This window comes from Spermophilus citellus (genome assembly GCF_964194105.1).
Source record: "Spermophilus citellus genome assembly, chromosome: 3".
NCBI lineage: Eukaryota > Metazoa > Chordata > Mammalia > Rodentia > Sciuridae > Spermophilus > Spermophilus citellus.
In genome coordinates, this window is record NC_138184.1 from 124721750 (window position 1) to 125280245 (window position 558496).

The window sequence follows — 558496 nt, forward strand, 5'->3', positions numbered from 1 at the left end:
AAAGTATAAAAAATACTTAGAAAACTCATCTGCCCACTCACTCATTTCCCTCAAGAGGACCAGAAAGAGGAGGCACGTTGCCTCAGGTAACTGAGGTAGTTTTCAGCCAGGAAGACACCATTTGAGCAATTCTATTTAGAACTAAGAGCTGAATAAACTTCCAATGTTACTGAAAAAGGCAAACCACTCCAATTTCAGGTAATGTTAATTGGAAGAAAGTTTTTTTATCCAATATTAACCTAGAATTCACATAATTTCATTCCCCTGTAAACTGTTGCTGTTTAAAGTTATGTAAAATAAGTCTGGTTTTCCATTGAGTGCGTTGATGCAAGCCTGTAATCCCAGAGACTCAGTAGGCTGAGGCAAGAGGATTGCAAGTTCAAAGCCAGCCTCAGCAACTTACCAAGACCCTGTCTCAATATAAAAAAAATAAAAAGTGAACTGAGGTGTGGCTCAGGGGTTAAACACACTTGGGTTGAATCCCCAGTACCAAAAACAAAACAAAACAAAACAAAACAAAAAACAAAGCTTATTTCAATTCATGTGAATTTGTTTTTCCAATATATTTGCAAAGTTCTATTGAAGTTTTTATGAGACAGGCACTTTGATTGAGGTCAGAAATTTTATTAAGCAAATGATTCAAATTTTGTTTGTAGAGAATACATGTATATGTAATTAATATAATATCTCTTGCAAATACAAGGAGAAAAGCATTTCTGAGAAGACAAGAAAGGCTTACAAATGAGATATTTATCTTGACTCTTAAGGAATAATAAAAGCAATAGTAATAGAGTTATTGATTGAATGCTTGTTTCCCTCCAAAATTCATATACAGCAATGCTGACCCCAATATGACTACACTGGGAAGCAGGGCTTTTATAGAGAAATTATGGTCAAAAGGGACCATATAGTAGGGCCCTAGTTGAGTGGAATTAGTGCCTTATCAGAAGAGGCACCAGAAGACTCTCTCTCTCTCTCCTTAGTATCCATAAAGAAGAAGTCATGTGAGCATACAGCCCATAAGTCAGAATAAGAGGTCTTGAGATGAAACCTACCTTACCAGCGCCTTTAACTTGAACTTCCCAGCCTCCAGAAGTGTAAAATAAATTTATATTGTTTAAGCCACAAGTCTATGACAGCCTAATGCAACTAGTAAAAATAATAATAATAATAATACCAGTCATTTATTATTTACCACATGCTAGTTTTATGTGCATTATCTCATTAACTCCCATGTTACCGCATAACATCCCGATAGTCTAGGTAAGGAAACAAAATCACAGAGAGTTTAAAGACACTCTCCAAAGTGGACCAGCTCATCTGTTTTAGTCAGCATCTTCTTTTCCACTGCTCTGACCCAAACACCTGATAAGAACAATTAGAAGAGGAAAAGTTTATTTGGGGGCTCACAGTTTCAGAGGTCTCAGTCCATAGATGGCTGACTCCATTCCTGACTAGCAATTGGACCTGGGTCCTGCTTTTACCCCTCACACAGTACTGCCCCTTACCCTGATAGGAGGAGTATGGGTTTACAATCTAGGTGATTGCCCAATTTTAAAATTGGGACTGGCAAAGGGAAAGGGTAGGGTTAAAATGGCTACAATTGGATCTTAAACCCCAATTAAGGATAAATACTGTATGTTGAACACAGATCACCGTATTTTCTATTTCTCACAAGCAGTTCACATTTCACCCTTTCTCTGTCCTATGTCCACATGCATAACCCACAGTTAAGTCCTCTTAAAGTCCAGGAATTTACAGTTTGAAAAGCAACCATGGCCCACTAGCTTTCTATATATATATCATTAAAGGAAAGGAATCTGGGTGACACGATTGGTTCTCAGTCTCATAGATCTCTGTTTTCTGGATTCTTTTTATATATTTTCACAGACCACAGTTTCTGTCTTTTCTTAAGACTGACACAGCATCTGTGACTCCTGTCAACCCAAGAGCCTCCACTAGTCAGTGTCCACTCACTGTGATACAAACTCTCTCAGTCTCAACAGTGAGACTCGGTATGAAAAGGGACAGGTTATCTCTTCTTGACTTGTGCCTAGAGAACAACTCAGGTCAGTTGTAAAAACCGCAATTTGCATCTTTGCCTCTATAAATATTCAGTGTGTCTCCTAAGTAACTCTCCTCCTTCATAGTCATGTTTGATCTCTCTCTTCCAAGATTTTTTTTCCCCACCAAAGTTAGAAATAAAATGCAGATGTTTGAAGAACTGATTCTCCTTCTTCAGTGTCATACAGGACCATGTAACATGTTTTCCAATAATTTTGTCCATTGGAAGATGGATTCAGCTGGGTGTGGTGAGGCATGTCTGTAATCCCAGTGGCTTGGGAGACTGGGACAGGAGCATTGTGAGTTCAAAGCCGGCCTCAGCAAAAGGGAGGCACTAAGCAACTCAGTGAGGCCCTGTTTCTAAATAAAATACAAAATAGGGCTGGGGATGTGGCTCAATAGCCAAGTGCCCCTGAGTTCAATTCTTGGTACCCCACCCTCAAAAGAAAGATAGGTTCACTGGAAAACTTACTGGGTAGCATATTGGTCTCTCTAGACCACATGCCTGTTTCCAGACTCTCCTGTCCTCTTGGAACAATATGAGGACTGCATGTCCTTTCTACCCTTTCAAATCCCAAGACGCATAATAGCACTTGTCTTTTCTCTCAACTTTGTGAAGTCAAGAGTAATAGAAACGATCTTTGTGTCAAAATGCTACACTGTTGATTTATTTTCTAGACTGGCTATTGTTTCCTTGAGGCAGCCTTGCTCATTAATTGCTTACTATAAATATCCAATTGTTTTCAAATTGGTATAAAGTTTTTCATATTCTCTTATAACTTTAATCTGTAAACATGCTCCTATTTATAATATTGTATATTTCTAAAGGTTATTGGAGATTTCCTAATTTTGTTAGATTTCTTAAAGACCTGTTTATTATCTGTTTATTATTGCACTTCTAACCTATTGTATAATAAAGGTCAATGGCATGTCCTTCTCTCTGAACACAGGAAAATGTTCAGAATGTATAATAATTTATTCAGAGTCCTAAAATAAATTTTTAAAATTTTCAAAAAACATATTTTGAAATGTTCTGAAATTCATCACACAAAATAAGTTTTAGGAACAATAAATATATTTTTTTTTCCTGAGCCATCTGGGAGTAATTCCCAAATGTATTAGTGTATATGTCATACAAAACATTTTTCTATATAACCACAGTTATGGATATCAAAATCAGGAAATTACAGTGAGGCATCATTACCATCTACGAGGTCACATCCAAATTTCACCCATTTTCCCAATACATGACAATCAGAAGGATCTGTTGGAAACACATCTTTAGCCATTTCATGTAACTACTGTTTCTTGGTGTCTCCTATTTTTCATTCCTTTGACACTTTTGAAGAACAAAAGTCAATTACATTGTGGACTGTAATTCAATTTGCGTTTGCATGAAATTTCTTTTTAATTTTTTTAAATTTCTTCTTTTTAGTTATACATGACACTAGAATGTATTTTGACATATCATACATATATGGAGTATAAATTTCCATTCTTGTAGTTATACATGATGTAAAGTTACACTGGTCTTGCATTCATATACGAATGTAGGAAAATTATGTCTGGTTCATTCTAGAGTCTTTCCCATTCCCATGTGTCGCAGTCTGGCTGGGCACAATTCAGGAGCCACTTGTCAAAAGAAACGAACTTTATTTTTAGAACCACAAACTGCCAAACAAAACAGCTCCTCAGGAAAAACCTTCAGAGCCCCACTGCCACCACCGGCTTCCCACAAGCCTCTCACCCCAACACAAGCCTCACCACCTCCCACAATCCTCCTGCTCTTGAGGATGATTGGCTGGATCGCATGGGCAGAGCCAAAGAAGTCCCCCAATAAGCAGCTTCATGGTATGAAAGGGCAGGGAAACAGCCCAATGAGCATCACCGCAGAGGAGCCAATCAGCTAGAAGTTGCTGGGGCCGCTGTGAGCCAATCATCAGCTGGCAGTCTGAAAGTTTGCTGGGGCCCCTTCGGCTGTGGCTCTCAACATCTCCCCCTCTCTGTTTAAACAATAAGCATGTGGCTTAGGGACCGTGCCTGCCTTAGGTTGTCCAATAGTACATATGGTCTTTACCCGTTATCAGATGAGCTGACCTCAAGGCATCAGCCTCCTGTCTTAGGTTGGTACCATTGCAATTGGATCTTACCTGTCACTGACTACCAGTCCAGTATACAGCCACACCTGTGGATAGGTCTTTGTACCTGCGGGGGGCGGGGGTGAGGTTCTTTGCCTCACCTCTGTTGGCCCCAAAATTTTATCTGAACGACCATGACAAGCAGAAGGGAGGAAGATACACCAAGCCAATTGACGGCTCCTTTTGGAAAAATTGTACCACCGATGACATCATCAGCAAAAATACCCCAACACTACCACAAGTCGCTGCACCAACAGATAGTTCACAATGCATATAAGTGATACATAGTCCAGGCAAGTTCTGCAAGCAGTTCAGTGATGGCTATTGCAGAAGCTGTAGATTGGTTTTATCTTTCTCTTCACCAGCACTGGGATGAAGATAGGAATTCTGGCAATAATGGCTAAAGAAAAAATTATGTAACATTCCAGAAGGCACTAAAAGAAAACAATTTTCTTAACAATTTACATTATCTTGAAGAGAATTATTAAATATAATGAAAAGGAAAGGTGAAAGTAAACAAACAGATCTGTTAACCTCCTTTTTGTTCACATATTAAAACAATCCTCAAAAGTTGTTGACCCAATTTAAATTAAACCATTTAAATCACATGAATAAAAAAAAATTTGGATCCATTTTTTCATGAGCGCTCATCATATATGATATATGGACGTATGTACATTCAAACATATAACACAGAACACAAGTGTGCACACATAATATAATACATACAACACATAACATAATAGTAAAGGCCTTATAACTTTTTACAGGTGAAATCTCCATTGTAATGTTTAAAAACTCTATAGTCAAAAAAATAGAACTGATCAGCAAAACATTAACCTAGGTCTGTATGAGCTCAAAAAACAAAATAGAACTTCATGATATGGCAAAGGGCAATAATAAAATAGATATTGAAAAAAGCATCCTGGTTCAGCCAGATGTAAGAATAGCCAAACTGGAGTTTTGGATATCAGTTGTTATGGATTTGAGCCAAATCATCTTCTTTTTGGTCTGTAGAAATTGCTTTAGTTAATCTTTCTGGAATCCAAATTGGCTGCTGTTCTCCCTGTGGAAACACATAAACAGACCCCCAACTCCAGACAATCACTGGGTCAGGACCTTAGTTAATCTCTCTGGAATCCAAATCAGCTGCTGTTCTCCCTGTGGAAACACACAAACAGACCCCCGACTCCAGACAATTACTGGGTCAGGACCTTTCCATTGTCCTGTTAAAATATCCTTCCAAAGTACCCTGGGCTTATGTACATTTTTTGGACATATAAGCCTTTCTGCAGCACTAAGCCCTGAAGAATCCAAATTTTAAAAGTTTAGAGTAAAAAGGGTTATTTTAAGTTTATCTTTGGGGAATATATACCCCTTCCCAATTCCTGCTTTTTGCTCTAATAAGTACATTTCAATAGTTTGATGAGCTCTTTCAACTATGCCTTGTCCCTGTGGATTGTATGGGATTCCTGTTATATGAGTAATGCCAAATGTTGAGCAAAATTTTTTAAAACAGGTAGAAGTATAACCAGAGGCATTATCTGTTTTTAACTGTTTTGGAACGCCCATAGTGGCAAAATTTTGTAAGCAATGAGCTATAACATCTTTAGTTTTTTCTCCGGCATGAAGGGAGCCCATCAAAAATCCAGAAGAAGTATCAAATGTAACGTGCAAATATTTTAATTTTCCAAATTCTGGCAAGTATGTGACGTCCATCTGCCAAATATGGTTAGGTATCAATCCTCTAGGATTGACTCCAAGATTAACTTGTGGTAAAAAGTTCACACAATTTTGACATTGTTTTATTATTTGTCTAGCTTGTTCCTTAGTTATTTTAAAACACTTTTTTAAAGTATTAGCATTGACATGGAACCTTTTATGAAAATTTATAGCTTCTTCTAGTGTAGAGAAAATATGTATGTAATGTGTAGTTTTATCTGCTAAATCATTGCCCAAACTAAGGGCTCCAGGCAATCCTGTATGTGCCCTGATATGTCCTATAAAGAATGGATCTTTTCTGTATCGTTCCAATTAAAAATATGGAACGCTTCACAAATTTGCGCGTCATCCTTGCGCAGGGGCCATGCTAATCCTGATCTCAAGTATTAACATGCCCTGTATTTGAGGCAGGAGGGCAGCAAATTCACCATGCTTTAAATTTCAAAACAGTGAAGCAGCTAAAAGAGGCTGTAACAACCTATGGTCCTCAAGCACCCTTCACTGTAAGCTTGGTCGAATCCATTAACAACTTGAACATGACACCAGCAGATTGGACTAATATGTGTAAAGCTGTGCTAAATGGAGGTCAATACCTGTTATGGAAGGTTGCCAATGAGGAATTTTGCAAGGAGACGGCTAGGCGAAATGCAGCAGCTGGTTATCCTCAGAGAAATCTAGATATGTTGTTAGGAAAGGGACCTTATGAGGATCAGCAGCAACAAATTGCATATGATCCTGGCATATACACACAAATTGCTGCAGAGGCAGTTAGGGCATGGAAGACTTTACAAGGACATAGAGGTTTACAAGGTCAATTATCTAAGATAATACAAGGAGCTAATGAATCTTATGCTGAATTTGCAGATAGGCTTATTCAAACAGCTACCAGAGCTTTTGGGAATACAGAACAAGCAATGCCATTAATAAAACAACTGGCTTATGACCAAGTGAATCATTGGTGCAGAGATACCATTAGACCATGAGAACATGAAGATTTAAACACACATATTAAATTATGTAGAGACCTTAATGAACAAGAGCAAGTCATGGCAGCTGCAGTAAAACAGGCTTTAGATGATAGGCCAAGAACATGCTACAATTGTGAACAAACAGGACATTTTAAAAGGAATTGCCCCATAGGAGGAGGGTTTAACAAAACTAGGTATCAAAGGAGTAGAATACTGGATATTTGCCCACGATGCCATCGAGGGAGACATTGGGCTAATGAGTGCCATTCTCAAACCACCATAGAGGGTACTCCATTATCAAAAAATGAACAAGAACCAGGTGTTTATCCACGATATCATGGAGAAAGGCATCGGGCTCCATTGCCAAAAAATGGACAGGGGGGCCCAATGCTCCGGGGCCCAAAACCACAAATATACGGAGCACTGGAGGAACCCAGCAACCCCATCAGGTTAGTGCCCAGGACACATTGTCCATCAGATCCCTCATCAGACAAACCAGAGGGAGCACAGGGTTGGACATCTGCACCTCCACTAGATCAGTACTAACTCCAGAGATGGGAGTTCAAATCATTCCCACAGGGGTAAAAGGACCTCTTCCCAAAGGAACAGTAGGCTTATTATTGGGACGCAGCTCTTCTACTCTAAAAGGACTTATGATAAGTCCTGGGGTAATTGATCCTGATTATGAAGGTGAAATAAAAATTATAGCCAGTTCTCCAAAGGGTATATCAGTAATTTCACCAGGAGATAGAATAGCACAGTTACTAATAATACCAAGCCTGCATGAAAAATTTTCCAGTTGTGCTGTAGAAAGAGGTTCCAAGGGATTAGGCTCCACAGGTGTATATTGGGCTATGCTTTCTTTAAATTTAGATTCTAGCCCCATGCTAAAACTAAATATTCAAGGACATGAATTTAATGGGCTACTGGATACAGGTACAGACCTTAGCATCATCTCTCGTCAAGAATGGCCAAAACATTGGCCATTACAACAAGCCACTCAAATGCTTCGAGGCCTAGGAGTGGCAACTAATCCCCATAGAAGTGCAATGGTATTAGATTGGAAGGATCCTGAAGGATGTGAAGGAACTATACAGCCATATGTATTGGATCATCTTCCCATAAATTTATGGGGACAAGATGTCCTAGATCAATTGGGTTTGACATTAACAAATAACATCAATCAAAATGCACCCACTATTATGACTAGACAAGGTTTTAGGAAAGGAAAAAGATTAGAAAAACAAGAAAAAGGTATAGCAGCACCAACAAATAGATCAAGGAACAGACAGACATGGGTTGGATTTTCAGAAAGGGCCACTGAGACAATAAAAATTACATGGAAATCAGAAAGACCAGTATGGGTTCCTCAGTGGCCCCTGACTAAAGAAAAGATACAAGCAGCCCATGATCTGGTCAAACAACAATTAGCGGAAGGACATATACAACCTTCTGTATCTCCCCATAATACTCCCATTTTTGTCATCAAAAAGAAACCTGGTAAATGGAGATTATTGCAAGATTTAAGAGCTATTAATAATGAGATGGTTATTATGGGACCTGCTCAATCGGGGATTCCTCAATTGTCTACTTTGCCAAAAACTTGGTATGTTTTAGTTATAGATATTAAAGATTGTTTTTTTTTTCAATTCCAATTCATCCTGAAGATAGTCCACGTTTTGCATTTACTATCCCTGCACTGAATCATGAAGGTCCTGATCAGAGATATGAATGGAAAGTACTCCCTCAAGGGATGGCTAACAGCCCAACTATGTGTCAAATTTATGTTAACAAATTAATCCAGCCACTTAGAAATCAAAATCCTAAACTACAAATACTTCACTATATGGATAATGTATTATTAGCACACAAAACTAAAAACACATTGCTAGAATGTTATGCCACACTTACAAATTTATTAAACAATTATAATCTAGAGATAGGAATAGATAAAGTACAATTAAATTTTCCAATTAATTATTTAGGAGTTCTATTATCCTCAACCATGGTCCGTCCACCAAAAATTCAAATACGAGTAGATCAACTCAAATCACTTAACGACTTTCAAAAGTTATTAGGAGACATAAATTGGATAAGGCCTTATCTAGGTATGCCAACAGGAGAGTTGGGACCTTTATTTGATATCCTAAAAGGTCCATCAGATCCAAATTCACCCCGAATGTTAACGCCTGAAGCAAGAAAGGCATTAAAAATCATTGAAACATATATGGAAAATATGCATTTGGATAGAATTGATATAAGTTTGCCTTTATTATTTATTGTACTACCAACAAAAATATTCCTACAGGAGTATTTTGGCAAGAAGGTCCACTATTATGGATATATTTATCTTTGGGGAATATATACCCCTTCCCACCCACGCCCTCTCTTTTTCTCCTATTCCCCTCCAATTAATTCTCTAATCCTGCCTCCTCACCACCTATTGTGAGTCAGCATCCACATATCAGAGAAGATACTTGGCCTTTTTGTTTTGGGGACTGGTTTATTTCACTAGCACAATAGCTTCCAGTTTCATCCATTTACTGGCACATGCCATAATTTCATTCTTCTTTATGGCTGAGTAATATTTCATTATGTATATGTATCACATTTTCTTTATCCATTCATCTATTGAGGGGCACCTAGGTTGGTTCCACAGCTTAGCTATTGTGAATTGAGCTGCTATGAACAGTGATGTGGCCATATCACTAGAGTATGCTGATTTTAAGTCCTTTGGGTATATATTGAGCAGTGGAATAAGTGGGTCAAATGCTAGTTCCATTCCAAGTTTTCAGAGGAATCTACATATTGTTTTCCAGAATGGTTGTACCAATTTGCAATACCACCAGCAATGCATGAGTGTAGCTTTTCCCAAAAATCCTCATTAACATTTATTGTTACTTGTGTTCTCAATAATTGCCATCCTGTCTAGAGTAAGATGAAATCTCAGTATAGTTTTAATTTGCATTTCTCTAATTGCTAGTGATGTTGAACATGTTTTTATATATTTGTTGACCATTCATATTTCTTTTTCTGTGATGTGTCTGTTCAGTTCCTTGGCCCATTTATTGATTTATTTGGGGTTTGTTTGGTGTTTAAATTTTTTGAGTTCTTTATATATCCTGGAGATTAATTCTCTATCTGAGGTGCAGATGGCAAAGATTTTCTCCATTCTGTAGACCCTCTCTTTATGCTTTTAATTGTTTTCTTTACTGTGAAGAAGCTTTTTTAGTTTAATACCATCCCATTTATTTATTCTTGATTTTACTTCTTGAATTTTAGGAGGCTTGTTGAGGAATTTGGTTTCTAAGCCTACATGATGGAGATTTGGACCTACTTTTCCTTCTACTAGGTACAGTGTCTCTAGTTAATGATTAGGTCCTTGATTGACTTTGATTTGAGTTTTGTGCAGCATGAGAGATAGGAGTTTAATTTCATTTTGCTACATATGGATTTCCTGTTTTTCCAGCACCATTTGTTGAAGAGTCTCTTTTCTCCAATGTATGTTTATGGCTCCTTTGTCTAGTATGAGCTAACTTTATTTATGTGGGTTTGTCTCTCTGTCTTCCATTCTGTACAATTTGTCATCATGTTTGTTTTGGTGCCAATACTGTGCTATTTTTATTACTATTGCAATGTAGTATAATTTAAGGTCTAGCATGGTGATTGATGCCTCCTGCTTCACTTTTTTTGCTAAGGATTAGTTTGGCTATTCTGGGCCTCTTATTTTTCCAAATTAATTTCATAACCATTTTTTCTATTTCTGTGAATAATATCATCATAACCTTAATAGTAACTAAAGTAAATCTGTATAGTGCATTTGGTAGTATTACTATTTTGACAATATTAATTCTGCCTATCCAAGAACATGGAGATCTGTTCATCTTCTAAGGTCTTTTATAATTTATTTCTTTATTTAGCATTCTGTAGTTTTCTTTGTAGAGGTCTTTCAGCTCTTTTGTTAGATTGATTCCTAAATAGTTTATTTTATTTGAGGCTATTATGAATGGGACAATTTCCCTAATTTCTCTCAGTTAATTTATCACTCATGTATAGGAACACAAGTGATTTATGGGTGTTAATTTTATATTCTGGTACTTTGCTGAATTTATTTGTGAGTTCTAGGAGTTTTCTAGTGGAGTGTTTTGAGTCTTCTAAATATAGAATCATGTCATCAGCAAATAGGGATAATTTTGAGTTCTTCTTTTCCTATTTGTATCCATTTAATTTCTTTCTTCTGTCTAATTGCTCTGGCTACAGTTTCAAGGACAATGTTAAAAGGGAGTATTCCTGTCTGGTTTCAGTTTTTAGAGGAAATGCTTTCAATTTTTCTTCATTTAGAAAATGGCCTTGGACTTAGCATACACAGCTTTTACAATGTTGAGGTATGTTTCTACTCTCCCTATTTTGTGTGTGTGTGTGTGTGTGTGTGTGTGTGTGTGTGTGTGTGTGTTGAACATAAAGTGATGCTCTATTTTGTGAAATGTTTTTTCTGCATCTGTTGAGATAATCATGTGAACTTGTCTTTAACTCTATTGATGTGATGAATTACATTTATTGATTTTAGTATGTTGAAGCAACCTTGCATCCCTGGGATGAAACCTATTGGATCATGGTGTATTATCTTCTTAATATTTTTCTATGTGACCTTCCACTATTTTATTAAGAATTATTGCATCTGTATTCATCAGGGATATTAAGTTTTATTTCCTTGATGTGTCTTTGTCTGGTTTTGGTATTATGGTGATACAAGCTTCTTAGAATGAGTTTGAAAGGGTCCCCTCCTTTTCTATTTCATGGAATAATTTGAGAATTGGTGTTAGTTCTTCTTTGAAGGCCTTGTAGAACTCAGTTGAGAATCCATCTGGTCCTGGGCTTTTATTTCTTGGTAAGGTTTTCCTTGAAATTGATCTGCTTAAATTTTCTACGTCCTCCTGATTCAACTTGGGTAGGTCATATGTCTCTAGAAATTTGTTGATATCTTCAAGATTTTTCAATTTTATTGGAGTATAAATGTTCAACAGATTCTGATTATCATCTGTATTTCTGAGTGTCTGATGTGATATTTTCTTTTTCATCATTAATTTTGGTAATTTGAGTTTTCTCTCTCTTTTTGTTAGATTGGCTAAGGGTTTGTCAATTTTATTGATTTCTTCAAAGAACCAACTTTTTGTCAATTTGAGGGATTGTTTGTTTTGTTTTCAGTTATTTCAGCTCTCATATTAATTATTTACTGTCTTCTAACTTTCTGGGTGTGGATTTGTTCTTCCTTTTTCTCTGATGTTTCTTAACGTTGAGATTCTGAATTTGCAAGTGTTGTCACAAAATCAGTGCCAAGTTCTTTCCATGGTATTTTATCAAGTAGCATTAGGTGCTGATTTACTCTTTTATAAATGACATTTGCTTTTACTACTTGATAAGGAGCAATGTTAGTCTTCTCCACAATTAAGTTACCATTTTCCCTTTGCAAATAATAATTATTATATTAACAAGTTATTTGAAATTACATAAATAACTTCTCCATCAAACTTTAGACTCATTCATTCATTTTTTTAACTTCTGCAAAATGGAATTGTAGAGTATTTATTCTGTGAGTTATAATCCACCACTAGCATTATAATGATGCTCAAATTACTTCATATTTGACCAGAAGGAGCCCCTTTAATGATCATCGTTTTTCTTTGTACTTTTTCTTACATTTTAGTTAATACAATGAAAGAAGTTTTAGGCTTATCTTATGTTTCCTCTGCTCCTGATATGGAATCAGTCTTTTCTTTAAGAAATTCTGTCATCAATGTTTATGGCAACTCCATTCACAATATCTAAGCTATGGAACCAATCTATGTGCTCTTCAATAGTGAAAGAACGAACAAGGCTGTCTGTTGGAGAAAATGCCGGTTTATTGAAGCAGCTCTACATATTTATAGAGCCAGGGATGGTCTGATGGTTGAAACAGTTTAACAGTTTAACGGTTTTGGCAGCTGGCATGGGGTGCTTTCTGATTGGTGGGTAAAGATCATGTGAATCAGCAGGACTCACGATTGGACCGCTCTTCTCAGGGTATGGGGAGGTTAGTCTTTGGAGCTGGGAGACTCCCAACAAATAGAAAAAAAGGATAAAGAAAATGGGACACACACACCACACACACATATGTACACACACATGCACACACACAGATACACACAATGGAATATACTCAGCTATGAAAAAAAATAACTTTTTGAATTTTGCCAGTAAATGGGATCTGGAGACTATAATGTCAGTGAAATAAGCCAATCCCAGAAAACCAAAGGTCAAACGTTCTCTTCCTTATCTGGGTATGAGGGGGAGGAAGGACAGAAGTTTAGAGGTCTATGACAAAGAGGAATGAAGGGAAGGGAGGGGTATGGGAATAGGAAAGACACTTAGAATGAATTGGACATAACTTTCCTATGTTCATATACAAATACACGACCAGTGTAACTTCACATCATGTACAACCACAATAATGGGATCCTAATTAGAGTAAATTATACCTCATGTATGTATGTATAATATGTCAGAAAACACTACTGTCATGTAAAAAAGAACCCTTTTTTTAATAAAAAAGAGAAATCCTGTCTCCTTTTACAGACGTCAAATGACTTTTAAAACACAAGATGTGCATGTCATTCTTCCACAATCTCTCTCAGTGGACTATACTAGGGATGCACATTGATATCTATATAATTGTATATCTCTATATATTTAAAATTACTATATATAGGTATCTATAACTTAAATCAAACATAGTAGAGTTTATTCTAATTTCCCACTCCAGGAGACATTGAAAATTCTGTCTTACAATATTCTTATTTAATTACCTATTTGATGGACACTCCAGTAAATAACTAATTTCCTGTCATCACTACACACACCTACTCCCCTCAGACATCCCACTTATCCCAGTAGAGCTTCAATAGCCCATGTACAGATGCCATCTCCACTGCACCTCCCACTCCCAGTGTGGTCTCTCTACTCTGGTAGGTTTCTGACATCCTAACCTGGGCCTCTACACCACATCTATCCAGTTTGGACCCACCTAATGAAGTTTGGTCTGAGTTGTCTGGAAAAAATGGGAAGAAAAGGAAAACTAAATTGTAATTGGAAATTACCAGTCTACAAATGTACCCACAAGGCTGCAACTGTTGTAGTCTCAAATATTTCTTAAGCTACATGCAGAGCATATTTTGGTTTCCACTGCTTTATTTCAACTAAGGAATCCATCTTTGAAAGACAAAAATGAAACTGTGGCAGTATCCCAGACTTGAGCAGGTGGAATATTCCATGACTAGCTCAATTCAGAGTGCATTTCTGAATGAGACCCCTGTAACATGCCAGCTAGAGATTATCATGTGCTCAGAGAGCTCATAATCATTTATTATTCACTTCATAGCAGACATCCATCTGTGATCCCTAAACGTGGAGGAAAACTGGCTCAAGTAAATGTATTGTCTCCTCAAACAGCTTCCTCTTTGTTAGCATGTCCCACTTTCTTTGTGTGAAGGAACCATGGTATTATCATTGATGTGTAATCTTTTCTGTTTTCCCAATAGAGTAGGGTTCTCTTGAGATCTATGGCTTTAACATCCCAGTTCTGAGCTCAAGGGCTGGCACATGGCAAGAACCCAATAAATACTTGTGAACAAATAAAGGAAACTGGGTGAAAGGACCAGACTAGTCACCTAAGTAAGGGGCAAATATTTCACTGGTCTTGGTGGGGTTAGGGCTTGATTGGCACATCCTTTGCTGACTCCACCAGCAGTTTCAAATCCAAGTTAAGAGAAAAATGGTATGCATTAGCTTTGAGGGTGCAGTGAGCTCTACACATCCTATGGAACCACATCCACAGATTCAATCAACTATGGATCGAAACTATTAAAAAAATGCATCTCTAATAAGTATTAAAATTTTAAACCATTTCTAAGCAATGTGGTATAGCAAATATTAACTTAAGATTTATGTCTTATTAGGTATTATATAAGTAATCCAAAGATGATTGAAAGTACACAGGAAGTTGTATGTAGGTTTATTTATTTATTTATTTTATTAGTTGCTCAAGACAATACAATGATCTTGACATATCATACATATGATTCAAATAAGGTATGAATTCTCATTTTTCCACATGTACAGTTTCAGGATCACATTAGTTATACATCCATGTGTATACATACAGCAATCCTAGTGTCAGTTGTATTCTGCTGCCCTCCCTATCCCTCCCTCCCCTCCCCTCCCGTCCCATCACTATTCTCTACCCATTCTACTGTGACATTTCTCCCTCTCTCTCTCTCTCTCTCTCTCTCTCTCTCTCTCTCTCTCTCTCTCTCTCTCTTTCTCTCTTTTCTTCCCTTTCCCCTCACACCATTGTATATGTATTTTGTGAACCCATGAGGGTCTCCTTCCATCATCCGTGCAATTCCCCTTCTCTCTCCCATTCCCTTCCACCTCTTTTCCTTGTTTTGTGGTAATCTTCTTCTCATGCTCTTCCTTCCTACTCTGTTTTGAGTCACCTCCCTTATATCAGAGAAGACATTCGGCATTTGTTTTTTTAGGGATTGGCTAACTTCGCTTAGCATAATCTGCTCTAATGCCATCCATTTCCCTGCAAATGCCATGATCTGGTTATTTTTTAGTGCCGAGTAATATTCCATTGTGTATAAATGCCACATATTTTTTATCCATTCATCTAGTGAAGGGAATCTGGGTTGGTTCCACAGTCTAGCTATTGTCAATTGTGCTGCTATGAACATTGATGTAGCTGTGTCCCTCTAGTATGCTCTTTTTAGGTGTTTTGGGTATAGTCCAAGAAGGGGAATAGCTGGGTCAAATGGTGGTTCCATTCCCAGCTTTCCAAGGAATCTCCATAGTGCCCTCCAGGTTTTATGCAAATACTATACAATTTTCTTTAAGGGACTTGAACATTCACAGGTTTTGGTATCTTCAGGGGTCCTGGAACCAAAGCCCCATGGCTACCAAGAGCTAACTATATAGCATTTCACATTGATAGCCAGATAAGTACCTTAGAAACAGCCTCAACAAAGTAAGAGTAATGTCCTCTCCCGGCTTCTAGTTACTGGATATCTCTAAAGCATTATGAGTTAAATGCAGATTTGATTTTTTTAGCCCCATCTGGTATTGCAAAGAGCCTCTCCAGGTTCAATATGTCTCAGACTATATCCAAAATCAGATCCTGCATAGGGTTCCCCAGCCTTTTCTCCTGCAGTGATTGATTTTCAACAAAATGATCTTACCAAAGTTTCTTAGGGAAGCCCATTTGTCTCACTGTTCCCTTATTCAAACTAAGCTCCTCTCTGCTGATGGGCCCACTTCATCACTCTAACATGGCTGAGTCCTTCAGTCTCAGCTTTTATTCCTTTCCCTCCAGGCAGCCTTGCCTCACCATCTAGCACAGAAGTCCCACTTCTCTCACAGTGCAGGACAAATGCGTGGATAACCTTGGCCAGTGCAACTCTTTCCTTTTTTGCACTTGTTCTCAGAACATGCTGAGAATGCAACATCCCTAGACAAGGAGGTAATGGCCATAGCAGCCTGGGGGCTGTCCCCATTCCTCCTACAGCCAAATGCATTAGCCCAATGCACCCAGTTTCCCCTGGATATAAACTTCAGTAGACATGTGTTTGGGGTCCATCCACCATGATGAGATGTGGGGTGCAGGCAGATGAGATTCTGCCTGCCCTGGACAATAGACCTGAGCCTTGGTAGACTGGCTCACCACAAAACTCAGGGTCTGTCTTTCCCCTTGCCCTCTATCTCAAAGCAGTAAAGTTGCCTCACTTACTATATGAATGTTCCATCTCGCCAGACTCCTCCAAGTTGTAGAAATTGCAGCCTGCGATGCAGTGGGTTGAAATATTTGGATGCCTATTCTTGATGGTTGGCATTGGGATGATCTTTACTATCCTCCATACATCAGGAGTCCTCCCTTACAATTGGTAACTGGTATATAATAAACCCACTCCACACATAGTACCTGTCAGTTGTCCTTCAAAAAGTCATATGCTCAAAACTATTAAGTTATTGGTGGCTCTTTTTGGATTGTAAATCTTATGAGAATAGAGATTCTATGTGTCTTTTTCAGTGTTCTATTTTAATTCTTAGCATTTACATCCATTTTACACCAACTGTTGAAGGGTGAAATCAAATTTTATAACATGTATCACAGGCACAACCTATAGTAGTGTTCAATAAATCATTTTTGAATTATTCAAATGCTTCTCAAGATATGCTGTAGAGATGATGACATTAAAGTCATTCACAAACTGTCAGATTAAATTTCCATTTCCCGAGACAGAATCTAAGGTAACTTTGAGTGGTCCCATTAACCCAACTTTAACAGAGTCACATTTTCAATTTGAAGATATTCTCTGAGGTATATGCCAGTGAATACTGTAGTTCCTGTATATTTAACAAAAGGTTTTTGTTCATTATCAACTATGGATTCATGGAAAAAGATTCTTAAAGCAATTACAATGATTATACCTACATTCTTGTAACTATAGTATATAGGTCTCAATGATAATAATTACCATTGATGGATGATTTCATAATCTGAAAAGTTCACTGTTTCTAAGTACTTTATATATAATATCTAATTTAGTGCTCCCAAGATCTCCATAGGCTAAATAAAAAGATCTTTTAGGAGGGGACTAAGATTTAAGAAAATTAAATAAGTTAACAAATTAGCCTTGACACCTAAGCTCAGACATTTATCAGTGCTCCATAGATGCACACATTTTTTTTTAATTCCTTCATTTTGTTTCCAGGAAATCACACAGCGTTAACAATGGTGCTTTTCCTGAGTAATTGTGGGGATATTTCTGTCATTTTATTTCTTTAGACATTTTGCATCTAACATAAAATTTGGAAAAATTTGCAACTCACTTTAAAATGTAAACCATAATTAGCTGATGTCATCCCCGCTTCCACTGTGTATATGCACATTAAGTCCCTTAGTGGTTCCCATTACTGCAAAATACACATACATCACCTCAATTTGGTGCACAGGGGCTTTGTTCTCCCAAAATCTTCCCCTGAACACTGTAAGCTTTTTCTTTCCTTCATCATCTCCAGTCCACTGAAGCACTCTGCATTTCCCTATCTCCTTGCCTTCATACAGGTTTCTTCTCTGAATTAAATATTTTTTCCCACTCTTGTATAACTATACCGTATTAATTTATCTTCTGTTGCTGCCTCAAAATACATGAGGCTGGGTGATGTTTGAAGAAAAGGAGTTTTATTTTGCTCATAGTTTTGGAGAATGGCAGTAAAAATAGCATGGTTTCAACCCTGGTGAGGGCTCTCCTGGCTATCTAACATCATGGCTGATGGCATCATAGTTGGAATATGTGCAATAGAGGGAGATCACATGGCTGCACAGGAAGCCCAAGACTGAATAAGAAGGGGCCAGGCTTGCTCCTTTATAAAAACCCTCATATTAAATAACCAGGGCGCTATAAGAACTACACCAATTCCTTCCAAGGGCAGCACCCCCAGTGACCTAATTACTTCTCACTAGGCCCCACCCCCTAAAGTTCCACACCACCTCCTAATACCAGTACACTGAGGACCAAGCTCCAATACATGAACCTTTAGAGGATGTCCTCAAACCACATCCAAACTACAGCATGTACCTTGGCTATTACAGATAGACTGTTTCCAGTATATTTGACTAAATGTGTATTTGTATATTTCTGCAAAATTTTCATAAAGTTTATAGCTCTTTACTTAAGCATTGAAAAGGGTCTATTTGTTGAACAAGTATGGGAAATAGAAATGGCACTTACCATAGCAGTTGTGTTTCATGGCAGCTTCAAGCACTCAGCCCAGGTAGACGATCTCTTAAACAGCTTGTTCTACCAAGAAGATGAATGGACTTGGCAATGACCTTGATGTTGAGAACTATTGGTACCCACTATTTGCATAATCATATTCAAGTTGCTTGATTTTAAACTTTGAAGTTACAAAGGGACAAGCTTGGAACAATGGATAGGCTTGACTCCTCTATATTCTTTTCTTCCAGCAAGACTTTAGGTATTAAGGCTGAATTTATCTTGGTATTCTTCAAAATAAAGGGAGGGGATCTTGGTTTATAACTGGCTTATGTATCAATACTAAATCCCAACAAGATGAACAACAGTCTAATTTTTACTGTCTGAATTGCTTTATCCTGCTTCTCTAGCAAGTTTAATATTTGACAAACAGTGTTATTCTCTATTTACTCCCCCAATCTGCTTTCCTCCTTTGCTTACTGTTTTACCTAAGAGGTTGGTTCTTGCAAACTGCCTTACCCAAATTCCTCTGATAGATGAATTCTGATTGGGCTCAACTAATGGGAATCCCTGACTGGGGATAGAGGAGGGAAACCTGAGAGAGGTCATGTTATTTCTTGCATGTTTTCTATATTGGATCCCCATATGTAGAGGTGCTATTACCCCCGCCCCAGTGGTCTCAAAGGCAACTCTATCCCAACCCCTTAGGTATGGGGTCACAGCAATCCTCTGCTGCTGCTCTTATTCATCTGAGTGTCCTTGTTCTGTGTCTCTTTCTTAAAGTCCCTCTATTTGAACCACATGGGATGAAATCTCTTTAATCGGAAACTGATACTCTTAGAAAGAAAACATTGTTCTCACCAATTAGACTAACAACAACAAAGATTTTTCTCTAAACTATTGTGTATTTTATGCCCATATGGTTGCACTTTGTAAATAAAAACAGAGTCAATATACCTGTGTTTTATTTTATTTTGGGGGGAGGGTGAAAAGAAATGTGTGAGTATTAGTATATTGGTATGTATAAATGTATACTTGTATTTGTTTATATGTATAGGTATACACACACAAAATCTCAGAATAAAAATCTCAAATATTCATTTTGATAACAGTTTCATCTCAGTTAAGGTAAAACAACATTGGACTATGTTTAGTCAGCTTTTTTTGCTGCTGTGACAAAAATATCTGACCAGAACAATTTTAGGGGAGGAAAGTTTATTTGGGGGCTCATGGTGTCAGAGGTCTCAGTCGATAGGCAGCCTGCCTCATTTTTCAGGGCTCAGGGTGAGGCGGAATATCATGGTGGAAAAGTGCGGTGGAGGAAAGCGGCTCAGAAGGTGATCAGAAGGCAAAGAGAGACTCCACGCCCCAATACAAAGCATATACTTTGAAGGCACACCCCCAGGGAAACACCTGCTCCAATCATACCTTATCCATTTGCAGTTTCTGCTCAGTTAATTCCATCAGGTTATTCATTCACTGATTGGGTTAAGGCTTTCATAATGCAATCATTTCTCCTCTAAACCATCTTGCATTGTCTCACACATGAGCTTTTGGGGGACACCTCACATCCAAACTATAATAGACTATGACTCATCTTTCAAGAATTCATTGCATGTTGATTTCCCTTGTCAGAATTGGGTGAGTTTTTTTTTTTATTCTTCGCTCTTTTTCTCACATAAATTAACCAACTCTGTTTTATAATTGCTCCTCTAACTGCCCCAACATCTGTAAATGGAAGATTGCACAGCAATGAGAATGATGTTATACAGCTTAAGAATGTTGTACAACATAGAATGTCATATGTATGTTCAGATGCTATACATCTGACTGCATCAGCTTGCATTTTGTACCATTTTAATGTTATCTCACATTCTCTTCAACTTGCTTGGTCCCTCATCCTCATTGCATTGATCCTGATTACATTGACCTTGCCTGTGTTTAGCCACCTCCAGTAATTGACCCTTTCTCGGTGGGCATGCCAATCTTAGCATGCACATAGGCATGGAGAGCCCCACAGCTGGTGGAAACATCTGCACACATATCTTTATTTGGCACATATGCCTAAATCTTGCCATTCTCTTATAATCAGAGAGACCCTCTGCACCGCAGTCTGATCATTTATGTTGTGTCCTAGGTACACACCATACCGTAGACAGTTAATATTTGTTAAATATTTAATCAAAGAATTTTCAATGAAAATTTATTGCATGACCTAGCTCATGCTTTGAAAGTAAAGCTGTTATGCAGCATAAGAATTGTCAACTTTACGGCTCAATCTTCATTTATGTCATCCATTATGTTTAAATATATTCACTGAATTCTGAAGTCTTGTGTTTTTTCTAATCTAGCTCTTTACCCTACTTTTTATTGCAGAGTTAATCCTGTCAGAAGCCATTGGAAGTTTTTGACTAAATGAAAAGATCACTGCTGTTAAATAGACAGCATTTAAAGCTTTCTCTGAGGCAGCTCCTGGCAAGTTCAAGACTAATGAGAAAAAAACAGCTGAAGAAATTCTCCCAGATGAGTTTATGTCCCTAAGTGATGGATTTTTCAGTGGTGCAATGTTCCAACATGGTAATGGACAGTGAATTCCCAGAGAATCATCAAGTACATTCCGAACAAGTAAACAGCAGGATATATTCTTTAAAGAGTGTTAAGCCAGTGAACCTCTAGAGAACTCTGATATCTTGATTTATTTACTGTATTTCTTCCTAAGAAACAAAGGATGATGAAAACAAATATACAAGGGGTGAGTGTCTGTGGTCCAGTGATCTCAAAATTATTAATTCTGTGATGTTTCTAAGGATTTGTGCAAACAGCAAGAGAAGGAAATAGTGAACTTTGAAGAAGTCACTTTTAGAAAATTTCAAAATGATACAGAAGAAGTGGAAAATAATATCCTGCCGTCTAGATAAATTTACTGGAGGCACCATAAAGATGAGTTTATTATGGAAGAGTCAGGGGTGATGATGGTATAATGCATGTGTCCCTCCATGTAACACACTTGAGCTTTCAAAGTGTTTAGCCAGCATTATTGTTGGGGAAAGAGAGAAATATTTCAAAAGTGAGAAATTATATGCACATTTTTAGAAAAGCAACATCTGAGAATTCAGTGCCCAGAGCACATACGGGTGGTTTGTTCCTTTAAAACTGAACTTCTTACCCTTTCTCATGGTGCCTGTCAGAGAACTGCTAATGAGACTTTCCACTGTGGTGGGCACAAACTGTCCCAATGTCTTTCTATTCCAAAATGCAAACTATTTCAGGGATCTAGCCAGGTGCTTTCTCCTCTACAAGTATTCCTTTGACCTCTAACTAAAAAAAAAAAAAAAAAAAAAAAAAAAATTCTCCTACTTCTGAATCCCAGAGGACACCATTATCTACTTCTCTGATTAACAAACTTTCTTTCCCACCTGGCCACCCTTCCACACCTAAATATAGAAGGACCAGCTGACCAGGTGAGGGATGAAAGTGAAGTTGACAGCCACTAAAAAGACAATCCCACATGGAATCCAGTGAGCAGACAGATGTAAGATGGAAAGTGAAGTAAATACCAAAACTTGAGGAAAAGAGAATAAAACGTCAGCGATCTAGAAACCAGAGCATGAAAATAACTAAAAAGTGAAGGGCATTGGAAGAGAAAGGGGCAAAGGAGAGGAGAGATCCTTAACGTTGCCTCTTGTTGAGCTCATGGCTTGTTTGTTTTACTGCATTGTTAGCTAGGGACTGTGTGTCTGTATAAACCAGCCAGCTGTAGGCCACAGTAAGGTCAATAGAACCCAGTAAAATCCCACTTGGAGATTTCTGTGTTTCATCTACTACAACACAGTTCTGAAACATAATTCTGGAGCATTCAAGAGCATTCATATGGTAGGGGATAGAATGTGGTCATTCTAATTTCTTTGGTCATTTATGATTATTATATCCTCAAAAATGAGAGGCCCTGAGCATTACTAGAGCCAGATTTGGGCCATTAAAAGCTAGCTCAGCTTACTTACATAGTCAAAGATATATTACCAATGCTCTTGGGAAGTCTGTCACTCTTCCTACTACTTCCAGGATCCAGTGGTGGAGATGACCAGTGGTTTAGGGATCCAGTACTGAGGAGGCCCTGGTTACAATGGAACAATGCCTTTTATGTGAATAAGGGTGATACATTTTTGTAGGCAAATTCTGCAATGATAAAGGAAGTTATTCCATTTGTAAGACCAGTTCCAATACTAAGAGTCAATAGACAGATGGTACCCTAAATTCATCATACATGCAGTGGAATGTATATTCAGTTATACACCCCTACAGATAAAATACCCAAGCTATTAATTATGTCTGAGTTCTACAGAACTATACCACCTTTGTGAAAATATCTTTCATTATTCAGGTGGTACTATGTGCAAGGTCACTGATGAAGGTACACTTGGTTAAATTTCATGAGCAACTGAAGAATGGAAGCAGGGATATTAGTCTACTTTTAAGAGCAGATGTTGCAACTCCAATATTGGAGAAACACATGTCACTTATAGGGCCCCAGGAAATTCTCCAATACCACATTCAGAATTTTGTGTAAGCATTAGAATCTTCAAGAGAAAATCACGGCCTCTACAATTAACAGAATTGTACATTCTCATACACAAATATGTCAAAAATCTCAACTAAATATATATTTTGTGATTTACTACCCTAAAAATGTATGACATCATTATGTGTTCTTTCCTTTTCCTTCCTTCCTTCCATCCATCTTCTTTCTTTCTTTCTTTCTTTCTTTCTTTCTTTCTTTCTTTCTTTCTTTCTTTCTTTCTTTCTTTCCTTCCTTCCTTCCTTCCTTCCTTCCTTCCTTCTTTCTTTCTTTCTTTCTTTTGCTATGGATTGACCCAAGGGCCCTGTGCATGTGAGGCAATCACTCTACTAAATTAGCTATATCCCCAGCCTGACATCATTATATATCCTAAATATTTAATTCAATAAATAACATGATCTCTTTCAAAATATTGTATCAACATCCTTTTCAAATAGCTATTGTTGGAGAAGGCTATCCACCATGGTCTCTGAGGATCCCTGCTTGTTCTTGCTATTTATACCAAGAATCATGGCCCTATTATTAGTATTACAGTGAGCAATGAGGAGGGATGAGTTAATAATACAAACTTACCCTTCTCCCTTCTCCACGAAGAGTGGGCTTGCTAATTGCTCCATATAAATTAAATAGCTTGCTAATTGCTCCATATAAATTAAATAGATTTCTCAGGCTCAGTGTCTTATGGCACACAACCCCATTCAAGGGCAGGTATCTTCTAGACCTGTCCTTCTACTTGTGTGTTGACCTGTGAAACTTGAAGAAATAAGAAGTCAGTACAAGTCAACATAAAATTCATGTGTTTGCTTCGTGTTGAGTAATAAAGTCCTCTATTTCTGATACAGGAGTATCATGTCTTCATTCATGAAGCAATAAAAGGCTAACAGATTGCAATTAATATAAAATCTGACTTTTCATAAACTCCATCAGTCACTTGAAATTTAGGACTGCAATTCCACTTTATTCTTCACACTGAATATCCTGAAAGTATTATTAAAAATAAAGTATTACTTTAAACTCTAAGACTGTGCCTTTCCTTCCCACATGATATCTAGATATAACAATCACGAGTGACAGATGTTTGGTGCTATCTGGGAAGATAGTCTGACATCCTAAGAGAAACATCTTCTTGTCCTCGCATCTCACACATTTGGAGATTATTCCATAGCATAGCTAGGATATCTGTGAAGCTAAAATATTTTTCTGCCCCTTTCCAGTCTCACAATGTGGAACTAATTTTCCTTAGGCATTGTCCCTGCTCCATAGCTGACACCCGGACCAAATGCTGGCAACATGAACATGAGATGTCCATGTGTCTCACATTCAAAGAGAACATTGCTAGAACAGAAAATGTAGCAGATTTACAAAGGATGTGATCTTATGAGGGTGACAGATTTGGGACAGACTGTCCGGCTCTTTTTTGAATCAGGATCTAAAGCCAATTTGTTCTACTCTTACTGTTGAACTGAGTCAGTTGTTCCTATTTCCTAAAAAAATGAGAAAACTCCTGTGTGTGCCACCCTCAGGATTCCTGTATCATTTCAAGAGGAGATAGAATCCATTAAGGTGTAACCACCTATACTCTACTGCTGGTAGAAAGGAACATGAGAAGCAACCTTTGTAGACACCTTGAAAACTTCAGTCACATGATGCTCATGTTCTCTTGGATCTGTACCATGAAATCTGGGTATTTCTGGATCTGGATTCAATGTTCTAGAACAGGGAGTAGAGAGAGCCCTATTGGTCCCTGATAATCTGCCCCTGAATAGTCTGTTGGGCATTTAGTGGGGTCCATAACATGCGGTGTGCATGCATTTCCCCGCTTCACAATGTATTTTTAGAGTAAATGACTGAGACAAGACTCATTGAGAAAGGGATTTATTCACCCCAGGTGAAAAATATGGGGGTGGGGTAGAGAAAGAATTCTGACTACATATGGAAAGTGAAACAGAGATGTCCAACCAAAATAAAGACTTAGAGGAGGAGATATCACCATGGACTGGGGTGAAAAGTCCAGGAAGAAGCATTTCTAATGGGAAAAATCCACATCTTTAACTCTCTCCACCCAGGGCTCTGGGGTGGAAGAAGCTGGGAGGAGAAGTTGGGCCTGGAAGAGGGGCTTGGTTTGGCATCTGGTCACAGCAGCATAGTTCCATCACCATTCTTTGTGAACCCATTTCTTCTAATTATTCATTCTTCCCTAATTTCCTCCTCCTCTCCTTAGTCCTCACTTCTCAAAAAGGGCTTCCTATTTTTTTTTTATTATTCTAGATGTTGATCTCCTCAGCATTTTTATCTGTTTTCTTCAATCTCCATACTTTCTCTTTAATTGATGCCAACCTCTTCATAATTTGGATATCATAGCCATCTCTATTTGCCAAATATTTTCTCCCTGCTAATGACCAAGGTACATATTCAGTCCTCTATTGGGCCACTTTCAATTTGGCTTCTTAATTATCGCCGGCACCCCCATTCCCCCAATGCTAGCCAAGGCCACCAGTATTGTCACTCAGACTATGGCAACTAGCTAATATTGGGGTTTAGGATCTTCCAATTCCAACTGAACCTTGGGAGACCCCAGAGCTATATTTTTAAAATAAATTTTCTTAATGTCATTGATAACTCTTCTCTCAGTTGTTCCCCGTTAATCATGGGAGACTTTAAACTTTGTTGCACCCTAGATTGTTCTGAAGGGAGATCATACAAACTGTACTTGCTCAGGAAATATTGAAGAAAACCTCCTGGGAGAGAATCTCCATCTAATTCACTGCTGGAGTGAAGTCCAAACTCTGAAGCATGGTCCTGGAGGCCCTTCATGGCAATGCCCTGCCTTCCTGTTTGGCTACAAACCTCAGCATGCCCTGGCTCAGCCATGTTCCAGCAATTCTCACACTGCAGTGGTATTCTCAGGGTTTGCCTGGCAGGTGTTGTCTCCATCTTCCCACACCCTTCCTGCTCCCTGATGTGTCATCCTGGGCCAACTGGAAAACTCTAATCCTCCCAAGGGTTGGAATAAAGATTTCTTCTCTTTGAAACTGTCACTAATTTACTGGAGAAAAATTGTCCCTCTTCACTAATTGGTTCTTTCTGCCTTTCTGTCTTTCTGTGATCACACCTGCAGCTACTATTTAAATTTCATCTTTGTGTTTTCTAGTAGAAGATAGACTCTCAGTGGTCTTTTATATCTATGAATCACAGTACTTTTACATGATTGAAAGTAAATGAACATTGTTGGGTGAATAAATGAATGAATGAAAGAATAGCAGAGAAAAGTTTCAGTTCAATTGCTAAGGAATATGAAATAGAAATATTTCATAAAAAGAGAGTGGTGTGCATCTGTGAAAGCTTACAGTTCATACTGCATTTTTGTAACCTCTGGTGTGATAAGAGCAAATGTCTAGAACTTGTTGGATAGGTTGTTTTTTTGTTTGGTTGTTTTGACTAAGAATTGTTGCTCTTAGTAGCCTGGGAAGTCTGGGTCAACTGAAAACATCAGCCATGGTAGACGTCACCTCCTTCCTTCTCTGTCCTAGCCCCTGTTCTCATATCCCTAGGATGCTGAGAGGAAGCATCCCCTATCCTTCTTGCTGCACTGTTTGTCAAAGTACCAGTCTAAGCATTGGCTTTTCTGCTTGATGACATATTCACCATCATTCTATGTGAGAAGGACAGAAATGCCACCTAAAGACCAGACTAGAGTATAAACCTGCTGTGTCTGGTGCCTCCTCAGTCAGATCACAATCAGGGCTCCAGGCTATAAACCTCAGTGAGAGAGCACCCCACCGTCTGCCATGGGATCCCATCAAATCAGGACAACAAGTAGTGAGGAGAGGGATGGATAAGTGTAGTTTTTCTGGGTGGTCATTTGGCAATATGTGAAAGAAACAGAAAGTTTCTAAAAATCTACTTAGAATTGATCCTAATAGCCTGAAATGTGTACCAAGATTGAGGCACCAGTTATTAACCACATACATTTTTATAATGATATAAATGTGACATATATGTGTGTGTATGTGTAGGTGTGTTCTTGGGCTCCAATTCTAACATAGTCATTTACTTATCTAAGTTGAAATTTTAATGGTACCTCTGTTTCACTGGGTGAAAAGGGCTCTACAGTATGTAGGGAAGCACATCTATGCAGACAGCGGGAAGCTACTTCTAAAGGTGGCCCCAACGTCAGCTGCTGAAGAGACTTAATCTGTTAATTTTTCCCAAAGTCTACTTTCCATTTTGTTGAGAAGCCTAAGTCTCATGGTGCATTCAAATGAATCAGCTTTGTACTAATAAGTAGAATAATAAAGTAGAAGATTTCCCTTTCTTCACGAAGCTCCCAGATTGGCCAACTACCACACTGTTTCTTGGAAGTCGTGGAAATGAATGATTCCAAGAGCCTCCCCACAAAAAAAAAAAAAAAAAAAAATACATCAACTCTTTGGAACAATTCCTGATGCACAGACATACATGAGAAATTCTAGGTATTTTTCATTGTAATTTGATTTCCTGTTTTTACCAAAATAAAATTATTTTGTAAACATCATTTTGTAACTTATTTTATTCACTTTATGAGCAGTATTTCATATTGATAAATATACAACTATGTCATCAATTTTTAACTGCTGTTAATATTTCATACCTTTCATTTTGTTTGAAACAGCCATTTATTAGTACACTCTCAGTTTAATTGTAATTAATTCATTGTTGTTGGACATTGAGGTTATTTTTCATGTTTTGTTGATAAATAAGAAAAATATATCTTCACAACTAAATTTCAATGTTATTAATTTCTCTTAATTAAACTTAATTTTTACTTACATACATTGAGTAGAAGAATAAATGTGTTTCAAAATTAGTCAATCTTGTACAAGGAGCTCTATGAATCTGTGATTCTTCCACAGAAACACATAAGGTATAAACACAGAAGTTATCAACAGAGATCCACTCGGAGCCTAAGCTCTAGGAAAGTTGGTTCAATCATTTGTTTGTCTTGAGCTACAATCCCATGTTTTATAACAGCTGGTATTTTAGTTTAGTAATGAATTGTTTCCATCATAACTTACGTGTAATAAAATAAAAACAGATTGTCTAGAAAGGGAAGAAATATTGAACAAGGAAAGGTACGATGATTGCAAACTGAGCTGAGTTAATCTCTCAGAGAACAAGCCTCAACAGGCTGACAATATTCTGCTAGATCTCAAAGGAATTCAGCCTGAAACAAGCAACTTGTTTGATCCTTACAAGCTCCATTAGGGAGGAGAGGGAAAAAGTCTCACTGCATTAAACTCAATGTTAATTAAAGGCTTTTACCCATTTCTTTCATGCCCGAGTGGGTCCCCAGTTCAAGATCCTTGGACTCTGGGGGCATCTGTGAAGCAGCACATCTTTTGCTTTGAGTGGTGCTTGAGCATTGAGAATAGATGGTGTTCAGGTGGTGTTGTCGTTTAGAGGTGAGGTGTCCCCCAGAAGCTAATGTGTTAGAATGTCCAGGGGTGAAATGATTAGATTGAGCATTGTAACCTAAGCAGGGAATTAATCTACTGATATGAATTAACTAGGTTGTAACTATAGGCATGTAGGATATGGCTTTAGGAGGTAGGTCACTGGGGGCTTGCCTTTAGAGTATAGATTTTTCCCTGCTGAGCAGAGCTCTCTCTCCCTGTGTTCTTCCTGGTGGCTGTGTCCTGAGCTGCCTTACTCCACCATGCACTTCTGCCATGATGTTCTTCCTGACCTTAGTTCCAGAGCTACGGAATTGGCCATCTGTGAACTGAGATCTTTGAAACCATGAGACAAAATAAATGTGTTCTCCTCTAATTGCTCTTTTCAGGTCTTTAGGTCATAGTGTCAAAAAGGTGGCTGAAGCAGGTGACATCTCCCTTTATCCTACTAGGTGGTCTTTCCCACTGACCCCTTTATCACCATCATGACTTGGTAAATTAAGACACTTTGCAGGTACATGTGGGACAACAGGCTGGCTGAAGAGCTGAGTGAAGCAAGTGCTATTTGCATAGAGTCAAGGTCAGGAAGCAGCAGAAACCCAGCCATGACCCGATCCTGCCCAAGCAATCCCAGCTTCCATCCCACTTTGCCCTGAAGGTCACTCCTCTCAGTGTTCTCTTCACCATCATGATGGCCTTTCCCTTTGATTTCCTCTAATTTGAAGACTTTGGATTAGACTCTACAGAGATCTTGGGTTAAGCACATCATTTTGTAACTTATTTTATTCATGCACAGCAAATGTCCAGTGAAGCCATCCTCTGGGAGGAAACCCCTTTCTAGAAAGCACAACATGAGCAGTGCCCCAGCCTCTCAGGAGACCTCCATCTTCCCCCTTGGAGAGAAAATTTGAGCAGTTAGCTTCAGTGAACATTTGTTCTCCAATCAAGAAACCCTGCACAAGACAGCCTGAACCATATTTATTCTTAGGTGGGAAAGTTGGCTCACATAACACACTGCTGACTCAAGAGGAATACAATATGCCACAAACATTTAAAATCACCTATTTTCAAAGCCAAAAATGTGCTTTGAACCTTTTCTTTGATCTTTCTGGATAACTGATATTCTGCTGGTCACCAATCTGAATGTGGTAAAGGAGAGTTAAAGATTATGCTCTTATTCTCACCTTGATTGGAAGTTCATTTTAGTCTCTTTGATATTTCTTGCTTTATTTTCCTGCATTAATTTGTATTTCTGAGATAGAAAGGTTTGGAACACTGTGTTTAATGGGCTGAGGAAAATGTGAAAGATCTTCCCTGTCCACATGTCTGCCATGACCTTCACACGCCCTTGATGGATCATCTGAAGAAGGCTGACTTCTAGGTGGGTTTTGCTCACTCAGGAGAACTTAGAGTCATGCGCTTATCTCAAGGCTATCACTCCCTCCCTTTAGGGACCTGGCCAGTCCTTGGGAGGATTAAGTATCCTTGAGGGGATCAGTAGGCCACACAGTTTGTTGGAATGGAGCTTTCTTTGTTCTAACTTGTATTTAAGAAGCTTCACTGGGAGTAAGACTTTGGAGTCTTCCTGTGAAGAGGACACTCTGCCGGGGACTTCTCAGTCCGGACCCTGAAAGGCTGAAAGGCTGCCCCAGGAATCCCCAACTACATGTCTTCGGTTGTTGGTGTATCTCCAGATCTGGTGGTGTATTTCTTCTCTTTTTGTTCTTGCTTTCATATTATTACTAAAATGAACGATATCTTGTACAAAGAGAGTGTTCATGGTCTATGGGCTCTGACCTGTCTAATTCAGCAGTTGCACACATATGTAACACTTTAATGCTACAATATTATGAATGGACTGTTACAGATTTATAAAATGAAATAATAGCGTTATCATCTTGTGTTGAACTGCCAGGGACTTTGACTCCTCCACATGTCCTGACATGCAGATAGTGATAAGTACCTTTCCCGAACATATGAAGTGGTGATGATGCAAGTCACCCATTTTATTCTGGATGGGTAGAAACACTGTCAATATAGAATGATTTTCAAAGAGTCAGATAAGTCAAAGGGTGGCAGATGCTATCCACAGCACAGGCAGCAACACAAACAGGCTCAGCACGGGGATTGCTGGGCTCTTCCCTGCATTTATTGACTGAGCTCATAGGTTCAGTACCACTGTGACATATGCACTGTGCTCCAAGTTGGGAGGTGGTAAATGGAGGAAGAGAAAGGCACTGTCTCTGATTTCAAGGAGGAAGAGACTCAAAGTCAGGTGGGGATTGAAAAAAAAGAAACAGGCATAAATTAAGGAATAGAATCTATAAAATAACCAAGGTGATGATGACATGGGATAAAAGATAACACATAATGCTAAGAGTAGTACAACAATGATAGTGGGGGAAGGACAGATGTTCTGGCACAGGGTAATTATCCTGTATCAGGAAGGAATGCAGAGAAATGAGGAGCTGGAAGATCACAGTGCTGAGAGTGTGGTGGTGAGGAGGGAAAGGGGCTAGACAGGCTATGAGACAGGTGTAGGTGTGTTAGGCTCTATAAGAGCCTGACAGGGAGTTTTGCCTAAATCCTAGTCACAGGAAGAATTAGAAATCACTAGTGATGTCATGATGTTCCAAGGAACTTGGAGTCTTTGGAAGGGAGAAGGAAGCCCGGTCTTCATGAATGTAGAAACATAATCAGATTTGACTCTCAGAAATGGCATTATTTTGTCTGTGTCAAGAATGTTTAGGAAGAGGGGAAACTAATAGCACTTAGCCTCCTATTAGTACTGTAACAAATTAATACAAACTTGGTAGATTTAAAAACACAGAAATCTGCAATTGGGTTTCCCTGGTGTTTCAGTCATCTTTTTCAATGCTGTGACTAAAAGACCTGAGAAGAACAATTTTAGAGGAGGAAAAGTGTATTTGGAGGCTCACAGTTTTAGGGACTCAGTCCATTAACATCCAACTCCATTCCTCAGGGCCCAAGGTGAAAAAGAACATCATGACAGAAATGTGTGATGGAGGAAAGTGGCTCAGGACATTATTCCAGGAAGGGGAAAGGGAGAGGGAGGGAGAGAGAGAGAGAGAGAGAGAGAGAGAGAGAGAGAGAGCGAGCAAGCACACTAGCTCTCTCTCTCTACTCAACAAGCACAAAATATAAACCCCAAAGGCACATCCCCAGGACCCACTTCCTCCAACCATACCTTACCTGCCTACAGTCACCACTCAGTTAATGCCTTCAGGGTATTAATTCACTGACTGGGTTAAGGCTCTCATAACCCAATCATTTCACCTCTAAACCTTGTTGCATTGTCTCACACATGGTTTTTTGGAGGATACCTCATATCCAAACCATAGCACCTTAGCTTGACTCAAGATATTGGCAAGGTCACACCCTTCTAGAGGCTACAGAGGAGAAAAGGCTTCCTGTCCCCTCCAACATCTAAAGGCACCAGCATTCTTAGGTGCGTGCCTCTGTCTTCCATATGCATATACAGAAAACACCAAAGAGGTGGAGATTGGAGTGATGCATCATCGAACCTCCATTCTCATCTTCACAGCTCCTGTCTGTCTCCACCACTTTCCTCTTTCCCAAATACTACAGCAATTACTCTGTGCCCACTGAGACAATTCAGGATATCTCCCCATCTCTAACTCATTCACACCTGCAACATCCCTTTTGCCATGTGAAGTGATGTATTCCCATGTCCCAAGGATTAGGAGGAGTCTTTATTGCACCTACCACAGGCAAACACATAATGATAAGCATCATCCAGGTGAGAAATGAGGTTGCTTGGACCAGATGTGTTAAGTGCAGACAGACATAAAAGGGAAGGTATGAGACATATTTAGAAAGCAAAGTAGATAGGAGTTCATAATGGGCTGTATGTGAGGAATAAGAGGAATGAAGTGTCAAAGGTAACTCTCATCACATCCTTGAATTACAATGAGTCCTGATAGCATGATAGTTCCATTTGTTAAGGGTTCAAGGTGTGGCGAGAAAGTTAATGAATTAGATTTTGGTTATATTGAGTATAAAAGCCTTGAAGTCATTCTAAGGGAAATTCAAAGTGGTTATTTAGATAAGAAGATCTAGAACCAAAAAGAAATTTGAACATGACATAAATCTAAAATATGGGTTATTAAATTGACATCACTGCTAAATTTACAGTATTTTAGGGTACATTTTCAATGTCCCTCAAAGTCCATAGGCCCAAGGCTTCGTCACTAGCTTGTGCCTCTATAAAGTGGTGGAGCTTTTATTAAGTGGAACCTAAGCAAAGGAATTTTGGTCACTATGGTGTGCCCTTGACCAAGATGGTGGGACCTTGGGCACATGCCTGTAATCTCTGTGGCTCAAGAGGCTGAGGCAGGAGGATTGTGAGTGAGTTTGAAGCCAGCCTCAGCAATGGCAAGATGCTAACCAACTCAGTGACAGGCTGTCTCTAAATAAAATACAAAAAGGTGGGGTGGGCAGGGCTGGGGATGTGGTTCCTTGGTTGAGTGCCCTTCAGTTCAATCCCTGGTACACCCCCCCCCCAAAAAAATGATAACTGGAGTGTGTTTATGGAAGTTTGTGTACCCCCCCCCCAAAAAAAAAGATATGTTGAAGTCCTAACCTCCAAGACCTGTGAACGTGACCTCATTTGGAAACAATCTTTGCAGATATTATTAAGTTAAATGAAGTCATTAGGGTGTGCTGTAATCCAAAATGACTGGTGTCTCTACAAGCAAAGGACACAGAATATGAAGACAGATGCATATACAGAAAACACCAAAGAGGTGGAGATTGGAGTGATGCATCTGTTCTTGGGTTGACAAACACAAAGGGTTGATGGCTAACATCAACAGCAAAAATAGGTGCAGGAGGATTCTACCCAGGTCTCAGAAGAAGTGCAGCCCTGCCACAACACATTGAGTTAAGCCTTCTGGACTATAGAATTGTGGAAGAATAAATGTCTGTTTTTATAAGCCATTCAGTCCAGGATACTTTGTTATGGCAGCTCCCAAACCAAGACATAAAGCCTAATTGAACTTCAAAAGTTCAATTTTTATTCTACCATTCCACTTCCAAACAAGATACCTATTGGTTATTTATGCAGTAAATTAGTGTGTATGGGTACTGTCTCAATCCATTCAGGTTTCTCTAACAAAGTACCAAAACTGGGTGGCTTGTAAAACACATAAATTTATTTCTCAGAATTTTGGGGACTGGGACCAGAAGTTCAAGATCACAATGCCAGCAGACCAGGTATGTATCTTCAAAGACAACTTCATCTTGCTGTGTCCTCTTGTTGTGGCAAGGGTTAGGGGTTCTGCCTGGGGCCACTTTTAAAGAGAACCAATCCCATTAGTGAAACATCAAGCCTCATGACCCAATCACCTCACAAGGGTGCCACTTCCTAAAACCATCACCTGTGAGGTTAAGATTGCAACATATACATTTCCTGGGTGAATGCAAACTTTCAGACCAGGTAAAAGAATTTTGTTTTCAGTAGAGACCTTTCCAATGACCAAAGACCACTGAGAAAACCAAAACGAAGCTAGATTCTGACTGCTATTGGAAAGAGATGAGCTGCCAGATCAAACTAAAGATTATCTTATTATTTTAGGTCACTGTGTTTCAGAGTTAAGGGGGAAGAATAAGATGTGAACTGAGAAATAGTTGCCATTTTTACTTTCTGGGTTAACTACTAAAGGGAGAAGATAAGGGTCAGTTGGAAAATTCAAAGAGGGATCTATAAGAATCTGGATCACAATAGAAGAATGTAGAAAAATAAAAATGGAGATTTAAGAAAGATCCAGAAATGAATTTCATCCTAGAAAGACCTCTCAAGTTTCTACCTCTGTCTCCTTCCATTGTCTTAATCTCATGCTCAGGTAGTTTCCTTTAGGACCCAGACTTTTGTGCCCTTCACTCCTGATATGAACCAGCAGCCAGTGGGCAATGGCAGGGTGGAGAGATGCTCCTGCTCCTGCTCCATGCTGGATGCCTGTGCCTCCCTCATCTCTCTCCTATGCTGACCTCCCCTCACAGGCACAAGTTTCAGTAACCACACTCTCTCCTGGAAGGAAATTTCTCACAAAACTCATCCGGTTTTTAGTCCTGGTTTCATTCAAGACCTGAATATCTTTTTGAAAATCATCTATAAAATAAATGAGTGTTCCTCTTCCCCCTGCAGTCACACAGAGGACATATAATCATAATCATATCAGTCATAATGGTATTTTCTGCTTACACCTGATGGAGCAAGCACTCCCTTCCCCTGAGGTGCCAAGTTCCCATTAAGATCTTGTTACTAACTTGCTTGAGGGAAATGAAATTAAGTTGATGTGTGGAGAATGTGTCCTAATGACTCCATTAACCACCCCTGGCCTTGTGGGACCTAGAGTGCGGGCATTTCCTTCTCCTTGTGGGCATTGTGGTTACATGGAGAGAGCTCCACATTTCTCACTTTAAATAAAATAAAGAGAAATGTATGCACCTTTCACGAATCTAAAAATGTACAAATGTTTCCCTAGAAAAGAGCAAGTGGTTATAGAGTTTTTAAGGAAAGCTCAGAATAAGTCAGGTAACTTTGGTATCTCTGAAGGACAGGGGGGGCTCCATTAATACAGAAGATCATCAGCTTGGAGCTGACATATTTACAGTCAGGGTACTTTCCTATAGCCTGGAGTTTGGAGCAATGCACACTGACTCTCCATCAGTGAGAATTCATTGAAAGTGGTGTGCAGAGAACTGTGTTGAGAACTGACCCAACCTAACAATAACTTTGATTAAATTATAATAATTTATATTTTGCACAAGAGGTTATGTGATGTTTAAAGTTGCAGAAGTTCCTGCTTCCATTTTCTAAATTGTTCTCATTTGTTCTCTCAGCAAACATGTATAGGAACATCCATACTGACTTTGGTACCATATTCTGGGAATACAGTGATGCATCTGATTATGAAATATTATTTTAGATTCCACGATATACAGTGAAATCAATACCAAAAAAAAAGCAGCCCTTTTAAACAATAAAGGCCTATCTAGGAATTAAGACACCCAGAGGAGGACATCACTCTGAGCCAAGGGAAGATTTGGAGAAGAATTAAGAGAGGAAATAGTAATGTGTCCTGAAAAGCAGTTCTTGGAAGATAAGAGTACCCACAGGCAGAGCAAACAGCAGATGCTGCAGAGATGCACAAGAGCATGGCTCTGTGACTTTATTGGAGGTGGTGAGGGAGCCGTGGAGCAGGCCTCCACTGGAAAGAGGAAAGGGAGATGCAGGGAGGACAGTAAAGGATTGATTGAGGCCTGTTATGATTCTGGGGAAGCCAGTTTGGCTACATGGAGGGCTGCAGAAGGGTGGGCAAGCCAGTTGCTGAGGAGTCTAGAGGGAGGGCTACGTCTACCCAGCAAGCACATGAATAAGAAGAGGTCACGACATGGCAGGCTGTCTTCCTAGATTACAGACCCAATTGGGGTATGCCCCTGTTTTACACAATAAAACAAAATTGCAAAATAACCTTAAACCAGAGAGTATTGTCCACAGGTCCTTAAACATTAAGTACTTTCACCCATCTGTGCACTTTCAGGACTAAATCTTCTTTTCAGAATTGGCTATTTGATATAATCAGTCCCCACATCAGCTCAATTGTTGCATTTTCTGTTGAGCTTTCCTTGATTTTCTGAGTGCTTAATGGTACCTTCTCCTTCTGACTTTGGCCACCCAGATAGATATGACCATGGAAGCTCAGAAAAGCTTGGATTATTCTGAGGAGAATCAATAGTCAGTCACTTGTTCACTGATTCATTTTTAACACGTTGTTTATTGATCACCTATTCAATTCCAGGCGTGGGGAATAGAATAGAGAAAGAAAAATGCACACACACAGCATTGTGGTGGGTCTAACGGATCTTGCGACTGAATGGAGGAGATAAAGACTTTTCAAATAATCACACGTAGTAAAATTATAATCATGATACTTGCTGTGAAGAAGTTGTACAGGGCAAAATGGGAGGAATTAGTAAAGAGAAGCCCCCTGGGCAGTGTTCAGGAAAGTTCCCAGGAAAAGAGATGCTTGTATTGACATATCAAGTGTTTTAGTCAGCTTTTTCACTGCTGAGACTAAAATACCTGACAAGAACAATTGTAGAGGAGGAAAATTTTATTTGGAGATTCATGGTTTCAGAGGTCTCAGTCCACTGATAGCAGGCTTCGTTCCTTGGGACTCAAGGTGAGGCAGAACAACAAGGCAGAAGAGTATGGTGGAGGGAAGAAGCTCACATGATGATCAGAGAGCGGAGAGATCTCTACTTGCCATATATATATATATATATATATATATATATATCCCAAAGCCATGCCCCCAATGGCCCATCTTCTCCAACCATACCCTACCTGCCTTCAGTTATCACTCAGTTAATCCCACTGGGAGATTAATTCACTGATTGTGTTAAAGCTTTCATAACGCATCATTTCTCCTCTGAACCTTCTTGCATTATCTTACACATGAGTTTTTGGGAGACTGTAACATCAAGTATCAAGAAAAGTGTCACAGTCTAGCATCCCATCAATATATTAAATATCTGAGATGATTGAATTATTTAAAAAATGTTTATACTCAAGGTTCACAGTTTAGAGGGTTTGGGTCCACGATCTCCAGATGCATTGCTCTGAGACAATGGCAGGCATCATGGCAACAGTGTATGGTGAAATAAAACTGCTCACCTCCTGGATGGGTAGTAAAGGAGAAAAAGCATAAAGGGCTGGTTTCCCACTGTCCTGTTATAGGGCACACCCCAATGACCGGAAGATCTCCCACTAATTCCCACTTTTTAAAGGTTCCACCACCTCCCAAGAATACCTCCCTGGGACCCAAGCTTTTACCAGATGGACCTTTGGGGACTGGACATTCCAGCTATAGCACAAAGCGATCCCAGTAAATGAAAGGGAGAGGTGAGAGAATATAGCCGAGGAATTACATGGATTTTATTCTCTATATAAAGAAGGGATCGGGACTTACTTGAAGAATACAGGCTAATGCAGCTCAAAGAGCTGAAGGGGATGAGTATGCAGGTGAGTGGTCAGAGATTTCAAGGTATTGTTGAAAATGTTTTCATTATTCTTAGAGCACTGGGAGGCACCGAGAATTAATCAAAAGAGTAGTGTTCTTGACTGTGCAATTGAAAAAGGACAAATCGCCCCATCAGGAACACTGAAGAGAGACCATAGAGGCAAACTAAGATAAAGGAAAAGTGCTACAGTAATTCTGTGTCCAAGAAAGAAATAATAGAAACTTTCAAGGGAAAATGAAAGGAGAGGTAGAAAACAGATCAGCAAGAGGCTCTGGAGAAGGTCGCAGGACTCCATGAAAGGTTGATTCTGGGTCATGGGAGAGCATCAGGTATTGAGGACAAACCTCCAAGCACAGGCACTGAGAATAGAATGGAGAAAGGAAAACTCTCACACACAGCATTGTTGTTGGCCTGATTGAGCCTGGGATTGAATGGAGGAGATAAACATTTTTCAAAAAACGGCCCTAGTGATACAAAATCTGGACCCTCGTGAGGTACCCCTGGGAAGTGGTAGAACTTTTAAGAGGTTGGACCTAGTGGGAGATCTTTAGGTCATTGTGTATGCCTTTTTAGCTTTAATGGTAAGAATATTGCCTTCTATAACTAGAAGGTGGGTGGCAATGTCCCCTGGGTCGACCCACCTGTGAGGCGTGAGTGGAGAGGCCCACAAGCCCTGAGCCTCATTTGGAGTTCAGCAGACAGGGGAAGACAAATAGCTAGTCTGTTAGTAATTGTTGGTGAGGAAATGATTGGCCAGATCATGGATATCAGGAAAAACAGAAACAGAGAGCCAAGAACTAGACTTATAAAATACCAGCAGTTCGTTTTCATGTAAAGGAGCATTTGTTTCTTCCCATGGAGAGAAAAAGAAAATCAGAAAAGCATAAATGGTACAATCAAGGAATACAAACATTTCTACAGAGAGGTAAGTAGATGTGGATGTCAAAGGGTCTGTTGAACCTAGAAAGATGAACCCCTGTTGATTTCAGCCAGAGACTTTTTGGAGGCATAAACAGAGCAGTCTCTAGAGTGGAATAGGCAGGAGGTAAGGAGCTTGAGACAGTGAGAAAAATCCTCTGAGACTCTGGTTTTCAGAGAAAGAAGAACATGGAGTGGACATGGATGAGTATATATTGATGTGGCATTGACAGAGAATTTTATAAAATGAAAAGGACTAAAGCACTTAAAGGTGGCTAGAAATAACCCAGCTATAAGGGACGTAAAAATTATAGGAAAGATATGATCACTAAAGAAAGGTTCATGAGAACAGTGTTTTATTCAGACAATAACCATTGTGGTTTAAATATTAGGTGTCCCCCAAAAGCTCCTGTGTGAGACAATGCAAGAAAGTTCAGAGGTAAAAATATTGGGCTGTGAGAGTCTTAATCTCATCAGTGCACTGATGTATTTGTGGGAATTAACTGGTTGGTAAATGTAGGCGGTAGGATGTGACGGAAAGAGGTGGACCACTGGGGGCATGACCTTGGAGTTTATGTTTTGTCCACGGTGAGGGGAGAAATCTCTCTCCCTGCTTCCTGCTGCCATGTCCCCAGCTCTTTTCCTCCTTCTGTGCCACACACTTCGGCTATGTTGTTTTGCCTTACATCGGGTGCCAAGGAATGGAGTCAGCTATCTACGGACAGAGACCTCTGAAGCTGAGCCCCAAATAAACTTTTCCTCATTAAAATTGTTAGGTCTTTTTGTCACAGCAGTATAAAAGCTGACTAAAATAATTACACGATTCAGCTTTGAAAATTTCAATGTAATATTACAAACATATGAGATTATAAAAATTGACTTGTAATCCTAAAATCCTAATGCAGGATATCATCTACATTTTTCTGTATTTGAAAGAATTTGTATTCTTACCTTTGAATGAAATGTATTATATGAATTGCTTCTGAGTAGGAACCCCCATTGCATTCTCTATATAAATCATATTGGATTGTGAGACATTATTTACTACAATCAATTTCATTTACTGATATTTTCACTCCCCTGATGCCCAGCCTGTGAATTTTGTCATGGGCTTCCTGCCTTGCCATAGCTTATAACTTCAATCCCCCCTTTTTTGTTGGGGTACAACATTTTCAAATGATGTTTGGGCAGGATGAGCTCCAGCCTGACACTGAATGCACATGTGACTAACTAGGAGCCCATGCCTCATCAACATCATGGTACCCCACCGAGAGTTTAACTGAAGACATGTTCATCTGTGTACTTGGTGAACAGAGTTACAAACCAAATACACTAACACAATTGTGCAGTGGACACAATTCATCAGCAAAGCAATATCCATGCAGGGACAAGTATGGTGTTTATAATACTACTTTCTATTTAAAAGGATATGCTCATAAAATTTCTGATATATTTTTAACCTGTATATTTTTCTAGGTTTAAGATGTACATTTAATTTGACCAAAAGCACTTTAACATATAACAAATCTCGTCATTATGTACAATTATAACGCACTAATAAAAATATGGAAAGAAAAAAAAAAGCAAATAGGGGGGGAAATATATACATTTAATCTGGGAATACTGGTGTAGTTCTGTAATCCCAGCAACATGGGAGACTGAGGCAGGAAGATAGCAAGTTTGAGATCATCTGGGCAACACAGAAACTACCTTGTGTCAAAATAAAAAGTAAAAAAAGACTGGGAATGTAGTTCAGTGCTAGAGCACCCTGAGTTCAATTTCCAGTTTTTGTTTTTTTAAAAAGCACATTCAACTAGTAGATCCTATTTTCCCTTAAAACATTTAACATTTTAATGTAAAGAGCAAAATTTATGGATTCATTCATGAGAGGGTGAAATGTAGCTTTTGTGATGGCAAATAATTAAGAAAAAATTCTTCTGATGTCTTTCAGTCTTTTAAAATCCTTTCTAGCAAGAGATATTTATCCATTAAGCATCTCAATAGGAATTCTCACTGTGAGAAAATGACATTGCTATTTATTTAGCCCAAATAAAAAATGTCCATAAATTTTTCTTTTCCTTATCTACTGCATTCAATTTGATAATAATGCTTATAAATATAAATGGCATCTGCTCTGTAGATCTTAACATACAATTTAATCCTGAATAGTAATATTCTTAGAACCTGGATTGCCAAAAAGATAGCCATGTCACTTAACATTACTTAGTTTGAAAAGTAATGATCAACATTTTCAAATTGAATTCATTCTTTTGTGGCAGAAGGGCCACAAAATCCTCTGTTTGTATTCCTGTCATAGAAGGCACCATCTATCCATTATCTATTTGACTTTTCTTGCACAGAATTAGTTTATTTCATTTTAGGTTGGTCAGAAGCCTGGCTAAAAACTTCATTGTGCAAACGTTCTTGCAGTTAGTTATGACCATGTGAATAATTCTGGATGATATAATACAAGCTTAAGTATATAGGTTATCCCCACCCCCTGATTTAGCAGTCACTTGAAAATATAATGGGAGTTCTAACAATGAGAGATGGGGAACGTCCATAATCATTATATAAACTTTCTCCAAAATAATAGGTAAAAATCCATTGCTCATTATATGTTGTTGATTTTCTCTGATATTCTTTTAGCCTCAAATACTATTTTCTCCATTCTTGCTCTGAAAATGTTTAGTCAAGTGGTTACTAGCCTACCAAGTCTGTTTCCAGACCCCTAGTTAGATGGATCCCTCTGTGGTCCCATAGCAGAATGCACTCATTGCTTATAACATCACCTCAGAATTCCCACTTGCTTGTGTGCTTCTCAAGCCCAACATTTTTGTAGTGCCTACCATTTACTTACATATGTAGATTGGGTTCAATAAATATTACTTAAAGGAATGAATGAGTGATTGCTTTGTGTGTTTGTGTATATGTATAAAAAGGCCTTAAATTATTTAAGTGGGTAAAACTAAGTTTTAATTCTCCATAAGCAAAAGTTCACTGAGCAGAAATACTGCAAAAGATCAAAGCAAAATCCAAAGAAACATGTTCGAATCAGTTTGAATATTTAAAATCTCCTCATCTCCTGATTTGAGTAGGACAATTTGTGATTAAGCTAGTCTTTATGTCATTTCCATGAACACTATAGTGTGCATGTGGTGTGTGTGTGTGTGTGTGTGTGTAGTGTGTATGTGTGTTTTGTATGATGATTTGAAATGGTCTTGTTAAGCTATTTTTTAAATTTAATACCCATTTTTTAAAAGCAAACTATAACCTTAAGCTACCTAGTCTTTACTATTCTAAAAATATGTTCCTTACTTGCTTTTCACAATCTTGATTTTATATGACAACTTTAATACATTAACTGTTTAAATAACTGGGTAAAGATGAACTATATAATAAATGCCAGATTATATAAATGAAATAAGCACTCTTATCTCTGACTTATAAAATACTCAGAATGATTTCAGTAGAAAATAGTTTGTTTAAAAAAAAGTCTCAGTTGTATGACCTTCAGCCCAAAGGTCTAAAGAGAAATGTTTAACTCCAAAGGCATAAAATATCTGTATGACTTATGAATGCAATGACATTTTCAACATTAGCATAAGATTTGACCTTTGTGTCCAGTCTTCTGGGATGTGGAGTTTTAGCATGTTGGGTTTCTTTTTCTTCCTGTTTATTGTTCAAAAGCATACCTTGAAGCATAAACTGCAAGAATACAGAAATTCAAAGACCAGAAAAGAACCCCTAAGAGCAGAACATAGCAGAGCAAAACTCAATTAAATTTTAACCTTTCAAACTTTAAAAGATCTGGAGTAGTTCCATTTTCTTCTTACCTGAATTAAATTGGATCCCTAAAGACACAAATAAAGATGCAAGGAAATATATTGGCAAAAACACAATTACATTCCAAGAACCAGGCTAAATTACAGCACACCTCATTTATTCACTGCAGTATAAATATAAATATATCCGTGTTTCACAAATTGGTATTTATTGATTCAACAAAAAGAGATTACATCTTCCATTTTGACAATGAGACTATGCTAGAATTTGAGGGAAAAAATCAAAATCTTAACTGTAATTCTTTTAAGAGAGCATAATTCTTGTGATACATGAGAATCAAAATCAGTTACATCAAAGCTACACATGATTGGCTTAATCCTTACCATTCAAAATTATGTCTAGTACAAAATGATATTCAGGAAAGACAAAATTAAATCTCGCTGTAGTAAACAAATGTCACAATGTCTTTTTCTTCTATCACAAACTACTAGTACTCAATTATAGTGCTGGATAGGGTCAAATTTTATATTAAAATTAATGTGGTCTTTCACTGAGGTTTTAGAAAAATGCTGTTAGAGAAATGTTCAAAAATATTTCACTTGGAAACATTTTCAGTAGCAGACATATTGGTTTTGTATACTTTATTAAGTATAAGATATAAATTGTCATATTAATAGAGGTTTTGAAAGCCACATCTTGAGGATAAAAATTCTGAGAATGACATATCTTTTAAAAAATATTTAAAATATATTTTAAAACCAATATTGAATTACTACATCCTGTATTGACTTTACCTTTATAATTAGAAAGAAACTAGATATCTCCTTTGTTCTCAAAGTGGGATATCTTTGTTCAAACTCAGATTGCTGGGCTTCAGGCCCAGGGTTTGAGGTTCATCAGCTCTGAAATTGGGCCTGAGAATTACAATGCTCCCAGAGTAAGCCAATGCACCTAATATGGGAACTACCACCCTTTGAAAACATCATTGGCTTAGAATAACAAAGAAATAATTCTTCAAATTATGAAAAAAAAATCCACATTCTATTTCTTGTTATATCCCTATATAATTACAATCTGGTAAAACTGTTATAAATGACACAGAACAACTAATTTGATTTCTTTAATTTTGCTTATGGGTTCACCAAAAATGCTCTGCAACTCCTATTTCTAAAGCATATTTTATATAAAAATAATGGGCAATTTTATCATCTTATGCCATATACCATACAGTTTTAGGAAAAGTTTGCATTTAAATCATTGAGTTTTGATTTTAAAATATATAACCACATCAATCAAAAGACAGTCCTTGATACTGTTTCCTATATAAATAAGTTAGGAATTTTTCCCCCCAATGGTTCTTGGGGGAAAAGTCACAGTTTCCTTAAGAGAAAAATGAGACATTTGGCATGGACAGTCAGGGACAGCCTTTCAGCCCTGGAGTGTCTCAGCTTGGACTCTGTTAATTCATTCCCGCCTTTGTCACAAAGAAGCTGGTGGCCACCCGATGTGGAAAAAGAGTAAATGTGCTGGAGGAACCAACCCAAAAGTCTATGGAAAAAGTGACCTTTCAGTTTGCCGATTATTAATAAACAGAGAGTTTCCAAATAGACAGTGACAGAGAGAATAACTTGACTGCCTGGAGCATGTCTTTCAGCCCTCAGCTGTGCATGAGTGTTTGATCCTTGAATATTAATTATATTGAAAGTCAAGGGATTATTCCTTTTTGGTTAAATAGAGAGATGATACAGGCGGTGACAGTCAGTGGATAGATCAAGAGTAGAGTGTGGAGTCCGTTGCTGTTCAGTAGCAAAATTAATAAATACCTGAAAGAAATAATGAAAATAATTGCTTATTTGTAAGTACAGTCTGTCTCTGGATTTCAACTATCAGAAGGGGAGAGAATGTCTCAGAACACTGCCAAAACAGCCCCCAAATCTCTCAATCAGATAGCCATGCCATCCTCTCCTTCATCACCCTAAACATACAAATCCATTCAGGATTCAACTCTGGGAATGATAAATATTTCTGGGTGCTTAATGAACTACCTGGAAATTCTCAACACCTTAAGTGTGGTTTCAGAAAGAAGTTGTGATATAATTTTACATTTCTAGCACTCTTAGTCAACCAAGCATTTTTTGTTTCCCTTTTGTTAGTTATCATTCAGTTATAGTAGGGTCCAATTAATCTTTTAGAGACTGGGTAAAGTGGGGAAGGGAAGGTTAATAGTTTATGATTTGACTTACTGCATGTCTATTTTAATTATAAACAGACTGAAGTCCTAGGAATGTACACCTTGAGTGGGGGACACATGGAAAACAAAGCTTCTAATGCTCACCATCCTTATTAGAATTTTGTAAGAGTGAACAAGGTTAATTAAAAGAAATGTTGAGCTGGAGAAGTAATCTGACAAAATTTTTAAATTTCCTAGATGTGGTATGCCTGATGAGCATATCAAAATGCAACTTGCTGACTCATTCAAGGTACTATACCTGGTCCAGAGTGGTCTGATTAATAGAATAATGCTTGATGTTCAAGAAGGTCTTATTGTCCTCTAGAACTTTGAACAAATCAGCCAAGCATCCCCATCTTTTTGGCACATGATACTCCAATAAATTAAGGCGCTGTCCCTAAGATCCCAAAATTAGAAAGTGTCATATGACAGGCAATCATTAAACAAAATTGATCAAATTGCATTGAATCTTGATCTACACTCAGATATGTTTTTTTTTTAAATCAAGTCACACACATCAGTACGAATGAGCTAGTTAGCTTCACTTTGTGAGCCTCTAATGAATATTTATTGATGACAATTTACCAGGAGGCATATTTGATAAATGTCATTCACTTGGGTTGAATTGCTGTTCTGCCCCTGCTTTGACCCCCACTTTGCCATAAGCACAGGAAGGACCTCTTTAAAGAGTCAGAAGTTGCCTACAGATATTACAGAAGTAAGAAGTTAATGTGGCATAATAGAGGTATCTGGAAGTGCCCTGAACTTCACTTCAGGACATGTGCTTATTAGCTCTCAGAGGCCCTCTCCACTAGCTGAGCAACTCTTGGCTTGATATCTAACCGCTCTGATCCTGTTTTCATGTATGCCAAGGAAGCCTGTGACAGCTATATTATAGGGCTGTTCAGAGTGGTACTAGAGCATGAATGGTAATGTTTTACACAGCAGGCTTCTTCCTTCCACCAAATGCTTGTTGTTGGAATAAGTAGGTAAGACTTATATTTTATGGACATGTTAGAAGTGATGATAACTTAGGATTACAGTTTTCCCAAAGAATTGTAGACAGTATTTCTAAAAATTTAATGTGCATAAAGATCATCTGGTCATCTGTTTAAAATGCAGATTCAGGTTCAGTAGGTTGGAACCTGAGATTCTGCATACCTAAATAGTTCCCAGGTATTGAAAATGCTGATGGTCCAGGGGACCACACTTAATTATATCAAGTTAAAAGAGGATTATGATCTCAACCATGGGGTTCTTCTTATGAAATAATACTGAAATCACAACAGATATAAATCTACTACAAATATAGGGAAGAAATTAATTTTTGCTACCTTCAAACCTGAACAATATAAACTATGCAATAGAGTTGTGCCCACTGGTTAGATGGGTGAATATATAATTTTAATCTTCTCTGTGAAATCCAACAAGAGACCAAGCAGGTTTCACTCCTCAGAGTGGCCAGGCAGTATAAGCTATCCATGCTACTTTTGGTAGTAAAGCATGGACAATATCACATGAGGCCAAGATAACGGAGTAAGTTGATCATGACAGTGTAGAATAAAAACAGAAAAAATACAAACGCATTTCAAAGGTATTTTCAGATAAAAACAAAGACAATGCAGAATATTAGTCCTACCTTAAACTGAATTCCTGGAAAATGGAGCTTTAAGCAATCAGAAATAGTGCTTGGTTGATTTGCTTCCTCACCCAGCCAAACTTTGACAGTGTAACCATCGCCAAATCTGAGAGTTGAATAAAATTAAAATATAGTTATTATTAGACATATATATTCTACATTGACCTAGGATGGGGAAATTCAAAGTCCATTTTCATAGAGAGTTAGGAAAAAAAGCCACTCTTCCAAATGGTTGATATATTTTGGATTCTCAAAAATTTAATATAGATAAATTAATTGTAAGCCAGTTACACATTTACTGTCATCCATTTATATTGACACAGACACTGATTTAACTTAAAACAAAATCAGTAAATCCTGGAATCAACCCCTACTCCATAAAGAGGGAAGGTGAAAATGCAAACCATGAAAGCAAAGTGCTGAGTTAGAGGATATCAGAGGCTGAGCAGGGAACTAGCCCTGAGAAGCATTATTGCTGGCCTTATTGCTTCAAGGTTTGTAATGATTAGAATGTGGCTGAGAGAAGATGAAAGGGAATGCATAAGTAATTTATCCAGGCACTTTTTTGTCTGTTATGTAAAAGAATTTTCCCGATAGAATTTCAACCCAGGCACTGATTCTAACATTGCAGAGCTAAGGATGGCATTTCCACTGGTGCCTGAGTAATAACCCAAGGTTGTAGTCATACCTGGAGTGATCTCAAATAGTGGTCTCTAAGAATGTAAGGGGCTTTCAAAATCTTTGTGTTATTCTACTACCTCATCCCAGATTCCTAGAACCATGTTGGGCACATTATAGCATCAGAATAAAGATTCCTTCAATAAACAAGTACTTGAAAGAACCATTATGACTTTTCTGTTTTGTTCACTGATACATTAATTTCAAGTATCAGACACAGTACTAGCACTTACTACCTAGCACAATACCTAGCACTGATAGATATTTAGTGAATGAATGAATGAAAACAATGGCTTGCCCCAAATCTTACAATAACCATTTACTTACCAAACATTGCTGGGGAAATGTATTGCATTTACATAAAGTTTCCCTAAGTAAGGTTGACCACATGCACTTATTATACTTTTATCATTTTTTTTAAGTCTATGTAGTGAAATCAAATTCCCCAGACAATGTTTGGAACTGAGAATGGATCACCCTTAAGGGCACCCTCAGAGCTCCTTACCTGGGTTCTATTTTCCTATTTTCTATCTTGATTTCATGTTGTCAGTCATTATCCCCTGAGGTCTGTACATGGCCTTAACACTCTCCAACCTTTAAAATTATGATTTGTAGTCTACAAATAGCTGAGAGATTTTTGAGACCCTTGATAAATATACATGAAAGACTATAGAAATGCCTCTGCCTAACACATCTATTTATCTATCTCCAGGAATGTTTAGGGGCCAATAAACTGTGTCGAGTACATGAGATGTGTGCTCAGTGGCCGTTCCTCTTTTGCTCTCTAGTGTCAGAGGCTGTGCTGCTAATTAACACGGATCATCCTGTTCATCTTCTCCAAAGCCTCTACAGTGGGTTTATATTTCAGTGCTTCATATAAGGAAGGGGCTTCCCAAGATGAAGTGCTGAGTTGCTGGAGCTTTGCAACTCCTCCTTGGAGGGCACTATGGTGTGTCTGGGTACAACATCGACTCCTGGGTGGAGTGTTTGTGGCTGGAGATGTGTTTCTGATCTTGTGATTCTTCATATCTTGATAATGAGATGTAATGTAGAATCTGCACTGTGGATGCTGGATCACAGGAGCCTGGGTTTAAATCCAGCTCCACCACATGCAAAATTTGTGACCCTAGAAAGTCAGGGAAACTTTCTAACCTCAGTAACCTCAGATAGAAAATGAAGCTAGTAATAATAGCTACCTGACAAGGTTGTTAGAAGACAGAATGAATTAATCCTTGTGAATCATTTGGAAGGACATTTGGCACTGCATAAATAGGTAAATAAATAAGTTTTAATATTTAGTTTCTGGGCTGGAAATTGCCAAAATAGAAGCACATTCTATTTGGTGTGAGGAAGCACACAATGCATTTGGGAGAATTTGATGAAAGCAGATGAAATGATAGAACATGAGTTGGAAGCTCCACATGTAATACAACAGTGTGAGAGTCACTCATATTCTTTTTCACCATTAATAGAAATTGTAGGGATTGGGGATGTAGCTCGGGGGTAGAGCTCGCACCTAGCATGTGAAAGGCCCTGGGTTCAAGCCCCAGAACTGAGGGAGGGAGAGAGAGAGAGAGAGGCAGGTAAAGAGGTAGAGACAGAGAGAGAGAGAGGAAGAAGTAGTAGTACTAGTAGTTGTTGTGGCCCTATGGGTGTATTTTTTAATGTATTTTGAAAAATTAATGCAAAATCCCAATAATTCTCTAACATTCTCTATAATTATATATACATAATATTTAAAATTCCTTCAAAACTCTTTCATGTGAACTAAAACACTTCAATCTTTACTACTGAGAATCCAAATTACACAAAAATAATACAGTTATTAAGAAAAAAAAAGAAATCAAGAGAAAATATTCCTGAAATAGGTTGCAAATTTCTCAGGATTTCTCCAGAACAGTTGACAGGACTTTTGGACATCAAATCATAAAACTATGGCATATTCAACCATTAATCTTTGTAGATTATTAAATTAATTTATGATTCAAGTATCTAATTTATATAAGTTTTCTTTTTGCCTACAATCTACATATTCATGTCAATGATCTAAATTCCTTGAAGAATTCAATTCCTGCACTTTTCAGAGAGTAAAAGCTCTCAAAGTACACAATGAGTCATTTGCTGATGTATTCACTCATTGATCTAATGTTTCAATGTGTCTACATTAGTTGTACAGTCAGTGCTTAGATAAAGGTAATAAATAGCAATAACTGCAGATGAAGATGCTTAATGGGAAAAATCTACAAATTTTCATGATACAATGTTTTGATATCACAAGCATTACTTGTACTATATATAATAAAGGCTGAAATAGAAGCCTGAGAAACATAGAAGCATAATATCAGACATACACACACACACACACACACACACACACACACACACACACATGTATTTTAAAAGCCAGGCACTTCAAAAGCACAGTGAGAGGAGCTGATAATGCAGCTGAAATGACATTCTTGAAAAATCAATTGTCTAGTTATATCAGGAATCGGTGAAGCTTTATATTCCTTGGCTTAAAACTCTAGTTACTAATATACTTCCCCCCCCAAATCAGAAGTCAAAGATTGCTGATAAATATGTTTATGTCAGCCTCAACCATTAAAAATATCTCTACAAAGAATTTGTGGTGATGATAAAAATGCCTATCATGTTATATTAAGTATAAAGTTCAAAACAGAAAATTACTGACTCAGTATCATTCCAGGTATATAAATGTATGCCTAAAAATTCAGACTCAAATGAAATTCTAGGATGCTATCTAGAAAAGAGGAATGTCAGTATGACTGCTGATTATCTCTTTACCCTCTTCTGAATTCTAAAATAAGGAACACATACAACCAGCATACTACAGTGGTACAGTGATGTTAATGTTCATAGCAGCTGAATTCACAATAGCTAAACTATGGAACCAACCTAGGTGTCCTTCAGTAGATGAATGGATAAAGAAAATGTGATATATATAATATATATTATATATTAATATTATATCATACATTATACATAATGTATAGTTCTCTGAGAGGACTGAGCTGGTATAGATAGATGAAAGACCCAGGAGAGACAGCTGAGGACAAGAGCTCTGCCATGCATCTGCTGAGAGTGAGACATCAAGCCCAGGTTATCCCATGTAATCCTCCAGGATTTTGATGTCACTATCTATATTTCTATTTTCAGACACGAAATGGAATCTCATGAGGTCAGAGAACTTACTCAGTTCCTGCAACTCAAAGGTAATGGAGAGAGGCTCAATTCCAATGCTAATGAGCTGAACTCGAAGCTATAGCCTGTGGCATTTCTCATCTGAAGGTTCATGCTCATGCCTTCTTTATATTACCATCCATGATTTCATCAGTGAGTTCATCTTATGCTTTGCAACAACCCGTGTGCTTCTCACAGGAGATGTCAGCTCCTCTTTATGAAATGTGAAATTCTGGGACCCAAAGAGGTTGGTAAGGTTTTCACTGTCACTCATCTTATTACCTGGCAGAGTTGGGAATGACTGATGCTCACTCCTTAAGACTTCTTTTCATCAATGCTGCCTTTATAATTTCAACTTTGTATAAGTTTAATTTGGAAAAGTTTCTAATCATAGTATATGCAAATAAGAGTGACTGGGAGGATTATAGATCCAAGGTATTAACGTAAAAAGCCTCTGACAAATAACAAATAATAATGAAAACAAAATAAAAGTGTTTGGCATCTGGCACCAGCATTCCTCTTGGGGAAGAAATCATCTTCAAAAAGAACTTCAATAAGCTTCTGAATTCACAGACAAGATCATATGGATGGACGTGCTACACTGTACCAAAAAAAAAAAAAAAAAAGAAAAGGAAAAAAAAGAAAGCTTGAGTCATGATGACATACATCTCTTCATGAAGGTTTTTCTTTGTAGCCAGAAGTGTCACATCCTTAAATGATATCCCCAGCCATAGGTAAGAATTAAGAATTTGGGTTTTAATCACTGTCACCAGGAAAGGTCAAAAGACCTTCTCCAAACTCAGGAGGTCATGCCAGCTTTAAGACTGAAAGCCTTTGACTCAAAAGTTCAACCCCTCAGCTCCACCCACAAGTTGTTGGGGACCTAACTGCTACCTTCCCCTCTGACTTCACATCCAAGATCATTCTTTATGCCACCCACACCAGACTTCCATTCCTCATCCATCCAGATCATTTGTTCAGTGCTCAGTTGGGAAAGGCCCTAATCCAGAAGGGAGGCCTCTGCCTTGGAGTTGTGGTTGCCTGTGTAGCCAGGCGAGTGCAGCCTCCTCTGAGTCACCAGCTGCTATGGCTTAGTAAGAGAACACAGGCCCCACAATGAATATGCTACAAAACAGCACAATTTCTTAAAGTAAACAAGTCAAATGCCTGATCATCCTGAATGATGAGACCCAGAGATTTTTCTACCACTGACCCCAACACCCCTATGGGTGTCCAGTTCATATGTGATAAAGTAATGGGTGGATTTAATTCTGTGTTCAGAGTTTGGTGTAATGGAAACAATATTTTTTTTTTCTTAAGAGCAGCAAAACGTATACTCTTTTTTTTAGAATAATCAAAAGGGACCATTTGAAATCATGGGGCAACAGTCAAGTCAGCTGGACAGGAAACAAAGGGTACTCATCTCTAGCATCATTCCATTTCCACCCACCACACAAGCAAGTAGAGCATTGTGTCTTCACACAACAGCTGTAAGATTCACTTGGTCTCTTATATTTTGTGTATGTATGTGGTCTTTAAACATTTTCCTTCATTTTAGAAATACCCTAGAATCGAGATAGACAAAAGATACCTTTTAAAGCTGACAATATTACGAGGGTGATTTTCTATATTTTCCCATCTTGACAACTAGGCATTTCTTCTATTTTTCTTGCTTTCACTTTTAAAGACAAAGTTGGCATATAACTATAATGATTATCCATGAAGTTGAAATCCTGACACCATGATATCCCTCCTGACTAACAACAGACAAAACTTGCTCAGAACGTGGAGAATTTCCTCAAGTTTCCTTACTGTTGAAATAGATCATGTGATTTCTGTTAATAATAGCAAAACAGGGCCTCATGCATTTGTACCACTCCTTTTGCATAAAAGTGAGAGTTTGTAATATACTAAAAAATGATTTCAAGACTCAAGCTGGTTCACTTTTGTAGGAAGCCTCTTAAGCCATCTGAGAACAAACAAAAGGAGCTCCAGTGGTCTTATTCTTTAGGAATCCATGCACAATCCCCACAGAAGCTTAGTAAGAGAACACAGGCTCCACAGTGAATATGCTACAAAACAGCACAATTTCTTAAAGTAAACAGGTCAAATGCCTGATCATCAAAGGCAACTGCATTTCCGGGATCCGAGTGTGCTTCCATTCTGGATGACACACATACAAGAGGACAAGAGGATTTAGGAATAGGAAGTGTTTCTTGTTAGCTACCTCAAGTCCTTTCAAATCAGATGTGAACAGCAGCCACTAAACTATTGTTCTCACACTGCAGTAACTCTGGAGAGGCAATGGGATCTAAAGTAGTCAATCTCTTCCTGATTTCTTCTCTGAGCCCATGAATGTCATTATGAATTCACCCCATGGAAGAAACCATGGCAATCCACTTTCTAGCTTGATGAGTGCTGCCCGTGGAGAAGCTCAAAGTACTTTATGAGTGAGATCAGAGAAGGAAAACACCATCATGGAAATGAGGAATCTTCCAAGCCAGCACACCTGCTCAGCCGCCATCTGTGCAGAGATGGAAGCTCTGCAAGGTATTTCCATGAGGGAGGGGCATGTTCTGCGACAGGCACATAATAAGCAAAGACTTTATTCTGTTTCATTGTCATTTAAAGCTTTTGTAAGGACATGGTCTTTCTGGAAGATTGTATTAAAACTTTTTGACTTGGCTCTCGTAGGTTTCACAAAAATCTTTATGGATTCAAGTCAGATTCCATGTAATATGATTTATATTTTAAACCCCTTTTTTAAAAATAATGCAATAATAAAAATACATACTTGTTTAGGCAGAAAAGAATGGCTTTAAGGAGTAGCCTAACTCCTGTTGTTGAGGAGAGATTTTGATAAGCTACACTCTGGTTAAAAGGCTCTGGGCTTAATTGGGGTAGGAACATTTGAGCTGGCTCTCAGGTCAAGAATTATATATGGGCAGCCAGGAAAGCTGAAAGGAAAGCAGCAAAGAATCAGGGTGGGGTCAGGTGAATGGAAAATACAGAGCTTGTCAATTTCTTCCTTCTTTCAACCCACATTCAAAGCCACCAGAAAATTACTAAATTCACAGAATTATTTAGAAAAATGCATGTGCAGATGCATAACTTGACTGGCAGGGCTCCCCGGGCCAGGCAGTGCACATTCAGGTGGAACTATGCAGGTAAGAAGAGAGAGCAAGACACACAGACCAGCACACCAGGAACTCAGAGCCCTTGAGCCAAGTCCTGGACTCTTACTGGCATGAAATCAGGCACGTTTTCCTAAATCTACCATGTGCAGGAAAGACCCTCATGATAGCTGAGGTAGAAAAATAAATCATTAAAGTGGATCATTATTCTGGATCCCTCCAAATAGTAATTAAAATTTAGAGCAACTACAACAGGGAAAAATCAGCTTTTCTACACTATGGTGTGTGAATGTGTAAACTAAAAGCAACTAACTCCTTATAAACAATTGTGTAGGAGTGATTTCTTGGATAAAGTATGGTCAAAAGATTGGTCCTTTTTCTTAAACAATGTCATTTAATCTTTCAAATGTACCTTGGTAGTTAATAAACTATAAATGCTTATAATAATGAGAAAAAATCAGGGGCCATTAGAAACTAGACATTTAAAGTGGTATCAGAAGCAATGGACCTGCGCACAGTCTCTTTGGGTGCAGGTATAAAACTAGCATAAAATGAATATAAATAGATGTTTTCAACAGATATTGGCCAGACTTCCAGCAGAACTTTGTGAGGAACTCTGCAGATCAGTTCCCCCAGGAGACTGGTAAACAATATAAAATAGTGAGCATTTAAAAATCTGTTAAAAATAATCTTTTTAAATGTTTATCAGTGTATTATAAACTATAACTATACAATATTATATAGTTATACTATATATTATATATTACATTGTAACTACTATCATACATGTTAGTGCATTGTAGTTATACTATAATTGCGGTTCATTTTGACATAATCATACATGCATGGAACATAATTTGCTCCACTTCAGTCCCTAGTGGTTCTTTTTGCCCACCCCCTTCCCTCCCCTGGCTCACTTCCTCTACTGTATTGGTCTTCCTTATATTCCTTTATAGTTTTTTTTTTTAAATTGGTGTTTTAGAGCTGTACATAAGGGGGAATTCACTGTGGCATATTCCACATCTACATAGCATTCACACACAAGCAAGAGAAAGAAATGTGTTGTTGTTTTTTTTTTTTTTTAAAATCCACTAAAACTGAGTAGATGGCAATAGGCTGTGGCATCTGAAACAAGACCTCCAATCTCCCTCCAACCTCCCAGCTTAGAGAAATAGAAACTCCACTCCACACTGGTGTATCCAAGAACACAGGAATCCCTCTTCCCTTCCTCCCACCCAGTGGGCTGTCTTCCCAGAGCAGCATGGGTGATGATACTTCCCTTTGTCCACTCAGCTTCACCTCATGAGCTACAGTCTTAAATTAGATAAGGAATGCTGAGAATACTGGAAAAAGCAAGCTGAGAAAATCTGAAGCTGCACACCTCCCCTCTCCAATACATACATACTCTGTTCCCAGTATGGGGATGTCCTAAAGAAACATGGCATTGCCCCCCTTCCTTCTCCCAGAGATGTGGTTTGGATATTTTGCCTTGAAAGAGAAACCAGATATAAAACAGATAATCCCTTAGCCTCATTAGGACATCTACAAAACCCCACAGGACACATAATACTTCATGGTGGAAACCTGGATGCAGCTATCACCACTGTTGCCCCAAGCTGTGTTTTCACTTCCTGTGCTCTGGAAAAAGTTAAATGAAAGGTGCCAGAAATAAACAATTTGCAAGTTTTAAATAACTTGCATTATACTATAAACTTAGAGATATTGATATCACTGTTTTTGTTGTTAATCTCTTACTGTGCCTAACGTGAATTAAGCATGATCATAGGTGTATATGTGTATAGAAAACATACTACAGTAGTTTTCAGTTCTGTGATTTCATACACTCCCTGGGTGTCTTGAAATATGCCCCCACCACACACAGCTAAGGGTGGATGACTCTACCTTCTGGTAGGATGTCTACTCTTAGAACTTCTGTTCAGCCTTATTCTAGATGTTCTAACTGGGGCAATTATGCCAGAAAACAACAACAACAACAACAACAAAAAGACAAATAAAAGTCATTCAGACTCAAAAATGGAAATAAAACTGCCTCTACTCACCAATGACATGATTGCCTACATAGAAAATCCCAAAGAATACCCTAAAAAACTTAAAACTAATAGCAAATTCAGCAAGGTTGTAATATACACAATTAAAACTCAAAAATGAACTGTATTTTTATGTACTTGCAATGAACAATCCAAAAAATGAAATTGAGGAAAATATTCTTTTTCTAGTAATATAAATTAAACAAAAATATTTTGGATTAAATTTAATAAGAAATGCATACAATTTATACTCTAAATTAATAAAAAGACTTTTCAAAAGAAATTAAAGATCATCTAAGCAAACAAACATCCCAGGTTCATGAATTGGAAGACTTAATAATATTGAGATGGCATGCTCTCCAAATTGACCCACAGATACAATTCTTATCAGAATCCCTGTTGACTTTGTTATAGGAATTGACAAGCTGATTTTAAAATTCATATGGAACATCAAGGGACCCAGAATGGCCAAAACAATTTGTAAAATAATAAAGTTGGAGAATTCCCCTGATTTCAAATCTTACTACAAATCAACAGTGCTCAAGACAGAGTAGTACAGGAAACAGGAGCCACATGTAGGTCAAGAGGTTAGAACTAAAAGTCCAGAATTAAACCCTAGGGTCTATGATCAATTGGAATTTGCAAGGGTGCCAAGACCATTCAATGGGGAAAAATTAATTTTTTCAATAGATGTTTCTGGGAAGACTAAATAGTCATGTGTAAAAGAATGAAGTTTGGCCTGAACCTTACATGCAATCAACAAAAAATAAATAAATAACTCAAAATTAATCAAAGACCTAAGGGAAGTGATAAAACTATAAAACTTTCAGAAGAAAATGTAAGGGAAAATCTTCATGACCTTGGATTTGGCAAAGGATTATCAATTATAACATCAAAAATGCAAAGGAAAGAAAAATATAAATTAACTAGGTTTCATCAAAATTAAAAATATTTGTGCTTTAAAACACACTATCTAAAATGTGAAAACTCACAGAATGGAAACATAACTGATAAGGGATACTACATTTAAAATACATATAAACATAAAATTATACTTATATAAATAAAAATATAAACTAACAATGTATTTACAGTTATATTTTAAGTATATTTATATTCTTATTAGCCTTACTTATGTAGCATATAAATTGTATTATATTGTCATTCAACTCAATAATAAAAAGATAAATAACACAATATAAAAATGATGAAGTATCTGAATAATCATTTCATCAAAGACTATACACATGGTAATACACACGCACATAAAAAGATGTTCAACATTAGTTGTCAGAGAAATGCAAATCAAAACCACATTATAATCCCATGTCACAACCACTAGGATAGCTAAATTAAAAATTTAGATTAAAAACAAGTGATAGCAAGGATGTAGAGAAGCTAGAGCACTCAATCACAGATGGTGGAAATGTAAGAATGATGCAGCTGATTTGAAGAATGTTCTAGCAGCTCTTCATAGGCTCCCCACAGGACCCAGCAAGCTCACTCCAGCTATACACTCAAGAAAACGAAAAACCTACATCCACACAAAAAGTTGTACGAGAATGTTAATAGCAGAAATATTCACAATAGTCAGATGTCCACTCAGGGATAAATAAAACAGGTATTATTCATCCATGAAAAAGACAAAATACTGATTCATATTAAAATACGGATGCACCTTAAAATACCATGTTTAATGAAAGCAGTCATTCCCATAATATCACATACATATGATTCCTTTTATATGAAATGTCAATAAGAGACAAATCTCTAATGCCAGAAAACAGATTTGCATTAGCTTGGGGCTGAAGGAAATGGGAAAACAGAAGAATCAGAGCCAAAGAGACAGCATTTGCTTTTAATGTAGTGAAAATGTTCTAAAATTGACTTCAGGGGCAGATGTACATATTTGTCAATATATTAAAAACCACAAAAGTATATACTTTACATAGGCGAATTACACAACCTATGAAATACATCACAATAAAGCTATTAAAAACAAAGAACACGTCCAAGATTTTTAAAAATAGATTATAAAATTTTTGGAGATTGGTAGGTTGTAAATATGGTCCTAAGTCTTTACTGCTTCTGACACCCATGCCCTTCACATGTAACCATGGGGTGCTTTTCCACTTGGATATGACCCCCTACCTACTCTTCTTGGGAGGACTAGCCATGACATGATATGGCTGAAGGGATATGAGCAGGTACGATGCCACTAGCCCCATGAACCACACTTATGCCCCTTAGCCTGTTAATTCTTGTTCCTCAGTCTTGCAGACCCTGATCCCAGAAGGAGAATAAGAGAAGGCTTCAGAGCCACAGTCCAGCCATGCCTAGCCTGGGCCAGCTAATCTTCAGAAAACCTGCTGTGCTTGAGGGTAAATTATGAACTTTGCAACATTTTTGTAACAAATTCTAGAGGATGCACAGGTTGTTTTTTTTATGACTTCATTAAAATGAAACAAAAAACAAACTGGTGAAATGTTTTTAAACTAAGAAACAAATGTTGAGGACACGTGCATTTTCACACATATAAATTATAGCCTTGATTGCCTGTATCCAAAGTAACATCTCCCAGATCCCAACTCTGATTCATTTTAAACTTGAAATGCATGTGTGACCTAATAGGAATCCATTTACTTTGCTGAGTTTTTCTGTGCTTAGATTTTATCAGAAATCATAATCCTGTAGAGTACAGTTGAGTGTCAGACTACACGTTTTTGCTGTCTGTGTTGCACATTAATTCCTGGCAGGCCAGGGTGCATCCATGCAGAATCTGGCTTTCCCAACAGAGAAGGTGGCAGCAAAATATTGCCAAGGCCATGGCAGCAATTAGGCCTGAATCACACACCTGATAGTTTCTGTTAATGGAGATGCTGCATATAGAAAGACAGAGAGCCCTGCTTCTAAAAGCAGCAAATAACAGTGAATAATGCAGACTATTTGGAGAGAAAGCAGTCTCCATCCTGTCTAGAGATAAATGAATAGAAGTCCTTACTGAAGGGGTCAATTATGGTTAGTAGAAGTAGATGTTTACCAAGCTGGACAGATCCCAAATATACCCTGTAGCCAAGTCCTATTGCTCTTTTACACTCTAGCCATAGCAACCTGGCAGGAATTGTCACCAAATGCCTATCATGTGCTAGGAATGTGACAGTCATCATTCATGTTAAGCAGTCACTTAACAAGTACTTGGAGTATGTGTGATATACCAGGTACTTCCCTAAATGTTAGTGACACAGAAGTAAAAAAACATAAGCCCACCTTCAACCGCTTTCTAGTCTATTGAATCTTTTTGGGAAGAGAATAACAGGTTAACAAATGAACTTCATATTTAGCATGTGAGAGAGAGCTCAGTGTGTTTAGATTCATGAATGAGTGACAGAGAAGCCAAAATAGCAGGCTTGTTAGTAAATTTAACATCCAGAGTCGGAGTCAAACTGCCTCAGCTCTATAATCTTCACATGTGCATTCAAGTGAGAAGGAAGAAGGAAGGGCAGGGGGAAAAAAGTGTGATCCTCCCTTTAAATTCATGTCCTTCCAGGCGCAGACAGCTCTCCTCCTTATTATCTCTTTGGCCCCAGGAAGCTGTGAGGAAGGCTGGGAAATGCAGCATGATTTCCAGGCACGCAAGTTTACAGCTAACATCTGGTTCTTTTGCTTCTAGAAAAGGGCAGAATGGATGCTGGAGACTTCTGGAAGGGTGAGAGTTTAGCACAGAGCTGAGGGAATGAGACAGCATTTCTCTTAGGAAAGAACTTACAGCAAAGGAAAGAAAAAGCCCAACGCTGTCAGTTTGGGAACATGACTGGTAGATTCTCCCTTTCTCTTCAAAATACTATGAAACATTGTGCTATTGTTCCCATTGAAGAAAAAACAAACTCACCCTCAGAGATGTTAACTTTTTCAAAGTCATACAGGTAGTGAGTGAGGTTCTGACTTTTAGTCTCTTTTAGTTCATCAAATCGTACTGACTTTCAAAGAGGAGTCTGCCTGTGTTTGAAAGATGATGACCTGTTCTTTTCAGTAAACACAACAGGAAGCAAATTCAGCATGAAAACCTTGTGACTTTCATCATATAAGGATCCATCACCAGAAGCTCTGCTCTTCAATCAGCAGAGGTAAAGCCATTTGAGACTGCAACAGTGGTATGCAAAGACTAAGAAATCGAGTTTTAAACTGCTTCTTTCAATAGTAACTCTGTAACTTTGTTAGGTCTTGGTTTCTCCATGGGAGAGGACTGAATGTGATACTGCATTTAAGGCATTTGGTGAATGGTCTAAGTATGATTAAAATAAATGCAGTGGCATGGATCTGAGTTCCATTCACCTGATTTCAGCATTGCTAAACATTAGTTCAAGGCTATGATGGATGTAGCTACTCCATCCCTGTGTCAACAAGAGGCAACAATGACCCCACCTTTGGGTTTTCTCTCCTGCCTCCCAAACCAAAGGCTGCTTCTTTCCTAGCCCCAGAACAATCAGTTGTAAAGTCCTCTTATTTTATTTTATTTTTTCTGCAATGCCCCTTATACCAATGCCTGCTTCTCTATGTGACCTGTCAGCAGGTTAATTTATCTTAACTTTCAGCTAGAGCTCTAAAGTAAAAATAGTAGTTAAAAAGGCTACCCTTTCTCTTCTTGCTTCCTCTTATTCTCTCAGTTCTGTGTTAGAGTCTGTAAACAAGTCAGGATGGCACCTGGCATTTTGCCAGAGGGAGTGGTTTGTGAAGTAACGCCAGCAAGCCATTAAGTGTGGAGACTCCTTATTGGTTGACTGCTGTACCTAGTTTATGTTAATTAAAATAAGCTGTGTGGAATGTATATATACTCCTCCTGTCCTACAATAAATGGCTCCCACTCCTGCTGTATCAATGTACACAAGTTCCTCATCACCCCCCCCCCCCCCCCGGTTATTTTGCTGCAGCCGGACTGCGGCAGTTTTGTATCCTAGAATTACAATCTCCCATTTTGGGAGTTGATCCAAAAATTATCCTGAAATGAATGCCTCCGTATTTGACCTCTGTTCCATTTGCAGTCAAGCCATTCCTAATGTAACTTATACTGTTTTGTTTTGTTTTTTCCCTGTGTTCTCTCTCTAATGCTATAATGGTTGATATGAACTGTAGCTTGGTTGGATTAAGAGATGTCTAACATTAGAGGCTCTTGGATTTATCATATGGATGTTTCTAGGAATGACTGGCATGTGGCACAGCAAACTGCAGGAGAGACCCATCCTAAATGTGGGTAGCATGGTCCAATAGGTGGGGGTCTATATGGAACACAAAGGCGGAAAAACACAGAAGGTGATGTAGAAGCATGCTTGATTGCTCTGGAGTAGGTGTTTCAATTGTTGCTGTCATCACCTGAGGACATCAGACTCTAGCTCCTCCACTCTTCCAAAGTGGACTCTGACCAACAGCTCTCTACAGAATTTCCCAGCCTTTGATTCTATACTGGGGCCACATCACTGGTACCTCTGGTTCTGAGGCTCCAGCTCCTTGGGACTGAGTAGCTACTGGTTCCTCCAGTTCTCCAGCCTGCAGATGGCTAATGGGGAACTATCCAGCTTTTGGTCATGTGAGCCAATCTCATAAATAAACTAAGAATACACACACGCACACACATTGTTAGTTCTGTTGCTCTAGAGAACCCCAATACAAATATATCCACAGTGGACGTACATTCTTGGTTTAAATGACTCATTGACCATGAAGCCACCCACACCAAACCTTCCCCTAGAATGCTGAGTATGCATTTTTCCTTTTCTATTTCCTACCTCATATATTTAAAGCCTTCTCAAATAGCAGTTCTGCTTTTTCTTATGTAATAGAGCAGTTGTCTTATTCACCATTATGCATTCAGCACTGTCACTGTGCATTCAGTAGAATTTGCTGATTTAAATCGAGGCACATCACACAGCGTTAAGATCACTAGCATCTTAGAACAATTATCACCATACTGCCTTTATTCATGGATGTGTGTCAGCATGGCACTGCACTATGAACTATTTTGAGATCAGGAATCACATCTTTGTCATCTCTAAGAAGGGACTCTAATAAACATGTGTGAATGCACAGGAGCCATTGTGAGTTTAAGTACCTAATAAAAAAAATCATTCATTTATAACGGAAGTGGTCTCCACCACTTTTTTTTCCCATCATCATTGTGGGTGAGAAGCAGTCTGCTTATTGTTAATGGAAAATACTAGTAACGAAAGCAGAGTGCTTCCCTTTGGTATGGTGACAGCTTTGGATGACATTGCTCATGATCTGAATTTCCAAGACCAGAAGCATCCAACTGAAATACCCAGCATGAGAAGAGCAAGAGAATCAAGATCTCTTCCCAGGTAATTATGTTAGAACAACATTAATTTTGTTCATGCAACCTGATGTTGTGAAAACAAATCAGATGATGTATTACGCACATCAGTCAGAGTAAAAATTTGCCGGGGATATGGAGCTGAGCTAACGTCTCTGCCTCTCAATAAAACTACTTGTAGTAAAGAGAATTAATTCAGGGTTAGTGGTAGCAATTGAATTATATGATGCTTTAAAACAAAGTAAAATGCAGAAAAATATCACTCATATAATGTGGTAGCACATCATTCCCTAGTTCCAAATCATGGCAGAAATCATTACATGTGCCCATGTTCAAGCTTCCTCCCCCATTTGTGAAAATGACGTAAACATATCAAATTATCTGTTCCCTTTTTAAATGAGCCAGTTTATTATTCGGTGATGTAACCTGAATCTTAAGCTTTTATGTCTATAATGATGTTTTATAGAAGTATTAAATTAAAGTCACCACAGTGAAGCATATGGTGACACATAAGGTGTCACATAAGGTGACATATTAATTTGCAACTACTCAGACAATTGTAACTGGTAAGCTCAAACATCATTATGCTTCCATTTTTTTAGAAGAAAATTCATCAAAACTCCTTCCAGGTGATTCTATATTTTAAGTTAAGTGGCCAAATAACATATCTATGATGGTATCTTTTGAAATTTATTCCATTTTTATTCCTAATTTTACTTATACTTTTCATGTTTGACATCTCCGTAAAATGAAAACACTCTTAATGATTTTCTTTAAAACATCAAAAGCTTCCATTTGCTTATAAAGAAACAGCTCTTATTCTTTCTCCCCAATCAGAAATTGGCCTGGTCTCCTTCAAGTTGTAAGGTATGTGCTTCTGGAACATGCTTGTGTTCCCTCCCTGTGAGGACTGTTTTGACTTCAGATGTACACCTCTTCCTTACCTCAGTGCCAAGGGCCAGGAAGCCAATAGTGCAGCACACCTGTTATTGGCTCCCTAGAGGTTGACTGAAGGTACCACAGCCAGAAGGAGGCTCCCAGGGATCCCAGGACACCCTTGAGGTACAATAGCAAAGGATTTGGGAACATACCCCTAGTTACCTGGGACAAAATAACAGTATCCAAAAGAGGTTGGTTGGTTATAGGTAGCTGGTGGTTCACTCCAGCTCTCTTTCAATAAATCTCTCCACATGAACACACACACACACACACACACACACACACACACACAATCATGTGCTTGAGCATACACTATGAATCTGTTACACAGAGGGCTATTCCATATTATACGACTTTCTTCAAATGGAAGCCCTAGAGTCTCTGGAGCTTAGACTGCCCAATCAAATTGCCCATCATCAGTAAAGTGAGTTTAAGTCCCTAATCAAAAAAAAATCACTCATCTAAAATGGAAGTGGTCAAAAGAATGAGCCAGACTGCAGGAGGCCCACTCCACATCCATTCCCCATCTTTCTAAATAACAGAAACCTAATCTTAATGTTTAAATTGCAAAGGGCCCAGATTGAGGCTAGCTTTCTTTGACTTCCAAATAGCCATGGGACCAATGAAATATAAGTCCAAATTGCTGTGTAGAACATGACCAAATAAATGTTAATTTAAGAGAGGACACTTATTTGGATACTTTGGCTTTTCTCTGCTCTGTGTTTGTTGCCTAAACATAGACATGAGGGGTGGATCAACAGCAGCAGTTTCTAATTGTAGAAACTAGAGTCACTGAGCCAACACTAATAATCAGTCGCCTCTCGATTCCTTTACACATAAAATATGAACATGGTTCAGTCAGTGAATACACTTAAATCAGTATAACTGATGCTCTTTCATTTGTAGGTAAATATAGCTCACGACTTAGAATAAATGTTCACAGATAAAGAAGAGAAAGAAGAAAACCACTGCTTTCTAGGTCTCAGAATGGAAGATCTCTCAAACAGGTAAAGGAATACACATGATGATATACAGTCAAATTTCTTTCTCAGAGATAAGAAAAAAGGAAGAAAAGGATGGTAATAACTAGAAAATTTTTGAGATCATATCAAGGAGCTAGCTTATCAAGAGCTTCTCTCTGCCCAGGAAATTAGAAACTATGTATTAAATGAATAAAGGGATAGTCTTGATAAGAAGTGGAGAAGGTGCAGAAACCCTTTCAAAGAGAAGGTCAATAAGAGGGAGAGGTCGGTGTGGCTGTAACTGAAGGCACAGCAAACAGAGTTTATGTGAGGCCATCCCGACATGGCTCCCCTGGCACGGAGGCAGGATGAGGCTGGGCCTATGGGCTCTGGAGTCACTGAAACTCAGATCTTTCAGGATGAGGATAATTATTAGAGAAAACTGAGCCAGAGTACTAGTGCTGGTCTTCAAATTCCAGAGCCTGCGCTTGGTAGCTGATGACCCCGGGAAAGACGCCCAACCTTTCTGTGACTCATTCTCGACATCTACAAACTGAGAGTCAATAATAGTTACTTCATAGGATCACACAAGGAATCAATTCATTGATACGTCTAAAGCACTTAGAGCTGGCAAACAGCAAGTACTATTCAGGGTTAGTTAATGGTATTTTTACCAGCATGCTAAGTCATAGGTACATTGTGCTTAGTGCATTATGGAAGAGAGTCAATAGTTCATAAGTGACAGCCAGATAATCCATGAGGTCCAAGACAACTGGGAAAGGGAGACATTTTCTAGGTTAGGGAAGCAAGAAGAAAGAAAGAAAAAAAAAAAAAAGTGGCACAAGAGAAGGGCCCCGGTCAAGGCTGAGGGATGATCTCTATGGATTTCACAAGATGTAACTTTTTCTCTGTGAGTTACCAAGAAGAAAAGGCCAAAGGGGGAGAAAGAAATTTCCCCCAGGGTTTCTTGAGTCTGAAGGAAGGCTGTCTTGTGGCATTCTAACATCTGTTCCAAGAGGAAAACAGGGCACATGTCTAGCTCAGGAGGTGAGATGGAGCTAGGAAATCTAAAGCTAGGGGTGGGAAGCAGAGGACGGATCCGGAGTGGTAAAGAAAAGAGCAGAAAAGCTTGTGGGGTGTGTTTGGGCACGGAAAGAAGAGGGGAGGCTGGAGAGCACCTCTGAGGAGTGCTCTGTGAAGACCTCACAAGAGTGGCCAGAGGTATGCAGCTGGACTAGGGGCAGGGAGGGACTCACAACCTCTCCAGGTTTGGGCAGAGGCCAGAAGGTCACAGATGTGGGAGATAGGAGGCAGCAGCAGGAGGCCAAGAGGCAGGGAGTAAATGCCACGTCCCTCGCCTCTGAAATTCCGCACCATGTCTGTCTTTCTTGAAAAGCATTACCTTTTTGGACACATCCTACCATCTGCACTAAGCTCAGGATTGGGGACAGCTGGTGCTGATGAAGGCTAGGAACACAGGAAAAGGTCCCAAACTACAGTCAGGACAACCCTTTGAAGTAAATACCACCAGCAGAAATCTACTGTCGTCTCCTTTCATTGAATTAATAAGGTGTAGACGTGGCTCTGCACCTTGAACTTGGGTCTCTGCTCGTAAGCACAAACAACATTTTAAAAAGATCTTTTTGAAGGTAACTCTACAGGTAAACATTTTTATGTATGTAGAAGTATCACATAAGGTGCCTTAACAATTATAGTAAGAAGGCCTAGAACTTGAGAATAAAGTACACCACCAATTTAATTAATGAGGCAGTGAGGAAATTTAGAGTCTATGGTATTAAACCTTCTGGTGAACCAAAATGTCAACCTTTGGGAACCATAGAGCTTCTCTTTGGTGTGGTTCTCTTGGGGATTCCTCCAGCACTGGCTGTCCCTGCCTGCTAATTGTGTCTGAAATCATCCAGCTGTACAAGCACAAGGAAATAATGGGACATACAGAAGACAAAGCCTGTTCTCTTCAGGAGCTTAACATTAAATTGGAACAAGGCAGGTCCGTGGAAATTAAAATTCTACAAACATAGTCTGGAAGGCAGGGTGCAGTCACACACCAATGAAGAAAGGAGATTAACACAAGCAAAGGGAAGAAAATGTTGAATCCTAGGAAAGGCCAAAGAAGTCTCAAGGAGGAAGTGAGGATCATTATGGGACTCTGGGGTAGGAATATCGAGTACTGGGTATCTGTGTGGGAATGTTGAGCAGCCGTTGGTGATGAGGCTGTCAACACAAAGTGCAAAGGAGAACAGACCCAAGGTGGAGAGAGGAAGTTGTGTCTAGAGGAGCCTAGGAAGAACCTCCAAAGGACCCTCACCTGGAGAGTTTCTAGCCCCCATCATGTCCTTTGGTTCTCAGGTATAACTCCTTAGATTGTAAAAAAGGACCACACTGAGGCTGAGAGAGGAGGAGGGCACCCTTTCATATGGACCCTGGGGTCTCTGCAAAATGAAGTTGTCCCAGAGCTCAGCAGATCAACTGACACGAAGAAAAAGCCCAGTGTGCATTGCCTTCTGACTATCCATGACCCTGCTTTCCTAACTTTCAGAAGATCCAGTCCCAGAAAGGTCAGGAACCATCGCCAGCTCTATCTTTGAGAATCTAAGTCCTTAGCCTGGATGTCCACCAACCTGTAAACTCCCCAAGGGCATGGAAAAAAGTACCTGGACAATCTGCTCTCCAAAAGACACTTGCCAATGTCTGGAGACATTTTTACTTGTCACAACTGGGGAGGTGGGTACTACTACACAGGCCAGGGATGCTGCTATATATCCTACATGCACAGAGCAGCTTCCCACAACCAAGAATTATCTGACTCACAGTAAAAATAATGCCAAGTTTGAGAAACCCATGTTAAGACCACAAAGCCTAGTGCAGCTCAAGAAATATTTAATATAGCCATCCTTATTTTACGTGGCCTGAAGATTTCCTTCAATTTCAATGTTGATATCTAAATTCTGCTTTGACTCATATGTTTGTCCTTGCTTGATCTCATTATGATTTGGTACTCACCTAGGATTTAATCTCCTTTTAAACAAATTTTACCTGTACTTCAAGGTCTACGAGACATCCCCATTTCCTCAAAGTTAGAAAAAGGTCTCCTCCTCTTCAGAAATCCTTTTTTTTATGATGCCTACCCTATTCACTCTTGTGATGTCACCAGTATGTGCAGGTCTCACTCCATGAAGTGTGAGAACCGAGTGGATACAGGTTATATATAGCAGGCCTATCTCTAGACCCCATTTTTGGCCCTCAATAAATGTTTGTTAAAGAAATGATGGGCTGGGGATGTGGCTCAAGTGGTAGCGTGCTCGCCTGGCATGCATGTGGCCCGGGTTCGATCCTCAGCACCACATACAAACAAAGATGTTGTGTCCGCCAAAAACTACAAAATAAATATTGAAAAATTCTCTCTCTCTCTCTCTATCTATCTCATCTCTCTCTCTTTAAAAAAAAAGAAAAAATAGAAATGATTAGATATCAGAAGCAAACAGCCTCAATTCCACTTAACACCTCATGTTCATCACTTTTTCTAAGTTACAATTTGGTCAAGAAACTTCAGAGTGAAAGTAACAACTCGACCTTAATAGAGATGCTCAACCGAGGTAGTTCTCTACTGCAATCATTTCTCCGAGACCCTTCGCCATGAATCATTGAGTAAAAACTGGTCACATGGAACCTTAGGTGTATAGATTGGAATCCAGAGACTTTTTTAATATGACTCCACAATCTCAAAAATGCTTAAAACCTTATGATATGGATAATAGAACTAAAGTAAGCTATTGAAAATGTTATCAGAAAGAACAAAAAACTATACCAAAGAAGAAGAAGGGAGGCTCTAGGACCTGCAGTAAAGTCTAAACTCCCTACTTTCCTCTGTAAAATGGGCCAGGAGAATGTGATGGTCCCACATCCACACCTCAGTTCAGTCTGGCCGAGTCTGCTCAGTGGACATGTTAGCCATATTTTCTGATGCTCTGATCTGCAGGGCTTTACTGATTCTGGAGCAACTTCCCTTCCAGGGAAGGGATTGGTGGAATAACCAATTTCTAGAGTTGGAATAAAAGTCCACCAAAACCACATTTTTCAAATATAGATCAGCAGATTTAGAACCCACACCATACCACCACCTTCTCTCCTGGTGGCTCACACTCTGGGCCATTATCCACCTGTATCTTATTCACTTTAGGGCCAGCTGCCACACAACTACATATAGCCCCTATGCCTCAGGTCCTGCCAATGTCAGTCAAACTAGGCAAACCTAGGCCTGGTTGTGTTGCCTCATCTGTTTGCTGTAGAAACACAATGAAAACTCTGGTCCGTGTTTTCTTCCTACTCCCTCTGCCCATGGACTAACTCCTATGCTCCCCCGTGTGGCCCTGTGTAGCACATCCCTTGTGTTGACAACTGTGAGTAACAAACTGTCTTCGTAATGGTGGTGTCTCCTGGTCTGTGGGCCTTTATTCTATATTTTATTTTCCATCAATACACTGTATTTTAAAACAGAAGGGGTAGGGAGGAGGCAGATGCAGACATCAAGCAGGCTGAGTTTTGATGTTCAGATAGGAGCAGGAGATTGGGCTTGTGTCTGTCCTTCATGGAACCCAGTATCCCCACAACATCCATGCCTCTGATGGTGGTACATGTCGAGTTGTGGTTAGGGCCCAGGTTGAGAGATCACATGAGCATAGGAGAAGTAATTAGGACAATTTGGGGGCACTGTGTGTAGGAGGTCAACCAAAACCATCAACTGAGCATGGGAAAGAAAGGCAGTGCCACCTCTCAGACTGAGGGAGAGGGATGCTGCGGTACGTGGGTCTTGCCTATGCCCCCAGATTCAGGGAGGAGGGACAGACTCAGGTTCCAGAGGAGGAGGGCGAGTTCTTTGCTTTGAGCAGTTTCACTGACCTCTATTCCCCTTTCTTTTTTTCTTTATGTATCTGTTCCTAAAAACTACCCATGTTCTTTCCTTTACTTTATATTTCTAAGAGACTGCAGTTTTCTCATCCCTACAGAGTCTTTCCCATTCCCTCTCCTAACCTATGGACAGGTAAACTATAGCATCAGGTTGAGCCTCATGATGCTACTAGGGCTTTGGGATGTTGCCACACTCAGGTTTGCTGAGAATCATATACAAGTATATGTTTTCATTGTCCATGAAGCCTAGCTCAGCTTGTGGTTGAAAAGCTATATATATGGAAGCTAAACCCTCATTCTCTCCTGCTTTTATTCCACTTGACTCTCATTTGGGATTTTTTTTGCGCCTACCCTTTATAGGGAGCATGTGGTCCCTGAGGGCCAGTACTATCCTCTGCTTGACCCTTTGAGTCCTGCATCTTGGATTTCCACAGCCAATCTTTAGGCACTGTCTCCCAGTCCAGCCCAGGACCCTTCCCACCACCCCCTTCTCCAGAGGAAAAGCTCAACACTTGAGTCTGGATCCTAACTTAGGACTGTCTTGCTCAAACACTGGCTTTCTTTATCTCCACAGACCCTCTGGGCAAATTCATTGCTTATTCACGTGTATTTCCATAGGTTTGATGCTGGCTCTCATTCTCTCTCAAGGACTATTCCCCAAACCTCCGTACTGATCATCAGCCTCTCCCCCCACTTCCTCTGCCCCTGAAAGTGCCTGGGGATGGCCATGGGGATGATGAGCTGTTTTCACTCAAATCACATGCAATAATATTAAATCACCCCCTGCCCTGTCCTCAGTGTTTCCAATCACACTTAGTCCTCATGGCAACCCATATTACAGTTGAGGAGAAGGAGCCATGGGGTCATATGATGGACACTCAGGCCCTGGTCCCTTCGGTAGGATCCCCATGCTACCTCAGCACGCAGCACCCAGTATCCCCACTATATCCATCTACACTGAACTTATAGTATCACTATTCAAGGTCACATTCAATAATGATATCATCAGGACATTCTGGAAGTAATCAACTTTCTCCACTTATACAAGACCACCAAGGTGACTGTTTTCTCCTTGCAGAGTTGGGGACAACATCGGAGGGAAGCGTCTATCTCTTGACAGCTGCAGTAGCTCTCACACAGGGTCCTCAAGGTCTTTGGGAGCCCAGTGAATTTTCATGGAAGTAAGGAATGCAGGGGAGTTGGGAGGGATTCTTCTTATCTATGTGAATTCCTCATGTTAGAAGAGGAGAAATGGGGACAACATGGATGATTCCAAATATAGATGCCCTGGAATCATCCCTTACTTTTTATTTCAATATTATGGAAACATATGTAGTCATATATTTATTTATGATAGGCTTATTTGTTGTAGGAAAATAAAAAAAATAGAAGACATTTTAAAAGCTATCTTGTTTGGTATTTCGGTGAATAACACCATGCGAGTTCTTGCTTTATATAGATATAGTTCACTAATAATTCATCCTCAACCTACAGATCACATTATCAGAATCAAAACTCAGAAGTTGACAGAGACTGTCCAGCCTGTAGATCAGCACTGGGAATTATCCTCTTCCCATGATCTAATCCTGCAGGCTTCTGTAGCCAACTTTACCATGCCTAATGGAAAGCAAGAAGCTAGAGTCAAATATAAATCACCCAACAATCAGGAATGGACTATAAAACTTTATGTAGACATTCATAAAGGTAAGACAGTGTGAAGTATTATTTTTCTTTTGATAATACTTATTAAAGTGAGCGGAGAATAGTTTCTAGCAGATTCATCTGGCAAGCATTTAACACTAAACAGCACTAAGCATCAGTGAGGTTTACTGTCCCAGTAGTGACCAACACCAAGCCACTAGAAATGTGCTGTTTACCTCCTAATACATCACCTCTATCCAAGCACTTACTATTTTCTCCATAAAAATAAAAATATTTAAATTTCAGCTATTTACCAGATCTCTGCTTAAGAGTTCTAACATTAAAAACATTGACTAAATGAACATGAAAAGAGAGATTTAGCAACATAAATGACCAAATTTCTCTGTATGAAAAATTAAGGTTAAACAACAAACTGAAGGAAATTAGAAAATCATTCAGAAAACTCTGGGGGGAAAAAAAAAGAAAGATACAAGGACATAAAAACAGTCATAGAAATTTATAAAAAAAATCATTAAACTCCCAAAAAGTAAATGGAAAAAAAAAAGACATGAAGAGATAATTAACCAGGAAGAAATCTAAGGGATTCATGAGCATAGGAAAAAAAAAATCTTTAGTCTTTTATTATCCGAAATGAAAGTAAAACACAGCAACTGTCTTTTACCCTCTCACACTGACAGAACTCTTTCTTATAGTATAGTGTTTGGTAAATCAGGACTCTGATTTACTGCTGCTGGGAAAATTATATTATTAGCACAACCTCTGGATAAGGCACTTCATACACCAGGAGGCCATTTCTTGTCCTGTCTTGATCTGGGCCTGCCAGCCATACTCTTTCCCTACCAATGCCACCACAATCAGGGTACAGTCCTTCTCAAGAAGGAAGCAAACTATCTTAGGGAAAGAATCTGGGAATTGACATCCCTTTGACTTACTAATCGTGTTTTTTAAACATACCCTTAAATGTCTCAATGCCTTCACCTCTTCCTGTATGTCATGATGTAATTAATTGGATCAAGCTATCTCTAAAGCATCTCCAGTTATAACACTGCATCATGCTGTTGATTGATAGGAATCAAACAATAGAGAAGCTCCACATACCTATTCCTAATGTGCTGAGGGGAGCCGAGACACTGGAAGCTACCGTTAACCATTATGGCCAGTCTGGTGCAAAGAGCTTCACACTCTTCCATGCTGGGAAAAAAAGGAAAAGAAAAGTAAAGGTGAGCCACACTTGAGAGAAAAAAGGCTTGATTCAAACTTTAAAAGTAAAAAGTGGACAAAAACACTATTACTGCAAATTATGTAATTCTTAAAATATAGACACCTCATGAAAACCAAACAAAATACTTTTAAGTATCATAAGATTTATTTAGGTAGCCAATAATACAATTTTAAAAAATTACTAGCATTTTCATGTACCAGGAAAATAGTAATAAAATAAATAGGAGAGAACCATTTACCAATAGTACAAAATTACAAAATAAAAACAATCTTAACAAAAAATATGTTTTATGAAGAGAAAAAATAAAGCTTTACTAACAGACATAAATAAAACCTTAACTCAATGAAAAAGATTGGCTATTTTAAAAATGAAGGAACCTTACAATATAAAAATCAGTAAAATGTAAAACAATACTAGCATAATATCAGTGTAAATATAAAATATAATACTAATATAGTATGAAAGTAAGCTAATTATATTTAAATATAAATATAAGTGTATAACATAAAATATAATGCTGTAATAATATTTAATATACAATTAGGTTATAGTAAAATTGAATATTATTTTATCATGAATAAGTTATGAAGATTTAAAATTATATTTTTATAATTACATAAGTTACAAGCTGTGATATGGATGCATTATAATGTCAATCAAAATTTTATCACTCTCCTTAGAAAAATTGAATTATAAAGTGTTTCTCCAAAATAAAAATATTGAAAGAATTATGAGGAAAAATGTTCCAGAAAACATTAATATTTGTTATACTGCCAAAATAAATTAAATAAGGTAATACACTCAAAAATTATAAGGCCAATGGCATTAAAACAAATAGAGACAAAATGAGCCACTAAAGCATGAAATGCACACATGATTTGAGGATGGAAACAACTGTGTGAGCATTACAGCAATGGTGGAAACTGAGGGGGCCTTTGATTGATGTGGCAATGCAAAATCCCAATCTTCTACTAAGATGTCAGAAGACAGCAAACTGTTTTAAGAACAGAAACAAACAGGAGCTGGGGTGCAGCTTAGTGGTAGAAGATTTGCCTAGCATGCATGAAGTCCAGGTTTCAAGCACTACCAAAAAAAAAAAAAAAAAAAAAAAGAAAAACTGCCACAAACATAACAGGAAAGGGTTGATAAACTTAAAATAAAAAGTCATATATGTTAAAAAATCCAATGTATAAAAAGAAAAATATCATGTGGAAATGATTTTCAAAACTATTCATGACCAATAATGTAGCAACAAATCATAAACTTAACCATTAAATCAAATGTTCTTAAAACTGCTTTCTAGCTAGAAAGGCATTCATCATGCATGCTTTTCTATGTTTAAGGATGAAAGTGCTTTTGTTCTCCATTGCATTTCAAATAAAAACAGTGACTTCTCGGATTAGCAGAATCCTAGTTAAAGATATTCTCAGTAATTCTAAATAGGTCACCTCATATGCTGAGGTTGGAAGTAAAAATAGGCATAACTTTTTGAAAATCCATATGGAAATAAGTCCTTTTCTATGAACTTGCCCCAGGAAACACAAAATATTAACATATGACAATTTATTTGTAGTAGTAAAAATCTAGAAAAAAATACATGCTCTATAGTGAGATTTGTTATTTATTTCATGTTAACGAAAGATCATTCCGTGTGTTAGACATTAAAATGAAGTTCTCTAAAGTCAATGAATTTCATGAGTAAAGATATTGATACTTTAATGGCAAAATTACAATGCATATGAGGAGAATTGCACATGTATGTGAAAGTTTTTCTTTCTAGAAAGAAAAAATTGTAATATTCATACAAAAATGTATGGATATTACTATCTGAGAAGTGAAAAGTTAATGGCAGATCGTCTTTATTTCTTCTTTCTTTCCAATTTGGTATTATCCAAATTCTCTACAGGAAGCATGTGTTATTTCCATTGTTAGGCAGCAACTATAAAGGAATCTCTGATAGGGTCCGTGGATGTTCAGATCAAGACTATTTCACAGTTCTCTTACAGTTACATGTGGGCACACAGAAAATTCAGGTCAATGGAATGTGTATTTCTGGGTCACCTTGAAATAACACAAGCCACTTGACCTGGGTATTGTCTTTTTCCACATCCCTTAAGTTGGGATATAGACACAGTGCTGTAAGTCAATGTCAACCATGAGGATGAGGACAACTGGAAGATGGCTAAATGGCATGGCAGAAAGGTCATGATTTCTTGGTTGGCCTTATAAAGCACAGCTCACCAGCAACTTAACAAGGTGAGGGGGAAATGTGTCTTGCCTGGGCCACTATAATTCGAAGTTTCTTTGTTATAATACCTTGACATAAAATCTAAGGAATATGTACAATAAACATTCCAAATATGCTTTACAATTTTTTTCTGGTCAATTATAGCTTTCTCTGTTTCTTTAGTGAATTTTAATTTAAAACATTTTATCATTTTTATGACTATGTTGCAGGTTGACTATGAAGTCACTTTTGTATTACTTCCTTAAACATAATTTGGACATGTGGGAGCCCAAATAATACCAAATATGAATTAAATTCTCGTAATAGGACTTGGGTCATAGCTTAGTGGTACAGAGCTTGCCTGGCATGTGTGAGGAACCAGGCTCCATCCTCAGCACCATATAAAAATAAATAAATAAAGGTATTGTGTCCATCCACAACTAAAAATATTTTAAAAGTAAATCCTCATGATATTAAATGGCTAACAGTTTCAACTGAATTATTATTGACTAACTAACAAATATCCTCTAAACATGTTAGATATCATAACATCTAAGCATAGAGGACAAAGAGATTTTGATGATCTTCTACAGTAAGAAGAATACACAAAACTGTTCAACAATGAAAACAATTACTGGTCATTTACTCAAAAAACAAACAAACAAACAAAAATAACCCATCAAATTGTTTTCTTTAATGAATGGTTTGGTTGATTAGTACTGAAATATGCCTAGGTGATGCAGAGACTTGTGTTCCTTCATTTATCAGTGTTTGTTTGACATGTGAGGAAAAACCAAAGTGGTTGTTCCTGGTTGGACTGATTTCCATTCCTTTTAGTAAGTGACATGGCTCCCAGTTTCTTATCCCATGCTTCCCAAGAGGCTCAGGAGTAAGGAACAAGAGGCAATAAGAGGTGAACTCAAAGTTAAGAGGAAGGCTTTCCCACTGAGATACTTCTTTTCAACTAAAGCTGTCATTTTAGAATCACAGAATCAATCATAGGCTTCTCTGTTCTTCACTTTCAGTGAGTAATTTAGATCTTTGTTTTGTATGAATAGCAACAAATTTATAGAAATAAATTTGTGTATATGCATATGTATGTCATTAATGTGAAACCAAGTGAATAGGAGGATATAAAAGAGAAACTACAGTAATGCATATCTGTTTTGAGAACAGTCTACAATAATTATGTTATATGAGAAATAAAAATAATTTTATCTTTTTATTAGAAAGATAAAATTCTTAGAACCTGTGCTTGAACATCAAGACTCAGCCTCATGCCAGCAAACTAATGTAGCAAAGTGGAGCTCAGAATTAGCAGAGCAAATGGTCATTTTAAGCAAGAATATATACATTTTTTTTAAAAAAGTAGATTTATCAAGTTTAATTCATTTTAATATAAATTTTTTTCTGAATAGAACAAAAACAAAACAAAAAAAGAAGTAGTAATTCTGACTGTGCACAAGTGAAGAAACTGTCAAATCCATTCCATGAAAAGCAACTATAATACTAGACAAAATTTCAAAACAACCCTTTCAGAACACTGGGAATTAACTGAAGGCATGCAGCAATATGAGAAGCAGTTATAGCTAACAAATTGCTAAACTCAGAATAAGAAGAATTTGTGGGAGGCAAACCATGGGCTACTGAGTTCCCTCCCCAGCTTAAAAAACATGAAGCAGGAAAGGGTGGGCCATGAGTATCAGCAGCTTCTGCCATGGCTGAAGGGCAGGGACTCAGTTTGGAGTATTGAGTGCAACACCCATGCCCAGTAACATAGCTGGTTTACATGACTATATTGGATCCAAGCAAACAGGAATGGCCAGCACCTCTAGTACCCCCAGGTACTAGAATTTGTGTGTCTGTGACATGCTTACAACCAATTGAGACCCTAGTATGTGCAGTAGACACTGGAGATGGCCCTGGCTTTCCACATACTGCCTCTCAACCCAGAGGCTATTGCATACATATAGGAGAGGCACAGAAGGACCCAAGGAAATTGTGACATGTTCAAGTTGGCACAAACTTATAATTTTCCTGGCTATCAACACAGAGAACATTTGGCAGAGGACAGAACGTCTGTGTTGTGTCAACCTGAGGTGTGAACTACCTTTGCTCACTCACAGGATATCAAGGAACCTAGGCAAAAACAGAGGTGACTGTTATACAGCCAGTCTTGAAAAAGTAAAAGTAATTTTAAACACGAAATCTGAGCAGAGAAATCAGCTGCTACTCACTGCAGGAGTAAGATTTTTTTCATAGACTTATCCCAGGCAAAGAAATCTAACAAATAAGTATTTAAAAAATGAAAGCTGACAATAGAGCAACTTTGGGAGTAGTTAACAAGTCAGAGCAGCTACATTATCTAAAATGTGTAGTTTTCAATAAAAATGTAGATACGCAAAGGAACAGGAAGTGATCCATATTCAGGGGTGTAAAAAAAAAGCAGTCAATATAAATTTCTTGAACTCTTCCTCAATGTTAGAGTTAGGAGGAAAATTATCCAATGCAGAGGAAATATATATGTTCGAAGAACTAAAGGAAATGCTATTTAAAGAATTAAAGGACATATGACAATAAATGTCAGAAAATAGAGATTCTAAAGAAAATGAAAGTTATCAAAAGAACCAAAAAGAAACATTTAAGGTGAAAAGTTCAGTAAATACAATGAAAAATTTGCTAAAGAGAATAACACCAGATTCAAGATGGCAGAAGACTCTGTGAACTTACCGAGAAGCAAAAGTGATCTCATCTGAGAAAAGGACAAAACAGGATGGAAAGGAAATGAGCAAGAAACTCACAGATCTGTGATAACAGAATCCCAACACACATGTAATGAAAAAGCCAAAGGAGAGAAGAGATAGAAAGAGCTGGAAAAAATTTTTTTTGAGTAAAAAATGACCAAAAATTTTTCATGTTTTCTCTATGAAAAAAAGTGCATAAGAATGGCAATGATATTGGTTACCATACAAGAATCTACAGATCTCTTTTCCTCATATTTTTTTTACCTCATTTAAAAGATTTAAGGTTATCACAAAGTGATAATTATAACAGTTTTTTACTGGATATAGAGCACATGAAATGCAATATATATGATAATAGCACAAAGAGAGGGAGTGCATCCAGGTTATGGCAAGGTTGTTTTACTGGAGGTAATTTAGAATTAATATGATAAAATTAAGGTAGAAACTCTAATTCCTAGAATACTCACTAATAAAATAGCTCAAAAATAACTAGTTAAAATATCAAAGATACTATACTGGAAATTATTTAGTATATAAATGTCAAATAGGAACAAAGATTAAAAAAGCAAAGAAGAAATGTAAATAATAAATAGCAAAATGGTTAATGTAACTTCCACCATATCTATAATTATGTTAAATCATCTAAACATCTCACTCAAAGGCAGAGACTGTCAGATTGGAAAAATAGCAAGATCAACTGTACCATCTGCAGAAAACATCCTTTCTATTCAAAAACACAATCATTTGAAAGTAAAAGGTTTTAATATACATAGATATGTCATACACACAGTAAACAAAAGACAGTAGCAGCAGTGAAATCATTGGATAAAACAGACTTTAAGACAAGAAAAAAAACGCAATAAGGGATAAAAAGGGACATTTCTTAATGATAAGAGGGTAAAAATATTTGAAAGATAACAATTAAGAGTGCTTATTCATCTAATCACAGCTTCAAAATATACAAAGAAAAAATTGACAGACTGTAAAGGAGGAAAAGCCAGTAACACATTAGGATTTCAGTATTTCAACCTCAATACTATTAGAACACCAAGGCAAAACACCCACAATAAGACAGAATTCTCAACACTAACCCTAACTGGCCCCAATCACAGAATACACATTCCTTCCCACTAAGGACCATTTCATTCCCTAGGACAGGCCGCAGGCTAGGCCATGTGCAGAAACTACGGCTGTGTGGCCAGATCCAGCCTGCCGCCTTATTCATTTAGGTTTTACTGGAATACAATCACATTTACTTACCTAATGTCTGCAGCGGCTTTCATACTACAACAGCAGGGCTTTATTTGCAGTAGACTATATGATTTGCAAAACAAAAAAGAATGTATTATCTGTTGCTTCACAGACAAAACAAATTATAGCCTCTATGGCGGGCCTTTTAAAACTCCTTACCCATTTAAAAGAATGGAAATTACAAAAAAGAAGTATTTCCTCTGATCACAACAGAATTAAATTTAAAATGAGCCACAGAAAGAATTTTCAAGTGAATGAAAAATTTTGTAACAGAAACAGCTGAAGGGCTTCTCCTGCATGTTTCACGACCTTATAAAAGGCACTATATTCAAGACAGAATTAGAGGTGGGCCCACTGGCACATACCTGTAGTTCCAGCAACTTGGGAAACTGAGGTAGGAGGCTCACAAATTCACAGCCAGCCTCAGCAACTTAGTGAGGCCCTAGGCAACTTAGCGAGAACCTCCCTCAATATTAATATATATAGGGATCCGGATGTTGCTCAGTGGTGAAGCTTCCCTGGGTTCAATCCCCAGTACCAAAAAAAAAAAAAAAAAAAAAAAAGGATTATACTGGTGAGAGGATAGGCATATATGTCAATGGATAATAATTGAGTCCAGAAATAAATCTATATAATTATGGTCAACTAATTTTCAATAAATGTACCATGATAATTCAATGGACAAAGGATTGTCTTTACAAAAATAGAGCTGAAATAATTAGATATCTACATGCATAAAAGTAAATTTGGACTCATTTCCTCTTATTATATGCAAAAAAAATTAGCTTAAAATATATCAAAGACTCTTTAAAGCTAAAACCCTTAATATTCTTAGTAGAAACATTTTCATGGAGGAACATTTTCATGACTTGAGAACAAGAGTTCTTAGATGTATCACCCAAAGTGCAAGCCACACAAAAATGAAAAATTAGATTTAATAAAAAATGTTTATAATGTTTACATTTCCAATGAGAAAAAACATTAGCAATCATATATACAGCAAGCGATTTATATTCAGAATATAATGTCCAGTAGGTATGCAGGTAGTAGATAGGTAGGTAGTTAGGTAGATAGATAGAGGTAAAACCTCTTACAAGTAAAAAATACAGACAGAAAACATACTTATAAGTGGCAGATTCTTACAAAACTAAATGTACTCTTACTATATGATGCAATCACACTTCTTGGTATTACCCCCCAAAAGATGAAAAAGTTTACATACAAAAATCTGCACATGGATGTTTACAACAGTTCACATATAATTGCCAAATCTTGGAAGAAGTTATTGTAGTATCCTTCAGTGAGTGAATGCAGAAATAAACTGGTACATCCAGACTACAGAACTTTATTCAGTGCTTAAAGGAAATGAGCTGTCAAACCATGAAAAGACGTGGGGGAAACAAAAGAAGCCAGTCTAAAAAGATTACATCCTGCATGATTCCAACTATATGTCAAACGGGGAAAGAAAATAAAACTATGGAAATGGTAAAAAAAAAAAAAAGTTATTGGTTGCCAGAAAGGAGACATGAATAGGTAAAGCACAGTTAATTTTTTGGGCAGTGAAACTATTCTCTATGGTGTTTTAATAGTGAAAACATATTATTATATATTTTTCTAAATCCACAAAATGTCCAACACCAAGGATAAAGTCAGCTATGGATTTTGGATGATAATGATGTATTGATGTAGGTATGCATTAATTGTAACAAACATACCAGTGTCAGGGAGCATACTGATAAATGGGAGAAGGTCATAAAGGAAATCTTTGTACCATCCTCTCAATTTTGCTATGAACCTAAACCTATTCTAATTTCTTTCTTTTTTTTTTTTTTTTTTTTTTTTTTTTTTTTTTTTGGTACTGGGAATTGAACTCAGGGGGCATTCAACCTCTGAGCCACATCCCCAGCCCTATTTTGTATTTTTTATTTAGAGACAGTCTGAGTTGCCTACTGCCTCACCATTGTTGAGGCCGGCTTTGAACTCATGATCCTCCTTGTCTCATCATCCTGAGCTGCTGGGATTAAAGGCATGCTTCACCACGGCTGGCTCTATTTTTTTTTTAAATGGGGGAAATTTTTAATAGATATTTTACCAAAGAATGAACACAAACAATCAATAAGCACATTCAAAGATCCTTAATCCAATTAGTTTGTTTCTTAAAGTAGTAAACACAATTTACCATTTGACTCTGCTATTCAACTTTTCAGACTCTATCCAAGAAAAATAAAAACATTTACCTATATATCCAAAGACATTTACCAGACTATATAAAGAATTTTATTCATAATAACCATAACTGGAAAATTCAAATATTCATCAACTGGTGGATGAATACATGAAAGTGGTTTAATTATACTATGGAATGCTATTTAGCAATGAAAAGGAGTGAATTATTGATATATGCTGCAACATGCATAAGCTTTAAAAACATTATAGTAAGTGAAGAAAGGCAGATACAAAAGCCTACACATCATACAATTCCACTAATATGAAATTCTAGAAAAGGCAAATTATAGAGAAAGCAGATCAATGATTTCCTAGGTTTGGGATTTTGTATGAAGAAAAATATAGTAAAATCTTGAGAATGTGAGGAAAAGTTCACTTAGACATTGTTGATGGGATTGCAAATTGTGCAACCATTCTGGAAAGCAGTATGAAGATTCCTCAGAAAACCCAGAATGGAACCATCATTTGACCCAGTTATCCCACTTGTTGGTATATACCCAAAGGACTTAAAATCAGCATACTATAGTGACATGGCCACATCAATTTTTATAGAAACTCAAGTCACAATACCAAAGCTATGCAGCCTACCTAGGTGCCCTTGAGCAGATGAATGGATAAAGAAAAATTGGTATATATACACATGGAGTATTACTCAGCCAGAAAGAAGAAATATGGCATCTGCTAATAAATGAATTGAACTGGAGACTATCATGACAAATGAAATAAGTCTGTCCCCAAAAAAAAACAAAGGCTGAATATTCTTTCTGATATGTGGATGCTAAAATACAATGGGAGTCGGTGTGTGGGGGGGGGGATTAGAAGTTCACTGGATTACACAAAGGTGAATAAAGGGAAGGAAGGGGGATCGGAATAGGAAAAACAGTAGAATGAATTGGGTAACTTTCCTGTGTTCATATATGAATAGATGACAAGTATAACTCCACATCATGTACAACTGCAAGAATGGGATCCTAATTAGAATAAGTTATATTCTATGTATGTGCAATATGTCAAAATACAATATACTACAATGTGTATCTAAAAAGAACACATTAAAAAAAGAGAGAGAAAGAAGGCCAGGTGTGGTGGCACAGGCCTGTCATCCCAGGGGCTTGGGAGGCTGAGGCAGGAGTATCTCGAGTTCAAAGCCAGCCTCAGCAAAAGCAAGGCCTTAAGCAACTCAGTGAGACCCTGTGTTAAATACAAAATAGGACTGAGGATATGGCTCCGTGGCCAAGTGCCCCCGAGTTCAATCCCTAGTACCTCCCCCCCCAAAAAAAGAAAGAAAAAAAACCCTCATATCCTTAACTGTTTTTGATACTTGATTCACAGCGTATTTTATTTAAGCTTGGGCAGGGAGAGGGGGCAAGAATAAGCCTTAAAGCCCAACCTCCATTGTATCTTCAGGATATTTTTAGCCACCTCATATGACTCACTCCCCAGGTACGGGTCTTTTGAACTCTACGTTTGTATTTCCATGAGGCCTAGAACGATGTCTAATCAAATTAAAAAGAGGTAATGGTTGAGAATTGAGTAACACAATTAAATCCATAGTGAGTAAAATATTAGACCAGATTCAGTAACATGTTAAGTTTTCATTTCAGATAATTCTACCTAGTGGAATATGAGGCCTTAGATAGGAGCTGGGACCCCTTGGGAAGAACTAACTGAGGGAGTCCATCCCTCACCCCATCCCTGACCAGCAGTAATGGACCACGCCAGGGTGTGACTATCAAACTTCAGGCTCAAACTCCAGCTCTCCCACGGGCTCCTGTGGCCTTGGTTATGTTACATGATCTCCCTCTGGTTCAATCTCTTACGCTGCATAACAGGGACCATCAAGTATATCAACTTCACAGTGTAAACACAAAGGAACTTCTGTGCGTGATGCTGGCTGGAGGTGGGTATTTTCCCCTAACTATTGTTTGTTACTCATATTTGCTCAGGAAATAGCCGCAGGAGGGGGCTCCACTCACCTGTGGGAGGTCAGCACCACAGCACAGCCTTCCTGCGCCTCTTTCATTATTGTTTGCCACAGATATCTTTTCGAGCAAGGATCCATTCCAGAGCTGGGCTCATCCTAGAGGAAAGAAAACACACAATGATATTAATTTGATGAATACATGTATGGATGTACACTATCACATGAGGCCAGATGCTGGTTACAAGGAAAGAAATCCCTTCTCTGATGGTCACAGGTACCTCTCCATCAGCTCGTCTGCATTCTGCTCAACAAAGCCAAGATAACGGGGAAAGGAGTGGAGTGCCTAACTCCTTGTGCACTCATGCAGGATGCTACTTAAGAGGCCCACTTCTTTCTCATCAACCCTAAATTACTGAGGTGATTGACACAGCTGAGATATTGGAAGAGACTAGAAGTAGGGAAGAGAGGCCATGGGCCATTGTAACCACTCTGGGAATTCCACCAGAAAGCCTGCTCCTATGCCACTTGGAAGGTCTCTCTATAGACTCCTTCACACCGGTACACAAGCACTCTGAATGCCTCACTTTGCCTTTCCTAGTGGCCCCCTGAAAGGACCCCCAATAGGGCAGGTATTGGCATCTCACATAAGCGACCAGCACAGTTTTTTAAAGGGTTAGGAGAAAGCACACAAGCTCAAGCATTTCAGGGCATTGCCCTAAAGGGCAAATGGGAAGCTCTCAGCAGCTGGCATGAGATTCCACTGTGGGAGGGACAAAGGCATATAATCCTAAGAATTCCCCTCCTCCATCATGAGTGATCAAGGAGTGTGCAGTGTGCATATCTATAAAAAAGGTCTAAGAGAGCCTCAGAATGCACCCCCTAACTGACAGGGGAAAGTGTTTCTCTCCCAAAGAGAGCCATTAAAGACTGTGAAAACAGAAGAAATGCAAGACTTTAAGCAACACAGAGGAAGAGGAGGAGGAAGAGGAGGATGACCAAGAGGGCATAGAGGAGGAGGAGGAGGAGAAAATCAGGACACCACTGAATAACACAATGTTTCTGTGTTCTTATGATGGATTCCAATAGCTGATCTCATTGAACTGCAGATCTAAGAATCTCCAGACACAAAACTGAAAATAATCACCTTGAAGAAATTCAGTGAGTTAAAAGGGGAATAGAAATAGAGAATGCAATAAAATCAGAAAAACAATACATGAACAAGTTCAAAAAGAGAATTCATGTGAAAAGAACCAAGTAGAAATCCTGGAGCAGAAAATTGTGATGAATAAAATGAAAATGTAAGAGTATCAACCACAGATTTGATCAAGTAAATGGAAGAATCAGGAAATGTGAACACAGGTTGTGTAAAATTGTTCAGTCAGAGGAGGAAAAAAAAATGGAAAGGAATGAAGAAAACTGACAGGATTTTATACAAAACCCCTGTGAATATTTGTATCATGGCATTTATGGAGAAAATGTAGCCCTTATATACTGTTGGTGGGAATGTAAATTAGTAAGCCATTATGGGGCTTCCTCAAAATTAAAAATAGAACTACTATATGATCCAAAAATTCCATTACTTTAAATATATGAAAAGGGAAAAAAAAGGAAATCAGCATATCAAAGAGTAAAAAACATGCACTCCCATGTTTATTGCAGTACTATACACATTAACCAATATATGGGATCAACAGAAGTATCCATCAATAGATAAGTAGATAAAAACATGGCATGTGCACACAATAGTACATTATTCAGAAATATAAAAGAATGGAATTCTATCACTTGTGACAACATGGAAGAAGCTAGGGGATGCTAGGTTAAGTGAAATAAGCAAGGCACAAAAAGAAAAAAACACGCTGTCATGTGTATGTGTGTGTGTGTGCGCATGTATATATAATAAACATTATTCCTTCTTAAAAAGAAGGCAACTCTTCAGTTTCCAGCAACATATGTATAGTGTTGGAGGATGTTTTACTAAGTGAAATAAGGTAAACATGAAAGGATGACCACTTTATGATCACACATGTACCATCTAGAAAAGTCAAATGCGTATAAACAGATTACAATAGTAGTTACCAAGATTGAGCATGATGGGAATGTAGGCAGGTGGGGCATGGTTGGAGAAGGTAGGTCACCGAGAGTATGCTCTTGGGGACTCCATATTGTCCCAAGCCCTTTTATCTCTGTTCTTGGCTGCCAGAAGATGAAAAGCCTTCCTCTGCTAAGTACTTCTACCATGATGTTCTCCCTCATCTCTTGCCCAGAGCAATGGGGCCCACTGACCACTAACAGAAACTTCTAAAACCATGAGCAAAATAAATCTTTCTTCCTCTAAGCTGTTTTTCTCAGGTCTTTGTCACAGTGACAAAACACTAACACATATGGAATTAATAAATTCTGGAGATATAATACGCAGCATAGGGGTTCTAATTTGAATTTTTTGTCTCCTTGATCCCCAATACAACAGTATTGGGAAGCATGGCTTATGAGAGGTGATTGAGTTAGGAAGTCTTCCCATTCATGATTAGTACAAGGTGCCCTTGTGGAGGGCTTACACACCATTTTTGGAGGATACTTAGTTCAAGGTGTCATCTTGGAGGCAGAGACAGGACCTTCATTGACCCCCAAATCTGATGGTACCTTGGTCCTGTACTTCCAGCCTTCAGGAAAAAATATATTTCTTTTCTTTATAAGGTTACCCAGTCTGTGATATGTTGTTACAGTAGCACAAATGGACTAACAGAGACTGTAGTTGACAGTGCTGTATTGTTCATTTGAATTTTGCTAAAACAGTTCATCTTATGTTTTCTTACCAGTAACTGAAAAAAAAAAAGGTCACTATGTGAGGGGCTTGATATATAAATTAGTTTGATTGTGGTAACCATTTCACAGTGTGTGTATCAAAACATTATACTGTACACTTTACATATAAACAATTTTTACTTGTCAATTGTGGCTCCTTAAAAATAGGGGTTTGAGATATGTTTTCACATTAGCCAGATTCCCTTCACAATCTGCTTAGATAAGCCAACCTTGATGTCTCTAAAATAAACCCTCCACCTCCATAAACTTTTAGAGTAATATCTCCTGGAAAGAGATATGATAGTCGAAAAAGGCTTCATTTATTTAGTAACATCAAATAAATTGGAATTTCTTGGAACCTGAAGCTTTCTCCTTCAATAAACTCCAAAACACTTGCTATCTGAACCACTTTGGAGAGAAATCTTGCCTAGCTATATAATGCATTTCTGGGTTTTCTGTAGTCCGGGAGCACTGAACACATTTTTCTTTAGAGCTTTGGGTCATCAACTTCCTCTGAAATGGGGAAAAAAAAAAAAAAAACATAAGGAAAGTGTTGGAGAAAAGTCACTGAACAGGAAAATAAACACCTGGCTTTTTCTACAAATCAAGTGTTATGTGTGTACTACTTACAATAGTAAGTAAATAATACAGTCCTACATCGTTCAGTGAAAGGGTTGGGTGAGTAATTTTTAATTTTCCGGATTGTCACTGTGGCATGAGTTCCAAGAGCCCTTCCTTGTCTCTCAGCGGAGAACTTCAAAACCATCGTTTGAAACTGATTCTCTGAACAGTCACCATCATCACAGTTACTAAACACTTAATGTAGATTTATTAAGCACAAGGCATTTGGCTGCACACTTCATGTGGATTATATCAGACAAGGAGGAAACAGGCTTAGAACATGCAAAGTCATATGTTATAGAATTGCAAAAGCAAAATCCACATCTGTTCACTAGGACTCCAGGGTCCTCACCTGGCCACTGTGCCAGAGTCCTGGACATTCAATGGAAATGAGAGCAAGGAAGATAAAAGAAGAGAAAGCTGAGGATCTGTCATAAGTCAAGAGCACAATCATACAGCAGATCCCCTTCATCTGACTGAGGAGATGCCTTGCTCCAGGCTGAGCACAGAGACATCCTCCAGGAGGAGCTAAGGCTCAGACTGTCTCACCTTGAGAGGATAATGCCATTTGGGAACTGCAGAATGATGAAAATATTAACTTGTATTATTTGGTTTCAGAATATAAAATTATGCATTAGTCCTTGATTTTGGACTTTTCAATAGCAAACTTAGATGAATTAAAACAACTTTCGGGTAAGTTTCCAAAGGACAATAAATGACAGGACCACATTGTTCAGCATGGACTTTCTGAGTCCCCATTAACTTTCCCACTGAAAGGCTGTTTTCATCTGGCAAACAAGAACAGAAAAGAGAATCTGCTTTATTTCCTATATTCTTTGACACCCATCAGACAGTCTGCCAAAGTGCAGCCCTGGGGTGAACATTAGCTATTAGAATCTAATATATACCATAAGAACAATATTCTACTTATCATTTGAATGGCATTATGTATATCTAGAGCTGTTTTTGAAATGTAAGGCAATTGGCTCTATTTATGGGCCATATCACCTCCAACTAATACTTTGAATTAATTTAAAATTGATTGCAGTTCCCAGATGGATTACAGAATGCTTTGTCTCAAGGCCATAGCTCATGCTATACCTTTTCTGGAACTCTCTTCCCTCCCTTCCATATCCATCAGGCATCTATGTGTTAGCCAGTTTTTCATCATTATAACAACTACTTGAGGTAAACAACTTATGAAGAGAAAGCATTTATTCTGTTTCACAATTTTGAAGGTTCTAGATAATAACTGGTTGACACTGCCGCTTCTGGGGCTGCAACCAGGCAATATGTCTTGGGAGGAACATTTGGTGAAGCAAAACTGCTCACCTCATGGTTAGGAGGCAATAAAGAAGAAGAAGGGTCCAAGGTCTTACTATCTCTTTGAGGGCAGCCCTCGATGACCTAAAGACTTCTCACTAGGCCCCACCTCCTAAAGGTTCTACCAACTACCAATCACAGCATGGGGTGGGGCCAAAGCTTTAACACATGGGCTTTTGGGGAATCTGTATCTAAATTATAGCAATCCCTCACATCCATCCTCATGATTTACCATAGATATGAGTCATTACAGTTATGATGAACATATATCGGCTGGTAGAAAAAGCCTTAAAAGCATTGTGCTAGAGGAAAAATACCTATTGATTTTTTCAGATTAGAAGTGAATTCTAATTTTTAATATAATTTTAATGTTATAATTTTATTGACAACTGGGTTTGGGGGTCAGTGGCAGAATGCTTGTCTTGCACGTGTGAGGCACTGGGTTTGAGCCTCAACACCACATAAAAATAAATAAATAAATAATAAAGGTATGTGTCCATCTACAAGTAAAAAAAAAAAAAAAAAAAAAAACATTTAAAATTTTTTTATTGAATTTGACAAGGGTAAGTGAATCTACCAAAAGATACATGTCTTATTTCTGTATCAGTCTAGTAGTGTTTTACATTTTGTTTGGGAAATGTTGAGTTAGGGCAGAACAGTTCATTAGTTTGTAGAATCAGTGTTGTGAATTCTGAAGTTATTTCCTACAAGAATTCTATTTAGTTAAACTAAGTTTACAAGCACACGTGCAGTGGGCATCTTATTTCAAGACAATGACATATTACTGATATTTCCACTACTCACCAATAAAAGAATGTCAGGTTTCCCCACCAGGGCCAGGGCTGTGGAGAGCTTCCGCTTGGTTCCCCCACTGTAGGTGGCCACAGATTTCTCTACATGGGCTTCCAGGTGCAGGCGCCTCACAAGGTCTCCAGCCACCTGGAAGAGAGGAGCCGTTGGTGAGCATGCCACCCCTCACCATGCCACCAGACACCAGGTCTCAGCCCTGACTCCTGCTCCTCCTTCCCATCAACCCCTATCCACCCCTCACATGGATGGTCAAGTACATTCCCTGGACCACTCTCCTTCATGATATAGGGAGAAACTGAGAAAGAAAAGAGGGGTAAATTCTGTGCCTGCAGACATCCGACTGATCCCCAAAACCCCTGGGTCTGGAGCTAGGAAAATAGTAGGCAAGAAACAGACTTAGTTCTGAGTCCAGACTAATGTCCGCATTAAGGCGAGCAGAAAAAAGGTAAAGCAAAATGAACACTGAGATGGAATTGAACAGGAATGAAACCAAGACAGTGAGGTGTCAAAACCTCATGGGAGGAAAGAACTGAGGGGGCTTTTCAATATTAGCACAAAGAAATATCCACTGTACATTAAGAAACCATTGGTAAGAGTTTGCACACTCAGAGTTCAGTATCTAGAGGTGGGGAAAGAATGGGGAATGCTTTGTTCCTAACTTCTGGGAACCATTTTATCAAGTAATGAGGATGGTCACTTCATTCACCAAAGCTCCACCCTTGGCCACAGGGGAATTCCGACTCTCCAGGGACCCCATGCACACAACTTCTCTACCTCTCCTCTCTTTCAACCTGCCCTCATTTCACACACCCTTGAAAATTCAACTCATCTTCTTGTCTTTCCTCAGCATAAATACTGATCCCCTATTGCAGGTATCACATGCATCTCACAGCACTTATGTCAGTACTTCCAACAGTAATTGGCACCATAGTCTATGTTGTTTCCAATTCCATCATCTCCTGTACTGGGAGTCAAATTGGGCGATTTCTTTTTTTCCCCAGTTCTGCATAATTTAAAATGTTGCAGTTTTATTTGACTCTCATGACCATAATGATATTAATTTAAATATTAATATAGATTCAGTTTTAGACATTACTGTCGGGGGGCCGCCTTGAACAGGAGCTGAGAATGTGCCCTTAGCCTTGATAATGAAGATGTGGACCTGGCTTCTGCTCCCAGCACCAAAGCAGCAGGCAGACCTCACTTTTGCTTGCAAGTAAGTGCAGCTCTGGGAGTGGGTGTCACCCAATGGGACTGGGCTATACCCCTCACCCCCATTTGCTGGAACACAATCCCTTGCCTTGTTTGGGTAGAATATTCTTGAATGGCCTCTCCCCAATAAATAGGAGGGCTTCAGGCATGCTCACTCTCTCTCTCTTTTGCCTGCTTCTCTTGCCTCCTTTGTGGGAGCTGAGGTTGAGGAGTTGTCACTAAACCCCCCAAAAAGGTATTTTCTGTCTGTGTGTGGTTATTTAGTAGCCAGCCCAATTCACTTGGAGTGACCCTTACTGATTCAGTCACATGTCATGGCACATTACACAACCAAACTGGCCAGTATCAAATTTTTACTTTTTTTTTTCCTCACTCAGCTCTTCCTCATGGTTTCCAGGGCTCAACATGATCAGAAAAACTTCTCTGAAAGTATAGTCTTCCAATATCACACCTTAATTCAAATTTAGGAAAAGAGGAAAAATTCTATAGGAATATGAAGATAAAGTTAATAATTGTGTATTCTAAATACCTAATAAAATTTAGTTTTCCTCTAATGAATATATGTTTATTGATAAATTTAGAAAATGATGATAAATGGATAAGATGATGATAATATTAAGAGGCTTTAAAATATAACAGTGCTGTAAATACTTCCCAATAAAAACTTTCACACAAATTTGCTCTACTTTTTATTTGTTTAATCTCTGAATAATTTAGAAAATGAACTATAAAGCTCCAGAACTGATCTTGTGTTCAAATAGCATAAGTCGAGAAAACAGATTTCCAGGCCCAAAGGATTCATGAAGAAGCAATCTCATATCTTCAGCTATCTGCCTAAGAAAGTAGACTCAAGGCCAATTGCTTGTTCTTAGGAAAACAGTCAACTTGTTGTCCCCAGGTTGTTTTATATAAACAAACTATCTTTTTCCTGGCATCATTCAGCCCACTTGATCAATTAACAAACTGAATAAAATTTAAATGAATAAAAATTCAAATAGTACATTTTACTTAAAATAATCAAACACAAATATTAATGAAGTCTCATATGAATAAAGAGACACATGGCTGACACTGCAGAAACTAGAGCAATGACAGTGGTGCTAATGGATTCACCCAAAATTGCCCCAGAAAGGGGCAATGATGATTGAAGGGAACCCAGAAGGATCCCCACCAAGGAAGCTTTTGTCCGCACAAGGCGGCCTAGGAGCATTGCAGAAATTGTTTAAAAAGTTTGTCTTTTGGGAAAAAAGCAAATGCTAACAGCTCTAAGGCTAGCAGCAATAACACATGGGGAAAAATAAGTTTGGGGTGATTTTTTTTTTCAAACCATAAAAGTCAATAAAATAATAAAAAGTATTATGTATATAATTAGTTTTTATTTTACTCTCATACATTATAAAGATCAGCAATAAATGAAAGCTGATGAACAGACAAATGAAGTAAAATATAATAATAAAAATATGGTTTTGTAGAAATGTACCTCAGACTAATTAGAGAAATGCTGAATAAATTCATCAAGATATTATGGCTTATTTTTTATGAAACCAGGGAAAGTATGGCATTTTTTTCCAATATCACAAAATCTTAAATGCTGCAGTCTCCAAATCCTCAATCAGTTAACCACAGCAAAGATTCCAGAAGAGACAGGAACAAATGTATCAGTTTGATCTAATGCTCTCTAAATGTTACATTTTCAGAAAATAACTGAAAATGGCCTAATAAGAAGTATTTGCCGTCTTTCTGCACTCTGCACCGCTATCAAAATAATGACAAACATAATGTCCTAGCAATCAAGGCTGGCAAAATACTACCTATGGCCCAAAATGTCACAGGTTACAGAATCTGTTATTCTCCCCCGAAAAAAACAAAATGTCATAAGTTATACAGTCTGTTATTTTTCTCCCAGAAAATTCTAGAAATAGTATCTTACTTAAGGCAAAAGATCAGGGTTTATTTGTCTTTATATTCCCCATGTCTCCATCACACTTGCCACATGGTAGGGCTTTTATCATTGGAGCCAAAATAGATTGCCCAGAAAATATTAAATAATTGTTGAATTCCAAGGCTAGAAGTGATCCACTAGCAAATATGAGGATCACTTTAAAATTTCATGTAAGATTAAAATAAGTAAGAGACTTTTAGATAGAAATTATTATTTTCTCAGCCTCCCTTTGCAGATGACCTTTACTCTTTCACCCCCCCCCCCCCGTCTTGTGACTTCTAGCTCATTCTTGTAAAACTATGAATGGAAAAAAACTCAAGACAAATGTATGGCTATAGAGGATGTTGAGAAGCCACACACAGTATGTGTTTTTCCTGGAAAAAATTTGTGCGTATTCACAAAAAATAAAATCGGTAAGGACTCTACATATTCAATCCCAGGGAAAACTAAAATGGAAATCTGCTACACCTCATCCTAATTCAAAGTGTTGCTCAATTGCTTGGCTTTGATATTAGCCCTGAAATTACCCACACCCATTAACTCCTCTCACATGCTTTCTTTCTCTAGCATCCCAGACATTGTAGTCCTTGTCTCCTGAATCATTTGATTGTAATTTAATATAAAATTCTTTACCAGGTTAATTGAATTCAGGCTCAAATATGTATACCATACAAAATGTGCATAATGAAAGACAGAGAAAATTGGAAATCATTACTTCAACCCGTGGGACCTGAATTCAAGCTGAAGGAAGAGTTACCTTTTACTTGCCTTCCTGGACTTGTGAAGGTTTTCAGGAGTGAGGGAAGTGACTGTAACAAAAATGACCAGCTAGCTGGAGTGTAGGTGGGCTGGGGGCCCTGAAACATGGATCAAGTTTAGGACAGGGCTTGGGCTCTGAGGGTTGTAGGGAAGAAGTTGGGGTGTGAGGCTGATCTGGGGGACTTTTAGCAAGCATAGGATGATCTCCTTGAATCACAAAAGACCCAAGGTGGCTGTCCATGTTGCCATGAACAATAGATGGAGCCTAGAGAAAATAAACAACATGCACTGCAGATGAGCTAAAAAGAATTTTAAAAACCCCAAAAATCTCATGTTTATATGTCTGTGTCCTGAAAGCTTGGAGGTGGGGGTGCACATGGGGTCCCAACCTGAGCCAGTGGAAGATAAATCAACTATGCAAAGCTCAGGGTTAGAGGAGCCACACAGTAAACCCATGTGATTTCCACTCCCTTGACCACTCCAATGAATAAAATGTAAGACTGAGCTGTTGGTGGCACAAGTAATTTCATTTTATATCACTAGCAACCAGAATGCACTAAGGATCAGGGTAGTGTTTTAATGAAGAACATGTACTCTGGAGCTGGTTTACATAATTTCAAAACAAAACTCTGCCACAAGCTATCCAGATAACTTGTATAAGTGCTCTGTGCCTCAGTTTCTCTATTTACAAAATGAGGAGTAATCCTGTTATCTTCCTTACATGTTGACTGTAAAATACTATAAAAACATCACCTAGAAAAAGAATAAATACTGAAATACAGTTGTGCATTGCTTATCAACAAGACAGTTTCTAAGAAATTGTTAGAAAATTTCATCATCCGATGAACTCTTTAGAGTTTATTTACACAAACCTAGATATTATAGCTCAATCACTTGATAGGGCCTCTTAATGCAATCAAGACTCAGTAATCACAAGATGTTTGAGGCTTTTGCTGGTGTCATGTGGCATGTTGCCTTATAGTAAACTGTTTTTTTTGTAAATGGTAGTATACTCTAATCATAAAAACATCATGTAGTAAGTATATAAACCAGTAATAGTCATTTATTATCAACTGTTTTTCGTTTTGTATCCTTGTGTTACAAAAAAAAAATTATGTGGCTGACAGTGCAGGTATGTATACCACCACCACCACCACAAACATGTGTGATGCATTGTGTTACCATATTATGATGGCTGTGATGTCACTAAGTGATAGGAATTTTTCAGTTCCATTATATTAGGGGACTACCATCACATACATTGTCTGTGGTTGACTAGAACTTTAATAATAAAGTTATTATATATAAACAGTGCATGACTGCATTAGCTACAATGGTTATTTTCTGTTATTTTATAATAATTCCCTCTGGTCATCTTGTGGTAAGTATTTCAGAGCACATATACCCATTTTTTTATGATTTGTATGTAGGAATGTCCTCCCACCCCTAAGTTCACATGTTAAGCAATGCAGTGATATTCAGAGGTGAAAAGATTGGATTATGAGGGCTATCAGTGGACTGATCCATTTGATGGGTTATTAACTTGAATGGACTACTGGGTGGTGACTATAGACAGGTGGAGCATGGCTGGAGGAGGTGGCTCACTGGGGTTATGGCCTTGTACTAAATCTGATCTGGGCTCCTTCTCTCTCTTCCTCTTCCTCTCCTCCCACCCTTTTATTTTCTGGCTGTCATGAGCTAAACAACTTTCTTTCTTAGACCATAATGTTCTGCCTCAACTTAGTCTCAGAGCAATGGAGTCAGTTGACCATGGACTGAACCTCTAGAACTATGAACCAAAGGTAACTTTTCCTCCTCTAAGTGGTTTCTGTCAGATAGCTTTTTGTTGCTAACAAACTGGTCTACATTTCTATATATTCCCACCATTTACAGGAGAGGGGTATTTACTAGGAAGGGCGCTATTGCCTTTGGGAGCAGATGGAAAAGTGTGCTGATCTATTAGAAACTTCTGAGCGAGCAAGTAGCAATACTATCTGCAAAATAAGTTGCAGTCTCAAGAAAGAAATAAAGCCAGTTCTTAATTGGTGGCCATTAAAATAACTTCTCCGTGGAGGAGTTCAGAAAACAAGGCTGTAAGACAGCTGAGAATCAGGAGGCAATTGCCCTGGATGACAGGAAGCATCAAGCCTTTCTATATTAAGAGACTTTTCACAGGCACTTTCCCCCCAGACAGCAAAGGGGCCAGCTTACAGCATTTGCCAAGCATCTGCCTCTTTAATCAAAAACTAACAAGGGGGAGCTGACAGAGAAAATGCCTATTAAAGATGGAGCCAACAATTAGTGCTGGATTCTACGATCTGTTTAACTGCAGTGAGTAGGTCTTCTGCAGAGTGGTTAGTATTCTTTGCTTTATTAAGATGGGTGGTGCATAAAGGGTCCAGGGTCTCCACAATGAGGTAGAGGGTCTGTTCTGGCTTCACTTGAAGTCACAGAGCATGAATAAGAAATGAAGGCTGAAGCATTACAAAAACAGCACAGTGAATGAATTTTCATGGACTGGTGAAGGCGATGACTATTAGTTTTGTCTCTTGTGAGTCCTACAGTGTTCCCATGGACTCTAATAGAATATCACATAAGCTAATTTTTTTCCTGCTCCTAGTGCAGAATCCAGAAATGAGGTGCAGAAAAGGTAAAATTGTGCATGCAGCAACTGCTATTCCAGTACTCTCTACTTGGAACATCTTCTGATCTGTCCATCAAGGCTCTCCCCACTGTTTTCCTGACCACTGCTCCCATCAAGAGAAGTGGCAGCAGTCTCTTGCCTCAATTACACTAGACTCTCCTTCCTCTCTCAATGATATGCGGTGGTCTGGGGGTCCTGCGGATCTTAGTCTTCCTTCCGTCTCCTGAGGCCACTCAGAATGAGACTCCTTGCAGGAATCTGTGGGCCTGCTCACCAGGAAATTATCCATTCCAAAATTTCATATACATTCTGTGATCTCTCCCCTGTAAGCTCTGGACATACCCAGTCTATATGTGCTCTTGAATATAAATTAATAGTCCAGTAATTATAAAAGCCATTTAGAGAAAAGAAGGAAGCCACAAAGTCAGAAATGATGTTATTTTTTATTTAACTTCTTTCTCACGTCTCAGACACATTTTAAATAAATAATATCAATAATACAACCATATTTTAATGTCTCCTTTTGTACAATCATAATGGAAAAAGCCTTTCTGATAAGCTTACTCGATGTTATGGCTCCTTTTTCTTATAAAGTAAGAGAGACATTGGGGCCAGAGGTGCTAACTAAGCATTCCTCAATGGGTCCTTCTTTTTGGAAAAACTCTAGGGATGCTTACCTCAGGGATGCACTGCTTTGTAATCCCCCGTAGGCTGCAGTAATAATGGAGATGTTCCCAACCAGTCAGGAGCTCATCTAGGGCGTCCTGCTGAGGACAGTAGCCAATGAGAACACCCGCCTTGCCCGCAGAAGACAGATCCACCTCCTCCCTGCATAGACAAAAAGGGAACAGGTTGAGAACAGTCTTCCCTGGCAAACATCAACCCATTTTCTAAATTTAGCTCATCAGTAAGTCCACTGAAATTAACTTACTATAATTAACTCACTTTGCATAAATAGGTTCAACTAAAAGCCACATCCCCAGCTCTTTGATTTTTTGAGACAGGTCTCACTAAGTTGTTGAGGCTAGCTTTGACCTTGGGATCCTCTTGCCTCAGCCTCCCAAGCCCCTGAGACTACAGATATGCACTACCATGCCTAGCTTTAAATTTCCCTTTTATTAAGAAAATTTCCATGTGTAAAGATTTCTCTGAACTAGGAAGATAGCTCCTTGCAGAGACCACTCTGATGAGCTGAGAGACTCTGCTCTCCAAAAAAGAGACAGCTGTTCCTCATCAGACACTTTCTCCCCTCCCTGCCCACAAGGAGCCCACCAACCAGAACCCAAAACCACTTCACCTTTGCTCAGCTTAAGATGGTGCTCAAGCCTCATTCTTCCGACCAATGCTTAGATTTTTCAATTTTTTTGTGTGTGCTGTATGTAAGCACAAAGGGGTTTCAAGTGGGTTCCAGGTCAGGAACCCAAAAAATGTAAGCACAAAGAATGGGGGCAGGAAGCCAACCTGGGATCAGCAAGCTCTTCTGTATTCAGCGGAGGAGTCAGTCAAACATCCAAGAGGCTCATGTTGGGACAGAAAAACCGAACTGGGCCTATCCAAGGGTCTGAGTTTTATAGGCCTCACTTAGGTTGGGGCAGAAAGGTAATTCCTAGGGTTTATTAGGATCAGCTGGTGCGTTCGGATAGGACAGAAGGGTAGGTAGGGAAGTTCCTGGAGTTCACTGCATTAGAATCAGCTGATCCATTGTGGTAGGGAGTTAAGTGCTACTCGGGTGAGAGTTCTTTGACATTTTCCCTTCCTGCCCTACTCTGGCTGAAGCCTGGGCCCTTAAATAACAAAAGCTACAATTTACTACTGGACAAGGCTGATAAAGGAAACAGCTGTAGCTAGGAAAAATGTCCTGGGTCTTTTTTCCATATCTTTCACTGTGTCTATGTATTTTTTCACTAATAGGCCTTTTGTCAGTTTGGTTTCCAGGGCCCTAACAGAATTCCTAAGAAGGTAGAGGGAAAACTCCTCCACCGCCCCCACAGCAACCCCAGGAGTCTTGTGGAAGAGGCTTGACTACTTATATTTTTTGGTGCTTACATTTTTTGGTTCCTTGATCGGGAACCCATTAGAAACCCCTTTGTGCTTACACACAGGAGTTTCACCCAAATTATGTTGGTCATGAAGATTCTTAAAGTTGACTCCAGAGTGAGAGAGGCCTGGGTGTTAACTGAAGTAATTCCTTGATTATTTGGGGTGTTAAAAAGAAGAGAAAAAAAAAGTGTGTGTGTGTGTGTGTGTGTGTGTGTGTGTGTGTGTGTATTTAAAACCATACTATATGCGTAGGTTAAGAATTATACAGGATCACATATAATTAAAGAAAAAAAAAACTCTTGTTTTACTTCGGATTTAACATCAATACATATTGATTACCAAATCATTGAAATGCAACAAAATTTAATATTTTGATTGTTTTCTCATCTTGTTTTGGCAGGAAAAATAATAACTATGTTAGCCATCTATTATGCATTTTTTAAATACATAAAATTATGTTGACCATGAAGATTCTTAAGACTACTTCAGGAAGAAAAAAATCTTATTCCTAAATTAAAAATAATGGTTTTAAAAAAAAGACTTGCTGAGAAAGCGTGACTTCTAAAAGAGGTGATTATTAGCATTCCTTAAAGCAGAGTGAAAAATTATTAATATTTTTATTCATATCAAAACCATATATATATATGCTCATGGAAATAAACAAGGAAAAAAACATATCTTTGTGTAAAATTTTAAGTTTGGTCTCAATTTTATCTTTTTTTTCCTTCTAAATCCTGTTAACAGTTATATCCCAAACTTTGTTATTTTTTCCCCCAAATTTGGGATAGTCAAAGTTTATCTCCTTTCTACACTGTAGGAAATACGTTTTCTTTAGTCAAACTCAAAAAATTTTCTTTATCAGTGTACTTAAGAATTTTGGTAAAATATAGCCTACAAAAATATATACACACACAAATGTATATACGATATAGTCACATGTATGTTCACAATTACCTGAAATATTAAAATTTTACAAATTATTTTAATATACGATAAAAGGCTTTGTTTTCAACCACTGCTCCTGTAAAGTCTCAACTCAATAATTTGTGGAATTTTTTCCTACTTTCTTTTTTGTTGCAATAATACAATACAAACTTTACCATTTTAATCTTTGTAAAGTATAAAATTTATAAGTATTAGACTATATGCTTTGTCAATGTGATCACTCTCTAATTCTAAAACATTTCTTTTCATCCCCAAACAAAATCCTGTACTCATGAATCAGTCACTCTCCATTTCCTTCTCCTGTTGCTCCTGACATTATTCATCTTCATTTCATCTCTATGGATTTAACTGTTCTGCATATTCTTTGTATGATAGATATGAGACTGCATATCATATAATTCCTTTTTGCATCTGGCTGTTCTCAATTAGATATTATGTTTTCAAGGTCAATCTGCAGTAGAGCAGGTATTAATATTTCATTGTGTTCTCTTTTAATAGTAAAATTGCACACAACAATTAACAAAGTACTCCATTGCTTTCATCTTGCAGATGATAAAACTAACATCCACATGATGCAGCTGCCCTGAAATATTTGCAAAGACTAATTCTAACACTTCTACCCTACACTGGCTGGTCCACCATTTTTCATTTTATGACATTTGTGCATAAAATTAAAAGGACTACATAAAAAAGATAGGATGCATTTTTTAAAAATAGTAGGATTTAGTTTTTAGAACAGTTTTAGGTTTATAGAAAATTGAAAAGAAAGTACACACAGTTTCCATATACTTGCACTCAGGGTGTTTCCTATTTTTAGCAGCCTGTATTGGTGTGGTAAATGTTTAGCACTAAAGAACTAATATTGATATATCAACTAAAGTCAATAATTCATATTAGCATTCACACTGCACTACAGTTTTACGGATTTTGACAAATGCATGACATCCACCATTACAACAGCATAGATAATAGTTTCATTGCCTTAAAAATCCCATGAGCTCCTCCTATTCATCCCTTCCCTCTTGCCCACAAACCTTGAAAATCACTTTTTTTTTTAACTTTACTTTCTTTGTAGTTGTGCTTTTCTAGAAAGCCACAGAATTGGATTAACACAATATAGAACGGCTTCTTTCACTTAGCAACAGGCACTTAAAATTCCTCCATAAGGTGAACTGAGTATATATGTACTCCCAAATTCATGGAACAATAAATTTTGTGATAACCTTGAGAAAATAAACCACCTCAATAAAAGCAGGAATTAAGAAGATAGATGTTGGTCTAGGCGTGGTGGTGCATGCCTGTCACCCCAGCAACTCCGAGAATGAGGCAGGAGGATTGCATTTTCGAGGTCAGTTTGGATAACTTAGAAAGAACCTGTCTCAAAATAAAATAAAATAAATAAAAAGTCCTAGGCCTGTAAGCCAATATCTAGTACCAAAAGAGAAATGAAGAAGAAGAAGAAGAAAAAAAAAAAAAGACAGAAGACAAATAACCATGACTTTCATTCAGGACCAATGAAAGGTGATACACAGAGAAACATACGGACAAGTCCTTATTTAATAGAAGCATCTAAATTTGTGAGTGTATTAAAGTGATTTACCTGTTCTAATTATATGTTAAATCTAAAAGGATTCTCTTTGAAAGAAAACAGAATCATCCAGAGGTTCTAAATATTTTCAATCAATCAAACTTTTTCAGATGTTGTGGGTTGGATTATGGCCCACAAAAAGGCAAAATAAATAAATAAAAGCCAAAGTCCTCAGTCCTAGGACTTAGGAATGTGGCTCTATTTGGAAACAGAGTGTTACAGGGGAAAAAAAAATTAAGTTAAAATGAAGTCATTAGGGGGGATCCTAATCCAAGTGACTAGTGTCCTTATATAAGGAAAAAATGGGTCACAGAGACACACATAGTGAAAAGACTATATAAGCACAGGAGGAGAAGACCATCTATAAGCCAACAGAGTGTGGGAAGAGTCCTTAAGAAAAAAAGAAAATAGATACCAAACAATAACCTATTTATGAAATTAGAAAATGGTAAAGCAAACTACACCTAAATCAAGTAGAGATAAGAAAAAATGACTAGAGAAGAAATAAGTAAAATAGGAAATAGAAAAACAATAAACAATAGAGAAAATCAGCTAATTAAAATGTTTCTTTGAAAACAAAATCTACAAATCTTTAGCTAATAACCGAGAAAAAAGGAAAGATGCAAATTACTAAAATTGGGAATGAAATATTTCTGCAAACCTTAAAGAAACAGATTTATAAGGGTGCTATATGCATATTCATAACCAACAAATTAGATAACTTAGATGAGATGGGCAAAACTTCTAAAAAGACACAAACTGCTGAGTGTGATACTGTGAAAAAGAAAGAATCTAAACAAATGTATAACAATAAAAAAGATTGACTTGGTAATAATAAAAAAAAGTTTCCATGATTAAAAGCTGAGGACCATGTCATTTCACTGGTGAGTTCTACTACATGTTTAAAGATTAATTAAATCAATCCTTCACAGCCTGTTTCAAAAAACAAAAGAGGAAAGAATCATTCTCAATTAACTCCGATATCAGTAATGCCCTAATAACAAAACCAAATACACAACAGAGAAAGAAGACTATGTATTTGTTTTGAATATGGATGTAAAGAAATACAAATGCTCCTCATAGTGCAGTTACATACTATAAATCCATCATAAGTTGAAAATATTATTTCAAAAATGAGCTTAATATACCTAAACTACTGAATGTCATAGTTTAGTCTAGCCTACTTTATACACCCTTAGAACTTACATTAGGCTATGGTTGGGCATAGCCAAAGAATATTCTACCACATGACGTTATCTTGGGAAAAGATGGTTCAAAATTCAAAGCCCAGGTTTTTTCTTTTTAAATATTTTTTGTCAATGGACTTTTATTTTATTTATTTATATGTGGTACTGAGAATCAAACCTAGTCCTTACACATGCTAGGCAAGCACTCTACCACTGAGCTATAGCCCCAGCCCTCAAAACCCAGTTTCTATTGAACATTTATCTCTTTCATACCTTCATAAAGTTGAAATATTGTGTATGGAACCATTGTAAACCAGGGGCCATCTGCACAAGCAGATTGAAAGCAACACCATATAAGGTGAATTAGATACCATGATCAAGTAGGACAAAACCCAGGAATACACGGTTGGTTTAATATATCAATGTTAATCATCATACACCATATTTATAGAAATAAGGCCAAAAACTACCCAATATCTTGTAATGCAGTGAAAAAGCATTTGACAAAATTCAAGTGCCTTTCTTGATAAAACCATGGATAAATGAGAGATAAAAGGGATTTTATTTTATGATCCCATTTATATGAAATTTTCCATTTATATGATCCCATTTATATGAATAGACAAATCCATTGAGAGAGCAGATTAATGGTTACAAAAGACTGAGGGAGGGAGCAACAATGGAGAAAGACTACTAATAGGTACAGAGTTTCTCTTCAAGGTGATGGAAATGTAGTTTAATTAAGTAGCTGAAATTATTATGAAACTTTATGAATATATTAAAAATCCTTGCATTATTCCATTTAAAATTATAAATTCTCTGGTATGTGAATTGTATCTCTGTTAGTCAAAACATAGTCAGTTAAAGCTGGACATACTCAGGTTCTACGCAGTACTCATCTATGTACAACATAAATGGTTTCATAGATGCATCATTAAATGTTCAGAGAAATTATCAATACGAATGAAAAAAAAAAAACAAGCCATTGCAACTTACAACAATATGCATGCACCTCACAAACATGCTATTGTGGGAAAGAATTCACTCACAAAACAGTATAAATTTTATGATTCCACTTACATAAAATTCACAAACAAGCAACCTGAAATCTGGTCATTAAAATCAGAAGAATATTTATGTTTGTTTGTAGGGGAGCATGAAGAGGATTTCTGAGGTCAGATCAAAAGTCTATTTCCTAGTTTTATGTGCTCTCATTATAAAAACCCATCAACCCATACACTTGTTATTAGCAATAATTATTCATTTCAATTTTAAAATTTATGTTTTAAAAATTGTTGCCAAACTCTACGTTACTTTATAAATTATCTACAAAATTTTAATGTTTGAAATGATTTTAATTAGCTTCTGCTGGAATGATCTCCTTCCAGCTCCTCTCAATCTCAAGCAGCCTGTTGATGATTTAAAGATATAACATTTTATTTAAATTCTCTAACCCATTTGAAGATAAGGAATACACATATTAAATATTTTCATTGTCCCATGACCTTAGACATTTCCTAACTCTGCATTGTTTGTGGTCATACTTATTATTTCTAACTAGTATCATCAGATGTCATTAGAACATTATTATCATAAGAACATGGGCATAGCTCAGAACAGGTGGACAATGGCAGTCTAGGGACACAGGAATTCAACCACAGCAGGGGTCTGATGTCTTCCTGTCCTAAAACCCATCATCTAGTGCAGTGATGGCTGCTCAATTTCTAGTTGTAAGGAGTTATAATTTTTAAAAGGTCATGGTTTTACAATGGAGTGAAATGAAACACTTTCAAGAGCAATGCATTTTTCTTCGGATGTACAGATAAATGCCTGCCTTTCCTTGGTAGCTAGTAGAAATAAGTCCCTTGCACAAATCTTCAACACAAGTATCAGTTGCACATTGTTCATTTGTTTGCTAGTTCATTTTGATATTGGGAATCAAACCCAGGGCCTCTAACAGGCAAATGCTCTACCACTGAGCTACACCCCCAGACCCAAACTGAAAAGTTTTTATTATGAATTGACATATATCTTTGAAGGAAGTTAGAAAGAATGTTTTGTAGAGAGGACCCATGGTGTACTGAACCACAGCACAAGCAGGCATTCAAATACCTTTAAAAGCATATCAAATCAAACCACATTGCATTTTTCCCTTGTTGCATTTTATTAAATACCAGAGGCTCTGTAAATAGCTCAATATGTTTCATCTGAATTTTGAGGACAATAAAAGTTTAGGAAGATTAACATTACAACTGGAAATTTGGGTGAACACAACCCATATCCAATGATATCATAATCCAGATGGTGACACTGGGTGGGCATGCCGCAGTCTGGCTGGGCACAAAATCAGGAGCCACTCAAGCAGGAACAAACTTTATTTTTGAAACTCCCCGCCAATGCCCCATATGCTCCCAGGGGAAAAAAAATGCCCACAGATGTGAGCAGCGTTCTCCTGGACAGTCCAACAGGAAATCCCTCCTCTGGAATTCCCTCCTACCGCACTTCCCCAACCAATGGGAACTCTCCAGGAGTCCTGTAGCAGGCTGAGATGGACAGCAGGGGTCTAATATCCATATGAATGCAGATCTTAACATAATCATATCATCTCAATGGCTTGCTGGCCTCACCTTTCAACCCAAAATGCCATGCATCATACTACTTGGCTATGGCTCTTAGCATGGGCATATCCAATATAGACAGGCAGACAAAAGAAGGCCATGTGATAATGAAGCCCTAGAGTAAGGAAAACTGAATATCTAAACCAGAGTCCATTTTAAGTGACCCAGAGGAACAGCTTCTTTTAAATTACATCATTGACATAAATCTTCCCATCTAACTCTGAGTGATGCTAACCACACACCTCCTAAATCAAAATCACTGTCTATCACATTTATGCTATTAGAAAATGCTCACATCCATTTCATAGTTTCCACATACTTGCATTTTGGTTATCTTGACCTAATAAAGAAGGTCATAGCATTCTGTATGCTTCATGCTTCAGCACCACTTGGAAAGACAAGATATTTTTCAGTTGTAAGTCTGACATAAAAATGATCTTCAAGTGGCTTTTATCATGATGCATGCTGACTAGATTTTCCTCTTTAATTAATGACACAACAGACCAAGAAACCCTGGAAATTAAATATAAATCTTGGAGCACTCAGGGGAGTTTGCCAAACCAAGAGCCTTCTCAGTTCAGGCATTTAATTTCCTTTATATTATCAGCAGTCTATAAACTGCCAAAGTAGGCAAATAAGAGCCAAAAAACTGCCCAGTGAACCAAGTTTGGTTTGTTTTCCAGGCAGTTTTTAGCCCCATTTGCTTTTAAAACTTCCTACTTTGTCCCTCCACAGTCTGCACTTTCCTGCAGGTTTAACCCCCATTTCACCATAGGTTCAACCATCTGGTTACCATTAGTTATTTAAGTGTGCCACAGCCTCTTACACCTGGTCCCATTGGCTCCTGGATGTCAGCCAAGTGTCCGAGGTAGTCCTTAAGCTCATGATCAAGATAAAATAACAGGAACCCCAAAGCCTGGCTTAGTGATATTTTAAAAAGAATAAGGGGCATCCATGATGCTTGGTTTATTAAATACAGACTAAGAACATATTTTCATTTTCCTCAAGGAAAGCTAGAATAAGTTCATACCCTAGATTTAAACCTGTAATTCTACAAACACTCACACTGTATCCATATAACCACCTAGTACAAGTGGAATTATCTCAAGCCCTTCAAAGTGATAATTAAACTAAGTATATGTGCAACATAACAGAGCAGAGTGATTCTTTTGGAGAATACCAAAAAATACATTTTTGTTCATTTAACTCCTATGTACATGATTGAGAAGCTACAAATCTACTAAAGTCATGCCCTTTTTTACAACAGTAAAATAACACATAATTATATTTTCAAACTGCCAAGATTTTTTTTCTTCTTGTCCACCAAGAAAATGTTATGAATTTCTGGCAACAAAACGGCTCATTAAATTACATATATACTTTTTCATTAGAGTTGCCAGCTTCCCATCTAATAATTTATTCAAGGAAGGAACTATATTAATATATCAAAGACATGTTTTCAAAGAACAAATGGTGGCTTATGCCCATCACTTGTTACAATGTCAGACTTTTCACCTGATTTTTCCTTCACTTGTGATGTCATTATGTATGAAATACAGGTGTCTACATTTAGAAACTAGAACAAAACATTAAACATTAGTTCATTTCCAGTTTTTCAGCACCCCTTAACCAAATGCAATTGTTCCTCTAGAATCAGTGTTAAAAGATAAGCAAAGTCATCAATATATTTTACAGAATTTGGATAATGAATATGAGTGTCCATAATTCATATTATTTTCTGTAATATATCTTGCATGTATTTATATATTTTTCTAGATATGTATTGATTCAAATTATTTTAAATGACTTATTAATTTCATATTGTTAGGAAGGGTTTTTAAACTTATACCCCATCTGATTCAAATGTATGATATGTCAAGATCATTGTACTGTCATGTGTATCTAATTAAAACAAATTTAAAAAAAAAAAACTTTAACAATTCAAACAACTCAAGTGTTGAAAATATTTAGCTTCTTTCAAATTACATAAGGAATGTTCATATAAAGAAATACTTTAACCATGCCATTTATAAGAAATCTACAGGTTGATAATGTCACTAAAATTATTCACTACCTACTTAACATTTTTAATATTTAATAAAGGACAAAAATATTCACCAGAATTCTTATTTTATTAAAGTGGAACTTTTAAAAGTCCTACATGAGAAACACCATATGTTAATTAGCTTTCTTTTACTGAAAAAAAATATTTGAAATAATTTATAAAGAAGGCATGTTTATTTTGCTCATATTTCTGGGGGTTTCACTGCAAGATCAATGAGCCCATTGGTTGTACCTGTAGCAACACTTCCTGGCCGATGGTGGTAGAGCAAACACACTAACTTCATGGCCAGAAAAAGGAAGACAGGTAAAGGAAGGACTGGGGTGCTACTATATCCCCTTTAAGGGCACGTGCCCCCAGTTACCAGAAGACCTCCCACTAGCCCCACATCTTAAAATTTCCAGAGCACCACTTCCCAATAGTACCAAACAGAGACCAAGCCTTCACCACAGAGGCCTTTATTTAAGATCCAAAGTATAGCATATGGGTTATTTTAAGATATTGTATATCAAAATTTACTAAAAATCATTATTGAAAAATAAGTAGAAAATAAAATGACCACTAATAAGCTATTGATGAAAAGTAACCATAAGGTGAAAATGCCTCGTTTCATATCACTTTTATAGCATTCTTTAATCTTTTTAGAATCTTTTAGGGATTCCAATGTATTTTTTTAAAGCCTTGAATAATTTGAATTCAAGTTTATGTTATCCTAGAAGTTCAAGAACGATGAAATTCAAGTTCCTACATTAACTTGTTCTACCTCAGTATGCTGGTAAAGGTCTGAGACTTAAGACTCCAGAAGCTCTGTTTCATGCCATTGTATTTCCTGGGTGGGGGTGGGGGGGGATTTAGTGTTGGAAAAAAAAGAGAGAGAGATCTATTTTTAAAAGAAAATGGGGATAATATGTAGAATTAGGAATATACAAATTTTCCTAGGCCTTCCTTCATCACTTCTGCTGAGATTATCTTATGGGGGTGGGATGGATAAACCTTTAAAGACACCTTTCCCCACAGTGACCTAGTGCTTTTCCACTCCGGGTCCTTCTCTTCTCTCTCCTTCTTGCTGGTTCCAGGGTCCATAAAATTACAGGAATCCTGCTCAGGGATATTCAACAATGAGGTGACCCCCATGTGTGTGCAGACCTACCTGACCATCAACCAAAGCATCACTCCCTGGGGGAGAATGGAGCCAGGGGGTGTTGATGCTATCTCTAGTTTAGATTTTTGCATATCCCACATGATTAACAGCTTAATCCCTTCATTATTTGCCTGTTGCTTTAAGAGTTTATCCTGACACCTGAAAGCTCAGCTCTCTCTCTCTCCTGACAACATTAAAAGTTGAAAGCCTAAAATAAAATGAGATGACAAGACTAAGGATAAAATAACTTGTCTAGCAATAAATACAAATGAGTAAGTTCAATTATTAAAGATAAAAAGAATCTTAATTGAATCAAAAGGCAAAAATCAATCAATCAATCAATAAAAGATCCATTGACAACTAAAAAAAATATTTAAAAAAAATTTAATGTTAAGAAAAAACTAATATTTTTAGACCAAGGTAGCATTCATACAGAGCCTATAGCCTTTAAAATACAAATACATACATACCATTTACAGAGAAAGAGAGAATGATATGTTTGAAAAGTGCATCATTAGGCAATTTCATCGTTGTGTTAATGTCATAGATTGTATATACACAAACTAAAATGGCTAAGGAATAATTGGGTGATGTAATTTTATGAGACCATTATGCATGTGTAGTGAAATATTATGTGATGCATGACTACATATAAAATAATTTCAAGCTATGAAACCCCATTATTCCTTTCAGAAATCCACAATACACTAGTGTCATTTCAGATGATGATACCAAATATTTGCTATGTATGCTAAATAATTTTTATAATCACCTACTGTTTTCAGTTAACAAGTTATATGAAAACCATAACTTTATGCCTGTCAGTCTCAGACTACATATTGATCTTTTGCATTACATCTAAGAATGAAAAAGAAAATAGCATGAATTATGACATATGTGTTCTTTTAAGAGAAAAATATTTCAAGTAAAATTGATATTGAATATTTAATAAAAATAAGATGATATTTGAAAGAAAATATATCATCTTCTCCGGTGTTTCCTTTTTCACATTGTGTATTACCAATTGAAACTTTATGCTTTAAAATACCTTGAGTCAAACTTCTCAATCTCAAAATCATCTCTCATTCTACTATTTACTGCCCCTGTTTAAGATACATGGAACCCAGACTAAGCTGTTGTATTTCATGTCTACCTCCTCTGTGATTCTTTTTGGTTTTAAGTCTCTGCCATCCCCTGCCTACATCTCTAGTGTCTCTAAAATGCCAACTAAAACTCACCACACAAAAAAGCAACATAGTAAGCTTGGAAGGTATTAAATGACAGAAAAAGCATAAAAATGGGAGTGGGGGTACAGCTTTAATTCAGATCACTGTAATACTGTAAGGATTCGAATCAGAAAAGAGAACATGGTGGGTGGGGGTCAGTACACCTTGTACTCACACCTGCCACCATCTTGCCTTCACACAGACCCAGGCAAATGTTGTCCAAGCCCTGTCAGAGAGAGAGGAAGTATGCCACCAGAAGACTTGCTCTTCAGACATGGAGTGCTGCAGATGAGGCACAATCTGTCTTCATTTCTACACATGTCTAGAGAGTGCTAGGAAATAGTAGCATAGGCAAGAAACAATGCTACCCCCAAACACAGCAGGTACTAGGCAAAAAGCCTGCTAGAGGCCAAGACTGAAGGAGCAACTGGGCGTGTCCACTAGACAAAATGCTGTAGTTCTGAATTCAGTGTGCAACTACCAACAATGGGCAGAGGAAACACTCCCCACCACTGCTGCTGACAAAGAGCTTCTTAATGAAAGGGCACATTTTTTTTCTATTGATAACAGTCCCCCAAATAATTCTGAATAGCAGGAAGGGAACAAAATCTAAAGATCCAATAACAACATAGATTTGAATATTCAGAAAATAGGTAGGTACTTCCAGCAGAATGCAAAATGAATAGACCTCAATGAAATAGAAACACAAAATCCAAGAGGAGAAATGACAGGGATAGAACTTAACATGATAGAGCAAGAGGTCTCCAGGGATGAGAACAATAAGCAATAGGTTAAAATAAGGCAGCATTGAAAGAATCCAAACTTATTTTCTTAAATATAAGGGGGAAAAAAAACAGACTTATGATTAACTGTTGAGAAAGGGTCACTAGATTGGAAAGAAAAAAAAATGAAAATACTACTAAGCCTTGATGCTTCTTACAAATATTTTAATGGGTTCTGTTTTCTGGCTCATTGTTGGTTTACTTTGGACAAAAGAACATACAACACATACACTTGGGGAAGCACAGGGAGGCTAGCTCTAAAGCCTTACTTGCCTGCTGACTGTTAGGAGACAGTGGAGCAAGGGCCAGAGGCTTTTGAGATGAATGTTGTGAGCTAATATGCCGAAACAATTCTATCTTTCATATTGGAAGGCAATCCAAACTTGTCGTCTGATATTCTGAGAATCAGAGCATATGTCTCCCTACCTCAGTTACTCTGCATTTAAAAGAAAAAAGAAAAAAATACTAAAGCAAGATTAATTTTACAGTTGTGAATTAAATATTATCAACTTGAATGAGAAAGCTGATGGTCAGTACAGAAACAAATTTAAATAGACATAAATTTAAATAAACCATGCATATACAATACATGTATCTCCTTGAAAAGCGTGAATAAAGCAAATATAATAATTTAGTAATGATATACATCTAAAATCCAAAAACCTATTATCAACACTGAAGAGCAAAAGGATAAACCTTGTAATTCTTAGACTCAATTGTTTGGAGCTATTTTTTTTTTTAAAAAGTTTCACTATTGTTTTTGGAAGTTCAAACTTTTGGAAAGAGCAAAGGGATACAACATGATCAACTGGGCCACAAGGGCAATGCAAAGAGTTTTATTTTATCTGTTTGTTTTGTTTGTTTGTTTGTTTGTTTTGTTTTGGTACTGGTGATTGAACCCAGGGGAACCTAAACACTGAGATACGTCTCCAGCCCTTTATTTATTTGTTTGTTTGTTTAAATGTTGAGAAAGGGTCACTATGTCCCTTAGTGCCTCACTACATTGCTAAGATTGGCCTTGAACTTGCAATCTTCCTATCTCAGACTTCTGAATCACAGGAATTGCAAAGGTATTTTTTAATTAGTAAATTTAAAGATCTAATTGAAAGAGATCAAACATGTATATTACTTTACCAAATTATATCAAAATGATGTCTTGCCCAAAAGTAAAGCCAGTCAATAAGCCCTAGCCATATACTCAATTGTCATTAAAGTTTTAATGTTCAGATATTAAGTAGAAGTGAATAATCATGGAGTATTAGTTAATTATAGGAGACATATGGCAGGAGCACCATTTTAAAAACCCACAAACTTGGAGGTAGCAGAAGTAAAGCAAAGAGATTACTTTAAAAGATAATATAATATTGAAAGGAGAATGAAGTAATATTGCATTTACAAAAAAAAATAGAATACCAATGTTTAAAAAATAGATAATCAAAGATATAAAAAAGAACTTTTGAAATATTTTAAAAATGATTAAAATTATATGCTCAATAAATAGTTGAAAGGTAAATTTGAGAATATCTTCCAGAAAGTAAGACGCCCAAAGATAAAGAGGTTGAAAACTGAAGAGACTTTTTTTTTTTTTTTTTTTTTAGTTCTAAGGGACACAATAACAGAATAATAGAAGATGAATGGAGAAAATCAGATTAGAGAACACAATGTGAGAAAATTATAAAATAGCCAAAACATCTCTTAAAAACCAAAGGAAGTAAACTTGGACCCATAGAAAGCCAAGCATAATATATTGAAAGGAGGAAGGAGAAGAGCTGAAAACAGCCGCCAAGGCACACAGTCATGAAATTTAAGGAAAGGATCAAATTGTTCTGTGTACAGATATGAATATACCATAGTGAATTTCACCTTTATGTACATGTACAAAGCCTTAATTTAAAATAGAAGGAAAAAAAAATAAAGTAGAGGAAGGGATCAGGGGAGGGAGGAAGGGAGGAAGAGAGGAAGTACTGGGGACCAAAATGGAGCAAATTATATTGCATGCACTTATGATTATGTCACAATGAATCTGATGTGATATATAACTATAATGTACTAATAAAATTATTTTTAAAAGACTCAGAGACAAAGATCCTAAATGCTTCCAGATAAAAACTAATCAAGTTATAATGGTACCCAATCTCTCAAAGGCAATCCTAAATTCATAATGAAAAAATGCATTTAAAGATCTTAAGGAATATGAATTCTCAACTAAAATTTTCTATCCAAACTACCCAACAGATATGGAGAGAGAAAGATAGTTTTAGAATACTGTTTTCAAGAAACTTACTTCCTATTTGTTTATGAAGGTTTGGGGGCTTGTTTTTTTCACTTTTTAAAAATATCTTTATTCTATGTATTTATTTAGGCGATGCTGAGAATCCAACCAAGTGCCTCTCATGTGCTACGCAAGCCCTCTACCACTGAGCCACCACCCCAGCCCATAGTGCTTGTTCTTAAAAAAATTAAAATTACAGTACAAGGTAAACCAAGAGAGAAAACACTGAATCAGGAAATATAAAATTAATTAAGAGAGAACAAGAGGACTCCCAGAGTGACAACTGAAGGTCACATGAATTGCAACTGCACAGCTGACTTGAAGAGAGACAGTCTGGAGCAAAGGCTGCAGACACTCATGATCTCTTCAAGAGAATCAAGTTGATAGATTAAATGGTGTGCTTAAATGGATTGTAAAGGAGAGTTAATCCACAGGAAATAGAGCAAATGAACAAAGACAATGAATTGCAAGAATCTAAGCAAGAAATAAAAGGTCATAGCACTTCAGGGCTCAACTAAGGATGTTATTTACAGAAACCATAATCCTATATATATTAAATTCTGAGTTAACTCAGGTGTGTGTATATTCCTAGTTTATAATTCATTGTTTTAAAAATGAATTCCATATGTATTCCTTTTAAATTAGTTCAAATGATGAACAGAATTATTAATTAACATTCATAATTTAGCTGGGTGCAGTGGTGCACACCTATAATTCCAGTTTTTGGGGAGGCTGAGGCAGGAGGATTGCAAGTTTGAGGCCAGTCTGGGCAACTTAGAGAGGACCTGCTTCAAAATAAAATAAAAAGGGCTAGGGATATTATTCAATGGTAGAGTGCTTGTCTAGGATTTGGTGAGGCCCTGGGTACATTATCCAATACTGAAAAATAAAAATTCACAATTTGGATTACCAGCATTATCAGCATTAATTTATTAAGTATAAATTCTGAAAAAGACAGAACTTGGTAAAAAATATCAATTCCAACTTTGGTTTATAATCATAATTCTGCAAATTCTAGTAAAGTTAATCAAGTAAGATCATTTTAAAATGTATATAAATAGGGATTGGGTATTTAGCTCAGTGGCAGAGTATTGGTTAGCATGCACAGGCCCTGAGTTTGGTCCTCAACTTAGAAAAAACAAAACAAAAACCAAAAGCAACAAAAACAAATATATATATATATATTATATATATATATATAATATATATATATTATAATATATATTATTATATATATTATTTTTCAGTATTGGATAATGAACCCAGGGCCTCACCATATCTCATATATATATATATATATATATATATATATATATATATATATATACACACACACACACACACACACACACACACACACATATATATGCATGTATATATATATATATACATACATATATTAATCAGGGTTAAAGTGTGGATATTATTTATATAAACCATAATTCCATATAGATATGGATATATATTTCATATATATACATGAAATTAGGAAGTAATAACATCTTTTATGTTTGTCTTGAAAGTACAGTTATTAAGATAAGAAAGAATTAATCAAATAAAAACATTTAATAAAGTATTTGGTCACAAGTTTAAAAAACAATATTAAATAGCTTTCATATATAGATGAACAAAAACCAATTAACTATACAATAGAGGAACAAAACCAGTCTAGAAGTATCAAAAATGATATAAAATGTGAAAGGCTAAACATAATAAGAAATGTGTAGGATGTGTCATGGTTTAGATATAGTGTCCACCAAAAGCTCACATGTGAGACAATGCAAGGAGGTTTGGAGGAGAAATTATTGGATTATAGCCTTAACCTAATCAGTAAATTGATCCCTGCTGGGATTAACTGAGTAGTAACCGGAGGCAGGTTGGGTGTGGCTGGAGGAAGTGGTTCATTGGGGCGCATGGCTTAGGGGTATATATTTTGTATCTGGAGAGTAGAGTCTCTGCTTTCTGGTCTTCATGTGAGCTGCTTCTCTCTGCCATACTCTTCTGCCATATTCTGCCTCACCTCAAGCCCCAAGGAATGGAACCTGCTGTCCATGGACTGAAACTTTTGAAATCGTGAGTCTCCAAATAAAATTTTCCCCCTCTATAATTGTGCTGGTTGGGTCTTTTAGCCACAGCAGTGAAAAAGCTGACTAAAACGATATGTTAAAATTTAGTCAAGTCAACAAGAGAAAAACGTAGTAAGTGGAAAGTCCGGCAACACTCGGGAAAGAGAAGCTCAATCTTGCAAATTTTTCAATGTTCTTAAACTCCTTTATATTGATCTTTGTTTTGATGTAGGAAAATTGTGATAACTAATGATGAAGGCACTTGTCTTTCTATAAAATCACTGTATGGTTTTTAAAAATGTGGTAGCCCTACTGTCAGAAAATGTAAGCAAATTCAAAATTAAAAGCACACAAATGCATTTGAGTATATATAAACATCACTAATACTTTATGTGGTAAATGGAGTCATTTTAAGTAAAGAAGAAATAGACTATTACATAAATAATATTGGGATAAATGGATTTTTAAATACACACTTAAATTCTCTTACTCTCTTTTTCGGGGGGTGGGTACTAGGGATTGAACTCAGGGGCACTTGACCACTGAGCCACATCTCCAGCCCTATTTAGTATTTTATTTAGAGACAGATCTCACTGAGTTGCTTTTGAAATTCTCTCACTCTTTATTTCCAAAGATGATAAAATTCTACCAAGGATTGATTCATAAACAAAAAACAATTTTTACCTTGGGTAAATTTTTACCTTGGAATCTTTACCTTGGATAAATACTCCTATTGATTTGAGGAAGGCGTTCCTAAGCATTTCAGTACAGTTATAAATAAATCATACAAGGTAGTCACAAAAACATTTGAATAACTGAAAATGAAAATCTCACTGAAAGTCATCTCACCTCCAATCATCAAAAGACATCTTGGAAATTGGATTTTCAATAATATTAATTGTTCCTATGAGATGTTAAACAACAAAGTGGTGTTTTGTTCATTCGCTGGTGTTTTTTTTTTTTTTGTAGTTTTTTGAAAGCAGTCAGAGTTATTTGTTTTCTTTCAGAATGCATTTCCCCCACAATCCCCTTCAAGGGAACACCCTCGATGACCTAGGGAACACCCACTAAGTCATACCATTTAAAGATGCTACCATCTTAGAAAAGTACCACCTTTCATATGAGGGCACTGTGGGGACATTTAACACCAAACTGTTGCCCTTGACATGACATGTGTATGTATATTTCATATAGGGAGCCAAAGTCTTTTGAATTAGCATGAGATAAATAATGACTCTGAAATGTATTAGAATCATTTAGTCATAGTATAGTTACACTAGGCAAACAGCCAGTCTCCTAACTAGTCTTCATCAGTGAAAGTGAAGCTGGGACCTGAGAGTGATCATCAGCCTGGCCATACCAGATGTTTATCTTTTACTTATTTCATAAATGTTAAAGGTTAAAAACAGAGATGAAAGCGTGATGACAATGAGAAGATTTAGTTGCTACTCACTTCAAACTGTAGGACCAAATCTAGGCTTTTTACCTCTCTGGTCACAGAGTCTCTACCTACAAAATAAATGTGTGAATTGTTTATTGATAAACTAAAATAGTTGACTCCTCTGTATCTTTGAGTTTTACCTCCATGTTTTCAACCAAATGGGGATCATAGATCTAACTACATAGCATGTAACCCACCATTGGCTAAATCTACAGATGCTGAACTCATGGATACGAAAGGCAGATTGTAAAAAATTGCGTGTCAACAAATTCTTATATCTTGGGGCATCCTGGATACTATCCCTCATGGATATAAAAGGACGACATGGTATGCATCTATAGAGAGTTTACAGTACAACAAAGTCACCAGTGAAAACATGAAATACAACTTGATATTTTGATAGAGGTGTGGCTAAGTTTCAATACCAAGACAAAGTGATGAAATTCTACCTTTTTGAGTATCAGTAGACTCATGCATACTTGGCATTGATGAAGAGTTCGGTTGTAGGAAATGGGGACTATAGAAACTATGTCAACAAGGGCATTCAGAAACCTCATCATATTAGAGGACTTGCACATTGGTGGGGGGGGGGCAGCTTAGTTACTATGTGATGGGAACATCTGAAATAAAGATAAGGTCTCACAAAGAAGACTTTCCATGAAGTGCTCTGGAGCTTAGACAACATGCTAATGCTAATTTTAAGATTAGAAGTTGACACCTGGACTCTCAGACAGCAAAATGTATTAGCTATAACTTTGAGATTGCTTTTGGCATTTAAAAATCTTTGTCCCAAGTTAAAATGTCTCATGTTGGTGTTTCCTATCCATTCCCAGTAGCCTTTTCTAGTCATTAAAGATTGGAAGAGTATTATACAGATTCTTGGTCTACAATAAGCCAAGATCTCAACTTGGCTTTTGTATTTCAATGTCTGGGAAGGGAAGGGATTGGTTCCAATATCCCTCTTCAGTGAACATTATCCTTTAATTATCAAAATGCTTAGGGACATTTCTTTGCCAGGGGACCTTCAGAATTTTTCTAATATCACTTTGTAATGAAATTGATTACCCAAAATGATTTAATTATACTGGCACATCAGTAATAGGAACACAGGAAGATATTTATTGGTATAGGATAAAGTTCCAATGAGAGGAAATTAGACTACACACTAGCTATGAGATGTGAGCAGGTTGCTATACACACAAAATATTTTCCATTAAAAAGAAACCACAATCCAACTTGTGCATTAACCATGTCAGTCTTTAAGAGATATGGAGAATATCCTGGATGACAGATACCATGCCTCAGGCAATATGTTTGCAGACATGAAGCAAACATGGGCAAGTAGCATATATGCAAAACTGAGAATATCCAGTCTCAACTTGAGAACACCTCTTCACATGCCACATTCTGGAAGCTTCCCCTGAAAGTCTGGGACAGCATCAGTAATGAACATAATGTACAGGGATGTTCTGCATTGTGCCCACTGAAGTTAATGCTTAGAGTCAAACACAGATGCCTTCTCTTGGTTTATATCCTGTGCTATATTTTAGTCATGTCATAGAATAGACACCAATGTCATTGATAGAACAACAGTTTTTCAACTAGGTGGTACTGTGTTCCAAGAAAGGAAAAATCACATGAGAATGTGGGAGAAAGAAATGACACAGTACACAAGGTAGGCATTAATATGAAGACTGCACAGAAGTACTGAAAACATATAATGTTATGTAAATTGAAAGTTGGGTGAAATGTATGAGAAACTATACTATTACTTCAAACATATGAGTGTTTGTGTATGCAACTAAGTATACACACATATGTGCAGATAAATTATGATGCATACATATATACACATATACATACATACATAGCTAGAATTTTTTCAAAACTGGGGACTATAAGAATGAAAATCACTTTTAATTAAAATTACAGAAGATTTTCCTTCATTATTTTCCTAACTCTATATTAGTGTTGTTAAAATGTTATTTAATTTAAAATGGGAGAAAAACAAATTGTCAAGTAGCCCCTAGTTAGTGAGGTTATGACTTAAATCTAATTTGTGATCCATGTTAGTCTAAAGAGGATAGGCAATAAATTTGTTCTATGTATTTTTTATATTTGTGCTACATTGGTTTATATAAAGTAATTAATAAATACCTAAGTATTATGGCCATAATACTTAGCATTTTGGTGGTGTTAAAGCAGTTAATAGTTATCGCTTACATGAATTCTATAATGGTGGTCATTTAAGAAAGGAAGATACAAGGCTAAAATCTTTCCCAGTTGTGTACTTTAAAACAGAGTAAGCTCCAAAAAGGCTATCCTGAAAATACAATGACAAAAGTTTATATCTTAAAACAGTTTTTGTACTATGCACTATTTAATTGTCTCAAATTCTAATATAAGATCCTGGTAAAAGATCTGGAAAATATAGCCAGGAGTAAGGGACAAATAAAAATTACCTATAATTTTCCACCAAGATATAACACTGGCATATATACTCGATGGAATATTACTCAGCTTTAAAGTGAAATTATGGCATTCGCCAGTAAAAGGATGGTGTTAGAGAATATCACTCTAAGCAAAATAATCCAATCCCACAAAACCAAAGGCAGAATATTTTCTCTAATATGCTGATGCTAATTCACAATAAGGCGGGGCGGGGGGCACAAGGGAAGAATAGCATTACCTTAGATTAGGTAGAGGGAAGTGATGGGAGGGGAGAAGAGGAAATGTGGGGATAAGAAAGATGTAGAATGAAACAGATATTATTACTGTTTGTACATATGTGATTATATGACCAATATGATTCTGCAACAAGTACACTCAGAAAAATGAGAAATATCCCATCTATGTATGATATATCAAAGTGCATAAATGCATTCTACTGTCATGTATAACTAATTAAAACAAATTAATTTTTTAAAAAAGATATAACACTGCTGACATAGCAATGCATTTTTACATATGATATTATTCCATTGGATTCTGTTTATACTCTTGGTGCTAAGAAGTTCAGTGCTATTGCATTGAACCTTCTGTAATAGTGGATGTGGTCTGATCTGCACTGTCAAACAGGTAGTGAGCTCCTGAACTGTATCTAGTGCTGCTGAAAAACTAAATTGATAATTTTATTTATTTTTAATGTATTCAAATGTAATTTTAAATACCAGAAATGGCTAGTAGCTGATGCTCTGAACATGCATAAGTATAATTTTTACTCCCTCGCTGTGATGTCTTTTCTTCCATCTTTATTTTAAAAAGATTGTCTTTATACCTGTAATCCCAATGGCTCAGGAGGCTGAGGCAGGAGGTTCACGAGTTCAAAACCAGCCTTTGCAACAGCAAGGCACTAAGTAACTCAGTGAGACTTTGTCTCTAAATAAAATACAAAATAGGGTTGAGGATGTGGCTCAGTGGTCAAGTGCCCCTGAGTTCAATCCCAGATGCCAAAAAAAAAAAAAAAAAAGAGAGATTGTCATTAGAATTTTCAGTTTTACAATTAGGTATGACTATCATCTTACTCTTTATGCTAGAGAAATATAATGTTTTTTATTCTAAGGAATCATCTATTTCACTAACACTGGGATATTCTCAGCTCCTTCTCATTGTTTCCATTCTCTTGTTGAGAAATCTAATTAGTTATGTTGGACTTTTTCGATCTGCCATATTTCAAATAATCTCACATGCATTGTCTTTTCCATAGCAGTGTATCATTTCTTTTTGACATAATCATTATGGTTTTCTTTTTAATTTCAATGACCATCTTTTTCAGTCTTAGAAAGCATGCATTCTTCAAATTTTCTATCACATAACGTGCTTTGTACAACCTTGTAACTATAGTTCTCTTACATTGCAATCTTAGTGTGAAAATACTCCCTTTTGTTGTAAATATTAACTTATATCCATAGAGGACAGCCATTTATTTTAATGAGCATCTTTGTTCATTTAATTGAAAGTCCTCTATAAGGATTGTAAGAGCATCCTTTCAAAGAAGATTTGTACTTACTTCTCATAGGTTCCAATGGGGTCTGAATCCAATTTATGTAAAATTCACTCATTTAATTTACAAATAAAAAGTATATATATATTTACCATGTAACACATATTTAGAAATATGTATACACTGTGGAATGACCTCAAGCCCATCTTTATTATATGCTTGGGTAGGGGAAGCTCCTTGACCCCACGTAGTTAAATGTAAACTCTCAACCCATAGACAGTTTTAAGAATAAAGTTTCAAGATTCCAGGGGAGACCTTTTCTTTTAAACTCTGAAACTCAACTGAAACTAACAAGTTTTCTCTGCATCATTTATGTCCATGTAAAGATATTTCAATACAAATGCAGATCTTCAATGATCCTAGTTTTATATAGGGTTCAGATTAGTATAACCCTCCAGTAGGTCCTCCACACTCTGGGACATTAGAGCTCAATCTCTCTTTTTTTTTTATTCCTTATTTTTTTATTGGTTGTTCAAAACATTACATAACTCTTGACATATCATATTTCATACATTTGATTCAAGTGGATTATGAACTCCCATTTTTACCCCAAATACAAGTTGCAGAATCACATCAGTTACACATCCACATTTTTACATAATGCCATATTAGTGACTGTTGTATTCTGCTACCTTTCCTATCCCCTACTATCCCCCCTCCCCTTCCCTCCCATCTTGCCTCTCTACCCCATCAGCTGTTGTTCAATTCTCTCCCTTGTTTTTTTTCCCCTTTCCCCTCACCATCTCTTATATGTAATTATGTGTAATAATGAGGGTCTCCTTCCATTTCCTTACAGTTTCCCTTCTCTCTCCCTTTCCCTCCCACCACTCGTCTCTGTTTAATGTTAATCTTTTCCTCATGCTCTTCCTCCCTGCTCTGTTCTTAGTTGCTCTCCTTATATCAAAGAAGACATTTGGTATTTGAACAGACACTTCTCAGAGGAGGACATACAATCAATCAATAAGTACATGAAAAAAATGCTCACCATCTCTAGCAGTCAAAGAAATGCAAATCAAAACCACCCTAAGATACCATCTCACTCCAGTAAGACTGGCAGCCATTATGAAGTCAAACAACAATAAGTGCTGGCGAGGATGTGGGGAAAAGGGTACGCTTGCACATAGCTGGTGGGACTGCAAATTGGTGCGGCCAATATGGAAAGCAGTATGGAGATTCATGGGAAAGCTGGGAATGGAACCACCATTTGACCCAGCTATCACCCTTCTCGGACTATTCCCTGAGGACCTTAAAAGAGCATATTATAGGGATACTGCCACATCAATGATCATAGCAGCACAATTCACAATAGCTAGACTCTGGAATCAACCTAGATGCCCTTCAATAGATGAATGGATAAAAAAAAAATGTGGCATTTATACACAATGGAGTATTACGCAGCACTAAAAAACGACAAAATCATGGAATTTGCAGGGAAATGGATGGCATTAGAACAGATTATGCTAAGTGAAGCTAGCCAATCCTTAGAGCTCAATCTCAATCACACAAATCCACATCTGATCTACCCCTTTCTTAGCAAACACAACATGAGCCCAAGAAGTTGCTCTGCTTCCTCAGCATCTTCCTATTTCACAACACATAGGAATTCCCCTTCTTTCTTGTGGCACCAGAGAAGTGAGAAGCACTTATAAAGTAATTTCGCTTAATTTTTATCTGTTAATAGGCGCATTTTCAGTTATTGTGGCCTTCCACCTAAATACATTAAATATCAAGTAACTTCATGGAAAAGTTTTGTAATCAATGTGCTTATCAAATACATAGTAGAAGCATAATATCTTCCAACATTTTGATATTATAAATAAGATTAGAATTAATATATTTTCATTCAAACTTTTACTCAACTTTCAATTATTTTTCTAGTCAAAAATTTCTATAAGGAATATTAATAGTTCAAACACTTATTATACATGTTGTCAAACTGAACTCCAGTCAAGTTTTAATTATTCATGTTCCAAAGAGACTCATAGAGCAGTGTCTATTTTGCTATTCTTCATGAAATATATACCTCTATTGTTTGGTTCACATTTTTATATTAATAATGACAAATATTTTTGGCATTTGATTATTCATTTTTTTCATATTGTGTTCAATTCTTGTGTCTTATGTCCATTTTTTATTGTTATTGCCTGTTCATTATCACTTTATAAACTATTTTACATGTTGTCTATCAACACCATCTTATTTAATTTTGTTATTATTTTTAAATTTTAATGTCTTGACTTATGGAAAATCTTAAACTGCACATTTAAATATATATTTAAACTGCACATTTAAATATACCCATATTCTATGTTATGAGTTTCATAATAATTGAATGTTTTAATGTCCTCATTGAATAAAGAATGTTTATTAACATGGTTTCTAATTTTGGGGGGGTCACAGTAAATACTGGTTTTTAGAAAAATTTAGCAAATTATTTTCCTCCTTTTCCTTTTGAACTAATGTGAAATTAATAAATCACCTTGTTTTTATTGTCTCTCTCTCCTATCCCATTGATTAAGTTATCTAATCAGAAAGTCACTATTTTATTACAAAATCAATACAGTGCATTGAAATATATCTTAGGGCAATTAGCTATCTGTTGGTTTTCCAAATTTCATGATTAGACAGACGCACCTATTTATTCAGAATTTCTGTGTTAAATCTCCTCCGACCTTCTTCAATAGCAATTACATTACTTTATAAAATTTGGTGGAGAATAAAAGACTATTAATTTTTTCCATTCAGCACTATGTATACACATCACTATGTATATATACCACTATTTAATCAATTATACCTATTATTCTTAAAAGGTTATCTAGATTATAGCACAGAGGAAGACCATATTTCTATCTAACATTATTCATAGGAACTTCATGTGTGTGCAAATATGCTGTTGTAATTGTCTTTCCATTATATCTCTTGATATTGATGGCACGTAGAGAGCTCTTGATTTGAGTATATTTATTTATTTGAGAGGATCCAGCCACCTTAGTTAAAATTACTTCTTAATTGATTTTCCTCAGCATTTGAAGTCTATCATGTGGCAAAATAATACTATAAATATTCATACTGTTTCTTAACTATATCTTATAAACAGGAATTTAAACTCCAGAAAAAATTCTAAATAATAATGTTGATAGCATATTTCTTGTTGCTTGTTTTAATGAGAATTATTCTAGAACTTCATAAATAGACTTTTATATAAGATTTCTGTATCATGTTCAAACTTATTTATTTGTGATAACATTAATCACATTCTTCATATATATTATATTTCGTTAATTTTTGGATAATAAGAGTAAAAAGCTAAGGTCTTTCATTTACTTATTTCCTCTCATTAGCTTTCTAATTTTCTGAGAGTTTATCTTGAACATTTTCATGCTATGTATTTCACATATAGAATTTGAGGTATATATGACAGCAGAATGCATTTTGATTCGTTGTCCACAATTGCAGCACAATTTTTCATTTCTCTGGTTGTACACAATGTAGCATCACACCATATTTGTAGTCATACATGTACCTAGGGTAACGATGTCCATTTCATTCCACCATCTTTCCTGCCCTAATGACCCCGTCCCTCCTCTCTCATCACTTTACCCAAAGTTCCTCCATTTTTCCTATGCCCCCCGTCCCACCAATAATGGATCAGTATCCACTTATCAAAGAGAACATTTGGCCTTTGGTTTTTTAGAATTGGCTTATTTGCTTAGCATGATATTCTCCAACTCCACCCATTTACCTGCAAATACCATAATTTTATTATCTTTTAATGCTGAGTAATATTCTATTGTGTATACATATCACAGTTTATCCACTTATCTATTAAAGGGCATCTAGGTTGCTTCCACAGCTCAGGTATTGTGAACTGAGCTGCTATAAACATTAATATGTTTGTATTACTATAGAATGCTGATTTTAAGTCCTTTTGGCTACAAACCAAGGAATGGGATAGCTGAGTCAAATGGTGGTTCCATTCAAATGCAAAGTTATTGCCTTAAATATACTTTCATATTAATGTCTATTTAAAAGGATATTCATATATTAATGTATTTTTGTTTTGTTTTTATTTGACAGATTGCCATTGTTTTACCTAAATGCCACTCTAAGTATTGTAATTTAAAAGTCATTGTAACCCAGTTTATGAGTGTTTGAATTTTTAAACAAAAATAATCACAACAACATTTATTATAGAGATACATATTGTTTTGGTATGTGACAGCTTGCATTATAATATATTTTTCTGTTCCTTTTCACACATTTTATGTTCTCTCTCTTATACTAAGTGGCTATTTGGGGAATTTTCTCTTTTAAGGGAGTGGGGGAAAAGTTGGGAAGAACATGTGGTTTAGAGTTGGAAAAAAATAAATAAATTGGACTGAAACCCTCCACCAGTCTTTAGAAGTTTGACTTTGGCAAATGGTACAATTCTCCTATTCTTAGATTCATTGTCAATAAACTTGTCCCAAGGTCATTGGGATTATGAAATAAAATCAAAAACGTAGAGCCCCGAATTAATGCTTTGAGTCACAGTAAATCATGACCATTGTGATTAGCATTTATTTGATCCAGGGGCTGCAGATTCCAATGATTTCCAGATCCACCAGTTAACTTGAACATCTCAGAGCGCCAGTAAAGGAATCAATAAAGAGGAGTGGAAACTGACCAATTGGGCAGTACACGTCTTGACCTATGGCAATCTTAATCCAAAATACTAACACTATGCTGACAAAATAAAAATGCATGGGATTTTGGGACAGAAGTCTTGTCAATTTGTGAACACTATCATATCGGGAACTTATGAAATACTCTAAACAAAATCAGACCTTTTGCAATGAGTTCTTTTCATTGTACATATTCCTTTTCTCAAGTTTGAGAATACACGTTCACAGAAATTAGTAAACTAAACAAGAAAGCAAAAAGAACACTTTTATATAATATAACCTCAGAGAAGAGACAAAATAAACCTTAATATAATAAATGACTGAGTTGATGTGTTTCAATTAAGTAGCAATCAGTTATGAGCTTCATGGGCAGGAAAGTATATTCCAGCTCTTAAAGCAGTTAAAAATTCCATTGTGCTTCTAATTACCTATTTAATTCCTTGAATACCAATGTGCAATTAACATTACAAATAATCAAGGTTAAAAATATAATTAATGCAAGTGTGATTTAGTTATAATTAAACTAATTACACAGATATGTAGCATAATAAGGGACTCGTGGACCATTATGTGGATGCAAATTTATTCTTCCTTTCAAGAGCAGTTATTTGAATTTCATTTTCCAATTATTTTACAAATGATGGAATGGAATAATAAAGGAGAGAGCCAGTCTTCCAGATACGGAAAAATAAACCTGTTTTTTTTTATTCTTTTTAAAGTTTAGACTTTTCTGTCCATATGTATTTGTACATAAGGGAGTTAGAAAAATAAAAATAAAATGCTTCCTCAATCAATAAAAAAAAAAACTCTTACTTCTTATCTCTATGACAACAGGGAAAAATCCACAACATAACACCAAAGAGAAATTCTATTCCATACAGTGTGCTTCTCTTTTAGAATATTAAGCAGCATGCTGCTTTATACATATAAATCTCTAATACTCACTCAACAAATAAATTCTGTTTTTGCTCTAGACAATACCTAGTTCTTAAAGTTGTTTTCATATATTGACATAGACTACAAAAGTATAACTGCATTCTCTACTCACAGACCACAGACAGCAGTAAATAGCTATAAACTAGCATTTGGAGTAAAATAGATTTGTTTTCAGATATGCAAGTTTTTTCATGTAAGTTAGGAAAAGAGATATTTCTTACATGACAATTACATACCTATTGCTGGACAAACTGGGATATCATTGAGCCTTCATTCAAATATATAAATTATTATTATTTCTAGAATATGAATGAGGAAACAACCAGAGGAAGATGGGGAGAGGAAGGACCAGAGATATCCTAAAGACAAAACAGATAAGAAATCACAAGATAACGTTTGTGATATTTTCTAATTCTATCAGAACAAATCCAGAATTATGTACTTTCTGGGAATGACTAGAAATCAATTGATTATCACACACACACACACACAAAAAAAATAGAAAACAAAAAACAATAAAAAAATATCTTTCCAAACATATCTTGTCTCTTTCCTCTAGGTGACCAAATAAAATACAATTCAAGTATATTCTCGTAAAATTCTTCTAGCTAGTAAATAAAAACAAGAATTAAAATATCACCATTTGGCAATTAATTCACCAAAACATCAAACAAACAACAAGAACAACAATAACAACAAGAAACATATACTATGTGTCTCTTGATGGAAGAGATCATCTGTCCTATTTAGACATGTCAAAGGTTTGAAACTGAGCCAGAATAAATCTCTGGATCCAACTGAACTTTCAAGAAATAGAGAGGACGGAGAAACATGCTAAACTTCATCATGACTATGCACTGCCGCAGTCTGGCTGGGCACAGAATCACCAGCCACTCACAGCTTTGTAGATTCAAACAGCAATTCTTTATTCCCGAATTCACACCGGCCTCTACACACATTCTGGGGAAATCCAAGTTCTGCTGCAAAATTCACGTACTCCACCAGGCTTTGAATCCTGAAATCTTTCTGAATTCCATGAGAACTCAATGGGAATTCAGGCAGCAGGATATGCCCTATTCCCAGCAGGAATAACCTTAAACCTGGAACTGCCCTAAACCCAGATTGTCCTAAACTGGGAACGCCCTAAACCCAAGGAGTGGGATACTTCCTAAAATCTGCAGGATACACCCTAAACCTGGATCCATCCTGGTCCTTGAGCAGGGTCACCTTTCTCAAATATACATGCAATGTCACAGCGAATGTCCAAGGCAAGTCCATTTCCATGAATCCTTCCTCTAAGCAACATGGGGTACGCTGGCAAGGAAATTTCAATGCGTCATTCCTACTTGGCAATGGCCCTCAGCAATGCACTCGGGCAACTCTCCAAGTCCAGTGGCCCAGGTTCTTCAATAGTTAGATCATAGGGAAAAATAAAGGATGGCAGGTGCGGGGAATGTGGAGTTTGAGAGGGAGAATTAGAGATCATATCAAATTCTTTTTATAAATAAGCTAATGGTGATATCTTGCAATTGATTCATTATTGGGTGACAGAACCATAGTCATTTGAATGGGAAGGGTGTGGCCCAAACTGGGACATACAGAATGGTTTCCAAGTCAATACTGTCTAAGTTCTACTTTTTTTTTCCTGAATTTTAGTTGCAAGAACATTTGCCTTAATATAATATACTATTACATTTTAAAATATCAAAATAATGTATATCAATCTTGTTTTTATTTTCAAAAAATTAATTCTCTGTTTTATTGATGTTTTGTAATGTGGCATTGTTGTTTTTTTGTTTTGTTTTGTTTTGTTTTATGCATGGGGGTGGGGATATCAGGGATTGAACTCAGGAGCACTCAACCACTGAGCCACATCCCCATTCCTATTTTGTATTTTATTTAGAGACAGGGTCTCACTGAATTGCTTAGCGCCTCACTTTTGGTGAGGTTGACTTTGAACTCACCATGCACTTGTCCTAGCCTCCCAAGTGGCCAGGACTATAGGTATGTGCCACCTCACCTGGATGACATTTTTTTTTACTTCTTAATTTCATTAATTTCAGTTCTGATCTTAATTACTTCCTGTCTTCTACTCTTTTGGAATTAGTTTGTTCTTGCTTTCCTAGTGCCTTGAGATATGACAGATTGTTTATTTTGGATCTGTTTCTGTTTTCATTATTTTATGCAGGCTGAATGTTATAAACTTTCCTCTTAGGACTACTTTCAAAGTGTCCTAGAGATTCTGATATATGGTATTTCTGTTGTTTCTCAGAGATTTTTTTTTCTCCACTGATTCCTTCTATGATCCATTCACTGTTCAAAAGTGCACTATTCAATATCCATCTGTTAAAATGGTTTCTGATTTTTATCTTGTTATTTATTTCTAACTTCATTCTTTTATGATCTGATAACTTCATTGTATTATGATCTGATAAGGTACTAAGATTTGTCTAGGGACTCTTTTTTTTTTTGTATTTGCTAAGATTTGCTTTGTGTCCTCAAATATGGTCTGCTTTAAAGAAGGTTCCATGTGCCACTGAAAAGAAAGTCAATTCAGTTGTTGGTGGATTAAATATTCCACAGATGTTAGGTCCATTTGATTAATAATAAATGAAAATAGATCCCTATCTCTCATCTTGCACAAAAGTCAACTCAAAATCAATCAGAGACCTAGGAATTAGACCAGAAACTTTGCAACTGCAAGAAGAAAACCTGGGAGCAACAATACAACAATACAACATATAGGTGCTGTCAGCAACTTCCTTGATAAAATTCTTACACCTCAAGAAATAAACCTAGAACCAGTAAAGGGATAGCATCAAATTTAAAAAGTTTCTGCACAGCAAAAGAAACAATTACAAGCATGAAAAAAGAGCCTATAGAATGGGGGCCTCTTTACCATATATATGTATATAATGTGTGTGTGTGTGTGGGGGGGTGTATCTGCCAAATTATATACTATAATGTTGGCCCATATAATTGCAATTCAGTACAACCACTTTTTGGAGCTATATGACAAGGGCTCAAGAGTAGGAATGGATCCACATAACCCAGATATTTATCAAAAACAACTAAAGTCAGGATAATATAGTAATATCTTCATTCCAGTGTTTATACTTGTGAAGTTCACAATGGCCAAGTTATGGAATCAGCCTAGGTGTCCGTTGACAGATGAACAGATAAAATAAATGTGATATATATGTACAGTGAATTTTTATTCAGCCATAAAACATGAAATTATATCACTTGCTAATAATGGATGGAAAAGGTAATATACTCTTTTTTTTAAAAGAGAGGAGAGAGAGAGAGAGAGAGAGAGAGAGAGAGAGAGAGAGAATTTGAATAATTATTTTTTAATTTTTGGCGGACACAACATCTTTGTTTGTATGTGGTGCTGAGGATCGAGCCCGGGCCGCACGCATGCCAGGCCAGCGTGCTACCACTTGAGCCACATCCCCAGCCCAAGTAATATACTCTTAATTGAAATAAGCCACATTCAGAAACTCAAGAGTCCAGTGTTTTCTCTTATATGCAAGAGCTAGAGAAAAACAAGGAATTTTAAAAAGGGGATGGGATATTGTTGGAACCTTTTACCTCCTTTGGGACCGCAGCCATTATCCGGTGTTGGCTGAGGTGGCCTCATGGGCTCTTCTAGAGCATTTCCGTATATAATAATAATTATAATAATAAGAGGGTTAAAATAAATAAATAAATGTAAATAAATACATCAAAATCGGATTGCCCTTGATGAGAAGTGATGGGAAGGCATTCATGAAGTAACAGTTGTCTTCTGTTTCTTGAGGGTAGTACTGATTATTATATAAGTTTATTCATTGTATAAAATTTATTGAGATGTTCTTTTCAATATGCAAATGATACCTCAAAAATAGTTTTTTAAAAATGTTTTCAAAAATATGACAGCAAAAAATTATTGAGTATTTTAAAATATTCTAAATTTTGAGAAAAACCCAAAATTAAAAGTCATATGTCATTATAGAATAATAGCAATGATATCATATATTATGGTTTTATGATCAAGATAAAGCTATACAAAGAAGAAAAAAGTTGAAGAACAAATTTGAAGGATGACTTTTAATAGTTTAAAAAATAAATAGTAAAAAATTAAATTGCTAAGAAATTCATTATATCAGACTTTTCAAAGTAAAAAAGTCAGAAGAAGACTTTAAGATTATTTTATAGAAATACAAATATGCAGATATAAAAAGAGAAAAGAAATACAGGTTTCTAATAAGTAAATAAAACTTTTAATAAATAAAATTTATTGTAGAAAGGTTAAGGACATGAATAATCATGAATACTGTCTTTATAACAAATATATCAAAAAAGAGCCATAAAATTATTCATGTGTATAAATGCTAAGATGTAAATTTAGGATATTCCTTATAAGAATGTTAATAAAATTGAAAAATAATGATTATTTTAGTTGATGAACAGTATGTACATAATTCTCAAATCATTATATTTAGTAAATAGAAATATAACTATTAAATGAGAAAATGCATTGTCATTTAACATTGCTTTGATAATTCTGGAAGAACTGAAATTGGAAGTATTACTGTAGAGATAAAGGAGACAAATATTTCATTAATTACTGACAAGGGCATTGTATTCTAGATAGAATATAAGGAATGACTTTTAAATTTATTTTTAAAAATAAATTATTTACTTTAGTAAGATATACATGTTTTATGGAAGAGAAAAATATACCATTGTCAAAATGTTAGTTCATTCCAAATTGACCCATAAATGTAACATAAAGTCAATTAAATTTCTATTGTAGAATTACAGACACAATATTCTAAATTTCTTCCACTACACACAGAAACTATGAGTAAAGGACTTTTATTTTCTTCACTTCTACATAACTTGTACCTAAAATAAATAGCCATGCATAAGAAATACACATCTTTGTGGATGCAAAACAAAACAGAAAGCTAGAAGAAGGATCTAAAAACCACTAGTGGTTGAGTACTAGGTTTGAATTTCATGAAGTAGCTACAAATTTGTCCCCTACAAGGTAATGGGGACCAGAAGTCCTTCATAATTGACATGCGTTGTAAGGGGACAAAAATCAGGTTCATTATGTGATTACCTGAGTTGGTAAGAGAGCCCAACATCTTACTGAAAATGGCTGAGCAAAGGTGTCAGAGATCAGTAGTAAGTTGCTCACCTTCCAGGCTGGATTGGCAGGGCAGAATTAGAACAAGATACCAGTGAATGGGAACCAGCTCTTTTTCGTATGTAACCATGAGATGAAGACCTAAGCTGTCAATAGAAGGCCTGTTTCTATCCTAAAGGTCCATGGAATAAATGCCAGACTGGAGGCGGTATCCAAAAGGGTAGAAAAGGGGCAAAAGCAAAACCCCATAAACTCACTAGCAATGTTAGCTAGAAAAATCCCAAGCCAGAAAAAAAATCTAACCAGAAACAAAAAGCTTAAAGGAGAAGAAAAGAAATAAGAGATGAATTACCTCCTCATGAAGCAAAATTTATTGGGATGAATAATTAAAAGCAGATATTCAAGGATTTTATGAGGCAAATTTCAAAACATAATTAAATGATGTTCTTAAGATGGTTCAAGTATTTATACAAATCACCATCAAAGATAAGATGGACAAAATATCATAATGAAGTTGTATCTCCTCAAATTATAGCATAAACTTGATGCGATTGTATCCAAAATATTGATTAGCAATCAAATATTGTGACTTTTTATGCAGACTATTATATTCTTAAAATAGTATGTAATAAAAAAGTACCCCAAATATTCCAAGCAATTCTAAAAATGAACTAGGAAAAGGACCAAGTAATTCAATGTGCTAGAGGAGCTCAGAATACATCATCCCAAAATATGCTGAATTGGTATATTGGTAATTTCAAACTGAAATCACCTGAGGAATTGTAACTGCAGAAAGGGCCCTATGGCCTGTCTTTTCCTACATGCAACAAGCTATAAAGATGTCTTTCCTGCACCAGGGCAAGAAAGTAGCTTGTATAATCAAAGACTGGACATTGGGATTGTAACGAGCCTGAATAAATAAACTTACGGCTGCAACTCTAATCTTCCACTAGGTTTTACAATCCCAAGAGCCTCTTAGTGAATCCCTAGAATTGAACTACTTTCAGCCAGAGATCCTTTTGTCCTGTCATTCATTCACAAATTTATCATTCTTTGTCTAAAATGCACAAAGGCATTTTCTTGGCCATTTCTTTAGATTTCTCACTTTTCTGAAGATCCCTATGAACACACAAAATTAATAAAACTTGTCTTCTTTTCTCTTGTTGATCTTCCTTGTATTGATATTGTTCCTGTACTCAAAGAACCCATGTAAGAACTAAGGAAGAAAAGAGCAGAGATCTGTTCCTCCCCTACAGTAGGATGCTTCATAAAACGAAAGAACTTGAAGCCAAATATTAAATATCAGATTTTGGTATACAATAGAACTGCTTCCAATTGGTGGACAAGGATGTTTTTGAGAAAAGATTTTAGATACCAATTATATAGGGAAAAATCAAATTATATTTCTACTATATTAGAAACACATATTTCAACTATACTATAAACACATGAGTATAAGAAAAAAATCTTTGGAAAATAAAATATGGAGAAAAGTCTTATGACCTCAAAAAGGGAAGCATTTCTTAATATTCAAGAGCAATAAATAACACAGAAAAGAAAACAAATGGACTAAACTGAAACAGAGAATTTATATATGTACCTTTTAAGCAAAAATTAAAACACAAGATACCACTATAAAGGAATATTTAAAACATGCAAAACATGTCAGGCATGGTAAGGCACACCTGTAATTCCAGCAGCTTGGGAGGCTGAGGCAGGAGGAATTTGAGTTCAAAGCCAGCCTCAGCAACTTAGTGAAACCTTGTCTAAAAATAAAATACATAAAATGTTCTGGAGATGTGCTCAGTGGTTAAGTGACCCTGAGTTCAATCCCTGGTTAAAAAAAAAAGAAAAGAAAAGAAAAGAAAAGAAAAGGAAATGAAAGAAGAAAGAAAAGAAAGAAAGAAAGAGAGAGAGAGAGAGAGAGAGAGAGAGAGAGAAAGAGAGAGAGAGAGAAAGAAAGAAAGAAAGAAAGAAAGAAAGAGAGAAAGAAAGAAAGAAAGAAAGAAAGAAAGAAAGAAAGAAAGAAAGAAAGAAAGAATCAGGGAAAACATACAAAAGATTATATTTCAGCAGAGTATGTAACAAATTCCTATATTTATAAGTAACAAAAAAGTTACAATACACACAAAAGGTTGAGGGATATAATTGCAAATGACAGAAAGGAAAGGTATGTAACAAATATATATGGGAAAGGTACTCGAGTTCAGACAGAATCAATGAAGTGCAAATAAAAGGGAGATTTCATGCCCATCAATTTGAAAAACTTAAACTTATAATCATAGAAGAAGACTGTAAAATGTATAAGTGAAATGAAACAATCTTTTAAATCTTATCTGAATTGGAAGCATGTATATGTCTTTCCACATAAACAACCACACTTATACACACACAAGCAGACACAGAGAAAACATATAAAATTAGTTGTATGGTTCTTTAAATTAAACTGACAGGAGATACACAAATATCAGTAATGGATTTTAGGGAAAAATTTTCATTCTCCTGACACAACACAGGCAGACAATGAATATTTGTTGATTTGAAGAAGTAGCTAATTGATGGGTGATTACATTTCTGAACCTTTTTTTATTCAATTACTATATCTGAAGCCATAAAAAAGTTAAAAATCTAAAGCACATTTTCTCCAAATCTATGTAGAAATGATTCTCTGATCCCCAGCACACCCTATGAAATCAAATAACTTCATGATAACTTGGTGGATAGTCATATAATGACCTTTAGAGAATGCACAGAAAACAGGTCTTTCATTTCATAATTTCATAGAAATTGAAATGTATCCTTAAATTACAGTGAGTTTTTTATAGTAGGAAAATAAAAAGATCTATGCCCGGGGCTTTGCAGCACAGTATTGAAAACAGACTAGGATATGGGGACATGCACAGGGGTGGCTTGTGTAGAAGGAACAACTAGAAAACAGCTGTGAAGCTAAAAGTATTAAGAGTTTAGTCTGATATTGAACCAAGTTTCCTATTAAGTCAAATTTAGAACAGGAATCAAGTAGCAAATCCAGCCTCAGAAAAGTGGGGAGCAAGTAATCTCCCTTTGTAGAAGAGAGAAAACCACAAATGTTAGTCCTGATTTTAGCTCAGGAAAGAGGAGGACATGCTGCCACCACATACAGGCAGAAAGAGGAGCAAAGTCCCCAGGTCTCAGAGGAAAAGCTCCAAATTGAGCACAGAGTTCAGAAGGAATTACAGAATGAGGTGGTGGAGACATTGAAAGATTTATCCATAGAAGCAAGAAGAATCAACACTTGGCTATTTTCTGCTCACCTGAGTTACATACAGATATCTCAACTGCAATCTGGTGCCTCTCCGAGATGTCTGCCCTCAGCTGCTTTGTGACAATACTTCCTTGACCCTTTGCTCTGGCTATCAGGTTTGAGCTCCATTCACATTATGGACACCCTTACCCTTTTGGAGAAGTGGTGATTTGAAGATAAATTTGGAGGAAAATTGTGCTTTCAAACTTTATTCCACAGGGCAGAAAGAATGTGGGGTTTCTCTGGGCTTGATTATTACCTGCTTAGGCAGCACAGCAAAATAATTAAATCTTAATCTTACCCCATGGGAGTCCTAACAACAGCATGTCCTGAACTTGGAGGAATTTCACCATTCAGAACTTTGAATGTAGTGCTCTTCCCAGCTCCATTCACTCCTAAGAGTCCAAAGCACTAAGGAAAAAATGAAGTTAAATAAAATAGGTTAAAAATAATGATAATGACATTATGCATTTTCTTTGAGTCAACTTTGAATTGACATTATTGATATGTGATATTTGTACATTTTAAAGAATCACACATTGTAAAGCATTTTATGGTTTACACAATACTTTCAAGATCATCACAGCATTTAAGTAGTATAAAAACTATAGCATTCACTTATAGACAAGTAAATTCATATATGGAAAACTTAAAAGAATGAGAAGTAAATGCTAACTATCCCAAATTATGCAGAGATGACAGTCTTTGAAAGTCATATCTTTGTAGAAATAATTATTCTCTTGATATTCATTTCTGTATATTCCAAAATGCTTTTTTAAAAAAATTTCATTTTTCACTCTCCATATGTATATTGCTTGTAGCTGTATACCTTCCTTGAAGAGTACTGAAGAGGTTACAAATTCGTTCCTAGCTCAAAGCAAATCCTGACACTCAGAAGATGACCCTTAGTTTTATGCTCTTAACACTCATCAACTTATTTCTTGGTCCAATCCTATCATATATTCCATGTAAAAATTGGCCTCCTGGTTCTTTTTTCTAGATGTAGACTTGTGCTTCCAGGTATATACTCTGCTTGAGAATTCAACATGGCACCTGAGAATATGATTCTTGCCCATCTCCTTCCCAGACAGTTTTTGAATGAATAGGTGGTTCTATCTATTTTCATATACTGGCTTCTGGGATCTTAGAAAGTGACTGCTTATGGATTTCTGTCAGCATGCCACACGCAGCTATCTCAGTACTCTACATCAGGCCTCTGAATGCCACTGTCTGAATTGCCATTTGCTTTAATTACCATATTTCTCCCAATTACCCATATCTGAAATATGGTTTTATCTTAGTCCAGGCCTGTCCCATGTCATTGATGTCAGTCAGGCCATAGCTGGGTGCTCCAAGGCATACCACCACCAGGCCAATCAGATGGTATCTCTGTTTTTAAGGCTTAGCCATAAAGCTACCTTTGAAATAAAGCTCTCCCCCTGCAACTGTCCTTCTACTTTCCTTGCACATTCTTTAAGATATAAAGCACTATAGACAGTACCACTCATACATCTTCTAATCCTATCCTGCCTTGGGACAAAGCTTATGCTATTGTGTAATATTGTGTTTATGATCTTTGGTTTCCTATCCAGTTAGTTATTCCTAAAGGGACAGGTTCATATCTCAGTCATTTCTATTTTCTGAAGGCTTTTACAAATTACTTCCCATCTGAGTGACTAAACTGTGATGCTCATAAAAGCTTAGCATATAAAACTTATAATAATTCGCAACTTGAATGTCTCCAAAAGCCTACATGTTGAAGGTTTGGTCTCTAGTCCTTGGTGCTACTGGGAAGAGGTGCAGTCTGTTAGGAGGTAGGGCCTAGTGGATAGTGTCAGGTCATTGAGGGTGTGCCCTTGAAGGGGATATTTGGACCCTGTTCCCTTCTAGTCCTCCTTCTTTTGCACTTGGCCATGAGTTGAATGATCTTTCTCCTCTATGAACTCCTGCCAAGATGTAATAAGCCAACACAAGCCCAAAGTTAGGAGCCAATGAGTCACACACTGAAACCTATGGAACTGTGAGCCCAAATAAATATCTCCTCTCTTATAAGTTTATTATCTCCCCTGTTTTATTGCAGTACCAAGAAGTTGACTAACACAAAAGTCAAATTTATATGGCATCTCATATCAGATACATAAATCATCATTCTTATGAATATTTTCAAGTTTTTCACTTACTCCTTAGCTTAAACCTACCATAGAGCGGTAGCAGAAAATTAATATTGATTTTAATTAATTTCAAAACAAGGGTGAAAAATGTTCAAATAAAATAGGTTAGACTGCAGAGCCAGTCTTAAAGCAGTAGAAAGAACAGCTATAAGTAAACACATCCTTACCATTTTTCCTTTTCTACCAGAAATCATAGTCTTTGGTATAAGGATACTCCCAGAATGCTTTAGGATGTTCTCTTTGCTTTTTTCCCCCTCAGAATACTCATATCTGAAATGTCTGTTCTCCTCTCAAAGGCAGGGAATGGGTGCCAATCAGATAACAATATAGCCTACTTTGAAATTCTCAGGAGCTTGGAACAATATGCATGCAAGGTGCTCTTTTATTTTTAACAGTTAATTAAAGGTAATCATTTCCAGAATTGATTTCCCTTTATGCATTAAGTACAAATCAGGGACAATTTATATGGCTTCTGTCAGTTCTGATTAAAGATTTCTCCTAGAATTAATGCCATAGCCATGAAAAAAATTCCCAGCTCTTGCAATGGTGTATGAAAAATATTCTTTGGTTTTCCAGAGTAGCATTTTATTAGTTGGGCTTAACTGTACACTTAAAAAGTATTGAAGTCAAAATGAGAGTAAAAAGCAGTTTCCTTTATTAACTATAATATACTTTCACTTAATAAAATGATATCCCAGGGTGGAGCTCAGTGGTACAGGACTTGCCTAAATGTGTGAGGCACTGGGTTTGATTCTCAGTACCACATAATGATAAATAAATTAAAAGTACTGTGTCTATCTACAACTAATTTTTTAAAAGACATACCATAATCCAAACCATACTGAAAACTACTGAGTAACATAAAATTTAAAAAATTATGAAATAAAACAAATGTTATCAATCAACAGTGATTTCACTATGGAAAGAGCCAATGGATCCTCTTTTTGGTTTTTCTCCTATGATTGTGAAAATTCCTGAAATGTAAAGGTTGAATATAGCCATGATTTCAGCTATTCTGAGAACATCACAAACAGGTCAGCAGTTAGAATTATACAGGTTCACAACAGAAAAGGATAAAAAGAGAAGCTTTGCTACCTCCCCTCTTGATATGCCTAAACTAATATCTTGCACAGCCATAGTCTTCTTAAAAAAGCTTCCATAACTTTTACTGAGGCTGTTTAACACAAGGATGTCTCCACTGGTCCTTCCTTCAAGCACCCTCATTTGCTCCTTTTCAACATCTATATCCTTGGAAGACTTGACTGTGCCTTGGAGAGAAGAATGACCCCTGGAAAGATAAAGTCAGAGTCAATTCACACTTAGGAAATTATACTGGGATATTCTATAAGAGAGATTATGAAAACAAGAGAAAACACCTTCATATATCTATATCACCTTCAACCAAAACACCTTAATCTTGACATCCTGCTTACTGATTCCCAGCAAGAGTTAATTTCATTCCTTAATTTGAAGGAAATATACATGCTACTAAAAGATACTGAAATAGATTGATACTCAACCAGAAATAGTTTTTAATTTTATGAATAATAAAGTAAATCCAGACCTTACTAAATGCAAAAAAAATGCTATCAAACTATATCAACTTTTATAGGAAATAGCTCATTTAAAAAAATAAATTATTTAAACATCCAAATACTATAAGTTTATAGTTTAAGTTGGATTGCATATAAGGATTGTATTGCTAGCACATCATACAACATCTTGAAAAAAGTATTCAATAAGTATTTTCCAAATGAATACAAATTTAATTATCAATTCTAACCATTTCTCTCTAAATCTAAGCTGCTCTCTTTTCTTTATGTTTTTCAATCTGATGCATTTTAACTTTCAAGTAAATTTCAATTTCCCCTGTAAACTGTAATATGCCTGTATTTTAATGATTAAATAGGTACAGACCACTGAGTCAATATTATACTAACATTAATTTCCTGCTTTTCACAGTGCAATATTTTTATGGAATATGTTATCATGTTGTTATGGAGGAAAATAGGTGAAAGGTAATAGGAGCTTAATTTTGCAACCTTGCAATTCTCAAACTATTTTAAAATAAGAAGCTATTAAAACTCAATGAAAATATCCACTGCCAGTCCTCAGTCATCTTAACTCTTTTTTCTGTATTTTTTTCCCAGACCTGAAATCACCTTTTGGCAAAAATATATTTCACACTTATCTTTGATGATTAATAGCTAGACATTCAGGAGTGTATATTATATCATTTATATAACATTCCAAAGCATGAAAAATGAATCAATGCATATAAAAATAAGAAAATCAGTTACCCAGAAGGCAATTATTGATGAGGAAGGAGCATCAAAGGTGTTAAATATATTCAATTAATAAGAGGGGGTTACATGGGTGTGTACAATTTCTAAAAATCCACAAAATTATACTTTCCTGCTTGAATGTCATTTCCCCGTCCCAGATGAAGGTCTGTTTCTTGATCTTTCACCTGGGCTTTGCCCTTCAAAGGCCTTTTCCTACTCTAATGGATCAGGCCATCATTATGCCATCCTGTCTCCAGATGATCTCCACACAACCTGTGGTACTTTACAGATACCTCCCGGATCTCAACCCAGAGTTACTTATCTCAGGGTACCAGGAAGGGACACAGGTGTGCACAACTGTTTAATCTTCACAACTAATTCTGGTGGCTGGAGAACAAGTGACGAAGATTACTTCTTGTTGGGCCCCCTTCCAACAATCCACAATCCTAATTCATTCAACTGCACTCAGCAACGTGACCCTCAGACATCTTCCAACTGAAAATCACAATAAATGGTATGTTTATGAAAGAAGAAAGATCCAGATGGACACTAGATATAGCAGAAATTTGCAGATGCTCCAGCATACATAGTATCTGGACCACATGGCTATTCTGACTCAGCCAGCACAAAGGACACAGAGAGCACACCCCAGCTCCAGAAAAAAAAAAAAAAAAAAAGAGAGAGAGAGAAAGCAGGAAAGAAATCCCCAAACTCACCCAACCTGGATGATGTTGGGCTACAGCTGGATGCTAACCGAGACCTGAATTCTTAGCAGACAACCAGGGGTTTCGGAATGGAGCCAGGGTGTATTAGACAATGACAGCAGTGAGGCGGGCTCCACACTCAACATCTAGCACCAAGGTTCTAGTGACAGATGCACTGCTCAGAATAGGGAAAGCCAAGTCTATTCTGTTCCTATTCAGAGCACATGGTCTTATTCTCTTCCAAGATTCAACTATGGCATGTATAATTTTCCTATATGCTTGTAATTAAGCAGAGATAATTAACATATAAATACTACAGAGGTGCCCCATAGATTTAAAAAAAAGGATGTTATAGACATGTTGAGATAGGTCAAAGTATTTTGGGAGCTTAGCAGAGACAGGAAGAGGTGTTGGATGTGAAATCAGACAGGTGCAGGTAATATGAGGCAAACATCTCTGTGGTGATGGCGAAGGATCACAGATAGCTTTACCAGGCATGAGCACCAGAGTTAGAGGTGCTTGTTAAGAACCTTGGACTGTACCTTTTAAATAATAATTAGTGACCCCATTGGATCTGGATTTAAATGACAAAAATGACAGCATCTCACAGTCATTGAACTATTTTGACAGATATCTATAAAGGAGCATCAAGCAACTGGTATCTAAATTAGATTAAATTTCTTTGCTCTGTGACCTTTATACAGACATAAAACAACAAAATTGACTATCTACTGTGAATATTAAAGACAAAATTCTTTTTTTTTTTAAATTTTGACACAGGGTCTCACTACATTGCTTAAGGCCTCACTCAGTTGCTGAGGCTAGATTTGAACTTGCTTCAACCTCCCAAGTTGCTGGGATTACAGGTGTGTGTCACTGGGCCCAATTAAAGAAAAAATTCTAAAATAAGGTTCAACTAATACTTATACTTTACAAAACAAACATAACCAGAGGTTTTGTGTGTGTGTGTGTGTGTGTGTGTGTGTGTGTGTGTGTAACCCAGAGCCTCATACCATGTGAAGCAAGTGCTCTACCAGTGGCCGTATCCCCAACCCAGAATGTCTTTTCTTTAAAAAAAAAATCTTTTTATAATATAGGAGGATGAAGCAGCTGAAATTCTGCCAAAGGGGGGTCTACATTACAGGTTTTAAAACAGACTGTACTGTGAAAGGATACCACAGCACAAACTGTATTTGTACAGCACTCAGATTTCTACTGCAGATTGAGTCCGTTTTTATAAATCTGCAGATTCCAGAGTGATTATGGCCAAATTCAAAAGAGCTTTGGAACTTGTATTCAAAATGGTTCTCTACGTTAGCAGCTTACATGGGCTATGTGAGAAAATGCATCATGAAATGACTGAAAAGGAAAACATACGTATATGAAAATCACCATAAAATATTAATAATGTTAGTTAGCCTTTATAATTTTAATAGGTTCTCCAGTAACAGGGTCTTAACAATTTCTCCAGAATGAATCTCTCCCCTAGGCAGAAGTCAGAGGGAAATAGCACTGGGAAAGAGCAGGTCAATGGATTCAGGTCATGCAGGAGGAGATGCATCATTGAGGACCTATACAAGAAAGTACATTTCTTCCCTATATATCTCAAATGTATTATCTGACAATAATCTAGACTTCTTTGCAAAGTGGGTGTATGCGTATGTGTGTTTGTCTCTGTGCATGTATTTAGACTATAATACAATGTCTATGCATCTATCTAAACTGTGCATGGCAGTGACTTGTATTCTAACTTAACAAAGATAAGAACACAGCAATAGAAGGAACTAGATTGGGTGAAGACCATGCAGTTATCTCTACTGAATTTTCATACTTTCCTGCTTCCAAGAGTTAATGGCATTTAGTCATAAAATAAATTACTTTATGGTATCAACCAAATTCACCTGAGGAACTACAAAGTAACAAGGAAATTGAGCAATTTCAAAGTGGAAAATACACGGAGACAACTAAATAATTGGAACGATTATCTCACCAGTTGGCACTTTATCTTTTGAAATTCCCTTTTCCTGGTATTGGTGACTCAACATGAATCAAAATAAAAAAGAAACATAATATCTTAACTTATTATAACCATGCATAATACTGATCAGACACTTTTCTTATCTTGCAACCTCCAGGCTGGACTTTTTTTTCTCCCTCTCTTTATTCAAAAGTCACTGCCATGAGAGGCAAAGCCCTTCAGAACACACCTTGACCACTGCAGAAGGTCCCAGTGCAGTAGGATCCTCAAGAGGAGAAGAATTGTGCCCTGAGAGGCCAATACCACAAAGATCCAGCCCAGGAAGTCCATCTCAAAGGGACTCACATAGGAATCAATGCCAAAGTTGTGGGTCAGGTCATATTTGATCTGGTTATAACAGAGTTCTATCAGTCCTTGACCCAAGCAGAATTGAGGGAAAATAGTGAAGACCCACTTGAGGACATCATAGATATTCTGTAAATTCTGCAGAGAGAGAGAAACAAACAATAAAATTAAAAACTATTTCTCTTTTTATAACATACCCATAACTTATTTTCCTCCTTTGTTGGGGCTGTGTCCCAGGTTTCCCTATCCCAACTACTCAGGAGCATCCTCACACAGCTATCAAACTAAAGAAGTTTACTCTTCAGATTTTGGATACAGTGGTATTTGCCTTGCTTGGCTTTACCTTCTTGCAACCCATGACACCTTTATTCCTTTTCTCTCCTTTAGAATAGGAATGCCTATCATATATATGGCCATCTCACCATTATATTTTGGAAGCACATAACTTATTTGGTTTCAAGGGATCACGGTTCGAAACAAGATTGCCTCAGGATGAAATATAACTTTCAGTCTCACCCATACCTGATTCAGGTGGTATTTATAAATGAGACTTTGGACCTTAGATTTTAGAGTGGATGCTGCAATGAGTTAAGACTTTAGGGTTGGTGAAATGGAATGAGTATATTTTGCATGGGGCAAAGATTTGAACTTTGGGGGCCCAAGAGCAGAATGTTATGGGATGAATATTTGTGCTACTCTCAAATTCATACTTTGAACATTGCCAGCACTGTCAATGTGTCACTGTTAGACATGGGGCCTTTGAGAGGTAGTTAGGTATAGATGAAGTCATGAGGATGGAGCTTTCAAAATGGAATCAATATACTATGAGAACATCAAGGGACAACAATGCTCGCTCGATCTCCACCCTTTCAGGACACAATGAGAATGTAGCCATCTGCAAGTCAATCACAGGGTTCAATGAAGAACCAAATCTAAAGTCCCCTTGATCTTGGACTTCTCAGTATCTAGAGCTATTGGAAATATGTGTCTACTGTTTAAGCTGTGGTTTTTGTTACAGCAGTAGGAGCAAACTAAGACACATGGGTAATATTAGTAGTCAAAAGATGACATGAATGTTTCAATGAGTAGGAAATATCAGGAACTTGTGACTGTGAACACTTAAATAATATACCAAATGTCTAGTTAATTCTTAACACACAATAAACATTAAATATATGCATCATCATTATTAAACACAAAATTGAGTGGTGCCACAAAAACATGTATAAGAGGTCAAAAAGATCCCAGAGGAAACAAATCAAATAAGATAGACTGTATGTCTGAACACAATTTTAAAACAGAATATATCTAAAAATTTTAAATCTCTCATACATTCTGTTTTTGTCGTTACTATCTGGTAAATGCTAATTTTATTTTTAAATGAGATTAAACTTATTATACTGTTAAATCAATTGTCCACTAAATGCTTTTGGCAAATTGTCATATGCTTTCAGCTTCATTAGACTTTATCATATTTCATTCTCTCAATAAATATACAAGATTTCTTCAGTTACCAATGAAGAAACAGTCTCAAGTGGCGATTAATATATGCAAGCCACACTCATTAGGGCCAGGAATTGATCCTGACCTTTCTAATCCAAAGAACAAGGTCTTTCCACTAAGGAGCATAGCCTTTGGAGAAAATTCACAAAAATGCTGGTCTGTTCAGTTGACCTTTAGACTCAGTACAGCTACCTGAAAGTATTTAACCCAGAAAGAACACATTAACTGGAACTACCAAAGCCCTGCAAATATAATGAAGAATTAGACTTATATTTTACAGTCTTTCTCTACTCTATCTAAAAATGATCAAGTTTATTTTATAAGTTAGGAAAAATCATCACAATATGTTCATATGATATACTACATATATATATATATATATATATATATATATATATATATAATATAATATATATTAAAAAATAAACTTACATAATTGTCAATGCATATTTCTCACTAGATAATATACAGTTTTTCCCTTATAATTCAAACTAAACACTTAACTAAGCTAAGTGTAGCCTTAAATAATGTGTTTTTGGGCTACAGCAAATTTAATAACAATTTTTAAGGCATTTACTATCATAATATGATTTATTGACTTTTGCATGTACACATGAAGAAAGTACAAAAGCTTCATTTAATTCTTTCTTAGTTTTTTCTTGAGTGCTACTAGTTATAAATTTTGATCAGTCCTAAAGGAGCTTATTAATTCCACTTTTCATAAAACTATATCCCTGGATCAATTAATGTACCTCATGAAAAGATTTTATATTATTAGTGTTGGTATAGGAACAGCAGAAGAGTGTAGCTTTTAACTCAGGAATTGGTAGGTAATTAAGGAAATGACATACTAATGGTGATGACTTTATATCTCATTTTAAGGAATTCACAATCATCTCCATACAAGTATGAACAAAGACGTATGAACACTGAGTTAATAAAGAGTCCATGCATTTGAGGGGTTGTAGCTGCATTCATGGAAAAAGGATCCACAATGTTTCATTTAGGATATGTAGAGACTGATCGCATGACCAATCTACCTAGAAACAAGCACCATTATTATTTTTTTTTCTTTTTTAATTTTTTTTTATTGATTATTTATCGCATTACATAGTTCATGATATATCATCTTTCATACATTAGACTCAAATTGTGCTTTGAACTCCCATTTTCACCCCAAATACAGATTGCAGAATCACATCTGTTACATATTCGCATTTTTACATAATGCCATATTAGTGACTGTTGTATTCTGCTACCTTTCCTATCCCCTACTATCCCCCCTCCCCTCCCCTCCCCTCCCATCTTCCCTCTCTACCTCCCCTGCTGTTGTTCAATTCTCTCCCTTTTTTTTTCCCTCCCCCTTGCCCCTCATAACCTCTTATAATTTTATGTATCCTTGAAGGTCTCCTACCATTTCCATATGCTTTCCCTTCTCTCTCCGTTTCTCTCCCCCCATTCGTCTTTGTTTACTGTAGTCTTTTCCTCATGCTCTTTCTTCCTGTTCTGTTCTTAGTTTTTCTCTTTATATCAGAGCAGACATTTGGCATTTGTTTTTTAGGGCTTGGCTAGCTTCGCTTAGCATAATCTGCTCTAATGCCATCCATTTCCCTGCAAATTCTATGATTTTGTCATTTCTTAGTGCTGCATAATACTCCATTGTGTATAGATGCCACATTTTTTTTATCCATTCATCAATTGAAGGGCATCTAGGTTGGTTCCACAGTCTAGCTATTGTGAATTGTGCCGCTATAATCATTGATGCAGCCGTATCCCTATAGTGCGCTCTTTTAAGGTCCTCAGGGAATAGTCCGAGAAGTACGATAGCTGGGTCAAATGGTGGTTCCATTCCCAGCGTTCCCAGGAATCTCCATACTGCTTTCCAAATTGGCCTCACCATTTTGCAGTCCCACCAGCAGTGTACAAGTGTACCCTTTTCCCCACATCCCCGCCAACACTTGTTGTTGTTTGACTTCATAATGGCTGCCAATCTTACTGGAGTGAGATGGTATCTTAGGGTGGTTTTGATTTGCATTTCTCTGATTGCTAGAGATGGTGAGCATTTTTTCATGTACTTGTTGATTGATTGTATGTCCTCCTCTGAGAAGTGTCTGTTGAGGTCCTTGGCCCATTTGTTAATTGGGTTATTTGTTATCTTATTGTTTATTTTTTTGAGTTCTTTGTACATTCTGGATATTAGGGCTCTATCGGAGGTGTGGGGGGTAAAGATTTGTTCCCAGGATGTAGGCTCTCTATTTACCTCTTTTATTGTTTCTCTTGCTGAGAAAAAACTTTTTAGTTTAAGTAAGTCCCATTTGTTTATTCTTGTTGTTAACTCTTGGGCTATGGGTGTCCTATTAAGGAATTTGGAGCCTGACCCCACAATTTGTAGATCGTAGCCAACTTTTTCTTCTATCAGACGCAGTGTCTCTGATTTGATACCTAGTTCCCTGATCCATTTTGAGTTAATTTTTGTGGATGGCGAGAGAAAGGGATTCAATTTCATTTTGTTGCATATGGATTTCCAATTTTCCCAGCACCATTTGTTGAAAATGCTATCCTTCCTCCATTGCATGCTTTTAGCCCCTTTATCAAATATAAGATAGTTGTAACTTTGTGGATTAGTCTCTGTGACTTCTATTCTGTACCATTGGTCTACCCACCTGTTTTGGTACCAGTACCATGCTGTTTTTGTTACTATTGCTTTGTAGTACAGTTTGACCTCTGGTATCGCTATGCCTCCAGATTCACACTTCCTGCTTAGAATTGCTTTTGCTATTCTGGGTCTTTTGTTTTTCCATATGAATTTCATGATTGCTTTGTCTATTTCTACAAGAAATGCCATTGGGATTTTGATTGGCATCGCATTAAACCTGTAGAGAAGTTTGGGTAATATCGCCATTTTGACGATGTTAGTTCTGCCTATCCATGAACAGGGTACATTTTTCCATCTTCTGAGATCTTCTTCTATCTCTCTCTTTATGGTTCTGTAGTTTTCATTGTATAAATCTTTCACCTCTTTTGTTAGGTTGATTCCCAAGTATCTTATTTTCTTTGAGGATATTGTGAATGGAGTGGTTTTCCTTATTTCCATTTCAGAGGTTTTGTTGCTGATATACAGGAATGCCTTTGATTTATGCGTGTTGATTTTATACCCTGCCACTTTGCTGAATTCATTTATTAACTCTAGCAGCTTCTTTGTAGACTCTTTTGGGTCTGTTAAGTATATTATCATGTCATCCGCAAATAGCGATAGTTTAATTTCTTCTTTTCCTATTTTTATGCCTTTAATTTCTTTTGTCTGTCTAATTGCTCTGGCTAGTACTTCGAGAACTAAATTGAATAGAAGTGGTGATAGAGGGCATCCCTGTCTTGTTCCAGATTTTAGAGGAAATGCCTTCAGTTTTTCTCCGTTTAGGATGATGCTAGCCTGAGGTTTAGCATATACAGCTTTTACAATGTTGAGGTAAGTTCCTGTTATCCCTAGTTTTTCTAGTGTTTTGAACATAAAGGGATGCTGTACTTTGTCAAATGCTTTTTCTGCATCCATCGAGATGATCATGTGGTTCTTGTCTTTAAGTCTATTGATGTGGTGAATAGCATTTGTTGATTTCCGTATATTGAACCATCCTTGCATCCCAGGAATGAATCCTACTTGATCATGGTGCACAAGTTTTCTGATATGTTTTTGTATTCGATTCGCCAGAATTTTATTGAGAATTTTTGCATCCAAGTTCATTAGAGATATTGGTCTGTAGTTTTCTTTCTTTGAAGTATCTTTGTCTGGTTTTGGGATCAAAGTGATGTTGGCCTCATAGAATGAATTTGGAAGAGCTCCTTCTTTTTCTATTTCTTGAAATAGCTTGAAAAGTTTTGGTATTAATTCTTCTTTGAAGGTTTTGTAGAACTCCGCTGTATAGCCATCTGGTCCAGGGCTTTTCTTAGTTGGTAGTCTTTTGATGGCTTCTTCTATTTCTTCTTTTGTTATTGGTCTGTTTAAATTGTGTGTGTCTTCCTGTCTCAATCTGGGCAAATCATATGCCTTAAGAAATTTATCGATATCTTCATTATCTTCTATTTTATTGGAATATAGGGTTTCAAAATACTTTCTAATTATCTTCTGTATTTCTGTAGTGTCTGTTGTGATATTGCCTTTTTCATCCCGTATGTTAGTAATTTGAGTTCTCTCTCTTCTTCTTTTCGTTAGCATGGCTAAGGGCTTGTCTATCTTATTTATTTTTTCAAAGAACCAACTTTTAGTTTTATCTATCTTTTCAATGGTTTCTTTTGTTTCAATTTCGTTGATTTCTGCTCTAATTTTAATTATTTCTTGTCTTCTACTACATTTGCTGTTGTTTTGCTCTTCCTTTTCTAGGTTTTTGAGGTGTTGTGTGAGTTCATTTATTTGTTGGTTTTTTCTTTTTTTGAGGTAAGAACTCCAAGAAATGAATTTCCCTCTTAAAACTGCTTTCATTGTGTCCCATAGATTCTGGTATGTTGTGTCTGTGTTGTCATTTGACTCTAAGAATTTTTTCATCTCCTCCTTTATGTCTTCTACAACCCATTGATCATTCAATAACATATTGTTCATTTTCCATGTGATGTAGGATTTTTCCTTCCTTCTTTTATCATTGATTTCCAATTTCATTCCATTATGGTCAGATATGGTGCATGGTATTATCTCCACGCCCTTATAATTACTAAGAGTTGCCTTATGGCATAATATATGGTCTATCTTTGAGTAGGATCCATGTGCTGCTGAGAAGAACGTGTATCCACTTGATGATGGTTGATATATTCTATATATGTCGGTTAAGTCTAGGTTATTGATTGTGCTGTTGAGTTCTATAGTTTCTTTATTCAGCTTTTGTCTAGAGGATCTGTCTAATGGCGAGAGCGGTGTGTTGAAGTCACCCATAATTATTGTGTTGTGGTCTATTTGACTCTTGAACTTGAGGAGAGTTTGTTTTATGAACGTTGCAGCTCCATTGTTTGGTGCATACAAATTGATGATTGTTATGTCTTGTTGGTGGATGGTTCCTTTTAACAGTATATAGTGACCTTCTTTATCCTTCTTGATTAACTTAGGTTTGAAGTTGATTTTATTCGATATGAGTATGGCCACTCCTGCTTGCTTCCGAGGGCCATATGAGTGGTATGATTTTTCCCAACCTTTTACCTTCAGCCTGTGTATGTCTTTTCCTATCATATGAGTCTCCTGAAGGCAGCATATTGTTGGATTTGTTTTTTTGATCCAGGTTACTAGCCTATGTCTCTTGATTGGTGAATTTAGGCCATTAACATTTAAGGTTACAATTGAGATATGATTTGTATTTCCAGTCATGCTTCTTTATTTATTTATTTTAGTTTGGCTAGTTTTGCTTTTTGGTTGTTTTCCTCCCCCTTTACTGAGATACCTCCTGCTGTTAGTTTTGGGCACTATTTATCAAATCCTCTTCTTGTAGTGTTTTGTTCAAAATGCTTTGCAGAGCTGGTTTTCTTGCTGCAAATTCTTTTAGCTTTTGTTTATCATGAAAGATTTTAATTTCATTGTCAAATTTGAAGCTCAATTTTGCTGGATATAGTATTCTTGGTTGGAATCCATTATTTTTCAGCGTTTGAAATACATTATTCCAGGATCTTCTCGCTTTCAAAGTTTGTGATGAGAAATCGGTCGTTAACCTAATTGGTTTACCCCTGAAAGTAATCTGCCTCTTTTCTCTCGTAGCTTTTAATATTCTCTCCTTGTTCTGTACGTTGGCTATCTTCATAATTATATGTCTTGGGGTTGGTCTATTATGGTTTTGAATGTTTGGGGTCCTGTAGGCTTCCAGGATTTGGCAATCCATTCCATCTTTCATCTCTGGGAAGTTTTCTAGAATTATTTCATTTAATATGCTGTCCATTCCTTTGGTTTGAAACTCTGTGCCTTCTTCTATCCCTATGACTCTCAGATTTGGTTTTTTTATGACATCCCATAACTCTTGAATAGATTGTTCGTGGGATTTAAGCATCTTTTCTGTGTTGACTATATTCTTTTCAAGTTGATAAACCTTGTCTTCATTATCTGATGTTCTGACTTCTACTTGATCAAGTCTATTTGTAATATTCTCGTTTGAGTTTTTAATTTGGCTTATAGTTTCCTGCAATTCTAGGATTATTGTTTGATTTTTTTTTAAGATCTCTATCTCCTGGTAGATCTCGTTCTTTGCCATTTGAATTTGTTTGTTTAATTCATTTTCAAAATATACTTTTATTTCTTGGACTTGCTGTCTCATGTCTTCTCTAATATTCCTTTCCATTCGAGTTAGGTATCCCTTGAGTTCTTTCCATATCCCTGTTTCTGAAGTTTCTATGTCCTCCTGTAGAATTGAGTTGTCTTGCATTGTTTGAAATCCTTTTTTCCCTTGTTTTCTCATGTTGTCCACGTTACTTTCCAGCTCTTTTTGATTGTCGTGTTTCTGCTCTCTTCTATGGATTTGTTTTGTTTCTGTATTACTCTGATGTCTCTCCTTTGTGTTGTTGAACTATGCCTGCTAACGTGGATTCTGCTGGGAAGGAATTCCGACGTCCGAGCTCCAGTGACGACACTACTCTGCTATGCCGTGCCCCAGTCTCCTTGCCGGGGTGCCCTAATGGGGGGGTGTGACTGGACTGTCTCTGTTTGGTTTCAGCACCCGGTCGTGGCAGGCGGGCAGACTCCCGCCGCCCAGTATCTCAGGCCGTGGGCAGGTGATCCATCGCCAGCGGGAGGGCGTTCTCCTACCGCCCAGTTACGCTGGCAGTGGATGAACTGTCGCCGGCGGGCCTGCAGTTTACAGCTGCCCAGTCACGAGAGCCTTGCCTCTAGTCTCCTGTTCTCTCCTGCTAGGCTTGGGTTCTCCTGCTAGACCAGATTTCCCCTCAGTGATGGTTCTCGGCAGTTCAAGCTGTACTCTGGGCCTGTTTTGTTGCAATCTGTGGGAGAGTGGCAGTGGATACTTCAGCTCTCTAAGATGGTGGCCGCTGTTTGCCTTAGCGGAGTGTCCCTTGTGGGGGGCGGGGCCTTACCGGCTTCCTTCCCCGACTGCAATCCCGAACTCAGCCCGGGGGTCAGTGCGGGCTTGGGCTTGGCTGGTGGGATACCACCATGTCGCAGCCACTTAATTCCCTGCTGACTGGTTAACCCCTTCTCTGCGGCGCCACGCCTTCTGTAGCCTCGGGGCAGGCCACCCGTATCAGACAGCCTGGATCTCCGGGGTCACACCGTTGGCTTTTGGGATCCCCGGCACTCTATGGTTTTGATTTTTTCTGCTTGCCCCTCCCCCAGCGCTGGCTAGGCAGGTTTTGTTTTGTCCGCTGATGGGAGGGGGGGTTGAGCGTCAGGTGCCTCTAGCTCCCCTTTAGTCTTTATGCAGGCTCACTCTGATACTGCCTCCCCCTGAAAGTCTAGGAGAGATTTTATACGAAATCCCCCTAAGTATGGGGGCTGGGCTGGGTCGCACACACCTGTTTTGTTGCTGCAATCTGTTGGAGAGTGGCGGTGGATACTTCAGCCCTCTAAGATGGTGGCCGCTGTTTGCCTTAGCGGAGTGTCCCTTGTGGGGGGCGGGGCCTTACCGGCTTCCTTCCCCGACTGCAATCCCGAACTCAGCCCGGGGGTCAGTGCGGGCTTGGGCTTGGCTGGTGGGATACCACCATGTCGCAGCCACTTAATTCCCTGCTGACTGGTTAACCCCTTCTCTGCGGCGCCACGCCTTCTGTAGCCTCGGGGCAGGCCACCCGTATCAGACAGCCTGGATCTCCGGGGTCACACCGTTGGCTTTTGGGATCCCCGGCACTCTATGGTTTTGATTTTTTCTGCTTGCCCCTCCCCCAGCGCTGGCTAGGCAGGTTTTGTTTTGTCCGCTGATGAGAGGGGGGGTTGAGGGTCAGGTGCCTCTAGCTCCCCTTTAGTCTTTATGCAGGCTCACTCTGATACTGCCTCCCCCTGAAAGTCTAGGAGAGATTTTATGCGAACTCCCCCTATGTATGGGGGCTGGGCTGGGTCATACACACCTGTTTTGTTGCTGCAATCTGTCGGAGAGTGGCGGTGGATACTTCAGCTCTCTAAGATGGTGGCCGCTGTTTGCCTTAGCGGAGTGTCCCTTGTGGGGGGCGGGGCCTTACCGGCTTCCTTCCCCGACTGCAATCCCGAACTCAGCCCGGGGGTCAGTGCGGGCTTGGGCTTGGCTGGTGGGATACCACCGTGTCGCAGCCACTTAATTCCCTGCTGACTGGTTAACCCCTTCTCTGCGGCGCCACGCCTTCTGTAGCCTCGGGGCAGGCCACCCGTATCAGGCAGCCTGGATCTCCGGGGTCACACCGTTGGCTTTTGGGATCCCCGGCACTCTATGGTTTTGATTTTTTCTGCTTGCCCCTCCCCCAGCGCTGGCTAGGCAGGTTTTGTTTTGTCCGCTGATGGGAGGGGGGGTTGAGCGTCAGGTGCCTCTAGCTCCCCTTTAGTCTTTATGCAGGCTCACTCTGATACTGCCTCCCCCTGAAAGTCTAGGAGAGATTTTATACGAAATCCCCCTAAGTATGGGGGCTGGGCTGGGTCGCACACACCTGTTTTGTTGCTGCAATCTGTTGGAGAGTGGCGGTGGATACTTCAGCCCTCTAAGATGGTGGCCGCTGTTTGCCTTAGCGGAGTGTCCCTTGTGGGGGGCGGGGCCTTACCGGCTTCCTTCCCCAACTGCAATCCCGAACTCAGCCCGGGGGTCAGTGCTGGCTTGGGCTTGGCTGGTGGGATACCACCGTGTCGCAGCCACTTAATTCCCTGCTGACTGGTTAACCCCTTCTCTGCGGCGCCACGCCTTCTGTAGCCTCGGGGCAGGCCGCGCGTATCAGACAGCCTGGATCTCCGGGGTCACACCGTTGGCTTTTGGGATCAAGCACCATTATTTTTAACTCCACCAACATCCTCCTGGCCCCCCAACTGGAATCCTTACCAGTAGGAGAGAGAGATTCTAAACTTCCTTGCACTAGAAACTAAAAGCATAATTCTATCAACTATGATTTGATAACAATGAAAAAATATCACATCAACACTATAGTTTATATGCATGATGGTTAATATAACATTATGGTTTTGATATGAGGTGCCCCTCAAAAGCTCCTGTGTTAATACAGCAATGTTGGAAGGTGAAATGCCTGGGTTCTGAGAGCTACACCTAACCAGTCCATTCTAGTTTGGATGGGCTAAGTGGATGTTAACTGTAGGACATGGCTGGAGGAGGTGGGAACTGGTACCACCTTAGTACCCACTGAGGATGGATTCTGCCGTGAAAGGGTTCATCTTCCTTGCTGGCCTTTCCCCTTTCTATCTCCGCTTCCTGGATGCCAAGAACAGATATTACCCTTCCACCAAGCCAATCTGCCATGATATTCTGCTTTACCTTGGCCCCAGAGCAATGGAGTCACCTGCCCATGGACTAAATCTCTGAAAACCATGACCTCAAAATAAACTTTTCCTCCTCTCAGTTCTTCTTGTCAGGTATTTTGGTCAAAGCAACAAAAAGCTGACTAATACATATGGGTTATATTAGATGTTATGACTGACCTGAGAAGCCAGTTGCTTTTTTTTTTCTTTTGGTTTTTTTCATTAAATCTGTAAGATCATATTGTTCCATGACTTACAAATGAATACTTTTCTTAGAAATGATATTTGAATAATTGTGAGTTTTTAAGACAGAGAATATCAAAATAAAGAACAAAGGAAAAGAAAGACATAGGAAAATGTAATAAAACTGCTCTTATTACTTATTACCAATTGATTTAGACCAATTTTATTTTTGCAAAAATAGTACCTATTAGCTAGCATTTTCTTTAGGGAGGCAATGATGTTTATAATTGGAAGTAACAATGTCTTTCTACCTGCCATGCTTTTAGACTTTAATGGATGAAAATGTTCCTGGCTAGTTTCCTCTGTTATCTTGTCCCCTAGAATTGAACTGAATTCTGAGTTTCTCACCTTTGGGATTGTTTATTTGGGGTCTGATTTATTTTTCACCATAGTTCCTATGTATTCCTGATGGCACATGTCATATTACAAACTGATAGAGGGGGAGGAAAATTGTATTCTGCTTCTGCTGATTTCAATATTCTTCTCAAGCTAATGCCAATTAATTGTTCTGAAAGCTTTCTATTTAAAGGCTAGACATATTAACACAGATTACTATCAAACCAGATCTGTAAAAAAAATCACTGAAATAGATCATTCCCCTCATTGAATGTGTAATGGATATTTACATACTTCACTGCTTCTGCACAAACATGAGGCACAATAATAAAAAATAATATTGGCCATCATTCAAGAGACTGCTAAGTCTGATCCAGTCATGAGGAGTAAAGCTGCCTCATCAGGTAGACATCAGTTCTTGAGTCATTGGGAATGACACCAGCAGCACATCCTTCAACAGGGAGCTCTGTACCTTTCTCCGGTGATTTCCTCAAACTAAGCATCAGTCAAACCCTGGGAACAAATGAGAAATCAAAGCTCATGTGGACAGCAGGAAGCCAGAAGGGAACAATGTGATCAGAGGTGAGAAAAGAGTGCAGAAACAAAAAGGGTTAAAATATAGACTCAAAATAGAGCATAAGGTCTGAAGTCTATACCCATTGGTCACACATGGGCTGTCAGATGGCTTGAAGTACAGGCCAAGAGTGAGGAGAGACAGAAGAGAAGGGGAATGGCAAGGAACAATTGGAATGTGTCTACAGAAAGCATTCAGCTTGACCTAGACACCTATTTGGACGTTTGGAAAGTACCCTAAAAGGTCCTTGCTAATGGGAATGGCCTAATGAAGAAAAGCATTTCTCTATTTCTTAGTAGAATTTACTGTTTTTTATTCCTTTAGTAAAAACTAAATTAGTACTAGGGGATATAGGAGAGAAGGCAGAATCCATATAGATGTGTTATGATCTGAAAGTAGGGTCAGTTGCTGTGGCCCATCCTACACTGTAGTGTCCAGCCACTGCCATGGTGACATTGTGACAAGGCACTTATCATTGTGTGGTAGTAGGAGCAAACGTGACTCCATTTTGTTTTATGACTTCATCCTGTAAAACAACCATGCCAAGTAGAAGAGTCATGACTGGAGCAAGGTGTTCTTTTCCTTTTGCTATAGAAACCTTTAAGAACACGGAACTACCTAATGGGGTATTGTTTCTGTAACTAGGGTAACGGGGCTCTGTTTCTGTAACTGGGGTGACTGGGATAACTGTGATTGGTTAGGCTTCCCTCTGCTTGACTGCACTGTCCCGCTTCTGTAACCTGGCTTGCTTGCATTGGCTAGACCCCTGAACATCCCTTTTTGCGGTTTTCAGGCTTATAAGGAGTGCCCTTGCAATTGTTCGGGGCTGATTAGGGGAACAGCCTTATGTTTTGGTCAGCCGCTACCGGTGCGCTTCAATAAAGGCTTGATTCGATTATCCATGAGTGGTCTGGAAGTCAGTGTATGAAACCCTGGGACAAAGCTTTAACTATAACAATTGCATTAACTCATCCATCATTAATCAGTATTTCACCATTGAACCATCTCTGAGAAAGGTGCCAGGTATGCAGCAGTGACCATCTTCATAGATCTGCCTTGGCTTTTGGAACAGTTGCAACTGTGCATCCTTTGTTCAATTATCACCAAGCCAGGACATGGCTCTTATAATGCTACAGATGGGTTTTTAAATTAGAATGCATTTCTTTTTCTGGAATTTGAAGGCAGTGGATACTAGCACATTTCCATTGAATTGCAGTAGGAAAAACAACAAAAGACACACGCATCCCTGTTCTCCTCTCGTTCATGCCTTCAGAAATGGCACATTGCCACTGACTGACCTGGGCTTTGGAGATGATGGCCAGGATCCGGGGCATGGTGGTCATTAGCATGGTGCACAGACCAAAGATAAAGTTCAATGAGATGTAGGAGATGAAAGCCACATCTGAACTGGAGAAGATTCTGGACATCAGATACATCCATGGAAGTGTTGCATATCTGAAAAACAGAGTGGAAATTTATATTTATTCTCCTACGTTTATTTTTATAATGACTGAATTACAGATGCAATTTTACTGGCCTGGTAAAGTTTTTCTGTACATAGTTAACAAAAATACACTTCATGTAATATATCTCATGGTCTCCAATAGACAAAGCGCTCTTCCTGCGGCTTCCAATGACCCTGAACATAATGGAAAGAGCACTGTGTACGTTGGTTAGGAGCCTGACCTTCCAGCTTTGGGACCTGGGGCAAATCAGCTGATATCCCCCACCACCTCTTCCTGCCATGGGACACTTCTCTGTTCCGTGTCTCATCGTTAAGAAATAATGCTTGGGGCCGGGGTTGTGGCTCAGTGGTGGAGTGCTTTCCTAGCATGTGTGAGGCACTGGGTTTGATCCTTAGCACCACATAAAAATAAATAAATAAAATAAAGATATTGTGACCACCTATAACTAAAAAATTATTTTTAAAAAAGAAATAATGCTTATCTGTTACAGTGAGAATTGAAAAATAATGAGAATATGAAAAGCCACCAGTGCTCTACATAAAAATAAGGCATAAAGATAAAATCTGAAAGTTTCATGTACAAAATGCATATTCATAGTAGGCACTATGCTGTCACTTCCACAGTGTCCTCTACTCCTCCACACATACCCCAACAATGTAAAAGGTGGAACTCTGATCCTTCTCCTCCAGGTAGAGCAACCAAGAGTCGACAACTTTTTCAAACTTTCAGAGCTGACCATACATGAGTCTGGCACGGGATTAATTTCTGAACATACCAAGACTGAGTAAGAAGGAGTATTGCTAAATACTGAGCCCTGGAAGCAGTCCCTGTGAGTTTCTGGTGACATCTACATCTAAAAATACACCCTGTCCCTAAAATAAAACCTCTTATTTTCTTTGTTTTATCTCCCACAGTCTTAAAACTGAGTTTCATTCATGGCCAACTTCCTCCTACTTCCTTCTGTTGCAGCAAAATGGTGTCATTGTATTGCACACCATTTTAAAGGAAACTGGCACTTCGAATGATAGTTCCAAATATCAGCAGAGAAGCTACTTATTTTAAATCATAGCCTTTCCCATAAGCTTCATACATCCAGAGTCCTTGTGTGTTCTCTGTACACTGAAGGTAAACACATCACTGTTTTCTTTATAGTGACTGTTAAACCTGAAATACTTCAGTACCTTTAAATGACTAAGCTTTTCTTAATATGTTAACTAGTGAGACTGAAATGATGTGAGATGTCAGGGCCTCAAGATGGTGACTATCTTAGTTAAAACTTTCCTTTTCAAAAGAAATCTGTGATACTGGAATGCATTCCTGGGATAAAAACTACATTCTCTTATTTTGGAAAATATTTGGAATATTATATATAAAATCATACAGTATCTCAGAAACTTTACTCAATAGCAGTCTACATCCTAATTTGGACTTGATGAAAATTATTTGAGCACATTGGAGATGAGAGCCATAAAACAATTATTCTAAAATACTTGCTGTATAAAAGAATTAAGTTAAACCAAAATAATTACTAAGAGAGGAACTGTGACTTCTCATTTCTTCAAACTGTCAATATCTGTCTGAAATAAATTACTACATAGAAGAATCAACCCCTACCCCCACTCATATACACCACTTATCTATATTTTCTCCTTTGTTGTCTCTTCTGGGGCAAAAATCAAGTGCTACCTTCTGCTATCTAACTTTGTTGAGAAGCAAATAAAATCACAGTATTGAAAGTATTTTTGCAACAAGCAATAGCAGCATATGAGTCAAACTTGGGGGTAGCTTTAATTGCCATAAAATTTGTTCTGGAAGTGAACAAAAAATTGTCTTAACTTAAAACTACTGGTTCAAACTCTATATTATAGAACAACATGTAACAGATTGCTTTTCTTTTCCACATGACAGACTTCATAATAGCCGAAAATAACCATTTTGGTCCGCATATGCCTCCACTACAAAAGACCAGATCACTCTTTGTTCCTTGTAAAACATGATATCCAGCCAGCTCTCTCTATTAAATTTGGCAATGTGGGGTTTAGGGGAATTAGGGAAAGAGGCTCTGCACTGAGCATCTGATGTGGTCAGCACTGCACAAAGCACAGCAGGATCACCACCCCCTTTGATCAGCATCTCTGCATTGGAGGATGAAATCTAAGAATGCCTTCCTCCAATCTATTGGTGGGATTAATCCTCACCTGGAAGCTAGGCCCTGCTCCACTGAAGATGGCTCAGAATCTGCACTTTGTTATTGTTACATAAGGTTTCCATACTGGGTTTTGTCATTTAAATATTTGACAAGTAGATCAGAGCATTGTCTAAGAAAAGTGAATCAGAGACAAAGACATAGTCTAAATGATGCCACCAGGGAGCTCCTATTGCTACATTAATGAGCAGCCTTTGAGAGTGGCTTTCAGCCAGTGATGATTCCACCACATCACTTTTTTTTTTTTAACTACATTTTCATTAGTTGGTTGAAATGAATATATTAGCAGCTCAAATCCCCTTATCTTTTGCATTTTTTAAGAAAAAAATTGAATTGACTTGTAGAACATAATTTATTGAGGGGCGTGAACCCTACTTTAGCTTTTTCTATTCCATGATATTTTACTAAAATATAATGTATCGTTTTAAGGATTTTAGAATTTGCTGGACATTGGTGTACTGCTGAGTAGTTTCCTGGAATTTATGGCAGGGTATTGTTATCACATCCCCCCTTCGAAAACTGACCCTTTCCCTACTCTGTGTGAATTTCCCAAGACACCAAAGAGGATTCTGTGACTTCATCCTCATAATCATTCAGCACCAAACATGCCCCAAATATATTCTAGAGTTTAATTTTTTTTTATACGAGCTGGACTATTTTTTCTTTCAGAGAATTTTAAGTGTCATTTTCCTCTTTTTAATAATCCCCTTCCATCAATTTTTACTTGAAAGAAAAAGATAAACACTGTGACTAGGCATTTGTGTTTTGTTATCTCCTAGAGAGCATCTATTCATTTATCTCAGCTCTTATTTTCTTAGAGTCCAACTCATTGCATGTCCCTCCCTCAATCAGGGATGTGTTCTGAGGTTCCAGCTTGTTCTGGGACTCAGCCTTCCTGGAGATTGTTCTTGGGCTTCTGGTACCTACAGGTTCTGGTGGGGACAAGAGTGAGTCACCTCTGCATCCTCACCCATAGATGACTGGGTATGCAGGAGATGCAGCTCCCCAGACTGAGGCTCTCTCTGCTCTGTCACCCATAGTAGTGGGTCACTGGTTTCAGAGTTTCACAGTGGGGTGGCTTTGCTCCAGTGAGGAAATAATGACCTTTTAAATCTGGGTTAGTCTACGACTAGATGTTACCCCATGAACTCTTTTGGGCTCTACTTTATTGGAAATTAGTCCAGATAGCAAACACAGTCTGACTTATCTTTTATATCTTCTTATTCCTGCTAACCTAAGAATTCTGAACAGGAAGTTTGTAATAGAAATTGTTTATCAACAGATCTGTGAGTCTTTAAACCTCTTTTTTAAAAATGTAGTTCTATACATAGGGAGAATTATTAACTTGGTGCAAATTCCTAAAGGAGCTCATAATCAAATTTATGGTTAATACAATTTCCTTAAAATATGCTTATAAGGGGGCTGGGGATGTGGCTCAAGGGGTAACGCACTTGCCTGGCATGCGCGGGGCGCTTGGTTCGATCCTCAGCACCACATACAAATAAAATAAAGATGCTGTGTCCACTGATAATAAATATTAAAAAAAAATCTCTCTCTCAAAAAATATGCTTATAAGAATTTCTAAACATTGACCTTATATTTCTTAATTTTTGAAATCTGTTCCTCTAAAATTCAAAAATCATTTATTTTTTGTTAGTAAAGTCCATTTTCTAACTCTATAAGACATATGACTTATGTACTCAAAGGGATCAACAAACTAAAAATCAGGCCATATACATATATAGTTCTTTATATAAGAGCTTAATTTCAAACAGAATATTCAAAAAAAAAACATGTCTACTATAGCATGTTTTATAGCAGAGGGCATCGTATCTCCAAAAGAGTAAAATAATTCCAAGAGTAACAATAATAGCTAAAATTAATTTAATTGGACTCTGTACCATTCATTAGAGAAGCTGTTTGCAGGAACTATCCAATTTAATCTTTCCAGAAACAGAATTTGAGTTTTACAGGGAAATACTGAGGCTTAGACAGAAGAATTTATATTTCCAAGGCCACAGTATTAGAGAGTAGCAATATCAATATTCCTGTTGCCCTTTCTCTGTCCTCCTACATATCCTTCCACTTATTCATCTATCAATTAATTTATTGATGCATTCATCTGATAATGATGAATACTTCTTCAAATAATTTTTCATAACCTAATTAGATGTTCTAAAAAATCCTGAATCACTGATATAAGAAGTATGTAGAAATCATTTTAGTTGTAATCTTAGGCTTAAATTAAAGCTGAATGTTTTATTTCAAAATAGCCTTGAATTACGATAAAGTAAGTACAGTAATTATTTCCCTATAAGCAAGTATCTATAAGCAAACACATACGCTGGCCACATAAGACACATATTTCTGATATCAGATAGGCATTATTTAGGGTCCACTCGTAATGATCCTGATTAGTGTACATATGAGAAATTTGTACAGTGATTTTTCTCTTTATGCGATTTTTTTTTCTCTGAGAAAAAAGTAATCGAAGTCAGGCAAAACATTTTCCAACTACTAACGTTATAGGAGAGGGAAATATATGCCAGACAGCGCTTCACAAGAGAATCTCCTCAAATGCAATTTCAGAGCTAACTGGATTATGTATTTGAGCCCACGATTAATGTCAAAGTGAGAATAACAGAGAATCCATTTCCCATTGCACAAGTTTGTCAAACAGCTTGAGGGCCTTTCTGAGACAGGGCCAATGCCATCTTCATTATGACCCTGTCACCCTTCCTCCCTCCACGGGAGCATTCATCATCTTGCTCAAGCTTGTTTGTTCAGCGTCCCTTGTAGAAGCAACATAATTGCTCAGGAGGAGAGAAAATCATGAAGCCAACAGCAGGTTCAAAGCCATCCTGAGGGTTTTCTCTTTCAGAAAACAAACCATAATTTTGCAGCAGTGTTTCTCATCACATACCCGAAAAGTGCCAGCAGGAGGGCTGTGGCCGCCAAGTTCTCACGGAAAGTGAAAGCTGTTAACTGGAAGGCCATAATAATGGCGACACACAGGCAGACGGAAACCAAGTAAAAGAGCTGAGAAAATAAAAAGAAAAAAAAGGAGACGTGTTGCATGAGTTGGTCATGTTGTATGTATCATTAGCCACTTATCTCAAATGTTCCTGTTAACTTCTGCTTAAACATAGCTCCTACTTCACACGTTGCAAGACTGGTAGTATAATTTGTCCTAGACAATCAGGACAGTCACTGTTATGGGCTGAGTGATGTCCCCCCCAGAATTCAACTGTTGAACACCTAGGACTTCTGAACATGACTGTATTTGGAGACAGGGCTTCAAAGAAGTGATTAAGTTCACACGTGAAGCCTGGTCCTATGTGATTGTGCCCTTATAAGAAGAGGAAATCAGCACACAGATACACAGAGGGATGAAACCACAAAGACACAAGAAGCACCATCTACAAGCCAAGGATAGAATCCCCAGAGAAACCAACCTGTTTGTACCTCAGTTTCAGACTTGCAGCCTCCAGGACTGTGAGAAGATAAGTTTCTGCTAAGTGCCCAGTCTGTGGTATTTTGGGGTATGGCAGCCCTAGCAGCCTGACAGGGTCAGTTCTACCCATCTTCTTTCAGAAAGGTCAAGGAATCCAGCCACTCTCCAAGAACAAGGCTCTGCCCACATGTAGAACGAAGGGCAGACTCCTTGTCCTGCCCTCCTAGATAGCCTTCCTTTGAGATACTCCCACAGGACAACAGCCAGGGCGCTTCTTGGGGCTCTCAATACTCAAAGATTATTCTTTGGGGAGCCTCTGGCTGTAGAGCTCTTCTCAGTGTCACCCATGTGGCTAATTCATGCTTACTTTTCAGATCTCAGCTTAAATTTCATATCCCTCTTTGACCTCCCAATTTAAAGTTATCCTCCTCCCTATTGCCCCTTTTTATTTTCTCAATACATCTAGCTATGAGCCCCTTCTACCTGGTACATTTATTTAGTGGTTTTCTACTGCTTCCCATTAGATTATAAGCTCTATGACAGGAGAGATATTCTCTAACTTTTTCATGACTTTAGGATCAACAATTATGTCCATTTGAGTAACTAAAATAGCATACCATAGCCTGAGCGGCTGATAAATAACAGAAATGTATTGTTCACAGTTTTGCTAGCTGGGAAGCTCAAATTCATGGCATCAGTAGATTTGTTTTCTGGTGAGGGGCGCCCACCTTTTTCTTCATAAATGATACATTTTCGCTGTGCTTTCACATGGTGGAAATGGGAAGAGATCTCTCTAAGGTCCTTAAATAAAGGCACCGACCCATTCCAGAGGGTTCCACCTACATGACTAATTTCCTCTCAGGGTCCCACCTCCTAATACCATTACATTGACTATTGGGTTTGAAAGTTGGATTTTGGGTGGAAATTAACATCCAGACATACTTTGACACATAGAAGGTCAAATGAATAAAATATTTTATTCATTTATTCTATTCATCTAATGAGTCATCAAATAGAATGATCAGGGAATGGATGCATAAAGATAGAAGAAACAATAAATCAAGAAGCTAATAAATCCTCCCTATCCTGAAACTCCAAAGACAAATATTATAGGTAAATAAGAGCCTCACATTGAGTGTGAGGAATAAAGAAACTGTCAATTAAGGAGGTAGCAAAAGAAAAACCCTAGGGTTTTGGAAAACTTTGGATGCTCTCTGGTGTCCTGGTCCTATGACTTGGTTCATCTTCCCTTTCTCTGGGGATGGTGAGTCCATTAGACACCATGAATGGGAGACGTGGAACAGAAGAGTGACTCTTGGCCACATGTGGTACTGCACCAAATTGAACAGGAGGTAAAAGCAGGCACTGAGCCTGTGCCATACCAATCAGAATTATGATCCTGGATGAACCATTTCCTCTCTCCAGCCTACAAGAACCCCTTGGTAAAGATGAGGGCATCTAAGGACCAGCATTATTCAGTCTTGTTTGAGATTCATAAATTACCTTGGGGTTCTAATGAAAGGAAGACCTCAAAGACCTATCCACACCCATAGAACACAATCTTGCAGGTGGGCCCTCAGGAATCTAGGGAAGTGTCTAGATGGTTACTACCACCAAGTAGGTTTGGGGAAAACCCTGATTGAGATGAACTCAGGTGTGACCTGCATAAACTGTACTTTTTAAAAAAAAATCTAGGTTACATGATCAAAAAGAAACAAATCTGCTAAATTCTAAGCCAGCTCAAAGGAATAAATACTACATAAGAGCAACATGTTAATGCATCAGATTCTGCACAAAATAACACAGCTGTTATAGAACCTAGTTAATGGCAAGTACTCAGCAAATGTTAAGCCTGCCCTACTTCCACAGACATAAAATTTCTCAAATCATAGGATGAGTCATTTATGAAGGCACAAGGACAAAAATATCACATTCCTACAAAAAGGGCAATGCCACTCTGTAACAATGAAAGTGACTACTGACCATCAAAGAGCACTTCTCTCAAAGAAGATGCACTTTCTAAAGCAAGATAAATGTCCTCAACTCTAGGGAACAGCTCAACAATGCATCTGTTACTGTCTTCTTTGGGACCACAGATAATGATCAGGAGAGTTTCTGCTGGGAAACTGAATTCCTGCAAGAAATACTAATAACTGCTGTATAAACTAGGGAATGGAGCTCAAGCCTCAGTGGGGGGTGCTTTTAAGCATGCAGATGACAGATCTTTTCTAATTATTTATTAATCACCTCATCACCCACCCCTTCAAAAGTGCATATTAAAGGTGATTATTTATTCATTTCCCTAATAAGAAACTTTGCATTTCTGGTCAGGCTCTTCATTTCCCAGCCTGAGATTCCTGAGTCTTTGCCATATGAAGCATTCCTAAATGACAGATAATGACCAGTAAAGGTGACTTAACCTGAAATGCTCTCAATAATAAAATGATCCCTTCTTTTGTGGATAGTCCCCACATGCCCAGGTCTCCTCACCCTCACACACACACACACACACACACACACACACACACACACACATTGAAGGGATCACTAGCATAGAGGTTACTGGGATCTCATCCCAAATCCTACCATGTCATACAGGAAGTGAGTGAACCAGTAAGTCCTGTAGCCAAGGCCACTTATGTGCTGCAACCTCTTGGCTCCAGTCACTCTGTCCCTCACCACAGAGCTACCAATTGATGCAGACAGGATAGAGAATCCCAGCACAATGCAGAGGGCAACACCACACTGGCGGATGCTCTCCAGGCTGTAGGCAAAACAGAATAGCTTGTTAGATTTAGAGGAATAACAGGGGTCTTCTTTCTATTAAAATCAGGGATGATAATCATTTAGGCAGACTAGCTGAATATAAGAATTCTTTCATTAAATCCCTGTGACCAACTTTGGAGACATGGATTATTGTTCAGAAGCTAAAAGACATAACTGAGAATTATAAAGTTGAGGAGCAATTTCAAATGAAAGACATGCCCAGGGTGACATTCAAAATACAGTGTGGACTTTGCCTACATTGGGATTTCTTTGTTCTACAGCAGCCCCTGCCAATAAGGGGCATTTGCATACCTTGCAGGCCCATCTCCAAATTTAGTTACTTAAAATACCAAAATAATTTTACAAATGGTCAAGGTCTAATCATACACATTGCACACTCTCTTGAGCACTTTTTAAAACTGGAATACTACTCTTGTTCTTTTGTCCAGCCATGTGCTGCCTGCTCTCCTCTGTTCCACTGGGAACAGCAGTGCACAAACGATCTTTCAGGTGTCCAACATGATGAAACACCACCAAACATCCTCTGGGCCATGCCTTCTTTTCCAACATGTCTTGTTCTATAAAAGATGTCAACTAGCCCACTCCTGGAACTCTAGGCAGGTGTCAGAGACTGTTAAAGATATTATTCTGAAAATCAGTATGTGAATGAGAGGACAAACAGCAACCCATCCTTTCTGTGATGGTAATGATTTGAGGAGAGAATACCAATTAAGCATATTTTATTCTCACCTTGGTAGGTCATAGCAAGTGCATAAATAGTATTTATATTTATTATTGAATTTTAACTAAAAGTTTGTCAAACATGATATGGAAAGGGAGATGGAAGAAAAAAAGAGAAGTTGGACAGAACTATATCTTGTAATAAGACAAAGGAAACTGACATTCTTACCTAAAAGAGCTGGTTTTAACACCTGCCCAATGGCTCCAAGCCCCATTGGGACTGTGAGGAAAATCTCACATGAGAAATATCCAGGGAGACACTACTATATTCACCTATCTGAATTCCACATTTATGATGTTAAATTGAAAAAGTGTCCTGGAAGATGTGCAGTCCCATAAGCTGTGGGAAACACATCCCCTTAGGATGAGTTCTGCTTAAAAATAGAGCTGCATGATATTCTCATCCATTTTAAGCTCAGTCAAAGCACTGACCCTTTTAATAATCACTTTCCTCCTCCTTTTCAAAGAGATGCCCAGGCCCTGTGCCGCTAACTATATATGCCAAATTCTCTCCCAACAAATGTCAAAAAGGGATCAAAATCACCACTAAGAGACTGAAAGATATTCTTCCATACTTGGGGCCCTTCCAGCATTCCTTCAACTCACATCTTGTCTTCATTCAGCAAGGATCCTCCATATGGGTGGCTATAGAGTGTAATTCCTGCGAACAACATTTTGAAAAGTAAGCCTTCTGCTGCATGGTGACACACAGCCCACCTTCAACCCACATAGAGTCTCCTTGCCCACAAAACATCTCCTGGGTGCTTTACTCAGGCCTCAGTCCTTAAGTAGCAACAAATGGCAAATTCTGTCATGTAATTCAGCTAATGTGCACTGGGAATTTTGCATTGCTGCCCTGGTTAAACATAACTAGGATGTAGTATAAACGCATTATATGTCAGGTACTATGCTCATGTTATATGTTATCGTTAAGTGTTGTAAGTATCTCAGTACTGAAGGAATATACCATTCATATTTTATGGTGAAGAAACAGACTCAGGCTACATAACAATACGCAGAGGAGGTCATCTGATAGAAACCAGGTCAATATTCAGTTCACATCTAGATCAAGCCAGATCTAGACAGATAGAAAACTCAAAAATTTCTTTTTTCCTTGGTACAATTTTTATTTTGGAGTTGTCCTTGGCTTTGTTTGCTTTCTCAGGCTTGTACATTAGTGCAATGCCAGCAGCCAATATAGAGAAATTGCCATAAAGTTTCAAGTAAAAGGATTTCATTTAAAAAGTTGTTCATAATATCACACAGCATGGTATCTCTTCTCTAGCAAATCCCAGTCAATACTATATCAAGAACTCCATAACTTCAGGCAAATGGTTTGTGTTTCATCTTAAAGACACTGTGAACTATGAGAGTAATTGGGCTTCCTTTTTCTAATTGGTTGTTTTAAATGTTTGTAGATAAATTGTGGCTTGAACATGGAGGCCAATTCAGTAAACACAAAATCTTTGCTTTATTTTATGTAGTCACTCCTGTATTTTCCTTCTCCTTTGAACTCATTTTCAATTAATCCTGTTGTTTATATTTTGCATTCCCTTATGGGGGGACATCAAATTCTTACTAAAACAATCATGGAGTATAAATAAACATAAATAAATTAAAAGGTACAGTGTTAAAACAGACCAAAGTGCTCCAAAATCCCAACAGTTTTGCTGCCAGACACCTTGACTTCTGTCTGTTTACCACCTGTTCTCTTCAACTTGACCAGCCTTTTTATTTCCTCCATTGTGGACTCAATCATCCACTAAAGAAAGCTCTGAATCATGGCAGACAGAACAGTGGGAGCTAATGACCCAGCTAGTCTCTTGTACAGTTTCCAGAATAAGTTCTCTGATTATAAATTAATATTGTAAAGATATTCTGTCCTGGCTCCTGGGGCAGGGATGGGGGGGTCCCATGTCTGTTGTGTGGATTCCCAGAGCATTACAAACAACTGCATGGAGAGGACTCCTTGTCTGTCTGGACCACTAACATTCCCTACTCTTTCTCTCCCTTGTCTGTCTTTTGCTGAATGTGACTTCTGTCCTTACTCTTTATAGTATTTTCCAGTTACTATGCTTTCCAGCAAAAGGTCTGACCCATAGGCAGCAAGCCTTTCATTTGATGAGGAGTCTGATAGCGACCAGATCTACCAGGTGGTCATATAAAAGCCAGCAGACCTTAGAAGTGCTTACACGAGGGGAGATTCTGCCAAGTGTGGCAGGTGTCCCTTTGGGTGCTGCAGAGAGGGGGAGTATAGTTGCAATGTTGTATGGTATTCCAGAGTCTGTGTACGAATGAGAATATTCTTGATAAAAGCAAACTCAGAAAAGTGTGGTTAGCCCATGAAGATCTGGAAATCATGTCATTTTAGAAACATAAGAGAATACTGGAATTATTCAACTAGAAAATACAAACACACACACACACACACACACACACACACACATATCTGGGGCAAGAGGAAGCTTGGAATTGTCTTCAGCTAGCTAAAGCATCATCATGGCTCATAGGAAACAGATTGGGTCTATAATGTTTTGGAGGGAGAAGTTGGTCCAAGGGGGAAGGTTCAAAAAATATAATTAATGAAAGATAAGATTAGAGAATGGGAAGCTCAAATTCTAGGGAAGAGAGAGGACTGGATATTGAATTTAGTTATGTAGGCAATAGCTTACTTAATCATAATTAAAACCCAAGTTAAAATTCTGCAAATGAAGGCTCAGTGGAGGTCAGGTTAGTGAACAACTGGATGTCCTCGGAGGGGGACATGCCCAGATTCCTTGAGTTGAGAGCATGGAAGCTCTGAAACTTTTCCAGAACTTTTGCCTTATGCATCTCTCCATTTTGGCTGATCCTCTTGATTTGTATCCTTAAAATAAAACTGTTGTAAGTGTAGTGCTTTCCTAAATTCTATGAATTATTCTAGCAAATAATCAAACCTGATGGGGTCATGGGCACTCCACATTTCTAGCCAGTCAGAAGTGCAGATGGCCTCAGAACCCTTGAAGTATAGTTGGCATCTGAAAAAAACAGCAGTCTTGTTGGACACCACGCCCTCTGGGTTTAAATAGGCATAACTGAGTAAACCACTGGCGATAGGATTGAATTCAAGATCCAGTCCTCTCTCTTTCCCAGGAGATGGACTGACCCAGCATCCCCACCCTCTCATCATATGCTTCTTATATTTTTGAACCTGCCTCCTTGGATCTCTCCAAAACATCATAGACCTTGACTTGAGAGGTCTGTGCTAATTCCAGATGTTCAGTGGCAGAACTGAACTGCAGTGTACCCAGCTTCGGACTGAACAGAACACCCTCCATAGCTGATGTTTCTCCTCACACAGCAGAAACGTGGGCCTGGCCAGAAGTTTCCTGAGCTCTCTGTACCCCACCCCATCACACTCCTCTTGGGTCTTCTCAAGCCTGCCTTGAGTACCATGACTATATTCTACACTTCTCCCCACACACCCTGCGGGCATGTGAAGTCCAAAGCAATCTGCATCAGCCTAGGGATATTTGCCTCCTTCTCACCACCGTGAACCACCCCATCATCTCCTGCCCTCAGTCACCCAGGCTTAAAGTTGAAGACTCCTCATCTGCCCACTCTTCTTCACACCACATGTCCTGGAGGTTTCCAGTTCTGTCACTTCCTCCTCAACTCCATTGCACAGCAAGCACCCCTCCTGGACAGCCCTAATTTACATCATCTTTCAGCTAGCCTCTCCCCAGTTTCATCATCCACTCCCCTCCCAGCAGCCCTAGAGAATTTCCAAGAAGTAGTAGAAATAAACATATTCTTTCAGCACAGATGTCCCTTACAATTAGATCCAAAGCTCTCATATTATTATTCTCCCACTGATCCCATTAGTAAAGCTGGATTGCTGCCACGTTGGTAATTCACTAACTGTAGGCATGTTTTACCTTTTCCTTAAATTTTCTTATACTCTCTACACCAATGACATCCATCTCCAATCTCATGCATGCTATATTAAACTTCCTTTTTAAAATCATGATTGCTTTTTTGTGCTTTCTTTCCATCTTTTAAAAATATTTTAGGTGGATATAATATATTTTTATTTATTTATACTTTTTGTGGTGCTGCGTATTGAATCCAGGGCCTCACACATCCTAGGCAAGTGCTCTACCACTGAGCTATGACCCAGCCCTTCTTTCTGTCTTTATTGAGGTACTGCTGACAAATAAAAAGTATTTAAAGACTGATCTCAAGTTCCAGTGGTTTAACTTTGATTCTTTAACTTTAAAACAGTGCAAAAGGGATTTGCCTACTTCATACTTCAGTAGAAATTACACTTTAAATTTTAAATCTCAATCTTTCCTGGGATAATGAGGTGCAGCATAATCCTCTTTCATGAAGCTGGACAGTGGCAGAGAACCACAACTCAGTCAACCACGCCATCACAAGGGAAACAACCAATCTGCTACAGTGTATTATATTGCAAAGTTATAATATTTAGTAGGCTAGTTGTATTAAATGCATTTCCTACTTACAACATTTTCAATTTACAGTGGGCTTATAAGAATGTAAGGTCATTACTGAGTCAAGGAGCATCTATGTTTAAAGTGCACAATGTGATGTTTTAATATATGTAAACATTGTGAAATGATTATCATAGTCAAGCTATTACCATATCCACTGCCTTTTATACACTGCTGGTGGGAATGTGTATTAGTACAGCTATTGTGTAAAACAATACAGAGTTGCTCCCTGAAATTAAAAATAGAACTACCATATGACCCATCAATCTCACCAAAGGATTGATAAAGTTATATCCAAAGGAAATAAAATAATTTCTATACTACCATGTTCATTGTAGCATTATCCACAATGGACAATATGTACAGGTCACCCAAGTGTCTACTGAGAGATGAATGGATACAGATAATGTGGAATATATGGGTAGAGAAAATGTGGTATATGTAAAAATAGATTTGTACATGTGTATACATATATATTTACATATACAAACATACATACACAGTTATTATTATTCAATTTTTTTTAAATGAAGTGTGTCTTTTGTGACAATATGGATAAAATGAGGACATGTGCTCAGTGAAACAAGGCAGAAACAGAAAGACAAATACTGCATGACCCCAGTCATGTGTGGGATTTTCAAAAGTCAAACTCATAAAAACAGAGAGTAAAAGGACATTCATCAGTGACCATGTGTGGAGGACACTGAGAGATGTTGGTCAAAGGGTACCATTTCATGGATAAGGAGAATAAGTTCTGTGGATCTAACATACACCACAGTGACTACAGTCAATAACACTATATTGATTACTTGACATCCAAGGACAGTAGATATTCAGTCTTCTCACGACAGCCCATACACACAGGAAAGATGAATAAAATTGGCTGGAGTACAGAGATGGGAATAGAAGTAAGGGAACGGTGGTTCTCAAACACTGTCTAAGCCCTGACTTACTTGTGAGCAGAGAGAAAGAACTGATATCCAGAAGTATACAGTCATCTCTCTTTATTCATGGGTTCCGTATCTGCAGCTTCAACTAACCATGAATCAAAAATATTTGGGAAAGATGTATCTGAACTGAACATGTGTAGACTTTTCCCCCTTGTCATTATTCCCTAAATAGTATGGTATAAAAACTACTCATATAACATTTACATTGCATTAGCTATTATAAGTAACCTTGAGAGATGATTTAGGCATGGGAAGATGGGACTCAGTTATATGTACACGCCACACCATTGTCATTTTATATAAAGGACTTGAGCATCTGCAGAGTTTGGTACCCATAGTGGAGACTGGAACCAATTCTCGACAGATGCTGAGGAACAGCTACAAAAATTAGCCTGTGGTCATGCATTGTATGCTATTTAGGACCCTGGGCTGTTTGTACAAATTCTTATAGAGCAACTCTATCATACCAGTATTATTACACCCTTTTCACAAGAGGCACCCAAAGTGAAGGTATGGAAGAGCTTTCCAGAATCTGAGAGCTATGACAGGCTGGGATTCAAACCTGGGGCTGCAGACACCACAACCCATATTTCTACCAACATGTCATGGACCGCTCTTCAACACATACTCATGATTTTCCAAAGGACAGATCCATACAGTGGCAAGAAAACAGGTTGGATGTCAAACACTTCTGCAGCTCATTCTGCACTGAAAAGCTACAAATATTTTTGTGGAGAGTTCAACAATAGAATCTTAAACTACAAAGGTTGAATCTTTATTTGACCAGGTTGCATACATACTTTTCTTACCTTAAACCATTAGATTCATTGCTGAAACACTGAAAATGGGGCTCTAATATTTGCTTTCTATGCCTTCATTCCTCTATTATGAATTTATTATTCTTCAGTATAGCACATTTCCTGTATTTGTCATTTTTTGGAGTTTTAATCTAAAAGGCGAGAGTACATTTGGTTTCCCATCTCTCAGGTAGAATGATTGACTGCTCCTGTGGACAGTAAGTCCCCAACATGCCAGACCCTACTCTGGATGTTTTCATAATACATTTTTTCTTATTTAGTAACCTGATAATAAAATTCTATGTTTAAAAGAAAGTGTAATACACATGCATTCCTTTATAAGTCAGTTTATAGCATTCTAGAAAGGTAAATGGTAGAGTTTTACAGGAAAAAGGAACTCCATGGAATGGTCTAGCCTCGGCATACTAGAAGAGCAACAGAAAACTGAATGTGGCATTTTTTCCAGGAGCACAAAACTGATCCAGCATCTGCAAAGACCTGGTCTCTACCTCTCTCATCAATTCAACCAGCAATGCAAAGGGCCCTGAGTATGGAGCATCCACACTGGTGCCAACAACATGCAAGGCAAACAACAGGAAACCTGAGCTATGGCAGAGAGAGAAACTGATATAGTTCATGAATTGAGCTTCAGGCGAGTTCCCACCAATGGCAGCCATCCTGCCCTCCTTTCCTGTTTTGTGCACATGGATATAAGGCTCCATGGGCTCTGCTTCCACCTGGGTCTTAAAAGTAGGAAGCTGCTGGTATAAACTCCAGAACTCTGCAAATTGCTACAACAAGCTTCTTCCTTCCTGGAGTCTCACTCAGAAACATCTCATAGGAGCTTCAGTTTTTCATCTGATGCTGGCTGTAGAGTACTATAATTTTACATATTTTACACAGAGTAAATACTTAATTTATTAAAAAAGCACAGATGCTCTACATGGCCCTACAGGGAATTCTAGTGGTCTTGGAACAGTCTTCCTGTTCTGTGCACAACGTTCATGTCAGAACAGATATAGGAAAACATTCTGATATTATTCTAACTTAGGTGGAAATTTGGACATCAGACATTATCTAATTAAATTTTATCAATGATCAGATAAATATTTGATACTTATTCTTTAATAGGACTGAGAATTCATTTAACAAGCATCTCTCAGGGCCATAATACCAGAGTGCACTGATGGGGCAGACAAGCAGGCCTTCCCTGGAGCTCAACACCCACCAAGGGTGACAGCCCATTTATGGAACTGTATATATGGTTAAAGGACTCTATAAGGTAGCGAGGGAGGTTATTTGACAAGCTGTAAGTTCACCAAGGGTGGGTGGGTTCCATGAAACAGGGTGGAGAGGGAGTCCAACCACTTCTTAAGGAAGGGTCAAGTCTAAAGATGCATGTGAACCCTCACATATGCAATGAAAGCACAATTCACAGGCTGGGATGTGAGCTGTAGAAGCAAGACAGATGGGGACGAGGGGTACGAACATAAAGCTGAAATGTCCATGAACTTTTGGTTCATAAATACTGAGTCATTCATTTTTATATTGCAATTTGGTTTCCCACTACATTAGATGTTTATGGAACACTAGTTATTTTTTAATGGCAGCTTTTCAGGCTCAAACATACTTGAAAATCAAGCTAATACCTTCTCCTTTTTTATAGGTATATCATAGTATACATAATAGTAAAATTAATTGTTGCCTATTTGTAGATGCCTGAAACATAACAACATTGGTACTAAGAGGATTTTATATATGTGTTTTGCAAAAAGTGAAATAAACTTGGAGTTATATACACAAATATTATGCATTTGCATTTTTCTCAGACAAAGGCGCCAAAAACATACATACATTGGGGAAAGGATAACCTCTTCAACATATGGTGCTTGGAAAATGGGAAAGATATGCAGCATAATGAAACTAAAACCCCTATCTTTCACCATGTACAAAACTCAACTCAAAAGTGGATCAAGGACCTAGGAATCAGTCCAGAGACCCTGTGCCTAATAGAAGAAAAAGTAGGCCCAAATCTTCATCATGTTGGATTAGGCCCGACTTCCTTGAAAAGACTCCTATAGTACAAGAAATAAAATCAAGAACCAATAAATGATATGGATTCAATGTAAAAAGCTTCTTCTTGGCAAAAGAAATAATCAGTGAGGTAAATAGAGAGCCTAGAGAATGGGAGCAAATCTTTATCACAAGCACATCAGATAGAGCACTAATCTCTAGGATATATAAAGAACTCAAAAATCTTAACACCAAAATAAAAAATAACCTTATCAATAAGTGAGCCAAGGAATTGAACAGACACTTCTCCGAAGATGATATACAATCAATCAACAAATATATGAAAAAAATGTTCTACATCTCCAGCAATTAGAGAAATGCAAATCTAAACTAAGATTTCCACGCCAGTCAGAATGGCAGTATCAAGAAGACAAATAACAATAAGTGTTGGCAAGGATGTGGGGGGAAAGGCATACTCATACATTATTAGTGGGACTGTAAATTGGTGCAACCAGTATGGAAAGCAGTATGGAGATTCCTTGGAAAACTTGGAATGGAACTACCATTTGACCCAGCTATTCCACTCCTCGGTCTATATCTGAAGGACTTAAAAACAGTATACTTCAGTGAAGCAGCCATTTTAATGTTTATACCAGCACAATTAACAATAGCTAAATTGTGGAACCAACCTAGATACCCTTCAGTAGATGAATGGATAAAGAAAATGTGGTATATATACACAATGAAATATTAAAAGAGAATAAAATCATGGCATTTTTTTCAGTAAATAGATGGAGTTGGAGAATATACTGCTAAGTGAAGCAAGCCAATCCCAAACCCAAAGACCAAATCTTCTCTCTGATATGAGGATGCTGATTCATAATGGGGGTGGAGGGAAAAGATGGGAGTAAAGGACAAACTTTAGATAGGGCAAAGGTGGCAGGGGGTAGGTAAGATGGTAGAATGAGATGGACATCATTTCATTACCCCAAGTACATGTATGAAGACAGGAATGTGTGACTCTACTTTGTGTACAACAAGAGACATGAAAAATTGTGCTCTGTATAAGTACTGTGAATTGAAATGCGTTCTGCTGTCATATATAAAAAATTGGAATAAATAAATATTTTTTTTTAAAAAAACCAAGAGTAACAAATGGAAAAGAACAAAGAAGACACACCAAGGAAGCTTACTTTTACTGTAAGTCTTGCGGTTCCCTTAGGGTCCTGAGCAATCAGCAGCAGGTAGGAGAAATCACACTGCAAGGGCCCATTCTCACACCTTCCTGCTATAGTCCCTTCTTTTAAAAAAAATAGCAAAACTTTAGAAATCAGAACTCCTTTCATATATCCAAAAAGAGAGAGGAGGTTTGTGACCTATCTCACATATCATAAATCCGGTAAGATATGATTATTCCTGGGATAGGGCATGCCATGGAAAAAGTGCAGTCCAAGGAACTCAAGGATGTGGTGTTGGGAAGGAAACTGAGATACAGGGAAATGTTAGTGAGTGATTTGAGATGAAGCATACTTGGTACTAGAATGAAAGGTATAACCTCAATTTTCTGGAACTCCATTTAATCCATTTTCTCTGAGACTAGGAAAATCATCTGCAGTCTTTGATATTCTCACTATAGAAACCACATTATTGGAATAAACAATCTCCATAATTGGGTTATTATTTTCATTGTATCATGTGCACTTGATCCTTTATTTAGACAACAATTGTTCTGTGAGAGAATCTTGGGGCTGATGAGGTTGGTAAAATGACCAAGGAGTCTAAAGCAAAGAAAGGGCCACAGATTCAGCGCCACAATAGAGTGGAAGGTGCCTCTTGTCTCTCTAGAATACCTTCAAAGGTTTTCAGAAATGATGTTTCAGAATGTACATTTTGAGTACATTTGAATCATTTTTCTTTGTTTGAATATTCTTTTATTTTCTGCCTTCTCTTTCTAAGAATTGGCCCACGGTAATGTATAAATGTGTAAAATTAGTTTTTTCTCATTTAGCACTCTCATTATGGCTACATCTGCTATGGTTTCTAGACTCTGTATATTTGTCATTTGTAAAAATGCACATCTGTGCTTTTGTCCAATGTCTTTTATGATAGCAAGACATTTAACATGTCTCCAATTCAAGTAGTCACTTTCGGGTTCATTACTCTTACAAAATGTATATCTTTTGAAGTATTAGTGCCCAGATGTCTATAAAACATCTATAGCAAAAGAAAAGACTTGCCTTGGCATCAATTGTGTGGAAAAGTTTGTGGTCTTTCAATTAATTCGCCATGAAATCATCAGATATATGAGTTAAAAAGTTAACTCAATCAGACTGTATTTAGAGAAATACATGAACTCTTCTTACTGAATGGCATTTTGATGACTTCTCCTCTCTTCCCCTTTTTAGAAACTTCTGGAAACATTGATTTTTTTTATCAATATTAATTATTACTATCATTGAATAACAGAAGCCAACTGTAAAGATGTCTTAAATTTTAAAATAGGGTAAAGAATAAAATTAAAATAAATTATAATCCAATTCAAAACCCATCTGAAGTAAACTCTGTTTTCATTTTGATGCTAATTATTTCTTCCCACAATTTTCTTTATGTCTCCACATTAACTATATGCTATGTTATGCATCTTCTATTTTGTGGATCATGTTGACTTTTCATTATTTTTTTTACCACATATGAAATATATACATTATCAATATGCTTCACTAGAACAAATCTTCATCCAGGTTCTTTCTTTATTCTATGGATTCAATAGTTTTATGATCTTCCTTTGGGTTAAAACCACAAACGGCTATCTTTTGAGGGGTCTTCTTTGCTAACAATAGACTTATTGTTAAATCTTTTGAGCCATGTTCTATACTAAAGATATCTCTATGTCCTACTTACTTTATGGACAATATCTTCACTGGGTAAAGAATTGGGGGTACATTATTTTTTCCTGTCATACTCCATAAGTGGTATTCTATGACCCACAAGCTTTCAAGGTTGTGGGTAAGAAGCAGAAACCACAATCCAGTCCCTCCAAGATGGAGTAATCTCTGTTCTTCACTCTTACAGCTCAAAACCCCTGGGGACACAACACACAAACATACACAGAAAGTTTCTCACAGGTGCAAAGCTGGTGGCCTGTGACCATGAGACTTGAAGGACACAGTGGTGAATTTCCTGAGTTGCTTTATTGCTTCCCAAATATCCCAGACAAGGTAGAGCAGAAACTTCCAGATTCGAACTATCAATAGGCACAGAAAAGAAAAGTTTCAAGAAAGTCAAAGAAACGGGGAAAAAGTGACCTAGTAGAAGAATACATTTTAGCAACACCTTCCCTGCCCCAGCCAATGACTGAGAAAACTGTTCCCATCCTCTGCTGTTTCAGAAGGTACCATGAGGAAGCCGATATTCCATACCCTGCCCAACAGAGATAGTTGGCACAATGATTGTTCCACTGAGATGCAGAGGTAATTTGAGCCTCCATCCCACCAAGGAAGGAGTGATGAGTCTTAATGAGGCAGAGTTAAGCGAAGCCAATCACCACTTCTCTTTACCTCAGACCCTTGCCCGAATCTGCAGGGATAAATGTGAATAAGAGCCTCCACATCCAACTGGTAGCAACTAGACTGAACATGGCAGTGGGAGGCAGGGTTAGCCCACACTCTGGTTCTTCAACCACCCTCAGCCACTGAGTCAGCAGGGCCCAGTGGGGTGTGCTGAACATCCAACCCAACTGTCTTTGATAAGAGTAAAGGTCATAAAGGCTGACTAGCTCCTAATATCCAACAGCTGTTGGGTATCTCTTCTATTTTTGTAGTTTTTTTTTCATCTCTGTAACCAAAAGACCTGACAAGAACAATTTTAGAAGAAGAAAGTTTATTTGCTACTCATAGTTTCAGAGATCCCAGTCCATAGGTGACTGACTCCATTGCTCTGGGCCCAAGGTAAGGCAAAAAAATACCCTGTCTCTTTTCTTCTTGTTCTCTCTTTCCGGAATAAGATCCCTCTTATCCACTTAGGAATGATGATTAATCTTTTGTTTTGACTTCTATCTTATTAAAATAAATTTCCTCTTATGTTCATTATTCTATATCTATTTAATTTCAATTCAATATATTTATGCCAACTTAAAAAGTCATAATAATAAAGTAGCAACTATTTATTTTACTGTATATTTATCTTTATTATAGAATCTAATTATAGTAATGGAATATACTATAGTAATTGTATAATAATTGTGCCAAGGCTCATTTATTTGAATAAAATATTTATTAAAATCCTCTATGGATAAAGACTTTAGAAACTCTGAACATCAAAGGCATAACATCTTCTGTGAGGTATTTACATTCTTATTACAAAATATAGCAATGCAAACAAATAATGCTAATGCAAAAATACTAGCTGCTCCAATGCCCTACTGTCTTGAAAATATTTTTCATGATGTACAAATGCTTGCTAAAAATGGTTATATGCATGAACTTTAGAAGCTAATATCTATGGAACAATATAAATGAAGCCACTCATTGGGTAAGGAAGAATCTCAGTGAATTTAGGTGATACCTTAGTTAAACTTTCTTTTTAAAGTTTAGCAGAAATGCTTAAGGTGCTTAAAGTAGTATTTTGTTTGGTTGATTGGTTGGTTGGTTGGATTTTGTGTGGGTTTTGTTTTGGTTTGGGTACTGGGGATTGAACCCAGGGGCACTTGACCACTAAGCCATATCCACAATTTTTTTTTTTTTTTTTTGAGAAAGGGTCTCACTAAGTTGCTGGGGGCCTTGCTAAGTTGCTGAGGTTGGCTTTGAACTGGTGATCCTCCTGTCTTTGCCTCTGGAGCCTGGGATTATAGGCATGCACCACTGAGCGTGGCAAGAGAGAGGCAGTCTTGACAGGGACTCTGAAGATTCTCAGGCCCCCAGGGATGGCAGTCCATTGGAGGTAAAGGCCTGGCCACGCCAGGGTAACAGCAATGAGAGCATAAAAAGAGATGAGGCTGAAATGATAGGTTGGCAGGAGGCAGTGCATGCCCATTTAGAAGCAGAGGTTTTATCAAGAATGTATATGTGAGGCACTAAAAGTCCTGAGTGTTGGGCAAGAAGGACAATTTTAACATTTTAGAAACACTTTGACAGCAAAATGTCAACATCTTGATTATATTTTATTGCTGAATCAATATAAGTGGAATTTCAACCAAAAAAAAATGCTTTCAGAAGAGAGGAACCGGAAGAAGAAAGAACTTGGACAGATGGTATATGATTGAAGGGTTAAGTGAGGTGACTTGTGATAGGCATGCAGTGTTAAATTTATTTTTTTGTTTCTGTTTTTTTTTTTTTTTTCATTATTTGAGAGGAAGACAAAGAATTGAACATCACTGGGAGAACCTAAAAGAGTATGAGTGAGCAAGCCCTATAAATATGGAGGACAGAAAATTCTTGATAAAGGGAACTGTGATTTGAGATTCACAGATGGGAGATAGCAAAGAGTCCAGTGTTGTTCAAGCTGAACCTTTTTCAGAGATGCAGAGAAGGGGTTTGAGATACATGGGGATAGAGTGCTGAGGCAGAACAGAAAGGGGCTGTAAATTACAGGGAAGAATTTTGTTTTATTTTAACAAACACATCCAGAGGGATGCCATGATCTGATGGACACATTCCCTGGGTGACCTGGACACTTAAGGAGAGATGAGACAATGAGAGCAGGGCATGGGCAGCTACAGGGAGCCCCAATATAAGCTGGTGCGAGCATTCAGGTAAAAGCAGACAGCACTTAGGACAAGGTAAGCTTTGTAGTAAAAGTATTGAAAACATGTACCTACAGAATTTCAAGGGCAGAAGGGAGAAGATTTGCTGATTCATTATGGGATATACAAGAAAAAGCAAAGTTAAGATTAGGAGTTTGACCTCAGCTGACTTTTCAGTTCCCTTGGGATTCTGACATAAATTATTATAGCAAGTATGATTAAATTTTGACATGAGCATAAAAGAGGGGATAAAACCTCTGATATGGAAATGGATTCCTTTATCTGATTGTGCACTCTCAAATCTTGTTTTTCCCTTAGGTTCCAGGTGGTATTTTTGCAAAGTTCTTCTTCCATCACCCCCCAAAATTTTGGCATCTGTTGTAGCTAGAACAGAACATTCCAATTGCACTCATACTTCTGCAAGAAGAGATAGCCCACCTTGGTGGATTAATTCACTTTGCAATTTGCATCTTCTTAGCCTTGGCCATTATCAGCTTTCCAAGATTACAGCAATCAACTCCATTGGAATGATCTATAATATGTACGTTTTTCATTGAGTTTCATGCTTAAAATTTGGGGCCCAAGTAGCAAGATCACTGAGATAAGAAGAGAGACCAGCCTGGGTTCTCATGAATCTGTCTTTCTTCTTCTTTTTTTTTTTTTTTTTTTTTTAAAGTGGCCAGCATTTGGATTCAGAAAGTTCCTTCATCTCCAAAAAGGAATATCTTCATCTGCTGAGATTCCATCACAGGGCCATCAGAAGATAAGTGTCATGTGTTATCTGTGTAACACACCCACCCATGCATTCAGCTCTGATTGCTGGGATGCCTCCATAGTCCGATGCTCTAGAGCTGCTGGGGCCAAATCCACAAGGAAGACACAGCTTGTGTTCTCAAGTTCCATATCAGGGTAAACTTTGGTTTCATTATAGTTATTAGGCTGACTTACAGCTCTGTCCATTTCTCATATGCACAGGCAAACATCAAAGAATGTGATGAAATATTTCTGTTCAGAGCCCTACTACTAGGAGTTCTTTTTTTAATATTTATTTATTTATTTTAGTTTTCGGCAGACACAACATTTTTGTTTGTATGTGGTGCTGAGGATCGAACCCGGGCCGCACGCATGCCAGGCGAGCACGCTACCGCTTGAGCCACATCCCCAGCCCCTAGGAGTTCTTAATAAATGTTTTGACTAATAACTCACAAAAAACCCTCCTATGGTGCTTTGTCTCCTATGTTCCCAATTCATTGCACAAACCTTCCTTTCCCATGCTGACTGCATAAGTAAGTCGAATTAGAATTGAAATTTTGACAAAAGCAAATAAAATGCCTTTAAAGAAATTTCTATTAACTGAAAATAAATGTATTTTTTTAATTTTTTTATTGGTTGTTCAAAACATTACAAAGCTCTTGACATATCATATTTCATACATTAGATTCAAGTAGGTTATGAACTCCCATTTTTACTCCAAATACAGATTGCAGAATCACATCGGTTACACTTCCACATTTTTACATAATGCCATATTAGTAACTGTTGTATTCTGCTACCTTTCCTATCCTCTACTATCCCCCCTCCCCTCCCCTCCCATCTTCTCTCTCTACCCCATCTACTGTAATTCATTTCCCTCCTTGTTTATTATCCCATTCCCCTCACAACCTCTTATATGTAATTTTGTATAACACTGAGGGTCTCCCTCCATTTCCATGCAATTTCCCTTTTCTCTCCCTTTCCCTCCCACCTCATGTCTCTGTTTAATGTTAATCTTTTCTTCCTGCTCTTCCTCCCTGCTCTGTTGTTAGTTACTCTCCTTATATCAAAGAAGACATTTGGTATTTGTTTTTTAGGGATTGGCTAGCTTCACTAAGCATAATCTGCTCTAGCGCCACCCATTTCCCTGCAAATTCCATGATTTTGTCATTTTTTAGTGCTGCGTAATACTCCATGGTGTATAAATGCCACATTTTTTTTTATCCATTCATCTATTGAAGGGCATTGGGGTTGGTTCCACAATCTTGCTATCGTGAATTGTGCTGCTATGAACATCGATGTGGCAGTATCCCTGTAGTACACTCTTTTAAGGTCTTCAGGGAATAGTCCGAAAAGGGCAATAGCTGGGTCAAATAGTGGTTCCATTCCCAGCTTTCCTAGGAATCTCTATACTTCTTTCCAAATTGGCCGCACCCGTTTGCAGTCCCACCAGCAGTGTACAAGAGTACACTTTTCCCCACATCCTCGCCAGCACTTGTTGTTGTTTGACTTCATAATGGCTGCCAATCTTACTGGAGTGAGATGGTATCTCCGAGTGGTTTTCATTTGCATTTCCCTGACTGCTAGAGATGGTGAGCATTTTTTCATGTACTTGTTGATTGATTGTATGTCCTCCTCTGTGAAGTGTTATTTCAGGTCCTTGGCCCATTTGTTGATTGGGTTATTTGTTATCTTATTGTCTAATTTTTTGAGTTCTTTGTATACTCTGGATATTAGGGCTCTATCTGAAGTGTGAGGAGTGAAAATTTGTTCCCAGGATGTAGGCTCCCTATTTACCTCTCTTATTGTTTCTCTTGCTGAGAAAAAAAAACTTTTCAGTTTAAGAAAGTCCCATTTGTTGATTCTAGTTATTAACTCTTGTGCTATAGGTGTCCTATTAAGGAATTTGGAGCCCAACCACACAATATGTAGATCGTAGCCAACTTTTTCTTCTATCAGACGCAGAGTCTCTGATTTGATATCTAGCTCCTTGATCCACTTTGAGTTAACTTTTGTGCATGGCGAGAGGAGGGGATTCAGTTTCATTTTGTTGCATATGGATTTCCAGTTTTCCCAACACCATTTGTTGAAGATGCTATCCTTTCTCCATTGTATGCTTTTAGCTCCTTTATCAAATATAAGATAGTTGTAGCTTTGTGGATTAGTCTCTGTGTCCTCTATTCTGTACCATTGGTCCACCCGCCTGTTTTGGTACCAGTACCATGCTGTTTTTGTTACTATTGCTCTGTAATATAGTTTGAAATCTGGTATCGCTATACCATCTGATTCACACTTCCTGCTTAGTATTGCTTTTGCTATTCTGGGTCTTTTATTTTTCCATATGAATTTCATGATTGCTTTATCTATTTCTACAGGAAATGCCATTGGGATTTTGATTGGCATTGCATTAAACCTAAAGAGAACTTTTGGTAATATCGCCATTTTGATAATGTTAGTTCTGCCTATCCATGAACAGGGTATATTTTTCCATCTTCTAAGATCTTCTATTTCTCTCTTTAGGGTTCTGTAGTTTTCATTGTATAAGTCTTTCACCTCTTTTGTTAGGTTGATTCCCAAGTATTTTATTTTGTTTTTGAGGATATTGTGAATGGAGTGTTTTTCCTCATTTCCGTTTCAGAAGTTTTGTTGCTGATATACAGAAATGCCTTTGATTTATGCGTGTTGATTTTATATCCTGCCACTTTGCTGAATTCATTTATTAGTTCTAGTAGTTTTTTCATAGACCCTTTTGGGTCTTCTAGGTATAGAATCATGTCATCCGCAAATAGTGATAATTTAAGTTCTTCTTTTCCTATTTTTATGCCTTTAATTTCTTTCCTCTGTCTAATTGCTCTGGCCAGTGTTTCGAGAACTATATTGAATAGAAGTGGTGATAGAGGGCATCCCTGTCTTGTTCCAGAATTTAGAGGGAATGCCTTCAATTTTTCTCCATTCAGAATGATACTAGCCTGAGGCTTAGCATAGATAGCTTTTACAATGTCGAGGTAAGTTCCTGTTATCCCTAGTTTTTCTAATGTTTTGAACATAAAGGGATGCTGTACTTTGTGGAATGCTTTTTCTGCATCTATCAAGATGATCATATGGTTCTTATCTTTAAGTCTATTGATGTGGTGAATAACATTTATTTAACCATCCTTGCATCCCAGGGATGAATCCTACTTGATCATGGTGCACAGTTTTTTTTATGTGCCTTTGTATCCGATTCGCCAGAATTTTATTGAGGATTTTTGCATCTAGGTTCATCAGAGATATTGGTCTGTAGTTTTCTTTCTTTGAGGTATCTTTGTCTGGTTTCGGAATCAGGGTGATGTTGGCCTCATAGAATGAATTTGGCAGAGCTCCCTCTTTTTCTATTTCCTGAAATAACTTGAAAAGTATTGGTATTAATTCTTCTTTAAAGGTTTTGTAAAACTCCACTGTATACCCATCTGGTCCTGGGCTTTTCTTGGTTGGTAGTCTTTTGATTGCTTCTTCTATTTCATCCATTGATATCGGTCTGTTTAAATTGTGTGTATCCTCCTGACTCAGTCTGGGCAAATCATATGACTTTAGAAATTTATCGATGTCTTCACTATCTTATATTTTATTGGAATATAGGTTTTCAAAATAATTTCTAATTGTCTTCTGTATTTCTGTAGCATCTGTTGTGATATTGCCTTTTTCATCCCGTATGTTAGTAATTTGAGTTCTCTCTCTTCTTCTCTTCGTTAGCATGGCTAAGGGTCTGTCGATCTTATTTATTTTTTCAAAGAACCAACTTTTAGTTTTGTTAATTTTTTCAATAGTTTCTTTTGTTTCAATTTCGTTGATTTCCGCTCTGATTTTAATTATTTCTTGCCTTCTGCTACATTTGCTGTTGCTTTGCTCTTCCTTTTCTAGGGCTTTGAGATGAAGTGTGAGCTCATTTATTTGTTGGTTTTTCCTTTTTTTGAGGAATGACCTCCAGGCGATGTATTTCCCTCTTAAAACTGCGTTCATTGTGTCCCATAGATTCCGATATGTTGTGTCTGTATTTTCATTTATCTCTAAGAATTTTTTGATTTCCTCCTTTATGTCTTCTGTAACCCATTGATCATTATTTTTTAAGTCAAAGCAACTTTCAACAAATGACAGCCCCACTTGTTTCAGTAGATGCTTCTGAGATGAGCAGCGTTAGAAACATCTGGTAACTTGGGAAGCATTGCAGATGGGACAACCTAGTGAGGTCAGCACCTAAATCAACATTGCTCAGGTGTTCCCAGACAGGGATTCAAGCAAGTGCAATGCTTGGGATCATGGCTTATACCCAGAGTCAAACTTTAGTCTTATTTTTTTAATGGAAGCTCCTATGAATTAAAATATATATTGGTGGTAGCTCCATTCTATCATTTGGGAGGGGAAATTCCCATTACTATGACCAGTGGTTTGCATTTCATAAACCGAAGGTCATGCATTACTGAATCTTCTTCATCCTTCTCCTCAAAATATAAACCTACTTATGCTGGTAAAACAGAACCCTTCTCTGCTCTTGTGATAAAGTTTTCATCTCTATGGCTGAAGAGGAGCTTCAGCCCACAGTCCTGGCTCTCCTGTCACTTCCCTACCTGGACCACCTGCAGATGCTGATGGCGGCATATCTTATGCCCCAATCTGAAGGCTTCTCAGATGTGTTTCCCCTGCCTGGAATTCCCTTCTAAAGCATCTACCTCCCACTTAGTCTCCTCACATCCTCACTCCTTCTTTCTAAGCAAATTGCCTGAATCCCACTAATCCTTTAAGACATGAATGAAATATCCTGTTCTCCACAAGGACTCTGCTTACCCCAGACTAGACAGTGGCAGTCACCTGAGTTCTCATGTCACTCTGTGCAGAAAATTACATCATTATTATACCATTACACTGTAACTGTGGAGTCTATTTATACTTTCAAATACTTCATACTTCATTCATGTAGGGTATGCATTTCTGGCAATCTATCCATTTCATCTAGGTTATCTAATTAGTTGGTGTACAGTTGTTGATAACGCTTGTGAAATCCTCTTGATTTCTGTAAAATAATAAGTAGTAATTTTCTTCCTTTTATTTCTGATTTAGTTATTTTAAATCATTTTTCTTCCTTAGCCAATTTGTCATTTTTTTCTTTCAGTGCACCAACTCTTGATTTTGATGATTTTCTGTCATTTTTCTTTTCTCTATTTTGTTTATCTCTGCTCTAAGCTTTATTATTACCTTGCAATTTAAGTGTGTTAGGCTTAATTCTTACATTCTTTATAGTTTCTGAAGATGTAAAGTTAGGTGATAAATTTAAAGTTAGGTGAGACCTTTATTCCTTTAAGATGTAGTTTCTCTGCGTTCTCTCCCTCTCCCTCCCCCCACCCCCCTTTCCTCCCCTTCCCCCACCCCACCTCTGGGTCTCCCCTTCTTTATTTCTTTGCTATTGGTACCAGTGATTGAATCTAGGGGCACTTAACCACTAAGCCACATCCCCAACCCCTTTTAAAAATTAAATTAATTAATTTTTTGAAACAGGGTCTAGCTAAGTTGCTTAGGGCCTGGCTAAATTGCTGAGGCTGACCTTGAACTTGCAATTCTCCTGCCTCAGCCTTCTGAGTTGCTGGAATTGCAGCCATGCTACCATGCCAGCTTGAGACCTTACTCCTTTTTAAAATAATAATTTGCAGCTATAAATTTTCCCTCATTGTTCTGCTTTTGTTTCATCCCATAGGTTATTATCTACTATGTTCTCATTTGTCTTGAGGGATTTTATAATCTCCCTTGGGATATGTTCGTTAATTCACTGGTTGTATAAGAGTGTATTTATTGATTGATTCCTGAATGTTATGCAATTTTTCTACTTTTTCTTCTGCTAGTATTGCTAGTTTCAATCCACTGTAATCAAAAAAGATACTTTGCCTTATTCCAATCCTCCTGCATTTATTAATACTTATTTTGTGAACTAAAATATGTTTGGCCCTGGAGAATGTTCCATAAGCACTGGACAAAATGTGTACTTTGCTATTGTTGGACACAGTGTTCTGTACATGTCTGATAGGTCCAATTGGCCCCAGTGATCCAAGTCCTCTATTTCCTTACTGATCTTCTGCCTGGTAATTCTGTCTATTTTTGAAAGTAGGCTATTAATGTCTCCTAATATTATTGTTGAGCTGTCTGTTTCTTCCTTTAATTCTGTGCATGTCTGCTTTCTATATCTAGGACCTCTGGTATTTGGAATTTATTTATCACTGTTACATCATCTTGGTACATTGAACTCCTTACCATTACACAATGCCTTTCTTTATCTCTGAAACAATATTTTTAATTTATAATTCATCTTATCTGATATTTGTATATCTGTTGCTTCTCTTTTTGGTTATTATTTGCATGTAATTTTTTTTTCCTCATCCTTACAGTAAATCTATAAATGTCCTTAGATCTAAACTGAGTTTCTGGTAGACAGGATTAAGTTGGATCATCTTTACTGTTATTCATTATGTCAATCCATGTCTTTTGACAAGCAAGTTTAATGTATTTAAATTTAAAGTAATTACTATGAGGCAAGTACTTTCTGTTGCCATTTTCCTATTCGTTACCTATATGTGGTACAGAGATTTTGTTCCTCTTTGTACCTTTAATGCCTTCCTTTTTGAATAGTTGATTGTTTTATGGTGACAAGTTTTTGTTCTCTTTTCATTGCCTTTTGTGTATATAGTACAGATATTTCCTTTGTGGTTACCATGGGAATTATATATCACATCATAAAGTTGTAGGAATTTGAAAATTATTCTGACTTAATTTCAATCACATATAAAAAATCTATTCCTTTATAGCTCCACTCACCCACACATATATTTTATATTCCTCATGTACAATTTACATCTTAATATGTTGTGTAGCACAGACTTATATTTTATGCTATTGACTTTAAATCTTGTAGAATAAAAAGCGGAGTTATAAGTCAAGTTTATAATACTAGTTTTTATATTTCTCCATGTGTTTAGCTTTACTGAGAAACTTCACACTTTCATATGACTGGGTTACTATCTACCGTTCCTTTATTTCAACTTAAAGGACTCCAATTTAGCATTTCTTGTAGGAAGGCATGGTAGTAATGAACTTCCTCAGCTTTTATTTATCTGGAAATGTATAAATTTTCTTCTCATTTTTAAAACAGTTTTGCCAGACACTGAGTTCTTGTTTAATTTTCTTGACATGTCAGTACTGAAAATGTATCATCCCAATGCCTGATCTGCCATGTTTCTGTTGAGAAATATACTAATAATAGTGATGAAGATTCCTGATATATGATTAGTTAATTTTGCTCCATCCAGGATAGTCTCCTTGGCTTCTGGCAGCTTGATTGTAATGTCTTGGTGTGTGTCTTTTAGTTCTGTCCTGCTTGGAGTTCAGGTCATGAAGCCTGTTGTATCTGTATATTCATGTCTTTCCTCAAATTTGGAAAGTTTTTGAATCTTGTTTTTTAAATTAATTTCCCTCTTCTTTTGTTTTTGCTATAAAAATTTCCTTGATGGAATTGTGTTGGTCTACTAGAGGCTGTCCTATAAGTTTCTTTGGTCATATTTACTTTTGACTTTTTTTTTTCCTTTTATTTTTGCTCCTCAAACTCAGTATCAAATGACCCAACTTTAAAGTCCAATATTTTTTTTTTCCATCTGCGTCTCTGAATCTGTCATTAAACCCCTTTTCATGAATGCTTTAATTCAGTTGTGTATTTCTGCTCAAGATTTTCTGTTGTTTTTACAATTCCTCTCTTTTTACTGAAATTCTCATTTTATTCATATATTGTTTTTATGATATCTGTTGGCTCACTGTGTTTTTCCTTAGCTCCCTGAGCATATTTAAGATGGTTTTATGAAAATTATTTTTTTCAAGCAAATCCAGTACCCATGTTACTTCAGGAATGATATCTGAATATTTATTTTGTTTTATTGAATGGATTTTTCCTTTTTGTTTGTACTAATCAGCTTTGATTCTTTATTTTTGATTTATTGACATTTTAGGGTCTTGCTGACCCTGGAGGGACTGCCCCTTTCCTAGGCAAGTTAATTCCTAGAGATAGCACACAACTCACCTTCCAGAGTTTTTTCATATGCAGACTATCCAATTCAGAACCCACACTTTACACCCTACAACCTTCACTGACCTCTTACATTTGGAGTAACTATTCCCCTTTCTAATCACCCCAGGACCAGATACTAGCAACAGGGACAGCCCCTACACTCTAGAGCCTGCTGAAACTAACACAACCACCCAATCCCAGATCTGCATACCCTGATATGCCCCATTCACTCCCGAAAAAAAAAAAAAAAAAACATAAAAAATGCTCTTGCTAATAAATCTTTCTTCTATTCCCTCTCTCCTGATGAACCCTGGTCTTTCCCCTGTAGCCTGGATTGGTGTGACATGACCCTTTTTTGTATCTGTGAGTAGGATAAACCATCTTTTCAAAGTCAATTGTTTCCTAATCTGATGGCCTCACTACACCCATTCGATAATAAAACCCCAAATTTTGAGAAACCTTATTAAATTTTTGTTGAAATTTGTGTGTCTAACAAAATAACCACCTCCCCCAGTGTTACACATTGGCTCTGGGCAGGGGAAGACCTTACCTAACCAACCTGGAGTGAAGGTCCATAGTCTCCTCAGGCCTTTCCTGCACATATGTTTTCCATAGGCCTGTGGATTTGTTTTTACTAATTCCCCCAGGCACATGGCTACCTTTAAATACCTTAATTTTTCTTAGAGTTTTGGTCCTGCTTCTTCTTGGGCCTTAGTAGTTCTTTATATTCCTTAATCATCAGTCTCCTGCCCCAGCATCTGCTGGTCTGCAATTCCATGATTTTCACAGAACACACCATAGCTCAAAGAAAGAAACTGGGGATTTGGCCACCACTTCCCCCAACTCATACCAGACCACACCAGGGAGGGAGACACAAGAACAAATAATAAAAAAAAAAAAATACCCTGAAATTTTCTGCTTTTTCTTTATTGGATGATTGCTTGTTGTAGAGCTTTAGATTAAAAGAGCTCATACAAAGTTAATTTAGTCTGTTTCTAGGTGTTTTTATTTAATGTTTCCACGGGGGAAATGAAGGCCTGATGCTTCCTACCTTGATATCCTGATGATGTATGAGTCTTCCTCACTTCATCTGTAAAATGCATCTGAATCTCTGTGAATGCTGTGAATCTCTAATTTAGTGGCAGAAAAACTCTGATAGCAAAGTTCATTTCCACCTGTTCACCTTAAATGTGACCAGGATAACAGCAGCTACTCTGTTCCCTCCCCTGAACACCCAAAGGAAAGAAAAGGAGGGAACTGGCCAACAACCAATGCTGCAGAAAGTTAATACTCTGTACCACTAAATAAATAAATAAATAAGAATAGTATGCTCAAATAAGCATTTCCTTGATTCTCAGACATAATTTCATAAATATCTGCTCTCTCATACATTCTTCCTGTCAAAATTTTACAAAGTTTTACAATTATCAAGATCCATCACTGTCACTTTAGTCTTACCTCCTTTTCATAGAAATCAAAACCAGTTGGCATAAATTTCCACGATTTTTCTCATTTCCCAAGTTTCCACCATGGGTTTCATTTCACTCCCCCTGTATCACATGAAGATACGCCCACCTTTTCAAGATAAACCCCTTTACTTATGTTCTTTCTCTGCCTCTTTGTAAATCTTAATCCATCAATTTTCCTTTTCATTCCTGAATGTTCAAAACATATTTCTTCATCTCATCAGCCTACCGAAACCTTCTATCCCTCCTTATCTCACATACATATGCAAGCACGCATACACACACACACACACACACACACACACACACATGCACACACACACAATTTCTCTTCTTCTTCTTTCCACAGTCAAATAAAGCAGAGTTTATCTGTTTGGTCTCCTACAGTCTTTATTTTCTCTGCTGTGTTCCCTCTACCATCATTTTCATTTCTATAACTCACTTGGTTTGTCCTATGCAGGTGAGCAGCCAACCTGATACTCTCATTCACCCTGATGACTCTGGAAGAGTTCAACCCTTTTCCTACACTTCTTGAAACTCTGCACTTCCCTGGCCTCTGGGCCAAGATCTGTCTACCTCTAGGGCTACAGCATCTGTGTTCCACCAATTATGTTCTGCCTCTGGCTCTTTTCTCTCTGTATCTTTGACCTGGGTGGGAGCTCATTTATTGACCACCATTATCTTATTATTATTATTATTATTATTATTATTATTATTATTATTATTAAGGTTGGGGCTAGGGTTATTGAGGACTTCTCTGATGAACTTCTCTCTCTACTTTTCTGAATCCTATTGAACATTTCTGTCTATATGTGTGAATCAAGCAACACCTCTGACCCCATGCAAATCATTTTGCCCCTTCCTTGAAAATATTTCTTCCTCCTGACATTTCTTACAATGCCATCAGTACTGAGCAGTAAGTCATTCAATTTAAAAAGCTCAGATTTATATTTTAGATTCTTAAATCCTTTCTTGTCCAACCTTTTCTCCCATCTGTTTGAACTTTATCATATTTTTTTTCCTCCAGATTTACCCTGGCCTTGCGTGGATTCCTCTAAATGGTAAGAGGCATCCTTGCAACAGGTCACATGATTGCTACCAACTCTCCCCTTTAATTTATGGCTTTCAAATTACTGTTAATAACATATTACCTTGATCATGCCATTCTTATCCTCAAATAATGGGAAAGACTGTCTAATGCTATCAAAGTTCATACTCCTTACCCTGGCGGTCAAGGTCAGGCAGAACTTGACCTCAAATGATCTTTCCAGAGGGAACAACAATTATCTCTCTCTCTATTCAACTTTACAATGAGGTCAAACTGACTCTTTCAGGTAAGCTGAATGCACACTATGATTTCTCTTGCTTAGACCCAGAATGGTTTGCTGACCTCAACCTTCTGTCCTTTAAGATCCGATGTAAATTACTCCCTTTCATGAAGATGACCACCAGAAGTAACCTCCCTCTTTATGGAATAGAAAAGCAAAGGCTCACTATAAGCTATACATAGAATCCAATCAAGGACTTAGAATCAAACATTTTCAGAGTCACATTTTCCTGAACATCAGTTTTCTAATCAGTAAAGGAAGCAAATATTGCCATTGTTCTAAATTGATATAAAAATTTAATTGAGACCTTGGATATTCAAATATCTCATGGAATTTTTAGTACATTTCTGTTCCTTAAAAATGACATTCTACTGTCCCTATTCTGTATGACTTTATACTTCTTTTATGCTTCTCTTAGTCATATTCATTTGTGATTTTTTTATTACCTCCTATGATTATGAAATGATTATTGTGCTGCAAAATAAATTTATTTTATTTTTAAAAACTGGTAACAGACTGGGGGCATAGCTCAGTGGAAGAGCACTTGTACCGTACTAGGTCCTGTGCCAGGTCCTAAATTCAATTCCTGACACACATACTCATACACACACACACACCAAAAAAAAAAAAAAAAAAAAAAATTGGCAGGCAAGGAAAGCAAATGTGGAAACATAAGGAAAGATTGGAGTCAAGTAAAAGCCTATCAGAGTAATTTTTCATCATTGATTTCTATGTGAATTAATGCTTCAACAAATGCATTTTGTGAATAAATTGTAATGGATAAGGCCCATCTTTGCTTATACTTCCTGTTTCTCTCCTTCCTGTTTTTTTCGTAAGAAACTGAATTAACTTGATAAATTACAATTTTATCTATTCAAGTAAAACCAATATACTCTTAAACCAATAAATTATTTCCAGATTCCAGAAACGGATCTGTGTCATTTACCAAAATAAGAAAGCATAAGTAATCAGTCAGTGATCAACATAGCTAATTGATGAGTTGAGGGCCCATAATAAATCACCTTCCTGATGATTAAACAGAGGGGTGGATAGTATTCTACACTGCAGAATTCCATACAATAGTCTTTAAAAAGAGAATTCATCCTTGCTTCCCTAAGATGTGAAAGCCACAGAATCATTTGAAGAGAGAACTCTCAAGTCACCTTTGGCTCACCTCATCTTGCAGATGAGGTCACAGTTTCAAGAAGGTTCAACGTTTCATGACATACACACAGAATCAGAGAGAACCTGCAATTTGTATATCTTTACACATCAGTTGACTATTGCTACAGACCTTCCCACTCTTCACTTTCCTATTCAAAACCTTTTCTGTTTCTTTCATTTTTAAAAAATATTGTTCTCTGGAAAATAGTCTAATAATACATGAAAATAACATTACCGTATTGTCTCCAGTCCACAGCAGGGGGTAAGTGTCGCCACAAAATAATGTTGTTTAGATGATTTAAGTAGGAGGGTAGAGAGTGAAAACCCTTCTGATTATACCATACCTAAAAGAGAAATAATTTAATAACTCTCATGAAATTATTCTTTAAGTCTATTCTGGGGCCCAGGAATGCATGTGTCAATTAGCTTCAACAGCACCTGAATGCAGGACTCAAAGTAACGTCGTGGCATGGCTGACAGTGAGCAGTCAATTCTAGTCTGCTAATTTTATATTTATCTCAAGCATATAATTTACAGCTAAAAATAGATTAATTTTCTCCAGAACAAATGTGATGTTGCTCTATAATTATAGTCTCACAGGGGAAAAAGGAACTGAAGCCCATCATTTTTTTCTCTCTCAGTTGGTAAGCTAATGAAATTTGACCTGCAAATTAAAAGCGTGGAAGATGATCAGAAAAAAAATGATTACTTTCAAATTAATAACTGAATGTGGAACATTATTTCTCAAAATAAATCGAATTGAACATTTGCTGAGCATGGAGAATACAGCCACGTGCCTGTTGGATAGGAGAAAGTTAAAGGAGACAAAAAAAAGAGAAAGATGGTGTTATTAAAATTGGCATAATAAGTATCATAAAAAATACTGATCAAACTATCACTACCTATATTTCAAGATATCAATATTTTGATGAAAAATATATGCTTGGTCCGGAAAGCATGGTAACTTCAAGAAATATAAAGAATCAACCAGCGAATGTGGGTCTTAATTTAAGTGAATGAAGAGCTCATTTCTCTAGCCAATCCTGTCTTTTGTAACAAACCATTTTGAAGAATTAAAGCTACTCCACAGAAAGTTAAATCACAGAAAAACTATCTAAGTTTTCCACAGAAGTTTCTCCAAAATTAAGAACCAGTCCTCGAGTCACTTGCCTGCCAACCCAAATATTTTTAAAGTGGGATCCTGAGTGATAGCTACTGTGTTGATAGAAAGAGCTGAGTAATTTAAATATTGCTCATGTCATTAAAAAAAAAAATCCTGCTACACAAGACAATATTCCCTAACTCTTTCTCATTCCACTTCATAAACAATTCATAAAACAGACCCGATCATCTCTTTCACATTGCTAATTTCCTTATTCAAATATTTTCTTAGGTTCATAGAGTAATCCTTGCCCATCATCTTTTAAACTCCAAGGAGAAGGACTACAGCTTGAGAACTACTAATCATAGAACTCAGAACACTCTAAGATTTCAAGGCTAGACTAAAGAGTGTGGGATTGTACGAGATCCCCCCAAAATTCCTAAAGCAATTTAAACCTACAATTCTGCAAAGGAGAGGAAAATGTGAGTCCTTTAGTTAACACTGAACTGAGAGTATACATCACACATCAGAAGTACGTCCACCTCTTTCACTCAACATGGGGAGAGTCTTCCACACAACTCTGTACCATCATCCCTTGGGGTCTCACCATTACATCACATCCCCTAAGATACACCTGAACAGATCCCATATTTCTGGAAATGATACAAATCAACAGAAATTAGACTTTGGTCAGAGTCAAGGGACAGATAAAACCCATTGCTTTTGGATCTGAAATCTCCCACTTACCCTGCCCATGACCTTCCACCATGCAAGTCTTGGTCCCTTAATTGATTAATTGGAGATAGAAATAGCAGAGACAATGGTAGTCTTTTGCCTTGGATCATGGGCTTTCAAATTTTGTTTCATTTGTTTGTTTTAATCTTTATTTTAAAATCAGAGTAATTTGTTTACACTTAAAAAATAACACAATACAATGGTATAGTATCTAAAGTGTAGTATCTAAAGTATTCTTTGGTGGAGTAGAACTGGGGAGACCAGAATCTGCCTTCTCGGCCTTTCTTGCCTCACCCTCTCTGGGATCTGAGGCTTGTGTTGATGGTTTAAGGGCCCCAGTTCCTTACCATTCATTAATCTGCCCTCTGCCATGTGACTTTCATAATTTCCCATTCTTGACTCTGTGTTCAGCCCCACAACGGGCTTTGATACACAGATACTGGCCGAGCTCTGAAAGCACAGGTCTGTTCCTGTAACCTTTTCTGTGCCTCTGCTACGGAGCATGGCTGGCTGACCCACTGGAGGTAAGACAGAGAGGCATGGCTGAGCACCCCACACACTCTCTAGTTCATTTCTATAATTTTATGTAGCCTCACTTTCAGGCCAGAAAGAAGGCTCTGTCAATTTCAACATTGTTTCCCGTTCTGTACCTCCTCTCACTTTCTCAACACAGGTGATTCAGAAGTCTACCTTAAACAACTTCCTCCTGGTGACTATTTCCCTATGGAACAAAACAAATCAAGGAGATAAGCATACCTAACTGAGCCCCTCGTTCGCATATCCCCCTACGAATGGTGCAAATATGCCACAGTGACCAGTTTTCAGGGTGACCTCCTAGAACTTGTGCCTGCTTGCTTTGAACCCACCAGTTATATCCCCCTGTAGGAAACCTGTTTGGGTAATATTCCAGACCCAACAAAGGCGCTGGCCCAGGCCCCTGCCCTACCTCTTCACTCCCTCATCTCTATGCATGTGTCCTCTGGCCTGCAAATAATAAAATACCTGTTTTTCATCCTATGTCTCCTCTAATCATGAAAGGGATGCTCTCCATCTTAAAGATTTTAAATTACAACACCAACCATCATTGCAGCTCAAGCCAACAGCCAACCAACCACACACACATATGCTCATTCCTAGACAGGAACAGTCCGACCTGGCCTAAAGGAGAAGAATCTCCCAGACCCATCAGCTAATAAATGTCTATTGTCGAGGTCTATGAAGTTGGTAATTATTGTTATACGGCATTATTGTTAGAAAAGATAACTGATAGAATAATTAGCACTGGGAGGGATATTGTTATAACATAAAGTGACAAAAAGATACATAGAGGCCAGGACAGGTGGCCTACATCTATAGTCTCAGCAAATTGTAATGCCAGTGACTCAAGAGAATGAGGCAGGAGGATCACAAATCCAGGTCAATCCAGGTAACTGAGGTCAATCCAGGTAACTGAGTGAGACCCTGATTCAAAATAAAAAACAAAAAAGAACTGCTGGAGTAGCTCAATGGTAAAGTGCTCCTAGGTTCAATTGCCAGGACCAAAAAATTTTTTTAAAAATTAAAAAATAAAAACACTAAAAGGAGTTTGGAAATAGATGAGAAAACCTATAGGAATGATTGGAAAACAAGTGGCAAGAAAACTTTTTCAAATAAATGACAGTAAAAGCCTACAGTGGTCCCTATTATATAGTATCAAAGCATTTGGTAAAATTGTCACCTATGAAAACTTTGAAAATAGGAGATAGAAATTATGCCCCAAAAAACTGGATTGGAAATTTCTAGGCAAAATGTTGAAATATATGGCTTCAGAATAAAGATTAAGGGTATGGCTGTGAGGACCTTGTTTAAGACCATAAAAGAATAATGGTGCTTAAGGATCGTCTCAGGGGGCCAAAAGGGCCTGGAACTTAGGAGGTATTGCTCCCTAGTACCCTGATATTGCCCAATTTCATTTTAGAAAGAGCAGCCTATTTCAACAAGAATCAAGGAAGTGGCTTTGTGGACCTGAATTAAATAACTATAAGAGGCCTAGAGTGCTCTGCAGGGAGTAATACCCCTGACCCAACAAAGAAATACCATCAGGCTAGACTCAAAGTAAAAGGCAAACAGGCCCTAGAGCCCAGCTTCCTACAGGCAAGTTGAAACCTTGCTCAAAGGCATAGTTACAAATATCCTCTTCACATGTAGTCCTGGAGGGAGATGGAGAGAAAGCATTTGGCAGGGAGTAGAGGTTAGGGTGACAGTGACAGACTGAAGAAGAGTGTCAGGAAGCAGAACCAGAGACCAGCTAAGGATCATCTCACAGCTGGGACTCCAAGGCCCTGCCAAGAAAGCTCACAGCAGCCCAACCCAATAAGCACAAGTATGCTGCTGATGGGTTGTGGTTGTTTATAGCATCATTTTGGCAATAAATGATTGATTCACAGAGTTTCAAGGAAATGGGCTTAACACGTTCTTGAGACCCTGTATCAGTTCTTCTCTATACTGACTTTACTTGAGAGTGCTTTTCTAAATTCTTTAAGCAATGCAGACTGTCTGGTGAACTTAAAATTAGCATGTAGGATTTGGCCTCATTCAATGAAAGAGCTTTTCTTGCTTTTTTTCTTTTTTCCTCTAAAGAACAGTTTTCTAAATTTGGACTGTGTTCTGAAAATAAGTTGTTGGATTTCCTTCCCTGCTGGTCCCTACATCAGGTAGTGATAATGTCTAATGAGTGAAATAGGAAGTTAATCTGCTTTTAGGAACATATTATGCCACCTCAGAGTAGACCTTTCATTGCAGGAGTCCTGAGCAATGGCTCCTCAGAAAAGTAACTAAGCAGAAATAAGAAAAGAAAATCACTCAGAAGATATTCACATGCAAAATTCCAAGCAGAACAGAATGTATGGAGGGAAAAAAAAACAAGAGAGGCAAAGTATCTGGTCATTTTATGAGAAGTGTATATGCTCTAAAGAGTGTTTAAATTGAATAAACTAAACATTCAGAATGTGAGTGAAAGGACTCATAACTCATGGAAAGTTTGTATGAGAGACATTCTACAGTGTAATGAATCATACATTAAGAATATTCATATGCAAATTTTCCATTTTTCCTTCAGAAGGACTGTGAAAATCATATCAACTATGTCTTACTAATATAGCCAAGAGTCTGAAGGAAAAGGCTGGCTGGTCATTAATTACTGAAAGGTTAATGTAATCATTTGATAGGTCATCAGCCACCACCAGCATCCAGTGAGTTTTTCAGATAACAGACTACCCTTCACACCTCCCTGCAATATCAGTTCCTTGCCCTCCTGGAAAGAAGCTCATTCCCCAAAGAGACAGATACAATTCACTTGCATGCTTGTGCCTGGCAAAAAAAAAAAAAAAAAAAAAAAAAAAATGTCAAACAATGAAAACTCCAGAAGTCGCTATTCAAGCATGCTCGGTGCAGGAAAAACAATCAAAACAATGTGAGACAGAACAGGTGTCAGGGAAACACATGGATGAGTGGCCCCTGAGCACCTAAATGCAAAGACACAACCACCCACTATAAATAAAGAGGGTCTGGATTTGGAGAGAATAGAAAGCAAAAAATATTCTTAGAGGAAAGAAACAGATTCCTTCTACAAATCAGGCACGTTTTAATATTGGCTACACATGTTCCAATCTATGCCAGCAAATGTATTTCAGGGTGTCTATCAAGCTATGAATGATATTTTCACACCAAGCTATAAATCTCCTCACGTATGTTGACTTTAAAAAAGGTTGGGGAGGGGGAAAGATCTGAACAAACCTTGCTGAAGAAGAGATTTTTGAACTGTCCACACTATGACATAGAATTTTCTTCAGGGATTATATTTAAAGTGTTGACTGTTAACATTTTCATCAGGAATGACACTGTGAAGTACAAGTGAGGAGTCTTTATTCTCCTGAGGGAACTTTCCCATGCACAGGTCCTAATATGGATTAACTTTTCCAGGTTCCATATTTCCAGGTTAATCCATATTAGGACCTGTGCATGGAAAGATACCTGGAGGGTATCTTCTGGGAAGATCATCAGTTTCATTAATTCTACTTAAGGTAAAGTGCAGATGAGATACCCACATGATAGAAATGAACGACTTTTGGTCATTTCTACACTGATGTCCTAACACAACTGACAAGCATTCTCTTACAGTGGACGTACTTTCCTCCCACAATCTACTTTTTATTCCAATTTCTCTCTCAGTAGAACACCAAACTATTTCCCCAGTCGTGGAGGCCAAAACGAATTCTTTCAGCTTTCCCCAGTTCAAGATTGTGCTGATTTTTTTCCCTTGGAAAAATCTGTAGTATTAATTAATTCTGCATTGCTATTGGTAGATAAAAGCATGTTCCTCTATATACCAGTTTCTCACACCTGACAAATCTTGCCACCTGTTTTCTGTAATTACAAAAAAAAACTATACCTAATTAATAGGATAGTCCTCCCAGGGCTTGAAAATCTAGGGGTCCTATGAGCTTTCTGTGTATTTTCTGGTTTCTCAATGTCACCTCTGTGTCCATCAGCCTTTTGGAAAATAAGGAATTAAAGTGAATGCATAAAGAATTTTTTTGGCCACTGGGGACAGTAGTGACATTTGTACTTATCACAACTATGATAACTTTAAAAATATATTATCTTTCCACTTGTTTTGGTCTTATTAGATGAAGTCCTGACAACAAAAGCAGGAACCTATTTGCTCTATTTTCACACAATCTAAAGCACAAAATTTAATTTCCTCTTTCAAGGAAATGTTTACATACAACTATTCTTACTCATATAAAGCTTTAGGATTTGATCCAGCCCCTACTACTTCATTCTCAAAAATCTATTTGGATTTTTAATTTTCCTAAATACTTTCTAAAGTTGGAAGGAAAAAAAATTACCTTTGCCAGAGTTCTTGGTCTCGACTTGTTTGCATTCACATCTTGAATTTCACTGGGGTCTTGCACTCCAAAAGACCAGCCTCCAAGTCTGTTAACAGTAAACATGGTGTTAGTGCTCCAATCAGTGGGCACTAGGACTTCTACCCAGAGGGTATTTAGTTACCAACCACACGAGGTATAGCAGTATTAGGACTATGGCCAGCTGAACATTTCTGATGTGCAGAATGACCAACCACACAGCACATGCTTGCAGAAGTGACTACCCAATTCCAGCATCCAAGGAGGCCACTGCTTATGGAGTAGAACTAGATTAGCAAGTATAACTAATATAACATAACTAATATAATATAATATAACTAATATAATATAACTCAGAACTTACCACCTTGCTAGGAAATGCCATGCAAGCACATGGTGTGATCATAAGCAATTTATTTTAATCAAGGTCATTTCCTCAAAAAGCACAACTATTTAAGATTATCTGGACCATCATGATAGTGCAGCCACCCTGGTTTGACCACCCTACTCTGCTCCTCTCATTCACCACTCATATCTCACCTGGGTCAAGAAGGCATCTGAATACAAGAGTTGAGTGAGATGTTCCTCCTTGAATTCTCCCAGTACCCTACATTCCCATATATTGTAACAATTACCACCCTTGTTTTTAATCTTCTACTTACTAGCTTATCTTTCATGTAGCTCTGTGAGCTTTTCCTAGGTAGAAAGTATAGATTTAGTTTCTGTTATCTCCATGGGATGCATGGTATCTGGCATTTATTAAACTTTCGAACATAATTGACATTAGAAATAAAGGCACGTATTAAATGCTGTCCCCCACTCTCTAGATAGAAGGAGATTGGTGAACAGTCCTATACGTGGTAACTCTACTTGCTACAAAAATTGAGGCAAAGGAATAGGAATGCACTCCTACCTGGCACAAAAGATCCTACCATTAAAAAATTAACCATCAGGATTAAAAAAGGAAGCTGGAGGTTATAGGACATTTTTATGGATGCTAGAAAGTGGGGAAGCAGGAGAGACACAGTTAAAACACATTGGGGTAGAAAAGGTTGATGTTCAGAAGGATGAGGATATGCTGATCTGACAAGGACAAAGAGGAGACAGAGGGCCTTAGGTATCTCAGGCAACATGGACCATCTATAGGATGCCTATCTAAATGAAACAATGCATTATATTTGGTAGGCTCAGGAAATTTGACAGTGAGGTGAATGCTTCTGAGATTTTAAAACAAAACTTCTTATTCATTTCTGCCCTCCATCCCTTTCTCTGAATTCACCTCCTCAGGCTCAAGGAAAATCAGCACAAAGCAAAAGCTTTACTCAAAATCACCCAAAGGAATTTTAAGATACCATTTGTACCCAGGTGCCCATACTAGATGTGGCAAAGTATAGGGAATTCTAAAAAGAGGCCATTATTTCATTATGCTGTTAACTCACCTGCTTGAATTCCCTAAAGCAGTAAAACTGCTTCTGGCTCCCCAGCCTCTACCACTGATGGAATCTCAATTGAAATAATTTCCCCCAATGCTTCAAAGACTGAAAGCCAGCAGTGAGGAATCTGATTAAGGCCCACAGCATATCTTTGGAATTTTTATGAACACCAAGGTGAATATTAGACTTCTGAGAGTTCATGAACATTAACATTTGAAACAATAGGTTCTCCAAAGCACAGTTGGCACTCTATAACCTTGGGTCCTACAAACATGGGTTCAACCAACCAAGATAGAAAACACACAGGAAAAAAAATTGCTATGTAATAAACATATGCAGACTTCTGTTTCTTGTCATTATTCCCTAAACAGTACAGTATAACAACTATTTAGGCAGCATTCACATTGTATCAGTTCTAAGTAATCTAGATATTTAAAGTATTAAAAAGGACATATGCAGGTCATATACAGGTACTATGCCATTTTATATAGGGGACTTGAGCTTCTGCAAGCTTTGGCATCCTTGGGGCTGCAGGAATCAATTCCCAATATGTAAGGAGCAGGACTATAATTCAAAGACAATAGAAAAGATAGAGGGACAGTTGTAACACACCTTGGATTCTCAGATGGCATCAGCAAGTACTGCTCCACATTGAAGCCTGAGAGATTGAGCAGGGTGTGGCCCAGGCAGTTGGTCAGGTAAGGAGCACCAGCACTTCCATTTGGACACTTCTGTAATAGTTTTCAAAGGATAAAATAGAAATGTTTCCATAACCCACAAACCAATTTACCATCATTGCTTTAAACGAAATGTGATTTTTTTTTTGTCTTTTGGTTTTTAATCAATTATCTTCAGCCTTTTATACATTCTGACTTCTAAAATCTCTTTAAGAGTCTCCTATATTTGAGAATTGTGCCAGAATTCCATTGCAACCTATGCAGTCAATTATATCTGAGAACTTCAAATCCTTTTTTGTATGTAAGTTTGAGCAGATTTGTAAGAACTAAAAAGAGAGAAATGTTTTCACTGGGGTGATCTTGTGTTTGATGAACCTGAAAGAGAGTCAGAGGTAACTAGTGGGAGGGAGATAAGCAGGAGAATTCAAAGGCATGTGCTTCTTTCATAAGTGTCTAAAGTAGAATTCAAACAGCTCTTTCCTGGCAGCTGACTAGAGTGCTAGAACCATGTCTGAATCAAGAAATGACCACCAAACGAGGTGGGAGTCAGTGGTCACAGCTACGCACCTGACCTCAGACAAGTTCAGACTATATGGATATGGACTTTGCTTCTAATTTGGGAGATAATAATTCAATGGAAATAGGAAATGACTGACTCTAAGCCTTTCATTCCAGATTTGGAAACTTGTTTTCTTATTTGCAAAATGGAAATAAAAACAGCCCTACCTGTGCATGGGTTTGTCATTACATTCAGAAATGCACAAAAGAACTATGAAAAAGTAAGAAGGGTTGTATATGCTCAGGATATTTCTCTTAAGTTCTTGATGACAAGGCTTGAGGAAAGACACTAAGAAGAAGAATTGTTGTAAGTTGTTGTTCAGCCAAATTCTCACTCATATGTTAAATCTAAAAAGGTTGACATTAAACAGATAGGGGGTAGAATGGTGGTTTCCAGACTGGAGGAGGGAACGAGTGGGAAATGGAAGGATATTGGTCAAAGCACACAAAACTTAAACATGAGGAATGCATTTAAGAGACCTAGTGTACAATATGGGGACTACAGCTGAGAACAATAGACTGCATACTTGAAAAATGCTGGAGAATAGATTTTAGTTGTTCTCACCTAAAAAAAACCAAAAAAAAAAAAAAACAGGAAAAGTGATACAGGAATGGCTAAGTCGATCTATTTAATTATGCATTCTTTCAAGAATAGCTCAACTTAGCCATTCCACAATATATACATACATCAAAACATCATGTTCTACACCACAAATACACACAACCTCTACCTGCCAATTAAACTAGAATGTAGAGCTACATAATTCATCCAAACTCGATTACCTAATTCACAGATTGACATGATAATCTTTAAGGTGACCATAAGACAGATTGGCATCATGTGGCCACAAGACAATGAATGACAGAATCCCATAGGAACTGAAAGAGTGAAGGAACATATTCTCCTTTCCAGCCTTTCAAGGGAGCACCTTGACTTCAGACTGAAATAATACTGGTACTGATCTCAGAGTTCTGGTCTCCAGAACTATGTGAGAATAAATCTCTCTCTCTCTCTCTCTCTCTCTCTCTCTCTCTCTCTCTCTGTCTGTGTGTGTGTGGGGGGGGGGTTTCAGTAACCCTGTGGATTTAACATTTGTTACAGTAGCCACAGGTAACAAATGTCCCCTCCTCTCACCACATATAAGGCCATAACATTCTTGACTGTATGTAGCTGTTCATATGGTTGTTGTTATGCATAAGAGTGAGAGTCCTAAAACTTCCTGAATATTCTTCAGAGCTTGCTCAGTTCGCATTCACTGGTAGTCTTCCTAGTGGTGTCTTTTCCAAATAATGAGAACAACATGTACCCATGGAACATTTTTGTGGGTTAGAAGAGCCATAATACATTGAAATGTGAGGAAACAGACACATCCTTGTGGACCCAGGACTTTTGGATGGCACAAATAAATTTAAAGGAGAGAATTATTTTGCCCTCTACCAAAGAAAGTTAACTTGGTTTAACATGATCACTAAGGATCTGAGAACAGACCTTGGATGTGGGCCACCTTCCATGTACTTTCATGAGTATTTCTTTGGAACCAACCCCAAGGAGCAACACTCTTTCCTTGGGGCCTTTATTATTCTTACCTGAACTCCTTTTCTGTTGAGGTACTTTGATTTCTAATCAATTGACCAGTGTTTCTCAAAGTGTGACTCAAAAAATATGAACAAACAAACAAACAAAAATGGCTGGCAAACACACACACACACAAAAATTAGTTAAATAATTTGCATACGATACTGCACTTCTTTTTCCTATTGCCAATTCAAACCCACATTGTTATAGCTTATTGAAGAGCTATAGCAAACAGACCTGCCTTAACCAGAACTTCCAAAACCTTAATATTGATTTAACTAGCACTTCCAAACCTTATTTGGCTATGAAACTTTTTCAGATGAAACCTCTCATTCTTACATACATTTTGCTAAAATCTTACAGTTCATGTGAATGGGAATGAATTTATATTTTGAGGCTTATACAAATAAGCCCCTAATATTTATTCATTTATCCTTTAACCATTAACACCCAATCCAATTCCAATAAACTTTGGGTAAGCTGGTTTAAAAAAAAAAAACTACTGATACAATAGAATGATTAAATCAAGAGAATAAGTGCATGGTGTGAAACATTAGAAGTATTATGAGTGCATGAAAGAGACAACAGAGAAAGGCAAATAATTATGAAAAAATGTGAGCAAAAAATAGCTGGGCTAGCTGGTTACTACAAAGGGACACCAAACATAGCTGACCTTTTTGACCATAAAACCAGAAGGAACCATGGAGAAGTCTATTAGTCCACTCAGGTCCACCAACACTTAGAGTATCCATTATGGGAACTGAGTCACTGATCTTCTCTTGCTTTGTTTAAGAGAAGAAAGCTGAACAAGCCCTCTAAAGGCAAACTTTTTTAAGTCACCAAACTGTTAAGAAGAATTCATCTGTGGGCCATTACATAGGAAAGCCTGAAACCATGTTCTCCACTCAATGAAGATTTTTTTTTTCTTTTCCTTTTTTTTTTTTTTTTCAGGTAAATCAGGATTGCCACATTCTCTTGTTAACTGTGGATAACAGGTCTATGCCTTTTATTAATCAGATTTTGAGGTCTTCTTTGAGATGAGTCCCAATTCATTTTCCAAATAAATTTCAATTTGTTCTTCTTCAGACTAGGGAGCTATGGCCTTCACATCAATAGTGGAACATCTAATTCCATTTGTTTTTGTGTAAATCAACCATATTAGAAATGCTAAGTGGTATCTTCATTTTTAATATCTAGCTCTCAAAAATCAGATAAAAATATGATCACAGCCTTGATGTCTTCGAGCCTTGAAATGTGGGGAAATAACCCCACAAGGGGCTATTCTGGGTTTCATTAATAACTAAAGAAGATTTGCTTGCTTAATAAATGCCTGTGGGGATGTTCAGGACCAAGAGCAGTGGGCAGTGAGTAAGGGGAAAGGGTTGATTCTATTTAAGTGTCAGATGAACAGCCAATCATGTGAACCAAAAAGTCACAGGAACTTGAATAAGGAAAATGAAGATTTTACAGATGGAGTAAGCTCATTTTTTTTTTCACTTAAGGTTTTTATTTAAAAAAGATCAAAAAATGCAGAAACCTACCAGGCAGCCACATGAATCCTGAAACTTCAGGTGAGGGAAGGTATCCCTAGACCAGCAGGAAGAATTCTTCCTAAAGAACAAAGGAGAGAATTGGAATGATCTTTTGGATTACAAAGCTATTTTATTTCCATAAAAGAGAGTCCCATCACAGTAGAACACAGTTCACAAGATAATCACCTCCTGCTGCCGTGAAGGCAGAGCTCTGACATTTGTTTTCCCAGCGTGAGCTGCTAATCTGATGACAATGTTTTATTGCAGTGCCAGTATTTCCATTATATGACATGATGCTCACTCGGCTCCCTGTACCATATACACTGCCAGGACTCCTGGGGCTTTGATAGGGGCTCTGGGCTTGTGGCAAATCCAGAGGCTCCCTGACTCATCCCAGATACCCCAAAGCAATTCATAAACACAGTAAACTTCTAATCCCTTTCTTTAGAATGACTCAGTAATTCAATCATCATTTACAGAAAAGCAGATTTTACAAATTTTACTTTGGAGAAAGAGTGTGCAACAGAAGTAGTTATAAAAACAACAGTGGTTCAAACATTTTTTTTTTTTGTAATCCAGTTTCCCTGTAACTTGTTACCTTTGAGGGTTCCAGACTTGAAAATTTTTTTCTAAGATTTGCAAATCAAAATTTACTTTAGTAATAATTTTTTTTCTTATTACTCAAAAATTGGGCAACTGAATTATGGGCACTGGCTAGATATCTTTACCAAATTTTTCTTAGCCCCACTTTTTGGAAGAATAAGTGGACTCCTGAAAGGTTAAGCAGCTGACCCAAGATCACATACATAGCAGAAGGACTGGCCGGCTGAGCACCAAGCTCAGGCTTTCTGTCCAGATGAGTTGCTATCACAAGAGAAACTCAGTATGAAAATGACAAGTTGGAAAAAGTATAGGCCATGAAAGGAAAGTTGACATTTCTAATAGCTAGGTTAGTAAAGTACAATTTCCAGGTAACTTTTGAAATATTAAAATTAATTTGAAGACTTCTCTACTACTACTTCCTTGACTGATTAGTTTATGGGGACTTCATTTATTAGGATTAAAAGTTAATTTACAAATAATACCTAAGGGAGTTGTGTATTTAATCACACTTCTTTTTATGATAATTGTTTTTTTTAAAAAATAATTCTGTTTCTATTTCTTAAACCCAGCTGGCCCTTTTTGCTTCAGATACACAACTCAGATGATGGGTAGTAAATACTATGGATTGGAAGTTAGGTCCCCAGCATGATGGTATTGGGAGGTAGTGGAACTTTTAAAAGTGAGGACTGGTAAGATATAATGTGATCGCTGGGGACACCAACCTTGGAATGGATTGATGTAGTTCTGAAGGAACTCCAGTTAGATCCTAAAGGGGAGATTGTTATAAAAAGAGCAAACCGGATCCCCAAATCTCCTTGTTTCCTCTTTTGTCACATGATCTCTTCTATAGGCACTCCTTCCATTGTGATACCATTGCCAGAAGCTCTCACCGGAGCCAACAGATGCTAGCAGTATACTTTTGAAGCTCTAGAAATGTGAGCTAAATAAGCCTCTTTTCTTTATAAAGTATGCAGGCTTGGGTGTTTAATGATAGCAACAGAAAACAGACTAATAGAGCAAACGTGCATAATTTAATGAATTGCTTCAAGTGGTCAGCCCTCTTCTTCTTTACCAATTCTTACTTTATTCTTCCCCTAGCTCCCTTTGATAGAGTAAAAATGTGTTGCCATGAGAGTTACATGATGATCCAACATAGCATTTAACAGATTTTAGTTTTTTGAGCGTCTTTCAATCTCCAATACTTTTTTGTGTTCTAAGATTCACTATGAAGCTGTGTGAACATTGATAAGAGGTTATTGCCCATGGGCACGCAGGCGACAGATTCAGGGTCACTCCTTGTGAATTGGGCTGGCAGCTAAAAGACCACACAAACACAGAAATGCCTTTTGCAGGGGTCAGGGAAGGCTCTGAGACCTCAGGTGTGAGCTCCCACACTGGGGGCAAGGGGAGCAAGGAAGGCAAGAAGCAAGAGGGAGAGCGTACCCCAAACCCCTGTATTTACTGGGGGAAAGACATTCAATAGAATATTCCACCCAAATTGTGTTTTGAACTCCCATTTTCACCCCAAATACAGATTGCAGAATCACATCTGTTACATATTCACATTTTTACATAATGCAACACAATTTGAGTCAAATGTATGAAAGATGATATATCATGAGCTATGTAATGCTTTAAATAATCAATAAAAAAAGTTCTCTCTCAAAAAAAAAAAAAAAAAAAAAAAGAATATTCCACCCAAATAAGGCAAGGGATTATGTTACAACAAATGGGGGGGGGGTCGGTGTAGCCCAGTCCCATTAGGTGACACCTACTCCCAGAGCTGCACTTCCTTGCTGAGCAAAGGTAAGGACCACTTGCTTCTCACTGTGTGCGATGCCAGTTCCATACCCCCATTACTAGGCCAAGGGGGAGTGCTCAGCTCCTGTTCAGGGTGGCCCCCACAAGAGGGACAGGCAGCAGGGATGATATATTGGAAATTAGATGCTTCTCTGTAAATTTCCTTGTTGATTTTAGGAATCTAAACACACATTTAAAGCATTTGCCCAACACATTCTATAGAACACACCTACAGTGAAGATATTCCATAATAAATGCCTTGGTCCCTAAGGTTTGGAAATGCTGGATTAAATAGTTCTTTCTAACACAGGACTGCCTAAAGTTTTTAACAGCCTAGAATGCATTTTAAATATCTATAAAGAGGCAGATGCTATAAAGATAGCCTCTCAATAGTAGTGTTCTGAGACTAAAGAACACAAAAGCATTCTACAACGGGGCATAGAGACACATGCCTGTAATCCCAGCAACTTGGGAGGCTGAGACAGGAGAATCACAAGTTCAAAGCCAGCCTTAGCAATCTATCGAGGCCCTAAACAAGTTAGTGAGACCCTGTTTCAAAAAAATAAAATAAAATGGGTTGATAATGTGGCTCAGTGATTAAGCAACCCTAGGTTCAATCCCTGGTACCAAAAAACAAAACACAAAGAAGCACTCCACAGAGGTTACCCAGGTGTTTGAGGTGGGTGCTGTTCTTCCTATAGAGGTAGAAGAATATGAATGCCAACAGAGGCAAATAAAAGGTTCAGTTAGATGCCCAGGTCACATGGCTAATAAGTGGTGGAGGTAAGAATTAGTTTGAGGCCAACCCAGTCCCAGTTATGTGTTTTCCACCCCGAACCTTTGATACTTAACATGCACTTGATGCTTATGACCCTTGACCTTCTTTCCCAACTTTACAAACACCTCAGAGGGGACCTGTCAGCATCCATGCCAGGCTCTAAGGATGCCATCTCTCCTAAGCGTTTGCAGGCCAACAAGCCTCCTAGATAGTCCTGAGCACTGGAGATACCAGGCCTATGAGTTAATCTGCCACAGTTCTGCAATCTAATCATGATAATGGCTTTCTTCAATTTATGATAATAAATTTACACATCTTACACATCTCCCCAATTGTTGACTAGCACATTTGTTTCATATTAAAACTCTAACAAGAATGGGTATGGAAAGTGATCATTTTGCCTCAGAAATAGTAGGGGAATTTATCACCAGAGTGCCACCTGATACGAGCCTTGTAAAATGAAATAGATTATGTACATCTAGCATTCTACTTCTAAAAATTGGCAACTTAAAAACATTTTAAAATTTAAATTATGTGTCATTGACTATTATGAGTAAAAAAGTATTTTAGGTCAAATTTACACCATAATTAGTTTTTCTGGAACTCTTTACTAACCTCTGTGGCGGGGGCGGGGAATGAAAGTCACTGTTCAACCTAAGAATTTTGCATATGATTCTCAGTGCTGAGCCTCTCAACAGAAAAGCAATCCGTAAGCAGAGTCTCATCTGTTATTTCAGAATGTTTCCCTGATTAATGATAAAGTGCTTGCTAAAGTCTGCTAGGAACATAAAAATGTAGATATCACTGAATCCAATAATATTTTATTCTTATACAAAGAAATTTACTGAAAAAAAAGCTTTTTGCTTTGATTTGGGACCCCAGTGAGTGTAACATGGACATAAATTATTATTACTGTAAGCATTCAAAGCATCCTGGAATGCCAGAGGCCCCTGGGCTCAAAGCTTTTGCTATGCTAACCAGGGAAATGGGTAGAAACCGTTATAGGTAGAAATGAGTTACGGACAGAGACATGAAATTCACAAAGAAAAGACAGAAAGTAACATAAACCCCAAAAGGCAGAAGAGAGGGCAGGGATACAGCGTGAGGGTGGTGTGCAGGCTGGGCTGAGGGACAGCACTCTGGGGCAGAGAGGCAGGCCAAGATTTTAGAGGACTACTGCGATGTTTGCAAAGTAACTGAAAGCTAAATCGATCTCCAAACAGAATTGTGAATATGTTCTGCTGTCCTTGAAGCATTTATTCCACCTTTTAATTTCCTCCTGAGAGATTAAATGAAATAAACATCTTTTTCTTTTCTCTACTAACTGGTCTTTCTTTGATGCCCCGTTGGGCCAAGTTTGGATCGTGTGAGACCCCAGGTTATTTCAATTTCCCCAAACACAGATGTATTTTATATCCTGCGTGTTTCATTAAAGGAAAGAGAAATCAAAACATCACCACTAAAGCCCTAGATAAATAAATTACTTTGTTTTTCAAGAGAAGACTAAAGTGAAGCAACATAATTAATTTTCTATTAATTCTTCCATACTGAGACCATTAATAGTTATTCAGTCTCAAGCTAATTACCAATATGACTAATGGGCCAAATGTGTCATCACAAATTAGAAAACATATTGCAGATACTGCATTCTTGTCTAGATGTCTGTATTTATTACTTTAAAAATACACTTCTAGCATTCAATGTACCATTATGTTTTTTATCGCTTGCCTCATTTATTCTATCCAGAATTGTAAATTCCTTGAGACCAGGGCCATATTCTTTATTAATCTCAGTTCTTGTGGCAGTAGTTTATTTATAGCCATTCTTCAATAATTAAAATTTCAGAAAAATAAGAGTGAAAGAACTGTTTGTGAAGAAAGGCATACTTTGTCAAGGTTTTATATGAAAGTCATCTCTATATTATTTTCAAATACTACAAAAATTATCTTTAAAGTAATTCATGCACTGATATACTGAGCTTTTTGTTTTAAATGTTTTTAAATTTTTAATTGACACCTAATAAATGCACATATTTATGATGTATGATGTCATATTTAGTACGTGTATACAATGTATAATGATCAGATCAGGACAATTATTATATCCATCATCTAAAACATTTATTGTTTCTTTGTGTTGTGAACAATCAAAATACTCTATTGGCTATTTTGAAATATTCAATTAATTATTGTTAATCATAACATTGGAAGTTATTCTTTGTACCCAACTTCACCCTGTACCCATTGACCATCCTCTTTCCTCCCTCCTCTCCACCCTTCCTAGGCTTGGTTACCTTTATTCTACTCTCTACTTCTATGATATGGAATCTACATAGGTTTCAATCAGTGGATTAATGGATAAATAAAATGTGGTGTATGTATACCCTATGGAATATTATTCAGCAACCTTTATGGAAATAGAGGACATTGCATTGAAGTGAAATAAGTCAGGCAGAAACAGACAATTGCCACACATTCTCATTTACATGTGTACTGACCTTGTAAGTCTCTTATTTAAAAAGAAATATGTAATTAATTTTCGTATGTAAAAGTTTTCCCTAAAAGTACATAATGGTTAACATATAATTCATACTTAGTTGCTACTTCATTCTTTTTTTAGCTTTGGGTTTTATTAAGTGAACTGAATGCTATTATTTTTTTTTTTTTTAAGTTGTAGATGGACACAATACATTTATTTTATTTATTTATTTTTATGTGGTATTCAGGATTGAACCCAGTGCCTCACACATGGCAGGCAAGTGCTCTACCATTGAGCCACAACCCCAACCTCTGAAAGCTATTAATTTTTGACATAATACAAATCATGTGTCTATGAAGTAGAGATAGAGGCAGTTAGGAATCTTATGTCATGGCATTTTCAGTAACCTACTCATTAGGCTAACATTCTTTTCATGTAATATAAATTTCTAACATTAAATACCAAACTTGAAGGGAAAGGGTCCTTCCAGGTTATGGTATTGCTGGCTGGAAACTTTACTTTTGCAGAGGGCACATGATACTTACAGATCTAGGTTTAAGTCAGCACAGAGAGGATCCTGATCTCTAAACTTCCGTAAGAGCACATGGGTGAGGTCCATATTGTCATTCCCACTGCTATTTGTGGTAAGACAGGGGAGATAAAATGGAATTGTTAGTGGCTCCCAACAGAAAGCAAAGAATCACATTCTGATATAAAAATGTACCCTAGTCAAGCTGATCCAAGCAAATGAGCCCTAGTTTCTCAGATAAAACTATTTTTCTAGTGTTTTTATGGTAAGACCCAAACGAGCAAAAATAAAATTGAGAAATTTCTTCAAAGCACATCCTTGCCACCACAGACATGCATTTTTATATACTTGTATCCACACTGTATTATTTTCTCATTTTTTGCTTAATTTTATAATGTAACCATTTTTCACACTTTGCGTGGATTTAAAAACAAACTTTAAAGGCTGTATAATATTACATTATGTTAATATATTAAAATGCATAACACTGTTCTCTTAATGTTGGCACTCTGGTTTGGGCTGATTATTTGTCCTATTACAGAGCCCCACAATAAAACCACTTCTATGTTTCAACCTTTTGTTTCTATCTGTGAACTATAGTGAACTGCATTTTCTTAGCAAGAGGTCTTCAGCACAGAATCCTATGCGGCTTTAAGTAAACTTTGAGTTTTGGTATTTATTTTGCTGGTGTAAGTCTCAAAAGTCAATAAAGAGCTCAAGCAGCATTACCAAAACCAAGGTCACCAACTTTGACTTGCTTTACTGAAAAGACCATCAGCAAAAAGACATTCATGTAGCTTTGGGGGAGATGTAGAAACAAATGCTATATTAAACTTTATACATCAACTTTAAGAAAATTCTTGAAGAAGAAATGTGGAGAAAAAGATGTTTCACACAACTTTAAATTTGACTCATTGGGAATGGGGATCATTACAAACAATTAAAATTCTAAATTATAATATTTATGAAAGAACATAGATTTATTACTCTCCAGAACTTATACTATGTAACTTACAAATTATTTTTGAATGCACATTTTTAGGAGCACTCATCCCCAAAAGAAAGAAGAATGATGTATAATTAACACTATTGATAGCATATATAAACAGTGCCCCAAATCACTTGGGAAAGAATTGGTGTATAAATTTAAAAATGTTTAGTGGTTTCTTCCAAATAATCTATAATATTGATTTATTTTAAGAAAGACGAAACTTAAAGGAGACCTCAATCACAAATTTTTGTCATTTGTTGATTTTGTTCATGGACAATGCAAAGTGGACTCTTCAGACTAAGGGGATCAGTGGGTAGGAGGAGGTGAGGTTTCAAGGGGAGACACTGATTATTGACATTGACCAAATTATGTGAAGTGCATGTATGAATATGTCACAATGAGTTGCCTTATTCTGTATAATTATTACGTACTAATTTTTTTAATAATTGCCACTTAATTATATTTCTGAATTGCTATAAGCATTAAATGTAGGGAGGTCTAAGTTAATTAGACTTATTGCACCACTGTGTCCCACAGTGCAAGCCAAGAATGAGAAGAAACTTCCTTATTTGTGCCATGGGAACTCACATAGATTTGAGGACTTTCTAGATTTCCAGTTTCCCTAATTCCTTCCTTGCTTTCTCTAATGTACAAATTTGATATTCTCCCTGCTCAAAATTTATCATATGATCCAGCTATCCCACTTGTGCATATATATCTAAAGAAAATGACGTCAGCATAGCAAAGATATATCTGCAAGCCCATATTATTGCAGCATCATTCACAATAGCTAAGATATGGAATCAACCTAGGTGCCAATAACAGATGAACAGATAAAGGAAATGTAGTATCTATACACAGCCGAATAGTATTTAGCCCTAAAGAAAAATAACATCATCTCATTTGTAGCAAAACAGATGGATCTGGAGGTCATTATTAATGAGATAAGCCAGACACAGAAAGACAAGCTCTGAATATATTCTCTCATATGTGGACACTAAAACAGTCAACATTAAAGTAGAATAGTGATTACTAAAGGTTATGAAGGGTATGGGGGAATGATGGATAAAGGGAGTCTCAATTTATTTAGTGTACCCTGCACCCATGTGTTAAAATATACCACATAGAACTTCATTAATATCATAGATATGCGTGTCATCGAAACTAAAATAATTTATATATAAAATTTATCAACATCTCCTTTTTTTAAACTTTATTTTATTATATTTTATTTATGTGGTGCTGGGGTTGAACCCAGGGCTCCACATGTATTAGGCAAGCACTTTATCACAGAACCACAACCCGGGCCCCTCCATGTCTCCTCTTCATTTGTGAGCCTGGAAACAGTGTTGAACCCTTCCACATGGTGTTTGCCCTCCACAGTCTTCAGGCTTGGATACCCCAGGCCTATTCCTAGAAGGCAGCACCCAATTGCAACCACTTTGATCACGTGGATTTGCTTTCTAAGTTCCAATCCTTTCAAGTCACTCTTCTAAGCTTCCTGGTTACATGACCAGAAACCATCGCTAGCCCAGAAGCCTCAGCTCCAACTGTTCCCGCTGTGACTCCCAGCCTCATCCCTGCCTCCTTCCCAATAGCCCCAACCTGCCTGCACTCTCTCCCTCCTTCCCAGTAGCCCTGATGCACATCTTTACTGGACTTTAATGGTAGCCCTCTTGTTACTGAAACAAAACAACCCTGGAAAAGAAGGGCTTGGTACTTAGGACAGGAGCTGGACCTCAGTATGTTCTCAGAGATAGTTTGTTCAACACATTGTGACATATCATTAATATACGGAAATTATTGACCAAATCAGTCATCCTGTCTGAATATTTAATTTCCCTATATCTGGCTTTCCCTGAACTCTTACCATTTAAACAGGAACAAAATTTGCTGGAAGAGAAACTAAAACTCATTGGACCAAGTAAGAATGGTATTTCTGCTGAGGACAATGTCATTTTCAGAACATTAACAATATATAAACCCAGAATGAAAACACCTCTGTAGCTCCTAAATCCAGAAGGCAATAATTATTTATAGGAAACCACCATGTTCCCTGCTGTATAAGATACAGTAAATGTCTTAAAATATTTAGGTGGTTTACAACTGGCCTGATATGATTCCCTATTTCTGTGGTCCAAAATAAACAATGATGAAGCAGCCTGAAATGAACAACAAAGCTTTGCCCCATAAGTTGGCAGTGCACCCTCTGGACAAACATCCTTCAGTTGTCTAACACGTGAGAAAACACTTCCACAGGACAGGGACACACTCTCCACTGAAATGGAGCCCATATAAAAGGAAATGTCATTTGTGACATCTCTGGACTATTCTCCTATGACCCATCATCCAAGAACAAATAGAAAAGTTAAAACCTTCTTTCTGAAAGAAAAACATTTGATCCCTAAACTGGTTCCTTTGTATGATTACAAAAAAAAAAAAAAAAAAACATGTATAAAAGTTATGCTTTACTTTTTATTGCTCTTTGCTTAGGTCTAGAGATCACCATTTAAAGAAAACAACAAAAATTGGCTTTAAAGTATTTCATTTGCCATAAAATTCAAATACGGGCTCCTAAATTCTCTCTCTCTTTGGTTGCCTTCAAGCTCTTGCCTACTTGAAGTAAATCTCAGTGTTTGAAGCACTGGACATCTGTCTTTATCAGATTCTAGGGATTGAAAATTACTCCTTCCTGAGGTCATTCATAAATGGGGACATAATTTATTGATTTCTGAGGTAGGTCATAAGGGGGGTCACTTTCCCTCTCCAAATCGTTATTTCTCAACATTTGATGTACATCTTGGTGACCCAGTGAGCTTAGCAGACAGAGCAAATGCATACTGCTGAGCACCATCCCAAAGGGCCCTCCTGATTAATGAAAGTGCTAATGCTTCTGATGCAGATAGGATTAAACTGACTTGGCAAGTTCTAGGGTTTCTAGAAGATAGTAACCCATGCCCTTTCTCCTTTCCTCTCCCTACTCTCAACTCCAACCTTTCTCTCTCTCCTGATCCCAGCAGCTTCTGATATTGGCAACCATCAGGTTCCAAGTGGGGTCTTAGGCTCTGTGGGAGTTACCCCAGGCAAAGCTGGTTCAGAGTCTTCTTCCCTGTAGACCAGGAAACCTATGAACACAGGTTGAAGCCAGGAGCAAAATGGTCAGGGGCAAGGATAAGCAAGTACCCTTGGGGGAAGGGTGGCTTGGGGACTGCAAATTCCCAGGTAACAGACCTCTGTCTTCTCTGATTATTTGGAGGGGGTCAATACTTTCTATTCCTGAATTAACAAGAGCACAAATAGCAGAAAGTTCTGCTACCTGCCCTGGGGGAAGCAGGAATGTACTGACAGTCATCTGCAGCTCAATAGAGGTAGAAGGTTCTTTGGCGCCATCTCTTTGGGAACTACTATAGTCAATAAATGAAACCCTTATCTGATCAAACAGCAAGGACAATCACATATCCCAGGAGTCAGAGGAAAACTCAAAAAATGCAGACTAACAAAGGAGTCACTAAAGGGATATACAACCAACCAACCAGACAAACCAAAAGCAATAGAACAGTAACAAGATCACATGCCTACACAGGAAAGACTTCCTGAAAATATTATTGAAGAAGTTAACTAAGAGGATGATCCTTGTTTAGATACAAATAGTAACACTGGAGAAATATCACAAACAGATAGTCAAAAAGAAAAGGTAAAGAAATCTTGAAGCGGGGTACAGTGGCATATGACAGTAACCCCAGCAGCTAAGAGGGCCCTAAGCAACTTAATGAAAGCCCATCTCAAAATAAAAAAAGATAAATAGGGCTGGAAATGTGGCTCAGTGGGTAAGTTTCCCCGGGTTCAATTTCTGATACAAAAGAAAAAAAAAAAAAACTTTGAGGAAAGATAAAGAACTTGAAAAATGGATCTGGAAGATCCTAACATGAGATCTTAACATGAGCCACTGTGCCCCGCTTCAAGATTTCTTTACCTTTTCTTTTTGACTATCTGTTTGTAGTATTTCTCCAGTGTTACTATTTGTATCTAATAGGAACTCAAAAAAAAAAAAAAAAAAAAAAGAGGGGTGAAGAAATGTTTAAAATTATAAAAGAAGAAAATTATCCAGAACTCAAAAATATTAAATCTTCAAGTTGGCTGAGAAAATAAATTAGAAAATAAAAAATCTCCACTCTAAAAATAAAGAACAAATTATTGCAGACTTAAAAGTTGCCTACAAGAAAAAGAAAATCAAATGGACTGCTCCATGTCAGATTCCATGCCTGAAAGCTATAAGAATTATCCCAATTATATCATTTCCCAGAGTTTAAAATGTTCTTAATGCTTTTCTTCATTTTGTTTACAAAACAAAGAATCTTCTACTTAGAATGCCTCTGTCATCTGCAGGAAATATGAAGACTTACTGGATTACTCTTCACATTTACTCACACTTCTTCCTCTAGCAAGTAAGAGAAAAGAAACTTTCTCTCTGACTTGCCTAAGAAACACATATTTACATTTGAAGATTGAGTTCAGGTGCAAAAACCTTTAAAAACAAAAGAAAACAAAAACAAAACAAAACAAAAAACCTCTTCCTGCAACTTAGATATAACCCCCAAACCAAATATCTACCCATCTCATGACTTTTCTAAGATTTTCCCCTATGTTTGTAAGATTATTCTCTCTACTGATTGCCGACTTTCTGAGGGTATGATTTGTGCCTTGTATACTGCTATTGTCTCAGAGGATTGAGTGTGTTCCCCAAGTTTCACATGCTGGGAGCTTGGTCACTAGTTTGACTGTGTTTCAGTGGGGAGAGCTTCAGGAGGTGGGTCCTATTGGAAGAAAATTGGATCATGGGGCTCCATCCTCAGAAGGTATTATTGCTGTTCTTTTAGGACTAGATTAGTTCTTAAGAGTATGGGTTATGACAAGAGAGCTGCAGCTAAATCTGGGGAGAAGCCAACTGAACAGAGGCAGAAGTGATCAGTGATCAAGGTTCCCCTTTTGTTTTCTAATCCCATGTTTATGAATCTATACCCCAAAAGCCCCAACTATCTTGTGTAAATTACCTGGATGGCAAAACCTGGACTCCTCTAAATTTATCGCCAGCAAACCCTGACCTATACTGACCTGGAGAGGTTTACAGTCTTTTTTTTTTTTTGTACAGAAAAAACCATGGAGCCACATTCCCAGGTCTTTTTTTTTTTTTTTTTTTTTTTTTTTACTTAGAGACAGGGTCTCACTGAGATGCTTCATGTCTTGCTGAGTTGCTTAAAGCCTTACTAAGTTGCTGAAGCTGGCTTTAAACTCACAGTCCTCTTGCCTCATCCTCCTGAGCCACTGGGATTATAGGCATGTTTCACCACTCCCAGCCTCATTTATGGTCTTGAACCTCATTTTGCGTAAGTCATACAGTTCCCTGCAGATAGGTATGTCCTGTTATGGGTCATTTTTCTTAAAGTAACTATGGAAGATTTTGTGAAATGTCCAATTTATATATTTTTCTAAAATCCTAAAAATTCTGAAACATATCTGGCCCTCCTACTTACTGCTAAGGGCTTGGAGTAGGGTCAGTGACTAATGTCCTTTTTTTTTTTTTTTTTTACAAAGATGCTTGTCTGTATAGATAGGGAGGAGTCATCGATATGGAGGTTGGGAGCCAGTCCTGCCCCATCAGTCCTAGGTATCTGCTTTGACACAACCCTAAAAAGAGCAGGGGCTTCTCAACAGCTATCCCTGTGAACTCTGATCTCAGAAATAATAAAAGCATTCACATTAGAATTTTGGGTGTGTGTGCTGCTGGGGATCAAAGCCAGGTACTTGAACATGCTAAGCAAGACTTCTGCCACCAAATGACTCCTACTGCCCCTCATATAAATATTTTTATTTGAGATTCTTAAAAATATCAAAGCTAATGCTATTTTTCTTAGTCAGCTCAGGTTAATATAGCAAAGTACCATAAGCTGGGTAGCTTCTAAACAACAAAAGTTTATTTCTCACAGTCCTAGAAACTGGAGAAATCAGGGGTCCAGCATGGTTGAGTTCACCCCAGGGCCCTTTTCTGAGTTAGAGATGATTATCTTCTTAATATGACAGAGAACTGTCAAACAAAATTTTGGGTGACCATGAATTTTGACTGGGCATCTGCACTGGGCCCAACGTACCAAATTAACATAAAATTCAATTGCAGGAATTGAACTTTGGTTGGTTGCAGGAGGCACTGCAACTGATTGATCAAGCTTTAACCAATTGATTGATCTAGTAGACTATAGCAAAGTACGTTGTTTTCTATGCCTCATTTCCATTTTTCTGTAAATGCTTTGTGATGGTAGTTAGTTGAAGTTCTCAGAACCTGCTGTGGTTCTAGGAGCTGCCCAATTCATGAATCACTTCTGCTTTGCTTTGCTTTAAAAACAAACAAACAAACAAACAAACAAAACCTACCAAATTTAATTGTTTTAAGGATTCCTTAAAAGTATCCTCATATGGAGGAAAGAATGCAAGCTACTTTCCTAGTGTCTCCTTCCAAGGACACTAATCCTACTTATAATGGCTCATCCACCTAAACTAGTCACCATCCAAAGAACCCATCTCTAAGTACTATCATGTTGAAAGTTGAATTTCCACAAAAAAAAAAAAAAAAAAAAAATTAGGGAGAAACACAAACATTCAGTCTATGACACTATTCATAGTCTGTCTTTATTCACAATGTGTCCATAATTTTGAAATAAAAAAGTTTCTTACCTGAAAAAGTAAGTTTCCAAACTCTCATAGTGGCCAGGTGTCAGTTTGAGGGGAGGGTATTCGGTGGCCAGAGGTTGCACTATGAACAGGCCCATGGCCAAGGCCACAAAAAGGACAGGCAGCAGCAGGTCTGAGACTGTGCTTTTCCAGGCTCTCAGTGTGTGGAGCAGCCTCTTCCTCAGGAGGGCAGCTACCTGTGCGAGAAGCAGCTGGTGACCTCGCATAGGTGCATGCAGGGTCCATGCAGGTGGGGTCCTCACAGGAGAGTCACCTGCAGGGGCACAAAGTTAGCAGTGAGTCAGACATGGATGGACATGGCTCCCATGATCTGCCTGGTTCTAATGATTCTCTTCATTTGTCCTCTAGGTGATCCGTGGGCCTATCCTTGGGCCTAAATAAGAGCAGGTTACTATATCAAAAGGACAACAGGAGGCCTTTGCATACCCATGTCCTGGAAAGTTAGCATACCAGCTGTTTCAGCTTTAAACACAGGGTGAAGTGCTGCTGTGGGTTCACTCTGTTCTTTTTCCTGAAGGTGAAGGAGTACATGCAAATGGAAGAGAAGACAGGGCCTGGCCTAAAGCCTGGGGTCTAGGGGGTTTCTGAGGAATCAAAGACAAAAGAATTGGAAGAGGTTCTTGAACTCCCAGACATTGAGTTTCCTGGGGAGTGGGGGTACAGGGAGGCTCTCTCCTTATTAGAGCTCCCCTCCTTCTACCATTCTATTCGTCTGCTGTTGATGAAGTCTTTCTTGAGAAAGTCCTGGGTAATAGATAATGAGCTAGTCCAATTTTGGAGAACCACATCACTGCCTTCCCTCAGTTCTACCATGTCCTTCCTTCCCACTCAGAGAGGAGCTAATCAGCTCTCAAGGCAGGGCCTCTCCTCCAGCTACAGCCCTCTGAGTCCACTGGATCTCAGCAATCCTGTCCCTTCCTCCCTTTTTTCCTGTATGGAATCAAGCAACTCTGAAAAGTCTTCAGAGATCATAAAAGCCAACAAGTAAAATTCTAAAGGATAGAGTGAGTTATGCACCATTGATCTATGGGTCCCTCAAGATGGACCACTTGAAGATTACACACACACACACAGACACACACACACAAATTCTATACACATATACACATGCTCCAATTGAGGCTAAAGATTCCAAGCAAAACACACACACACACACACACACACACACACACACACACACACACAGGAAAAAAATGTTGAAGATGAGCAATCAGCAGCAAAATGTGAGCCAGATCCAGGACTGTGACCTTAAAACAACATCTCATGGGCTCATCAGCTCTGTCAATGGTTTTCCCCAGTGATTCCCTCTAAGATACTCCAGAAAATCTAATACAGAGTATTTCACAAGAAAAGTGGTCTTCTGAAAGAACAGATGTCCTACTGATTATACTGCCCATAAACATCACAGTGAAATGCAATTAATACAAGAATATCTGAATAGTTCTTTTTTAAAGAAACTGCACCATTTTGAAACATAAATTATTTGTAACAGTTTTACAAGAGAGCAGCTGGAGATGAAAAATGCACATCTGAACCTATTCCTTCATTGGCCTAAACTATATAATGGGCCTTGGACTATTTGGTTTCTGTCCTCAAAAATGCCTAGCAGAGCAGTTAATATAAAAATGTAACAACACAGTGGAATCAAGTGAGCAAACTTAAGTTAGTACCAGGAGGCAAGTTTCCATGATTCAAGGCAAAAAGGAGAAAGCAAGCACAGCCCTGAAAACAGGTAGGTGAGATCATCCTTTCTAATCCCATAGGAGTTTGCAGGCAGTCAGGAAAATGTGTACGTTTCAAGATCAAACAGAAGTGAATAAGCATGGGGTATTCTGTGAGTAACTGAGAGGGAGCAGAATGTGGCACCGACGCATGGGGAGTGTCAGGATATGAAGGTGAAAGGTCATCAGAGTCCAAGTCTTGAAGAACCTTTACAGCCCCTTGCACCTGGCTGAAGAGGCCCGAGCCCAGGAGTCACCTCATTAGACTTGTGTTTTACAACACAGAGTCTCACTTCACTCCATAAAAGTCAGAGCTACAACGAATGATTTTTAAATCAGGCTACATACCATATTCAACTGGAAATTCTTTTAGCATGCTGATTTCTAGGCCCCACTTCTAAAATATTTGATTCTCCAAAGACTAGAGATAAGAATGTGCTTTTTAGTAATTTCCCAGGGGATTCTGATGCTCAGCTGGGCTGTGGAACCACTGATTCAATGAATTATCAATGATGATTCTTATGAAGCTCTTATGAAGCAGTTATTAAGTCAGTTTATAGAGAGATTTTAGTGCTAGAAAAGGTATATTATTAAGCTAAATGGGAACCTTTCATTTATGTATATCATTCTTGATATTTTTATGGGATTATAATGCTGGATAACAACCAATTCATGTTATGTATTCAGATTTACTAGGATAATTATGAGAGTTATCTGGTTCAAGTTAAAATAATTGACATGTTTTGGGGTTGCCCATTTTCTGGATTTATTAAAGTAATTATTGAGATAACAGTGTGATGTCTTCACTGCCTTTTGACTAAGAAGTTTTCCCCTATAAAGCAACATGCCTTATTCTGTTCAGAATCAAGAGGAATTGGAAGGTCCCTGGTGGGTCCTGTGATACCTCACTACTACAAAGTCATCACCTGTTAGAGGGTACAACCCACAACTTAGCTCTAATGTAGCATCTCTTGATTTTGACCTCTAACTACGCACACTTGACCACTGTTATAGTTGGGATATGAGATGTTCCCCCACAGTTTCTGTGTTAATGCAGAAATATCCAGAGGTCAAATGATTGGGTTGTGAGAGCCATAACCTAATCAGTACATCCCAGTTTGAATGGACCAACTGGGCGGTGACTATAGGCAGGTGCACCATGGCTGCAGGAGATGGGTGAAGTGTGTCCTAGAAGGGTTCACCTTCTCAGTAGCCACTTCCTCTCTTTCTCTGTTTCTGGTCACAATGAGAGGAGAACTGTTTCTCCACCATGCCCTTCTGCCACCTCACATGGTCCTACCTCACATGGTCAGCAGACCATGGACTGAATCTCTGAAACCATGAGCCAATAAACTTTCCCTCCTATTTTTTTTTCAGGTATTTTGATCTTAGAATGAAAAGTGAACTAATACAGCTCAGCCCACCTAGCAGTCTGCCAAAGTATACACCTTCTCATAGGAGAGTGTGCCCAGCAAGCAAAAGGTAGTAAATATCTATTCATGTATTGGAAAGAAACTATTGGATATCTACTCAGCAAATTTGCCCTTATGATGGAATGGGCATGGAGACAGAGACAGAGAATGATGGTTCATGTTTCCACTGACCTCACTCATCATGAACAGATAAAGGAAGTTCTATCCACATTGACCTAGATGTGAATCCAATCTTAGTCTCCAACATACTGTGTGACTTCTGGAAAACTACTTAACCTCTTTGAATGTCATCTCCTCAGTTGTAAAAGAGACTTATAATATTTTCCCTCTGGATAGTGAGGATTGTTATTAGAACATTTATTAAACTACCAAAACAGGCATAATATTGACTTTCAGTCATAGTAAATGTTCATCAGACAGCCTCAATAAGTCTGTGGAGAAAGGTATGTCATATATTAAAAAAGAATAAATTGTCTCCACCTTCTCATATATGTTAATTGGGTATAAATGAGAAAAAATAAGACTGAGATAGTTTATGGTTATGAATTCACCACCAATCAAATATTCATGGCTAAACTTATAAAAGTATTCGCATGAATAATTTAACAGACAAAAATTAAAATGCTGGACCAAATTGTTATGAATTGTCTTATTTGACTTATGAGTACAATTATATTCAAGGACTCTAGTTACATCCACAATTATGCATCCCCATTAACTCCGACCATCAAATTACTTAAGGGATGTGTCCAAAGTTGTGTTTTTATTTCCTTCTCTTATCTTTTTTTTCCCCTTCCTATCTACCTACCTACCTACTTACTTTTCTTTTTGTTTTTATTTTTTGGTCAAGTGGCCACAGTTTTTCAAACCTTAACATCGCATGACTTACTAGGCACCTCAGAATACAATATACACATTATCAAGTTCACCAAAATGTTCCTAAATATTTTAAAATGAAGCATTACCAACATAATATTTTCATGTAGATAAAAATAAGATGAATACTCCAAAAGAAAAGCAGACACAAAGAACACAAAACATGTAGTTCATAAAACATCTATAAAGTAGCCAGCATGTGAACATTGTAGAATAAGGAAAGAATTGGGCTTTCTCACTCATCCATATAGTAAATATTATATTATTGAGGATTCACAGAAGTAGGTCTTATGCACTGCTGGCGGGTAAAGAGATCTCTATAGTCATTTATGGGAAACAGATATGGACCTCCTTTAATCTGCTTAATTTCAAGCCATCAGTTATATTAACTTTTTTTCAATTTTAGTTTTAGTTATCACTGGACCTTTATTTTATTTATTTATATGTGGTGCTGAGAATCGAACCCATTGCCTCACACATGCTAGGTGAGCACTCTGCCACTGAACCACAATCCCAGCCCCCTGTATTATTTTTAAAAAAAAAACATAAATGCATGAAATATTTAAAGCAAAGTGACTTGTTTTATCTTACAGAAAATAGTCAAATCCATGGAAATTAATCAAACAAGTTACAGTATAGTTTGAGGATCCCTGATCCAAAATATTGAGAACAAAATATTTCAGATTTACAGTTTTTTTCAAATTTTGGGGTATTCATTTATACATGATGAGAATGGACACCAAGTCTAAACACATCATTTATAGGAATGTTTTACATGTAGCCCAAAGGATATTTTATACCATATTTTTAGAATACCTATGTTTTGTCTGTAACCATTACATGAGATCAGATATGGAATTTTATGCCATGGCATCATGTCAGATCTCAAATTTTTTTTATATATTTGGACTTAGAGAATAGTGCAAAAAATAAATTCTCTTTTGGAACCTAGAGCTCATTGTTCAGTATGAGTTTTGATACATACAAGCAAGAATGTTATACCTAATTGATAAATGAAAAGGCTATCTTCAGAAAATGAGGCATTGGGTTGAAGATATATCTTACTGTGTTTGTTTAACTATTTTATTGACATATCCCATATCTGTACTACTGTGTGAGATAATAGGAAGAATATGATGTGAACTCATTGATGTTTAGAGAAGGTGTCAGCACATAAGAACCAGGCAGTTCCATCTACTCCCAAAGCATAAGAGTTTATTTCCATTGCTTCTAGCTGCCTGTTTTCTCCTATTGGGATCCTAAAGTTAATTACTTGAAGAAATTAAATTCCAAATATCCTAGGTGGAGAATTGTGAAATCATCAGAATTCCATAATTCAAATGGAAAAAGAATGGTGGGTTGTTGGGACAACTAGAGAAGCATCAGTTCTTTTAAAAAGGCATCCTTGTGATGAACACAAAGGAATCACAATGGGAAACTCCTTAAGCAAAAATTTATTGATTTTTTTAAAATTATGTTTTGGAGCATTACGGATTTCAGATTAGAAATGCTCAGCCTGTACAACCATACTGTGGAATATATGAATCACTAAATATTTAGCAAGTTTGGTAAGTGAATAAAGGATATATAGCAAACTTGGTAAGTGAATAAGGAATTTCAAATGGAATTATATCATTTTTTTGGAAAAAGTGTTCATACATATGGAAGATGCCCCAATAAAATGGGGAGAGTTACATTTCCTAAAGCATTAACAACATTCATTAACCCAAGAAAGGAGGAAAGATTAAAATATTAAATACATTCTTACAAAAAAATACTCATATCAGATGAAAAAATTATAAAATTAATGCTATTCACAAAAAAAAAGACAAATACTAAACTAGAAAAAATGAAATTTTGTTGCACACATATTCAGTGCAAAGTATTATTTTTAACTAATTTCCATATTCTGTATACTACTTGATAAAGAAGGTATTTCAATTCAAAAAGTCGTGTTTCTATGAAAATTTTTCACCCTAGTTGAAGATTCATATTTATTTGTCTGATGAGATTATGGCTATTTTTATTTTTTTCTTCACAACTTTCTGTTTTTTTTTCAACCAATGAATATTTATTCATCTTGTAATCAATAATTATCTAGTAAAGACTGTATACTTATTCAGGAAATGAACCATAGTCTTATGAGATGGAAACTGTATAATTCCCTGTTCCCTGAGTTTACAGAATTTAAAAACCAAAGCAGATATTTAAAATCATATAGTTCAAGCCTCTTATTTATTTATACTTAAGTCCAAGACAGGAGAAGTTATATAATAAGAAATTTGCAGGAATGAAATACAGTATTTACTAAATCCAGCATCTCAGCAGGCCCTCAGGTTAGCTACATGAAGAGAGGTCTTGAGAGACTCCTGGTCTTGGATAGGAGTCAACTAGGTCCCCAAAGCCTGTCAGCTAGACCTGACCAGTGGGCAGAACGTAAGCTGTGGAGGTCACACAAAGCTCCTCCACAGAGGCTGCCAAAGCCAGGGATTCAAAAGTCAAAAGGTGTTTGCTGACAGGTAGGGAAGATAACTAGGATGTGCAGGGGGTCCTAGAATAGAGGGAATTGGATGCAAAGACACAGATTATGAGCCAGAAATATGCTAAGCTCCTTAAGGAATAACATGAGGTCCATTTTTTTCTGCACTCCAGTCATGACTTTGGACTTCAAAATCATTTGTTAGATATGAAAAGACATAAATCATTCCATCTGTTTCTTACCGCCCTAGTGCAAAAGAATCAAATGAATTGTACAGAAACTTTAATAATGCTGTAAGTTTTTGTGGGAAATATATTTTAACTAAATAAGTAGATTTCTTTCAAATGGGTATGATTTTATTAATGTCTCAGAGGAGAAGCCACATAATCTATCACTAGGAGTCAGGATGCCTGCATTCCATCCCTGGCTTACTTTCCATGAATGTACTGGATATTTTGGGCAGGTAATTTTTCATCAGTTTCCCCATTTATTTAAAAAAAAAACTTAGATGTGTTAGTCTTCAGTCTTTGTCCCAGTAAAATCTACAGTTGTATGATATTTATACAAATCATAAATAAATTATCTTATTCATACTATTTGTATTTCCCCAAGGGGGGGAAAAACAAGATCAAATGTCCACTTATAAGGGAAGAAGTGGTGGGGATCGAGGAAATAGGACATGGAAAACAGAATAAAAAGGAAAACAAAAGAAAAAAAAAAGGAAAATGTTTGTTTTGTGGCACTTGTTTGCTTACTAACACAACATAAAGTTTAAAATATAATCATGAATTAAACATTAAGCATGGTAATACATACAGACATAGACAAATTTTAAAATCATACTACATCCCTATAACCTTGATTAAATATAGTTTTCAAAAGCTAACTCAATTACGTTTACTTCTTTAAAGAAGCTAATAAGTGAAGGCTATATTTATCTAAATTGTTTTATTGACAATCTTACAACTGTATCTTACTCAACTTTTACAATACTTTGTCTATTCCTTGCTTTTAACAGCTTTTTCAAAAGGTGATTTTTCTTTAAAAAGAAAGGAGGGGAAAAAACTAGACAGATAAAAGAGCCATTCTCTACATGTTATGCCACTGAAGTTCCCAATTGCTATACAGCTGATGTATCATTGATGTGATTCTTTGAAAAGCACTCTGATTATAATAGCCAAAATGTTAAAGGCATCAAATTAGGATTTCACTTTGGAACGGGGTCATCCCTTACACTCAGCCACATCTTTTGAATAATTTAAAGGTTGCTGAAACTCCTTTGAGGACGCCTGCCTTGAACAGTGACTTGACCCTCAGGGCACCAGGTGCAGCCCCAGCAGAGTCAGTAAGCACTTCCACCACCTAAGCAAGTCACCAAAGTGCTGAGTTTGGTTTTTCTCCTGAAATGCACCAAACACAGGTCTTCCCACAGTCTCTAAATGGCTTGCATCTCCAAGCCTGAGCTCCCTTCACAGTTCTGATTGGCGGATAGGGAAGCTTTGTTAGGGGTATGTCGGCTGTACCCCAATTATGATCTCAGCCAGGGCCCTGTCTCTTTGACAATTTGTTCAAACAGTTCATTTCGGGAAAGTTTGTGAGGATTATGCAAGTAAGAGCCTCTCAGGTAGCAACTGGAACATAGTGAGGGCCAACAAACATAGCTAAAAGAGAAGAAAAATCACCTGGACCTGAGACCTATGTTCCTCTCCCTTCCTATTTCCATCACCTTCAATATATCTGCCATCTTCACTGGTGAGGAGGTCCTTGTAACTGGGAAGGATTGAGCTTAGTTAATTCTATCTTCAGCTTCAAGCACATCCTCCAGTAGCCCAAAAAAGATGTTCAGTAGGGTCTGATGATTGAGTGAATGGATGGATATTGACCAAGTATTGGATTCAGTTCTTTTTATCACGTGATTTAGCTGAGGCTTTCATTTCTCCTAGGTCCATTCTTCTCCTATCCCAAAAACTTAATAATTCCTATGCATTTCTTCCAGTTCCTTTAACCTCTTTATTCTACCCTCAGCTTTGACAATTCCACCTACTGGGTGCATATGTAACACTGTGATTAAAAAAATTAAAAAATTCAAAAACTCATATATGTAGGATACAATGAGTAGCATATCAAAACCTTTGTTCATATAACATATTTTCAAGATTTATTCAAGTTGGTATATGTAGATTTAGTTTTTCACTTTAAATATTATGGACTAGCATTTTGAATACAGAAGAAAAGTAGTTTTGACTGAGCCTTGGGGGATTCGATGTGAAGGTTAGACTAAAGAAGGTGATTGAGAAGAGAAGTCTTCAACTCACCAACAGTAGCTCCATTTCAATATCATTTTCAGTGTGAAAACAATAAAGTTAAAGTAGTTGACAAAGCAGAGTCACACATCAGTAGTATAGTCTTCAGAGAAATAAATACAGCTGTTCCTCATACTATTCCAAGGCATCTCTATTTACTAGAAGATGATATTTAAAGAGCTAGGGACAAGAATGGAATTAAGATACACGTTGAGCAACCCTAATTCAAAATCCAAATTCTGAACTTGTTCAAAATACAAAACCTTCTGTGCACCAATATGATGCTACCCATAGAAAAATGCCACATCAAGAAACTTTGCTTCATGAATGAAATAATTTAAAATATTTTATAAAATCACCTCTGGCCTATGTACATAAGGTATATATGAAACATAAATGAAGTTCACGTTTAGGCTTGGGTCCATACCCATGGTGTCTCATTAGGTATATGCAAATAACCCAAACCTGAAACCTGAAACACTTGGGTCCAAAGTATTTTGAACAAGGGTGTACTCAAACAGTAGCCAGTATGGGATGCCCTGCTCAGTTCTCCTTGACTCCAGTGAGAAAGAGAGTGTAGAGGAGGGCTTGAAGAAGCTCTCAAGGACCCTGTTATTTTTCGCTGTCCAGACATAGAAATGTCAGTGAAGGTTGACTGGGACTACTCCCATCCGAATTTCCCCCAGTTGCCCCATCATTTACTTTTGAGGCAATGACTACCCTTATGATGAGTGAAGCCCATCCTTGTCAAATATGTCACACAAACATGATATTCCAATTCAGGAAATAAGAGCTGAACCTATTCATCACCAGCCTTAGGAGTTTTCCTTGGCAACTCTGATCGGCGTGGATGCAAGAATGACAGCTTTACACACTCTCTCGACTTCCCACTGCCCCTGACAGAAGTTGCTGCTTCCTGGCACCTGCCACCAGCATTTATCCTTCCCAAGTCAATTTCAATTCCATTTTATTTTGGCAGACTCTTTTCTACAGAGCACCCTGCCGTTAGCTCTCTGCTGATTTTAGCTTACTGGAAAACAAACCTTCTTTGGCGTGTGTAATTGGCAGCAGCATGTTTCCTCCCCACCTTGCTTTGCAGGGACAGTGGGATTTTTTTTTTTGTTTGTTTTGTTTTTGTTTTTTTTTGTTTTGTTTTAAGTTCAAGGAAATGTGGACAAAGAAGAGAAGACAGCACTCTGGTTTGAACATGATAGTGAAGCCTAGAAGACACACATAGAATTTGGAATAGCTCTTTGAAGAGGCAGAAAATTAAGGCGGCCCCATGTAGAATGGGCTGTGCAAACAGGATTGTCTTAAAAAGCAAAGGAGAGGTTGCAGACCCCTCAAATTAATCACTGCCAAAATTGCTTTCCATCAGAAGTAGTAGTAATTAGGAAGGAAATACAGAGGATTAAATTGTAGGGGGAAAAAAAAGAAAAGAACTTTATGTAAAGTGGTACTGACAAGCTATAGAGCTGAAAATTTAAATTTAAATGCAATCTCAGATCTCACATGGGGAGATAAGGCTTCATTAAAAAAAAAAACACAGCTATGACATATAAAGAAAATAACTATGTTTCCAAGATTCCCAATATTACATGGATTCGTGATCTTTCACCTGAACTTTAAGCTTAAAAGGAATCAAATAGGGTGTTTTTTTTTTTTTAATAGTAGTAACCACAGGCCATCTAAATTATAGGGATTTGAGGTGCTTGTTAAAAACTACAAATGCTCACATCTTCAGAATCAAAAATAGTGAAAGTTAGGTCTAAGAACATACTATTTTAATAAGTACCCAAGTGTTTTTAAAATCTTCTTTGAAAAGGTCCCTTCTCTTTTTTAACTGTGTCATGAACATAGTATTCAGAGATGGTCCATCAATGTGGCTGGCGCTGTGAAGCTGTTCATCCTACAGGTGGGACGGACAGAACATGTGGTGAGCTCCTCCAAAGGCCAGATGCATGCCCTGACCCATGCATTTTAGAAGAGCCTTAAAAAAGGGAAACCCAGGTAAGGCCTCATCATCACTACCCACCTTCACATGCATGGCCATCTACCATCACCTCAGTTAGGTGAGGAACAAGTATTTCCTGCATATTAGGAAAAGGCACTGTATTCAGTGCTAGGAGTACAGCAATAAATAGAACTCCAGGTTCTGTCCTCTTGGGCTTCCACTCTTCTAAAGGGCAAGCACAATTAACTACTTAAATGCAACCTGTCACAGGTGTTGTGAAGGATAAGAGTGAACCTGGGCACTTATAGGAGTGATCTTCCCCATCCGGTAAGTTGAAGAAGACTCTTTGCAAAAGGGACATGTATTTAAATCATGCACTGAAGAATAAACGGGGATTATCTTGGAGAAAAGGGAAAAAGGAGAGAGCCTTTGGGGGAAAGGAGAGGAGCAGTTTTGAAGACTCTGGGGATAAGACAGAGCTCCATCTGTCCAAGGAGTAGGAAGAGGTGCAGGGGTGGGGAGGGGGATCCTGGCCATATATTATTATCTTAAGAGTTCCCGATTTGGATCCAGGAAGACAGAATATCCAACATTTTTGAGAGAATAATGTAAGCAAATAATTAATTTTGAAGAAGTTTCTGATTGCAGTATAGAGAACACACTAATGGAATTTAGAGATGACTGTATTTGAAGAAGGAGAATAAAAGGTTCATGAACAACCCTAGCATTCTTGCATGCAAACTAGGTAGAGAATGACGATATTCTCTCACACTAAGAACAATGAGGGAGAAAAGGGGTGTATGGGTGAGAAGCATGAGTTGGGCTTAAACATACTGATTTAGGGATGCTAAGAGGCAGTCACAGCCCGAAGAAGCCATCTAAGCTGACTCTAGATATGTCAGTGGCAGGGGCCCAGGGATGAGGAAGCCTCAGTTGGGACAAAACAGCCTATGGGAAGACTGCAGAGTAAGTAGAGAAGAATGTCTAGGACTGGCTGAGCCTTGTGGAACTCAGTGTGCAGGTGACGATATACAAGGTACAGAAGTAGGCATCTTAGGGTTCAGGGAGAGCTTTCCCCTGGGAGGAAGAGGAGGAAACTGCTCAGAGAGTGAGGATGATACTCTCTGGGGTTAGTGTCATCTTGGTCACCAGAAAAAGTAGAACAGGCCTTCAGAATGCAATGGTGGGAAGAAAACACACCCTGTTGGACCTGCAGGATGTGAGAACATGGGGTCAGAGTATGTCTTGACAACTCTTTTGAGAAAAGAGCTCTTTTGAGAAAGGGGAGGTCATAAAACCAAAAGGGGGGCTGGGGCTGTAGCTCAGTGGCAGAGCACTTGCCTAGCACGCTGTGAGGCACTGGGTTAGAACCGTAGCACCACATAAAAATGAAACAAATAAAATAAAGGCACGCTGTCCATCTACAATTACAAAATTATTTTTTTTTTAAAAAAAAGAAGTACTAAAAGGGAAGTGGCTCTGAGGGAAAATTTAGTTTCTTTTCTACTTTGTTTTTCTGAAAGGAGGAGCCATAAGGATATTTTAAATCTCAACGGAAAAGATCCAGGAGATAAGGAAAAGTTGAAACACAGAGCAAACAGGTGGGAAGGGAAATCATCATGCCAGAGAAATTGCCCTGGGAAGAGGAACCCATTCTCTCCTCAAACAGGAAATAAAAGAGGATGCAGATGGGAGGGATAAGAGGTTGGTGTAGGTTTTCAACCACTTTCTGATATTTTCTCTATGAAGCAAGAAAGGAAGGCCTGCGATGGCAACATGGGAAGGAAGGGCCAGGGGTGTGAGAAGAAATGAAACTGACCAGGCAGGTCAGAGGAGTTGACAAGGGAGACACTATGGGGTTTCTTGTAACTGAGAATCTACTAAACAGCCAGCAAATACTAGATGGTAAAAAACACTGTCTACCGGAAGAGAATGAAAACCATGCAATAAATAACAAAACAAACAAACAAAAAGAACCCACAAGGTCACTCCTATAGAAGAAGCACAAGTTAAGTATGGGAAGAACAAGAAGAAAAGGGTAGATAACTTTGTCCAAGAAGGTTAAGAAAGATGACCAGAAGAGGTAACTTTTGAACAGAGGCCAGAAGAATGCTATGCAATGGACCAGCTCTCATGGAACAGCTTTTACTCTAGTTCAAGTAGAATGGCAGGATGCTACAGCCAAACCTCATGGTGCCAGTGCAAGTTCAATGAGGAAAGGACTTGCCCAGGTGTGTGAATCTGCACAGCCTGCTATCATAAAGCCCTAAAGACTGCACAGTTTAAACAATGGACATTTATCGTCTATTTTGGAGGTTGAAAATCCAAGATCAAGATGTCAGCAGACCCTTGTTCTTGGCTTGTAAAAGCCATCTTCTCCATGAATCTTCAGATGGGCATCCCTTTGTATTTGCTAATGACTTAATCTCCTCTTCTCTTATGAGGAAATCAATTGTTGGACTAGAACCCACCTTAATGACCTCATTTAATATTAATTATCTTCTTAAAAGTCATATTTTCAGAATGCAATCTCCTGCTGATGTACTGAAGGTTAGAACTTCAACATGCGAATTTGGGGGGAACACAGTGCTCCCTGTCCATAACACAAGTACCCTCTTAGAAAGCAGTATAAAGAGAGAATACAGGGCTAGGGTTGTGCTCAGTGGTAGAGTGCTTGCCTAGCATGGGTGAGGCACTGGGTTCAATCCCCGGCACCACATAAAAATAAACAAATAAAATAAAAGTATTGTGTCCATCTACAACAACAAAAAAAGTATTTTTATAAAAAGAGAGAATACAGACATAATTTATTGTACTAAATAAATTATCCTTCTCTCACACAAAGCCAGTAGATTTCAAGGTGTGGGACATGTATCAACAGCATCACCTAAGAGCTTGTCAAAAATGCAAGTTCTCATGTCCCATCTCTGACCTACTGAGTCAGATAATTGAAAAGTGCAGCTCAGTAATGTATTTAAGCAAACTCTCCAGGTTATCGTCCTCATGAGGGAAACTATTATTTTTCTAGAAGCCAACTAGTTAATCCAATTATCTTTGTATATTTAAATATCATAATAAACATTAGTTTATTAGGAAAGCCTTTTAAAAAAAGGATAAAAGCTCTCCTGAGACTGCCATGGCAGTTTTGATTGCCTGAACTCGTATGGAATTTCATATTGGAAACGCTGAGGATTTGGACAAGTTAGATAACAACTCTAAACCTCAGTCTTCTTATTCAGAAAGCAGAGAGGAACGCTTATTTCAAAACTAGCTATGAGGATGAAGTGAGAAAATGGAAAACATGTAAGGCACCAACCATGGAGTCCAATACACTTAGGGGCTAATAAATAGTGAATTTCTCTAGGAAGAAATGACTCGCACACCCTGAGCACAGATACAAGGACAAATGTGCAGTCCCAGGCATCAAGCTTCATAACTCATTTCTATGGAGCTACTAGGGTCCCTATGATTAAAAAGTATATATTTTATATTTTATTTAGCCTTCATCAATCTCTCAGAGAAGCAAGCACTGAGTTATTTGAGAGCTGGTCCTTGGAAGACATATGGCCTGTGTAGAGGGAAGGGGTACCCACAGGCAGGTGTGCCAGGAGTAGGAATCAATATCAAAAGAGTAATCTTCAGGGGCACCAACAGGAGCGGGGAGCCTTTTCTTAATGGTTATTCTAAAAATTGGATTTCTCTAGTGTAAATCATATGGGGGAAAAAAAGAACCTAAATCACTTCATTTTTAAGACATTAATACACAACCTCACCAGTATTCTGGTCTAACATTTTGATAAAGTCATACCTACTAAGGAACTTATATTGAACTCAGGTATAGGCCTCATGTTGAGTGTTACATGAGCATTTTGCAGAATGTAGTAAAATTAGCAAATGCAGCTGATCTCACACCAAATTTGTTTTAATGCACTCACTCCTTATTCAGTAATAAAATATTTATTTTCTAAAATGATATTTCAGTTCTGAAATGTGTAATCTGAAGTATAAATAAAACAACATTTTAATCATATTTTACAATGATAATGGAAAAATATTGCAATTTCTCTTTTCCAGGATTCTTTCTTAAATTCAAAACACCATTCTTTCCACATAGCATTAGTAAAAACTATGTTTTAGTCAGCTTTTTTGCTGCTGCAACTGAAAGACCCAACCAGAACAATTATAGAGGGGAAAAGGTTTATTTATGGGATCACAGTTTCAGAGGTCGGTCCATATACAGCCAGCTCCATTTGCCAGGGGCTCCAGGTGAGGCTGAACATCATGGTGGAAGAATGTGGCAAAGGGAAGCGGCGCACATGATGATTAGGAAGCAGAGAGACTCCACTCACCAGATACAAAATATATACCCTATAGTCACGCCTGCAAAGACCCACTGCCTCCCACCACAGTCCACCTGCCTCTAGTTACCACTCAGTTAATCCCATCAGGGATTAATTTGATGATTGAGTTAAGGCTATGAACCAATCATTTCTCCTCTGAACTTTCTTGCATTGTCTCACACATGAACTTTTGGGGGACACCTCATATCCAAATCTTAACAAACTACTTGCACATGTTTATTTCTAATATATTTACATGGATTTTCCTAATGTTGCCCAAATTCAGAACATGAAATTATCATTTTTTAAAACATGTATAGCCACAATGAAGAGGATATTAGACGATAAGTTTTCAATGTAAATTATCCTACATTTTCATGATGACAAAATGTTTGTAAGAAACTCGCATCCTTTACATTTATTATGACATATGAAAATCATTAACTAATGTATCTTAAAAGAAATTCTCAAAATCTACACATTTAGGCAAAATACTAAGAATTGAAAGACAAAATAACATTTATGTCCAATTAAAGTAAAATTGGAGAGACAAATTAAAGTATATAAATTGGAATATCATTACATCAAAATTGCATAAGAAATAAACATGGATGGATTTTAGAGACAAGATATAAGAAAATAAAAATCCTGTAAATATTGTATGATTCCTTTTGCACAAAGCTCAATAACTCTCAAGTGATAGAATGTCCCTCACAGGAGGGGTTTGACTTAGAAGGAACATACGGGATCTGCTGAGGTGCTGGAATTGTCCTACCTCAATCTGGGTGACATAGTTGTGTGTCATCTAGTCATATAATTAAGATCTAGGTCATTTACTGTAAGATGTTTGCAGTTTATGTTAGAAAAAATAAATTTTAAACATTAATATTAACAAAGATATAGTTTATGGGGAAAAGTGAGTGAGGAACATTACAAAATAGGAAATTCAAATGGCTAATAAATATGCAGAGGAATTCAGTTAAAGAAATTCAGATTAGCTTGTTATAATAAGGTTTGGGTAACTTCAAGTTCAAAGTGACATGCCGTGACTGAGGTCCCTGTACAGTCCCCTTCCTTTGAGAGTAAGACCTTGGATATACGATGGCTGTTACTCCCATGACTGGACATCACATAGCAAAGTGATGTGAATGTGCAGGTATAATTAAGGTCCCTAATCAGCTTCCATTAAAATAATTAAAACAGCGCTCCGTGCTCCGCGCCACCGCGCCCGCAGCATATGTTGCCATGTCTTAAAAGAAGAAGTAAAGATCATTAAAGGAGATCTGTCGACAAAGACTCAGCACCGTGTCAAGAAAGGGGCCTAGGTGGAGTGAATCCGCCACGACTCCAGCCAAGGTGGAGTGAGTCCATCACAACTTCAGCGCGAGCAGTAAGGCTGTAGCCCCTGAGCTGCCTGGCTCCCTCGGTCCCTTCTCCTTCTCCTCTCCACCTTTCCACTTTGCTTCTCCCCCGCTGTCTCTCCTCCCATGCTCAGTCCCTAAATCTAGATCTCAATTTCTTTCCCCCACCCCGCCCGCTCTCCCGCGTGTCCAGTACCCGGCCCACGCGGGCCCCAAGGCGCTGCCTCCCCTCCCCCAGCCTGCACCCCCTCCCCGGGGGTCCCGAAGGCCACAGCTGGGCCGCCGCCACCGGCCGCCGCCGCCACCACCGCTTCCCGTGGAGAACCATAGAGCAGACTCTTCACCGCGCGAGTGAGCTGCCAAGTAAAATGGAACAGCTGATAAGACGAGTGACAATTTAAAATCTAAGTGATCCAACATGGTGGCGGACGAGGAGAGATCAAGTCTCTAACCCCTTCAGCTGCGCGAGCATAGGGAGAAGTAAACTGTCAAAATACTGTTCGCTCAGGACCACTAGGCACTGTTGAGCTGAAGGGGATCCCGGGCGAACAGTCTGCCCCTCTCAGAACACACCGAGCCCGGATTGGGCTGCATTCTAGTTCTGGTTCACCTGCTTCTCATGACTCAGCACTAATGATCCTGCTGAAATAACTAGTCGGCCCACCTGAACTCACAGAGGTAAAAGCCAACTGAGCACGATAGTCAGACCCAGGGAATCCCTTTGCTGACAACAGAGGTCCCTTGCACCAGGTACCAGGGGAGTTGCTACCTGAGGGCAAACAAATTCGCTGGGGGTCCTCAGCCCCAAGCCCTACAAACTTAGGGTCTGAGGGAGGCAAACAGAAAGGGTGTGCCCAGGCATCCATGGAAACAGGGCTCCCAGGAGCAGCAGACCCAGCGTGTAGCCAGTATTGTGGTGAGCGTCACAGGTGAGCGGGGACTGGCTTATGGAACCACAAGAGAAGGCCCTAGGCACTCAGGATTGGAGACCTGCACAGTCTGGGAAGAAGAGCTGAGGCACAGTGATTGGTTCCCACCCATCAAGAACAGAAGACTGGCCCAATGGGCATAGCTCCACCTACTGGAAGAGAAGTTAATTGAGCTCTATGACTGCATTTATTATTATTATTATTATTTTTAATGATTATTATTGGTATTTTTTTAAGTTTTATTTTCACTTTTTGTTGTTGATGTTGTTGTTGTTCTTCAACTTTCTTATTAATGGTTTCAATTTTTTTTAATTCTTTTATTCTATTATTATTACTATTATTTTTTAAACTTTAATTTCCATTTGTTTATTATCATTATAATTTTTTTTGTTTTAAATTTTTATTTTTTCGTTTTTTCTTTCTTTCTTTTCACTTTTTTCTTTTGTCTTTTCATTTCTTTTCAATTTTCTTATTCCCCCTTCCTTGAATTCTACCTGCCTACACTCACTCTCTTTAGTGACTTCTTCCTCTCCCTTCTAATATCTCTCCTCCCAAGCATCAAATAAATTTATAAGAGTAAACAGTAACTCAGCAGTCAAACAGAACAAGAAGTATCATGAGCATAAAAAAGCAAGGAAGAAAAGGAGTACAAACAATGAAGGACAGCCTAAATATTCAGGAGGACCTGGAGTCATCAGAAAAATGGCCATATAAAGAACTCAAGGAACACCTTAGACAGATGGAAAGGAACATAAACAGATAAAAGAAGAAGTTAAGCATCTTTATCAGGAGATAGAGATTATAAAAAAAAATCAAACAATAATTCTAGAAATGAAGGAAACGATAAACCAAATTAAAACCTCAACCGAGAGTATCACTAACAGAGTGGAGCAAGTAGAAGCCAGAACGTCAGATAATGAAGACAAAATATATCATCTTGAAAAGAGTCTAGCCAACTCAGATAGGCTGGTAAAAAATCATGAGAAAAACATCCAAGAGATTTGGGATAACTTAAAAAACCAAACTTAGGAGTCATCGGGATAGAGGAAGGCACAGAGATTCATACCAAGGGAATGAGTAACCTGCTGAATGAAATAATTACAGAAAACTTTCCAGAAATAAAGGAAAACAGATATACAAAAAAGGAAACAGATATACAAATTGTAGATGCATACAGGACACCGAGCACACAAAATCACAGTAGACCAACGCCAAGACACATTGTTATGAAGATATCCAATATACAGAACAAAGAGAAAATATTAAAAGCTACAAGAGAAAAGAGGCAGATTACATTTAGGGGTAAACCAATAAGGTTAACAACGGATTTTTCATCACAGACGCTGAAAGCGAGAAGATCCTGGAACAACGTATTTCAAACACTGAAAGACAATGGATGCCAACCAAGAATTCTGTATCCAGCAAAATTAAGCTTCAGATACGACAACGAAATAAAAATCTTTCATGATAAACAAAAGGTAAAAGAATTTGTAGCCAGAAAACCAGCATTGCAAAGCATCTTGAGCAAAACTCTACACGAGGAAGAAATGAAAAACAATAACCAAAACCATCAGCGGGAAGTGCCTCGGTAAAGACAGAGGACGGGGGGAAAGCTAATCATGGAAAAACAAACTAAATTAGAAAAAAAAAAGAGATAAATAATCAAACATGGCAGGAAGTACAAACCATATATCAATAGTAACTCTAAACGTTAATGGCTTAAACTCTCCAATAAAGCGACATAGGCTGGTAACATGGATTAAAAAAACAAATCCAACAATATGCTGCCTCCAGGAGACACATCTGATTGGAAAAGACATACACAGGCTCAAGGTAAAAGGTTGGGAAAAAATATACCACGCACACGGTCCTCGTAAGCAAGCAGCGGTGGCCATTGTCATATCGAATAAAATCAACTTCAAGACTAAGTTAATCAAAAGGGATAAGGAAGGACATTATATACTGTTAAAAGGAACCATTCACCAACAAGACATAACAATTATCAATATTTATGCACCAAATAATGGCGCTGCGACGTTCATAAAACAAACTCTCCTCAAGTTCAACAATCAAATAGACCACAACACAATAATCATGGGTGACTTCAACACACCTCTCTCACCATTGGACAGATCCTCCAAACAAAAGCTGAATAAAGAAACTATTGACCTCAATATCACAATCAATAACCTAGACTTAACTGACATATATAGAATATATCAACCATCATCAAGTGGATATACTTTTTTCTCAGCAGCACATGGATCCTTCTCAAAAATAGACCATATATTATGCCATAAGGCAACCCTCAGTAAATATAAAGGGGTGGAGTTAATACCATGCACTTTATCAGATCATAATGGAATGAAACTGGAAATCAATGATAAAAGAAGGAAGGAAAAATCCTACATCACATGGACAATGAACAATATGTTACTGAATGATCAATGGGTTACAGAAGACATAAAGGAGGAAATCAAAAAATTCTTAGAGTAAATGAAAATACAGACACAACATTCATCGCCTGGAGGTCATTCCTCAAGAAAAGGAAAAACCAACAAATAAATGAGCTCACACTTCATCTCAAAGCCCTAGAAAAGGAAGAGCAAAACAACAGCAAATGTAGCAGAAGGCAAGAATTAATTAAAATCAGAGCAGAAATCAATGAAATTTAAACAAAAGAAACTATTGAAACAATTAACAAAACTAAAAGTTGGTTCTTTGAAAAAATAAACAAATCGACAGACCCTTAGCCATGCTAACGAAGAGAAAAAGAGAGAGAACTCAAATTACTAACATACGAGATGAAAAAGGCGATATCACAACAGATGCTACAGAAATACAGAAGACAAGTAGAAATTACTTTGAAAACCTATATTCCAATAAAATAGAAGATAGTGAAGACATCGATAAATTCCTTAAGTCATATGATTTGCCCAGACTGAGTCAGGAGGATACACACAATTTAAACAGACCAATATCAATGGATGAAATAGAAGAAGCAATCAAAAGACTGCCAACCAAGAAAAGCCCAAGACCAGATGGGTACACAGCGGAGTTTTACAAAACCTTTAAAGAAGAATTAATACCAATACTTTTCAAATTATTTCAGGAAATAGAAAAAGAGGGAGCTCTACCAAATTCATTCTATGAGGCCAACATCACCCTGATTCCGAAACCAGACAAAGACACCTCAAAGAAAGAAAACTACAGACCAACATCTCTGATGAACCTAGATGCAAAAATCCTCAATAAAATTCTGGCGAATCAGATACAAAGGCACATCAAAAAAATTGTGCACCATGATCAAGTAGGATTCATCCCTGGGATGCAAGGATGGTTCAATATACAGAAATCAATAAATGTTATTCACCACATCAATAGACTTAAAGATAAGAACCATATGATCATCTTGATAGACACAGAAAAAGCATTTGACAAAGTACAGCATCCCTTTATGTTCAAAACATTAAAAAAACTAGGGATAACTGGAACTTACCTCGACATTGTAAAAGCTATCTATGCCAAGCCTCAGGTTAGCATCATTCTGAATGGAGAAAAATTGAAGGCATTCCCTCTAAAATCTGGAACAAGACAGGGATGCCCCCTATCACCACTTCAATTCAATATAGTTCTCAAAACACTGGCCAGAGCAATTAGACAGACGAAAGAAATTAAAGGCATAAAAATAGGAAAAGAAGAACTTAAATTATCACTATTTGCGGATGACATGATTCTATACCTAGAAGACCCAAAAGGGTCTATAAAAAAACTACTAGAACTAATAAATGAATTCAGCAAAGTGGCAGGATATAAAATCAACACACATAAATCAAAGGCATTTCTGTATATCAGCGACAAAACTTCTGAAACAGAAATGAGGAAAAACACTCCATTCACAATATCCTCAAAAAAAAAAAAAAAATACTTGGGAATCAACCTAACAAAAGTGGTGAAAGACCTATACAATGAAAACTACAGAACCCTAAGGAGAGAAATAGAAGAGGATCTTAGAAGATGGAAAAATATACCTTGTTCATGGATAGGCAGAACTAACATCATCAAAATGGCGATATTGGCAAAAGTTCTCTATAGGTTTAATGCAATGCCAATCAAAATCCCAATGGCATTTCTTGTAGAAATAGATAAAGCAATCGTGAAATTCATATGGAAAAATAAAAGACCCAGAATAGCAAAAACAATTCTAAGCAGGAAGTGTGAATCAGGTGGTATAGCGATACCAGACTTCAAACTATATTACAGAGCAATAGTAATAAAAACAGCATGGTACTGGTACCAGAACAGGTGGGTGGACCAATGGTATAGAATAGAGGACACAGAGACTAATCCACAAAACTACAACTATCTTATATTTGATAAAGGAGCTACAAACATGCAATGGAGAAAGGATAGCATCTTCAACAAATGGTGTTGGGAAAACTGGAAATCCATATGCAACAAAATGAAACTGAATCCCCTCCTCTCGCCATGCACAAAAGTCAACTCAAAGTGGATCAAGGAGCTAGATATCAAATCAGAGACTCTGCGCCTGATAGAAGAAAAAGTTGGCTCCGATCTACATATTGTGGGGTCGGGCTCCAAATTCCATAATAGGACACCCATAGCACAAGAGTTAATAACAAGAATCAACAAATGGGACTTTCTTAAACTGAAAAGTTTTTTCTCAGCAAGAGAAACAATAATAGAGGTAAATAGGGAGCCTACATCGTGGGAACAAATTTTTACTCCTCACACTTCAGATAGAGCCCTAATATCCAGAGTATACAAAGAACTCAAAAAATTAGACAATAAGAAAACAAATAACCCAATCAACAAATGGGCCAAGGACCTGAAATAACACTTCACAGAGGAGGACATACAATCAATCAATAAGTACATGAAAAAATGCTCACCATCTCTAGCAGTCAAGGAAATGTAAATCAAAACCACCCTAAGATACCACCTCACCCCAGTAAGATTGGCAGCCATGATAAAGTGAAACAACAATGAGTGCTGGCGAGGATGTGGGGAAAAGGGTACTCTTGTACATTGCTGGTGGGACTGCAAACGGGTGCGGCCAATTTGGAAAGAAGTATGGAGATTCCTGGGAAAGCTGGGAATGGAACCACCATTTGACCCAGCTATTGCCCTTCTCAGACTATTTCCTGAAGACCTTAAAAGAGCACACTACAGGGATACTGCCACATCGATGTTCATAGCAGCACAATTCACAATTGCTAGACTGTGGAATCAACCCAGATGCCCTTCAATAGATGAATGGATTTAAAAAAAGTGGCATTTATACACCATGGAGTATTATGCAGCACTAAAAAATGACAAAATCACAGAATTTGCAGGGAAATGGATGGCACTAGAGCAGATTATGCTTAGGGAAGCTAGCCAATCCCTAAAAAACAAATACCAAATGTCTTCTTTGATATAATGAGAGCAACTAAGAACAGAACAGGGAGGAAGAGCAGGAAGAAAAGATTAACATTAAACAGAGACATGAGGTGGGAGGGAAAGGGAGAAAAAAAGGGAAATTGCATGGAAATGGAGGGAGACCCTCATTGTCATACAAAATTACATATAAGAGGTTGTGAGGGGAATGGGATAACAAACATGGAGGGAAATGAATTACAGTTGATGGGGTAGAGAGAGAAGATGGGAGGCGAGGGGAGGGGGGATAGTAGGGGATAGGAAAGGTAGCAGAATACAACAGTCACTAATATGGCAGTATATAAAAATGTGATGTGTAACCGACGTGATTCTGCAATCTGGGGTAAAAATGGGAGTTCATAACCCACTTCAATCTAATGTATGAAATATGATATGTCAAGAGCTTTGTAATGTTTTGAACAACCAATAAAAAAATAATAATAATAATTAAAACAGAGACTCTCCTGCTCATTTTGAAGAAGAAATTGCCAGTTTTTAGAGGGATGTGTGGTTAAAACCTAAGTGTTTTTCCTAGCGACTGAGATCAGCCTTAAGTGGCATCAAACCAAAAAAAAAAAAAAAAAAAAAAAATGAGGACCTCAGTTCTGTAACCCCAAGGAGACAAATTCTTCCAGTAACCAAAATGAGCTTGGGAAACTTGAGCTCCGGAGAGCACCATCTGAGAGCATCTTTATTTCAGCCCAGCAGAGAACCCCGTTGTGTGTGCCCAGACCAGACCTCTGGTTGAAAGAAACCGCAAAGCAATAAATGAGTATGGTTTTAATTTGCTAAGTTGATGATAGTTTGTTAATAGGAAAAGAAAAGTACTATAGATTTTGGTAAGTGGAAATAGATAATTGCCATTAAAAAATACTTAATAATGTACATGTGGTTTAAAATAAGGTGTGGGCAGTGGATGGGAGAATTTCAAAGAGCATGATAAAGAAAGTCTAAATTCCTCTGGAAATGCTATTAGTAGAAAAACAAACTTTAAAGATGCTGATCAGAAAGCTCAGAAGGAAATAGGAACATGTTATCTGAAACTGGAGGAAGGATATCCTCATCTGTAGTTTAGAAGAATTTAGCACAACTGTCCTTTGCAGTTGTGTGGAAAGCAGGATGTGTAAGCAACAAAATTACAATTTAGCTAAGTAAATTTCCAAATCAAGAATTGAAGGAGCTGTCTGGTTTCTTGATGCTTATAGTAAAATGAATAAAAGCAAAACTAAAAGAAGAAAGTAAAAAAAAAATTGAAAATTCTCAGCCTCAACAAATTAGGAAAGTTGTAAAAGTCAAGAAGAGCTATTGATAGTGCTATACTTTGGATGTTGAATGTGCCCCATAGGCCCATGTGTTAAATGCTTGGTCTTCAATATGGTGCTACTGGGAGGTAGAAGAACTTTTAGGAGGTGTAACTTAGTGGGAGGTCATTAGATCATTGGAAGTGTGACACCAAAGGGAACTGTGGGACCCTCAGCCACTATTCTTCCTCTTTTGCTTCCTAGCTAGTGATATGAGTGAATTTATTCTGCCACATGCTCCTGATATGATGTGCTGCTTCACCACAAGCCCAAAGCAATGAGACCAATCAAACACACAGGAACTTCCAAAATTGGGCATTAATATAAACTTTTCTCTTATTCATCTGAGATAGTTTGTTATAGGGATGGAAAGCTCACTAACACAAATAACATGGCAGAGAACAAAGGCCAACTGTGTGACCTTTTGCTACGATTTCCAAAAGTTCAAGAGATGTGAGTATTTAGTCAAAAGAACACATTCTTTAAAAACAATTCAGAGATTAGAGGGATGTCAGAAAAACAGCAGATTAGGAGCTCTAGGCTCTAATTTCACAATAAAGAAACCAATAAACAACTACAAACTGACTAAAATGATTTTATAGGAGCTCTAGAAATCAAGCAAAAAATTATAGCAACCAAGCAAACTTCTATCCCATCTTACCCCCTAAAACAGAAAAGAAAACCATATTCAAAATGGTAGGAAATATTTCAGTGTTTTTATTTGACTCTGCCATAACTCTTCTCCGTTTTGGTGGCATTGTGAGGTGACTGCCCAATTCCTGAATCCCTCCTTTGGGGCAGAAGAGCAGAATAGAGGTTGCTTTCAAAATTCTGGCCTAATTAGGGACTACGTCAGGGATGGCATCTGTCTTGCTGGATTCAGAGTTCATACAGGAAAACAGCATTACTCAGAGTTCACAGGAGAATGGCAACAGGACTCAAGAGTTCACACAGGAAAGGAAGCAGTATCCACAGTTCACAGAGGCATGGCAGTGTGACTCAGAGTTCACACAGAAAGGGCAGCAAAACTCAGAATCCACACAGGAATGGCAGTAGAGCTCACAGTTGACACAGGAAGAGCAGCAGGGCTCACAGTGCACACAGAAATGGTCACTAGGCTCACAGTTCTCACAGGAAGGGCAGCAAGGCTTACATTCACACAGGGAGGGCAACATGACACACAATTCACACTGGAATAGCAGAATTGTTAGGATAAGAGACTTGATCCACAGAAGGCATTGGTGGACACCACAGGACAGGAAAACTAAAGAAAGTATATAGATACATGAAAGCCTGAGGCAAGAAATTATAGGTAAGAGATATATTAGAACATATTTGGCCCTGAAAAGCTAAGGTTAAGACTCTTTGAGAATCTAAAACATTTAAAACTGGTCAAGGAAATCAGAAGGGGAAAAAAAAGCACATATCTGCAGAGATCCAAAGAGCATTCATGTGCAGAAAAGAACTAAGAATACCATAAGCCTTTACCCAGGGAAATCTCAAGACTCAGGGAAACACTGAATGCCCAGTCCTTATCAAATGATTACACACACACACACACACACACACACACACACACACATTAACTCATATCATCACAACAAAAAACAAAACAAAAAAACAAGAATAAAAATAATAGAGGAATCTGACCCATGCTAATGAGAAAATTTTTTTAAAATATATATTTTATAAAGGATTTAAAAGCCCAAATAAAAAAATATATATATTGTGCAAAAGCAATCTCTGGAGAAACACATGCTAAAGATTTTAAAACAACTCCTAAATATTTGCAATAAGTTAAAGAAAAATATGGATGAAGAACTAAAGGAAATCAATAAAACAATGTACAAACCAAATGAGAACTAAGTAAAGGGATGAAGCTATTTTAACATATATGAAAGGACTAAAGAAAAATTCTGGAAATGAAAGATATAATAACTAAATTGAGAAAAAAAATCACTAGAGAAGTTCAAAAGTAGATTTGAATGGGCAGAAGAATCAAAAACATGAGGATGTCTCTGGAAATAATTGGGTCTGAAGAACAGAATGAAAAAAAAATGGAGAAGAGTGGACAGAGCCCAAGGCACATATGGAACAATATCAAGTAGACCAATACATGCATTTTGAAATTTGTAGAGACAGAAGAGAGAGAAACAAAGGCAGAAGTTTTTCCAAATTTGAGGACACAGAGATATTCTAATACATGGAGCTCAGTGAACTCCAAGTACTAGAAAGCCAAAGACCTACATCAAATGGCATTATAAACAGACTATCAAAGTCAAAGAAAAAGAGACAATCTTGAAAATATCAGGAGAAGAGAGAATGGTCCTGTACAAAGAGTGACTATCAGTAGTTATCTTAGGAGAAAACTTGCATGTCAGAAGACCGTGAATAATTAGTGACATAAAAAAGTCAAACTAATTTTTTTTTATATCTGACATAAATATTCTTCAAAAATGAAGGAGAAATTAGACAGCCACAAAAGCTAAGGAAGTACATTATTAATGGAGGTTCTCCATAAATAATGCTAAAGGGAGCCTTTAAGCTGAAATGACAGAATGATAGACAATAGCTCCCAGACACATCAGATGGAAAGTTCCATGAGAAACTCAAATGCATGTACAAACATAAGAATCATGATTACCATAATTTTGCTTTGTACTCTGCTTTTTTTATTTTCTACAGGATTCAAAAGCCCAAATCATAAAAAACTATGTCTATGTTAATAAACACATAACATATAAATAATAATTTACATAATATATATAATTTACATATACTATGCATACTTCTGACACCAGCAATTTATGTGAGTGGAGTAGAGATGCAAAGTGCTAAAGTTTTTGTATGCAACTGAAGTTAAGTTACCATTAAGTTAGATTCTTATAACTTTAGGATATTGTATCTAATCCCCTTGCTAACCACAAATAAAATATTTATAAAATACACATAAAAGCAAATGAGAACAGAACCAGAATATGTCATTATGAAAACAAAGAAACACAGGAAAGCAATGTAAGAAAAGAGGAATGACATGCTATAAAGCACACTGAAAACAAATGGCAAAATGCAAAATAAGGGCTACCTATCCAGAATTGCCTTATATAGATAAAACTCTCTAATCAAAGGTATAGATTGGCAGCATTGATTATAAAAAAGATTCAGCTATATTACTGTCTTCATGCAAATAGTAACCAAAACAGAGCCAGCATCACCATACTAAATCATACCAAATAGGAGAAGTAGAAAGCAATTGCAAGATACAAAGAAGAATGTTAAGGTGACCCTGTCATAAGAAGAATCAATTCACCAAGAGGATATAACAATTATAAACACATAGGAGCCAAATACAAGAACTCCCAGACATAGTAAGCAAACACTGAAAGAAATGGAGATAAAAATAGACAGTTCTACATGAATAATAGGAAGCTTCAATGCCCACCTCCAATGTGGAGAGAACAACCCAACAGAACACCAAGAAAGACACAGAGAATTAAACAGCACTTAGAACAAGCATAAATAACAGACAAAATAAGTTGTTCCTCTTCAAATAGCTGAATACACTGGGATTGATATCCTGAACAAATAAACAACTTCTATGACTAAACAACAAAAACAAGCAAAAACTATGACCTCATTCAAAAATGAACAAATAATTCAATTAGACATTTCTTCAAAGGTTTATTAATGCCAACAAGCACGTGAAAAGAGATTCAACATTATTATTTATTAGTTTTAGTGAGCACATAGAGAACTCAGAATCCTTATACTTCTGCTGGAAATATTAGGTGTAGATACTCTAGATAACAACCTGTCAGTTCCCCAAATGGTTTAAATATGACCAAGCAATTGTACTCCTATATGTCCACATCAGAGAAAACACAGGTCCACAAAAATTTTGTACACAAATGTTCACAGCAACATATCTTTAATAGTAAAAAATTGGAAACAAACCAAATACCCATCAACTCCTGAATAAACCAACAAAATGTGGTATAATAGACCAATATTTGGCAATCAAAAGAAGTGAAGTACTGAGTGATATGTGCTACAATGTGAGTAAACTTTGAAAAAAAAATATGCTGAGTGAAAGAAGCAAGTCCCAAAGGACACATATAATTGCATTTATATGAAGTGTCCAGAATAGGTAAGCCTATAAAAATATGAAGGATGAGGTTTCCTAAGGCTGCAGGGGACAGGCATATTGTACAGTGATGCCCCAGTGATAGGAGGTTCTTTTTACAGTAATGAAAATGGTCTAAGGTAGATTGTGGTTATGGATGCAAAACTGTGAAGGCCACTAAATTGCACACTTGAAATGAATGAACCATGGAACATGTGAAGTATATCTCAAGAAAACTGTTATAAAGGAAAAAAGATATGCTTGACATAATAATCATTGGGAAAATTCAAACTAAAACTATAATAAAAACTATTAAGCACCTATTTTAATTACTAAAATACATAGTTTTAAAAATGTGACAATAACGAGAGCTACAAAGGAAAATAGCAATTATTTCACTCACACAGTAATGGAGAGAACACATTAAATATCTATTAAAAACAATGGCGGGGGGGGGGAGTACCAGAGATTGAATGCAGTGATGTTTAACCACTGAGCCCCATCCTGAGCCCTTTTTTTATTTTTTATTTTGAAAGAAGGTCTTGCTAAGTTGCTTAGGGCCTTGCTAAATTGCTGAGGCTGGCTTTGAACTTACATCTACCTGCCTCCGCTTCTCCAGCTGTTGGAATTACAGGCATGTGCAATGCACCAGGATAAAAACATTTTAACATACTTATTCCAGTGATTTATTCATGGATCTGTATCCCATGTCTGATGTCTTTAAAGAGAGGCTCCAAGTCTTATAACTCTCCAGTTCCTGGAGCCCTGTCCTCTTTGGTAACTTGTTGCTAGTAAGTATGGTTGGAATTGAATTGAATCAGAACTACAGTCTCACACTTAGAAACCAAATCTTGATTCTGTCCAGTCATCCTTAAGGCCTATATATAAGGAAGTCTGCATACAAAAGTGAGAACAATTTTTATCTAAGTGGACACTTCTCCATGTAGTTTTCTAAACCCATTACCCACAAAGTTCCTGCAGACATAGGCCTGCCACAAATACAGACTACATTGGTCAATTTGTCATGAAGGTAAAGCAAGATGAACAGTGTTCCTTATTCTAACCGTATATACTGAGAAATTTCTGATATAAGTTCTGCAGAAAAGATCAAATTGCCTCATAAACACACAGTTGTCGGTTTCAAATCAGACAAAACTCTAAGCTTTTAATGTTTGACCTCTATGCACTTAAGTCCCCCTTGCTATCTAGTCCCATAGGCTCTGGTTACTCCAATTTTCAAACAAAGGATGGTATGTAAGGTCAAAGACATTGTTCTTCTAACTGAAATATAAAATAAAATAAATAACTAAATAAACAAACAAGCCCAAACAAAACACCACTCTTCACTTACAATACGCAGAAGAAGGTCCAGTGGGTCTCTGGTTCTGAGGCTGTAAGTGGGTCCCCGGAGCAATATGAGATTTCTTACTGGAGTCTTGCAAAAGCATCAAAAATACCTTTTTGGAAAAAAAAAAAAAGAAAGAAAAAAGAAAGATGCATGTTTTATGATTCTCCCCACATTACATTTCTTTTGCCTCAACCACCCAATGAGGTCATAACAACAGCATCCATCAAACATACTCCATATTTCATTTAATTGGTATAAATCTAAGGCCACCTGGTTCTCAGCAGGTTGGTCAATAGACTGCTCATAATATGCAAAGATGAATGTAACTTGACCTTGAACCTTAGGACCCATACATGCTGGCAGAAGCTGGTCAAATCACAAACAGCAGAAGGCAGAGGGAGAGAAGGAGGGAGGGAAATCAGTAATAGGATATATCCAATTCAAATCAAATTTGTGGCTCACTGTGCCAGCATCTTAGAAACTCACAGGTGAATCATACGATAAATGTGAAGTCACAATTTAAATCATTCACAATTTATTTAGAGTAAATGGCAAAAAAAATCCCCACTGAAAGTATGCTCTCCCCACTGAAAGTATGCTCTCCATGTACCATTTCACTACAGCAGTTAATTTAAGTAACTTGTTTGAAGTCAATGAGTAGTTAGCAGTGGAAGCAGAAGCCCAACTGTGTGTTGGGATCTGTGTGTTCAGATTCAAAGCAACAAGAGCATGATGAAGAAGGAAGAGTGTAGCTAAAACAAAGGGGGATGTGGTGGGCTGGGGACACTGAGGCTTTTGAACTGCACCAAGAAACCTGGCAGGGATTTATGAAAAGATGAAGAGAGAATCCCTAACACACATATTGGGCAGAGTGCAAGAAGAGGGCACATTGGTCCATGCATAGAAGTTGAAAGAGCCTCGGCCCTGCAGCAGTGCAGCCCTGTGGTCAAGGGCTGAGACTCCACTGTTGGCAACATTTGCACCACCTCACCAACTAACAGTGTGGACTGTCTTGTCTGTAAAAAGGCCTAATGACAACAGTAGTGTAAGTTCACTAGAAGCTGATTGTAAAGGACTTGGTTACAGACTCTGGAACCAGGTAGTAGCTATCCTATCACTCATGTCTTTAGCCAAGATTTAAGGAACATCTTCTTTTTTTTTTTTTTTTTTTTTTAAGAGAGAGTGATAGAGGGAGAGGGAGAGAGAGAATTCTTCAATATTTATTTTTTAGTTATCGGTGGACACAACATGGTTGTTTGTATGTGGTGCTGAGGATCGAACCCAGGCCGCACGCTTGCCAGGCGAGCGCGCTACCACTTGAGCCACATCCCCAGCCCCATCTTCTTTTTTTTTTAATATTTATTTATTTATTTATTTTTGTTTTCGGCAGACACAACATCTTTGTTTGTATGTGGTGCTGAGGATCGAACCCAGGCCACACGCATGCCAGGTGAGTGCGCTACCGCTTGAGCCACATCCCCAGCCCCAAGGAACATCTTCTATGGGTCATACACCAAGTGAGGCATGTCTCCTTTGGGGTCATCTGTGCATGTGCTTCCATCCCTCCTAATTGTGTATACATCCAAAATAACTGAGCTCATGGCCCTGGACCCACTTTAAGGGGTACAGTTCCATTGACCATCAACAGGTACCTCACATTCAATGTGTCCATACCCTCCCTGAATTTCTGATTTCTGTAAATATCATCATCATTCTGATCCCATTAAATAAGCCAAAAGGCATGACTGTCTCTGTTTATTACTGAGAAGCCCCCAGTCCACAGGGGATAACAAAGGAAGGGCCCCAGAGAGAAGCAGCAGAGAGCAAGCAGGCCTGTAGAGAGAGGCATACAACCTCTCTGCATGTGGTTAATTAGTTTGGATGGAATCCTACTGAGCAAAACCTGCATCCACAACAATGGTGAAGGTCAGGAGATTTCATTAGATCAGATGCAGTTACCTTCATCTGAAAGATAACACTCTTTTCCTTTTCCCAATAACACCTCCAGGAAAGACTGCAAACCTCACAACCACTGCAAATAATAAGGAAGATGATGATTCATAACAACATTCTGAGTGTGTGCCAGCCATGTGGCCTTGAACAAACTATTTTACCACTTTGTGACTTAGTTTCCCAGCATGGTAAGTGATAATAAGATGATACATATTACAGGATTACTGTAAACAGTAAAAAATGCATTCACAGGGAGAGTGGTAAGAACCACTCCTGGCATACAAGAAATGGGAAATGTCTGGTTCTAAGGGTATCCAGAGAATGTTCATGATATATGCATACTCCATCATGAAATCAATCCAGTGAGACAACTATTTGTTATCACCACTTAATAAGATGATGGCACTAAAGTTTAGTGCAGTGAGTGTTCACCTAGTGCATTTATAAAGAACTGAAATTATAAACAACAGAAGTAGTATGAGTCAAGAATTGTTCACTGAGGAAGAATTTTCCTTCTTATTTCATTCTAAATGGAATTTTTATTTAATGGTCACATGTACCAGTGAATATTATAAGCATTTTTTTACAATAAAATATGCATTTAAAAAAAATATTTACCAATCCTTTTTTGAATTTTCCATCTCTTCCTGTTCTCATGAAAAAGGCTCTGTGCCATCGTGAGTGAATGTGTCTGAAATGTGTGTCACACGTGCATATATATCTGTGTGTCGAAAGAAGAAACAAGGAGCAGAGTTCTTGTTCTCAATAATTTCACAGATCAGTGGAGGATGTGAGCCTAATACAAGACAACACTAAGAATCAAGGTACCTTGTGTCAGAATTTCTTCAATTTGGCATGTGAAAGGTGAAGAGCATACCTAAGAAAATAAGAATGTGATGAGTGCCATCTAGTGTTCAATTACCTTAACTACAGGCACATTAACCAGAAGTCTCTAAGAAATGAAAGAAACCATCAAAAGAAGCCCAACAAACAGAGTTGATAAAGGTCACATTTATCAAAAACAATATGATACTGATCGCTGTAGTCAAAAATATGAGCTCTTCCTAGCAGATAGTATGTATTCTTTTAGCTGTAATTCTCATGCTAAATGAAAGCACTCAGACAGATACTGTGAAACTGCTACTGGTAAATGTCTCATGGAACCCTAACACCCAGAATAGAACATTACCAGGGATGTAATGGATGATGTTTAAAAAGATTCTGAAAATTACACTGAGTTTGGAAAATGGAAGGTTCACATTATAACATTAATATTTTCTTTACTATCTGATAAATATCTTCTAGTAAAAACTTTACATCTTTATCATATTTAAAGGCCAAATCTTCTCAAAAGACTGTTTAGACAGTCAAAGCAGGATAACATGTTTTCTTTCATTTGTACAATTATAAAGAGGTGTAAAATTTTTTTGCAAAAAAAAAAGACAAAAAAAAAAAAAAAAAAAAAACACCTCCCATTAAGAATGTGAAAGGCCTTCCAACACAAACCTTTCTTCCAAAAAGATAGCTTTGGCAAATCCATAGGAAGCTATTTGAAAGCAGGGTAAAAGTATAACATCTCAGCCACATTTCCCACAGTTTAAGAAGAACTTCTATTTGTGTGCTTGATATAAATTGATATTATGCATATACATATCTTCCTCCTCCTTGTATGCATTTTTCTCACATTGAATTGAATGGAGGCCTTAGACCAACTCACATGGACCAAATAAAAACTATGCCTGCCTCTTTTATAAAAAGGACAAGAAAGTTGTTTTCAATCTTATCTAAAATATAGCTTTAAATTCAGTGCCTATGAGATTTCTGCTCCTTCTCCTCAGGGGACAATAAATTCAACACTCTGGGGATTCTTCATCTGGGAACTTTGTCTTCTTAATTTAAAAGAGCTTTAGGGTCTACGTATCTATGATGGCCCAGTGTCATCTCAACCCTGATGTGCTATCAATCCCTCAGACTGGAGTGTAGTGGTTCCTCCTTCTATATTCTCTGTTTAAAGGGCATTGTCAAATAGTGTTAGACCCTAGATGTGATCCACATTTAAAGCGTCAGTATGATGGACTATATCCTGGAGATGGTCAGCACAAGGTGCCTTTTGGCTTAGATGCCGGAGAAGTTGACGAAGTTGACAAAACTTCTGTAAGAAAATGACAGACTAGAAATTACAGAGTCCAATTGAGTGATGGCATTAACAGAAGAATTTCCAAACTTTAGCCAGAATGTAACAAAGACTGTATTCTTTTAGTTTCCCCAAAGTGATAGGTTTTCTTGCTTGTTTCTGCTTTTGTTTTTCAAAAGAAAACGATGGCACCATGTGAAGAACTTAGATGATAAACATGAAAGGTACCTCCAGTCTCCAAATACAGGACTCTTAGCAGATTGTTTCTTGTTATGCTACACAATGCAATGGTGCAATTACAAGATTGTATTACTATATAGCAATTCGTAGGAGTTTCCTATTGTGGCCATAACACATCAGCATAACATGCTGACTTATGACAATATAAATATAAATGGGCCTTCCTGAACTAAAATTAAGGGAGGATACTCCCCCCTCCCTTTTCCAGCTTCTAGTGGCCACCTGTATTCTTTGACTTGTGGCCACCCTCATCTTATAAGCTCATCACTCAGAAACCGCTCCGTGATGACATCATCTTTTGCCTATCTGAGCTTCCCACATTCCTCTTACTTATAAGTAAGATCATTTGATCACATCAGGCAACCCACATAACTCAGGAGTATCTTCCCATTTCAAGGTTCATGCTACTGACACAGTAGGTAGAGTGGAAAATTGGGGAGTCCAACCCAATTAAATTCTAGTTTCTGATCTTAGTCAACTCATTACCATCTTGGATTCAGTCTGCACAGGTGTGGGGAACAAATCAGATAAGATGTAAAAAAGTCAACTCTAGGTCAGACTTGGGCCCTACAACATTCCACAATGCATCTTTATAAATGGAAAATGCAAGGATGGGCCCCAGCTTTCCAGCCTGAGGGATGGATAGCTCGGTGTTCAGAAGACACCAGGCTGTCAAAAATATTGAACTTTGAGGCTGTTTTAAATTAAGAAATCCTAAGTCCCAAAATGAAGCATCCTCAAAATATTAAATGTAATGTGTCTTTTTAAAAACAAGAAAAAGTGATATATCACCGAGAGAAGTAGAAAACAGTTTCTCCATAAAGGTAGGATATGCTTCCTTTTCTTCTTTTCTCCATCTCTCTTTCCTTCCTCCCTTCTTTCTCCCCCTCCCTACCTGGTGACAGAAGCACAAGATTAGTAAATGGGACCAGCATAAAGTGGGATGGTAGTGGGGCCGGTTCCCACAGGAGGGCCACAGGTAGCACAGCACTGTAGAGAGTTTGGCAGATTGGCTGCATATAGGAGAATAGAGCAGGTTCAGGAACACTGAAAATGATAGAGTCAAGTTTATAACAAATAAGGAAAGAGGAAATGCTGAATGGATGCTGTGCTACTGGGTTGAAATTGAGCTTGCGGTTTTCCTTATTTAGGTAGAACAAGAAGCAAATAAAGACATGACTCTCTTACTTAATCCAAGTGAGAACCCACTAGCAATCCCCAATTGCCATGTGCATACAGAGAAGCTAGGAGTTCTTGGAGAAATGGCTGATTCTGGCACCAGGGCTAGAAGGCTCAGAGTGATCCTAGAGCATCTTGTTCCATCAGAAAGTAAGAAAATTTTCAAAGAAGAAATGGGGGATGTATTATAAGGCATAGAAGCCAAAGTTAAGGAGTTCCCATTCCTAAACCTGCTGGGATATGATCATTGAAATAAATAATTATCATAATGAACCGTACGTAGATCATTGAATAAAATAAAAAGCTGTGAGTTACTACTGATATAAATAAGTAATTCAGTAAAGAGACAGTTCATCCTCCAAATAATGCCAACTGGATGAAACATGTGGAATGAATGATAGAATTACAAAAATCACCATGTGGCAAATGGCATAATAATAATTAATTTGGGCAAGGAATATCAATGGATGTGGAAACTGGTGGGTGAAAAAAAAGTAGAATTTAGAGAATCTTAAATGTTTTTTTAAAAAAAATAATAAAGAAGAAAGGAAATTAAACTTCAAGTGAAGCCTGCAGACATCGCCTCACCTGGGTAATCCTGGGTCTCCTCACCAGCACCATCGGCCAAGCCATTGGGATCAAGGAGACACACATCACTCCTACAATATTCCTGACAAAAATGCACAGCCTGACCCAAGGAAATAAGGCAAACCTAAATTGAAGTTCACTGTGCAAAAATCATGGCTCTGCAGTGTTGAAAAATACTGAGGTAACAAAAGTCGAGTAATCAGAAGTTTTGCAGACTCACAGTGACTCAGGAGGATACAACCAGGCACAGATCATGATCCTGGATCTCAGCTTTGCTCTTAAAGGCATGACACAAATGACATTTGAATGGGTGAACTGAGTAGAAAAACTTTGTTCTTTTTGTACCCCAAAAGTAAGGAAAAAAATTAAAAACAGATCAAACTCTACTCTGAACCTGGTTTTCATCCAAAGTCCATCCCTAAATTCTATGTGCAATGGGGACCACTGAGTCACACACCCAAGGAACATCTACAGCCCTCTTGACAATGCTGTAAAGAGAACCCACTCACCAAGCAACCTGGATGGGAAGAAACTGCCCATCTCTCACAGGCAATCTGACCATCTATCGTATTACTCAAACTTCAAAATTAATTAACATATACTTCTAAAATTTGCTGTATTTACATGATGCAAAAAATAAAAATAAATAAAAAACCTTGTCTTGGAGATTTCTGAAAAGGACTCTATATGCATAGCCACACTCTCCAGCTCTCCGTGGTCCCCAGTCCCACACAGATTGAACCTCATTCCTTGCCAGCATTCTCCTTAGCTCCAAGCACTGGAGTAGAAAGTACTAATGCCTTTATAAAATTGAGGCACACTCCAATATCAAATCTCAACTTTCATAGCTTGTGGGTATATTTAGAGACCATGATATGAAATTTGTTGTATTTTAATGCCGCAGTCCAGCTGGGCAATATAACTGGGAGGTAACAAGCAACTTGAAGGTTGAAGCAGGAACTGCTTTATTGCGGGGAAACTCAGCGGGAACTGAGCGGGAACTCAAGGTAGCAGGCACCCAAGGTAGCAGGAGCCACTTTATTGCAAAACAGCAGAGGTATATAGACCTAACTGATTGCACACAGCTTGACTCAATTAACATCATCTAGGTACAGTAGTCAGCCAAGAAGGAATCTCCACCAACTTAATGGCTCCAGTGGCGTTGCCTCACAAACCACTCCTCCTGGCAAACTGCCAGGTGCCATCTTGACTTGATTTGCGGTCCCCAACACTTTAAAAATGAAATCTGTTTTCTAACTGCATAGAGAGAGAGAGTCAGGAGAGTTACTTGGCAGGTCCTCCCCACTCCAGGAAAGTCATCAGACAAAATGCAGATGAACAAAGGAAAAACAGGAAGGGTTCTGGACCAGCCACACCAACTGTGGGTTGATGGCAGACATGAGCAGGCAAAATCAGTGATCATAAGTGTGAAGAGATGAAATTGGTTGAGATAGACATTTTATAAGTTATGCCAAACAAAAGAAAATTCTTGAAAGGCACTTAATCTTTTTCCAATTTGAGATATGTTTCTCAAGCAGATCCAAATATACTATAATATCACAATTTGTTATATCTCATATATATTTTATGTAGTCCAAATCCTTTGCCTGTTGTTGCACTGAAGACAAGTACCTTCTTCTTTTTTTTTAACATCTGTGTGTGGAAAGGGAGAAAAAGAGAGATATACAGGATCTCATAAATCAATATTTATTTAGGACCTATTATGTACAAAGCACGTACTAAATGTAGAAGGTGGAAATTTCTAAAAGAAACTGAGAAACACGTATTACACCTCCAAAGAAATTGAGCAACTCATTCTATGGCTTCTAATTGGATTTGTTATTGGGGTGACGCATCAAGAGTGTGCATCCTGGTCAAAGAAAAATCCACCTGCAGAGGCAAGCTGCATGAATTCTTTTAAGAAGTAGAAATGGTCGTGGGAATTAAACCGATCTGTATTTTAATTGTGGGGATTGTTTCATACCTTTATGCATTTGTCAGACTCATAGAATAGATTTTACTGTGTGGAATTAAATAAATATTTATTTTTAAGAAACAGAGCACAAAGAGGAGGAGAATTAATTTTTTTTCCAAAAAGAACATGGATGAATAAAGTATAAATAGTGATAATGTTGGAGAAGAAAATGAATACTAAACAGAAATAGAAATTTGTAAGAAATATAGGATAAAATGAAATTTTTAGAAGTTATGTTCTAATGGAAAACCTGATGCGACATTAGAAATACAGAGAGATTAAAATACAGCAAGGTTTGACCACAGAATAGATCACTGCACATGCATGATAGATCCAAATAGTGGTGAAATATTGATATGTTCTCATCTTTGTGTACTACCTTGCAATGTATAGTCTAAAATCATTGTTATGATTATTTGACACAAGCAAATAATTATTAGATTATTAGACACAAGCAAAACATTTATGTGGAAGTTAGGGAAGATATTCCCGTTTTAGAGGCAAGAAAAATTAAGTTAACAAAGAACTTGCCAAGTGTGGTGGCACACCCCTGGAAACCCAGTGGCTCAGGAGGCTGAGGCAGAAGCATTGTGAGTTCAAAGCCAGCCTCAGCAAAAATGAGGCACTAAGAAACTCAGTGAGACCCTGTCTCTAAATAAAAATAGGGCTGGAGATGTGGTCCAGTGGCCAAGTGCCCCTGAGTTCAATCCCGGGTACAACCCCTACCTCAAAAAAAAAAAAAAAAAAAAAGAAACAAAGAACTCTTAAGTGTCAACAATATCAAAATAAATAAATAACACCATTAAATTTTTGGTCAAAGACCATAATAGACACCTCACTAAAGAAGATATGCAGATGAAAAATAAGCATAGGAAAAGATACTCCACATCATATGTCATCATGAAAATGCAAATTAAAACAACAGTGTGGTCCCACCACTTGACCATCAGAACAGCTAAAATCAGAAGACAACACTGAATGCTGGAGAGAGAGGATGGGGAGAAACAGGCACTCTCCTTCATTTGTGGTGGTAACACAAAATGCTAAAGACACTTTGGAGGACAATCTGGTTGTTTCTTACAACACTATCATGCTTTTACTACATGCCTCAGTAATTGCAGTCCTGGGTATTTACCCAAATGAGTTAAAATTTTATGTCTACACAAAACCCTGCGCACAGATGTTTAAAGTAGCTTTATTCATCATAGTCAAAACTTGTGAAGCAAACAAGGTGTTTGTTCTTCAGTCGGTGAGTGGATAATCTGTGGTTCATCCAGAATATGGAATACCGTTCAGCACTTAAAAGAAAAGAGCTATCAGACCATGAAAAGTCATAGAGGAAAGTGAAATACATGTTATTAAGTGAAAGAAACCAATCTGAAAAGGTTACATACTGCCTGCTTCCCAACTCTGACACCCTGGAAAAGGTGAAAGTATGGAGACATTAAAAAGATCAGGGCTAACAAGAGGTTTGGTGGGAGAGAGGAATGAAAAATCAAAACACAAAGAGTTTTAGGACAGTGAAACTCTCTGTATAATGCTATAATATTAAACAGATGTCATTATACACGTGTCCAAAGCCACAGAATGTGAATTTACCTTAGGTTACTAAGGTAAATTACAGGCTCTGGCTGATGGTGATGTGTCAATGTGGGTTCATCAATTGTATCAAATGTATCATTTTGTGGGGAAGATTGATAGTGGGAGAAGCTGGGTGAGGGTTAGTGAGGGATGGTTAAATGGGAATCTTTTTGTACTTTCCGCTCAATTTTGCTATAATCCTAAAAGTGCTTATCCAAGTTCATCACATCACTACAGTCAATATCCTCACCCTGATTCCCAGCCCCCTTCCACTGCACATGAAGAGACTAGGAAGGGGGTCAGTTAGGAAATCTCAAATGTGAGTGGGAGGCATTGGTTTTGTTTTAAAATGATGAAAAGATTGAGACAGATGGTCAAAAGCATACAGGGGCACAAATGTGTATGATAGTTTTTGAAATCAGTTATTTGACACCATCACAGGACTTTAGGTTTATATCTATGGACCCAGTAATTTCTGGGAATTGATCCACAGAGATGGTGGTGGACCCTGTTCATAATTTTTGCATCATCTTATTGGTAAAATCAGAAAACAGGAAACAACCTAAGTATCCCCCACAACAGGAAAGTGAGTAACTGTAGAACCGAGTCCTTTATAATAGAAAATGTTGCCAGGAAAATAGAAACTGCTTAAGAGAAATATTGTTGATTGGGTAACTTCTGTCAAAAATGATATATACACAGAGATTTCAAATCTGGTTTAAATGTCTGGGCATGGCAGGACTGACAGTACAACAAGTTTTTAATAGGCCACAGCTATCCAGGGAGGAGAATGAGGAAGAGAACAGACGTTGAGAGAAGTTGTCGTTGTACCAGGAGAAGGTGGGCATGAAATCTGGTGAATAAAAAAGCAAAGCAGAAGCCAGGGGATGGAAACAGGGAACAGCCCAGAAAACAGAGCAAGGTTCCAGCTCCTAAGATTTTGCACTCCTGTGTGAGAGCCCCTGAGCAGGATTCTCCTCCATTGTAGAGGTGCTGTGCAGGACAGACCAGGCCTTGGGGACTGTCTCAGTTTAGTGGCTACTCCTGAGATATCTCCCTTGATTTTCTGTGCAAGGATTTGCATATGGTTTGAGTGTGTCTCCCTAAGGTTCATGTGTGGGAGTCCTGGTCCCCAGTGTGGTAGTATTGAGAGGTAGTGGAACCTTTAAGAGGTGAGGTCTATCAGATATGATTGGTCACAAGCACCTTCACAATGAAATTGATAATGGATGAAAAGAATGGGTTGGGTCTCAGAGATTGGTTCCTGAGAAAATAGATTGTTATAAGAGTGAACCCAGCTTCTCCCTACCCTCTCCTATCACGATTCCATCTGCCAATATTATGATATAGTCAATAGGTCTTTCATGAGACTCAACAAGGTGATTCTACCCAATCTTGGACTTTCATTAATTTAAGCTTTATAAACCTCTTTCCTCTTATGATACTCAGCCTCAGGTATTTTGTTACAACAATGGAAAACTTATTATGATGAATTGAAGGAACAGCATCTACCTACGTGCCATGCACCATGCTAAGACTTCCATCAACCCCATTTGTGGCTCTCTTAATGATTCCCAGTTTACAATCAAGGGCACTCTATGTGGCAAGGTTGTTCCATAGAGAGACCATGCATAATTGATAGTGTAGATCAGAACTCCAGTCTCAATGTTCTGAGTTCTGGGCCGGTACTGGGAGCCCCCAACCTCAATGCCAACACAGAGAGCATTGATGGGTATTATCCCTCAGAATGTGTCCAGACTGGGCTCTTGGAAGGGGTCTGCATTGCCCCAGTGGGACATACAAGGAAAACATGGAAACCTCAGTTCTAATTTATAAGTAGAATTTATAAGAAGCATATAATTCTTAACATGCAGACATGGTTGACCACTGGCATCCTCTTCAGCTTCCAGTTCCAACAGGGAACAGCCTTCTGTAGCCTGGTTAAGTCGATTTTTTTCAACTGATTTATCTAGTTTTTACTAAAATAATGCTAATGAAGGATTAGCAAGGTTTTTGCAGACTATATGATGTACACAAGCAAAGCTAACGTGGAAACAGCAGGACTGACTTTTCTTATTCCTGCAGCTCTTTACTTTCATCTCAGATGTAAAACCCAACCAGAACTAATAATTAAAAAGAAAAAGAGAGAAGCAGGTGTGGAAAAGAACATTGAACTGTCTCATTTATATATACTAATGTTGGGAATAAGCCTCTCACTTATATTAGAAATATTTCTGAGGCTTCTCTTTGAGATAGCATTGTTGGTCATGTAACCACAAAAATTAACAAAAACATTTAAGAACAAAGCATCCACCCAGAAGAAACAGACCTTCTTTGTAGGTTGGTTTTGTTTTGTCTTTTCTGTAATGTTAAAATTCATAAATATTCAAGCCAAGCATTCCACAAAATTTCAGTCTTCTTAATGATAAATATTAAAAGGATTCCTGGGGTTTCTTATTTTTTTTTAACAACAGATAAAATGTCACTTAAAGGGAACACTCGTTCTTCCTAACACACAAGTATAACTATAAATAAGTAAATATAACTCTATTGAAGGTGGATGCATTATTTCATTAATAAGTGTGCTTCATCCCCCCCCCCCAAAAAAAAAAAAACCTTGACCCATATTCCCACAAGTTATGCTCTGCACTGAGCGTCTGTGAAAGCAGGAAATAAGAGCAATCCACACATAAGACAACACCATACAACCAGGAAGACTCCTGATTAGCCCAGTGGCTACAAAGACGGACACAAACAAGTCTGAGCTTTTTCAACAATAACTGAGTCTCCTTACAATCCAAAATAAATTATTTTAATTTTCCCTTTCAAGGAAATGGTGAAATAACTCAGGATGGTGCAACAACTCTCAAAGATGGCATTTCTTTATGGCTCAGGGAAACTGACTCATGCTGGTTTAACATTCACAACTAAGTTACTAGCTTTCTGGTCTAATATTTGGTCTTTTTATGTTATGGTTTGGATCTGGTCTGTAACGCAGCAAAATTTAGAGGTGGGGCTTTGGGGAAATGATTGGATCATGAGGGTCTGAAACTGTCAAAGAATTATTAGTTCATTGATAGCTGAATGGATGGCCTAGAGGAGGTGGAAACTGTAGCCAGGTGGGGCACAGTTGGAGGAAATGGCTTACTGGAGGTGTGCCCTTTGAGACTGGATCTTGTCCCAGGTGTACCTGTCTCCACCCTCTCCTCTTTGTCTCTCATGCACACTTTCCTGATCACTATGAGCCTAGAAGTTTTCCTCTACTACACCCTTCATTTTTTTGATGTTCTGCTTCCTCTCAGAATCAAAGCAATGGAGCTGGCCAACCACAGAGCCAACATGAGCCAAACATGAACCAAACATGAGCCAAAACCAATCTGTCTTCTTTTAATTTGCTCATGTCAGGTATATTGGTCCCAGCAAGGGAAAGCTACCACTTTGTGCATGCTTCAGAGGCAGTGATAACTGCTAACACTCATGTGCAAGTATAGCAGGTCTGAAAACTTGTATCCATGGGGGACTTCACACCTATCCTGATCCAAGTGTTCAGAGAAAAGGGGACTTGGGAAATTCTTGGGTCTTCTACTTTGGCACAGGGAAGACTGCTATCTGTCAGCAACCCATGAAGATAAAGGTGTATTTTGTAGAATAGGTATGATTTAATTCCATTGTCCCTCCAAAGTTAATGGCAACAATTTCACATGCTACTCCATTATAGGTAAGAACCATTAACATTTTTGACCATTTTGACCATCCAGGCATAAGTCTTTATTCATCGTTGGAACAACAATTTAAACTGTTTTGATTTTTTTCCATTAAAAAAAAAAAAAAAAACACTCACAAGACCTGAGTGATTCATCTAAGGCCCTAGAGCTAGGAGGTAGAAAGATCTGGATTTAGGAGTGTCTAGGCCAAAGCTTATGCTTTTGGGACAATAACTACTCTCAGAAGCCGTATGTGTCTTTGGAAATGCCCTGCACATCATTCCTTCAGTAACTATTTGTTAAGCAACCACAAGTGCCAAGAACTGCATTGGGTACCACAAGTGTGAGAGTGAGCACAGCCAGAGCTCAACTTCCATGGGAGAGTCAGAGATGGCAAGAGAACATACCAGGCCTATAGCAGGAGAGGGAGGAGATAGGATCCAGCTAAGGCTGAGGAGTCCAGCCTTTCAGCATTTTGTGGAGGTAGCATTTGTGTCAAGACTTGAGGAACAAAAGTAGGACATAGCAACAATGACCCAAAGGACACAATGGCTCTGCAAGCTTTGGTATATCATGCGTGTGTATTAGGCTGCTTTTTGTTTGTCTCTGTGTGCCACAACTTGCTCTATCAAAAAAAAAAAAAAAAAAAAAGCATAATGGAAGTAGTGGGAATGAGTGTTCAACTTTGAGGATCCTTAGAGTAGAGAGCATCACCCACAAAAGCTAGGAATGTTCAGAAAATTTAACTCATTAGTAGATAGCCTAGGTTCAAGTGCAGCTCCACCACTTAGAACAGTGTGATTTGGGGTTAAGAAAAATTAGCCTCTTTGAGCCTCAATTTCTGCAACCTTAAAAAGAGGAAAAATAAGCAGCTACGAGTTTTGAGGGAATAAAATATATCTAAGTATAAAAGTGTATTATAATATTACATATACTTTTATGTTTTATAATCTTCTATAACTAGAGTATTCTACACAAAAGGTGTGATGGCTGCTTTCTACTTGGGACTACAATAGGTTTCCCCCATTCATGAGGGATGTTTCTAGGTCCCCTGTGGATGCCCAGCTCCAGGGATTATATGGAATCCTATATGCACTGTTTTTTTTTTTTCCAATATATACCTACATGCTTATGATACAGGTCAACTTAGAAATGTTACAATAAAAGATTAACAGCAATGATAAAAAATAGAACAGTTATAACTACATACTACAATATGTTATGTGTTCTATTTTTCTCCCTGTCAAAATATTCTATTTTTCTATATTCTCTTTGGGTCACAGCTGATTATGTGTAACTGTAACCTGGGAAAGCAAATTCACAGACAAGGGGGCCTGTTGTACACTCCTTGATCACACAAAGGGCTGACTCATCTCCTCAGTCACAAACCTAGTGATGTGCCTGTAATCCCCTAAATCCATATAAAACACAAACGATGTTCAGCTTTTAACATCCTGAAAATTGAACTGTTTTAATTCTCATAATTATTTAAAATTTCTGATACTGGTTTAGCCTCTCAGTGTTAATTACTAATCAAAAACCTTATTAGTAAAATCAATACCCATAAATCAAATGCATTTCTATACATCAGTGATGAATCCTCTGAAAGAGAAATTAGGAAAACTATCCCATTCACAATATCCTCAATAAATAAATAAATAAGATACATGGGAATTAACAAAGAGGTGAAATACTTCTACAATGAAAACTACAGAACATTAAAGAAAGAAATTGAAGAAGACCCTAGAAGATGGAAAGGTCTCCCAAGCTCTTGAATAGGCAAAATTAATATTATCAAAATGGCCATACTACCCAAAGCACTATAAAGATTCAATGCAATTTCAATTAAAATCCCATCATCATTCCTTGTAGAAATAGAAAAGGCAATCATGAAATTCATTTGGAAAAATAAGAGACTCAGAATAGCCAAAGCAATCCTTAGCAAGAAGAATGAAGCAGGAGGCATCACAATACCAGAACTTATACTATACTACAAAGCTATAGTAACAAAAATAACATGGTATTGGTACCAAAATAGACATGTAGACAAATGGTACAGAATAGGGGACACAGAGACAAACCCACATAAATACAGTTATCTCATACTAGAACAAAGGCATCAAAAACATACACTGAAGAAAAGAGAGCCTCTTCAACAAATGGTGCTGGGAAAACTGAAAAGTCATATGCAACAAAATGAAACTAAACCCCTATCTCCCACCATGCACAAAACTCAACTCAAAGTTCACCAAGGACCTAGGAATTAGTACAGAGACCCTGTGCATAACAGAGAAAAAAAGTAGGCCCAAAAGTTTATCATGTTGAATTAGGCACCAACTTCCTTAACAAGACTCCTAAAACACAAGAAATAAAACCAAGAATTAATAAATGGGATGGATTCAAACTACAAAGCTTCTTCTCTGCAAAATAAACAATCAATAAGGTGAAGAAAGAGCCTCCATTTGGGAGTAAATTTTTGCCACACACACACACACCAGGTAGAGCACTAATCTCCAGGACATATAAAAAAACTCAAAAAACTTAACACCAAAAAAACAAACAACCCAATCAATAAATAGGCCAAGGAACTGAACAGACACTTCTCTGAAGAAATATACATTGGATCAACAGATATATTTAAAAAATGTTCAATATCTCTAATAATTACAGAAATGCAAATCAAAACTACTCTAAGCTTTCATCTCACTCCAATCAGAATGACAGTTATCAAGAATAAAAACAACAATAAGTGTTGGCAAGGATGTGGGGGAAATGGCACATTTATACATTGCTAGTGGGACTTCAAATTGGTGCAACCACTCTGGAAAACAGTATGGAGATTCCTTAGAAAACTTGGAATGGAACCACAATTTGATCCAGCTATCTCAATCCTTGGTCTATACCTAAAGGACTTAAAATCAGCATACTATAGTAACACAGCCACAACAATGTTTATGGTAGCTCAATTCATGATAACTCAACTGTGGAAGCAACGTAGATGCCATTCAATATATGAATGGATAAAGAAACTGTGATATATATATATATATATATATATATATACACACACACACACACACACACACACATACACACACACACACACACAATGGAATATTACTCAGCATTAAAAGAGAATAAAATTATGGCATTTGCAGGTAAACAAAGACTGAATGTTCTCTCTGATAAGTGGATGCTGATCCATAACAGAGGTTGGGGGAAAACATGGAAAAAATGGAAGAACTTTTGGTAAAGGGGAGGGTGGGGAGGGATTGGGGACATGAGGGCCGGAAAGATGATGGAATAAGATGGACACCATTACCCTAGTTATATATGACTGTAATATAGTGTGACACTACATGATTTACAACCAGAGAAATGAAAAATTGTGCTGCAATTGTATACAATGAATCAAAATGCATTATTCTGTTATATATACCTAATTATAATAAATAAATAAATATTTTTTTTAAAAAAAACAAACCTTATCAGGTACTACTATACTACTATTATTCCTGAATCTGATAAAGTAGAGCAACTGGTCCAAAATTTTGTTCAGATTAATTTTTACTGTAGTTTGTAGTACTTTTTTTTTTTAATCTGCAGCACTTTCTAGAGTTGATAGAAATGTCAAATGCAAACTCAAATTTGGCTCATATACAGACCCAACCTCAAGGACCGTACACAAGGCTTATTTTTGTTTGGACTGCACAACACACCAACTTCCTCCTGGAGGAAATCCCACTATCTGACTCTTGTTGGCTGGATGCTATAAAGAAGTCACATCCAATGGTTGGTCCCAACCCCAGCACAGAAGAAGGGATGCTTGCAGGTGGGGAAATGGCCAGGACGCTGCAGTGTTTGCATACTAGATTCTCCTGCATTGATCCGTCCTCCCAGTTTAAGGCCACAGCTCCTAGACAGAAATCCACAGTATGGAAGCAGGAACTTCCAGGTGATGAATTATAATCAGCCAACCATTCACTATTGAAGATAGTGAATAAATATTTAATGACCCTTGATTAAAGATACAAAAGTTCTCACACACAGGAATAGTATATCCCTACAGTAACAGTCACCTGTCAGATGACTACATTCAGTTACAGGCTTCCACTGTGCTTGACACCAATAAAAATGCACCATGTTCTCCATCCCCTCCCTCTGCCCAGGTCTCTTCATTGCATGCATACTGGCCACAAAAGCTTCTGCATATCTTAGTACCTCCTCCAATGTGGTGTCTGAGATTCCATATCCCATCAGGTGCAATTGCTCTAAGTTCTGATCCAGGGTCTGGAAGAGCTCCCCGAGGCAGGCCTTGCCTGAGTCCTTTGGGATGGCAAAGGTCAGCTCACTCTCACTGCTGTCTTTGAGAAATGCTTGTGGTACATAAAGCTGTATCAGGGATGTAACATAAGCTATGTCCTCGGGATCATGGACCTGAGGAACAGAGGGCTATCAAAAAGAAAACAGAGTGAGAAATCAGTAAGAAACATCAATCCAAACACATACCAGTCAATTACCTGTAAACTCATAAGCAAATTATACACATTCCACTTCAAAACTTGAATGGGATACTGTATTTAAGTGGTAGGCATTCAATAAATACAGAATATTTTTCTTTGTTTCTTCTTTGTTAAAAATATAAAGCAATAGGATGGGGCTGTAGCTCAGTGATAGAGGGCTTGCCTAGTATGTGCAAGGTCCAAGGTTAAATCAATCCCCATTACCACAAGTAGTAGCAGTAGTAGTTGTAGTAGTAATAATAATAATATAAATCCTCAGTGATAAACCTGGCAAGGTCAGACCCACATGCCCAACTTGCTTACATGCACTGCAGCCTATTTATAGGGGTCTGTGTTCATGGAACAATCACAAAGGAGACTCAAGTTCTAGCAATTGGATTGCAATAAACAAGGTTGAGTCTTCTTAAGAGGGAGACAAGGATTCCCAACTGAAGAAGAAAACAAGCCATCTCAAGGATGGCAAGATACTCTAAGCTAGAGAGGAGGCAAATGGGAACCACGGAACAGAGGTCAAGGGAAGACTTCCTTCAGGTCACCAAGGACCAGACAAGGTCATTGAGAACTGACAGTGACTTCCCACACTTCCTGGATCAACTACACGACCACCATGGCCTGTCCCGTTCATATTAGACAATGATGCTTCTGCATATCTCGAGTCCCTCCACATTTGCTATAGCTCCTTACTACTCTGCTTCTGACTTGAGGCAAAGTTTAGACTCCTAGAGTATCCCTGTCAGAAAAATGTTTCTTGAATACTCGGCAGCAGCTCCTAGTACCTGTCAGGTAATTCTGAGCCCTTGTGCATTTCCTTCTAGCAGATAAAATGCACCTTTGGGTTCACAGAGCCTAGCTCCTGCTGCTCAGCCCTGGAGGGACATATTTTGGCAACTGACTATTGTGCACAAAAGGCCTCCACTTAGGTATTATTGTCGAGTGAGTGTCACAATTTGTTCCTTATGCCACAGACAGGAAGGGAACTTCTCCAATGACACCAAAAGAGCAGTACTCCTTACTTGCTTTGTGAGCATCAGGCTGAGTCCCTGGCCGTAGGACTCTGTCAGGCAGAAAGGAGGACCGCAGCACTTGAGCCGCCCCTGCTGCAGGACGGCCACATGGTCACTGAGCATCTCAGCTTCATCCAGGTGGTGGGTTGTGAAGATGATCGTGCGACCTAGGTCCAAGCACAAGCACATCAGAATCAATGTGACAAAGGCTCAGAGGAAGACCATCTATTCTTCCTCAGAGAATGGTAGGTCCTTGACACAATTGAAAGGCAGCCACCAATTTTAAGCAGAAAAAATTGAAATGGATACTGTGGAAAAGACCTAGCCAAGGGCCCTTTGTAAATTAAAAACTCTTTAACTATTTATTCTACAGTTTCCCCAAAGGTCATGACTGCTATTTTTATAAATCCTCCAACCCCTTCTGGATGCAGTTGGGGGAGCCACTCTGCCAGGTCCTAATGGTGAAACTGAGGTGCAAAACACAAAGTCCCTTTGCCAAAACATCATTCCTTAAGACTTAGAGGCAGATAGCCACATGAATGTAAAGAAGACACAGAAATGTTTAAAAAGCTGGATGAGCATCTTTCTCTTCTCTGATCTGATCTTCTGTGGGCTATAGCCTATGGAAGGGCTACTGTGTAAGAAAACCACAAGCTCTAGGTTAAACCATAGAGTAATCTTTAAAAATGACTATGTCTAAATTGTCCTGGCATATATAGGTACCTTTAGGGATCAGGGATGACAGAACCATGTGGACTCATTCATCTAGACCTTCTCAGAAGGTGAAACCATCCTGACTGCCCAGACAGGGACACTGTTTCAATGCTTAGCTCACATGTATCCTCCATGAGTTCTAGCATCTTGTAAAATTGTACTACCTTTCCTTGGGAGAAAAAGGCACCAGCTTTCCTCAGAAGAGCAGAGACCAGGGAAGCTAAAGGTAAAGTTTATTTCAGTAACATAAAGAGAAGCTGTTCTGACTTTTAGTTTCTACTTCCCTCATTGGCTTACATTGAGCCCCATTGAACTGTTCTATCAAGTAGAACAAATGTATTGATTCATTCTGATTGCAAAAGCAAACTTTCAAAGAGATAAGGCTGAAGATGTTTTTAACCCTATTTAATTTTATATTTTTCAATAGAGAGGAAGGATTAAAAAACTATGCCTCTAATTCCTTTTATAAAATCCATCTTTAAAGAAAGCACGAAATAGAGACCCAAGAACAGCAGGGAGAAGGGCCCATGGGGACTAGCTCTTGCTATAGATGTGTTCTAAAAACCAGGGACCATTTCTTTGCCCCTAAGTCCTTTGATGCTAAGAAAATGTGCTCGACTCCTGGCCTGGGATCAGAGGCAGGTTAGTTTCTTTGATTATAGGTATCATGCAGTTCAGATATATTCCCATACAATGAGGTAGTCTAAAAATAGAAGTCCACTGGAATCTAAATTTCCAAATGAGAAAGAGAAAGTAGAATGGTGGTTGCTAGGGGCTGAAGAGATGGAAAGAGGAACAGGAAGATTTGGCTAAAGGTATAAAGTTTCAATTATGAAAGATGAATGAATTCTGGAGATCTATTGCACAGAATGATGACTATGGTTAATAATAATGCATTGTATACATGAAATTAGAACTTAAATGTTCTCAACACACACACACACACACACACACACACACACACTAAAAGTTTATGAGGCAACAGACCTGTTAATTAGCTTGACATAATTACTTCATGATATATGCATTTATGAAAACATTATGCTGTATACAACAAAAGCATACAATCTGCATTGTCATATATACCTTAGTAAAGCTGGGATTGTAAATAAATAACAGATAAATTTTCAATGAACTTAAAACAGTCACAGATGTTTGAGCTATGATGGTCCCTTACTACTGTTAGGGCAACTTGAAAAAAACCCTAAATCTCAAAGGACAATATTAATTCTCTGTTTTCTCCCAAGAGACTCTTTCATTGTTTCTCTCCCTAATTTAGATGACATACTCTACCTCTTTTCTTCCAAAACCTGTAATTCCCACATTTACTTTCTATCATCTATTTTAATAATAACAATGACAGCCTGTCATGGATCCAGTACCCACATAGTAGGTACTGAGTTATGCACTTTTACATATTGCACATTTACTTCTTGCAAAATCCTATGTGATGATATAATTGTCTCAATTTGCAAATTAGATAACTGAAGCTCAGAGGAATCTGACCATTTTTTCCAGGATCATATAGCATATAAGGACCAAGTATCAAATCCAGTACAAGGATTTAGTTGTGATATGCCAATTTGTTCTGGTATCCTTTGCTTCTTAATGGATCTTTATACGAGAAGCACAAAAGCAATGGCACCAGGGCTGATCAAGAGTTCACATTGTTCCCGACTAAGTAGGAAATACACACGTGAAATTCCCCATAGATTGAGCTCCCAGTGTACTGGTGTTCTGATGGAAGAATCTCTTCCTACTCAGCAGATACCATTCATTTTTGTGCAGTGTTGGATCAATCTCACAGAGCTCTTATCAGTTACCTGAAGGTTTGGGGCTGTTTCTAGAAATGGTTATACATTTTGATTTTTGAAAATGTATTTTTCTATAAGTAACTGCCTAACTAATCAACCTAACTAACTAATCTTAGACCCTATTGTTTTTGCACTTCAATCAATACAAGGACAATTCCAAAGAAGTCTTCCAAAGACAAAAAAAAAAAAGTGAGAAAATAATATCTAATTTATAACAAAAGAATTTGAAGAAATCTGTCTTTTAGGCTTACACTGTATCTGGTTTTCTGTCTAAAGTAACCTTTCTGTTCACTACTAAAATGTTCTGTCAGCTAAACCTTTAAGCATCCATCTCTGATTTTTAAAATAAACAAGTGCAGTGGGCTTTTGGTATTTCATTTGCACAACAAGTCACAGTGCAGAGGCAGTGTAATCTTCTTGTCCATCTCTCATCCTTCTTATGTATCAGTCCACACTTACAGTGACAGGGAAATTGTTATTACCAATCTAAATTAGAATCATCTCAAAATGTAATCAGTTTCTCTAAGTGACATTCTGTGACTTGCACAAAAAGTTCACATTTCCTCATTTCTGCCCTTTACATTTATCCCCAAAGCCCATTTAGGCAAATGGAACAAGAAGCCTTTGCAAAGGATTGGGATCTTTGCGTGCAATGTGGTCAGCCTCCTCTGGACTCTGGGAGACCACCTGTTGCTGTCCCCCTCCCTATCTTAGTGTCTGTGGGTTGAGCAGCAACCCAAAAGGGTCGGGTCTCAAAGTACAGAGTGCTCCCGGGCTCTTTCCACCTTGACTAGATCCTACTGGCTTCACATCCCTAAATCTAACCCAGACTTCCAGCCAGCCAGCTTCAAGTCCACCCCCTACACCACTCTTCCATGGAAGCATCTTTAGCAAGCTCTCCTCAGTATGGAAGCCCATGGGTGTGAGAATACCCCCCTGGGTCCCAGCATTCCACTCAGTCTCATGAACTTTGATGTGGCTTCACCCAGATTGAGAAGCCACGTGGAGCACACTTTTTCATGAATTGTCCAGCCCAAGCCCAAGCCCAAGCCCAAGCCTAGAATGGGGGGAAAAAAGCCACATTTGTTTGCTTGTTATCCCTGATCCCTTCTCTGTCCTCTCTTTCTAAGTTTCCCCTAAAATTGTGGGACAGGAACAGGATAATTCCTTTATGCCCCATTTGAATTACCCTTCTCCCTTCTCATCTCACCCTATGGCAGGCCTTAAGTGATAGACTGGAGCCTCTATTCTAAGAGAGAATTCAATATTCTGAGCCTCTTTGGTTCTGGATGGTTAAAAAAAAAAAAACAAGAAAAAAGGGGGAAAAAAAGAAAGGTCCTTTCTTATCATTGCTTTTATTTTCCTTCAGTAACCAATCCCCCAGGATTCAGGCCAAGACTGAGGAAGACATTATGCTCAAAAAAACAAAAGCAAAAATTTAAAAAGACAGTGTGTAAGATCATGTATTAATCTTGCTTCTGAAGCTTCTAAACTTATTCACCAGCACCAAGATATGTTTCACTATTGCCCATGTTTCTTTCCAAACAAGAATGTTTCTACACAAAATACTGTAGCAATGCTTCCGAGATGTCAGGGCTACACAAAGAACCAGAAGTTGGACATTAGTAACTACCCATCTAATGCCTCCACTGAAAATAAGAAATAATGGAGATGAGAAACATAGACCCTCTAAGTCAGTAACATGAGTTTTCCCTTTCATGCAGTCAATTTTCTCCCTATTTGTGAGCCCATCACATGCCCAACTCTCCATACCTCAGTTTCCTCATCTGAGAAAAGAAGGTGTGGGGCTGGGGTTGTGGCTCAGTGGTAGAGCACTTGCCTGGCATGTGTGAGGCACTGGGTTCAATTCTCAGCACCACATATAAACAAATAAATAAATGAAGGTCTATGAATAACTAATAACATTTTTTAAAAAAAGAAAGAAAAGCAAGTGCTAAGGTTTGTATCTTAAATGTCCTCCAAAGGCCCATGTGTTAAAGTCTTAGTCCCCAGTCTGTGCCATTATTGGGAGGTGGTAAAACCTTTGGGAGATGGCACCTGGTGGAAGGAAGTTGGGTCCCTGGGAACATTCTCCTGAAGGGGACGTCAGGGCCCTGGTCCCTTCATGTCTCCCTCATTGCTTTTTAGCCACAAAGTAAAACATCTTGCTTCACCACATGCTCCCACCATGAGGAACTGTACTATAATAGGCCCAAAGAAATAGAGCCAACCAACTATGGACAGAAACCTCTGAAACCATAAGGCCAGATAGATCTTTGCCCCTTGTATAAATCATCTCAGGTATTTTCCCCAGCCTCAGAAGACCCACACAGGGCAGTTGATCCTAGATGATCTTTAATGTCTTCTTTAATCGCCCGTGCATCCACAGTGAAACACAATATGGATAAAGACATTTTCAACTGAAATCATGTATGATAACGCTCATTGCAAGTTGCATTGCTAATACTGAAAGGACAAATTACAAAGTAAGCATTCTGAGTACTACAGAGCTACAATCAAACATATCTTAAAATCATCTGAAGATTTTATTTGTTCCAGAAAGAATAAGACATCCTTATTGTGGCTGGGCATGGTGGTGCACACCTGTAATCTCAGCAGCTCCAGAGGCTGAGGCAATAGGATTGCAAGTTCAAAGCCAGCCTCAGCAACTTAGCAAGGCCCTAAGCAACTCAGGAAGACCCTGTCTCTAAATAAAATATTTTAAAAGGGCTGGGGATGTGGCTCAGTGATTCAGTACTCCTGGGTTCAATCCTCAGTACCTCCCCCCCAAAAAAGATATATTGTTATTGTGAAGTGACTTGATTCTCACATATAATAGCTATTCTTTCCCTGTGCCACAACATTGTGGAGAGACAAAGTGGAACAAGGCTCAGGTCCTACCTTCCCGGTACTTGAGCAGAATGTCCCAGAGGCTGCGCCGGGAGCAAGGGTCCACCCCACTTGTAGGCTCATCCAGAACCACTGTCCTCGATGTGCCCATGAAAGCAATGCCAATCGAGAGCTTCCTCTTCAGGCCTCCAGAGAGAGTTTGGGTTTGTTTGTGCTGATGCTGAACTAGCCCCACATCCTTGAGAGTTCTGAAACAAGAAGAAAGGCTTCACTCTTCTCTCCAACACTTGAAAGCTTTGCTCTGAATTCCACTCCACCTATGAGGACTATGGTGACTGAGATATTTATAAAACACAGGTACATCAAAAAGGCTTGGATGATACATGTGCATAGGAGTCTTTACAGAGTAGCATTGCCCTTCCACATGGGCAGATAACACCACACCCCTTTGTTAAGTGTGATGCTGGTCAACAGTATCTGCCAAGTAAGGTGACTATAAAATACTTCATCTCCTCCCTGGAGAAGCCTCTCCATTTCATTCAGACATCCTGCCAAGGGGAGACCAACATCCCCTCAATATGGTCGAATGGTTGAAGCATCAGTGTGGTCAGAAGAAGAGCTCCAGAGCTCACTTGACAAGGCCTTTAATTCTCTGGATCACTAGGTACTCAAATTGTATCTCCTTGATTTCCTAAATAACTAGGAAGTCCCAAGGACAAGACACTTACAAAATATAAATCCTCAATTTCCATTAATATAAAAATAAGCCTCTTATTCTCTCAGGGATTTTTCATTCTTGAGAGTTCCAGAAAATTTCAGATACCTATCCCAAAGACTTCCCTGTGTGAAGCTTTACCCTCCATGTCTATGGCTCCACCATCTTTTCTCACAAATAACTGCCACTCCTTACCATCATTATACTCTGTTAAGTCCACAGGAAGAGACCTACTCCTACCTCATCACCTGTTTGAAGTCTCACTCCTTGTTCAAGAACCAGCTTAAATCATGCCTCCCTGAAACCTTCCCCTGGACATTCAAACCAAGTGGGTCTGATACCCTAAGCTTCAGGACTTCTTATCACTTCCTGATAGCCAACAACTGAAGGGCCTCTCTGAACTCAGGGAGACTATCAGACTACACAGGTGCCGTAGAATCACAGAGGTTCCACATAATCTTGAGATTCAGCAAGAGTCGGGTTGGAAACCTTACAAAATACTAAGCAAAGCACTGAGTGAGTCCCAAGAACTTTCTTGCCTGATGACTAAGTAAATTTTTCATGTCTGCTTTATTATTTATATATTTTCTATCCTAACACAGAAAGAGCTGTAGCTAGCTTCTTAGTGTCTAGTTTTCAGTCTATGCATTTTATATTTAGTTCAAGTTCAGAGTGTACTTTCTGCTGGTTAAATCTCAACCTAAACTTTTGGCAGTAACATATGCACCTGCTTTCTGTGTTACCCACTGTTGACAACATCCAAGTTAGAAACAGGAAGATGAATGGTTCAGTTTCAGCAGGAAATTGCTGGACCCTATAGTCTACCAACATGTTCCCATCTGGGTGATTCCAATACAGCAGTGGATGTGACTCTCCCAAGCTTGGTCTGGACCAGCTTGGTCAGTCAGTAGAGAAGACAGACAAGAAAATATATCAATAAATTATCAAATATTCTCGAACACGCATGTTCTGATTATATTTCTACATTAAACCACCCCTCTTTTTTTTATTGACACAATGTCTATACTACCTTTTTGTATAGGCAGACCTGCAGTGCTGCCTCACTTTACACCCCAAACAGGCCGAAATCCCACCTTCTCAGTATTCTTGGCCTTGTGATTCAGAAGTGGTTTTGACTCTGAGACACTCTAACCTCTACCTGTGGGTCTGTCACAGCACATTCCCTGCACAGGTGCCAGGCAAGGTGTTAAGTGATGGCACTGTGCTTCTGTAATGGAATGCATCCAAACAGGCTGAGGTTTGCTTTCTCTTATCCTTTAGGCAACTGGCTAGCATCAGTCTGTTTTACTCTGTGAATTTGCTTGTTTTTGATGGAAATCTGCTTTTCCAATACATTTTGAACTTTAACATATTAAAATATTTTATGGTCAAAATTACTCATCATTTTTTTCTTAATTGGTAAAACCAAGAGTAATAGACAGTAACAATGAGGTAGAGAGAATAAGTATGAGTCTATTTTATTTGTGTGCATTTTATAAATTCTTTCAAGATTGCACAATGCTATCTACAGGTGCTGGGTGTTTATGATGTACATTTGGGGATAGGGGCAGCAATAAAGCATAATTCCTTCTCAAGGAGATCAGCATCCTATGAAGACATCATATATACACACCCAACTAGAACACAAGGAGAAGAAACACAGTGCTATGGGTAACCCACAAGAGACTGTGAGTTATTGGTCTTGAGAAGTCCAGCTTGAAGTACAAGTTTCTATTCACATCAAAGTGTAGTAGAATTTAATCATGGGTTTGAAGAATGTCATTTATTCAATTTATAAAATTATAACTTTTTAAATATTAAAAACTTTTAGCACTTATCCTGGTTAATCATAATTAACATTTATTACACATGCATTCTATGCCAGGTTTTGTTTTAACTGCTTTGTGCATATAAATAAATATATTCTTCATATCTTTCCAAAGAGGTTCTATTATTGGAACCCTATAATATTTGGGAAACCAAAGGTAGAGAGAGTATATATTGCAAACAGATTTCTAAGCAAATGGCAGAGCTGGATTTAAACCTAGCAATCTAAAGCCAGACTATGCCATTATAGCCTACTGGCATCCACTGGGTCACTGTGACACCCATCAGACATAGCTGTTAATGATCCCACTCTCGATATGGACTATAGTCCTTTCCCAAGGATATTATGCTTATTTTCCCAGAACAAAGTATGGAGCCTGATGACTTAATTTGTACCCATGGTATACCCATTAACATCAACGGAGGTCTAGGACTTGACTTGTTCCCCAGGAAAGGATATATTCCTAGGACTTTAAGTCACAAGGTATTGTCTGGAGAGACTAAAACATTGCCTCAGGAGCCATTTCCATTTCATTGGTTTCTGATTGTGGTTCAGCTACTTTGATCAAATTTAAAGATTAGATAAATATTATGGTTTGGATCTGCAATGTCCTCAAGAAAGTTCATGTGTTGAAAGCATGGTCCCCAAAATAGCAAGGTTCAAGGGGGGAGGGGGGCTTAGGACATGACCGGATAGTAAGGGTTGTAATCTCATCGGATTAATCATCTGGTGGATTAATGATTTGAATGGATTAACAGAGGGTAACTAAAGGCAAGTAGGGTGTGACTGGAGGAGGTAGGTCACTAGTAGCATTGCCTTGGGAAGTATATCTTTCCCTGTTCCCTTTCTCTGTTTTTCCTTCTTTCCCACTGCCATGCCCTTCCGCCATGATGTTCTGTTTCACAATTGGTTGACCAACTGCATTGTTCTGGGCCCAGAACCATTCAGTGGCTCTACCATATACTGAGGCCTCTGAAATTATAAGCCAAAATAAATATTTTCTCTTTTAAGTTGTTCTTGTCAGATACTTTAGCTACAGCAATGAAATGCTGATTAACACAAGCAGAAAACAATCTGCAAACATTGGTCATATTTTTACTTGATAATTTTTCTTAAAAAATCCAAGGTCATAGAGTGGCTAGTGTTTTTTTTTTTTAATTATTGATCAGTCACATACCAAAAAGAAGCAAATACTTCCTGCAAATTTATTTATTTATTTATTTTTATTAATATAATGTGATTTTATTAAATTCATTCCATTTATCCTCCCCTTTCCCTTCCTTCCTCCCTCTCATTCTCTTACATGGATTCCACTGATCTTCCCTATATCTTAATGATATCTGATCCCCTCCCCCATTGCCTTCTTTCCCTTATTTTGCTAATTTAAATTTCAAATTTCTTCTCAAAAGAACATGAAAACTCTCTAATTGAGAATATTGCTAAACAGCAGGAAAATAAGGAAAGGACTTTCTCTCATATTATCTACTGGAGACCCTGTTTCAGAGGTTTCACTTCAGGCATCCATTCATTTATTTGGCAAACGTTTACTAAACCCCTACAATGTGTGGTGCCTGCCATCTACTTGGCTAGAGAAATGAATTGAATCTTATTTATAGTTTTAAAAAATATATGTGAATAAATATAAGAAAGTATAGTAAGATATGAGAAAGGTAATAGTAAAGCCCCACGCATTGTGGGAACTTTCAATCTAGTGAAGAGCATTCTCCATTCACCTTCACCAGTCCCAGGGACTCACGACCAAGGTAGACCCTAGACCTTGTCTTTCCAGCTACCATAGTTCCTCCAGTGTCTCAATTCTGTGAATTCTTTTCTGATCACATGTATATTTAAAACCCCTCTCTCTACTCAGCAATGACTTACTCCACCAAAAATCAATTTTTCATTTTTCCTCTTCATTTAAGGTCCTTCCTCCCCTCACTTCCAAGTTTCTAAGTCCATGGCCATCAATATAATAACTTCTTTGCATGCACCCTTAACCCTGAAAAATGTTGAAGCTAAATACAGGCTCCCTTTACCTCCTGCTAACTTACCTGAACCAACTGTGCTTGCAGGAGAGCCAACTGCCAGCTCTTCTTCTAGGACCCTTTCCCTGTCCTCTATAGGCAGTGTTCCACCAAGCCTCTAGTGCATCCAAATCACTCATTCTCTGCTGAACCACTCTCAGCAATGTACAGATATGTTTCTGTGAGTTGTGTCTTTGAAGCATCCTTTTTTTGACCTCAATTTTCCATTCTGGTACCATCCCATTTATTTTCTCCCTTTTGCCGAAAAATTCCTGGGAAAATTTTTACCAACTTTTGTATTGTTACCAACTTTCTCCCCAATTTTCTCCTTCTCTTTTCTCTTTAATTGACTTGAGTAAGATTTTCACCCCTAGCACATTACTGACATTGCTTTTCTGGAGGTTACCAAGGCCGTCTGCATACTAACCCAAAGGTCACTTCTCAGTCTTCCTCGTACTTGGCCTGCAACAGCACTGATGCACTGATCTTCCTCCTCCTCAATGGGCCTGGTCCACTCTTTTTTCTTCCTCCTTCTTTCTTGGTTTCTCTTGCCTTTTTAACTTGTTCCTCCTCATCTGTCCATGACTGTGTCAGTGTGTCCAGGCTCTGCTCTGGACACAGTGACACCGTGTCCTCTCTTTGCTCTACTTGCATATATGCCCTCATTGATCTTGTTACTACCTCCAACCTGAGTTCCACAGTGTAGGCCAGAACTCTAAAGGGTAACATTAACCATATAACATCTCATTGATTCAAAACCCTGACATGTTCCTCTCTTGACTATTCATCTTCTCCAGGCCAAAATAAAGGCCAAAAAAATTAACAACATGTCTCTTGACAAACGTTCACTCTAAAGCTTCTTTGAGGGATGCCACTCTCTTGAGCTCACATTTTAATTAAGCTAGACATTATGGAAAATAAGGGGTGCTACAGGACACTAATAAGGAGCATGTTGGCTCTAAATCCAATGTTTTCAGTTTTCTCTCCCTCTAATTGAGAACTACTGTCCTAGAACATGATCTCATTCTGATTGCATTTGCAAAATTGGCTTTGTTGCCAGGTAACATGCTGTGCATTGATAACCATTAAGGTTGCCTGGTACCCAAATAAGATGAAGCCAATGTAGCATTGTTAGGTGCATGATTTAAACCACCAATCACGATCACTGTAGAGTTTACTATAGCCCAGGGTAGACACAATATTTTAAATTAAAATAAGTGACCTGTGACTTTTAATATAAGAAATTTGGTTGTACGTAACCAATTTGTTATTTTGTAATATGTAGACCATACAATGTCTAGTCATTTCTTATTAAGTATATACTCAAATTTAAGACAGGCTTACATAGTAAAAAGTGAACATTTTTTCCTGTACATTCAAGAGTACATTGTCATTTACACTATAACTATTCGTACTCACTTTCTGAAGACATCACAGGTATGAACGAGCCCACTGTACAGTAGAGAATGCCTTCCTCATGTGCCAACAAGGTGAATTTTAAGAGGGGAAAAGGGCCAGACATGGTGGCACACACCTGTAATCCCAGTGGCTCAGGAGGCTGAGGCAGGAGGAAAAGCCCTAAGCAATTTAGCAAGACTCTATCTCAAAATTTAAAAACATAAAAAGGGTTAGGGCTAGGGATGTGGCTCGGTGGTTAAGCACTGGTTAAGTGGTTAAGTTAAAACTAGTACAGCAAAGTATTTCTGGAGAAGCAGTTTGCCACCTTCCAGTGCTGTTCTATAATCACTAACAAATCATCTTCATTTCCCAAACCACTGGAACTTACTAAGAAATATCCATTTTGAGTCAAGGGAACACCACCAGAAATGTGCTGGAGAATACCCTTTCCCTTACCTGGAACTTCTCCAGAGGCCCCCATCTCTCATGCTACAGCTGAGAAACCAGCCCAAAGGAAAGGCAACAGAATGCACCTGGCATCCGAGAGTCTTGGTCATACCCATGTTGCCTGTATGAACTGCATGGCCCAATCGCCCTGAGCTTCAGTTTCCTCATCTATAAATTGGAGACAGCCCTCCCTGCTTCCCAGGGAAGAGACACTGCTATGAGACCACACCTGTGGTCACTCTCAGCACAGATCACCTCTTTAGCACTTCCTTCCAAAGACATGCTAGGGGATCCCACCAGCCTTCCCTTCCTCAAATTTCTTCTGCTCACTTCTGCAAAGCTTATGTTCTCCCACCAACCCAATCCACCACCTTCTCTTCCCTGGATCTCTGTCATAGCTGCCTAAGAACCCCATCTTTCAGTCCATGCTCCACAATCCTCTTTGATCCAACCCAGGTTATTCTCCTCAGTTTGCGGTGGCCTATGACAGTGTGATTCACATTCTTGCGCCTGGTCTCAGATGTACTATCAGTGCTCCTTCCATCTGTACTGGTGGTCTCCCCCGTGACCATGGCACCTGCTATAGTGTAGTAAGACCTACCTTCCAGATCTGAAGCCAAGCACAATCCCCTGCTCTTTAACACCTGTAGGTGCACTATACAGTTCTAACTCCTTGCTGTGACTAACAAGGTTTTTTACAACCAGTTCTCCTGCTTGCTTCTGTGTTATTTTTATTTTAGGACACCCCTGGGAACCCTTAGCTCCAGACACATAAAATTCCTCCAGCAGCTTATCCACACTTTCCCACATTTGCTCAGCTCTTCCCCACTTCAAAGACATAACAGATCAAATGCAGTGCCTTCCCTGGAAAGCCCTCCCTGATATTCCCAGTATTCGTGGGTATCTTAATTCTATGGTTGAGAACCATTTGCTAAATGTCTTCCTCCCATAAACACAGGCATAGCTGATTTTTAACGTGTCTCTTTCTACACTCTTCACTTACAGAACTAGGCAAGGACAGGAGGAGTGAAGAGACTACTGTTTACTAACTTGTTGACTTGCTGCTGTAGCTCCTTCTGGGTCCACCCTGGTGCCTTTATGGAAGCAAAGAGTAGGAGATGTTCCCGGACGGTGAGATTGGCAAATAGGACGTCCTGCTGCGGACACACCCCCAGCTCCATCCTGACCCTGGACAAGTCTGTCTGCAGATTCTTGCCATTGATGATGATGGCCCCAGAAGTGGGAGGGTAGAGCCCTGTCAACATGGATCTGCCAGAGAAAACAAATTAGCATGGATAAAAGTGATGCTGAGACTCTGAACATTGATGATCCAATCAACTCCCAGATGAAATGCGCATTCGATGAAGAACCAACAGTTTCTACATCCGCAGTTAAAAGTTCTGAGGAGGTTCAGGGGACATTGGTTGATTAATCTTGGAAATGTGAGAATATGATCATGTCTATACCCCCATATGGATCACTGTGATCATAAAGCACTAAAGTTGTATCAGACTTTTAGATGGAAAATCCAACTTTATTTGTATAATAAAGGAATCAAGCTAAAGAAATAACATATTTTCCTCGTAACTGAGCATAAGCAAACAGAAATGTCAACCTAGATTTCCAACCTGTGGCCAGTCCTCCTCCTGCTTTCACCAGACTATTTGTCCCTATCAAATCCACAAGAGTTGAGTGATCCATTACCCAATACTCACTTATCTGACTTCACCAAGCTGAGGATTGCCTAGTTCTGCTTCCTTGTTTCAACTGTTTCCTTATTTATAAAACGTTAAGAATTCACCTATATTAGGACTATCAAATATACTCCTAAGTATTTATGCAAGAGACATTAAAACATGGCCATATGAAGGTATGTACATGAATATTCATAGCAGCTTTGTTCACAATCACTAAAAACTGGGAACAGACTCAATTGTCACCAACAGATGAAAACATGACCAAACTGTGGAGTCTCCATACAATGGAATACCACCCATCAATCATAAGACCAAGCTGCTGATAGACTGCAACCAGGCATAAATGGGTTAAGCAAAAAAAAAAAAAAAAAGGCACAATTCCATGTGTAACAGATTCTAGAATAATTTATGGGGACATAAGATAATGTCTGTGTTCCCATGTAATACACTGTGAACACAGACCATTCTTGCGGATGGAAATCCAACTTTACTCTTATAGAGGAGAAGTCAGTATCCTTAGAAGTTGGTTCCACAACTCCTCATGAATATTAAAACCCTCAGATGCTCAAATGCCTTATATAAAATGGAGTCTGAGGTAGGAGGATCATAAGTTCAAATCCAGCCTTAGTAACTTAGTGAGGCCCAAAGTAATTTAACAAAAACCTGTCTCAACATAAAATAAAAAGGACTGGGGATGTGGCTCAGTGTTTAAGCACCTCTGGGTTAAATCCCTAGTTAACACCCAATCCACTCCCCCCAAAAAAACACACAATGTAGTGTTTTCAAATAACCTATGCAACCCTCCCATATCATTTAAATCATCTCTAGATGACTTTAATACTTATAAAATGTATATGGTGTATAAATAGTTATCATATTATATTGTTTAGGAAATAATGACAAAAAGTCTGTACCTATTCAGTACTGAGGCAATATTTTTCTCAATTTTTTAATTTTTTTTTTTTACTTGTAGATGGACACCATACCTTTATTTGTTTTTATTTTTATGTGTTGTCGGGGATTGGTCCCAGTGCCTCACGCATGCTAGGCAAGCGCTCTACCACTGAGCCATAACCCCCACCCTCTCAAATATTTTTGACCTGCTATTGGTTGAATCTGAGGTTGAGGAGCCCATGGACATGGGGAACCAACTATACATATTCTGTAGGAGTCTCCAAGAGGTTTGTTTTTAATGGTGAAGACTGAGCTCATTAGTGGGCCTCTTGGATTCTCATTAAGCCCTGCTGTAAAGACAGGAGTACTACACAGGACTGAACATGCACTTCCCAAGTACACTAGCTGCAGCCTAGTCAGCAAGCTTTGAATCTTCAGGGAACTCCAAATTTAATTCTCATCATTCTGTTAAACAAGCACACCAAGCTTTCCTGGGCAGAACTGTACATTAGTAAAAGCATGATGTAGAATGCTAGCTTTGGGAATTATCTATATAACTTGCAAACGCTAAAAGAAGTCTCAGAGAGTTTTTTAGTTCTATTCCAATTTTTTCTGTGATTTCTTCTCCCCCCTGCCCCGGGGATTGAACCCAAGGTTGCTTAGCCACTAAACCACTAAGCCACATTCATAGCCTTTTCTATTTTTTATTTTGAGAAAGGGTCTCACTAAGTTGTTTAGGGCCTCAATAAGTTGCTGAGGCTGCTTTTGAACTTGCAGTCCTCCTGTCTTGGCCTCCTGAGTCCCTGGGATTGTAGGCAGTGACCAGCCCATATATAGATTCTGAAGCCTTGCATATATTAATTTTCTGTCTTTCATAATAAGCTTGAGGCAAAATCCTTTGTATTATCTTCATACTTTAGTCCTATATATTTAGTGACAAAAGGGATATGATTTGTTTTTAAGAGAAATCCGATAATTTCAGTGGGATAACCTTTAGCATACCACCTGTTCTACCGCCAGCTCAGAACTATGACTATTTGAATTTATTGCTTTTCCAGGGTCACATAATTGGATTCTTTAATCAAATCTAGACCCCTGGACCCTAAGCCAAAAACCAAATCTCAATAAAAAAGCAAACAAGAAGCAGAATATGGAAAAAATAATAATTAAAATGATTTAAAAATTTGCAAATATAGTTCTGCTATTCAAAAAAGCAAAATTATCTTGCCCTCTAGAAAAAGAAAGTATCATAGGATTTTCCAAAACTAAAGTAAAATATAATAAATTATTTGTAGGCAATACAAGAAGAAATATTTTTAAAAAAATCCATCCACCGGAAATGGAGAAAATCTTACTGAGTGAAATAAACCAGATGTAGACTATCAAGGGTTGAACGTTTTCTCTCACAGGTGGAAGCCAGAACAAAATAATGGAAAGAAGGAAACTGGGGAGGGGGTCAGAAAGCACAAAGATTATCGGGAAGATCAGTGAAGTAGAAGGAGAACTAGAAGGAGGGAAGAAGGAAGGGAAAGAAATATGAAAACGATTCTGACAGACTCGTGTTTATATATATATATATATTATATATATATATATTATATATATATAATATATATATATTATATATATATATTATATATATATATATTATATATATATAATATATATATATTATATATATATATATTATATATATATATTATATATATATATTATATATATATAATATATATATATTATATATATATATATTATATATATATATATTATATATATTCACCTTTGTGTACATATGTAAAGTACCAGTCAAAAATAAATAAAGGAGTGAAAGGAAGATCAGTAGAGGAAGGAGAAAAAGGGGAGGGAAAAAGAAAGAGACGAAATGGGGATCAAAATCAAATTCTTTGTGCATATAATTTTGTCAAAAAGAATCCAAACACTATGTATAATTATAATGATCTGATAAAAACATTAACAGATTGACTTGGTTAAAAAAAGAAAAAAGCTCCATGCATCCCATCCTTCCTCAGAAGCTACTCTAGGTCTAAAATGTAATTGGGTAATTGTGTGACATAGATCCACTCTGGGGGAGAAGGCTCTGACTCTCTCCTGTGTCACTGAACTCTGAACTGGACTAAAAAAAATACAAAGAAAAGAAAAGGAGTAAAAGAAATCAGACCTTTGGTGTGTCATGGGTAAACTGGTATTTGTAAGAACAAAGGAAAGCAAATTGGGACGCACATGATGGTGGTTTTCCCGGCACCGTTGGTCCCCAGCAGTGCGGTGATTTGGCCTCTGTGAAAGGTGAGGGTGAGGTCTTGGACAGCCACCTTGTGGCCCTCATGCTCCTTAGTCACAGACAGCAGGGTGACTCCTGGAGCGTCTCCTTCAAGCTCTCCTCTGCTTTGCGGTAATGGCCCTGTGAGAAAGATGAAAATTCTTTCCGATATGATTTCAAAAGCCCCCCAAAAACATTTACACTTATTGTTGCATTGTTTTCTTTAGAATTGAATTCTAATTCTGTGACATGCATAGCAGTTCAAAAATCCTTATTCAAAGCAAAAAGAAAGTTACTTAATGGCAGAAATTAAGTGAAATCACAGATGACAGTTTTGAACCCTTATGAGAAATAATTTGTAGAAAATACAAAAATAAAGACACACGCATGTATTTCTTGATGTAGAGAAAAGAACAAGGTAGGTGAGTTACACACCAAAAGGTCCATAAGAAATATTCTGCTTGATGAGAGTTGATATTCCAAATTTTCTAAAAGATTCATGTTTTACTAGTTTAATCAGAAAAAAAATTACTCCCAATATTAACTCATAGCATACAAACACCATGATGGTGTGGGAGACCAACCTTGCATGTGACTGAGTCACACTCCCCGGCTGGGTGCTGAGGCACTCAGTCACAGAAATGTGGCAGAGCTCTCCCCACCCTTCTTGGGTTTGAGGGGAATGGTGTCTGGTGCATGGGTGTATCTTGCTGCAGCCCCATGGGTGTAGCTAAGCTCACCTGTTCCTTTGTAATATTACCCCTTGCCCTGTTTAGGATAGAATCTTCCATGGAAGTGCCTTGTGTGTGTCTCCTTCTCTTACTGTGCCCTTGTGTGTGGCCTACCCAGATGTCAGTCAACCTGCTGACAGTGGACATCATGAAGATAGACTCAGCCCCCTGAAACCTGACCCCTTGCCTCATTTGAATAGCTTCTCCTCAATAAAAGGGGTCAGTGCGTGTTCTCTCTCTCTCTCTCTTCCTGCAAACCTTTAAGGTCAGAGGAGCCATCATAGCAACCCCAATGAAAAAGGTATTTGTGTCTCTTGTGTGGTTATTTTGTGCGGCCCAGTCAGCCCAGTTTACCTGGAGTGACCTCTGAGCCTTTTGGTCGTGAGAACAGAAACCCGGCATGATGGGAACTTGCAACTCCATGGGTGGTGCACCCATCTGAGTGGTCCATTTGTAGAAGTATCCATGTGTCTGGCCACAGGAGTGGGCTGTGACTAGAATACAGCCATATGAGAACAGTCCTGCCCTCATCTCCTTAGAGCAAGCAGTTTATCCTAAGAGCATTATCCATTGGTAAGTGGCATTGATATTCTCTCACAGAAACATGGAAGAAGCTGGCATGTGTGAAATCACTTTGACATGTTTAAGTGTACCACACCTGGCAACTGCTTTGCTTTTATTTTATTTTTCAATGTCCTTCATTTTTAGACAAATGCTTCAGTTTTACCAAATTATTAGAGATGCACAAATATAAATGATACATAGAATACAGAGAGTGGGAGTGCTTGGAATAATAAGTAATGTGAATATTCTGGGGTTCCTGGGCTCACGCGAACAAGATATGACCAGGGGACAGTGCCTTGCACTTTAGTCCTGCAGCTGTTTCTGAACCCAAGACAGTCTGAAAGTCAGTTTCTAAGAATCAGTTCTAAGTTCTAAAGGCTCACCCAAAAGTGAAAATCAAAAATCAAACTGACCAGAATACAAATGCATCTAATGGTGCTATTCCTTACATACCTTGATTATCAAAGTTCCCATTGAAGAAGAACAAACTAGAACTTAGAGAGCGTCGCTGTTTCTCTACCAAGCCACATATACTCTTCCAATATGATGCAGTGAAGGGGAAATACCATGGTTTCCTTAAACCAAAAGTTCCTAAAAATTGAATTAACATGAATATAATTATTTTATATGTAAATGAAGACTCCATAATAGAATATGTTTTCATATTTTCAATATGCATCCCATGCATAAACCAGTGATATCCTGAATCAGTGTATTAGCTTTGAAGGAAGCCCTAAATCTCCTAAGGTCCAAGTCAGGGCCATCTGCTAGGACCCACTCACATCCAGTCCCACTAGGAGACTTTGAGAAGTGCTCAATAAACCTTTTTTTGTTTTGTTTTGTTTTTTTTTAATAAATGCCACATTTTTTTTATTCATTCATCTATTGAAGGGCCAAAATCAGTTTTTGCCTAACAACAAGTATTAGGACCCCTCAAGTCAGGTCACCAGTATTGGTTGACAATAAATACTTCCTAGCCTGTCCAATGTCGATCTCAGGTATCAACACTTGGAAGCATTCCTAATCCATCGTCCAGTTACTATTCCCCTATGGATAAACCTTTTTTTGAATAATTGTTGATTATTCCCCAGAGTAAAGTCTCATTCCTGCCCCACATTGCTACTTTATTTCCTTATTGCTCATCTCATGCCGATCTTCGATGTTTGCATAGATTCCTGGATAAGAGGAGGAGCATAAAGTAAGTAACTGAAAGAATAAATCAATTAAAACTCCCACAAAGAGGAATAATTCATAATGCTTACATTTCCATATGAAATGTATCAACATTCTTCAAACGTATTCTTCAAATTCATTTCAGTCCATTTAACAGCCACTTTGCCCTCATTAGAAGTTGAAATGAAAGGGGATTTAATTATTAACACTTTTCAATTTTCTTTAATGCATCTATTCTAGCTTAAGTGTGATGAGTGCAACTAATCTAAAGGCCTAAATTCTACAAGTGATTGGAATACAAAAGGTTTATGCGAAGACTAGTTTTGCACTTTGACCACCAAGCAAAAGAGAAATATGCAAGTGTTTACATAGTCTAATCAGATTATTCAAAAAGATGGTCATATACTCCAAGGGGAACGATGGACCTATCATCTTTGGAAAAGGAAGGGAGTATGTAGTGTTGTTATTGGGTCTAGTACGACCATTCACTGTGGGCTGGCTTGTGTCCCCCAAAATCCACCACTGAAGCGCTAACCTTCAGGAGTTCAGAATGTGACTGCATTTGGAAAGATGATCTTTAAAGAAGTAATGAAGGCAAAAGGTGAGTCCTAATCCAACGAGACTGGTGCTTTATGAGAAGAGGAAATTGGAGATGGAGGACAAGAAGAAGACAGCCATCTACAAGCCAAGGAGAGAGAAATCAACCCTGCTAACACATTTGTCTTCCAGTCTCCAGAGCTATGAGATGATAAATGGTTGTTATTTAAGGTACCCAGCCTGAGGTATTTTGTACAGCTGACTGAGCAAACTATTGCAGGCAGGGTTCTCAAAGAGCCTAACAAACTAAGCATCATCCCTAGGTAGAAAGAGGATGAGTCCATCTGGGTAAGTAGTTCACATCATATAGCATTCCTCTGGCTCTCTCTGCTTTAAGTGCTGTCCAGAGTCTTTATCTGGATTAATTTACATGGTGCTGCAACCACAGATATAACATTACCACTTCTGTCTTCCTATCAGAAAGGAAGGGACAGCAAGGCTTGTCCAAAGACACAGAGTTGGTGCTCTTAGAAGCCACACAGTGGCTGGTCTCCCTTTTCATGCCTATCTGAGCACACAGGTGCAAGGCAAGCAGATATTGACAAGTTCCTTTAAACAAGTTGCCCTTGCCTACAACAAGCAAAGTGATTCACCCCAGCCCTAGGACCCCAGTTGCTTTAACTGCCAATTGCAGAATAAGCCCTTGTTCACACACATGTGAACAATTCACATGTGGAAGTAAAAGGAGATAATAAATAAACAAACAAGTACATCAGGAAAATTTTTGTGCAAATGTTCATGAAGCAGCCCCTTTCCTGCTAAGGGGTATCCTAGGTGAGTGTGCAGTCACTGTCATGGACAGTGTGGTGGGCATCACATTCACAATACCAAATCCATAATAAGAATCAAACACTTTGGAATTGAGTTAGCAATCAAAATCCTCTGAATCTAGAAGACTAAATGATAAAAAAAATGGGTACCTACATCTGAGTGCAAACAAGATAACTGTAGTTTCATTTATAATGGGAAAAAGGCAAAAATTATTTAAACTTGCAAAGAGGAAGGTGCACGAAATTATTTCTTTCATTTGATGACATATTGGACAGCCTTTAACAATATTTTTAAAGATGTGGATAAATGCTTCTGATGATACTATCTTTTTAAAAAGAGAGAAATATGTATACAATATGAACCCAGCTATGTGCAGAAAAGTATCTGAAAAAGAACAGAAAAAATATTATTAGCTCTGTTCAGTGAGATTGGAGGTAATTGAATTTTTTCTCTCTGCTTATTCATAAATGCAATTACTTTTAAAACATTTTATAATAAGCATAGATCCATCTGAAATATTACAATGAAAGTTTTTAGAATCAACAGGAAAAGAACAGTACCTCTGGCAACTGCTTTGCTTTGTACCTCTATGCAGATTCTAGAGGGGCAACTAGGTGCAATTTGCCTTTCCAAAGGAAGCAATCGAATATCTTCACATTTGTTTTGCCACAAAAACAAGACCTCAGCTCTGCTCTACTTTAAGTGGAAGTTATGCAAAGACATTTTATGTTTCTCAATCTTTGGGCCATTACTGAAAGAGATGATCACCATGCATGTGGGCACACAAATGCACATTCATATGTACACACATGAACATAAGTGTACATAAACAAGCACAAGTACAACAATTTCAGGAGTCATGACTCTCCTTTAATGGAACAAAAATGCTGTTTTTTATTGATCATGAACTCATTTACTCATTTGAGTTCTGGGAAATCCCACCACTCTCCAGCCCCACTCATGGTGGGGGATGCTTTGCTGACAGTAGATAATGAGTACTCTGAGTGATGGCAGAAAGAGAGGAGCTGGTTTTTCTCCCAACACCCACAGTTCCAGCCCGAGAATGAACAGGGCTCCTAAGACTGCCGTACCATGGCAATGAACCTCAGGAGGTCACCTGAATTTGGAACATCTGACGCCTTGTCTTGCTGTTCTCCAGTTTGCATCTTTCTGTTCCAGAGAGATGTCAGCTATTATACAGAATCAGTTAATCTTTCTCTGGTGGTATAAGGGTCAAGCTAATGAATCAGGCACAGATCTCACCTTCCTATAACCTTCATTCTAGTGAAGATGACCAAGCAAAGCTATTGAGAAGAAACCCAGGTGACAAGTATTACAATTGCAGAGTTTCCATCAACACTAGCCTGCTTCCATTGAAGCAGGCTCTTTGAGTGGGGGACAAGACTTGAGAAAGAAGAGGCAGAGAGTCAGTGTGGTGATGCACACCTGTAATCCCAGTAGCTTGGGAAGCTGAGGCAGGGGGAACTCGAGTTCAAAGCCAGACTCAGCCAAAGCGAGGCACTAAGCAACTCAGTGAGACCCTGTCTCCAAATAAAATATAAAATAGGCTGGGGATGTGGCTCAGTGGTCGAGTGCCCCTGAGTTCGATCCATGGTACCAAACAACAATAAAAAAAAAAAAAAAAAAGAAGAAGAAGAAGAGGAGGAGGCAGAGAGGAATAGGGAAATATTGCTAGATTTATTAAATACAGGATACCAGATTGAGTTTGAATTTCAGACAAACATCAAATAACATCTAACTATAAGTATGTCCCCAAAATTATTTGTAGTTTTTCTGAAATTTGAATTTAATGGAGTATCTTGTTTTCTTTGGTCATCCTGTGTGGTGATACCAGACACATTGCTCCCCCCATCAGTGTGACTGGAACAGAAATAGAAGCATGAATGAACACCAGGAGAGGTAAGAATAGACTAGGAGCCACAAAGCACACAAACCTTTATTCTGTAGGCATTTTGGAGTTAGGGAAGTTTATCAAGACAAGGGAGGGTTGGATCCACACAGTCAATATTTAAAAACTGTGACTTCATGTCCACATGGAGGGTAGACTGTGGACAATGGGTGGGACCTGGAGATATGGGAAGGAGTTGTAAAGGTAAAAACTGGTCTAGAGCAAGGGCAAAGAGGCCTGAACTAGGGTGGTGGCTTCAAGGACAGAAAGGAGGGGCAAAATATAAGAGGCATTTCAGAGTTAGATAAAAAGAAATTAAAGATAAATTAAATATTAAAGGTTGACTTGCTTAATTAAGCCATCTCAGTACTAATATATCCGGACTTTTAAACTCTTCTCAATTAATCCATTAATCTAACTGAAGCAAGGAGGTGCCAAATCCATGTGAGTGTGGAGGTTCCTCAGCTCTTGCCTGCTTTTTGCTTTTGCTTATAAATCCAAATTTGTTTTATGTGCAACTCCAGACCCACAGGCCCCCTGCTCACATTACCAAATGTAATCGGGCACATTAATATGTACATAGGCCCTCAGTGCATACTGAGCTTTTCTCCTCAAGGGGAACTGCCTGCTGGCTTGTGGAGACCAGGAAACTAATTAGCATCATCCCCCCACCAGAAAAAAAAAAAAAAAAACCTGACAGTGATAAAAGGAGAAGTCAATGAGATTTGACAGATCGAGCTGAATCAGATTTAATTGGAAGCACATAAAGAAGAGTTTATGAAACGAAAACTCTCAGAGAGGACCAGCTGTTGGCTCATGAGCTCGAACAGAGCAAGGAGACCTGCCATTGACACTGAGTCCTGCAGCCTGGGGAATTAGATGGTGCCCCATCTATATGGGATTGAGAAACTTCAGGGTCAGGCCTGTGCAACTGCTTTGTAAGGAAGAAAGAAAGAAGACAATGGAGAGAAAGCATTTGGGTGGAGTTTGGTGTGTGTGTTTATGGTGCGGGGAGAGAGGAGAGTCAGTTCTCACTCTCCCATCTGGGATAGACCCTCATACTTAACAGACTTTCAGAAATCCTTGATTTGATGATACTTTCACAGGGATTTTAGAAATGTGGGAAGGAGCACTTTTGGTGGGCACCTCAAATGGGTGTTTTTAAATGTAAGTTTTTATAATTATTAGACAGAGGAGCCAGTAGATCAGAAGATGAGAGCTGCCATTGAGAAGAAAATTTATTACTCATAGATCTCAGTAGGAACAAACATAGGGTAGCACCAAACAGAGGGAAGAGGAAATGTGAACATGAGCCTATACAATGGTTTCTAAGAGAAGGAACAGGTGAGTAGGATTAAGTAGGTTTAAAATTGATTTTTTTTTATAAAATTTCATTAGATTATGGGGCATAAAGGATTCCTCTAGTTATCTCAAACCTGGCCTTGGGTAATCACCGAGGCAGGAGATAATGCCCCAGAGTGTGAGAGCCCCATAAAGGAGGTGATGGGAGTGGGGGCTCTAGCCTGGAGGTTTTGCACAACAAGTGCACACTCACAGGCCAGACACTTATTATCTCTGGGAAGTGTCTAGCCTGGGGAGGCAGTCCCTCCAGAGCCATTAAGGCCCCAAGATGTTAATCATCAGATTACAGAAAGTAAAAAGGCATGATTAATATAAAGGGGGTGGTACAGGCTGGGGATGTAACTTAGTGGCAGAGCAATGCCTAGTATGTGAGAAGCCCTGGGTTCAATCCCCAATATCCAAAAACAAAACAAAACAAGCAAACAATAACATAAAAAAATTAAAAGAAAGTATAAGGAGGATGGCAAGTATCTCATGAAAATCAAAGGGAAATTAGTAGAAGAAAGGGAACAAAAATGTGGGTGAGAAGAGAAGAGGAAGGGGAGGTGCTGGGGAGTGATACTAACCAAATTATACTGTTATATTAGGTGCATGTGTGAATATGTAATAAGAAATTGTTAGGTACACCTATAATGCACCAATAGAAAATGTTGAAAAAAATAAATAAATGAAGTGTGCAAAGCTGTGGGATAGCAGGTGTCCTATGAAGTGCAGGACAGCCTAGCCCAACGAAGAACAGTCCTTAACTTGTGTTCTGTGAGACCCATCACACATTCCTGCAAGTGAGAAGTCCCTTTAGTTATTCCAGCTTAGACACATATACCCAAAGTTTCTGTGCAGTTTCCATGTATAGCACATTGAATTCTGCAGGAATGCAACCCTGTATAACTAGGCAGAAGACTATCAAGTGATTCTAACGCTGTTCATCATTTCATAGCACCACACTAACCATAGTGATGCCACTCAGTGCTTTTGAATTTGCAGTGCCACACAGCTTTATCAGCCTTCATTTGGCCCATGACATGCAAATATATGACAGAAGAATTGTACTGCATTTAACACTAAGATTTTTAACTCAGCAGAGGTTAATGAAATGCACTAAATATCATTATCAAAAGGCGAAGTAATTTATATTACTGCCACTATATATATATATATATATATATATATATATATTTCAATATGAAATTAGTTGTGTAAAAATTATACATTGAAATTACTAACATGAAAGCTTTCAATTACTTTTCAATCTTATTCTGATGCTATTCCCAAATATCTACCCTCTTGGCATCTCTATATCACTGTTTCTTTGGTCAATTCATCTTCTATTTTCTATCACCTACTAAAGAATAAATCTCTAAAGTTCTTAAAAACCTGGAGACTGACTGGAGGCACTGACACGGAATGGAATTATAAAATAAGAGGCAAATCTTTTGCTATGTGTCCTTATTCCCTGGCCCGTGTGATGACACAGGAAATTACCTGGTGGGTTGCTTTTAAATAAGACTCAGATCACTTAGAATAAGTAAAGTTCTTTCATCCATTTCAATCATGTCTAATTTTTCTCCCTATACTTTTCTACTTGAATATAAGCTTTATCCATCTTTGTATTACATATATTTAAGTCTGACCTGTCATTACTCACTTTCACATGAAGTTTTATTCTAGTGTCTACATTTATGCATTTCCTTTACTTTTAGTTCCACTAATGGCTTCAGATCATTTTCAATCCAGACTTACTCCTCATAAGGGCAAGCATCTGAATACCTCCCTCTGTGTGCTGATGAAGTCAGACCTGAGCAATGAGAACTTATTGTTTTATTACAAATTGCTTCCTATTTCTCTTTCATGTTGCAATTAAAACATTACATTATTCTTCTTGAATTATACATGGATATAGGTTTTATTACCTACAAATATCATTTCAAAGAGAACTTCTAGAAACTGCCGTACAACTTGTAGATGTGAAAGCCTCTTCAACATTTTCTATCATTTTTTATTGTTTGTTGTTATTGGCTGACTTTGTCAAAGTTGAAAATAAATGCTTTATAGAATTAAAGGACATGCAAATTGCCAGCACTAGAACTTTAACTTTTGAAATGGGAAGAATCAGCAATTTCATGATAATAAAGGAAAAATATTCATTGCCATCTTTGGCTATCTCTATGTCTTTTATTTTTAAATTTGTGTTTTAAAGACTTTGCTGCTTTGATGTTTTATTCTGGAGTAGACTCTGATCTTCCTTCCTATCTAGCCTATGGCTAAAATTGTTAATGTAATCACAAAAAGAAACTATTAAAAATCCACCACTTTCTTTCTCTAAACACAATGTAGAGATGGGAGTTCATAATTTAAAGGTGGCTGAAGGTCCTTTCTCCTTTACTTCCCTTTACAAGATGTGGAATCCAGTCTAGCTGGGAATCTTAACTTATTTGAGGTCATAAAACACATTGGCCTGATAAAAGAAAGGGTGAAGATGTCCCCTGGCAAAGAAAGGTGCATCCAGGTGGATTTAAGAGAGACTTAGAAAGTAAAATTAGCAGATCTTTGTCTCAGTTTGAGTGTGGTAGGGTGAGAACCAATTTTGAGGGAGCTCGAGGCTCCTCAAATTAGTGTATTGGGAGAAGCTAACCACAAGAGATAGAGTGGGATTGCAGGAGTGGGAGCATGAAGATATGGGCTGACATTGCAACTGTCATCTAATGGGAAGGCAGGGAATGTGGAGCCCAAAACAATGGAAGAAGAAGAGATGTGGAGAGGAGCAAGAGATGCTGGTTTTCCCTAAAAGAATGACAGTAAGTTTCAAATTCAGAAAATTCACACAGCATGGTCCCATAGGTCAGGGTAGATCCAAAAGACAGTCAAATTTGGTACTTTAATCTGCGAGTCCTCTAGATAATATTTCTTTTTTTTCTTTGAGCTCATTTAGTTTTGGTGGGGGGGAATAACAAAGCTCTTCTGGAAAGTCACCAGCTTAGCCGATACTCCCTTGACTCTTGGGATGAGGAGTGACTCAGTGGTCTCTGGGTGGGGCCTTTCCCACCAGCACTCAGCTGCTCTGAGCCAAATTGCCTTCCTGCTTCAACTCAGCCCCAATTGCCCTTTCTTCTCTCAAAGATGACCTTGGGAGTGGTCACTTTTGCACAGCAGACCCCTTTCTCAAGGCTCAATCTTTTCTAAATTGCAATAAAAATCCATAGCAAAATTTAAAACCTGAATCATTTTCAAGTGTATAGTTCAGTTGTGTGTATGCGCACCAACATGGTGGTACCACCATCACCCCCACTCATTTCCAGAAATGCTTCACCTTCTCAAAATAAAACTGTCCCCATTAAATTACAATCCTTCACTGCTTCCTCCCCAGAGTTCCTGGAAACTCCCATTCTTCTGTCTGTCTCTATGAGTTTGCCTGTTTTAAGAGCCTCATATAAAAGTGTCCTTTTGTTACTGGGCAACTCAAAGCTCCTGCTTAGAGGGTCAGGAGATGCTAACCATGAGACAGAGTGGGACTGAAGAAGTGGGTGCAATCTCCTCAAGGTTCATCTGTGTTACAGAAGGTGTCAGAAATTCCTTTCTTTCTAAAGGTAAGTAAGATGCATTGTATGAATATATCATTCATTGATAGATATTTGGGCTGCTTCCACCTTTTGGTTCTTGTGAATAATGCTTCTATAAATATGGGTGTACAAATATCTCATTTAGACCTTGCTTACAACTCTTTTGGAGGCTCAGTCTTTTCAGTATTTCTTGCTCTCGCAAGGAGTCTTTTCTGATAGACTCATTTCTCTATTTCCTTTCTTCATTCCAGCCTCTCCAATGCATTCAGATCTCATTTATCAAAGTCCTCTAGAAAGCCCGTGATGTGCTCACCTCTATATCCCCCTCCTCATTCATAGTCTCTTTCCCCAGAGAAATACTTTTGTAAGTTTTTGTACATCATATGTCCAGGAGATTAATCACTGATGTCCAGAGCTGCCAGAAGCAGGGGAAAAAAACGAGAAAAGAAATGAAAATCTCATTCTATTCAAGGGTCCAAACAAGAGAATCCATATACATCTACAAGTTCAAGCTGCAAACTCATCATCAGAAATGGGATACAGAACCAGAAAGCAGCAACCTGAGAGATTAAGAATGGGCACAGACCAAAGGCAGGAGGAGAGAGAGAAAGAACACCAGAGAATGTCAGAAGCCTGACACTCATCTTCCTTCCCAGATTAGGAACTGAGTGGATGTTGCAGACATCAGAGGAAGTGACTTCAAACCCTACAGTAGAAATGGAGCGCTACTGCCAACGGATCTCATTACCTGTCCCCTCACCTGTAATCCATCTTACCTACAACATATATCATTATCTTTTGAAAGACACTGTCTACTTGGGATTAAAACAAACTGAAAACTTCTACACCATAAATTAAAAGAATGAAGAGGCAACACACAGAATGGGAGAAAAATATTAGCAAACCACGTATCTGATACAAGGACAATGTCCAAAATATATAAGAAACTCCTAAAATTCAAAAGTCAGAAAACAACCTAAATTTTAAAAGGGCAAAGGACCCAAACATTACTTAAGAGAAGACTTAAGAAAGGCAAATAAGTTCATGAAAAGATGCTTAATGTGACTAATCATCAAATTAAAACAACAGGGGCTGGGGATGTGGCTCAAGCGGTAGCGCGCTCGCCTGGCATGCGTGCGGCCCAGGTTCGATCCTCAGCACCACATACCAACAAAGATGTTGTGTCCGCCGAGAACTGAAAAATAAATATTAAAAATTCTCTCTCTTTCTCTCTCTCCCCTCTCTCACTCTCTCTTTAAAAAAAATTAAAACAACAGTGTTCTTTCACCTCATACTTGTTCAGAAGGTTACTATATACACACAAAAAAATAGGAGGAAGTGTTAGGAAGCAGATAAAAGAAAAACTTTGAATACTAATGTTGGAAATGTAAAGTGGTGCCACCATGAAAACAGCTGTGGATTCCTCAAAAAAATAAAAATAGAACTATTATATGATCTTATAACTCCATTCTTGAGTATATATCCAAAGAAATTAAATCAGTATGTTGTAGATATATCAGCACTCTTATGTTCATTGCAACACTATTCATAAGAGTCAGGATGTAAAAACAAAAATGTTCTGTGATGACAGATGAATGCATAAAGAAACTGTGATATACACACAGTTTTAGTCAGGTTTTTTACCTCTGTTACCAAAAAAAAATCTGATGAGAACAATTTTAGAGGAGGAAAACTTTATTTTCTGGCTCACAGTTTCAGAGGTGTAAGTTCTTGGATGCCCAGCTCCATTGCTCTGGGGCAGAGGTGAGACAGACTACCATGGCAAAAGAGTATGATGATGAAGGTAGGTCATTAGGGTGTCTTTGAGGTATATATTTTGCCCTTTGTGAGTGCAGTCTCATTCTCTGCTTCCTGGTGACCACATTCTGAGACACTTTCCTCCACCACACTCCTGCCATGATATTCTGTCTCACCTAAGGCACAGATTGGAGTTGACTGTCTATAGCCTTTGATCTCTGAAGCCATGAACTGCAAGCTGACTAAAATGCACACACATGTGTACACATACACACACACACACACACACACACAGAGGTTACATATATATATATACGCACGTACACAGAGATATTTATTATTCTATTATATATGCTATTCAGCCTTTAAAAAGGAGATCTTGCCATTTGTGACAACAGGAATAGACCTGGAGGACATTGTGTTAAGTGAAATCAGATACAGAAAGACAAATACTATGTGATACCATTGATTGAGCAGACTCAAAAGCAGAGTGCAATAATGGTTACTAGAGGCTAATGGGAGAGGGAAATGAGAAGGTATTAACCAAAAGATACAAAGTTTCAGTTATACAAAATGAATTACTCCTAGAGATTTGCTTTACAATATTGTGCCTATAGTTAACAATATTTACTGTACACTTAAAATTTTGTTAAGATAGGGGGTGGGGATGTGGCTCAGTGGTATACTGCTTGCCTAATATGCATGAGGTCCTGGGTTCAAACCCCAGCACCATGAACAAACAAGCAAAAATTGTTAACATGATAGTTCTTATGTTAAGCCATCAAGAAAGAGAGGAGGAAAAAGGAGAAGAGAAAGGAAAGCTACTTCTATCTGCTCAGGACACATCCACATTCAGTTCTTCCTAAAAAGAACACACCTAAATCTCTGAAATCCCCCTTAAGGAAGAGGAGGACTAAAAGGGTATTCATCACCAAAACTGCTAAATTAAATTCTTTCAGCCAATATCACACTCGTTTGATCCAAACTGTATCTATCGCTCCACTATGTATGTGTATGTGCCCCTTCCTTATAATTTGTTTTTTTCTCTTTTTATTAAATCATTTGGCATTTTGAAAAAAATAATATATTGTTAATTTGTGCTATTTATTTAAATTAAAAAAAGAAATGCATGCTCAATGCAAAGACATTGAAAGCAGAACATCCACAATTCCACATGAACTTCAGGGCACATCAGCCCAAATTGTGTTGTTTCTTTTTTTAAAAAAAAAAACCTGATTGTTCTTATGTTATATGATTTATCTCATAAGACAGCTTTATACCACAGCAGCATATGACCTACCTATTCCACATCAATATATGCTCTTATAAAAGAGAATTCAAGAATTGAATACTCTTTCATAGTAATACAAACTTACATATGTAACAGAAATCACCTAATCAATCTGCTATTCTCAGAAATGTAGGTTTGCAAGTTTTTTTATGAAGAATCTGCGATAAAAATATTAATATCTTTTGGATTTTTTACATATTTTTATCAAAGAGAATAAATACTTTAATGATTTTATATGTATTATAAATTCAATACTCGATGATAGGAGTCAGATTAAGATCACCAGAAAATTTTTTCCTTTCCCTCTACATATTTCTCCACTGATCATAATCATTTTTGTCATATTTTCTAGTCAGAGAAGAAAAATGCTATCCTCTGTGTCTTTGTAATTTTATGCTCCTGTGTGACATGAAGTCTTAAGTTTATTAGATATAAACTCTTCTTTTTTTAATGAAGGATTTGTTCAAGTTATCTGCCAGAATTTCTATTGACACGCATTATTTCTTTCTTTCTCTCTCCCTCCTCCTCTTCCTCCTCCTCATCCTCCTCCTCTCCTCCCCTATCCTTTCCCCCTTCTCCTCCTCCATCTCTATCTTTATCTCAATCTTTATCTCTATCTCTATCTCTATCTCTATTTCTCTCTTTCTGTCTACTGAGGAGGATTGAACCCAGGGGTGATTAACTACTGACCTACATAAGCAGCCCTTATTTTTATTTTGAGACAGGGTCTCATTAAGTTAATTAGGGCCTCACTAAGTTGCTGAGGCTGACCTTGAACTTGTGATCCTCCTGCCTCAGCCTTTTGAATTGCTGGTATGGGCCACCACGCCAAACAACATGTTATTTTTAAACTTGATTTGAGAATTTTAACTTTTCTTTCACCGAGTATTTAAAGTTTTATAAGCTTATAAATTGTCCTATCATTTTAATTATTTGAATATTTTGAAATATTAACAAATTCTTATCAAAGGAACTTGTGAACTTTTATGATTTATGTCTTTTATATTTAGAAAGTCCTTCCCTCATCTGAAAATCACTTTTTCCTGTTTCTATTTTTCATTATTTTAGTGTTATTTGGCAGGGGGCGGACATAACAGTGCAAGGGATTAAAACCAGGGCCTTAACTATGCTAGGTAAGTACTCTATCACTGAGCCACATACCCAGCCCTCTTCATTAATTTCAATGATATTTATTTCCAAAGAATTTATGAATAAGAGTTTCACCTTTTTAAAAATTAAAGAATATCATATCCTTTCCCATTAATTAAAAATGTCAATTTTATCATAGTAAATTATAGACCCTTGGATCAGTTATTGAATTTTCTAATCTATTCCATTGCTCTGTGTTCCATGAGCATGCCATTGTTTAAATCCTTGTCAATTTATAGTGAGAACCTTATGTAAATCATCAGCCATCTCCATTCTTCCTCATCATTTTTAATAATTTGGGGTCATTATTACAGATTTATATTTCTAGCTATCCTTCAGAAACATTTTATCAACTAAAAACATATTCCTCTCTTTGGCACTTTTATTTCAATGACTTATGTAAGTTCCATTATATTACATTAACATAATGCTGCATATTAGATGTTACATTATTTAAAAACATAGAAATTTGTACATTAATTGGAGAAAATCAACACACTCATAATGATGAATATCCCTGTTCACTGATAAAGCATCTCTTTTCATTCAGTCAACTATAAATTATATTCTTTGCCATTTTAATTTTTTTGATACATATTCTCTTTTACATTGATTCATGATGAGAGACCATTTTATTGCTTTTAAGAATGAAATTTCTTGCCATTTATACTGTGTATTTATTGCTGATATACAGTAACGCTTAAAATTTTTGTGTATCTATGATCAATCATTGTACCATTTTTCAGTTGATTTATACAAACTAGAAATAATAATGGGTTTACCTCATTTTTTGATATTTCTGTTTTGTCTCTTCTGGCAGTGGCTAAAGCTTTGTCTTAGCATTTAGTTTCTTGTTTACCATAAACACCTACAGGGGACACTGAGAGCTACAGGGGTTGCCCTGAGCTAGAAGATAGTCAGCTGCTCCTCACCCTTAGCCCTCTCATTCCCTCTGCACCCTCCCTACTGCACTGAGAACCCAGAGAATTCCCAGACCTTCTCCAGTCTTCATGGCCCACAGCCCCTTGGCCTCTGTTAGGCAGGAGACTTCTGTGAACCTGATGAATGTCCCTCTATGTGCATTTTCACCCCTTCTCCTCTCACCTTTTCCATTCTTACTCCTACAACATCAGTGCCTCCCGGGAGACTACATCATCCTCACCAAGACACAGGCATGGAGGAATGCTATCCATCTCAAATTATCATCATCATCATCATCATCATCATCATCATCATCATATCCAAAAGCCTAACTACATCTACCAGCTACAGCTATGGCTCCCTTTTGTTCAAATTCAGCTCAGTTATGCTGCAGAAGGATGCAGAATTGGAAGGCAGCCAGGACTGCTTTCTCTGATATCTCTCTATCTCTCTCTCCCCTCACCCTCTCTCCCTTTTTCTCTTTCCTGAAACTTGTTCTACCAGGAGCTCTTTCACTGCAAATGCCCAGAGGGCCTGAGAAGTTGGCTATGCCCTGGCCTGGCTTGACTCATCTGCCTTCTAATCTGGGAAAACAGTTTGTTCGCATAGGACTTCAATCTAATAGAAAAAGATTGATGTGGGATTTGGAGGGAAATCCTAATTGAGTTCCTTTGCTTTACTATAATATATGAAAATATTGCCCCCAGGATCCTCATGCCTCATGTCCTGATGGTAGAGAGGAAATCAGATCACCACTGGCCCCCAAACACATTTCACCTCATCTCATCATTGCTGTAGGTAGCTCGTTTTTGCTAATCTTTGTGCTTGTAGGATGCTTCTCTTTCAAGTCATCAGCTACTTTCTATTCAGATAAGTTTCCTTCGTATTAATTTTCTATGCTGTGATGATCACTTCCTCTGCAAATCTAGGTTTCCTCATCCTTTGACAAATGACCATTTCCTGTGCCCTTTATTCCAAAGATGCCTACCCATCTCAGGAGTGATAGCCAACTGCATGGCCTCTCATAGTCCGTCTACCACTTTTCCCTTATTCTTAGTGACTTCCTCCTCGTCCTCCAGGACTCCATCTTCATCTATCCAGACCAGGTGCCTCGAACCATCCATTGGCTTTGTGTGTGAGCAATGCGCATTTGAGCATATGAGGGGACTGGTCTGGCACTGGGTGCTGATGGGGCTATGCGAGGCAACTGTGCCTTTCCTCTCACTCTGCCTGTGATGCCACACAGCACCTGAGATGGGTGTGACTTGCCAAGATGTCAACCAATCTGCTGAACACAGGACATCACCAAGCAAAACTCCACCCTTCAAAACTCTACCCCTTGCCTTATTTGGGTGAAATATTCTATCGAATGTCTTTTCCCCAATAAACAGGAGGGTTCCAGGTGTGCTCTCTCTCTTGCTTTTTCCAGTGATGCCCAGCATGGAACTGACCCTTGGGTGGAGCTGACCCTTGGGGTCACCGAGCAGTCCTGTCCTCGACCTTAGAAACTCACATTCGTGTTTTATGTGGTTTCTTCGCCTTTTTTTCAGTTTATTGATGCAGCCAGCTCCTCTGACCCTAGCACATCTTGCCAGCCCGGCCAGCTGGTGACAACCAGTTTTGATTTTTTATGCTCATTACTGCTTCTTTACCGTTTATATTGACATCACATGCCTATCTCGTAACATTTCTTTCTTTTCAATATCCAACTGTTTCTCATATAGTTTCCTAGAAACCTTAGCCTTTGCAATTCTTTTTTCATAATCTCTTATTTCCTACAGTCCCTCTTTTCTTAAATTTTATTCCAAGTATCAAGATGATACATTCTAAGTTTTACCAAAATAATGCACTCTCTCTACTACTTAATGTCATATTTTCCTCCTTTTCTGTAAAATAAGTTTTTCAATGACCCACATTGTTTTTACATGTATCTGTCCTTAAAGAATGCGTGATCTCTCCAAGTCTGGAATGTGTTTTCACAGACAGAATTAACTAGGCTTTTTGTTCCCCCTTCTAACTCTCCATTTTCATTTGCATGTAATTGGAATTTCCATTTATCACTCTTAATTTTAAAGGATAGATTCCAGTTCTTTTGGAAATATGTAGTCAAAGTCATATGTAAATTCAGCAAGAAAATTCAATACCATCAAAACATTGTTTCAACTTTTAAAAAATTAAGTGTGATTTATGCTTTTGGGGGCATGAATCATAAAAGTAAAGGCACACTTCTTTCCCTCCTAACCAAGCAGAGACAATCCACCCTTGGTGATTCTCCCTGTGATGGGTGTGCTCATCTTCCAACCCCCAGGGAGTGTTCTACACACTAAAAAGGAAGTGTACCACACTTGGAGAAGCCCTACTGATAGCCCTGAGTGTGGAGATGGCTCCTGACCCTCAGCCAATCCAATTCTAAGCCCTCCTGTTCAGCCTGGCCACCTTCCATATCTTCCCACTGACCTGCTGCCGGTTGAGGACATAGTCCCTCCACTTCCCTTGGTTAGGCTCCTGGTCCAGGGTACCCTGATCCGTAGCCAGATGTTACTGTCTGGGAGCCATCATCATCATGGGCCTCAGATTCTCTTTCCCCAACTCCCCTCATGCCCATCTCCCTCAGATACTCCACTGGAAAAATGAGGAGCCTTTCTGAATATGATTGACAGAGCCTACCCATTGGAATCTGCTAAGTGGGCTTGGTGGACTTTCACCCTGCATTTGTTTTGTCTAACCCCTCACCTGACCTTTGACTTTTCACCTGGGATGCAAGCACCTCAAAAAGTCACCGCTCCTTTTAAAATATGTCCTATGAGTTCCCTTTCAGATATCTTCTATAAGAATAAATAATTATGCCAAAATTCATGTGGGTAGGTTTAAACTATTTTTTAAGTTGACTTTATTATAAAGTGCAGATTTCTTACCAGGAATCAAGTTGCTGAAGTACCATCCACATAAAAAATAAAGGCTTGAATCAAACAGAATCATCCAGCAAACCCAGCCAAATGTCATGCCCCCTGGTTCTGGAGCCTGGTACATATTATTCCACTGGATCCCTGGTAGAAAAGGTCAGAGTTAGAATTGCACTCCCTCTTTGACTGTAGATTTTGGTGAGACGAGTTAATAAATTCTGGAGGCTCAAGTAGAGCTGAATAAAGGCAAAACAAAAGGAAAGTTAATACCATTGGCTGAATTCTTCAAGGAAATGTTGGCTTTCTGCGTATACATCTATTTCAGTGTGTCAGGTAGAGGAAACCTTGGTATCATTTTAATTTCTACCATTTAAAAAAATTGTAAAGGTCACCTTACTTACCTTCAGTATTATTTACTCAACTAAAAGCCATTCACATTATGAGAAAATAAGAATTTCTTTTTTGGTAAGTAAAAAGAAGACTCCTGAGAACACAAATTCTAAATTTTTAATTCTCTCTGCTCTTGGAAAACATGTAAATAGATACAAAAATATTTTTGAATCCTATTTACATGGGAAATACAGGGTGGGAAAGAATTTGTTTTCTTACAATGCTTCTGCAATTTATTTACAGATTAATATATAAGTTTAAAAAGACATTCATTTTTCAAATGTTTCTTATAATACTAACCTATAACTCAATAATAATACATGTTTTAGTCTTTATGCACTTCTTGGAATTGGAACCAAACTATTCAAATAGTCTAATAGAGACCATTTTTCTTCTGAATTTCTTAATTTGCTTTAGTTTAAAGATCAGTTTGAGGAATACAGGAGGAAACATTCAGAATTACTCGTCTATTCAATAACAACATGTTTTATTGAAAATGTCAGGGAAACCTAAGAACTACAAATTAAGTGGCTGATGTAACAAGAGCTAGAGTTTTATAGCATATATTTTACCTATCTTTACAGAAATCATAAAAATATCTAAGAAATTTATCTATTCTTGTTTAGAAGTTCAGTTGTCAAAATGTCAAGTAAAAAATTCTGTCAACAATTTTTTAAAAAACTGATTTTAAGCTGTATTAATGGGAATAAAATATGTTTTAAACTGGAGGAAATAGCTGTGCTCTGTTCTACACTGGTTACGCTGCGACCCAGCAAATAGTAAAGATAGGAGCTGATAAATTTGTTAGTCGTTGTCATTTGTAAGAGGGAACTATAGGAAAGTAGAAAGAAGGAGCAGAGGAACCCAAGAGATGGATCCTAATTCAATAATACTCTAGCAAGGTGGAATATAGGGGCACATCTGGAAGATTCTGGAAGGTCCCTGTGTTGAGCATGTATCAAGGATGTCCAAAGGAAGGTCCAAGCACTATCTGGGTGTTTGATTGATGACATCTACAGGAAGGGCTGCCAGGGTTATTCTTGATTGTTCTCAAAATGGAGACAAATTGATGGTGGGAAGTATTTTCATCAATGAAATCAAATGTCAGAATCTCCCTCTAAATGCTTCACTTGGTAATGCAGCCTTTCTACTATATCACTTGCAGAATACCTATAAGTTTCGAAAAACCTGAGTCATTGAGAGTCATTTTCCAAAAATGTGTCCTCTTACCTGCCTCTTGTCCTTCCAGGAATGTAATGAAAAATACTCCTTGTCCAAAGGCAGTTGTTGAGAGGAGGCACTGCCCACAGATTGGTGGAGTAAGGAGAAAAACAGTACATTAGTGTTTGATTAGGACCAGAGAAAATCCACAATACCAAATTCAAAGAGAGACACCATGACACTTTCTGATTCCGAGGATGCCAAACCATTGCTTCAGGCAGTAATTTAAATATCTGAGCCTGAAAGTCTTAGCAGACTGTCAACCCTCTCTGAACAGTGTGCTAACAAGCTAGTTTTTAATGTTAAAAGGAATTACTTCCCTTTTCTGCAATGCTTGAAGTGTCATAAATCCAATGCACTGTATACAGAAATGTGTAGCAAGAAACAGTAGAAAATGGAATGGAGCAATTTACTAGGTTTTTTATTATTAAGTGAATGCCCTGGAGCACACTGCAAACAGACTGATGGAATATGGACATTATTCTACACTAGAAAGAGAGTGTACTGAAGGAAAATGTTATTTTATCTTCAGTGGGGAGGACCTATGTCAGAAAACAAAAAAATAGAAAGCTATTGAAAAAGCATCTTACATTTACAAATATAATGTACCAGAGTTAGATTTTTTCAATTGCTAGAAAACATTTGAATATGTAAAAAGGAAATCAAGTACTGAATATATAGAACCCTTAAATATAAAGACTGAAGTAAAAATAAAATTGACAGCATTAGAAATTTAGCTCAGCTCATCAATGGCTCTTTCTACACAGTTCTATGGGAGGGACACTAAATGGTCCCACTTGTGTTAATTATTCTAATAACACCTAATTCATATCAGCACCAAATTATTTGTTATCACAGATGGTGAATTAAGCTACTCAAATCAATAAACACATATCAGTGGACCAAACATTAATTGAATGGAACCATTTTTACCGTGTATGCATATTAATGCTGTGTGTACATGACTAAAAAAAAACCACAGCATTCAGTGGTTTATTGGACTTGAAGAAAAATAATTGGGCTTTCACAGATATATTTCACTCTCAGGCCATAAATGAGCATAAAAGTGATTGATACACTCACTGGGGCTGCCAAGGACTTTCAAAAGACTTTAAATACCCCTCAGATTCCAACCAAATCTCCCTGGTACCTCCTCAAAGTGACTCCATATACACATCCAAATAGACTGCAATATAAGAAAATCACCTGACCTATTGGAGATCATAAAGACTCAAGCATAATGCAAATGGGTATAGGTATGACACTGATTTAATGAAAGACCGATTTAATAGTGAATTGTTCACCTCTCCCACATTAATTGGGTTCCTGCTACATCAGGCACTGGGATAGCCGGACAATAGTCATAAAAGTATAAGTTTCCATCTTCTATGTATCTTATATTGCAGACCTGAAACCATTCTTATTCTTTTTCATAAGGTACATTTTAATGGATGAGCGATTCTGACATTGCTAACAGAGAGATCTTTCCACTTATGTGATGTAATTCATGATGCATCAAGAAAAATGCTTATTTTTTACTTCTAAAATAGCTTTAGAAATCTATTTCTTTCCATGCATGAAACAAAAAGAAACTAAAGTGATATGCATCCTTAAGGATGCCATTGATTTCTCAGAGTCTTCCAAGAGCCCCCATTACATGAAAAATGACAATTCTTAATGGGCTGCCATCCAGCAAAACCACCACAATTTCAATGAACTACTACTGTAAGTTTTGCATATGTGGGTAGAATAAAGAAAGTAAATATCAGAAATCCTGTTTAGGTAAGAACATGATAAACTGGCAAGTTAAGGGTGGTGGTTTTTTGTTGTTGTGTAGATCCCTGTTTTATTTTATTTTGCACCTTTACAGAACAACTCACTTACCAGAAATGTCTGAATAACAAAACTTAGTTGGTTGTGCAGAACCAACAGAACTATGTAGGGCAGAAAGCTGATCATGTACGCCAGGCTGGTACACAGGGCTGCTGTATTAGCTTGGCTGAAAAATGCACTCAAGAAGTAACTCAGCATAACAACTGACACCCCAAAATCCAGGAGGAAGAGGAAGATGATGATTGCATTGCTGTAGGTGAAGATGCCACTTGCTTTCAGAATGATGGCCAGAGCAGCACTGCTCAAGGTCAGCATGGCTGCATTCTCCAGGAACCAAGCCAGGAAGTGAGTTGTTGGATGCACTCCCATCATCCGCAGGTACTGTCAACAGAGGGAAACCCAGAGTTGTCATAGCAAGAGGTACCACAGAAAGAACAGGGCAGCTTGTGGGACAGAGAAGGAGTACCAATGGAAGGTAAACTGGCATGAGCATGTTATTTTCATAAGCACCTTAGGTAGGTCTTTACTGCTTCAGGGGAGAACTGAAACTCAGACATTAAAACAATCTCACCAGTGAGAACAGAGCTTCAATGGGCAGGGGCAGGTGGCTTAGACCTCAAGTTTGGTGAACTACAGTCCCATTATGTTTTCTTGTTTACTGAGGGTTTATTATCTTTGTTTTCATTTTTGTTCATTTTGCATTTCATTTATGTTAGTTTGTTCTCTCTCTCTCTCTCTCTCTCTCTCTCTCTCTCTCTCTCTCTCTCTCTTTTAATAAGGACAAAGAGAAAGGAAAGAAACACTGGTGCTTAAGCATCTTAATTTGGAGGATCACTGCCTGTTTTAGAAAATATGTTTTTCAAAATACCCCTGGTTGAAGTAATACAGATAAAGCAATTCTTCCATGAAACTACTGTTTTCTCACCAATCATATTGTGTTATCTTTGGGCATGGTGCTGATGAGTGTGGAAGGAGTACATGTGCCTCTCAGACACACTCTGGCTGGCCAGCTGGCTGGTGGCAGTAGGGAGCCCAGCAAGTAGATACTCAGTGGTGGGGGAGAAACACTCATGAGTAGATAGATAGATAGTAAATGGGAAAATGCTAAACAGGGATGCAAGTGCTCTGCATCATATGTCAAATTTGAAGAACAGTACGTTTAACTTCAACACATTATTTCTGCAAATTAATAAATACTCAATAAGTCAATGACGTGCACCCCTCGTCACTGTTCTTACTGCTCTTCAGAAATCAACAGACAGTCACGTCTTCACCAGATACTTTTATCAGCTTTCATTCTTTAAGTCTGATGGTTTCAAGTTGCAGCAATATCAGGACAAAAATTCAAGGCTTTCGCACAGAGTTCTAATGACAGATTAAGGTGGAAAGTCTGCTGATAAGTCTTTCTAATTTTTATGAAAGTCGCTAAGTGAGCAATGCTGGATTTGATCTTTCAGTGTCATATGGTTCTTCTTTGGTTTTCTTCCATCTCAATAAAATATCTGTTAAAATCTGGCAGCACTTCAGACTTCAACGTAACCTGATGTTCCTATAATAGGGATGCAGTGGGACCCTACCTAGGGGGCCCAGCTGAGAAGAGAGAGGCAAAATAGAAAGGCCTGAGCAAGTCACTGCCCAGGATTCATTTCCAAAGTCTCACAAGCAAGGTTAAGGCCATTTACCTCTTCTATCTGGATCTCCCGCTCATAAACCAGTTTTCGGACCATGCTGGCCACCGATACCATCCAAGTCAACATCATGATCAGAGGGAAAAAGAAACCGACGTTGTTCAAGAATCTGTAAGGGCATATTCAGTCAGCATTTGAGGGCAAGAGAAATTATTCATGAGTACTGCACCCATCTGAGCTTTTTAAAGTCATCTTACAAATCATGCGCCTCCAAGAGCAAGGTCTCAACGGGCCTAGGATTTAGGTAGGGCTGCTGTGATTAGTGTTTCAGCTTTGAAGGTATACAAATGCATGAAGGAGATCCATGCAGGAGACACAACTAATTTGAGGTCCCTCAAGTAGCCACAGCCCAACCCAATCTTCTGACACCTGCTATAGACAGCACAAGTCAGAGGAAAGAAAGAGGTCATTGTTCTATGACTTCAATTTCTTCCACTTTAATTGGGACCAACCATTTTCTCTCCTCAATCAATGACAGCAATTGATTATCCTATAATTGTTTACAAAATATGCAAAAACTGGTAAATAAACATCTCCCTATTTCTCCAACATTCACTTTTCAAAACATTCTAACTGGGCTCCATTTCTAATACACGACAAGGACACCATTTAGGTCATGTCTCTAAATCCAGTAAGAAGTTTTCAAAAGTTTTCCTTCCTGCCTGCTCAGCTGTGTTTGATAACACTGGCCACACATCCCATTCCTTCCTTCCCTCAACCCCTCTTAGCTTTCAGAACAACACTTGGCTTTCCACCACTGCTAGGCAGCTTCTCAGTCTCCCCACTAACAACTTCTCCTGTACCTATCCTTTAAATGTGGACATTTTAACCCCAATCCTGGGATAACTGCTGGGTTCTCTGTCTTCTCATGCCAAAGTGAGCTCTAGATTCACACATTAACTATCCATCACTGAAACCAACCAAAGGTGCAAACCATATTAATGGGCCTACGATATATACATGGACCATACAGAAAGAGGGCCTACCGTTAAAGACTCCCTCATTCTAACATATGGCAGGGGACATAAAATCAACCAATAAACAAAGAGATTTGTCACACAGAGGCAGGAAGGGATCAATGCTATGAGGAGGAAAGCAGCAGTTGTTACAAACAATAAAAGGGATGATTTTTAGACAGGGGTATTAGGCAAGGTCACCATGGAAGAAATATTTAAGCAAAGCGCAGATAAATTGAGGAAAGGAAAGTGCCAGGGACAGAGGTCGGAGCAGACACAACCCAACCAGGAGAGGCCAAGCCATCCTGAATCAGCAGGCTATAGGATTTGAGCACCAGCTGGGGCCAGATAATGCAGGGACTTTCCCATGTCAGGGTAAGTTCTGGATTTTAGCAGATAAAAAGGGGGGATACCAAGAATGGATTCAAAGAAAAGGAGAGGGGGAAACAGTGAGGTGATAAAATTAGGAGTATGGTTTTTAAGAAGGAAACATTAAATGTAACACAAACAATGGACTGTTTAACTGTTAAACAATTAACTCCAGAGGTCAGGGAGCCCTCTGGAGAGAGGAGTGGGGACATTATAGCAGGTAGGAGCCATCTGAACAGGAGACAAGGGAGCTATTACAGATGTTGACCCTGGAAAAGGGGAGAGTTCCAATGGGACCCTGCAGTGATGGTCTCCAGGGTCCCATCAGACTTCTCCTTCAAGGCATTCACTACAATATGGAAGCTGCTCTCTCTACAGGTGCCAGCCTCCCATGCTAGAGGCTCAGGTGATAGGGGACAGTTTCCCACTGAGCCAAACTTTGTTGATGAACAAATGAAAAAGGGAATTAACTTTTGTTTTTACTCATTTTTCTGCTTATGACAATTGTTCTGGGCTGTTGGAGAATCACACTTTCTTTTTAATAATGCAGAGTTAGTTTTATTGATGTGGAAAGAAGCCCACAAGATTATTGCATGAAATATCAGGACACCAGACCTTGTAAAATGGTAAATATCTAGCTACCTATATTTGCATAATTGTGCATATGCCCAGGATTATTCTAGAACAGTGTTAAACCAGCCAATTAAGACAGTAATTATTTCTAAATTCTGGAATCTTATCTAACTTTGATTCTTTATTTGGACTTTTCTCTTTATCTATATAGATATAAAAATATATAGCACACATGAATTATGTAACATTTATAATCTGCAGTCATTATAAACCTTAAACAACAACAAAAAAAAAAAGGTTTCTTTTTCAAAAGGAATGAAATATGTGAAGATAAAGGCAGCAGGAAGACATGGGGAAAGGCTGGGGGAAGGGCTCAAGGTGATTGGCCAGGGCACGGCTCATAGCCCCACAGAGAGTCCGCTTCCATCCTGGCAAATATACTGGGTCAGAGGCAGATGGAAAGTTTCAGTGGAGGAGTTCAATGAAGACTCTAACACCTACTTGAGTTCTAGAAGTTCACTTATTTGTGTCAAGTGTTCAAGTAAAAATTTTACAATGTACATTTGAAATTGACTTTTATGGATTCTATAACTATGGCACAAGATACTAACAAGATTTTCTTTTCTTTTTTGGTTAATTGTACACATTGCAGCACAACTTTTCATTTCTTGGATTGTACACAATGTAGCGTCATCCATATGTGTAGTCATACATGTACCTAGAGTACTGATATCCATCTCATTCCACCATCTTTCTTGCCCCCATGTTCCCTCCCCTCCCCACCCTCTCTTTTGCCCAAAGTTCCTCCATTTTCCCCATTCCCCCTCCCCCCATTATGGATCAGCATCCATTTATCAAAGAGAACAATCAGCCTTTGGTTTTTTGGGATTGGCTTATTTGGCTTAGCATGATATTCTCCAACTCTATCCAATTACCTGCAAATGCCATAATTTTATTCTCTTTTAATGTTGAGTAATATTCCATTGTGTTTATATACCACAGTTTCTTTATACATTCATATATTGAAGGACATCTAGGAGTGTTTCCACATCTTAACTATTGTAAATTGGGCTGCTATAAACATTGATGTGGCTACATGACTACAGTAGGCTGATTTTAAGTCTTTGGGTATAGACCAAAGAGTGGGATAGCTGGGTCAAATGGTGGTTCCATTCCAAGTTTTCTAAGGAATCTCCATACTGCTTTTTAGATTGGTTGCACCAATTTGAATTCCCACCAGCAATGTTTGAGTGTGCCGTTTCCCCCACATCCTCACCAACATCTACTATTGTCTCTATTCTTGATAACTGCCATTCTGACTGGCATGAGATAAAATCTTAGTTTTGATTTGCATTTCTCTAATTACTAGAGATGTTGAACAATTTTTCATATATTTGTTGATTGAAAGTATAGCTTATTCTGAGAGTGTCTGTTCAGCTCCTTATCCCATTTATTCGTTGGGTTGTTTGTTTGTTTGTTTGGTGTTAAGTTTTTTGAGTTCTTTATATATCTTGGAGATTAGTGCCCTATCTAACATACATGTGGCAAAAATTTGCTCACCAAATGTAGGCTGTCTCTTCACCTGATTGTTTCTTTTTGCTAAGAAGCTTTGTAGTTTGAATCCATCCCATTTATTATTCTTGACTTTATTTATTGTGCTTTAGGAGTCTTGTTAAAGAAGTCAGTGCCTAATCCGGCATAATGAAGATTTGGACCTACTTTTTCCTCTTTTATGCTCAGGGTCTCTGGACTAATTGCTAGGTCCTTGGTGAACTTTGAGTTGAGTTTTGTGCATGGTGAGAGATAGGGGTTTAGTTTCATTTTGTTGCATATGGGTTTCCAGTTTTCCCAGCACCATTGTTGAAGAGGCTATCTTTTCTCCAATGTATGTTTTTGGCGCCTTTGTCTAGTATGAGATAACTGTATTTATGTGGGTTTGTTTCTGTGTCCCCTATTCTGTACCATTGGTCTATATATCTATTTTGGTGCCAATACCTTGCTGTTTTTGTTACTATTGTTCTGTAGTGTAGTTTAAGGTCTGGTATTGTGATGCCTCCTTGCTTCACTCTTCTTTATAAGGACTGCTTTGGCAATTCTGGGTCTCTTATTTTTCCAAATGAATTTCATGATTGCTTTTTCTATTTCTATTAGGAATGACGATGGGATTTTAATTGGAATCACATTAAATCTGTATACTGCTTTGGGTAGTATGGCCATTTTGACAATTTTAATTTTGCCTATTCAAGAGCTTGGAAGATCTTTCCATCTTCTAAGGTCTTCTTCAATTTCTTTCTTTATTGTTCTATAGTTTTCATTGTAGAGGTCTTTCACTTCTTTTGTTGATTCCCAAGTTTGTTGTTGTTGTTGTTGTTGTTGTTGTTGTTTTTGAGGATATTATGAAATGGGGTAGTTTTCCTAATTTCTTTTTTTATTTTATTATTTTTGTAAATACACAACAACAGTGGAATGCATTACAATCCTTATTGTACATATAGAGCACAATTTTTCATATCTCTGTATATAAAGTATGTTCACATCAATTTATGCCATTATACATGTATTTTTTGCATCACAATTCTTAATACACATATATACCTCAATTTTTCTTATCTCTGTTTGTATATAAGGTATGTTGACATCCAAATCAAGTTTTCATACATGTACTTTGTATAATGATGTCCATCACATTCCACCATCCTTGCTAATCCCCTCCCCCCTCCCTTTTCCTCCTACCCCTCTTCCCTATCTAGAATTCATCTAATCCTCCCATGCTCTCCCTCCCTACCCCACTATGAGTCACCCTCCTTATTTCAGAGAAAACATTCAGCATTTGTTTTTTGGAGATTGGCTGACTTCACTTAGCATTATCTTCTCCAACGCCATCCATTTACCTGCAAATGCCATGATTTTGTTCTTTTTAAACCTGAGTAATATCCCATTGTGTATAAATGCCACACTTTTTTTTTATCCATTCATCCACTGAAGGACATCTAGGTTGGCGCCACAGTTTAGCTATTGTGAATTGTGCTGCTATAAATATTGATGTGGCTGTGTCCCTGTAGTTTGCTGTTTTTAAGTCCTTTGGGTATAGTCCAAGAAGAGGAATAGCTGGGTTAGATGGTGGTTGCACTCCTAGATTTCCAAGTTCCATACTGCTTTACAAATTGGCTGCACCAATTTGCAGTCCCACCAGCAATGTATGAGTGTACCTTTTCCCCCACATCCTTGCCAACACTTGTTGTTTGTCTTCATAATAGTTGCCATTCTGACTGGAGTGAGATGATATCTTAGAATAGTTTTGATTTGCATTACTCTGATTGCTAGAAATGATGAGCATTTTTTCATATATCTGTTGATGGATTTTATATCCTCTTCTGAGAAGTATCTCTTCAGGTCCTTGGCCCATTTATTGATTGGGTTTTTTGTTTTTTGTTTTTGTTTTGCTTTGTTTGTGTGTGTGTGTGTGTGTGTGTGTGTGTGTATGTGTGTTTAGCTTCTTGAGTTCTTTATATACCCTAGAGATTAGTGCTCTATCTGATATGTGAGGGGAAAAAAATTTGCTCCCAGGATGTAGGCTCTCTGTTCACCTCACAGATTGTTTCCTTGCTGAGAAAAAAACTTTTTAGTTTGAATCCATCCCATTTATTGATTCTTGTTTTTAATTCTTGTGCTATAGGAGTCTTATTAAGGAAGTTGGGGCCTAATCCTACATGATGAAGATTAGGGCCTACTTTTTCTTCTATTAGACACAAAGTCTCTGGTTTAATTCCTAGGTCCTTGATCGATTTTGAGTTAAGTTTTATAGGCCAGTAGACCAATGGTACAGAATAGAGGACACATAATTACATTTATCTTATATTAGACAAAGGTGCCAAAAACATTCACTGGAGAAAAGATAGCATCTTCCACAAATATGCTAGGAAAACTGGAAATCCATATGCAACAAAATGAAATTGAACTCCTTTCTCTCACCATGCACAAAAGTTTTCCTAATTTCTCTTTCAGAGGATTCATCACTGATACATAGAAATGCATTTGATTTATGGGTATTGATTTTATATCCTGATACTTTGCTGAATGCATTAATTAATTCTAGAAGTTTTCTGGTGGAGTTTTTTTGGATCTTCTAAATATAGAATCAAGTTGTCAACAAATAAAGATAGTTTGAGTTCTTCTTTTCCTATTTGAATCTTTTTATTTTGTCTAATTGCTCTGGCTAGAGTTTCAAGGACTATGTTGAATAGAAGTGGTAAAGGAGGGCATCCTTGTCTTATTCCAGTTTTTAGAGGGAATTCTTCCAATTTTTCTCCATTTAGAATGATGTTGGCCTTGAGTTTAGCATAGATTGCTTTTACAATGTTGAGGTATGTTTCTACTATCGCTAATTTATCTAATGTTTTGAACATTAAAGGTGCTGTACGTTGTCAAATGCTTTCTCTGCATCAATTGACATAATCATATGATTATTATTTTTAAATCTATTGATGTGATGAATTATATTTATTGATTTCCATATGTTGAACCAACCTGACATCTCTGTAATAAACCCCACTAGATCATGGTGCACTATTTTTAAATATATTTTGTATTCAATTTGCCAGAATTTTATTGAGAATTTTTGCATCAATGTTGATCAAGGGTATTAGTCTGAAATTTTCTGTCTTTGATATATCTCTGCCTGGTTTTGGTATCAGGATGATACTAGCTTCATAGAATAAGTTTTTTAAGGGTTCCTTCCTTTCCTATAATTTGAGGAGTATTGGTATTAATTCTTCTTTGTAGATCTTGTAGAACTTAGCTGTGAATTCGTCTGGTCCTGGGCTTTTCTTGGTTGGTAGACTTTTGATTGTGTCTTCTATTTCCTTGCTTGAAATTGATCTGTTTAAATTGTGTATGTCCTCTTGACTAAGTCTGGGTTGATCATATGGCTCTAAAAAGTTATCGGTGTCTTCAAGGCTTTCTATTTTACTGAAGTATAAATTTTCAAATAGTTTCTAATTGTCTTCTGTATTTCAATAGTGACTGTCATGATATTTCCTTTTCCATCAAAAAATTTAATAATTTGAGTTTTCTCCTTCCTTCTTTTCATTAGGGTGGCTAAGGGTTTGTCAATTTTATTTATTTTTTCAAAGAACCAGCTTTTGGTTGTGTCAATTTTTTGAATTATTTCTTTGGTTTCGATTTCATTGATCCCCACCTAACTGTAATTATTTCCTGTCTTCTACTATGCTGGGTGTTGATTTGTTCTTCTTTTTCTAGAGCTTTAAAATGTAATGTCAGGTCATTTATTTGTTGACTTTTTCTTCTTTTAATGAATGAGCTTAATGTATTGAACTTTCCTCTTAGCACTGCCTTAATAGTGTCCCAGAGATTTTGGTAAGTTGTAGCAGAGTTCTCATTTACCTCTACAAATTTTTTTGTCTCCTCTCTGATGTCTTCTGCTATCCATGCATCACTCAATAGCATATTGTTTAGTCTCCAGGTGTTGTAGTAGCTTCTCTTTTGAATTTTATCATTGATTTCTAATTTCATTCCATTATGATCAAATATAATGCAGGGTAGTATCTCTAATTTTTTTTTTTTTTTGTATTTGCTAAGTCTTGCTTTGTGGCATAACATACAGTCTATTTTGGAGAAGGATCCATGTGCTGCTAAGAAGAAAGTGTATTCCCTCAATGATGGATGAAATATTCTATATATGTCTGTTAAGTCCAAATTATTGACTGTGTTATTCAGTTCTATAGTTTCTTTGTTTAGAAGATATATCCAGTGGTGAGATAGGTATATTAAAGTCACCCAGTATTATTGTGTTGTGGTCTATTTGGTTCTTGTATTTGAGAAGGGTTTGTTTGACATACATAGATGCCCCATTGTTTGGGAGATAGAAAATTTATAATTGTTATATCATTTTGAATGAATCCCTTAAGCCATATGAAATGTCCTTCTTTATCCCTTTTCACTAGCTTTGATTTGAAGTCTACTTTATCTGATATGAGGATGGAAACTCTTGCTTGTTTACATAGTCCATGTGAGTGGTATGTTTTTCCCACCCTTTCACCTTCAGTCTGTGGATGTCTTTTCCTGTGAGATGAGTCTCTTGAAGGCACCATATTGTTGGGTCTCTTTAATCCAATCTGTCAGTTTGATGAGTTTAGGCCACTCACATTCAAGGTTATTATTGAAATATGATTTGTATTCCCAGATATTCTGGTTTATTTTTGGTTTTTAACTGGACTTGGTTTCTCCTTTGATTGGCTTTTCCTTCAGTGAATTCTTCCCTTTGCTGATTTTCATTGTTGTTTTTCATTTCCTCCTCCTGGAATATTTTGCTGAAGATGCTCTGTAGTGCAGGCTTTCTCACTATAAATTCTTTTAACGTTTTTTATCATGAAAGGTTTTTATTTCATCATCATCAAATATGAAGCTTAATATTGCTGGATATAAAATTCTTGGCTGGCATCCATTTTCTTTCAGAGCTTTGTATTTGTTATTCCATGATCTCCTGGCTTTGAGGGTCTAGACTGAAAAAATCTGCTGAGTTACGAATTGGTCTCCCCCTATATGTGATCTGATTCCTCTCTCTTGCGGCCTTTAAAATTCTATCCTTATTCTGTATACTAGACATTTTCATTATAATGTGCCTTGGTGTAGATCTGTTGTAATTTTGTACATTTGGTGTCCTGTAAGTATCTTGTATTCAATTTTCCAGTTCATTCTTCATGCTTGGGAAATTTTCTGATATCTCATAGAGATTGTGCATTCCTTTGGTTTGAATCTCTGTGTCTTCCTCTATCCCAATAAATCTTGGATTTGGTCTTTTTATGCTATCCCATAATTCTTGGATGCTCTGTTAATAGTTTCTTACCATCTTCACTGTGTGATCAACTTTATTTTCCAGGTTGTATACTCTGTCTTAATTATCTGATGTTCTGTCTTCCAGGTGATCTAGTCTGTTGGTGATACTTTCTATTGAGTTTTTTATTTGGTTTATTGTTTTATTCATTTCAAGGATTTATGATTGTTTTTCCCCCAGAATCTCTATCTTTCTTAAAGTAATTTTTTGCTACCTGTATTTGCTTCCTTATCTCTTTGTTGGTATGATCAATGGTTGCCTGTATTTGCTCTCTTATCTCTTTGTTGGAGTGATCAATTTTTACCTGTATTTGTTCATTTAGGTCATTCTTTAATTCACAGATCATTTCAATTATGTATATTCTGACCTCCTTCTCTGACATTTCATCAACTTTGCTGTCTATGGTTTCTATTATTGTAGTGTACTGGTTTGTTTGGGGGCACTTTCTTCTTTTGTTTTTTCATGTTGTCTATGTGTCTTCCTTTCTTCCAGTGCAGATCTGAGATATTACAGTTTCTACCCTAGAATTTTGTAGTGTCTATGCAGATTATCTGTACCTCACTTTGGTGTTGGGCTTCCTGACCCTGCCTGTGTCCCCCAGGGACTGCAACTAAAGATGGTGGCCGCAATAGCAGAGGTAACTCGAGACAGCAATGGAGGTGCCCAAGATGAATGCAACCCCTTTCAGAGATGGGGCTGAAAGGGTGGGCCTTACACTGGCTTTCGGATGCCTCTTCCAAGATGCAGCTGCTTCTAGGCCTCTGCTGTCACAAAGTGGAGGCTATTACATGGGGAGGGCTATGGTGATGGCCTGGGCCTGGGATACAGAGTAGGTCTGCCAGTTGGCAGGTGGGGTTCTGAGCTCCAGCATAGGTCTGCCAGTGGGAAGGTGGACCTGGGCCTAAGCTGGGCCTGGGCTCCCACACAGGTGGGCGATGGTGGTCCAGGCCAAGGCCTGGGCCTAAATCTGGCATAGAGAATCACATTTTTAAGTGGATAACTTGTACATTATACAGTGACTGTGTATAGATGATACAGTGTTTCAGATTTTCTGTTTTGTGGTTTTTCTGGAATTGTCTAATAATCACTTTTGTACTGTTCAGAGCAGGTGGAGATCTATGACAGGAAGCACCATAAATATATCCACTTATACATTCAACAAATGACATCTATTCTAGCAGAGTAAAACAATTTACCACAAAGAAGAAACTCAGAGAACCTGTAAATTTGAAAATAACTAATACTGAGTTTACTTAGGGATTGAAAAAGTTTGTTCATGAACTTCCTCTTTTTTACATAATGGCCAGTAGAGGTAGAGCTATTGAACTCTATTCTTTCATTACCTCAAATCTTTTGAAAGAATCAATGGGTATCTTGTCCAAATCTTACCTAAGATACTACAGTCATTTTGGTCAGAATTCCATGTTGTGGACCCTGCAGACCCTTGAAACTGTGTCAAGAAAAAAGATATCAGGGGCTTGGAATTGGACCAACCCAAACCTGAGAATTCTGCAACAACTGCCTCAGGTTCCAAAGCAAGATCAAACACTCTGCACACACATACCTGATGGAAGACATTTGGTAGAAAGTGAATATTATGAAAAACTGGAGATGAGAGATGATAAGATATGAGATATTACAATGCAGCCTTTTTATCTACTTGTGTGAACTAGTCCAAAAATCAACAGGAGGATGGGGAAAAAAATATATTGTAGTTTTGTTACATGTTTGAAAGAGACCCCCAAATATTTGGAACCACACAGAAACGTAAATTACAGAGATTTCAGAAGCAAACCACCTCTGCTATCAAAAATACACTTCTCAAAAGTGGTTCACCCCAAGGGGAAATGTGCACAGCAGCAGGTGGTACGTGGGTGTCAAGAAGCACATTAAGTGGAAAGTGTGAGAAGCCACCCACCCCTGGACCCTCTTTTCAGAAGAATAGAATAGAAGGTTCTTTAAAAAAAAAGGCAGGGGGGCTGGGTATGTGGCTTAAGCTGTAGTGTGCTCGCCTGGCATGCGTGGGGCGCTGGGTTCGATCCTCAGCACCACATAAAAATAAAATAAAGATGTTGTGTCCACCAAAAACTGAAAAATAAATATTAAAAATCTCTCTCTCTCTCTCTCTCTCTCTCTCTCTCTCTCTCTCTCTCTGTCTCTCTCTCTTTAAAAAAAAAAAATCTAAAAAAAAAAGAGTCTTTAAGCTGCATAGCCACTAATGTCACCTGGTCCTCAACATCAATAGGAACTTCTTGCAGACACCAGGTCAGGAATTCCCAATTCCTTCCAGATAAGCAACAATCACAGCAACAAAAATCTAGCACACTATCTCCACCACAATAAAAAGGGGTTGAGAATTGTAGAATTATTAACAAATGCATGCAAAAAAGATGGTGGCATGGAGCAGATAAAAATATTGAAAGTATTTTGGGTCATTAACTTTTAAATATTCAAATAGGAAAGTTCCTCTGCCTAGACCCACTCCACCATCTTCCTTCCCTTCTGTTTTGTTTTTCTTCTTCAAGGGTTTATGTTACATGAACTTCTGTTCCCTGTGTTTCTTGTCAATAAGAGAGAGAGAGAGAGAGAGAGAGAGAGAGAGAGAGAGAGAATATCTAATATAATAGAATTACTAGAATTTAGTGATGAGAGGGTAAGGTACCAAAATGATGTGAAATGTAAACTGGAAAAACTTAAAAGGATATAGATGAAAATATATCCCCATCAGATAAACAGTGATAAAACTGGAAGAAACACAGAGCAAATAAATACTGCATAAAACAATATGACAAACTACGTGAAAAATAGCTATGGGATATACAACTAAAGGAAACAAAGAGTTTAAAAGAATTATGAAATGAAGAAAAAAAGAAATTTCTACATGTTGGCATGGATTATCATAAACCAATCTAATGTAAATTTTGATCTCACAGATATTACTTTTCATATTGAATTGATAAATGTTCCCCTATTATTCAATAGTATGCCCTCAACCCATTTGACTTCATTTCCTCTAATGTTTTAAAGCATTAACTGGAATCATTCTGTTCTTTCCTAGCTCAGGTTTGCATTTGTTCTTCTTAGTTCTTCTTTCCCCTCTTGGGTTACCTGCTCCTGCCTCAAATATTTCCACACCCATCTTTTTCTTCTTTTTACCTTGATTTGGATTATTATTTTATATATTTTCTTTTTTCCTTGTTTTTATTCTTTGCCCTATCTTTCTCTCTTTCCCCTTCTCAGCCCCAAGTGACTCTGCTATCTTTAAAGACTAATTTCTCCACCTATTCCAGAACATTGCTAAGATTTTATACTTGGGTTGCAGGAACTGTGGAAAACATTTCACATGAATTTTTGCACATGGCTTTACTCTGAAGTGATTGTAGTTAGTAGAATTTAGGATCATCTCTCAAAGTGGTGCCGATACTGGAAACTGGAGAGGATACAATTGAATGGGTGCACCAATATCTGGTATTCTCCTAGTGTTGGGAATTGAAGAGCAATAAAATCATCTCTTGGGAGCTGGGGAAATAGCTTAGTTGGTAGAGTGCTTGCCTAGCATGCACAAAGCCCTGAGTTCAATCCCCAGCACCAACACCCAAAAAAAAAAAAACCTCTCTATAATAGCACTGAATGTAATGCTCTCATTTTTCCAATCGAGTCATAGATTAGTAGAATATTAAAAAAAAAACAGACACAATCATTAATGGGCTAAGATGTGGCTCAATGGTGAAATGCTTGCCTGGCATGTATGAGGCCCTGAGTTCAAATCCCCAAGCACCAAAAAAAAAAGTTGTTTACATGAGACTAACCTTAGAGACAAGACACCATAGGCTAAAAATGAAAAGACTGAAAAAGCAATACCATGCAAATGGAGAAATAAAGCAAATAGGGATGGCTGTTCTCCTATTAGACAAAGTAAACTTCAATCCAAAATTAATCAGAAGAGACAAACAAGCCCACTTCACACAAGTTAAGGAAATAATTCTATAACAAGATATGATTGTAAATATTTATACCCCACCTATGTACATAAAATAAATAGTACTCACATAAAGGATAAATTAGAGTACAGTAATAATGGATAACTTCAACATACCTCTTTTACCAATTGATAGGTCATCCAGACATAAAACTCAGTAAGAACTCTTCAGAATTACAAAGTACTATTAATGAAATACATTTAACAGATATGTATAAAGAATATTTTATTCATCAACAACCAAATTCACTTTCTTCTCAGTGGCACATAGAACTTTCTCTAAAATTGACCATATTTTAGGACATAAAACAAGTTTTAAAAAGTACCAAAAAAAGAGAGATAATTTCTTGTATCCTATTAGATTGTAATGGAATGAACTTAGAAATCAACAAGATAAAAAACAGAAATCACTTCAACACATGGAGATTAAATAATGCACTTCTGAATGAGGGTCACAGAAAAATTCAGAGAGAAATAAAAAAAAATTCTTAGAAATAAATGAGAACAGAGATACAACATATCAAAATCTCTGCGATCATATGAAGGCAGTTCTAAGAGGAAAGTTTATACGATTAAGCACCTACATTAAAAAAAATAGAAAGATTATATATATAATGTTGCTCCTCAAGGCCCTCAAAAAAAAGAAGAACAAGCTAATTCCAAAATTAGTAGAAAGCAGAAAATAATTAAGATTGGAACCAAAATTAGTGAAATTGAGAATAAAAAGACAATACAAAGGATAAATGCAATAAAGAATTGATTCTTTAAAATGATAATCTAAATTGATAAATCCTTTATGTGTACCTATAAAGCTACAATTAAAAATTCTATAAGTAAATGGAAAGAAGACCAGTAGAGTATCAGAAGGAAAACAGAAGAAAGCAGGGAAGGGTAAGAGGAAGTACTGAGGACTGAAGTGGGTCCATTTATATTCTGTGCATGCATGATTATGTCAAAATGAATTGCAATGTTATGTATAACTACAATGTAGTAATAACATCATTTTAAAAACAAAATATTGTAAAACAGCAAGTTGGTAAAGCTAAAATACAATAAGGGGTTCTATAAAAGAAAATATAAACTGTGCATTAAGATTCATCTATATCACAGAAAACCATTCCAGAATGGTCAATGATGAAATACATTCTAGTAACTTTATTTACTTTTCAAGTTACTGGCACCTGGTCCGAATTACAAATCAGATATGAGACAGAATATCAAGGTGGCCTCAGTATTCTCCACAGTAACATTAAAGGCCAAGACATTAAGGAAAGTGTGAGCAAATTCATATCCAGCCAAGATGTCTTCTAAAGAGTTTTAACCAGATAAGAGAACACTATACTATCTTATGAGATCATCTTAAGGAAAGTGCTAGAAGACAACTTCAGCTTACCCCATTAGGACTAGCAAATTACAGTGAAAGGGCTGATGATAAGCAGTGAATATGTTTTCCAGTAAAAGAAAAAATAAAACAAAAATGTAAATTAAAGTGTCAAAGTAGATTAGAAATGTCATATTCCCTAAATGTAAGAATAATATGAGAAACAAATGGAAGGACTAGGGGAAATGAATCAGAGAGGAAAAGTCAGTCCATTCAAGACAAAAACCAAAGGCTGTTTTTTTTTTTTTAATATTGGCAAATGCAGAATATAGATAAATGTCTGTAACCATAGGGAAGATGACATTAAGTAAAACAATAATATCAACTAATATTATAGAGCGGAAAAAAGAAAGTATATGATGAAATAAAATACTTCTTTTTATTCCTCAAATAAAGTGTTGATATTCTGTATATAAAGTTATAACTATAAAGGTAACCATTGGAACAAAACCTAAATATTAGTTTAAAAGCAAATAATAAGTATATGAGAAACAAGACAGAAGACTATAAGATGTGTATGTTGGATAGGGTGTAGGGAGACAGGAGAGTGAAGGAAGGAGAGAGAGAGAAGGGGGTAACAAAGAGAGAGAGAGAGAGAGAGAGAGAGAGAGAGAGAGAACTAAAAGAAAGTACTCTAGAAAGGTTTTAAATGAAAGGATAATTAAGGCATAAGGCATAGCAAGCAAATGGAAATACCAAATAAATAAAAGTAAACTAGTAAAGAAAGAAAGTACAGAGAGGAAGGAAGAAAAAGAAGTTAAAAATGAATAAAAATGCAGAGTTCATCATTTTAAAATCATCAAAATTAGAATTCTGCCCTCAAGCATTAAATAACACCCAAAACACAGTTCTACATAGTGATGCACAAAGGTACAGAGCACTGAAGTTCAAGAATCAAACTCCATAGGAAAGAGACTGCGACATCCAAGTAATGGGGACCATAACACTAACACAGATCAATACGGCATAAATTAAAGATAGATTCTAAGAAAGCACAATTATCACAAATTAAATTTCCAACCTTAAAAATAGCAAATTATAAATTCTTGTCAGTGCCTATGAATCAATCACAAAAGTAGATTATATATGAGTTGAACAAAAAAAATGCCATAATACAAAGTAGAAATAATAAAGATAATGTTTTTAACTGCAATGTAAGACTGAGGATTTAGCAACTGAATTTCACAATTTAACATGATGCAACTATTTTGATTCTGTTAATCTGATAGGTAAAAATATATGCTCTCATGGAATAGTTTAATTTTAATATTACTTACCATCAGCAAACTGACTCATTTTACATATGTTTGAAAGTTCATGAGAATTTCCATTTGGAAGTGAAAAGAAGATTGAATCAAAGAGAAAATAGAAACTCATACTACAAATATCTAGAAAATAATAAACTTTTAACTGCATCAGTATGGGTCACAGTTAAATCACTAATCAAAAGAAAAGTCATCTTCTTAGATAACCACATAAATTTAATGAAAAAGCACTAAAATTATTCATTAACAATTAGTCTCAAGTTATAAAGAAACAGCATAATATATTGAAAGAATGTAAAATAAAAGGATAAAGACAAAGGAAACAATGAAAAGAAAAAAAGAATCAAGGAAATCCAACAGTGCTCTTTGAGAAAAATAAAAATAAAACAAGAGTAAAATAATTTATGTACATAATGAATTTTAAAAATGAAAGAAGAATATGTAAAACCCAAGTAACCACAGGAAAAGAGGGAAGGAAATTGGAGAAGGTGGGACAATGGAGAATGGGAAAGAATTTCACTTTTTACTTCATTCACTCTCTGGAATATTAATACTTGCAAGGGGTTCATGTTTAAAGCAACCTGATTAGCTCCACCCACTCCTGCCCTGGGCAGAGATTCTGAGGAGGCCCTTTGATGCTTGCCCTGTGAGAGTCCCTAGCATGTTGTAATGCTGCCATGGGCCAGGGGGCCAGGGCTGTCACCAGAGGCCCAACCCATCTGGTCAACAGATCTTGGGCTTTCAGCCTCCAAAACTGTGAGCTAAGGACACCTCTTTTACATCACTCAGCCCCAGGTATTTTTAGAACAACAGAAAATGGACTAATACAATATTAAGTATTTTTTTTCTATTTTTCCATGCTAGATAATAATTTATTTATAAAACTAACAATAAAAAGAACATATTAGGGATGGGGTTGTGGCTCAGCGGTAGAGTACTCTCCTAGCACATGCAAGGACCTGGGTTCGATCCTCAGCACCACATAAAAATAAATAAATAAAATAAAGGTATTGTGTCCAACTACAACTAAAAAATCAAAAAATATATTTTAAAAAAAGAACATATTAAAGTCAGGGGTGTCTAAGTGGTCTCAGAAATAAGATTATCCTATTATCATGAGAGCATGAACCAAACTAATATGTTCCAGAATTTTCTTTGTATTTATCTCTATTCTGAAACTTACATAACAGCAATACTCCACTGATTAGAAAAATTAAACTCTCCTATGTACTTAAGCTTTTTAAAAGGATACTCTGATCTCCATAATCATTTAATTGTCACCACTTCTTTTTCTGCAGCTGGCACCTCCTTGATTTACACTTAAATAACCCTTGCTACTCATGTTTCATCTGTTGCTTGCTTCTATTAGCACCATCCAACAAGTGCAAAGACACAAAAGTGATGAGCACGTTGAATCAAAACTGTACAACAGGAAGAACCACATAGACACACTGGCTCTTGTTCTTGTCAGTCAGGATGCTAGACTTTGGTTTAAATGTGGGGTAGTGACAAATTTCATTCCCCACTTCCCGCCTCACCTCCGCTCATTCCTCTCCTCCTGCCTCTCTCCCTTCACCCCATCACCATCAACCCTGGGGGAGCCCAGAACGGGGCTGGAGGATGGCTATAGACAGATCAGACTTCTGTGCCTGGCCTCTTGCTTCCTTAAACGCTACCTTTACCCTTCTCATCTCCTTCAGAAAAATGAGAGAGCAGATTTCTACTCTTCCCACTGCTTGTCAGTTCCGTCCTCCACGGCCTTCCTCAATACAGCCGCTGTTTATTATGATTTGTGACTTGGAGGGGAGGTTGGGAGAAAGGAGAGCAAGGAGCGTTGGCGCTTATTTTAGGCAGCATGCAGCTATGTATGGAAGTATGTGCTCTCCCCCAGCAATAAGCAAAGGGGAACCTGGATGCTCTTTCTCTAATGTTCCTACTTTTTGTAACACACTCGGGAGAGTCAGGGAGAAGGAAGGATGCCCACATGCATCCAGACCTCTAAATATAAAACCATCCAAAGCCATCAAATCAATCCTGACTTTCTGCATCAGAAGTTGGAAGAACTTTCTGACAGAGCTGCCCAAAACAGAACAGGCTGCCACTGGGAGCATCCAGTCTGCTCAAAGCACCTCCAGTGGTCCTTTCACAAGTCTGGGCTTCTCTCAAGCAAGATGATTTGCTGTGTACTACACAAGCTAATCAGGTTGCAAATCAGCAATCAACATCCCATTCAAGGGGAGGAGATGGAAATTCAAAACTGTCAAATCACTGGCCCAAGATCCTGCAACCAGCAAGTACAAAGCTGGAAGCCAAAGGTTTTTTTGTTGGGTGGGAGAGCCCTGGTTCTCTCATCATTCCAAGTCTGACACTCTAAAAGGACTCCAGAAGCTCAAAAAAGATCATACAACCTTAAAAAGCAACACTCACTCCCAGCGTCCAACATTTGTAAAGAGGCAGATTTAAGAACTGTAATTCAGACTCCTTGTCAAGGAATTCTCCTATATTTGGTTTGTTGGGTGAAGGCCTGAAACCAGTCAGGATTAACCCACTCTTGCCACTCCCAGGACCTATGCAAACAGTTTTTCTCCCTTTCTTGTCTCTTTTAGAGTTATGAACCCATGTTACCTACTGTGTTAAGCAATGAGTTTCCTAAGCTCAAGAATTGTGTATTACTCATCTCTGCATTTCCCCAGCACCTAGAAAAATGCATGTCTACAGTGAATATGAGGGAGAAAAAAATGTCTTTTGAACAAATGAATGGAGGAATAAGTATACAAGTGAATGAAGGCACTGAAATAATATATCAGAGGCAGAGCGTGTGGTGATTCTAAATAAGGGTGTTTAGGGATTTGGTGAGGATTATTCTTCATCCCATAGAGAACTGTACAATTAGCATCTCTGGTCCTCAGGCACTAAATATACATTGCCCTGTTGTGACCATAGATACTGTCACAAATGTCCACACCTCAGGTTAAGAAGTGCAGCTGAATTTGAGCTCTGATAGGGATACAAGAAAATGTGCCAGACTTTCCAACACAGTGAAGTGAAATGGCAGCCGCTCTTGCCTCTTGGTCCAGAGTCCTTCACAAAGTGCTTAAAATGAAAGGGCCTTAAGCGCATCAGAAAATTGGAATGAAAGCCATGAAGATGCCATGAGACCTGGGGACAGATAACCTACATGAGTCTCAATTTCTTCAGCTGTGCTTATAAATTTCTAACAGGAAATATGAGATGCCAGCATTTGGAAATGTGATACTATTTTAAGGGAGGGGTTACTGTTGCTGCTATGGGGCACAGAGAAACTGAATAAAGGATTCCCTGAGTCTTTAACAAGACATGTCCTCCTCCACTTCCTCCCACTGTAGCAGAAAGACAAGTTCATGAGGAGGGTGGGCTTGAAGGAGTGAAGGGCTACAAAGTTAAAGAGCATATTTCTTCTACTTCCTATCAATTATCTGGTGTTTAGGTCCCACTCAGTGGAACAGGACAGAGTCTGGGTAGGGAAAGGGGGCTTCTAATATCTCTTGGGGGTACCAGGAATGTGAACTTCTAGGAACAATGGATATGGACAAATAGGAAAGAGGTGTTTACTAAGGTTTCTGGAAGTAAAGCACAAGATTAAGAAATAAAATGGATATTACAAAAAGTCCTCTCATGTGCCTGCTGTGGAGCAAGCTGATTTTTTTAAAGCAGGAATCCAACATTGTGAGCATGACTCTTGGTAAACCCTTTATTCTCCACTCCCCCCAAGACATATCCAAGTCCAGATGCTGGGACTCTGGGAGCTATCGTTCACTCAGAACCCAAAAGTTCAATTTCTTCTTCTCTTAGACCCAAATCCAGAATGCTGTAAGTTGAAGGAATAAAACAGCTGTGGTAGAAAAAATAGGCACATTTTGAAAGAAATATTCTTTCTTCATAGAAAAGAATTCTAGAGTATTGCTGTGGATTTTGTTTTCTGAAAACCTTCTTAGTGGACTTACTCTTTGAGGCAATAGATTAATATTTGAAATCCTTTATATTCATGAAGTATAATATAGTTCCAATCAGAAATTGTCCTTATCAATTATTGTGTGTCAATTAAAAAAAAACTGTCCTTATAATAACCACCCATGAATCATGGGACTGATGAGAACATTAAATTTCACAAAGTTCTGCTCCCTATTCAACTCTACAGTATCAACCTAATAATTATCAACGCTGGCCTCTCAAAACTGTGGGTCTTTGGGTTAATGATAGATATTACATGAAGAGAGAGAAAGCTCTGTAAGCTCTGGGTTCAAGGAAGCTGGGGAATTTTTAAACAGATGGACTTTGTGATCATGGATAAACTGCTAGGTTTCTGTCTATGAGCCAGTTCCTGCACTTTTTGAGGTCTCCTCTCAACTATTCAAGAACACAATTTCCCCACCTCTTTTATTACTTTCAGTTTTCCCTCTTACTGAACTATCTGCATTTTAAATACCTTTGAAATGGTAAAGACTCTAAACCATTAGCATCCTACATGTTTCTCTAAAGAGCACATCTTCTGTTCAAATTGCCCTCCATCCTCTGCCTATTACAGAAAAACTCCTAAGAGCTATCTGGATGCAGGCTCCCATTCTACTTCTCCAAGTCTCTTATGTGGACTTCAGTCTGGTTGTCATTCTCACTACATCAGTGAAGCTGCTCTCTGTGAAGTACCCAGTGGTGCACATACCTACCTCTGAAGCTACCTGTCAATTGCCCCCCTTCATCTTATTTACCCAGGAGTCACATTCTTGAACACTCCCCCTTGCTGGAGTCACTCCTCTGGTTGGCCTCCAGGACTCCATAAACTTTCCTCCTACCTCAGTCTCCTTTCCTCCCTAACCATTTTTGTGGTGGCGGTGGGGGATTGGTCTTGGCCCTCTTTGTTTCTCTGGCTATGTTCCCCTCTGATGGTAAGGCCATCTAATCTGAATTTTAAATACCTTTGAAATGGTGAAGACTCTAAACCAATACCTCCAACTGGATCTAGCCAGCCTCCTAAAGAAATCTCTTTTTTAGGGCTGGGGTTGTGACTCGGTGGTATGTGTATGGCCCTGGGTTCAATCCTCAGCATCACATAAAAGTAAATAAATAAAATAAAGATATTGTGTCCAACTACAACTAAAAAGTAAATATTTTTAAAAAGAAATCTCTTCTTAACATTTCTTTATGTTTCTAAAAGCAATTAAGTGTGTAAAACTGAGCTTGTATTCTTTTCCTCCAAGCCTTCTCTACCCACAGTTGTTTACTTCCAAAGTTAAAGATAATTCTAGTGATCCAGTTACTTAAACCAAAATAGGGGAGTCTTCCTTGACACCTATCATCAAATCTTTTGGCAGATCTGTTGGTTCTGCTTCCAAAATGCAACCAGAATTGATCACTGAATTGCACAACTTTGTCTGCCATGACTCTGAACCAGGCCACAGTCATCTTTCACCTGGGTTATTGCATCGGCCTCCCATGTAATTTCTGTGCTCTCACAGCTACACAGCGTCTCCACACAACAGCCTGAACAAGCTTTTTACAATGTAGATTTGAAAACATCACTCATGTCCGAAACCCTTCCATGATCCATTGCACTCAGATCACGTGCAACCCAAACAATCTGTGATCAGCTCTTTGACTTTCCTTTCTTGCCCTCATGCACTCTTTCATGAATCTATATACACCAGGCCACTCCTGCCCCAGAGCCTTTGCACTAGCTATTTCCCTGTCATAGAACACATTTTCCCCTATGTTTCAGCACTCCTTCAAGTCTACTTAAATATTTCCCTCCAGCCAGAGTCTACCCCAAGCATAACTCCAGCTCTGCTTCCTCATTAATCTGAGCCCCCCATTCTACTCCTCCCTAACATGATGGTATTTATTGCCCTTAACATCCAATACAGTTTTCTTCCTTATTGCATTTGTAGAGTAGACACTCTACAAATGCTTCCCTGAACTATAAGTGACAATAGAGCATGGATTTTCACCTGTTCCTTGCACTGATTCACCCCAAGGCTAGACACTGACAAATAGCACATAAAATGTTATATATTTAAAAATTAAAGAATATATAACTCGTTCAATAATAACAGAAAACCAGTCAAATATTTCAACAAGTCTGGTATATGGTCCAAACTGTGTTTTTAGACTTTTTACTCAGGTGGCTGAGTTCCAGACCCATCTCAGACTGCATCTCAATCATGGCAGGCACACTACACCTCCAGAAACGCAGATGTTCTGAGACCAGACATACAGGAAGAAGAGGCCTCAAGGCTTTAAATCATTCAGAGAAGTAAAATGCTTCTTTGCCTTTTTCAAACAAGTAAAATAAATAGTTCTGAGGAGTTACCTTGTGGTATCCCAGTGAGCAGACTAAGAGAAGTAATTTCATGACATCAGAGTCATACCTAGACATTTCACAAACTCCAGCTTTCAAGCATTGAAGTTTCTCATATACAATAATTTGTCTTCAAAGGGTGAAAAAAAAAGAATATCTTGTCTTCATCTGTCTCATCAAGGCCTCCTTCCCAACCCTCTTGCTGTACTTGAGAACTAGCACCATGAATGGTAGGTAGGATTATTCAGTCTACCTCAGGGTTCCCATCCACACCTTTACTAGAGTGTATGTCACTCTTCCCAGGGTACACACCATGTGTCAGGGAGGACAAAGTCAATCCCTAGCCACTTCCTGTGGACCAGACTGGAGGGGATTTACATCTTCCCATCCACATAAGCATGAGGTCCCCTCTTCCCTGGGTGGCAATCATAACATACTTTGGAAATGGAAGGAGACTGCCTGATGGGCTTTTCACTTTTCTAAAATTTGCCTTTTAAAAACTTGCATTATAAAGCAATGATTTATCCAAGCATCCAACAGAGGCCACTATTTCTCAGATTTCTCAGGTATTTGAGTTATTAGGAAGCATCTGTGCAAAAACAGGAGTATACTGGTTTCTGCTGAGGTTGTCACCTCCCAGAAAAATACTATAAGAACATACTTTGCAAAGTTAAAAATGCTTAAAACTATCATTGCTTTGATAAAAAAAGAAAAGTTTTTGTTTCACAAAGAAGGAGATTAAGAGGCTTACCAATGGTTTGTCTAATGAGGAAGTCCCTGAGGGAAAATGACAGCTTGGTTTCTTTCTTCCAACCCTGTATTCTCTCCACCACACTAGGATAAGCACCCTCAGGCAGGTTTTAATCTTACCTCCAAGAGATGGTTCTTCCTGTAACACTATGTGTTCACCAAAAATGTATTGATGAGGGGAGGGAGGACAGGAAGGAAAAGCAGGGGGATCATGAACTAAAATTGAAATCCATGTATGTATGATTTTGTTGGGATGAGCCTAAATACTATATATAAGTATAATGCTTAATTTTTTAAAATATTTTTTTAGTTGTTGATGGACCTTTATTTTATTTATTTATTTTTATGTGGTACTGAAACTCAAAGCCAGTGCCAAACACAAGCTAGGCAAGCTCTGTATCACTGAGCCAAAACCCCAAGCCAATGCTTTAATTTAAAGGGGGGGGGTGCAGGCATGATGGTAGATGCCTATAATCCTAGCAGTTTGGGAGGTTGAGATAGGAGGATTGCAAGTTCAAAGCCAACCTCAGCAAAAGCAAGGCACTAAGCAACTCAGTGAGACCCTGTCTCTAAAAAAAATACAAAATATGGTTGGGGATGTGACTCAGTGGTCAAGTGCCCCTGAGTTCAATCCCCAGTATGCACCTCCCCCCCCAAAAAAAAGAGAATATACAATCAAAAAAAATATTAACAAGCTATTGTGTATGGTGCATAGTGTTGGGCAAGAAGGAGAGAGTAAAACATCAATTCACCTGTCCTTATAAACAGGACCACCACCACCTGGACAGGGAGTCAACTTCTGCATGGCAACCCAAGGCTCTGTCCCCATCAGGGGTGGGATGCAGGTGAGCTGTTACCTATAGAGCCTCACTGGAAGACAAGTGTCTGTCCCTGTTCTCATAACTAACATCACACTCAAGCCTGTCCCTTTAATAATCTCACATTCAGCCACTCACTTTCTACTGAACTTTCAAGAAAGCTCAGAAGATGGAGCTTTGATGAAAGCCACCTCCGGGAGGTGACAACCTCAGCAGAACGTGGTATCATCAGAGCCAGCCAGGGATTGCAAAGGACTCAAAGCCTGTGTTATGCAGGTCCACTTGTGGGAGCAGGATGCTTATGAGAACATCATGCAGAGAGGAAGGAATCCAGGCTGAGCCCACAGCCTGCAGCACTATGGCTCCCCCCCTTGAACACCTTTTCATGACAGTCCTTTCATGGTCTAACCCCACTCCTATGTCTACACTCAAGTTCAGTGAGCCATAGATGACCATAGACTCCATTTCATGCTGCAAACACACCCTGTCTGTCCTGTCCTTCCTACTACCTGCTTTCATGACAGCCAACTTCTCTTTCCAGTCCTCTAGATGGTCCAGCTATTTCAGGATTTAGACTATTTAGCTATTTCAGGATTTCTCTCTTCCTATGGACAGCTCCAGTCAAATTACACTATCTAAATTTAAATAATTACTTCCTGCACTCCTAAGCCACCGACCTAGGCCTCTGGAACCCTCACTGGCCTATTTTTTAAAGATTTGTCCCAACAAAGAAATCTTCCTCTGTTTCCCCAAATGAAGACAAGCAGCGTCTGGAGCCAGACATGCACAGCTCTTGTAAATATTGTTCATTAAATATATTCTATGGACATTTAAAACTATAGGTGCCTGATATCAAATTAAAATTCCACTTGATCACATCAAGTTGTCCCTTGGAATCCTCAGGGAATTGATTCCAGGATACCCGGCAGATTCCAGAATCCACAGATGCTCAGGTCTGCACTATAAAATAGTGCAGTATTGCATAAAACTTACACAATCTCCCATGTACTTTAAATCATCTCTACTTGTCTTACCAAATATGATGACTATTATGTCACTTCATTCACAAGAATTCAGCATATAGTACGGTGTATGTCTAATTAAAATTTTGCTTTTTGGAACTTTCTGGAATTTTCTATTCAAAGATTTTCTGTCTGCAGTTGGTTGAATCTGTAGCTGCAAAGGGCTAACTGTATCTTACCCATCATATTTCTACATAAATAACTCAAGTATATTTTAAAAAACAGCCTTAAGAAAGTAATAGGAAAAGTGGATTTTAAAAAGAAAACTCTTTGAGATGACTATAGAAAAGCTTAAGGATCTTTTTTCTCTATTCTGTTTTCCAAATGCAAAATTCCTCTCCCTGCAGGTAGACACTGGAGGAAAGCTTGGCTTGACTATAGCTACTTACAGGTCACTGGTGTGGCATGGGTAGGGGGCTGCCTGCGTTTGAGTGGTCGGCTCCAGGGCTTCCTGGCCAGTCTGTACTTCAATGATGGCTCTTTCAATCATGTCTTGCAGAGGGACAAAGATGTAGTTATATTTGAACCCATCAGCTGGTAGACTCTGAGGATGGAACTTCCAAGAAGGGTTTTTTATCATATCTGTTCTCATGCTGTGTAAGACGCTGGTCCGAATTGTATATGTGACACGGGGTGGCAATTTGAGAGATGTCGATCTGATTCTCCTGCTGACTATGGAACTGTTGAATATGACACCTCGTGGCAGAAAAGGAAAAATAAATCATCGTCACAATTTAGGTAGGGGCATGCATGTGTCACACTGCTCAGACTGGAAGACTGGTGGATTGTGGGCTTCAGCACAGCCTCCTACGCCTACAGGAAGAGACTCCAGCCCCAGGAAGGCAAAATCAAGGCTCAGTTCCACAAGCAATGTGTGGTAAACTTGATCCAAGACCTGATTCCCAGTCCAACATACCTTTTTATCTTTATTAATAAAACCATGCTATGGTGACATCAGTATAAAGATAGTATTTTATTTGGGGGAGGATTTGAAAAATTGTGTGAGCCTTCTCAAGTAATTAGTCCTTCCTTTCTTCAAGTGGCAGATGCATCTGGAGGCACAGAATCCACCTCTGGGGTTATATAGCATTCATAACTCAAGTATATGGATTCTGTCTTATGTCACATGGGTTCTCTACATTTTATGCAAAACCCTGTTATGAGATAAATTGTGTGCTCCCCAAATTTATGTTGAAGTCCTAACCCCCAGGACTTCAGAATGTGACCACATTTGGAGACAGCATCTTGAGAGGAATTATCAAGATAAAATGAGACCTATAGGGTGGGCCCAAGTTCAATATAACATTGTCTTTATGAAAAGAGGAAACCTGGACACAGAGCATAGAGGGAGATTATATAAAGCTATAGAAGAAGATAGCCATCTACAAGCCAATGAAAGACATTTACAGAAGATCTGTCCCTCATTATCTTCAAAAGGAACTAATGAATGTCTTTTTTAAATTTTTTTTAATTTATTATTTTTTATTTATTCTATTTAGTTATGCAAGATAACAGAATGCATTTCAAATCATTGTACACAAATGGAGTACAACATTTCCATTCTCTGGTTGTCTTGATCTTAGATTTCCATCTTCCAGAACACATTTTTATTGCTTATGTCACCCAAGCTATAATACTTTACCATGGTGGTCCCAGCAAAAAAAATATAAAACCTCAAGAAAATAAATAAATAATTGGGGGCTGGAGATGTAGCTCAGAGGTTGAGCATGTACTTAGCTTGCACAAAGCCCTGGGATCAACCCCCAGCACCAAAATTAATAAAATTAATAATAATTTTTTGTTCAAAGAGAAAAGGACATATTATACTTAACTTGAATAGGTACACATATAAGAGTGGAATCTAACTGACCACTGTCTTTTTCTCCCCCAGCCAGGATATCAAGATACTATGTTAAAAATAAAGACTATAGAGGAAATTAAAGCATAACTTCAGTCAGGAAAAATATGACCACAAAATAATGTCCAAAAAAAATAGTAAAAACAGATACATCAAGTTGCATTCTCTTCAGGATGCTGAAAATGTCATTGGTTATTATGGCATGAAGCCCAGCTTTCCATTAACTCGATGTATGTTTCTGCTTATTTATGTTTTATCTGGAAAAGACCCCTTTTCTTTTAGAGCCAACATAAGGTAACATTAAGGAAAAATATGCAAAATGACCACCTTGAGAGGCAGTGCCCTTGTGAACATATTTGCTCCTTACTTACTGGCCAAGAAGTTGTTTTTCTTCATGAGTTCATGGGCTTTAGTTTCCAGGATGTCAGCTGACTCCACAGCCTGGAAGCGATTCAATACCACGCAAGAAGAGAGATTCACCAAGATTTGGCCCAAGAAACGGAAGCGTCCAGCCCCTGCATGGTTAAACATCTTGTCTAGCATCCCTCCTGAGGAAAGTAAACAGATTACCACACATCAACTTCTGTTTCACCTCAGTCCTTACTGTTCATATATAGGGGATTGCAAAAACAAAGTTGAAAATGAATATGAATTCCTTCATTCAAAATTTTTCAAAAGAGTGAAATTTTGCTCATATGCAAAATTTGCTACTTGTTTGCCAAATGTAAATTCTACTTTTTATATAAGTTATCTATAATGCTAATGCATCTAAATAAAAAGGGAAAAAAAAGTTGATAAACAAAGGGTAAGATTACATCCCAAGGAAATTTGTGAAAGTGAGAACCAGACAAAATAAACAAAGATGGAAAGGTCTATGAAGAGTAGGGTGAAAATCTTTCATAGAACTCAGCAAAAAAAAAAAAAAAAAAAAAAAAAAAAAAGTTGATGTTCCAACTTGGATCAAGTAACTCTAAAAAGTATGACTCCTCTGAAGCAGCAGGTATTTTGTGAAAGTCACTTTATGGTATTAATTTTACAGAAAAAAATTATCAATGAGTATTGGCACTGAGGAAACACAGTCCTCCTACACCCTCTGTCTTAGTTGTACATTGGAAATGAAATACACCAAGAGATTTGCATTAGCAACATCTTGGCTCTAGAAGCTGAACATTAAACATTTTCAGGGAAAAATGCTGAGGTGTCTTGTTTTTTTTAATTTTTTGGGGGGGAAGGATGGATTTTTGCTTTTGTGTGTGTGTTTTCACTTGGTTTCAGAAAGTACTTGGAAAAAAAAGGAACCTAAAGAAAGAATATAGAATAGAAACAGTATAGAAAGAGACAGGTGCAGTGGTGCACACCTGTAACCCCAGCGGCTGGGGAGTCTGAGGTAGGAGGATTATGAGTTCAAAGCTAGCCTCTGAAAAGCAAGCCACTAAGCAACTCAGTGATACCCTGTCTCTAAATAAAATACAAAATAGGGCTGGGGATGTGGTTCAATGGTTGAGTGTCTTGAGTTCAATGCCCAGTACACCCCATCCCCCAAAAAAGAGTATAGAATGAATACACAGAACACACCTGGGGAGGGAAAGCATCCTAAGAGATCATAGAACACATGAGAACACATGAGTGGCTGGGTAGGAACAGAGCTTCTCAGTTTGCTGTGTCTGAGGCCCTGCTAGCAGATGATGCATCATAGCCCCAAGTCATAGGCCACTATACAGAGGGCATATGTGCCTCCCACTCTTAAATCATGTCTGAGAGAAAGCCACCTTCTCCCCACTGTTCTGGAAAAATGCTCACCTAGTTGGTGTGATGTTCACGGCAAAAGGGGCTCCACCCACCCTCTCCTTAATGACATCCAGAGAGAGACTCTTTCCCCACTCAGGATTTTATAAACAAGAGAATTGGAAAGAACTAAACATACATGAAAATATGCCAAAAAAGACACAGCCAATCATAAAACTACATAAATGAAATCACTGTGTGGAATAGCTATTAGTTGCCCATGACCACTGCATTGGCTATGGGGACCTGCATATTCTAGTCTCAAGTAGTTGGTGGACATCAGCTTCTGGAACAGCCTCTCCAAAAAGCAATATAAAAAGCGAGGTTACAGCGTGTTCCCATAAGAGAACAGTAGCTCAGGCCACAGTCCAGCAGCATCAAGCATGGAGACATGTAATTGACTGGCAGTTTTCATTTCTCAACAGTTTCACAGTCAACAATTTCTATGGTTTAGGGCTAGAAAGAATATTTGCCTGTTTGGATGATGCAACCAGAGAGGAACTAGAGGGATCCCAAGTCAGGGGTCCTCTACCTCTCTGTGTCCTGAAGCCCCCACAACTAGGAAGGTATTTTCTACTTTGGGGAATGGGAGGGAGCCTACCACAGAACATCTTGGGAGCCCTCAGAGAGGTTCTGAGCCTCAGAGTTAATGGCATGGGGTTGGCATTGACCTGGAATGCTAAAAAAGATGGCTATGGTCTATTCTGGCCTCCATGCACCCTACCCTGCCAGGTGCCAGACCCTCCTCACTGAACAGAAGGGCAAAGGGTGCTGGTTTCAACGGTTTCTAGTTATGGAGCTCCCTGGGCCTGGATATGGAAACAGGTCCTTTGCTGTCTGGGTCTTCTAGTCTAAGTGTCAAATAGAGTTGAGTACTTGCTCACCACTCCCTAGTGGGCAGCTATGGATGTTTAATCCTCATCCTGTTTATGAAATGGGAATGATTATAATCCACCCTGTAATTACCATCTTAAGGTAAAATTAAATAAAGCAAGTAACACATTTTGTCCTCACTGTGTCTGGTACAGAGTGAGCATGCAATCAAAATTCCATAGTATCACAGTTATTAATATATAAAATTGATTTCTAATAGAGGCACAGAAAAAAAACACACTGCCTTTAACTTGCTCTAAGTCTCTGATATTAGCTCAGGTAACATGGCATGATTTAAGCAATGTTCTGGGTGGCAGGTGGATTTCCAGGCTTCCACCCACCCCCACCCACCTCACCCAAGATGGAAAGTTCAGTGTTCCCATTCATCTGTCCTGGAGAGATAGATGGCTGCACGGTGGCCTGGCTTGGCTGATGCAGGAATAAAACTGACACTAGTAGTTCCTCTATGTCCCTCTCCAAGATGGTACCATGTGTCTGAAACTGCCCTTGGCTGATGACCCCAGCATGCAGTGTTGACCTCTCTAATTTCCACTGCAGACACTAGTGAAAAAGGAGAGGATAGGGGTGGAGAATGCAAGGAGACAACAGAGACCCTAGACAAGTCTTTACAAGGTAAAATTTTTGTGAAATGACATTGGTGCATATGAGAAAAAATATATTGCATGAGTCTACTCCCCATTAATTTAGGATAAAATTATTTATCCAATTTCCCCCAAATGTTGAAAAAAAAGTGATGCCTGTACACAATTCATCATTTTCTCTCCATGACTCTCCATGAGGTCTGGTAACCTGCCTGGCACCCTGCCTGGCACCTGCAACAGTCTCCACATATCAGGGTCTAGAGATGTCATTTTTTTTTTTTTTTGCTGTGAAATGCTACTTCAAGGTGTGGTATTTATGGGTTATGCAGGGCTGTGATGAAAACTCCCTTGGAGATTCTGTTGTTTTCTAAATAGTAGGAGTATAGAGCTAAACTTGGATATTCTTATGTACAATGACAGTGTTGGGAGCCATCAAAACATAAGACACCTGAGTGCTGCAAAATTGATAAGACACAACTCCACTCCAGTAGCAGTTCTTCTATTTATTCCATGTCTGACATCAAAAAGTTATTCAGTCTTTCAAAGTTTTAGTTTCCTTATTTATAGCATGAGTAAAGCAAAACTATCCCCATGACATTGTTGTGAAACTTAAAGTTTTATGCATATATGTACGTATGTGTGTTATATATATAAATTACCTATTTTTGATTCCTCTGCATGAAACTAAGCAGAACATTTAAAAAAGAAAAGACCAGGGCTTGGGATGTGGCTCAAGTGGTAGTGTGCTTGCCTAGCATGCGTGAGGCCCTGGGTTCGATTCTCAGCACTACATAAAAATAAAAGATATTGTGTCCATCTAAAAAACTAAAAAATAAATATTTTTTTTAAAAAAGAAAAGACCAAAGAATACTTTATCCATTTTTGGGGAATTGATTTTTTAAGGCAGAGTTGGAGAGTTTTTTAAATTTTATAGGATGGTTCAAACGGAGGGTATCTTTATATTGCATTGTTATATGCTGACCATTTGTTATGAAATATGTTTCCCTGTAAGTTTAGTTAGAAAATTTATCTTCATGTAGATCTAGATGTTAAATGCAATAAAGAGTGCCTTGATCTGAGTATATATAGTATAGCTTTAATTATCTTCCAGGGCAGGAATCAAAGCTAGCTGCTTTTTAAACAAGGCCTTAAGAAGCTGAATCATGTGTATAATTGGAATGCATAAACACAGAGGTGGGAAAATACGTGTGTGTGTGTGTGTGTGTGTGTGTGTGTGTGTGTGTGTGTTTTCAGTCCTCTATGCCCATAGTTCCATGTCTTTGGTTCTGCATCCATGGATTCAGCTGACTTCAGATCCAAAGTAGTCAAAAAAAAACTGTGTCTGCACGGAACATGTACAGACATTTATCTTATAATTATTCCCTAGACAATATAGTACGAGGATTTTCATAGCATTTACATTTTATTTGTTATTATAAGTAATCCAAAGGGGGATGGGCATAGGTTAAAATACTACACCATTATATATAAGGGACTGAGCAACTGTGAATTTGGTATCTGTAGAGTGTCTTAGAAGCAATCGTTTGTAGAAATCAAGAATAAAGGTTCACACACAGTCACACACACACGCACACTCACATATATATATATATAATTAGGAATGAAAGCAAAAGCTGATCATGAATCTCACTGGATCTTGGAATACTATGCCCATCTCCTTCCTCTGAGAAGAAAGCAGCAATATCCTTGTTGGGTAACAACATGTATTGACTGATAAAATGTAGTCAGGTATTAATTGCATGTGCTATCACTGTGGAGACTTCCTGTGTTCTCTCCAACCTGCAGGATTAAGGGACACTGCTAAGGAAAAAGGGTGGAATGCAGAGGACAGGACTCTGGGGATGAAACCCCAGGAGCCTGTAACTGAGGCCTTGTCTTCTTGGATCACTCCATCTCCTATAGTATGTACTAAGATATGGGACAAGGGAGAACACACAGGGCCTTTGGAACAAGAGGAGTCATGAGAAAGATGCACAGGCCCACTCTTAGTCCTACAGAACAAGACAAGAATCCTGTAGTTCACACATAGGTTAACAGTATGAAATTCTGCTATAATTTGGTTTCAAATTCCAGATAACAATAAAAGATGGCCATCGTTTTTCCATCCAATGATTATAACTAAGGATCATTGGCATAGCAAGAATTAGCAAAAGCAGACTGGAGAATTTAAGAACCTAATCATTTTCAACAAGTGACTCCAACCTATTGCTCTAAGGGGATGATTCTTAATCCATGCATGGCAGACACCTTGAGCCTTCAATGCATTGTGATAGGTTGCCCTGTACATTGTAGGATGTTTGGTAGTACCCAAGCCTCTTCCTATCAGATACCAGTAATATCTCACCAGCTGTGACAACCCAAACAACCTCCATACATTGCCAGTTGACCCTGGAGAATTCCAGCTGAGAATCATTGATCTAGACCGAGTCACAATAATTTCCACTTACATAAAAATATCCAGTCAGATTTTAACATCAATGGGTAAGAAAATTCTTCAAAGAACTCAAAATAAGTCAACAACAACAAAAAATGGTAACAACAACAATAACCCTAAAGATAAAAATGACTTTATCTTTTAAGTGGAGGTAAAAATATCTCAGAAATAATGACAAGAAAACTTTCCCTATTTAAAGGTTGATAGTCTTTAGATTAAAAGAACTTCATATTATTGAAGAACGTTCTGCTTAGTGTAACAGAGAACAACTTATCCCTGACAAATTTTTCTATCAAGAAAAACTAGAAAATACAAATGACATTTTAAAAATCTTTATAAAGTCTTTAAAAAGCTACCAAGGTACCAAAGACTTGAAGGTCCAAGATCTTTGGCGAGAAAAGGAAAATGTCTGCTATTTGATACAACCAAGGACTGGAAGGATCCATCTCCAGCAATCCCAATACAGCTTTAACTCCAGGGACAACACAGCATGTGGACCCTGGTAAATACCAACATTTGTTGTAGTATCTTAAGGAAGCTACTCAGGGACAAAAGCAAACTATAAATCAGTTCTGTTTAAAGAAGAGAGAGTGGGCCTACCATAGCTCTCTGCCAGAAAGTGCAAAATGACATTATCTGAAGAAAGTTAACACTATCTGGAGACCTAGATAGATAATTTTTTAATAGATAATGGCTGGTATTTAATGAAAAAAATCTAATGAAAAAATATCTAATGTTCCTAGAGATAAACCTAAATAATCAAAAAACAAGAGAAAAAAATAGACTTTAAAAACAATTCACAAAAAGAATGAATTATTATAGTTCACAACATACACTTCTAAATATGATTATATTTCTAAAAATCAGGTTGAACTAGAGGAACCTTTAGTAGAGAACTAAAAACTATTTTAAAAAAAGAAAAAATGTAAATATGAATGGAAAATACAATAATTAAATTAAAAAGTTCTATGGGAATGTCTAATATCAGATTAGACTCAACTAAAGAGAGAATTAATAGATTAGAAAACTGGCAAGAAAATTCACAAACTGAAGCAGAGAGAGAAAATAAAAAGTTGGAAAACATTGAAAATAAGAACAATAGGGATAGTATGAAAAATTTTAGTCATGTTTAATTAGAGTTGCAGAAAAGGACAGAGAGAAATGGTCAGAAGAAATATTTTATCACATAATGGCAACGACTTTTCCAAAATGTAAGATATCAAGCCACTGATTCAAGAAGTGCTACAAAACCGTGCAGTTTTTCTCCTAAAAAAAAAAAAAATATCAAAGCAAGTCATACTAAAACTTCTGAAAACTAAAGGGAAGAAATGGGGAAAAAAAAGAGTGGGGAGAGGAAACAAGGAGGGAAAGGGAAAAGGAAGAGAGAAGAAGAGAGAAAGAAAGGAAGGGAGGAAAGGAAGAATTGAAATACTAATGGGGAAATATAAATATCTCATATATGTTCTCAGAGGAAAATAAAATACAGTATCAAAATATATAAGACCAAAATTAACAGAACTTACAGGAGAAACAGATCTACAATCATAATGGTAAATTAATAACTGATAGAACAAGCACAGGATACACAGGATTGTACTCAACAGTAGCAGAACCACTGTGTGCAGAAACCAATGTTAATCATGTGTATGGACAGTAAGCGAGTCTCAAGAGATTTGAAACAAATGTCATCATTTTGACAGAGGACATTCCCTGACCACTGTGAAACAGAGATATAAAGATAATAGAAAATCCAAATATGTAGAAACTATAGTCTTTTAAATTACCCAACACAAAAAAATTATACTAGATATGAAAAAAAATAGTTTTAATTGATAACGTAAGTGGAACATATCAAAACTTGTGAGATGCATTTAAGGCAATGTTCAAAGGGAAATGTTTAGTCATGGAAATTGATGATATAAGTATCCAACTCAAGGAGTTATTTGGAAAAAGGAAAGAAAAACCAGACACAGTGGTACACACCTCTAATCCCAGTGGCTTAGAAGGCTGATGCAGAAGGATGGCAAGGTCAAAGCCAGTCTCAGCAACTTAGCAAAGCCTTAAGCAACTTATCAAGACCCTGTCTCAAAATATAAAAAGAGCTGGGGATGTGGCTAAGTGGTTGAACATCTCTGGATTCAATCCTTGGTAAATGACAACAACAACAAAATAACCACCAAAGATCATAAAATGATGAGGCCAATCATCATTTTATGATCAGAAAAGACCCAAAATTAATGAAATAGAAAATAAACATAAAGAGATAATGCCATAAATCAAATATTTTTGTGAAAATATTAATAAATATTGATATTTTCTAACAAGACTGATAAAAAAGGGGTAGGGAAAGAGAGATAGAAGAGAGAGTATACAAATCATTGTTATTAAAAAAATCAAGAATAAAATATTTCCACCAAATCTTCAGATTTGATGAGACTGCTAGATAAAATTACTCCAATTTTTTTTCCTTTGTGCACCCATCTTTCAGATGACATTTTTGAATGTGAGCTAACACAACATGGAAATAAAATTAAAATGAAGATGTGGAACCCAGGAATTTTGGCAGCCCATGCCCAGACAGCAAAGAATTCCCAGGAAAGCAGCCCAGCGATGGTCAGAAGGATCAATTGCCTTTTCAAGGGTGTGAGGGAGGGAGGGGCTCTGCCAGCTGTCTGCATAGACAGAAGGACTAAACATAAAGAAGAGATTGACACAGTGGGGGCAGGGTAAGGAAGAGCAAATGTTGCATGTAAAAGCAAGAAAACGAGAATTTTCAGGAAAGGGGGAACATGGTAAAAAAGGAAATTTCATTATCATGCATAGCCTAGTTCTTCATAGGACAATATTTATCTAGTCATTATGTTTTATTACAACTAGAATGGTCATATAACCAGAGTGGGAGCAACCAGGCGGGGAAATGGTGTGATGCAGAACTCAATCTGCATCCTTCAGAACAGAAAATCAATTGATAATTCCTACAATGAATAAATCAAGAAAGACTACTATAGGCATATCATTTAAGGCTATAATAACCAATCCAGAAGAAATCACTAAATAAGTTTAAAGCAATTCATACTCGGGAGTAAAAATGGAAGGGAAGGGGCTCAGAACACTCTTAGTAACAAAGTCAATAGTTTTGAATATGAAGAACCTTTTCAATACAGTTTTTACAAACCATTTTAAAAATGATAAGGATAATATGATCATTTTTGTCAAAATGCACATACCTGCACTCATGTAAGTACATATAAATCTGTCTGAAAAAGAACTCCAAGGCTTTTACAATAGCTATCTTTGATGAGATGAAGGGTGGCTTTTTCTTCTGGTTTATCTGTATCTTGTAATGGTTCTATGACAGATATATATTGCTTGTATGATAAGCAAAAAATAAAATAAAATTATATAATGTATAAAATCGACACAGTGGGTAGGAAAACATTCCCAGGGATTGCATCAATATAATTTCAAATAGTCATTTTAGGGCAGTCTCCAGATACTGGTTATAAGATGAATAAATATATGTATGATGAAGGTCTAAATTTTAAAAGGATGTATGCAGAAAGGTGAGTGAATTCTTTAGCTAAGGAGTTATAAATGGGATGTGCAGGGTCCACCTCAGAGTTAGAGCACTTGCCTAGCATGCATAAGGTCCTCAGCATCACAAAAATCAAAAACTGAATAGAGATTTGCCTCTCCTCTGTGATCAATCCTCCACAACCAGAGCCTTGCAAGGTGCCTGTCTTCACACTGTGCTTGTTCATGAAGGGCTGTGCAGAGTCACTTGGAAAATAACCCATTCCCTCCTAGCTGATAAGAGGATCTTCAGTCTCCAAATTTGGGACAGGGGAAGGAATTCACTTCATAATCTGAAACTTCCATGTGAATCCCACATTTTAGGATCCCACACACTTGTAGAGAAATGTCTGAATTTCTGAGTTCCCCTTAATTTTATAATATAAACTTATATATGGAAAAAAAACTATTCAAAAGCAATGTTGTTGTTATGGTTTCGATATGAGGTATCCCCCAAAAGCTCATGTATTAGGCACTGCAGGAAGGTTCCAAAGAGAAATGATTGGGTCCTAAGAGTTTTAACCCAGTCAGTGAATTAATCCTGATGGGGTTCACTGAGTGGTAACTGGAGGCAGGTGGGGTGAGGCTGGAGGAGGTGGGACTTGGGAATGTGGCTTTGGAGTATATATTTGTATCTGAAGAGTGGAGTTTTTCTATTTCTCTGCTTTCAGATTACCATGTGAGCTGTTTCCCTCTGCCACATTCTGCCATCATGATTTTCTGCCTCACCTCAAGCCCCAAAAGTAATGGAGTGGCTGTCTATGGATTGAGACCTCTGAAACCATAAGCATCCAAATAAACTCTTCCTCCTCTACAATTGTTGTGGTTGGGTCCTTTAGCAAAATATCTGTTTCAACAGTTGGTTCTCAGCAGCAGCATTTTGAACAAATGGTATCCAAGTACATTGCACACTGTAAGACAACCGAATCAACATCCACACCACTGCATATGCAAAGGGATGAGACCAAAAGTCTCTTGGACTTCTGTCAATCCTTGGTTGCAACAATACAAGATGGGAGCCTTGTTATAATAAGCTTTTCAATTAAGACATGTTTTACAAAAATGTTTTAATTGAAAATATTATTTAGGCAGTGATATTTATTTTGCAATACAGATTAAGCATCCTAAAATCATAAAACCTAAAGCCATCTGAAATACTTCAAAATCTGAAACTTTCAGAGTGCTGAAATAAAGCCATAGGTGGAAAATTCCATACTGTAAAACTGTAGTTTTACAAGGATCATTAAAATTATCATGTACCTTTTAACTATATATAAGATATACGTGAAGCATAAGGAATTTTGTGTTTAGACTTGGGTCCTATCCCCAAGCTAATACATGATGCATATTCAAATACTCCAAAAATCTAAAAACATCCCAAATCTCAAATAGTTCCAAGTATTTCAGGCAAGGGATACTCAACCTGTATTTTTTTTAAAGAGAGAGAGAGAGAGAGAGAGAGAGAGAGAGAGAGAATTTTTTAATATTTATTTTTTAGTTTTCGGCAGACACAACATCTTTGTGTGTATGTGGTGCTGAGGATCGAACCCGGGCTGCACGCATGCCAGGCGAGCGCGCTACCGCTTGAGCCACATCCCCAGCCCCTCAACCTGTATTATTAACATTAATTAAGTGGTACATTTACCAAATACTTTTTCATAGAAGGGAAGTACTATGCCTAATAGAAAACCTTGCCTTCTTCTAAGCCACTTGCTTCAAGCATATCTGAGCCTTGTCCCTTGCACAAAGCAGAATGCCAATGTACCAGAACCAGAAAACTGACATGTATCTTTTTCTTGTCTCCAGGTCCCCCAGCGGGGTTAGGCTACTGACCTTGGCATGCCCTTGACATGCCCCTTGTCATATCCCTGACAGAGTCTTGATTCTGTCTCACTGCTTCTAAGCATGGGCATCCCATCTTCTGCAGTGTGCTGTGGGACAAAAATAGTTCACACTCCTCTAGAGATCCCTGCATGGACTAGGGATCCATGTCTTTGTATCTTCTATTTGTGAAATACCTACATGTATTCATGGACTGTAGTAGAAGTATAATAAATGTTTGCTAATCGGTAGATTTTTTTAATCTGATTTCCACATTTTCAAGTCAATGCAACTGCTTTCAATATACTATTAACTCAATATTAACTTTTTCATACACTTGCTTTGTAACTCAGAGTTTCTGCATTCCAATCAGAAGCCTTTCTTTTTAAATAAGTTCTTTACAAGTCAAACCCTGAATCATCAAATCAGAAAACTACAGGTATGCACAAACTTTGGAGTGTATTTAGTTCAAGCATTTCAGGTTACAGATAAGAACATAGAAACCAAAAGGACAAGAAACCTGGAAATATCACCCAGAAACTTCATGGCCAAAGGGGAAGACCCACAGGGCAGAGCCACTGAATGGATGAACCCTGACCTGTGCATCAGCTCACTCACCATATGTCTGGAGGTTTTCAGTGAGTTTGTCCACATCAATGTGCAATTGGCTTTCTACAAAGTTTCTTATAAATTTGTTTTTCAGCGCTTCCTAAAGGAAAATGGTAGAGCTTTAAAAAAAATAATTGTATCATGTCTCCTTATTGAATAACTTACTAGACTTATTCAACGTTTCATCTTATTGGAAAAAGGCAAACCAAATCCACTTAAAAGAGGTTCTAAAACATCACAATAAACAAGGAGCTAACATTTAATTAAGTCTTTACCTTGAAAAACCAAAGTAATGATTATGAAATTTTAGAGTATTATTGTAATGATATGCTAATACTGAAAATGAGAAATAAATTAATCAGTGACTTTTGGGGCAAACTTTTCTAATGGAGCTATATGGAGCTCCTTTATTTTATATATGATCTCTTCCTTCACATGACCTTTCCACAGTCTGGTTGTAAAGAAGGGATCATCCAAAACCCTGAAGAAGGGACTCTGACTTTTCCTCAGCCCTCTTTTAAGCCTATAATGTGCAAATCTTCATCTTTGGAAGAACCTTTCATTGCATCATCTGTACCACTGTCCTCCCATTATCAGTGGCTCTAACACTACCCCATTTGTCAAAGGTTTTACTATGGAGATTTCTCCAAAATGATTGTCATCACCTTAATGAAATTTTGCATCTTTATTTTGAAATTAGCATGCGTTTACTTTCATTATACTTCTACATCCAATATCTGACAAAAAAAAAAATACTGATACACTGAGGCTGAATACCAGAATGAAAAAGTGAGATTAATGTTGGGATTTACTAGTTCTCTGGAGAATATTTATATGTTATGCACGCTTTGTTGCCCCACATAAGCTCATACTTGAGAATTTCATGTTGGAATTCTCAAATAGCATGTACCTTCTGCATTCCTCATACTTGCTTCGCTTCACATGATGATTCTACCTAATTACGTCTGAGGATGACAAGACTTTATTATGAAATCTGAGTGCTTGTACTTTTTTTTAAACAATCCTATCTTCTTTCTTTGGATATTAGTTATTTGCCAGATAACATACAGGGTACTTTGTTATACATTATGTCATTTAATCTCAGGGACACTCCATGCGGAAATTACTGTTGCCTTTTACTGATGGGGAAAACAGGACTAAATTATGGGAATCTCCTAAAGGCACCAACACCTCCATCTAGTGGCAGAACCAAGTTTGGACTTCACTACAGACACTGGTAGCTCTCCCTGAACATGATGCCAATGCTAAGAAATAGGATAAAACTTAGGAGATTCGTTGTAATATTAAAAAGTTCTTCAGGGAGCTGGGGATGTGGCTCAAGTGGTAGCGCGCTCGACTGGCATGCGTACGGCCCGGGTTCGATCCTCAGCACCACATACCAACAAAGATGTTGTGTCCGCCGAGAACTAAAAAATAAATATTAAAAATTCTCTCTCTCTCTCTCTCTCTCTCTCTCTCTCTCTCTCTCTCTCTCTCTCTCTCTCTCTCTCTCCCCCCCTCACTCTCTCTTTAAAAAAAATAAAAAAAATTTTAAAAAAGTTCTTCAGGTGATTGGATATGTGACTTTAATTTCTGACATGACTATGGAGTAAACGGCACTCAGCTGAACTACAGACTTCCAAAGGAGCTGCCCAGTGTTTGAGGCAGGGTTAGGTACATCTTTTTGTAATCAAGGTACTTTGCATTCTGTCAGCTTGGCACTTCTCATAATATTGTAAGTCACTATTTGCAGTGGCAGCAGAGTCCTTATCAAAATCTAAACTATTTACTACCTGGACCATTGCAGAAAAAAGGTTTGCTGATCTATTTATTAACAACTTAATCCATGAGCAAACAAATTAAAGAAGAATAACCATACAATAATAGCTAAGGAATATACCTGAGGCCACTTTAAAAAATGAGCATCGCAGACCTCCAACTCCAAGGAACAGAAGGGACCAAGTTCCCACTGTTGCATTCTGCATGCACCGGTTTGCCCAGACTCTGCACCTCCACAGACTGCTCCTGGACAATGACCATCATGGTAGGCCCACTCCTAGGAGCCACTGGGACTCGGGACCCAGGACTCCTCTGTTGATAACCAGCCTTATCTCCACAGCTCCTTCACAGCCTTGCCCAGTGTTCATTCAATTGCAGGGCTGACCAGAATACCTCCCACCTTCTCTCCAGGTTTGATTTGCATCACTGTTGGAGATGACCTTGCCAAAAAACTTTTCCAGCTCCCTCTTTTTTTAAGAGCCATTTCTCATAATAAAATTCTTGCATAGAATCTCACCTTGGCATCTGCTTCTTGGAGGACCTGGAATCACACTGCAGTATTTCCTCTGTGTCACACCTTATTTCCAAGTGCCTTACATATCCCATCTCACTTAGACCTCATAGCTACTATTATTTCCTCATTTCACAAGTATGAGGCCCACAGCCCCAGCCCGGAGAGGTTCAGCAACAAGTACAAGATCACACAGGTGGTGGAATGCAGAGGAATTTGTACTCAAACCCAAATGATCTGGCTCTACATTCCACAACCTGAACTACTTGTCTGATAGGTAAAAAATAAACCAATCATGAACCAAAATGCAGACCTATTTTCTCTGGTCAAATCTAACATAAGCTAGGATTTCAAAAATTCCCTAAAATGTTACTAGGTAAACTACCTGTTTAGCTGTTAATGATGGTCGCACTCTGAAGAAGCCATTTAAAACTGTAACACACTTATTTTGTCAACATTAGGTTGTCAATACAGAATCTTAGGAAATGATAACAAAAAATAGATTTGTAATTGGAAAGAATGCAAACTCTTTAAAATAAATTTAATATGGAATTGGTAAATATTATTAAATTATTCATCATTCACATAATAGCACTATTTTGCATGGGTAGACACTGGAAAGACACAAGAAGTTCTTACATGAATCCAATCTTATGTCAATTCTACTATTCATCTAGGAAAACCATGCCTGATAGGACTTTGTAGAATCTTCTAGAGGGCTGCTCCAATGTCTCAGGCAGACTTTAGCAGGCAGCTCTCCCAGTGTGAGTGGCTAAGGCACTCACCACTCACCTGTAGTTGCCTGAACATCTGGTCATTTCCACTTCCCTGGAAAAGACTTGATAGCTTCAGCAGTGTTTCTGATAAAATTTTTAGATTGTCCACAAAATAAAAAGTATAATTAGCCTGCAAAATGAAGCACATTCAAATATGTCTCTTAATTAGTTGTTACATTACGATGAATCTTCAGCCCTGTAGCAACTACAAGATCAACAAGCATTTTTACCACATGGTCACAAGAGCAAAGGCCTGCCATTTCCCCTGCAGACTGGCTGACACCTCACTCCATACGCTCCTAAGAAAACTCTCAAGACCCCTCTCCTTGGCTCTTCCCATCTCTTACTTCCTGTCTGTTCAGCATTCTATCTCTAGTAGTAGATCATCTTTTGGGTACAGCATACAGCCCCAGTACATACTGACCAAATAAAACAATGCTTGTCCATATTTCCTCCTGCAAAATATGTTCTCAACTAAGATCCACTTATTTGTTTTATGGTATCTGACACTGAGGAAGATAGAGTAAAACGAGTGCACTTATTCCTTTATTGTTATTGGCTGAGCACACTGGTGTAAGACTTTTGTAAAATAAGTTGGCATCATAAAAACATGTACAGTCACAGATCCATAAAAGAATTCACGTCTTTTTCTCTCAAGATAAAAATATTATATCCTAACAAAATAATTTGAATACAATATAAAGTTATATCTAGGAAAATGTCAACTGTAATATTATTATATTTAATAATAGTCTGAAAATAGTGTCAATGCCAAACACACACTCATAGAGGAGGGTTTGAGAGTCCACTACTATCTCCTGAAGGTCACTAGGAGAATCTTGCGGTGGCTAAGAGCTGAAGAGCAGCCACTAGAACAAATAGAGGAAAACTTTAAGCAGCCTTCTAGAAAAATAGTAGTGAGAACTGTTGTAAATATTGAGATGAATTAACATTTTCATTTGGCACAAGACCTCGTACTTAACAAATGCTCAGTAAACTTCAGCTATGCTAGTCAAAACACATGCAGGCACACAGGGGTTAAATATTGTTATTAATGCAACCAACTTACAAGATTTATGAATACTCTTAAGTCTAAAAACAGGGAATACACAGACATGTGCTCCAACACATATGTATACATATATATACCAAGTTATTATAACTTAAATAACTTGAAATATCCAAATTTATCATATAAATATATACACCCCCCAATACACACCTTTGCTTTTCAAAATGCACAAGAAAATTTCACTAAAACAAATAATATGGTAGGTAACAAAGAAATCTCTAACATGTCAAACATATAAAATATTTAAATAAATTATTTAAATGTCAAACGTAAATTATTTAAGCATATATCATGAAATTAAAAATTATTAAAATGCATACAATTTTGAAATTAACAAATTGAAATTTTAAAACACTATAAAAATGAATTTCAAGAAGTTATTTAGGAAAAATAGATACAAAATAATGATAATAATATTGGCTATCAAAATATATTGGATATAACCAAAATTCTGATTCACTTATGTTTGTTAAAATTGAAAAGTGAAAGGTAGACTCCTATAGCACAAGAATTAAAACCAAGAATCAATAAATGGAATGGATTCAAACTAAAAAGTTTATTCTCAGCAAAAGAAACAATCTGTAAGGTGAACAGAGAGTCTACATCCTGGAAGCAAATCTTTACCCCTCACACATCAGATAGAGCACTAATCTCTAGGTTATATAAAGAACTCAAGAAGCTAAGTACCAATAAAACAAATAACCCAATCAGTAAATGGGCCAAGGACCTGAACAGACACTTCTCAGAAGAGGATATACAATCAATCAACAAATATATGAAAAAATGCTCATCATCTCTAGCAATCAGAGAAATGCAAATCAAAACTACTCTAAGATATCATCTCACTCCAGTTAGAATAGCAGCCATTATTAAGACAAACAACAATAAGTGTTGGAGAGGATATGGGGGAAAAGGTGCACTCATACATTGCTGGTGGGATTGCAAATTGATGCAACCAATATGGAAAGCAATATGGAGATTCCTTGGAAATCTGGGAATGGAACCACCAGCTATCCCTCTCCTCGGTCTACACCCAAAGGACTTAAAAACAGCATACTATAGGGACACAGCCACATCAATGTTTATAGCAGCACAATTCACAATAGCTAAACTGCAGAGCCAACCTAGATGCCCTTCAGTGGATAAAGGATAAAAAAATGTGGCATATATACAAAGGAATTTTACAGCAATAAAAGAGAATAAAATCATGGCATTTGCAGGTAAATGGATGGTGTTGGAGAAGATAATACTAAGTGAAGTTAGCCAATCTCAAAAAAACAAATGCGGAATGTTTTCTCTGATATAAGGAGGCTGATTCATAGTGGGGTAGGGAGGGGGAACATGGGAGAAATAGATGAATTCTAGATAGGGAAGAGGGGTGGGAGGTAAAGGGAGGAGGCAGGGGATTAGCAAGGATGGTGGAATGTGATGGACATCATTATCCAAAGTACATTTATAAAGACACAAATTGTATGTCAACTTACTTTATATACAAACAGAGATATGAAAAACTGTGGTATATATGTGTAATAAGAATTGTAATGCAAAAAAGAACCCCAAAGTATATGTATAAAGACATGAATTGGCATGAACATACTTTATATATAAAGATATGAAAAATTGTGGTCTATATGTGTAATAAGAATTGCAATGCATTCTGCAGTCATGTATTTTAAAAAATAAAATCAATCAAATAATAAATCAAGGGAAAAATTGTTTCTAAAATTAAAATTTTATGTTTATTAAAAAAGTGAAAGGTAATCAAAAAAGCATTAATTTAAAATATCAATAAAATAATAGTACAGGAAATGTAAGAAAGCAGAAAGAAGCAATTAGTCAAGATAAATTTAAAAAATAAATTACTTTAAGAAAAAGATAAACATTAAGTGCATGAGATATTCCTCTCAATATATAACACAATATCTCTGGAAAGTTGAATTTTCAATTATTTAATATTTTCTGAAATCTTAGGATACATCTAAATCATTTAACATAAAATAATATTGATAAATATAATAAGCTATTAATGTTAATTTTTCAAAATATTTTAAAGCATTAAAATTTAAATAATTAACAAAATAGTTAATGTTAGAAAACAAAGATAACAGATATGAGAAAAGACTTAAAACATACAGATCTATGATCATATATTTTTAAATCTCAGCAAAATGTGTTTTAAGATTAAAATGACAAATTACTAATAAGCTATAGAAAACCCTCATATACAAACAATATGGTGATTGTGTCAACTGAACAGGTCTGGAAACAATGACCCATCTGGTAAGTCTCTATACCCACAAGAATGTGACTTTCAAATGCCTGTGCCTTCAGAAGAAATTAGAACCTGTTGGGATATGGCCAATTCCAGATCAACAAGAGCTTGAGGTTGTACCAGACAGCAAGATGGCCATAAAAGACCACCCAAGCCATGTTAGGAAATCTAGGAAGAGGTCTTGCTAGTAAACTCCTTCCTGCTCTCATCTCTAAGTACCCCATACACCTTGGAAGCAATGCAAGAGACCTCCACAGAGCTCTAAAGAAGAAAGAGGACAGCATCCTGCTCACTGACCTCAGGATGGGGGAAGCAACATAGCAAGAGGGAGTCATGAGCTCCACCCAAGAGAATTTGCCAACCAACAACCCAGCAACAGAGGGCAGGCCAACCAGGCTCATTCTTCCCTGACTGGATTGGAGTCTTACAGAAAACATGAGGTCAGCCTCATAAGACCAATGAGAGGATGAGTTGGGACATCCACTAATGATAGGTAGCCAGGAAATGACTCTATTTCCCCCAGGGAGGGGAAGGGAATGTTAGGGTGGACCAGCACAGAGCTCCTAACACAACAAGCCCCCAGTCCCCTGAGCAGCCAGAGGCATCAGCAAGGGTTATTGTGCCACAAATGGCAGAGCCTAGAATCATTCCCTGCCCCTACAGTAGGAGGACTCCTCACAGGACAAAGACCTGGCCTGCTAAGTCCTCTTCTTCTCTGACCTCCCAACACTCCAGTCCTCCATGTGGAGGCATATAGACTCAGGGCTGGAGAACACCTATCTGTCCCTCAGGGAGTAATGGGAGCTCCTGAAGTACCACATAAATCAAATAGACCAAACAGCACCATGGAAACTATGAAAATTAAACCATTATTAGAGCAACAGTCTACAAGTAGGCTAAGACCTGTGTATTAAATCTAAGTATGATAACTGCAAAAATAAAAGGTTATTTCAGAAGGCACAAAGTATTCTAATATAATAGCCAAAATGCCCAGGTCATGGGGCTGTAGTTATAGCTCAGTGGTAGAGCACTTGTCTAGCACGTGTGAAGCACACTGGGTTTGATACTCAACACCACACAAAAATAAATAAATAAAATAAAGGTATTGTGTCAATCTACAACTAAAAAAAAATTAAAAATTTTAAAAATGCCCAGGTCATAATTAACAATCACCCAGCATTCAAAAAACTAGACTATATATATGTGTGTATACATATATATATGCAATCAATTTACACCATTATTAAAATAAATCAGACACTGTAATGATCTAGCTAGTATTATTATAAAAGAGCCACAGTAAAAATGTTTTGACAATTACAAATCACTTTAAAAAAATGAAATAGTAGAAAAATCTCACTAAAGAAAAAGAAGCCATAAAAGAACTAAAATTTCCTAAGAATCAAAAATTTCAAATTTTTCTGTGACCAAGACTTTGTTAATAATCTCTCCCAGATTGTTTTCCAAGTACTATAAGTTCACAACTTTTCAAAAACATGAATACATTACTCACACTGATAACTACTATACATGAAAGCAAAACTGCATTCAAAACGTACCTCTTAATGAGGTGAGTAAAGCTGTTTTTCCAACTAATTTGTTCTGTTATCTAACAATCAGGACTCTGCTCTAAGGAGACAGGATTCAGCCTCAATTTCTATTTTTGTTTTTCTAGGCAAAAACATTATGAAATTTTGCATGAATATGTAGATAAAGAGGTACATTATAGCAAAGACCTTCAGTTATTTTTTAAACTTCTTCAAAGTAATATCTCCGAAATCAGGAGATCTGAAATAAAGATTGCAAAAATCTGGGCTGGGGGCTCAGTGGCAGAGTGCTTGCCTAGCATGGTTAGGGCACTGGGTTCGATCTTCAGCACGATAAAAAAAAAACAAATAAATCAAAAATAAAGGTTAGGGCTGGGGATGTGGCTCAAGCGGTAGCGCGCTCACCTGGCATGCGTGCGGCCCGGGTTCAATCCTCAGCACCACATACCAACAAAGATGTTGTGTCCGCCGAGAACTAAAAAATAAATATTAAAAATTCTCTCTCTCTCTCTCTCTCTCTCTCTCTCTCTCTCTCTCCCTCTTAAAAAAAAAAAAAAGAACTACATGGATACTAAAGGCCTAGAAAAAATGCGACAGTAATAAAAACTCATAGCATTGTCTCCTAACAAGAGAGGAAATGACAAGATAGAATCAATGAACTTGAGGAATAATCAATATACTTCACCCAACCTGAGCAATAGGGAGAAAATGGATTGATAAAAAATGTGAGTTTCAGGGACCTGTAGGACAATAACAAGATTCAATATTGGTATCACTGGAGTCTCAGGAGCAAAAAGGAAACAGAATGGGCTAAGAAAGAGTATTAGAGGAAACAATGAGTGAAAAACTTCCTAGAGTTTGTGGGATATAAACCCTATGACTATAGAATGAACTGAGAGAAATCTACACCATGCCACACCACAATTAAACTTCTAAACACTGAAGACAAAAAAAGAAAAAATCCTTAAAGACAACAGAAAAATGGCATGCTACCTATAGGGAACTCAATGTGATGGTTAGCAGGTAAGTCATCTGACATCAAGGAGGCCAAAGGAAGTGAGCTGGTATTTTTTCATGCTGTAAGAAAATAATTTTTAATTACAAATTCTGTGTTTAGTATAAATATTTTTTATGCAATGAAGGGGAAATAAAGACATTCTCAGATGAAGGAAAACTAACAAATATTGAAATGTTTTCTCAAACAAAAAGGAAATGTGGGAAATAATTTTAGACTAAAGGGAAAATAACTGAAAAAATAGAAATTTGGGTAAGTATTAGTATTCTATTCTTCATAAGTTTTATACATTCTTTTGAATTGTTGAAAAATCATGACACTTTTGAGAATGGACAATTAAAGATGGTCCCCAAATTACCGGAATTTGACACATTTTTTTTTTATTTTATGATGATGTAAAAGTGACACACTTTTGGAGAAACTATAGTTCAAACTTTGAATTTTGATCTTTTTCCAGGTGAGCAACATGTGGTAGGATCCTCTCCCATGATGCTGAGCCCAGTAGTGAACCACAGCTCCCAGTTACAAGGACAAATGACTAATTCCCTACAGTGTCCTAATTTGCTAAGCTGTGATGTTCACTAGGTTAGGTACATTTCCTGCATTTCCAATTGAGAATATTTCTAATTTACAAAGGGGGCTTTAGTGGAGCATCACCCCATCGTTAGTCAGGGAGCATCTGTGTACTGAAATATGAAAAAGTAAGGTGTCCTAGTGGAAATAAGGTTCTCACACTTGAGTCATAGCGGTAAAATGTCAATACTAATAGACTGTGAAAAGTCACACCTGTACTGCAATACGCAGAACCACCTCTAAGAATGTACTGCAAAGAGATGCACCCAAAACCCACTATAAATAAACCATTTTGTGGAATTGGGAATCCCAGGAAAGATTCAAATAATCCACAGAAAGGGCATGGACAGAGAAATAGAGGATACAATGGCCAAAATCTGGAGCAACTCAGATGCCATATAATGTGCAAATGGTTAAACTGTAGCCAAGCACAATGGTGCATGCCTATAACCACAGCAGCTAAGGAAGCTGAAGCAGGAGGCTCCTGAGTTCAAAGCCAGCCTTAGCAATTTAGCAAGGCCCTAAGCAACTCGGTGAGATGCTGTCTCTAAATAAAATATAAAAAAGAGCTTGGGGATGTGGCTCAATGGTTAAGCACCTTGGATTCAATCCTTGGTACCAAAAAAAAAAAAAAAAACTGTTGAATTGTGGCCCAAATATTATTATGGAATATTATGAAAAATAAATGTAGCACTAATATCTGTACAATATACATCTCTATAAAATTCTGCTAAGTGAAAAAAATCAACTCCTAACAATTACATATCATCTCATTCCATCTATATGACAATCTAGAATTGATGAAATACAGAACAAACTAGTAGTTTCCAGGGTCCAGGAACCAGAAGAAGAGTGCTATAGGGACAAAGGAGGCACAGCCATAAAAAGACAACATGAGAGGCCCTGTGATGATAGCTGTTCTGCCTGAGTTCTGGTGGTGGATACACAAACCTACACAAGTGATGAGATTTCAGTAAAACTCAATGATCATAGGCATACACACACACATATATATACATACACACACACACACACACGCACACAAGTGAAATTAGGGGACTCTGGGATCAGTGAATTTACCAATGTCAGAACCCCTGTTGTGATATTGCACTATAGTTTTGTGAGATGTTATCATTAGGAAATTCAATGAAGGGCACTTGGGGTATTTCTTTCAAGTGCATGTAACCTCAAAAACCTCAAGATAAAAAGTCAATTTCCTAAAGGATATGTAAGCCTAACTGCAGAGGTGTCCACTGAACACAGATGGGATAATTTGAGCATCAAAAATAAAGATAAATAAAAACTGAAAATCATCAAATATAAATGTTTGAATTAACATTATTTTTTAATTGATTACCTTCACAAGATGACTGAAAACCAATAAAGATCAGAGTTCTAAGTCCCACTTGAAAATGGTTCATGATTCTCAGATATCGCATGATTAAAGTCTTATACTTCTTTTCATCTCACTAGGAGATCCAATGACTTGAACTCTCTTCTCATCTATACACCACTTCCTAACAGCTAATTTGAGAAAATGGCTGTTTTCCCTCTTACTTGCAGTTATTTTGTTGTTATAATTGTTTAAAATATAGAGGGAAAAATTTTAAAACATTACTGAGTCAAAACATGAGATATCAGTTTTGGTTTTATTTTTTCTGTTGCAGCCATTATTTTCTTATTATCTCACCTACTTCCCTCTCAGACCTTTTGCTTATTGTTCAAAGGGAAATTGGGCAGAAGAATTTTAGGATTCGTAAATTAAAGCTATTCAAAGTAAAAAAAGAAACGAAAAAGTTTCCTTCTTACTTTTCCAGAATCAGTAAGAGCAAAACCCAGGGAAGAAGCATCTCTTATTACCACTCAACCCCCTTCAGACTAGAAAAGCGCACTTCTTTACCATCTTGGATGCATGGATGGATGGGTGAGTGGATGAGTAGGAGGAAAAGAAACAGGCTGCTCCGTGGTTCCAGAAACAAAGCAGCCTGTACCTTGACTATTGCACACAGAAAATATGGCTGGGTGGAACATCTAGAGGAAACATGGCCAGAACACCAGGATGCCAGTGCTCAATTCTGTCCTCAATCCAAGACACAAATGCAAAACAACAGGAGATAATAAGGTAGAGACGTTCTGGAATTTCATCATGTACACCTCTTCCATACCCTATACTGAATTCCAAGCATTTAAAAGGGTCAGTGAGGATGCCGTCTCCCTTCCTACTCTTCCCCCCAGGAACCTAGTTCCAAACACAAACACAGAGGAAACACTGTTGTTGGCTCCTCAGGTGTCTCTCTGAGGTTATGCACACATATTAAAAATAGGTGCAGACACTGTATTGCTTTTCTTCATTCAGACTACCCACATTCTTATGCATCTTGCCCAAAATTCATTTAGCAGTAAGTTTTGTTGATTAGTCTATATCTAATTCATTTTAGGGAGGTACTGGGGTTTTAACCCAGGGGTGCTTTACCACTGAGCTATAATCCTAGTTTTCTATTTTTTTTTATTATTTTGAGACAATGTCTCATTAAGTTGCTTAGGGCCTTGATAAATTGCCAAGATTGTCCTTGAACTTGCAATCCTCCTGCCTAAGCCTCCTGGGTCACTGAGATTACAGGTGTGTAGCATTGAGCCCAGCCTAACTCATTTTTTAACAAGTTGCTTAGTTTTTATTTTATGTATATAGCAAAATTTAACCAATTCCCTACTGTATGTAGTTCCCATCCCTAGAGCTTACAAATTATGACACTATATATTCTTACTTTTATGTGTGAATTATATTAATTAACTAATTAATTTATTAGCCTTACATGTCTTTGTAATACTGATAAATAATCCCCAAATGGTCTCAAAGACATCAAACCAATATACTTCCACCAGCCAAATACCATCAACCAACAAAATATGTCCAACCTGGGGCCTTTCCCACTTTTATATGACATCCTATTTGAGTGTAGCTCATTTTTAAGATTCACCTTTCTCTTTCTGTAGTAAGATTGATCAATTTTTCATTTGTTTGAAAGTCATCTTGGAGTGTTTTCTTTGTTTGAACCATATGTTTATATTCTTTGCTCGTTTTCAAGTATACTATTTCATTGATTAAAATGTTATAAAATAAAACCCTATTCCCAAGTGTACAGAATCTATGGCCAAGCAGCTCAGAGGGGAAGAAGACAGCATAAGAAGCCTAGTAACCCACCTGGAGAGTCTTGGAGAAGACAATGCAAACCTGAGCCACCACCCCCTCCAACCACCTCCTCTCCTATGACCATGTTTTAATTTCCCTCTCTTTGTACACAGAGAGTTGAAAAAATTAAGAGTTGGAAAAATTACTAACAATAACCTTCCTGTTTTATCCATCACTAGAGAACAAATGACCCAGAGAACTCCAAGAAGGGTCAGAGCCCAAGGCATGTTTGAGTCCTGATTCAGCCATGGACTGGTCACAAGACCTTAACCAAGGGTCTCAGCGATCCAAACTTCAACTGCCTTATTTGTGAAGTGGATATCGCAGTAATGCCTGTCTCTCACAGTGGTACACAGGGCTGCTGGTTTGTTTGGTGGCCTCCAGCTCATGGCCATGAACATTAACTGCTGGAACTGGATCTGGAGGCCAGAAACATGGAAGTTCACAGAGGTGCAAGGTCTATAAAAGAGCCATGTCATGTCTGCCTCAGGAATTAGATGCTGTGTTTTCTCACAGAACAAGTACATCCATAGGACTCCCCATAGTGGTTTCTCAGAGAACAGCTGTTTCACAGGGTTATCATTTCAAACAACTCTATTAATAAAATATAATTACTTCTACTCTGGCAACATTCCTGAATTTCAATAAAATTGTCCATGTTGAACATTTTCTTTCACCTGAGAGCCTCACTCCAGACTGAACCACTGAAAACTTTCTTTGAGACCACTGATTTGATGCCTAAAGTCAGAAAGCAGATTGCTATGAATTCCATTCCCTTAGCAGGGCTCCCTGGGGATGACCTCAACCTGCCTGGAAGACTGGTGATCTCACAAGTCTCCTTCACACCCCTCTCTGTACAGGTAAAGAATCCCCAGTGCAGAACCTGTGCACCTCCAACTTTAGGCTGGCTCTATTTATAGACTGCAGTCCCAGACAGCTTCTGCTGGCTAACATTTTTCATCTTTGATAAGTGTCCAAGACAAGCACTTTCATTTCTATTCAAGTTACTTAATCACCAGGCTTTATGCCCATTTAGTGATAAAAATAGAAACAGCCTTGTATCAATCTTTACCCTTTGTGACTTTGCTCTCATCCTCCCAGAGAGGTAGCTCTGAAGACAGTCAGAGGTCTAAGGATGGGTGAAATGTCACACATTGCTACGCAAATGAATAAAAAAAAAAGGTTGTCAGTGCCTTTAATTAGCTAACCAGTATCCCAGACTGATGATGATAAAAGCAGCTTTACTATATAAGGTCCTTATTGCTTGACAACTAACATCATAAATGTGGCCAATAAAAAGAACCCTGGGCACAGAATCCACCAAACTGGGATTTGAAACATGCACTTTCATTTACTAACTAATAAACTTGGAAAAGCAAACCTCCCCAATCCTATTTTTCTAATCTGTAAAATCAGTCCAAGAATGACTATCCAACCTGGTTCTTATGAGAAATAAATGAGATTTCATTTGGAACAGTGTCCACAATGGTTCCTCAAACCTTGCAGAAGTTAACAGTGATTCTATCTATGTTTGAGGCAATAAAATTGTTAATATTAGAGCCCCAGAACCACAAGCAAATGTATTTCCCATTTTCCCCCTTCTCTCATTCTAGATTCAATCAAAATACACCACAACAAAGAGATGAAACTGAAAGTCAAACTTTCCCCATTACAACCTGACATCCCAATCCCAAAGCTTGAAAGGAACTCCTTCCATGAGAAATAGTCTTCCTCACCTGCACTGTCATGCAGATGCTATCTCCTTCCCACCCAAATCAGTTACTCTTAAGAGTAGAAAGTGAATTTTATCCACAGGTGAATCCCCACTTAGAGGAAAAAAACTGATGTAAAGCCGAACATAAACCACTGACTATGGCATCAAAAAGAACTGGACTCAGGTGCCATTTCTGCCACCTACTGGGAGAACTTGACAAGGTTACTTAACCTAAAACTCAGTTTTCTTCCTGCAAATTAATAGAAGAACTCTAGATAGGGCAGAGGGGTAGGAGGGGAAGGGAGGAGGCATGAGATAACTAATGATTGTGGAATGTGATGGTCATTATCCAAAAGTACAAGTATGAAGACACAAATTGGTGTGAATACACTATGTATACAACCAGAGATATGAAAAATTGTGCTCTACATGTGTAATGAATTATAATGCATTCTGCTGTCATATATAAATTTTAAAAAATGAGGGTGACAACTGCTAATCCCCATAGTAAATTGGGGGCATACATGAGGTTTCCAGTGAGTGTGGGCTCTTAACCATGTATTAGATAATTTTCCCCCAATATCTCTCCTTCTGTATCTACTGAATATATTTTAATAGGTTAAAAATTACATTTAAGAATTGATGGGCTTACTAGTCAATAGTCTCATTTCTTAAAAAATAAAGTTATGACTTATTACTGGCTGTGCCACTTGTCAATTTATCTTCTTGCAATTTGCAACATACCCTTTCTTGCCCATTCTACAATAATGGAGCTGCACCCTTTCATCTTTCTCCTTGGGCAGATAGCACAACATTAAGCTTTGCCAGTATATGACACTGGAGGGATAATGGAGGAAGGATTTTCTCTTCTTGATTTGAGTGTGCTACTTCTGACAGGCTCCTTACTGAGCAAGTCCCTGGCTTCCATTTTTTCTGCTTCTGGGTACCTGCTGTGGACACAGCCAGCAACAGATAACATCTTCACACACAACAGATAACATGTTGAGGGCCGAGAATCAAGTCAAGATGGCGCCTGGCAGTTTGCCAGGAGGAGTGGTTTGTGAGGCAACGACACCTAGCCATTAAGATGGTGGAGATTCCTTATTGGCTGATTGCTGTATCTGGATGATGCTAATTGAGTCAAGCTGTGTGTAATCAGTTAGGAATATATACCTCTGCTGTTCCGTAATAAAGCAGTTCCCATTTCAACCTTCAAGTTGCTTGTCACCTCCCAGTTACTTTGCCCAGCCAGACTGCAGCAATAACATCTTAGGGAATGCGGCTGGTGCGGCATGTTCCCATGAATGACCTCCCCAGGCACGTCATTGTGAACCTTCCAGAGTTGGAAAGTCTAGATATCTGTCACAATATTCTGTCACTTCGGATTGAAAATTCTCAGGTGCTTCAGTGACTTATCCCACCATCCAGAGGGCCATCGTCGTACTATCTCCAGTGAAGTATGGATCTCAATCCAGAATGGAGAAGCCATTTCCAATTGTAATCCTTCCTTGAGTGTTCTGGGCTCATCCTGGGATGGGAGCTTTCCCTAATTTATCTGCCATTACTGCATTCCTTGGCATCCTCTTTATTATTATAACAATCCCATTACTCCATTATCTTTTTATAGTAATAATCATTTATAATAAACTTGGCCTGTTTTCTCTTTTTCTGCTTAGATCCTGAGTGATACACTGGACAATAACAAAATGGACACTGTGCTCAGAAAACATCAAAAATGCAGACGCCATGAAATAACTTAAGAAGAAAAGGTTAAAAAAAATCTTAACTACATCAAGATCACTTAAAGTATCAAAAAATAAAGTTTTAAACACAGGAATTTTACAAAAGAAAAAAGTAACAGAAGTGGGAAGCCACAAGAGTTAATCCTGGGAAGGTTGATGTCTGGATGCCCTCTGAAAGGTAAAGCTCTGCACAAGAGTCATAGGTTGGCCACAATCCCGAGGTGGGGCAGAGGACAGGGGGCCACATGGTTCTCACCTTTTGACTCATGTTCCCAGTACAAAGTTCAATTTGCAGAAAGTAATAGACTACAGGAAGAGCTAGAAATCAAACATCATTGACCAGCTTCCTTGCTACCAGCTGCAAGCCATTGTTAGGCTGCAGAAATCTGCTCAGGCACAAATCAGTAGACCCCACATGGACAGGTATGTCGAATGTCTGCATCAGTAACTTCAGAGCAAACTATTGTCAGAATAAAAAAGTCATTCTTGGTTTTCTGACACAGTAGTTCTCTAGTGACCAAAGGGAAAAGGAAGTAACACTTAGCTCTATTTCTAGGGAAACATTTTAATTAAGAGAGCAACTTGAGCAACCGCTTCTGCTCTAATAGGGAAGGAGACAAAAACCTTCATACTTCAGTGCCATTTAACAAGATCTTCATTATAACCATTTGCACCACTGCACTGTGCTGGCTCTGCAGGTGACACAAGTGGATGAGACTGGACACAACTCTGGTGAGTTCAAGGGATTCAAATCTAGGATTTCCTTTTACAGATGGACGAGTCCTCCTTAGAGAAGCAATAAGCTTGAGGTCACATACCAGAGTTAGGAATGGTAGGACCAAAATCTAGCTTTCCCAACAGACACATTTCTAATCGTGACATCATGCTTCCTAGTGCTGCCCATGATCTTAACAGATTTCCTGCAAAAATGATGACTTTGTAATGGAGAGAATTACATTAATTAAGACTAAGTAACAAACACAGACATGCATCACATAACTAACAGGACCCATTCTGAGAACTGTCATCATCAGACTGTCATGTTGTGCAAAAAGCACAGAGTGTTCTGACTGAAACCTAGCTGAGGGAGGCCTGTCAAGGCATGGTCAACACAAGATGGGTGAAGCTGCTGCAGATGTAGCATGGCATGCTGTTTTACAGTACACTTCTTTTCCCCACAAGGGAAAAGAGTACACTCTAAAATAACAATCAAAGCTCTAGCATACTAAATACATAAATCAATGTCATTTATTATTATTATCAAGTATGATGTACTGCACAGTTGTTTGTTCTGTATTTTTATAAAACTAGCAACACAATAGGTTTTTTCGTACCAGCATCGCCACAAACATATAAATAATAAATAACAGGTCACACTGTGACTTTATGACTGCTATGTCATCATGAGACCATAGGAACTGTTCAGCTCCATTATAATAGACCACCATAAATGTGACCCATCATTGACTGAAATGTTCAGATGTGGTGTACAATGGCATTTAATATTATCCGTCACTCCAACAGTATAGATCATATGACCCAAGTGACAAAGCAGCAACTCTCTGCCTGCTGTGTGGGACTTGAGACCATGTAGACTAGAATGAATTTTCATAAAACTGGCCACGACTGACAGCTAAAATAATTCATCCTGGGTACAATGCTGTCTGCTCAGTTGCCCCATGATCTTCAACCATATAGAATAAGTAAAAAGGTCTACGCTTTTATCCCTACCTGTAAAATCCAACAAATTATTAAGCAAGAACCAGTGAAATCTTTGCTTATTCTTTCAAAATTCTCATTATCCTCAGAACACACAAGGAAAGTACATCTTCTCACCACAACTCTTCCTAGGCCCCATTTGCTGAGAAGAGTCACTCCATACTTCTAGTACATTGACGGTATCTCTTGTTGAATTGTTTCTTCAGCTATTTTCCTACTATTTCCCATTTCAAGACAAGACCTTCCAAAGCAGACACATCATGCTTTGTTGTATGGAAAAATATAGCACAGTATGTGACACTGTAGAAATATATTGCTATTATAATGATGTTAACATGGAATGGTATATTATGTAATCATAAAGAAGAAATTCATGGGCTCTTCCACTGAACCACATCCCCAGCCCTTTTTAATTTTTATTTTGAGACAGGATCTGGCTAAGTTGCTTAGAGCCTTGCTAAGTGGTTGAAGCTGGCTTTGAACTTTCCATCTTCCTGCCTTAGCCTCCAGAGTTGCTGAGATTACAGGTGTGCACCACCACACCCAGCAATCTCTGTTTTTTAAGTGGTAACTATAGCGCATTCAGTGTATTATGATATTGATAAATTGGGATGTTTCTGATACTTTTTATATTCTATTCTATTCTTAAGACATTTTTATTTTCCCACCTGTTTTTAGGATTTGTTGATGTTTCCTTTTTTTTTATTTTTCTCAGTGCATTTTTTTATTTTTTATTTTTTTTTTTTGGTGTGGATATCATGCCCTCTATATCTACTGTTCTAGTGATTGCCCTAAAAATATTCTCTAAATACTTGAGCTTAAAAAATCTAAATTGAATATTTTAACCCCTTTCCTGAAAAATACTCTCTGTACTTACATAGTATTGCCCAATATTTTGTGTTCCTTTTTTAAATCTCCACAAATTAAACATCATCATGATTAATTTTTTTTTACAGACAATGTTCACTTAGGTTTACTTACATAATTACCATTTTCTGGGCTCTCCAAACCTTTGTATGGTTTTTTATTGATTTTTTTTTTTAAAATAAATGACAGCCGAATGCATTGCAATTCTTATTATACGTATACAGCACAATTTTTCATATCTCTGGTTGTACATAAAGTATGTTGACACCAATTTGTAGCTTCATATATGTACTTTGGATAATGATGTCTATCTATCACATTTCACCATCCTTGCTAATCCCCTGCCCCCTCCCTTTCTCTCTCACCCCTCTGCCCTATATAGAATTCATCCATTCCTCCCATGCTCCCCCTCCCTACCCTACTACGAGTTAGCCTCCTTATGTCAGAGAAAACATTCGGCATTTGTTTTTTGGGGGGATTGGCTAACTTCACTTAGCATTATTTTCTCCAATGCCATCCATTTACCTGTAAATGCCATGATTTTGTTCTCTTTTATTGCTGAGTAAAATTTCATTGTGTATATATGCCACATTTTTTTTATCCATTCATCCACTGAAGGGCATCTAGGTTGGCTCCACAGTTTAGCTATTGTGAATTGTGCTGCTATAAACATTGATGTGGCTGTGTCCCTGTAGTATGCCGATTTTAAGTCCTTTGGATATAGTCCGAGGAAAGAGATAGCTGGGTTAAATGGTGCTTCCATTCCCAGATCTTATTTCATAATCCCAATGACCTTGGGACAAGTATGCTGTGCTAATTTTATTGACAATTAATCTAAGAATAAGAGAATTGTACCACTTTCCACATCTTGACCCTGGGGAAAACGGCGATTTCTCCTTAGACCCTCTCCTCAACCAGCCATCAGCTTCACCCCATGAAGAAGCCTCCATCAATTCCTGGCCTGATTACCATGGTCTGAGTAGGTGTGCATCTGCTGGACTTAAGGCCTAAGACTTGAGACTCTAGATCTGGCACTTTAGCTTAACTTTTTTGTAGTTGCTTGTTTTGAGAATGTCTGTCATGAGCCTGTCATGTTAAGTGTGTTTGCAGGGGTTAGAGTTAACTTAGAATTGTTTGCTTTAGATTGATTATGTCTATTGCAGTACCTAGCGTTAAGGATTCCCATTTTCTTGATTAAGAACCTATAGAGTGAAATTGTATTGAGTGATTTGTGTGAATAAAGCATTGAAAATGGAAAATAAAAGAAATTCATAGGCTTTTTTAAATTTGATATAGTTGATATAGAGTCATTCTCTGAAATTCCTAAACTATCTAGGACCCTGATAAATTTAATATACTAAAAGAATTACATAAAATTGGCTCCAGCCCTGGCCTGAGCATCCCTCCCTAGCACAGACATGGAATAACGGTTGGGGGCAGAGTTCTCTTGACAGCAGGGATAACTCATGTTCATAACCTATTATCTAAATAATTGCCATTCCATTATGAGAGTCTAGACTTTTTGCAAATACTCTTTCAAAATACTCTTTCAAAACCATATTTCCAAGATTAAAAAAAAAGTTGTAAATAACATTCAACATATGCAAAGATAAATGTAGTTCCTGGGGTAAGTAGTAAGGACAGAAAGCTTCCAAGTAACTTAACTGTGACCTCACATAGCACTATGAAAACTACAGACACTATAATTTCTATAGTGACTTGTGGGCCAGAAACAGGGAACTTGTAAAAGTGAATTTGATAAAAAATGTCTTATGATCATATGATCACATGGCACTTTTAAGTATTTAAGTTGTTAATGCTATTTGAAGCATAGAAATTGACAGAACTGGTATCTCCTTTTCTGTGTGTGACAGTAAGATCAAGTCATTCCCAAGTCCTTGGTAAAATGTCCCCTTTTGAGGTACCTACAGGCTCACAAGCCACATGAGACAAGAAAAGACCCCAGAAAAAGATCATTAGAAAAGAAAGCAGACAAGGAAAAAACCCCAGACACAATTGTTGAAGAAGAAATTGCAAATATTGATAATAATATTTTCTGTGATAAACAGATTCAAGAAGTTAAAAATATAAAGGAGGGAAAGCAAGCAGAACCTCCCAATGCAGAAACTCCTGATGGGGAAACTCTTTTGGCCACTTCATCTCATCTTATTCTCCACAGGGTCAAATATAGCCTCATGCTGAGTTGGAAAACATCATTTACAAATGTTAACGAATACACCCATTTGTATGTGCTATGTCTGCCTTTCTCAAGTACCAAATGCATGGACCCAAACAGATTAGCTTTTGTTCTCTGCATTTTCCTGGAACTGTTCCCCTTTGCCTAACCTGAAACTGCCCTCCTTTCTCATCTTGCTTGACTTTTTTTGTTGTTGTTGCTTGTTTTGTGTTTTGTTTTGGTTTGGTTTTGGTACCTGGGATTAAACTCTGGAGGGTTTAACCACAGAGCCCCATCCCCAGCCCCTTTTATTTCATTTGGAGACAGGGTCTTGCTAAATTGCTTAGGGCTACGTAAGTTGCTGAGGCTGCTTTGAACTCACAATCCTCTTGTCTTAGCCTCCGGCACTGCTGGAATTACAGATGTGTGCCACGGTGCCCAGCTGTCCTTGACTTTTAATATTAAAGTTCTATGAGTTCAGTACATTCATGATTCTAAATAATATTCCCTGCCTCCAAAGTATCCTCTAAAATATGGACTCAATAATCCACATCTCACAACCAGAGTAACAGAAACAAACCAAAAAACCTCACGCCAAAATAAATAGTAATCAACATAAGAAAATTTTACATAATCCAGTGTAATAATTATGTAATAATTATGTTTGACATATTTAAAGATTTCTTCCTGGTAGGACCAATGTATGGTAAATGAGATTCCCATTCATTTTAACTTACCTTTTGAATGACCTTATTAATCTCTGAAGTGTTGGGTGTATACAGTATTTTTCCATGTATTATAGGCTTTAGGAAAGACCACACCAATGCACCATTTGGAGACTGGAGAATTTGTTGGTAAAGGCTCAAGCAAAATGGTGCTGTCACAGTTAAGAGAAAAAATTAAAATGTTACATAACACAGATGCCCAGGTTAAGGGAACCATATTTACAATTCCACAATACCTTTATTTCAACGAATGAAACAACTCTGAGCTTGAGAACAACTCTGAAAATGAGGATTAGTGAAGACAACAAAAATTATTAAAATGAATAGCCCTAATGTGTGCCCATACTAATTAATTACCCTGGTCATTTGACAGCTGTCCAAATTATCCATCAGCTAAGGAACATACTAGCCGACTGCCTCTGAGGACAATACACTTGACTCCTCTTCCTCTATCTGCAAACTCACATAATCCCATGTTTCCAGTTCTACCAGTACTCTGTCTTTAGTTACAGTCTAGGCATAAAATACATAAAGACATATTGTGGATGTGTAGGACAATTGTTACACAAGCCCTTGGATGGCTGCCTTATGTATTCTCCTGTTTTCCCATGAAGATAGAACCTATGAATGTGACAGGTGCCCCACTCAGAATGAGATTTCATAGCCAAAGAGAAGGAATATTGAAGATGTAAATAAGATCCCTTAAATTGCTAAGTTTGGAGTTTATCTAAGGTCTAAGCAATCAGGTATCCTGTGTGAGCAATCCAATAAACTCTTTAAAAGAGACTGGAAGCCTCAGAGCCAAAAAGATACACCTGCTGGCCTTGACATTGCCTCCCTGAGTTCTATAGCTGCAAGGAAAATAATTTTACCAACAACTACCTATGAGCCTCATATGAGCGCCCAGCCCAGATCAACCAACTCCTTCATTACAACTGGGTGAGAGCCTGAGTGGAGGACTAGCCAACCAGTGGCTGGGTGCTGACCTACAGAAACTGTGAGATGATGAATGTTTGCAGTCTTAAACCACAAAGATGCATTTTTATACTATTGTGCTAGTAGCTAAAACACATAATCTTCATTGCACCTTACAACAATCTTGTGAGGTAGGTCTACTGTTTCCATGTTGTAGAAGAGAATAACATGGTTCAGGGTAGAAAACAATGTGACCAAAGATGCACAACGTGTAACTGGTGGGGGAAGTTGAACAGTTTAAGCCAACACCCTCCCCAGCATGTTTACTCTGCCTTTGTAATAAATGTATTCACTGGGCTGGGTGTGTAGTTCAGCAGGAGAGCATTTGTCTAGCATGAAAGAGGCTCTGGGCTCAATTTCCAGCACCGCAAAAAATTAAACAAAAAATAAAATGCATGCCCCTAACGTGGGACTAAGGAAGTCACTCATTGATCTGCTTCCATTTGAAATGAAACTTTGTAGACAAGATCTGTAGGAGGCCACACAAAAGTTCTCTTTGTATAATGCTGCCATTTTGCAGAGGCCAAAATGTTCAAAGTCTTCGCCAGTGGGACGCTCACCAAACCTACTGGTGACACAGGTGAGAGGCTCAGTTATGCTCAACAGTCCTGGGACATTCCAAAGCCAGCTGCTATGCCAGCACTTGGTGACTGCACTAAAACTGAAGGAGGAAATTCTACCACTGTTATGTACCATCAGCGTTTTGCACAGACAGAATATTCAGTATGATACAGGGCTAATTATTAATATACAATTTTACCTAAATAAGTATTGATTACTACTGTCTTACTTGAATCCTCGGGAATGTTGAATTTTTCCTTGTCATCTTCCAAGAGCTCGTTAACTCTGGGCAAATTAAGGAACATGTTAGAATTGCTAAGGAATGATGCCTGGTCCTTGCAAACCAGTTTCATCACATTCTGCAAAGAACCAAAGGCTGAACTTCTAGCCTGGTCATTTTGGGAAACCTGAAAATTTAACAAAAAGAAATTGCAATTATACATTGACTTGAAACAGTTCTCTGAAACACTTCTGAAAAAGTAGTCCCTTCTCCAGCTAAACCTTTAAGTTCTTCAATGAGTTAAAAGAACAGAATCTCTACTTTGAGTCTTTTCTGTCCTTGGGATACATTCAAATCATTGCAATGATTTGTCTGGCCAATGTACCTGGTAAAAGAGGAAAATTTCACCCACCAGTGAGTTCTTATTGTGTGTCCAGTAATAAATTATTAATCCATAAGATATCACTAACTCAGTGACAGCCTTAATGTGTATTTACACTGCCAAATTACCCCAATACTTGATAACTATCCACATTATGCATCAGCTAATGGAGATACATGCCTCCCAGGAAGCTTAAAGGACATTGTGATAGAGCTCCTCATTCTACACCTTTGACTCTACACAACCACCCACTCTTTGCTCATCTCTGGTCATTCCATCCCAGGCAAAGAGACTTCAGGCAAAAACTAATATCAAACTGCTAATCTAATTCAAGCTTGTGTTTGCATTTTCAGAAAATGATCTGTAATTTGTTAGCCAATTATTTATATGTAAATAAATGTTTTAAGGTTCTTGAAAGCAATTTGCTCTCTGAATTAAGTTAAACAGGCCCTTGAAATCTCATTTGTGCTAATAATTGAGTTAGTAATTTTGTACTTCATAGACAGTGCATGAGCTCTCCCAACCTCCATAATGGTGGGATGTGGATCAACAGCAACTCTGTCATCTGGTTTTTAGGGAGATGCCAACCCTCACTCCATTATGTTGTTGCCTCCAGAGACATCAAGAGACACTCTCATCCCTATATTTTGTTTTCCAATGTGAATTTTAGATGTTGGAAGAGAAATAAAGGGAAAGGGGAACAAATGCAAAGAAAGAAAATTTGAACATTTCCCCAGGAGCAAAGATCAAACATATACCTGTCCAAAGTCCGGCATATCTAGCAAGGCAGTAATTTTAAATGTGCGAAGAAATTCAGGAAGGTATTTGAAGACATGCTGGGCTCTGGCAAGTAGGGCACTGAGGCTGGAAATGACATCCAACAGGGAGTTGAGCAAGCCATTTGCTTCAGAAGGTATAAGAGTCTTCCAGGACAAAAAAAAAAAAAAAAAAAAAGAAAAGTCATGAAATAACCAACATTGTATTTTTACTCTCACAAGCATCTTTTCAGCACTGAAAACTTTGCTATTTGATTTTATTCTCTCTTCAACTTCACAGACATCTTTGCTGTACTCTATAAAAAATCCTCTTTATTAGAGTAGATAAAGCTGTTTTTTTTGGAGCACATTAAGTGGCACCAGTATTGTTAAAATGTAAACCAGGAACAAATGTGATCTATGGTTAAAACTCAAATTATTTCAAAACATTTCTTTTTGTATCTTTGGGGTGCCTAAGGTGGAAATTTGAGAAGAGGCTGAAAAGAAAACAATGCTTTTGTGTGAAGCAATTTACATTTATCTACTGCTCCACTGTATGTACTACATGCACTCATCATCTCAAGCCTTCTAACACTTTGGGGACTGTGCATGGTAATGCTCATTTTGTGGATTAGAAAACTGAGACTCAAAGACAGGAAACGTTTCCTTAAGTCTCAGAATGGTTTAGAGCTGGGAATTTAACCCAGGTTCTTTAAAAACCTAAGTGCTCTTCAAGAATAGCAGAATGAATCTGACCTAACTCTCCTATGTACCTCTATGAATATACCGCAGTGAATCTTACCATCACATACATCCACAAGACACTAATCATAAAAAAGAAAAAAAAGTTAAACAGTTTAAAAGATCGGTAAAGCAGAGGGAAGGGAGCAAGGGGCAGGAAGAAGAGACTGAATTAGAGCAAATTATATTCCATGCTTTTACAATTATGTCAAAATGAATCCTAATGTTATGCCTAACTAAATAGAATCAATAAATTTTTTAAAAAATCTACTTGTGCTATCACCCTGTGCCTTGGTATGTATCCTATGTATTATTTGCATATTCTCCATTCTAGAATGCCAATTCCCTGGAAGCTGGACTTTACTTTCCCTGTGTTGATCACATATGTAGCTAACAGAGATAGAAAAGCATGTGACAATATTAGTTGCACAATAAATATGTATTGAATGAATGGTTAAATTAGCAAACACCACCTCTTTCTATAGGTGGGAAAAGTCCGAGGGAATCTCCTCCTTCCACATGTCATTTGCATACTGAAACAGGGTTCTTTGCAGACTGAAGCAAATAACCCCATGGTCACTATTTTATATTTCTGCTCATTAGAGTTCTGCTCCTGCCACTTAGCTGTAAGTTCTGTGGCTAAATTTGGAGGACGTGAAATCACAGTTCCTTCCTTCACTAACATTCTGCTAATAACAATGAGGTCCTGTCCATTAATACAATAAAGTTGACTTAGGCAGGAGAAACAGCATTAGCTCTTGTCAGGTTTTATATTTGACTTTCTAATTACAGCTACAGCTAGAAGTGGCAAACAGCACCCCTGACTTGGGGTAGGAAGTGACTGGGATTTAGTCAGGGCACTGATGGATGAATGTGCACAAGCAATCCAGCAAAGCATTTCTTAGAAAAGCCTTCAAGAATTCATTGTCAGCCAAGTGAAACAGATAGTGTATGGGCTTGGGTGCACTGGAGTTACACTGGAACCCTCGTGCCAATGCATGCCACTGGAATTTGGTCTTCCCTCCCAGCTCTGAGCAGTATCAAATCAACTTTCAGAAAGCTGTGTACATGGAAGGTTCCTGACAAGATAAGAGCATTGTTATTAACGGTGATAACATCTGCACTGTGTCTGGAAGACTGAATCAAATCTACTATCTTATCCTCTGAAGAAATCTTGGCATGGATGATGGCCTTTGTCAAAATAATTACTTAGGTGCTCTGAAGCACTAATTTCAAATCAGAGACTTCTGGCACATAATAGAGTGGCCAGTGAAATGCTGGTGTATTGATGACCCTATATCTGCTTCCCAAAAGGCATACTGCAAAGTTGGCAGAGAGGGCTGTGGTGAGAGAATGAAGAAACTAAGTATTCATTCCACCAAGAAAGATGTGGGCTCACAAATTATGAAGACATTTAAGAAATATTCATCCTCCTCAAGGCTTTAAAATGCACTCATTCTGAAAATTAATATTTGTTCTTGGCATGTGTACACACCTGCACACTATCCAATTATCCATTGGATTTTTTTGAATGTTATAAGGGAAGGAGACCATGAATGGATGGAACAGTGTTTCTACCTATTGCTGACCCCAAAACTCTTCTCTGTGACTTGAAACATCCACAGTAACCTTGCTATACTGCAACCCAGACATTGTAAAATATAAAATATATCCCTAAAGGGAGAATGATGGACCTTGAACCAAGATCATGCCCCAAGAATGAAGGCTGAGGTTTCTGCATATATGAATAAAGATTCAAACTGTGGAGGCCAGGAAAGTTGGGACTTTGGGAAGGAGGAACCCAAGAGCAGGAGACCCAGGCTGGTCCCAGTGGGCTGCCTGGGACCTGTAGAACTAGGGTTTTCCCTAACTCTATTGGCCTTTCACCTTCTCAGTTCTATCCTGCAGACATTACCATCTCAGATGCTTCCTTACCCTGCCACTGTGTGCCAGGGTGTCATGGGGTAGGTGAAGAACTGGCCACACAGAGACATGGCATTGCCCATCCTGCACAGTGCATAATAGAGGCCTCAGCCCCAGCTGTCATAGGAGTAGAGAAGCGTGAGCCATGGTATGGGAGGGCAGCACCTGATTGGGCAGCTCAGGAGTGGACCAGGATCAACCCACCTCTGCCAAACACTCCAGGAAGGTGGCCTTTGGTGAGAAGGGAAACCTGGTGCTAGGCGTCATGGTGGTTTTGTTATTCCTTTCTTACTGATTCTATAACCTACCACCAACACTGTCCAAGAGACAGAATTCCCCATGCCCTGTCTCCAAGGTCACCCTGCAGGGTTTCCTAAACACCCCTTTATTATAAAAAAGTTTCATTGAGCCCCAGAACCAGCAAACAGACGACACTACAGGTAGCCAAGGCTGCCACAGAGTCACATAGAGACCAACAGGTCTCATAGTAGCTGGTACAGTCGGGTGTGGACATATATAGATTTAACCAACCCAAAGACAGACAACATTAAAAAAATGTATGTATACTGAACATATGTGGATTTTTTGGCATTATTATCTAAACAATATTGTATCACAACTATTTACCTATCATGTCACAATAGTTATTATAAGTAGTCTAGAGATTATTTAAAGTACATAGAGCTGGAGGTGCAGCTCAGTTAAAGCACTTTGTGGGAGGCCCTGGGTTTCATCCTCAGCACTGCAAATAAATAAATAATATTCAGGAGGACGTGTAGGTTATATGCAAATACTACACCATTTGATATAAGGGAATTGATCATCCTCAGGTTTTAGTACCTCCAGCAAGTCTTGAAGTCAATTCCCCCTTATACCTGGGGCCCAGCAGGATAGGATACCAAGGATGAGGATGACTGCATAAACTACAGTCTCATCTGCCCAGCCATGGAAGCACCTCCTCTGAAGCTTAACACATCCCAGCAGATTCTCCTTACTTTATAAATGAAAGTTCGCAGGTTCAGGTTCTGACTCATCACCACAATCAGAGGATACACTTTCGACCCGGGAAGGCCACAGAGTTCCTTCATTGCAAACAAAGATGTTTCGTCTTCAGGAAATGTCAGCAGGAGACGAAGAATCTCTTGATCACACTTTTCAGACAGAGCCATGGTAAGGGCACTGGAGAGAACCTGTTTCAAAGCAGGAGGGTCAGAAGTGACTACACCCAGTACCTTATACCTGGGGTCCAGCAGTCTCGGCTTTCTCAAGCATGATCTGCCAGGGAACAGGACCCCAGGGTGCTGAAGACTCGCCTGCCTGTTAGTTGGCTTCCTATCACTGTGACAAAATGTCTCAGACCGATTTAGGTTCATGATTTGAAGTTTCAGTCCATGGTCAGTTGGCTGTGTTGCCTTTGGGCCTGTGTTAACCAGAACCTCATGCAGGGAGCAGGTGGGGGAACATAGCAGCCCAATCATGGCAGCAGGAAAACAGAGAGAGAGAGGAAGCAGCAGGCTCCTAATATCCCCTTCAGGGCCACACTCCCATGAGGTCACTTCCTTCCACTAAGTTCCACCTCTTAAAGATTCCTCCACCTCCCGACAGCACCACAGGCTGCAGACTAAGCTCAAGTCTGAGGGACATTCAAGATCCAAAGTATGGCAGAGCTCAACCCTCCACTGTGTTTTAAACATTTGAAATGGAAATGTTTCTGAAATTGCACATCACCCTCTGACTTCTTTATAGCTTACTCTTATTTGGGGGCTGGGGAGCTCATTACAAACCTCATCTCTCTGCAGGGCTCACCTCCTGGTAATGCCCTCACACCTACCTTTGGGTCTTTTCACTGTTAGTGATGTAAACTGATATATAATTTTTTTTTTTTGCCTCTTCCACATTTGGATTGAAAACAGTATTCCAAGGCTTGTCTTAATTTTTTTTTAAAAGTAAGAGCAATTGTGAATTGTGTGGCTATAAACATTGGGATGCATTATCACTATAATACACTGACTTTGGTGCTTAGGTAAATACCAAGGAGTGGAATAGCAACCCAATCCACAAGAGCCAGTTATGGAACCAGCCTAGTGTTCATCAGCAGATGAATGGCTGAAGAAAATGTGATGTATATACATAATGGAGTTCTACTCAGTCATAAAGAAGAGTGAAATTATGTCATTTGCTCTTAAAGGGATGGAACTGGAGACCACAATGCTAAGTAAAATAATTTAGACTCAGAAAGTCAAGATTCTAATGTTCTCTTTCATATGCAGAAGCTAGAAAGAAAAAAAATGAATTAAAAACAAGGGAAATATCATGGAAACATAAGGGAACTCCACAGAATAGACAGGGGATCACAGGGGAGGGAAGAGGGAAGGAAAAGGGAAAAATTGGTGAGTACAATCCACCAAATTATTCAATAGGTAGGTATGAATACATCACAATAAATCCCGCTTTAGGCATCATCATAATGTGCTAATTAAAAATACTGTGTGTGATACATTGCTAATGAGATTGCAAACTGGTGCAACCACTCTGCAAAGTAGTATGGAAAGTCCTCAGAAAACTTGGAAAGGAACCACCCTTTGACCCAGCTATACCAATCCTCGGTTTATACCGAGGACTCAAAATCAGCATACAGTGACACAGCCACATCAATGTTTACAGCAGTGCAAGTCACAATAGCTCAACTATGGAATCAATCTAGGTGCCCTTCAACAGATGAATGAATGAAGAAAATATACACAGTGGAATATTATTCAGCCTTAAATAAGAATGAAATGATAGCATTTGCAGGTAAATGGATGGAGCTAGAGAATATCATGCCAAGTGAAATAAGCTAAACCCCCCAAAAAAACAAAAGCCAAATGTTTTTCTCTGATAATGGGATGCTAATCCATAATGAGAGGCAAGGGAGAATGAAGAAACTTTGGTGTGCAAAGGGGAGTGAGGGGAGGGGAGGAAACGTGGGGAGGACAAGAACGGTGGAATGAGACAGACATTATTACCCTATATACACCTAGGATTACACTACTGGTATAAATCTAAACCATATTCAGCCAGAAGAAAGAGAAGTTGTGCTCCATTTGTGTACAGTGTATCAAAATGCATTCTACTGTCATGTATAACAAATTAGAACAAATAAAATAGGGTGTGTGTGTGTGTGTGTGTGTGTGTGTGTGTGTGTGTAGAGAGAGGGAGCTCAGTAGAGTAGAGGAGGGGACTGGAGAGAGAAGAGGGGAGTGAAAGGGGAATTACTAGGGAATGAAATGTAGTAAATAATGTTGAGTGCATTGTGAATATATCACAACGAATCCCACTACTATTTCTAATTATAGTACACTAATAAAACCATAATTTAAAAAAATAGAGCAAATAAACTTGGAAGGAAGAACTGAGGACAGCCTGTATCAACACCTGATTAGAATTACATCTCACTGTCAAAGGCCCTGAGGTGTGTCTTCATTTCAGCATGCCTTTCATTTAATGACTTTGTAAGACCTCCACTTAAAAAACAAAATAAAACAAAACCTGCAATTCTTGTTGTGTGTTTACACTCCCGATGGATAATATTGCTGTGAAGCTTGCAGACCAAGTGAGGTCTAAACGCATAAAACTTTTGACAAGAGCTACTTCTCGCTTTATAGGAGCCATGCAATCAGGTGGGGCTTACAAAATGCCTTCATGTGCCACAAAATGTCAAAAAGAAAAGGTCAAGTGTGTGTGTGTGTGTGTGTGTGTGTGTGTGTGTGTACTTCATCTACAAAGTAAGGAGAACACACAGAGAAATTTATTTTAAGTAATTGGCTCATGCATTTACAGGGGCTGCCCAGCCAAAAATCTGCGTGGGGGGAGGGGGCAGCAGACCGGGAAGCCCAGGAGGAACTGATGTTCTGCTCAAGTCCAAAGTCTACCTATTATGGTTTGGATATGGTGTCCTCCAAAAGCTCCTCTGTTAATGCAGGAATGCCCAGAGGTGAGATGTTGGATTGTGAAAGCTATAACCTGATCAGTCCACCCTAGTTTAAATGGACTAATTAGGTGGTACCCATAGGCAGGTGGGGCAGGGCTCCAAGAAGTGGATCTCTGGGGCATACCCTAGAAGGATGCATCTTTCCTGTGGTCCTTCCCACCTTCTCGCCTCTGCTTCCTGGCTTCCATGAATGGAGCAATGCTTCTCCTCCTCCACACCCTTCCTCTGTAATGTGCTGCCCCCCACCTTGGGCCCAGAGCAATGCCATAAACCTCTGGAAGCTTGAACCAAAATAAGCTTTTCCTCCTCTAAGTTGTTCTTGTCAGTTATTTTTGGTTACAGCAATGAAAATCGGACTAACACACCACCTAAATACAGAAATTCTTATTCTTTGAGGGAACTTGGTATTTTTTTTTTTTTCTTGTAAGGTCTTCAACTGATTGAATGAGGCCCATCACATTTGGGAGTGTTGTCTGCTTTACTCAAAGTCTGCTGATTTAAATGTTAACCTAAAATTTTAACCTAAAAAATAACCTTCACGGGGACATTTGGAATAATATTTGCTTTCATACTTAAATAATCAATAATCCCTTTTACATATGGGTTATGCATGTTGCAAATACAAGTTGGCAAAGTTTTTCTTAATGCCTCTGAAGGGAAGGGTGGTTCTGGGGGTATTCTTCTAGGAGTAGAATATGAGCATCCACCCCTGGCTTTAATTAAAGCGGTCCCTCTTTTGTCAGTACTACAAAATGAGCTAAGGTATGAAATTTTCCTGGGAAATGGGACTCATCCAAATCCAAAGACTTGACCCCACAGGAGTGGTTCCCAGCTTTTGTGAGCATCAACCCAAACTGGCCCAGTGAAAGTCCTTCTGTTTGCCATAGAGCCTTTGTCTTGGTTCTTGTCCAGTTCATCATGCAATGATTCCAAGGCAAGGGCTTGGAATTTAGTGCCACAGCACAAATATTTGTCTTGAAATATTTTACATCTTTTTTACCAAGCAGGGAGTGCCCAACACTTTCTGGGGGATTCACAAGAGCAACAGTTTTAGCCACATATTTGCTTCTACTGCTTTTCTATGGTTTTTCAAATTTTATCATCTGTCTTTTTAAAATCCTGTGACCATTTTTCCTGTTTGAAAAGCACCTGAAGCAAGTGGGAACAGGATGAGTAAAAATAAACCTACGATAACACTGTTTTGCTTGGTTGGAAGCAAAATGTGTGATTTCTGATCGAAGCTCAACAGGCATCTTTCAACTTAAGCTGTGCTCAGGCTGATTTTTGTAAGTTACCAGGAACATGGATGCTGAGTTCCTGATACGTTTCCTATGGGTCCATGTTTGGCTTGGACAGCTGCAAGAAGACCAGGGTCCCAGAGAAGACGTCACCCCACCCCCATGAGCCCTGCACACCTACTCAGCAGCTTAAGATATTTGATTTATAAATGACGATCATCGCCAGGGGAGTCATTTGCCATTTTTAGCAGAAGCTTGTTTAACAGACGTCTGCTGACAGTCTAGTCCTGTTCAGAGCAGAACATGGGAGATGGTCTTGGTGTTGTCCACCTAGTGATTTTAGACTCAGAGGTACAGAGAAAATCTGAACAGGATGGCAGCTCTCAGCATCATCGTGAGGATGGAGGAAACACTCACAGTGATGCCCAAGATCTAGGACTATCAGGAAGAGCTGCTCTATCAATTTAAGCTTTGTGAGCCAAGAAAACAAAGTCGGGTCAAATAGGAGAAACAGTTCTTCACATTTCAAAGAGAAGTAGTGTGGCTCTCTGCTCTGCATTGCAACTGAGCTCAAATCTGCTGACATGATAAAGAGACAGGTGCAAGAGAGCAGTAGGAGAAAGGAAGGGACAGCTCTGAGGCTGCAGAAGGACTGAAGCCACTGGGTGGAGAGCCTGTGGTAATGAATTTGGAGGAGAAACAGAAAGGCCAGTATTAGCTGGATTGACTCCATCTGATGCTGACATCAAAATTGCCAAATATCTGCAAGTCTCAGCTACATGACTAACAACTGGGGTAACAACAAGATGCCAAAGGATTGTTGGGATAATTAAATGAGATACAAAGCTCTTGGGACAGAGAAGAGTACTTCTAAGTGGTCAGCAACCCCCGTTCTTACTGATATGCTCTTAAGCAACTACCAGAAAAAATACAGCTTTGACTTACAGCATATTGCAAGAAAAAGATGAATAAGAATTAGATAGATCCACTGATTGAGAAAGATAATTGCATTTTAGAAAAGAGAAGGTATAGCTAATTAATTCCATCTTTGTTCCAGTATTGCTAAGGAGAACCATTTTTGCACTGGAATGTATAACACTCATCTGGGGTCTGTGGGCTACCATCAAATGCTGTGCCCAGCCTTGCACTGCACCCTGGCAGGTGGCCTCTAGGGCAGGGTAGCCCACTGAGACAAGAACTTGGCCGGCTGCAGTTCTTGACAGCAGCCACAGCCACCATATGGCAACCCTCCCCACCCAGATCCCTCTGCCTCCAAGTCCAGACCCCTCTCTTCTTTCCTGTCTTCAGGAAGGGTCATGGTTCTATCTATAGTTGTTTTAAGAAGTCATGGAGAAAATGAAAACAACCTCGGTTTTCTTTGTTTTAAATAGACTTTGGAAATTACTGACGGGTTATAATATCAACCCTGGAACAATTCTGATTGTGGGCTAGCCAACAGCTGACATCCACATAACCAGCCCTATCAAGGTGACCAGACTCGCCAAACTCCGTCACTTCTACTCACAAGAAATAACGACGAGACTCGGAATACCTTTTCTTTGAAGGGATCTCCAGAAAGAGCAAAACTCTGTGGGTGTCCCCTCTCCCTTCCTCCTTAAGAACTTTGGCAGGGGTGGAGGTAGAACAAATTTATGAAAATTGTGGAAAACACCAAGGTCCTCCAAATGCTGCTCAGATGTTTAGCATAGAAAACAAAGGGGCAGTAAACAGACCCCTTGATCACTCTCTGTCTGTTTGCGTCCTGATTCTTTGACCTCACTGTTGATTTTAAAAGAATAAAAAATTGGCTTAACACAAAGAAGCAAATCACCGTTGATGTGGATGAAAGCTTAAGACACAGGAATCCAGCATAAAATGAAGAGGTACTACCAGGACAGGGTAGAAGGGACAGCAGCCCAGGATAGATGGCAGGGCTAGCTGGGCTCCAGAGTCTGCGACTGGGATTTTAATTGGGTGGTGCTAATGTTAAAGAATGAAGCTCTGCAAGAGAAGAGCTTCTCATAGATACCCACAGCTGGTTCTCTGCAGCCAAGCAAGGGTGGAAAAGAAAATGACTCGGTATCAAGGTGTCAGCCTGCCTTGGCCTCCTTCTGCTCATTCCTGCTCCTGGTCCTTTGATGCAATGTCCCAAGCCCTGTGACTCTCAGATCATTCCAGTCTGGCCTAGATGTCACGTGCTCAGGGAGGCTTCCTAGAACCACCTATTCCCATCCCTGTGATAAATGCACGTCCTAGAAATTTCCAGATTCTTCCCTTACACTGCCATGATTTGTTACATATTTACTGGGTTGTTACAGAAGGTTAACTTCCCTAGAGTAGCAAATTAATCCCCAGCTTTTGAAATCATGCCTGAAATGCAGGAAGCTCTTAAATGAATGATTAAATGAATGAATTAATTAATTAAAGAAAGTTTTCTGCAATTTTTCCAGAACCTTACCACCACTCAGGCTAACCTCACTTCAGGCACTCCCTGCAGGCCACCAACAACTTGGATTATGGATACAATGTGGTCAGTTTGCAAACTGACTAATACAACTACAGTAGAGAAGCCCAGGAAGAAAAATAAAAAAAGGGTACCACGAATTATATGATGCTGCTGCCCACCTAACAACCTATAAAAACTTGTTCCCAAAGTGCTACCTCCTAACCTGACATAAAATCCCTTGCCTATGATCTGTGCATGCATGCGGGTTCATGGATAGACTTACATATAAAAGCAAATAACTTCATTATGTATTTGAAAAGCATAAAAGCAACTTTTTATGTCCCTCCCCTTTACTTGACGATCCACCCATTTAGGTGACCACAATGAATTATACTGCCAAAAATGCAGAGGAAGATACACAAACTACCAAAAAAAAAAAAAAAAAATCACTGCAAAACCTTTCCATAGGGCATATCACCATTTAATTCAAGCCTCCTCAGGACATAGCCCACTCATGATAGAACTTCAGTGACACCTGGTGGCTGCTTGCTTAAGCAGGCAGCAAGCATCAAAAACACCTATGTCCAAACCTAAGATGTGTCATAAGACTTTGGATCTGAAAGGACCCCAGAAATTAGGTGATCTGATGTTTCTTTTAAAGCCATCCTAGGAAGCTACTCAAATTAATTTAGTCACTAGTCCATTTACCTGTTAAAAGTTCCATTAACTCTTAAGATTTCAAAGGAAAGCTATTCACTATTTCTGTCTAAGGTTAATTATGAGCTGAGTGAAGAAATTTCACTTCACTCTCCTCACCTCCACTATCACTCCCAACATCTTCATGCATATGTAGTATTTACTGAGTTGAATAGATAATAGGAAAAGTAGATATTATGTGTCTTACTAACTTGGTAATACTACAATTTGAATTTTAGATACAAATCTACTTCTTTCTTAATTTAGACTAACTCTTAAGGTACTCAAGGTGCATTAGCCCCCCTCTAATTAACCATAACTGACATGCAAATATTGTGTATGGGGTCCCAACTGATAGTCAATGCAAATTTTTTTTTGTAAGCCAGTTTAATGATTCTCTATTGAATAGAGTAAGACTCCAACTGGGAATGCTGAAAAGCAACTGCAAAGGACCCCAGGGATATCTGCTGTGGCCCACGCATAATTTCCCTGCTCCCCTCTTCTGAGATAAACCACACCTCAATGCAACCCAATATGTGTTACTCATCCTTGGGTTTTTTGCAATGGCTTTTTAATAGTTTCATCACTTTTTTCAGCTGCCTTCACCAGAGCGTCTCAATCACCTTGGAGATGACACAGCCTGTCATTACTCATCTGCCTTCGCAAGTCACTACCACAGCACACTGTCAGATTGTGCACTGTCATTCTCCACTTAAAGGATATTGGAGTCCATTTTTAAAATATTTTCAGCTGTTTTGCTTTGGGATATTTTTTTCAGTTTGATAACAGCTATGGAAACAAGCAGAGGCACCCTGGTATGTCCTGCATCAGAGTTAGGGATTACAAGGGAAAAAATAAATCATCACCAGTTTTATCCTTTCTAATCCCAAATGAAGACAATATTACGAAATTAAAGACTCCCAGGGTTTTGTCATGAGACAGTGATATCCTTTGGTTCCTTGCTCGTTTTCTCATTCCCTTTCTGCTTTCAATTATATCACTTGTGCAGCAACCCGCTCCCCTAGCCATGGGGGAGGACAGAAGGAAGAGGAGAGAGAATAACACAACACCAACAGCTTCAGGCTGAGGGCCCCATAGGTGGGCAAGCACAGAAGCAGCAGCCTGTACCTTGGAATGGGAAATATTTGCTTCTAAGATACTGTGGATGGTCTCATCTGAGATGTGGATAGAAGAGCGAAGATCTTTTGTGAGCTGGGTGACGTTCTTCATCAAATCTTTTACTTTTACATCTAAAAAATTAGCAAAAGGAATAAAATTTTATTTTTAAAAAAGTTCCAATTATTTCTGAATATTTTTGTGGTAACAAAATTTGATATTAAAATCTGACAAGGATGGTTTCCTCCACGATGACCAACTTAGAGAAGACACTGAATAAAGTTCCATCTTAGTCCTCTTAGGGCAACTGAGATCATTTATACTAGAAGTAAATTAAGACCCCAGAATATATAGTATTATCTGGTCAATTGTTTACTCGTTTGAAGACCTCTATATTTTAAGATTGACTTGAAAAAGAGCTTTATCTTAGGGAACAATGATCAAGTCTCATAAGAAACTCACTTCTCCACCTGTATCTGTTTATCTCATTTTGTAGCAAGAGGAGGGTCAGTTAAGGATTTTCCAGAATTCTTCAGATTTAGCATATTGATTCTGCAAGCAGATTTGTGAGTTGTATATACATAGCAGACAGAGAAGCAGAAACTAATAGGCGACATGCGTCCAAGGAGACAGAACTAGAGCAAAATCCAGACCACAGACACTTCTCTTCCTTCTCTGCTTGATTTTTTGGTACCCCAGGATTTGAGAATTTTCTCTATAAAGCCCTCAAACATCAGACCAGCCAAGTTCTATTGTCATTTTCACATATACTCTAAGGTTTCCTTTGTATGTTTTATTTTAATAACATTTGAGTGAAAAAAAAACTGAATTTAATTTTTAATCAAGCAAAATTGGAAAGCCACATACTTACTCTCGGTAACTGTAAAATTGCTAAGAAAAGTCATAATGGAATTCCCAGACAACCAAGTCTTCTCAAAGCTTTTGGCCAACCTAAGATGGCAAGAAATTAAAACTAAATTAGGCAAGATAAAATACCAGAAACAATTTTGGTGTGAATAATCCTGCCTTAGTGCCCAGGAGATGAGCCGGATAACAAGATCACATTTCCATAAAATTCCTCTGATAATTAGACACACAATCTCTCCCAACACCATCTGTATGTGAATATCCATTAATACCAACACTGCAATATTTCCTTCTCAGAGACCCTGCCAAGCAAGAAAAATCGGGAAATAAAGATGCATAATAAATAGCTTTTCACAAATGTGAAAGGAACAGGCAGAATCTATCAGGAGATGTTTGAGAAATTAGGATATCTAGAGTCAGATGAACATCTCTCTGTGAATGTCATTTGTAGAATACAAAGTCCCCGACATCCTCATCTGAGGGCTTATATTTCTAGAACTCTGAGATAAATTAAATAAATATGAAGCAATCTAAAAATACTTTATACTGTTCATCCACTCATATTTAATACCATATTGTGATATTGGATCATGACATTTTATTCTAATTCCTTGATCACCAGTGAAGTGAGTCTTATGGCGAATGCTGCTCTTACATTTTGCTATTTAAAAACTTAGTTATGGGGCTGGGGGTGTGTCTCAGCGGTAGCGCGCTCTCCTGGCATGCGTGCGGCCCGGGTTCGATCCTCAGCACCACAAACCAACAAAGATGTTGTGTCCACCGAGAACTAAAAAATAAATATTAAAAATTCTCTCTCTCTCTCTCTCTCTCTCTCTCTCTCTCTCTCTCTCTCTCTCTCTCCCCCCTCTCTCACTCTCTCTCTAAAAAAAAAAAAACTTAGTTATGGAAAACTGTGATGGTTAGAAAATGTATATGTATTCATATGCATATTAATAACATTTAGTGAAGACCCTTATCTGGCTGGAATGCATCATTAAGGAATGCCCGACTTCTTTATGAATGAAAGCAGAAGACGTGAGATCCCGCTGGTACCTACATGCTCATGTGCTGCTGAACTGTCTCTAGTGGGGGCTGGCATGTGCAGTCCTGGTCAGTGGCATTTTCCAAGTTACTTCTGAAGCTTTCCAAGGTGCTAGAAAGATTTCTGCTAAGACTTTCACAATTTATCTGATTAGGTGAGGACCATATATTTTCAATTTCCTAGAAAACATAGCAGTGATATAGGTCAGAAATACACACTTAAAAATTAACCTTTGCCCTCACAGTTACATGTATTGTCAGGTTTTTACTTATTCTCAGTCGTCTCAGGAAACAGAAATGGAAAATCATGGCCATTGCCTCTGTCACTGCAGAGCAGTAGAATGAGCTTTCAGCTACAAAGTAGGGGAGCCCAGGTTTTATTCCTGGCTCTTCCTAGACGCAAGAAGATGGTATGTTCTTCAATACATGGCAGAGAATAAACAACATTCTCCCGAGTGACCGATCTGCATTTAGATTACTACAGTATGGTTCCCAGGAACTTGGGCCACTCGGTAGCAAAAGTAAACAACCTAATTATAAAAATCGGTCAAAGTGTTAGATAGACATGTCTCTAAAGAAAACACACAAATGATAAATAGGTACATGAAATGGTGCTTAACATCATCAATCAGCAGGATAATGCAAATAAAATTCACAGAGAGATGTCGCTTCATACATATTAAGATGACTGTCATCAAAACAACAAGAGATACTTACAAGTTTTCTCAGGTGCAATGGTGCACACCTGTAATCCCAAAGATTGGGGAGGCTGAGGCAGGAGGATGGCAAGTTCAAGGCCAGCCTCAGCAATTTAATGAGACCCTGTCTCAAAGTTTAAAAGATGAATAAATAAAAAGGGCTGTGGAAATCATGCCAACTGCAATGACATGGATAAACCTAGAAGAAACACTAAGAGTCACAGAAGAAAAAAAGAAGAGAAAAAAGCCTCATTTAGTTGTAAGGTGACCTGTGAGTATCCAGCCATGAAGACTTCATGGGGCATTGGTAGGAGCAGCCAGCCTCTAAGCAGTGCTGCCTGCTACCTGCAGGGGTTCGAGAGGGAGTGGCTGCCTCAGGCCAGTTTCTTCATTGTCTTTCTCAAGGCAGGACTCAGGGCCCACAGACCTCTCTGTTTTCTTTTTTTTTTTTTTTTTTTTTTTTGAGTTTACTTCTGCATTTTTTATTACATTCCATTGATCTCTGTGTCTGCCCTTCTGCCAATACCACATGGTTTTGATTACTATAGCTGTATACTGCACTTTAACATCAGAGGGAGTGATTCATCCTAAGTTACTCTTATCAAGATGAGTTTGAGTCTTCTGCCTTTCTTTAGAGGGGGGGCAGGGGGTTACTTGGGATTGATCTCAGGGGCCCTTGGCCACTAAGTCAGATACCCAGCCCTATTTTGTATATTTATTTAGAGACAGGGTCCCACTGAGATGCTTAGTGCCTCACTTTTGCTGAGACTGGCTTTGAACTTGTTATCCACTGTCTCAGCCTCCTAGCCACTGGTATTACAGGCCTATGCCACCGTACCCAGCCTTCTACTTTTCTTTTTTTTTTTTTTTTAATTATTTTATTGTTGGTTGTTCAAAACATTACATAGTTCTTAATATACCATATTTCACAGATTGATTCAAGTGGGTTATGAACTCCCATTTTTACCCCATATACAGATTGCTGTGTCACATCAGTTACATTTCCATTGATTTACAAATTGCCTTTCTGGTGACTGATGTATTCTGCTGTCTATCCCATTCTCCACTGTCCCCCCTCCCCTCCCCTCCCCTCCCCTCCCCTTCTCTCTCTCCATCCCCTCTACTATAAATCGTTTCTTCCACTTATATAATTTTTCTCCTACTCCTCCTTTCCTCTTATATGTAGTTGTGTATAACCCTGAGGCTCACCTTCCAATTCCATGCAATTTCCCTTACCTCTCACTTACTTAGATCCCCAGCGTCTATACTATCCTTAAAGACAAATCCCCTCCAGCCTCCCCGTCACTCATGACCCTGAAGACCTGTGCACAGAACCCATTCAAGGCCAAAGTGTAACCACAGTCAAGCAGAAAGGAAAAGAACAGTAGCAATCATAGGCATGCATCTGAAAAGCAGGAAGATGTCCAGGTTTGGTCCCAAGGCTTCAGTCTGTGTGCTCATTTCTAGTGATATGCAAAGTATTCCCTTCAACTTTCATCTTCTATTCTTATTTCCAAATGTGGAGCTCTCTAAACTCTCCCCAGTGCACTCACTAAAATATTTCAATATTCTCCTTCCTGGATAGATGTCCCCGCCTTGTAGCATGCCAGTGCCCAGAGACAACCAGTCATATAGGTACAAACAAGTGGCTCCTTAGAGCCAACTCACTTTAAGAATATAGGTTGAATTAAACCTATCTCATGGGGAGCTCTGCCCAGGGAACATTGCCTCATAGAAAAGAACCTCTAGTTTATAACTTGTAATTATACGCAAATTAAATTAAATCCAATACATTTATAGCATTCCCACTATGGATATTATTCTTAAATTTAATAAAATGATAATCACAGAGGGGCTTATAAAGAAGGAATGTGCATAACCTCTCTCCTCAGCAGCAATAACTAATGGGAGAAAAGTTCCAATTTTCTCAGCACAGGTTTACTAGGGTCCAGGAAAGTAGTATCTAGAACAGTTGAGACTGGCATCCATTAAGTTAAACCTTTGGGATAACATAATACCACCCCATGGAAAAAGCAGCACACATCATACTTCATTCCGTGGCTAGAACAAGCCTGTATCATCTAGGGACTGTTCAAGTAAGTGGACACAGATGGGTCCAAAAGTCTTGATTTAGAGAGGTGGTCAGAAATTTGTAGTTTGACCTGGAATCTGGCCACATTCTCCATTTTAGCTTATCTCAGAAGTATAAAGACAGGTTGGGTCCTGCGGTCATTTTTGAACCCGATTTAGCTCCTGATGGCTACTTTCTGCCATCAGGAAAGCAAAACAGCAGAGTAAGGAGCTGAGACACTGAACCTTGAGCTTATCAATTCAGCCGGTGGGGACTTTCATTCCAAAAGGAACTGGGAAAACTGTGTGTTTAACTATTTAGATATTGAAACACTAAAGATGGCACTGTGCCCTTTGTCTGCCTTTATCAGGCACAAGAGATTTTGCATCCCATATCCTGGAAAAGAACTATATTTCTAAAAGTCTCCATTTGATGGTCTAATGGGCACATTCTAACGGTTTTGCACCCTGAGATAGCAACATTCTTTGTTTGTCATCAGAGGAAGGAACTTCCGCTCTTCATCAAAGCTAACCTATTACCAGTCAGAATTCTTGACAACCATATAATAATTTGAAATAAAAATATGATCTTTGAGTTAGTTGTTTCAAAAGTTGGAGTGTCTTTCCTGTTTTATTATCACAAACTTCTCTCAGCATTCAAGAGCTGCAAGTATTTTTTCTTTATTCACATTTAATACAGGCTGAGTATGCTTATTCAAAATGCTTGAGACCTAAAGTTTTGAGGATTTTATTGGATTTGGGAATATTTGCACATACACAATACACATACATTTCTTAGGAATGGGACCCAAGTCTACACATGAAATTCATTTATGCTTTGCACACACTTTGTACACATAGCCTGGAAGTCACTTTCGTGTGTCCTTGTTCTGACTGTGTCCTGTCCCATGAGGTCAGGTGTGGTATTTTCTATCTGTGGTGTCTGTCATGTTGGTGCTCAAAGTTTTAGATTTTGGAGAATTTTGGATTTAGGATTTTTGGATTAAGCATGCTCAACCCATACCTGACAAAGATCTGCAGAATCTGAAATTAAAAATTTGATGGTCTAATGGGCTGGGGATATAGCTCAGTTGATAGAGTGCTTGCCTCATATGCACAAGGCTCTGGGTTCAATCCCCAGTAATAATAATAATAATAATAATAATAATAATAATAATAATAATTTGATGGCCTAAGTAAATCAATGAAAATCTGACAAACTACAGGGGCTGCACTAGCAATTATCTCTCAGGACTCATAAGGATATCTGTTCACATATGCTACTCCTCCAAAAGCTGGAGAATATCAGGATCAACAGCTCTCATCCTCTCCTCACCTACTGCAGAAGCCCAGTCTTTGGTGCCCTCACATGTCCCAGGAGATTGGCACAAACACCACTGATCTACTTCGGTATTGTCCCTCTTTTCACTCTCTGGGATAATGCCACACTCACTGGATATATCATTGGGTACAGTCAGTGTAAAAACAATTTTAAAAAAAGTTCAGAGCTGGTCTTAGAAGAAAGGCAGGCTGTGTGGAAAAAACTCCATTGAGTCTATGTGTGGGCCCAGTGGTCCTTAATTCCAAGCAAAAGAGTGGGCCCCAGATGAAAGTCATATTCTACGATTCAATGTTATTTGGAGTCCCTGCCTGGGGATCTTGGGCACTTGTCCAAATTAATAAGAAGCAAAGTGCTATACTGGTTTCCCCTCAGCTATTGTTCTTGAACATGGCAGTGTACGTGATTAGTGAGAGCTGGTGATGGACTGGCAAATGTTTAAAAACTAGCTCTCAAAAAAAATCAACAAATAAAAGATCTGATTTGTAGTACTTGCCACTTCCCAGGGTGTAAACACTCCCACATTGCCTAGTTCACACTGTCAACATGACATCACTAAATGTGACCATATAGTGTTTCCATGAGGTAGATACCACAGAAGCAAATGATATCAGAAAAACAGATACCAGTAAAATATACTAAAATAGTTTGGAGTTAATGAGTATTTATTAACTTTATTTTTAACCCAATTTATATAATCATATATTTACATAATTTGATTGTTAATGATGTTGGTGCTAAACAACCAGCTTGCAAAATTCCTGATATTTGAAAAAGCAGCTCCCACAACTCAATGCCAGTCAACTTCTGCACAGACTGAAAGAACCTGAATGACAGAAAGGGTGAAGGCTCATTTTGCAAGCCTAACTTTCACCATGACTATATGTGACACAATTGCTCTGGTTATAAGGACCACGCTGCAAGCTTGCAATACCTTGACTGCCTCGCAGGGGCCCTCAGGAATGAATATGACATTCTCTGAAAAATAGAAGATGACAAACCTGATAGTAGTTGTGCACCAAAGTGACCCCTTGGATAGCAGATAAAATGAGATGCCTTATCCCACCTTGCTTGCAACTCAGAGTAGCACACAAAATGTCCTTAGTCAAGGAAGGGTTTTCTGCCAGAGGAAACAGAGAAAAGTAATTAGTAAGCAGTCCTTTCCAGAACTCTCCAGTCCCACAGAATCATTTCTTCAAGATTCAAAACAAATTCCTAAAAATTTCTTAAATCAAGATGAACTTTCAGATGATAAGGAAAAAGCTATGTCTTTAATTTTTTAATTGGCACAAAGTAATTGTACGTGTGCATACGATACCAGGCAGCTTTTCAGTACATATATATGAGGGTTAACCATCAGATCAGGATAGCTGGCAATATATCATCTCAAACATTAATCATTTCCTTATATTGGAAATATTCAAAACCCTCTCTACTAGTCATATTGCAATATTGAACTAATTGTGTCTATTGTACTATAGAACCCCACAAGTTACTCCCCCTATCTAACTGCACCTCTGTGTTCATGAACCATCCAGTTTCAACATATTCCCCAGTCTCTGGTAAACATTATTCAACTCTCTACCTCTATGAGATCAATATTTTAGTTTCTATGGATAAGTTAAATAATGAGTATTTATCTTTTAGTGCATGATTATTTTGTTTAATATAAAGTCGTCCAGTTCCATCTATATTTCTGCAAATGATAATTTTATTCTTTTTAACAACTGAGTAATATTTCATTGTTTATATACACCATATTTCCTTTATCCATTAAAGTTGTGTCTTTTAAGGTTCAGATGTAATTAAAGAGTTTTTCCCAAGCTGAATTTATTGTATAGAAATCCATTTCCAACCTCTACCTGCCACAAACTGGCCCTTCTTCCTGTATTTCCTATAAGTGGGATACTGTTATGATTCAGATATGAGGTATCTCCCAAAAGTTTATGTGTGAAACAAGGCAAGAATTTTCAGAGGTGAAACGATTAGATTATGAAAGGTATAACCTAATCAGTGGATTAATCGGGTAGGATGTAACAGGAGAAAGTAAGTCACTTGGAGTGTGACTTGAGGGTTTATATTTCATCCCTTATAAGCATAGTGTTTCTCTCTCTCTCTCTTTCTATTTCTCTCCCTATCCTACCTGGTTTCCTTCTCTTGAGATGCTTTCCTCTGCCATGCCCTTCTACCATGATGTTCTGCATAAACTCATAAACTCAAGCCCAGAGTTTTGGAGTCAACCAACCATGGAATGAACCTCTGAACAGCAAACCAAACAAACTTTTCTTTCTCTAAATTATTTTTGTCTTTGGGTCACAAGATGCAAAGTTGAATAAATTCAACAATACCTATTTGCCTCCAGATTGACCAGGACAGTCTTGGTTTTTACCTTCTGTCTTGAAGTAAATAGTAACCTCTTTCTTTCTCTCAAGTGCCCCACATGCTCAATTTTCTTACAAACATAAAACTTCCCCAAGGTCTTTCCATACAACCAATCTCTCCATCTGTTTCACTCTACCTCCCAGTTTCTCTAGATTCTGTGCCTTCATCCAGCACCTCAGGTAACATGCCAAACTCCTAGCAGCTCCCACCCATATCTCACCTCTGTAATCTGCCTTCTGCTCTGAGCCACAGGACTCTTCCTCAATAAAAGAAATGGTCAGAAAGGGAAATCTGCCCAAAGGCTCAAGATTGCATTCAGTCTAGCTATTGTGAATTGTGCTGCTATGAACATCGATGTGGCAGTATCCCTGTAGCATGCTTTTTTAAGGTCTTCAGGGAATAGTCCGAGAAGGGCAATAGCTGGGTCAAATGGTGGTTCCATTCCCAGCTTTCCCAGGAATCTCCAAACTGCTTTCCAGATTGGCCGCACCAATTTGCAGTCCCACCAGCAATGTACAAGTGTACCCTTTTCTCCACATCCTCGCCAGCACTTGTTGTTGTTTGACTTCATAGTGGCTGCCAATCTTACTGGAGTGAGATGGTATCTTAGGGTGGTTTTGATTTGCATTTCTCTGACTGATAGAGATGGTGAGCATTTTTTCATGTACTTGTTGATTGATTGTATATCCTCCTCTGAGAAGTGTCTGTTCAGGTCCTTGGCCCATTTGTTGATTGGGTTATTTGTTATCTTATTTTCTAATTTTTTGAGTTCTTTGTATACTCTGGATATTAGGGCTCTATCTGAGGTGTGAGGAGTAAAAATTTGTTCCCAGGATGTAGGCTCCCTATTTACCTCTCTTATTGTTTCTTTTGCTGAGAAAAAACTTTTAAGTTTAATTAAGTCCCATTTGTTGATTCTAGTTGTTAACTCTTGTGCTATGGGTGTCCTATTAAGGAATTTGGAGCCCGACCCCACAATCTGTAGGTCGGAGCCAACTTTTTCTTCTATCAGACGCAGAGTTTCTGATTTGATATCAAGCTCCTTGATCCATTTTGAGCTAACTTTTGTGCATGGCGAGAGAAAGGGATTCAGTTTCATTTTGTTGCATATGGATTTCCAGTTTTCCCAACACCATTTGTTAAAGATGCTATCCTTCCTCCATTGCATGCTTATAGCCCCTTTATCAAATATAAGATAGTTGTAGCTTTGTGGATTAGTCTCTGTGTCCTCTATTTTATACCATTGGTCCACCCGTCTGTTTTGGTACCAGTACCATGCTGTTTTTGTCACTATTGCTCTGTAATATAGTTTGAAATCTGGTATTGCTATACCGCCTGATTCACACTTTCTGCTTAGAATTGCTTTTGCTATTCTGGGTCTTTTATTTTTCCATATGAATTTCATGATTGCTTTATCTATTTCTACAAGAAATGCCGTTGGGATTTTGATTGGCATTGCATTAAATCTATAGAGAACTTTTGGTAATATCGCCATTTTGATGATGTTAGTTCTGCCTATCCATGAACAGGGTATATTTTTCCATCTTCTAAGATCTTCTTCTACTTCTCTCTTTAGGGTTCTGTAGTTTTCGTTGTATAAATCTTTCACCTCTTTTGTTAGGTTGATTCCCAAGTATTTTTTTTTTTTTGAGGATATTGTGAATGGAGTGTTTTTCCTCATTTCCATTTCAGAAGTTTTGTCACTGATATACAGAAATGCCTTTGATTTATGCGTGTTGATTTTATATCCTGCCACTTTGCTGAATTCATTTATTAGTTCTAGTAGTTTCTTTGTAGACCCTTTTGGGTCTTCTAGGTATAGAATCATGTCATCTGAAAATAGTGATAATTTAAGTTCTTCTTTTCCAATTTTTATGCCTTTAATTTCCTTCGTCTGTCTAATTGCTCTGGCCAGTGTTTCGAGAACTATATTGAATAGAAGTGGAGATAAAGGGCATCCCTGTCTTGTTCCGGATTTTAGAGGGAATGCCTTCAACTTTTGTCCATTCAGAATAATGCTAGCCTGAGGCTTAGCATAGATAGCTTTTACAATGTCAAGGTAAGTTCCTGTTATCCCTAGTTTTTCTAATGTTTTGAACATAAAGGGATGCTGTACTTTGTCAAATGCTTTCTCTGCATCTATCGAGATGATCATATGGTTCTTATCTTTAAGTCTATTGATGTGGTGAATAACATTTATTGATTTCCGTATGTTGAACCATCCTTGCATCCCAGGGATGAATCCTACTTGATCATGGTGCACTATTTTTTTGATGTGTTTTTGTATTCGATTCGCCAGAATTTTATTGAGGATTTTTGCATCTAGGTTCATTAGAGATATTGGTCTGTAGTTTTCTTTCTTTGAGGTGTCTTTGTCTGGTTTCGGAATCAGGGTGATGTTGGCCTCATAGAATGAATTTGGAAGAGCTCCCTCTTTTTCTATTTCCTGAAATAACTTGAAAAGTATTGGTATTAATTCTTCTTTAAAGGTTTTGTAAAACTCCGCTGTATACCCATCCGGTCCTGGACTTTTCTTGGTTGGTAGTCTTTTGATGGCTTCTTCAATTTCATCCATTGATATTGGTCTGTTCAGATTGTGTGTATCCTCCTGACTCAGTCTGGGCAAATCATATGACTTAAGAAATTTATCGATGTCTTCACTATCCTCTATTTTATTGGAATATAGGTTTTCAAAATAATTTCTGATTGTCTTCTGTATTTCTGTAGCATCTGTTGTGTATTGCCTTTTTCATCCCGTATGTTAGTAATTTGAGTTCTCTCTCTTCTTCTCTTCGTTAGCATGGCTAAAGGTCTGTCGATCTTATTTATTTTTTCGAAGAACCAACTTTTAGTTTTGTTAATTTTTTCAATAGTTTCTTTTGTTTCAATTTCATTGATTTCTGCTCTGATTTTAATTATTTCTTGCCTTCTGCTACATTTGCTGTTGTTTTGCTCTTCCTTTTCTAGGGCTTTGAGTTGGAGTGTGAGCTCATTTATTTGTTGGTTTCTTCTTTTTTTGAGGAATGACCACCAGGCGATGAATTTTCCTCTTAAAACTGCTTTCATTGTGTCCCATAGATTCCGATATGTTGTGTCTGTATTTTCGTTTATCTCTAAGAATTTTTTGATTTCCTCCTTTATGTCTTCTGTAACCCATTGATCATTCAGTAATATATTGTTCATTTTCCATGTGATGTAGGATTTTTCCTTCCTTCTTTTAACCCAGATGCCCTTCAATAGATGAATGGATAAAAAAAATGTGGCATCTATACACAATGGAGTACTATGCAGCAATAAAAAATGACAAAATCATAGAATTTTCAGGGAAATGGATGGCACTAGAGCAGATTATGCTTAGTGAAGCTAGCCAATCCCTAAAAAACAAATACCAAATGTCTTCTTTGATATAATGAGAGCAACTATGAACAGAGTAGGGAGGGAGAGCAGGAAGAAAAGATTAACTTTAAACAGAGACATGAGATGGGAGGGAAAGGGAGAGAAAAGGGAAATTGCATGGAAATGGAGGGAGACCCTCATCGCTATACAAAATTACATATAAGAGGTTGTGAGGGGAATGGGAAAATAAACAAGGAGAGAAATGAACTACAGTAGATGGGGTAGAGAGAGAAGTTGGGAGGGGAGGGGAGGGGGGATAGTAGGGGATAGGAAAGGTAGCAGAATACAACAATTACTAATAGGGCAATATGTAAAATTGTGGATGTGTAACCGATGTGATTCTGCAATCTGCATTTGGGGTAAAATTGGGGGTTCATAACCCACTTCAATCTAATGTATGAAATATGATATGTCAAGAGCTTTGTAATGTTGTGAACAACCAATAAAAAATTAAAAAAAAAAAAAGATTGCATTCAAAATTTTTTCACAGCCACTGGCTGCCTTCACTTCCTAGAGGGTCCCTCCCTTCTGCTTAGTCTGTCTGCACCTTCTACTGGGGCTTCCTCTCCCAAACCTACCTTCCTTTCACAGCTCAGCCTCAGGAACACAGTCCTCCTACCCACCCTGACCACAGCCCTCCCACTTCCTGTCTGTGCAGATCCATGTCAGCTCAGCTCTGCATAATGGTCCACTGCAGGACTCTCACCTCTGCTGTCATGTGCGGCCAGCACACAGCACGTGGCTCTGCACCTCCTAGATGCTTGGAAATTACAGAAAATAAAATTCATCCTTATGACCAACAAATAGTGAAAAATTAGTTTTGACAAATGATTACATTATTTCTCAAAAGTCATTTTTAAAAACAATTTGAGCATAAAAGAAGCCAATCTGAGCAGGCTGTGCACTATGAGATTTCAACTCTATGACATTCTGGAAGAGGCAAAATTATGGAAACAGTGAAAAGATCAGTGGTTACCAGAAGTTAGGAGGAAAGAAAGGATGAGTAGGTGGAGCACAGAGGATTTTGAGGGGACAGTTAAATGATTCTGTATTATACTAAGGTGGGGGATATATGTCATGTAGATTTATTAAAATCCAAGGAACGTCAACACTTGGAGTAAACTGTATTGGACTCTGGGTGATAGTCATGTGTCATTGTAGGTTCATCAACTGTAACAAACATGCACTCTGATAAAGGCTGTTGACAGTGGGGGAGGGTACTGTGCTCCTTGCGTAGGGAGTATACTGGATTTTTCTGTACTCCCTGCTCAATTTTCTTACAAACATAAAACTGCCCAAAAAATAAAATTCATTAATTAAAAAACAGTTTTGAACATATGCAATACAGAATGCTCATGCTTTCTAGAAACATCCAACCCTAATGCCTTGTTTATCTTTTCACAATTCTTAAGACAGTTCTCTTTATTGTAGAAAATGTTAAATGTGTCTCTTAAGTAATTTCTTATTAAAATGTGGAATGAGAAAGTAAAATTGTCAAACATGCCAGAATTTATCTTTGAGTATAAATGGGCCCTCTACTTTAGGAAAAAACATGAAGTGTGTAGAAATTATGCCATTCAAACCCAAAAGCGGGAGAATGCACCATGAGAAAGCTCATACATATGGCATTAGACAAGCTCTGTGGACCTTTGCTTCCTCCAGGTGAGAGTCCAATGCAGACCAACCTGGCATTTCTGCAATATTAGCTCAGGAGTGATGTGGTTATAGGAAAGCAGGCCAGGTTGCCTAGGCATCTAGTCCCCTTCTGACCCTGGATTCCACAATGTCATACAGGAATCATTGCAAGAACACATGACAAGTCTTGACACCTGCAAGAGCTCAGCCCAGCCTGGGTCCTCCCACTTCCCAGAATGCCCTCTTCCTCCTCCCAGTTGTGCTTCTTCAAAGCCCCAGCTCCAGTCCATTCTAGCTGCTCTGGTGCCTCTTCTTGCCTTGAGGACACATTCAGACACCTTCTCTGGCTTCTCTGATCTGCAGGCTCTCTTACAAACCCTTCATGTAGCTCCCCCGAGCCTTATGAACCCCTGTGATTATCCTCAGCTGGAAAAGGCTCTTCTTCACTGCAAAACCCTGGACAACTAACAAAAAATCTATGAGCCACAATTTGCCAGTTTGAGAAACTAGAAGATTACAGAGATGCCCACTGAGGTTTCTTCTGTTTCCATGAGCTTAGCAGGCGGTCATGCAATCATTATTGACAGACTTAAGGCCACAAGGAGGAGGAAAATGACAACTTCCTTTGTGGAGACACTGAATCAATTCTGAACATGGCAAAAAAAAAAATGGCTTTAACAATGACGGTAACAGATCTGACTGCTAATCCTTTTGTGTGAAACAAGAGCCATCTGCCTATTTTGGTCCATTAAGCTCTACATCTTCTTCATTGGTTGGCCCTTCTACCTTCTTTAAATTTGTCACTGCCTTCCAATGCTACAGAATGGAATGGCAGTCTATTAGGGAAGGTGAGGTGGCAGTTTAAATGACAGTCATGCTTGGGTTTCCTTGAAATAAAATTGTAAAAATTAACTAAAAATTAACTTTCTGTTTCTAACATCATTTTAAGTACATTAGCAGCTATAACACAGAATGGCAAAATAAATACAAATTCAGGTACCAAGGAATGTTTAATTCATTTAAAATCCATTAATTTATCTGATTGTGAAATGTCAAAAATAATTATGTCTTCAAACACAGCTGAATTCAATATGCCAGAGAAGCATTCAAGAATCAGAAATAAGTTTGATTCAAATTTTACCCACGCATGGTCCCCCATGATGAAATCATTTATGGCCATCCTAGTGTGCACTTAGAAAGGTAATGCTTTGTCTTTGATGGTATTTTCACTGTTCGTAATATATTCCAAATTAGAAATTAGGACTTCCTTTTTTAAAAGGCTATACAAAGTCCCCAGCTATCAGTCCACTGGGGTTTCCTTTACCTCAATCATGTCCCACTTTCTCATTCCATTCTTCTCTTTTTTTTTTTTTTGTCTCGGAATATTAACCCCTCCTTTGATTCAGTGAAATGTTTGTATTAATTTTTAAAAAGAGATGAGTGAGCCATAAAAACTAATCCTGTCCCTAAACTACCAATTTGCACTTGTGAGCCAGCTCTTTGTACATTGGGAAGTGGTCTCCCAATGGCATGCAGGAGACCCAACCTCAGCCTGCACTGAACCAGAGGAGGAGGACTGTCATGCGTGAGGCACCTGCCCTGAGCAAGGGCCCATGGGGGTCACCTGTGTTCACTGTCATGTTTTATTAAATCCTCTCAATACTCTTTGAAGCCCATTTTGTTCAAGGCTGAAACAGACTTGGCAGCCTGTCCTGAGTTGCTCAGCTAGCAGGAGGTGCTGAACTCAGCCTGGCAGGTCTCAGAGCACCTGCTCCTTCATTGTACGCTTCCCCTGGTATCACTTACTACAAGGGTCAGTGTGATTCTGTGCCTGGGGCCACCTGGGGACAATGAAGGAAGCCTTGCCAGACATAATGCTGCATCATGATCAGCAGTCCCTCGCTGCCTGATGCAGCAGTCTTGTAGGCCAGGGGCCCACACACAGGCCTCAACCCTGTGGACCGTGGTGCCTGGCATAAGGTGGCACTCACTCACTCACCTACCTAGTCCTCTAAACACATCACTCTGGTGTCTACTGTATCTATGTCAGCATTTTTTCTAGACCCTGGAGAGACACAACTGTGGCCATGCAGGCACACCTCCCTAGTACTCAGGTTTCACCTGACATGCTCCACATTCCAGGGATGAGTTGCCCAAGGACTCATCCTCTCCTCCCGCCCTCACTCTCACCCCCATCACCATATTTGAGCTTCTTCCTAGTATGTTTTTAAAATAGAATTTGACATGTAGGTTCCTGCCTAAGACTCGCTTCTCTTCCTTTCTATTCTCAGGTGCATGCTATTCTACAGACCTGGCCCCTAGCTTCAGCCACCCACACCCAACAGTGAATCCACCCTGGGGCCAGGGGCTCTTCCCATCTGATGGGGGATTTTGCCCTCCCTGGGTAAGCCAGACCCTTTTCTCTATGATGTCCTCCCAGCCCCACAGTTTACTCAATTGTACAAAATGGTCCCAGAGCACACAGACAGCCCATCTACTCTCTCTAATGGTTGAACATTCCTATATGAACAGACTGCTCACTTGGGAATGCTTAGGAACCAAGAGATGAGCCCATAAGGGCCCCTGGCATTTATTCACTCACTCATTCATTTAACAAGCATCAAATATCAGCATCTTATGCTCTATTTCCCATAGGCCAAGTTTATTACCATCAGGCACAACCCTTATGATCAGAGAAGAGATGAATTCAGAATAGCACATATGGTCATGGCCATAATTGGGAAATCAAGCCCTGAGATTGGAATCCAGGTAGGGCCACCTAACACCTGATGGGGTGGGTCCAGAAGAGCTTTCCAGAGGACATAATAATCTAAAAATAGTAGTACAATAGATTCAAATAGTAATCTAAATAAAAGCAATAATCTAATAATAAAACAGAAAATGTAAGAGAGTGAGAGTATGGAATCAAATGAACTGAGGTGAAGCAGGGAGCTAAAGGTGTAAGGTGAGCCATGGTGGAACTCCATGCAGCAGTAGATTAAGGCCTGCTCAGTCCTCCTTTCACTCTTCTCTGGTCTGATCAGACCCTCCCTCTGCTCCCCCATTTCTCTTCCCTGACCCTCCTCTTCATCTCTCTTACCTAGTCTCTCAGGGTCCTTGTTAACTCAGAGTTAACTTAGAGTCCTTTACCCCAGTCTGGGAGACTAGGACATAGGAAGGCAGCAGCATGTGTGTTCAAGTAGAATCACTGTGAACATTGGTGGTCCATTCCACGACTCAGATATGCACCACAACTTAATGCCTACACATTAGAGAAAGCCCTAAAATAATTACCCTATAATGCAGCTCAAAATATTTACTCTCCATCAAGAGTAGCATTTAAAGGAAATGTGTAGCTAAGAATGCATCAAGTATGACCTTACTAGATGAATTAATTTAATAACAACATAACCATTCATGATGGCTGGGTACTATGTTGAATACATGGAGATGCAGGATTTAAAAAGAAACTAGTCCTGCTGTCAGTGAGGCTACAGACTCCTGCAGAAAAGGAGGTATCAGAAATGAAAATGTAGGCAATAAGTGCCAGGGCTAGAGGAAATTCAGGTCACTACATGGACCCTTCAGCATACACTAGGGGACTGTATAGTCCATGCCAGGCACTGCAGACACACAAATGTTATGACACAGTTGCAGCCTGCAGGAAAGGTGACTCTAGAACAGTGGGTAGATGTAAGAAATAAGAGCATGAAGAGTTGCCTTTGATAAATGTCTCCTTAAATATCTGGCCAGCAAAGGAGGCAGGGGCGGTCCTCCTGAACAAGATGCCCCCAGCTCTAGGACAAAGAGCACAGCTTGAGTTTAGGTGGAAGAGACAGGGAAGCATACTCCATGAGCAAGGACACAGAGACCAGAAAGCCCACACAGTATTAGGAAGACATTGTCCAATTTGACTGGAGCACACAGGTTGGAGAGGCTGGACCAGACCCCTCCAGGTCTTGAGTCTCAAAGTCAGGCTAAGAAGGTTATTCTTTGTCCTAAAAGAAATTCATGGGAAATCTGTGTATCTCTCTGACAGCTCAGCTCTCAAAACTGGCACAGCGGCATTATCAGGCACATCTTACATAATCAGCCCACCTGCAAAGATAATGAGCACACGCAAAACCACCATCTTCACTTTCTGCAGCATCTCAATGGCTTCAGAGGGCTTCTCCAGCTGCTGCAAAACTCGACACATCTCAACAACTCTTAAGAAAAAAAAAAGATAATGGCATTTAAGGATAAAAATCTGCAGCACATGAGCATTGTTACTGTGTAGTAGTAGGCTGGGCCGTACACACATACAAATCGTCCCCTATACCGAATCACAGATACTGTATAAGAACACAAGGAAAGCTCAGATAACACAGTCTATACCTCCGTTTTCTACTTGTATGGTTCTCTCAAAATGAAAAGGTAAGTGATTAAAGGGTCTCAAGACACAATGGCAGCCTCTGTGACCACATGGATGCATCTGGAAGACGGTTATGTTAAGTGAGGAAAGTCAGGGACAGAAAGACAAATATCCCATGTTATCATTCATATGTAGAGTATAAAAAAGTTGTCCCCATAGAAGTTCAGAGCAAAATAGTTCCTGGAGGCTGGAAAGAGACCAGGTAGTGATGTGGGGAGGATGTTCCATGGGTAGTAAGAGTACGGAGCTCTGGTTTTCTATGGCAAAGCAGGACAACTTCTGATAACAATAGTCCATTGTTTATATCCAAATAGCTAGAAGAGAGGATTTTGAATGTTCTTACCACAAAGAAATGGTAAGTGTTTGAAGAGGTACATATGCTAATTACTCTGATTTGATTGTTATAAAATACATACAAATATTTAAATATCACATGTACAGCCTAAGTATGTACAACAAATATACATCAATCAAAAAGTAAAATACTAAGTCTTAAAAACATGATAGTATATAGAGCTATGGTTTAAATTCCCTCTCTGGCAAACTGAAAAAAAAAAAAAAACTTGAGACAAAGCTGAGATGAAGGAGAACAGGGTTGTCAAGACCACCTCCAGCTCAAAAGAAAATTCCAAGCAAACACTGAAGTCACACACAGTACAGTTTTGGATCAGAAGCAAAGAGGAGATGAGCCCGGGATATCTGGAAGCCAGCATTCAGGTTTTGAGGTACTGATAGTTCTTTTGCCCAAGGGATACCTGTTTTATGAGCTAAGGACATCCTTCCAAGCTGTAAAAAATTATTGGATTTGAGAGACAGTTTCACAGCCACAGAACTCAAAGAAAATAGCTCAGTATGTCTGGTGAGAAATGAACAAGGGTTCATACTGTATCTCTAATCTCCATGTGGGGCTGAGAGAAAGGCAGAGACAGGATGGGACAATGGACTCTCTGAAAAGCCTCCTCACATTCAGGAAGGGCAGATACAGAAAATGCAGCACCTCTGGGGTTCTGCACACCAAGAGAAGCAAGTTGTCCCACCTAAGGCAGCAGATTGTTTCCAGAGTACAGCAGCTAATAGGACTGGAACTCTTAAGAACAGGTTTTCTCTGACCCAACATTTAGGAGTGGAAGGGCTTAGAGGTGATCAATCATTTAGAGTTAGATTGAACCTAAAGAAAGCAGAAGCCAACAGCTGCCTGGAGCATTCCTGTGGTTGGTTAAAACTACAACTGCAATGTTCTGTGTGATGTGGTTGACATATTCTTGGGCTAAATATCCAATAGTAGGACCCTTGTTTGATAGAGTATGTGCACAGCAAAAAAAAAAAAAAATGTTGATGTGCCAAGTAAATAGAATACAATGATTTTGCTTTTGAAAATAATTTACTTCTGAAAACTTTTTGAAGGAAACCAAATCATCTGAATGCCAAATAATGAAAAGAAAAGACTGGATGGACTCAAATCACTCCATGGTAGAAGCCAACTTCAGAGTGTGATGAAAGTCAAAGGTCACTTACCCTGATTCACTCTTACTCCTAAAAAGCTACTGAAGTGAGGGGAGTGGGGGGGAAATGGGGTTAGGTGTTTGATTACCTTTCATCTGTCAGTGAGACTTTTTGCCAGTATTCAATCAACACAAATAATCTCCTCAGGTATTTCTTGAAACATGATAATGGTTTGAAGCCATAAGGAAAATCCATCATATCTTGTTGGGGCCAGTCTTCTTGGGCCGACATGCCATTCTTTCCAATGGCTTCCTGAAGAAAAATCTCCAAGACTGGATGAAACACAGTTCTAATGGAATTTGCCCACCGAGAGTTGTTGGGGAGGAGCCCTTTCCTGGAGAGAGCTATTCTACTTAGCACAAACTGGGTTGCTTTCTCAAGTTGATGATGGGTTATATTCTCAATCAAAGACATATTGAAAGATAAACCTTTACTTAAATAATCTCCGTACTCACTTTCAATTCCACTGGAGGCCTGTACAACTCTTTCTGTGGTTTTCAAAAGGTTATCTGGATGCTGAGCAAATGTCAGCAACAGCTTAAAAACATCCCAGTTATCCTTCTTCAAGCTATTCCAAAGAGTTTCTAAAGTAAAATTAACCGCCATTTTCCAGTAAATTCCTATTTCTGTGCTGCTTTCTGTTAACATTTTATCCAAGAAAAGAATCACTTCATGAATCCTTTCCTGCTCAGTATCTTGAGGGCTAGAATTTGGATTAAGCTGTAAAAAGTCCATTTGACTGGTAATGTTATTTATAGGAACTAAGCAATCCAGAATTTCTTCCCATAAATTGACAGAATCCCTAGAAAATACTTGAGACACATTTCTAAATGCCACCATAAGATGCTCCAAAACCCCCAAATCAATTTTCGTAGAAGTTAAAAATTCAGCCATTTCTTCCAAAATACCAGAAAAGTCCTTGGATTGGTTCACATAGGACAGTATGGTAGATGACATACTGAAAATATCAGAGTCTTGTGAAATATTAGGTTTGACCCCAATCATCCCAAAGGCCAAGTCAAGAAATGGCAGTAATGAATCATTTATCTTTTCAAATATAAAATGATCTACTTTTTTCAAAGTAGTTATTTTCTTCACAAGATGTTGAACACTTTGGTGCATGAAGAAATAGAGAGCGTCAAAGAATTTCATGGTGTCCTTGGTACTAGAGATGAAATGAATGTCAAAAATCATGGCCATCTGCCCTGAAACTTTCTTAGCTAGTTTGAGAAGTTTCACAGTGGAGTCCACTGATATGGCAAGATCTCTCAGCTCAGCACTGTCACTCAAAAGCATGGTCAGAGTTCTAGACATTTCTAAGAGAGGTTCTAGGACATGACTATTTTCAGAAGTTCTGGAAATAATACCAAGTAATCTCTTAGTAATTTCTAATGTTTCTCTGTTTCTTAGAAGATTTGAGTTAAGTATAAAGGAAAGCAAATCAGTTAAGTTAGAAAGTATAACTTCTTGGAGAGTAGGATATAAGGTATGGAAGTCCTTATTTAGAGAGTTTAAAAGAGTATCCATAAGATTGGCTATTTCTGTGGAACTTTCTCTCATGAGATGAAGAACTGACCTGAGATTTTGGTTAAGTTTGAAGAGCTCCTCAGTACTATTTATATGGAAAAGCAACTGACTCACCACTGTAAGGAAATCATCTTCAGACTTATTTTTCATTGAGGTTTCCCTTACAAAGGCATGCAATAAATCTTTTATGAATTTCAGTCCTTGATGGTTATCAAAATAAAGTTCTCCATTGTCTAATATAAATGAGCTTTTGATTAAGTGATGTATAGTCTCCTTTAAACTTGAGAAAAAATCCATCAATTTGTCTTCATTCTTCAAGGTAAGAAATTGATCCAATTTCAGAACTTCTAGAATTTTATCTTTTGGAAAAAAACTGTAAATATATATACATATATATTTTAATTTCATATTTAATACATTAGCAATAAAATGACTTAAATATATAGTGACTATTATGTTATTTGTTTTATAATAAAATAAAGTCATGAAATTATACCATTGAATGAAAGATGATATGAAAATAACTCCATATCACAATTAATATTTTTGTTGTCAAATAATGAAGAGTGAAGGGATTTCATGAAGAATTCTATTACAATTCCTCGAACCCAACAATTTAAAAAGCCACTTATTTTTGTATTTAGAAAAGAGGCAAAATGATTACAAAGTGGTTCTGAAGAAGTAGAAAGCCTATTTATATTTTTCTGAATTTTTAAAAAATAATAGCAGGTCACTTGAACACTGATGATTTTGCAATCCATCAACCAGACTTGGCTAGACAATAGGCCCAGAATGCCCTTTTTTGTATGTCTCTGAGCTTAATGGTCCCCAAGAAAGAGTCCCTCCTGTGTTGAAGGATATACAGGAGTCCGAGGCCATTTTGTAGCACAAATATGCCTCCTACCAGCTATTCAATCCAACACTAATCTAGTGTTGGAAAACAGATTTGGCAGATGTGATTTAAATCCCTACTCAGTTAATTTCAAAGTAGCCAGAAGAGTCATTATCCTAGGTGGGCCTGACATAATCAGCTAGAAGATTGGTTGTAAAAGAGTGTGGGTCTTGCCTTACCTAAAGACTCCGACCGCAGCTGGGTAGGCACTTGGTCTCTCCTGCCCCTGAGTCTTCCTCTTGACCACCACTTGGGGCCACAAGCTTGATTTCATGACTCTAGTGTTCCAGCTAGCTATGACATTTCCCCCCTGACAGCCTTCCCTAGTGATTTTGAACTTGCTTATCCAGTGCCCAAATTTATATAAGCTCATTCTTTCAATTCAGTCTTTGCTGGTTCCATGGTTACAGTCAGGACTGTAACAAAATGGAATAAACTGTAATTTCCCTCCAACATTTTACTAATAACCTTCAAAGAGATTTTTTTAAATACATGGAAAAAGTAATGTGACTATTGATTTTATTGCTTCCAAATGTAAACAACACACTAGATGAACTGGGATAAAAATATATAAACCCTTTATGTGTGACCGGTTAATACAGTTAATACAGCAATTCAAATTATGACCCTCCTATATGTGAATATTCATCCATAAAAATTAATTTTTTAAGTTCCATATAAAATGGAATTTCAGGCCAGATGGGGTGGCTCACGCCTATAATCCTAGCAGCTCAGGGGGCAGTGGCAGGAGGATCATGAGTTCAAAGTCAGCCTCAGCAATTTAGGAGGCACTCTATGCAACTCAAAGAGACCCTATCTCTAATAAAATACAAAATAAGGTTAGGGGTGTAGCTCAGTGGTCAAGTGCCCCAGAATTAAATCCACAGTACCCCAAAAATAAATTAATTAATTAAATAGTATTCAATAATTGTTTTTATCATCTAAAAAATAGAAAAAAATATATATATGACTACTTATCACAGGATAGGCCTAAATGCTTACTATTTAAGTAGCAATAACCAAAATTATTTTACTTTGATATTTTGATAAAATTGTTATGAAGACACATTCACTTTAAACATCATTCAAAATTTTTAGTGTACAATTGCTGTTTATTAGCATTTCTGTACTCCAGAAAAGAAAGTGGTTTGAGATGTACTGCAATTGAATGAACTATGTACAAAGCAAAAATACAAACCAAACCACTCACCTCATCTCTGCAATAGCATCTTGGTGGAAGTCTTTTAGCAAAAGAGATATTTTGTTCTCAGAATTTCCCTTCAGTAAAGGGGAAAAGAATGTTCTCAAAAACTGTTCTATGAAATCCACTGTGCTCCTTGAAGGGAGAATGGTTTTCCCACTACTGTCCGATGGCATGTGGTTCAAGGTGAGGTTAATTAAATTAATTATTTGAAGGTCAGCGTCACTTAAATTTGGGGCTGCTTCTTGAGACCTCCCAGCTAAGTTACTGACGGAATTAATCAGAATGCTTTCAAGAAGCAACTGAACAACCGAGAAATTGGTTAGCTGCTCTTGATTTAGCAGATGAGTAAGAAAGTCAACGTCAAAATCACCTTCTCCAGAAATGTTTTTCAGATAATGCAAATAGTTAGTCATATCTTTAGTTATATCATCAGTTGAACTCTCGCTGGTCACAGGAACAAATAATGTTTGTGTCAATTTGGAGTAATCTTTATTTTCAATTTCATGAAGCCAGTTTTTTGTGTCCAACAGAAAATCTTCAATAATTTCGAATATCCCCAATGATGAGGAATCCAGGCTTTCCAGAAAGTGGGAAAGTTGTAAAACTAAGCTTTGAAGGGCCATGGAGTTAATACTTTGGATTTCCTTTTTAATTATAGAGAACAGGTGCCTAATACTAAAGTCATGGGTTAGGTCTTTCATGGTTTGTTTAAAGTCAAGCCATAGTTCTTCAAGGTTGTAAATAGCTTCACTATTTTTAATAAAACTTGTTAATGCTTCTAAACCACTACCCATGAGACTTGCATTCAGAAGAATTGTGAGTGGAAGGAGTGAATAAGGCCTGTTATCTTCTAGACTCCAATCCCCAGAAATCAACTTGTTCATCCTTTCCAAATTTAAGGAAATATTATTTCGGACAAATGCCTCTGTTCCCTCAGTCATGTTAAAAATCTTATTTACACCAGCCAGTGTGTTAAGAATGTTTTCCCCAGAGGCAGCTTTTGTAAAATTGACACTTTTTAGCTTTTCTATGATTTGCAAAGCAACTTGCTTTATGGGACCACCAGGACAATGTCCAGCAATGCTGTCATTACTTTGATTTCCAGAAAGTGAGACAAAGGGTAACACCTTATGCCAAAATTCTTGCACAGTTTTCATCAGGGAGGTTTTAGCATGAAAGACTTCGGACAGTGCTAGAAGGATGGAATTCCAGTCTGCTAATTCATGAATCACACAAATCATTTTCCTACTCATTTCCATTCGTGAACTTTCATTTGAACATTGTGAATCTTCACGTGGGGGAGACAGGTGGAGATGGTCAAGTATTGTGGCCACTTGGTGATAAAAGGAAGAAGAAGACATAAGCCCATGGACTTCACAGGCTTCCAATTTTGGATTCTGCTGAAATCCAGAAGTTGTATGATTCCAGCACCAAACCACAGGAAGGCAGTTTAAAGCCTCTGAGACAATGGCTGGTTGGTCTGATATTAATGTGATTGTATGCAGAAGAGCTTTTATCGCACCAGCAAAGTCCTTCTTGGTGATGTTTGAAATGCTTATGCCGTGAAGGAGTGTGAAGTTATAGACATCCTTGAGGGCCTCTGTGATGTTTTTGTCAGCCACTCTCTGCAGGAGACTCACAACATGAGGAAGAGCATAATACAGGTCCACCACTGTGTTCACATCATCCTTGGGAAACAGGCGAGAGAGCTTGAGCAGATGATTGACATTCCAAGCATGGGAGCTGTCTGCAAATTTCTCCATCAAGCCAAAAAGCAAGTTGACCCCTGAATTGCTGGTATCTAATCTACTGAGATTCTTGAAGAAATCCCCAAGGCTTTCACTAATGTGTTCAAGCTGATCTACTAAAAGGTCTATGTCTGCCTTCTTGAGAGTATGCATGAGAGAAGCCACCTTCTTTAAAACTTGAGCATGACCTGAATTTTGTGGGATATTGTGAGAAACAGTGGGCACTAAGGAATTGAACACATTCTTCATCAACTGAATAACAAGATCCACAACTCTCATTATTAGTTCATGTGAAATTGTTTCTGGTGGGTTTTGAAGATCATGAGATAAGTTGAAGAAGGCAAGGTAACTAGCTAAATGATAAATTGAATTGCCTAAACTCTTTATATCATTTTCCTTTGGACTGGTAGCAAATATGTTAAAATATTTTTCAGTTTCAGAAGAGGAATTATTTTCCAGGATATTAGAGAAAATATATTTTACAAGTTTCTGAATTTCCTTCCCCAGTGATATCAAATGCAGCCAAAGATTTTGAAACTGGTTAGGAATTTCCTGTGACATTTCTATGGGTCTTAAAACTAATTCATTAAAATACTTCCAGTTGGATTGGGAAACAAGATCAAAGTCTCTTGTTAAGTTGTTTATAATCATCCTTACTTGGTTTGTGGAATCATTCATAAGAGCTAATAAAATCTCAAATTTTGGTACCTTCCTGTTTTCAAAGACTGTATTAAGTACAATATTTAGAAAGTCAGTTATGTCTTTCAAGTAAATATTTACACAACTTATGTTGGACTCACCCAAGGAACAAAGCGGTTTCTTTATATGTATCAGCCAAGTTACCATTTTCAATGTAGAGTTCATTTTTTTGTCCATATCTTTGAAACTCCCCAAAATACTGTGAAGATAGCCTTGTGAAAAACTTGAATTATACATTACATACAAACGGTTGATGGCATCTATCCATGCCATGCATCCTCTCAGTTTGCTAACTGTGTTCTCAGAGGAGAATGTGCAATTTAACATGTCCAGAATATGTACCATCCGCTGAGAGCTATTTACATGAAATAAGCCTTCTTCTAAAATCAACTCAGTTACATTTTGGAAAACATCAGCACAGGACAATAAATCTTGATCATGGGACACATTTCTAAGAAATAATATTGTTTCTCTTAGCTCAGTGATGACACTTTGAAATTTGTTATTTCTGTGATCTGTGAGATTATTTAAAAGAAAATGATTTATCAGGTCTACGTTACTACCCACATATTCTGAGGTCTGGCTTAACTCAATGAAAACCTCCAGCAGAGAATATAAAAACTCTCTGCTTGTGTTTGTGTTCAATGGAAGTGTCTCTAGCTGGTGCAGAGTGGTTTCCATGGTGAAAAGGGTTTTCTCTACTTGGTCCAAGGTAAGTGATTTTACTGCAACTAATGCATCACCTAATACTACCCAGAGATCCCTGAGATCCAGCAAGTCTTGCCAATCCTGAAAATTATCAGCTTGAGTCACACTTTTAAACAAATTTATTATGAGTCTAGCTGCATGGTGGGTGGGAAAGACTCCCTGGCAGCTTTCAGAAATTTTCATATCATTTTCCAATTCATCCAAAAGCTGAGTGAGCCCTACATGAAGAGAAGTGAAGATATTCAGGTCAAACTTAAGTATTTGAGATATGCTTCCCCAGATTTCAGTCCACATTTGAAGCCATGAAATGGTACAGTGAACGGCCAGAAACTCATTCAACACACTGACATTTGCTGAGAGGTCTGAAAAAATTTGTGACCATGGAAGACTAAATGAAGATTCCTTATCTGTTAAATAATTCATAGAGGAAATGGTTTCATTATCCAAAACAAAACATTCACCACCCAACAGGGCTTCTACTGAACCATTGAAGAGCTGACTGACATATTGAAATAAAGACATGCGAAAACCTTCATCTGCTATGAGCAGCTGTTTGAGGCCTGTCAAGGTAGCATGGATCCCTTCCAATTCTTGGCCCTCTGTAGACATCAGGGATTGAGCTTGAAGCTCCAAAAAGTTAAAAACTGAAAACAACTGCTGACAATAAGATACTTCAGAAATTCCCCCAAGAATCTCTGCAGTCTCAGATAAAAATTCAAATGCTTTACTGATGTTTTGGAAATTAAATTGCTTTATGATGTTCAAAATATGTCTTGAGATTTGGGTAAGGTACATTAGCATAGAATCTCTACTCCGTAGGCTCAAGAATTTATAAATATATTGGTAAAAGGAAGAATAAATTTGCAGAAGTAAAGCTGAATCCTTGTCTTTGAAGACATTTAGGTATATGTGTGTCAAAATGTTATCAACTTCTTGTTTTTGAGGTTCAGAGAGGGCTGAGAAAATATCAGATGCATTCTTTACAACATAGACTGAGTCCAGAGCTTCTGAGACTTGTTCCTGCCTAAGTAATCCAAATTCATAGAGACTATTCATCACAGTTTCACTTAAATGTACAAAATCTATGTTTACTGCTGGTGATTCTGACCAATTTGAATGGGATAAATGGGAAAAGTTTATGCTTTTACTAAAAATTTTCTCATTTTCTGGAACAGAAGAATTTAAAAGTGAAGAAAAATTTTCCAGTTTAGCCTTTTCTCCTTTAGAAATGTCACGCAGCCATAATTCTAGAAGTTTGGGGTTAATTTCAAGCAGTATTAATTCCATGAGTCTCAAAATATTTTCAGGTTGGTTCTTCATCCAGTGACTTCCACCAGTTTGCAGTTTTTCAATCACCTCTTTCCCAAATTCTAAAAGCTCCTGATCTTCAAAAGCAGGTAGGTCTGTCTCTAAATTCCACAAAACACTTCTATTTAGAACTTCCTTGTTGAGAGATGAGTTGTGGAATTTGGGAACCCTGAAGGAGTTGAAAGAATTAGGTAGTAATAATTTCTCCCAAAATTCCACAAATGATAAAAGAAAGTTCAGCTGTTCATCCTCAGAGGCATGAAACTTCTTTTCCATCACCAGAAGGTGCTTTGTGCAGTTTAAGGCCCTACAACATTAATAGAATTGTTTTAGTATCAGAAAGAAAAAAAATTATTCAATGTATCAAATTTCTAAGGTACTGGTCACAGTAAACCTAAGTGAAATATTTACTAGACAATACATTTTCCAGTAGACATAAAAACCAATGTGATCATTTGAAAATGTTTTAGAATTCCACAACACAGTTGCATATCTTTAGATTTAAATGTTTCCTACAGGGCTGGGGATGTGGCTCAAGCTGTAGCGCGCTTGCCTGGTATGTGTGTGGCCCGGGTTCGATCCTCAGCACCACATACCAACAAAGATGTTGTGTCCGCCGAGAACTAAAAAATAAATATTAAAAATTCTCTCTCTCTCTCTCCTCTCTCACTCTCTCTTTAAAAAAATAAACAAATAAATAAATGTTTCCTACAATCAAAAAGAATGTGTGCTAAAATTTTTCTTCTGTGAATTCATAGGTAAAGGACATTCATTGTTAAAGAAAAGATTGCTGTTTATTTCAGAAGAATCTTAGGATTCATTTTCTCATTTCATCTCAAAATGTCTTGAGCTATCAAGGTAGTTCAAATACTGAGACGCATCAGAAATGGTGCCTGTACGATTTAAGGAAAACTTTTGGGATTCCTAGTGCCAGGAGGCAATTCCAATTCTCTTTTATGTTAGATGGGGTACTTCCTCTCCGGGTTTTTATTTTTAAAATACAAAGAGTTCTCAGAAAAGCAAATCAGAGTTTGTGAGATGTGCACTCTTGCAGAACTAACTTAAAACTCAGAAGTCACAGCCACTTTGGAAATCCATGAATGATCTGACTTTAGATCAGTCAGATCTAAAGTCAGATCATTAAGACTTTAGAAAGGTTATGTGATATGAGTATTTGATAAGTGTCTACACCGAATTGGCTCAGGCAGCCCTGACACCAACATGTTGATACCTCTGCAGTGACACCTGTGAAAGATATCACCATGTTGGGTCACCAGACCTGAAACAATTGCACATGGTTCAGGTGGTATCCCTGCTGTGTGTTCTATGATGCCAGCCATAAGAACAGCTTTTATTGCCAGACTTCAAATGAGTTCAGAATTATGGATAAAGATTTTCAGACTTTATTGGATATTAATGCCTAGATAGGTAAATTCCTTTCTAACTTCTTTAACACTCCATGCTCTGGCATAGGGAGGGTACTATAGAGAAGATCAAATACAGGAATGTTATTGTACTCTCTAATATCTAAGATCAGAGCACTATATATCTAGTGCATTATATATGTGCATATATGTATGTATACATACATACATGTACACGTGCGTACACATGTTTAATATATATACAGGTGTGTATACACATATATACAACACACATATACATATACATATGTATATATGCCTAATTGTGGTGTCAATTGTTGTTTGTAAAATAGAGTGGCTATTTTGAAAAAAAAATTCCCCATCAATACCAGTAATAACATTACCACATTTGTTCATATCACTTTATAGTTAATGAAGCACTTTCACAAGGATAATCTTATTTCTTTCCTACAACAGCCTTTTGAAGTACACATCATTATTTCTATTTCATAGAAAAAGAAATATTTCAAAAACTTTTTAATTTAATCATACTGTTAGTACATAGCATAAACAGGACATGGCCCAAGTTTTCAGATTTTGAATTCAGTTTTGTATGCTAGGCAAGCACTCTACCACTGAGCCACACCCACACACATACCCTTGAATTTAACTTTCTACATTAATTGCACTTAATTTCCAATGTGTTTTTTTGTTGTTGGTTATTAGATCAATATCTAATTATCTAGCCTCTTTCACAAAAGACACTGCACTGATTGTAATGGGTATAAAAATGAATATCATCGGAACACATCTAGACTACTTTTATTGTCCTCTTTTGTTTTAGTCATCTTTTTTGCTACTGTGACTAAGGATCCAAACAGAACATTTTGTTTGACAGTTCACGGTTTCAGAGGTCTTAGTCCATAGAAGGCTGGCTCCATTTCTTGGGGTTTGAGACGAGGCTGAACACCATGGTGGAGTGTGTGGCAGAGGGAAGCAGCTTTTCCAGATACAAAATATATACCCCATAGCCACGTCCTCAGTTAACCATTCCTCCAGCCACATCCCACCTGCCTCCAGTCACCAATTAATCCCATCCTGGATTAATTCACTGATTAGGCTAAGACTCTTACAACTGAATCATTTCTCCTCTGAACCTTCTTACATTGTCTCACACGTGAGCTTTTGGGGGACACCACACATCAAACCATAATGGCTTTCTACTGCTTTGAAATATTTGAGACTTTCAGTAAAGTGGGAAATTATGAATTTGACATCAGCATCAGGGCTGACTTCTCAGAGTCCATTACATTGTCCCCGCCCCCGCCCCTTTTTTTGTGCTGATAACTGGGCTTAGAAAGTCTCACCATGGTGGTAAACCTCAGGTCTATAGAGGTATAGCCAAATTGTCCTCCAATTTTGGTGTATATCAAACTCATCTGTGGAATTTGATAAAGATGCAGAATCCTGCACCCTACACACAGGGCAAGATTTAGGTACAAGGTCAACACTTGTATTCTTAGCAAGCTTCACAGGTAAGTTCGAAAACCACTCTCAAGAGTTTCTGTCCCATTAAGTTCCAACGCAGCCCACAAACAATAAAACATGCTTTTAAACTGGACACAACATCTGTAATTATACAGAAAAAATCCCTATCTCAAACTATATGTTGAAATAGCAAAGCAGCAAATAATCTGTTATATTTCTTTCCAAAGATCACTTCCACTCCCTAGAGTCTCCAGAACTATCAGCACCTAAATCATTGATCCCATGTCTAAACTCTAATCTAAACTCTAAAAAATGAGACAATTTTTCAAAGAAATATTTGAGGTATCTGTTATGAATCACGTAACCATTAATGAAAATTGAATTGGTTTAATCTGTATTTCCTTTCAAAATACATGTTACAATGTAGATATGGGGTATCCCCCAAAGCTCATGTGTGAGAAAATGCCAAGAAACTTCAAAGGTGCAATATTGGGTTATGAGAGTCTTAACCTAACACATGCATTGATTCCCTGATAAAGATTAATTGGATGTAACTGTAGGAAGGTATGGTATGGTTGGAGGAGGTGGTCACTGAGTGCATGCCTTTGGGTTTTATATTTTGTCTATGATAAAGGGAGTCTCTATCTATCTATCTATCTATCTATCTATCTATCTATCTATATCTCTCTCCCTTTCTCCCTCCCTCCCTCCCTCTCTCTGTGCTTCCTAGGGTCATGTCCTGTGTCACTTTCCTCAATCACACTCTTCCACCATAATGGCTCTGAGGATAGAGCAAACCATCTATGGACTGATACATCTGAAATCATGAGTGCCAAATAGAATTTTTCCTTCTCTAAAATTGTTTTTGTGAGGTCTTCTGGTCACAGCAGCAAGATAGCTGACTAAAATACCATGAAAACTTGAGTCATTTGGTCTATAAATAAATATTTATTAAGCACCTAATAAATACTGTGTTGATATCAAGCTCATAAACATTAAAGAATGCATGTCCTATAATTAGGTCTTGTTTATCTTCAGATGATAGTTAAATTAAGACCTGGAAGTTGAATTCCAATAACTTACCTGGATATGGAAGTTTTTGGAGAAGTCAATAAGTCATTCAAAAATGCAAAATAATTATCACTGATGATTTTCCAATCCATGTTTTCTGCATAACAGGGAGATTTCTCAGAGAAAGCTAAAAAATGATATAAAATGTCACAGACAAATCTAGGCAAGTGAAATGTTTTAGTAGTTCACCTAATATTATTAAAATGGGAAAAAGATGGATTGGAAATTTGTGATTTGATTTCTGCTTTCATCCAAGGTGAATTATCACAAGCCACTGATAATGTAGAACATTGACTCATAAAAGACAGAAAACAAGGTGAAACCTAGCTGGTTGACTTAGGAGAGGGTCCAATTCCTGGAACAAGAAGGGAGAAGTGAGATGGACCTCAGTGGACATGCTGAGCTTACAAGATGAAGCTTAGCGTCTGAAGACAGGTAAAGTACACAACACAGAGAACAAGTGAGGGCTGTACAAAGCAAGAATATCACCACATGCTTCCCTCCAGTATTCAGCTGAAAACAAATTAATCCATACATGTGAGGGAACTACTGGAGACCAGGTAGTTTAATCCCCAAATGATTAAAGATGGCAGTCTTTGGTAATCACACAAGACAAGCAATATACTCTATTTCCATTAGCCAACTGGAACAATTTACAATTCGTTAGTCAGTGAGCAGTGTATACATAAGGGTTTTGCATCAGTAGTGGATAATATTCCCAACCAGACTTGAGTACATTGCCAGTCCTGCCTAAGAAATCTTAAAAGTAAGACTCCAGGGCTCCGAGTGTATTTCAATGGAAGAGCTCTTGCCTCACATGTACTGAATTCAATCCCCAGTACTGGGAAAAACAGAAAAACCCTAAAGGACCAAACTGTTTTCAGTAATTTGTCTCAAAAATGTTTATACAAATAGAAAAACACAGCACAAAATAAGGTTAAAAACTTGCAATTTTGGCATCCAATCAATAATTACCAGGCATGCAAAGAAGAAGGGAATTATGACCCATACTTAGGGGAAAAAATTAATCAAACTGACAGATGGTGGAAGTAGCAAGGAACATTAATCACATTAAATGATTAATGTTATTTAATGTGTGCTATATAATTTACTCAGCTCAGTGAAAAGGAAAAACTTGTCAGTTCAGATAAAATCAGACCTACCTTCATGCTATACATAAGAAATGTGCTTGAGACATGAAGTCATAAATGAAAAGGATGGAAAAGTTATACCACCCTAATGCTAAGCAAAAAGTTATCAAAGTAGATTAGATGATAATACCACTTCATGATGATAAAGACATCCACTGTTCAAGAAGATAGAGCAATTCTAATATAAGGAGACTGACTCATAGTGGGGTAGGTAGGGAGGGGGAACATGGGAAGAATAGAAGATTTCTAGACAGGGAAGAGGGGTGGGAGGGAAAGGCAGGGGGAGAGGATTAGCAAGGATGGTGGAATGTGATAGATATCATTATCCAAAGTACATGTATGAAGATACAAATTGGGTGTCAACATACTTTATATACAAACAGAGATATGAAAAATTGTGGTATATATGTGTAATAAGAATTGTAACGCAAAAAATAAACAAGTACATGTATAAAGACATGAATTGACGTGAACGTACTTTATATGCAAAGATATGAAAAATTGTGCTCTATATGTGTAATAAGAATTGTAATGCATTCCACTGTTTTGTATTTAAAAATATAAAATCAATTAAATAAAAAAGAAGAGTAATTCTAAACATATATGCACATTACAACAGAATTTCAGAATGAAATAAAAACTAATAGAAATACAAGGGAAAATAGGCTAATATACATTATATTCAGAGATTTCGGTACCCCACAAAATAAAACATTAGTAAGTATATAGAAAATTTGTACAATACTATCACAATTTGATCTACTTTATATATATAAAACATTCTACATATTCTTCTCAAGTGCATATGGAGCATTTACCAAAGTAGATTATATTCTAAACCATAAAATAAGCCTCAATAAATTCAACAGAATTAAACATACAAAGAGGGTTCACTTACCAAAATGAAATTAAATTAGAAATCAATATGTCTGACAAAAGGTTTGTAACTTAAATATATGACGAACTTTCAAACTCAGTAAATATAGAAACAAACAACTTGATTTAAATTTTTTTTAGATGTTGATGGACCTTTATTTTATTCATTTATTTATATGTGGTGCTGAGAATCAAACCCAGTGCCTCACACATGCTCTACCACTGAGCCACAACCCCAGTTCCAAATAACTTGATTTTAAAAGTAGGGAAAAGATTGGAACACGCAATTCATAAAGATAGACATGCAGATGCATATAAGCACATCAAAGATAAATGTTTAAAATCATAAGTCATAAATGCAACTTAAATCCATAATCCACAATATGCATTTAATAAAATGACTAAAATTAAAAAGACTGCACATAACAAGTGCTGGAGAAATGTGTAGTATGAGAATGCTCATATACTACTGACAGTAATGTAAAATTATAAAACAACTTTGAAAAAATAGCTTGTTGGGGTTTTTTTTTTTAAAGTTAAACATACACCTTCCATGTAATCCAGTTATTTTATTGATAAAGACAATATATCATATTTTCAGTCAAACATACACAAATGTTCAAAGCAACTTAATTTGAAATAGCCAGAAATGCTACATAATTCAATTATGAATTACTGGCATGGACAAACTATGATACATCCTTTCATCTGAAAAGTAATCAGTGAATGACCACACTAGGCATGGATGAATCTCAAATCATCAATGCTCATCAATTATGCTACATGAAACAGGACAGAAAAAGTACATATTGCATAATTCCATTTGCAAAATTTTCTAGAAAATTAAAACTATGGTGACAGAAAGTAGAGCAGTGATTGCCTGGGAACAGAGGAGGGGCTTGAATTGACAGTCAGAGGGGAACACAAAGAATGGGAGGTAGCTTTGGGTAGTGATGAGTCTCATTGATATATTCATATTTAAATACTTACCAGGTTGTATACTTTAAATATGTATGTTTTATTGAATGTCTACTATATTTCAATAAAACTTTTTTTGTGGGGAGGTACTGGGGATTGTACTCAGGGGCATTTGACTACTGAGCCACATCCCCAGCCCTTTTTTGCATTTTATTTAGAGACAAGGTCTCACTGAGTTGCTTAGTGCCTGGCTTTTGCTGAGGCTGGCTTTGAACTTGAGATCCTCCTGCCTAGCCTCCTGAGCTACTGGGATTACAGTCATACGCCTATTTCAATAAAATTTTTAAGACAAAAATCCTTCTAATTTGAGGCAAATAATTTAACCTCTGTAGTCTTTATTTCACAAGTAAAATTGCATAAAACATGCATCCATTGTACCTCACTAATTTTCCATGGAAACAGAAAGGCTATGTGTCAGAAATTTTGTAAGCATTTATAGCGGGGGTGGGGGGAGATGAAAATAATTTAGAAAATTAGCACAATAGGTATGTGAGTAACATCTGATAAGGATGAGTACTAGAAAAAGAAAAAAAAGCAGTATTCAAAAAATTTTTTAAACAAAAGAAGAAAAGAAAATCCTCATAGCAAATTTTCTGTTACTTGCAATTCATCATAATTTTGACATTCATTGCACTGGGGAAGGAAAGGGAGCTACGTCCATCATACATGACTACAGTACTATGCTGGGCATTTTACATACACTATCATGTTTAGCCTTCATAAAAACCAAGTAAAGTTAGTTATATAACTTGTATTTTACCAAGAATAAAAATGGTAAATGAGGGCCCACTCAAATAAAACCCATCAGATGCAACGTTTAATCTCAAGTCCACCTGCTTTCAAAATCCATGCCAAAATACCAAACTGAGACCATGTTTTAGCTGCATGATAAAACTACACTCAGAAAATTTAAATACCTACATTAGAACATTTAATTCATCTCTATCATACCACATTCTTAGGATGCACTGTTGTTTGTTTTCTTTTCTTTTTAAAGGAAAAAAAATGGATACAGGAAAGATGAATGCATAACAACAGGATTGTTCTGCTGTTATTCATGTTGTTCTGTAGTTATTTAGTGCTTCTTAAGCTTTCATATGCTTATAAGTCATCTGGGCATCTTCTTAAAATGCATATTCTGTATGTTGGAGAAGAGAGAGCCTTTTTAACAAATGATGCTGGGAAAACTGAATATCCCTATGTGGAAGAAGGAGACTAGATCCCTATGTCTCACCCTGCACAAAAGTCAAATCAAAGTGAATCAAAGGCTCAGGGATTATAGACTAGACGCCTTGCAACTGCTATAAGAAAATAGGGCCAACACTCTCTCATATTGGTGTGGACACGGACTAAAAAAGACCTTTAAGCTCAAGAAATAAAACCAAGAATCAATAAGTTAGAGAACATCAAGAATAAGTGACCACCAGCAAAAATAAGTGATATAAAAGGAAGACAAGGGTAAGAGAGAAAGTGAAGGTGTACGATGATTCCCCCACCCAGAACTTGTGGCCAACAAAGCACTGTGAACAAAAGTACTGAGCTTCTTAAAGTGGCAAAGAAAAGGACCCATCCTCTGGCATGTAGATTTGATATTGCATTGAATCCATATAGTGCATATGACCATTTAACTCCAGAAGCCTCTAAGAGCAGCAATTTGAAGAGGAATGAAGGAAAGAACACAAGGTGGCCATGCCACAAGAGCAGAAAAGGTAAATACCCATTGCTAGTTTCAAGCCCTCCACATTCCATATGCAGGCATTCCAAGGAGGAACTAACAACCCCAACGAGATGAAGCAGGGTCAGGACATACCAGGAAAGTGGGAGATGTGGAAACAGACAACCAGCCCTAGAGCAGAAAGACAGAGTCAGAAGTACACATTTCACTTGGGTTTTGACTTGGGTTCAAAAAAGCATATGTGGCAGGAGGTGGGAAGACCTTGTGAGTCATGCAGTGGAGTTTATAAATTTTAGGGAATTTTTTACTTTATGATACTGGCAAGGAGAAGAAAGCTATGATACAATAAGAAATACATATATTTGGTCACTGCTTTTGTTTCCTTGGCACAGAGCTCCAAAATCCTCAAAGAGATAAGTGTCTTTTAAATACTAATAAGATAGCTGGGGGTCTTGTGCCTGAGCCAGTATGTTGGAGTGTTGACCCTATATTTTCTTCTAGTAGTTGACATGTTTCTAGTCTAACTCCTACATCTTTGATCCGCTTTGAGTTGATTTTTGCACAGGATGAGAGATAGGGATCCAGTTTTTCATATATATATATATATTTGTCAAGGGTCAGACACTATATTTATGTGCATTTTTCTCTGTCTTCTGTTCTATTTCATTGGTTTTCATGTCTGTTTTTATGCCAATACCACTTTGATTTTGATTTTGTTTTATAGTCCTGAAGTATAATTTGAGACCAGGTATTGGGATGCCACCAACAGCATTCTTGTTGCTCAGCATTGATTTGGCTATTTTGGGTCTTTTATTCCTCCATATGAATTTTAGTATTATTTTTTCTAGTTTCTAGTGAAGAATATCATTGGCATTTCAATGGGGATTCATTGGGGATTGCACTGAATCCATATAGTGCATATGACCATCTTAACAATATTAATTCTGCCTATCCATGAATATTGAAGGTCTTTGCCTCTTCTGAAGTCTTCAGTTTCTTTCTTCAGTGTTCTATTGTTTTTATTGTAGAGAACTTTCACCTCCTTTATTAGATTTATTCCTACAGATTTTTTTAGGCTATTGTTTTCCTGACATTTTTATCAGCAGATTCGTTAATGGAGTATAGAAAAGCTATTGATTTTTGTAGGTTGATCTTACATCCTGTTACTTTGCTGAATTTGTTTATTGGCTCTAGAAGTCTTTTACTGGAGTATTTTGGGTCTTCTAAGTATAGAATTGTGTCATCAGCAGAGATAATTTGACTTCTTCTTTTCCTATTTGTATCGCTTTAATTTCCTTCTCTTGCCTGATTGCTCTGGCTAGAGTTTCAAAAACTAAAATTAAAAAGCTTCTGCACAGCAAAAGGAAACAATTAAGAGTATAAAGAGAGGACCTACAGAATGAGAGAAAATCTTTGTCAATTACTCTTCCAATGGGAGAGTAATAACCAGAAATATATATATATATGTGTGTGTGTGTGTGTGTGTGTATAAATTAACATTTAAAAATGTTTAAAAATTAACATTAAAAATTATATACATATAAATTAACATTAAAAAACAATTCAATCAATAAATGGGCAATTGAACTAAACAGATACTTTTGAAAAGAAGTGCAAATGGCCAACAAACATAAGAAAAAATGTTCAACATCCCTAGCAATCAGGGAAATGCAAATCAAAATTACACTGAGATTTCATCTCACTCCAATTAGAATGATAATAATCAAAAACACAAATAATAATAAATACTGATGAGGATGTGGGGGAAAATATGCACTTATACATTGCTTGTGGGACTGAAAATTAGCACAACCACTATGGAAAGCAGTATGGAGATTCCTCAAAAGATGAGGAATGGGCCCAACCTATAACCCAGCTATCCCACTCTTTTGGTATTTATTCAAAAAGAACTAAAATCAGCATTCTATACCAATACATGCACACCAATATTTGTAGCCGCATAATTCACCGTATCCAACTTATGAAACCAGCCTCACTGTCCTTCAATAGGCAACCGAATAAAGAAAATCATATATATATATATGTGTGTGTGTGTGTGTGTGTGTGTGTGTGGACACACACACACACACAAAAAATGGAGTTTTACTCAGCCATGAAAAAAGAATGAAATTGGGGCTGGGGATGTGGCTCAAGCGGTAGCGCGCTCGCCTGGCATGCGTGCGGCCCAGGTTCGATCCTCAGCACCACATACCAACAAAGATGTTGTGTCCGCCGAGAACTAAAAATAAATATTAAAAATTCTCTCTCTCTCTCTCTCTCTCTCTCTCTCTCTCTCTCTCTCTCTCTTCTCTCACTCTCTCTTTAAAAAAAAAAGAATGAAATTATGACATTTGCTGGCAAATGCATGGAAGTGGAGAACATCGTGCTAAGTGAAATAAGCTAGACTCAGAAAGCAGAAAATCAAATGTTTTCTCTTATATATGGAAGATAGAGAGAAATAAGAAATTTTAAAAAGGAGGGGGGTCTCATGAAAATAGAAGGAACAGTGGGGTAGAAGAAGGTGAATGAAGGGAAGAAAGTGGGGATGGGAAAGGAGAGAAACAGCAGAATGAAGTTAACCAAACCATATCACAATGAATTCCACACCTGAGTGTAACTATTAATTCACCAATTTTAAAAATTCTATTTAAAAAACATTGCTTGGGGGGAGTGGTTCCTAGACAGCCTCAGGATAGAAGCTGATTGTCAGAAGAACCAACCATGTAATTAATGGGTTCCAAGTTTCACCCTACCTTGTACCCTCTCCTTTACTTTCCCCCTAATCACTAAGGTGAGGAGAAAAGCTGAAGATTTTATTAATTGCTAATGGCCTATGATTAATCTTGATTGCCTAACAAAACCTCCATGAAAACCCCAAAGAGTAGGGGCTCGAAGAGCTTGCAGGTTGTGCACTCCTGGAGGTGCTGGGAGGGTGGTGCACCCAGAGAAGGCATGGAGGTTCTGCACCCCTGACCTGCCTCCTCCATACCTTGTCCTATGTATCTCTTCCCTCTTATGGTTCCTCAGTTATGTCCTTTAGAATAAGCAGTAGTCTTGTCTGAAAACTGTTTCCCTGAGTTCTGGGAGCTGTTCTAGCAAATTGTAGAACTTGAGGAAGGGGTCACAGGAATCCTAATTTGTAGCCTATCGTCAGAAGTCAAAAGGGAGGCCCAAACTTGGAGTTGTCATCTAAAGTAAGGACAGACTGTGTGAGACTGAGAACTTAACCTGTGACATCTGACACTATCTCCAGGTAGACAGTGATGGAACTGAATTGAATCATAGGTCACCAACTGGTCTCCAAAGAGAATTGGAAAATTGCTTCGTATGGAAAAAACCCACACATTTGGGCACAGAAATCAGAAAAGCTGAGTATAGAGAAAACTTCAGTTTTTTGAATTGTTGTTGTTGTTGGGGTTTGTTGTTGTTGTTGTTTTCTCTGCACTTATAACAGGTCCACTTCATGCTTTGAAGATAAACCTTGCTACTCCACCACTGGAAGTGGATTTTGTTGGTTTTTTCCCCCTTCTTCTTTTCCGTTTTCCATTCCCAAACCATGGCAGAAGCAAGATTAACCTTCTTTTCATCCGAGACCAAGTTATCTGTTCTTTGGCTCAGAGACCTCAGAAATAAAAGAATTCAGACTTCAGGACTGGCACCAGTGGATCTAAACAGCTCTCTCTCAAAGCTACTGCTTGGATAGGAATTATGACTCCTGTTAGGTCTCACCTGGAAGTTAGCCTTTGTAACCTCTCTTTAAAAGCCCACAATTCCCCTTGACAATGAGAATCACAGCCTCTTAGACAGGAGGCCCACAGCAAAGCAATAAAATTTCTTTTTCCAATTGCTCAAAACCTTGTCCTCACTATTGGAGCAGCTTGAGGGAAAAGGACGGAGATTTCAGGATCACACTGAGCATGATCAGCATGAGACGTTTTCTTCAGTATGAGGGATAGACTTAGTGCTAAATCAAATGAATAGGCCACATAGGAAGTCCATCAGGACTCTCATGAGGAGGGTCATGATTAGTCTGCATGTGCATTTATCTAAACCAGAACAATCCCAAGAGGAAAATGAATCATAAGAGAAAGTTCTGCAAGGACCCAGAGAGGGTGGGGTCTTGTCATAATGGAAGGGAAAAAGCCTGACTATAGTAATCATAAGAGTGAATTGTTCTTAGAGAACCTTCCATTTTAATCTGCCCTTTATGAAGTAGGATGGACTTTTATGATATCATCTTACCTCACTAACTGAAGAAAATACCCCACATTCTTGTCTCTAGCCTTACCCAGAAGACTGTTCTGGAGACTTCCTTGCATGTTCACACATCGAGCCACTTCACAAGCCTTCCTGAGAAGCCCTAGGAAGGCCTTCCCATAGGATATCTGTTCCAAGGACGGTTGTACTTTTTCAAGCATGTGAAACATCCTGCAGTCAAAAAGAAGCCAGAGATGATAATGATGCTCCAGATGGCAGATCATTATAAATCCATCTAAACAGAGACTTAGGCAAATGTCTGGCAGTCCTCATATGAAAGAAATTAGATTCTTCGAAATGGTTCACTTAATATTTATTTGTTTGTTTATGGAGTTCCTCCACCCTGATTTACAAAGTGAGGAAAAACCATTTATGGGACCACATAAAATACAAGAAAGAGTAAATCAAGAGAAAAGAAAGAGGAAAAATAAAGAACATAAAATAAAAATGAACTTTGAGGCCAAGAATACATTCCTTACTTGATGTATTTGAGTGTGAATTTCCTAGCAGCTGAGGAAAGTAGAAATTGATCACACATATAATTTTCAGAGTCATAAAATAAAAACAAGGCAAATTTTCTGGAGAAGTAGGACTCCCAAGGCAAGACTCCCATTAGTAGTTAATGTGATAATTCTGAGTATAGTTCTAACAAGAACCTCAAACATGCATTCCTTAGACTCAATTAGTCCCTGAATTTCTTATGAAAGATTAAACCAATAGTTAAATTTAAGGGAACTGTTTAATATGTTATAGTTATAGATGCTTTCTGGTATACAAAAAGTTAGATTCAAAATAAACATCTTTCTATTCATTCATTAACAATAGAATCTAAATATTGATCTATCATATTTGATAGATCTCATTTGAATGAGAAGCATTTGACCTCATATTCTCATTTGAATGAGAAGCTTTTGACCTCATTTTAATGACAAAGTATTGGGAAGTTTTCCATCCAATGCATACTCACAGGCTGGAGACAAGCTGGTGCTCACAGCCACCAGAGGAGACACGGGTCCCAGGTGAGGCAACAGCACCCTTCAACTGGAAGAGCCGAGAACAGGAAAGGCTCACTTCTGACAGCTGTGTCTCCAGTTCCTGCCAGCCCAAATACTCTTCCGGTACCGAAACTGGCATGTCTGTGTGCCCAGTAATGACCTCTTGCAAAATATGGTCCTTAATAAGAGAATAAAACATCACTTATAATAAATAAAATCATTCAAATGTGGGTATTTGAAATGTAACCTACCTACTCTTGTGTATCCAGGGTTCCACTTGAATTGGGCATCAAAGACCATGAACTATAGGATCATGACTACTAAGTCATAGTTCTAGACTCAAATCTTTACTCATGTCCAAAATCATAGACCCCAAAATAAAACCTTATACAGCAATAGAGTCAGGTAACTTATAACCCACTTTATTAGGAACCCAATAAGCAGGGACCTAAGTAGCATAGTCAGCTGTGGTAGCTTGTATCCTCACAGGTCCCCAATAAACCAAACCTTCTGAAAATTGAACTCTCAGTAATCCCCTCCCACAATCCATCTAGGCTGGGTTCTGACTCATATTAACCCATAAAATGAAGCACAGGTGACTTATGCCAATTCCAGTCTAAGCTGTCCTCACATGCTTTAAAAGCCTTCCTTCTGGCCTATTTTTTTGGATGACTGGATACCATGTGAGAAGTCTATCTATCCTCCTGAGAAACTATGTGAGGAGGTTCCCAGAGAAGAGAAGCCTGTGACTTCTGTGGAAAATGAGAGGTTCCAGTCCTTTACATCCCAGCTGAGCATCCAGAGTCCACCCCCCCCCCATGGCCCTCTGACTATAATTACAGGAGAAGCACCCAGTAAGATCATCAGAGGAACTCCCTAGATAAGCCCAGTCAACCCACAGAGTCACAAGAGATAACAGAATGATGTTTTGTTTTCAGCCACTAAGTTATGGAATGGTTTGCTACTGACACATCTGAGCACCCTTAGAAAGGCTATCTCACATATATGTGACCTAGAAAAACACTCATCACTGGAGCAGATCCCACTGGATCCCAGCTCCATGTGAGACTATGAGTTAGGCTATATAGACACAGGGAAATTTGAAATGGGCTTTTTGCCAGAAAAGAATTTATACCTGCTAGCAGGGGAAAAAAATGTGCAAATAGGTAGAGTCTTCATGTGCTTGCATGATTTCAAACACACTTTTCCATCTGCCTAGCATTCTCTCTGACTTCTCATTGCTTCCAAATCTTATGCCTCATTTTAGTAAGTCTCATCAACATCTTAGGGGAGATTTCTAGATGCTGAGCCCCTGTACACTTATGCCATCTGCCCTGCTCAGCCAAGAGAGTGTGTTCATGTTTGTACTCTCTTCCACATGCCACCTTGCCAAGCAGACACTGAGAAAGCATTGATGACTGAACTATGTACACATGACCATTCCATGTTCATTTTCCTGTGACATTATTTCACTGGTTTTATCTCATGGCATGTAAGGAAGAAGTTAAAAAAGAAATAGGTAATTCTGGAAGGAAAAAATGAAGAAAAACATTACTATAATGTTTAGTACTCAGGAAGAAAAATAGAGGCTAGACTTGACATAATAATCTTTCCCCAGAAATTGCCGAATAGTCCCACGTTGAGTGCTCTGCAAAGGTGAGCGCTCACAGAAGTGTTCTGGGCTGTGACATGACAAACACATGATTTTCAAAGTCTGTGACCCTGAAAGCCAAAGCTCTGCTATAAGTTGACTGATCACCAGAGTTATCCCTCCACTTTTCTCCCCATATGCAGCTAGAAATGGAACAGGATAAATGGCCAGGAAACCAGAGAAGCAGAAGTGCCTGGTTTGAAAGTTTGAGATTGTCTTGGGGAAGGTCAAGTTGGTTTTGGTAGACTCGAGGGCACATACACTCCCAAGTTGTCAGACAGAAGGGATGGAATTGAGGAACACAATTCAGGTAGCCAGGTTCCTTTAGGTGTATGAACAATTAATTCAATATTAGCATCTTCAGTTAAATTAACTGAAATTAATTTCAATTAATTTAAGAAATTAACCTTAGATATGAGCCCAGTTGGTGCCCATAAAAGAGATCAGATAGTGGAGTACTTACAACATCCTTTACTGTACCAAGTAGCCTGTTGAAAACACTGGTCTCGTTGAAGGAGGTATGGTTGCACAACAGTCCCCAGGAGTCCCTCCAGATCCCAGGGGGCAGAGGGACCTCCTTCTCAGACAAGCGTTCATTTAGGCAGGGAGCAGTAGCATTCTTCGTCAACATCTAAAAGATTAATGAGGATGGAAAAGGGTAACATTTAGAGCTATAGTCATGCTCACCATGAGCTCAAGAACTACAAATAGAAACAAACAATCAAAATGTTAAAATGCAACCTAAAGTTCTTCAAAATGCGTCTATTCTCTTTATTTTGCTAGCACAATCCACAATAGGCAAAGCTTAATATTGCATGAGCTTCTTCAATGATTTATGAAAATGGTTTCTGTATAATCCTTGGCTGTGATTTACCTGCTTTAACCCTTCAAAGAACACATCCTTTTCTAGTTTCCATCCATCAGGTCTGCCCTGCATAGAATTGTTCGCTGAAGTCTCCAGGTGAATGAGGATTGCTGCAAGATCAACAATTCGATTTATTCCTCACCCAAGTTAGGCTTCTTCAAGCTTGATTTCTATGTACAGTGTGAATCAATAAATTGAATTCTAAAAACACATTTCAGTAAACTTGACCTGAGGTATTTCATTATCTTCCTTAGAAAGGAAAACAGGGAAAGACATTATAATCCTGTCTTATCCTTTTTGAAGACACATGAATATGGGTTCCTTATTAGAGGAGAGTTTTGCTTCTTTAAAGCAACATCCCCTCCTCATCTCTTCTCTCTCTTCCATCAGATGACGAAAAGACAGCCCACTCAGGCAAAAATGAAAACTTGACTTCCTCAGAAGAGTGCAGAAAGAAAAGCATCCACCATAGTCAACAGAAGTTCCAAGGACATGCTGTATACCCAAGAGAAATAAGATCTCTATCAGATACTGAGAAGCAGAGGGGAGGGATATAAAACATAATGATTCACTTACTCACAATGCACCCTGGTCCCTCTCCAGCCTGAGAACTGTTTGTGCTGATGTGAATGTAAAAGTCAGACTTCAGTCCTAGGAAACTGCCTATCCCAGCTCACACTGTAGGCATATATTGGACAGTAGGATACACCTGTCACTGTGACAGTTTTGTGTATTCAGTCATGGCATGCTGTATGTGAAATACCCCAGAAGGCTTCGTAACAAAGCATAAATATACATACAACAGCAGCATAACTTAGCTCCAAACTTTACAACATTGTCAGGCAGTTGCAAGTTAGTTTTCCAATAAATGTCATGTTTGCTCTTAGTAAGTTTCAGTGACAAATAACACTAGAGTTGTTTTACCTTGGATGAAATGCAAATCCTGGGCTATTGCATTCCTGAGAGCACCACCCAGCTGCAGCAATCTCTTTAGGTCTGGCCACTGGGGCAGGCTTTGCAGCACACTCTGCAATTTCTGCAGACTCTGTGATCTAAGAGCAAAAAGAAATGAGTGAAATGAAATGAAAGTCTTTTAAGGCACCAGCTAGGGAAATGAAACTCCCATGCAAATGAAAACATCTCACTACTTTGAAAACTGTGTTCATGGACTGAAAGTCTCATTTCACCATCTAACCAGGTTCATGACAAATTGCATTATTTGAATCAGCTGATTTGTAGATTCTTTTAGGTACTGAATATGAACTAGACATTCTCTTTTATCCCAGAACAGGAAAGTATACTCCTAACAGTATGGAAAAGAAGTGAGGATTGGCATAAAGTTCCAGGTGGAATTCATCACCTTTGGTTATGAGATGTAGGAACAATTTGAGAAAAGTTTCAAAATATTGAAAAGCTGAATGGTGATGATATACAGGATCCATCAAAGTGGTCCCAACTAGGGCAAATTAACAACACCTGTAAGAGTCTCTGAAGTCAAAGGGGGATAGTCAGGCTGCCTGACACCTGCAGTACCTGGAGTTTTAGATGGCAGACATGTTGAAGATGGAGATGGAGTAATGAACCTGAGGCCAGCTGCAAAGACTATACTTTTGAGATGTTCACCTTCAAAGCCAAGCAGAAAAGTCACCAGGGGAAATATTTCAAGTACTACTCCATTAGAGATGCATCTGGCTTCCTACCAGAGCATCTCACTAGGGATGGCAGAAGAGACAAAGGATTCTCCATCTCTAGACTCCAGTCTTTTAAACAAGGTAATATATTCCTCAAACAAATGCAGGAATTAACTCAGCAGAGAAGCTGGAAAGAAAGTGAGTCTGAGAATGAGAGGAAATAGAAATGGAAGTGAATGTGGAAGACTGAAGAGCCAAGTGGGGGGTCATGCTGTGGGGAGGCCACTGCCCAGAGCAGGAAAGTCCAGGCTGAGTCTTCTTGCAAGCACAGGGCATCCTCAGCCATGACAAAGATGGCAATCTCAAAGGAGAGAAGCGTAGAAAGATGTGGTTTCTAAAAACGCCAAGCAAAATGCTCCAATAGCAGAGCTCTGGCCATGCCACAGCTTTCAGCTTCTAGCCTGCATTTGGACTTTTCAACGCTTGGTCTTCACAGAATCTCAGTAGGCCTGGGTTAAAGGCAAGTTTGATAACTAGTTGCTGCTGTCCTATAGTTTGTAAGCTGATGGATCTGAGCACTGCAGAGGGTATAGAGAGATCGAGGAGGGTTCTGATGACAATTCTCCTACAAGAGATCAGCAGGAGGAAAACCATCCCCACATCCGTCACCATGGACATATGCCTGTCTCTAGCCTGAAGTCAGAGACAGCTTCTTGGACTGAGCCTCCACAGGATGAGGTAGGGCTAGAGTACTCACTCTCTGACACTTTGGATTACGCTGAGGAGGAAGCCTGGGGCTTATGGAAAGAACTGGAGTTTATGGACAAGAGGCAACTTTACTTTATTTTACTCTCTCCAGGGGGAAAAAAAAAAGATGAACTGTGTGACCTGAAACTTAGATCTGGGCTGTCGAATTTGTTCGCGCTCTGGCCAGCAAGGACATCACATGGCCACCTCTGTGAGCAGACACTTCATAGCCATGTGTATGTTGCAGAGTCAGGCCTTACTGGAGCCTCTCTCTGAGTCCTCGGCTTACCAGGAACACAGACAAAGAACTCTCACTGCCCAGTCACCTGACCGATGTGACTGGACAGGAGCAGACAAAACCTCAGACAAAACCTCAGAAGGTAAGAGGGTCTGTAATGACACCAGGTGCTCAGAAGGAAACGGAGAGCCTGATGATGTTCTCATTTCTTTGGGTTGAAATTTGTGATTGAGGAAGAGAAATGAACAATTGGGTTTGGAGACAGGATGGAAAGAAAGAGAGAGATTTCCTGGACCAAGACTTGTGATAGTTTCCTGCCACACATGAACAGGAATTGTACAAATATTTGCAGAAGCCTGGAGGCAAGTGGCTGATTGATTTCATCAGAATGTTCAAACTGGAGACACAAGGAAAAAACCTTGAAAGAGAGGCAACAGAGACATCAACAGGTGCAACAAAATCAACCACCAAAAATACTAAGGTGGGAAAGGAAGCAGCAACGATGCTCAGGAGACTAAACAAGGAGGACAGTGTACAGGGTTACAGTGTGCAGCCGAGAGGGAAAGTGATAGGAACATCAACCACACACACTCCTACTGGAATAGGACCATGACTCCATACAAAAACAAAAGAAAAAAATCTACTCCAAAAATAGTAAAGTTAATAAAAGAGATTACAAAGTCTTGATAGTTCCTTTGAGGAGACATTTGACATCCAGGGATCAAAACCAGTGAATCTGAAAAAAAAAAAAAAGGAGAATGCAAAGAAGGAGGAGAGAATTTAAGAGATCACCTCTGTCAGTGGCAGATGTGAGAAGGGCCAAGGTTTAAGAGTATCTGCTCAAGGGTGGGGTGGGGGGGGGACATCCTCCACACAGGCATCTCTGTCAAGCCTCATATCAGCCTAGAGATGTGTGCAGATTATTCCTTCTTGATAGGTGAAGACACAGGGCTCCTGGCAGTCCTGTACAAAGTCTCCAAAAGACCAGAGGGTTGATACCTAGAAAGAGACTGAGAGATCATCTAGTGATGCCATTACCCGATGGGGAGGCCAAAGCCCAAGGAGGACATCAGAAGGGCAATAGATGTACAGGCAGTGGACTTTCTTGTCACCTAGACGGACCATGGGGCTGCAGTTTTTTATTACCCAAGGCAAAAGTGGCATCTAAATAGAGACATAGAGGCCAATTGCTTACATAAGCGATTCAGAGGCCAATTGCTTATTCAATGCAATTAGATATGGAAAAATGACAAACCCCAGAATAGGGAGGCCTGGGAAAAGGGAGTGAAAGAGAAAGCCATACATTGACAGCATTGATCCTTTCCCAGAACATCCTTTCCCAGTGACAAGACCAGCCCTGGGGAGGAAATTATCCATCCAAGCCTAGACTGACAGTCTCTAGGAAGAACCAATGTATTAAACCTCCCCCAAATGAGTCCTTTCTCAGTGACAGTACAATGAGATGAGACCCCAGAGATGAATATTGACCACTGTCCCTAGACCTTTCATCTGACCCACTGACTGCTAACCCAGACCCTCCATTAGACACACTCTGGCAATAATTAAATCACCTCTCAGGATGACCTAGGTAAGACCAGTCCCTTTCTTTCTTTGGGGCTCGTTTTCCACCAGGAAAGTGGGTCCCATGGTGTCATTTTGTCCCTGTATCCCCTGTTCCCGTGTGAAACTTCATTCTTGAATAAAAGATCTGAGCTGATTTGTGAAGTTTGCATTCATCCTGGTCTATTTTGTGGTAACAAGTGCACATAGCAGGTGGATGGCAAAGCCTGTGCTAGGGTCCTCATCTTCCTGACCCTGAGTGTGTATAGAAATTATGCGTGGGGGCCAGGCAAGCTCAGTTGTCCTCAACTGGTACTTGGGGTAATCTTAAGCTTCCTTAATCTTTGTATGAGTGAAGAGCCAAGTACAGGTTCCAGGGGCTTCATTCCCTAAGTCAGAGAGCAGGCAGCAACCCAGGCTAATGTGCCAGGGGCAGTTGAGGTTTATAGGGTAATTAAGGTGACTAAATATGCTGGGTCTATGAATGAGTACTGCTAACATACTTGTTAAGCTTCCCAAACCACCCAGCAGAGAAGTTTTCAATAAGCCAATGCAAAGTCTTACATCGCAATATTCTGCATCTGAAGTTAATTGATGACAGCATGTTGTGTAACTGTCCTTTGTTCAGCTCATTGTTTCAAGGTGTACCTGATATTCACCTTTCTGTTGCTCTCTCTCTCTCTCTCTCTCTCTCTCTATATATATATATATATATATATATATATATATATATATATATATATATATATATTATTTTTTAGTTGTAGTTGGACTTGATACCTTTATTTTTTTATTTCTTTTTATGTGGTGCTGAGGATTGAACCCAGGGCCTTGCACATGCTAGGCAAGCGCTCTACCACAGAGCCACTTTCTGTTGCTTTTACAGCCTTGATAGAAATTTCATTGCTGCCTGCAGCTTCAATACCTCTGCCCCTGGGCAACTCTTAGTAAAAGATAGGAAACAAGACCTTCATAGCAAGATCCTATTTCCTAACTCCTTCCAGAAAATGTGAGAGACTAGGAAATATTGGGAGTTGCTATTCATGGTATAATTAGAAAAAAAAATATATCCCCATACAATTCTGACATCATAATTCTATGTTCATAGAATTAAAGAGCCAGAGCTCATGTGGCCCATGATGTGAACCTTTTTGAGATTATATTGAGAAATCTAATTGTTTTCTTCCAACAAAGATTTTAACTGTAGGCATATAATAAAATTCATTTTACTTCAGATTATGACACTTACTGAGAAAAGAGACCCAATCTTACAGAACTGACCATTTTGATGAATTAATTTGATTTCCCTAAAAATTAAAAACAATACCAGTTCCACTTTTCCCACTTCTAAAATATTTCTAGACTTAATGTAAACATTTTAAATATTTGCAACTTTATAATATGAAAACAGGCAGTTTGTTGTGTAACAGTACTTCTGACATGTATTTTAGAGGTACTGTTCATTTTAAAATACCAAAGACATAAAACTTAAAATCCAGGAGTCTGGTATCTTCTCAAATGTCATTCCCCCTTTAGATTGCCTTCCACATCTGAACTGGTGTTCAGAATTTTTCAAAACGTTCTGACCTAATTGTGGTCCAATATGAAAGTCTGGGATTTCCCTTTTGTTGACTTATCACCATCTATTCTAGCTGGCAACCTATGCTGGGTTTCCAAATCTGACTATCCCAATAACTTAAGAAAACAGTGAAGAAAGCATGCAAACATATGGAAGTAGCTTCTCAAAATCCAGGAGACCTCTCTGACCTTAGGGGTCCATGGACAAAGAGAGAGAGCCTCTGGAATGTTTTATTCTTATATAGGGGACACACAAGGGGAGGTTCCATGGAACATTCTATCCCTAAAAGGGCAAAGGGGTAGAATTATAAAGGATCAGGTGAGTGTAACTCATCCCCACTGGGTGACACCTACTCCTGGAGCCACAACTCATTATTCTAGTAGAGGTAAAGCCCAAGTTATGGTGGGGCACAATAATTGCTTGGTATCTCTTGCTCAGGACTTAAGGGCATGTGTTTCCAGAGCAGCTCCTGACATTAACTAGGAATTCATAGTCTAGCTGCAGTTTCAAAAAATTTGTTTCTGACAGTAACCTCAGGCATTCTTGAAAATTCAGCATTGTCTATCCTTGTTAGTAACAAAAGAGAGAAATGTGCCTTACATCTGTGAAGAGGGAAGACTGTCTTCGGGCCCCTTGGATGCCAAGCTGTCACTCAGGATGAGCAGTCCAGTGTGCAAGGCTTCCACCACTTTCCATGGCTCATCCCCTTCTTTGAGCTGGTTCCTGAGGGCCCCCAGACTATGGCCAGCACCTGTGAGTATCTTCTGAAGCAGGCCATCCTGTTGCCACTGGTGAAACACCTACAAACTCAGAAAAAAAATATGATTATTAATAATAGCATTACAAATAACATATTTAGTAAAAAAATATTAACAGACCAATTTAAATGACAGATAACATTTTATTTTGTTGAAAAATTAAAGTGTCTATTAATAACTGCATTTTGACCTCATATTCACTCATAAATTAAAGTTGACAAATTGTAATAATTGATACTGCTAGCACCTTAGTTCTTTCTCTCCCCCACAAAAGAGAAACAAAAGAAAGAAAGAAGAAAAGGGCAATAGCATACATTGTTTTAAATTAAATATTATTTGAATATGAAACTAAGCTGTTTAGGATAATTTAAATATGCTTTAGGTATTTTAAAATATATGTCATCATTGATACATAGTCATTAAATACCACTTTATGACATGGGGCTGGTAGTTATGATACTAAAGAAAGGACCAAAGCCAGCCTCAGCAACTTAGGAAGGTCTTAAGCAACTCAGTGAAACCTTGTTTCTATATAAAAAATATAAAAAGAGCTGAGGATGTGGGTCAGTGATTAAGTAGCCCTAGGTTCAATCCCCAGTACCCGCCCCCCGCCAAAAAAAACCCCATCAGTATTATAGTTTATCATCCATCAAAATAAGGCAAAATGGACCTTCCATACTCAAATGAGCATGGGAACTGCATGATGCAAAGGTATGTGGGCCAATCGATCCTGAATTAACCATGTATTCAAGTAACTCAGATAATGCACAAAGCAAAAGTGCACATTGATGTTGGTCATCTCAATGCCATCCCTTGATAACTTTAGTGCTTGATAAAGTTACTGCCAGCAAGTGAATCACTCTTATATTTTTGAAGGATGCTGTAAGAATATTTGAATATTCAACCTATATCAGCTGAACGTATTAGGGGAGATGAAAGTTTTAAAGGGCTGTGTTCTTGAAGGAAAAAAATCACAAGATGGGAAAATAACATCTCTGAGATTGGGAGGTGATGGGTGTGCTGGGGAGGGATTCTCCTTTAGCCTCCAAAAATGCCTAAGAAACACAAAGCTATGAGTTGGCTAGGGCCTCTTCAGGCTTCCAAGGCCATCAGACAGGTATAATGACTGGAAGTGTGCTACTTCATATCAGCATTTCTGAAAACAGATCAAAGCCTCCATTCTCTTTGTTTGGCTTTAAATCCAACTTTTCTTTTCTTTTCTTTTCTTTGGTACCAGGGATTGAACATGGGGGCACTTGACCACTGAATCACATCCCCAGTCCTATGACTATTTTGTATTTTATTTAGAGACAAGGTCTCACTGAGTTGCTTAGCACTTCACCATTGCTGAGGCTGGCTTTGAACTTAGGATCCTCCTGCCTCAGCCTTCCAAGGCATTGGGATTACAGGTGTGCGCCACTGCACCTGACCCCAGTCATCATTTTTATACAATACTTCTGAGCAAAACCAGACAAGAAGGCACAAAGCAAGTGAAATGTGTGTACACAAATATACAAGGACTTGATCAAAGCAGCCTGTGGTCGGAAATCTCACATCCCAACAGCAGTATGGATGTAGGAACCTCTTAGTTGCCAGGTGTGTGTTTAAAACACAGATGAACTTTTGGCAACTTGTGTTGAAGGCCTTTTGACCTGAGGCTGGTGGACACCCATGGAAGAAGGTATACACAGTGGCCAGGATGTGGGAGTCCTCAGGCCTTTCCCCAGAATCATGAAATCAAAAGGTGAAGAACATGGTGTTGAAAGAAATGAGTTTAGATACTGCAAACCAGTAGCTCCAAGTCACAGTGTCCAGATGCAGGACTGTACCTGCCCATACAGTCGCAGCCAGCTGACCGAGTGGATGAGATAGTTCTTGGCGTCTGACCACTCGGGAGGACAGTCTCCACCACGGCCATCTCTCTCCGCTTCGTCCTTGGATATGCTGGACAAGATCGAACACACCATCCTCTCTAAGGAGCTGTCTGTGGGAATCTGGCAACAATATGAAAGAAATGCTTAAAAGTAAAACCTTTGTTTTTTCCTAGAACATTTCTTTTCTAAAAATAATACCGCAGTCTTTTCAAAGTGAAGCTCTTACATTTGCCTGATTAAAGAAGTAACCAGGTGACAAAAGTGTTGCTTGTAGTGTCTGTGTGATTTATCCTGAGGGTACACTTTTGTAGTTAAGGAAGAAAACTGATCCTATTTTTCAGAACTGACCATAAGCAACAGAAACAGCTGTTTATTCCAGCAGAAGACATGAGGATGACACAAACATGGTTCATCTTCACTCTCCCACCAAAGCAAACAGAGGCCAGCCTAGTTTAATTGATACTTTGCACTAACAAAGTTGCTTTTCTGAGAAAAATTTTCTTTTCTAATTATCAAAACCTGCTTAATTGGGAAGATTCAAACTGAGGTCCTGGTTTAGAAACTGTTTAACATTTTTACATCAAATATTTATTTTATACACAAACTTCTCTAAAACTGCTCTCTAAAGACTTAAGTCTGTCATAGAATGAGTTACATTCCCCTATAGTGGTGCTGTGTTTCAGGAATTTTATTGATTATTGCTATTATCTAAACATTTGTGTCCCCCCCCAGTTCATATGCTGAAATCCTAACTAACTCTCAGGGTGATGAAATGAGGAGGTGGGAGCTTCAGGAAGTGCTTACATCACAAGGGTGCAGCCTTTGCAATGGGATTAGTGCCCATACAAAAGACCAACAAGGGAGCTCCTGCATTCTTTGCACCATGTGAAGACACAGGGAGAAGATGCTGTCTAGGAGCTAGAAAGTGAACCTTCCCTGACATCAGGGGCACTGGAGACTTGACCTTGGACTTCCCGCCTCCAGAACTATGAGAAATAAATTCCTTTTGTATAAGCCACTCAGGCTATGGGAATTTGTTTTAACCATACAAACAGAATAACACAATGGCAACAATCAGAAAGCACTAAAGTCCTATTTTTTCGACTTATACTTCTCCTTTAAAACCCATATTTTAAAAAGAAAATGTTCACTCATGATTATCAAAGTCACAAGATGTCTCATGTTTTCTGCTTTTTCTTCCCTTTGATTGAAAATAAGGCAAGTGTGGTGGCACATATCTGCAATTGCAGCTATGTGGGAGGCTGAGGCAGAAAGATGGCAAGATTGAGGCCAGTCGTGACAAGTTAGTGAGACTCTTTCTCAAAATAAAATTGAAAAATGGGCTGGGGATATAACTCAGTGGTAGAGCACTTGTCTAGCATGTGAAATGCCCTGGGTTCAATCCCCAGTACCACAGAAAGAAAGAAAGAAAGAAAGAAAGAAAGAAAGAAAGAAAGAAAGAAAGAAAGAAAGAAAGAAAGAAAGAAAGAAAGAAAGAAAGAAAAAGAAAACAAGTACTGTGGCACCACATACCATGTTAGAAAAATAAGACCCATCCCTGCCCAGATGCTCTGGGTCTCTGAGAGCAGATGAGATGAACGATTTCTAGATGACATCTGAACGATTTCTAGATGAAAATGCTGTGTAAATTGTTGCTACATTGTATTATTTAGGGAATAACAACAAGGGGGAAGAAAAGCCTGCACATGTTCAGTACAGATTCCATTTGTTTTTCTAACATTTTCAATATGATGTTTGAATGCATGGTGCGGATCCATGGATACAGAGGGCTGTCTGTATTCTAGACACACTCCCAAGGAGAGACCCAGCAGTGTGACAAGCAGTCAAGTGCGCATACCTCCTTTAGCTCAGCTGAATAATTCAGGATTTGTTCCATTTGAAGATCATCAAAACCAAACTTGGATTTGAGATCAGACTGGACTTTCTGTGGATCCCACACCATATTCTGCAGGGACAGTTGATAAACTGACTCTATAAAACAATCAACAAGTTATACTGTCAGTAATTTTAATATTTTGATGTGTCTAAAGTAATTCAGAAAATAATGTCATTTTATGAAGACAGAATACCATTTGGGGGTCAAACAGGAACAATGCACAAAAGCTAAAAGAGTCGTTCTCCTTATACAAAGGAGATAGGTTCCAAGATTCCCAGTGGATACCTAAAACCATACATAATAATGAATCCTGCATATACTGTTTTTTTCATACTCGTACATAATAAAGTTTAATTTATGAATCAGACACAGTAAGAGATTATAAATAATAATAATAAAGTACAACAATAACAACATGCTGTAATAAAATTGCCAGCATCACCACTCTTGTGCTTTGAGGCCATTATTAACTATGATGAGGGCTACTTGAACTCAAGCACTGTGATACCATAACAGTCATTCTGCTAACTAAGACCGCTAAACTTAACAACTGATGGTCAGGCAATATATAGAGTGTGGATACACTGGACCAAGTAACAATTCACATCCAGAAAAAAATCTCATGGTATAAGATTTCATCTCATTACTGAGAATGTTATATAATTTAAAACTTACAAATTATTTATTTCTAGAACTTTCTATTTAACATTTTTTGGACTGAAGTTGATCATGGATAACTGAAAGTACAGAAAATGAAATCATAGATATGGGAAGACTATTGTACTTGATGCTATAGTGAGTGTGGTGAGATTTCACACACTCTGACATAAATGGTTACAAAATTTCGGAAGTAATTTGAAAACATATTTCAAAAGCTTGATAAAATTCAATCTTTCAACCCAACAATTTCACTTCTAAAATTCTATCTCAAGAAATCTAATCAGATAACTGAACAAAAATTAATGTTCAACAGCATTATTGTGTTGGTTTTCTGGATAATTAAATATTAAAAATCAGTTAAGCATCTAGCATCAGGGAAAAGAATAATTTACAGTACAGTTCTAATATAAAACACAATAGAAATCTTAAAACTATATTTCTAAAAGTTATTTAAATTCATGGGATTAAGTTCCTTTAACTAAGGTAACCAAGGTATAAAACACAAAAGCTACTCAACCCAGCAACACCCAAAATCTAAGTCCAAAACTCCCAAGGTTTGATGAGATCTCAAAGGAACTTATCCCAGCAATTACAAACACAAAATTGTTTGGTGAAGGACAGAGATTCATAATAAAGGAAAATAATGACCGCAGAGTAGAAGTCTGGTATCTTTTTCAGGTAAAGCTTCAAGGAGGAGATTTGAAGGATGAGTTAGAGTCCATCAATGAGACCAGGGAGCATTTCTAGACAAAGAGAGCAGTGCATGATGTGCAGTTCCCTGCCAAGAGTGCTCAACATTAGGCACTTCTGGGGTTATAGTGGACAGCAACAGAAGGTGGTCCTGAAAGAGAGCTCAGGCCAGATTTTAAAAATGTCCAAAAGAATGAGATCTGAGTTATAGAAAGATACTCCAGGGGCAAGTGTATCTTTCAGGTGAACCTTGCACATGACCTACACACATCCTCCTGCGTTGATGAACCTTTTTTAAGATGAACCTTCAACTTAAAACCTAGTAACTAGGTCATTTCGGATCATGATCCCACATCCTTCCACTGAGCACTCCATGTGACAGCCATGGTAAAACCATGTTCACATGTATGATCAGACATGGTCATGACATTTAAAAAGGGGGTAGTGGAGTTAAAGTTAAAGGGGACTTCAGGGACGTTTTGAAAACTGGGTGGATCCCAGGAATCCAAGACCCCTGGCTTTCGATCTGATTGTCTTCCCATGACATCATCCGGGTGGAAAAAAAGATTGGTTTCTGAGATTAAAACTAGCATCCATTGCATGTTGAAGAGATGCCAAGCCCTAGGCTAAGCATTTCCCATGCCAGGTCTGAGTTGCCAACCAACAGCACGAACATGGATACTTCCTCCAAGAGGGAAGGAAACAGTCACTTCAGTCACACCTTTAAATTAAGCCAGAATTCACACCCAAGCTGGTTCCCGAGCTAAAATTGTAATTATTATCTCTACTGCTCTCAGAGTTTATTAGAATTGTTCATGGGGTTCCAAAAAGGAGAGAAAAGAATTGTGGCATCAGACTCTGATTAGCTATAAAAACAAACTTCCTAACAAAGTGAAAGACAATCTTGATACCAAATTGTGTGGCTAAACAGCAGGGTGCTCAAAATACGTGAATTAAAAAATTTCAATGAATGACATGTTCGTGAATTAAAAGTTTCAATGAATGATGTGTTTTGACCAGGAGCCCAAAGCTACTGTCATGACCCATCCTTATTCCTTCACACATCATAATCTGTTCATCAGACAGAAAGGATTTTGGGGGGGAGACAAGAAAAATGAAAACAATTTTTAGTGGCTTCTAGAAGTATGCCTTTGCAATAGTAATTTCTTAGCTTTGACTCACTGGCAAATGGATAGAAAATTGCTTATTTTAATTACATTCTTAGCAGTGATTACATTTCCAATTGTAGGGTAAATTGATTGTTATAATTTGAAGGATGTACAAAAACCTGAGCCCCCAAATGAGTTTGTTAAAATTGAGGTCACTGAGATTTCAAGGAGGTGTTTTACACATTTCCCACCCCTGCTCTGGGTGCTGTTCTGAACATAAGAAATAGTACTTCCTGCTGCCACTAAATTAAACCTGAAATCCAGTTAATTGATAATATCATAGTTTCCCTTCTACAGAGCACTGAAAGAAACCCTTCCACTCTATGGGGGACTCGCTGTGCTGGGTCACAAGAGCAGGTGAAATCTGAAGTGATGGAAGGGGTCATGTTCCATTATTCCATGCAGCAGGAGAAATCTGGCTGGGTCTGTAGACATGTCTGTGTAATCATCACATCATGCAGCACAGGAGACAGGGCTTTTGAAAGAAAGAGGCCAGTAGAAAACTTGATCCTGGGCACCTGATCCCCACACCCTGCAACATGGCTTGCCTGCCTATAATCAACCCTCACACCTGCCCCAGGAGTATCTTTCTATAACTCAGACCTCATTCTTTTGGCCATTTTTTAAAGCTGGTCTGGACTCTCTTTCAGGACCACCTTCTGTTGCTGTCCACTATAACCCCAGAAGTGCCTAATGTTGAGCACTCTTGGCAGGGCCCTGCATATCACGAATTGCTTGGTCTCTTTGCCTAGAAATGCTCCCTGGTCTCATTGATGGACTCTAACTCATCCTTCAAATCTCCTCCTTGAAGCTTTACCTGAAAAAGTTACCAGACTTCTACTCTGTAGTCATTATTTTTCCTTTATTGATGTATCTCTGTCCTTCACCAAACATGACTTCCCCAGAGCAAGAACTATTTTCTTTTACAGCTTTTTATTCCCACTCTTTGAGGTAGTGTTTGGTCCATAGAAAGTCTTTGGTAAGTGTCTACTGAATAAGAGAATTAATAAATAAGTGAGGGCTGGGGATGTGGCTCAAGTGGTAGCGCGCTCGCCTGGCATTCGTATGGCCCGGGTTCGATCCTCAGCACCACATACAAACAAAAGATGTTGTGTCCGCCGATAACTAAAAAATAGATATTAAAAAATTCTCTCTCTCTCTCTCTTAAAATAAATAAATAAATATGTGAATGGATAGATGAATGACAGACAGATAGATGAACAGACAGTGGATGGATGGACAGATGTGTTGGTGGACTGGTGAGTAAATGGGTGGAGTGGTAGGTGAGTGCACTGATGCATAGGTGAGCAGATAGACAGATGGGTGAGTGATTGGATCGATGTGTGGGAAGAGGGAGAGACCAATAAACAAATGGATGAATGGATGACATCCAACTTCACTGTTCTCTCATTGCATGTATTTTCCCTAGAAAAATTTGCAAAGAGAATAGCAGTTAACAATTTGAAAAATAATATCCTGGGTCAAGAGAAAAGCTAGTCATGTATAATTTAGTGGTGACACCTGCTGGCATGTGCAAAGCCCTTGGTTTCATCCACAGAACTGAAAAACAAACAAAAGGCAGGGGAAGAAGGGAGGGAGGGAGGAAGGAGCTAGACAATTCCATTCCCTTCCCTGTGGAAGCTCTCCTTATTTAATTAGTGGACTCTTTAAGTCCACATCAACTGGTTTTTCTTACTAAGGTTACTGTTTTCCAAATGTTTATTCCCAATAGGAGTTTAGAAAGAGGAACAGTTGAAATCCCAGAACTAGTGATTGGTATAATCTTCCAAGATATTAGGTCAAAGAATTTTAAATTGAATTATTTTTAATTATAAATATTTTCATTATAAATGACTACAGAATTCCAGCAGAAGTTAAAAGTCAAATCAGTTGAGTTCCAAGTGTTCATTCTACTTCTATCTTTTATTAAAGCAAACGATTCTTCATTTAATTGAAACAGTTAATTAAATTAAAACTTATAATTAAAACATTTCTCCAAACAGCATTTTAACTCTATGTGGATTGTCAATCAGTAATGAGACATTTTAAAAGACAGCAATAGCCCTAAGGTGCCCATACCAGTGAATGATACTCCATTTTGCTGCAGAAATGTCAGCGTCGAGATGGTCACATTCAGTACAAGTTCAGAAACCTGGGAGAAAGTCTGGTTGAGTGGTAGCCAGTCTAAATCTTCCAGAGATGTTAAGGAACTAGAACCAGAACAAAGCCACAGCAGTCAGAGCCATTGGTGAGTCAAACAAGCAGAATCCATCCCAGATTTACTTACATTCCACCAACTGGGCCCTCACCCTGTTGCACCATGTGTCTGGACTATTTATATGTCAGCATTTCTCACAGCTTTAACGTGATCCTAATTCCTCAGGCTAAAGACTTAGCCTGAGAGGTAAATCCATCTCCTGAATACTTAAGAATTTTGGCCTTTGATAGACCTTGGGTTTTGGATGGCTCTCCCATGGGTGCTGTCTTACATTTAGCCTTGGGTCTTCCTGCCCGACTAGGACAGCTGACCAAGCCACACAGGGCACTAGTGCTATTATCTCAGAGGAGCAAATGAACCTTCATCTAGGCTGCTTCACGTTCAGATCATCAGTCTAACACTTAGAAAGCAGCTGAATTGGAAGGACACATACCCCAACCCTCCACTCTGCTTTAGCCCATGGATCTGAGTGTGTCCAGTCAATCAGTGGTTTTCAAACTATTTCGCAGAATGAGGAACTTTGGGGAGAGAGGGAGTCCATGTGTATATGGGGTTCAATTGTTTTGAGATATCAATATTTTATTTTATAAATAATGAAATCTGTAGGTCAGAAAATACACTCAGCTGAAGTAGGAATGCATTTACATTTCAACAACTGAAGACCAACGCAACCATTCATTGTGGTTCCAAACAGGTAAACTTCCTGTAGTTTCTCATTAAGGAGACTCTCTCATGGCCTCCTTGTGTGTTGAAGAGAATCCCAAGGCTATAAAATACATCACTGAAAACCGGTACTGTTCTATGAATGCAGACATTCCTGATTTTGTGCCACTGAAGTACAGAAATTAAATTTATGCTGAAGCTGATATGGTTCAACAACTGTCATTAATATCTTCTAATTTCAACCTTTTTCCTCTCTCAAAACAACCTGGTGGTTTTCATCATCCACTGATAACATATTCAAGGCTAGCAAGAATAAAAAGGTAAAAAGGTAGGGATACCAACTATGTTAAAATATTTAAGCTAACAAACTGTCAAAATAAATGTCTTTCCTTTTCCTACAATGACAAATATGTCTTCATAAAAACCTAAAAAGTCATGTTCAAATTTACAATTTTCTGATTCTGAGAGTTGTGCTCCAGAATGTGGGGTTTGGGGAACACCTATCTGGGGCCTCAGCTCATTCTGTACCTTAAGGGACCTCAGTGCAGGACTGTGGATATTACAGCCTGCAGAGCCCAGACCAGCCACACCCCACCCCACCCCCAGCCCCCTACACTCCTGCCAATGGCTGCAGCTGCCCTGGTTCACCCCTGTGCCTAAGGATGTAACCACACTGATAAAACCTGCCCTCAGAAGGAGGCACCAGGGAAGAGGCCCGCCCAGGCTCTGGTCTCTGGAGTACAGAATTCCAGGATGAAAGGGTTTTTGGAGGAGTGAGCTTTTTGGACACAGTCCCCAAACCACAGGTCCCAAGACAGGGCTCCCCTTGTACTCTGATCTAAGGCAATGTGAGTTGTTCCCACCAACTGCAAATGAAAGAGCTAAAAGTTAAAACTTGAAAAAAAAAAAAGAACATGAACTTTTCCTAATAAAACGCCATATTCATACAATTTGGCAAAATAATTTAATTTTAAAAACCATGCTGATTAAAAACTTGGAAAACAACCTAAAGTCTAATGCTAACATTATTATCTGTGGTATAGAATACCTCAGCAAATAGAATATTATGCAGTCATTAAAAATATTTATTTTAGGACTACAGGACTCCATGGATGCTCCTAAGGTAATATGAAGCTTTCTAAATTGGGGAGCATGTGAACAACATCACTGCAGTAGTGCAAGCTATGTTTACAGACAGAAGGGGACAGAGGTAGAGGTGTGTAGGAGCTCCAGGTGTTTCAGAGCACCATTACCATGAACATTTTTCTTTTTCAAACAGTTTCTCAATTATTGTATATTTATTTACCCATTAAAAATGAGGGAGATACTCTCTACTATTGTGCATATCTAAAAAGAACAATTAAAATTTTAAAATAAAATTACTTAAAGTTAAAAATAATGAAGAGGAAAAACCAACACCTATACTTTTATTTTTTCTTTTTTTACTTACTTCAAAACTGCCTGGAGAAAGTGGACCATGACAGGCAGGATGTCTTCCACATGAACATGGTTTTCACGTAGTCTTGGCAATGAAAGTAAAAAATCCCAGAGATGAGGCTGCTGGTGGAGGCTTTCCAATTTTGAAATCACCTCCTCTGTTTTATTGAGGTCCATCTGATAGGAAGAAATACCGGAAATTTTCCTTTTTAGTTTTATTTATCAGCTGAACAAGAGAGAAAGTGCAAGAAATGTAGGTAGGACATCTGTAGGAAGAGACTCCTACAGGCTTAATATGTCACCCTGTTGAGCAAAAGTTTGTTTTTTGTTTGTTCCTTTTAGATATATATACATGACAATAGAGTATATCTTGACATATTATACATACATGGAGCATAACTTCCCATTCTTGTGGTTATACATGATGAGAAATTACACTGTTGCAAATTCATATATGAACATAGAAAAGTTATGCATGATTCATTACACTTTTTCCCTATTCCCATGCCCCCTCCTTTCCCTCCAAACCCATTGTCTAAAATCTAATAAACTTCTATTCCCTCCCTACCAAATTGTTCATTAACATCTGCATATCAGAGAGAACATTTGGCCTTTGGTTTTTTGGGTTTGGCTTATTTCGCTTAGCATGATAGTCTCCAGTTCCATCCATTTACCAGCAAATGCCATAATTTCATTTCTTCTCCGTGACTGAGTAATATTCCATTGTGTATATGTATCACATTTTCTTCATCCGTTTACCTGTTGAAGGACACTTAGGTTGGTTTCATAGTTTGGCTATTGTAAATTGAGCTGCTATAAACATTAATGTGGCTGTGTCACTATAATATGCTGATTTTAAGTCCTTTGGGTATATACCAAGGAGTGGAATAACTAGGTCAAATGGTTGTTCCATTCCAAGTTTTCTGAAGAATCTCCATACTGCTTTCCAGAGTGGTTGTACCTATTTGCAGTCCCATCAGCAATGTATGAGTGTACTTTTCCCCTACACCCTCCCAACATTTATTGTTACTTATCCTCTTGATAATTATCATTCCGACTTGAGTGAGATGAACTCTCAGTGTAGTTTTCATTTGCATTTCTCTAATTGCTAATGATGTGGAACATTTTTTTCATATATTTGTTGACCTATCTATCGTACTTTCTCTTCTGTGAAGTGTCTATTCACTCCTTTTGCCCATTTATCGATAGGGTTATTGTCTTTTGGTGTTACGTTTTTTTAGTTCTTTATATATCCTGGAGATTAAGGCTCTATCTGAGGTGCAGCTGGCAAAGATTTTCTCCCATTCTGTAGGTCCTCTCTTCGTGTTCTTGATTGTTTCCTTTGCTATGAAGAAGCCTTTAGTTTGATACCATCCCATTTAGTCCTTCTTGATTTTACTTCTTGTGCTTTAGGTGTCTTGTTGAGGAATTCAGTTCCTAAGCTGACATGATGCAGAGTAGAGCCTACTTTTTCTTCCACAGGCTCAGGGTCTCTGGTCTAATGCCTATGTCCTTGATGCACTTTGAGATGAGTTTGGGGCAGGTGAGAGAGGGGTTTAATCACATTTTGCTGCATGTGGATTTCCAGTTCTCCCAGCACCATTGTTGAAGAGGCTGTCTTTTCTCCCACGTATGTTCATGGCACCTTTATCTGGTGTGGGATGACTGTGTTCATGTGGGTCTGTCTTGGACGGATGTTAGTCATTCTGGTTGGGTGTTTTTAAGTAGGGACACACAAGTTTGAAATCCACTCAAAAATATAAAATCAGAAAAATCTACAATTTAAAATAACTGCAAACTCTCAAAAGGGAAAAAAAGGAGAAAATGAATCAGGGAAGGATGAAAAAGAGAAAGTAAAGGAAGAAGAGAAGGATGGATGGATGGAAGGAGGAAGAAGAAAAACAGCAAAGAAGGGAAGAGGGAAGTGGGAGTTCATAACCCACTTGAATCAAATGTATGAAACATGATATGTCAACAGCTTTGTAATGTTTTGAACAACCAATAATAATAATAATAAAAGAGGGAGGTGGACAAGGTGGCAAGTGGGGGGAGCAGAAGGGCTCTGTCCCAGGTGACCAGAGTTGGGGACGTCCGGAGGTGGGTCTCTCTGGGGTGTCTGGTCCCCTTCCCCAACCTTGCTTCAGAGATACAGAAAGCCAACACTCAACATGTGCTTGTGATGGGATGCTGAGACCAGCAATTGGAACCTCCTGAACTGTCTACTTTAGCTGAGGACAAATGAGGCCCTCAGTGGGTCGTGAAAGGACACCCTCAGTTTCCACCCAGGCCTCGCTGCCCCCTGCCACACTGCCTTGCCTCCTCCCCCACCCTCCAAAACAACTCCAGTCATGTTTTCTTTCTGGTCACTTCACCAGAGCGTTTCTTGTCAGCGTCACCAACAGTCTCCATGCTGCTACTTCCAGGGGTCACTTCTCCATCCGTTTCCTACTCTGATCAACAGCAGAGTTGAGGCCGATCATTTCCACCTCCCTGAAAAGGGTTTTCCTGGCTTCCAGGACATCCACCTCATCTTCCCCTGCTAGCCTGAAACCTCATCTCAAATGCAAGTCCTCTTCTTCTCCCTCTGTACCTTCTGCCTGCTCAGAATTTAAAAGTCACCTTTGCACCAACATCTTCCAGATTCATGTATCCAACCAGACTCTTCACCTCTGCTCCAAACTGGTATCACATCACCCACAGCCTCCTTGACAGTGTCACTTGGGTGTCTCATTAACTTGCCCAAATTAAGTCTCCTGATTTCCCCATCTCCTTCTTCTCCCCACGTCACCACCAGGAAAAACGGTTCCAATCTTTCCCCATTTCAATCAATGGCCACTCCATATTTCCAATAAGAGTCACTCTTGACTCTTCTGTGATAACTTATATTCATCAGAGGAGTCTACTGGTTCAACCTTCAAATTGTATCAAGAATCCCACCACATGCCACCCCCTCTGTCAGTAACCACATGACTGTGCTAAGCCTCTATCACCTACTGTAGCCATGAATTCATCGATTTCCTAACTGGCCTCCCGATTACACTCTGGTCACCATCGTTCTATGCTCAATTGAATGGCCAAAAAGATTCTCTGGAAACATAATTTATGTATCATCATTCCTCTGGCTCAGAGTATTTGAATGACCATTTCACTCCAAATGAAACTATATATCACAATCAGAAACTAAATATCATAACCAGAATTCTGCAACAGAAAAGTTACCTAGAATTGTCTCCCTTTAACAAACAGAACTGCTTTCCTGTGGCCACTCTTCCTCAGCTCGTTGTAGACAGGGCCTGAGAGTCTGCACATCACAATTGTGCTACAACTATGATGCCGTTCTCTGCTTTTCACACCTGACATGACAGGCACCATATTAATTATTAAGTGACTCTGCTAAGGAGGCTATCAACATTTACTTACCCTACTTAGGGATATTAAAATTATCCGTCATTAGAAATGAGACTTTATTTTTATTTCTTTTGCATTATACGACAAATTGTCAGAACAACTACTGAGACAAAGGATATCAAGTAACTTTTTCAAAAGTCATTGTGTCAAAATTTTTTTTTTCACCACAAGGCATACATGATTCCTATCAATGGGCTACAATATCACAAGCACTGAATATCAAAATTTCCTTTAAATGCTAATTTAATCATTGAAATGGTGCTTTATTCTATTTTTAAGTTCTTCGGTTACTTGTAAGTCACCCCCATTGAAAACTTCTGTTGTAAGTGAAGGCCCTGGTGCTTAGAATCAAAGGTTGCATGGCAGGCACACAAACCATGACCTAAGTTTGACATTGGATGGGCTCTGATCCATCTTACTAAGCAATCTGTGGACCCCCATCACCTGCTGGCCTCAACCCAGCAACTGCTTCTCACTGACCTTATTTTAGAAAATTAAATTAAAATTAAATCTCATCTTTCCATCCATTCTTGGAGTGACTCTGGCTTTCTCAAAATCCAGGTCCTACACAATTGTAACTGAAAATCAAATCCTTTTTAAAAAAGTAGTGTCTAATATACAAATTAAATTTAAAAACCATTGCCAACCTTACATCTTGAGACACTCAATTTTAAACTTTTTGTTAAGATACTTACTGTTAAAAAACTGGATCCATAAGAAGGACCTACAATAGAGCAAATTTTAGAGATTTCAGTTCAGTCATTAACCCAAAAAACATTTGCCACGTTACCACTCCAGTTTTCAAGTCAAAGGAAGTATCAGAGCCCTGGCTCCCAAATGGTGACACCCAGATAGAAGAATAAAGCTGAAGAAAGTCATCACTGATGATCTCCAAATCCCATAGATATTAAGTAATTTCTTGGGGGAAAAATTTTTTAACTGGTAAACCAAATTTTGAAAAAATTTCAAAAGGTTTCTAATTCCAGTGGGCATTGCGAACATTCAAGACAGGACAAGGACCATGAAGGGAAAACAGAGAAAAACAAAGAAAGGAAAAAGATAAAAGGAGAACAAAATGTGAAATTATGATTTTTCAGATAAGTTTTTAATTACATGGACCACGGGAAATGGCTCAAATGCTAGCTAGTTGAAAACAGACTTCATCTCAAAAATAAAAAATCAGTTCTTTCTTCAAGAACGTGTGAAAAACTTCATTTAGGAAACAAATTCTAGGGGCTAGGATTATAGCTCAGGGGTACAGGGCTTGCCTACCATGTGTGAGGCACTGGGTTCAATCCTCCGTACCGCATAAAAAATAAATGAAATAAAAGTATTGTGTCCTTATACAACTAAAAATATTTTTAAAGAAACAAATTCTATAAAAGCAGAATGATCTTATAATGGAGCCTATTATAAGAAACTCCTTCCTTCAGTGTCAGAAGTCTTTTGTGGAGCACTTTGGGTTCATCATGAAATCAGCTTTGGGAGGCCATGGCCCACCTTGCCCTATTCCACCCAGGACAAAGGTGACATTTTCTTTCTTTTTTTTTTCTTTTTTCTTAATATTTTATTTTTACCAGTGCTGAGGATCGAACCCAGTGCCTCATGCATGCTAGGCAAGTGCTCATCCTCTGAGCCACAACCCCAGGCCCCAAAGGTGACATTTTCTTAGAAATAATAATGAATGCTACATTCTCTGAAGAGCTCATTCTTCATTTTTCTGCAAAACTCTTGACTCCAATTATTTGTATGCACTCCATGAAGAAGAACATATATATGCCTATGTGAGCATATATATTATATATGTAATGAGGACAGAGGTGTAGCCCTGGGCTTAATCTCTAGCAACACAGAAAGAAAAATAAACAAAGAATAATTTTGAGTTGGGTACCTAAGGTTGCCAGATTTACCAAATAAAAACACATACAATATTCAATTTGAAGTTCAGACTTTTTAAAATGAATGGTTGTTTAATGATATGTATATAGCATTTGGGACACAAAAATATTTTAAAAAACTATCTGTTAGTCAAAATTAAATTTTGATTCTCCATCCTATATGGTGTCTGGCAGACATGGGTTCAGTAGGATTAAAGTGGGGGTCGTGGGGGGGGCAGAGTTGATCACTGCGTAACCCCCTTCGATAAAGCTTGCAGCCCCTGATGACTAGGGCGTGTGAAGACAGGCCTTGGGCTGCCCTCTTAGAGGTGCACACTTCATTTGTGAGAGCTCTCTAAGATCTATACCCATTCTAATTCCATCAGAGGTTTATAAATAAGAGTCGAAGTCTCTTATAATGTGGATATTTTTCACAATGAAAAGATATTATTCTCATTTACAAAATAATCTACCCTAATAATTCAAAAGATTGACAATCAAAGCTAATCACCCAAGGCCAGAACTAAACCGTTAGTGATACTGACGACAGCAGGGAGGAAAGCAATCAGAGGGATCTGTTTGCATGTTGGGAGAGGGTGCAGACAGATCTTAAAGATAGGATGAGGAAGCGAAAAAAGGAAGACAACAGAAGAAACGTGAGAAGGGAGTGGAGAGGGGGTACCTGTGGAGCCTAGGCTGATGGGAGACTGCCCCTGATGAGGTAAGGTAGCTTCAGCTCTGTGCAATGTGCCTCCCTCCCTCAAGGAGGAAGGATCTTCCCGTCCCTCCACAACTAGCCGCGGGGCCGACGCTGGCCACCAGAGGGCGCACCTTTCCCCAAGACCCACAGGCAGAGCCCGCTCAGTAAGGATTTCACCCCTCTCTTCCTAAGCAGTGCCCAGGTAGGCAGTATCCCTTTCAAGAGGTTTACTTGCCTGGTGTCTTTGATCTTTCTTTCCAAAGTTTCTGTAAGTTTTTTGCTTTGTCCACCGTTTCACAAATGTCCTCGGCCAGGTCCTGCATGTCTTTTAAAAAGGCCAAGCCATTCATCTTCCTGTGGTCAGCTACAGTTTGAAACCTGGAAAAACTTTTAAATAAAGAGAATATGTGGGGCTGGGGTTGTGGCTCTGCGGAAGAGTGCCTCTCTAGCGCTGGCAAGGTCCTGGGTTCAATCCTCAGCACCACATAAAAATTAATTAATTAATTAAAGATATTGTGTTCAACTACAACTAAAAAATAAGCATTTTTTTTTAAGAGAGAGAGAGATGGGTAGAAGGAAACTTCCTCAACTTGACAAAGAACAGCTATTAAAAAAAAGAAGAAGAAAAAAGAAAGAAAGAAAAACTTCCAGCTGTCATCACACTTGCTGGTAAGAACCTGAAGGCTTTCCCACAAAGATCAGAAGCAAGGCACTGTTCTCTCACCACTCCTTTCAACACTGTACTAAAGTCCTGGCTAAAGCAATGAGCCAAGAAAAGGAAATAAAAGGTAAACCAATTGAGGAAAAAGAAATAACACTGTCATTGTTCTCAGATGACATCATTGTCAATGTAGAAAATCCAAAAGAACTGAAAAATAAAAAATAAAAAATAATCTGGAACTAAAAAGACACTATAGCAAGGTTGTAAAATGCAATGATAAAACACTAATCGTATTCCTATGTGCAAGGAATGAACAAGTGGAATTGGAAATTCGAAGAGCCCTCTGGCTGCAGGATAAACATTTCAGGAGTACGAGGGTGGAAAATTACCAATTAAAAAAGGTGGTTTTGGAGGAAGAGAGGAGCAGACAGTTTCAAGAACCATTTGGGATGTGGACTGAAGACCTGTCATGAATTGTTTGAATTGTATTAGACTTGCCTTTTGTTTTCTCAATATCTGATGCTTTGACATCTTGAGGACTTCTGTCCCTGAGGGACACCCTTCCCAGGGCTACTTAATTCCTAGAGATTATACACAACACAGACAGTCACTTCCATGTCTGTGCACCTCCCCCCACCTGACTATAACAAGGGGACATTACAGAGAGACATTCAAGGAAGATTTGCAGGATACTGGTAGGAGTAGCCAGTGAGTGGTGGCTTCTCCTCATGGTTGGGGGAAGTACACACTCTGGTTTGCAATCACACTTAGGAAGAGGAGCCAAAGAGCCCTTTTTATGTGAATCTTGGATTCAGAGGGCAAGGGCTTCAGTGCACTGAATATTTAACACTTTTATCTGTTTTTCTATTAAAGGTGTTTACTGTCTTCTTCGTTTTTGTGCATGATTTATGTTTTAAATAGTAACTTTTAATCATTTTGTAAGAAGTATTTCCCCCAGTGTACTTGTTTTTATTTTAATTTCATGTAGAGCCATGTTACTCCTGAAAAATAGGAGATGTACAATGTTTTAAAATTTATTTTTAGTAGGGCGCGGTGGCACACATCGGTAATCCCAGCAGCTTGAGAGGCTGAGGCAGGAGGAGCTCAAATTCAAAGCCAGCCTCAGCAATGGTGAAGTGCTAAGCAACTCAGTAATACCCTGTCTCTAAATAAAATACAAAATAAAGCTGGGATGTGGCTCAGTAGCCAAGTGCTCTGAGTTCAATCCCCAGAACCAAAAAAAAAAAAAAAAAAAATCCAAAAAAGTAAAGATGAGCAAATGCCGAGGTCCAGCCCCAGCAGGGGTGAGGGAGCTGGGAGTGAGGGTCCAGGGTGTCTTGAAGGAGGAGTGGCATCAGCAAAAGAAGAAGAAATTATATGAAGTGCAATTCTAAGAGAATAGTTAAATATATAACAGCAAATGTTTTTGAAAGGATTTTCTTTCCCCTTTAAAAATAGGGCTCCTGGAAATGTCTTCCTGCTGTGATATTCGGAGTGAGTGACCACCTGGAAACCTGTTAAAATCACTGACTCTGGGGTCTCCTCTCTGCAGTTGCCACTCACTGGGGCCAGCTGCTCTCCCATGAGTATATAACCCAAACCTCCCTGCAAGCCCATCATAGACCATTCTAACATCATGGGAAAATGCAGACTTTAATTCTGACTAGAAAATGAGAACATTGCTACATTTTACTTAACTTTGCAAATGTCATGCATAGAAATAAATGTGATGTACTAGTAAACAAGGGAAAAGATTCTTATGACCTTGGAAATCGGGACTGTGCACCTGTTTGCATCTAATCTCTAGGAATTTCGTTTTAATCAGTGAAACTACTGATTTGAAATCAAGTAGCAAATCACATCACAAGTTGCTGAAAACTTGTTAAAGTTACAAGTATCCAATTAAATTAGAATATCCAAAAAAGGAAAAAAAAAACACATAAAAATTGAGGATAATAGTTCCTGATAATAGAACCTTCTAGATATTTTCAATTTCATGTCCTTACAAATGAGAGAAGATTCAAAGTGGATTAACAGTCATCAACATGTAAATCTACCATGAAAAAATAACATTGCTTATATCAAGAATTAGAGTAAAATCCCTTCCACAAACATTGTCATTTAATCCTCATGACCTATCATAAAGTCTGAGCAAGTTCAACAAATATGTATTGAAGAATAAAATAAACTCAGTTCCTTTTGGGTCACATCCCTTTTAGAGAAGACCTAAATGTGTTTGATAAAAGCAACCAGACTGTGAGCAGCAAACCAAGTCCAGGCCACAGAGATCACATCCTGCCCCAGGAGGCTGCCATGCCCCATGGAAATCTCACCTTTCAAAGTGTGACCTTCACTTGAATGGGTCAGAATTACAAAATCACAAGAAGAAATTACTTGCTACTTCTCTGTAGAGGCCTTGTATTAAAGGCTGAGAGTGACCTCTGAAAGCCATAACTGTTGATTCATGCTCCCATTTCTCACCCAAACATGGGCCTTTCCTGGGAAACCACCCAATTATCAAATTATAGAGATGGATGTAATTCAAGATGAGTTTCCCCTATAATAATGAGCAGACTTTATGTTCTTTTTCTTATTGTTACTTCAAAAGAACCTCAGTGTGTTCTTAAGACTGGATTACAAATTACTACCAGCATGAGAATTGTTTATAACAGAAAGAAAATACTTAGAAAATCCTGGATTAAATGTTGATGAGAGAAGTTCCTGAGCACCAGAGAAATCCAGCACTGCAACAAGACCCAAGGCGGAGCCATTTCTTCCTAAGTCCAGTTCCTTACTTAGACTTCTATTAGGTAATGCTTGACTTTGCCAGGTAGGAACGAAGTTGTAAAGGAAAGAAGTGAGAATGAAGAATGCAGGAGAAGGCCACTTGGCAGAAATGACCAAACTTTCTCAGACCTCAGACTAACACCAAGAATCACCCCTCAAAGGTCCAAGGGCCAAACGTCACACCTAGATGCATCCACGCAATTCCACAAGGAACCTGCGGATGCCCACTGTGGGAAGGGCCTTGGAAATGATGATAAGGCCAGTCCCTTCATTTGTAGATTTGGAAACTGAGATCCAGTGAGAGACCCCCAGTAGTCAAATTACTGTGCAAACAATTTTACCCTTGGAAAATCATGTTTAAAATAAAATCATGATGTTGTCCACCTAGCAGGGTTGGTGAAAGCATCTCTGTAAATTAGAATGTGGGTGAGTAGCACTTCAACAAGGACCTTGAGGCTGCTGCTGCTGAAGAATGTTGACTCTTCACTTGGGCCAGCAAATGTAAAAAAAATTTTCCATTTTACAGTTGTCTCTTTGGCTATAATTCCAAGACCATTTGCTCTGATTCTCACCTTGAGTTGCAGGAACAACAGGTCTGATTGATAAATATGTTGTTAAGAATCAAAACTGCCCCCAGAAAATTTTCTTATCACCTCCCAGAAGTCCCCACCTGACCAATCATGAGATGATGATCAACCACACCACAGTTTGGCCAAGACTGCTTAACTATGCACCCTTCTGCTGCCCTTGTGTATTTAATCTGGAAGCTCATGTCAGTACCCCCCAAGACAGGGAAACCCTGATCCTCTTTGTCCAGTATAGTTATGCAGGTTGGCATTCCTTTTCTGCTTTTCATGATTCCTCTTTCCATTTAATTTTTAGGGTTAAGTGACCAGATTGGATTTGATGGGACTCCCCAGAGTTGGTCCTCTGGCCTCCGACTCCAGTAACATCAGTAGTATAATTAATGCAGATATGAGATGCAGTCTCACACAAGAGCTACAAAGACAAATCAGCTATGGAAGCAGTAGGATTTTTCTCTCTTACAACTTTTACTAATTTTTACTTATTAATTTCTGAATAGAAAAGTTATTATTGAATTGGAATTATTTCTAAGATAACCAGATCCACAGGCAGAAATAATTTTTATAAGAATTCTGCTTTGGGATATTTCTGCTCCCTCTCATCAAAACCAGTGAGGAAATCTCTGAGTGGAATTCTTGGCAGAAGGAGGGCTTGCCAGGGAATGTGGGACCCCAACCCTGGTCATCCACCTTTAACTCAGGGCAGGGGTTCACATGGGAAACCTTGGAGGGTGAAGTATTTTTCGAAATCTGTAATCAGCCCAGGACCAAAAGGAGAAGTGAAGTTGAGAAATGCTCATCTGAGGAAGGAAAAAAAAGAAAGCAAGAATTCTTCTTTGGGGCTTTCTTTAGGTCTATTAAAAATAAATAAATAAATAAATCATATAGATATCTCCAAACTCTAGACCAAAAACAATGGCTCTAAGTACTAAATGGTGTGTCATAGAAGAAAACAAAAATGGAGTAATAGTATTAGTTCAGGGCCCTTAAAAGAGAGCCAGGAGGCCATTGTTGGTCAAGTTTTAGGTATGTCCACATGTAAATCAACTTTCTTTGAATTGGGCTGTGGACATACCCATCAGATGAGCAGAGGTGAACTTTTTTTGTTTGTTTGTTTGTTTGTTTGTTGTTTTTGTAGTACTGAGCTATACCCCCAGCCCTTACAATTCTTTATTTTGAAACAGGGTTTCCATAAGTTGTCCATCTTTGCCTCAAACTTGTGATCCTCCCCCCTCAGCCTCCTGAGTAGCTAGGATTATAGGCAAACTGACCTTTGGACTGGGCCAAACCCTACTTTCCTGAACATCGTCAACCTCTGCTGACCTTCTGTATGACAACCCCCTTCCCCAGGCTACTCAGAGACAGGCTGCTCACAGTCCTTTTCTTAAAATGTAGTTCATCAGCACTGGTCTTAATTCAGACTAATGAGTAATGTAACCACCACTACTCATTAATAAATACACACACACACACACACACACACACACACAGATGCATGCATGTAAAATGGATGAAAACTGATAAGGCCTGTAATCTACCCACCAGTATTGTACCACTATCTCTTTCATTTTTTATATTGTACAATATCATTATTTTAGTTATCTGCTTGGAGGGTGGTATGGTTTGTATGTGAGGTGTCCCCCAAAAGCTCATGCTTAAGACAATGGGAGAGGATTCTGAGGGGAAGTGATTAGGTTGTGAGAGCCTTAAACTAATCAGTGAATCCCTAATGGGATTAACAGAGTGGTAACTGGTGGCAGGTGGGATGGGCTAGAGGAGGTGGGTCACTGGGGGCATGGCTTTGGGGTATATATTTGTATCTGGCGAGTGGAGACCACTCTCTCTGCTCTCTGATCATGATGTGAGCTGCTTCCCTCCACCATACTCTTCTGCCATGAACTCCGAGATATGTCCTATATGTCAGAATGGCAGAAATCCAGAAGTTCAACACTATCTTCTATTGGCTTTATTTGGGAAAGAGATATCCTCATATTTTATAAAAGGGAATGCAGGTTATCACAATTCCATAGAGGGTCATTTGGAGAACACCAACAAAATCAAAGGTTTTATTTAGCTCTTGATCTGCAATTCTACTTCTAGGAATACTCCTACCAATAACAATGTACTAGCATGAATCATCATATACCATTAGAATAATGTACAGTTAGTAAGTCAATAGTAGATAAAAAATGGAAATAACGTGAAACGCTTAATTTGCATAAGCAAGACAATAAAACAAGAAAATGGGAGTATAAAAGAGATGGCACAAGTAGAAATTAAGTAGCAATTCTTAAATCCAGTATATTAAATATTAGTGACCTAAAGATAAGGCAAACATTGTCAGGTTATGCTATTTTTAAATATAAAGCACATATAGCTGAAAAGTAAGTAGATAATAAAAGATCATGTAAATTCTAACCAAAAGAAAATCCCTTGACTATATAAATATAAATATGAGTAGACTTCGAAGCAAGGAATATAGCCAGGAATAAAGAGCTTAAATATGATCATATAATATGTATTATATGTTATACAGTATGTTGCATATGTAACAAAACCTATTATAACCATTATGTTGTGTGCATACTCAACAGTATACATGAATTTGCCTGTTTTTCTGTCATTGTAGGTGAGTCAATGAAGAAAATATGCATGCATGTACATCAGCTCTTCAGAGTATATGAAGCCAAAACTAATAGAATTAAAACAATAAAAGAAAATGACTTTTGTGATTGGAGATTTCAATTCCTTTCTCAGCAATTTATAAAGCACATAGACAGAAAATCAGTAAGATATTGATGACTTACACAGCATTCCACCCAACGACAGCAGAAAGCAGTCTCTTCAGAAACACATTAAATACTCATCAAAAGAGGCCACAAGCCAGGGCCAGAAAACAAGCCTTGACAAACTGTAACAAGCCAAAAATCACCTGGGATGTACCTTGACCACAGAAGAATTAAATACAAGTCAATAACAAGGATTTCAGGAAATTTTTCAGATCCTTAGAAGTCAAACATCTGACCTACAAATACAATCCATGGGTCAACAGTGAAAACACGGTGAAAAAATCAGTTAAGTTTTTGGACTTAATGCACATGAAAACACAACATTTCAAAATTTGTGAGATGCAAAGCAGTGTTTAGAGAGGAATAAACACCTTTGGGAGTTTGTATTACAAAAGCTCCATAATCAATGGTTTAATTTAAATAAGGTAGACACAGAAGAGCACAATAAATCCCAAGGAAATAAGATAAAAGACATCTGGATAAGAAAGGAAAATTTTAAAATAACAGTTCCACATGATATATATAATCATGTACATATAAAACCTGAAGGACATATTTTTAAACTACTAAAAATCATTACTCATATTTTTGAAAAATCTAAAAATAAACCAAAAAAACATGAAATACTTAGAAATATATTTCATGAAACATGTATAACGCTGAAAACTACAGAGACATTCCTGAGAGAAGTTCAAGAAAACTTAGACAGTGCTTTTTTGCAGTACTGGAGTACTGGTGGATAAAGCCAGAGGGCGCTCTATCACTGAGCTACATCTACAGACCTTTTGATTTTTTGAGACAGAGTCTTGCAAAAATACTGAAGCTGGCCTCAAAATTGCAATCTCCCTGCCCCAGTTTCCTGAATCACTGGGACTACAGGCATATGCCACTGCACCAAGAGACAAACACGGCCCACTCATGGTTTAGAAAATTTGGTGTCGATGGTAATTCCCTTCCCACTAATCTATAGATTAAAATGTAAGCCCCTGGGACAACATATCGCTTTACACTTACCTGCATAGCTATAAGCCAAAAAACAGAAGTATAAATATTGGTGAGAATGTAGAGAAATTGAACCTCATTCACTGCCAGTGAGAAGGAGTCACTTTGAAAAACCATCTGACAATTTTTAAAAATATTAAACAGAGGCTAGACGACCTAACATGCATCAAAACACAAATAAAGACACATCTATGCACAAAAACTCATACATGAATATTCTGCCATTTCTTACAATAGTCAAAAAAGAGGAAAGAACTCAAATATCATCAATGGATAATAGATTCATCAGTATAAAAAAAAGAATGCAGTATTGACAGATGCTACATCACTGATGAACATTTTGCTCAATGAAAGAAGCCAATGGTCAAAACATTTAAAAAATAAGTTTAACAATTTTTACAAATATGAAATGTTCCTAGAGAGACAGAAAGTAGATTAGGGAAAGCCCAGCACTAAAGGGAGGGAAGATTGGGGGAAACAGAGAATGAATGCTAAGGGATATAGATTTTTCTTTTTGGGGTGATGAAAATTTTCTAAAATTGATTGTGATGATTAAATTCATCTATGCACAATTCTGAATATGCCAAAAACTATTGGATTGCACACTTTAAATGGGTCAATTATGGTATTGTAAATTAAATCTCAAAAAGACTTTTTTTCTGGGAATATTATCTCCATAGAAATCTTAGATGACTTTCTTGGTACAAATTAGCAAGCTGATTTTTTATATGGAAAGCCAAAGGACATAAAAAGCCAACATAATTGTGAAAAGAAGAGAAGTTGAGGAATTTATATTAGCTGATTTATGCTACCTGATATTAAGACTTTCTCTGAAGCTATAGTTACTGAGGATTTTACTCTAGGGAGAGTGGAATCACAAAGATCAATGAAATAGGGGAGTCCAAAAAGAGATCTTCACACTGTCATCAGATCCACTAATTTCCACCACACACACAAATGTATTTTGCTGAAACAGGATCATCATTTAAACAATCATACCAGAACTGCATATCTATATGTAAGGAGAATAAACACCAATATTTACTTCATACCATAAGCTAAATCAATGCAAAATGAATTGTATATACAGCAAAAACAAAAGTTAAACTTCTAAATGTTCTTAAAGAAAATGTAGGAGAAAAATCTTAATGATTTTCTGTTGGGAAAATATTTATTTAATAGGGAAAATACAAAAAAAAACCCAGAAAATAAATTTAATTTTATCAAGGTGAAAAGCCTTTACTCTTCAAAGGATAGGTCAGAAATTGGAAGAAAATATTTATGATACACATCTGATAAAAGACTATATCTAGAATAAGTAAAGAACTCTGAGAATTCAACATAATCAAAAATAAAATATTAATGGTGATATTTGAATAGACACTTCACACACAAAAATTCAAATGGTCAGCAGCCACATGAAAAAATGCTCAAGAACATTCATGATCAGGAAAATGCAAAAAAAAAAAAAACTACAATTAAATAAAATTATACAATTACATAATGACTAAAATTAAATAAATTAGCACAATATCAAGCACTGGCAAGGATGTAGAACAATGAGATCTTTCCTACTGGGGATTGAACCCAGGGTCTTGTTAGGCAAGTACTCTACCACTGAGCCACACCCCCAGCTCAGCTACTTGAACTCTTATACATTGATATTGTCGGTGTAAAACTGTACTTTTGAAAATAGGGTAGAAACTTATTATAGAGCTAAAAGTACATCCAAACCATTCTACTCCTAGCTATTTTCCAGGAAAAAAATATTAAAGTATCTGTTAACACAAAGACTTTTTTTAATGCTCATAGCACCTTTCCTTGTATTTATTTATAAATGGGCAAACTGGAAATAACCCAAATTGTCCAGAGATGTGTGGTGAATGGATAAAAAAAGTGAGGCATGTCCAAACAATGGAATGCTACTTTAGCAATTTAAAAAGGATTGAATTACATTTTGCTGGCTGAAAAAAAACAAACTCCAAAGACATGTCTTTTATATGAATTTCTAGAAAAGGCCAATCAGACCTAGATAACAGAAAGTAAACACATTGTTGCTTGAAACTGGGAAAGAAAGTGAAGCTGGAGTAGGTTCAATAGGGGATGGGGCACAGAAGAATTGGGGGAAATAGTAGAATCGCTTTGAATTGCTTTACATCTTGATCATGATGGTGGTTACACAGGTGCATAGATGGTCAAAACTCATCAAAATATATTCTTAAAAGCATAAAGTAACTAGGAAAATAAATAACAAAAGATAGGCCTGATCTTCATGGGGGGATAAGCCCATATTGAAAGACATGAAGAAAAAGTAAATTAAATGATATATTAAGATCATATGATTCAATACTCTACTAAGAATCGATTTCCCCAGCTTTCCACTAACTTACTGAAAGGGGCTTGGAAATAAACCCTGGGACCATTGAAAATGACCATTTCTCCGTGCAGAGGTCAATGTGGATCATCATGAGGAAGCAACTGACCAGCTCAGGAGCTGTCTGCATACATTAGAGGAAGGACCTTGACTATGGAAGTCTGGGAGGACGGGACAATAGCAAAAGAAAAGTGGAGGACTCCATGGAAGACACTGAGATATGTGAGAGGAGATACTGATCACTGTAGAAGGGGGTTCCAAGGGGGAGGGATGGGGCAAGAAGTCCTCCTCATCCTGTCTCCAATATCAGTGCTTCTCCATGTCAGCAAAATCTTTTGGAAACAAGAATCAACCAACCTGGGTACCCTTCAACCGATGAATGGATAAAGAAAATGTATATGTATGCACAATGGTTTATTACTCAGCCATAGAAAAGAATGACTTTATGACTTTTGCTGGTAAATGGATGAAACTGGAGACATTCGTGAAATAAGCCAAACCTTAAAAACCATATGTGGGTGCTAACACACAACAAGGGCAGGGAGAATAGAAGGTCATTGCATTAGACAAAGGGGAATGAAGGGAATGGAGGGGGATGGAAATAGGAAAGACAGTAGAATGAATTAAACTTTCCTATGTTCATATATGACACACCACCAGTGAAACTCCACATCATGTACCACCTCAAGAATGGGCTCCTAACTAGAATAAGTTATACACCATGTATGTATGTATAATATGTCAAAATATACTCTACTGCCATGTGTATCTAAAAACAACAACAAAAAGAAACAAGGATCAAATTCTAGCTGCTTTGGATGGAGGAAGGAAGGTTCAGCTCCTTGGAAAGAAGCTGGACTCTGGGCCCAAGAATATTATAGACTAATAAGATTTGGAAGGCACTCTAAAAGAGTATCTGAAGAATGCTATCCTAACTAGGAAGATGAAAGGTGAAGCATCCACAGGCAATGGTCAAACAAGACTGAGAAGGAGGCTGTGGTTACCAAGGGGCAGGAGAGCCTTAAAGGACCTGGGTACAGTTGACAATGGAGAAAAACAAAAATGAAAATGTCGTAAAATGAAAATGACCGTAAAAAAGGAGTTGTTGGAGTTCACTGGGAAGTGGTTAAAAGGTATTCAAAGGAGCCAGAAGTGAAAGACTCAACAGCTGACCAGGTGAGAGAGCAGGGCACCAGGCACTGTTGAATGAGCACGAAGAACCTTCCAGCATGGCTAATAGTGTCCATCAGCTCTGAAGACCTGACTGTGGGAAGGGAATGGAAGGAGCTTTAGACAGCACAGGCGTTTTATAAAGCATTTTACATTTGCTTTTATGCTCTCTGTTTTATCTTAAAATAGGAACATTCCATAACACTCTGTGGTAACACCCACCTAATCCACTGTAGGAAATGGTTCCTGTTTTGCTCTGAAATCATCTTATTAGAGTGAAGGGGAAGCCCGCTAACACCCTGAAATGAGGAAGCTGGTTTGCATAATCATGACCCACATCACCTGATACCAGGGATTTCCATCCACAGTGAACTTTGCCTAGGGAATAATAAAGTCATAAAAATTCATGAACTAACTTAACTCAAATAATGTTTAAGTAGACTTTGAAAACATTTGTTTTCAGGTCTTGTTAAAGTGAGACAATTAGCACAGAAAATAAACAGAAGTGACTATTCGTTTATGGCTTTGACCTTCAACCGAATTCACACTTGAAAAGATAAAGAGAGCAAAGGAGAAGTGAGGATTGCCAGTGGCCAGGTCTGAAACCAGAAGCAAGCCTGACCAGTACATTTCTTTGTTCTTCCTTCTCTTTCTTTCTCACTTTTCCCTCTTTTCTCACTTCTGATGATTTTCTTTCTCTATTTCATCTTGCATTTCTCACACTTGCCTTGGGAACTGGCAGACACTGTGAGTAATTTTATTCTTGGTTTTTCAAAATCAAAGGTTTAGTGAGGATGGCAAATTATTTAACTGACTATCATGATGGCAATGTGGTATGAAGAACTCTCATAAAGCTGATTTTGAAATCGCTGAGTTTCTGCAAATTGGAATAAGGATGTTGAAGAGGAAGAACATGAAAGAAAGGAAGGAAAGAGAGAAAGAAATTTCCTAATGTCAAAAAGTATCTTACAGTTGTTATAACCATTGTACTAAGAATTTATTATTAACTCCCTCTGGTTGCATGTGTCTGTGCCCTGTATCACACTAGATTATTTTTCCTGGTTTTCCTTGAATATCCAGCACGCTTGAGGTAGGTAAGTGAGAACCTTGAGATGCAGAGAGATTGGTTAGTTGTGCAGATTCACAAGAACCATAAGATCATAGAGCCAGGAATGTGTGTGTGAAAAACTCTATTCTTTCCATTTCAATATCATTTAAACTTCCCATTCTGTGTAAGGTACAGATATAACACCTGAAATGAAAATGCTGATAAGCCTCAGAATTCCAGAGTACTTCCCAGGAAGAAAGAGTTCTGCATGTATACTTTCTCTTCACACACACACACACACACACACACCACACACACACACACACACACACACACACACAGATAATGGAACTTTTTAGGATTATAATCTTATACTTGAAATTTCAAATGACTCTTTACAGCATATGTTTATATTATTTAGCTTTAAAACAAACGCACCTGCTATGATATGAATATCTGCTTACCCCCCAACTTCACATATTAAACTGAAACCCCTCAGGTGATATAAGGAGATGGGGCCTTGGAGGCATTTAGTTCCTGGAGGCTGAGTCTTTGTAAATAGAATTAGTGTCCTTGTAAAACAGACCACAGAGAGACTCTCCAGCCTTCCCCCATGTGAGGACACAGCTAGAAGGTGCAGTCTGTACGGAATGAACCCTCACCAGACACCAAATTTGCTGGTTCCATAATCTTGGATTTCCTCAGTCTCTAGAAGCATGAGAAAAAAAATGTGTATTTCTTATAAGCCATCCAGTTTATAATATTTTGTTATAGCAGCCCAAATGGACCAAGATGGCAACTTTTATAACTATTGTACAGTTGTGTCCAAAATTATCTGGGAACTTTTAGTTTCTTCTTGTAACTGAAAGTTGAAAGAGATCTTATAATTTAACATTCACTTCATATTTAAATGCCATAGACTGTTAATACCAATGAGTATAGACATAATAAAACCTACATCTATGCCTAATAGCAACTAGTCACTTTTTTCCATTCTTTACTCCACCTGGGAGAACTTTCCAGAACATTCCAGATCCTCCACTTTAAGTATATTCACTTTGACCCTTCTCACTTGAAAATATCTCAATCCCCAATGCCAACTGATGCCACAGGTAACATCAGCATAGCTCAGCATTGAGAGAATCAGAGAAGGCATCCTACCTTCCCTGCAGTCCAGTTATGTGGCAAGACAGAGGAGAAAGAGCTGACTGATCTCAGCTGAAGACAGAATCCCAGTAGGTAGCTAAAAAATTGCTTGTTTGGGGGACCCTTGGCACCAAAATGAAAAACTGACTAAGCAAATGATTTTGAAGTCAGAGTTTAATGGACAGAAAACAAACGATTGCATGCAAATGGGATTTGCTCATCAGCATTTGTTCTGAGTCTTGAAATACAGTTTCCTGCTAACAGACACTAACCATTAGTTGGAGTCATTATTATGTAAAATTTGAATTTAATAAAACCAATTTTCTTTAAGTTCTGAATTCTGCACTTTCATGATCCCTGATCTCTCCCAAATTATTAAGGCTGTCCTAAGAGCAAGCTTTCTGCTATGTGCATCAACTTCCTGGGAATCTGTAAAGGACGTTTGTGTGTCTCTTACCGAAAATGGTGATCCGTGGACTCTTCAAAGCTGGAGTTCCTGCACTTTGACCCCATATTACAAAGAAGTCCTTGGACAAAGGGCATAACACCCCGACTGGGCAGATCACGGGGTTGCAAGTAACCTGGACACAGATGCAAGGAAGAAATGAGTCCATACACCTGCTACCAGAGGTGGAATACCTATTAAGTTAGAATCGTAATTTGTAATATCAGATTATTAACCCTTTTATTAATTTGAAAGTTGCCTGAGGACTCCAAAACCAAAAGCTCTTTATACCAAATACCTCTCCCCTAGGGTCTACATACTTCCCTGTTCACGAAGTGGCAACACCTCTGTTGTATAGCCAGTCCCCTCAGGCAAAGCCCTTTGTAACCTAGTCATAGATGGAAAGAATAAGAATAGATGTTTTTCCCATCTCATGTAAGTTAGGAATGTTAAAGTTTGGGCAAAAGTTCTGAGTTTAGTGCAACTTGATTTCTGAAATTTTTATGTGTAGTTGTTAAATATCATATGATGCAAAACTGATTTTCTTCACTGGATAGAATCAAAGACTTTTCAGGACAACATTGCTACAGTGAGCTAGCTTCCTTCAAAAAGTACTGATCACACATTCCCCAATCCTACTGCCCTTCACTTCCTGAAAGGGTGGAAACAGTCATCCCCTGATGACTACAGGCAACTTGGATGTCACTGATCATCTATGCTGTAGCATATGAAACCCTGGTGACAGCCAGAAGTCTAGTTTGGTCTGGGAGATTCTCTCACTTCCCAAGACATGGAGACATACTCTGCCTAGTATTGGGCACACTGTTTGCACATAGAGGACATTCACTAAATGTTTAATGATTGAATCAATGAACAAACATGAATGAATGAATGAAAAATAAACTTTTGGACTTTTAAGCTAAGGGGAAAATGAACTTCTTAGCAGACTCATGATTGAGTGTTGTAGAACAGGAGACCTTAAAGGTACTGGAGGTCATATCTCAGCAAGTAATAGAAGGTACATTTCCCTAGTATTACTTCTGTGTCCCATCTCTCTCAAGAATGTGTCAAGAATGGTAGCCACCACAATGGAATATTGGGTCAGAGATTAAGGACTCTAGCCCTGATCCAAACATACTTGTTTCCTATGTGGATCCCCAACATGATACTTTTATCATTGTAATGGTCTAGTCCTCCAGCAAGTTCTGTAAAGGCAAAGGAATACCAGGTTCTCTGTCTTATTCTCAATAAGGCCTTGGACATAAAAGACACTAGAGAAATATTTACTAAATAAATAAATAGGTTTATAAAATAGGAACTCTGAAAAACTTTTGAATGGAGACTGTCCCAACCTACAATACATAATACAGTCCTCAAACAACAAAGAACAACCAGGGCCATTTTTTTTCCCTATATATAAAACCTAAATATAACAGAAAACCTATTTTGGACAAATCCTCAACATTCAATAATCATTTATTCAAGAGAAATTTGCAGAGTAGACCACATTGTATACATTTCAAGTGGCATAGTAAATAGAAACAGAGCAGGCCATTGTTTCTCAAGGGATGTTGCTGTTGAGGTTTCAAATCAGACAGACAAAATGGTCTGACAGATGTTCCCAGAGCCCAGAGAGTTATCAGTGATGGTTTATTAGGACATCGCCATCATGATCGCCATCATCATTGCAGTCTCCACCATCACCATCACCACCAGTACCATGTGGTAAACTGAAATGCATTTCCCATCTTTAACCTCTTGTTCCACTTTTCCTATATTAAAATGTCTTATTTCCCTAGGTCCAAATTGATTCAGTTTAGTTGCAAGGATAAAGCTGTCAGCTAAATTGAGCAAATGTGTGACTATCATTTTTAAATTTAAAAAATCCAAATTGCTGCTTACTGGCACATACCCCAGATGTATTGCTACTATTAGAATGGAACACTCTCCATTTATTCCACTCATAATTCAGCATTGATGAAGAAGAAAGGAACGAGTATCTCTTATTTCTCTGAAGGTTTGTAATCTAAAAATCATATTAAGTGAAACTTACAATTGTCTCTATGTCTGGGAGGTTCTTGGAAACGAAGTACTGTCAGAATCATGAACAGGATACAAGGCCAGAAGAATTCTGCGAGGGAAAGGACCTGAGGAAATATACATTGTTAAAAAAAAAAAAGTGCTTGAATAAACTGCAAAGCATTACAACATTTCCACCTCTTGAAGGATGATTGACAAGTCCGTTTTTCTTTTAAAGAAACTCATTGTCACGCCTACTACAACAACTACTGGGACACAAGTTCCATTATAGGCCCCAGTTCATTTGTCACCTCATCCTGGTCCATGACTATATCATCTCCTGGTCCTTCTCACACCAGGCCCAGCTTCTGGTTTTTCCAGATTCAATCAAGGAATATTTGTTTATGTTTAAATAATTTTTTTCTCTTCAATGACTTTCTTGAAATTGGAATAAACTTCGAAAACTGTTAGAGTCAATTCTCTAGACACAGGCTATCCAAAAGAGTTACCAAAAAAGAACTGTGATATTTGGTACAAAACTGAATTGTCAAAGAGAAGAGAAAAAGAAATGCCATTTTTGACACATGGAATGTGGTTCTTGCTTTACTGATTGCAGGACATATCTTTTTTTAAAATTTTTTTTAGTCATAAGTGGGTCCAGTACCTTTATTTTATTTATTTACATGTGGTGCTAAGGATCAAATCCAGAGCCTCGCACATGCTAGGCGAGCACTCCCCTGCTGAGCGCTCCAGCCCAGTCCATATCATTTTATAAGTACAAAAGTGGATAGCCAAACACAAAACAGGCCAAGCATAGAATTAATTCATACAGCGACTTGGAAATCTGCAAGTTCAAGGGTGCTCAGTCAATCCCAGCAGTGTGTCTTACTGTTTTGGACCCCAAGTTACAATGCTCTAAACTAACATGAACTTCTGGGCTCTCTGGTTCCTTTGCACCTTAAACTGCCATTGCTATCCCCCTCTCTGTAAAGTGCAGGCCGCAGATCTAAGTGTGAAATGTGTGAGTGCACTAGACCTAAAACTCAATCTCTGATGTAATTAAAGGAGAAAAAGAAATTGCCCTGTTTGAAATAGTGTATGAGGTGTTGGATCAGAAAATATAACATGATAAAAAGTTCTCTGGGCTGTACTGAAACCTAGTATCACACATTCTGATAACAGAAGATCTGGAGGAGGGCACCCTCTGGTTCAAGGGATCATGCTTAAAACTAGAAAGAAATGTCCGGAACACTCAGAAGGCTGCAATTTATTCAAATCATTTGGTCATTCTCTGTAAGAATTTTAAAAATGTATTAAGAGGATTGGGGTCAAGAGGTGGTGGGGGAGGATTCTATAATTAATTCTGAGTATAAATAGGCAATACAGAAAATGTATCTCATATTAAACAATGATTTGTTACTATTAAGGAAAAAAATGATAATTTTTTTTCATTCATTTTCAATGACATTGATTGCTCTACTGTTAGAACAATGGGTTATAAAGAAATGGAAAATCATTTGTAGACCTGAGACTCTTATAACAATTTTTATATTAGAAATAAATAAATACATATATGGTTAGAAAATTTTAAAAGTACAAAAAGTATACAAGCAATTGTTACCAAAAGCTGGGTCCTTGTCCCCAGTGCCAATCCAATAACAAGGACATGGTTTTGAGGAAAAGGAAAAAGCAGGCTTATTGCTTTGCTAGCAAGGAAGAAACACAGGGGGCTTCTGTCCCAAAGGCTGTAATTCTGACCATCAGCAGGAAGGAAGGGAGTGGGCTTTTAAAGAGATGACTCAAAGGCCACATTCCACATGTTCTCTGTCTGGAGATGTAATTCACTTGTCAATTTGGGGGATAGTCATTTCTGAGGTTTTCCAGTACTCCCCAAAGTCTGGATTACTTTGTTCCTATGGTAGATGGTGCTCAAGGTCAGATAACTCTGCCTAGGATGGGGAAGATTCCCCTGAGATTATGGAGGGGGAGATATTGGGGAGGAGCAAGGAGGGAGGAAGAGAAAGAAACAGTGGTCCATTTAAAAAATAAGTTGCAGTGGCGGAGTACCAAGGGTTTTATTCAAAGCATAAAGTGGACCACTGTTACACAATCACCCAAAAGATGAATTATCTTAGCTTTCTTAATTCATTTAAGAACTATATATAAGCATAAGTAATATTTTCAGAAAGAATTTACATATCAAAACTTATGTATCTGCCTCACTGCTATTAAAGACAACTTAGTCTTCTATTATAGAATTATTTAACCAATTACCTAATTATGAAATTCGCATGGTTTTCTGTTTGGGGCCCACACTTTCATGAGTTTTCTTTACTTGTTTTGCTGACTTTTGTACATATATCTATGAGATAATATTACTAGACCAAAGTGTATGTAATTTTTAATCTGGATTTTTAGTCTCAATAGAAAAAAACAGAATTCCTTCATTAAAAACTAAATCAGGGGCTGGGGCTGGAGCTGGGGCTGAGCAGTAGTGCACTTGCCTGGCATGTGTGAGACACTGGGTTTGGTTCTCAGCACACATATAAATAAGTAAAATAAAGGACAAAGGTCTATCAACTATATATATATATATATATATATATATATATATATATATATATATATATAATAAATCCTCATTAATTCTGATCAAACTCTCAGTAGCACTTAAGGTTAAAAATCTTTTAATTTTTGTCAAACTTTTATCAAACTGATATGCAAAAATAAATAACTTTTAATTATTGAGATCAATCTTTTTAAGAAGTATGTAATAATTCCTTATATAATACTCCCTGCTCTTCTAGGTACCCATTTTTCTATTAAATTGTTCTTTTTTTCTGACTTATAAATCATCATTTCTTGTCTTCTAATTAAATAATTTACACTTTTCTTAGCCTTAAGCAAATATTTTCTCTAATTTTTAATTTGCCTTTTTATTATCTAAACCTTTCATGCAATCAACTTTTTATCTTTGTATTTTTAGTGTCTTATTTATTTTCCCACATTCAAAGGCAATATAAGTTAAAGGAGCCTGCCAAATTAAAATAGCAGGAACTCTGAAGCTACAGTCAGTCTGAAAATCAATGACAAACTTCTAGTTTCGAACAACACGGTTTAAAAAAAAAATACAGCTCTACATATTACCACTAAGGTTCCTCTGAGGATCTGAAATAAAAGTCTAATAATTACTTTGGAGGCTTGTTTTATTTTGTTTTGTTTTTTACAAGTTGGTCACTGACCCTTTTGAAAAACACAAGTGGGAAAATCTTCCATTGTTCTGAATTTGACACTACTCCATTAAAGAGAAAAGCATTCTGAAGGTGAGTTCTGCAGTGTCACTGTCCTTTGTGAGCAAGTGAATCACCTCCTTTCATTCGACTTTCTCTTTGGAAGCATGAAAGTAGCCTCTTTTTCTCATCACATTTTTATAGCATGGTTCTCTTCTCAGGTGTCATTATTATCCTTGGATCTTGTTTAACATTTCTAATCTAACCGCTGTTTAATGGGAAGGATTTCTGATTAATTTTTAGGAGCTCTCTCTCCCCACTCCAGGCCCCAGTACTGACTTCTGAATCCAGATATCTGATCTAAGCGGAAACAAGGGCTTCAGTGCTGTTCACAGGCACCAGAGGCTGATGCTACCATGACTTCTGCTCTCAACAAAAGGAATCACCCATAGAACTTACTGGTGCTTACAAAGAACAATAGTCACCCTCTGAATAACTATGAAGCCCTCTATTCTTCCAGTAGGAGGGAAACTCCACAGCACAGTGAACGCCCCATTTACACCTGTGAGCTTCATGCCCCTGCACTACCTCTCACCATGGCTTTCTCTTGAATACTATGACTCTGACCCACTCCCCATTCCTGTCATACCCCAGCCCAAATATCAATAGAAGTCTTTCCTTCAGCACAGTTGATACCAGATGACATTCAGGGAGACCTTAGCAATGCCATGCATTAAAATTCATAGATAAAAAATTCATAGATAAAGGACCTCAGATGGAATGACATATAAAAACTTCCTCACAGAATTTTCCTTCCCCCAGTCAAAATTAAGGGGGGAAGAGGAAAGAAATTAGAGGAGAGAGGGAGAAATTTGTCTTTGCCTAATAAAAGAAAAAAAAAAGAAAGAAATTACAAAGATGTCAAAAAATAAGTTTCCAGAGCAGATCAGACAAAGCCCACATGATTCTTTTCCAATTTATCCCAGAGTCTCCAAAGCCATAATGATTGCCCACACAATGCTTGTGGCTATTCACAGGACCCATGCCTATGGAGATAACATCCCACACCAGTCTCCCTAAAGCCTCTAACAGAAAAGCTAGAGAGAATGAGCAGACAAGAGTAGTGAGCACTGAAATTAATTCTTCCAGAGAAGCCTCAGCTACACATATAAATGTGTACTGAATCTACAGTGGGGAAAAACTTCCTCAAATGAATGGAAAGAACATAGTACAAAATATTTAACAAAATGGCAAAGGAGAGTGCAGAGCCCAACTAGACTAATAAAGGTTGTGTCCCACCTCAAATGGGTCCCCATTCATCTCCACTATCACCTGGACCTTCCTCCTGCCAAAGAAAACAGCAGAGTATAGCAGGCTCGGGGATCACCCTAAAGCCTGAAGAAGAAATCAGATGGGCCTCAGATTTATTGAAAAGAGTCAAGAACAAGTATCATACTCTGGCTGGGCTGCCCAAGTATGAGTCAGATTAAAAGAAATCAGAACAGCTATCTCAACACACTATGGATAGAAACTAAGAACAGTGCAAGCCAAAGAAATACATAGAGCATGACAGGAAAGAAACTCAAATAGGAAGAAGAATTAATAACTGCTTTGCAAAGAAGCATGGTTTAATTAGAGCAAACAAAAAACAAGAGTTCAAAAAAGATAAATGCAAAGAAAGGTTATGCATCTAAAGAAAAATAACAAAAATAATCACTATGAAATTTTAACTGATTTAGAAGACACAGAAAGATTTAGATTTGAAGTGCTGGAATAGAGCAGGGTAGAGATAGCAATAGGGATCTTTTAAAACATTTTTAAAGGCAAAAATATTCTCAGAAAACCCAATAGATTTGACAAGCAAAAACCATACAACATAAGGATAGTTGGCATTCCTAAAGCAGAGAATTCAACAAATGGGGGGAAAAAATGCTAGGAGATATAACCCAGACCACAACAGAGAGGAAGAGTTTATCTAATCTGAAAGAGCCACTACATTTTAGAGGAAAAAAAAATAAGCCATAGTTGAACTATGTGTAGTGAACTTCAAACTCCTGATCTTCAAAGGCAAAGAAAATATACTATAGGTATTCAGACAGGGGAAAAGTCACCTCCCTAATAAGATGGGGAAGATCAGTCTGACCTTAAACATTTCTTCAAAATACTCGATACTAGATGTCAATGAATCTATAATCACAATATTGTAAGAGAAAGCAAGTGGGATTAAATACATATATGAAAAGTAAGTATGTGATTATATGTAATATGGGAAAGTTATGTGTGTTTATATATAATATTAAATATATGTGTGATTTATACATATATATATATATATATATATATATATAAAATACACATCCAATTGCCATTCAACAAAAAAACATAGTGAGTGTGTGTGTGTGTGTGTTTCTTTTTCTCAGTGAGGAAAGAACCCAGATAATATGCTAATCTTGAACCCCGAAGAGAAAAAAATGCTTGGCAATGAAATTTAGCCAAAATAAAACTTAAATAAAATTTAAAATTCAGCAATAACACTTCTGCTTTCAGTGGTGTGCTGGCTAGAAACAAACATTGCATTGCTTTGTTTACAAGATATACAATAAATCTCCAAAGAACTAAGAGGAAGAGAGTGACCAAAAATATTCTACAAAAAGAAAACTCATGAGCTGAATCTTAAAGTATAAGTATAAGGGGGCAGGGGACGAGTTCCCTCAAGGGGAATGAAGGAAAAAAAGAAAAGGTAATATGTTAAAAACTCAAGGCTAGGAAATTTTCTAAGCATAGGAAAGACAGAAATCTGTGAATAAAAGAAATGCAACTTTTACCCAAAAACATAAACTCAGACCAGGGGTATTATAACACTGTCAGTTCTACTCAGTGGATCTATGCGTCCATTGCAATTCTGTAATTCTACACAAATTGATACATAGGCTCAATGAAATTTCCACTGGAATTCTAGTAGGTCTGGTTAGTTTGGGCTGTTGTTATACTTAATGAGCTGATCCTAAAACATATTTAGGAGAACAAAGATCAAAGAAATTAAACATAATTTTCATCAACAGGTTGAAATAACTCATCTTCCCACATATCAAGCTTTCCAAAACATGATAGTAATTAAATTGACAGTGTACCATTCATTCAACAATAAGCAAATCAACCTATGAAGTGACATAAAGAAACCAGGAACAGAGCTGTGTAGACACAGAAACCTGATGTATTTTAAAAGTAGTTGACAGAAAAATAGAAGAGAATTTTCTATTCAATAAATTGTGCCACGTAATTGATTTTCCTGACAGTGGGGTGAGAAGGAAAGGATGGATTAGATCCTTATCACTATGGGATACAAAAGTCTTAAATTGAAAAAAGAAAAACAAAATTTTAAAATATTTAGAAAAAAAATATACCTTATGCTTTGTGTCTTAAACAAGACACAAAACCCTTTAACATAAAGCAAATTAAACTATATTAAATTTCAAATCTCTGTTCTTTAAAAAGGGTACTTAAAATGTAGAAAAACTAGTCACAGACTTGAAGAATCTATTTCAACATGCATAAATGACAGTGTAATGTCCAGAATACATACAGATGTCTAAATCAATGAAGAGATGATAAATTATAGAAAACAGTCAAAAGATATAAGAAGACAAGAGCAAATTATGAAATTATCAATATAACACAAATTTAGTTCCAACAAGATGCCATTTTATACCCACCAATTTGGGGCAAACTAAAAAGTCTGGCAATACCAAGGGTTAGGCAGCAGGTAGATCAACAGGAACTTGGAATACAGTTTGACAATATTAATAAGTTAGTTGGGGATTTTCAAATCTTTGAGACAATAATTCAACAAATATATAATAGGTTGAACCATATTAATTTACTTATACTACACTGACTTTAACCTAATAACACAGTCATTGGAAAGATATTCAACACTTGAACCAAAAGGTATGTTCAAGAATGTTTACAATAGCATTATTTATGAATGAAAAAATGGCAGTTATGCAAAACCCATTAATAAAAGAGCAGATTAATAAATTGTGGTGTATCAGAACAATAAAAAAATATGTACATCCTCTCATAAATTCATTAGGAAATGTATATCACATTGGACCCTGCTATAGGGACTGGGGAAACAGCATTGAACAAACATGAGATTTCCTAATTTCCCAAGATTGAATGAAATGTATAGGTTAAACATCCCTAATCAAAAATCTGAAATGCTCTAAAATCCAAAACTTTTTCAGTGCCCACATCATATCACAAGTGGAAAATTCCACACCTTGAAATTTTGCCTCATGCACAAAATCATTTAAAATATTGTATAAAATTACTTTCAGGCCATGTTTATAGGTTTATATGAAACAAACATAGATTTATTTTCATGTTTAGACTTGGGTTCCATCCCTAAGATAGCTCATTGTTATATGCAAATACCCCCAAATTCGAAAAAGTTCTGAAATCTAAACCACTTGTGGGCCCAAGCATTTTGGATAAGGGATATTAAACCCATACTTCTTTTTTTTTTATTGTTGGTCGTTCAAAACATTACATAGTTCTTAATATATCATATTTCACAGTTTGATTCAAGTGAGTTATGAACTCCCATTTTTACCCCGTATACAGATTGCTGTATCACATCAGTTACACTTCCATTGATTTACATATTGCCATTCTAGTGTCTGATGTATTCTGCTATCTATCCTATTCTCTACTATCCCCCTTCCCCTCCCCTCCACTCCCCTCCCCTTTTCTCTCTCTACCCCCTATACTGTAAATCATTTCTTCCACTTGTATTATTCTTCTCTTACCCCTCCTTTCCTCTTATATGTAATTTTGTATAACCCTGAGGATCACCTTCCATTTCCATGCGATTTCCCTTCTCACTCCCTTTCCCTCCCACCTCTCATCCCTGTTTAATGTTAATCTTCTTCTCAAGCTCTTCGTCCCTACCCTGTCCTTGGTTACTCCCCTTATATCAAAGAAGTCATTTGGCATTTGTTTTTTAAGGATTGGCTAGCTTCACTTAGCATAATCTGCTCTAATGCCATCCATTTCCCTCCAAATTCTATGATTTTGTCATTTCTTAATGCAGAGTAATACTCCATTGTGTATAAATGCCACATTTTTTTTTTATCCATTCATCAATTGAAGGGCATCTAGGTTGGTTCCACAATCTTGCTATCGTGAATTGTGCTGCTATGAACATCGATGTAGCAGTGTCCCTGTAGCATGCTCTTATTAGGTCTTTAGGGAATAGACCGAGAAGGGGAATAGCTGGGTCAAATAGTGGTTCCATTCCCAGCTTTCCAAGAAATCTCCATACTGTTTTCCAAATTGGCTGTACCAATTTGCAGTCCCACCAACAATGAACAAGTGTACCCTTTTCCCCACATCCTCTCCAGCACTTGTTGTTGTTGGACTTCATAATGGCTGCCAATCTTACTGGAGTGAGATGGTATCTTAGGGTGGTTTTGATTTGCATTTCTCTGACTGCTAGCGATGTAAACCCATACTTCTGAAAGCGAATGAAGTGAACAATTGAAGGAGATAAGAAAATTAATCCCATTCTCAAATAATTTCCTTGCATAATCCTAGAGCATTATATACTCATCCAGTGTATGATCCTCATGGCAAACAACAAAACAGATAAATATTGTGTCTGTTTTACACATTGGAAACCTAAAGGTAATTATTTTGTGTAGATTCTTTGAACTAATTTGCAATGCAACTTGGACAGAAGCTCAGACCTGCAGACTAAGTTCATCCTCCAATGAACTTAAATTCATCTTAAAATTCTTCAAGTGGCTCATACAGAATGTGTTTGGGTTACAGCTGAAAACTATGTAGAATGAAAAGCTTCTGTGCAAAACATAAAGTTGTAATGAATTAAGAAGGAAAGGGGACAACCAGCAGGGGGAGAAGTTAATCACAAGATCTCATTGGCAGAGAGAGGAGAAAAACATCATAAGTTTAGAATATCAAGGAAGCTGAAGCAAAGCATATAATTAGTTTGTTGCCCTTGCCCTTGAAAACAAAGGGCTTTGAAGTAAGCATGAAACTCTATTGTGTTTTTGGTGCACTGGGGCCTCTTGATGCAAACCTCATGGAGAAGGAGACTTTCCCAGAAGTATTTTAAGGTTCTTGTTGTTAAGTACTGGGGGAAAAAAAAAAAAAAAAAGATAATCTGGTATTCTCACAATAAGCTCAAATGAAGCATGAATCAAACCTAGCAGAGAGTCAATCACCAAATACCAACTACAGTCACAGGTGATCTGGGGCTTCCAAAAATCATATAATCAAAGGCCAAAATTCCCTCCTCCAGAAAACTTTTTAAAAACCTTTATAGTATTTGTATATTGAGAAAAAAGAAATAAACAAACTCTTTTTCTCCCTTTTTCCCTTTTCCTCTTCCTTTCTTCCTTTTCCCTTCTCTCTCCTCCCTCTTCCCTCCTCCCTCCTGCCTCCTCCCTCTCCCTCTCTCTTCCTCTCTTTTGGTTTTCATTAAAAAACAATTGCTTTTCTTTCAATGTTTCTTCCCTCATGGAATCAAAGGAGAAAAGCAAACAGATAATTAAAGCTAAATGTGAACCCTGGAATTAGATGAATATTGGCACAATCTTTCTGGAAGTTAAAGAAACAATAAGTACCCAAGTTGGGAATGTACATTCTCTGACCCAAAGATCCCCCCCCCTTTTTTTTAAGAGAGAGAGAGACAGAGAGAGGGGGAGAGAGAGAGAGAGAATTTTTTAATATTTATTTTTCAGTTTTCGGTGGACACAACATCTTTATTTTATTTTTATGTGGTGCTGAGGATCGAACCCAGCGCCGCGCGCATGCCAGGCAAGTGCACTACTGCTTGAGCCACAACCCCAGCCCCCAAAGATTCTTACTCATTGTATTTTTCATTAGGAAACAATTGAATAAGTATCTAAAAATATTTACAAAGCAGTTATTTATGTTTCCACTGTGGGGGTGGGAGGGGGCGAGGAATACAAACTAAGCATCAGTTATTAGTAAATTAATAAACTGTATTCAGTGAACCCCTGAGCAATTATTTTTATAATGGAGTTAAATACATATTGAATTGCATTTAAAAAAAAAAAATCTCCACTTATTGTGGCCAGAGTTGGGATGTTTGAGCTAGTGGATGTAGGAGGCAAGTATTTTTTCTGCCACAGCTGAGTTCAATGAGAAGATGGAAGATTGTCTGAGAGATGAACATCCAGGGTGCCAAATATTCCATGCACAGGGACACTGTGTGGTCCAAGATGGGACCAGGGAGCAAATGAGGAGGAGAACTGAGAGGATGCTTTCTTCTAAAATTACTGTTCACACTGAATGCAAATCTAACCAAAATACCAATTGGAGTGATTTTTTAAGTCAAAAATGATTCTAAAATCTGATGGATTCATAAATATATTCAAAAGCAAAGACATTTTTGAAGGAAAAAGTTATGAAAAGGTTCTAATTCTAGAAAACATTATAATTTATTATAAAGTATCAATGCTTTAAAAAATGAAATTAGTGCACAAAGTTACATCAATGCCATAGCATGGCAAACCCCAAAATAGATTCTATTGTGATACAAAATATAGGACATAATAATCTATTCAGTACACAGGTGGAAGAGTGATTTAGCAAAGTTGTTGGCAGTTTGGATTTGGAATTTTTAGAAATAGATAAATTAAAATCTTAGAAAAGCTAGAGACTATTGATTACACTAATCAATTACAAGACTATTGATTAAACAAATGGGAATAAAGTAGAATCCCACAGGTTTGAAATTATGAAGTATTATTTTAGGCAAAAGGAATAGATGACCTTATAAGATATAGAAACTAAATCTGAATAAGAAAAAGGACAATAAGTCTGAGAAATACTTGTACTCACCAAGGCTCTAATTATACAATTGTAAAATAACTCAATGGACAATTTAAAATTAATTCTTATACTGATCCCTCAAAATAGAAAATTAAAAAAAAAAAACTTCCTACTCCATGGTATTATACTAAATTTGTAAGCATCGACTACACAGGGCCAAAGAGAATACAACGTTGGACATATGAATTGCTGTCACATGACCATACATCCCTTTGAAAATTAAGCCAGTTCATACACAGCAGGAATCATCCAGATGGACAGTAGGTTGAGCTCCCTTCTGGCTCAGCCATATTACTATTCAGAAATTATTCTACGCTTATGAAAAATATGTTTTGCATTAAGGTCATGCTTAATGTGATGTGGTATATCAAAAGAGTGACATGTTGGGGTAATCAAGACACCCTCAGACACAAGCATGCTCCTGCCACAGAGTGTAAGGCTGGAATCTGGAACTCAGACCATCTGTACCAGTGAATGCTATAGCCATGGATTTCAAGTGTATGGCAAACAATGTCCCAGGCTGTCCTGTGGATGTCACCAGTGGCTCCTGACAATGAATGATGTAGAGACCACCAACTCCACCCCTGGCACGCGAGAGAATGTCCTTGTTCTACGTGATCAGGAGCATTTCACACACTCAAGTCTTCGTCACATAAATTCAGCAAGTGTTTGTTCAGTGCTATCCACTGGAGGGGCAGGAAGGGTGTGAGTTCTCCATCAGGAGTTCTCCTCTTCCTCTCGCGGAGGCCCTGCTGCTCCCCTCCATTGGACCTAGGGAGATCCCTTCCCCTTCTGACCTTTATGCTCCATCTATGAAATTGGAAGTAAGAATTCCTGTAAAATGTCTAGGAAGAAGAAGACAAGGATCCCGGTCTAAATTTCATGGTCATCTGGAAAAGAAAGGATGGACACCACTCAGCTTGGCTGAAGTGGCAGAAGAACAGCTGAAGCAAAGGGAAGACCATACCCTTGGTCCCACCCAGAGCACAGCACACCACTGAGCTTCCACCTTGGGTCTTCTGTAGCAGCCCCTCTGGGAAGCCATCAGCCATGACTCCACAAGTTGGGAAAGGCTACCTCACCTCCTAGCTGTCTGCCCCCATCTCTAAGGAATGGTCATTTTCCAGATAGGAGGGCACCTGTGCACACAGGTTCAGGTAAGCCTCTCCCAGGAGCCCCAGCCTTAAGTCTGAAGGATTATAACAGGAACTTAGACTGACTTTGCTAAAATCCGTGGCTCTGGTGCCCTGTGGGTAGCTGAAAGCAGAATAAAGCTTGGCCTCTCTGCCTTCATATTGCATCAGTCTCCTTTATTAAACTTTGGGTCAAGTCCTCCTCACCTCTACATGTAAGCCTGTTAATCCTCTAAGGGGCAAGTGCTCATCTAAAAATTAGTAATACAAGACTTATTATCCCTAAGTTTACCCAACTTATCTCATCTCTCCCTTCAAGACTGAGACCAAACTGCCAGGGAGAATTGCAGCCTCTGATTTTAGACCCCTAGAGTAGCATCTAGGAGTCTTCAGCCATTGTGCTACACCTTCCAGGAAAAGCAGGAGCAATCATCACATGGAACTGAACTGTTGGCTTTCAGAATCACAGGTCTGACAAACACATATCCTGAGCAACAAGAGGAAATTGCTTCCTTGTGTGATAAAGGACTACTCCAGAACTGTCCCTTTGCACAACCAGAACTGAGAGAATGATCCACCAGATCACAGTTCGACCAAGACTGCTTCATTATGTATACCTCTCACCTGCTACTCCAATTCTTCCTCTATTTAAACCTGTATCTCCTCTCAGCAACTGGAAGATAGGGCTGAGATGCTGAGTCTCACTTTGCCTTCCTAACATAACCATATTGATCAAGGTTGTCTTTCCTTGCTTTCCACCATTACCTTTTCTGCTTGGTTTTTTTAGGGCATGGCCAGACCTGATTAGTTGGTCTCCAGAGTCAGGCTTCTGGCTCAGGATACAGGTAACAGTATGACAGTTGCTAATGAGGCAAGTTTGGATGACTGTGCTCCTGGGAGAAGCCCCAGTGCCTGCCATAGGACAACCACACCTAGCCCCGCGCAGATGGCACCACATGGGTGAACCTTCTGAAGAAGCCAACAGCCAGGCATCAAGGGAAGGAAATATGCTGAGGGGATACAAAGCAGGGAGAGCAGAGGACTCAGAGAGTGGTAGATGTATAGCTGACCTCAAAGCTTTCCTTGAAGGGGCCCCCAGGGTGACAAAGCCAGAGGGCACTTCAATCTTGTTGGTTCCCTAGTAAACAGCCTCAGCCTCCCATAGAGTCTCATAGAAACAAGTCTTGACATTGCTTTTGCCTCTGGTTTCTTGAATTATTGTGAATATGAGTTGCTTTGTTTTGTTTTGAACCTTTCTTGTCATTGAAAAACCCAGGCCTACCTGGACCACGTAAATAACTACAGCAAGGGAATTCTAGGGTGTTTCTAATGAGAACTAGATTCAAAAGTGGGAGGGAACAAGTCTCCTGGGCAAAGAAGATATCTTTGCTTTTTGTGTTTTACAGAAGCAACATAAATCTACCATCCTAAAAAAAAATCTTCCAGTCCTAGTCTTTTGATGATCTTGTCATTTTTCTCTTTAAGATTCTGGTAACAATTTCAGAAAAAGAGCAACATACAGAATTGTGTTTGTTTTGTGTTTTGTTTTTCTTTTTTCTTTTTATCCTGGCAAACAATCCAAAAAGGAAACGGGAAATCAGATGCTTTGTGTGTGTGTGTGTGTGTGTTTTTAACAGTAATTTTTTCATACCTTTAGAAGATCTGGACATTCTTACATTCAGGCTGTGACATAGGACACAAAGGAGGATTACCGCTGAACAAAAAACTCTTAGCCCTTTTCTTTACACAGGAGTTACCTCACTGTTGGTTAAAGCTGTTTTCATGTCTCCTGGTTTATGTAATGACTTGTGCTTAGAGGGAAGGCAGGGGGAAACAAAGCTACAGTTAAAAGGATTAGAAGCAAATGAAGCTCCATCCAAAGTGAAAAGGCACTGTGTGATAATGAATAGGAAAAAGCAAACAAACCCCAAACAGCCCAGCACATGCTAGCCCTCAAGACACAAAAGCATGTTTGCTTTTCAATAATTAGACTTATGCACCACTTGTCTTTGCTCACGGTTCCATGTAAACTGAGACACACCCAAATGACCTATAGTGGCCTTATAGTGACTGGACAGTTTCCTTCCCAGGGTCCAGGGCAGGGTGAATCCTGACAACCAGGCCAGTCTAGGCCAACCCCAAGGACCCCACAGGCTCCGTGTTTCACAACCAATAGAAAGATCATCAACTTTGCCATCTTATCAATCCAAATGGAAGTTGGATGATTGTCTAATTATATTGATAGACTCTCAGGTCAGAGCCTCAGATCATCACAAAGACATGGGCATCTGCAGTAAGATATGCTTCCAGTTAGAGGGAAAGAAGTCAGCCCTAAAGGGACCATGTGGCCTAATCATGGGAAATGGGCAACTTCCACATAACTGCTAGAACATTTACGAACAGTTCAAGTGTTCCCACACTATCCTGAGGAATCCCCATCTTTGTGGGTTTGTGTATGAAGCTCTCCTGGGGTGGTCATCTGCCAGGATGCAGAGCAGAAAGCTCACTGGTCAGCAGGTAACTGTTTAGCAATGTTCCCTAGGTCCAAATTCTGATCAGTCAGCCCATAAACACTATGTTCATTTGCAGCTTCTGGTAAGTATTAGCATGCCAAAGAGAGTGGTACACTTTCAGTGCCATCTGGTATCAAGCAAGGACCAACAGGCTATAATCAATATCACCACCAAGTCCTGTGGTCCATACTGAATGTACCAACAGAAGGATGCAAGCAGGGCCAGGCTGCTGGCCATACCTAAGTCGTGTGGCTCAGGCCCTGCCATGAGAAGAATCTGAAAGCTGACTGAGGCCAACTAAGGTGCAGGCACTTTGATGTGCATCTAGAGTTCAGTTAAGGGTGACTAGCATATGAACACCCCAGAAGCTTACCATGCCCAGAAAATTCAGTGTCATTCTGCCAGTCTGTATACTCAGAGAGACCACAGACATTTAACTAAAAGTTAGAATTCTGCCCTTAAAGGTAGTCCCGGCTGTGCACTTTGAGAAACTATCTGCTGAGAACTAGCAGAAGTCAGAGCCAGGTGGCCACTTAGTCACTCTGAACCCTTGGGCAGCCCATGAAGAATGGCCCAGAAGCTTCAGTTCAGCCTCCCATCCCCCACCTTCACTCCATGCTGGGTGGAGATTTTAAGCTTGTTCTTGGGAAAGCCACATTCTGATGAATATCTTTCTTTCCACCCAAGTGGGTTAAGTACCACGTTTCTCCCTGTGGATGGTGGTACATGAGGTCCAGACTATGCTATTTAAAAGCATGGGTTTGTCAACTGAGGCTGAAGTTTGATTTATATAGATAGGGATGGATTTATACTCATAGGCTGAATTGTCATATCCTAAAACTTACATGTTGAAGTCCTAATCCTCAGCCCCCTAGAATGTGATCTTATTTGGAAATAGGGTCATTGCAGATGTGGTTAGTTAAGATGAGGTCACAGCAGAATAAGGTGAGCCCTAATCCCAAATGACTATGTCATTTTAAAGGAGAAATTTGGAAACAAAAACAAATACAAAGGGAAAATGATGTAAAGAGATGTAGGGTTAACACAGCCATCTATAAATCTAGTCCTCAGAGGAACTAGCCCTGCTGAGACCTTGATTTGGGATCTCCAGTCTCCAGAACTGTGAGACAAATGGTCTATTTCTTAAGTCACTTTGTGGAATTTGTTACAGCAGCCTAAGCAGACTCATACACTCTGGGCAGGAATGAATACATCCCTGCTTCCTCGCAGGGTGATGGTAGAGTCCTCAACTTGGGAAAGTCTCTTTTAATTAGAAATCTCTGACCAACCAGCAGGAGCACAGTACAACTCTAAATGAAAGAATATTGATAAACAAATTTCAGCCACTTCTTTCAGCACCAAAACTCCATACCAGTGACACTTAACTGCTTTTATTCCTAAAACCCACTCATAGGTCATAGTACCTATAACTCCTTTAGCAACACGCCCAACATGAATCTATTTCAATAATTAATATTCAAACATTTTAACTTTTAGGATTCCCCCCCTCCACCTCCCACAAATATAAAGGTATTCTACTATTTTTTTAAAAAATACATACAATTGTAAAAGCTTGTCAGGAACTACCATTCAAGATCATTGGAAATGTTTTTTCCTGAACCTGTCTGTGAGAAAGATCAGGCACTTGACCTTTGACCTACTGATTCCTGCTAATACCCTGAGCAGATCTTATAACAAATCTTATAGCAAACAAAATGATGAGTTATAATTTGTAACTATTTAAAAACACCACCACCAACAACAACAAAATATTACCTCAGGCTACAGCCAGAAGAAATCATAACTAATTTACTAGGGAGTCTTCATATCTATTAATTTTTGCGATTTCAGAAATGTATAGAAATTATGGCTAGTACATTGTTTGCAAAATAAAGTTTTTCTTTAACACTAACTTGGGCTGTTAGCATCTGAATGCAGTGGTTGATGGAAATAGCAAATAAGTGTGAGATTCTTCTGTTTTAGAAAGGGGAAACACACCTCTACCCACACAAAGGTCACAGGTTTGAAGCAGGGGAAGTTCAGAATAAAAGTTTGTTCCTGTACATATTGAAAGAAAGAAAAAACAGCGATTTCCAAAATGATGTTTTGAAGGATTGGATCCTAAGATATATTGCTAGAAGTAAATAATGTAGAATGGGGTTCAGCCTGGTTGTGGTGAGCTTATAGGACTCCTCTAATGATGCAGGGGTAGATGTCAACTTGGCTAGGTGTTGAGTGGAGAAGTTGCTATCACTGAGCTCAGGTAGCCACAAGGGCTTCCATTGAGGCAAGCCAGAATAAAGGGCTCTGTCAGGATACGGTAATTCTCACCCATGTCTAAAACAAAGTACACATGTTACCACCATGGTTGTTTGAGACTGCAGTGTTTGAATGAAGTGTGGGACAGACCTGGGGTATGTTTTACTGGGTTCCATAGTATGGTGTACACAGCAGAAGGTCATTCCCAGTAGAGTTTTGTTATTTCCATCAGACCCTCCTGGCCTATGGTTGGTAGTAAATGGTTTCTCAGACTATGATGTCTTTGTTAGTTGTTCTCTGTCACTATAACAAAATACCTGAGATATTAAACTTATAATGAGAAAAGGTATATTTTGGCTCACAGTTTTGGAGGTTTCAGTCCATCATTAGTTGACCCCACTGCTTTGGGCTGTGGTGTGTAACATATCATAGCGGGAGCATGTGAGGGAGCAAAACTATGTACCTCATCATGAGCCAGGGAAGAAAGAGAGAGAAAGAGAACAGGGTTCAACAATCTTCTTCAAGAACTTACCCCAATTACCTAAAGTCCTCCCTTTAAACCTCATCTCTTAAACTGTCCGCCACTTCCCAATAATACTATTCTGATGACCAAGCCTGTATTAAACTATATCCTGTATTAAACTATGTTACAATTTCTCTCTTCTAGCCCACATCTTCAATAATATTGACCAAATTCAAAAGGCTTTTGTCATCTCTCATTAATGGAGTTAAGTGACAGAGTCCTGTCTAGTTGGGGTAAAGAGGAGGGAGATTAGCAGTCAACAGAGATGAGATTCAGAACAAGAGATAAAGATTTCAATGGATGCAGAAGATGGGAGGTAACAGTGGCCCCACGAAAGGTCACTGCTCCATGACTCGAGGTATGTATTGGGGAACAGTGTCATGCACAGCACACAAGGCTTGGGTTCAGCCACCTCTAGTCACTATCAAAACAGGGATCCCCAAAGACCTCAAAACTAGGAGATTTCTAAAGAGTAGATGCTTGCCTTACAGCATTTTCTTGTTATTAGTTTTTTTTTTTAATTTAGAAGTAAAGAATTTGATTGATTTATAGTTACAATGAAATATAAAAGTAAATATGTAAGTTCATGTGGAAAATTCTGGCTCACAGCCACTGGATACTTGATGAGATTTTTCAGGAACTATCCAGGAAGACTCCCGAGGGCGTCTTCAACTGTCATTGACTTGCCAGAAATGAACATGTCCTGACCTTGACCCAGAAGCCCTGCTCTAGGAAACATATTCAAGAGAACCAGGATTGGTCCTGCCTGCACCAGGATGTGTCCTTCCTGAATCACAACGTCATTCATGACAGTAAGAACTGGAAAGAACTTTCAGGCCCAACATAAGGAAATGTTTCAATAACTGATGAACTATCATACAATAAAACCATTAAATAGAAAGACCATAGAGCAACTTTTGAAGTATTGAACCTCAATGTTAAATGGAAAAAAGACTAAGATTTTAATTATGCAAGGTAATTATAATTATGTAAGGTAATTATATTATCTTACATATGCCTGATGATAAGAAAAGACCACCAATGTAGCAGATGAATTAGTGCAAAGGAATCTTAGATGTTTTTAAAAGAAATTTTCACATAGTTATAGTGCTGTTTGTATAATAAATTAAAATCAAGAGGAAAAATCAGAGTGGCATTAAAGTAATTCTAAAAACATGCTTCTCTATAAACTAATTTTTCCCAACAATAGAATTTTAACACTTTAGATATGAGAAGGTGATGGATATTATTCATTCATTGTACCATTTAATTTTTTTCCTGTTTGAAATTTCCATAATAGAATGTTTTTTAAAGAAATTATAATTCTAAAATAATAAAATAGAAAATGGATACGCTTCCTTCCGCTTACAAATAGTGCCTGGTTCTTATTCACTAAGGAAACATTTATTTGAGGCCATTTGTTCACTTGGTCATATTGGTTGTTCTGTGGTTTATGCCAACACCCATTTCCATAATGTAAAAAAATTCACAGATCATCACTGAAAAACAGAAGGAAGCTATGAAAAGTGGGTCAGTTTAAAGACATTTACCCAGAGGGGCCTGGCCTCAATATTTCCACTGCAATTGATTAAGAGATGCAAACATAATCACAGAGTATACCCGCTGGGCTTCTGCTCTAACCCAATCATGCAAATCAGATATCTACAGCTACCCTCACCTCTCCTGCCCCTCATAATCCCTGGCTCATGTCCCAGAGGTCTGCTACCCTGCCAACCACTATGGCCCAGGAAGAAAACATCCCCCACTCATGCTAATCATCACTGCCAGCACATTGCATGGAGTAACCACTCAATCTTTGCAAAGAAATTCATCTCATAGGAAAGAAAACCCAACCAAGAAATTTGCCTACATAAGTCAACTAGTGAGTGACAGAGCTGGGATGTGCACCCAGTCAGGTGACTCCAAATTCTACACAAATTCTTGGGTTGTTTCTACTCTGTTGCTATTGTAAGCCATGTCATAATAAATAAACTTGTAACAAATACCATTTTCATTGTGTGTGTGAACATCTGTAGACATATTCCCAGAAAAGGGTTTATTAAATGTTTTATTGCATATTTGGTTGATTTTCTCGAAACTGACTCCAATTCCTTGAAGACAGGGCAAACATTTGTACTGTTCACCCAGTAGAGATACAATAAGTCTTTACTGTATTCTATCCTTCCTTTATTCATTTAACAAATATTTATTGAACACTTGCTGTGTTCCAGGTACTCTTCTGTGTACTGGGGAGTGTGCTGGTAAACAAGTTAGAAAAATGTCCCGCTCTCATGGATCTTACAAACTAGTGCAGGATCCAGAGGTAATTAACAAGTAAGTAAATATGTAGTGTATTATAAATGATGAATACTGAAGAGAAAAATAAGATGAAGAAGCATAGGGCATAGGACTTATCATTTTATAAAAGCAGACATCAAATAAATAAATTAGCAAAATATTTCTGATAAGGATATTTCCCTTATACCAATAATAATTATGAAAAATTTTTAAACAAATCAGGTGTCCAATAATAGGGAGTAGATAGTCCAGATACCTGACCTTCACTGAGCTATTGAACTTAATGAGTTGACATATATAAAAAAGAAAGAACGGTGTTTGGGAATCCAGCTTCCCCCTTAGAATGTCCTTTCATGGGAAAATAGGCTTAGTTCCCCAAAACAAACTTCCATGTTTAATATACTGTACTTAAATGGAAAACCACCTATACACGCACCAATGTGCTAACAATTCATCAAAAGTGGAAGTCCCGTTTGTTCATTCCTGACCTTACAATTCTTGTACAATCTAATTTCAATTGAAATCATTCTAATCCTGATACCATATGAAAAGAAAACATCTCCTTTAATATTTGTTCTATTGTGAGAAAGAGAGGAAGGATCTTCTGACTGAGGAGTCAGCAACATGATTAAATTCCATGTCAATTATTGAATTTCTGCAAACAGAAGAATTCATCCGCAGAAAAACCTAATCTGATAAGTGTGAACCTTAAAGTCAAAAATAATACAGAAACAGTATTGCAGAACTACTACTGAAAACGACATCACTAAGTATTAAAGTTTACCTGGTGGCATCAGGTATAAAGGGCAACTAATCATAATAATAAGTGATTGAGTTCTACTTTATTAAAATACAAATCTATGGGACCTTTACGTAAATGTTCACACAAATTTGGTTTGAGTAATTTCATTAATCTCCTTAGGAGAGCCTTGTTGATGTAACTAAAATATAATTCTAAAAAAAAATGTGTAACTTAACACTATAAATAAGACATTAAAAAAAATAATGTCTTATTTAATAATTTTTAATGTCTTATTTATAGTGTTAAGTTCATGTTTCTTGCAAAGCCCTGTTTACACACACTTTGCATGGACTCATGCCTTAGAAACACTGATCTTAATATTTCTATCTATGCATTAAATACATTTGATGCCTTGTAAACCAGATAATTTCCAGTTCATCTTTTATAATAAGTATCCAAAACACCAACTAGAGTTTAAAGTGCATTGTTATATTTGGAGGAAATTTTTTTCAAAATTAGCCCTTTTTTGACAAGATTCTAGTGTCTAAATATTGTGCTGGTCATTAGAATTCAGCTACTTTGTCCCTTAGGGCAAGTTCGGATGTAAAATCATCTGACTTTCCCAAATCCCTTGCAGGGTGAACATTTGCACCTGCCAGGGAAGACATACCTGGTCCCTCTCCAACCCTCACTGGAGCCCTCTGGAGAACCAAGGCAAGCACTCACCGGGTGCCGGAGTCTGCAGAGCCAGTTTTTCCACAGCAGGGCTTGGAACTGGTGCCTCCTGTGCCCCATCCCTGCTGCTCCTTGCTCTTTGGGGAGCTCAGCCTTTTAGGACAGTGTTTCTATCTGCCGGGGCTCAGGCGGAGGCGTGCTGCCTATTAGTCAATTGTAACAAAAGTGAGTGACGCAAGAGAGATTACTGGTGACTGAATAAAGCAGGCATCAAATGTCCCCTCATGCTCTGTGTCTGCCGAGAAATCTTTTCTCTAGCTGTTCTGTTTTGGGGAGGGTTAGATTCCAGAAGTCTGCCTTCTGGGTCCTTCCTGGGTAAAAAAGGATGCAAGCCTACACTTTCCAAAATCCCACACATCTGGTGCACACCGGGAGAAGTGAAGGCCACATTCCCCATTGACCTCTTTTTCCCCTTGATGTTAAGTGGAAGGAATTATTCCTCATCTTTCCTGAAATGTCAGTTATCACACTAATTGACCAAAATATTTCCATTTTGGTGGTCCCACAGCAGAGACTTGGAAAAGAAAAAGATGGAAGCAGTCAGTCTTGCAGAGGTTGTGGGATGGGTGGCTCAAGATCCGTGTTGCTGCTGCACCCTCACTTCTTACTCTGCTCTCATCATTTCCCTCCAGGAGGCTGGGACATGTTTCAGAGTGCAGGGAAAGAAGAACAAGGACAATCTGGAAGGTGCTGGGCGCAGGCATGGCAGGACTCAGCAAGCACATCGGTTGCCTCTGAGCCCTGTATGATTCCTGCACACATGGAACAATGGATGTGGCTGAGTGCTAGTGGCCCCATAGTTCTGGAACCCAGTCCTTCCTGACTTCCTGTGGCTCCCCACTGTGGTCAGAAGGCCCTCAGGCAACCTAACCTTGTGGTCTTCCATTTCATAAAGCATTTTCACAAGCTGCGAATGCTCTATACATGCCTTTTGCAATAGGAAACAGAGATACCCAGGCTTCAGCAAAGGGATTGACTCAATCATTCTGTAAATGTACTTTTTAAAAGAACATCAATTTAATTTTATTTTGATGCTTATTACATAATTTTAGTCAACAAGTCAGAGTAAAGATCATTACTTGGTGAGGTGGCGCCCAGCATACAGAAAGTGGGTTTTTCTGATCCCCTTAGGATACTCTCCCTTGATCCTTGTCTCCTCAAAGGCCTGGTAGGGTCACCTAAGTATTACCACCATGGCTTTCTTAGCAGATAATATGTAGAACACTATACATCACAGGTGGATGTCATGATTTTTTTGAAACAGAACCAATAGGTGATTATAAGGAACTGGCTCACACAGCTATGGAGATGGACAAGTTTCAACATCTGAGGAGTCAGCAAGTTAGAAACACAGGAGAGTCAAGAGTGTAGTTCCTGCCTAAGGACCAGCAGTTTCAAGACCCAGGAGGAGCTGTTGTTTCTGTTTGAGCTTGAAAGTTGATGTCCCAGTGTGCAGACCATCAGAGAGGAGAAGGGTAATTCTTTCTTAAACAGGGGATGGTCAACTTTTTGTTCTCTTTAGGAGTTTGACTGATTGAATGAGACAAATCCCATTGGGGAGGATCACCTGCTATTCTTGGTCTCCCTACATAAATGTCGATCTCATCCAAAACAACCTCATAGAAACTCCCAGATGATATCTGACCTAGTATCTTGGCACCCTGTAGCTTAACCAAGTTGGTACATTAAATTAGCCATTACAAATCTGCCCTTGTCAACTAGGCACCAAATGTATCTCCTTAAACCATACTCAATCTCCAAAGACAATAAATAAAGGTCATGATTCCACCTAACATAATACCAGTATCCTATATACAACTATAAACATAATTTCCCCATGCTCCAAAAAAAGTGAAATCTCTTTGAATAAAATTTACTCTTTTCTTTGATAATCTATAACTTAAGTACTGTCATATAAAAGTTGAAAATACTTAGATACTATGATGTGATTACATCTCATTACATGATAAGGTGAAAGGAGGGAGGAGAAAAATATATTTGCTATTTACACAGACATGCTCACAACAAAATAAGAAAGGAAAATCCTCATTGCTATAGCTAGTCCTGCAACCACAGTTGATATTTGTAGTCGCCTTTTGCTGCTTCCCTATTCCCATTCCCTTCAGCAAACACCTAAAAGACTGTTTGGCTTCTTTACCTGGGGGGTGTGACCCATACCTTCATTCTTGAAGGCCATTAGAGTCCTGTCTGGATTAGTTTGTTATAGTTTTTCACTGACTTATCACAGGCAATGGTAATACTAAGAGTTGCCCTAAGGAAGCACCTGTATTCCAGACATTCTCCTCCTTACCTCCATTGTAGTTTTGTTTCATAGTTACATTATGGTAACTGGACTCATCTTGTCTTGTAGGTCTTAACTATAAATCCATTCAACATTGCAATAGCCCTAAGTTTTTAAATATCTCCCTCTGCATTAAACCAAGGCAGATCTGGTATTTATAATTTGTTCACTGTATCTTTGGTCCATGTTTCAACCAACCAACCAACCAACCTGTTAGAGTCCTTCCTAACTCCCTGAGCTGCAACATTAAATGAAGAGTTTATATCAATAAATTTAGTGAGTCCATCTCAATAAATTTGGTTTTGAATCCCAGTTTATCTTCCTTCCATTATTATCCCACATCCTTAATATTCACTTCTACACATGTTCCTTTGATTTCTGTCCAGGTAAGTTAGAAAACTTGAGTTGTCTTTTTGGAATGAAGCACACCTTCTCTTGGGATGCAATTTTACCTCACCTTGTAGGATCAGATAGGACTTGATTATAGTTGTAGTTCTAGACAAAAAGAGGGATGATAGGAGGTTAGTCCTGAGGAGAAACACTATTGTCTTACTGGAGGGATGAGGCCATCACAAGTTTCCTTAGGCAAAATCCAGGGTTAACCCACTCAGGAGTGGGGGTAGGAGTCACTTCTAGTGGAATTGGGGAGACCTCATCCACTGGCAAAGAATACACTTCATTTAAAGGCACAGTGTCCTCCCATTCCAATGCTCTGGGTCTTACTCCTTTCCAGTTGGTACTCACACTTGAACAGCAAATATCCTGCAAGGCTAAGGGTTCAATTTACTTTGTACTTCACCCAGTTACAGGATGATGTTCTGTGTTTTTCAGCAATCTAATCCTGTAACTGCAGAAGATAAGGGTCTCTTTAAGGGAACACAAGATTTCACTTATATAACACTTAAGCTGGGAATTTGATCATTGAATTAGTCCATTTATTTTCCCACCTTGTCTAGTAATATTAGGAACAACAAGATAATCTTGTTATACTTGTCAGCTTGATGAAAAGCTTTAAAAGCATCAAATACACTTGCTTAGACCCTTGTTTCTCAGTTTCTCATAAGTATATGATGAGGAATGTCTGATGTCGATATTTGTACATTGTCATTGCCAGATCATGAGATGGACTATGGAAATGGAATCATTAGCATCTTTTTTTTTTTTTTTGGTGGTGCTGGGGGTTGAACCCAGAGCCTTGTGCATACAACTGAGCTATATCCTCAGCCTCTCATTAGCATTTTTAAATCTAATCATATTAGAGATCCAATTCCATAAACCCCACAACATATTCAGAAAAATCATCCTTAAAATTCTGTTCCTCTAGAATCTTTATCAGTACCAATATCTATACTATTCAGAGTTCTCAAAAGAAACATAATCATATACATATATTTGTATAGAGAGATTCACTATAAGTAATTAGATAAAGCAATCATGGAGCTGAGAAAGTCCCAAGATCAGCAGGATAATGCAGAGTAACTCTGCAAGTTAGAGAATAGGAGAGCTAACAGTGTAGCTCCCACCTAAAGGCCAGCAGGTCCAAACCAATGAAAAGCCAATGTTTCAGTTCAAACCTGAAAGCAAGGGGGAAAAATAAAAAACAAAAACAAAGCAAACAAATAAAACGCTGAGATCTCATTTACTGGAGATTGAGCTCAGTTTCACTCAACCACTGAGCCACATCCCCAGCCCTATTTTGTATTTTATTTAGAGATAGGGTCTCTGTGAGTTGCTTAGGGTCTCATCATTGCTGAGTCTGGCTTTGAACTCACAATCCTCTTGCTTTAGCTTCCTGAGCCACTGGCATTACAGGTGTGTACCACTGCACCCAGCTCCATGGCATTTCTGATGACTAATTTTTTGTGTTGTTTTGATTGAACCACATTGTGTTCAGATATTTAGCCAAACATTATTCTAGGTGTATCTATGAAGGTTTTTTGAATAAGACTAACATTTGAATTAGTAGATTGAATACAGTAGATCGTTCTACAAAAAAACAAAAACAAAAACAAAAACAAAAAAACGCTGAGGTCTCATTTCAAAGACCATCAAGACTCTCAGGCAGGAAGAATTCTCTTTTATTTAGGGAAAGGGCTGTCTTTTGTTCTAGTTAGGCTTTCAATTGATTAAATGATAACCACCTGCATTAGGGAGAACTATTATATTCAATCTACTAATTCAAATATTAGTCTCATTTAAAACACCTTCATAGACACAACTAGAATAATGTTTGGCCAAATATCCGGGCACAATGTGGTCCAATCCAGACAACGTAAAATATTAGTCATCAGAAATGCCATGGAGCTAAGTGCAGTGGTACACACCTGTAATGCCAGTGGCTCAGGAGGCTAAAGCAGGAGGATCACGAGTTCAAAGCCAGCCTCAGCAATGGTGAGACCCTAAGCAACTCAGTGAGATCCTGTCTCTAAATAAAATACAAAATAGGGCTGGGGATGTGACTCAGTGGTCGAGTGCTCCTGAACTCAATCTCCAGTAAATCTCCCTCCCCCACAAAAAAAATAAAAAAATGTCATGGATTTAAAATTCACATTACAATTGTACCAGTTAGGATGAGGTTGTTATCCATAACCGTTTTTCAAGATTCAAAATAGGTAATATTAAACAAAATGTCCCTATGGCCCTGCAATTCCACTCCTAGATATGTACCCTGAAGGACTGAAAACTGGGACTCAAGTAGATGCACATAAATAATTATAGCTAAACTATTTATAATAGCTAAAAGTGGGAAACAACCCAAGTGTCCATCAATAAATGAATGGATAAACAAAATATGATCTACCCATATAATGGAATAATACTGGGCCCTGAAAGAATAAAGTGCTAATAAATGCTAAAATATGATGAATCCAGAAAATGTTATGTTAAATGAAAGAAACCATATTCAAAATATCACATATTGTATGATTAATTTTGTATGAAATGTAGAGAACAGATAAATCCACAGGCAGTCAGCAGATTGGTGGTAGTCAGGGACTCTTGGAGAGGGAGAGGGTGGCAACAGGTTATGCGTAAAGGGTTTTTTTTTTTTTTTTTTTTTTGGAATGATAGAAAAGTTTGGGGAACTAATTAGGAGTGGTAAATGCACACCAATGTGAATACACTAAATGCCACTTAATTATTCATTTTAAAATGCTTTATTTTATGTTTCATTAATTTCACCTCAACACACAAATTTTTGAGTGAATTTTTGAGTGAATTTTGCCACCCCTCTCTCTTCAGGCCTTTAGCCAAGTTCAACATAATGTGAGCATACGATGCTGCTCAACAAATCTGCATTTATGGATCCCCAAATGCCCTGGAAGCCATAAGTTTTAAATAAAAATAATTATAATAAAAAGTCAGATTGGTTGGAGGATGCATAGTCAATATAAGGATACCAAACATAAAAGGATCTAAGCCCATGAGATGGTCACTCACTGTTCTCCAGGATGGTACTCCCCTTTACACGGAGCAGGGAAGCTACCAAATGGCAGACATTCAACAAGGGGCTTTCTGGGCCCCCTTGCACATGGGGGAGGTCAGGTAGCTAAATCTTGTAACAGAAGATGAGAGGAGGGACTTTGTCACCTCTAAGTTGAGGTTCTCAAAGTCAGAAGAAACCCAAGAGGATGGTGGAACAAAAAGATGGAAGGACCCTGGAGCCTGGAACCCTACATGTGGTGAAGCCTCCTGGACAAGACCATGTGGTAGGCTCCTTGGTGAGAGTAGAGACAACCGTCCCTGTGCTGAGTCGGTGATATGTGGATATTTATTAGGTTAATGTGGGCAGTGTGGCAAGTTGTCCATGAAAGTTCTATCCCTTCTCCCTTTCATAGTGCCATCTGCTTTTTTTCTATCCCCCTCAGGATTCCAGCTCCCATCCATGACCCTAAATTTCATCAATTCCAACTTGCTGCCCCTGCTTCTCCATTGACTATCAACTGCCCTAACTGCTAATTTCTCGGTTGCCACACCATTGCTTGCCTGGCCTCATGGCTCTTCCATCACCACATTAAGTTTCCCTTCTTTATAACATACAGCATGATCTTTATTTTCTTTGTTGGCTTTGATGATTGACTAGTCTACCAAATGTCCCATAAAAAAACATGCCCCTAGGGAAATGGTTGTTCCAGAGTTTAAGACCAGTCTGTCGTGGTCATCTGGAGAGAGCTTTAGCCTCCGTTCTCTTTCCATTTCACTCAGGTACTGAGAAAAGTATCTGAAAAGAACAAAATGTGTCTTCAGGGAATCTTGAGGACCCTTCTTTTTTTTTTTCTTTCCTTTTCTTTATCTGCCAATAACCATCCCAACCATCTATCTGTATCTCTTTAATATAACTTAAAGTCAGGGAGAGCAGCAAATTACATTTGTCCAAGGAAAAGCAAATAAGAACTTCTAACTGGCTTGGGACATGGGACAAGGTACAAAAGACTAAATTGTGGTATTCTTAACAAAAAAAGATAGGAAGAAATTATAAGAGGTGAAAGTATAAGATGGGGGCACAATGTAGGGCGTTGGGTTTTTAAAATAAGTCAAGTTCTAACTATGGAAATAGCCAGGCAGGAATTCCAGGTGCAGTCTATAACTATCTGACTATAAGATGTGAGAGATCACGACCTCGTTGATCTACTCAGAGTAACTATGAAGTACATACTATTGATGTAATAAGAAAAAGCACCTAATGCAGTCTGATTTCTCTCCCCTGATCCCAGAACCTCCCACACCAAAATGGACTCAAGAAAGTCCATATATATATCACTGACTCAGCATAAGATTGCTTGTCTCCACCTACCTGGAAGGCCACTTTCCACACCTCAGTGCATGATTTTCACAAAGGAAAATATTAAAAAATTCAAATGGAACCGTGATAATAAAAGGAGAAAATGATCATGAGATTAAATTCATTCTGTCTTCTGTTATGATGCAAAAGGTTTGTGGTTCCACTGTGATTAGGAAATGGGAACTTTCCTATGAAATCTGTATCATAAGGAAAGGAAGGTGTTACAAACTGAAATATGTTTCTCCAAAATCGATATGTCAAAGTCCTAACTCCCAAAGTGCTGTATTTGTTGATGGGGTCTTTCAGGTGGTCACTGAAGCTAAATGAGATTATATGGGGGTGCAAGACCCTATCCAAAAGACTGGAGGAAAATACACCTGGAATATGCATGCATATAGGAAAAGTCACATAAGGACACACACAACAAGAAGATAGATTTCTACAATCCAAGAAGAGATTCCTCACCAGAAATCAATGCCCTTCCCATCCCCCCATAGCACCTTGATCTTTGGTTTTGGCCTTCATAATTATTTTAAAAAATTATATTTTTATGGTTTAGAACTAAAGTGTCTCCCAAAGTTTCATGTGTTAAAGGCTTTGAACCCCAGGCAGCAGTGTTCAGAGGTGGGAACCTTTGGAAAGTGAATGAACCATGGGGAATCTAAACCTATCAATGGATTCATCCATTGACGGATTCACAGTTTAATGGGCTATTAGGGAGATGGTAGAAATGGAAGGTGGAGCCTAGTTGAAAGCAGTTGGTTTTGGGGTGCATGCCTTCGAACTGTATATCTTATCCCTGGCCCTCCCCCACCCCCACCCCCTCTCTTTTTCCCTATCTCTGCTTCCTGGTTGCACCGAAGTGAACAGCTTTGCTCCATCATATCCCTCCACCATGAAGCTCTGCCTCACCAAATGCCCAGAAATAACAGAAATAACCATGGACTGCATCGTTCTGAAACTGTGAGCCAAAATAAGCCTTTCCTACCTAAGTTCTTTTATTTCAGGTATTATGTTCTAGTGATGAAAAACTGACTAATACACTATTGTTAAGACACCGCATCTGTTATATTTCATTATGGTAACCTGAGCATTCTAATACAGAGGGCTTACAAAGGGGATTGGAATACTAATTTTCTATTGGAGTGTATGAATTTGAGGCTTGCTAAGAAATTTGAGGCTGATTCTTGCACCTTGCCTGTATCAGGGAATTTCTTTGACATTCAGAAAATTAGGGAGTTGACTATGGAGAAAAGTCTGTATAAAAGGACCCTGAGAATGAAAATCCCTGGAGATTATCTCTAAAGCTGAATCCCTCAGATGAGAACTCTCCACTGTATATTCGTTACAGAGTCAGATTCTCTGTGCAGGAGAGCCTGGGTGCCTCATGCATCAGTCCTGGCAAATCAGAAGTTCATATCAACTGGCACTTTGTTGTAACAGTTCATATTATTTTATAAAAAATAATACTTAGCAATATGATGGATCATAAAACTTGCTTCCAGTGTCTACTCTTTGCAACTCCTTCTTCAACCAACATCCTTTTACCCCAAAGTCAGACTTTTCAAAGAATTGAGAAGTTAATTAATTTGAATTAAGGTTTGATATCTTAGAGAGGTGGACAGGAACACATAGGGGAAGATAAGGGAGTAGGATTGGGGTGGGGGGAGGTAGTGAAGAACAAAAGCCCTCAGAGGCCTTAAAACCAACCTCATCTTTTCCCAGGTACACAAGAGTCTAGTGATGCTTGGATGGAATAAGTTTCAAACATAAATTGCTTCGGTCAGAGTTGAATAGTTCCCAAAGAGCCAACCAAACCGTCAGATTAGCATGCAATGAACTTGAATGGGGGAGATTATCACACACATACACTTGACTGATTCCTTTGAAAGCTTATGGTAATGTAGTTTTAAAGTTATAATGTAAATTATTCAGGATTTTCAAGGAAAATTGCCTCTTTGTCTCTGTTAAAAAGCTTTATTAAAATCAGGGGAAATAAGCAATTAGAAGTTTCATAGTTTAAAGAACTTTTATGGCCCAAATGTTTCTTATTTAATTGTAACTTATAAATCTGGAAACTAATAACCTTACAGGTAGTTTAAATAACTTACTTTTCTCTGATACTGGAATTCTATCTTGCTAATTTCAATAATTTCTCATGAATCCAAATTAGTGTCTCTTCTTACATTAATAGGAAAACATAATTCCAAATTGTGTCTAAAGAACATTTATTCAATTCCACCTCATGTACAACCAGAAGACTGGGAAGTTATATTATATATATATATATATATATATATATATATATATATATATATATACACACACACACACACACACACACACACACACACACACACACATTCTACTATCACATATACAAAGAACAAATAAAAAAAGAATATTTGTTCAAATACAATAAATTGATCAGAAAAATGGTTTTCATCTTTCAGTGCTATCCCTTGTTCACTGAACTATGAAAATTAACAAAAAATCCTCAAAAATCTTTTAACAATATTGAGAGAAATATTGTCTACCTATGACCTAGAATTAAGGGTCTTAAGTAGATTTCCCCTTTTAATCCTCTTTGGACAATGTAAGGTCTAAATCATATTTCTTATACCTTCCACTTGAGATGAATTAAACTTCTTCAGGTGAAAATATATGATATAATATCTGTTTACTCCAGCACAAGAGTGTGTTAGTCTAATTTGAAAACATGGGTTGAAAGAATCAAAATGCAAAATCTAAAACTCAAGTTATGAATGAGAAGCAAGGGTTCTTACTCTTCCAAGGTCAAGGTCAAGGGAAATAATTTGCTTTGGAAAAGGTGTTGTCAAGTGAAGGCAGTGAGGGACTAATGGCTCCCAGAACAACATTCTAGAATTCTGAGGATGTCAGAAAAGAAATGTGGAAATCTCAAGAAGTCACAACGATCATTTGAATACTGTCTTGCAATTTTCAAAGCATGTTTAAATGTGACTTTTGTGATTCTCATCAAATCAATGAAGTAGGTAGGTATTAGATGTTTCATTTTATAAATACAAAACTGAGGCTTAGTGTTTCACTGAAAACATGGAGGTAGTCAGAACAAAGCTTTCACACAATCCCTCTGCCAGATGGACTAGTTGGCCTTTTCATTTTTTTTTCCAGATATTTGCTTTCCCTCCTGACACATGGATGGGTTCACCATGTTTCTATGTAGGAAAAGCTTCCCTGTTGTGTCCTGCCTGCTTTCATGTCCTATCAGTTTTCCACTCTTTAATGGATTATTTCCACAGTCACGAAAACATGCTATAAAAGCAGCCACCCAATAAAAATTGGCTCCTCCAGCTACTGTACATCCATTTGTTTACTTATATCAACATTCAAAATAGTTTCCTATGTCCCCTCTATGCACAACTTTTCATCTCATCAATCTTTTTTCCCCACCACTCATTGATTTTTCTGCTGTGACTTCCATGTTTCCAAATCCAGGGCCAAACCAAGCACAGCTCCATGATCTAGCAGGGTACTTGGCACAGTCATTCCATCCTCATCACTTCTTGCTTCATCTTGTACCTTCCTGGTCCCTCTTTCTCAACCTCCAGTGTCTGGACCACCTTGTCTTTCCATCCTCTGAACTTTAGAGTATCGCAGGACCCCATCTTTACCTGCTTCTCTACTTATGCCCACATCTTAGCCAGGCTCATGGTTTTACATGCCATTTCTCCACTAATAACCCCCCCAAGAAGATGTAAGAATCAGGTCTTATCTCTTCCCTTTTCAATATGCACTATGGTGGACTATCCTAAGAAATCCACAGCATGATTGTGCCTTACTTCTAGATTGTGCCTTACTCTGCTGAAATGCCCCATTTGAATTTGGTTTCCTATTGTTGCTATGCCCTCTCATTCTGACCAACGAGACTCCTCTCCTTTAACTTCCACATCCTTCTCAGAAGTGCAGAGAACTTGAAGCTGTTTCCTTGCATCTCTCTGGGACCATGACTAGCTCAGTAGGATTAGCTCTGTCTCTCTGCCTCAGTGTCCCACTGCCATCTGTACTATACTCATGCCATGGTGTCATGGCTTCTCTGTAAAACTTTCATCTCCTAGGGTTTCAGATAGAAGCAGAGCACACTAGCCTCCCATGTTCTTAGATCACAATTACTATTTGGGAGTTAATGTTGTCCCAAGAGTTAACATGGAAAGGAAGAAGGGATAGGTAGAGGGTTGCCTATTAAAGAATCTTCCTATTCAGTTTTCCCAAGATCCATATGCATTTTTACATTGGACAAGTTTATCTAGACTACAAAAAGAGGAGGTTTTGTTTTTTTTTTTTTTTTTTTAGTCAATGAATATTCCTCCAAATTATACTACTTTACATCTGGACTATTACTTTTTTACTTTAAAGGCATTTAGGGTTCTGGATCCAGTTATGATGGAATAAGCCTATTCTTCACTCTCCCTTTTATTACAACTACACCTCCAGGAAGGATACAGAAAAAAAATGTTGGAGAACTCTGGAAAGTAAATCAGAGTGGACAAAATGGAGAGAGAAATCAAGCTCAGAGAATGCCCCATATTCCTACCCATGTCCCACACGGGCAGTGGAATTTGGGTTTCCTCTGCGTGGAGTGAGTTGGCTGCAAAATTAAGCAAAGAAAAGAAGGTGGTGGGGAAAAAAGAAAAAACACAGTATACAGAAAGTAATTTTAGAAATCAGGGTGGGACGGCTCTTCTACATTAGGGGTCAAGCTTCCACACTGGAAAGAGAGAGTGAGAGTCTGCGCATTTGGTTTATATATGGAGGAAACATTGAAGGTTTTCTACAGGAAATAAGGTAGGAGGTGGGCTGTTCAGGCTCAATGGATTACGACCGATTCCAGAGCTACAGCAGTCCCCCTACCCAATTGAAGACCAAGGTCACGTGCATTGTGTCGTAATCCATTAAATGGGAGAAGCCACAAAATAACTTGCAAAATCAAACCAAAATTTCCTTGGCTCAAGGCCAAGTGAAGATCCTAAATAGCTCAGGAGTGGCTTCCCACACTACATGGCATTGAGAACTCTGCAATTCTTCCCGTATTGCCCAACTTATAGTTTAGGGCACCCCATAAATTGGAATTGTGAACAGACACAAGTGAAAAAAAACTCCAAGAGAAACACCTCTTACAACTAGTCAGAATCTACAAAAGAGACCCTGTAGTATGGAGCTCTGTGGAGTCTCTCAACACTCATTCTGGTGATCCCATAACAAATGTGGAACCTGCCGTGATAACAGTTGTGGTAGCCACCCCACAGGTTGGGTTTCTTGCCCCCTTTCCCTAAAGTGGACCCCTTTATGGAACGTGTGTGACAGCACTGAGAAGCCAAAGCCCCAGCTTCCTAGCTAGGGCACCAGGAAAGGATGATCACAGGAAGTACCATGTGAGTGGAGGGAACCAGAGAAAGATACCCTTTAGATCTATGTATGAAATTCTGGAGTCTCCCCTCAGCTATTTATGCCTGGAGTGGACAAGAATCTACAGAACAGAAGGCTTTGAGAATTGAACTACAAAGTAGAGCACTCCCAGGACCCAGACTAGCCCCTGAGTGGCATAAATATAAAGCAGATCAAAGAAGCACTGAAACTGCTTTGAAAGGTAAATTAACATTGCATGCACAGCCCTTGGAAGGTGGGTCAGGATTTACAGGGTGAACTCAGTTAGGTTCACTGCCTATGAAAACCAACATTCCCCAGAAGATTTTAACAAGATCCAAAGTCTGCTAACCTCGTATTTTAAATATCCAGACTAAAATCCAAGATTATACAACACACATATTAATAAGAAAATCCTTTTTACAAAAAAAAAAAAAAGAAAGAAAAACTCTGAAGGAAAGGTAGCAGAATACAACAGTTACTATTATGGCATTATGTAAAAATGTGGATGTGTAACCGATGTGATTCTGCAATCTTTGTAATGTTTTGAATAACCAATAAAAAAAATAGATTAAGGGAAAAAAAAGGCAATCAGCAGATTGCAATCCCAAAATAAGTCAGATATTGAAATTATTGGAGAAATAATATAAAGACTCTTGAAACAATTAGATAGGCATTCTCAGCAAAGAATTAGTAGCTGTTAAAAAAAGAACCAATTTGCAAATTTTGGTAATGAAATATAGAATAAAAAATTCACTGGAAAAGATCAATAGCAAAACGGATATGAAAACCAAAGTCAGCAAACTTGAAGAGAGATCAGTAAAAATGATCTGATATGAACCATAGAGGGGGAAAGATTGAAAAAAACAGACCACAGAAGCCTATGGAACAATGTCAAAGTTTCCAGTATTCATGTCAGTGGTGTGCAGGAAGAAAAGGATAAAGATATTAGCACAGAAAAAAAGAAAATTGAAGAATACAACGATGCAACACAAAAAGAAAAATCCATAGGAAAAAATGTCATTAGGATTTATCAAAATTTAAAAACTTCTGCTCTCTGAAAGACACAGAGAGGATGGAATGACAAAACATAGGCTGTGAGAAAATACTGGCAAACTAGATATCTGACAAAGAATTCATATTTAGAATTAAACTCTCAAAGTGATACTCTCAAAAAAATGCTCTCAAAATGAAACTGTTAATATAAAAAGTCCAATTAGGAAATGAGCAAGAGACATGAAGAGATATCAGTGAAGAAACGTACAGGTAGCAAATGAAAAGTAGCAGACATCACTAGTGTTGAAAGGAAAAATTCCTTAAATTAATTAAGCTTGGTGGGATTTATCTGAGCAAAGCAAAACAAAGACAATTCATAAATCAAGAAGCTCCCAGCAGGTTCTTAAAGCTCCAACCATCTGATCAGACAGCATTTATAGAAAACTGCAAGCAAGTCACAGAAAACATACTGACTATAGCCAAGTCAATCAACCAGTAGGCCGATTACAGCTTGATAGCCTGATCAGTCTGCTGGCTACTGGGCTAACACAACTGACCAAAGCTCAGTTACCATGATTAAACTCTATAAGCTTGGTCTGTTGGACCCAGCACATGTGCCCAGCCCAAATGTTTCGCCTCCTACAAAGTATTATTTAACATTAGCCATCAGGGAAATATAAAGTAAGATCAAGGAGTGATATCATCACATACCCCTTGGCACAACTAAAATAATCACTAATGCAAATACCAAATACTGGCAAAGATGCAGAGAAATCAGGTCTCTCATTCATTGTTATTGAGATGACAAAATGGTAAAGCTGTTCCAGAAGTAGTTTGATAGTTTCTTTAAAAATCGAACATACTTACCATATATTCCAGCTATCATAATCTTGAGCATTTGTTATTGAGAAATAAATAAGTCATTTTCACTAAAATCTTATACAAGAATGTACACAGCAGCTTTCCTCAAAACTGGAAATGACTAAAACAGCCTTCAGTGGGTGAATGATTAAATGCCCTGTCTTAATTCATAGCAGAGCAATGAAATGGGATGGGCTTTTGATGCATGCAACCTGGAAGAATCTCAAGGATATTATTAAGTAGGAAATCTGAAGCACAAAACATCACATACTATGTTATTCTGTCATGGAAGAGGTCAAAGGACTACCCAAAGAAGGGGAACATCAACTTAAGACAAGTTGGGTTCTTGACAAACATCACAGAAATGAATTTGAGGATGTGTTGATTAAAGGCACAAAGATTTATTTAGGAAAGCAAGGGATAGCCATTCAAGGGAGAATGTGGGCAATCTTCAAAGTGAGGGACCCTTTGGGGGATCTCAATTTTTTCTTCCAAAGAAACTTGCTGAGGGGTGTGCATAAGAAAGTATATGAAGAAGACATCAGTCTGATAATCACAAGATGGTATGTGGGGGTGCTGATGCAGTCTCCATTATCTGATCAACCTATCTATTGACAGGAAAGTAATTTAGGTTACAGATCTCTTAAAATACAATCTCTCTCTTTGCTTAGAATAATTAACAGTGTACAAAACAATTTTCGTAAGTGGATGAATTTCCAGGAACTCTAAGACTTACAGATTTCCCAGAAATCTGAGAGTGACAGGGCTGGGATAGTACTAGCTTGGGGAGTGGCAGACCTGGAATGGTATGTATGCAGAACTTCAGATTAAAGTACATTCCTTGTTTGTGGGGAGCGGAGATGGGAATCAAGGCATATGATTACCTTGTGATTGTGGTGCGCTTCCACTGGGATTTCCCTGTACAAGAGTATAGGGTTAGTATTTCTTGTGCAAAACCACAGGGTGAACATTCCCCAGTTGCTATGCACGCCTGCCCTTGTGAGTCATAGCCACTGGCTCCTAGGAGTAGAAGATTTTAAACATAGCAAGATAATCATGATGTCTTGCCCGTGCTGGGAACTTCAAATCTGCCTGCTTTGCAGAAACTTTCTCACAAATAACCTTTTGATGATAAAAATCTATATAATGAATGTGTGGAGCCAGCTCTGGGTGTTCCTCGGTCAGAGGACAATACCTACCTAATCCCACCTTTCTCTCTAAATATTTGTGTGTTTTTCTTAATCCTTCCTCACCTCTGGCAGGTTTCTGAATTGGCGGCTGTTCAGGTCACAAGGCTTATCCTCCATTTTGTCTCCTTTTTACCTATTTTTAAAAATGTCTTCTGCTCTACCTCAATTCTGTCTATATGATATTCTCAATTACACCGGTGTTGTCAAGGGAAAGTGAGAGGAGTAGGGGGTCAGGCATGACTACCAGGGGTAGCTTAGAGGCCTTGGTGGTAAAGGGATGTTTCCTGCCCTGATTGCAGCTACAAACATTTGAACATGTGGCAAAGGGCACAGAACTCTACACACAGACTGCTGGTGTCCATTTTCTGATTTTAGACCATGTTATATAAGACATAAGCATTGAAGAACCCCGCATGGAAATTACATGGGGGCTCTCCACAGTGTCTTTGCATCTTCCTGTAATCTATTCTTATTACAAATTAGAAAAAAAGTTTCAAGGTCATGGAACTCTATATATAAAAAAGTGGATTATATTTTATGTAAAACAAAGCTAGACTTGCTGGCTCAGAGTCTTGCTCTGTGTGCTGTTCAATCCTAACACAAGAGACTCAATCCTCAGCTTAAAAGGCAAAATTTGTTTGACCTGTCAATGTAGTCTCAACTTCTTCCTATAGAGTTGATTTAGGGATTCCCAAGTGACTAAATGTTTGACAGTAAGACAACAGGGAAGAAGTGTGCAACTGTGGATTCATTGCAAATTTTTCTGGCTCTTAGAAGAACCAATGAAGTGTCAGTTGGATGTGACACCTATAACAGCCATAGCCATTTACTGGTACAAACATGAAGCCAACCCACAAAGTTTAGAGAACCACCGGAGAAGTGAACATGGATCCTCATTTAATTAGACGCTGATTTCAGATCCACTATCTGAAGTCTTTGTAGTGTGAGATAAAAAACTTCTGAATTTTGAAACCAGCAGTCTTGGTCCACTTTCCGTTGCTATAACAAAATACCTGAGGCTGGATAAATTATAAAGAAAATTTTGGCTCATGGATATGGAGCCTGGGGAGACACCACCGACATCTTCTTGATTCCTGGGGAGGAACTTACGCTGTGTCACATCTACCTGGGGAAGCAAAAGGGGGAAACAGGCACACACAGAAGGAGTATATATGCAAAAGAGAGAGAGAGGAGGTACCAGGTTCACTTGGTAATAATCTACTCTGGCAGTAACCAATCCAAATCCCAAGAGTTTGAGAACTCACTCATTCGCAGGAATCCTAATTCTCAGTGAAAAGCATTAATCCTTCTTCAGGATAGAATTGCCCCTAAAAGGCACCAGCTCCAAACACTGCCACCTAGGAGACAAAGCCTCAGCCCAGTTGTGGGTGGGGACAAACCATACTCAAACAACAGCACCAATAGAAGGTGAGATGATTCCCTGGAGTTGGAGCTCTCCTTAGTGAGATGGTAAGGATGTCTTCCACAGCAGAGAACTCACTGAATTATCCTTTCTATTGGAAATCGTCCTCAAGCATGACTGTGTCTCAGAAGGAGGTGGTTGAACTACAGATTTCTAGGTCTCCCACAGCTTTTCTCTGGGGCCCCAGGATTCCAATTCTTACCAAGTTTTAAAGCCATGCTCATATTCCTATTCAGGACTACCCATTGAGAACCACGGTGTGGGGCTAATTGCATTGGCTCTGTGTTGTTCCCAGAATGAATCTGAGCACACCTGCAGGGTAGGCGTGGTGCTGGTAGGAACACACCTGAACCCCGTGTGATTCCAGGTAATTCAACTCCAGAGGTAAAAGGCATCAGGGAATTATTTGTTTCCCATAGAAAATACCATCCCTTGGGAGAGTTCTTTATAGCATAAGATAAATAATTCTAAGATAAATAAAATTATCCATAAATATGTCATTCAAATTGTGATTATTTGGGGATTAGCAATAATAAAGTCATTTGAGTGATATAAAAGTATCCTGCAGCTAGATCCTGGGAATCTCTTGTTCCCATTCATTTGTCAAATACAGTCTCATGTTCCGGACTCTCTGCTAAGTATTGGCTACAAAGGTAAGAGGGCTTGCTTCTTTAAACTCCCAATTTAATAAAAGGGAGCTTAAATGCTGACAATAGGAGGTATTCTCTAAATGACTAGTTTACAAAGCACCTACCCTACCGCAGAGACAGGAGTTGTCTACCTCCATAGACATCGGTGGAAGCACTGTGTGGATTCCCATTTGTTAAACTCTTACTGATCTGCATATCCCTTTTATTCTATTATCTTCTTTGACTCCCGAAATGACCCTGTAGGGCAGATGGGGCATGAAAATCTTCATTTCATCAAACCTTAGGTAAGCTGAGGTTCTAGGAATGGCACTCACTCTCTAGTAAAGGGGCATATGATAACCCTAACTCTGGACTTTTGACACACCCCTCCGTCACCGGCAGCTGTTTGCAGGACTTTCCTGTCAACTGCAGTGATCTTCAGACAGTCTGGTCTGCTAAGGAATGATCAGATCAAAGGCTTGATAATTTCTGCAAACAGCTAGACAATTGGCAGGACTCTCCCATTAGTCACATACGACCTGTTTTGGGGAAACTGTGGCACAAATACACTACGATGCTGTGGCCAGGATAATAGCTGATTAAGTCTCCAACTTGAGTCTCCACCATGGCTTTCAGATGTTGTAACATAGAAGGCTGATCATCATCGTTTGAAGCAGCAGAATTGGTTTCACTGTTGGTTAAACAAGCTTTGTCTTCCTTTCCTCATGTACCTAAAGGGAAATTAAGACCTCATTAAGGTGGCAAACTTTCTGTTAGGATTCCATGTCACTTCAGATTCCACACCATCTATCTAGTCACTTCATTTTCCTCCACTTTTCAACAACCAGATGGCATTTACTTAAAATTTTATTTTATGTTCTGACTCTATATTTTGAGTTACATCTATTATTTACATGCAGAGAGAATTCTTTTTGGCTTTTCGTTACATTCGAAAATGAGAAAAATACATTTTTACAAAATGTTAAACTGAACATTAATAGTTCTTGCACTTTTTTATTTTAAAGGCATTTTACAAATCATTTTATTAAATCTTTTTTTAAGATTATAGATTTAAATATCACAAAAGTATATTATGATCTAATATTCCCAACCCCACCACAAAAAAATAAAGAAAGAAAGGAAGGAAAGAGAAGTACAGTATGAAAGTCCCACCCTCCATGGGGTCATCCTCAATAGGTAAGAGAATTGCAGGCAGAGCAGACCAGCAGCTTATGAAATTACTCTCTGATGACTTGTAAAAATGCCATCTAGCATTGCTTCAATGCTTTACAGTTTACAAAGCATTTCAAATACATTATTTCACTTAACTCTGAAGACCATAGTGTGACGTAGGCGTCACATCTGCTCCCATTTTACAGGTAAGAAAATTTGCCTTGAGATATAAAGGTGTGGCTAGAATGATTGTAGGGCCATTAGGTAGCAAAGCAGCAGAATTTAGAAAAGACACATCTTGCTGTGGTGCTGAAAGAGTAAAAGAAACTGAAGTTAAAATGTAAAGGACCAGGTATTGTAAAGTTTCTAAGCTGCAAAGCCAGAGTTAAAATGTAAAGGACCAGGTATTGTTAAGTTTCTAAGCTACACTCAAAGCCTGAAATTCCTATAGCTGTTAAGACAATTCCCGGGACTGCCCATTAGATATGTGTCGAAATACCCCCTGACCACTTAGTTGCTTAACAACCTGGACCCAGTGCAGCTCAGCACATATGCACCTCAGGGCCTAAACCAATCAGTTTGAATGTATACCCCGCTTTAGGACTGACCTATCACCCCTGCCCGACCTGTCCCCGCCAATGAATGTGCTAATCATGTTTGAGAGTTGTTGTTCGATTTTCCCGCGCCTCATGATGATTTGCTCTGATGTATGCAAAGCCCCCCGCCCTCCCCAAAAAGTGTATTTAAGCACTGCTTAACCCCTGCTTGGGGCTCTGGGCCGCTCTCCCTTCTTGAGTGAGCACAGAGCCCCAGCGCGCTGGATCTTCAATAAACCCCCTTTTGCTATTGCATGAGACGGTCTCTTGGTGGTCTCTTCCTCCGTCGTTCGCCGGTCCCTTACAGTGCCATCCATGATCTCCCTCCTGCCCTCTGCCCATTGGCAGAATGGCCAATCTCAAGTGTCTTGTGCATGAGCTCCTCTTCTTATAGATAAGAAAGCTGTAAGGAATGGTAGAAATTGAAGGGGGAAAAATAAATAAAGAGAAAAGGAAGTGAGAAATCCTGATACCTGGTGATTATTCCACCACCCCTGGGAACTATAGGAGCTACAGCAATCTTTAAGGAAAGCCAGAGGGCAGCAGATCTTAAATACATACAATATGGCCCATCCCCTTAAAGCCCTGGTCACCAAATCAGGATAATTTCTTTCACACTCAACAAAAAGAAAAGCACACACCCTCCCTCCCCACATCCCAAATGTTACAATGGTGTGTTGACTTGGTGTAAAAGCTTACAGAGTCCAAACTCAGAAAAAGATTTACAATGTGCTATAGCTCCTGAGAGGGAATCCAGAGACTACAAAGTCAAGAGAGTGTGGGTGAAGCATCGAGCACTTAATTTCTTCCAGAAGGTGAGGGGTGGCAAGCCTTAGACCCATATCCATCTACCCCTGCCTTCCTAGTTGCCTATCTGTACATGCATCCATTTTATAATAAATATTTGGAATCAAAAAGTATAAGTGCTAATGAATATTAACACATTTATATGAATTTTTTTAAAGAAACATTTTTTTCCTAACAGAAAGTCTACTATTGTCACTAGTGATGAGCTTCATCATTTAGAGTATATGACATGTAACTAGAAATTGAATGATCTAAAAGTTTTACCTCTGAGGATTGGTAGAACTTATTTAAAGCAGATATAGAAGAAATAAGCCAGAAATTATATCCTTTGCATCTGTTAAGCTTATGATAACAGGTAAATAGAGTTTAATATTGTAACCAGGGGTACATAGATTTTCAAACTTATTTTCAGGAATACATGATCAAAATGCTAATGACTGCTGCCTTTAGGATACTTTGGGCATTATATGATATTATCTCCAGTTCTTGGCACCGAGCTTGGAATTTCTCAAGTGATTAGAATATTTTGTTATTCATAAAAAAAGCCTTTTCTAACACAGTTGAGTTTGTGACAATGAGGGGACACATTATAGAATGATTATAGGGCCATTAGCTTGGTCACTAGACAAGCCAAACACATGGTAAGGGAGCTGAAATTGTGAACTACCCCATCCCAACCTCTTGGGGGGAAATAGGGGATATGGAGTTAAATTACATGGGCAAAGAGCTCATCAATCATGTCAACTTATGGAAGTTTCTGTAAAAACTCTGAATTCTGAGGCTCAGGGAAGCTTCTTGGTTGGTGAAAATATCAGTGGCTTGGGAGGGTGATGTGTACTGCCTCCTACAATCTCCTACACTCAGAAACTTCCAGACCTTGCCCTCCACACCTCTTCATCTGGCTATTCATTTGTATATTTTGGATAGAATCACAGTAATGAGTAAAGGATTTTTTTTTTAGTTCTGTGTGTTGTTCTAGTGAATTATTAAAACTGAGGGGGTTGTGGTGAGTCCCAAACTTATACTCAGGCAGGAAGTATGGAGAGCCTCCAGGCCCTATCTGAACTGGCATCTGACATAGGGACAACCTTCCCAAGTCAAACCCTTCTCTTTGACTTGCATGATCAGACACTAATTCTGAATATATAGTATCAGAATTATAGGATACCCACTTGGTGCTGGAGATGGGCTACTAGAATCTAGATGGTCACTATGTACTATGTTAGAAGTAGTTTACATATACAGGTGGACAAATATTATCTAAAATTAGGAAATTAAAATATCACGGCAAACCTATTTTTTGGCAATAAGTTTATGGCAACCTCTTTTGCCAGAAATACTCATCAGAAAAAGCATAAGTTTGTATGTGATCTTCATTTGACTCCCTGTATGTAGATATATGGTTCTCTGCACCATGTTTGTATCTAGACGCTGTGAGTTATGTATATGTACCACATTATATTTCTAAAACATGATTTTTAAGTATACTTTCAGTCAAAAAAAGGTAAACCCTGAGAAGACGTGGGAGGATTGCCGCACTCTGGCTGGGCACAAAATCACGAGCCACCACACACCTTGTAGATTCAAACAGCAACTCTTTATTCCCGAACTCACACTGGCACTCTACACACGTTCTGGGGAAATCCACGTTCTGGGCAAAATCCACGTATTCCACCAGGCTCTGAATTCCAAAATACTCTCTGAATCCCACGAGAACTCAATGGGAACTCAAGGCGCCTGAGGCAGCAGGATACGCCCTAATCCCAGCAGGATATACCCTAAACCTGGATCCGCCCTGGTCCTTGAGCAAGGTCACCTTACATGCAATGTCGCTGCAAATGACCTGAGTCTAAGACAAGCCCATTTCCACAATGGAGAGTCCTTCCTCTAAGCAACATGGGGTAGGCTGACAAGAAAATTTCGATGCGTCATTCCTACTTGGCAATGGCTCTCAGCATCTTCCCCTTTCTGATTAATTAAACAACAAGCAATGTGGCTTAAGGACCGTGCCTGGTAGGTTGTCCAATTCAACATATGGTTCTTATCTGTCATGGGAAAAACTGACCTCTAGGCATCAGCCTCCTGTCTTAGGTTGATACCACTACAATTGGATCATACCCATCACTGACTACCAGTCCAGCATACAGCCATACTTGTGGATAGGCCTATGCACCAGTGGGGGGGTGAGGTTCTTGCCTTACCTCTGTTGGCCCCCAAATTTGGCCTTGGTGCCAGTGGGGGGGTGAGGTTCTTTGCCTCACCTCTGTTGGCCCCCAAATTTTAGACCATCACTAGCAGAAGGGAGGAGGATACAGAAATGCCATGACACCACGCCAATTGACGGCTCCTTTGGAAAAATTGCATCACTGGTGACACCATCAGCAAAGATATGCCAGCACTACCACAATTCACTTCACCAAACGATAGTTCACAATGCATATAAGTGATATATAGTCCAGGCAAGTTCTGCAAGCAGTTCAAAGTGAAGGAGTCTATCAATATGTCCATTTCCTCCCAAAGTAAATCGAGTCCTTGATTGAGCATTACTTGTTGAGTTATATTCATTGATGTATCAGTTTATACAGTTTACTGTGATAGCTATCATAGAAGCTGTAGTTTGGTTTTATCTTTGTCTTCACCGGCACTGGGATGAAGATAGGAATTCTGACAATGATGCTAAAGAGTCATTATCCTGAACAGAATTATTAAATATAATGAAAAGGAAAGGTGAAAGTAAACAGATCTGTTAACCTCCTTTAAAAACAATCCTTAACAGCTGTTTACCTAATTTAAATTAAACCATTTAAATCATGTGAATAAAAAAAAATAATTCGGATCCAGTTTTTCATGAGCGCTCTTCATATATGATAAATGGACATATGCACACACAGACATACAACACAAAACACAAATGTGCACACAAACGTACAACACATAAGACAATAGTAAAGGCCTTGTAGCTTTACCTAGGTGAAATCTCCATTGCAATGTTTAAAAACTCCACAGTCAAAAAATAAAACTGATCAGAAAAACATTAACCTAGGTCTATATGAGCTCAAAAAATAAAATAGAACTTTATGATGTGGGAAAAAAATGCAATAATAAAATAGATATTGGAAAAAGCACCCTGGTTAATCACTGTCACAGATGTAAGAATAGCCAAGCTGGAGCTCTGGATATCAGCTGTTATGGATTTGAGTCAAATCATCTTCTTTTTGGTCTGTAGAAATTGCTTTAGTTAATCTCTCTGGAATTCAAATCGGCTGCTGTTCTCCCTGTGGAAAAACACAAACATAACCCTGACTCCAGACAATCACTGGGTCAGGACCTTTCAATTGTCCTGTTAGAATATCTTTCCAAAGTACCTTAGGCTTATGTACATTTTTTGGATACATATGTCTTTCCGCAGCACTAAGTCCTGATGAATCCAAATTTAGAAAGTTTAGAGTAAAAAGGGTTATTTTAAGTTTATCTTTGGGGGGTATATACCCTTTTCCAATTCCCTCTTTTTGCTTTAATAATGTCTTAATAGTTTGATGAGCTCTTTCAACTATGCCTTGTCCCTGTGGATTGTATGGGATTTCTGTTATATGAGTAATACCAAATGATGAGCAAAATTGTTTAAAAGAGGTAGAGGTATAGCCAGGATCATTATCTGTTTTTAACTGTTTAGGAACACCCACAGTGGCAAAATTTTGTAAGCAATGAGCTATAACATCTTTAGTTTTTTTCTCTGGCATGAAGGGAGCCCATCAAAAATCCGGAAGAAGTATCAACTGTAACATGCAAATATTTTAATTTTCCAAATTCTGGCAAGTGTGTGACGTCCATCTGCCAAATATGGTTAGGTATCAGTCCTCTAGGATTGACTCCAAGTTTAACTTGTGGTAAAAAGGTCACACAATTTTGACATTGTTTTATTATGTGTCTGGCTTGTTTCTTAGTTATTTTAAAATGCTTTTGTAAAGTATTAGCATTAACATGAAACCTTTTATGAAAAATTGTAGCTTCTTCTAGTGTAGAGAAAATATGTATGTCATGTGTAGTTTTATCTGCTAAATCATTGCCCAAACTAAGGGCTCCAGGCAATCCTGTATGTGCCCTAATATGTCCTATAAAGAATGGATCTTTTCTGTCCCAGATTAGACTTTGTATAGTGGAAAACAAAGAGAAAACAGTAGAGGAAGGGGAAATCCTACCAGCATCTTCAAGGGATACAATAGCATTAACTATATATTGACTATCAGGAAATAAATTAAATACAGAATCTTTAAACATCACAAAAGCTTGTAATACTGCATTAAGCTCTACCTTTTGAGCTGATTGTTTGGGTACTAAAAATGTAAAAGTTTGATCAGGGATAATTACTGCTGCTGTACCATTATTTGACCCATCAGTGAATATATTTGGAGCATTCATGATAGGTGTTTTTCTTGTCATTTTTGGAAAAACTACAGGATGCTTAGATCAAAAAGACAACAAAGGATTAGATGGTAAATGATTATCAGATAAAACATTAGATTTACACATGATTATTGCCCAAGTATTTAACTCATTAGCTAACTCATCAATTTGATCCATAGTATATGGAGTAATAATTTTATTGGGAGAAATTCCAAACACTCCCTTTGCTGCTCTTATTCCTTTGAGTATTAATTGTCCTACAGCCTCAGGATACCTAGTAAGAATAGTGTTAGGAGAATAAGATAAATGTATCCACAATAATGGACCTTCTTGCCAAAATACTCCTGTAGGAATATTTTTTGTTGGTAGTACAATAAATAATAAAGGCAAACTTATATCAATTCTATCCAAATGCATATTTTCCATATATGTTTCAATAATTTTTAATGCCTTTCTTGCTTTAGGAGTTAACATGCGGGGTGAATTTGGATCTGATGGACCTTTTAGAATATCAAATAAAGGTCCCAACTCTCCTGTTGGTATGCCTAGATAAGGCCTTATCCAATTTATGTCTCCCAATAACTTTTGAAAGTCATTAAGTGATTTGAGTTGATCTACTCGTATTTGAATTTTTGGTGGATGGACCATGGTTGAGGATAATAGAACTCCTAAATAATTAATTGGAAAATTTAATTGTACTTTATCTATTCCTATCTCTATATTATAATTTTTTTAATAAGTTTGTAAGTGTGGCATAACATTCCAGCAATGTGTTTTTATCTTTATGTGCTAATAATACATCATCCATATAGTGAAATATTTGTAGTTCAGGATTTTGATTTTTAAGTGGCTGGATTGCTTTGTTAACATAGATTTGACACATAGTTGGACTGTTAGCCATCCCTTGAGGGAGTACTTTCCATTCATATCTCTGATCAGGACCTTCATGATTTAGTGTAGGGATAATAAATGCAAAATGTGGACTATCCTCGGGATGAATTGGAATCGAAAAAAAAAACAATCTTTATTATCTATAGCTAAAACATGCCAGGTTTTTGGTAAAGCAGACAATTGAGGAATCCCTGATTGAGCAGGTCCCATAATAACCATCTCATTATTAATGGCTCTTAAATCTTGCAATAATCTCCATTTACCTGATTTCTTTTTGATGACAAAAAATGGGAGTATTATGGGGAGATACAGAAGGTTGTATATGTCCCTCTGTTAATTGTTGTTTGACCAGATCATGGGCTATTTGTATCTTTTCTTTAGTCAGGGCCCACCGAGGAACCCACACTGGTCTCTCTGATTTCCAAGTAATTTTGATTGTCTCAGTGGCCCTTTCTGAAAATCCAACCCATGTCTGTCTGTTCCTTGATCAATTTGTACTGGCGCTGCTATACCTTGTTCTTGTTCTCCTAATCTTTTTTCTTTCCTAATACCTTGTCTAGCCCTAGTAGTGGGCGCATTAGGATTGATGTTATTTGTTAACGTCAAACCTAATTGATCTAGGACATCTCATCCCCATAAATTTATAGGAAGATGATCCAATACATATGGTTGTATAGTTCCTTCACATCCTTCAGGATCCTTCCAATCTAATATCATTGCACTTCTATGTGGATTAGTCACCACTCCTAGGCCTCAAAGCGTTTGAGTGGCTTGTTGTAATGGCCAATGTTTTGGCCATTCTTGACGAGATATGATGCTAAGGTCAGCACCTGTGTCCAGTAGCCCATTAAACTCATGACCTTGAATATTTAGTTTTAGCATTGGGCGAGAATCTAAATTTAAAGACAGCATAGCCCAATCTACACCTGTGGAGCCTAATCCCCTGGAACCTCTTTCTACACTACGGCTGGAGAATTTATCATGTAGGCTGGGTATTATTAACAACTGTGCTATTCTATCTCCTGGTGAAATTACTGATATACTTCTTGGAGAACTAGCTATAATTTTTATTTCACCTACATAATCGGGATCAATTACCCCAGGACTTAGCATAAGTCCTTTTAGTGTAGATGAACTACATCCCAATAATAAGCCTACTGTTCCTTGGGGAAGAGGTCCTTTTACTCCTGTGGGAATGATTTGAACTCCCATCTCTGGAGTTAGTACTGCTCTGGCAGAGGTGCAGATGTCCAACCCTGCGCTCCCTCGGGTTTGTCTGATGAGGGATTTAATGGACAATGTGTCCTGGGCACTACCCTGATGGTGTTGCTGGGTTCCTCCACTGCCCCGTATATTTGTGGTTGTGGGCCCCGGAGCATTGGGCCCCCCAGTCCGTTTTTTGGCAATGGAGCCTGATGCCTTTCTCCATGATATCGTGGGTAAATACCTGGCCCTTGTCCATTTTTTGATAAGGGAGTACCCTCTATGGTGGTTTGAGAACGGCATTCATTAGCCCAATGTCTCCCTCTACGGCATCGTGGGCAAATACCCGGTATTCTATTCCTTTGATACCTAGTTTGGTTAAACCCTCCTCCTAATGGGCGACTTCTTTTAAAATGTCCTGTTTGTTCACAATTGTAGCATGTTTTTGGCCTGGCATCTAAAGCCTGTTGTACTTCAGCTGCCAAGACTTGCCCTTCTTCATTAATGTCTCTACATAATTTAATATATGTGTTTAAATTTTTATGTCTCCATGATCTAATGACCTCTCTGCAGCAATGATTTGCTTGGTCATAAGCCAGTTGTTTTATTAATGGCATTGCTTGTTCTGTATCCCCAAAAATTCTGGAAGCTGTTTGAATAAGCCTATCTACAAATTCAGCGTAAGGTTCATTAGTTCTCTGTATTACCTTAGATAGCTGACCTTGTAAATCTCCATGTCCTTGTAATGTCTTCCATGCCCTAACTGCATCTACAGCAATTTGTGCATATATAGCAGGATCATATTCAATTTGTTGCCGTTGACCCTCATAAGGTCCTTTTCCTAACAACATATCTAGATTTCTTTGAGGGTAACCAGCTGCTGCATTTCGCCTAGCTGTCTCTGTGCAAAATTCCTCATTAGCAACCTTCCATAACAAATATTGTCCTCCATTTAGCACAGATTTACACATGCTAGCCCAATCTGCTGGCGTCATGTCCAAGTTAGTAATGGACTCGACCATGCTTACCGTGAAGGGTGCTTGGGGACCATAGGTTGTTACGGCCTCCTTTAACTGCTTGGCAATGGCTCTCAGCAGAGGATGAAGGTAGTTATTAGAATTATGTACAAAAACTGAGGAATGACTGGAGCCACCAGAATCTGGAAGAGCAAATTTGGCTCTGGGGCCTTTGAGGAATGAGGCTCTGCAGACACCTCTATTTGGGCCTCCAAAAGCGTGAGAACAGATTTGTATTGTTTTAAGCCACATGAAGTGAAAAAGGTAAAATCGTGAGCCTCCTGCTTATATAGAATGAATATGTGTTGAGGAGTTTATTCAATTAATTACTTAGGGAGGGAACCAAAGATGTAACAACCGGTTCAGAGAGAAATTATAGAGCCAAGGTACTTGCAGGAGGTTGAGATTCCTGGATTAGATGTATACCTGGTTGATGTGTTGCAAGGCCATAAATGGTACCTTTGGGTGTAGGTTTTTCCCACTGGAACAAAATTATTTGGCACTGTTTCAAAAAATATTCTCACGTTAACATGGAACTTCACTATTCCTGGAGCCTTTAATCAAGAATAACAGAGCCAAACCAAGTACATTTATCCTTAATGGTTTTATATTCTCTTTTCCCCTAAATGACAATGAAGCATGCCATGTTATTGATGAACAAGTGGAGTTCCAAAATATGTAGTGCTGGAAATTAAAAAGGGTTTACTTTAATTAATGTAGTTCAGGGTCAGAAATTACTTACCACAAAGTCACATGTTAGCTTTAATGGCAATAAATTTATTAAATTTATTAAGAACAGGTTAACAGAAGTTGAAGCTATAGCTCAGTGGTAGAGTACTTGCCTGGCATGCATGAGGCCCTGGGTTCAATCTGCAGCACCCACCCTAAAATAAATAAATAAATATAGACACACATATAAAAATAAATAAGTTAGAACATGGGGATGCAACTCCATTTGTCAAGCCAAGCTTATAATCACAGGATAGCTAAAATTTCAGTAAAAATCACTGAAAGCCAAAGGTGAATCAATAGGCTAGATGAGATTTACAATAAGCTTTTTGTATATTTTATTATTATTTATAAATTTTTACTACACATGTATATGCCAGTATATTATAGGATAACATACACATACATGATTTTTGGAGAAAAAAACTGAAGCAAAGAATTTAGTTGTTTGTACAAAGTCACATAAAGCTCATTAGAGAGAATAATGGAATTATCATTAGATTATTTTGCAAGTACATTTACACATATTTTCATCCTCAAGTGGCAGCATCAGAAGTAGCCGTAACCCATTTCATAAGTAATGCATCTGTGTGTTACCCCAAGGCCTCTTCCCTGTGAAGACAGCTCACTTCCTAATGGAGTACTAAGTGGGCTCCCAATTTTCTGAGGGCACGTTTCCACATAGGAAATCCACATGCTTCTTTCAGATAGAGATGCTTCATGAGTTGGTATCATCAGTCCAGTTCCTCCCTGACACTCATGTGGGCTTTGATTGAACCTCATGCTTCTGGCCAGGCAGTAAAAGAGACCTTTTTCTTCCTTGTTCTTTTTTCTATCGCCACACTACCTGGGTTCTGCCTGATGGAAAATCAGGCTCACAACCCAGCCCCATCTCCAGTTTTCATATGCATATTCTTCCACTCAAGGTTATCATTTGGTTCAGTTGCTAACTGTAAGATTCAGGAGAGCAGGAAGAGAAGGGAAATGTGAATGTCATGTCCAACCCATTCCTGCTTCTCCCTCTCTTCCTCCTTATTCTATCCTCCTCCCAAGAATCATTCACAAATCCTTCTATGTGAAGTGGGATAGGGCCACCCTAATCAGAGCCCCTTGAGGCTCCACCTTTTCCCCCCAAGCACAGGTAAGAATAATGCAATTCCATTTTTAAAAAAGAGAGCTCAGAATAAAAAGTAAAATGGTGCCCATCTGACTACCTATGTGAAGATGGGACCCCAAGACCCAGCACATATCAGACACTGTACGTGCCAGTTCCCATTTTTATTCTTCCCAGATGGGTAAGCTCAGTCTGCAAACTGATTGATTAAAGATCACGAAGAGGTGTTTATTTGATGTAATATACAGCTTTGTAAACAGCTACAGTTTTGCCCTCTCAAATCTGACTGGCTAAAATATCAGTGGGAATATAAGCAGTTATTTTCTTTTCCATAAACTGTCATGTTCGCTAGTAAATTAAATTCTCCTGACTATAGGACTCCATGATTTCATGACTATAAGAAAACATTTTTCATCATAAATTTCTTTTAAAATCACATTTGTATGCTAAGAAAGCGAAGGGAAAATAAGGTGTTACAGTGTCTACTATGTGCTCAAATTTATTTGTGTTGAAAAGAACTCAATAGCCATACTCACATGTCTCTGCAGGAATGACACTGGAACAACATTCAGAAAACCTCAAGTCCTGCCTCTGAAGAGCTGGCTGGGGACCACAGAACAGAGGTGGTAGGGAGGTTTAAGTTCTTGTTATATACCCTTATATTGTTGGATTTTTTTCTCCTACTATGACATGTGTAGGAAATGTGTGTGTGTGTGTGTGTGTATGTGTACGTGTGTGTCTATCTGTGTGTGTGTGTGTGTGTGTGTGTGTGTGTATACATGTTGAGTCTGGGTACCCAGAATTTAGCCCAAGTACCACAGAGCCACATTCCCAGATCTTTTTATTTTTTTATTTTTGAGACAGGTTGCACTAAATTGCTTAGGGCTTTACTGAGTTGTTGAGGCTGGCCTTGAACCTGTGATTCTTCTGCCTCAGCCTCCCAAGTCATTTGGATTAAAGGTGTGCAGCACCATGCCCAGCCAGGAAAGAATAATTGTTTTCTTCAACTCCCCCATAGGTCCTCAGAATGAACCTCTGTTTAAAAATTTAAAAAAAAATAACAAGGAAAGGAAACAGTTTATTTTATAATTTTTATATATACATGGCAGACAGAGATGAATCGTTTTCAAAGTAATGGCTTTGAATTACAGCTTATTTAGTATCTTCAACAACAATAACAAAACCATGGTAGGTTCATAGAGAAGTGACAGGACAAAAGAAAAGGACTTGGAGTCTTTAGAAGCAGCAAATAACTGGCAGATAAAGACTATTAGTGAAACTTGTCATTATAGATTCCTTGAGTACGATCTTCAGGCTGATAAGGGTCTAAAGCTGTCTATGGAAGTTAACTGTTTTCTTCACTGGTATGAAGCTGGGGGGCAAGATACCTTTTGTCTTTGTGAATCTACATCCTAATTTCAGGCAAACAGAGGAAGGGCGGAGAACTTCCTGCACCCACTTCTTAATTGCTCTCAGCCAGACAACCCTTCATATCTGGGGGAGGCCTATTCTGATCTATTCCCACACACTCATAAACTTAAGTTTTCATTAAAAGATAAACATTTTACAAATAATAAAAGTAAATAAGGCAATGCCAATCCATTCTCTCCTCTCTAGAAATATGCAGGAAGCATCAGTCCAATCAGAACCATGAGATACCTTAAGTACTATCAGGTTGATTTCTGCACGTGTGTTTGGATCTTCTCTGAAGGACAATTGCCCAGTTGTTGTCTGATCATCTTGTAGCTGCTCAACACTCCACAGTGTTGGCTGCGTCACAAGAAACACCATACTATTGCTATACCATATTAGAGACCTGAAATTTTGTCTTTTTTTTTAATGTGTGTGTGTGTGTGTTGGAGATTGAACATGTTACAGAGCTGGGGCCTTTGATGAAACTGAGGCAGGTGAACCCCCCATCTCCACCCTCACCCTGAGTTCTCACGATCAGGTCAGAAAGATTTCACACATGTCGGTCAGAGTTATAGACGTGTGTTTATTAGAAGGAATAGAAAAGGGGACACTCTCAAGGGAGAGAGTGGGTCCTCTCAGAGAGGAGAAGAATGCTGTGCCCCTCCTGCCCTCCAGCTTTATGGAGGTCCCAGGGAAGTTTCCAGAGTCCAGCCCAGATCTACCCCTTGACTTTGTGTATATGAGTATTGCTGGGGATTGAACACTCTACCAACTGAGCTATATCCCCAGCCCTACCCTTGACTTTTGACAGCAGAAAAGCTGCATGGACTGCATTCAAGATGATGGTGTAGTGCTCAGAGTTGGAGTTTTTGACAAAATTGAATCCTCCTGCTTTTGTCTCAATTTTCTGTCCCCTTAATGGATTTATTCTCAAATTCCTCTGTTTTTGCCTCAATTTTCCATCCCCTTAATCATCCCGTTATTGCCCTTTGAAGAGCCCCCATTAAGCTTTCTTTGTGAGGATCTTGATGTTTTGGCTCTCAGGGTGATGGGAGTTGTGACACAACTTTGATAATATGAAAGGGTCCAGGCCATGTGGTAAGGTGTGACATGTTCTTGAAACAATCCTTTTTCTTAAGGAGGCATAGAAAGCCCCCATCTTCCAGATGCTTATCTGTCAGGTAGGGTTCCCTATGGCTTTCAGCCACCCAGCACTGTCATTCCCCTCTCACCCATTCATGGCTCAGTAGCTACCTAATGCACCCAGGGCCTCCTGGTAAGCACGTGCTCTACCAGTGAGCTGCACTGCCAGCCCAACAATTATAAATTTGTCAAATTCATAATCTCTAGGAAAGAGTTTAAGAGCAATCTAATCCCAGGAAGAATGCCATTAATGACACAATATGCACATACTTGGAGCCCAGACAGACGATTCTGTTTTCCCATCAGATTGCTTATCAATCACAGAGTTCATCTTGGTGATATACTCAGAGGTCTCCCTTATTCCTCAGATTCTTCTCTCCTCTCTTGCACCTTCCTTACCCCACTACCAGGGCCTTAGATCCAACCTGTAGAGGATTGTAGAACAGTGTGACATTTGAGGTTCAGGAAACCACTCCCAAATCCTTTGGTAGACAAGGGTTTCTCAAAAAGACTTCATTTCTTTCAAATTCTTCAGTAGAAACAAACCTTCATGACTGACCCCTGGCATGTGCCCCTTGATGTACTATTAAGAAATGTAGACTTTTCTTTGGGGACATGGGGTTTACTGGAAATTCACCTCTGGGGCACTCGACCACTGAGCCACATCCCCAGCCCTATTTTGTATTTTATTTAGAGACAGGGTCTCACTAAGTTCCCTTAGTGGCCTCGCTGTGGCTGAGGCAGGAGGATCATGAGTTCAAAGCCAGCCTCAGCAACTTGCTGAGGCTGGCTTTGAACTCGCAATCCCTCTGCCTCAGGCTCCCGAATTGCTGAAATTATAGGTGTGCACCACCATGCCTGGCAATAATGCAGTCTTTATCTCTGCATTAGTTATCAATGACTGCCTAAGCAAAGGTAGGAGAAAGGAGTCAATAACTAAAAAAAAAAAAAAAGATCATTCCTTTCTGTTATTTTGAAATGGAATCCTGAGTCCATAGAAGCTGGGAGCCATACTCTTCTCCCATTTAAATCTGGAAAATACATGTAACCTGCCTCATTTCTTTTTAATATTCCTTCAGACTTAAGAGGGATCACATCCTTTTACCTTTGCAATCTGAATACACTTAAAATATCATATTGCGTATCATAATTTATATATCCACACCAAGAATCTAAGACTACATTTGCTCTCACCAGTTTTTTCATTAAACTAGCCTCAGACTAAAGCATTCTTTTTTTTCTCTCTTTTGATAAATGGCCTGAAGACTTTCCTCCAAGTCCACGACAAGCTATTTGGCTAGATCTGTTAATTAGGTCATGTGCGGTAGGGCCCAATTTCAATTTCAATTTCACAGATGAAAAGTTCTATCAAGTTCTGAAGTAGAGGAACCTGTTTAATTGTCAGAGTTTCCCAAGCAACAGTGGTGTTCAGAGTTGCTTAGAAACCAGTGGCCAGCAGAAATGCAGCAGGGAAGGAAATAGACAGGACATTCGCTTCTTCTGGCTTCTTCATGATCTGATCCAAGCTTGGTCCATGCAGATGTGTGCTCAGGGATGTGTGAGAAAGGAGCTGGAATAGCACATTCACCATATAGTTAGCTTGTAAAGGAAATACTTCCAGATTCTCATGAGCGATCATCATAAGAAATATTTTAAGATGCTGTGCTTTGACATTTTTATGTCCATAAATCAAGCTTACAGGACTTCAGCAACATTGTTACTTTTAGATCACTATAAATAGTGAAAACTCTGGGGAAGTTTTGTCTTCCCCTTTTCAGCTTACTCCAGCGGTATGTCTCTTGTCGTTGGAGTCCAAAGGCTGTGGAAGATGTTCCCATCAATCCCTGATGACATTATATAAGACAGACGCACCATGAGCCCTGAATGTATGGACAAACTTTGGTGAACTTCACACGATTTCTGAAATATTTGTGTTGACCCTATATATCCAGACAAATATAACCTAAAGAGGTTTTATCATCACTTCTTATTGGTCGAGATTTCCCAGTTCAACATACCAAATAAGCCTAACTAGTTTAACATCTCTCCTTCTTATAAGAGAAAACACATTTTTTTTTTAAGTTTTCCTGAAGTCTTCTGGGAAATATTCAAGTTTGTTCGAGGTCAAAATGTCTCCATTTAGAATCTGATTTGGAGATGTCATCAAAGTTATCAAAAGGTTTTAACAATTAAATAAGATTGCAGATCCTAATGAAACAATATTTAGCTCTCTAAATTTGTAATAAAAAATTTTAAAGGCAAATACAGAAAGTTACAGAGTTGTGAACAAAATCTACCTTTTCAAATTTCGAGAAGACTCAGTTTCCTTAGGTAATTGAAGATGAGATAAAGACAATATTAAGCACAAAAAATTGTTCTAATAGAACCTTTGGTTTGGGGCTGGTAATATAGCTCTATGGTAGAGCACTTGCCCTTGTACAAACTGATTCAAATCCCAGCACTGCTTTAAAAAAATAAATAAATAAATGACCACTTTGGTTTTTTAGTGTATTTCTATGAGGTAAAAAGACCAAAATTAATTTTTTGTAACAACAACAACAAAAAAAAAATGATGTAAGAAAACTTTGCCATTCGAGTGTTGCTAAAAGCTCGGTCCTTGTCCCCAATGTCAATTCAATAATGAGGACACAGAAAAATAAAAGGGAAAAAGAAGGTTTATTTCTTTGCTAGCAAAGGAGAAACACAGGGAACTTCTGTCCCAAAGGCTGTGATTCTGCCCATCAGCAGGAACAGGGGGCTTTTGAAGAGGTGACTCAAAGGCCACAGTCCACATGTTCTCTGTCTGGAGTTGTAATTTACTTGTTAATTTGGGAGACAGTCGTTTTTGAGATCTTCTGGTACCATCCCCGCTGTCTGTATTACTTGTTCCTATGGTTGGTGTGCACTGAGGGACAGATAACTCTGCCTAGGATAGGGAAGAAAGGTAATCCTGTTTCCCCTGAGATTATGGAAGGAGAGAGATTAGGGAGGAGCACGGAAAGAGGAAGAGAAAGAAACATGTCCATTAAAAAAAACAAACAACAACAACAACAACAAAAAAAAAAAAAACAGTTGCAGTGGCAGAGCAGCAAAGGCTATATTCAAAGCATAAAATGGACTGTTAACATTTCCCTGCTGTCAATTTCTACATTCCATTTCTATAGAAAAATGGGTGATGTCATCTTCAAACTGCTTCCTGCTGAAAGGGGGTGAAGATGGGGGAAGTAACCCAAAGTTCTTATTCTCTATGGGGGGTTGAAAGTGTGTGGACAGTTAACAGCATTGAGCATCAGAGCAGTCCAGAGGTCCACAGTAGCAGATGGCAGGTGACTGGACAAGGCATATATAGGGCAGGGATCATGCTAAGACAACAATAAAGATAGCAAAGCATTAATTTTTGTAAATAATTAGCACCAAAAAAATGGTATTTCAGCCAGTTCCTGAAAACCATGAGGACAGTAATTCATAATCTTATCAGTGAAAAACAGATCAATTTCATCAATGTAGGAGGTCAGGAATATTTGTAGGTCTATGAAAAAAACTCAAATTAACTCAGAACAAAATTTCAATCTTGTGATCATTATTATCAGGCAGCCTCACACAAAAGTTCTTTGTGTGTGTGTGTGTGTTGCTGGGGATTGAACACAAGACCTTGTGCTTGCCAGGCAAACACTCTACCAATTGAGCTATATCCCCAGCCCCAAGAACTCTTTCTTTATAGCCTCCAGCTTTACTTACTTTTGGTAGGGCTGACACCAGTGTACATCTTTTTTAAAATTTTTTATTTGTTTTAATTAGTTACACATGACAGTAGAATGCATTTATGCACTTTGATATATCATACATAGGTGGGATATAATTTCTCACTTTTCTGAGTGTACATCTTGAGAATCGTATGTAGTCACATATATACATAAAGTAATAATGTCTGTTTCATTCTACCATCTTTCTTATCCCCACATCCCATCCCATCACTTCCCTCTACCTTATATAAGGTAATGCTATTATTCTCTAGTGCCTCCTGCTTTATTGTGAATCTGGGAATGGAACCACCATTTGACCTAGCTATCCCACTCCTTGATTTATACCCAAAGGACTTAAAATCAACATACTACAGTAATGCAGCCATGTCAATGTTTATAGCAGCTCAATTCACAATAGCTAAACTATGGAACCAACCTAGGTTTACCTCAATAGATGAATGGATAAAGGAAATGTGGTATATATACTCAATGAAATATTACTCAGTGAAATTATGGCATTCACCAATAAATGGATGAAGTTGGGGAATATCATGCTAAGTGAAATAAGCCAATCCCACAAAAACCAAAGGCTGAATGGTTGGAAACAATCAATACCGTGAGGAGAGAGCCTACAGATTGGGAGAAAACCTTTACCACATGCACCTCTGATGAAGGGAGAAAATCTTTACCACATGCACCTCCAATGAAACATTAATCTCTAGGATATAAAAAAACTCAAAAAAACTTAACGCACACACACAAAAAAACAATAATCCAACTAGTAAATGGGCTAAGGAACTTCACAGAAGAAGGAATATGATCAATCAACAAATATATGTAAAAGTATTCAACATTTCTAGCAATGCAGAGAAATACAAATCAAAACTACTCTAAGATTTCATCTCACTTCGGTCAGAATGGCAATCATCAAGAATACAGGAAACAATAAATGTTGGTGAGGACTTGGGGAAAAAGGTGCACTCATACATTGCTGATGGACTGCAAATTGGTACAACCACTGTGAAAAGCAGTATGGACATTGACCAGAGAAAAGATAGCCTTTTCGGGGTTGGGACTGTGGCTCAGTGGTAGCGCACTTGCCTAGCATGTGTGAGGCACTGGGTTCGATTCTTAGCACCACATATAAATAAATAAAATAAAGGTCCATCAACAATTTAAAAAACATATATATATATATAAAGAAAAGATAGCCTCTTCAACAAGTGGTGCTGGCAAAACTGGAAATCCATATGTAGCAAAATGAAATCTATCTCTCATCCTGCACAAAAATCAACTCAAAGTGGATCAAAGACTTAGGTATTAGAACAGAGATCCTACGCCTAATAGAAGAAAAAATAGGCCAAAATCTTCACCATGTTGGCCTAGGATCTGACTTCCTTAACAAGACTCCTAAAGCGCAAGAAGTAAAATCAAGTGTACATCTTAAGTTACATTAAAAAAAAAAAATGTTTTTCCTTTTAAATGTCCATGTAAGAAAGACTGGGCTTTTAGACTATATTCTCCTGCCAGGTGTTTAAGACCAAGTTAGTCAAAACTGACCTTGTTTCTAAAAAGAATCAGCTGAGATTCCTCAGAGATCACTTTTGGGAACATATATGAAGTCTCCTGGTTCCTTTAGCTTTCCTCTACCAGTGGTTCCACTTTCCAGGATGGGCCAGGGTCTAGCTGACCATATGTGGATTCTCTTGGAAGTATCAGGGACATTTCCATATCCAATGACCCTCCTATTTACAGAATGTGCACTGGTTGACTTCCTGTTATCTAGGGTTTGCTCAATCTCCTTGATCAGCAGATCAGTTGATTCACCAGAGTTGCAGGGCCCGGACAGGAGTCCCATCATTCTCCTGGTCCTGGCTGACTGTAGAGAGCAAGGCTCTCAGTGGCTCAAAGCCCCAAAATGTTGGCTGCTTTTTCTTTGACCCTTTTACTTCCTTGACTTTGGTCTCCAAGTTCTTGATTTTAAACATCCAGCAAGCCAGTTTCAACAGTCTTAGGGAGTAAGAGGTTCATAACTCCAATATCTATAATTTAACAGATAACCTCTTTCATTTAGTTGGGGTTAGTATTAGTACTGAAAGTCAGTATTATCTACTATCTGTTCTGTAGGTGATGGCTTATTATCTCAAATTAAACCAGGGGTTTGTTGTTGTTGTTGTTGTTGTTGTTGTTTGTTTGTTTAGAAGCAGTCCCTCTGCAAAATCCTAACAGGCAACAGTTATAAAGTTTACAAGGAAAACACAAAATGAAATTAACAGAGCAAAAACATATTCAGTTTGTGTAATAGCTATGAACCAAGAAAAATGACTTTTATAATCTTAAATCTTTACTTAGGTATATATTACATTTCCTGTTTGAGATCACAGTAATATTTACAACAAAAATCAATCCTTTGAACACAAATTTCAATAAGCTGAAGTCTAGCCTATTTTGGAGGCATTTTAATATGGAGTAAGGTGGGAGGCAGAGCCTTATTGCAGGTAAGATGCGGCTTTCCACAAATAACATTACAACATTACATCTGAAACATCAATCAAAGAAAGGCTAAGAGAGCTTTTACCTTTCTTTCTGGGTAGAATGCTTCCATGTTTTATAGTATCACTTCTAAACAGATAAAGATCAACTTATTATCTTTCAAACTGAATTAAATTCCAATTTCAGTGTGAAGAGTAACATATGAGATTTTATATCTAACTTATTGACAATAGGTTATTTTATCCAGCTATAAAAAATAAAATGACATGAATAAATACTAATCGAATTTATTATTTATATACAAGCCAAGACTTTTGCTACAGATAATTTTAGTTTAGATTACACCAACTTGGAAAAGTGTTCTCTCAAGCTTTACTTTTAACTAAGTTTAATTTTAAAGTACAATTTAGAATCCAGAGTGTACAGTAACAATAATCACAGGTCTACATGGCTTAACAAAAATCAAGGGATAGCCTTACATCTTTAATATATTTAGAAAACAGTGTTAATAATCAGAAATTGACTTAGTCAAAGCAAACAGATATAAGACAGGTCTTCAAATGATGTTTGATACAGTGTATAAAAGAAAGCACTTATTAGTGATCTTGTCAGTAAACTTACATAAACTTTCAATTTATAAACTTTTACATAGACTTAGACAAGGTTTAGACAGATATAGTTCTCAGATGCATACATATACCTACTTGCATATAGTTAGGGAGTCAACTATATTGTTAAAACCTGAATAACACCTGTTTGTTTAACCAGTTACAAAGTAATCATTAAAACTTTAAAACAGATAACAAACTCTAACTCTTTTAAGACTTAGTTTCCCCAAGTAATAAAACCTAACAAATACAAGAAAATTATCAATATATAAGATCAGATCAGCCAGGCAGAGTGGCTCCCATCTATAATCCCATCGGCTTGGGAAGCTGAGGCAGGAGGATCACGAGTTCAAAGCTAGCCTCAGCAAAAATGAGGCACTAAGCACTCAGTGAGACCCTGTCTCTAAATAAAATACAAAATATGTTAAAAGTCATATTCTGAAACAGTCCTTAAGAATCTTATTTTTGCATTTAACTTACATAACAAATTTTATCCCAGGAGACTATATCCCAGCATATACAAAAACTACACCTTAATCTTTTTTTCCCAGGTTGTATTTAAGAGGTTGAAGCACAGGATAATTTTGAGCCTGACCTGTCTCCATTATCATTATCACAATGCCATCAACTTTAAGTGGGTTCTCCACTGTCAATTGTACCCAGAGACTCCTTTTGGTTCTTTTTCTTACACAAGGTCTATTGATATGCAATGGAAGAGGCCCTTTCCATCCTTTTCTTTAGATTTCCTTGAGATCCCTTTGCAGAGAGTGCAAAACACAGGCTGGCCTTAGTTTCTTTTTCTTTTCTTTTCTTTTCTTTTCTTTATTGGTTGTTCAAGACAATACAATGATCATGACATATCATACATTTGATTCAAATGGAGTATGAATTCTTATTTTTCCATGTGTACAGATTTCAGGATCACATTGGTTATACAGCAACATTTATACATACAGCAATACTAGTGTCTGTTGTATTCTGCTGCCCTTCCTATCCCCGCTTCCCTCCCGTCCCTTCCCATCACCTCTCTCTACCCAATCTACTGTGACACATTTCTCTCTCTTTTTTTTTCTTCCCCCTCACACCATCATATATGTAATTTTGTATAATAATGAGGGTCTCCTTCCATCTTCCGTGCAATTCCCCTTCTCCCTCCCATTCCCTCTCACCTCTCGTCCCTGTTAAGTGGTAATCTTCTTCTCATGCTCTTCTTCCCTACTCTGTTTTGAGTCACCCCCTTATATCAAAGAAGACATTTGGCATTTGTTTTTAGGGATTGGCTAACTTCACTTAGCATAATCTGCTCTAATGCCATCCATTTCCCTGCAAATGCCATGATTTTGTTATTTTTTAGTGCTGAGTAATATTCCATTGTGTATAAATGCCACATTTTTTTATCCATTCATCTTTTGAAGGGCATGTAGGTTGGTTCCACAGTCTACCTATTGTGAATTGTGCTGCTATGAACATTAATGTAGCTGTGTCCCTGTAGTATGCTCTTTTTAGGTATTTTGGTTATAGTCCGAGAAGGGGAATACCTGGGTCAAATGGTGGTTCCATTCCCAGCTTTCCAAGTAATCTCCATACTGCTTTCCAAATTGGCTGAACCAATTTTCAGTCCCACCAGCAACTCCAAATTCCTTAATAGGACACCTATAGCACAAGAGTTAAAATCAAGAACCAACAAATAGGACGTATTCAAACTAAAAAGTTTTTTCTCAGCAAGAGAAATAATAAGTGAGGTAAATAGGGAGCGTACATCCTGGGAACAAATTTTTACCCCTCACACTTCAGATAGAGCTCTAATCTCCAGAGTATACAAAGAACTCAAAAAATTAAACAACAAGAAAACAAATAACCCAATCAACAAATGGGTCAAGGATCTGAACAGACACTTCTCAGAGGAGGATATACAATCAATCAACAATTACACAAAAAAAAAAAATGCTCACCATCTCTAGTGATCAGAGAAATGCAAATTAAACACTCTAAGATACCATCTCACTCCAGTAAGAATGGCAGCCATTATGAAGTCAAACAATAACAAATGCTGTCCAGGATGTGGGGAAAAAGGTACACTTGTACATTGCTGTCTTTTTCTTTTCTGGGTGCAGTTACTTATTTTGCCAGTCTCCCCAGGCATTTTGTTTGATGAGATACTGATATAGCAAGAATTGCTTTGCCCCAGTGATTAATTATCCCCAGGCCAAATGAGGTCTCCTGATAGATCTTAAAAGGGAAGACCCTTCCTGTCCCCAGGTCATAAACTGACAGTGCTACCACCACATTCTTTGTGATCAGCAGCCTCCACCCACCCAGGGGCAAAAGGGACTGGAAGACAGGGCAGAGGGCAGGTTCTCTTTAGCCATCTTTCTACAGCCCAGGCAGCTTTTCTTGGATCCCCCCCCCCCTCCCAGTTTAGGGCTGGTGTCCTTTACCCACAGTGAGATGATCTGCAGATGCCTGGGGCCAGGCTGAGAGACAGTGCTTGGAGTGTCAGCACTGGGTTTAAAAGATTGAAATCTTTTTTTTTTTTTTTTTCCAGTGTCCTGCTATCCTTGCACACCAGAGGCAGTGACTTTTGGCACTTTCAAATTAGTTACTGACAGTTTAGATCCCTTATCATGCAACTGCATAAATGTCTGTACTTGAACCCTGATAGACAAACTTCAGTGTCAAGATTGTATAATAATTTAGAAAAAAAAAAAAAAACACTTAAAGGCCAGATTATGTTACAGTAAACACTCTTTATCTTAGACAGGCTTATCTCCATAGGTGGCCCAGGCAGCCAAGTTCTCTGTGCTTAAAAAACTGATAAGGTCAAGGCAGCTTGGGCCCATGTCTTGAAGGGCCAGTAACAGAGAAAAAAATAAAAAATAAAACAGACCATAGGATCATCAAAACCAGGGCTGACAGATGGGAACTTTTAAAACAGACAGACCTGCATGTACAAATTTCTTCCACTTACTTTACCTTTGACAGACCAACTTCAACTGCAAGATTGTACAATAATCTAGAAAGCTATTTAAAAACCAGATCACTACAGTAACACATTATTTTCCACAGACTGATAGGTGGCCCTTTCTTCAACTTACTTTTCCTCTGACAAACCAACCTCAATTGCAAGATTGTACAAAAAAGAAACAGAGAGACAACCAGCCCTAAAACCATGGCTGACAGATGGGAATCTTTAAATTGAGCATCCAAGATTTTTCCAAAGAGACTACCTATAAAATCAACATAGTACTGGCCATGTCTTTAAAGGGGCAGTAATAGATACAAACAAAACAGATGACCAGAGGGAATTCCCATGCCCAAGGCCAATAAACAGATAAGAACCTAGAACAGATCAGAAGGGAGTACATATCCCTAGGTTCTTGAGTCCTGCTTTACTGTGACTTCTACAACAGTGGCACCACAGATGTCCCCAGAAAGAGGGACCAGATGTTGCCACAAAGAATAACCAGGTGTATATGAAATCAAGGGTCTTGGTGTGCACACTGGGGGACTGATCAAATGGCCAAAATTGTCACAACTTTTCTGAGTTCAGTTTTTTTTTTTTCCTCCAAGTGGACCATGATGGAACAACCTGTACTGTTCAGGGAGAGAAACTGGGGGGGGGGGGTTCCCCTAAGCAAAAGGAGCTTCAGCAGCTGCTGGGATGGTCCTTCAGTCCCTCCCTTTACTCATAGGAACAGCTCTTCTAGTTCAACCCAAGGCAAACTCGCTAGTCCCCTAACTCTCCTGCATTTGGCTCTCAACAAGTTCACCAACACAGCGGATCCTCAACATGGAAGTGGGGTTCCTTAGAGAGCCAGGCCTGCTCAAGAAGGCTGGAGTGAGGGCTACTCTCAGGTTCCATATGGGCTGCCAAATTTGTTGCTGAAATCATGGTCCTTGTCCCTGATATCAATCCAATAATGAGGATACAGTTTTGAGAAAAAGAAAGAAGGTTTATTAGTTTGCTAACAAAGGAGAAACACAGGGGACTCCTGTCCCAAAGGCTGTGATTCTTCTCATCAGCAGGAACAGGGGGCTTTTAAATAGGTGACTCAAAAGCGTTAGTCAGGAGATCCCGCTGATGGATAGCCATTTCTGTGGGTGCCTGATTGATGTTTCTTTCCCGCGAGGGCTGCTTTGTCCTAAGTCACCGACACCAACCTGACATTAGCCATTTCGTTGCTGTACCATTTTTCACATTTATTAGCAGACCCAAATATATTTAGTTTCTCTATATCATATAAAAGCTAAGTCTACAAATGCTTAAAATTTATAAATCTACACTTATGCTTACTAATTAACACCTAAATAGTTTATCTCATTAGCAGTGACCTATTTAATGAATATCTATCTTATACTTTAATTTAGTATGACTTTAATGTTGTAAGTTACAAAAAAAAAAAAAAAAGACTAGGAACTGTTTTCAGTTTATGTTATAAAACAATTGTTGTTGAAAAGTTCATTTGTAAATTTCATCCTATTTCCATGTACTTAGTTTACTTGTTCTTAACCAATCTGCTTGAACTACAGGAAATGTTTATGAGACAATAAAAAAGCTATCTATCATAGGTTGACATATCAGGTGTAAAACAATTCCCAGGACAAAGAAACTGAAAGAGTAACATAGTTCTTTTCTTTCCCTTTCTCTCTCTTTCTTTCTTTTTTCTTATGGCATGTGTGACATGAATCAAGCAATTTGTTTAATTTGGTTTTATTGTACATTTAATTCCCAGGTTGGACTTTTAATTTATCCACTTAAATATCTAGTGAAGATAACACAATCTACTTTGACTAGTAAATTAAAGAAGAAAAAAATGTGTCTGTATTATACTCAATGCTAACAACTCTGAAGTCATCTCAGATTTTATTTAATCAATAAACTTAAAACTAGCTTTCTTTACCAAAAATTATCCCAAGTCATGCAAATTTTTTAAAAATGAGTTGGTTTGTATAATTCTGAGAGTTTTAAGAATAATTAATTTAAATAAGCACTTATTTTCTTCAAGCCAATAAAATAGAACTCCTGTTGAATCATGATGCAAAGAAAAGATCATCGATTCCAATTTTAAATCAAATTAAAATAATACAAAGGCAGGTAGTAGGTGAATAATCTACATGGCTTAACATTTCAAGGTAGGAAATAAATTTAGATTCCAACATCAGAATTTATGAGGCACCACTGAGGTTTCAGAGAGGGTTGTTATTTGGTCAGGGAAAATCAGGCATGGGTGAGTTCAAGGCACGGGCAAGAATTCCAAACAAGTTTACAAATCTCAATAATTTATAGTAAAACAGAAATTAACTTTTCATGACTTTGTAACGAGATGGCTTCCAATCTTCAAATGAAATTAGGCTGGGTTTATCACTCCCTTGAGAGATTTTATAAATTAGTTTGATAATATCATCCAGAGTTAGAAAAGATCCATATATACATAGTATAGATATACATAGTATAGATGTTTATATGCATAAACAGGCATATAGAAGTACACAGAAATCTTACAGGTTTGATTTAAAAATTTTAGCCATGTGTCAGATATAATATACAAAACTCTCTAGTTTATAAAACAATATATAGTTGGATCCAAATTATGTTTTTGGCAGATAGAATAAATTAAGAACAAACACTGATGTCTAAAGCTTTCTGTTAACATTCATAAAAGAAACTTTTTAGATTTCTCACTGGGTATGGTGATGCATACCTGTAATTCCAGCGTCTTGGCAGTCTGAGGCAGAAGGATTGAGAGTTCAAAGCCAGCCTCAGCATCTTAGCAAGGTCCTGAGTAAATCAGCGAGACCCTGTCTCAAAATAAAATATAAAAATGGGAAGGAGGTGTGACTCAGTAGTTAAGAACCCTTGGGTTAAATATATATATTTCTCATTTGCCAGTTTGTTCCTTAATAGTTCCCCACTTTTTTCACCTACAGTTTGAGAGTCAAGTCATCTCCCTAGTTGTTTCCAAGAAATGGCTCTCAGGTCCAAGAGAAGACAGAGTGGAAGATTGATGCCTCAGTCACAGAGAAGGGATATGACTTATGCCCAAGAAGGTTTTGGAGGTGTACTTGCCTATTATTCTAGGTCTAGGTCTTTTCCTTAAGTTCAGGACAGTTACATTCCCCATGTCCTTGACTTTTTACAGCATCTGCATGTATTTTGAGATGAATAAGGCATGTGTGGAGATGAGTATGAAGGAGGCATAAGCTGTAAGTTTCTTCTAGAGTCATACTTCCAATTTTCTGAAGACTTTATTTATAGTACAAATGCAATTTTTATTTTTAATACCTAAAAAATGGTTTGTAGCCCAAGTGATATCAAGGGGCTGATCTCCCCCATCTAATTAAATTATTTTCAATTTGTTCCTTTATATCAGAGAGCAGATTTCCAACAAAGATGGAAATGTAGAGATTCCAATATTCTAGTTTTAGGGCTATGTCTTTGGAGTGCTTTAACATATCATTTCACAAAGGCTTCAGGACTATTTTTTCATAGGTCCATTTTAGCTTTGGAGAAAAGATCTTAAAAATAAATCCTATCCAGCTCTGAATATTATATTCCAATTAGGCCAGCTTCTGACCAGAGAGGTCCCTCCACTGTTTTCTTTTAATTCTTTCAAACATCTTATCAGTTTCAGCTGAGACAAATAATAAATATTCTTGGAAGTACTGAATTATTTTAATACTTTTTAATTTGTTTTCAAGTCAAAGAGTTGCCTATCAAGTGACTCCAGAACCAAAACCAATAAGCCTTTTATTACTTAGCTTCAGATACAAGAAGTGTCCTCAAAAAGGGTACAAAAGATGTAGGCCTCAAAAGACCCAGAGCCACACCCAAATTCAGCTTAATTATGACAGGCACAGATTCCCACCCCTTGAGTAGAGAATAGTCAGAATATTAGCTGCAAATGGTGCACAACAGATTTCTATGATTGGCCATATACTAGGGCCCCCAGCCTGAAGTTTGCTGCCTGTAAACACAGAAAGTACTAATTGTACACCCTGACAGATGGAGAGCTAGGCAGAATTCCCAGGACACATAAAGAGACAAACAGAAAAGCAACAGCTATTCCTAGGAATATCTTTTCCTGGAGCCTTCTCCTCCTCTTCCTTCCCAGAAGCTATGAATTGAACAATTTGGGTCTACCCATTGCTCCCAACCATGAAGTTCTGCCTCACCATGTGCCCAGAAACAAGGGATCCAACATGGACTGAAACCATGAACCATGAGCCCAAATAAATCTTTCCTCCTTTAAGATGTTTTCCTCAGGTATTTTGTCATAGCAACAGAAAACAGTAGGTTTGATGAAGAATTTAGACTCATAAGGAAAAGTGTTAGGGAAAAAAAAAAGAGAGAAGGATCCAATGGTATTAAACTGGGGGGGGGGGGAATTAGTAAGTTCAGATTCTTCTTGGCATCTCTGTGTCTTTGGGATAAGGATATTCCTTTCCTCTGGGTATAAAGAGGGGACCTCTCATATGAGGGTCTTGTGATCTGATTCAGGAGAAGGTCAGAAAATATTTCCTAGGTATTATGACCTACTTTACTTGGTCACTCTGGCCTTCATACTTCTGCCATTTTCTCAGTGAAACAAGTCAACTGCATGTAGCTGCTATTCACATTTTCACATCAACATCTAAACTGGAGTTTGACTGAACATCTGGGCTCCATAGTCCAACCACATTGACACATACCATTAACCATCACAGAGACCCAAGCCAACTCTGTGAGGAAGAGTCTATTCACTTATCCTAGCTTCAAAGATGAGAAAACAGAGTATCAGCCTAATAAATAACCTCGCTTCCTCATAACATGGTTGTAAGGATTTAATTCGGGCACAGTAAGGAAAGGATGGGTGTTAACTAATTTTATCATTGGTAGATTTGAAATTCAACATTGTGATTTTTCTTTAACTTTCCCTCATCCTCTTTCTACATGATCCAGGGGATCAGTGAACTTCCTGAGTTGGTTTAGAGGAGGTGATCTTTTTGAAGAAGGGATATACAGCCAGCATTTAGGTTTGATTACTTAACTCTGCCAACTGCCCATGAAAGTGCTGGTCCATCGATTGAAAAGCAGAATCCTGACTTAGCATAGACCATCACTCAAAAAGAGAACTGGACCTTCCATCTTCATAGACTGTGTGGGTCATAGCAAAGCTCTGAGAATTTGAAGACCTAGAGAGCTGGAAGTCAGTTTTGTGATCCTTTATATTTATCTTTAGGGATTTTTTTTTTTTACATATGCTTTACAGTGGCAAAATGTGCATCACATAAAATTTACCATTTTAACCATTTTAAGTGTACACATCTGTGGTATTAAGTATATGTTTTGTAAAAGCATCACCACCATCTGTCTCCAGATTTTTTTATTATCCCAAGCTGAAGCTCTGAACTCATTGAGGACCAAATCCAAGCCCCAGGCAATCACCATTCTACTTTCTATCTCTATGGGTTTAACTACTATAGGTGTTCACACACATATATGACCTCATATAAATGGAGCCATGTATTTGTCCTTTTGTGATCAACTTATTTTACTTAGCTCAATGTCTTCAAGATTCATCTGTACTGTTGCATGTCTCAGAATTTCTTTCCTTTTTAATATTCAATAATATTCCATTTTATGTATATACCACATTTTGTTTATATTCATTTATCAGCTGAAGGACCTTGGATTATTCTATCTTTTGACTGTTGTGGATATAAACACTGTTGTGCAAATATGTTTACCTGTCCCTTCTTTCAATTCTTTAATGCATATACCCAGCAGTTTCTGGTTCATGTGGTAATTCTGTGTAATTTTTTAATGGTATTACTGTGGGAGTCTCCCTGAGAACTCCCCGGGCCTTTCAAACATGGCCGTGGGCAAATTGCCAGTAGGCAGCTAGAACTCTCCGGGCCTTTCAGATAAGGAGCCCCTAATGCAACATGGCGGGGGCAAGTTGCCAGTGGGCGGATAACAAGTTGTTTTGAAAACCTTCTAATTGGCCCTCCCGTCTTCTGAACTCGTGGACAATTCATGCCCCCCATGAATCTTATGCAGGGCAGACGTGCGTGCACCGTACGTGATGACCTGACCTTTACTATGATTGTCCCCGGGAGCCTCCTGATTTAAAATAGCTGACTCTCACTTTCTATATAAACTAGCACCAGCTTGCAGTAAAGTGCTTCATCTTTGTCACTGCTGTCTGTGTGTGTGCATTTTAATCTCCAATGACGAACCTTGGCCTTTCAACTACTATACTGTTTTCCACAGTGGATGCATCATTTTACACTGTCACTTTTTAAAACCATGTGTTTTAGGCAAGTCATAAAACCTCTCTGAGCCTGGGAAGATGGGACAGCATCATCACAGACATTCTGCGTTCCTAGAATTCCTGGAGCAGACCTGGGAAGGTCAGGGCTGGTGACACTGGAAGCACTGTTCTACTCCCTTGTTTCAAGGGATCCAGCAGAGAAGAGCCCAAATCTGAAATAAAGGAAGCCACAACTCAAAATGAACCTTCGAAACTCAATTAAGTAAGCCAAATGATCTTAGGACCCCTGTGAAAGGAAAGACCCCCATGGTCCTCTCATTTACCTATGTGCAAGTGTTTTATAAGGATCATAAAATTTCAGGAGAAGTGGAATAGAAATAAATAATAGAGTGAGTCCCTCCTATTTGGGGCTAAGGCAAAAAGCTTTTCCCTTTCCCTGATCCTTGTACTCCTTATACCAATCAAGGGGAGAAGGCATTGTTATCCTAATATTAAAGATGAGTAAATTCTGATTAAATAAGCTGCCCAAGGTCAACACAGAGGGGGATCCTCATACATATGTATATTTAAATTGCACCTGAAGTGGATGGATAAGACATGCTAACATCAATTATGAAAATCAACACTACCCTTCCTGTCTAGGGCTAAAAAGAAATTAAACAGGGTTCTCCAAAATTCCTATATTGTTTCCACATTACCTTCATGTTCCAGTAGTGGAGGTTTGACAAGAAACCAGATAAGACACAGCTATTTTTCAATGTATTATAACTACTTAAAGTATTAAATGATACTTAACAAAGTGGACTTTGATAAATAAATAATATCTACAGTGATTCTGAAGCCTACCTCTCACTCACTACACTCCCTCCCAACCTCATTTTATTGCTAAACCTCTACCTCTTCTAAGTTCAATCAGTAAGAGCTTCTATTTTCTTATCTGTAAACTGGGGAGGTATACCTCCCTTGCAGAGTCCAGGGAAACTTAAAACTTGGATAAATCTACACCCAACAGTGGTCCACAAGGACCTGTATGGTCTACAGAGACCTGTGTTACTGTTTCAGTCAGCTTTTCCATGACTGTGACTAAAAGACCTGACCAGCACAGTTGTAGAGGAGGAAAAGTTTATTTGGGGGCTCAGGGTTTCAGAGGTCTCTATCCATAGACAGCTGGCTTCATTCCTCGGGATTCTAGGTAAGATAGAACACTAAGGCCGAAAAGTGCGGCAGAGGGAAACAACACACATGAACATCAGAAAGCAGAGAGAGACTCCACTCGACAGATACAAATATATACATATCCCAAAGGCACGCCCCCCAATAACCCACCTCCTCCAGGTACACCCTACCCGACTGCAACCCCCACTGAATTAATCCCATCATGGATTGATTCACTGATTGGATCAAGGGTCTGGTGACCTGATCAGTTATTTCTAAACCTTTTTGCAATTGTCTCACCTATGAGCTTTTGGGGGACACCTCACATCCAAACCAGAGCAATGATCTATAAGGATCTATGTGGTCTACAAGGACCAGAGCCATCTATAGGGACCTGAAATGTCCACAGAGACCTGTGCCTAGAGGAACCCATGTGAAATATGTGCACTTGACCTGTCTACTGAGCCATATGCTATCAAAAAGGAAATGTGCATGTGCTCTACAGGGACATGTGTAGAAACTTTTGTGTTCCATGGGAGCCTCTCCTGTTTTCCGGAATCTATGTGGTTTATTAGGACCTATGCCATCTGCAAGGACTAATGTTATCTACAGGGTCCTGAGTTTCTACAGGGACCTGAGCTATCTTCAGAAACCTGTGTGGTCTTCAGGGACCTACTGTGGTCTGTAAGAACTGTGTGATCTACAAGAACTTATGCTGTCTATGGGAATCTGTGTGGTCTGCAGAGACCTGAGATGTCTACAGACACCTGTGTGTTCAATGGGAACCTATAATGTTTACAGGAACCTATGTGGTCTACAGGGGTCTGTAGAGATCTGTGTGGTCTACAGGGACTTGTGTGATCTGCCCTCAGCAGCTCAGAACCTCCTGGGACTGCAAGCCTGGAGTCCCCTTTTTCAGGACTTCTCACATGTCAAAATGATGTACCTGTATGATACCTCAAAGATAGCAGATCAGGATTATCGAGTGACATATTCTTTTAACAAAGCCGTCAAGCCAATTCCTTGGGTTTGCGGACTGAACTTTGTCCTCAAAAATTTTAATCTTGAAGCCCTGACACCTAGTACCTTAGAATGTGGCTATATTTAGAGAAAAGGTCTTTAAAGAAGTGATTTTTTTTAAAGAGAGAGAGAGAGAGAGAGAGAGAGAGAGAGAGAGAGAATTTTAATATTTATTATTTAGTTTTCAGCAGATACAACATCTTTGTTTATATGTGGTGCTGAGGATCGAACCCGGGCCGCACGCATGCCAGGTGAGCGCGCTACCGCTTGAGCCACATCTCCAGCCCAAAAGAGGTGATTTACTAAAATAGGGTCATTAGGGTCAGTCTTCATCCAATCTGACTAATTTCCATATAAGAAAAGGAGATTAGAACACAGCCACACACAGAGGGACAACTCTTTGAAGATACAGGGAGAAAATTCTGGAAGAAAATACCATCTAGAAGCCTAGGAGAGACACCGTAGGAAGAACCAAACATTCATGTGCCTTAATCTTAGACTCGAGTCTTCAGGACCGTGAGATGTTTCTGGTGTTATGTCACTCAGTTTGTTACAGCAGCACTGACAGAGAGAGATACTGTGTGGGAGAATTTCTGCTTTGGGGTGTGACTTGAGAAACACTGGAGGAAACAGGAAATGGCTGGGCTGTGCATAAAGAGCTGCAGGGTATCCGGGGCTCCTTCTCCCTGAGCCTAGCACAGTCCTGATCATGCAAAAATTCCAGGTGTGTTTCATGAATCCCACCTCTTCCAAGAGGAAGGATGAGCAAGAGGCAGCCTCGATTGACAGGTCCAGGTTTTCTTCACCTTGACAATTTGTATAATGAATAATCCCATTGAGAGGCACCCAGTGGGAATGGGCATCATCTTGCACTGCCCTGCAACCAGGGTATTCTTACCCATGACCTTCCATTTGTACAATATCATGTTAACACCAGCATCTCCATCTCTCTCTCTCTCTCTCCTCTGACTACCTTTTTCCCAACTGATTCACTTGTGACACACAGGGACTCCTCTTGGACTTCTATCCTGGCTGCCTCCCTCCTGCCACCTATACCTCCCTGAAGGACTGGATGCCCCTCCCAAGTCACACTGTTCTGTATTCTATCCCTGGGGAGAGCTCATCTGCCAAAGGCAAGACTTGGTGGGGCAACATATGAACCACAGTCCAGACACGAACTCTGCACTTGAGTTCATATGCATGGAAAAAAGGCAGCAACTGTGTCCTGGATGGCAAGTGCATGGATTGTAAGAGCGTGGAGACCAGCCCTCAGAAGAGATGTGATCACTGACCAAAGGGCACCACTCAATAAGACAGTAGGAGCCAAAAACAGGACCTCAAGAAAGCAGACTTTTCTTGTCAGGTCTTTTGGTCATGGCAATGCAAAAGCTGACTAAAACAGTTGTTGCTGTAACTAACCTGACCAAGTGATTCAGAGGCCTCGAGAGCTGGTTTGCAGGATGAGGAACTTTGAAAAGTTTAGAAATGCAAGCTGGAAAGAAAGTTTAGAAATGCAAGCTTTAGAATGTTGTAAATGGAGCTTAATGGGGGACGCTGGTGGGAGCTCAAAAGACCAGAATGCTGATAAGACTGTGGACAGTCAGACTGGGCTCATGAGGTTTCAGAAGGAAGAACTCTAGTGCAAATTGGATTAGAGGCCTCTGTGTTATGTTCTGGCACAGAAGTTATCACACTTTGCACATGTCCTGAGACTTTGTGAGGCTGAATTTAAAGATGAGGTACTAATTAATCTGATGGAAGAAATTTCAAGATAGCACAGCATTCAGGTGGTAGCATGGATGTTGCAGGTGGCTCTTAGCCAAGTTTACTGTAATAATCAGGAAATTTAGAAAGTAAAGCAGAATGATTTGAAAACTTATAGTTTGGACAAAGTGAGGGTAAAAGTTGTGGTTGTTAAAGAGATTATAGCCACTAAAGAAATACTAGAGACAATAGGAAAGATGACTTGAGGGAGTCTCAGGAATTGGCAAGACCACACCCATCTTAGGCTCAAGGGTATAACTTTCTTTGAGAGAAACCATGGGGGACTCTGCTTGCACAGGAGAACCTAGGGAGTTGTTTCACTATGCTCAGCCACCCAGGCACCCAGAGGCCACTACAGCCGTGGTCACAGGAGACTTGGCATCACCCATGTGGTAGTTCTGTGGAGTGCAGAATACTGGAGTTAGAAGGTCATAGAAGCTTCCACCAAGATTTCAAAGGAAGGGCTGGGAGGCCAGGCAAACTCTAACAGGATCAGAGTCCCTGAGAGCTGCCCATGAGAGGGTGATTCATGAAGATAGGAGAAGGAATCTAAAGCTGTAGTGGAGACTGCCCCCGCACCCCCCCCCAATCTAAAAAATACTAGTAATGTGGGATTTCTGCCAAGGAAAACTGCAAGAATCAAGCAAAAATAAGCCAAGAGAGATAATGTAGGCCGCAATCAGCAAGGTCACAAGGACCAAGCTACACAAGTCTTCTGGAGAGAACATCTTGATTCCATGTGTCTTACATGCTGAACCAGGAGCTATACAACTAGTTTGCCTAGCTGGGTTTCAGTTTTGCCCTTGTCCCAGCCTTCCTTTTCTATACCCCTGTTTCTCCCTATTGGAATAAAAATGTTTACTCTGTGCCATTATATATTGGATGCATGTCACTTGCTTTTGATCTCTAAAGGAGAAAACATCCATGAATTTGCCTTGAGCCTCATATGAAATTTTGGACTTTGACTTTTGGGTAATACTGGAACTGTTAAGACTATGGGGACTTCAGTAAACCAACTAAATGCATTTTGCATTGTGAGATGGGCATGAGCTTTTGGGGGCAAGTGTTGGAATGTTATGGTCTAGATATAAGGTATTCCCCAAAAGTTCATGTGTGAGACAATGCAAGAATATTCAGAGGTGAGATGATTAGGTCATGAGAACTTTAACCTAACATAACTCCCCCCTCCTTTCTCTCTCCCCGCCCCCTTCTTCCTTGTTGCCATGTACTGAACTGTTTTATCTACCACACCTTTCTGCCATGATGTTCTGCCTCACTTGGGCCCAGAGCTATGGAAGTTCAGCCGAACCTCTGAAAGTGTGAACTAAATAAGCTTTTTCTTCTTTAAATTATCTTTCCCAGGTCTTTTTGTCACAGTGATGAAAGAGCTAACTAAAATACAGACTGATAGGTCAGTTCTTTGGGAAATAATTCGAATCTTATTATGAATTCTTTGTACCTACAGGTATCTTACCTGGTCCCTCATCCAGATGTCATTAGGATCCTATTCAAGGAATGCAATTTTGTTGAGGAAAATGAGGTGGAATGAGCTAAGGAAATTGTATCCCTGAACTTCCATTGGCACAGTCATCCTGAAACTGACTCAGGACACTGGAAGGAACTTCTGTCAGGGAAAGCCCCATGCTGTGCCAACTCTGCCAATGTCCTTCTGGGAGTGGAATAAGTCTTGAAGGTGCATAAAGGTAAAATGGCAAACTTTCCTCCAAGTAGGCAGCTGCTTCTCTCTTCATTTCCAGTGTCTCCAGAATCAGTCTGTAGAGACCTGACTTTTTGGTTTTACAATGTGAAGTCAAGGGCCTCTGCACTTCAGAACCAGGAAAACATACTCCAAACAACTCAGGAGTCCTCAGGGGGATCCAGGACATGTTCACAGGGTGTATGCAATCATCTCTGGGAGAGATGGAGAAATACTCTCTGCTCTTCCTCCACTTTACTATGTAAACAAGAGAGACTCTGTCCATGCTTTCCCCTCCTTACATGGCCCTCACTCCAGTACAACTTAGGCTTCCTTATTATTGGCGTGGAAGGGTCCCATGTTGGCAGGATTCTTTTATTTCCACAACACACAATTGTGTATCTCTCTGACAGTCATGATTTTACCCCTTTTAAGTTTTCCTTTTAATAAAGCCCTCTAAAGAACACCATGAAAGGAGAGCTGTATGCCCCCCTACACCATAGACTCTGCAAGAATGATTTGAAGGACTAAGATCTGTACCTAAAGTCTCCTTTCCCTATGAAGTCAGGGGAACTGAGTGCTATTCTCCTATTAATTAAACTTATGTCTTTAAGTGTGTATGCATGTGACATGCACACACAGGTTTTCATATCTATGTATGTATACACAGGTGAACAAAGATGTATATGCATTTGTTTGTATGAGTATGTACACACATGTACCTGAGTGGGTGTATTGCGTACCTGTGTAAAGAACGTGCCACTCGGCACAATTTGAACTCCATGCAGACCCTGAACAAAACCTTCATTAGCCCTAAGCTTCAGTGTCCTCATCTGGTATTTGGGGATAGTGAGAGTTGGGGAGAGGGTACAACAGGATCATTTATGAAAGTTCCATACAATTGCTTGATAAAAATTAGCTATTATTATTTAAAAGCTCATATCTGCAGAGTTGAACTCACTGCATGAAAATTGGTCAGAATTCTCTCACATCTTTGGTAATTGAATTATTGATTGACACGGTTTCTTTAGCATTGTTTCTTTATAAATACTGCCTTAAGTCCAGATTTTGATTAATTAGATGATACTTCATTAACACCAAGGAATTTCTAAATATGAGCAGAGTGCCAAGGACACAAAAAGCCCAAATGTGCAAAGCCTAACTGGGAGACAGAATATTGTAGTCTCCTGCTCCTCACAAATGCACTCCATCTCCCCACAGAGGAGACTCCTGTCCTGAAAATGGGGTTTCTCAATCCCTAGTGGGATTTTCTTTTCTCTAGTCTTACCACACAATGTGTTTATTCCTAAACAAGGTATTATTTTGGTTTTGCCTGTTTCCAAACTTTGCGTAAGTAGAATCATGATGTATGCACTATTTTGCAATTTGCTTCTTCCACTTGAGATTGTATCTGTGAGATCATTTTGCATCAATGATAAAGCTGTCTGCATTCAGTATCACCATATTGCAAATTGAGTGCAACAAACTGGATGCATCTGTTCTCTGGCACAGGGATATGTGGGGACTTCTGGCTTTTTCTACAGAGCACATTGCTGCTATAAATATTCTTTTCCTGTCTTCTGGACCCCCTGAGCTTTCTCCAGCTGATGTAGCCAGCAGGACTAAGAGCAGGAATGGAATTACTAGAGCATAGGCTTTAACACTTGGACTTAAAAATGAGTTTAAAACATGTTATTGCTGAGAATAATGATGAAGGTGACCCATAGCTAATCTTTTTAAATGTTTCATTTTCTCTATTGGCACTTATACAAACAAACTGAAATTCTCTTCATTGTTCATTGGGGTGGCATTGTTGTCAGTGTGTCAGCCTGGACAGGAGGAATCAGGCAACGGGTAGGCAGTGGGCCAGGGGAGGTGGCTGGAAGAGGCATGAGCCATCTCTACAATTCTCAATTTAAATGAGAGTGCCCCTGACTTCAGGTAGTGATCTCTTTAACAACTCACTGGTGGCATTCTTATCTTCCAGTCTGCAAAGTGCTTGGCAATTATTGCAGTTTAGGTTTCCCCATTAGTGGAAGCCCTTCTGCATATATCATATAAGGATGAAAATATAGAATGAAGCTGCTGACCACAGTTTTCAAAATCATGGTAATTAGTTCCATTAGAACAAACCCAATTATAGTCCTAATTCTCTCTGACTTGCTAAAAGCACCAAAAGTGAAAGTTTGGGGTTATTTGACTTCATTGTCATGGCTGCAATGGAGTAAGGGGTAGTAGGGACCATAACTCAGGTTGTGGGAAGAGAGCCCCAACAGGCCAATGGCCAGAGTGGTGGACATGCTCAAAGTGTAGGGAGGCCAGTGTAGAGATCCATCCATGAATTGACAGGTTAGCAGGTTATCAAGGGAGAGGCTTTGACCTCAGGATTCTGCAGGAGGCCCCACTAGCAAGGAGGTCTTCAACAATTGGAACCCCTGGTTCTGAACTTCCTATTCTCCAGAACTGTGAGAACACATTTATTTACTTTATAAATTACTCGATCTCTGATATTTAGTGATAGCAACAGAAAGCAACCAAGATGGGTGGAGGACATAAGAAGCACAGCAGATGATCAATACACAAAAGTAAATTGATATCAGCAACATAAGAATAATTGGAATTTGAAATTTTTTTAAATGCCATTTACAATAGCAATCCGAGCATTGAAGTACTGAAATAGAAATAGAACAAACAGACAAATAGGCATTCAGCAAACTTTGAAAGATGGTTGAAAGAAATCAAAAGAAACATAAGTAACTGCATAGATATTTCTTCTTCAGGAGCAATTCAATCATTATTGTTAAAGTGATAATTCTTTCTAATCTGATCTATACATTCAGCAGAAAAGATGATAACAAACTGTTTCCAAATCAAGAAAAGACAACATAAGACTGAAGAAGAAGAATTTAAGAACCAACACATCTGATCCTAGGCACTGATCATAAATCTATAGTGATAAAGAAAGTGTGTTGTTAAGTAGAAAATTAATGAACAAATCAATGGAACAGAATAGAGAACACCAATGTAAATATAGTCAACTGATTTTGTCAATGGGAGAAAGGGAATTCAGAGCAAAGAAAAGTTTCACAAATATTTACAGAAGAATTATAGAAAAAATAAGTCATGGGGAACCCAGATGGGGGGAAAAAAAGGAACATAGACACAAACATATGGCTTACCCAAAAAACTTACTCAAGACAGTCCATAAAGTTAAAATTTTCAAATGCAAAGTTACAAAAGTCATAGAAGAAAAACCTATATTTCCATGTGTCCTTATAAAAGGGAGGATTCAGACACAGAAACGTACAGAGGGAAAACACCATGTGGAGACGGGAGCTTTGCTGCCACAAGTCAAAAACCTACTGAGCTTGAAGCAAGGCCTGGAACAGACCCTTTCTTTGTGCCTCCAGTGCAGTGCTGCCCTGCTGACACCTTGACTCCAGACCTCTGAACCTCAGAGCTCTTAGACAATAAATCTCTGCGGTTATAATCCATCCAGTCTAGGGTACTTTGTCATGGCAGCCCTGGGAAAATAATACCAGCACATCTATTCCATTCAATATTCTCTGACCACAGCTGCCTCCCCCAGCCCAATCCATGAGATGGTGGGAGGTAAAGTAGGATCCTTCACAGGTCATTGCTGCTGCCAGGTGGCAAGATGAAAACAAGGAGGAGTAAGAGGTCATCATCCCTGGAGCTGGTAACTAAGAATCCACCCTGATAATCCTAGAGCCCAGAAAGCCTTGGGCTGGACAAACCCCATCCCTCATCTCCTCTGTACCCCCTCCCAGTCATTTAGAATTTTAAAGAGCAAAGAGGTCCATTTTAAACTCAATAGGAAAGCTCAGAAAGAATATTATCCACCTGAACTTGGCATCTCACATGTGTCCACTGGGTCCAGGCTGGCCCTTTAGGGATGAGAGTAAAACAGGTTGGGAGAGACACACCTCTCTTCTAATGGAAATCCAGAAGACAAGTCCAGAAAAGGGAGAGGAAATGGAAGGGTTTGTTTGACAGGACGTCAAGGGCAGAGGCTCCATCCATACAGGAGCTATGTGGAGAGAGGATGAGGAGGGGCCTCCTCTTCCATCTAGACAGGACTTCTGGCCACTCTAGAGGTGCGCCTTCTCAGAAGGTCCAGTCCCAGCCAAGGCTCAACTCCAGGGATTTTTTTTTTCTTTCATTTTCCCTAAAATGGGCATGATGCAGCAGGCAGAATCACAGTTCTAGAACTTTCAGGACTGAGCCTGCTTCCTGTCCAGGATAGGAGAGAACAAAATGCTCTGGAGTTCCTCATGCAGTCCTTGCTTCTGACTGTGACCAGCTCCCTTACAGGTACTTCCTTGCTGGGTGTCACAGACCCTGTGGGGCACAGGAAAGAACAGGAGGAGGCTAGGATAAGCCAGGGATAAGCAAAGGCTGGGAGTGTTCTGGTCAAAACCATTCAGGGATAAATAGGAAACATCTATCTGAAGTCTAAATGCACACTTTTGGCAGGGTTTCTGCTTAGGAAGATGACTCCAAAGAGATGCTCATGCCTCTGTTGTGACACGTACCCATGGGTGCCAGAGACTGGCTCCACTGAGAACCAGTTTCATAAATAAGTCTGTCACACAGTAGCATGCCCTGTAGCCCTTTAAGAGGACTGAGGCCCATCTGTACGCAAGATGAGGAGCAGTCTCCTGGAAACATCTTGTGATAAGACACAAAACCCTGTGTAAACAATGAGAAGGCTAGACATGTTGAACATTTTTTCATATATTTGTTGATCCATTGTATTTCTTCTGCTGTGAATTGTCTGTTTGGTTCCCTAGTGCATATATTGATTGGCTTATTTGGTTTTTTGGTGTTAAGTTTTTTTAGTTCTTTATATATCCTGGAGATTAGTGCTGTATCTGAGGTGCATGTGATAAAGATTTTTCTCCCATTCTATAAGCTCTTCACGTTATTGTTTCCTTTGCTGAGAAGAATCTTTTTAGTTTGAATCTTTCTCTTTTATTGATTCTAATTTTACTACTTGTGCTTTAGGAGTTTTGTTAAGGAAGTCAGGTCCTAAGCTGACAAGGTGAAGATTTGGGCCTACTTTTTCTTCTATTTGACCCAGGGTTTCTTTTCTAGTGCCTAAGTCTTTGATCCTCTTTCAGTTGAGTTTTGTGCAGGGTGAGAGAGTGAGGTTTAATTACATTTTGCTATGTATAAATTTCTAGTTTTGCCAGCACCATTTTTTGAAGAGGCTATCTTTTCTCCAATATATGTTTTGGGGGCCTTTGTCTAGTATGAGATAACTGTATTTATGTGGGTTTGTCTCTGTGTCTCCTATCCTTGTACCAAGTATTTTAAGTATTCTAGGGATGATTTGAAGTATACAAGAGGATATACATCGTGTTTTGGTCAGCTTTTTTGTTGCTGTGATTAAAAGATTTTTTTTTTTTTAAAGAAAGAGTGAGAGAGGAGAGAGAGAGAGAGAGAGAATTTTTTTTTTAATATTTATTTTTTAGTTCTCGGTGGACACAACATCTTTGTTGGTATGTGGTGCTGAGGATCGAACCCGGGCCGCACGCATGCCAGGCGAGCGCGCTACCGCTTGAGCCACATCCCCAGCCCCATGATTAAAAGATTTGACCAGAATAATTTTAGGGAGAAAAAGTGTATTTGGGGGCTCACAGTTTCAGAGGTCTTGGTCCATAGACAGCTGAGTCCATTCCTCAGGGTTCAAGGTGAGGCACGACATCATGATGGAAGAGCATGACAGAAGAAAGCAGCTCACCGGATGATCAGAAATCAGAGAGACTCCACTTGCCAGACACAAAACATAGACACCAAAGCCACGCTCCAATGCCCCACCTCCTCCAGCCACGCCCACCTCCTTTAGCCACACCCCACCTCCTTTAGCCATGCCCCACCTCCTTTAGCCACGCCCCACCTGCCTTCAGTTACCACTCACTGAATCCCATCAGGTGATTAATTTTCTGGTTGGGTTAAGGATGTCATTACCCAAAAATTTCTCCTCTGAACCTTTCTTTTTTTTTTTTAGGGTGATAGTTTGGTTTTTATTGTTGTCCTGTGTTGGGCTCAGTACAGAAATGCTGTCACCACCATTGGCTATTGCTAGCTCGCTAGCTTCCCAGGAGGAACAGGCAACAAAAGGTGGCTCCAGATGGCTCTTAGCTACTGATGTGGGCTTCAGGGTTTGTAAAAGCAGTATAGTGGGTCCCACTTTCTGGTTTGAAGTACAAACTCTCATTCACAGTCAGATTTCACCAGGAAGGAGATGGTCAGAGCTGAAGTCACGTTAATTAAGGAGCAAACTCAGGGTCACACTTGGTCTTCCTTCGGCTTCCTGATACACCCAGATGGCACTGTGGAAGCAGAGCTGCTGGCATCTGGGCTAGTGCGTTGATGGAGCAAGGTGGGAGGAGCTGCTCACTAGTAGAACTTCTTGCTGGGCTGTTGGCAAGGTCAGTGAGCAGCTGGCATGGGATGAACTGTATTCCATAGGCAGCTTCATGCTTCTGGAGCTGGTCCACTATCTTCTGGTCATCATATAAATCCATGAAACAGAAGGACCATCCGGGACAAGGGAGGTAGCCTAGGCCAAAAACTGCTCCAATGTCTCCCTCTGCAGGTTTGGCAACATCCCTTCCTGTAGGCACATGACTACCTCATTCACAAATCTTGTCACCAATGGTACTGGATATCTTCATCAGAGGAGGCCTCAGGCTTTGCAGGAAGCCTCAGACTTGTAAAATTCTTATTCATGTCAGAATTCAAACTCTTATTCTTCGAGCCCTCCTCATGGATGTAAAAGCTCTTCCCAGACTTGCAACCCAGGAAGCCCTGGACACCATCTGTTTCAGCAATTCTAGGCTTCTACCTCTAAACCGCTCCCCAAAGGCTTTGCCCTGATCTTCTGCCATATGTTTCACTATAACCACACCAACTTCATCTGCCAGGGTGGAAGCACCCATAGGAAAGCCAAAGCCTGTGGTCAGAGAATCCAGCTTCTTAGGGTCAACTCCTTCCTGGTGGATTCATATGATTTCGGTCATCATGGATATAAGACATATAAGGTGTCTTGTATCCTTAAAATCTTAAGCCAGATCCATACTTAATCACAACGATGAACTTCCCCTGCTTAAGACCAGCTGCTACAGTACAAGTGGTTGTCTCCTTGGATGTTTTCTTGGTTGTGATGATCTCTAGTAGCTGCATCTTGACCACAGAAGAGAAGTAGTGCATGCCAATTACTTTCTCAGGTCTTTTTCTGACAGCAACAATTTCATTGATTGGGAGAGCAGAGGAGTTACTGGCAAAGACACAGTGAGCTACTTCCTTTAGCACTTTGTGCTTAACACCGAGGTCCTCAAAAACAGCTTCAATCACCACGTCAGCCTTTTCAAAACCCTGGTAATCAAGCTGTCCAATCAAGTTGCTGAAGATGGAATCCTTTCAAATGATGTCATAGCTTTCTTCTTCACTTTGTCGTTCAATTCTTTGAACACTCGTTGCTGTCTCTGGCCCACTCCAGCTATTGTAGTACCTTTAAGAAGGGTCTTTAGCCCCTTGTCCATGGAGATTGGGTGATGGAAGCTCCCATGAACCCTGCACCAAGAATAGCTAAATGCTTAACATACTTCTGTGGGGCTCCAAATTTATTTTCCTGGCATAGGACTTGGTCATGATAAAGTCCCAACAAGGCCTTTGATTCTTTAGTCAATGCCAACTTTCCAAATTTCTGGTGATTCAGTAAGATAACCAGCATCACTTCTTCATTCAAGTCCAGTTTTTATGACATCAATTATTTTCAGAGGGGCAAGATAAAGGCCTTTGGTCTGCTTTCACACTCCTTTTTCCATGATTTTGCAAATGTGTGGTCTAACAAATGGAACAGTCATGGCATATGCTGTTGGTTTTTCCACCAATCCCTTGTATCTCTTAAGAGAGAGCTTCTTATCAACTAGTCCAATGGCAAAAGTAACTATAACCTCTTTGAGTTATTCAGTTGTCCATTTTTCTGGAGTTTTTTTTTTTTTTTTTTTTTTTTTACTCCTGGTCCTAGGGGTTCCACCAATTGCTAATTCCCATTTTATTTGCTCTGTCTGCACGAATATTTCTACGAGTTAGCATCATGTCAAGTGCAGCAGGTACATCCACCATTTTGGGCAGCCTTTGGGTGCCTTCTGCTCTATTAGGATCCCCAGAAAGATTTCAGGGATACCTGAAATGTATACACATAGCCCCTTCCACAACAGTGTAGCCCATCCTTTAAGCCATCAGAAGAGGTTTCTATGGATAAAAATACACACACTCTTCTCTCACCAGCTGGAAAAAAATTCTTTGCTTGAAAAGGGCTCATCTGGCCGATCACAGTGGCACATGCCTGTGTTCCTGACAACTCAAGAGGCTGAGGCAGGAGGATCAGCCTCAGTCAGCAACTTAGTGAGACCCTGTCTCACAATAAAAAGATAAAAAATGCTGTGGATATGGCTCAGTGGTTAAGTGCCCCTGGGTTCAACTCCTAGTACCAGAACAAATAAATAAATAAATGGGTTCATTTGATTAGAGAAGGCACATATAATCTCTCTACCTGATGTCAACTGATTGGGAACTTTAATTATACCTGTAAAAATCCTTAACAGGAGTTCCTAGATGAGTGTTTGATTGAACAATTGGGAAAAGATGTGTGCACCTAGGTCGGGTGAACCTTGGGGCCATCTTACAATTTCACCTCACACACCTACTGTTTGGGAAAGGAAACATGGTCTTTGGAACTAGATGAACCTGTGTTTAGCACAGGGCAAGTAACTTAAAAGCTCATTTATTAGTAAGCACTGTGCTGTAGTGTGGAAGAGGATGCAGGGGTGATTGAAGGTGGAGGTGATGCCATGGAGAAGGGTATCAGTGGCACAAGCTGTCCAGTGGGGGCCCAGAAGTTTGTTCAATGGAAAAAGGGTAGACAGTCTAGGAGATCAATCCCAGCCTGAAAGGAGGCACCAGGCACCTGCCTACATGCTGGGGGGTACTCCCAGGTCTGGCTTCCTAAAGTAGGAATAACCAAGACACCCAGCTGAGCCCAGAGACTCCCCACGGGTAACTGGATTTTTTAGTTCCACCTCTGATATAGACCAAATCAATATGGCAAGTAGAATTCATATTCATGATGAGGGGATCACCTTGGGCTATACAGAGGCATTTTTGCTCCTTCAACTCAAATCCCTTTCATCTGTAACTTCTCATTTCCCCACCCACCATTACATCACTAGGGCTGGGTGGGTCTAGGATATAAAAGCAGAGCCGCTGGCCCAGGCAAGTCTCTGCTCAACCAAGTCGGGGCCTTCACCAGCTCTAAAGTGGCCTTCACCTGCACTTCTTCACTTGTTTTTGTCATCATGCGTGAAATTGTGCTCATCCAGGCAGGCCGATGCGGCAATCAGATCGGCGCCAAGGTGGGCATGTTACTGGGGCGTGGACCCTGTGTGACACAGGCTGGGGCCAGGGGCCCCAAGGATGAGAGTGGAGTCGGGAGAAAACTGGGGTCACCAGCTGCCAGGTGCCATGGTGAGGCCACAGGGCAACACAACCTGCCACCGTGAATATGGTGATGCAGCTATGTGTACCTTAAATCAATGCCCTTTAAATTACCCAGGGACACACTTTTCCTCATGGTGGCCAGTTTCTTCCCCTGCCACTCAGATGCCCTCCCATGATCTCTACCCACATTCACCCATTGCCTGCCAGGGTTAGGATTCAGAGGCCAACATGTACATTGCTGGCATCAACCTTTGCTGGTAAAAGCTGCCTGGGGTTTGTGCCAGGAGTGGGGCCACTTGATCCTTGGTCCTGCTAGAACCCATCCAGGGACTCATCCATCAGTAGGGATTCAGGGACATTCAAACCTGCCTGGAGGGACAGCCCCACTGTGTCCACTGCTTCCTACAAGAGGATCTGTATTGCTGCTCCCTTCTCTTCCAATGTCATTCCAGCCCTTCAGTCTGTGACCATATATGGCTCCTGTTCTTCGGACTTCCCAGCCACCAGGAAGAAACTGATATGAGAAATACAGGCCACAGCTCTGTGGTCTTAGTCTAGGATTCTTGACTGTCTGACCACCATTCCAAGGCATTCCAGTGACAGGATGCTGGGACATGATTTTTTTTTTCCTTTCAGTTTTGGGAGGTCATCAGTGATGAACATGGCATTGACCCCACTGGCAGTTATCATGGAGATAGTAACTTACAGCTGGAGAGAATCAATGTGTACTACAATGAAGCAGCTGGTGAGTATATTGGATATTAAACTTGCTTTCCGAATGGTGACAGAGGAAATGTTCTAGGAGCATACAAATGACAAAGAAATGCATTTTTGCACATTAATATAAAATGCCAGCATAAAAAGATATACTTTATAGTTCCTGAATAGTCCTGTTTTGTTTTTTTTGTTTTTTGTATTTTTTTTAAACATGACTAAGCAGGCTAAGCATTCTTTTTCTTTTTCCCTTTTGTCTCAAATATTGGAATCTTCTATAATAAATCCTTCTGTGAGAACTACACAGAATTATGACCCTACCCACAATTCTTTGTCAAGCACAAATGTAAGTCAGCTTTTGTTCCTATAGGCAACAAATATGTTCCTCGGGCCATCCTAGTGGACCTAGAACCAGGAACAATGGACTCAGTGAGATCGGGACCATTCGGCCAGATATTCAAGCCAGACAACTTTGTGTTTGGTATGTCCTCATGGTCCATGGGACCATGACTCACTTTCTTCCTAACAGCCATACACTTCACAGTTCTCAGTGATCAGTGTGCAGGAGAGACTGTGTCCACAGATGGCCCCAGTCCTGGCCTAATCCCTTCCAGCCTATGGGGGTGGGGGCATTTTTCTGGTCACTCTGGACAGCTCAGGGATTAATGCCAGAATCCATTCCAGCAGCCTCTGAAGGGAAAGTCTCAAGAGCAAAAAAAAAAAAAAAAAAAAAAAAAAAAAAAAAAAAAAAAAAAAAAGCTTCTAATGAGGCTCAATAGGCTACAGGTAACTTCAAAGCATCTGTTGAACTCACTTAATTACTGTTAGGCAATGAAGGCCAAAAGCACAACATGTGAGCAAGATTTAGACAACTGCTTAGAGCCCCTTGCCCCTCTGATCATCCTGTGCTTTTTCTGTCTATTTGTACTTCATTAGAGTATTGAACCATTTTCCCTAGTTTGAGAAGCAGATGAATTTTGTTAAACATTTTCTCTTCCCTGCTTTTCTTACTTTAAGATGATTCCCAGCATTTTTGAGGGTCACTGATACAGAAGGTTTCATCTGTGTTTTCTACCAGTTGGTGGACAGAGAGGGTGCAGACAGTCTTAGGAAACAAAAGCATCTCTAAAAGGTTATTTAGGATTAGTTGTTAGCACAAAAAGATGGGGCTGGATACAAATTCATGGGTCATATCGGCCTTTTATTCAGGAACAGGACTATACCTATGGGAATGGACCCACTTTCCTGGTGGAAAATGAGCCACTGAACAAAGGAAGGGACTGGGTTTATATAGTTCATGGGTGATTTGGTGAGCTTGTCAGTCTGGGCACTCAGGAATTTGAGTTTCAGGGTCGGGGGTCAGTGGCCAGCACCTGGAGAGGAGTTATTTTGGAAGAGAATAGTGTTTCCTAGAGATTATCATTCTAGGTTTAATGAGACACTTTCTGCCCTCCAGCATCTAGGAAGGATTTATTTTGGGAGAGATGAAAGCTATCAATGTATGGCCACACTATCTTGGGGTGTTTTATTTTCCAGTCCTAGTCCTACCTTCTCCACAGTGCAAATGACATCATTCAGAATCCTTGTATATTTGTGTCTAATATTCTCTTTCCCTCTGGTAGGCCACAGTGGTGCAGGGAATAACTGGGCCAAGGGCCACTACACAGAGGGAGCCGAGCTGATGGACTCCGTGCTGGACATGGTGAGGAAGGAGGCAGAGAGCTGTGACTGTCTCCAGGGCTTCCAGCTGACCCACTCACTGGGGGGTGGCACTGGATCCGGCATGGGCACCCTGCTCATCAGCAATATCCGAGAGGAGTACCCAGACCGCATCATGAACACCTTCAGCGTCATGCCTTCGCCCAAGGTGTCGGACACAGTGGTGGAGCCCTACAATGCCACCCTCTCTGTCCACCAACTGGTAGAAAACACAGATGAAACCTTCTGCATCGACAACGAGGCCCTGTATGACATCCATTTCCGCACCCTGAAACTGCCCACCCCCACTTACGGAGACCTCAATCACCTGGTGTCGGCCACCATGAGCGGGGTCACCACGTGCCTGCGCTTCCCGGGCCAGCTGAACGCAGACCTGCGCAAGCTGGCCGTGAATATGGTGCCCTTTCCACGCCTGCACTTCTTCATGCCCGGCTTCTCGCCCCTGACCAGCCGGGGCAGCATGCAGTACCGCGCCCTGACGGTGCCCGAGCTCACCCAGCAGATGTTTGACTCCAAGAACATGATGGCTGCGTGCGACCCCCGCCAGGGTCGCTACCTGGCCGTGGCTGCCATCTTCCGAGGCCGCATGTCCATGAAGGAGGTGGACGAGCAGATGTTCAACGTACAGAACAGGAACAGCAGCTACTTTGTGGATTGGATCCCCCACAACGTGAAGACGGCCATGTGTGACATCCCACCGCGGGGCCTCAAGATGTCAGCCACCTTCATCGGCAACAACACCGCCATCCAGGAGCTCTTCAAGCGCATCTCTGAGCAGTTCACGGCTATGTTCCGGCGCAAGGCCTTCCTGCACTGGTACACAGGGGAGGGCATGGACGAGATGGAGTTCACCCAGGCCGAGAGTAACCTGAATGACCTGGTCTCCGAGTACCAGCAGTATCAGGAGGCCACCACCGAGGAACTGGGAGAGTTTGAGGAGGAGGAAGAAGAGGAGGCAGCAGTTTAGGAACTTTTCAATTTCCTTGGTAAAATTCTGATCCTCCTGCGCCTTTCTGCTTGGAAACTTAAGCTTCTCAGGTGGGTCTGTCACAAGTTCACTGTTGATGAGAATGTGGATCTCCCCTCAGTATGACTGTATTGTTTCTTCAACAATCTATACTAATAATTCATGTGGTCCACACTCTCCCCATTTTTGTTCTCACTCTTCCTGAGATAGAAGTTTTAGGATTTCATCTTTCAGCAGTATAGGTTTTCTGCTTCAATGCTTTGAGAAGTATTCTTGTTCCTTTAGTAAAGAGATGCAAGTGCATGGTTTTGTTTTTTAATCTTCTCTTTCCCAAAGTATTAAAATAAAGATAATTCTCAAAAGTTATTGGGGAACCATGCCATTCGAGAATCACTGTGAGTCTATGGAATCAAGGCCTTAGGTAAGGACTTCTATTTATCTACTTCCCTTTGAACAATGTAATAAATACAAATAAAAACAAGCACCACTTTACCCATCAGATAAACCATATACTATAAATTGTAGATGTTCTAAAAAAGCAGCCAGGGACATGACAGAGTTCTACCTAAAATTTGTTTGAAAATTATGGCAGGAATTTAGGACAGTGATAGAAACTAACAATTTAACATTTTTTTTAAAAAAATAACATCTTTCTAGCTATTAAAACCAGAGGCTGCTTTCAATATGTCATTATTCCTGATTGACTAGGATCCCATTTTTGAGAGGATAGGAAGCTGGGAAGGCAGGTGAACTGAGGTATGCTGTAAGGGAGGGAGATTCTGAAGCTGTAGGGTGTGATGGTAATAGGCAGCAATATAACCAACACTGTGCTAAGGAAACACTAAGGCATGAAATATTTTATGGGCTATTTCATTGTAGGTAGTTTTCTGCAAACTTGTTGAATCAAAAATGTAAGTGCAGGTTGTTTGCCTTCTGGCATCAGATGAAACCTTTCAAAGAAAAGCTTAATTAGGGGCTGGGTTTGTGGCTTGGTGGTAGAGCACTTGCCTGGCACATGTGAGGCCCTGTGTTCAATTCTCAGCACCACACCAGTCAATAAATAAAGGTATTGTGTCCATCTACAACTAAAAATATTTTTTAAGTTATCTTAAACAAAAAAGCTTCATTAATGACACATCTTTGGAAAACTCCTTTCCCTCCCCAAAATTTTATGAAAATCTAAGTGGAAAACTGCCACATTTTCCCCACAACTGCTACTAGGGAGACATGTTTATGTTCATGGAAAGTTTATACTGCTACCTTACAGAAGGGTGAACCTCCTGGAGGTTCTGACCACCCTGGAGGTTGATGGTAGGTAAATCATTGTCAGTGGTACATATTGCATTTGAAACTACATTAGGGAACAATTCAGAAAACAAGTAGGGGAGGTAATTTGGTGGATACTTTTTCTGAAATATTTTTATTACATGTTGATGAACCTTTATTTATTTATATAGGGTGCTGAGAATCGAACCCAGTGCCTCACACAGGCTAGGCAGGTGCTGTACCACTGAGCTACAAATTCAGTTCTGATTTGGTGGATACATTAAAAAAAAAAAAAAAAAAGCCAGCTCAGCTAGGAATGTGGGAGGAGCACTTACCTACCGGGAGATCTTGTAATTGCCAATTTTTCCTTCCAAGGTCATGCAAAACTGCTCACTCTTAACACCCCCATTTTAATCAGGTGTTAATCGGGAGGGGGGAGTTTAATTTTCATTCTCCTTTTAGAAAGCCCTAAAAGGTGATTATAGGTGAGCTGCAAGCTCCTTCCAGCTGGTAAAGCCAGCAGAGGACATGACCAAGGTTTATACAACCAGGCATTTGGGGGTGAGGGATGGATACCTCAATGAGAAGTTCCTTTTCTCAAATGCAATCATGTCTCAAGCTGTAGAAATAAAAGTGATGCAGCTTGGCATGGAATGCTTCTGCTGGACTCACCATGGTGTCTATAAAACAAAGCCTTCTCCAATCTGTTGCAATCCTAGGAATCTGGCTGGAGCCTTCTGACTGAAGTGAAAGCTTTCTTTCCATAACAGCTGGATGTAAACCGGTGCTGCCATCTGTGTGTTAAATCTATGTGTTCTATTGGGGTAGGACATGGCTGGTCTCACCAGGATGGACTATCCTGGCAGGTTCTATCATCTCTCTAAGCCACTGTTACTCATCTGCAAAATGGGGGCAATCATAGTTTCTTCATGATTCTTTCCCATGGGATTACTCTGAGGACTAAATGAGATGTTGTATATAAGGTGTAGACCAGTCTGTCTGTAGGCACATAACACCTATTATATTGCACCTTATGAAAGCCCTTATGAATATCAGCTATTTTTATTACATATTATAATAATATGAAAGTCTTCATGAAGATTTTATTTGCTTATAGCATAATGAAGAAGTGTTCTAACTCAGGAGCAGAATTTATTTACCCTTGTTGACTGACACAAAATCCAATTGGTAGATTATTAAGAGAGGTTTTGCAATATGTGGGTAAGATTTGTCTAGAAAGGGTCAGACTCCACTCTTTTTGATTCTTTATCAAGCAATTGCTTTAATAAGTGCTGCATAATTCTGTTTGATCTTCATCCTGAGCAAAGTCTTATGCTGACTGCTTTCTTTTCAAAGAAGGGATTTAAAGCAGCTCCTTGGAGGAGAATGTGGCCAGCAGTGGGAAAAGTCACCAGGGCATTAGGAAAGGGGAGGGCAAACTCACCGCCCCCCAGGCAGGAAGAGGTCTAGAAGTGGAAGCTACAAGAGTCATCCTTCCTTCACTGTCTACCTCCGAGTCACCTGGCTTCCCTTTTCTTCACATATGAAAAGACACCTTGACCTTTCTCGCCTGGGTCCATTCATGTCACTCCAACTAGTGGTATAGCTCTCACATTGGCCTGCCCTAATAGGCAAGGTCCATCTTAGCACTGGTGGTCAGCCTTCAAGAGCCAAGAAAGCTGCAGAAAGAGGCCATTACCTCCCTTTTGTGACCCAGAAAAAGGACAATGTCTAGTTCACTGCCAGTCTGGCAACATGTCCTCCAGTAAACCCACCAAAAGTCCAAGACCTCTGGGGAAAGGAGCATGCCCCCATCAGCCCTCTTCTGCTGTGATGGTTAACTTTGTGTCCATTTGAATGGGCCTTATAGTGCCCAAATATTGGGTCAAATACTGTTCTGGCTGTATCTGAATGTGTTTGGGGATGATATTAGCATTTGAATTCATAGACTGAGTCAAGAAATTACTCTCCTTAATGTGAGTGGGCCTTACCCAATCTGTAGAAGGCCAGAATAGAAGAAAAAGTTCCAGTAAGAATTCCTTCTGCCTGATGGCCATCCACCTGGGACATCAACTTTTTTCTGCCTTTGAACTTAGTCTGAAACATTGGCTCTTCCTGGATCTTGAGTTTGCCAGCTCCAGGGTCAACTACACAATTGCCTCTTCTGGTCCTCTATCCTTTGAACTCAGACTAGACTCCACAATTGGCTCTCCTGGGTCTCCAGATCAATGATTCACACTGTAAAAATTGGGATTTGTCAGCTTCCCTAACTGCATGAGCCAAGTGCTTATGATAAATCCCTTTCCACATACACACACAACCTACTGGTTCTGGCTCCCTAAATAACTCGAACATACTCAATTACCTCAACTATAATGGTTCTGAAGGTTGGGACAGAGGGACAGCCTGCCCCTGATCTAATAATGTCAAGCAATGCACTGATGTCTCCTGAGGCACCTGTCACCTGTACCCACATCAGCATTCCATCTCCCCAAAGTGGCATTTTTTCTTTTTTTTTTCTTTTATGTCTTCAATGTACCAATGCCTTTTCGTGAAAGCCTCTAAAATGAGACTTCGGTGCGGGCTCCAGTGGCTCATGCCCCATTGGTCAACTTAGGGAGGCCACGGGGCCAAGGAGTGAGGGTGGTAGGTGGGCACATCAGGTGAGGCAAGGGCCCTCAGTGGGGCCTCAGCAGGGCCGGAGGTCCAGGGTGGGGGGGTCATCTGGCTTTGGTGGGCTGAGGGGCAGGGTCACAGGCCACTGGGATGCAGGAGGCCTGGGCCTTCATGAGAAGCTGCTGCTTTCTACTTGGCCCCCCACCTGGCCACTCCATGAGGATGTGGCAGCAGCGACAGCAAGGCCATGGCAGGGAGGCCCCAGAGGATGGAGGAGTAGAAGGAGGAGGGCAAGGCAGAGACCCAGGAGCACTGGCCCAAGCATGGTTTTCCAAGTGGGCACAGCAGTGCCTGGCCCTGGCCCAGCAAGGCTGGCAGCTGCAGGAGGAGGCAGTGGCCACCCTGCAGCCTGAGCACAAGCAGCACAAGCTGTGGCACCTCTTCCGGAACTCAGCCACTGCAGTGGCCCAGCTCTAGTGAGATTGAGTGTGTCATCAGCCAGCACTTTGTTTCTGGGTCCCCTTCCAAAACACAACTGCCACCCTCACTAGCCTCTGCAAAGAAAAGTGTGGAGACCCTCAGTGAAGATTTGATTCTGGAATTCAGATTGGCTATCAGCAAAGCAGTAGGATGTGTTGGCTTGGTTTAAAAATACCCAACTATTTCTAGAGGAGATTTGATCAGCTTCCTAATGTGGAAAGGTTCCTCCATCATGAAACTCAAGAGCTTCCCCAACACTGTCTGGAGTGTGCCCTATCCAAGCTACTTCAATGGAAACTGGCTCATCTCTAGAGACTCATTTGCAACCCTTCTGGGAACCCATAGCTCTACATGGCTGATTCAACATATTTCTTTGGAAAAAATTGTTAAAAGTGTGCCTGTGGACCCATTTTCACATTTAGGTTTAGGTCCAGATTTTTTTTTTTTTTGTTTATTAGAGTAAACATTTGCTCTAGAACTGTTGAAATAGAAGGTAAGTTAAGAACTGAACAAGAAATATTTGATGTCAGCTAGCCTGTCCTAAAACTGTTTTTAGAAAGTGAGTTTGAGCTTACTGATGTAATAACAATCTTTTTTCAACATTGACTAGAATTTCTTGCTAGATACTTTTATGTTGTACCTGTTTTCTTACTCTCTTGAGTCAGGGGAAGTTCTTATGTCTTAGAATTGTGTTCTGGTTATAGTTGCTTGGAGAGCCCGGGCCATGCAAGCAAGTACAGCGGGTAATTGTTGGGTTAGTTCCCTTGGGAATGGAGAATTGCCTTTGACACCCTTCATTATCTAGGGTGCTGTAGAGGATGAAAGTTGATGACCCAAGTGAGAGAGAACAGATGGAAGAGTCATCGATTTTCCTCCTGCCTGTTGTCCCTCAGGTCCTCCTTGCTTTGATAGTCAGGATTGCCAGAGATGCAACTAGTAGACAGGTCTATCAATACCTCACCCAACCAGATCTGTCATCAAAAGACATTCTTGGTGTCACTGTAGAAGTCTGGGCAATGCAGTCAGTGATAGATAAGTCTATTGCTTACTGCTGTCTAATGTAGACTTCCATAGACAACTGGAGACTTATCACCTGTACCATAGCAGGTTAAAAACTACTACCCCCAAACAAGCAGCAAAGTAATAAGACTTGGTTGAAGTCAAGATGAAAACCTGGATCACAAATGGATGACTAAGCAGGTAGAGGTAACTAGTGAGTTAGATCAGGAGACCTGTTAAAAGTTAACATTCCTGGGCCATAGAGGAGGTCTCCTAAAACAACACTAACCTGCTCATAAAAAGAATGGGATATATACAGAGTCTTCTAGAGCATTGCAACTTTAATTCCTGCACAGAGTCTCTTTGACAAATCTTGATTCTTTCCTATACCCTTAACCAGAACCTAGAGTTGGAAAAGTATTTAGTTGTTGACTTTTTCCTGATTGCAAGTTTCTTTATGGTAAGTTAAAATCAAAACCACTTCTTGCAGGAAATCCCATGTCATATGGATGCAGCCTTAAGACCAGACACTATTTCTTACATATTAGATCAGTTAGGCTTTCAGAACATTTAGAGTTCAGGCAAAAATGAGATGGACCTGTTCCTACAGAATTAGTTTCACACTTCCCCTTAAGTTTGGAAAAAAAAACAGCAATGAGTTGTACATAGTTTGTCAGATTAATTTTATTGCATGAGATACTATGTGATGGAGTTGTCTCTCCTGGCATCCTGATTTTCATCAAGTGGATTGATGACTCATTTCATTCTTAAAGGATGCTTTTCTATATTATACTACTGCCCTGTAGAAGATAGTTTTAAGAAAAATAAGCCACTCTTGCTATAGAACCTTAATGCATCAGTGTGCATGGCACAAAGGATGAGCTTAGCCATCCTTGAAAAGCTGCTATGCTCCTGCTCCCATTACACACATCCTATGGTTTACTACTTTGGGAACTTTAGGAATTTTTAGTGATGATAAGGTTGTAGAAAGGACTGTTTATAATTTTGACCTATGTGGAAGTTGTTAGGGTTTTACAAAGCTGAAATGTAAAACTGTGTGTGGGAAAGTAATTTTTTTCCTACAATAAATTTGTAATGTAACACACACACACACACACACACACACACACACACACAATCCCTCCAAAATATTTTGTGATGCTAGGTCTCATCATCTCATTTGAAAAGGAAAGAGGAATAGAAATATTATGTGCAGTGCCAAGCGTACACAGTTAATGACCAGGTCAGCAAACAAACCCAGGTCCATCTGAGTACCCTGCTACTGCTCCTAGCTCCCATTGCCATGAATGTCACTCAGCAGTCCAAAATACCAACTCTAGCCACCAGCCAAGGTTCAGTTTCCCGTATCTCCTTTTCATTGACATGAACCCAAAGTGTCAACTGCATACATAGACTCTACTTCTTGGTTCTCTCCTGTCTGGTCTGACTTTCTGATCTGGCCCCACAACATGCACTTGAATCATCAGTGATTTTGCCATCTACAGAATCAGCCCCTTTGTGTACATTTTGCTTTTGCTTTCTCTTTCTTTAAACATACATTCAGCTTTTAGGAATTTAGCTCTCAGGATCCTATCCCACCACTGCAGCTTCCTATGCCCTATCTATCCTAATCCCAGAATCCAATGGGTGCCAATTCTGTTCAACATGAATTCTCTGAGAGCAATCCAGGGCCCTACCTGTAACCCTAACACTAACCCTAACCTAAACCTAACCCCTAACTATAAACATAAATGTAACTCAACCCCAATCAAACCCTGACCTTAACCCCTAAATCCAAAGAAACCCCAACCCAACCACTAACCCCTTATGTTAACAATGACCATGACTGCAGCTTCACCCAAAACTGAACCCATTCTTGGCACTATAACCATAACCTCTAATCACTAATCCTAACCAACAGTGTATGTTTTATAACAAAAAACAATGGTATACTAAACCCTCGTCTTCTCATAATTCCTAATCTTTAACACTAATCTAACCCCAACACCAACCCACAACCCTAATCATAATCCCAAAACAAACCCAAACCTAACTCTAACCATTATGCATTAAAAAATAACAGTAACCCTAACTCTAACACTCCTTCCAGCCCTAAAGTTAACCTCTGACTGTCAGCTGTGATTCCTAACTGTAACCCTAGTCATAGCCCTGACCTAACCCTAACTCAGGTCCTATCTTCTACATTCTTATCCCTCGTCTCTACTTTTCAATCCCTAAAGTGCTCATCCCTAAATTCCTAATATCTCAGTCCCTCTAACACTAATTCCACCCTCAAACCAACCCCAATCTAATACCAAGCCAGACATGATATCACAAGAACAGAAAACTGCAGAATATGACCCCTTTAAATATAAATGGACATCATTTGCAATGATATAGCAAAATTAAACTGGCAGCATACCAAAAGCATTATATGCAGTGACCATAAGATTTATGCCCCCAAATAAAGGAGGGCTTATCATTAAAAAAGCCAGCTATGTCATCAACAATGAAGGAAAACACCACATGATCATTTCATTCAATACAGAAAGAGCTTTATACAAAACCCAATACCTTTCCGTGACCAAACACCCTACATACCAGGAATAGTAGGCAATTTCCTCAACATGATGAAAAGCATTTCTGCAAATACCAGAGTAAATACCAGAGTAAACATCATACTCCATGGTCCTCACTGAAAACTTTATACTTGAGATGAAAACAGGCGCAGATGTGCACTTTCACACTGTGTCCAACAGTGTACTGACAGTTCTATCCAGAGCAGTTGGGCAAGACAAAGAAATGAAAGGCATCACACACACACAAAAACAGGATGACTAGTTCTGTCTGCTCATGTGTCACAGGTTACCTCATATTGTGTATAAAAAAAATCCTGAGGCATCCTTAAATCATTATTAGTGATACTCAACAAATTCAGCAAAGTTACAAGCAAACTATCAATATAGAAAACACATTTTATGTCCATATAACAACAAAAAGTCTGAAAATGAAATCAAGGCCACTCAGGTTTCAATAAAGTCAACAGTAATAGTACATTTTAGAAATAATATCCCAGTCTTTTGCTTATCTTTTTCATTAAATTACCACTATATTTCACAAAACATAAAGTTCATTTTAATAAGTCCAGTTTATTCAGGTTCTCATTCACTGATTCTGCTTTTGGTTTTGCATCTGAAGCATCATGGCCAAACACAAAGTTATCTTGAGTTTGTCACATGTTTTCTTATAAAAGTTCTAAATTTTGCATTTTCTATTCAGGTTGGTGATCCATTTTGAATTTATTTTGAGAAAGTTGTAAGTTCTTTGTCTAATTCATTTCATTTCTTTACCTATGGATGTCCATTAGTTCCAACATTAGTTGAAAAGACTACACATTTTCCACTGAATTTCCTTTGTTCCTTTTCGAATAATCAGCAAACTATTTGTGTGAGTTTATCACTAGCTTTTAAGTTCCATTCCATTGATCTAATTGTCTATAATTTGTCAAATTTGTGTTGATCACTATGGCTTTATAGTAAAACATAAAGTCATATACTGTCATTCCTGTGAATTTATTCTTCAGTATTGTGTTGACCATTTTGGGTCTTTTGCCTCACTATGTAAAAATTAGACTCAATCTTTGGTATTGATAAAACAACTACTAGGGTTTTTATTAGGATTGTGTTGAATCTAGTTATTAAAATTGGGAAGAACTGACATCTTAATAACTTTGATGATTCTTATGCATAAATATGAATTATCTCATTTATTTACATATTCTTCCATCTTTCACCAGAATGTTATTTGGGGCAGGGCAGGGATTGAACCCAGGACCTCATGTGTGCTAGGTAAGCAGTCTGCTTCAAAGCTATATCCCCATCC

General features: G+C 38.3%; 2 protein-coding genes and 1 pseudogene across 4 annotated transcripts; 1 reads left to right on the forward strand and 2 right to left on the reverse strand.

The window, feature by feature from the left end:
* Positions 1-44210: 44210 nt before the first annotated feature.
* ABCA13 (ATP binding cassette subfamily A member 13) lies at positions 44211-482576 on the reverse strand (the record flags this gene model as incomplete). The annotated part of the gene is made up of 62 exons (XM_081283275.1): positions 44211-44306; positions 44973-45110; positions 46353-46458; positions 71323-71415; positions 81871-81974; positions 87372-87506; positions 94612-94762; positions 131633-131742; positions 134598-134790; positions 138699-138952; positions 152169-152325; positions 157466-157581; positions 160583-160760; positions 162110-162164; positions 188520-188628; positions 195011-195098; positions 197074-197192; positions 200814-200883; positions 207009-207098; positions 214710-214980; positions 244338-244443; positions 261910-262140; positions 263225-263382; positions 268645-268841; positions 276056-276274; positions 279838-280015; positions 281623-281760; positions 298573-298704; positions 300181-300250; positions 302056-302385; positions 303687-303801; positions 328379-328685; positions 330219-330395; positions 341575-341665; positions 344648-344761; positions 363256-363395; positions 365009-365186; positions 366140-366304; positions 369796-369990; positions 378279-378400; positions 379138-379217; positions 380191-380354; positions 385283-385401; positions 395793-395902; positions 397700-399511; positions 401241-406004; positions 409633-409747; positions 418589-418728; positions 419525-419730; positions 421667-421834; positions 422078-422178; positions 422993-423120; positions 428424-428623; positions 430411-430575; positions 432314-432447; positions 436951-437081; positions 439203-439366; positions 443293-443321; positions 445410-445561; positions 459193-459316; positions 461234-461327; positions 482508-482576. 62 exons carry the CDS (start codon positions 482574-482576, stop codon positions 44211-44213), a joined length of 15165 nt encoding a protein of 5054 aa, XP_081139401.1.
* Positions 482577-542748: 60172 nt separating this feature from the next.
* LOC308643426 (trifunctional enzyme subunit alpha, mitochondrial-like) lies at positions 542749-544678 on the reverse strand (annotated as a pseudogene). The gene is made up of 2 exons: positions 544642-544678; positions 542749-544540 (listed from the first exon to the last, which is right to left on the reverse strand). The product of its transcript is annotated as a trifunctional enzyme subunit alpha, mitochondrial-like (transcript).
* Positions 544679-545711: 1033 nt separating this feature from the next.
* LOC308645508 (tubulin beta-4B chain-like) lies at positions 545712-549327 on the forward strand (the record flags this gene model as incomplete). 2 transcript variants are annotated; one of them, XM_081287703.1, is made up of 5 exons in its annotated part: positions 545712-545768; positions 546490-546598; positions 546938-547048; positions 548190-548281; positions 548888-549327. In XM_081287703.1, the coding sequence occupies 5 exons, from the start codon at positions 545712-545714 to the stop codon at positions 549251-549253; spliced, it is 735 nt and encodes a 244-aa protein (XP_081143829.1). In that variant the 3' UTR covers positions 549254-549327. The 2 variants fall into 2 exon arrangements, with proteins under 2 accessions (XP_081143829.1, XP_081143828.1); XM_081287702.1 differs by having other exon boundaries at positions 548190-549327.
* Positions 549328-558496: the final 9169 nt, after the last annotated feature.